This window comes from Aythya fuligula, chromosome 2 (assembly GCF_009819795.1).
Source record: "Aythya fuligula isolate bAytFul2 chromosome 2, bAytFul2.pri, whole genome shotgun sequence".
NCBI classification, from domain to species: Eukaryota; Metazoa; Chordata; class Aves; order Anseriformes; family Anatidae; genus Aythya; species Aythya fuligula.
This window is the reverse complement of record NC_045560.1, coordinates 50,615,967-51,192,682: the sequence shown is the minus strand read 5'-3', so window position 1 is coordinate 51,192,682 and position 576,716 is coordinate 50,615,967. Positions and strand designations below refer to the sequence as shown.

At 38.6% G+C, this 576,716-nt stretch overlaps 3 protein-coding genes across 7 annotated transcripts; 2 read left to right on the top strand and 1 right to left on the bottom strand.

Moving 5' to 3' along the window:
- Window positions 1-11,084: 11,084 nt before the first annotated feature.
- Window positions 11,085-67,822, bottom strand: MBOAT1 (membrane bound O-acyltransferase domain containing 1). 2 transcript variants are annotated; one of them, XM_032182493.1, is made up of 14 exons: window positions 67,695-67,822; window positions 46,436-46,581; window positions 45,797-45,874; window positions 41,978-42,073; window positions 38,902-38,913; window positions 32,083-32,138; window positions 28,765-28,819; window positions 25,783-25,966; window positions 23,917-24,109; window positions 20,820-20,923; window positions 17,801-17,865; window positions 16,306-16,438; window positions 14,927-15,078; window positions 11,085-12,881 (listed from the first exon to the last, which is right to left on the bottom strand). In XM_032182493.1, the coding sequence occupies exons 1-14, from the start codon at window positions 67,782-67,784 to the stop codon at window positions 12,749-12,751; spliced, it is 1,497 nt and encodes a 498-aa protein (XP_032038384.1). In that variant the 5' UTR covers window positions 67,785-67,822; the 3' UTR covers window positions 11,085-12,748. The 2 variants fall into 2 exon arrangements, with proteins under 2 accessions (XP_032038384.1, XP_032038385.1); XM_032182494.1 differs by lacking the exon at window positions 38,902-38,913.
- Window positions 67,823-91,953: 24,131 nt separating this feature from the next.
- On the top strand, window positions 91,954-135,575 carry E2F3 (E2F transcription factor 3). 3 transcript variants are annotated; one of them, XM_032183093.1, is made up of 7 exons: window positions 91,954-92,289; window positions 124,148-124,259; window positions 126,234-126,453; window positions 127,039-127,197; window positions 129,823-129,937; window positions 132,711-132,849; window positions 133,548-135,575. In XM_032183093.1, exons 1-7 carry the CDS (start codon window positions 91,954-91,956, stop codon window positions 133,811-133,813), a joined length of 1,347 nt encoding a protein of 448 aa, XP_032038984.1. In that variant the 3' UTR covers window positions 133,814-135,575. The 3 variants fall into 3 exon arrangements, with proteins under 3 accessions (XP_032038984.1, XP_032038986.1, XP_032038985.1); XM_032183095.1 differs by lacking the exon at window positions 91,954-92,289 and adding an exon at window positions 92,936-92,987 and having other exon boundaries at window positions 132,714-132,849; window positions 133,548-135,571; XM_032183094.1 differs by lacking the exon at window positions 91,954-92,289 and adding an exon at window positions 92,936-92,987 and having other exon boundaries at window positions 133,548-135,570.
- Window positions 135,576-139,364: 3,789 nt separating this feature from the next.
- CDKAL1 (CDK5 regulatory subunit associated protein 1 like 1) lies at window positions 139,365-567,840 on the top strand. 2 transcript variants are annotated; one of them, XM_032181446.1, is made up of 16 exons: window positions 139,365-139,406; window positions 141,247-141,284; window positions 143,759-143,925; window positions 146,169-146,281; window positions 211,614-211,698; window positions 271,357-271,453; window positions 282,055-282,103; window positions 298,891-299,011; window positions 331,929-332,032; window positions 404,317-404,483; window positions 419,788-419,933; window positions 451,645-451,825; window positions 467,931-467,993; window positions 534,152-534,235; window positions 538,296-538,460; window positions 562,914-567,840. In XM_032181446.1, the coding sequence occupies exons 3-16, from the start codon at window positions 143,759-143,761 to the stop codon at window positions 563,118-563,120; spliced, it is 1,749 nt and encodes a 582-aa protein (XP_032037337.1). In that variant the 5' UTR covers window positions 139,365-139,406; window positions 141,247-141,284; the 3' UTR covers window positions 563,121-567,840. The 2 variants fall into 2 exon arrangements, with proteins under 2 accessions (XP_032037337.1, XP_032037338.1); XM_032181447.1 differs by lacking the exons at window positions 139,365-139,406; window positions 141,247-141,284; window positions 143,759-143,925 and adding an exon at window positions 147,755-147,868 and having other exon boundaries at window positions 146,219-146,281.
- The last annotated feature ends 8,876 nt before the right edge of the window (window positions 567,841-576,716 follow it).

The following is a 576,716-nucleotide window of genomic DNA, read 5'->3' as shown; positions in this document are numbered from 1 at the left end:
GAAATAGTCAGAAGTGCAGGTACTTGCAAAAGGCACATGATGTGACAAAGCACTCATCACACCGTGCCACTATTCAATGCCACCACCAGGCAGAACAGCCTTCACGTACGCACACAGCCCAGGAAAAGTTTGAATTCAAGAAACTTCCACAGAAACTACCCCCAAAAAGCACAACTTAATACACTAACACTTTCTAGCCCCCAGTACAGTGACTCTCATGTAGCTGTGGCATTCAGGCAGGGTTTGCATGCAGCACTCTGATGCATCTTTATCTGGACAATTCTTCTTGTGTGTGTGTTTTTATTTATTTATTTATTTATTTATTTTCTGCCCATTCAAACACCTCCACTGTGCTCCTTCCTCTGCCTTAACCTTTGGGGCATTAACAAAGAATGAGCTACAAGGAGCCTGTAATGTTGTGGAAATAAGAGATAAAAAATCAGTTATGCAAAAGGAAGAAAAAACAAACAAAACACGACCTGAGGTTTTGCAAAAAGCTGCATAACCTGTCTTCAGGGCTGGAGGAGAAACAAACGCATTTGGTTTGGATTAGTGAGTATTAAATCCATCTATGCGTAAGCTGCAGTATTTTTGCCATCAGTGCCCTTTCCTTTTTCCCTGCAAAATATTGTGGCTATTGCATAGTGTTAGCTGTTGGCAATGCTGGAACGATGTACGTACCTTCTTGAATCTAACCTGTCAGCAAGCTGCAGGTCTGTTCATTTTCACTTTTAGTCACAGAAAGGAAGTCTTTTTTAAATACATGGTAAGAGAAAAGCTGAATACTTTATCAATTACATTAAAAATAAAATAAAATAAAATAAAATAAAATAAAATAAAATAAAATAAAATAAAATAAAATAAAATAAAATAAAATAAAATAAAATAAAATAAAATAAAATAAAATAAAATAAAATAAAATAAAATAAAATGAGGGTTCCAGCGCTCTGCCCTCATTTGTATTTGTTTTTCTAAATATATCTGCAAAGAAATTGCTGTTTTCCTGGGCTGCTTTATTTATTTATTTATCTACCTATCTATTTATTTATTTATCTGTTTGTTTATTTATTTATTTACTAAGGGAACTCTCAAATTCCTGGGCGAGCACTGCCACCTACCGGGCCGTGCCCGGGGCTGCCGGGGGGGCTCGGTGGCCGCCCCTGCCCGTGGGCGGACCTCGGCCCCCTGACATCCCGGGGTGTTAACTGGGGGCTCTTATTCCAAGGGCAAATGGCGAGAGCCTCAGAAGGAGCCCTCTGACCAGGATGGGGTGCCGGTATTTCCCGAAAAGGGTCACCCCCCTGGGATTGGTGGCAGCACGGGTGGGCTGGTAGCACAGCACTTGGACATCCTTGGGTGCCCTACCAGCTAGTGGGGGCACAGACCAGCAGCACAAGCCTCTGCGCCACCCATCACTGCTGGGGCGGGGGTGTGTGTGTGTGGGGGAGAGGTCACTATGTCTGCGAGTTCAGGCTTGCTTTTCATTTTATTTATTTATTTATTGACTGAACAAGTAGGATTTTACTGCGAGACTGCAGTCCTACAGAAAACGCAGTGGAGAGGTGGATGGGTTGCTCAAATTTTCAGCAAATCAGTCCAGGTCACTCACTGATCCTCCTCACTGCTGCGCACCATATTGTCACATTTTGTGACTGAGCACTTAGCGAGATTTTTAATTTAATTACAGCAATCTTCTCAGAGTGACCAGCTGATTTTTCTACGCTGCCTTCTGTGCTGCTGCCCTGCTCTTCAACCCTGAGCCAAACAACCAACTTTCATATTTCTGCCTTTGGGAAGCACGGGGGGGACAGCGGGGTTGTCCCTCCTGGGGTGGTGGGCAGGGCCCTGCTCCTGCCCCCAGCACACCTCCACCCCATCGGGTGCTGGAGGCCTGGACTAGGAGCAGGAAAGCAGGAGCCCTGGAAAAAAAAAAAAAAAAAACTGTTTTCCTCTGCGTGTTTGTGTGTGTGCAATTTACATAATAATTGTGTCTGTTGTCTGCAGACATGAATTCATTACAGCAGGAGGTAGGAGAACAGCCAGCGTCAGTATACATTTCAAATTCCTTGCTACGTCCTTGATTTACAAGGCACAACCTGAAACACTGAGGAGCTGCTTGCCTTCCAGGGAACTAACTGCACGTAGCAGGAGAGCTGAGAGGACTGAAAAATAAATAAATAAATAAATGTTTGTTTGTTTTGTTTTTAAGCACTCTGTTTTTAATTTTATTTATTTATTTATTTACAATAATTTTTAAGAGTTGCCTGCTGGGTTCTGGGCATCCCCCTGATCCCCCCACTCCTTCCCCTGCCTTCCTCCCTATGCATGCTCCATTGGCACTTGCATTAATCCAGGCCCAAAAGCGCCAAATTGATTCACTGTAAGGCGGGCACCCAGGGGCAGAAGATTCAAGGAACAAATGAATTCATCACCCCAGGGCCTTGGTGCCAGCCCAGCAGCAATACAGGGAGCAGCACAGCCCCTCTGCTGCCCACCTGCCTGCAGGACATGCATGAGCCAGCACATGTGCTCCAAGAAATGCACTGCTTAGAGAGGGGTGTAACAGGAGGAGGGAGCCCTGTGGAAAGAAAGAGGTCTGCAGTCATTACAAAGGGACCTTCGCAGCAAGAACAACAGGGGAAAAAAAAAAAAAAAAAAGCTTTCAGGGAGATACAGAAAATAATGCTTTGCAATTACAGCCCACAGCTGTGTGCTGCACGCAGGTGCAGCTATTACAGCGATGAACAGTACACACTAAAGGTGCCATCCCTATGGGTAATGACAGTGGGGCTGAAAAGGTATTTTCATTTGCAGCCCTGATGCTGGGAAGAAAGGCAAAACAAAGCAAAAAGTCAGCCACGCAGGGTTCAGCCTGTCTGGAAGCTCTGGAGCAACGGGTGGGCGCTGGCCTAGGAGCTCCTCCACCAGGCTGGGGAAAACCTCCCAAGGCACCAGGTAGCATCTGCATCAAGGCCATGAGGCTTTAGCAAGCAGGAAAACGGGCTGCTCCTTCTTTGCTATGAATAGGAAGTTTGGGGAAGTTTCCTCCCTTTCTTTTGTTTAAAACACCTGAACTTAGAAAGGTACCTGGGAGCACTGGAAAGCTGGGAGTCTCTCCTCCAGTCTCTTTCCAGACTGTTTTACCATGCACATCCTGTTCTTTCATCAGAAACAAGAGATACTGAAGATGATTAGCAGAAAGCTTAGAAGTGTCAATGGTGAAAAGTGGAAAAGGGATTACCCAGTGCAATCTGGCATCTCACCCCATGGTTAGATTTTTTTTTTTTATTATTATTATTATTATTATTATTATTATTATTATTATTATTATTATTATTATTATTATTATTATTATCATCATCATCATTTTTTAAATCTGTGGGTCACTAAACATTTTTCCACTGGCAGTGGAGATGCAAAAATTGTAATTGTAAATCTCCTGCCATCAGCTTTGCCTTTTTCTCTCAGAGTTCTTAGCACTTTTCAGCAGACCCGTGAGCATCCGTGGTGTATAGCCCCATATAGCCCCCTAGCAGGCCACAGGAACAGCTTTCAGGGGCACGAGGTTGTCCTAACCACCATCGCCGCTGCCAGCCCTGAGGTCTGTGCTGCTGCAGAGATGGCTAATTCAGAGCCAGCAGCGGGCACGAGGCTCGGGACCAGCCCTGCTGGGATCACCCGACCCAGCAGAGCATGGGGCAGGGTGCATGCCCCCATCCCCTGCCAGAAAGCAGCTGGATGCAGGCGGAGGAAATGGAAACCCCCAGCACCATCACAACCGCATCCTCCAGATTCCTGAACAGGTCCCAGCTCACCAAGGTAGGCAGAACCGAGGTCTTTTTATAGGCCTTGAAATGGAGGGAAGCATTAAAATTAATTTGAAACTTCACAGGAAGCTGGCATTATGGAAACAAAAGTGGATTGATGCACTGGCTGGCATACCCGTGCCCTGGGAAAGAGCTCAGGCAGCCGTTTCCAGAAAAGCTGGAGCCTGCTGGAGGAAAGCACAAAACAGAAAACACTGCTCAAAGGAAGCTCGCAGACAGAGTGGCAATGTGGAAGAAATTATAATGATTAATACAGTGCCTGAAGTGTGCAGGGGACTGCAGAAGATTGAAAAAAAGGTCCCGGATTTGATTTTCCACTGCTCTTCATCAGCAGCAGTCATTTTGTACCAGCGCAAAGTGGGAGAGCAATCTTACCAGCACAGAACAAGTGCATTTTACATTGCTTTTCTCTCAATTTTCCTGCTGCCTGGATCCCAGGGAAAGGAGCAATCAAGACCGCTTGTCCCTGATCACTGGGAATCAGAGTCTGTGCTAGGACATAGACCATAAACAGACAAAGGCATCAGGGGAGAGGGAAGGCACCGAGAGCAGCTACCACGTCTGTCTTTGGGTAGGATGGAGGAAGGCTTGGCATGAGAATAAACTGGGAGCAACATCCATTGACCAGCTGCAGGAAAAAGCACAGTTTTAGAAGATACAAACTAATTTCTTCTCTTAATTTGATCAGAGTCGAGAGTTTTACTATGATCAGTCAATCTCTTCTCATGTCAAAGCAAACCCAATTAGAGCCTTAGATAATAAAGTTTTAAGGCTGCAGTTCAGATTCTGCCACCTTCCTGTATCCTTCATAGCAGGTCACCAGCAATAAATACAAATAGACAGACAAAACAGTTATAAAACACTACCAATCCCAAATATCAGCTGTTTGGAGTGGGACCAGATTTCAGCTGACAAACAGCACACCACCAAGAACCATGAGATGCCACCATGGTTCTGGTAATGGGGCTTCTCCAGAATGAGGAGGGCTATGAGTTCAGCTCCTGCTTTGTGCTCTGAAAAGCTGTGGTGTGAATTAATAGGCTTCTCACTCAGATTTGCTGTGGGTGGGATAATGTTCTTGCCAGGTCTAACCGCAGAGCCTTGGTTCAGATGATCATCAAACCAAAATGCTGAAGGAGTTTTCATTAATATTTAATTAAGTAGCTTTTAAAAAGGGTTAAAATGATGGGAAAGGGGGCTCATTAGGCATATAATTCCCTCAGTAAGTTAAAAACACATAGGTTTGCCAGTGATTTATTTGCTGCATGATGCCCAAAGAAGCTGAGGTTTGCATGTTGCACTTCACTGTACATCACAACTGCAGCCTGCTGTTTCACTGCTTACAATAAATAAATCAGAACTGGCCTATACAGGGATGACAAAATCTCTGGACATGTGGTGAAGGAAAGGATTGACTGAACCTGACTTCCTCCCACCAATGCCTGAGCATCCTACACCATTCTATTTTTAAAAGCTGGAACACAAGACCCCTTCTATAAGCTTCATAAGCCACCAAACACAGAGTCCCGGTGCCTCTTGCTCTCCTGGTATGCTGTAACCACACAGCTTTTCCCCACACAACCTCAGTTACACACAAGTGTTCCTCGATTCTGATTTACCGTCTGTACATCACCATTCGGCTAGGTTTCTCCCATGGGTTGTGCCTCTGTGACAGAAGAAGTATGCTCTGTCTCTCTGAAATCCAGCTTTATAAGGCTTCATAAAGACATTGAAATGTGTAGTAGTGTATCTCAATGCATGTTTATGTTCTGTGATAATGTTTGGACAAGGCTTCTGACAGAAAGGATAAAGAAAGGGGCAACATATAAAGAAATAGGCTACTTCCACCTATATCCAAGAGCAAACAAACAAAGGCAGAACTAAATTTTATAGATAGATCTTTTAGCTGATTGTTTTTAAAGTAGAAGAGGAACATTTCGTATCTGAATTTCCAGAATATTCATCCAGCTCAGAAATATTTATCTACTCACTTACATGCTCTTGTGGCAGTGTCTCTGAATTCCTTAGAGTCATTAAGGGATTTTGTCCTCAAGTCATTCCCATTAGGGGAATATTCAATTTAGAAATTTGCCTCCTGCTTAAAGTTCGCATGTGAAATTCATGGTTCAGATCCCTCCTCACCACGATTCAGGTCAGTGCCCTACCCGCTCAAGAGACAGACATTTAACAATTAAACAGTCTGCTAGGCTCTGCCTATGCCACGGAGCCTGGAGCACCCTCCAGCCCTGGGATCCACGTGCCCTGGCTGCTTTCCTTCCAGGCAGGGGTGGTCTCTCCCCATGGGGAGGCACGCTGCTGGTCCCCCATGTGGACAGTGGGGGTCTTTGGCCACAAAGCCAGCCCTAGGGCAGCTGAATGCTGCTGGAGAGCTGGGAACGAGCCCCCAGAATTACCTCACAGTGCCTGAATATCTTTTGTAAGGTCCTGTCCATCGCTTCAGGGTAAGAGCTAGGAGCGACCTGAAAGGCAGGAGGAAGGAAGGACTTTTCTTGGCCTGGTCAGAAATGACAGAGCTCTTCACAGTGACAGTAGGAAACAAGTTATTTCTCCATTCTCAGACTTTTGGTATTAAGAATTAGCTATTCACTTTCCAGAAAACAGGGAATTAGTCTTTCCAGACTATGTGTTTAGCAGAGAAGAAATGAATCTTCATGAGCTTCAGACATATTCCCTCTTCTTCTCTTAGCCCCTCACCCCCCACCTCATATCTCTTCAATGCAGTTTTTCAAATAGTTTAATAATATTCACAGGGACATTAGATTAATTGGATTTTAATTCCAAATGACTGTGAAAGCAGAGAAGTGAGTCACCAGTCCATGCTAATGAGAAGATCTATTAAGGACCTTTCTCTGATAGACACATAGAGTAGGGTTATAAATATTTCATATTCAATTAATTGAATTTTGCCCCCTGTTATATGATGCTGCCCTGGAATGTTAATCAACTGGGACCAAAGAGAGAGAGCGAGGAAGAAAGAGAAGAAAAAAAATCTAAAAGAGAGGCTTGAAACAACATCAGAGCCATTCCCATCCCCAAATCCTCCCAGTTCACACAGTGCCTGTACATCAGAGCAGAGGCTTTCATACAGACTGCATCTGGTTCCATACAGTGGATAAATTAATGTTAATTAATCAGACAGTCATTTTATGAAGAACTGTGCGCAAAAGGTTATTTGAGCCCTGCTGCAAATAGATTTATAGGTATAATTGCCATGTTGAATGACCCTCTGTACACAGGCTCATTAAACTGGCCATCAGTCAAGACGTCTAATTGAAGCAGGCCAATAGCACGCCACTGGGACCATGTGGCTGTCTGCAAACAAAACCCCTCCACAAAAGGCAGCTGGGAAAGCCTCAGATAATGCCACTTGCTCTCCTGCAGGCAGTTCCCAGCACCATCCTCCGTGCCCACCTAACCCCCAGTCAGGAAGGGGAGAGGGGAGCAGGGCACTCCCTTTCCCATCCTGGCTTCACATCATCGTGAAAAAAACATGTCAGGGGAGAAGCTCCCTGCTCACTGTCCCTTGTCACAACCTCTCTGCACTTCCAGTTCCCACCTCCCCTGTTATTTCTGCTGTCTGCCTCCTAAAGGCATCTGCCTTTCTGCTCCCCATTGTCCTCACTGAGGATTGTCCCTCATTCCACATACCCAAGTGGCTTGGCACTGCACAGCAAGTATGAGGGTGGGCTACTTGCTGCATCTAAATTAACTCACAGGGGTCACTTTCTGAGGAAAGAGCAGGCAGAGGTAGAGTCTTGGAGGAGTGGGATTGACCCAAACCTTGGGAGGGCAGGGGGGAAGCATCGAGGTGACTCAGTGGTGACTCGAGGTGACCACGGTACAGAGGTGCACGTGGCGGGAGCAGAAAGACACAGGTGCTCCAGATTCGTGGTGGATGCATCTCCTCGCCTTGTGTCCACTTCCTTGTGCCAGTGGGCACTCAGCCCCAAGAAGAGAGCTTAGTGTTTCTGTGACTCAGTCTATAAAAAATCATCTCTAAGCAAAAACTGCGCCACCTGCTGTGCATTGGGAGGTGTCATTTAAGAGTAACAATGAAGAAAGAATGTTTCAGAGACAGAGAAAGGTAAACAAATTAGTACACTTAAAAAGTATTCATGTTATTCAGCAGATCTTTTGAGTTTGCCTTGAATTGTCTATCTTGCTGATCAAATATAAACCATCCGTCTTTCTGAAACAAAAACAAAAAAATGAAAGCAAACAAACAAAGCACGCTAGTACTGAAGCCACCAAGGCAGGAATAAATAGGCACCATTATGAACAAAGAGAAATCCACGTGTCAAAGCAGTGACAACGTCACCAAGTTAAAACATTCCTGAAGAAGAGGGGCACCAGCTTCCACCACTGGACAGGGCAAGGGATGCTCAGCATGTCGGGGTGCTGGTTGTGTTTCCTTCCACCCTGTCCCACAGTTGCTGGCTTAGCCTTAGTGTGCCCCAAGCTCTTTTCCCAATACTGCAGGGCACGGTGGTCTCGTGCTGCATCCAACAACGATCCAAAAATGCTCCCAGACCTGCTGCCACCATTCATGCCAGGCCCTCACAGGCAAGCTGCAGCACTCCTAATCCAGATGTGCAGGGAACCACGCTACAGCAGAAAAGCCTCCAGGCAAGCCTTGGGTCTCACTTTCAGAACTGCTCTGTGAATGGATAGTAAATGAGGTCTTGAGGGCAGCCTCGGGGCACTTCTCAGAACTGTTTTTCCCCCACCCTGTGGTTCCCTTCCACAGGCAATAATTAAGTCAGGTGAAAGAGAGTAACCCAAGTTTTTAAGCATCTTTGCTCCCAATAAGGCAGCATTTCCTCCTGTAGCATTTTTTTTTTTCCTTCTAACTAAGTCTTTTCTTTCTGGGTCCAAATCAGAGCCCATTCCTTGTGGCACAGCTGAAAAGCAGCATCTCCCCGCAGCTAGCCTGGCTGTACTGCTGCAAAACCACCCAGCCGGCGCGCTTGAACCTGCACTGAAAGCCTGCTCACCCACAGAGGGCACTAGCTGTAAACGTAACCGAGCAGATGCATTTCCACTTCGTGTCACACCAGCACTCCGTCGGCAGGCTGCAGCTTCCACCCAGGAGCAAATCCAGATGCTTCATGCACATCATTACTGTCGTCTCTATGAAGAAAGGGAGCAGCAGGCTGGCGATGTGCTAAAGACGAGAGCTAGATCTAGTTTGCTAAGCCTGCTTTTGCATATACAGAGAGGTAAGTGCAGGTTCACAGATCCTACCAATATCCCCACCAATGGGGTAAAAATCCATGGCCTTCTTACCCACCTACCTCATTTCAAGCAATGCAAAAATCCCAACTATGTGCTACGTATACATGCAGGGCAGCCAGAAAGTGAGGAAAAATATCTGCCTACCCTGTATCCCACGTTTGTACTGCCTCCTTTGCTTGGCATGCTCCAAGGGGACATGCAGGAATGTACTCAGGGAGGGGGGCAGCTTACACGACAGTAACGGAAAGTGCTTTGTGCTCCCAGCCCACCAAGGAAGTTGCTGAGTTTTTGCTTCTTTAAATACCGGCCCCAGAGCTAAGCTGAAAAGCTCTATTCTTCATTTAGGCCTCTCACCCAAGTGGACTTCAATTTCTAGTTCAGTTTTAATGCTGTCAAATATGTTGAAAAATAACAGCTGGAATTCGTCTTCAGTCCAAAGAATGTGGAGGTTGTCTAATTTTTATATTCCTGCATCTAAAATAGAAACTTTGTTAAAAGAAATGTAATGCAATCTGCATTTTTCATTTCTGTCTGATGGTGCCGTATTTCTCTCTTATAAAACATCAGGATTGGTTTTGTCTCTCTATGATCTCAGCTCCCCAGGTTTTTGCATCAGTCAGAGCATGATTAGAAACTAACATCATATTGGTAATCATAATCCTGTCTTTCAGTTGCTGAAACACACCTTCAAAGTATTCACGGTTTTCCAAGTAAAGACCAGTAATGCCAGGCCAGTACATGGGATCCCAACAACACACATCCATAACCTGAATTTCTACTTTGGCTCTTAGAGTAAGTTACTGTTAGTAAACGAGGAGTCTCCTCTAACTAGTAGTGTCCATTTACAGTCTTTCTATAAGGCAGAAGCTTCTCCCTCTGAGAGATAACAAGGACAGGGAAATTCAGCACAGTGGATTTATAAAGATAGTTCTAAATAGCCTAATAGTTCCTGATAGCCTTTTTTTTTTTTTTTTTTTTTTTTACAGTAATTTAAATCGGTGTTACTTTTGCAAGACTGGCTTGTCTATGAAAGCTGCCTAGTCTACAAAAACAAAGTACAGCAACGATTTTAGATCATTTCTTTCAGCTTTAAGATTAGCCCGACTAGCAAGTTTCCTTGAGATGTAATGTTCCAAAAAAAAAAAAAATTTAATTCATTTAGCATATCACATAAAACCCACACTAACAGTTCTCCTTGAAGCCCAGGGCTCCTGTTTTCAGGCAGTTGCAGACTGAGAACACAACCTTATGGGAGAATAAGGGTTTGCTCCCTAACCCTGCCTTCATCACACTGTAGAAGCTGAAACCTGCAGCAGAAGTAGGTGGCATTAGAGTCAGCAACTTCACCTCTCATGAAACCCTGCAGAAGATGCCCCACTGGCAATGCCTGGCCTTCCCTAGGCACTCAGCTCAGGAGAGGTTGCAGGCCATGGCATGAGCACTGTACATACAGATCACAGGGCACAGAGCACCAGATACAAACCAGCAACCCCTTAAAGTGCATTTATTTTCCGATGCAGGTGCTAAAAAGATGACCTGATGGAAACGTTTGCCTTCTGCAGACTTGCTGAAGGCTGGAGTATATGAATATGCCAGTATCCGAGGGAGTTTTGCCAATGCTTTTAATCTCCTTTCTCACCCAAGGAGCAGCCAAGGTTTGATCTAGCCCAGTGGGAAGGGAACAGCTCCATTGGGCAACACAGCTCTCACAGCCACTCTCCGAATTAATTGTTAGGTGCCTAAGATGCAACTCAGGTACATCAAGGAAGAAAAAAACACACAGGGATAAACCGGAGACAGGCCAAGTTAGGGACAGGTCCTTCTTTCACAGACACATATGGGTGTTTTCTTGTCTTTCTTTCAACAGGAGCATGGTCTAGAGCACATCTATCCCGTAAAATCTAGCAGACCTAAACAGCTCCTTTTCTATGAGGCGCAGATTCATTCACCCATTTTCACATTTGACTTTCATTAATAATGCCAGGCAGTGACGCAGAGCGGTTTGTTTATTCAGAACAATCTTTTAATCCCATCTTGCCTTCAAAATAAATTACCAAATAAACTCTTCCATTAGCAATACTCTAAATCATGAGGTGGTCACAGGACAAAGTCTTCCCACCACAGAAAATAAAATCAAACATTTTTTAAACTTGTTTTGGTTTTGCTGATTTTTTTCCTCCCAAAACATTAGGATTCTGCAAAATTTTATCTGACATGAAAATCAGAGTGCAGTAAACAGCAGATTCTTTGATCAATCACACATCAGTTACAGAATCAAAAAATACCAGTACCTTAACAAAAGAATTGCTGCTACAAAATCCTGAGAAAAACATTCCTGGAGAAGGGTGAGAGTTTTTTGTTTTTAATTATTTAGTTTTGTTGATGTGTCCCATCTGTCTATTTTCCTGGGGTGAGTGGATTAAAACAAATAAACAATTTTTTTTTTTTTTTTTAACGACACAGTACTTTGCAGCAAGTTATCTCAAAATACTACAAGTCCTTAGAAATTAAAACTCCCAACATCCCTGTAAGCTAGGGACTTTACAAGCAGAAAAACTTGCATTGAAAGACTAAATCACCAGTCAAGATTGCACAAGGACTCAGTTGTGACTCTTGTGTTCATAGCCCATCACAATCTTTATTTTGTACAGAATTATTTATTATGGCTATCATAATTACTGTTCAGGTTTCATTTTAGTGTTATCCTGCTGGAAAGTTATCCCTTCACAAGATAGGATGCTTTGGAGTACCAAAAAGTCTGATGCATTACAAACCTTTTTCAGATTTAACTCATAACTGTAACCTTTAACACTCTAAACCTCCTCAGTTATTTTCATACTGGGATGGAAGTGCTGCATCACTCTAAAACTGCAAAGGCTGACGCAGCAATGAGCACTGTGTCATTACAGAAGCACAGCTCTACAGACCACAGGGTGTATGTCCCTTCTTTTACTACTTTTTCTTCCCCCCTTTTGTTTTGCTTTTACTTGGCTTTAGCTTTTGGCCAAGGTAGTTGACAGTGTTCCCAGACACCTATTCCCAAGGGACTTGTCTTGCCCTCATACCAGCAGATGCGACTCCGAGGAATGTGAAATACCTTTGCTGCCAAGCTCAGGCTGCAGTCCCTGCTCTGGGGTTTGCTGGGGAAAACCCTGTGCACAAAGCAGGCAGAAGGCAGCACCAGCATGTTGAGCAACCTCTTTTCTATGGTTTTCTACTCATACCATCTCTCTCCTCAACCAAGATATAAAAAAACCCTCCTGCCAGCCACCCACAGCACCAGACTATCAGGCAGCTGATCTAGCTCTTTGCTTGCTGCTTCCTGTCCCTTTAATCACCAGATTCTTTGATTAATAATTGTATATTTCTGTAAAAGGGCAAAAATGCCTCTCCATGTGAAAAAGTTTAAATATATAAAAACACTTCATAAAAATATTTATTAAAAAAATCAAAATGCCCCATGAGCCTGTAAACATAGCCTGTAAATCTCTGTTAACCATAGTCATTTGAAATGCAGTCTTTCAGGCTCTTAACTGCCCTATCCAATAAGATTTTAAGATAACCGATAGAAATGCCACTTGTCTTGTACTTCTACTCCCATTGCTCCCTTTTTTCTTCTTTGTTTCCAATATGACTGTTTCCCAGCGTCGGCAATTTTGGAGATATCATTTGTCTTTGCTTTTAGCAGAGTTCTGTATGGCCTCATTTTGAGGCTTTCTTACGGACCGGGCTTGAGGTCTGATTGGTAACACGAGCAACACCAGGATGCTTAGAATGTGCATGTGAAAATACATGGACCTAGAAAAAAGCAGAAAGAGAATATTACATTTTTATTGGTAATAAGATGAACTGTACAGCCTTAATAAGCCCATGCAGAATCTAGTGCTAAGGGATGAATGCAGAAAGTATGAACATGACCTAGTAAGTACCAAAATAAACCCTTGATTCTCACGCAACCTATGCGTCAATGAAAATGTTGCCATGGATGTTAATGAGGCAAGGAATCAATCAGCAAACACTAGAATCCAAAGTCTGACAGCTTGGATAAACTCACGTAATTTAACTCTAGACTTAATTCAGTTCATCTCTCTTTTAACATTAGAGTATACAAGGCTGCATTCTGAAGAAAAATTCTTCAAACTTAGGACGTAAAATTGTATCAGTTAAAAACAAAAAGCAACAATAAGCAACTGAATGGGAAAGAAAGAAATCATTTCAAATGCTGAAATCTGAAATAAACCAAAAGTTCACCTCTTATCTGAGGAAGGTTAGATAATGGCAACTACAGAAGAATCTTGTTTTTGAAGGCTACTACTCAGGGACACTTTAATTTGATATCATATTAGATATCAAATATTTTTATTTCAAATAATTTGGTATACACAGGATTGAACAGAAACCAAAAATACTTAACCTAGCCACATGAGGCAACTTGTTGAGGACCCGGTTTGGATACAGTAAGGTCCAACTATTAACTACAGAAATGCACTTTTGTATGGTCTCATTTATACTTTTTACCGTAGCTCTTAATTTCTTTGCAAGGTGCTTGGTGCTCTGAAAGTGTTCCCTGGTCCAGAAGCCTACAATTTCCTTGCTTAACATTATCTACATTTAGGTGTTAAGTTCAAATTCACTAGGGCAAAAAAAATACTAAGGTGATGATCCAGCTTTGGGCAAGGGTGGAAAATCATTTTCTCTGCTCAAAATCTGGGTAAAAGTAACAGTTCTCCCTTCTTAGACACTGGCATAGTAATACCAAGTTCTTTACACATATTTGTTTCTTTTGTTTTAAAGTTAGCAATGTAATCTTACATTTATATATACACATGGAAACATGGAACGGTCTCTTGTAGCACAAAGGGAACAAATTTACACACATGGCAAATTTATAAATGAGTTTAGTATTTTAGTCTTTTCTCTCCCTTTTGGTTCTGATTGCTCTTTACTACTTTTGCCTTGAAAGAAGAAAAATAGATATTAATGTAGTAACTGGGAAAGCATTTTACTAGAACTGGGAAAGATTTGGAGTCATTTCTATATGGTAAGTTTTCTGTGTTGAAGTCCAATGTTTTAAGAAAAAGGAAAGAAAAGGTCAAAATTAAAAACCTTTCAAACAGACTTACTGACAGCAGCTGTCTTGACTATCAGATTAATGTTTTTATTTTAGAGGAATGAATCATCTTTTTTCTTGACCAAAACCTGTTATTCTGACAGTTCACTGTAGAATCAAAGAAAAGTAAAGCCATATAGAGTAGTCTCCCTTTTTAAATTATTTCTGAATTTCTCTATTTCAAGTTATGTTTACTAGAGTATATTCAATATACTCTGCAAACCCAGTGCTTATTTGCACTTATTTTTGAGGGACCTATGGAAATATTCACACACAAAAAGAAAAACATAATGATTTCAAGAGGTAATAATCTGTCAGGTACCCTCTTATCTCCTGCTGATCAGTCACCTCTCCTGCTCCGTGCAGTCAGCAGCTGGAAACCTGTTCTTGTCTCATTGAGTCCTTCCTACTGTCAACTCACATTGTTCTTAACCTCTCCAGCCTTCACCACTGCTAAAGGCTGAGACTTGACTGCTTTGAAAAAGGAAGCTGAGTATGTGAAAAGTCAGATTAAATAACAACGCAAAAAGACTGAGAAGTAAGAGAGAAGGGCTCCTACTTGGCACTACTAGCTAATTAAGTTACAGGAGTACAGAAATCGCTCCTTACGTTATCAAATATCCTGTTTGAATTCCTTTCAGATCTGATGAAATGCCAATTGCCTTTCAGCATGCCTTGCATTATTTAACAAAGCCACACTAGTCTGAGGTGCCATAACCAGGAGAGAACTTACTTGTAAAACTTAACTGTGGGCTCAACAGCCAGCATTACAAAGGGTGCAACTGTATAGCAAACTGCTAGTTGAGTGACAACCCAGGTAGCAACGTCATAGGCTATCTTGAGAGGCACCGATGAGAGGAAGTAATGTCTGCAATTGCTTCTTATCTGCATGTCAAGGAAAAGTAAACAGAAAATTACATAAATTCACTTCTTAGGCAAAGTCACGCAAGCATACTGCAGCATATGTATTGCACTTATTATCAGCGTTATCACCAAAAAGTTTACATACCCTTTTGAAAGCACTGAGAGTCGGAAGGCAGGCAGAAGTGCATTAACTGTCATATCTAAGATCCCACAGTTAATCAGTGGTAAACAGAGAAGTGGCCCAATTTCCTCTGCCATAATCAGCAGAGCAGACTCTCATGCAGGAATCTTGGACAATAACCTCGAGGAGGGAAGTTGTTATGATCTGATCTTCCTCCCTCCCATTTTTATTTTTTTATTTTTTTTATTTATTACTGCTTTTCAACTGTGAAACAAAGTTACTTTATATGAACAAGTATGTGTTTATAGCTGGTCAGTTCTCTACAGATTTGGGTTTAACTTCACATCTGTGAAATGGATCCTCACAAAAGGAGGTAAAGCACGTGTTAAAACAGCATGCTCAGCAACTTGCTGTGGCCATAGGGGCTAACACTGACCATTAGCTTAATTCACCTTTCAGATAGACCTGGTTATTAATCCATATTCAAATGCTGAAAGAGAACAGAGGGGCTTCCCAGCCCTGACCAACTAGCTGGTTCAGCCTGAAGGATAAATTGCACAAGTGATAAATGCAGCCTCAGTGTGACATGAAAGCTGTTTTGCCTTTGGTGGCTCTACCCAAGACCAGTTCCATAAACACAGAGCCCAGTTCACCCCATCAACTGCATCCACATGACAGCATTCCAGCTAGGGCTAATGCTCAGCCCATAACAGTTACTGTGAAAAAGTGGACCCAGAGCTAATTACAAGTCAGCATCCATGCAACATGAACTAGCAGAAGTCTGGTCTCTAGCTTAACCTTGAACACCATGCTAATTTGACTGCACAGACACAGCCAGTAGTACTCCCAAACTCCTACCTAACGATACACTCACAAGCAATGTTTTCTCTGACAGCCAGGGGCAGTATTGCAGCACGCAGAGAATTAGTGCTGGCTTTAACTGTTGGGGGTTCTTTCTAATTAGCATTAATGCAGAACAAAATTTCAGTGAACATCAACCCCGCAAAGGCATGAAAGAGAGCTCGCAGCAGGGACAAGCTGCTTGACTGTGCCAGGGTGGTCCCTGCAGCTGATAGCTGGATAACGTCTAGAAAGGGCCTTGGAAGAGAACAATGAAAGGTACATACTGCTCTGGCTGCGAGTGTGATAAGGATTCCAGTGAGAAATGTAAAATAATATCCAGGATAGATACCATGCCACAGGGCCGACAGGATAAATGTTAAGGCTGTAGGGTACCAAGGAGCTCTGTCATAGCAAACACTGTGAAGAGGAAAACAAAACAAGAAGCTGAATACAGCAGAACAATTGAAACTGCAAATCCTTCTCAGCTGTTAACATCTTATTCTGTTTTCTTACAGGTCTCATCTTGCCTCGGTTACAGTCTGGGGTGTAAGGTGCTCTCCCTTTGATAACATGGAAGGTTAGATGGAAAGAGTTAGCAAGCTTTTATGCACTGAGTATCCAAAGAGTGCCTGCACAAATATTCCCACTGCTCTCAGCAGTCAAATAAATAGAATGGCAAAGAGCAGGGAAGACTTCCCATTCAAGTTTAGACTTCTAATCTGGAATTGCACACTACTCTTCAAAACCCTGATGGTAAATCAAGAGCAAGTAGAAGGACCAACAGACACCACCACACCCCTTAGTGGTGAACAGAAGTATTTTTAGGCACTGTTATCTGAGAGATGCTGGGATCAACAGGGAGTGCCTTTAGCTATTGCAAAGCAGGGGATTCCTGCTAAGTTTTGCAGCCCAAAATCTTACTCCAAAGACGGAAATGAATGATACCAGTTCAAGAATACATTATCAGGTCTATTTGGCTATCTGAGTTTTAGCAGAGATGCTGTGTTCCAAAGACAATAGTTGAGAAAATGTATTTCTTACCAGGAACATCAATTGAATTATGAAAAATAGGGGATAATAAGATAACATTTAACAACAAAAATAGTCACAATAACCATGATATATTTGTGCCTACACTTCAGACACTGCATTAACTGACTGTACACTGAGCTTTAATCATGCCAAAAAGTGTAACAAGTAACAGGACACAGTTCCATTTAAAAAAACTGAACTTAAGCTAATATTTACATAAGCCTTATCAGACAGATTAAAATCGGATCATCTCAATGCTATAACAACTCTCTTCTCCATATCCTAAACAAGGACTCAGTAGAAAGCTTCTTGTGATAACACCAAACTGGACTACACCAAAGCTCTTAAGATTCGGACTTCTCCCCAGTTCTAAATGAAATGGATCCTAGCGACACAACAAGGCTTGCCTCCGGTCATAATATGCATGGGAAACATAATACAGCACCATGAAACATTACAGCAAACACAATGGAGGCAGACACCAGCCTAAAAAATGCCATCAAAATGCTGTTACTTTTCCTTTTGGAAGATTTGAATGGTTCATTTCTGGCTTTTCTGCTCGTATATAAAATGTGGACATTTTAACATTTGCAACAACAAAACTTCATAGCATCAAAACCCACTGTGTTCCACCAACCTTTAGAGAGAACAAAAGACTATACATTGATAAGACTCACCATCAGCATTTTTTCAGGCCATCTAAAGTTTTTGGGTCTCACAAGCAAATTGCTGTTTCATCCCACTTACCGTTTTAGCCAGGCAGCTGTCTGAATGTTCCAGTTTTCAATGTACATTTTAAAACTTGTTGCAGTCTAAGAAAGAAGTTCACATGAAACGTTAGCACTGAAACCTGTAAAATAACACTTGCATTTTAAGTTAGAGAAGCTGAATGAATACAAGGGAAATATTTTTTCTAGGAGCTAACTATTGTGAAGATTGTGCCACAGTCCATCATTACACTAATATATTTTGGGAGGGACATTAACTAGGTTGATTGCTCACTGCCAGCACTCGGCACTTGCTTTGTTTTGTAAAATTAAACACAATGTTTGGTTATTTTTCAAATTACGGGAAATCTGAAGAGCTTTCTTGTTTTAAACGTTTGGCCTTCCCACAGTTCATAAACAGCTTCATTTCTGGAAGAGAAATCTTGCCACCCATTACACAGTCTGGGATTCCCTAGAGTGCTATTAAAACAAAGCGTTATAAAAACTAAAAGATATGCGTTATTATTTGGAGAAGGAAGGAGGAAAATTGCAAAAACATGGACAAAAATAAATTCAGGACTAAATTTAGAAGCTAACTTTAAGCTCACTATCCAGCTTGAGAAACTGGAGTGGACTCCAGGGCCCTGGGGAAACTACCTGTACCTCCTCACAGCATCAGTTCCCTCAGCTTGAGGAGACTGCTCAATCCTGTCAAGCATCAATTCCCCTAATGGCCAACTCCACCTCTGGCAGTTCCCTGTTCCCGCTCCCCCTTGCTCCTTGCTTGCTGACAGAAACTTCCCAGGGTGTTTTCATCAAGCAGGAATAAATAACTGGTCTCCACTGATTCAATGAAACCACATTATTTTGTGCTATCAGCTGAAGGCATGGGCACACCAACCAGAAAGAATAAAGAGAACAGTTTCCAAGGGGAATATTCAGATACTTTTGCCTTTTCACAGAGAACACTGATGATTGGCACTGCATCCTCTGTTTAAAAAGTTAAAAACGATTAGCAATTCCCAATGCAGCACTGCCACATTTTAATAGCATTACTGCACGATTGCACCAAGAGAAGCCAAGAAAAATATAATTTCTCTTCCAACTAATATTGTCACTCTCTTTTGGCCTTCTTTAAGTTCCCATTACTCTACCAAGAGAGAAACTGGTCACTGGCTGTCAGAATATGCACACTGACAAGGTTTTCTTCAAGCCCTCCCCCACACATTTAGCCACCCATGTCCTTTTAATGTCCTCAGAACTCCTGACACATGCTTGTCTTCATCCAACCCCTACAGTCCAGGTTAGACTGTAGGCACACTTAGCACTCCACTTCCCAACCCTTAGCAGTTTTACACATGAAAGTGGCTATCCTGCTCAAAATGCACTGCACAATCACACTTCTCCCTTAAGTCCCAGAATTGTTGGTGCATACAGGAACAGTTCAAGGCTTACATGAAGCTCTGTAGTCTCTCTTCTTATTGCACACATGACCAAATCAATGGAGGCCTGGTGTTTTGGTTTGTTTTGTTTTTTGTTTTTTTTTCCCTGCTGACTCAGATGCTCTTTCAGATAAGACTGGGCAATTTGGAAAGCCACAGTACATCATCCCTCCTGGCAGGACTTCTGAGGCCAGTATGACCCTTCTGCTTTATGCTCCTGGAAACAATTTCTCCACCCTGATCTCTGTTGCTCATCTGAAGGAAAAAATTCTGTAGAGCCCACAGTTCAGCAGGTAGAGGACAGCAAAGGCTCCTGTTTCCTTTGTTTGCCTTTACTGAAGAGCACTGCCTACACTTTACTATCCTCATTCATACAGGAATTGCCCTAGCCCATCTAGGCAGGAATTGTTTCCTGCCCTGAAACTGAATTAGGTATTTATTCAAGATCTCTGAGTGGAACCTTGCATGCTATTGCTATCGAGGAGTAAAAGCATTTTTGGGATGTGTATTATGTACTACTCAAGGAGAGATGTATAATGAGGATTAAGATAAAAAACAGAGAAAGGATGTTGAGAAAGTGAGAACATATATACTTTCAGCTTTCGCATCTTTCAACATTTTTCAACTAATAATTACAGGGGCCCTTTCATTTTTGAGAAGAGCTATTGAAGCACACTTGCTTCATCACAGGTCATTCAGCAATAAAGCAGTTAACTTGTTATTTTCATCTGCTTTTCCTTTTAAAAGGATAACTACCGAATTACTGGGGAAAGTTCCTCTTATTTCTAAAGGAAATAAGCCTTTAGAAAGCAGTTTTAGACATGTAAACATTTTTACATCCCCCTTGCACTCAGAGAATATTCTTCAGAGCAAACAAATAACCATACTGGCCATCTCTTGCTTCAGAAAAAAAAACAAACAAAAAAAAACACTAACATAGTTTACAAAAGACTAATGGATGTTAAAAGCATGCTGCAGTCACAAGAAATATGTGTGACAAAGGTTTGAGAAATCATGTGGTTTGCTGAACAGAGCTCCAGATCAGCCACCCCGTAAGATCTACATGGCCCTGCCAATCCTGTTCAGGTTACTCGGTTTGTACCTGTTACCTCTTGCACCCCAGCTTGTTTCCACTTACAAGAGGCCCTCCAGCTATACACAGAGACCCAAACTCTTTCACGTGTTTGTGCAATGCCTATCGATGTGATGGCCTCTTTCACTACCAGCACATATTTCAGCTGGGTTACGAAAGGGGAACGCTGCAAGAAGCAGATAGATGCAATACACTGCAGATGGTGAAGAATCATAGCTGCGAGCAATTTATTGACCCGCTGAACTCAGCCACAATCTACAGTAATTGACTGCTCATTTATTAAACATCTGATTAATCATTTATTAGCCTTCTATAAACTATTTACAAATGCAACCTGAATACAGAGCATGACAAAGGCTGTGTGACAGACGCTATTTATCTGCCCAATAGATAAAACACAAAACCTCTCAAATTAAAGAAAAGCAGCCTGGTGGCATGGACTTACTTTCCTTCTAGCAGTCTCCCCGTTATCACGGCAATTTCTCTGTGCCTGTTATGCTAATGTAGCCACTCTTTTAACTCACCTCAATGTTCCAGATATTCAAATTGGACAACAGGTCCCAGCGGAAAGCACCTCTCTCATCAACTCCACTGAATCCATAACCAGCCGCATTGTTGACTGCATCTGCTGCAATATCAAAGCAAAATGGGTCAAATCAAACTGATGGAGGAGCCGTCGTCTCTTACAAGTCTGTATGTCACTGAACACACATTCAAGCCATCTTTATAGTAATTAGCAACTTCTCTTTCAAAAAGAAGCTTCCTCTTAGTAAAGGGGCATTGCTATATGGCAACACAGGAGAATCACTTCCTGAAAAGGAAAGATGAGCTACTCCTTTAACAGAAGAAATAATAAAATAAAATAAAAATAATAATGAATAGAAATCATTTTTCCTATTATTCTCGCCATATCTATATTACACTGGAGATAGATGTAAAAGAGTTGTCATATTTATTAATACGTAATTAGTATTTTCCTCAAAAGGATATCAGGATGTCCCAGCACTTCCCAGAATTCAGAAAAGCTGTAATGTCTCCACAACACGATCACCATTTTGACTAAGGGTTACATCATGATTGTTTTAATTGGGACTTTTATTCATACTTTGGTAGATAAAGCCTTTGTCTTAAACCCATTGTTCAGTGCCTCACTAAAGTACCCAACCATCTCTACAAATCAAATATTGAGCAACTTCAGTTACAGACTTAACTACTACATGTGCAAATAAAAGCCTGGGTAACAGTAGGCATTTCACATGCTGTGCTCCCACTTGCTGTTGCAATGAAGCACAGCACAACTCCACAGGCTGAATGAATTTCTTGCTCTTCCTCAGGGTACTTGGGCAACTATTTCCCCTCTCAGCCTTGGCTGGGAGCCATCTGGTCATCAGGTCTTAAATAATGCTTTTAATGTGCCCCTGCCAGAAATTCTCTCCCTGTATACCAAGAAAACAGGAAGGGTTCATTATCTCTAGATGCAGACGCCACTGAGGAGATGGGAAGAAAAAGGAAAGCCAAAATACAGGTAGGTAGGTAAAGCTTATCCTTCTAGATTGATTACAAAATACAAGCCTGGAATAAGCCAAGCTCTAAAAAGGTCAGAATTTATTTCCAGAGACTGGAAACTGATTTTGCTTTGTAAGTGCTACAAATTTAGGCACAACTTCATGGAGAAAACCCAAAGCAGAACATCACAGAGAGAACCTAATTAACAGCAATAGCAATAAATAAATAAATTAATAAGCAGCCTTCTGTAATCTGAAACTTCCCATTTACTTTCCACTTTACTAAATGAGCTAGATTTTACTGATGGAAAGAATGGTCTCCCATTTTTCAGATCACACCATGTATTTTTTATTTGAAAAAAGAAACCTGTCTAAAATTTACTGTATGGCCTGCCAGTGTCTTGCTATGAGAGCAGCAGCAAGCTGCAAGACCCACAGGACTATGCCTGGAAAGAGACTGTCACACCAGAGCAGAGGACTCCTAGGTTTGCTCCTCCTTGCTCAAAGGGTAGCAGGGACTGCTTAGTGTTTCTCTGGTAAATGCAAGAAATGAGAAATCCAGGGGCACAGCAACACTGCAGACCTGTTGGCCTCTTGCTTCACACACGGACATCTACAGAACAGCATGATTTGGGCATAAAAGCATCTCAACTTTCCTGCCCTCAAATTAATTGCAAAACCCCAACCTCCACAAAGTCCACCAGAGGTTTCCCTGTTGACTTGAACAGCTCTTATTGCTTTTGCTCTGCACAAACCCTTGGATGCAGGTGCTCAATTCCAAATTGCTTTCAACAGTAGCTCTGAGTCAAGTTTGCAGCTATGCTCCCATGACTATTGCTACTGCAAGGAGAAGCTGAATTTTCTGTCTTTCCATGGATCTGGAGGAATTCAGCAGCACGGCTCTCGCACAATGGCATGACTGTCCTCTTCTGAGAGCAGGAAGTGCTTATCAGCAGTTTCAGCAGGCACTTTTACAGTGCCTTGTGCCATGCCACAGGGAGCTAAACAGTAAAAGGATAAAACATCTGCTGTTTTGTTGCCTGGATTTGTAACATGAGGAACAGAGACCTTACCCACCAGCATGCAATGTATGCTTTTCCTGAAACCCCTCATCTCTAAGATATTTTTGCAGCCCCTAAGGCTCGCTCACTCCTGTCCCAAATCCAAACTCAGATATCTCTTTGATAATGGTCTTTTAGTTAACTATGACACTGGAAAACTTGTAAGTTACAAATTAATATTGGATCCCTCTAAAAAAACTTCCTGAGCAAACAATTCTTTATCCCAAAGCCCTTCCCATCCTACAGATGCCAGTCCTCAGTGTTCTTTTCTTGATCCATCTTGATTTACTCCCTGCAGTTCAATTACAGCCTCACAACAAATTTTCCTGGTTCTTTCCATCCCATCCCAATGACACCCTTCTCAGTTTTGGGTGTATATATCACTGTAGGATCTCCCTACATGCAAAGTCTTGTACACGCACCAAAAAAAAACAACAAAAAAAAACAAAAAAAAAAAACAGTCACTCAATTTTCAACCTAGGCTAGAAGGGTTTGACTCCTCACACATAGACAGGAGAAGTGACTGCTAAAATGAAGTAGGCAAATATTAAAAGATTATTCTGACCACCAGTCTAACTGGCTTCCAATATCAAATATTATTTATTATTATTTTTTTAATTTCTCTTTCTAATGAACATTCTTCTATCTCTGCTCCTTTTCCTTGCAGAGATTCTTGGGTCCATCCCATAGCCTTCTTCATTGCCCACCTGCCCTGTGGTTCTCCAGTCCTCTCTCTTGGTCACTCAAGGCTAGCCCCTCCACAAGACCACAGAGTGCCTCTGAGGCAAAGCCTAATTTTAGTTCTCCACAAGAACCACAACTTTCTAATATAGATGCATGTGCTAAAGATGTCTCATAACAAGAGAGAGGTCTGTACATCATAACATACTTGTCTACATACACTGCCTACAGGAAGACGTGTTTATCTCCTGGATGAACTACAGGTCTAGGGACTATTTTATTTCATTTACTTCCCACTACTTCAGCCCCAAACCCCCTCCCCATTTATGAACTGATTTGTTACTCACAAAAATAAGTAAAGCAGCCAGACTTACCTAACGTCCACGCGAAGTAATACTTAGGTTTTGCTGCCTGTGTAACAACGTACAGGTAACCAAGTCTTGATAAGAAGGGTGTTTTATCAAGAAATTCATTATCAATAATATATGCCATAGGAAAGTTCTTGGTAAGTGTCAAGAATAAAACAAGAGATACTAGTGTGATACACAGCTTGTACATCACTGCTCCCTGAAAAAGACAAATGACAGTGAAATATTCATTAGAAGCATTTGCTTAAGGGAAAGGAAAATACCAGTGCTCATGGCATACAAAAAGAATGTGATTCAAGAACCAATAAAGCTAGTGACAAAGTTGACAATAATTAATTTAGAAAGGGTGACAAAGAAAAGGCCACAGTATAACCTTATGTCTAATGTAGTTTATTGAACTAACTATAGTTGGCTGCAAGTGAGAATTTATAGTCAAAATTGGCCATGATCTTCCCCAGATTCCTACAGCAGTTAGTGGAGGTCCTAAAATGAGAAAGGAAACAAACTAACAAACAAAAGCAAAATGGAAAGGAGAAAGCTTTCCTATATGTACTGTCATCTCTTGGAACTGAAGACTGGGCTCCTCGTAGAAGCCAAAAGCTTCGGTATTCAGTACAACAGTGGGCCTTATTGTTCAGCTGCCATCCAGGTGCCTTGCTAAAAAACACTTGTCAAAAAAGCATACACAACATGTGTAACTTCCCGTGATATAGGGTATCTGCAGCACCATGTTCACTTCTATTGCTGCTCTCTAGCTTTTTATATATCAAAATTATCACCAGTCATGTCAGTAGTTAAAAGCTTCATTTCAAATAAGCATCAGGAGTAAACATTCCTTGATACAGGCATAATTAAAAAGGTAAATCTGACACTTGGATACCATGTAAAAATTGACTCGTGCATTCTCAGAAGATCAGTAAAAGTGCAATACGTTATTGAAACAACAATGAACTTTTGGATCCCAAGTACTCTTTTTATACCTTTTCCACGTTCAGTAATAAACTAACATGTGATTATTTTAAAATGGGTACAATGCAAATTTTAATATTCTCTGCAGACTTGCATCTAACACAAGATGGGCCTTATTCTGACCTCAGTAATACTAATGTAAATCAGAAGTAACACCACTGAAGTCAGTAGAAATACAACTGTATGCAAACAGGAATCAGATATGTAGCAGCAGATGCTCAACCTCAGAAAAGACATACTGCACTCACTCACAAAACTATGCGCTCAGTGTCACTTTAAGACAAGAGAGAAGAATCTGGTTCTCACACTGTTACCCTGTCTTACAATAAGGTAATTTATAAGAAGGTCTTACATAGTATTGAAAAATAAAACAAAAGTATTGCACTTATTAACCTTGTACATGAAAAATGACCCCCAAGTAATTTTAAAGAGTGAAATTGCCTTGCAAAGCACCTGGGCACACTACAGTTTCTGATGGGCAATAATTCCTGTACGCCCAATGTATTCTGCATTACAGGCAGGATTTGACTTTTCTTTCTGACAGATGTGCTGTTTTCTTCTTCTGTCTGGAGCTGAACTGCAATTGATAGTTATTAGAACCTGCAGAATGTTCCCACTGCTGCACAAAGGACACCCATTGACCAGTGACCCATTCTGCAAGCCAAATACATTTGGGGAATTCAAGGGAAGACACCAGCCCCTTCACCCCGACCCTGTGATAAAAACAGCAGCCACTTCACAGAGGAAAAAAAAAAAACACAACAACAACAAAAACCACTACTAACATTTACTGGCAAGATAATCCAAAAATGGGTTTTCCTCTTCATTTTTAATTATGAGAATCCTGTACAAAGCTGTACTCTCCTGCCCTTTGCAATCAATCTTTGTCATTTTAAAACTTACAGTTGGAGAAGGATCAGGAAGTCTGTCATAACCCTTCTGCTTCCAGTTCACTTCTAATAGTTTCATATGCACATGCCTCCCTTCAATGAAGGCTATATAATCCTTATAATTGCTGCAAGGCCCAGCTATGATGCTCATAAAATTGAGGAGATAGCTTAAATACTCCAGTAAAGACGGTCTTGTCCTGGGGAAATCATCCACGCACAACAAAAACAAAACAAAACAAAACAAAAAAAAAAAACACACGTTAAACACAGCAAAGGCTTCAGTAAACACTTTTTGTTGTACTGCCTGCTTCAGTCCTCAACTCTCTCCTACCACCTCCCCCCCAGATGAAAGCTTACTTTATCTTTTTGGGGGGTAAAGATGAATCACAGCCTCTCACATATCCCAGTGATGTCTGGCAGATGGCAGTCTGAACAAGGGCAACGTGGAAGTGCGCAAACTACAGGTGAACAAACGCTACCAATCTGAAAAGCTGTAGTCTTATTACTAAAAGCATTGCAGTTTTAAATTAGTCATAAATCTAAGTATCTACTCTCAAGCAAATTGACTTGCACGTTTTGGCCAGGCCAGCAGTAACAACAGCAAGAATCTGGTAGCTGTTTTGGACACCTGCCTGGTAAGTCATGGACCAGTAACGGCTGGCAGACCACAGGCTGAGTAACACCAGCCTAGCCAAGCTGTTCAATGCAATACTTTGTGTTGTTATGCAAACTATAGGGCAGGGAGCTTTTGAGACACCGACTGCCAGGCCTGAGAGGAGCTCTCAGCCACCCTTCTCAAAGCAGCTGCCAGCACAGTTCAGCCTTCTGAAAAATGGGAAGTGCAATGTGAGACACACAGGAACAGAATGAAGAGGCACTCCGTCCTTCTGTGCAAATAAAGGAAGTAATCGTGTGTATTGCATCATGGACAGGAAAAGGAAGTATGGGGGGGAAAAAAAAAAAAAAAAAAACACACATAAATCAAAAGACATCTGAAGAAGAAAGTCGAAGTCCATCTTGGTTGCTATTTCTATTTTGCAAGTGTATAACCCACAAGTTCCTGTGGGAGTTTTACCATTAGATGTAAAATGAGGATTCACTGTCATTGCAACAGATTAGTAGAACAGAAAAGAAAGATGTGCAGGCCTCTCACTGCTAGTGTAGTTTCTAAAGTGCTGAGCTTGCTTTATTTACATGACAGAAAAACACCAATATCTATACTCAGCAGTGAGATACACAGTGCTCTCCATTAATGTGCTAATAGTCACCAAAGTAAATAAGGACTCCCCAAAAATGAGAACAGGAACTAAGGCACAATGCTTTAGGACTCTCCCGTCCAAGATACAGGTGGACATGCATAAACCAAAACCTACTTAAAATTCTTTCAGACTAAAACATAAATTTCTATGTTTTCTAGCAGAAAAATTAAGCAACAGTTAAGCAACTGCTGTTGTCTACTTTTATTCTGAAGTGGAATTAGTTTGAATAAACAGTTAGCTTAGCCAGGATTTTCTGCATTCACTCTGCTGGTCATTGTGGATGCTAGTGTCTGAATGATACATTGTCTGGTGAAAACATTTCACAGAAAGATGCAGCAAACAATTTGGGGTAAGGCTCATCTTTCTGTTCTGTAAAATTGTGATGGTGATTTGGGCTTCTGAGAGTAAGATAAAAATAAGAGTAAAAATAAAGTCATTAGTTTCAGCTTAGATTGTGCACGTGGGTGGGTGGGGAGACATGAGCAGTGCACGAAGGAATGTACAGAGGATGAGTAAGAAACAAAAACAGACCAAGAACAGAGGGAAGACAAAAGGCTGCATTACCAAAGGGGATTTAGAACTCCTCAGTTATGATTTGTCTGCCACCAACACTTGAGCTATTGGCATACACTTCTATATTGTGAGCTCATCTACTGTACAAAAAAAAAAAAAAAAAAGGACCAGCCTGTTTGGTGAGAATTTGACTAGAATTAATCATATGGCCACAAGGGCCCACTGCAGTTGAACATTATTGCTGTGAGCTTGAAAAACAAGCAAAAACATATGGGCCACAGCAAAAGTTATATAAGTCTCCCTACAGAATTTTTGCTTTTCAAGAAACTACTCTCTTCTTCCTTTTAGAAGCTCATAGGCAGATTTTCTGAGGGCTCTATCTTCTGCCTTAGAAGCAATTTCCTTGGCCCTAAACATTCACTTCATGGTGAAAAGTAGTTATGAGAGTAATCCTAGTTCTTCTGAAAAAAAAAAATTCATCTGTATCAAGAGACAAGAAAGGAAAAAAGATGCTTGAACACGTGATTAATATGCTGTCTCCCTGTGAAAAAGGAGAAGATTAGTCACATAACTTGAAGGACTAATACTTGAAGTACTAATATTATGGAGGGAGATAGGAAAAATAAAATTTCACTGGGAATTTTGGTGAAGAAAAGCAGTACTTAAAGTTTCAAACAAAAATGGACTTCTGGTATGCAGTAGTTTGCCAGCAGAGGAAGAGTATTCTCTTGCGGAAAAATAGCATATCAGAGGTAAAATGAAGACAACAGACAAAAAGTCTGCACAATACAACCTTAGCCAGAATATAAAGAATTTGATTTCACCAAAGACTGCTTTTGTTTCACATGGAGGATACATTTAAGTCAGTGAGACCTTGCCATGACCTTAAGTGTGGTATTGACTAGCACAGGGTGATAAAGGCAGAAGCCCTAGGCCAAAGAAATAGAGAATAGAGTAAAGAAGTTTGTGTAAGGAGGGCACTAACAATGCTATTACAAAAACAAAATTCCTCAAGCAAATAGAAAAAACAGGAAACACTTTTATCCTTTTATGAACTGGGAAGAGGCAGGGAGCATTTTCATGGTTTGGACCACTTGTTACCTCTGACATTGCAAAAGGAAAAAAAAAAAAACACACAACAAACTATAAACAAACTAAACAACAAAAACTAAACTTCTTCAGATGAAATTAAACATATATCAATAGGTGAATTAAATTCTTACTTTACAGCAAGCCGATTTTGCTCAGCAGTGAGTTCCTCAGCTTGTCGCCCTATTCCTGAACAGAAAAGTCACATTAGATCTTTTCAAAAGCTGAACACTGAAAGCCACCCCCAAAGCCTTATGTTTGCATCCCATAGATAGGAAGTTCCTAAATCCATAGGCTTCAATATCTCTTTGTCACAAGCAATTTTCAGATAGCTCAATTCCCAACTTTTAGGTCAAGTATATTCACGTTCCCTCTATCACGGTTCCTTACCTCATCCCCCCTTTCTTACCCTTGCTAGGCTTTCGGGAGTAGTCGTAGTATTCCCACACACACAATGCAACTCGCAATGCCACCAACTGGCAGCAACCCCCAGCAGCCTCTTCTAACGGTCTGGTGCTGGAAAAACCTCTGTTCCCAGAAGCTGCTGCCTCATTTAAGCTCCAGCCTCCTGCTGGCTCCTTGGTGAGAAATGGAGCATTTCACAGCAGGAGGATCAGTGGAAGAGAAATGGGCTCTCAAGAAACAGAAGCTTCACTAGTGTGAACTAGCAGCCTGGCTGCCTGCTGCTGGAGCAAACCAAAACACACATATCAGTAATAATCTGGAATTTTACAAGGTCCAGTCTGGAAGGGGCAACCTCCTGTTGAGTTCATGTGACTTTTGGGGCCAGGGGCAGAGCACAGAGTCACTGCCCAAGAGAACTATACAAAAGTCTTGTATGATGGCCAGTGTGTAAACAGATGTCACTTATAGCAAATATCTTAAAACCTTCACTCTGAAGCCTTAGCTGTGCTTACTGTGAGAAATCCCACTGGTTTCAGCAAAACTGACCACAAGATGAGTCACACCACTTGACACTGAGCATGCATATATATACATTTTCACAAGATCGGGGGCTTGGAATCACTCTACATTACTGTTCTCAATGCACCGGCCATAATTACCAAGGCACATCCACATGGCTCATTTTCTGAAAAGACTGCTTATAAGCTACTCTTATGCATTATCTCTTCACTGTTTCAGTTCCTAAATACTGGGAAGGGCATGAGCTCCACAGAACTATTAAGCACTTAGTTACTTAAAGGGATGGATATTTTTTTTGTCCGTTTCCATTTAAGGCAGCTGCATTAAATTTTTACAAATGGAGATTTGTCACCCATGCTTGAACTGCACGCTGCCTCCCTTTGAACAACTGCTCCATGTATGGACATTCACAATGTAATGAGCCTTTTCCACTATAATTAATCTGTAGGATTTCTGGTTTAAGACAAGCTTGGCACTGCTATCTGTTCCCTTCTGACTGTTCATTCACCTTCAGGATTCTAGGGGTACGTGTAGGCAGCACACCACTGTGGCACACAGGGATACCTGAGCTAGCTGGCTTGAATAATAAGGGCAGAGAAGCCCCAGAGACTTTGTTGTGAAGGTTAACAAGGTCAATTAGCCCACGCAGAGCTTCAAGCTGCACTTGCTTATAGCCAGCTAGAAATAACAGACTGTATTGGGCGTATGTGACAAGGGTCTGGTAGCAGGGAAGCTGTAGGGGTGGCTTCTGTGAGCAGAGCCCAGCAGCTGCCCCTCATGAGATCAGAGTCAGCTCCAGCCAGCTCCGAAAGGGATCCACTGCTGGCCAGAACCAGATTCAGAGGGAGCAACACTCTTTGCACCTCTGTGAGAACAGATTTAAGGAAGGGAAAAAAATGGCTGGGCAAAAAGCAACTGGGAGAGCGAGGAGTGAGAAGCAGCTTTGCAGCCCCAAGATCAGTGCAGCATGAGGGCAGTTCCCCTGCGGCCTGTGGAGAGGCCCCTGGTGGAGCAGGCTGTCCCCCTGCAGCCCATGGGTCCCACATGGAGCAGATCTCCACGCTGCAGCCCCCCCACGGGTGGAGGAGCCCCCGGTGGAGCAGGTGGATGTGGCCTGGAGGAGGCTGCGGCCCATGGAGAGCCCCCGCAGGAGCAGGCCCTGGGCCAGAGCTGCAGCCCGTGGAGAGGAGCCCACGCAGGAGCAGGGGGTCTGGGGGGAGCTGCCACCCACCCGTGGGGGACCTGTGCTGGAGCAGTTTGCTCCTGGGGGATGGATGGACCCTGTGGTACGGAGCCATGTGGGAGCAGTGCTTGAAGAGCTGCTGCATGTGGGCAGCCCCTGCAGGATCATTTTGGAAAGGACGGCATCCCATGGGAGGGACCCCACAAGAAGCAGGGGCAGAGAGAGACCATGAAGGAGCAACCGATGACAAAGTGTCAGGGACTGACCACAGCCTCCATACCACTGCACTGCTCTGGGGCAGGAGGTAGAAGAGGGGGCATGGGAGGGAAAGTATTCTTAGTTTGCTTTTAGTTCTCACTGCTCTAGTCTGTTAGTAATAAGCAATAAATATTAACCTCTCTATGCTGCATGTGTTTTGCCCAGGATAGTAATGGTTGAGTGATCTCTGTGTCCTTGTCCTTGAGCCCCTTCCATTGTATTTTCTCCCCTTTTTCCTTTGAGGAGGGGGAGTGAGAGACCAGTTGTGGTGGAGTTCAGCTGCCCATCAGTGTGAAAACAACACACAGACCCATTCATGTACACTTGGCTTGAAAACAATGCCAAACCCTGCAGTTTGTTTGTGGCCATCACCTACATCCTAGATCATAGCAATTCTGGATCAGGTGACTCATTTAGTCACCCACAGCTTATAATTCAGTGGGCATTGGAAGTTCACAATGCACCATCAGCAGACAAGCAATAACAGTACTGATGACAACCGGCATTTCTAGTCTTTGCACTGTACTAGACGCAAGCATTTTACTAGAAAATAACAACACTCTTTGTCACAGCACAATGCAAGAATGAAGACAACATTATTTTGCCTGCAACTGTGCTTTTCCCAGCACTGGGAAAATGCTATTGAATTCCACCTCTCACAATTTATGCAGCATCATATAACTGAATATAACCTATCTATCCTAATGCTATCATGCACAGATTTGTTACATTAATGTTAATAGCTGAACCTATGTATCAGATACAACTTTTGATTCTTGAGAATCAAGAACTGATTCAGAAAGCTTAATAGAGTTGCACTTCAACATCTAAACAGTGAATACAGATACTAGATAAAATCCAAACTGGGCACCAAGGAAGCAGAACTCCCATAGGGGAAAACAGTTGTCTTCATTACTGCAAGGACAGTTTGATCCTAGAAAACTGATCAAAACTTGGAATTTCTTGTTTTTCCTCTTCACTTGGAGCAACTCACTGTACTACACTCATCCTCTCTGTAAATCAACCACAAAATGCTCTGGAATAAAAATGCTGTCTTCAGGATATGTGAAAAAATTCCCTTCCTTACCGTCATGTAGTTGGCATGCAAGTGTTGTGATCTTCTGTGTAATTATCATCAGTGGACTGTAACAAAGACAGAAACAACAGTTACACATCTTGTAATACAAATTATTCTCAACTTTCTTTCTGAATGTCTTTATCCCTTTAAAAGGCATAACTGTGTTAGCAACAAGTGGAAAATATCCAATTAAAACTGAAGGAGGAACTCAGGCATAAGACAATTGCCTGGGTTCAAAACAACCCCACAGTTACTTGCACTGGAATTTTTAATTGCTAAATACACACAAAGCCTTATTTTATTTCTCCCCACTCTGCCTCACTGCAAATTGTAATTCAGAAGAAATCACACTGCTAAGGAATAGCGGCTTCTGCAGTCCACTGTGCTCCGCACCATGCAAAGACCTGTAGGATGCAACAGTAGAACAGAATAGAGCAATGCTGCTGTAATGTAGCTCTGCATTTCCTTGCTGTTACTCTCCTATCAGCTGTCTCCTCAGTGCCCTAAACAAATGTTGACTCTGCAAATACACTTGCTTATTTCCACATGTGAATAGTCCTGTTGATAAAGTGCAAATACCAGAACAGCTGTCAGCACAGCGCAGTTTCCCCCCACTTTTTGGCTGTGCGACTGCTATGTGGACAGCTTGCCCATGATGTACCATCCAACTGGGAGTGTTTGGCACATGGGATCTGGAGTTTCCCAAAAACTGGCTAGCTCTATCTGGGCTACAGATACAGCACCAGGCTACAGCACCAGCAGCTCTGGGGACAAACACACAGTGAGGAACAGCCATTATATGCAGTTGTGTAGCTTATATTACCAGTATCTGGCTTTACAGAGCTTCTTAGCTCTGTGGGTAAACATGAGCCACCACAGCTGAGAAATAGAAAAAAAAGGCAGCAGGAGCCAGTGCCCAGGAGAGACCAGCTAGGAGCATTCAGAGGTACCTAAGTAGAAAGAAGGGGGGAACTATGGGGAAAACTAATCAGTCCTTCACAGGGAAAGACTCCACAGCTAATTGCTGTCCATATAGAGCTTTCAAGGGCTGAGGAGGCCTAAACACCAAATCCGGCATTGAGCAACTGTAATTTGGAAGAGCCAGGAAATTTGTAATTTTGGAAGAGCCAAGTAATTTTCCATGCCAGGAAAAGTGAGTGACGAGTACCTGCTGACCTTGCCTCTCCCCATCTCTCTGCTGCTGGAGACACCAGCATAGGATGCCCAGATATGCTGCTGTCTACAGCCCTGAAGTTGTAAAGGGTGATAAGGATATATATTTACTTTAAAAGAGTAATTTACGATGATTACATGTAAAACCAGTTCCACAGAGGAGATATTTTGTCTCTGAGGATTAATACAATAGATTGTTTCTCAGTTTGGTCCTAAATTATCAGTCTAAGTCATATAGAGGTTTCAGCTTTGAACATTAATGATGTCTTCAACACTTAAGTTAGAACAGGAGATTGTGTACCTGCTATTTATAGACTTCCACTGCTATGGGGAATTTTTTTTAAAGAGATGTAGATGATCACTCCAAACTGTACGACTATTTATTTTAAACACTGTAATATATTTTCTGGGATCCAGTGAAGCAACAAAAGTTGAAGGCTTTTCCTTACTTCAAGCAATGGATTTTCCCCATCAATTTCTCAAGGTAAGGGAAAAAAATTACATTCAGTGATCTCTGTATCTAAAATATTAGTTGTCTGCAGAGGTTTTCAAGAGATTTCAAACCATCCTTCTCTAAACCAACCCACTTGCTATAATCAAATGTAAACCCAATAGCTAAGATAAACTGCTTGCAATCTGGTTATCCTGCTGTGATAAATCAAACTGATTTTCAAGGTAATTAATATGTTGAGCATGGTAAACAAGAATACTGGAAAAAAGACATTTTTATTCAGAAGAGGTCTCTTTTTTTATATATTAAATATGGCTAATCTGTTTCAAGAGTACACATGGAATTTCATGTGGGTAACCTGCATTTTCTGCCCAAAGACACAGAACATGCAAAATCAATTTCTTAATCAGAAACTATTTTTATGGTTTCAATAGTCTCCACTTGAAATGTTGGTAAAAATACTTGCACATAAAATCCAGAACAAGCTTTGGTATACAAAGATCTGGAATACAACTGTAACACAAGGGTATGTGCAGCATCTCTCACCTGGTTACCCAGATCACTGGTTACAGCTAAAGAATGGCCAAATCCAATAATGGCTTTTCTTCATCTTCCAGACAGCTCCAGTAATGTGAAACAGTCATTCTAAATTTTATTCCAATTAATCCTTCCATTTTATGAAAAGTTCCTTATAAGCTGTTTTCAGCATTACCTTACACATCCTATTTCTCAAAGTATGTTTTCCCGTTCAGACAAAGTCTATAACTTTGCTTTCAAAGATACAGAAATCCCACTCCTTTAAGCCTATATAAAAAGCGTTTGTTTGTTTGTTTTTTTTTTTTTTTTTTTTTAATCCTTAGGAGAGACAGAGTCTTTCAGTGAACCAGCAGTTCTAATGCAATAAACAGCTTTTTATTTTGTCAGTGCTTGACCCTTTAGCTTTATGGTTGAACACTAACACTTGTTTAAAATTACTTCAATTCATAGTGTGTGTCTTACGGCAAGCACTTTATGCTAACATCGAAGTGGGTAACTTTAAACCTCAGGCTCAGAGCCAAAACTGTATGCCTTTAAGTGCCTAAATTTAGACACTTGACTTAGAAGATTGGGCCCCCCACTGTACAACATCTAAACACGGAGAAGAGAGAGGTCATTTTCATCTATATTAGGAATTCATAGTCTAATTCATAGCACATTGTACCCCAGCAAAACAGATGAGTCTCACGTGCACTTTTATCAGAAAGGACATACAGTCTGCTTCCATCAAGCCCGAAGGCCAGAGAAGACACGTCATCAAATGTGACACCACTGACCCATGGGTGGGAGGTTAACCCACAAAATGCATCTGAAGCATCTTTAGTTCTCTCTCCTGCCACCTTCACATTGCAGGTCTACCTATCTATTCTACACCCTGTTTGGGAAGGTAGAAACCTCCTGTATGGGAGCAATGGATGACACCCACTAAATCTTTCACAAGGTCAGCATCAGGTATCATCAAATGTTTCGCACAACAGGTGAGCAAGGTTTCAGGTGAACAGGGACCATCTTCCTCCCCCCCTCACCTGTCTACCATTCCCCCATTAACTCGATGTCACTGGCAGCCCAAGCCTTGGCTGCAGGAGAGGGCACAGCACAAGAAGGCAATAGCAGCACTGGAGCTCTCCCTTCTCCTGACACCCTCTTGGGATGTGGGACAACCCCTTCTGCACACCCACTCCCTGTTCTATTCCTCCCAGCAGACTCATGCATCTCTTCTCATCACACACACACACACACACACACACACACACACAGAGCAAGTCTAAACTTGCTTTTGTTTCTTCAGAATGAAATAAAAAAATACACCCTTCTACATATTTGCAGAGTAATGCATGGCAGTACAAGTCTTGAATCAATATTAAAAATCAGACAAGAAAAATAAATTTATTCAAGGGGGAAAAAAAAGTAACATCATTTACTAAATATGCACATGAACTTTGATTATTAAAATTTGGCTATACCAGCGTAATGAATTGTCATTTCTGTTCAGCCTTTATGGTAACCTCTAATTTTAAATAGTAATAATATACTGAATAAGTTAATATGTAAAATGTTAATATGTTAACATGTAAAATACAGAATCACAGAACCACAAAATCACAGAATGGGTGGTGTAGGAAGAGACCTCTGAAGACCATCTAACCAAGCAGGCTCACCTAGAAAACATTGCTCAGGATGGCATCCAGGAGGGTTTTGAATATCTCCAGAGAAGGAGACTCCACAACCTCTCTGGGCAACCTGTTCCAGTGCTCTGTCACCCTCACAGTAAAGACATGCCCTCTCATATTCAGCAGGAACCTCCTGTGCTTCAGTTTGTGCCCGTTGCCTCGTTCTGTTGCTGGGCACAATTGGAAAGAGACTGGCTCCATTCTCTCAACACCCTGTCCTCAGATATTTATACACATTGATAAGGTCTCCCCTCAGTCCTCTCTTTTCCAGGCTAAACAGGCCCAACTCACTCAGCCTGTCCTCATATGAGAGGTGCTCCAGCCATCTCATCATCTTAGTAGCCCTAATATCATATCACATATAGTCAAGTGTTTCTAACATGATAATATTTTAGACCTTAGACTCAACTGGAAAAAAAAAAAAAAAGTTAGAAGTGCTACAGATAAGAAAGGGAGTTTGCAAAACTATAAAACTTCAAATAATCTTTTCTTTCTCCCAAATTCTGAGAGAGATGGGCAGATTATTGGGATTGGGACAAACTGTTAGATTGAATTAAAAAAGAAAATCTAGACTTGCATTTACAGATGAAGCACAAAGATCTACCCCAGGACAGAACATTGCATAGAATCACAAAACGGTTTGGGTTGGAAGGGACCTTCAAGACCATCTAGTTACAACCCCCCGCCATGATAAGTTGTAGCTGCATTGCGCCACCTACACACGAAACATATTGGACAACCTTTAATTATTTTTTAAACTGTCCCAAGCATTTAATACGAAATAGTAAAGACAATTTATTTCATTAAATAAGTTTTTAGTGAATTTCTTTAAATAAATTATTAGCATGAAATTTTTTATTAATATGAAATAATTTATTTCAATAAGTAAAAAATCTCCGTTTCTACCTGAATTAAAATGCATTGAAAAATAACAAAATAAAGATGCAACAGTTTACAGAGGATGCTGAATAAAGACAAGGTTTTGCTCCCCTGAGTAAACCTTCCAAACAAACATTTCAGTTAATGTCATTTTCAAACATGACTTGTCCCACCAAAATTTGTCCAGCAGCACAGGCCAGGGAAACTCAGGATGTCTGCATTAGTTTGTGGTCTGCTATGGGGATCCTCCCCATATCACAGACAGGCTTCTGCACCAAGCAACCTTCAGTGCTTATGAGAGAAGACGTTTACGTTTACCAAGCAGACTCTGCTTGACCTTAGGTAATCCCATGGAGAAGTCTGGCACACACTAGCTAGAAATAGTTTCCACTGACCTGATTTCACTAAGAGAGTAGGTGGAGTCAAAGGGCTCATTGCAGGAAGAAAAAAAAAAAGCAAACATTTATTTCAGGTTTGTCTCTTTAACGTGGAAACAAGTATGAGGAGTTCACAGAGACACACTCCACTATGACATTAACTGTGCTGGCAAAGCGATCACTAAGCCAGGGACACCACAACAGCTTCAATAGCAACAGGCTCAGACTTCCCCTTTCGACAGAAAAATGAAGAACTGCTGAAGCATACACAGAGGAAGAACATTTCACTGAACATGCTCACGCCTCCAAAGCAATTTCCAATTTGCTTCTTGTTGTTTTTTGGTGAAAGATCCCAAACAGTATTTCACACCTTCATAACAGAAATATTTCACTTAATATAGTATTTACTTCTAGAAAAGCATCCCAGGGCACACTAGATATGTGGAACTTTCTGGTATCGACTGACTGCTTGAATCTTGGCTTGGTAGTTCCCATGTTGCAGCTCCTTCAGGGCTTCTGTGCAACCATGGTAAGTGATCTCAGTGTAGTGTCAAGGGCACAAAGGCCTGGCAAAATAGCCAAGCAGTGACCAGGCACAGAAAAAAGAAAAGCAGCCCTTTATAGGGCAGTTTTAACAGCAGAAACCAGCCCCAAGCTTGCACTGTTTGCCCTGCACCTGCTCTGCTAATACTGCCTCTAGAGACTTGCTGCGCACCAGAGCGATCCAGAGGTTCTGGAACAAACACTGCAAACAACACACTGCACTTAATATATTTTAAGGAGAAGAAAATAAAAATAACCAACTAAACTCACAGGACCAGATAGTATTTCTGCACTGTGGTTCAACGCAGCATTAGGGGAACAGAGTAGTTCTATGTCTGTTTCCATCAGCAAATGTATTTCCTTTGTAAAAGCTGGCTGTTGTACCTTTGTTCTTTTCTTTTGTGGTTGACACTAAGCCATTGAGAGGGGAAAAACAGTAGAAAAACATGAACCTTCACAAGAATTCACTGCCTGAAGCGACACTCATTACTGAAGTATCTGGTTGTATGGCTTTTCTGGAGAGCTCTTTCAATGACCATCCTTTTCAGATCAGTTTGCTAATAACGCTGCTGTTTGGCGCGTAGAATATAGCTAACAGGTTAAGATATCCACTAGTTCTTGGGAGCAATGTCCACAATAACACGAATGTAAGGGGTTTCTGTAGGGAGGAAAACTGCTTGCACCTCCCTGGTGATCCAAGCTCTGGTGTCCCCAAGACGGTCAGCAGGCTGAAACCAATGCCAGTATATACGGTGATTTTCACAAACTGAGCTTTTTTCTGTAAGGAATGGCACCAATAAGCTCACATATGCATGGCTGACCATTTCCTGACAGAAGGAGCTGCAATATTATGAAATTTTGCTCAGACAGTGCATGAATTCAAAGAGGAAAAACCTTTATGGTCTTAATCAAGCAAAGGATTAAAGCAGACACAAAACTTCACATGGATGAGGAGTTCCCCTGAATTCTGTCCAGATGATCATATGCATATGGTATTTGCTCATGTAGCTTGCTAGATTGAAGCCATATCTATTACTAGTTCTCAGAAATCCCATCCAAAATCCCTTGATTTTATTTTAAACTTATTTCTCCCTAAAGCCAGAGTATTACTATACTCAGTCTAAGCCTGACACAATGAACAAAAATGTATGTTAGTATTACCATTTTTATAACATTGTATAGAAACCAGGCAACTTACCAGCATAATCCTCTTAGCATAAAGAAGAAATAAGAAAGAGAAAAAGAGAGAAAGAGTTAGGATTTAGTTTTCCTTGGTACAATGTATAAATGCCATGCAAACCAAGCAAAATAAAATATGCATGTTTCTCTCAAAGACTGATTATGAGTTAAGGGGGGAAGCACAGCATTCACATATCTTACAATTAGTGCTGAAAAAAAGAAATTGGGTTTTCTTTGAGAAAGATGTCAGGAGAAATTTCCTAGGTTGTGTCAAAACATTTTTGTGAAATAAGATAAATGAAAGAACTTTGATTAAATTTAAATATGTATTTATATATAATCAAAATTAAAGGATAGCAAGCTGGATTTTGTCTTCATTAAAACCTGTCATGTAGTTTATAGAAGAGGACTTTTCATCTAAGTACAATGCAATACATGAAAACTCTTAATTTAAGAAGTTGCTGCAAGAAGCTTGAGCATCATTTTGATTGTGGGAGTCAGGACCTACCCTTTGCTGGACTTAGAAGAATTAACTAGTCACCAGTAGAGAACAAGTTCCCTTACTCCTTAAACTTGAAGTGATGAGTCACAGCTTGATCTTTCATTTTCCTTTACTTAAGATATGACTCAAAAGTTACACCTTGTTCTCTGTCCATCTCTACTCACATTTTACAAGCTGTGTTCACAGAAAGGAAAGGGGAAGACCAAACAAAAAGAACAACCAACAATTACTAAGGGACCAAAAACATATATTTTGAAACACACATAGAAAGGGTTATGCATGCAAACTGTTAAGTGCACAAAGCAGGTCGCAAGAGCAAACAAGGTATACCAACTTGCAGCACTGACATTGAGAAACATCCACTTAACATCTGGCTTGTCACCTCAAGGAATCAACACTAGAAAGCTGATGACACTAGAATAGGTTACGTGCCTATCTGATGTGGATTAAAACTTCTTCCTTGTAATCAGGTATCACCAGAGACTTAAGGGATACTGAGAGCTCAAATTCAAATTAGCAGATGACAGGCTTTTTGTTCATTCTTAACAATTCCCCTAAATCCAGGGGTGTGCTTCTTTATTGTTTCCCCCATTATGTTCAAACAAAAGGCTGGGAGGCTGAAGGGAGATTGGCATTGCTACATGGATTCTGTTTTAGTAGTTTCTCAAGTTCTGACAGAGATTTTTAAGATCATCCAGCCAGAAGCCTGTTTGAATGCTTCCCAACTGTTGCACACAATATATGTGGAACCATCAAACATGCAAGAATGGGGAAGAAGAGGTTCAAATTCTGCTCATACATGGCAAAACTGTGGTCAAGGAGAATATTTTCTCTCTTTCAGTCATAACATCTCTAGGCATGTGCACAAAGCTTCAGAGGGCATGTATTGTTCACAACTCAGGAAAACAGGTTGGAAGAGATTTATGGGGCTGATCTCAGTTTGAGCACTTTAGATGGCAAGTTTTTATTAATACCACTACAATATTTCATTTTCATTCTTTGTTTTCAAAATGTTACATGAAGATGTAGTTGCCATCTGTACTACAGTTGCCAGTTGTTTCCTATTTGGCAGTTTTGTATTTGATTGGTTTAAGAATTGGTTTGTATCTTAAGGATCAGGACTAAAACAAATAGTAAAAGTTCGGGTATTATTCTTTCACTACTGTTATCTGAAAGGTCATCATTAGATGAGTAGCTCCCTTTTCACCATGAGGGAAGAAAATGCTACCTAGTTTATAAAAACAACTACCATTCCTCTTCTGCCATCCCCAGTCTCAGCTGGATCCTTACTAAATGTCTTCAGAAAGAGACAGCTAACATGCCTCACAGTGCATTTCTGAACATGCTATTCAGAAAAGCATGCTCTCTCACATTGCTTTCTCTGTCTCATACACACACAGAGCTATAACATTCCAGTCCCATTTATAGGCTTCTTGGTATGCCACACTCATTCAGGACATGCTTTTGTGTATTACAAGAACCACAGAAAAATTAGAGAACTAAATTTCTCTAAATGTGTGAGTTCTGTTTCCTACCCCATCCTCTAAAAAAAAGTTCAAGAGTACCAAAATGACATATTTTTTTTCCAGAAATGTAATTAAACAGTTAAACCCAGCACCACCTCACACAGAGACACATGCACACACAGTAGTTTCCTACTCTATGCCTGTAAGACAACAGAGACTTGGAAGAGTCATCTATAACTTACTGTGACAGTTTACAGAGATTTTTCATGGTATGTTAAAAATTACTCTGTACTCAGACATTCAATTAAACAAGTGGAATATGGATTAGCACAGTTTTTAATTCATGCAGAAAATATGCCTTCCTCTCATAAAATAAATATACAACATTAGCTGCCTATATTTTTGCAAAGCATCCTCTACGGCGTCAGGGAAATCAAACAGAGAGCCAACAGTTCATATAAACATCACCGTTCCACAGAAATGCATGGCATATTGAGAAGCTGTGCTGTTTAACAGCAGCCACAGCCTGCTCCAAGGACAGAATCCATACCACGGGCACAAAGATGGACAGCTGATCTCTTCTCTGCTTACCCAGCTCCTCCAGCCAGTCGCCCCCCAAGCCTCCCTTCCCAGCAGCTAGAGCCCCTGGGGTGGGAAACACCCTCCCAATGCCACCCCTGGCCTCCTTCCCAGATGTGGATAAATGGGAACAGGGGAAAGGACAGCTCCAAGCCAATGGCCATGCCCACAAAAGTGGGAGGAGGGAAGCCCACCCCAGCCCACGCCACCTCTCAGGACTGAGCACCAGGGACCCAGAGCACCAGCCTCACTGGCTCGCTCCTCCAGCACCTGCAAGAGACTGTGCAGAGCTGTCCTCGCAGGCTGCTAGAGGGGGAACCACCACCTACCTTCCTAACCAGGTAGCACCTAGCAGGGAAACAGCAGAAGCAATGAGTCACTAAAAAAAAACACAGTGTTTGTTCCTTCCTCCTTTAAAAAGGTCTTAGAGAAAGCGTAAGCCAAACAGAATTGTGGGCGCTCCCCAGATAACATCAATATTATTCATAAAATGTGCTAAATTCATCTAATATTAATTGATGCAGGACCCAGCCTGCAGACTCACTCACCCGGAAAAATCTGTAGTGAGAATACCATAGTGGAATATGTATATTCGGCTTATGTGGCACAACGTGAGGTATCCCATAGCTACGACAAAGGAGTACCTAAAAACATAACATACAGAACACATAGTTACCGACACAAGTACCAACAAGAAAAGGAATCACTCAGACTGGGCTTGGGCTTGTTTAGGAGTGTGGCTTCGTTTTTGCAAATTATGTTGTTTACAAGTCCCAGTCTATAATTCAAGATCTCACAAAATTTACAAGAGGATTTCTAAGGATTTCAACCCAGCTGAAAAATTACAGAGATGCCTCCTCACACTGTGGGTAGGAAAAAAATAAATTAAAAAAAAAAATATATATATATATATGATCACTTCAAGTTGGGCATTCCAATTTTAGAGCTCCCCCTCTAGCATGCTATTTTGAAATTTGTCTCACTCATATATTTGATGTATTGAAACCAGATGATGTTGCATGTGTTGAAGTTATCCATTGCCTTTTTTATCTGTACATGCCCTTTATTTACACATACAACTCTTACTGACCTACGAAAAACTATATTATTTCAAGTTTAAGATATTTTCTCTCTTCTGATTCTGTGTAAAGGCAGATAATGATGCATAGCCTAATCTTTTCAGTTCTAAATACCAAATTATGCCACTTTCCAGAAGAAGCATTCCTTACGTGGAGTTTGACAAATTCACTCTCCATTTTCCAAGATGACCCCAAAATTGGCGGGCAGGAGAGCAGCATGACACTGTCTACCATATGACTTGCGTGGTCTGAGGTCTGGAAGCATTGCAGCACCCAGGTGGGCCAGGTGTTGCACTTCTCACAACTAACTTCTCCCTCTGTTTACCCAAGCAAGAGAGAGGACACCAGGAAGGTGAGAAGCAGGTGGATATCTGGAAACAAGACTGGCAAATGAAGCAAACCAGACAGTGCAATGGTGAGCTGGGACACCAGAATGAAAGGCTTATATCCCATGGACTTGAGATTGGCCATGACCAGGCCTGCTGGAGTTCCCTGCATCAGGAGAGGCTAGCAAAAGAAGAAGACACAAAGACCTACAGAGGAAAGAGACTGCCCATCCTGCACACCCAGCAGAGCCTAGCCACAGGCAGTATCCTCCCCCACCAGACACAGAATAGGATGGGGCAGAGCAGGGAACTAAGGATGAAATCAAACAAGAACCACAGTCGGCAGATGACTGAAAATGAGCCAGGCCTTTCTCAAATTATGGCTGGCTTTAAAAGAAATTAGTTTTTTTTTTTCCTCCCTGGGGACTAATAAACTGTAGTGCGAGTGACAGTGATGTGTTTGAAGCCAAGGATCACAAGACAACCTGCAGTGCACGTGGTCGTAGCAAACAGCAGGATGAAAGGCAGGCTGAGGGGACATGACAGCTTCTTCAGGCGATTCAGAGCAGAATCTATCTTACTTTATCTCAGTCAGACATCCAGTCCAGTGAGGTCCTCGGGCTCCCTCTCATCGACTGAGAATGGCAAGTCACCCAGCCAAGATACATAACTGTGATAGATGGGATGAAGTGTCTAAAATAAGCCTCAGTGCATAAATGTAAAGCACCTAGATTGAAATGGGGGTGTGCAGAAAGAGACACACAGAGTTGCTGCTGCAGCTGGGAGTGTTTCTGATGCTATATTAATTTGTCAGTTTATAGGTCTTGAAAGCTGGCAGCCTCACACGAGACCATACCAGCTGAAAATAACCATGGGAAGGTGCATGCAGGTTAAACTATGTTGTTGCTTTATTTTTTTTGTTCACTCCCACTTGTATTTGGGGAGAGAAGAGGGGGTGAGAGCAACTCTTGGACTCCCACTACACAGATCCCAGCATTCTCAGAGGCCTTCTGCATGCACGGGTCCAGCTGTTACACTTGATTTTTTCAAGTTTCTCAAGCCACTTGAATACAGTTATTTTGTTAAAATTAGTAATGTGTATGTGCTTCAAGTATAGTGAAATACAGTAGAAAAGACCTAACCCAATCTTCCCAGCCCTCCTAAGGTTTTTCAGCATGTTGAATTGCTATTTCACATTTACTCAAGTACACACATGACTATCTTGCTGTAGTAGATGACATTATGCAAACTGGCTTAGTTTCTATTCCTATGTATAGGTGTTTTTCCCATTGTGACTAAGTGGCTGAACAGCAAGAGTGAGGGGGTTTCCTGATGAAACCATGACAATTTCCTACTACCACTCCAACTTGTCTAGGAAGATACAAGCATTAGATGATTCCCTGCGTAGTCTTGGTTCCTACAGTTCATCTCTCTCACAGTTACGAGTTACTCCTGCATTTCTTCAAGAGATGGGCAGGGATAATGACTGGAAGACAAATAATACACATTTTTAACAACTTTTCCTTCTGGCCTCTGGATGGCATTTCTGTCACAAACATTGTCCAATTACTTTGAAAAAATATATTAATTATCTCTGGACTTCTGGGCTTTGCCTTCATACTCTGTGATGGGCTGGGGGAAAAAATAAATAAATAAATAAAATAAACCTTCTTCATTAACATTATTGTGCTAGTGCAAAATGCTAGTAACTGCTGTAAGACAGGCCTGTTGCTTATCATTCACATTTCTAAGCAGTCCTCGACAAATCATAAATTATGCTTCCCATTTGGATATCAGAGAGGGGTTGCCTCAAGAAGTGGTAAAGAAGAAGGGGAGATCTGAGCATTAGATCCTCAGACAGCCATGACCCTGAAGACAAGTGAAGAAAGAGTTTCGGATCCCCAGTTCAGACTGATGTGAATTCAGCATGCTGAATTAATCAGCAGCTGCAGAAAGAGCCACAGAGAGAAACCACCTGTAACACACCCAAACCAAACCACAGAGTGAACCACGTACTCTTAGGGATGCCAGCACAAAAGTAAAGTAGTGGGAAGAACTGCCAGCTCATCCCTCTAGCCTGCTATAAAGTAGCAGTTTTACAAATAAAATTTCCCAATTATGCAAATTGATGGGAAGCAAATAACTCTGCCTACACAATTTTTAAAATTCTTGCTTGCTATAAGAGTATGGCACCCACATGAGAAGGCTAAATGACTGAGCAGAGGAGTTCCTTCACAAGAATTTCCTCTTATTCAGTGAAAGAAGCACACGTAACTTCCACATAGTTTTCATTTTCATAAGAGTGCTTTCTGTCTTTCAGCTGGGAAGGCACTCACTTGATAGAGCCCTTTATGTGGCTTATGTGTCTTCCTCCAAGACATCTGTGCAGGGAAAGGAAAGATCCCATAGTCGAGAACTTCTCATGATGCTGCTGTAAGCTTCTGCTTCAAAGTAATAACGCATGTGGAACTTTCTACTTTTTCAAGCTCCAAGCCCAGCAGCTAATACAAGACTTATTTCACAGATCACTAAGTTAAGCTGCCACAATGACCCTAACTGAACTACCTAACTCAAGAATAAGTGGAAAATACTTAAAGGTCAAGCAGCGAGGGGGAAAACCCATTAAAAATGATTATTTAAAGCAATCCTCAAGGACACAATACCAAGGAGAAAATGACTTCATTATGTTCAAGAAACCACGGGATTGGGCATAAAATGCTAAGCCTGCAAAAGACTACTTTTGGGGCCAGCAATTTCATAGGGAAATGCAATATATCAAGGCAAAAATCACAAACTGGAATTACAGCTGCTTCTGTAACTAAAAGGACAAAGCCCCTACAAGTAACTGGGAAAGAAAGTAAGGAAATAAGATAAAGTGGTACTGGAAAAAAAGCTCATGCTTCTCGATGAAAGGAGAGAAGCCCAGAGGAGCAGCTCCAGTCTTGTGGCCACAAACGCTCACCTGTGGATGTTGGGAATACTCGCCGTATTCATAATGCCATAGTTCATCATCACCAGGACAAAAAGATGAATGGAATACCTTGAAGACAACAAAGTGAATATTTAGGTGATTTCTTTGTGACCTTCAGGGGTTGGCAGTTCAGAGCGAGGGAATATTTTCTCATGTGAATGACATAAATGTGTGTTGATGCAGTAATCATGGATTATCACAATGGCATTTTTATAGCCTGAATATCCAATAAAAATTAACACTTATTGACAAGATGTCAGTGTGTTTGATTCAGAGAAAAAGCTGCCTAGCTCAAAGTGTACTTTCAAACTGGATGCATCTTTCCCAAACAAGCTATCTTCACAGCATACTACTATGGCTTTAACTGCCAGAACAAATACATCACCGATTAAATACCTCACTCACAAATGTTTTCATGGCTCATTTTACTCTGAGGGCTTGGGGTGGTTATGCTGGTAGGAATTTCCACCACCTCCCCCATCCCTCCCCCCCCCTTTTTTTTTTTTAATTTTAAAGGATTGTGAAATAGAAAGTGTCTTAAGACTAATAAAAAAAATATCCAGAAAAGCTGATATGGAGTTTAAAAATATTTTCACACAAGCCTTGTCTACTTGGTGATTAAATACTCACCACCCAAAGCAGAAGACAGCAAAGTATATTCCAAAGAGGGTGGCAAATGCATGGCGAACAGCAGAGCTGGCATGACTGGGACCCAAGTAAATACGAAACCAAAAGGCAGCCAAAAGGGCAAACAGTTGACAGGCTACAAAATTGATCTGTAAGAGAAGAGAAAAACAAAAAAAAATATTTTAATTCTTGGAGGTGGAGGAGGAGAAGTCTCTCCATTCTCAGAACAATAAAGAACAGAGGTAGGAAAGGGAAAAAAAAAAAAAAAAAGAGAGAGAAACTAATTTTTCTTTGTTTCTCTGAACTCTCATTTGTGAGCCCAAGTGGTGACTCTCCACCCCTCTCTGCCCTCCTGGTGCAAGGCAGAGGCCAGGAAGCAGACCAGCCTGGGCCCTAGACAGATGGAGTTAATTTAATTTATTCATCCGCCATCCTTTATTATTATTTTTAATTCACTCTGAGCTCTCCAGCAGCGTGTCATCCTAGACCACACAAAGCTAAATAGTCTACAACATATTAGCAATCACTTGGATTAGAGGATTATCTGAAACTATCAATCCAGGAGATATATTACTCTTGGACACACTGGCTGTCCAGAGGTTGTTGGCTTCAATCATTCTTGTCAAAATACATTTACAATGTGTTTAATGAGATGGTAGAGCCCCATATGGATTTTATTCTGGTGGACTACATCCAAGATGGTGCTGTTCAATCAAACACTTTTATTAAAGGTTAGTTGGCTATATTACTGCCTGCACCACTGAAATCAAGGAACTGCAGCAATGCAATACAATAATGCAATTATTTAAATACTTGGATTCACTTAATTTTAGTTCTTTGGAGCAGGAACACCTATAAATATTATTTATCTACTTATTTACCGTTCCTGTAAATTACCAGCATTTGCAAATAGAAGATATTACAGAACTACACCTAAAAGCAAGGAGTTGGGCGTGTCTTATCATGACAGTACTTTATGCTTTCTTTGAACATAACAGTTCTTACTTTTTAAATCTTACACAGAAAATAAAGGAACACAATGGCACCGGTCTCACAAAACCAAAATTCTGCAGCATAAATTCCAAATACTCATTTGGCCTGTTGCAATACAGTTACACTCAAAACACTACATCCACATCCTCTCTCTCCCCCTTCCACAGCATAAAGGCTGAAGGGAGCACATCACTATTGGGCTGTTCTGACTTCATGCTCCCTACACATGCTTCCACAAACAATGAATGCACGGAAATGACTATTCAGTGAACCTTAAGGCCACCTCAACCTGTTCCCACTTATGGTCATATTTGTACATCCAGGGAAGCTCAATTTTGCGGTATGCAGAGCCTCTCTCATTCAGTGTACAGAAAGAAGGAAAGAGCAAACAGTCCAAGAAACCAGTTGTTTAAAAGACAATATCCCCTTCTGTGCAGCATTATTCATGGATGTTTTACACCACTAAAGAATGTTAAAGTAAGCAATCTTTTTTTTTTTTTTTTTTTTTTTTTTTAAAAAACTTTCATCTACTCACTATATGTTCAGTCTGAGATGTTAATGATGGGACATCAGCAAAATTAAAGTGCAAGGTCCCACAGCAGACACACTCATAACAGCATTTATGTGGCTAAGACAGGTAACCATAGCAGCAGCAGAAAGCAAGCAGCAGCGACTTCATCACAAGCTAACACACAGTATATAACAGCACAGCAGCCTTGTGTACATATCCTGTCGCTAGCCCACACCATTGCTTCTTCAGAGCATGCATCAACTGTGCTACTGGGATTAAAGGTAGCAGGGGCACACCAGCCATGTCACTATTACATCTACACTTTGTTGCACAGATTCACCAAGACAATTTCTTCCTTATGCTGCTTTTGCAGAAGTTGGGGTAAATACTTGTACCGGGATAAAAGCAAAAGCACACCCTTTATGCTTTGGTTTGTCTTATAAACTATAGTCTTGGATTCTCTCCCACAAAATAACTATCATCCACAGTTTGGTTTGTAGCACCTTCAATTTGTACAGCATGCAACAGGATGCCTAATATCAAGATGCCAGCTCCACCTCTTCAAACATCTGTGGTAGAAGCACGCAGGGTGTGCTGGAAGGTCATAATGCTTCTGGAGAAAACAACATGAACACTGTGCACAAGATACATGTTTATAGTAACACATACACATTACAAACAACATGATTGGTTATAAAGGATTCATCAACAGGGGGAACAAAACACTAATAAACACATAAGCCAGGTAAATATAACAATTACTGATAAAACCTTTCTGTCACCCATCAGCTATCTGGTACTTGTTGGGAAAAAAAAAAAAAAGGGAACAAGCTTGAGTACTGAGGAATATTTCTTGTACCTTTCCCACTGGACATTTGCACTTGGAATTCAAACACGGCATCTGATTTCTGTGTGGTTTAGCTGAACAGAGCACCCTGAAAGATCTAAAACACAATTTACTGCAAGACTGGCTTTTAGAGATGCTGAGTAACTGCAGAATACTTCTAGTGATCAGTCTCTAATGAGTTTACTTGAGCCAAGCTGAAAGCACAGATAAACCAAACCAAATCTCTTCTTAACTCCACCATGTCACAAAGAGGGGGGGCAGTTGTTTGTTTCTTGGGTTTGGGGAACGTAAGACAAATGCAAAAGTACCAGCAAAACTGGGGAACTCCATTCCAAGTGCTGTGAGAATTCAATCTGCCTGGAAGGCTGAATTCCTTGTTTAAAACTGAGCAGTGCCTCTGCCACCAGACCTGGTCTATTACTCTACAGAATAACAGAGTGATGTGATAGCTTTTTGTATGACTGCCACCTCTATTTAATTATTTATACCTAACCGTTTTAAACACATGCACTCACACACTAACACTGCCAATTCATTTGACAGTGATTTTACTACATTCCATTTAACATGCCTCTTATCCTTCACGATGCGTATTTAAGGTGCTGAAGTGAACATATCCCTGAGAGTTTAAGAAACGCTGTACTGGATCACAAGCAAAGTAAGAGTCACACTTTCCTGTGCTACCTAAAGGGGAAAGAGTTCATATTACTCCTTTTTGGTTATTTCCACTGTTGCTAAAAACAATTTGTTGACAGTAAATTGAGGGCTTCTGAACTTGGATGGATGGTGTCCACATAAAAATGACATGGAAACAGAAAAGAAATTATATGGGAATTATTCCTTCAATTATCTCTCATCATGACGCATCATTATAAGTCATTTAACCCTTGTTTTTTTATGCTAGTCACATATATTCAGTGTTGTTCTTATTTTTTTTTTCCACATCAATTTTGCTAGCAGAAAAGAAACACCTTTCTTTTTTACACAGTCATTTTCTTCCATGGTCCAGCAAGTAAGATGTAATAAATCAGAGCCCATGGTACATTGCCAAAACAAGATACTATCTTCATTTTCCGTGATTAAACTTTGGAGGATGTAAAGCCTATCTCATCACAGTATCCTGCACTGACATCTGGAAGACCTGCATCTGAGTCACAGCCAGCTGAAGGCAGCCTTACAATGCAGAAACAAGATATCTGTAATTTTGAAGAGAGAGAAAAACTGGAACAGATACAGCCCAACTGAATTGATAGTTATTGTCGTCCGGTTAATGAATTCTTTAATATCTAATAGTCTTGACTTTAAAAATTCAGGTGGCTCCAGAGCATGTAAACACCAGGTATGAACAAGGAAGAAAAATAAATCTTTGTTCCATCCTTTTATCCATTCAAATTCTCTAATAGCATTAACACAAAATGATGTTCAGTCTGCAAATCTGAATTTTACACAAAACTATCACGCTGGTCAAAACAATAGAATAAGCATGGATGATGTTGACACAAGAATAACTAAACATAACATGACTTCAAGATCCCCATACAGTTCTTCACACTAAAATCAAATCCCTTGAAGGACATAAAAGGTTCATTCCAAATTCATCAAACATTTGGAGCTTCTCCCATTTTTAACAGGGTAAAACCAACTTGGCAAATATTGAGCTGGTACTGTAGAAAGGGGAAACACTAACTCCTTCAGTTACCTTCTCAGTTATCTCTATCAACATGCAGGGTGCATTATATGGGGAAGTCACCTCCAACTTCCTAACCTTTCTCAGAAAAAAAAAAAATGAAATAAAACAAAAAAATTCTTGTCTTATCTTTTACTGGGTCTCATTAACCATCTGCAGTGGGACACTTTTATGGGCCAGTTGGCAAGTCACAACATCAAAGTTCCAAATATCTGGCATTAGATACCTGTCTCTAAAAATGTCAGCATCTGGAAGAAATGAACCCCCTGCCAACAACGCTGAATGGGAACAAAGATCACCTTTTGTTCTGGAGGAAAACTGGCTTGGGGGAATAGCAATTTGCCACACTTCACTTCCAGAAAAAGACAGGTGAATATGTAGTTTGGTGTACTGGAAAATGATTGTGGAAAACAAACAAACAAACAAACACCAACAACAATGAAAACCAGAAATCTTACAAGGATAAAAAGGAAAGTCCTTTTCTTAGGTTGAAGTTCTTGAGATGGAAAACAGAAAACATGGCAGGAGGCAAAACCTGGCTTTACATCCTTTCACCAAGTCATGACAAATAGTCTTGGCTACTGCTCACCACAGTTCAGGGTAGGCTACTAATCATCCACTTTGGGAAGCTTCATTCCACTCATCCCACAATCCTTGCATCTGCAAATCTCCCTATTTAAAAAAATGGTAATAGACATTTGAGGATTGCTAGATCATACTTGCGGAAGAGACAATAAGCTTAAGCAAGTAGTCTTTTATTTTAATGCTTTTAACATTTTCCTTAAGTATCAGGAAGAAACGCCCTACATTCTGTTCTGACCACAAAAATACTTTGCTTTTCCTTTACTGCTTTCTTCCTGCATTATACTAGCAGAAAATCTGATCTCATTTTCCAGAAATCTAGGACGATATAACAAATTGACCACAGAGTTCTCTCCAAACTCCAAATGGCAATTAAGTTCATTACTCAAAACGGACAGTCCTCTGTATGCAAAAATCTTATTAATGCTATTAATTTGAGTTACTTCTCATTCACTGTGAAAATCAATACAATAAGTCACCCTGCTAACTTGTCACTTGTTTGATGACATGGTGTTGATGCATCCCCTGCAACATATAGCCCTTGCGCAAAAGCAGGCTTGATGCATGTTCATACATGCTCACAGACAGAGGTGCAAGTGAGTTCTGCACAGACAGACAAAATATTCCCAGCTGGCATTCAGGTCCATGCCAGCTTCATTGGACAACAGATAATGCAGATTGTCCTCAGAATATAGATAGCACAGAAGATACCTCTGCTCTTCTAGGCCTTGAGCTTACCAGGAAACTGAAGAATAAGGCTTTAAGTCTACCATTCACCAGCAGAACTGGAGAATAAGACTTTAAATCCATTGCACAAAGAAAGTGTGCAGTTTAAAAATGACATCATAGCCCATGGTCAAGATACTAAGTATTTGCTGCTGTCTACTAGTGAGGTACTGAGCAATAGTTTAAGAGACTGCTACAAGGTTGTTTTTTTTTTTATATCTTGTAAATTAGCATCTCTTCTCTACTCATTAACCAACTTACCACAGAACACCAAACAGCTGTTTTCAGTACTTGGAAAAGCATAAGGAAGCATATTAATAGAAACTACTGACGGCAACATCAACTTCTTCTCAAGTCATACCACTGCCTGTGGAGTCCAATAGTGGTAGTCTTTTTTGAACAATTGAAAAAATGAATTGAAAAAAAATATTTTTAATGGGGAATGCTATAATAAAACATTCCTCTTCACTGGAGATCAGCCTCATCTTCCAGTAAGGTATCTTGCTTGCAAAGAAAAAACGAGCATTAGAGAAACGCAGTAACTTGTTTTTCTCTTTTTAAAAAATTATTTTTCACAAAACCAAGGACAGCTGGCAAACAACATGTTTAAGTTCATTTTGTTGGAGATGCTTCTACTTTGATGTTGAAAAATAGACCTGCTGTTCTGATAGCATTTCGTAACATCCAAATTGTGATATTTGAAATGGGTGTGTCAAGATTTTCTCAAAGATATGTGATACTTTGTGATTTTTTTTCAAAATATTTTGATCTTCCAGACTATTTTTATGAACCCTAAGGACAAATATTCTCTGCAGAGATCACTTTACTATGCAGGGAAGTGGCAAACACCCCAAAAAGAAGGGCAGTATCACAGAAATCATGTCAGGTTTCTCATTTCTCTGAATTTGTGTTGTAGGAGCCCTGTGGAAGATTTTGAAGCAAAGCAAACAGTAATCTGAGAAATACCTCTCCTGAGGGAAGGAAGAGTACATGCATGATTCATTTCAGATTACAGGCCTCTTCGGCAGTAGCACTAAGTTCTTATAGCCCTGGCCTTTTTGCTGCTGATGTATGCTGAATATGGAATTGGTAAAGTTGAATATGCCAAATCGACTGCATTTTGGCCTGTTGTGCTGTTTTCATGGATGAATTCTGCTGTTTCCCTACTTACACAGTCAAATATCCTTCCGTGATTTAGACTATAAACTTGAAACAGATGTTCTTTCTGGATTACCTCTACAAAGCCACCAGCAGAATAATCACTAGCAGGACACACAAATAGAGCTACAGAACAGATTAAATTCTGTGACATCAGAAATTTAAAAAGAAAAAACAGATAAGTAAAAAGTCTGGTAAGTCAAGCCTACATCATAGTGCAGAGTTAGACATTCATACATACAGTTTCAATGGCTGATACATTTAACACGTGAACCAGATCCAAAGGCAGCCTTTAGCTTGCTGTCAACAACTCTTGCACTGAACTGTATTGACTCTGTATGTTGAACAGATGTTTAAGTAGTGATCATTTATGTGCAGTGATGTTCTGCCACTACCTGCAAGTCGGTAATTACTGTTCTCTCAGTGACTAATGTCAAAACATAGTGTGATGAAATTCCTTTGTACCTGAGATAGCCAGCACTAAATTCTACTTATAATAGAAGCAGCAGTAAAATCAAGCAAGCTGGAACTTTTACTCATTCAGGAATTAAAATAAAATAAAATAAAAACAACTCAGAAGACCTTCAGGCTGTTATGAGAGCTGCTTCATTTCTTCAGGCTACGCAGCAGTGAGGCAACACTGTAATTACAGCACCTTTTACCCAAAAAGCGTACTTTAAACAGAACAACTTGACACACCTCTGTGCAGCTACTGCATTGCATGATATAATATGGCAGATGTCTAAAAGGAAAACTACAGCCATCAGGTCGAAGTATGGAGGATATTTTAATCAGAAAAGAAAAAAAAGAAAGATGAGTTAAATGTAGTTATCCAAACAAGAATTTTAACAGCAAAAAGAACTACGACCACCAGCCTTGTGTTTTTTTACAAAAGCTTCTAGAGGAAGTAGTAAGTCACTAGGATCTTACACTTCCCATAGGAAAAATGGCATCTTCTATTTTCTACCTTCCTTGCTTAAGCACCAGATTCATACTAAAGTGGAGGGAACAGATCTGCTTTGGCATCACGTTATTCCAGCACTCCAGCTCTTCTCAGAGGATCCACTCAGAAGACCCAATTTAAGCATACTTCAAGGTAGAAGAGAGATGCTGAAGTGAAAATGAATGGAAACAAGGAAAAGAACAACTCCAGAAGAGTAAAACACAACAAAGCAGAGACATTGGTGCCTGTGAAGCTTCCTCTGAAAGTCCCCACAGCACTGGGTATCACCCATGGTAGAGACATCACAGCATTGCTTCCCTCCTTCCTCTGCCAGTTGCAGGGTTCAGGCATCTAATTTGAGTTTTTGTATTCTATAGTAAACAACTTGACAGTAACACTGCTAAGATATCATCAACACAGATCTGCATTTTTTCCCCAGATTCAGAGGTTTGATTTTTAAAAACTTAGAACGCAGCACAGCAAGTCAAGTACCTTTCTGCCTTGTCTGTGTAATAGACGTGATTTATTCAGAATACAGAGGAGGAAGACAATACTTAGGCATATATGTATACCCAGCCATCCTGCTGGCATGTCTGTCTGTGGCTTCAATGCAAATTATATTCCCCAACTACCAATGGAAGCTGCATGAATATAGGAATGGTACAACGCTTAGAGAAATGCTTCTCAAGTCCCAGCTCAGCAGCATGCTTAACTTTCAGGCCAGATGAAAACCTAGTGCCCATACATATCCACCAGTTTAAAAATAAAGCAGAAGGCTTCAAGTGCAATCCTGCACTAGAATGGGAACTGGCAAATCTAAAATAGTTTGCCCCATTTTTGTTGTTGCAATGTCTGTGCAATTCTATTTTCAGTTCCTTTTCTATAGAAAAATATGTCACACCATAGAAGTACACACCAACAAACCGAGCAGTTTTATTCACAATGATATCCCAGTGAGTGAATGCTATGAAAGAAACAAACATCCGCAAGGGAAAAAAAGCGCCAACTTCATGAGTTATTCTACGTGAAAAGAAAGTTATTGTCCTGTCCCCCCAAAATCCCGAAGGAACTGTCAGCACTGTGATAAATTTAAACCCATTGTCCTTGGAATAAAGTGCCTTGATCAAAGACTAAGACTTTCAGACATATCAGTGGTATTACGTTAGAATTTATTAGGCCCTTACACATCTAAATCTGGAACATCGTGTATTAAACTTTAAATCATTCTCTTAGTAACTTAAGACAAAGGCACTGTAAAAAAAGTAGCATATTAGGCTATGATTTAAAACTGTATGAAAGGACTTTGCTAAAGGAAGGTGTAGAATTTTTCTTTCCAAACACTGATGCCAGTATCAGAGCCAGCCCATCAGAATTTCTTTATTGTTAATGGGGAATTCCAGGCTGCAATTAATCTACTCCTAAAACATAAGTCTGAACCAGGTCCTTCTACTGCCAATAAAAGGAATGGAGATGAATAAACTTAGCCACAGAAATGTACACTGCAGACTTAGGAAGATGAAGAGCAGCAATACTCCATGCATTAACAGAAAGAGGAAAGAGTCTCCGGACCATGATACAGGACTTCCATTTCATTGTAAGAGGTGGGATTGCCAAAAATGACCTACAATTCCTGGTGCTCACTCCACTTTTTGGTTTACCATTTAAAGCCAATTTAAAATAGCATAACATATCAGGAGCAGGTGTTCTGCAATAAACCAAGCCCACTTCAAGTGCTTGAAATAGAGTTAGGAAAAAAAAAATATCAGAAAATAATGTGCCCGTGTATTTACTGCCCAGTACGTGTGGAAGAGACACAGGTAACAATGCTCCTCTGTCCCAGGTGTTGTCAAACACAACCAGCTTCCTGCTTCTGCAGGCAGATGTTGCAAACCTCAACTCTTCCCTAAGTAGCTGTGCATCTCTGAAACGCCCAGTAACAACACCTGCAGAAGAAGGGAATGAAAACTGGTGAGCACTGAAGAAAACGTTTCAAGCTGAGCTTAAAAACAATCCCTTCAGGGCACACCAACACAGACAGGTGAAGATCTATGTTCTTCTGCTCACAGTCCAGCCTAGCAAGACATGGGGCACAGACCTCAGGGTGCCACCAAACCCTCTCTGACACTGCAGAGCCACAGCATTTACTGAAAGGTACTGAAAATATTCCCAGCTACCTTCCAGCATGGATATCCTGCTGGCAAAAGAGGATACACAAAGATTCTGGGAAGCCATCAGTAAAGGCAACTGACAGGTTTTTCCACGAGAGAGGAAAAAGGAACATGATACCAGGGGAGGGGTGTATATGCTGAGCCACCTTTTTTGTAGTAACCTCTAGTCATAACCATTCATTTGATTGGGAAATCACATTTTCAATTTCTATTTAGGCAATTATCTTTGCAAACATAACAACTAGTAACTCTTTCTTTGTTTCTATTTTCTAGAGTTGCATGCAGAGTCTCCCATTCTCACCCCATACTTTGCTTCTACTGGCAAATACATTTTTCCAGATAACCTTTTTCTTCACTTTTTTATCCTTTTTCCAGAAGACCACGTTTTCTTTATTATTATTATTATTATTAAAAGGGACAATCATATTTCTCCTATTCCTTTGCTATACTGGTGACTGTGTAGAATCAGCAAGCCTCAGTAAACTGCCAACAGCTGATATTTGTTTTTACAACCATGAGGTTTCAGTCATAAAATACTACTCTTCCTTATTATTCTACAGTTTAAAAGGTAAAATTATTGCTCTGTGGTATTTAACGTAAAATGTGTTTATCTAACCTTCATTTATGCGGGCTGCAGACTTATTTTTAATCCCTTCAGAACCGTGGCAGGAAGAGAAGCCACCAATAAAACATGTACAGCTACAATATCCTGTTGTGACTGTTCTTCCTTTCCCTTTTTTTTTTTCTTCTCTTCTCAGAATTTGCAGCATACTCCAGCATTACACTCATTTATTTTGGATCTTGAACCATGCAAGAGGATAAGAATGTAGCCAGCTGTTGAGTTATGCCTGTGTTACAAGCACCTTACATCTACAGCAAATATCTCTGGAAGCTGGAGTTTGGAACTTGTCTAATTTTAGGTGCCTAACTTCAGACATTGACTGAAAAAGAATAACTTAAAAGTGACAACCACTGAGGACTTCCTGCAAGTCGAACATCTCAGTGTCACTAAACTAAACTATCTGGAAATCATTAGTACTTTGCCAAAAAGTTGTGCCCTGAATGAATTCCAGGGGCTTCTCCCTCTCTCCCACACAAAAAGCGAAGCAAAAAAAAAAAAAGTTTCCTAGTTTTCAAACTTAGCAACCAAAACAAAACAAAACAAAAACTACAGGAAAACACACAGCGTAAGTGTCAATTGCTCAATAAGAAATGTAAACAATTAAAAAAAAAAAAAAAAGAAAGAAAGAAACTTTGATTTTGCTACAAATTAGGCTTCACTTACAATATACTACATTTAAGGGAAAAAAATATTTTTTTTTTACCTTCCCTCAAACATGCCGCCTTTTTTGTATACCCCCCCAGAGGTCCATACTGTCTATCATTCAGCAGATCTTTTGGGTTCTAACACCGACATTGTCCAAAGATAATTGCTACATCAGGAAGGGGAAAAGAAAACACACCCACTTTTGCATTAGTTAGTCACAGTATTAACGCTTTTCCCCAGAAGTACTTTTGCCATGCTTATGAGTCAGCAATAGCAGAAATCTAACTTGGTTTCCTCTGCAAAGGAGAGCAACCACTAGGCAACATGAGTATGTCTCTCTTTTTTTTTTTTTTTCCCCTTTAGCAGTTTGGAGGAAAGAAAAGAATGCCCTTATATCTTCATATTATTAAAGTGAGCTATGCAGTGACAAGCGACTCAATGTCAAAAAAAAAGATGAAAAAAAAAAAAAAAAAAAAAAAAGCACAGCAACAAATGTCCAGAAACTCCAAACCAGCTCTTCTCAATCTACATTACAAACATGAAAACAGGTGGGGGAAAGAAATTCAACAATCATTTAAGTTGCATAAATAATTATAACTTCTTCAAACAAGCTCTTTATGCATAAAGCCTAAAAAAAAAAAAAGCTTTGAAAAAACTAGTACAGTGCATGACCTGCACGGCTAGCTTGGAAAATTTATTTTAACCTCTCTTTCTACTACAGCATTTTTTCCTAGTAACATCTAGCTACTTCAGAAGCACTTTGAGAAAGTATTTCAGGTTTCAATTATTTATTTATTTAAGCAAACCTAAGCTATCTTAAAATACAGATGAAGTTTCTCCCACTGCTGTATCAGTCTCCCTGATGCTGGAAGGCACCCAAACAACAGGTAGTATGTACTTTGTACCAGACGAGGTAAAGGGGTCTCAGAAGGGGATGAAAGAGACAGGGATCCCCACTGACTGCTTGATGCCTCTCGAGGACACAGTTAGTTCCACCTGCCAGCAAATAAATGTGGCCATTGGCCAGCCAGCATGCAGAAATAGCCGAGGAGATGGCAAATAGCTGATCCCAGATGTGGGTAGTGGAGTCACACCTGCCACTTAGGGTCTTCCAAACCTGCCTGGTACATTGCCCTCATTAGCAGTTGTGCTGAAAGACTGAAGTGTCAAAGAAAAAGAAAAAAGAGGAGGCAGAAATTGAATCAATTTCCTCCCAATAATTACTTGAGCCCTGAAATTCATCTAATTTAAAGCCTGACTCAACTCTATCCAAGCCAGAAAAACAGGAAGTCCAACTGAGATAGCTAGGCAATTCAGGTAATGGCACACGTAAAATGTATGGTTGATTAACTGTTAGATGACAGACTAATGATCAGCATGTCAGAACCCCATCAAAGGATGAAGGAAGACTACACCAGACACCTGCTGCACCACATCAGAGAGAATGAATGTGCGGATCACAAAACTCCCAAATACAGTGGAAGAGATCTGCAGCATGAACTGAGCTGACAGGAGATGTTCACCATGCGGATAAAATAACCTATTAAAATCAGAAGAGACATATAAAAGGATACACAAGAGGAGAAAACATTGCAAAGCATTTAAGTGGACAGTGACTTTCTATATAAAATGACAGGATAGCTGTAGGCTGGGCTCCCCAAATGCAGGGCGATGGACAGGTGAGCCTTCTTGAGTGTCAACTACCTTTCCTACAGAGATCTTCTTCTCCCTGTTTTAACAGTGTGAAGAAACTCAAGCGATAAACACAGTGTCAAGTCGAGCCCTGGGAGGGGAACATGACTCTGGCAGAGCCACTCGCCTGTAATGAGAGCAGCCGTGCTCCGGGCTGCCAGCAGTGGCTCGGGATCCCAAAAGCATCAGCAATACCAGAGGAAGAGCTGCCAGAAGCCGCTTACTGCAGAGGGGACAAACCCTGAAAGGAGCCAGCAAAATAATATGTACTTCCAAAAGCTTTCCCTTTTAAGCTGTTAAGTATTTCACTCTGGATACTCGTGTTTTTTCTATAAACATCCAAGTCCTCACTGGCTTTGGGCAAGTCCTTGGCCTTAGCAGCATCCTGTTGAAATGAGTTTCACAGCCCAGTTCTGGACTGTATGCAAAATCATTTGCATCACTGTTGAATCTGCAGCCTTCAGTGTTATCACATCTTTCTCTTCATGTGAACAAGCACTAGGAGATTGAAGAGAAGAAGCCCTATACTTCCTTTATACTGCTCAAATATTCTTTCACCATGATCACCCTTAGAAGTTAGTTTTCTAAAGCAGACAGCCCACTTCGCTTTTGCATATTTAAGAAAATAAGTCTAACTTGTAATTTTTTGTCTTTTACCTTGTTCATGTTTTCGTTCTGGTTTCATGGCAAAAAATACCCATAGTTATCCTTCAGCCGACTGGTGCAACTGCAACCAGACAAAAACACGATTATGTCACCATTCGCCTTCTACTCTGGACCTTTCTTTGTTCTGATTTTATTTGCTGTTTAGCACAAGCAGACCCTCTCTAAAACTTTCTTTTTCCCAATTGCTGAGCCCATTTTTTTCTCTGCAATTGCAGGTTTGCAATCAGGAAGTAGTACCCTAGCAGAGAAGCAGCAGTACAGGTAACACTACAATAAAGTTACATACTCTGAATGAAATACTAGTAAGATCACTCTCTTAGGACTCTATCATATCCCACAACGTACCACAGTTTTATGCCTACGCTTTCAACTTAGTGGTATAAAACAGACCAAAAAAAAAAAACCCACCACACACACACACAAAAAAAAAAAAAAAAAAAAAAAAAAAAAACACCACCAGAATGGAGTGTTATTGTTGCTGTGGCAACCAGAGACCACAAATTCTTGCCTCAAGAGACTATGCGTGAACACAAACACAGACACAAAGGTACAAACAGCTGTGGGTGCTAGCGGTGCCTATAACTCACTGTGGATGTAAAACACCATGCCATCAAAAACGATGCAATTCAAAGAACAACTCCTTTAACTTCCCAGTCACAGTATTCAAACCATTTGTCTGCTCTGTTTTTTCCTTGTCTTCGACACAGCATACTTTGTAAAACTTTCCCAGAAATGCTACAGCAGAAGAGGTATAAATGCAAAGTAACTTAAACTAAGAAACAGCAGTATTTGTGAGTGAGCAAAGTAATTCTAAAAATGTCTCTCCTGCAACCAGATAAATCATTGATCAGCTGGAATTTGTTGGTGCAAATGCTGCAAAGCTAAAGAGCCAGTGATTGAAACTACCTTCTCCCTGAACTCATGAGATAAACAAAGTCAACACCATACCATTCTTTAACACTCCCATACTCTGATAACAGGAAGAAAAAAACCTACTTTCACTAGTTTATAATGCCACTTAAGCTGGGTGTAAGAGTTAATAATTAAATCTCTTCTACTCAACAGTACTTGGAAAAAAAAAAAAAAAGTTCAAAATAAAATTGGTATGTATGAGCATGAAAACAAGCACTGAAGTTATCTGAGAAATGTTGGGAGTGGGGGGTCCTCAAATGCCTTGTTTTTTTGCCCTGTCATCCTGCCTTCCCCATTCCTGCCCTATCTGCACAACAGTGCTGAAAGCTACTTGAACAAGAAACCACACAGATGAAGAAATTGCTCAAGTTGACCTAGAGCTGTTGTCACAAGATCAGGGCCTGTAGAAGGAGCAAGCAATCACCCTGTGCATGAAAGCCAGAAGCTGAAGATGCTTTCTTGGCTTGAGATAGGTATTTATTTATTTATTCATTGTTCTGCATGTTATCCAAAAGACTGATCTAAAGGATCAGTCCTTTGGACTTGTTTCCTTTCCCCTTTTTTTCCTCCCAGAGGTCTCCAGCCTGACTCACTTGCTGAACTGGAAGGCTGCAGAATTTAATCTGATACTGAACCACAAATTTTGAAGTTGCGAGTCCACAGGATCGCCAGATTTTTGTCTAGGATTTATTAGGCAGATACATGCACTCAGGTGTATCTCCCCTTTGTACATGTCATCTAGATAAGTAGCTCGAATGCTTCCAGAAGGCACCCCACTCACTTTAGCGTAACTTACAGCACACAGGACACACACAGCAGTTGTAGGCAAAATCCCTGTCATCCAGCAACCCCATCACACAGAAACACCCAGTAAGTGTTTAGAGTCCTCAAATACCATTTGCAAAAAAACATCCAGAAAGAGGCAGGTTATGTACTAGAAACCATGGAGGAATAATCATTCTAATATTTAGTATTTGTTTTCTCTACGACCAGACAGTACTGCTATCAGCGGATCGACTAACTTTCCTTCTAGTTGTTGGGAGCATTATTCCTGCTATTTAGAAAATACAGACGGCAGAATGCTTCAAGCTGGTAAAGCTGTCTAGTTAATGGTTAATGTTTCAAGTTTGGCTTTAAAAATTATTTTTCTTTTGGATATTTTATTAATAGAGGAATGATGGAGAGCAAACTATTTGGGAATTTTGAAATGTTTAAAAATAAATTTATCTGGTTCAGAAATCCACTTAGAAGTTTTGTGTACTCACATTGTTAAGATTACTGTTTTTTTACCTGAAAATTTCTTATCATGGGGGAAGTCTGAAACACTAAATATTGTTTTCACCCAACTCCGCTAAGGATGCAACATACTGTAAGCAGCCAAAGGAAATTAAAAAAAAAAAAAAAATCACATCTGAAACTATGGTTTGTGTTTTTCTTTTTTCTTCGTACTCACCTATAGTTCTGCAAAGCTGTTTAAAATGCTTTAAGCCAGGAAGAAAAATAAAATAAAATAAAATAAAATTAAAATAAAATAAAATAAAATAAAATAAAATAAAATAAAATAAAATAAAATAAAATAAAATAAAATAAAATAAAATAAAATAAAATAAAATAAAATAAAATAAAATAAAATAAAATAAAATAAAAATAAAAATAAAATATTGTGAAAATTAACTTTCAAACCAAGGCCATAAGGAGGGAGAATTATCAAATCCCATCTTGCTCTGGGGAGTGACAAGCCAAAGGATTTTCCCTCAGCCCTTTCTCTCCAAGTGCAGTTCTCCCTGCCTGCAGAGCTGCAACAGGGTGACCAAGCTGAACCCGATACAGAGCGGGCTGGATTCCACCTTATCAAAGTAACCAAACGAGCCTGACCAGTGCTGTGCTCTGAAGAAACCACCAAATTCATGTCAGGGGAATTGGCTGTGCCTACGTTAGCAAGTAGTGTGGCCCAGAAAGAGCAGATCTGGAGAGAGAAGCAGGTAATGCCAAGGACCCCATGCTCAGATTACTCAGTGTGCCAAGTGGGGACAGTCAGGAGATTCATTCCCAAGTTGTTATATTAGCTGCACATTAACAGAAATGCTCCCGCTATTAGTGGAGGATGGCAGAAATCTGTGCATCAGACTGTAACTCTAAGAGCAAGCCTGACTTTCTGGAAGCCCTCTGCCCTCTCACTAGACTACCTGAGGATCCAGAAGACCAAGTTTCATACCCTCAAGGACACCTGCAACTACTAAGTGACATGGGATTTTTTTACTCTGAGAGAAACAAAGCCTGCTGACCTCAGACCCTTTACTTGGTTTTAGACAAATACAGGAGGTCAAATTCACCTCTGCACTGATGCCAAGCCCAGTGCTGCAGCTTCCCCTGCCCAGGGAGTACCAGCACCATTTTCAGCTTGGCAAGCCCCAAGAGCTGTCTGTTCTCACCTGTAACAGCAGCCAAGGAGCAGCCAGGGCATTAAATACCATGCCAGGCCAGCCAACACGCATAAATCCTAAGCATCAGGGGCTCCCCTGAAAGCACAGAGCCAGCTCTGTGCTCGGTGCCTAGACCCCAGTGCTGGTGCCCAAGCTTCATCACTACTTTAAACTGTCACAGAATAGCTGCAGAGCACTGGTAAATCACTCCTGATGTGATTAATTCATGGGGAAGGTTACAGGAAACTTTATGCAGCACTCTAATGCTTATTTTTCCAGGTCTCGCTTAACACAAATGAGAAGGAAAGTGCTTAAAAGGGGGAAAATTGCAAGCGGCTGATTCCCATTGCACTCTTGTCCCCTGCCAAATGAAAAACTTACTAGGACAGACTTTGTTTTCAAGGAACGAAGGGATATGGAAATATTTACATGCATAGTATCAAGACATCAGCCATGAGGTCAAAGACTCTGATGCCAAACTGAGGGAGAACATGTTGAAAAAGGCAATGCATGTTTCCAAGGCAGAGGAAAATGTGTATCGTTGCAATTGTTAATAATAACTGACCTGAACAAAAAGAAACACTTTGGAGACAGCCTTAATCCTTGGGAAGAGCTATGCCTCCACCTCAGGGCTGTCTCGGTAACATACAGCATCCCAGACCCGGCACAAGCAGAAGAGTGGCTTTGCTCTACACGCACAGAAAAGACGTGCAGAACCACGAGCACTATGAACTGTGCTCTGCTGGGGACCCAAAGCAGGGTCAGCCACACAGTGCCTCCATTCTTTAACAGATTGCTGTGTCCTTCAGGCCGTTATTGTAAAAAGCTAATGATTTCCTTTACAGACTACAGTTTTTCAGAATCTGGGTACCGAAAAGACAAAAAAAATCAAAATTAAAGCTGCTTTTAGCAACGTAAGTAACATCTCTTTGTAAATATGTATTAATACATTGATTTCATATTCCATTTTTCATTACTGTTTCTCAAATAACTGCAGGTTGCACAGCTTTCTTTTTTCCAGCTGAGGGCATGTCAGGCAGGGAGGCAGTAAATCTGACAGAGCTGCCGCAATTCAAAGCGAAAACACTGAATTTTCAATTGCAGGGTGACTGGCATTAGGGAATTAGAATAAAGCCAAGTTCATACCAAACCTGACCAGTTGCTGCTTCATCTTCAAGCAGCATTTTTCAGGTAAAAATCAGACATTAACTTCACTTTTCTTTTCAGTCAACTTCTATCTTCAGTTATCTTGCCTCAATCTGTAAAAAATTGCTTTTTTTTTTTTTTTTTTTTTTTCCCCCATCAGCACTACGTCTTCTAATGCTTATGTTAAAGACAGGTAAAAAAAACATCAGGCTCCCTGCTTAAGTCTGTCAAGTTCCTAGACAACTAAATTTTTATTTGTCTTTTTTGACGCCAAAAAACAAATTAGAAAATTTATGCAAATCAGTTGAGGACTAATGAGTCTTCTGACAAGCTAAAACCAGGAAATGGGGAAGCAACACTGGAGTGAGAGCAAAACAGTAAGTTGAAAAACCGTTGCATTTAACAACCCCCCAATTTTGAGATCAGAATTTGTGTTGATGTTTGATAAAGAAAAAAAAAGTGCATATTTATCAACAACGACAATACCACCACAGTTCATGAGCATGCTTTGAACTGTTCTTACTGAAGTAAGGGCATGAACACTTCTCTAATACTTCAGCTACTGCAGGGCCCAGATGCACGCCCTTCAGTCCCTCACAGAGTTAGCGTTTGATTCAAACTGTTGCCAAAACATTAATATGCTGGTCAGCTGCAGCGAAAGGATTAAAAGATAAGGTGCACAACTAGCAGCCAAAGCATCCCGTATTAGGTGTAAATGTATATTTTTCCCCTCGGGGGCAATGCAGCAGGCCCCATCAATGAAAACCCTCCAGTCAAAAACCCTCTGATATAAATACGAGAAGATTCTCATACACTGCTTTTTTGCGGGATGCTCCTTGAACACGACACATTTCCTTGAAAGTCAACAAACGTGGTACTGTCAGAGGCAGGTCAGGGTCAGGCCTGCTAAATGACATGGTTTGTTGTGGGGCAGCTGAGGTATGGCACCTGGGCAGCTGCTTCCAAGGCAACCCAGGGCACCAAGGAAGCTGTACTGCAAAATGACCCTGTCAAGTGAAACTTTTTTCAGTCATGTGTTTTAACCCCTTGAACCTGACCATCCGACTTCTAGAGATGCCCAGAGCTGAAGAAGGCATGGTAAAAATGCCGTATGGATAAATGATACCATTAAACATACTTTTATATACCTCTAGATTGTGCACTTATTTCTTTGCCGTATTTATATACAAATGCATTTTGCTTACAGAAATTACACTATTAAAAGTTTAATCCTTAAATTATCACATCTCACTGATTTATGCTAGAGGAAGATGTCCTAAAAGTCAGTGATTTAGGGTGCAAATGACCAAAAATAAAGAAGAAAAATTATATTTTGCCAAATGTCACTGTATAAACCTACTGGAGGGGATAGTGCTCCAGAATTAGTGATTTGTAGCATGAGTGACAAAAAAACAAAAAACAAACAAACAATCAAAACAACCCTCTCTTTTTCCAAATGCTGTTGGAGGTGTGTCATTGACCTAGCAAGATATTTTTAGAACACAAGTCAGCTAAACTTCAAAGTCTGCTTTCATGGGATATGAGGATGAATTGAACATGAGTCTTTTCATCCTCTTTCAAGCTCATTAATCTTGTCACTGAATATAGCTCCTCCTTAAAAAAAAATGATATTTCAAGGTTAAATTCAAAGATAAATCATCCATTAAAGAGCCATGTAAATACAGTCTGAGACTTTGGGGCTATTTTAGCATCTAAAGCAGAAAACATTGCTATGTTCTCATGTGATACACTGTCTAGTAAATAAAAAATGAACAGCCTGCCAGGTACATCGTGCAGCTAGGAATTACACCCTCTGGCTTTTAAACCTATGTCACAGTTTGCAAAATGAAGAAAAAAAAAAAAAAAAAAACAATGTGAAAAATGACATTCTCAGGTTCATCCCTGCTTCCTATGGTTAGTGACACACTGGCTGCTTACTAGATGACAAAACATTTTCCACCTACCACGGCTGTAGCTTTTCTGACCTCGGCAATGAAAGGCTAACAATCACTACTTTCATTTGCCCAACCTTCAGCTCAACACTTTTTCTGATTTTTCTCATCGGCTGGAACCTCTCTCAGAGCACAGACCTCACAGAAAGAGGTCTGTGCAAAAGAAGTGACAAGCCCTCTGTGTTGAGGCGGCCACATCCAGCTTTCCTGCAGCTCTGTGCTCGCTTCACCTGCACACCTGGCACTGTGCTCTCCTGTTTTTGGAGGAGCAGGGACAAGAAAACCCAGCAGGCATGCACCCGCTGCCTGTCATCAGCAACTGGCTCAAACTGTCCTGGAGTCCTGGGACAGGCAGGGCACACAACCAGCTGCAGCGGCGCATCCTCTGGCCAGGAGAAGCATGGGGAGGATTTTCCCACTGCCAGCATCATCTTCATACCAGGGTGCTGAAAGCTTCGAAGGAAAAGCTGCAGGCCACCCAGTGGCATGGCTCAGTGACCCAGCCAGCCCAATCTTGGTGTGCTCCACACTGCTGCAAACAAGCTGGAGCGGCAAACGCACATTGCTCTGGGCCCCTTCCCTCCTTCCCTACTCATCAGTCACAGTGCACAGCACCTCGAACGGGAGGCAATCACCTTTCGTGTCCCTTCTCCTGAACTGTGGTATTAGCTGATTGATAATCATAAGCCTTTGTTGCTTCCAAGTTGTTGCATTGAGCAACAGATCTCTCTTTCATAGCAAAAACTTTCTATTAAAAAAAAAAAAAAAAGGGGGGGGGGGGGGGATTAGCGTGTTTGGGGCTTTAATCTATGAAATGCTGTATTTCTTGCCCAACTTTAAAAACAAACAGCAGCAAAAAATGGTACGTAGCACCGGCTGCTCTGAACAGAAGAGAAAGCAGGTAACTGCCCATCTTCTGCTGACTTCTAGCAAGCTGTCCCAGGTGCCCAGCTTTCTCGGAGCACAGTTCAAGCTCCACAAACTTCCAGAGCGCACTTCCTCGTTGCTGGAAGAATGCAGGAAAAAAGGCAGCAGGTGCATGCAGGCTTGAAACAACAAAAGGAGGTGTGTGTGTGTGTGCAGGGTGGGGAGAATCAGCATTTTCTGCTGGAGGTCAGCGTAACCGGGAGGCTGTAAGCAACCCGGCAACGCCGCTGGCCGGAGCGCATTACTCCGGGAAGGGCTTTGTGCAGCTCGCTCTGCTGCGAGCCTGCTTTCCACGCTTCTCCGGACGGGCGCTTTGCGTTTCGCTTGCAGGGTGCTGGAGGAGCCGTGCCCGTGCTCTCTCCCCCGTGCACAACCCGGCACGGCACGGCACGGCACGGCCCGGAACCGTGCAGGCTGAGCAACCGGAGGCGTTACAAATCCCCCGCTGCTGCGACCTGCAGCATCCTCAGCACCAGGGGCTTCTGCCAGGGCGCTGCCGGAAAAAAACAACAGCTTCCCACCCAGGCAGCCGGCAAACCCAGCCACCAGCGCCTCCAGCTCGCCCCGGGGGGGGGCTGCACAGCCCTGCATATAGCCCAGCCAAGCCCAGCTCGGCTCACCCCGGCTCCCCACCCGGTCCCCCCGGGGGGGCTGCAGCTCACCTGGTCCAGCGGGATGCCCAGCAGCGCGCTCAGCGGGTGCAGCAGCGTGGAGCCGGTGGTGCGGTGCGGGGCTGCGGGCACCTCGGCCATGCTGCATCCCCGCCGGGGCACCTCCGCTCCGCACCCGGCACCCAGCACCCAGCACCCAGGACCCGGCACCCGGCACCCAACGCCCAGCGCCCGGCACCCAGCGCTGCCGCCGGGCCGCGGGGGGGCGCACGGCAGGGCGGGGACAGCGGGCCGGGGAGGGGCTCCCGGCCGTGCTCGTGCCCGTGTCCGTGCTCGTGCCCGTGTCCTGGGCTGAGATCCTCCGCATCCCGGCTTTGCCAGCCGAGCATCCTCAGCCGGGCGTCCCTTGCCCCATGCTGGTGCCGCCGGAGGTTGTAAGGGAGGATTGCCGAGCGCTCAGCGCTTTTGGAAACCCAGATGCAGTGACTTTTTTTTCCCGATAGGGGAAAAAATGAGGAAGGAGTGAGGGTTTTATCTGGTGCGATTAGCTTACGAGTGAGATACGGTTATAAAGGTGCCCTTTTTTTTCTGCCCCGCTTGCCTATCTGCAGGAGTGTTGGTGCACCTTCCCTGGACAATGCAGTGTTGTGTCGCAGGGAGAAGTTGGGCAGCGCTGCAAAGCTTGCTGTTCAGCTGTGCTGCTGACGTGTTTAGGGCCTGAAGTGTCCCAAGAGTCCTCTGCAGGCTCAGCACCAGGCTCTTTCAGAGGCCATCGTTTTCTCCAAGTTATTGTCCAAGCAAGCCCTACTGAAAGTGCCCTGCTTATACTGTGCAAGTGAGTGCTGGGCTGGAAAATCCAGGCAAAAACTATTCTGTAGAGAAGTTTTACAGCAGTGACATTCCCTGATGCTTAATACATACATACATACATACACACATGCCTGCACACATATGCTCAAAGCAGGACAAGAGAGCCATTTGGAAGGACTGGGTAGCCATGTGTAAGGCTGCCTAACATTTTCCAGTAGAAGTCCCTCTTTCCAGTGTAAAATTTCCCAGCCTGAAAATGTCTGGATGGAACTTTCCGTGGGCCATGTCTGCCACAAAGGGATTGCTTGTTGAACTTTGGCTAAAATCGTTAACCTGATTTTGAGAACAGAATACAAGTGATGTATTACACACACTACTCTGGGGCAATGACTTCAAGTTTAGGTATGGTAGTTGTCCTGGGAGCAAGGAAGTGCCTTTCTCTGGCCTTGTGAGACTATTCAGCAGTGACCAGCCGAGGGAGTCCTGGGGAAAAATACACACATCATGTATATGGATAACTGGGAACTCAGTGTATAGCTTCTCTGAAGGCCATAAGCATTCTTCATCAGTTCCTCTGTGTGAGCAGGCTCCCTGTCTGCCTGCCCCTGAAGGAGCAGAGCAGGACACTACAGGACTCCAAGTGCAGGAACTGAGGAGTGTGTGCCTGCCTCTCATGGGCAGTACTCAGGCACCTCATGGGGTGTGGAACAGAGACAGAAGCAGCTGGAAGGAGAAACGGGTAGGTAGAGAAAGCCAGAAGTGAAAGCACCAGAATTAGAGAGGTGGCAGTTCTGGCAAAGTCCAAGAGAGAGCACGCTCCTGTCTCAGCAAAGACATGTTTATGATACACTGTGCTTAGACTAGAAAGCTCTCCTACACCCAAAGAAGCTTGAATGGATCCAGCTGAAGTATCTTTGCACCACTGCCATATATTTGTTATAAACCTATTTGCACGTGGGAATTGTGTGTCGCTGTCTGTCACCCCCTCTCTGCTGGCAGGACCACCAGATGTGGAATAGCTGTGACCGGTCAGCCCAGCAGGCTGGTGAGGTCTCTTGTCACTGACAGGAACAACTGTGGGTGCTTGGACAAGGCATCCAAGAAACATGCCAAGCACAGAGCAATCCTCTCACACTGTACTCTCCCAGCTCCTAGCCATCAGATGCCTGAGATGGAAATTTCATCTGGCATATGATGTTTAATAGCCGCTGGTGGGCCTATGTTACATGCCTCATGTCTTTTGAATTTAGTCATATTTGTGGCCTCCACAGTATCCTGTGAATTCTGCTATTTAATTATGTGCTGTATGAAAAAGTACTTCCTTGTGTTTGTTTTAAAGCAGCTGCCTTGTAATTTCATTGGGTGCTGTGTTGTGCTTGTGCTGTGAGAAGTGAATAATCACTGCTTAATCACCTCCCCTGTGCTATTCATATCTTTATGTATCCTCAGTTGTCTATTTAATCTCTCATTATATGGACCTTACTGATCTCTTTGTTCTTCCTTTCCAAGCTTTTCTGCATCTATTTTTGAAATTAAGAGACTATAGATGTACGTAGTAGCAATATTTTGTTCTATATTCCTTCACCAAGAATTCCCAACATCATCCCCAATGACTTCAAAGTCTGTTTTCTCAAAGGTAGTTTAAAAACCAACATGCATATGTATAATCGAGTTGTTTTTTTCCTGTTAAGATTTATCAATATTAAATTTTAACAATCCTTAAATTGCCCTGCAACACAATATTGTAAAATCTGTTACAACTCTATAATCAAGCTTTGATTATCCTGAATTATTTCATATCCTTTCTAAGTCTGTCATCTCATCTCCTTTTCCAAAACCTTTTTAATGTGTTCAACAGGATAGATCCCTTTGTATTAATTCCCAACTCGATATTTAATTTCTCACCCTGTGTTTATTACCTTTCAAGCAGCTGGAAATCCATGAAGGGATAGTTCCTACTATTCTCGAATTATTTAATTGTTGTTGGTGAAAAACCTTACCCCAAAGCTCTGGAAATAGAAATATACTTTCCTGACAGGATCACCTTTAGACACATATTCTTCAGAGAACACTAACAGGTTTGTGAAGTGTAACTTCTTTACAGTGGCTGTATTTCCCCCATTACATCATATTTACCTGGGTGCCTACTCATTTTGTCTTTTGTTCTACAGTTTGCACGGGGGAGTGAGGAGTGCCGCTCTGTAATTCTCTGACCCTGCCTGACTGATACGGTGAATTTGACCTTTCAGTGGAAGATTTTCTTTTATGCCTCAACAGGAAAAGACAGTTCGCTGGAGAATGTAGAGAAGTCGCAAGGACAGCCATTTAACAGGGAAGGCAGGATGAAGGCTGCCAGCATAGCAGGCAAGCACAGAGTAGTGACACTGTGAGATACCTAGAACAACCTCATCAACAGAAATGTTAGTCCGCCACTAAAATTCCCTTCTATCTTCTCACAGCTGTTTTAAACTTTAGCCTTGCAAACAGTAAGTTGGGAGAATATGGACAAATTTGGAAGTGTGTGGTGGTGGGGAGAAACCAAGGGTTTTATTCCATGGTTAAGGAAATTGTAATGTGAAAGTACCCATAAGGTATCTTCTGGAAGTGAAACTCATCCAGAAATTACTCCTGTGATCCTTTTGCATCAGTATAAAAGGAAATTGTTTTGTTTTCAAGTCCTGATTCCTTTTGACAACTCAGAATCTCCGGCACAGGGGCCATGGATGAACCACAGGTCTGGATGACAAGCAATGCTGCATGAAACAAAGCTGAGCACCTGAGAGAGGAAGGGATTGTTTGTTTTTCTTGGTAACATGCATGTGGCCATGAACTCATAGCACTGATGGCTTTCAGCATTACCAAAAGAGAATGTTATCTGTGCATTTATCCTCCTTCAGAGATGGTAGAATGATTATTTTTATTATTTTCAGATAATGGTGAATTGGAATCAGGATCTACTGATACAAAATTAAAGAAAACAATGAACGGAGGTTTACACTTACTTAATGATTTGTGACTGTCTCTACCAACATGAGGCTCTCTGTGTCTACACTTGAGATAATTTTGCAGGCTCATTTCTTTTCCTGCTGCTGAAAGGGATCCCTTGACCTTTAATACAGCCAGTGGTCACAAGGCAAGCAGACATAAATCTAGAAGGATTCGTTTTTTCAGTTTACTAGTTACTTGAAAAGGAGGTGGTTTGTATTTGTTTATATCACATTTTTTGTGAACTCTACTACAGTTTATTCAGGAGCAATTTGAGATGTAACAGAGTCTATTTGTAATACAGCTTGAAACTAAAAACCTGGAAGGACATTTTGTGATTTGCAGAATAAGAAGCTGAAAAAGTTAAGTAAGAATTACTTATGACTAATATGAAAAAGGCAAGAGTTCATGGAAATACTTCAGGTTCCATGCAATAACTATTGGAAAAATGCTGATTTCTGTTCAAATACATTTAGGGAAATCAAGAGAATAATTTTATAAAGAAAACAGATGATGTCTAGAGCTACTGAAATAATGTTTTCTTTAAAAAAATATTTTTCTCCTAAAAATCATATGGTAGTATTCTTAAGAAAGTACTTCCATACACTCACACAAAGGCAAATCTTAGTGCATGAAAGTTTTTCATATTAGCAGTCCTTCACAATTCCAATTGTAAATTTATAAGCAACCATCAGCACATCCAGCAGAACTCTTTTTACCCATATCAAATTAAAACAGAACACAAAGTTAATTTAATATAGCCTGACTTTTCAGCTTTTTTGCCTTGTACTTTCACAGATAACATTGTTTTTCTCTAGTAATCATCTCAGTCTTCACAGCAGAAGTAACAGAGTTTGTTCTCTTCTACCATCTAGAGGGGAAACTGTACAACAAGTAGAAAAATTATTTTAGCTTTGCCAAAAAGTTAGAGAGAGAAATAGTTCCAATTCCTTATACTATTTTTATTTAGGAAAAAAAAAAAAAAAAAAAAAAAAAAAAAAAAAAGAGAGAGAGAGAGAGAGAATTGCTAATAGTGTTCCCATAAGAGTTAGGCAATTTACAGTGTCAATCAATATCTGTTTGTTTTTGTTTTTAATATTGTTTTACATGGGTCTTTTCTGCACCAGAACTAATAAGTGGGGGGAAAAAAAAAAAAAAAAAAGGAAAGAAAAAAAAAAAAAAAAAAGATGTTGAAACCAGTCAGGACTCACTGTTAGCAGAAAGTTATGGTGTTTTTAAATCTGTAGGCATTACTCTATAATTTCATTTAAAGAGAACTTAAACTTCTATAAGCAATCAAGCCCTTTCACTTATAGTTACAAATCTTATGGAAAAGATTAAATAACATTGAAGAAAACATTTAGTACTGGTGTGTGGATTTAGAGAGCCAAAATCTACAACATTTTTATGCCCAGTAATGCTATCAAATAACACTGTTAGCTAAAATGACTGCTCCACAACATGTATTGCCTGAATTAGAGAGCTAGCAACACCAGTGTTAACTGAAGCCTTTGTTCTACAGTACACTGTTAAAGAGCTGTAATTGTTTGTATTGCTGTTCTAGTTGTGGACAGTCATGACCTTTTCAAATAATGTGCAAAGGGGGAAAATAAAAAAATATAAGTATGATTTGAAGCTGATGAGTGTTATTTAAGTTGAGCAATATATTAATTATGGAACTACAAGAATTTCTGGATTGTAAAGATTTTCTAGTCTGATAGAAATTGCCTTTTTCTGTTGGAAATTGGTTCCTCATTATTCTATTTGAGTGAATACCTGTAGCGGTCTAAATGAACACACGCTCAAATAAAATCTTATACATGCTCTCATTATCCCACTTTGATTACTGAAACATTTTTTTTTCTGTAGCTTTGGTAAATTTACCTTTGTCTGATCAGAATGCTCCCACGACAAGTATTTCCTGCACTCACCACTTTGAACTTCATTCCCATTTTTGTGTATTTTCTTTTGCTCTGTCTTGTTTCATTCTTTTTCTAGGTTCTGCATTGTCTGTACATCTATCCTAAGATAAGCATTGGCTCTTATATTAGATTTTCAAACAAGCACTCCTGGGGTTTCTTCTGAACTTGCCCTTTTATAATGAGGAGTTGACCCTAATAAGCATTCAAGATTAATATACTATCTTCTTTTTAATTAGTTCTTAAAACTTATTTTTTCTTATTGTTTCAAGGGGGGAGAAATAAGCTTTTCTACTGGAAGCTTGTCAACAGAGTTGTTACGCTGGGATCACAGCATTTTCACTGATTAGTGCTGTCTTATTGTTTCTTTGGCCTCTTATGCCAGCTGGTCTGTATCCAGCTTTGAATCCTGCCTCCTACTTAGATCATTAGCCCTTTCAGACAAGGATGCCTGCATTATTCTTTGCTTGTGTAACATCCAGCAAAATGGGGTCTTCCTCCATGCATCAAGGCGGTAGGCCCAATGATAATAACGATAATAAATGTTTGACTGCTGTGAGTATTATTATGACTGTAATGTTTATATGCATGGGGGAAAGGAATGAATTCAATGCCCAAAAAGGTCCACCAGAAAGAACACGACCCAATTAACAGAGAGACCTTTAAGTGTATTTTCATCATTGGCAAAGGCAGGACCCCTGCTGGCTGATCTGTAAAACATTGATGATGTTTGTTTTAACAGGAGCCACTTAACCGACCCTCCTGCGTGGATCAATTCGCGTCGCTGCCTCAAGCCAGTATCATCAAAGAAACTTTGTGAATACTACAAGAAAGAAAAACTGAGACCTTCGACTTCAAAGTCTACTGTCAATCACATGCATCAGCATGCATCTGATAGACTTACCGTGGATGTTGGCACACCTTTTGGCTGTCCCATAAACATGAGGTCACTTCTGTAGGAAAAAGGATCTTTGGTTCAGGAAAACAATTTAGATGAAGTTGAGCAGCCTTCTTAAGCAGCTGCTTAGGGAGAATACCATGCCTATAGTAATAAGTGGCTGTACCTAAGCAAATTCCAGGTTTATTAACAATGCAGAAGGGAAAAAAATAAAAGTCTGCCCTACAATAAATGTGAACATCCATATATTTAGTTTTATCAGTAGTCCAACTAAACCAATCTCATAGTATACAGCATGTATTTCCTTCCCATAAGGCTAAGTCAGGGGTGGATGCCTACAAAACCAGGTTTCCTAGTGCAATCAGGACAATGTGACAGAAGAGTACACAAAGATTGTTTGCACTGAGTGCCTTGATGCTATATAGATAAGCCACATATTGAAAAGATGTTTGAATATTACTCTGTCTGCCTCAATCCTACCACTTAGCTGCTCTTTCGAAAGTCAGCTCCCTCACCTCTGGCAACAAAGGACCTTTCCCTTTGCCCAAGCTGGAAGAAACGTGATGAGCTTGTCTTTGCTGAATGTTGTTCACTGCATGTTTCATAGACATATCTGAGAAATGGACAATCAGCAGTGATGCAGTCTTCTAGACTAAGTCAAAAGTATAGCGAGTTTTGGCAACTGTTGTCTTGTTCAAGCGATGACTGTTAAATACCCTAGGGAATGTGAAAGTCTGGTGTGAAAGAGGAAGTGATGGAAATGGCTGATGTATCTGAAAATTCTGCTCACACATTGCTGGCACTGGAGATTCACTGGCTGCGAGGCCAGAAACAGCCATGGTGGTCACTAAGTCTGAACTAGTGGGATAGTACAATGTATGAAGTATTATTTTAGAAGTATTCAACTTTATTTTTTTCTCCCTACTTTAACTTTCTACTCTATCTGTTTTGGACTTCATTCAGAGAATATGCATTCATTTTTAGTGCTCAATCTCCAGCTAAGCTATAAGGTGGTTCTCTTACATTTGAGGGGAAGCATTGTTTAGTTTCTTAGCATGTTTTACATATTAACCATTTCTCTATGTCAATGAGAAGCTGTTGAGTTTCACCACAAAATCCACCTGATTTTGTACTGCAGAGATGGCCAAGACATCATCGACATCTCAGAAACTTATTCTGTACACACAGTAACGTCTCAGAAGAGGAAAAAGTTTCAGGGGTAAAAGAGTTAAAAAATAATGTTCACTCTGATGAGGTAACATCAGGTTTTTGTAATACTTATTTGTTGTTCAGACTAGAGCCTAACTTTAAGAAAGTTTCCAGTGGGAACAGGTTGCCCAGAGCAGGTGTGGATGCCCCATCCCTGGAGGTGTTCAAGGCCAGGCTGGATGAGGCTTTGGGCAACCTGGTGCAGTGGAAGGTGTCCCTGCCCATGGCGGGGGGGCTGGAGGGAGGGGTGGAGCAGTTGGAGATAGATGATCTTTCAGGTCCCTTCCAACCCAAACCATTCTATGATTCTATGACTCTATGAAGTTCTACTCCTAGAAAAGTTATCCTAATGGATAATTGCCCTGAGAGACAAAGAACAGAACATGAATACTTAGTTTACAAGAAAGCCTGAATCTTCTGTCATAAACAGGAAGAACAGGAGTGACACCTTTGTAATTTTGTAATGAAAAACCTGATTATCTTGAAGTCAGAATTCAACTCTATTGTTAATTCTTCTTAGAAAGGAAGCTCCAGGTTAAAGCTGCCACCCTAAGAAATTAAAATGCATTGCCTTACCATTACCATTTTTCACGTGAACAGTAACTGGTTTTAACAGAAGGGTGCTAAAGCTGGTGTTCTTCTGAGCTATACAGGAAGACAGCTAGTCCTGGCAATCATCTCTTTAGACAGACTGCAGTCCTTATTGTAATGACAACTTTCAGAACATCTCTCCTTGTTCTCTTTCACCATCATTTCTGAGGTACAATTAGACCTGCTCCAAAGTCTGAGTTGAAAACATGGGTAACAGGAGTCTGTCAGTTCCAGTTGGTTCCATAGAAAAGTTTCCTTTCCTCTATACTACTGTTAAAATCCCTGGCCAGATATAGGGTTTCTTCATATAAGGTCACTGCAGGGGCAAACCAGCTTCTCCTGTGGATGACCCAATTACTGCGGTGGCAGATGGGCGAGTGTGCAATGCACTTGCCAGCTGACTGCTTGCAAATATGGTTTTAAACAGATATTATAATTTGCTACACAGGAACTGACAAACTGCATTCTACCTGACAGAATATGATACAGATCTGTCATAGTGACAGCATCCTGTACACTTAATGAAAAAATCTCCTTTTTCAAACCATGCATAGCCAAGGTTGACAATACTGGTGATTACCATTACATAGTTATTGAACTCCTGGAGTTCCCATTGCAGTCTGCAGCTTGCCTGAGTTCTCCCTCTAAGAAAGACTTAAAGGCTCCTGATTTAATCTGAATTTATCTTATTTAGTTACATTGCAGATACATCTTATGCATTGCTGATCTAGCTCTTTGCTGACAGCCACTATGGGTGGCATATATGGGACCAGAAAAATGAAAAGGCAGTGGGATAGTATCTGAATAAGAGCAATACTCCATAATCCAGTCCCAAATCCCCATGTTTGCAGGCAAAGCCCTTCCCTCAGCCACCGCAGAGGAGCTTATTCAGTGGCTGTGCTGTCATTGCCTGGCTGTACCCACAAAGCACTCTGTCTCCTGTGATGTGCAGAGAACACAATAGTGTGCCATGCAGAATTAATATTGCTGAAACTTTGTTACTCTGGGTATCCCCGCTCAATAGTCCCTATTTCCCCTTTCTATTGGATTTGCCAATAGTTTCCACATGTCCCTGCACTGTAGATTTAACAGAGAGGTAAAGAAGAGCAAGGCTTTTTGTCCTTTCCACATTGGCAAGCCATGGATCTGCACAGTGATTTTTCCTACTGCAAGGTATTTCTGGGCATGGGAGTGGAAGGGCGGGTTGGTAACAGCATCCCAGGGTTTTACATCAGGCTTTTGGAACACTAAAACTATCCTGTGCTGTACGGGATGGTAAAGCACAACCTAATGCTACAATGCCTATTCTAGTTTGCTCAATTCAGCTCATGTTGGGTGTGCAGATAGATTATGAGCTGACTCCTTGCTCAAACTGTTGCTTTGGTTCCTCACACGTGCTGGAATCTTGAAATTAAAAATTCTTTTCCAAAGTCCACATTAGTTGTATTAAGATCCCTGCAGATATAATATCCATTTTCGTGTACGGTGAAGAGCACAAAATGCAGAGATAACCTTTATATTTCCAAAGGACACAATGGAAAGAAAACAAGAAGTGAAAATCCATAAATGATGAAGTGTGTGACTATAGTTAAAGATTGTGTTTGACTTATTTTTTTACACAGTGTGAAATTCTGTAACAAAGGAGACAGATAGTATAAAACAATGAGAATTGTTAACTGACGGTCTCTTCTTGGAAACAGTGCAACATGTGCCCATGCTACTTTCATTTCAAAACTGCTTCACCTACCTTGAGTACGCTGTTTCTTTTCAGAGCCCACTCCATTCAACACTGCAGCAAAAAAATGCTTTCCAGAAACGTGGAGACATACAGGAAAGAATGAGTCAAAATCGGGAATCCCAATTTTAACTTTCTCTATTTGGTTAGATCTAAAAAAGATGGTTATTCTCCCCACACTGCTTCATCTCAAAATATCAAGAATTCAGTTGACTGCTTTTGTCCTCTATTTCTTCTAATGTGATAAAGGGGGGAGAATGGAAATATTTCTGCCGAAAAATAAAGCTGGAAACCTTTCAGTGCTTGAAATTCATGTCTGAATTCAAGACTGTAAATGGGAAAAGCAGGAAACTACATACTTGGAAATGCTTGTTGCTCCAAGCAAATATTTCAAGAGCCATTTAACAGCTAGAGTGTAAAGAGGAAAGTAAATTTTAAATTGTTGTAAGTGAATGTTGTATGTTATATATGGTCACAAGAGTAGAAACTTCCAGATGGTTAGCAGACTTCCTGAGAAGCAAATGATTGACCAGATGGGCTACTAACAGATTAGCTGTTTTTTTAAAAGCTGCACTGATTGTTTATGTTGACTGTATAAACTATGTACATGCCTTTGGCCTATGGAAACACGAGATCCTTGAGCTTCAGGAAGGGCTCTGATGTGTGTTTAATAGAACAGATGAGGACAAAAGTTTTACTTCTGCTTTACTCCAAACTAGTCATATTCTGCTACTCATATATATATACAGTATGTATTTATATATATATACTGCTACTTAGGTTAAACTGTTCTATTTCTCTCTCATAAATTGTTTTTAGAATTAGATGGATATTTCATGGAAGACTTTGCTGAAAATACAGAATTGACTAGGCAAAGCTTCTGCATAATACTATGCATTTTCAAGTGCTGTTTTCACTGCCAGATAGCTCCATCTTGACATTGCCCCTTTGTAGTTTATAGTGAACTGGCTCAGGATATTCCCTTATTAAGGCTTTTTTGATCTTGGGAAACCCTCCAAACTCAAAGAAACCTGCCCTAAAGAATAAGATACTGAAGCCTGAATGTCACCATTAAGTGTCTGATCCATAGCAGCTCTGTAATTATATGCTGGAGAATACATGTATATATTTAAGAAAAAGAATGCTATATTAACTACAAAATGGAGAGTACTTGGAGAGAAAAAAAAAAAAAAAAAAAAAAAAAGTTAAAAAAATGGAAAAATAATAAAGGGATAGCAATACAATATAGAATTAAAAAAAAAAAAAAGATTAAAACATACAAAAATGTTAGGAAATTAAGGTCATTCTTTTGCTATTTACAAAAAGAAAGATATTTATGCAGACCTTTGTTAGTTTGACATTCTGAAATTATTATATTTTGGGTTATTATTAAATGAAGATAGTAGAATTATTACAAGTTTGTAAATAAGAAGTCACTTCTTGTAATGTGTGTGGACAGCACAGATTTGCCTGACTAGAATTACTTGCAAGGACAGGGCACTTGTACAGAGTGATCTTAGTCATTATGGGGTGACCTGGACCTTTTCAAACAAACAATAGCAAAACATAGTACTGAAACAAGAAACACAGGCTCTGCCTACAACATGAGAGACTAGAATGTAGGCTGCACAAAGGTGAACAAAGTTTTCAAGTGTGATGCTGAGACTTGGTATGAGCTGGAAATTAGTGCAGAGAAAAAAGGTAAGAGGGAGGGAACTGAGAACTAAGACTACAACAGAAGTCCACATAACTGCATTAAGCTATCCTTATTTAAAAGGATGTTGAAAATGGGTGTTGATGCAGAAAAGAACAGCATTATTATGCCTTATGAACAGAGAACTGGAAAATACAATGTTATAAAAACTAAGCTTGATTACAGTGTATAAGTATCTTGTGAAGCAGAAAGAACTGAATCACCATGGACTAGCAGGAATAAATAAATAAATAAATAAATAAAAAATCAGTGACTGGAACTTGCAGCCATGTACTCCAAAGCAGTAAACTCAAATGGTTCCCTTCCAGATAAATAAATTCAATCCCAACTCCCCCCTTCGCACCTCCTCACCTTCCACCCCTCTCCTGTATGGGGAATGTTCCATCTCTTTTGATTTTAAAATCAAGTTTAAATTCCTTTCCAGGAACTGCAGTTTTGCATTCTGTTAAAGCACAAGCCATTGGGTGGACATGTCAGTGAAATTAGGAGTCCATAATATCCTGCAAAACAGTGGTTATGATTCAGATGCTTTACCAGGAAGGGGCCTGCACCCAGAATGATTCCTGAACCATGCCCAGAAACCTTTAGAGAGAATGGTGAAGGTGTGCAGAAGTGTTCCTAGATACTGTTACTTTCTCTGTAACACATAAATCTCTGGACAGATAACCTTACTTGAGATTTTGCTGGTAGGTTGTAGCAAGCTATATTGCTCAGCATCAACATATTCTGCTAGCATTCCTGTGAAATCAGTACTCACTGAATTACTCACTGACCTTGTACTTGTGCTAGCACAAACAATTTTTTTAAAACCTAAAATACAAACAGCATAAGTAGGCAACAGCAAGGAAAGCTAGCTATTCAAAAAGCTTGACTGCGCTTAGTTATTCCATTTGTAAGTATTTTTTCAGTGGCAATACGTGCTTTAATACATAACAATGACAGTGGATGTAGAGGGTTTCTAAGGCACAGCTGAGAAGAATTGGATATGTATCTTTTCATTTGCTTGTTGTTGTTTTGCACAGTTGTTCTGGTAGGTGACTAATGCTTTTGTGACTTGAAAGAGAAGTGACAGTGAACTGAAGTGTATGTATAAGGTTATGACCATTGCATCTGGGAAAAAAATATCTATATTTTGTTATCACTGAGCTTATAATCAGAAGATTGTTCATGCTGTCTATCACGATGTTTCCATCTCAAAGTCACATCTGCTGTGATCTAGTCAAGCAATAATTCTGCTTCAAGTGGGACCCTGACCTGTATACCCACCGGAGGTCTTGGCAGCCAACTTTTTTCTGCTTCTATAGCTCTCTGCTAAGTTAACTCCAGTATCTTCCATCAGCAACATGTGTGAGTGCCAAGTACATGCACACAATGTTTGGCTCTTTGTTCTGCAGCATGACACCCTTTCAGAGGCTTCTTGCCTCTCTTAGATCTAGAAAGGAATCATCAGGCAGCTCATTTTATACCTCTCCTTGGACCTTGTCTGTATGTCAGTAGTGCTGCTCCACTGGGTAAATCAGAAGTACACAACTATCCTATGGTCTTTGGTGTCCTTTAGCTCAAAATATGAGATTTCTTGTGTTTCTGAGAGATTGAATACTTACCCACAATCTTTCCTGGAATGCAGAGAGACATAACATTTGATACAACATTGATGAAGTAGTTGACTAGTTCATGAACACCTCCCTAATCTCAGTACAACAGTCTCCAAAGTTTCCATGGTCCTAAAGTTACCAGTGTCTCACAAGCTTAGAAATGGCTTACTGCAAATTCATATACATGTTAGATCTGAAGAAATCTGCTGTTTCCCAACTGATTTATTGCTGTCTTTTTCCCAGAATGACAAGATCTTCCCAGATGAGTCACACTTAAAAATGAATTGAGGACTAAAACAAGAACTCATTTGTACCCCCGCACAGCTAACCCTACTTGCATCATACATTTTCTGAAATTGAAATGCTAAATTGTTTATGGAAAACAGGGTACAAAACTCTATTTTATAGTCTGCTATGTTTAGAATTCAAATCTGAAATATGAATTATCTTTGTTCTGATTGTAAGACAGATATTTTACACAAAATAAAATTTTTAAAAAGCTAGTACTAGTGGAGATTTTCTGTTCTGTTAATTTTGATAAATAATGTTACACTTTGAAAGTATATGCTTCTTGCAGCAGCTACTCTCATTAGTTTCTAAATGTCGATATTTAGCTACTGAGGATTTTCATGGGCTTGAATCTCTGTTTTTGTAAAGGTTGCCTAACCAGACTGATGATATTGAGAACCAAATCCTAAAATCTTTACGCATGGATTGTGTCCAAGCCTGGGGACAGAGCAGGACCAGAAAACTTGACAAGAGATTTTCCTTTCAGGCAAGGATTGCATCACAACAGACGTTATTCTCTAATAGAAGTACAGATCAATTTACATGAGTGTCTTATTTTGCACCTATCCCTTTCACAAACTTGATCATGTTCTAAAACTTTGACAGCCATACCATGGCATCTCAGCTTTTGCATATGGAAGTTCTCCAGAAGAAGGGAGAAAGATTTGCTCACCTTTGTAATATTACTCAGAGTCCCTCCCATCTCACCACCACCTCTCACAACCTCACCAACCAACTATTCTAGTGTTTGCAATCCCTATCTTTGTGGTGATGCCCATGGAGTTGCAAAGAGAATGCTTTTTACTTTAAAGAGACAAAGACTGGTGATACCAAAGCAAAATCAGGTGCTATGAAGTCATTGTAGGAAATGTCATGGTTTGGTGGGAGGAGGTTCTGAGAAAGGCCAACCTACGTAAATAATAAGAAAAGCAGACAAAAGGGACCTTGGTGTACATTAAAACTGAGATCAAGAGACTGATCAGCAGCTGTTCCTGTAGCTGTCTGCTCCAGCTGCATCTGCAAATGGTTCTTCCGCTAATTTGGGGGACAGATGGTATCACCTCTGCATGCATTTTGTACAGATGGGTCCTGGAGAGTGGACAACTGGCACTTTCCCAGTTTCCCAACCTTTACCTTACTCATACCAACCCTTAGCTCTACATCTGAGGAAACGGCTCTGCATCTGCACCCCAATAAACCAAGCACAGCCCGGAGCCACAGCAACAAGAGAAAACATTGATACTGTTAAAAACATTTCCAGAGTCAATACAATACAGGGACTGCTATCCTGAGCTTGCAGTGCTAAGCATTATGTCCCTCTGGGCTCCAGCCACAAGGAAGCCTGTATGGGGCTGTTGTACCCATGGAACAGAAGCTATAAGGCCAAAGCTGCTTGCTGAAAATCCCACCGGTGGAAGGGGTGATCATGGTGGATGCAATTTTCTCTTTGGCCACCAGACTCCACTGTCCTGCCTGTGTTGTAGGTAGCTGACACAGCCACGTCTTCAATGAGCTCCATGCTCCTAGGATAACAGCTTGGAAAGCAGGAGTGCTAAGAAAAGCCCAGAGGAGGGGGAAGCAGAGTGTTATCATGCTGACATGAATAAGAAACAGTCAAAGCATGGTAAAGCATACCAAAAATTCAAGGGACAGCATTAAGTGCACTTCTCCAAGACACAGCCAAGACAAAGGCTGGAATTTCATGGATGCTTTGAGCTGGTGGTGTCTCAGTTCCTTTTTTCTAAGCACCTACCTGACCATCCCTCTCTCCATGCTGCCCCCTTCCTTGTATCGGCAGCAAAAAAAAATATGTGGCCCTGCTGCAAAACAGGTACAACAACAGGAAAGTGGTACAAGTTAGGACTAACCCAGCCCAAACAGTAGTTGGCTTTAACTCAGATCAGTTCCCCAGCCACCGGCTAAGGGAGGGGTAGCACAGGGACAGGAACAAACGATAAGTGAAAAACAGGTCTTCTGCTTCTGGTGGCAGTGACAGCTTCTGCCCAAGTTGTCAACTTGTCAGCTGGCAGCTACAGCCTAAGGGCAGAGGCTCTTTGGGTCAATGCTTACGGCTGAATCAGCTATGGATGATTTTGGAACGCTCTTCCTGTACCCCATGGTTATGTGACTCCAGGAGGTGCCTAATTTGAACAGCTCTGGACAAAACAGAAAGCTGGAAGTCAGAAAAAAAGGAATTCCCTAAATGTCTTCATTAGCATCATGCTCCATTAACACCCCACTTCCAACAGGGTAGGTAGAAGATAGTCCCACAGGGATAGTTCTGACCCAGTGTGGAAACCATGGGATTTTGCTAACCTCATTTCCACTACAGTCTAAAAATAATGGGGTTCTGAAGCCTTTCTATGTGGAAATAACATTCAAGCATTATCTGAGAGTATTATTTGATTTACATATTTTTGATGCCTCCAAAATTCGTGTCTCACAGTAACACTCCTGTGATGATGAAGTATGACATTTTGGACAAGCTGCTAGGTATTGGAAAAGTAAGACCATACTTCTGCTAGGAAACAACTCAAAGTAAAGAAAAATTATAATTGATGCTACATTTACATGCTGGGAAGTGAAAGTTTGCAAACTTGGATTTATTTAATTATTAAAAAAAAAAAAAAAAAAAAGAGCACAATAAAGGAATGCCTCTTCACAAGGCACTCAACGTTTTAACTATTGTCTCAACAATCCTTACAAAAAAAACTTGAGACAATGAGGGTTCATGAAATGCTAGGGAGGTTCAGAAGTAAAAGAGAAGGAAGAAAATAATTTATCCCTCCAAAAATGGTAATGGCTATACTATCAAACCACAGATAATAGGAATTACTAAAAAAAATCAGAAGGAAATTTGTAATTTCAGTAACACAGTATTCCTTTGTGCAACTCTGTACCTTTCTAAAACAAAGGGCTGTTGGTTTTCTGGTTAATTAATAATAAATCTAACCATTTTGCCAAAGCCTGTAAATAAAGAGCCAGTTCCAAAAGTCAGCACATTATGAGAAACAGCCTCAGTGCATAGACTCTTTAGGCAAGCATTCAAAAAAGTAAATACAGCATGAGGTTTATCTGATCTGGATGAATGTAGAAAAGAAACATAACAAACCTGGATTGAATTAAGAAATTCCACTAGTATAACTTTTCTACAACAAGCCCACTAGTTAAAGAAGGATAAAGGAGACCTTGTCTACATGGAGATGAAAATCTTTGAGTTACAGAAGAGAGAGTCTTGCCCCTGTCTCTTGTAATACGAGGTAATTTCAAAATGGATTCGCAGAGGGGACATAAGATCAGCACTGTGGTGCCTGTCTTGTAGGCTCTGTCCCAAAGAAGGAAAGAGTTCTGCCAGCCACTCAGCCATTGATTCTCTTCCTCACTTTCTGCCACCTGCATAACTTCATCACCAGCCCAGGCTCCTGCAAAGTAACTGCACCCTTAGGAGCTGTTCCTGTGCTGCTTACAGAAATCTGCAGATCTGAACCGAACACCCAAGCTCTTCCTGCCCAATGCATGGAGAGAAACAAGCACACAGGATTAAGAACTGCCTCTGTCTATCCTCCTGCAAAAAGGCAAAAATGAGTGAGGAGCTTGTCAGCGAGGGATGGTGAGGACAGAGGTAGCGTCTTCACCTGGATCTTCACAGCAAATTACTCACAAATAAGTTGGAGTTTTCTCTCCGTTTGCCCACAACAGCAAGAACACTTGTGAGGCTAATGGAGAACTGGGTTCGATTTTGTCTTCTGGATGCTTTGTCCCAAACAGATGTCTCTGCGCTAGGAGAGTGCCCAGACTGTGGGTGCTCTCAGACAGAGCTGTTCCACAGCCCGCCAAACCACCATGACAGTGGCTCCTCAGCAAGTGATTTCAAGTTATCAATCTGATTAAAAGACCTGGATTCCAGCCCTCACTCCAGTGAAGAAAATGCAGAAAACTCACAAAGATGGAATTGACACGGATTCCTACCAGAATGCCCCATGAGGGTCTTCTGGGGGATGCATATGCACATTTTTGTTATGTATAAAGCAGTAAAGTGGTGTAAAGCAGTAAAGTGGCGTTAATCTGCATAGCTCATGCCAGCTGCATGCTTTAAGCACTAGAGTGTAAGGCAGTTGAAAAACCCTTTTCTTTTGCTTTTTTGCATGAGAATGCGACACTTTCTCAGGGGAAGTTCAGGCATCTGCAGAAGTTTAGAAGGATTTGTGCCTGGGTGTTTCAAGGTGAAAAAACAAAGGATCAGGTGGCTAAGATAGAGTAGGGAAATACTTTGTAAGCTAACTCTGCCCGTAGGAACAGGCAATGGCTACTCTATGCATGACCTGCTTGCTGGGACTGCCAAGCATCGTGTAGTGCTCTCAGGGGTTTTCTGTTCATTCTCATTCACTAGCGCCAGTGTCACTAGAACTGGAACTGGCTTCCACCTAGAAAGTCCATAAATAACTTGAATTGACCAAAAGGCTTGGAACCCCCCACAGAGGAGCGGACCCCATGTCTGTTCTCCCTCCTAGTGAAACCCCTTGTACTGAGTCATATTCTCGATGACTGAGAACTGCAACATTTGCTCTAATCCCATTAAAAAAAAAAGAGCAGAAAGTTGCAACAGAAAGATGAACAGTCCAGCAAGAAGACTAATCCTGCAGTACCCAGACGCATAAAGTCACCTTGTGATAACTTGCCGGCATGAAAAGTCAAGCATATGTTTCTGTCTTTCCATGATAGGGGCATAGCTCCCCTCCATCTCTTCAAACAGATACTCAAGAGTCAATGTTCCTCACTAAAATTCTCCATAATGCAGAAATGTGCTGACATCGAGAATCTATAATGTGTGCATTATTTTAATTGTATTTTCTTAAATTTTGTGCTGCAAATAAAAATTCTATTTCTACCACTGGATCTAGGTGATGAAGTGTAGAAATGGAAGGCATTCACAAGTTTATATATATAGAGAGAATAGGTTTTTTTAACATAAATGCATGACTACATGCAAAGAACTGAGATTCTTATTGAAGAAGACTATTATCAGCAGCCTTTGATGAACCTGCCAACAGTTTAAAAAAATAATAATCATTAATCCTAAAAAATAAACTCTCTTGAACCAGAAAATCATTTTTACTGAGAAGATACCACCAAAGGGAGCTCTGACAATTTTCCCCTGCTATTCACTTCTACACATAGAACTATACTTCTCTCACCTCTGGAATAAGTAATCTTTAAATGATATAGATTTACAATACACCCCCTCTCCAGTAAGGCTTTCTGCTGCTTTTCTTGAAACCATTGAAACGGGAGGGATGGCTCACTGGTAAAAAAGGCTGCACCTATACTTATATTTTTTTTTTTTACATCAAAGTGACATTTCAAAGTCAATGCCTTTCAAAAAATAAGGGACGATGGTCCTGTAAATGTTTCCAGAAACCATTAAGTAAATACATCCAGAAACTAGATCACATGCTTCTCATAGGAGCCATTCCACTCCTAAATTCTTAGATCAAATTCCTAGTAGAAATTACAGAATAAGAAAGTCAGTTTATTTTTTGTTTAGTTTGTTTCTCTCTTTGGGGAGATGTAAAGGGCAACAAGAAGAGCTTCCTTAGGTACATCAGCAGCAAAAGGAAGATGAGGTGAAATGTGGGCCCACTGCTGGCTGGGGCAAGTGATTTGGTGACAAAGGACATGGTAGAGGCTGAGGAAGACTACCTTCCTTGCCTCAGCCAAACTCATATCAAACTGGATATACACAAGTTCATGAAACCTGACAGTATGCACCCATGAGTGGTGAGGGAGCTGGCCAAAATCACTGTGAGGACACTCTTTATAATCTGTGAAAGGTCATGGTGACTGGGAAAGGTTCCTCACAACTGGAAGAAAAGAAATGTCAATACTGTCTTCAAGAATGATCAGGAAATTGTAGACCTGTCAGCTTCATCCTAATGCCCAAGAAATTAATGGATCAAATTATCCGGGAGACCATTTCCAGACATACAGAGGACAGAAAGGTAATTGGGTGTAGTCAGCATGGATTTATGAAGAGGGAGTCATGCTTGACCAAACCGGTAGCCTTCTACAGGGAGATCACTGGTTCAGTGAATGAGGGGAGAACAGTGAATGTTGCTTATTTTGACTTCAGTAAGGCTCCATAGCATCCTCACAGAAAAATGGATAAAGTATGGGCAATGTAAGTGGACGGTGAGGTGGACTGAGAACTGGCTGAACTGTGAGGCCCAGAAGTTTGTCATCAACAGCACAACGTCCAGCTGGAGGTCAACCTATAGTGGTGACTGGTAGGGGTCAATACTGGGGCCCACAATGTTTAATAATTTTATTAATAACCTGGATGACGGGATGTCACACTTTCAGCGATAGAAGGAACCACATATCCTACCACTCTTACACTCCCTCTGGATGTCCACTTGCTGTCATGCAACCTGTGTTCCAGACATGTGATCACAGCACATAATCCCTTCCCTCCTTTTTCAACTCTTCCTTGCCTGGCTGTGATGCTGACCTCCAAAGTTTAAGAAATGGCATTACTTTTTGTTGGCTTGTTTGTTTTCTACAATCTCAGCTCTGCCACTTGAATGTATGTTATTGCTACACAATATGCATTGCTGCTACACAATACTCCATTTGATTTGTAGGATGGGAAGGTCTCAGTAAGTAGCTGTTCAATATTTTGTGTCTTCATAATTCTTCCATATGCAGGACTATACATTTATTTGCTTTTTATTATACAAACTTTTATTAAAGACAGTTTTTTAATCAGAATTTTTTATTTCAGTCTTCATTTCTACGTTGTGCACAATCTTCTTCATGGGAGGTCACATGAGAATCCAGGTTTCAAGGGCAGCTTCTAAACATTTTAACATTGAGGCAAATTTTAATCTCTGCTGTTGCTTTCACTATCCGTAACAACGGTCAGAATCCCAAAGGAAGCAATTTTCATTACACAGGTCCATCCATTTTAGGACAAATAGAGCCTTTTACCTAAATCCCACTGTGTAGGGAAAATTGCATAGCATCATAGAGGTAAAGATGGGATTACAGTAAATACTCACAAGGAAAGATAAATCACAGCTGCACATCAGTCTCAGTTATAGTATTTCCTAATCCCTTGAGGTCTGCAGGGTATTTTCTCTGCACTATGTACCTGGATGATAACATCCCAGGAGAGAGCAATCTATTTTTTATAGACCAACACAGGTTTGTGGACCTACAAGTAGCTTGCTTGATGTAGATCTCTCTACACTTATTATGTTTGTCCTACCTTCCCCTTCCTTTAGGTTCTGTCCATTAGTAGGCAAATTATATATTTAATAGGTCCCACTGCAAAATGAAATATTTGCCACAGGATTCTGTTTTAAAAAGGAAACAAAAATGCACCTCTTCTCCTGGAGTGTTTTCTGCACAAGTCAGTTCACTGAGAGCAAAGTTACTTTTCAGATGAACCCCGTGTTTTTCTTCAAGTTTCTCCACCAGCCCCAGCACAGTCTCAGCACAACTCTAATTCTCTAAAAGACAGGAACAAACTACCTCCCCTTTCACATCTTACAGGCCCCATCCCCTGAACACCCCATTTGTGGGTGCATATTTCTGGGATGAGACTCTTAAATCTGGCTACACAGCCTTGCTACCTAGCAGAGTTTCTTCCCCTGCTGGGGTGAGGATTTATTTCCTATTATTTTTCTTATGTAAAAATAGATTAAATGTTCCTGGGTTTATTGCAGATCAGTTAAAGTGTCCTAATCTGTCCTTCTGAATATAGCAGGGCTTTGCTTCATTCTTGAAAGCCTTTAACCGTTCTTATGCACTAAGCCAGACCCTTGTCCTTCACAGTTGCAACTGAAAAAGAGCATTCAAAGAAACAACATGGGATTTAACTGTTAATAGTTTAGCTTTACTTTTATTTCAGCCTCTCAGCTTACAGAGTAATAAGCTACGAGAAACTTTGATAATGGCAGACCTGATACATGACACTGAATTCTGAACTGTGCTCTGCCTCAGTCTATTCACTGCCTCTTTTTGTCCCCCTGTTTAACTATGTTTAGCTTCTGCTTCAGGGGTTCTAGCTACTCCTACTATGTCTACGTGGCTATTTTTATACATCAGTCTTTCTCTGTTCTTTCTCTTTAAAAGTCCGTTTCAAGGACTCTCTCTTTTGCTGTTGTCACTTTGTTATGTTTGTGCCCTGTTACTTTCTTCCTTACCACTTTTCTTTCATTATCATGTAATGGCACAGCCCATATTTCTTCTCATCATCTTGCAGGATCCTTGGTTATTTCCTTTTTTCTCCCCTTCCTCCCTCCACTTTTTCCCTCCTTCTCTCCTTTCCTCCTTCCTTCCTCCCTCCCTTCCTCCCTTTCTTTCTCTTCCTCCATCCCTCCCTCCCTCCTTCTCTCTCCCTCTCCATCCCTCTCTCTGACTGTTGTCTCTATCCACATTGTTTCCTAGATGTCTTTTTCCATCTTTTTCCTGAATTGTCCCCATTACTCTTTTAATTGCTGACCATGGTTAATAGCCTTTCCTATTATTGCCATTCCCTTTCCTCTACGATATGCAGAAGTTATGCAGTGTTACCATTTCCACACATGGGGAAATAAAACAAAACAAAACAACAACAACAAAGGAAAACAGCTTTATTTTTAACTCTTAAGCAAGCTTACTGCCTGAATGCATTCACGTTTCTCTATAGCTGGACTTTTCCATCCCCACTCACCCGCTGCTCTCACTCCTCTGCATCTGCCCTGCTTCGGCCCGTGGATGTGCCCCTGTAAACTCCTGCAAAAAGGCAGCCAGTCCTGGCACAGGACTCTGCCACAGGACGGATGGCTACCTGAAGGTGTAAGAGAGCACCACAGAGGAAGACAATAAAAGACAACCCAGAAGAAGAATGAAGATGGGTTTGTGGTTGGAGCCTGTGCCTCCTGCGGTAAGGAAAACAAGACTGTGAAAGGGATTACAGATGTAAAATGCACAGGGTGAGAAGTAATCCTGTTTTCCAGGAGGCAGTGTACCTCAGTGTGGAGAGAATACGAAGGAAGCAACATTTTTCTGCTTTGTCTTGCTGCTCCAAAGGACTTTTCTTTTTTCATAGGTTTGGGTCTAATGGTTCTGGAGTTGATGAATGAAGGTGAGAAAATGGAGCAACATGACTGGAATGGAAAAACTCTGCAGCACGGAGAGATTGGTGCCGCTCCCCCCTCCTGCTGAGGCTCAGGGATGCACGTTCCCCAGCCAGCAAGGTGCTGCTATGCCCGCCGTGGCCAAGGCACGCTGAGCACATCTCTCAGCTGCACAGGCACAAAGCTAGGCATTGCTGGCTGGCACCTAGAGTGATCCACAATAGCAGAACCGCAGATTTACCTAAAATTTTAAGCAGTGCTACAGTTCTGCAGAATAACGTGACATGTTTCAGCCAAGCCCTGCTCCTGCCTGCGCTGAAAGGCCCGTATGAAGACTTGGGAAGGTCCTGAGTGAACAGACCAAGGCTGCATTATCCCTAAAAGAAACCTGCCGCATCTGTTTGAAAACCTCCAGTATCCCTTGGATAACCAACCCTCGGATAACCAAGCCCTCGGATAACCAACCCTTGAGGCAGCGTAGGTTTTTTCGGACCGCGTTCCGCTCCTCCTCGTTCCCCCTGGATCCTCTCCAGCCTGCGCCTTTCCCCACGTGCAGCGCCAGCAGCAGCGTGCGGCAGCACCAGCAGGGTCTCTCCCGCGCCACACGCAGCAGCACACCCCCCTCTGACCACAAACACGCCCGGGACCCACGGTGCAGGGGCAGCGCCTGGGAACCCAGCACCGGGATCGGGACCGGGATCGGGACCGGGATCGGGATCGGGATCGGGATCCGGATCGAGACCGGGTCCGGCGCGGGCGCGCCAAACCCGGCGTGGCGCGCCGGGGGGCGTGGCGCGGAGGGGGAGGAGGCGTGGCTTTGTGTGGCCCCGCCCCCCGGGCACGTTGCGGCGGGCGCCGCCGCAGCTGTCAGTGTCAGGCGGGCGGCGAACCGGGATCCCGGCCCGTCCGAGGGGGAATCCCCAGCCTCGCCCCCGCGGCCAATCCGCGGGCCGCATGCAAATCGCGGCGGCGGCCGGGCCAGTGGGGAGCGGGCGGGGCGTGGCGGCGGCGGCCGGTTGGCCGGCGGGGGCGGCGGCGGCGGCCAATGGGGCGGCGGAGCGGGCGGGGCGCGCCCCGGGGGCGGGGCTATGCAAATTTGGTTTGAAAAGAGGGCGGGAAATCCGAGTTTCGCGGGAGGCCCTTGGCGCGTAACCCGTCTCCCTTCCCTTCATTCATTGTCAGCAGCCGCCGCTTCCTGGAGCCATTTTCCAGCCGGCCCCACACAGCGGGAGCGGCCCCGCTCCATCCGCCGCATCTGCCCGCCCCGCCGCCTCCGTCCCCCCCCGGCGCCCCGCATCCTGCAGCCGGGGCCCCCCCGGCACCCGCGCCCCCCAGTATTTTGCGCGGGGCCCCGGCATCGAGGAGGAAAGCGGCCGGGAAGGCCGGGGGGGGAGGGACGGGGGGAGGAGGCGACGCGGCTGCGGGGACAGAGCCGGAGGGAAGGATGAGAAGGGGACTCCAGCCGCCGGCCCCGGCAGCGCAGCCGCCCGCACCGCCCTCGGACTGCAGAGTGGCCCCCGCCGGCTTCCCAGCCCGCTTTGCCGCCGGCACCTTCATCCAGATCCGCAGCACCGGCGCGGCGGCGGGGGCGCCCTGTGTTGTCTCCTCCTCCTCCGCCGCCGCCGCCGCCGCCGTCGCTGCCCAGGCTCCCGGTGCCTTTGCCCCGGCGGCGGATGGGGGCCAGCCCGCTGGCAGCTCGCTGTACTGCACCCCCCACGGACCCGCCGGCAGGACGGCGCTGCTGCAGCCCGCTCTCGGCGGAGGCGGAGGCCGCCCCCCGGTAATTTTCCCCCGGCCCCGCGGGAGGGTGAAGGGGACGGTGGGGATCGGCGCCAGGCAGGCCCTCTTCCTGCCCACGGCTCTCCCCGCCGCCGTCCGGGCCCGGGGCGGGGGGCAGGAAAGGCGGAGACGGCGCTTTGTTGCAATAAACTTTCCTGGCTCCTTCCTAACCCCCACCCCCCACCCCGCTCCGGCCCGGGCCGCCGGGTCTTATTGCAAAAAAAAAAAAAAAAAGAAAAGAAAAAAAAAGAGAAAAGAAAAGAACCGTGTCCCCCCCCCCCACCCCCTCCAAGCCACGTCCCGCAGCCCCGGGCGCAGCGAGCGAGCAGCCGGCGGCGGGGGGGACCCCGCTGCCCGGGGCCGGAGCCCCCCTTTCCCCCGCCGGGGCCGGGCCGGGGGGCGGCGGGCGGGGGGCCCGGGGGGGGCCGGGCCGCGCCGTGCCCCGCCGGTGTCTCCGCTTCGCCCCCGGAGCCGCCGGTGACGTCTCGCACACGTGCGCCGAGGCCGCGGCTGTGACTGGGAGCCGGGCGGGCGGGGGGGGCCGAGCCGAGCCGAGCCGAGCCGAGCGGGGGGAGGGGGACGCCGCTTCCTCCTCCTGCCGCCGGCCTGGGACAGCCCGAGCCCCGGCCCCGGCCCCGGCCGCCCCCGGCCCGCCGCCGCCCGCCGCCGCCGCCGCCCTCGGAAATGCCCCTGCAGCAGGTCAGTGCCTCGCGGGGCGGCGGCGACCCCCGCAGCCCCCCCCGCGGCGCCCCCCCCCCAGCCTGGTGCCGCCACCGCCCCCCACCCCTCTTTTTTCCCCAGGTCCCCCCCCCCCTCCCCCAGCCCCCGGTGCCCGCTGCCCCCCGCTCGGGGGCTTCCTTTGTCCTCGCCCTTTTCGGGGGCGCGCCTGGCCCTCGTGGGCTCCGCCAAGTTACCGGGGGGAGGAGGGGGCGGCCAGGACCGGGTGCACCCCAAATCCCCCCGGCGGGTGCCTCCCGTCCCCTCCCCACGGTGCTCCCCGACCCCCCCACGGTGAACCCCCTGCCCCCCCCGTGCGCCCCCCCGACCCCCCATTTCACCCCCCCACTCGCCGGGCTGTCACAGCGGGGTCCGTGCCTCGGATCCCGGTTCACCTGCCCGGCCCCGGGGAGGGGGCTGCCCGGCCCGGGGGTCCCGGCGGGCTCGGCCGGAGGGCTGCCATGCGGGCTGGTGCCCGCTAGGGCCGGGCCGAGGCGTTTTCCCTGGCGGAGGCGGCGCGGGGCGCTCACCTGTTGGCTCCCCCCCACCGCCCGGCCCCCGAGGGGGGTCCCGGTGCGCACCGCAGCCGGTGCCAGCGGTCCCCAAAACCCCCTTGGGGAGCTCGGAGCCGGCGCGGCTCGCTCGTCCCGCAGCCCACGGGGGTGCCACGAGGCTCTTCTCGCCGAGGCTTTTTGCAGGTGTTGGCTGCCGAGGTCGGGAGGGGAGTTTGGGGGTGGTTGACAAGTCTCAGCCGGGGCGAGGATGAAGGGTCTAGGCTGGGCAGGGCGATCGGTGTCCCGCTGCTCGGCGTGTCGGGAGGGTGCGTGGTGTCAAACGGGCCGGTTCAGGCTGCTCTGTAAATATTTGTCCGTCCTGTGCAACAGCTTGATTCCTAGAAGGTGGCGTTAAGCCGGTACGAAGAGGAGCGCATGTAACGGGGTGATTCTGGGGGGGAGCAATTGGACGGGCTTTTCTGCGTCGTGGGGGGGGTGTTGGTGTTGGAGGGGACTTCTGACATTTCTCCTCAGTGGGTGCTACAAGACCGTAAGCACAAGCGTAGTGTATTATTAATTATTATCATTATTATTATTATTTTGTGTTATAGCGTTCACCTCTTTAATGGGAAGAACTCCCTGCCGTGAAACCTAGGAAGGTTTCTGCCCCGCTTAAAGGTTTGGACACAAGAAGGTGATTTCAAGCTCTGCCTGCCAGAAGTCCCTGGCAGTCTGTGCTGCATATCCTCAGACCCCGTGTTTACTCAGGGGGGAGATGTGGGATGGGGGAGGAAGAGACTGGTCTGGCTGGCGGCATCCTTAGTGTGGGGCTGGCACCCTCCCAGGGCGATAAAGCAATCCCTAGCACACGCCAGGAAGCAGGCTGTGCATCCCTCCCCGCCCTGACAGCCGTGCTCATGTCAGTGCCCCTCTTGGAACCGCGCTGGTTTGCCGCACACCTGCCTGTCAGGAGGCAAGGCTGAAGCATCCCAGTGCTCTGCCTCTTCTGGCTGCTCTGCAAGGAATGGCCAAAGCGCTTTCGTCGTCTTGGCAGGACGACGACGCAGCCATTTAGCACTTCTCTGACTCCCATCCATTTTTCACCAAATCTTGCGAAAGATTGTCTGGGACCGGGAGGCGAGGGTATTTTCCTGGTAGTTCCTAGCTGATCCGATTTGAGAAACTGATAGCGAAGACTGGTGAGAGGAGTGAGAAACTGCTGGGTAATTGAGGCAGCGAGCCCTGGCAAGCAGCATCAATATAAATTTAGCGCTTGATTAGTTGAGTTACAAATAGTACACGGAGACCCCCAGCTGAAATTATGGCCCTGTTATGCAAAAGACTGAGAGGGTAACTCAGAAATTTGGCCAGCACACCTGCGCTGGTTAGGGTTATGAAAATACTCTGTCTTTGCAGATGTAGCTGCACTGGCAACCCACCCATCGCTTCCAAATATAAACTATGGTATAAGTGGAAAAGAGTTAGTATGGCAGTATGTAGTTTAGGCTGCTCAGGGAGCCATTTATACCAGCAAAAGAAAGTTTATTTTGCCAAAGTAAGCTGCTTCCCCACTGGGAATATGTTAGTTACTTTATCTACGCTTGTGTAAGTGTAACCGTGCTGGAAAAGCCTGGAAAGGTAGCCTAGCCCATAACAGCAAGCGGCTTCAGCCCAGGAGAGGTGTAAACTCAACACGCTCCTCCGTCTCCCAAGCAGGCATCTCGATACTGTCCCAAACCTGCTCCTGGCTGCGTGTGTTGCTGCCTGTCGTGGCGGCTCCTGGCAGAGTGTCATTAACCAGGCTTCTGCACCCCAGCGAGCCTGGGCTGCCCGGCCCTTTGACATGAGAGACTTTTTCACGATTCCTGCGGAGTTAATGGAAATTGTTACTTGGCAGGACTGAGCTGCTGCCACAGCTTCACCAGCAGTGATGACAAACTAACCCTTGCAAAGTAAGCATCAGCTCATGCTCCTAAGGTCCTGGGGCAAGTCTGAGTCCCTGCCTGTGGAGACCAGGTGAGCCCAAGTGACAGGTCAGTGCTGCAGTTAGGGGCACGGGTCCTGCTCCCTTCCCTGCCAGGAGCTGATGCTGCTTCCCTTCTGCCAGCCCCAGGGCTCCTCCACCTTCCCAGGGCAGTTCAACTTGCCAGCCTGGTAGAAAAGCTAACCCCAACCAAAATACGTAAATAAAAGTTTTCTGCTGGGCAAGCAGGTTGAACCAGCTAATGGATGGTCTGGTAAGTGTCAGGGACCGTCACGGGAAGGAGATGGCTGGGAAGAGGGCACAGGGTGGAAGGAAAGGAAGCAGGGGAGCTGACACCACGCCACTTTGATGGCAGCAAATTTGTCAATCAACTCAGCTCATGATTGGATTTGTCAATCAAATCATGAAAGCGAGGCCTACGTAGGAGAAATTATTGTTTGGCGAGGTGGCCCGCAACATTCAGGCTGCTGTTGGCTTCCCGCTTTGTATGAGAAAGTCACTACCATTTGCAAATCGCGGTATTTAAAAATGGAGCTACTCTAAGTGAAAGCTGCTCAAAATGTTTCTAATTCAAATAGTGGAGAATTTCTTACTGTCTTTGGGTTATAAAGATAAGCCTTTAAGAAGAGGGCCATTTTCTTAGCCATGAGAAAATGCTTAAATGGAGACACCACCCACATGTTAAGTCCTTTTTAAAAGGGGCTAAATCCTCTTAACAAGAATATCTTTAGAGAACTCCTGTGGCCTTTAGATGACATGAGCTCTGGAGAGGCTGGTTCGGCATACTTCAGAAGGGGGCGGGAGGATTTACATTTCCAAACTGAATACTTAGCACCTCTCTCCTTTTCTGGTGGTTTAGAAAGCACCTCTTCCTGCCTCCTTCTCAGCAAGTCACAGCTGGAATAGGAGAACAAGGGGGTAATACATAATCTAGATGTTGGGTATAGGAGCAGACTAAATAGGACATAAATACTGAACAGCGACTTAAGGTATGGGAGAAAAACCTGGAAGTGGCATAAAGGAAGCGGGCAGTTAAATAATTAGTAGCTTATTTTTAGTTTGTGGGAATAAAAAGCTTTGTCTGTGAAGAAGCCATGGGTATTTTCAAATTCAGACCAATTTTCATATTTCTTTGCCTGTTAGTTTCTGTTAATGAATGCTAGCATGAGCCTGAGGCCTTTGGTTTTGGAATAAAATGTATGGGACTGTCTGGTTTAAACGCATCTTCTCCAGGGACAGACAGCTTCTGAGCCCAAGGAGATACCAAGATACCACATGGTCCTTTGGTACAAATGTGTGAGGAGAGCTCAAAGAGAGCTCTAATCCCGATTGCTCTAACTGTGCAACGAGTACCTAGGGGAAAGCAGGCACCCAAATAAATCTGCACAGGAATAGCTTGTGTAGCTTGTGCTTGCTGGTCGTGGATGTGCTCTCCTCATGCAGAGTCCGGCTATGTTGGTGTGGCTCTGTCTGCACCAGAACTGCTGAAGTACAGCAGGTTTATTTCCTTGCAATGATAAGAACTTCTGGCAGGTTTCCATGAGCAGCTGAGCCACTCAAAAGGCCTTACTGTTGCTGGAAAAATAGTCTCGCTTCTCCCATCACCACTGTAGCCTATCATTGTCCTGCCCTTGGCCAGCCAGTACTTTTCCCCTCCCCTCTGCACTTGGGGAGCATCTCGATGTGCCTGTGGGTTGGTGGTCTCCTGCTTTAACATGGTAAAGTAGCTGCGTCTGATGAGCTTTAGTTCTGGCATGAGGTACGTACTGGGAATACGTGACCCAAGATGGGACAAATGAGATGAGGGAAGGAGATGAGAGCTTTTTCTTTCAGTAGTGTTAGGGTGTTAAATCTGCTCACTGGACATCACTTTTCAGGAATTGGTCTTTCCTGTTCAAAGGATCTCTTCCTTGTGCCACCAGTCAGTTTGCCAAAGACTGGATATGGGTCACATTAGGGCCCACTGATTGAGCAATTAAAGGCATTTTCTTTTCCTTCATTTTATCCCAGGTACTTTGGTGCTGCTCTGTTAATTTTTACAGCATGCTTGTTTGTATGTTAGCATTTAAAAAAAATCCTTAAACTTAGGAATTGCTGCATTTTGCAAGATAAAAAGTTCTCCTACTACTTCTCTGACTACAACTGTGGCAAATCTTTAAGACAAGAGCACATGAATGCGCTGAACAGCCCTTCTGCTTTTTTCTAGAGTGTCTTCTTAGTCAGAGGTTACAGTGGGTTTTATACTTATTGGTTCTAGCCTTACGTAGCAACAAGTTACATGATTCAGTTGTCTTATATGGAAAAGAAATAATTTTCATTGCTTTGGACATTTTTTCATTTTGAACTTGCTGCCTATAGCGTTCATGGATGATCCTAGATGTTGTGGTAGGGGAAAATGATTTCCCTGTGTGTATTTCTCTACACAGCTTATGATAAAGCACTGTTTTCTGTCCACAGTCACCTTCGCCAAGCTGAAGAGTTCTAGACTGTTTAATCTCTCCTGAAGCGAAAGCCATACGTACTAAAATAGAGGTGTCCGTTTATAAAAGAATCACATGGCTGTGAAAACAAACGTGTCCATTAATTACAGGTTTCTACTTGTAATGTTTTTGTGGATTGGTGGCTTTGAAAGAAGTTTTTAAGACATGACAGAGTGACTTGCAGGCCTAGCAGGAGCTAGAGACCCTTTCAGAGTCAGGTTGTCTCACAAGGCCTTAACCTCTCCCTAGGGGAGGAAGGTGAGGTGTGGAGCAGAGGGGCCTCGCTGGGCCTGATGACTATGGTAACTGGCTCATTAGAAAGGTTGGAGAAAGGAAAATGAAGTAGCACCTTTCCTCTTTGTAGCCCCAGATTTGTTTTCTCAATAGGCCGGGGGGGGTGGGGTGGAATTTGACCCTCCCCTCCTGTCCAGAGCACAAAGAGAGAAATGGGGTAAGAAATGAAGATGTGAGGTTCTTCTGGTAGCAGCAGACTTCAAATACAACACCTTTCAAACCTTCATATTTCACTTCTGAAGAAGTGTGTTGGGCTGATTGCTGGAAATCTGGTGGCAGGGTTGTTTTGCTGTGCTGGTTGGTTTGCCCACGTAAAGGAGTCTTCAGTTACTACGTAGAAATGGCCATCATCTGCTAGTCTGGATGCTGGCAGGACAGGACAAACTGAATAATAAGTTAATGTAGTGGCCTCTGTGGATGATCTTAATTTACTGTCACAAACAGCCAGGTAGCCCTGAAGAGAAGGAGCAGTGCCGGCTTCCTTCTGCCCATCCATCTTGGTGCCAGCATGGAGGGGTGGGAGGGTGGCTTGGGCTTTAATTCTGTATGGGCTCTGCCAGGGGTTTTGGGGAAGATACCCTCTAAGGATGGATCATAGACCATGACTTTGGGTCAGATAGGCTTCTTGTGGTGTTGGTGGTAACTTAGGCCCAGCCCTGCCCAGAGTGAGGTTTCAAAAAAATGGAAAGCCCTTGTTAGCGTAACTAAATCTTTGGGTTTTTACAGTCTCTGCAAATAATCTCATTTACAGCTGGCAGTGCTGAGCATGTATATGTGGTGGCAACTATCATACTTACAAATGACTAAGTTTGACTTCAGGCTTTGTTTTGGCTGGCAGAGTTATTCACTTCCTGCATTATTTTTCAAGAGCAGAACTGTTTGCTCCCTTGGGGAGAAGAAACCCCCCTTCATTTGTTGGGGGCAGTGGTGTGTGATAGGGGGGAGACTGCCTGTGCTTCTAGGACTGGGCTGTCCCAGTGCACAAGGTGCTACTGATGAAGTATTTGGACTTGGTTTTAATTTCAGTTCTGTCTTCTGTTTGAAGGCAGACTTGGCAAAGTTGCCCAATTTATCACATCTTTAAAAGGGAACTATTTCACTTCTGTTTCCCTCAAGTAAGCTGGTCCAAAACCACACTTGGAAGTGCTATACCTGGCATGGATGTCTTCTGAAGTACTATGCTTTCTACTTGGATGCTGCTATTATTTGCTGGATCTCATGGCATGCATGGAGTTCTTAATGCCTTTTGGGTTCATCGTGAACTGTGGGAAATATTTCCGTTTGCAAGTCCCATAAAGAGAGAAGACAAGAGTTTGACTAGACGTTGATAAAGCATGTACTAAAAATGGCCTCTGCTATCTGGTAGGAGCATACTACTTCAGGCATTTTAGCCTTTCTTTTGTACAGTTATAAGTACATGTCAATTGTGTTGGTAATTGTTTACAAACAGAACTCGATTAAGGTTAAATAGAATGTGTTTTGTGTCTTCTATCCTACTTACGAGCATGAACAGTTTTTGATGTGACCTGTTGTAGTGTGTCTACTAAAGCAGTGGCTGTCACCACTGCACGTGTGTCCTGTGTCTTTCAACCTTGTGTGCTGAAGGTCTTTTGCTTGAACCAAATTGGGAAAGAAATCTCCAGCAATGAAGATCGCCTTTTTATAATCAGACGGGTATTTTTTTCTACTGTGCTGAGCTAGGTTGGTAATTGTGGCTTTTGTTTTTTTCCATGAGAATGTCAGTAACCTACCTTCAGAAATAAAACCCTGTTTCTTCGCTTTTTTAAGTATGAGACTTAATTTGACCACTTGCATCTGCTTTCAATATTTTGTTCAACTTGTATATGTCTGCATCTAAGCTCAGAAGTATCCACTAGCTAAGAATGCATTTTCAGGTGCCCCACTTCAAAGGTCTAGGACCTGATTTTTAGGAAAATATTGGGTGTTTCCTGTGACATTCAGTTACATTACTGCAGTATATAGTATATCCTTGGTATCTCTGTGTATGAACAAGCTGCTAATTAACAGCAGAGGTTGCTATTATTTTCGCTTTCACATTTATAACTTTAAAATGGGATTTTATAGTCAGGTTATGTATAGATTGCAAGCCACTAATTATTTTGGAAAGGTCCGTGAAAACCCACAGAAAATACCTAAACAACTATTTTCAGTGAAAATAAATTGTATAGAGAAACTAGATAACGAGAGGTTTCTGCTTAGCCTTGGCTGCTTCAGCTTCAACATTTCTACTCCAAAGCTGTATGTGTGGTGGTTAATATAAGTAAAGATTCTAGAAGTAATTTTCATCAATGAACTCCTTGAAAGATTTTGTCCTCTTTGCACTGTCATTAATTTTTTGGAGTGGGGTGCTGGGATGGGTATGTGTGTGGTTTTTGGGGCGGGGGGTGTTGTTGTAGAGCTGTTGGTTCAAAGGTTCTTGCATATTGCATAACTTGCTGCTAGGAAAGGGGTGGAAGTAAACTCATTGGCAAACTTCCTTCCTTGTTAATTAAGGTGACATTAAAAGTCTCTGGTTTAGGACTCAATGGTGGCTGTCACCATGCAGTGCAAGAGTTGAATTCTTACATAACGTGTCAGTCTCATCGATGTACTCTATTAGTTCTTTCTTAATGTGACTTTCTTAATTTTGGTTCTAACAGTTAGTTACAAAATCTAAACTAAAATTGGAGTTAAGTAATGGATATCACCTTTTTTTTCTGCAAATCACTGAATCTATGCTGTAGGATTTTGTGATTTTTACACATCTTAAAGTGCAGATGTAACTTTTTCGTGAAATACTTCTCCGTAGAGCAACTGTACTGCTCTCTACAAATTTTAAAGCTTTCAAATGTGCCTTTCATGTGAAACTGGCAAGTAGGCTTGCCTATGTCCCTCCTTCCTGGACATTCATTTAAGGTATATAATCAGGGAAATTTCAGGTCTGGAAGTTAAGAAGTAACCTCTTGGCCTGGCATTTCTATTGGTATAGTATGCTTATTTTGACTGGAGGCTTTTGTCTTTTTGGGTGCTACCACAGTGTAAATAGATAAATACGTAAAAATGTAAAATGATGCCCAGGCAGAAAGGGTCTTGTCTTGTGCCTTATGTGGAATGGTGGTTCCCATGTATGAGGTTGTCTACTCTACAGTGGAAAATACATATTTTTGGGAGCAGGTCTTAAGCTTTTGCTGTGCTCTCTATTTCTGTGATGGAACCTGGGATTTATATTGTGTTTCTTTTAATGTCTGCTGGTTTTAAAGTCATTTTTCCTAATCAAAGACACTAGAAATGGAAAGATACGGAATTATAATGTCTTGAGTGATGCTAGTAACCTAGTATTGCCTTCGGTACTTGTTTTGTTCTACTGCTAACTCTGGAATTAAATGACAATTACCATGCATATATGCTGGTTGTATTTTGACTTGCCAATGTAGTGTTTTAGGCAGTGTTGGTCCCACACATTGACAGTCAGTTTTTTGTCCCCATACAGTAAGCTAGTTCACACTTTGTCTAATGTCTTCACATAGTGGGAATTGATGTTGGTTACGGCTCTCACAGTAGGCTTTTGTTTAGCGATATCTGAAAGCTGTCTTGCTGGAACATGCCGCTTTTATCGAGACTTTTGCAATGAGGCCATTATCCTCACTTATGGGGAACATAGATATTCGCAGGCATTTTTATAATATTGCTTAGTAAGTGGCATTCTGCTAAAGAGCGACAATGCCCAAGTGATACAGAAATAATACCAGCGATGGCAGCCACGCAGCAGCAGGGCGTTATCTGCAATTGCACACTGGGGAAGGGTGGGAAGGGATCCTAGCTCAGGACAGAAGGAGGGTGGCGATCAGGCCTATCAGAAACACGAATAATCCTGGGTGTCAGTTCAGCAGAATAAAGTTTTGCTTTTCATAGTAAGGCTTTTATCAAACAGCTGCAAGTAACCCAGACACAAATTGCTGTATAATAGTTCTGCACATTGTTCTCTTCTCGGATACGCAGTATCTATAGCCTAAAAACGTCTCTTACGAGTCATGTAAAACTGCAAGTCAGATGAGAGGAAGCTGAAACTTCACAACTCTGTAGTACTCTTTTTAAGAACAAACCTCTTGAAACAGTAGAAAAGACAGCTTGCTACTCAAGGCAAGGCAGGGAGGGCTTTAAAATTATAATAGCATTTTCACTGGCTGCTTTGTCTAACCAGTGGGTGTTTCACTGGTGCTAGGATTCATTTTTTTTTGTTGTTGTTTTCATAGGAATTGAGGGTTAGAAAAAGTTCATTTTGTAAAAAGCAGTGTCCTGGAAGCATAAGCAAGTTGCTCTTTTTCTTCCTCTGGTTCTTAATCATAAGAGCCGCCTAGATGATTTTTCCCACCTCAAATTAGCAGTTTATTTATAACATGCTAATGTTCTACATGCCCGTCAGTATCACTGTTCTGTCGTGCTGAGCTGAGAATTGTTCTCTCGAAAACTGACACCACGAAGATGACATAAATGAACATGGGGAATTGCGAATGATGTTCATAGAAAAAAATCAGGTGGGTTTTGGTATGACTTTGGTTCATGCTTTGTATAAAATTGTTTCAATTTCATTTCTGATTTCAGTTTCTAGTCACATTTTTCTTGCTTGTCTTTTTATTTGTTAATTAAAAAAAAAAAAGCAGACCATTGCATTTTGGCATCCTCACTGTCCTTTTATTCCTGTTGGCAGCTTTCTCTGCGGTCATCTTCTGCACTTTGCAACCAGTTCCCTCTGAGATTGCAGACAGGAGGGTGAGAAGCTTCAGCAGGTATCTTCCCCCTTCTCAGGGCCCTCACAACCACCATTTTGCAACCATGAGCCTGCAAGACCTCTGTAGGAAGCATCTTTCAGATCAAGGGGTTAGTACTGTCCCTCCAATGGTCCTCCCTTTTTGCTGCTTTACATTACGATGAGGGGAGCATTCAAAACACAGACCATGCAAAATAAGTCGTCTTGTGCATGGAGAAGGAAAAGAAGTAAAAACATGTTCCGTAAGTTGCCACTCTTGGAGCCATGGGCTTCAGAGGTGTTTGCAGGAAATATGGTAAAGAAAGGTGCAAGATCATTTGGAGACCTCCAATATTGTCTGCTTGAGATCTGTTCTCTAAAGGAAGCTTTTCATGTTGTCGCATGCCTTGGGGCACTGAAGTCCTTACCTTTTATTATCTTAGTTACATCATGCTTAAGCTGAGTATGTGGGAAGTAAATGCAACAGTAGTGAACAGGTTGCATGCAGTTGTCTAGATGTTAAGCTCAGGTACAGCTTTCTGTAGACAGAAATGTTAATATTTATAAAGTTTGTTTTTTTTTTTCCTAGGCAGAAATCCACTGTGCTGTGAAGGGGAATGTGTGAATAGGGATTCCAGAGACTGACATATTTAAAAAAGAGAGAGAGAGAGAAGAAAAGAAAAGCAGGCTTGTAGGCAGGCAAATTCCCCTTATTCAGAGAAAGCCATATGTTCAGGATACTATCCTGAGTGTGATTTACTTGCTTCTGAATTAGGAAAGAGGGTTGCTAGGAAAAGTAAGATGCATTCAATTCTTTCATCTTCTTAAAGAATTTTATAGGGACAATTACCATCTCCTTCCTTTCTCCCTCTTTCCCAGTCCTGGAGAATAATCAATTTAGCAATAAGTCAGAGCAAGCAAAATGTGATTGTTCTCATCTGCAATGCAGAGACTAAGACACACTCTTTCTTTAAGGCCCAAATCAGGTATTTTTGCCTCAAAGTGAATTGGGAATTACTGAATCATTCAGTGTATAGTAAGAAGGGATTAAAATTTCAGCCTTCCCCCCCCTTTCAGATTTGTCCAGTTTTTGTTTTCTTGACTACCCTTTAGCTCTTTTGATGGCCTCAGTGACATTTTGAACACATGTTCCTAATTCTTCTGGGGGGGAAGCAGCACCAATTGTACCAGGCAAGCATTATATCTGTTGCTAACACTTCATTTGAAGTGGAGAAATGTGGCTTTCCCAGCCATTTGAAGAGTTCGATTGTCTGAGCATGTGAAAAGCAGCCCCCAAATTCTGCTGAACTGGTAGTTGAGAAGGAAGGAATCTCCTTCAGACCTTGCAGGGAGAAAACTCCAGGCATCTGTGAGATGTTATAGTATATCTAGCTAAAAATATCAGATACTTGAGCTTGGTTATTGAACTGTTCAATAGTGGTGCCTTGTTGAAATGGTAGACGTGAACGGATCTTGAATTGCTTCAAACTTCTTGAACTTCTCATAAAAGTACAATACCACAGGAATTTTGACATAAAGATCCAAACGAATGTTCTTGCCCACCAGTGCATCCCAGGCTTTCCCACTTGTGTCTTGCAATTGTGGCATGCTTAGAAGATCAGGCACAACCTGAATGCCAGCATCTGGGAGGCTTGTTTTCCTCTTGAAGAGCTCCCGTGAGGTACATTGTCCAGATTCAGCCCCAAACTCTTTGAATGATGCAAAAATAGTATGCAAATGTATCTTTTTTTTTTTTTTTCCCCCTGCAAAGTAGCACTAAACACCTGCAAGTATTTCACCTCTCCCTGAATGTCGGAGATGCTGTTTTCTGTTTTTATGTCTTACGTTTGAGTGCCTTCCATGGTTGCATGGGCTTGCACGGCATGAGCCCCAGCACAGAACAAATGCAATATTCTTCTGAGTTAGAATCTGGAATTAAGAGTGAATGAATGAAAAGTGAAGCTCCATGGTCTGCTCTTCTCTGAGTAAAAAAAAAGTGGAGTGTAACTTAGTCAATGTATTAGCCTGAGCTGAAGGAGTAGTGCAGGTCAGGACTCACGCAGCAGCACTTTGTATGGGGGAGATCTTTGTGCACGTGTCACTAGGTCTCTCTGTTCATGCATGTGCACGCCATGCATGACTGGATTCTTTTTGATAGTAATATCAATCAGGGCCATGAGTAGTCACTTCCTTCTTCTTGTGTATAGAGTAGAGAAACTTCAGCCTCCACTTAGTTTGCTCTTGCTGTCAGAGGCAGAGTTGAAACTGAATTTCTTAGATCTACGTTGACTACCGTCACGTGGTTGTGGTATCCTGATCTGATTTTTTTCTCTTCAGAAAAATGGCCCAACAGCAGCATGCTTCAACGTCCCTTTTGTAATGAGCAGATCCGTTGACAAAGATAAACTTAGGTGCTTCTCTTCTCCAGAGGGACCTGCATATCATGCAGATGCTTGGAGTTTGTGGAGTTTGCATCTTCTCAAGACTCACTTGCTGAGAGCCTCTGAGGGGACAAATTGGAGTCCTTCTAGTCCCTGCTGGGGATCCTGAGGTGCTAGTATTGCTTCTGTTCAGTTAGCTGTTTGTAGCTCCCCTGGCAGGATGAATTCATGTCAGTCTTTTCACTAAGCATTTTCATTCAGACTAGCAATTTCAACAAAGTGATTGATATATAGATACAGATATTTATTGATTTATTGATTATATATATGTGGGTGTGTTTGTATAATTATATATCAATATATATATTGAGATGCATATATCTCAATAAGTAGATATATATTTATACATTTTAAAGCTTGATATTAAGATCCCTTTCCTTTAGGCAGTTATGTCAGCAAGGTTGTCCTGGTAAGAACTTGCCACAGTTGCAGCATGGAATCTTTTTTTTTCTTTTTTTTTTTTTTAACCTTTAAGACCTAACGTAGCGGTTTGAACGTGAACCAGTATGCATTTCCAGAGCTGTGATATGGCTGAACCACAGTGGAAATCTGGAACCTTAACGACACTGCTTATAGGAAGTTCGACTCCCTGCATTTAACCACAAATGTGGTCAATCTTAGGAGAGGCAATAAGAGAGAGGAAGAAAGGTGGTAGCATTTGATTAGCCTTATTCTCCTTGTTTTCTGTAGTATATTTGACAGATGAAACTCTGTCTATGAGAACAGAGTAATATTATTGACAAATGTTTCCCATTTCTTCGTTGTTACACTTTGAAAGTAGTGTAGAAATAGCAAGCCTTGTTTTCAGCATACTAAATTCAATAGTTGGGCGATATGATTAAACACTTGTGCTGCTTGGTAAACTATTCAGTGTTACTGAACAAAATAACATACAGGCAAGCATTAATTACCATATTGAGATCCTTCTGATGATCTAGTTTCATGCTGGGACTGAGACACAAAGTCACCCAGTCGGGACAGGGATCTGCAGTACGTGGGTGGGTGTCAAAGGTCTTCACGTTGTTCCTCACCATCTCACCCCAGACCAACATATTAGTTCCATTCAGTTCAGCAGCAGGGACATGGCCGTTTGTCTTGGAAACTAAAATATCCTTCTGCTTCCTATCTCCATGTTCTAGGAAGTGAAATATAATCCTCTCATAGTCAGGGTAAGTGTAATTGCTTGCTGGGGTAAGAAGGGAAAGATGAAATGAGAATGGGACCAGTGCCACTGGGAGCCCGTCCATGATGGAAAGGGTTTCCTGGATTTGGGAGTGCTAATCAATGCTTGCTTGAACATGATCTGGCAGTGTGCCAGGCAGCCAAGAAGGCCAACGGCATCCTGGCTTGGATCAGGAATAGTGTAGCCAGCAGGACCAGGGAGGTGATCATTCCCCTGTACTCTGCTCAGGTGAGGCCGCACCTCAAGTACTGTGTTCAGCTTTGGGCCCCTCACTACAAGAAGGACATCGAGGCCCTGGAGCATGTCCTGAGAAGGGCTGCAAAGCTGGTGAAGGGCCTGGAGCACAGGTCCTGTGAGGAGCGGCTGAGGGAGCTGGGGGTGTTTAGTCTGGAGAAGAAGATGCTCAGGGGAGACCTCATTGCTGTCTACAACTACCTGAAAAGAAGGTGTGGGGAGCTGGGGGTCGGGCTCTTCTCGCAGGTAACTAGTGGTAGGACGAGAGGGAATGGCCTCAGGTTGTGCCAGGGGAGGTTCAGGTTGGAAATGAGGAGACATTTCTTCTCAGAAAGAGCAGTCAGGCATTGCAACGGGTTGCCCAGGGAAGTTGTGGAGTCACCGTCCCTGGGGGTGTTCAAGGAAAGTTTGGATGTAGTGTATAGGGACATGGTTTAGTGGGTGACATTGGTAGTAGGGTGGTGGTTGGACCAGATGGACTTGAAGGCCTCTTCCAACCTTAATGATTCTGTCATTTTATGAAGAGAGAATCCAGGGACGCAGTTTCACACCATAAGGTAAAGCACACAGCCGTCACCAAGGGGGTCATCCTGCCCTCCCTCTCTGATTGGGGGTTCCCACCACCTCCCTGCCAGATGGGGGACCTGCTCCAGCTGAAAGCTAACACAGGATGAGCCCTTGGTTTTCAGCCCACCGAGCTGCCCAGGTGGGCTGGCTGGGGAGCTGGTGCCCAGCTGCACCCTCAGTTGCGAGTGCTGGGATGTGTCTGAGCTCAGTGCTGCCGTGGTGCCATGTGCGATGCCTCACTTGCTGCAGCAGACCAAGAGCTCTGCCTCATGTGTGACCCTAGCACCTCCTAGAAGCATGCGGAGTTGTGTGTAATGACAATCCAACAGATGATTCTCCAAAAAAATAGGCACAAAATTATTTGTGCTCAGGAACCTAAGCAGTAAGGGCACGTGCAGCTGTCGGTGCCTTGCCAGCAATGCCCAAGGACTGAAGCTGTCTCACACACATTCCCCATCTCCACTTTTCAGCTTTTACAGGTTTGGGAGCAGTTTAGGAGCTTGTGAGCACACGGAGAAAATGTTGCTCACAATCTCGATTCACAGAGGAAGCCAGTAGCTGCTTAAAATGAGAATCTGTTTCCTTAGCCGTGTGTTCATGCTGCATCTTGTACGCTCGGCTTCCAGTCCTTGACTGAGGCTCCCAGGCTACATTTAATTTAATTACAGTGTGATGGCTGGCATTGAAATAGGTGAAGATATAAATGTAACTGGTGCCTAGAAGTTATGTACGTAGGGTGAGCTTATAATACTGGAGACCTTTTCTGGCATCATTGCTCTCAGGAAGTACCTTCTGATGAAGGACTGGCTGTGCTGCCTTGACAGGTACAGTCTCCCCAAGCAGGGCTTTAAGTGACTGATTTTTAACAGAGGAAAGAAAAGGCATTGTGGTCTTGCATGGGAGGTTACAGAATCTGTGGAGATATCAATTAGGATGGTTTTTACTGCCCATAGCCCCAGCTGCAGCTGAGGGGCTTATCTCGCATGGATTGTAAACGTGGGAAGGCTCCAAGAGCTTCTGGTCAGATTAGTTGTAACAAATGCCAGTCATATGGAAAGTTTGTCAAGGAAGGTTGAGTTTTGTGGCTGCCCTCATGGCAAAGTCCCTCCTCTTCCCTCAAGCGGAGAGATGGAGCCGGTCTGCACCCATGACCTGGTTTATTGCAAGCCACTGCAGAGTTCAGCTCTTATAACCAACATGCGCTGCAGAATTTCACCTTCAGCTTAGCAGTAAAAGGAGGTGTATCTTTGTGGTTGTAAGGAAATTAACTTACAACTAGTGGTTCAAAGTCAACTAGCGTGGAGTTAACAAACTAACCAACTCTAGAGACAGCCGGAAACAATAGGGCTGCACAATAGGAGTTATCCCTTTAATCTGTAGCCTAACTTCAAACAACTATTTTGTTATTGATTACCTCAGCAAAAAAATTCAGATATGTTTATCTCACAATCCTTCTGCACATTGCCCACAGCCAAGAGCCTCAGCTCTCTCCAGAGCAGCTGCCAAAATTTCCATCTTTCTCCCGGTACTTTCTTTAGCGCCATTGTGTATTTAAACATTTGCGGGATAGTAAGATTGCTACATAGCTTTCACATTTTATTTATTTTGGAATTCGTTTTTTTTTTTTACACAAGGAACACTGTAACTCTGCCATATTTACTTTTTATATTCAATTCAATAAAATATATTTACCTCAAGTGGACGCAAAATTTCCAGTTTGCTGTGGAAAGCATGGGGCTGTGCTGCAGAACTTGTTCCAAGTGCGCACAGAGAATGTGAGGGCTTGCCAGTGCGAAGTGTAGGAGGGAAGTCATGAGTAAGAAGACTCTTACTGCTATTGTCAACAGGCGCTCATTGAACGGGTAGAAGTTACGGATGTCAGGGCAAGACGGTAGTGTTTTTTTTTCTTTTTTTTTTTTTTCCTGTTATTGTTTTATGCTTCTCCGACAGACTGATGTCTGGCAAGGCAGGATTCTGCCAAGACTGTCTTGAAAGTTCTTTTCTTTAACCTTAAATAGGAATTTGAAACACCAGGTAGCGAAATGTCAAGTTTTCTCGAGTAATCTTAGTTTTATAGTTTGATATCGTTTGGAATTATGTTTGGGATAATAATTAGTGTCGGAAATGAGGTGTGTTTGTTTGCTTGTTTGTTTTGAGAATCTACCAAACTCCAGGCTTTTTAATAACCTAGGAAGCCTGCAGAAGCCTATGGGGTCTCTCAATGGCTATCCAGAGTTGTCTTACCCCCTCTTCCTGCTGCTAAGAGAATAAGGCTGTCCATCTCCCTCTCCACATACTGTTGAGAAAAGCTATCATATACAGGCTATTTTTGATCCTATTCCTTTCTATAATTATATGGAACTTTTATAAATCTGTCTGGTTGGAAAGAGCCTGTATACTTTGGGAGGGCTCATTTGATCTAAATTTAAGGATGTCTCATGTCCAGTTGTGAAACTTGCTATTTTAATTTGTCCTACCTACAGCTTTTACTAAAACAAGAGGAGAAAGATGAAATAAAGAAGAGAGACTGAAAAGTGTATGTGTGAGAAGGGAATGATGACTCATAAATGAAACTGCATTTGAAAATGAAAAGGATCAAGGTGTACTGATCATAAGAAAAAAAGTTCTTTTTTTTTTTTTTTTTTCTCCTGTGAAGAAGGCACAATTAAATCATGTGGTCATTTATCTTCTGAATACATTAAGGTACATTTGTGGAACAACCTACAAGCCTGAATTGAACAGATAATTTTGAAGAAGGAAATCTATTTAAAGAAAGGAATTTTAGTGCAGTCTTTAATAGGTGATATTTATGTGCTAGATTCCACTGGAAGACTTCTGCAGGCTTCTGGAAAATCCCATTTAGCTGTCCATTGCCTATGGATGGTTCTAATAACTGCATGGTTATACAGCAAAGCAGGTAGTAGGAAGGGAAAGAAGATGAAGGCAGCAGTGCAAGAAGCCAAATGGGCTTTCTCTGGACTTTAGGCTGCAATGAATAGAAACTAAAGCTTATGAATAGATACCTGAGTTTCTGCTTTTTTCCTAAGCGTTGTCTCTTTCACCTCTCTGCTCGTGTTCTGCTCTTTCAGATTTGTTCTGGCATCCCTAAAACCTGGGGATACCCAACAGTCTTGAAATAAGCCTTTCTGTAGGGTTTAAGTAGCATGCAATTAGAAGACTGGAGTTCTTCTGTACACAGAACTGCAAAAAGTGCTTGTTCTGTTTCTTAAAATGTTTACCAGAAATTCTCAACAGCCAGTTCTTTCCAGCTCACCCTTCTTATTTTCCTAATATTCTTCATCACCAACTGAAAGTTAAAAGATAATGAAGACATAGATATCTGACATTTAAATGAGATTGATAAGAAGGATGTTTGATTTTTATGAATCATTTTGGTTTAAAAAAATATAACACTGCCAGTATGGCATTGGCTTAAAAAATGGCTACACATCGGAGGAGGAAAAGGGTCCTTTTGGTTGATTCCAGTGAGTATTCGCACTAATCTCAATGCTGTGGTAGGCTTTCATCTTTGTCCCAAAAGTAAACAAAAAACTGTTACTGATAGTAATTGCTTGTAGAATAGTAAATGATAATGGGACTCTTACAACTTGCTCTGTAGGCTCATTCAAACACACTGTGTCTTTAATACAGCCAAAGGCAAAGTTGTATGCCAGAGAACAGGGAATGCAAGCTATGCTTTATGAAAGAGGGCCTGTATCCTGGAAAGCAGCACTTCTGAGGAGTCAGGAGTTGACAAGCAACTGCACAAGCTTCCAGTGCAGTGCTGAGGGATGGTGGCTCTGAGGCTTGCATCCTGGGATGCGCAAGAAAAGGCACATAAAAAGGGGTGTTTTTGCCTCTGCGAACGGTGGAGCTGGTACTAGAATAACATACACAATTCAGTGCTACTCTTCATAAAGGAAAATGTTGAAAATAGAAGATGATGTTAAATATTAAATAGTGCAGCAAAAATTATTTGAGTTCTGAACGAAATGCTTTACTGTGCAACTTGAGCAGTACTTTGCTTATTAAATATTAAGTGATAACTTGACTGATACACAGGATATGGAATTGTGAGGAGTGGTTGATACAGGTGATGATTGTGCTGCTTTTCAGAAGGACCTTGACAGGCCGAGAAAGGGGCTGACAGGAACCTGAGAAGTTCAGCGAAGGGATGTACAAAGTCCAGTCCCTGGGGAGGAATAACCCCATCTACCAGGACCTGCTGAAAAAAAGCTTTGCAGAAAAAGCCCTGAGGGTCTTGGTGGATACCAGGTTCACCAAGAGCCAGAGATGAGCCCTCACAACAAAGAAAACCAACAGCCTCCCAGGCTGAACTAGGTGTTGTATCGCTAGTGAGGGAGAAGATCCTTCCCTTCTGCACAGCCCTGGTGAGACACACCTGGTGTGCTGGGTCCAGTTCTGGACTTACCAGTACAGGAGAGACTTGGACACACTGGGGTGAGTCCAACGAAGGACTACAAAAGTGATTAGGGCTCTGAAGCATCTGACACGCGAGGAGAGCTGGGACTGTTCATCTCCATCCTTGGAGATACTCAAAACCCAACTGGGCACAGCCCAGAGCAACCTGCTGTAGCTGCCCCTGCTTTGAGCAGTGGAGGTAAACTAGGTGGACTCCACAGGTCCCTTCCTGCCTCAGCTCTTCTGTCAGATGGCTGTAGTGTAAAAAGTTTTTTTTTTTTTTTTTTTAGATAATTATTGAATTTCAGCACATCGAGAACTTACTGCTGGAAACTGAAACAGTACAAAACTGAAGTGGAAATTGAACTTTTTTTAAATGAGGGGAAAATAATCATGAGTTGAAACTCTCAAGCTGTGACAGAATGAATGTCTTGCTAAGAGTTACACTCTATAATTTCATATTAAATAGACTTGAGGTCAGCAAGTGCATCTATTCACTCTTCAGTGAGAGCAACTGTGTGCATGGTCCTTCCTGACAGGTGCTTGTTCATTTAGCTTTCTCCTAGCACAAATTCTGACATTGCCTGGTAATCTCTTCCTGTCCTTGGTTAGAAGGTAGTTTAATGTTACTAACTGCATAGCAACTAGGGGAAATCTAGTAATCTAGTGGTCTGTGGTACGTAGGAAGTCGTGTTAGAAAGTCAGATTATTTTCTTTGATCAAAGGCTGTGTTAGAGAGAAAATGCTTTTTTTTTTTTTAAAGTTCAGATTTAAAGGGAGTAATTTTTTTTTTCTGGAGAAGTCATCTCAAGGTGTTTACCTTAGGAAATATACAGTAAAGAAGACAAAATGGAGTGGAATGATCATGACTGGTTCAATTTTTTATATGTCCTTGCTTGACTCAACTCTATGACCTGATATATTCTCCTTCACCAGAACCAAAAGGGGGTTATTTTATGAAATACACTTCATAATATGCAAAAGAACAGCAATGTTCACTTCTTTCCCACAATAAATTTATTCCCTGTGTTAGCACATCTGCTTTGAATGTCATCTTATAAATTAGGCTATCACATCAGCTTTTTAGATTGCCCTGTCCATGGCATGAGAGAATTTGTCCAGATGTGAGAAAAGATGTGAAAATTGCTTAGTCTACCAACACTTGTTCTCTTTTCTCATGAACTGTTGTTTGTAATTTTTTTTTTTCTCTCTCTCTGTCACTGGGAATAAGTAAATCTTATCATTTGAACCACATAATTTATCTTCATTTTGCCAGCACTCTTAAGTTGTTCTGTTCCTTGCTGTGGCTGATAGGTATAAAATACTGCTGAGGTAGGATGTGGATTAGCTGTTCTTTGTGACATTACACAGAATTTAAAACATGAAGAATTCTGCTATCTTTGTGGCATGTAAGCTGTCTACTGCCAAACTGGCTAGTGTAATAAGGATATATAGAACAGCTGTCTGCTTGGACATGGTGTTGGGGAAGATCATCAGTTCTTAGAGTTTAGCCACCCAGGCTGTGTGGAAATCAATTAAGTGTGTAGGCAAAGAAATGTACTGTGAAGAAATCTTCTGATGGCATTATTTGCTCCTGATCTAAGATGTCAACCACAACTGGAGTCTCCAGGTTCTGCTGTCTGTGATTCTTACCTTTTCTCTTTGTATGCTACTGACCATTTCTGTGACCTTCTGCCGATTTGGGCCCTTCTTTGTGATTGCTTCTAGGCATAGTTTCTTTTTGGATATGTAAACTGTGTTGCATGGCACTTGTTATTTATTTTTGTTACTCTGATGTTTGGTATGTGGGGGAGCTTATTGTGTTAACTTCTTCAAGGTTACTTAATGTTGGTTTTTGTTTTGATGTGATACTAGTCACTTCATTTTCAAAACTGTACCTAATAAAAACTTTGAGAACGGCTTATCAATCTCTCCATGCAAACTCTGCATTATAGTTACTTGTAGATGCAAATATAACTTCTCACTGTTTGTTAGGACAATGTTGGGACTTGAAGTGAGCTGAAAAAATACCCCCACAGTTTACATAATTTGCACAACTATCCTGTATTACAGTCCATGCTTAGGACTCTGTCACTTCTCAACGTCTGACTATACAGTGCAAATAATTGCATCCCATCTAGGTCAGGTTGTATCCTGAAAGTTCTGTCAACTTTCCCAATGTCCTTTGGAATCTATATAATACCTTTATCACCCTAAATTGTTTCAAAGTACATTTATTACTTTTGAGAAATCCAGCTGTATGTTTTTACACTTGTATAGAACTAGGTTAAGGAAGTACTTCAAAATAAAAGATTTTACTGCTTTAGATCTGACCTCACATAACTAATTATATTAACTGAACAAGTAGTTAAATGTAAGACCTGTCATTCCTGAGACAGAGAGTTAAAAATATGGAGTCAAGGTTTGTGAGTTGGTGTCGATTTAAAAAATATATATATATATATATTTTTTTTTTAGAAAGGTTTCTCCTTTGGGGACATAAATTCCCAATACTGAACTTGATACGCATCCGAGTATTTAAAACTTACTGCCTTCTAGTTTGCAGGTTTCTGCTATAGTTTCTGAAGCATTTGCATATGGCTCCTATCGGGTGTTCTTTCATAAATGAATGACAAAATTAGTTGGGTCCCTGTGAGTCACCTGTCAGTAGGTAAAGCAGTGCTGTCCTTTGGAGCTCAGCGTGTTTGGTATGGAGTGCAGGAAGGTTTGGGGTGTTGGGGTGGGGAACTCTCGAGCTGCAGACCTGTGTGGGCAAGGAAACTTGCACTCCAAAAACTTCATTGGTACAATTCCACAGACACAATCCTTTCCTTTATGCATCTTGTATCCAAGGAAAACAAAGCTTGAGATGCTGTGGCTTAGGCTGGCAATTTAGCAAGCAAACTTTGTGATGCAAGCCCAGTCTTGCATCATTACAGTGCATCTACACAGAGTTAGCACTGCTGTGGCTAGGGGAATGCTCCTTCCTCTTTCCTGTGGAGTGTAGTGAGCATCTTCACTTTGTAAGTGTTAAATCTCATTAAATCTGTCATCCTAGAGACTTTTATGACTGTATTCTACATCAGTGTTCTGTAACTAAAGGCTAAGTCTTCTCCTGATCACTATGTTAACATATATGCCCAGTATTTCAGAACTACATTAGTTTTTACTTATATACCTGATACTTTATAGCATTTCCTGGAATTTCCTCCAAGGAAGTTCATCCTACCTTATTATCTAACTCTTAATGTCCTTTCTAACCACTCCCAGGGCTTGTTTGTTCAGGAGACAATTTGATTAGACAACTGATAGTGTTTGAAAAGTTTTCTTTTCGAAGTAGCTGTGCTAATTTCTGCAAGAAGGGTGGAAGCCACTTGATGGAACTAATCCAATCACAGTCTCACTTTGAAGTTAATGACTTTTAACAGAGAAAAAATACTTTTAAATGACCTTAAATACAAAAGATATCACAATCTCTGCAGAGTATATTTTAATGCCAATTGCTTCACAATTATTTTTCTCTGGGCCAGCTTTAGAGTGATACTGAAGATGTATTTCCCTTGTTCCACTTCAGTTCTGGTCTCACCAGTCAAAGTTCAAAGTAATGTGATGGGCTGAAATACTGCAAGCAGCTCTTCAGACGACTGTAGAGCTGGTGCCACATCCACACACTGTGTGAATCTGAACTAACAATTTCCTACTTGGTTTACTTTTATCTTGCTGGCTAATGTGGAAACCATAAGAGTATGTCAGTGTAATTGTTGCACAGATACGTAATCAAAAGAAATTACACCGGCTCTCTTGCTGCTGCTCTGTCGTCAGTCATGTCCGGCCCCCCCACCTGCTTGCTGTCAGTTTTAAAGTTTAGTGGCAGGCCTGTTTTATGACAGACTTGTTTTTCTTCAAAGGATGTCTGTGGTGAGAAATTACTGACATGATCTGCAACTGAAAACCCCTCAGCTCTGGTCTGGAAGGCAGCAGCCTTGCTGAAGGTGTGTTTCTGGGAACAGGGCCCACAAGCGGCCGGCAGCTTTGACACCAGTTTGTAGGGCCAGGTTGAGGCCTGAAGGCAGCAGTCTTGCTGAAGGTGTGTTTCTAGGAACAAAGACCCACAAGCGGCTGGCAGCTTTGACACCAGTTTGTAGGGCTGTGTTGACGTTAAAGCTTGCTGGAGGCCAAGGACCGGCCTTGCCACAACAGCCTAGCCATGGGAGCAGTGGTGGGTGTCCGGCTGCACCCACCCACCCCAAAGCCTATAGTCAGGATTCCCCCACGAGACCCTGGTCTGTCTGTTCTGTGTCTGCAATAAGTCATGGCTGTCCATCAGTACATTTTCTGGAAGTTTTGTCTCTAGAGCTTCCACGTCAACCAAGCGAGTGCAGCTGGGTCTCTAGCAGCTGTTGGGATGAAGGAGTAGCTTTCACATCGGGCCATTTTCAGGATTACTCAGAGACTTGTGAGCTCCTCACCTTGGGCAGTTAAGCAGTTGAGATGAAAACTGGGTGCAGTTTCCTGAAAATAACTTTTCTCATTTCAACATGAGTTCGTAACTGAAGTCTTCAAGCTCAGCGCAGTGCAAAGCCATTGCTTCCAGTCACAAGTAATTGTTTCATATTTGGCGGAAAAAATTTGCAATAGAAAGATTTCAGATGATTCATTTCCTATGCAGCATAGGTGTAATTCTGTTGGTCTGAGGCATGAAACATGGTTTACGCTTTGGTTTATTTCTTGCTTAATCACTGTATTGTCCTTCCCAATTTCGTGCAAAGAAGATACAAAGTGCTGCACCACTGTGGGGGAAGGTGATGAACGTTTTAGCAGTGGCTAATATACTGAGCGCAAGCCTGACACTGCATAGCCTGATCCTGTGGCACTAAAGACTGATGAGTAAGCAGAAAATGAACAACCTCAGATGGGTTGCTCACTTAACTTAGTTTTATTAACAGTGGTGAATGCAAGATACCTTGACCTTATGGTAGGTCAGCTGCCTACAAGGCATCAAAGTGAGAATCAAAACTCAGTAGTGCCCCGAGATTATAATCCTCCTTCAGGAAAAATGACCAGCTGTAGGTCTAGGGGAAGAATGCTACTTTTCATTGCTATGTTTCACTACTTTTTTGGTTTGGTTAAAGTCATTTTGTTTCATTTACAAGTGGTTGAAAATGTTCTTCTGTTCAGACAAGACCAAGAGGTGAGCAGCGTGAGCTACCACATCAGGACGAGGTGCAGGGTGTTACTGCACGCTGCAGCTACTGCAGGCATGAGCTGTCTGCGCTGCAACTGCTGAGCATATCTGAGAGCTAATGTATTCATTTCAGTGGGTGTTAAAATGGCATTGTATGATGTTCTGCAGTAATAACTGGGAGGCAGTCATGATACTTGCATACTTTTTCTCTGGCAGCAACCTCTGCATAATTCAACCTGAGAACTGAAAGCCATTGCTAGGTTCTCCTGGCTTGTATCCTACTTTCAAACAAGGATCTGCAGCTGAAACTTAGCCACCCACATTTGAATTTTTTGAGCTAAATATAAGTCTTATGGTTTGGTGTTTAAGTGCTTATAGTTCGTGGCTTCCTTGATACCCCTGATACTTCTCTGGGAATCACGAAAATTGAAAATCGATGGAAGTAGGATGGCTTATTAAGGCCTTTGGAAGAAGCTTCACCAGTGTGTAACACTATCAGCCTTCAGCTCTCAGGGTCAAATGCATAGTGAGTATGGACTGCAGATGAATGTAGTTTGATAATTATGTGAGGTGCCTCTTACTGAATTGTAAACCTAATTAAGACATACATAGGAGACTTTCTCCTAGTGCTTATCTATATTAAAAGCAAACATTTATTCAGCTTCACAGTCATTTCTTTTGTTTTGGTTTTTAATGTAGATGAATATTAGAAGAAAGTCCCCTTAGTATTTATCTCAGTCAAAACTATAAAACGTGATACCCAATAGGCTGATAGTTTAGGAAACAAAAATTGGAGTTGTGGAAGGGATTCTTTTCTTTTTTATTCCAGTTGCTATTTTCCAATAAGAAAATTTGAGGCTTTTGTGTTAGAATAGATTTATTAGGGCAATTTTTAAAACCACATTCACTTGATTTAAGATGTTTTTTTTTTAATGTTACTTTAAATACCAGCTGCTTGTCACTCAACTAGTAATACAGTTAAATAAGTAGCAATATTGCAAACTACTGTTCTTCCTTATGTTGGTTTTATAATGTATTCGATTTTAAAGGCACTATTTTTATGTATCTTTCTATATGCTTTTTACCTCAGCCCAGTGAATGGGCAATGTATGAAATGTAATTTTGATGTTATATTTTCATTAAAGCGCCGTTCTTGTTCTTGCTCTTCTGTGTAGGGTAATATGGGAATGCATACTTTTGACAGAGAAGGAATATTTTGGGAGGGATTTGAAAGGACTTTCAGAATCTCCTTTTTAAGAGCATAATTTAAGGGTTGTGGGTTTTTTTGTTTGTGATTTTTTTTTTTTTTTTTTACATTCAGTTAGTTTAATTTCAATCTATTCCTTTTTCTTCCCAGTTCTTTTCTTAAATGCCCTTTTATGGTTTTACACTGTCAGAATTTGCTCTGGAAACTAAGGGTAGCATGGTACAAATTAATGGTAACTGTGTAGACCTTTGGGGTAAATATTTCTTCATGGATAACTGAAATCCCTCTCCCTTCCAGGGGCTTGGATTGCAAACTTAGCTGATTGTTGCTCAACAAAAATAGGTCCAAACCAAGGAGTTGTCACTAGGAGCCTGAAGGCAGCACTCTGATAGTCCTCTTGCATCTTTTTGCTGACCTCACTTGTGAGCTGCTCTGCAGAGCTCAGCCACTTTCCTGCTGAGAGCTCTTCTGCTTTCCTTTTTGCCCCTTTTCTCATTTTTTGGTCTCTCCTGGTATTAAAGCATACTGTTTGCTATGCCCTTAGCTTGGTACGGCCTCTGGCAGGCACTCAGGGCTCTCTGCATACCACAGTAGGTTAATTTGAACATGTTCAAAAAGCACACTCTGCATCTCTTCATTCAGTGGAAGAGAAATTTTCTTAGCTTATGAATATTTCTGTGCGTTTACCCTGAGGTGTCTTTTTTCTCTGATTCTTCTCTTATATTCCTTCCTCTTCAAGCTCCTGCTTAATTTACCCTCTCAAGTAAGATGCTTGCTTTCTTCTTTGCAGCTCCTAACCTCTGGAACAACTTTCTCGAATTCATGCCTCAGAACCTCTGCTTTTAAAATGTGTTTTAAGTGATTGCTTAATTCTGAAATTGTGAAAGAATGCCTATGGAAAGTGCATGAGGATTGTTAAAGTGGCTGTGCTTAGGCTTTCTCACTGCAGCCAAAATTTATCTGTGCTCTCTGGATAGGCTTGGATCCCCTCCCCGCTAATATCAGCATTGTGGTAACATCCAGAACAGCTGCCATTTTATCTGCCCTTAGCAATTGTAATATCTCCTAGAAATGACACGAGGCTTAGTCGTCTGCCCTAACTTAACCTGCTCGCTGTAGTCCTCGCTCTGAGACACCAGCAGAGACCCAGCTGAGCACTCAGACACATTTCTCTGACTTGCTTCCAAGCTCACCAGCAGCAATCGCGTAGTGCACGCAGCTTACTCCTCACCATGCTTGGTCATTCCTAATCTTCCTCTTTACCCTACCCAGACAACCCCAAACTGGCATTGCTTTGCAGCTCCTAATCCTGGTTTCTTGGAGTAAGTCATTTAATCTTCTGCCCCCATCTCAGCAGACTTTGTCCCAGTTTAATTTTCCTCTTATTCTGGGTTCAACTTTTGTCCTTTTGTAATGAAATGAGACTGCTGCTTCCTTAATATATCCTGATGGCCTGCTAGGATATATTAAAGAAGGGGAATTAGATGCATCCTGCCTTGGATGGGACCTCCTGGGAGATGTCCTGGTCAGGACCAAGAGCTGTGGCACTCGTAGTCTGAAATGAAATTGGACCGTTCATGTTTATTTTGAAAGGGTATTGACTGCGCTTTTCCAAGTGTTTGTAAATTTGGGATTTTCAGGGAATAGAAAGCCATACGTCTGACTGAGATCATCCTTCTGTGAAATGTCATGCACCTGCTCAAAAGCATAATGGGTGTAGGAATATTTCAGACAAAGGGTTTCCAGAGGGTAATGCAAGTGATGTAATTTTCCTTAGGTCTGTCTCCTGTAGACTGTGCAACTCTTTGGTGTCCAGTAATAAAGCTGAGGGAGACATCTAGCAGGAAAAAATTCAACTTGCATAGTTTGGCAAAGTTACGCCTCATGGTGTTATCACTGGAAAGAATAAGATGACATTTTACTGCTTCTCCCCACAAACCCTCTCTAAGAAAATGAGGCTTTGGTTTCACACAGCTCAGCCTCCAAAAGCCAATGCTAGCTGTTACCCAGCACTGCGCTTCCTCCTCTGCTGTCTTCACAAAACCCCGTGCTGGCTGTTCCCTAATGCTTAGCACTTTGCTCTCTCTTCTGCTCTCACAAGGTAACCAGCACTCCGACTTCTTAAAATCGGTGCCAGTTTCTTTCCCCAAGAACTGAAGTAGATTGCCCTGCGACGTGAAAACGAAGCCACTGAAATGCCAAGAGGGACAAGAGGTGCCCGTTGCTCCCACTCAGCCCTGCACCAAGTCACCTACCAGGGCCAAGCGAAAACTCTTTGCTGCATTTTGGAGGAGCGTTACAGTTCTGCTGGTTGTGACCCCTTGAGCCAGCTCCCCGTGGAGGCTGAGGAGGGCCCTGCAGTCGGGTGCTGATGGCACCAGGAGTCTGCAGGGATGGAGGGAGGGCGCAGACGAAGAGGTGGTCTGCAGGCAGTGGCCCCTTACAGCCAGCTGGCTCTGAGTCAGAGCGGCCCGTGAAGGGGATGGGGTATGGATTGCACCTGATTGCACCTTTTCTCTACCCCTTTTTTTCAATTTACGATAAATTACACTTTTTCTGGTCTTTTGTAAGCATACCTGCCTCCAGCCTTTTCCTACAAGTTAATCTCTCAGACTGTCTCAGTATTGTGAAGTGAATTGTATCAGGGACTGCCTACTTGAAAATACTCAACTTATCTGAGTAATCTTCCATTTTCTTATAAGGACAAGTGTTCCTTTGAGGACCTTGCAATTTGTCTCAGAGGTTAATTGTGGTAGTTATCTGGTTTGGTTTGGTTGTTTCTTTTAAGGACTGAAGCTAAAAGAGCGTAACAGGTAGACTTGAGGTGCCACCTGTTTCTAGCAGTCTCCACTGAGCAGTGGATCCATAGTTGTATCCATAGCAGCAGTTGCTTGTAGTACTGGAAGAAGAAATGGCGTCAAAACAGTTGATGGAAACTTTCTGTATCCCTACCAAGGGGTTAGGTAGGTGTTTGGTTCAGAGGAATAGCATGCTTTCTTGTACTTTCACATCTCTTGCTGGATGTTTCAATTTCTGGCTTTACCTGGCTCATTGCCCTCTGTACTTTATGATCCTTTTACAGTCCTCCTGAGTAATCTGACTTCCATTTGTTGCATTCAAGTTTTCTGTCACTGGAAAGTTCTTGGTGCCTGTGCTTCCTATCTTTCTCTCTCATTGCGATGCTTTGTGCTGGTGTTGCTTGGCTTGGTACTTCTGATCAGGTCCCACATACTGCATCAGAAGATTTTGCGTGCTACAATTGATCAAGCAGCACAAATGAATACAAATAATGCAAATTTGTGCAAATAATGCAAATAATGAGTATAGTGCTCTAGGAGAAATAAGTTATGCTAATTGAGATTTTTAAAAGGGTTATTGATTCTTCTGCTTGCTGAACGTAGATCTTGAGATTTCTCAGGGGGGAATTCTGGTATCAGAAAGCGCTATGAATAATTTTTGAGATGGGAGGGAAAAAATGCGAGTCACCCAGAAACTCTAGGGCAACAAAAAGGCACTAGAAAATCTTTGGTCTGTAAATGGGGGAAAAAGAAAGCGAGAGACTGTACCATTTCAGTCCTGGATCTTATCAATTATGAAGTTTGTAAAACAGGAAGGGGAAGAAAGTACTTGCTGAGTGACGTGCAACATCTGGCCAGAAATTAAACATTCCAAAATGTTTCCTAAAATTGCTTCTTGGTAACTTCACTACGCTATTTTAAATTCTTCTACAATGTTTTGCTCTGTATCTCTCTCTATAGTGAGACCATCAGGATCATGTTGTTTGCAACACCCCCAAACATACACAGATGGTTGTGCACAGCAGCACAAGCCCAAAGGATGCTGTTTATGTTCTCCGACTGCTAAACCTGATTATTTGAAGTTCACAGAAGAAAGTTGTGCTTAACCACAAAAGCAGGGGCAAAATACTGCTAATGTGTTGCAAAACAAGTTCAGACAGAAAGTTTTGATGTGTAGTCCAAACCTGAGTTTTAATTCTGATGGATAGAGTTGCTACAAATCTCTGAATTTTTAGTCTTTAGCATTTCCCCTCCTTCTCACACCTGGTTTTGAGATTCTCTTTTATCTTTAATTGTATCCCTTTGGCCTGGTATTCCCACGCCCTGAATTATTCCATTTTCACCCCTCCTTCCTTTTCTCTGAGTTCTCAGACTGGAAAAACACTTTTTTTTTTTTTTTTTTTTAAAGCGTGAAAAGTATTTTTCCCTGTGGAATAGCTGTAATCTTAATTTAATCCAATTACATCATCTAACATATTAGCTGGATGCATTTGTCGGCAATTGACCTTTTTAAAATCTGTGTCCTTGGATTACAGAGCTGATGTCTTACGGAGACAAACAGAGCTGTTTCATGCCTTTAGAAGCTGGCCGCTGATGGGCCACCTGAGGGCAGGAGCATGGTGCCTGTGCTGGCTGGAAGGATGCAGGTAGCTCAGTTTAGCCCTGTCATTGATGATTTGGTCCCTCACCCTTTTGCACAAAACAGAGAAGAGTGGCTTGAGCACCCTGCACATGCTGTTATCCTGTGGGTTTATAAGAGCTTCATCTGCTTTAACTCGCCTTTTAATAAGTTTGAGGTTTGCAAATGGAGTCCAGCAAAAAGATGCCAGCTATCCGAAACCAAATGCATGTAAAGTATTTAGAGCCTTCTGTAGGTCACAGATCCAAAGGAAAATGCGGAAACTAACTGTCCAGTACAGAAATAGCTGGCTACAAATCCATAACAAAATGTATTATTTTTGTTTCGCTGAGGAATATGATGCAACTCTGCAACAAGTCTAAAGAGCAAGCAAATAAAATACTCTGAATTATTCAACCTAATTGGATAAACAGCATTCTTTAGAAACAGTTATTTGTTTAAATTTTGTTTGACATAGAACTTCTTTTTCTTCTTTTCTTCTCTATCTTCCCAGGTAATGTTCTTTCTATTGTTAGGATAACAAACATCCGCAGATTAAATTTCAGTAACTTGAGGCATATGGCAGAATACTGAATTGTTTCCAAAGATAGCAGATTGGATTTCTGTCTAGGAACAGAATTCATATTGGTAGTAGTTTTCATTGCAGTTTGTCTGTGTGTTACATAGTTCAGTAGTTTCTTCTTTTGTTGTTGTTTAATTCAAAGTGTCGTATACAGCTTGCCTTTGAGCTGTATGAACATTCAGCTGATCTTCAGGCATCATCTTTCTGATACTGCTCATGCTCCACCTGGCTTTTCTGTAGGTAGCTTTAATGCAAACCTGCAAGTTAATGTGAAATAAATGTAGCAGTTGTGCTTTCAACAAAGACAAAAATTGCTGACATGCAGAGAACAGTTGTCCAATGCTGCTCTTGTTATGTGTAGAATTTAATAGATGGAAGATTGATAATGTTGGGACTTACTGGAACCGGTCCACTCAAAGCCATCCTTTCAAATGGAGAAAGAACTTAGCTTGCAATACTACTAATACTTCAGTAGAAGTGTAGCTCTGTGTGTACATACATACATACATACATACATATATATATATATATATATATATATATGTATACACGTGCTTGAGAGATTGTCTTTGGTTTTCTTACTGAAACATTCTCAACTCGTGAAGGTAGAAATGTTTCATATGTATTTAAGAAAGTCTGTACTGGACGGTTACGTAGCTTTTAAAATCTAAAAATCTGCTGAATTTTCCGAACGAATCTGTCAGTCTAGCCTTTGTCAGTGAAATGAATCCATTTTAGGATTACAGTAAATAGTCAGATTCCCTCATGATGAATGAGAGTTAAGAACCTGTGTGGAAATAGTGCCTTGCTCTGAAAAGGTCACTGCTCTCTGCCTTTCCCGTTGCCCCAGTATGCTGTTAGATAATGTGAAATACACTACTTAACACTTCTTGTTTCTTTAACAGGCAAAACGAAGGCTGGAGCTAGGAGAAAGTGGCCACCAGTACCTTGCTGAAGGACTAAAGACTCCAAAGGGGAAAGGAAGAGCGGCAACAAGAAGTCCAGATAGTCCAAAAAGTAAGGGAAGTTGTAATACGCTATATGGCACAGGGTTTTCAATTTTCCTAGCTTGAGATCAAAGCAAACCAGTACAAGGTGCTGCATCACCCAGGTAAAAGAGAGTGTGTGTTGCTGTCCTCAACTGGATGCACGTGCAGCAAACTCAAGCACGCAGCCAGGCAACATGCTGCGTGGTCGGTGGAGAGCTGCTGAGAGGCTGCAGAGGCTCCTGGCTGCTGGATTTGTCCTGCTTCTTTGGTCCAGGAACCATCTTCAGCCAAGGGCATCTAGCTGGGTACTCTTAGGAGAGGTAGATACTGAAGAATCAGAGTATTATGATGGGATCAAATCAGTTATGAGGCAAGGCTAATCAGGGAAGTCACTTCTTCAATGACTAAAGTTATGGCAGGTGATTGGCAGGGCTCATTTCCCCAGGCAGGGATTTGCAAAGAACGGTAGTTGTGCTTCAGCAATGTTAAATGTTCAGTGCTGTCTGTGGCCTCTGATCTGTCTTCTCTCCCTGCAATACAGCTAGATTATTGCTGCCACTGTTTAGTGTCTGTTTTAAATTGAAGTGCATTCTCACAGAAGCTCAATATACCATTCAGATCACAGGATACTGCTGCAGTGTTGATAAGGCTGTGTAGAGGACTTTGTTGCTGCGTGAGCAGGAACACATGCCATTTGAGGTGGGGGGTCAAGTAGCCTCTTGCCATTCTTATGCTGATCCTCTTATTTTTCCCTAACCCCCAAATTTAGAAACCAACCAACCAAAACCAACAACAACAAAACCCACACTGTGCTCTAAATGCACAATGCCACTTAACTGAGATGACTTCCTCCATTTCCCAGTACAAACAAGCCTTGAATCTCCCAAAGAACGTGGTACAGGTGGCTTTCTTTGCAAGCAGGCAATGAATTGGTTTTCACTGAAAAGCCATCATATTCTTAAAAATATTTCGTGGCAGTCTAAAATTTTACTTTCAGGTGGGATTTCAGTTTAGACTGACTTTCTCAATTAAGTGTGAGACCTGAATCTTGAAAATATGGAAATGACCACCAGATCAGCCTAAGACCCATCCTGTGCAGTATTTCACTTAACCTAAAGCAAGTGAAAGGTTTGAGAAGTACAATAAAGGTTTTGCTAACAGTGATGATCATACCACAGGGAAACTTTTAACCCAGCAGGCTTCTAATAATGTCTGGCTTATTTCCCTTGACACAAAGGCCTTGAACGTTCAGAATTAGAAATTATTCTGATCCATATATTTAAACTCTTAAAAACTCATCTATTAAACATATTGATGCTACACTTGTCTGTGAAAGCAGCGAATTATAAGATTGAAGCCGTTTGCTGACTTCTCATTTAAAAGAAATGGATGCTCTTGCCCTGTTTGAGCATTGTTTGCTTATGGAGAAATTATGATTATAAATTGCATCTCATGTCAATCTCATCTAATTCACTTGAGCATTTTGTAAATCGTGGAGTCTGGCACTGACAGAATCTGTCATTTTGTTCACCCACTGAAGTACACCTAAGTCCTGCTCAATTGCATGTGAAACACTTATCTTACAAGAGGGGAAAATCAAACCCTGATGAAAGCTGGCTATCAGCCGGATGAAGGAGAGTCATAGGGGGATTTTTGGTATTGCTGCCAGGATAAATAGATACTAAAAATACTATTAAGAATTCACATAGTGAAAGCCGAAGTAGAATATTGCTATATGTAACCGTCAGACTAATGGAAATATTTGCATTTAAAAAAATACACGTATTTGCTCATGTACCTGTGATTTTTGGAAAAGTACATCTTGAAATACAAATAAATACCCAGTGGTAAGTTGTGTCAGTGCAGAAGTTTGAGAGATTTCTTTAGTTAATATGAAAGAAATGTCTGTAATATGCATCCTTTCATTTCTGGATACTACCTTTGGAACCAATGAGAAAATTGATTTGTCTTTTTTTTTTTTTTTTCTTCTTCTCTCTCCAAGCTCCAAAATCTCCTTCAGAAAAGACTCGGTATGATACATCACTTGGACTTCTTACAAAGAAGTTCATTCAGTTGCTGAGCCAATCTCCTGATGGGGTCCTAGATTTGAACAGAGCGGCAGAGGTCCTCAAGGTGCAAAAAAGGAGGATTTACGATATCACCAATGTACTGGAAGGCATCCATCTCATTAAGAAAAAATCCAAAAACAACATTCAGTGGATGTGAGTATTCATTATCCTTTTCCATTCCTCCTGGCTGGTTTCACTCTCTTATAGGGTAGCAATATTATTCTTCTCCCACTTTCCCTTCTAACGTTTTGCTGCAAGCAATCGTCCAAAGTGCCTTCTATCAGGACAAAGCTTTCTTTTTCAGTTAATTAGGACATATTTTCAGTGTATAAATAGTGTTTCTCAAGGAAATTAATCCCACGTTTTGTCTGATTACTGGATTAACTAATTTGTTTCTGCAGGTGGAAGAAGTTTTTGTGTGCGCATCTTTACCTACTGTCTTCCTCAGTCTTTTTCAGGGTGTAGTTAAAGTAGAGGGGAGTTAGACGCAAGATTTTGAAAATGCTTAGTAATATTCTACTTTTCTATCTTGAAATGTGTTGTCATGATAAATTTTTTTTTTGTTGTTGTTGTTTTTTTCTGGAATGTGTTGTTCATGTTGACACACCATGGGCAGGTTTAGGAGGAAAGGCCTAAGAAATTGATGTGCAGTGTAAAACCCTGCCTTTTTGCTTTCCTCTAGCGTGGTGTCCAGCTTTACAAATGTTCAAAAGGTGTCTTTGTTCTTTGGGTTTGTAGGGGCTGCAGTCTGTCAGAGGATGGTGGCATGATGGCACAGCGTCAAGGCCTCACAAAGGAGGTGACTGAACTGACTCAGGAAGAGAAGAAACTGGATGAGCTAATCCAAAGTTGCACCCTGGACCTCAAGTTGCTAACAGAGGACTCAGAGAATCAGAGATATCCTTTTTGCCAAAACCTCAGAGATGGTCAGTCTCCTTGCTGTTCCTGTAATACCAGGAAAATTCTTCCAAGGAATGTGATACGCAGCATCAGACACTTCCAGAGATTCACTAACTGGTTTTGATGTATTTTTATCTGAAAGTTACCTAAACCACTTGCACCTGGAATGCACAAAAAATAAAAAAGTGGTACATGAAGTAGCCCATAACAACAATGTTCACATAAGAGTAGAACCAAGAATTTAGCTGATTAATGACATCCAAAGCCCTGTGCTATTTAGACTGTTTTGAGCCTATAACAAACCCCATTTTGTATGTGCAGAAGGCATGGAGACAAAGACTTTGTGAGATAACAGGAGTATGTGTGTGTACTCATTATGCAATACTTTTTTTTTATATTAAACTTTGTACATAAATTACAGACACAGAGAGGAAAATGAAGTTGGGAGTCAGTTTAGTTTGAAGCTTGCAACAAATTTTCAAATTTCTTTGGTTAGAGAATCTATAATAAAATATAGAAAAATATTTAAATAGTTTTATGAGCTCCTCAAAAAGTCTATTTTAGACTAAATTAATGTAATAGCAATGCTCGATCACATAAAGTTTGTGTGACTTTTGGTATTTTGGCTGCTAAAACCTCTCATAATTAACTAGTTCTCATTTTCAGTAGGTTTCCCACCTGTTAGCAACAGAGGAGAGCATTTTATTAAATACTGATGTGAAAACTTTTATTACTTTACATGGTCAGTAGTTCTTAATTGGCATCTAATAAACTTAAACTCTGTTTTGAAGGATAGCAAATAACTATGGGAGTGTCAGTAAAACGTAATGTGAGTAATGCAAATACTGTCTTCTGACTGCTTACATCTCAAAATGCATCTGAACGCGAGATCGCTGAGTGGTGCAGAGAGTAAGGGTAGCACTGTCCTCAAGTAAGAGTTTGGTCTGTGAAGAGGTTTAAGGGAGACAAAGCTGAGTATTATGATTCCCTATTTGTATTACCACCTATTGGTGTGGTAGAGATCCCTGCCCTGTGGTAGCTGGCTCCCTAGGGGATGGGTGAGGAGGAATCACCGTTAGCTGTATGCTGCATGGTCAGGCACATGTAGAGCTGTTGGCCTCGTGCTATCAGACATAGGAGAGTTTAGTCCCAAAATCATTTTGTGACTCCAAGTTTACGGATAATACTAGAGATTACTGAGGAAGTAAAGCTGAAGTGTTCAACCTGGGGATGAATCTGATCGCATCCCAGCACTGTCTTTATCTTATCTCACTGAAGACTCATATAGGATGGCTCACTGAATGCTCAAGGAGCTGAGAAGCCTCTTCTTTTTCTTAATCTCTGAAGGCAAAATTTCTGCTTTTGAAGGTTTTTCTTTTTCCTCATGATTGTGTGGGACCTAAACACTGTGCCTAGACTGTATACTTTCTAGTCTCTCTTTAAAAACAGTCAAAAAAAAAAATGATTGCAACCTTAAATGTTTTGGTATGTTACCAACATTATTTTGGGGAGCTTTTGGATATGGCATCGAAGGTTGTTTTATTTGAAAAACATGGAATCCTTTCCTTTGTTCATATCACATCAGACACTTGCTCTAATTTGTACTTTGGATTTGCAAACCTTGCTGTACCTTCCCAAAGGAGTGGTATAAGTCATGGTAAAAGCCATTTGCATGAAAGCTGACCTGCCATTTTGCCTCCTGACCTGACACTTTGCATTTGATCCAAGTTAGATGTGAGATGTATTGGGTTTTGAGCTTGGGCAGGTTGTGCTGCGCAGTAACAGTACACGTTCAACAAAATCTTCCACATTTATGCCCCAGAAAGTGTAACGATAAATGAGATCCTGTTTCTACAGGGTAAACATGTTAGATAACTCACAGATGACAAAAATAAAGAGCTGGAAGCGCTTGCATATGATGCTGGCTGTTTGCTGTTCCAAGCACTCAGTCACACAGGTCAGTAACTGAGGCACCATTGTGCAGTAACCCACCAAAACACTCGCACTGCATTGAGCAAGTCCATGCTGAACAGCCCAACATTCATGTTCATTGCATGCTTATGCAGAACTCGAAATCGACTTTCTACGCTGTGAAGTTGTTTAAAGTAGCTGTTTAAACAGTTCTTTAAAATAGTTGGGCTACCTAGATAAATGTTTACCTAAGGAGAAAAAAAACACAAACCCAAAAACCATCAAGTGAAAATTGATATTTTCATTTTATTGATGACTTCAAAAATATATTGTACATGTGCATCTATAACATGCATCTGTAAATTCCTTTATACTTTTCTGTGATTTCCAGTTCATTTGCATGTAAAAATTTTTCTTCATGCAGTCTGTGAGTAATTGCTGATTGTTGAGCTTTACATGTACATGTGTGAAGGAAAAGAGCTAGCACTCAGAACAGACAACTCCTTTTGTCTCTCAGTAGTGGGTCCAGCTGTTGGATCAAAGGGGAGTCCTTACTTTGATTACAATTGCAGCCAGTGTAGAGAATAGGAAACTTTGGGCTAGGAGTAATGTAGCTGTGAGAAAGTGGAAAAATAATTTGCAGAATTTTGCCTTTTCTAGTGGTCTAAATATATTGTAACCTGGGATGGAAAATTCCTTAACAGTGATTACATTAGCTTACGTAACATACCAAGATATTCGAAAAATTAGTGGCCTTAAAGACCAAACTGTTATAGTTGTGAAAGCTCCTCCAGAAACAAGACTTGAAGTGCCTGACCCAGTGGAGGTAAGGAGAACCTGACTTATCCTGCCAGGTTATCATTTTTCTATACATGGAGCAAGCGTGCTGTGAGTTTTACTGTGGAAACTGATGCCCAAGCTGGGTTATATTAGCACACAGTACCACATTCATCTGTCTTAAAAGCTTTAGATGGATATTTATTTTTTTTAAATGAAGGAGAATCTTAAAAAATCATTTTACATAAGGCAATCGTTATTTGTTCCTTTTCTCTCAATTCCAGGGTAATCCATGCTATTTACAGATTATTCTCTCTTCTTACGCTTTATATTAAAAAAAGAGCTTTTCCTTGACAGCTGAAAATTCCCTATTCATAAGCCTCTAAAATCTTTCTCTTAAGAGATTCAGCTCTTATTTTTCTAGCTTTATGTAGTTTTGGTCAAAAAGTTCATGGATAACTCAAAGGCTTAAACATCTGGATGACTCATATTACTGATATCCTAATTACAAGTGACATGTTTTTATGTAGAATTCTCTTTTTGAAGTCTTAAAATTATTGTAGAAACTTATTTTTCTCCTAGAATCTGTTCTAAACCTTCCTTCTGTCATCATCTCTGCTTCATTGAAACTGATTTTAACACATCTGCATTAAACTTCCTACATTCTGCTAGCACACGTTTTGTTCGCTATTGTGAAATGTGTAGGGATGGGGTTTTCTTTTTCTTCTTTATTACAATCCCTTCTGTTTCTGAAGCTGCCTGGGTGCATCTTTGTCCTTCTTCTGTTGCCCCTTGTTGCTCAAGCCACAGTCTCTCACTGCCAGTTTTGTCTGTGAGATATCTGGCTCTACTTCCTTTGTCCTCATTTGGTTTCTTTTCCTTATTTCAGGTAGGTGGCTAGGGTAAATTAGTCGCTTTTCACTTCCTTTACCTGATTTTACAATTATGGAGAAAATGCTTCAGGTGATTCTTTTTTGAATATACCCTCAGGGAGTAGTTTTATATAATTTCTCTCCTAGTTTATGAACTGTATGGTTCATCTGCGCCTAGAATTTTAGCTCTTGATGGGGAAAGTGTGCTGTTTTACAATTCCTGGTTAAAATGGAGACCCAAGTATGCTGGACAAATGTAAATGCTTTGCATGAGACAGAGCTTTAGAGAGGCATTTAGTGTACCTTATTTTTTCACTCAAAGTGCAATCAGAGCTAAAACTCAAAATCCTCCATGCTGTGTTCATGCCTCTACCTTATTCTTTTGTCTTTAATGTCTAGCTGGTTCTCCTGAGCCCAGAACTACCTGCAGTCAGAGGCTGCAGATATTCACGCTCTATGACTTCTCTTACCAAGATTCTTCACTTGCATAGGACCATTATGGTTTTCATGCTTTCCCTCCTCCCCCCCCCCCCCCCCACACACACACACTTTGATCCTAGGTGTAGGTTTTGGAAGAAAAAATCATTTTGCTGCACTTAGGAAGGATTTTTTTTTATCTGTATTCATATATATATATATATATATATATATATACACGGATGCGCATACACACACACCATTATCATTGCTTTCTTCCATGATTCTTTCCCCTAGGCATTACACTTTTTGATTTTTAATTCAGTGAAATCAGACAGGTAGAGAGAGAGAGATGCATGTCATCATCAAAACTAGTGCCTAGACCTCCCTTATCCTATATACCCAACTCACTCATTTGATTTTTCGGCTTCAGGCTGTAAGAAGTCTTATTTCTTTCTCTCATTTGCAGTTATATTTCGGTACTGTCTCCAACTCCTGCTCTCCCCATCTTCTTTTTTCTAATTACCTATAGCATTGCTCTAAGTACTCCTTGCTATTTTCTGTGTCCTGGGGTACTCCTGTTCTTTTGTTCTCTGTATCTGTAAATGCTGTCTGCAATGCTGTCTAACTGCCAAAGCACAAATAATGTGAGGAACTTTTTGTGAAAGGGCATAATGATACGTGTTTGGAAGAAGTCTGCCAAGAGGTATATAATGTCTGTATTCATGCTTTTTTAACTCTATTAATATAATACAGCTGTAGTAGGTTTATATTTAACCAGAACCATTTATGATTTTCCCTCTTAACACTATGAACAACTTCAGAATTTTTTTTTATCTGTCTGTAGTATGCCATCTCATTTTATTGCATCAGCGTGAAAGCTAAGAAAACTTGACTTTCTGAAATGGATTGAAAGTTCCTGGTATTCAGGAATACTTTTCAAATTAGAGTTACTTCCTTGAGAGGGCAGAAGGACCTCAAGCTTATTTATAAAATAAGCTTTGCTGATGAAAACAGCTTTTTGTTGCTGTTGTTATTTGGAAGAACTTCCCTGATAAACAGGTGAACTTAGAGCACTTTGAATTCAATCTGAATCAGAGCTGAAAGTTTTTTTGGGGAGTGGGGAGATTCTGGCAAATATACACAAGTACATCTGATATTATTGTTATGAATAACAGTAAAACCGGAGTCTTGGATACCATTGTTCTGTTCCATCAGAATGCTCCAGGTTCTTACGATTGTTAGAAAATGTCAGGAGTTCAATCCTTTACCTCTCTCTGGTTGTGAGGAAATACATAAAATGGTGGGTTTCTGAGATTTGTGGGCTGAAAACAGGAGGAAAAGCTTTTACGTTCTCTTCCAGTTTACAAGATACATTAGCCAAGTCATCCTCAGAAGATGTATGGGGAGTTTCACATTTTTTTGGTCAGTAAAAAAATGTTTAAACATTCACACACCATTAAGAACTTAATGTGAATTGTCAGTTCTGTCAAGTTCATTACTATAACACCTTACTGGCATTTGTTTTGTTAGCAGAGTGCATTGATACATTTATCTAGTACTCAAGGACCTATTGAAGTTTATCTGTGCCCAGAGGAAAATGATGCTCTCAGTCCAATGAAAACCTATAGTCAGGACCACAACGGAAATATCTCAAAAACCATTTCCAAAGGTAAAATGATTTATTTCTAATACTAAAAGCCTTCCTCTGCACTTTTGTACAAGATTTCATATTGAACTTTAGATATCTGGCTCTTATTTTTTGGCTTTATTTTTCTAAGAAGTGAAAAGGTAAGGTAGACATTTTCCACTTTGTCTTTGCGGTGCGTACTAGGGGAACGAATGTTTTCCTCTGCATCAGGTATTTAAAATAAGTCTCATCTGTAACTGAAGTTTATGCAGTATTGAAGAAAAACAATCTTGTTCCTGCTACATTTTCAAATAGGACAGTAGCAGCAAAGATTTGTCTCAGCACCAGGCAGAAATCCTGGTGTATTGGTATATACGGCTGCACAGTGTCACTGATATCATCTACTGCTTATAAAGTTTGTACTTTGAAGTACTTCAGGTGTATGAATTCCACTGAAAAAAATGTCATCTCTAGCTTCATTTTATTCAGTAGTTGTTTAGATCTTGTAAACTAATATTTTTACTAGAGAAGTCAGTGGTGATAGCACCGTGAGTATTTTTTGAGAAGACCTTTGTAACACATAAAAACAGGCTACAAATGATCTGAACCAAAGGGCATTTTTTTTGTTTAAATGATGCTTTATGAAAGGCCCTTTAGACTTTGTGTCATTCATGTCTATTAGTTCTAATAGGATTAAATGTATCATTTTCCCCCCACACCCCTTCTCCCTTCTCTTACAGAAGTGGCTTCTGCTAACTCAGGACAAGGTGACTGCTCAGTAAATATGGCAACAATCTCTCCGCTGGCTTCTCCAGCCAACCTTCTACAGCAGACTGAGGACCAAATTCCCTCAAACTTTGAAGGACCATTTGTGAATCTGCTGCCTCCTCTGCTTCAGGAAGATTATTTGCTGAGCCTTGGGGATGAAGAAGGCATCAGTGATCTCTTTGATGCTTATGATTTAGAGAAGCTTCCTTCATTGGTGGATGAATTTATATACAGCTGATTCTCTTAAAAGATGCCTGTGTCTAAATCATGTTTTTAATGGAATCAAAACACATGCCATCATTCAGAGTTGTCCCCAACTTACCATAAAATAGCATTATTACAGAAACTAGGCTCTTGAACACTTCTGATATTTTAATTTAATATTCCCTAAAATACTACAAACAACAACTGAAGGCTTTTACAAGGTCTTCTTCTTGACCCTAAGCTCCAGCGCCTTGTGAGTCAGCAAGGGCAAGCAGGTGACTGTAAATGTTTTTGTTTTCACACTCCCCCAGTCTCTGCTTCCCATGACAAGTGGGCTTATGGAGAAGGGCTCAATGAACTGGCTTAGTCATAAATAACAATTTTATAATAGTATTTCAGGTCGTGCCTTCTGCAGAGAATGCATGTCTTTTGAGCATCACAACATGGATTGTAGCTGCAGTAAACATAAATATGAAGTAATGCAAAAGTGTGAAATGGGATTCTTCAGCTACTTGTGGGAATGTTTAAATTGCTGTCATAATGCTCATTTTGAGCAGTGTATATGTCTCATTATGAGGTCAAATACTTATGTCCTTAAAAGCTTTTAATAAAAAATACACTGTAAATGTAGTGTATATTGCAAATATTGAAAAGTATAAAGTTCTGCCACTTCTCATAGTAATCACAGATTTTTAAAATGCTTGTGTGTGTGTGTGGAAGTAGTTTTTGTTGGTTGTTTTTTTTAAACTAGAACGAAGATGCACAGTTCAATTTTACTGCCCCCAGTGTGCATTAGAACTGGTACATAAATTTTTGTGGTACTAAGTGGGGCTTTGTGTTAAGTGCCTACTAGAGATGCACTGTGGGTTTTTCCCTCTATGGAAAACACTTATGCCAAGCTTTGTTTGTTCAATATATCATATTTATCTCAGTGGGTTAGCTTCCTCTGCTTACAGCTTTTTATAATTCTCTTCGCCAGCAAAATGGAACTAATTTTTTTTTTTCCAAAGTACATAACTGTAAGTACCACATCAACTGAATTGCATTTATTTTTTGAAGATCTTTGGTAGTATAGTATAATACCAATATTTATTTTTTGAAAGTGAGAGGAATTCTAAGAAGTCTTAAATAATTTTTTTTTTTGAGTGTAAAATATGTTGCCATGTTCTGGGCTAAATTAATGTAATGTTGATTAGATGATGCCCATATAATCCTTTTTGTTTGCATTACCGTTGTGCTTATCTGACATATTCAGAAAATTAGTACTATTTGTACTGTAGTAGAATATTATGTATGCAGGTTTTCTGGTACCATTTGAGTTGCTGCTATGAAAGCTCACACATGAAAAGGCAAGAAGTCACAGTACTAATAAGAAAACTGTATGACTGTGTGAGTTTTGGAATATAACAAATGTATAAAGGGCAACACATAAAGAACTGTTAAACAGTGTTAAGTGTGTGTTTATATGTACAAATGTGTGCATAGATCATTCAGCAGTTGTATTTAAGTTGATATATGTTTCAACTCACACTTTAGTTATCTAGCAGTTTTGTATAATAGAATTAATTTGTAAACACTGCCAGAATATTTTCTAGCTGGTTTGTAATTTTTTAAGAGTTTTTTTAGATGTGGATCTGTAAATAAAATTGTAGTATTTAAAGTTTTCGTCTTGTGGAAGAGGAAAGTAAAAGTTGTGTGAGCATGAAGATTTGTGAGACAAAGGGGCACTTTTGAGGGGGAAAAGAAAATGAAGACTAATGCAGACCATCTTTTTTTTTTTTTTTTTGTACAAATTAAACACTTGTCCCAATGTGTGTGGGCAAAATACTAATCTAATTTAGCTTTGCATTGTATGCTAGTTTAAAAAAACTGTAACATACTGTAAAAAAAAAAAAAAAAAAAAAGAACAAAAAAAGCTTTTATGGTGAGTTTTGTAAATAGATTTATTAAAGGATGACCTGTTCTCTAGCTGTGATCTTACCACTTCAAATGGATGTAATTTGAATAAATTTTGTATGGTAATGAATCAATAAAAAGGATTTTTTAAAGAGTTTAGAATTGTATACTACTTTTAAAAATTATTCCTACTTTTGGTGCCTATCATACTTTTTCTTGAAATCTAGTTGTTCGTGTTTTCATTATTTGTGCTGCTCACACATTTGACACCAGCTATGTTTCAAATCCTTTTTTTTTTTTTTTTTTTTTAAATCATGCTAACAATGAGTTCTGTGGTTTTTAAGCCAGACTGAAACAAGAACAAAATAGGACATGTGTAAAGAAAAACAGTAGGAGATCCAGAAATTGAGGTAGGTAGTATAGGTTTATTCTTGGAAATTTCATAGAGACTTAATTTTTCTAAATTAAGTAACATGACAGAAATTGTTGAGGATGTTAGCTTTCCTCCAGATAGTTGTCCAGAAGTGTTGCTTACTAGTAGCTTTAACAAAAGAGTTCTGCTTATTAGTGAGTCATCTCCAATAGTACCGCACCAGATGCACATTTACTTGTTCCGTCTTTCTGGTCTTGGTGATGCATGGCCAATAAATTCTGAGAGGGAAAAAAAAAAAAAAAAGTATCAGGATCATAAAAATCACAGTAACATGGTTTCCTTGATTAAGTGTTATACTTCTGAGCAAGTCAAGTGTGTTTTTTCATCTTTCCTGCACGCAAGGAGAAAGCAACAATTTCACCTCTTTATACCCTTGTCTGTACTCTGCACATAGCAATACTGAAGGGAAGACTACAGAGAAGATGCTCAGTTATTCTGTATTCCCAATAAACAATAAGAGGGCCAGAGGACTGCTTTCTCTGAGCTGTTTATAGCAGTGATGACAACAAATGTCTTCTTTTTGTCCTTCCTGTCATAGCTCCCTGACCCATTCTGTTTCTCTGATCTATAGCTGCCATAAGCACTTTTTAATTTGCCCCTAGCTTCTGATTGCTGTTTTTCTTTTCTCTTTCCTCTTGCTTCTGCTTTCTACATAGTTTAAGATGTGTTGAGCTGCAGGTAAACAGTCAAAATACTCCCTTCTGCTCCTCTGAGCTAGCACAGTGTGCTTCAACATTACTCAGCATACAAATATTAGTTTCAGGTAGGCACTGTTGTGGCCTACATCTGCTGCGTTTCTTAGCTGCCAGCAGATGGAAAAAGGATTCTGAGAAATCTGTCAGAACTGGACTGACTGAAGGGCACCTATACATTCCTTCACATAGAGGAGTTTATTCCTGGGGAGGTCACCATTTCATTCCTGCATGCTTTCTTGCTTACTCCCCCACCCAGCGCTGAATCATAGTGATCAGAGAAAAAGGTTATCAAAAAGCTTTGGGCCCTCACTTCCCTGGCTGCTTCCCTTCCATAAGGTCATTAGTTGAAGTACTGTAGAACAACTAAGGGTGTATCTTCTTCCAACCCTGAGCTAAACCTGAGTTTTGTATTTCATTTTCCTAGTAGTTTTTGTATTTCCAAAATGTGTGCCTATTTCTGCAAAACCCAGAATGACTTTAGATGGTAAGGCTGAGGCTGGAGTCTGAGTCCATCACCCCTGGGGAGCAGGGAGTGAGCTACGCAGGCCGTCTGGGAAGGACATCTCCTAAAGCTCTTTTTGGGGAACTCGGGGACTGAAACTATATTGCCAGTATTCTCAAGGTCATTGCTGGGGCTTCCAGCTGCTGTCTCTTAAAAAGCAACTTTCCCAGGTGGCTATAGCTAAGCTTTCTAACCACAGTCATCTGCTTCCCTTGCCACCTGCTGGGGCACTACCAGCAGCCTCTGTGCAGCTTGATTGCTTTTTATGAATATGCTACAAAAGCAATTGAGACTTGCGAGCTTCAAAAGCACTTATAGGGTTCCTTCCATGTTGTGGCTACATCCTAGGACTGAATAGGACTGTGCTGGCACAAGGGCTGCTTGATATTACGAATTCTTGGCAGTGGGACAAAGTAAGGGCTCTGCTGGATCATGCTGAAACTGATCAGCATGGCCTATTTCTGTCACTAGGTATGGGACTCGCAGAGAGCTGCTGTTATTCCTTCTCGGTAGCTGCTCTGGGAGCTCCCTGCCTCCCCTTAATAAATACCGTCCTGTGAATCTTGGCCATCTGGAGATTTTGGATAGGTGTCTCAGGCTATCTATGCTCTGCTCTTTTCGTCGACCACAAAACAGCGCTGATGTCTGCCCAGTTTTGTTTAACCACAGGGCTAACACTTGGCTAGTGAAGATAACTGTGGGGTAGGGCAGTGATCCCAGAATAGAAAAGTTTAATTCAAGGACTGCAAATGAAATAACTATAAAAAAAAAAATAAATAAATAAAATAAACACAGGAAACTGGAAAGGGAAGAGAATCCCTAACCCACTAGGAAAGCAGTTAAAATACAAAGATTGGTAATACATATATTGCTACATACTGACATACCAAGGACTACTTACACCGTACTGTGAAGGAGGATGTCTAAAATAGATTAACACATCTACTGATTTTAAGATAATTATCTTCTGGGCTAAAAATGCTGCAAAAATGATGAGTTAGACATCACGGTGTCTCACAGAGAGTATCTGCAAAGTACATGCGTGTTTAAGCAAAGATCAATCATGAAGGCAAGTGTATGTTAAACTGTAACCATGACTTTATCATAAGGACAGGTGATATTAAGAGTGCTTTAGTCCTGCCTAGAATGATTTGGTAGTAAAGATTGATTCCAGTTAAGTGCTTCTTTCTTTCTGTCCCAGTTTTCCTTTTCAAATGTCTCCCATTACTTTGTTGTTATTATCTTTTTTGTTGTTGTTTTTATTGTTTGCTTGCCTGTGAATGTTGCCAGATAAGAGTGACATAAAATAAGCACAATTTTTAAGAAAAAGGAGGAGGAGGAGGGGAAGTGATATTCATAGCAAGAAGTTGCCAAATTTTATCTACTAGCAGACCAATGGGCCTATTACAGAATACACTTGGGGCTTTAATTCCCTTCCCCTCCAGTTGAGGGGCCCTACAAGCTGCTATCTGCAGTGAAATAATGGTTCGATGGGCTTGTAAAGAGAACAGCTTAACATGTGAAAGATGATTACAAGGATGGCGGGTTTTATAATCCAAAGCAGGACACAGGGGAGAACCCCACAAAAAATAAAGGTGCCATAGAAAGGAACTTTTTAGGCTAACTGTGCGCATTAAAAACAGAAAAATGGCATTGTAATGCTTTGGTCTGCAAGGAAACTCGATCTCAAACTTAGTCTGTCTGCTCGGAGTCCCACATGTAGTGGTACGTGTGGATGCACGCTGATGTGCATATTCCAAAATACGGATGGGGAAGTTTGTTCCTAGGGCTAGACTGGGGAAAAACAGCGCCAGGAACCTCGGACATCCAGAGTTAAGTGTGTTAACCAACGTCGTCTGAACTGATTTAAAAGGAAAAGACCAAATATCGTTGGGTTTTGAGCGTACAGTGGAAACCAAGCACAAGCCCAAGCGGCGTTAGGCTTTGCAAGGTGATGGAACCCCAGCGCCCTCAGGGCGGCCGCGCCCCGCCGCACTCTTTTGCCCTCCGCCGGCCGCCGTCGCGGCCCCTCCCACCCGTGCGCGCGGCGGCGGGCGGTGTGGGCGGGGCGGCCGGGCCGTGATGGCGGAGCCCGGCTGAGGTGAGCGGCGCGCGCGGGCGGTTGGCGGCCGTTAGCGGCCGTTGGTGGCCGTTAGCGCCGGGAGCCCCACGGGGAGGGGGAGGTCGGCGGGGCTGCTGGCAGGCCGGGGTGCCGCTGGCCTCCTTGGCCGCCTGGCACGCTGCTGGCTCGGTTCGGGCCCCCGTCAGGCAGCACCCCCGGGTCCTTCCCTCCGCGTTGTGGCCACGCTGCAGGACCCGGCGCTTGGCCGTGTTGAGGCTCATCCCCTTGGCCTCTGCCCATCCACCCATCCTGTCCGGGTCCCTCTGCAGGGCCTCCCTACCCTCCTGCACATCGGCACTTCATCCCCAGCTTGGTGTCCACTGCAGACAACCGAGGGTGCACTCAGTTCCCTCATCCAAATCATCAGTAAAGGTGTTAAAGAGGATGGGCCCCAGCACCGACCCCTGGGGAGCACCACTGGTGACCGGTCACCAGCTGGATTTTACTCCATTCACCATCACTCTCTGGGCCCACGATTGCCCACAAGATGACCTGTTCCATCAGCTTTCCTAGCACCAAGCTCAGGCTGTCAGGCCTGAAGTTCCCCAGGTCCTCCTTACCACCCTTCTTATAGATGAGTGTCACGTTAGCAAGTCTCCGGTCATCTGGCATCTCTCTGGATGACCATGACCATGACTGCTGGTAGATGATGGAAAGTGGCCCAGCAATCACATCCACCAGCTCCCTCAGCACCCTTGGGGGGATTCCATCTCACCCCATGGACTTGTGACAGCCCAGGTGGAGCAGCAGGTCTCTAACTGGTTGCATCTGAACTGTCTGGGCGTTCTTCTGCTCCCCGTCCCAGACTTCCAGGTCAAGTGGCTGAGTACCCCAAGGATAATTGGACTAAAGACAGATGTAAAGAAGGCATTAAGAACCTCAGCCTTTTCCTTATCTTCAGTAGTCATGTTTCCCTCTGTGTCCAGTAAAGAATGGAGATTCTTCTTGGGTCTCCTCTTGCCATTAATATATTTATAAAAACATTTTTTGTTATCCTTGACCATAGCGGCCAGGTTGAGCTTGTGGTGGGCTTTAGCCTTTCTGATTTTTTCTCTGTATATGCTGGCAACTTCCTTGTACTCTTCCCTGAGCTGCCTGTCCCTTCTCTCGTAGGACATAAACTCTCTTTTTCTCCCAAATACACAACAGAAGTTCCCTGTTCAGCCATGCCAGTCTTCTTCCTCGTTGGCTCAACTTAGGGCACATGGGAGACAGCCTGCTCCTGCACCTTGAAGACTCCCTACTTGCAGAATGTCCAGCTTTCCTGGACCCCTCTGCCCTTGAGGACGGACTCCCAGGGGACCCTCTCTACCAGTGTCCTGAACGATTCAAAGTCTGCCCTCCGAAATTCCATAATAATAAAAAGTTGTGAACGCTTTTAGCTAAATTTTACTGTTAAACAAACTCTTGAAGGAAATTAAGTTTATGAAAGTGTGTTCTTCTTGTCAGTCTGTCCCTTTCCCTTCTTATGATCCAAATTTTAAACTCCTGTTTGAAGATTTAAAAAATCTGGAGGAGGAGAAGTCTGAAAGGATACATCAGACTCTCACAAAAATATGATTCTGTAAAACAAGGACAAGAAGATTACAGTCTGGGGGAAGAAGGGGGGAAATTTGGCAACTGTTGCAGCTTGTCAGCCAGTCAGCAGGTGTACCCCCATCTTATCCTCTGGAGGCTTTAAGCATGTCGAAGTAGAAAACAGATTTCTGCAATGGCAGGATGAGTACTTAATGGGCGGTAACTTCCACTCGTTATTTTCTGTCTGATAGTTCTGGTAGTTCATGCTGTATCTTTTTTTTTTTTTTTTTTTTCCCTCCAGGTTTATTGTCCAAAGGGATTTCAGTCGTGCTTAAAAAGGTATGAATTTAGTTGGCTGTGTTCTTTCTTTTGTGGGCCGTGGAAATAAACTAAGCTTATTTGTTTTGTAAGCTGTTCCGTTGTATCAGAAATGTTTTGAGAAGAGACTGGGGGGCCCAAACCAAAATGCTTTTTTTTTCCTTTCCTGTGTTGATTACTATTGCATATTACATATTCCTATGTTCTGTTAGCAGTATAAAGCAGCGTAGGGGATGTTGCCTTTTTTTTATTCTGCAGTGTGAGCGATGTGGAGCTTCATGAGCTAGAGCAGGCGTAGGCACACAAAGGGGAATTTGGGATGAGCCAGCACCTGAACAGTTAAGCCATGTTGTTTGTTATGTACTGTATAAACTTGCCTCATTTTGTGTTTTGGTGTTTGCATTTCCATATAAAGCCCTGCTGGTAACTGAAAATCTACCCTCACTTGTTTGCACCAGAACAGATTGGTAGTGAAGGCGTAGGAGTGGTTCTTTCTAGTCCTGTTACTTTCTGAGAAACCAAAAATCTACCTGCAATCCCATTCTCAGTTCCTGTAAGATCATCTAAAAAGCGTTTAACTGACATCTTTATCTGGTGTCTGTATTTCTGTATAGCAATTTAAAGGATTAAAGTTTAGCTTGGTGGATAAAATCTCATTTTCCCTATACTTGCATGCTTTGCAGGACAAGGTAGCGATATGACCTCTAGTAAGGTCAAATCCTATTTGTGTTCAATTTAATATTTGACATTGAAGCAGAAAACTTCAGCTTTCTTGTTTTAAAAATACCATTCTTTAGAAATAAATGTTACCATCATTAAGTGTTTGCTCAGAGATGTAGTCAGCATGCACCTAGATGAGAAGACAGAGGACTAAATTTGGAAGCCAGTTCATCTCTGGAGTTAGGTTTTATGTAAACTGAAGCTTCTGCATTATTCGCTCTACCTCCATTAGTTTTTGTTGTTTAAACTGCTGTTGTGGAAAGTCTATGTAGACCAAAACAGTAACTCGTTTATTGAGCTAGATGTCTGTAGCTTAATGGTAATGCTGACTCAGTAATATTAAGCCAGTAAATGTCTGCACAGTTACAGTGCTTCTGAGTGGGAATTCTAATAAACTTTTAGAGTAGGTGCTTATTCCGAGAGTCTTTATTGCAAGACTTCTCACAGCTTTTTTATTCTTTACATTTCTTTTTTAAAAATCCTGGCATTTTTCTTCTAGAAGAATGCTGAATAATTAGATGTCTCAATTTCAGGTTTATCTTCTCCGTGATGTCATTATGCTCCTGCTAAAGTTGCACAGAAATGTAATGGTTCAAGTTGCGTGAAGTTTTCCTTAGAAATATATTTTGCAAGGCTGACAAAAACGCTCATAACGGGAAAATGTACAGGCGTTTTACTTCTTACATTCGGGAGAAAAATCTAAAAGAATATTGTAGACCAGTAGCCTGAATTTTCTGATCCCCAAATGTGTTTTACAGAAATTAAAGCCTTGTTTGTTTCATTCTTCACTTTCTGTTAGGGCAGTGTTGCATTTTTTTCTGTGAACTTTGTGAAGTGTCTTTTTTTTTGAGACACATGCCAAGTCAGGTTTGTAGTGGTAAATGAGAGTTAATTCTGGTTAAGGATTAAGTGAGGTATGTAACTAAGGCAGTAACTTTTTTTTTGTAGGCTACTTTAGCCAATTACCTTTTTCTGATCTGGATCTTGAGATTTACTAGGAGATACGTATATATACATATTTAGATATGTGTGCATACATAACGCCTTTACTGATGAGAAGCATGCAAAAGTTCAAAAGTATTTACTTTCTTATGGAAAATAGAACTCAATGTGCTAAAAGATCACTAAAATTTTACTAGTCAGATCATAATATTTTATATTAGCTGGGTATGCTTGTTTAATATCTTGCACTTGAGGACAGGAGTTTTGATTTTGCTGTCGTGCTGAATGAATGAATTCAGATGAAAAGCCTGGGGGGTCAGGAATTCTAGGAATGTTTCAGTTGTTTTGTATTCTAATGGACTATGAAGACAAGTTGAACTACTGTGCACCTATTTTCAGCACACACATGAAAGGTCCACAACAGGCTCCTATGCAGGCATTTGAATGCTGTCTCCACAATTCTTCTCATGTTATATGAGCAGAAGTATACCTATCACATAACGTGAACTCATTATTTCATTATGATGCCTGACATGATTAAGAGCACTTGCATCTTAGATACGTGATGCCAAAGGAGCTGAAGGGTTTTTGAAATAGAAGGTAAGGTACAGGTTATTCAACAAACAAAAACCCTGTATCTTCTGTGTCTCCCTCTCCCTGCCTGTCAGAGGGATACTTCAGGAGAAGTATCAGGAAATATTTTGGGATAATTGTGTGCCAAAGGTCCTTCATGTATGCTATATTGCACGTGCATGTATATCTGACTTTTCGTTAGAACCTGACGTTGTACTCAGGTGCTTGCTAATACCATTCTTCTCTAATGCTTCTCAAAGATGCCTGCTGCCTGTGATTCAGTGCTTGAAGACATTGAAGATATTGTGTCAGCACAAGATCCGAAGCCCCATGATCGGCAGTTTGTAAGAAAGAATGTTTTTCCAAAAGTGCGAAAACGCAGCTCACAGCAAAATACTCAGACAGATGATGATCCCCCAAGTGACAGGTAAATTCTTCCTGGGGAAACAGGGAAAACCCTTTCTTTCTTCCTTCTTCATATCTCATGTGCACTGTCAGATTCTAAAAATAAGGTGGGAGTTCCCATTATCTCATAATATAAAATCTGAATACAGTGTAAAAATGAATAGTGTTTATAAGATATAATGATAATGAATAATAATCCCCTAAGCAAGTTTCTCCTAGACAACTCTTTGTAGAGATCATTTATGATTGAGATATTGATTACTGAAGTAATTGGGGTAGAAAAATAGTTCCTGTTGCTTAAGCATTTCTGAAAAATTGCTTCTTTTTAATTACTTCAGTAGAAGCTGAGCTCTTCAGAATGCAGTCCCGGAGTAATCTTTTGACATCTGGAATAGGAAATATAAACAAAACTGTGAGGATGATGAGAAACTGATGCTTAATAGGTCAGAATGAGATTAAGTTTGTTAGCTACTAACTGCAATGGAGGTGTACCCAAACGTATTGGCCATTGCTGAGAGATGTTCTTTACAGCTGGTGCATTTGTAATCCTTGAATTCGTCATTTTTTTCAAGGGGAGAAGGGCATACTAAAAGTGGGTCTGTGTTAAATTAAAACAAAAACCAAAACAGCAACAACAAAACAAAACCATATAAATCTTTGAATGCTTTTTCTGTCCTTCTGCCTTTTAGATGTTTTTTGTGGAATATGGAATTCCTGTTTGTAATTATGTAATATGGGGTTACAGTCTGCTTTGTGAAACCTGTGTTAGTTGCAGACAATCTAACCCTGTGCTCTGTGTGTGAAATTTCCCATGATTCTTATTTGTGTTATCCAGAATAGTCAAAAACTTACACAGGACATGCAGTGAAGGAGCCTGCTTCAGAACTCACTTATATAGGAAGACCTACCTTTAAAACAGTGAGATGTTCAAATCCCAGTTGCAAATCATGTTTTATCTTTTTATCTTTCTTTATCTGATCCATTGTGGAAATTGTAAAATGCAAATGAAGGTAACAAAGGCAACCTGTCACGCAAACTGTCACAGCACAAGAAAACCTTTTCTGCATGTTACTCTATTAAAAATAAAAAAAATAAATCAAAACCCCAAAACAAATCAAAATTACTGTGGTCATTGAATTGGCATCAAGAACTGGTGCTTGGAATGGCTCTAGAGCTGGCTTAAGGAGTCCTAACCCGTGGTTTTTTCTGTTCTGAAGAAGACAGCCATAAATTATTAAAGAGCTTTCACTCTTTCACTTTTCAGTGAGACGGACAAGGATATAACTCTAATATGTCTAGAAATTCCACCACTGTTTTAAGATTGTTAGATAATTTTGTGTGTCTGTTTTCTTCAAATGTCTTTACTTTTCTGGTTTCAACTTTCCGCTTAAAAAATGCCTGTCCCAAGATAGACTTTTAAGTCAATTTTCCCTTTAGAAGTGTAGGTGTTTCTCTGGGAAGATAGTGGAGGTGGGAATTGTGGAAGGGATGGTATCAAAACAATATTGAAACTGTACTGCATTAAAAACTTACATATGTTGAGAAAAAATGCTTGTCTTGCTTAAAAAGAGCTTTGTGCCAGTTCTGAGATTTACTGTTTATTCAAGCTCAAATGTAAAGAAGCACTGAAAATGTTATCTGGTACTCTTGTGAGTTGGTCCTGCCCCACAACTAAATACCCACCCAGATGCTTCTTCATTCTTCCCCAGCAGGCTGTGGGAGAGAATCAGAAGAGCAAAAGCTAGCAAACTTGTGGCTTGAGATGAAGCTAGCTTAATAATTGAAGGAAAGGTGTGGAATCACCACCTCCTGCAGCAGACCACTGCCCAGCCAGTCTCAGAACAGGGGCTATTTTGGAAAGATAAATTCCCAGTTTTTATTGCTGATCGTGATGTCACATGGTGTGGAATAACCCCAGCGTGCTTGCAGGGGAATGTGCAGTGTGAAAGAGAGAAAGAAGGCTTTGAGTTTGTGCAAGCACTGCTCAGCAGTAGCTAAAACATGGGTATTTTATCAACACTGTTCTAGTTGCCAGTCCAAAGCGCAGCACCATGTCGGTGGCCATGAAGAAAGCTAACTGCATCCCAGCCAGACATGATACTCCACTATGTGAAAGTTGCATGATCATGATGTCCTTGTGCAGCTGTTCTGGAGCTGATGTTGCTTACTGTGTTTTTGGGGAATTACAACTGAGTCTGTTCAGTGGGCTTAAAGGGGAAGCTTGTTTCTCTTAAGTTGCCTTTTTGATTCATTTCTACTTGACAGCATTATTCCTGGTGTTCAGAAAATCTGGATCCGTACATGGGGATGTTCTCACAATAATTCAGATGGTGAATATATGGCTGGACAGCTAGCCGCATATGGATACAAAATTACAGGTAAGAATATCAGAAAAGTTGCATAATTCAGGATTTGTGGGTGAATTTGGGAAGTGTCAAGCTGCTGTCAAATGTGTTTAGATATTTAGCATTATATGTGTTTGCTGCTGGAGCAGGGTTGAACCATTCTGTGTGAATGATCCTTGTTTCTGTACGGACAGTCAGTATAATGGAGGTGGAATGTTACAGGATTGGATCGTGTTGAGTTGGAAGAGCTGTTGAGTTATTTCTCCTCTTCCTTTGAATATCTTGAAATGAGACAAGAGGAAGCATTTTCATGCCAACCTAAAACTGAAAAACAAAGCAAAACAAAAAAACAATCGAACTTGTGGTTCACTGGCCATGTTTCATCTCCTTAATGCAAAAAGTATCGAATGAAAAGCTGTGTGAAGCTGAAAACAGACTGTAATGTTTTAATGGCGAATTATTACCTGAGTACCTTTGTATAGCTTATAACTAGTTAAAATTGAAATATAAATGTAAATTTTATTAATTCACGGTTTTTTTGGTCTGTCTTGCATTTAAACTTGGTGCCTGCTTTTGCTGAAAACCTGCAAGGTTTTCTTTCCTGACATTTTGCCAGAACTGTTTTATTTCTGATTTGACAAAATGCCTGTTTCTTCTCCTGATCAACTCATGGCATCCTTGAACAGTTACATCTTTCTTTTTTGTGGTTGATCTTTCTGTATGTGTCTAAGTAGAAACTGGAACCTGAATTATTCAAATGGTGAACTATTTTAGGGAAAAATGTGATTCTTTAATTAGCAGTTCAGCTCTGAAGTAGGTATGCTCTTCTCACAGACAAGTGGAGTGCTGGTCCAGAAATCCTTATTTGTGGCAGCTATTTTTGTAGACTACAAATGAGGTATCAGCTTGAACTTGTGACTTGCTTAATCTTAGCTTCTCTTTACCTTATTTTTTTCTAATGCATAGTGCTCCAGAAACTACTTCTGTTTTCGTAGGCTTTTTAATATTTGGCGAGCTGTCTTGTGCTCTTGGAATTTTATTGGAAACAACATAGGAAAAGTGAAGGAAGAGACTTTGTAAAAAAAAAAAAATTATTCTTTTTCTTTTTAAAAAAGGAACCGTTTATAACTTTGAAATAGAAATAACTTTACATTTGGAATCTGAAATTGAGAACTAAAAATTTAATAGCAACTGCAGTAGCTGGGTCAGAAATACCTTTGGTAATTTTGTTAATTGCATATGAGATTGACTACTAGTTTCTGATTGTTATTGAACATCTTAATATAGTTTGTGTGTGTGCATAAATATGTTTAAAAAGTCCGGCTGAAGTGGTAGGCAAAAATTACTCAGTGTGATTCTTTACTAAAATTAGGTAACTTCTTTTTAAACGTATATTTAAGGAGCTCTGGAAATTGCAATTTTGTTCAATAGAATGAAAATATTGGTTACAAATTCTGGTGAAAGTAAATTTTTACAACTATATCTGTTGAATGTTCTCTTTCATAGAATGTTAATGAAGCTGGAACCAAGTGCAAGTATTGCGAGTAGCTGTATGTGAGAATGAGGTGGTGAAGAGGGCACCTGCCTTTCTGCCCAATGTAGTGATGCTTTTGGCAACAAGTGCGTATGAAGGGGTTTGCTCTACTACTGCTTGGGTTGCAGATCATGTCTCAGCGTTTCATGTCAGGACTGATCTGATTTGATGTCTTAAATGGGCATGGAAGACAGGATGCAGTGTACCTTCAGCAAGCTCACAGACTGTCAAACTGGAGGAAGTGGTTGAGAGGCTAGAAGCTCGTGCTGCTGTTCAGACGGACCTTGATAGACTGGAGGAAAGGGCTAAGAGAAGCCACATGAGATTGAGCAAAGGCAAATACCAAATCCTCAGGTTGGAGTAACTAGCTGGTGGTAAGGGTGGGATGGGCAGAGTGTCTGGAAAGCAGCTTTGTAGAGGAAGAGTTTGGCATTGAGGTAGACAAGAAGCTGAACATGTCATCAGTGTGCCCTTGCAGCAAAAAAGAACTATGTCTTGACCTGTTAGCAAGAGTGTAGCCATCAGGTCCAGAAAAGTTACTGTTCAGCTCTGTTTGGTGCTTGAGACAGCATTGGAGAGCTGTGTGCAGTACTCCAGAGTGGGCCCTGTTTGGGCTGCCCAGGACAGTGTTGTGCATCCAGTGAAGGGCCGCCAAGATGTTGAGGGAGCTGGAGCACACAGTGTATGAAGACACACACTTGGAGGGATTGGATTTCTTCAGCCTTGGATTTCTTCAGTGATGGCTAATAGAAGGTCCTAGTTGTGTACTAGGATATGGAGAAGGCATTAGATGATCTTTAAGGCCCCTTCTAACCCAAAACATTTTATGACTGTAAATAAAAAGTGTCTTCATTAGCCTGTTTCTTGCATGTTCCTGAGCTTTTGAGTCAACACTTCAGGAGCTGAAGAGATACTGGAATAACGTTCTGGTTCTAGAAAATAAAATGTGATCTTTACTTGCAGTTCTTGTTTCTTTGTAAGGAAAGGGAAATGGTCAAGCACTGTCTCTGGTGTCTTCTTTCATTCTTGCAATTATATAGTATTAGGAGGAAGAAAAGGAACATCAGACAGACTTCTGTTACTAACTAGAAGTTATAACAATGCTGTTTGCTTTAGAAGTTGACTTAGTCAACACTGAGCATTGATTTAATAATGTCTTCTAATTTTAGACGTAAATTTTTGACTTGTGAAAATCTTCCAATACTATTCCTCATCCCTATTTATTGCGTGGATTTTACCCTGTTCCTGATTTAAACTCTGTTCAGGAGATGCCAGAGTCTTTTTTCTTGTCTTCCATCTGCTTTGAAAATGTTCTTGTTTGTGCAAGCACTCATTGCTTTTGGTAGTGGCTACATGCAAGGGTGAAAACTGAGGGCTGTGCTGCAATTTGGATTGCAATTTGCAATCTTTGTGTGCAGCAAAGACAACCTCTGTTTGGGGGAGAGAGTGGTGTGAGTCGGCAATGTATAGGCATTGCAGTAACAGCAGCACTGATGGAAAATTAGGAACTGCATTAGCTTTGCAAAAGGCAAAGGGAAGCCAGAAGAAGAGCTGAACCTATTTTTTGTCTGTTTTTACGGTGTGAAGGTGGGCAGTGTTCTGAACAAATCTTGCATACCATCTTGTGAGAACACAAAGCTCCTTTGTGTTGGTATGAGCAAAAAGTGTGAGGACCAGCTGGTGTTGGCGAAGGGCTGTGCCATGGTATTTGCTCGTGTTCTGTTCTGGAAATATTATAGCCTGTGGTGGCTTTACTGGTTCTAAAACTGGTTTTGGTTTCTTGGCAGCATGACTCACAGTATAGTTTAGATATGCCTGTGTACCTACTAGTGCTCCCTTTGAGGTAGTCCCTGAAGGAAGAAATCCATGGTACAGACAAGTAATGCCTATTGTGGGAAAGGGGATCAGGGTGAGGTGGGAGCTCTCCCTTACTTGGAGCCTGATGATTGTTAGGGAAGGGAATTCAGTGGTATGTGTGCCACGCAGCAGTACTTTCTCTCTGAAGACTGCTGCTGAGCATATGTATTCAGACATGGAAGCGGTTGATTTCTGAAGCAGAAGGTTGTATTAGCATTTAGTTGGCATCTGTAGGTTTCTCTCTTTGTGGGATGGATGGTTTTTAGCCTGACATTCTTGTATGCATTTTGATGGATCAAGCAGTTAGGCATGCTTGTTACTTTGCGATAATTGCTTCTGGTTCAAGGCAGTGTAGGTCCAAAGCATTCCCTTCTCAGTCATTGTAAAACATTCTGGGGAGAGATGGAGGGAGAAATTAAGAATGCATTACAAATACCAGAAGAATGCGCAGTAACTTCTCTTGTGAAGAGGAAGCAAAAAGTGTTGTTAATAAACATTCAGCAAAACTGAACCAGTAACTGGTTATCCACACTACATCGCTTTTTAGAAATCGATGCTAGCATAGAACTCTTTTTCCATCCTGTAGGGTGGGATTTCAGAAACAAAAAGCAGGTGGAGTTTTGTTGCTAATTCAGTGCGGTTGGATTTCATTTAGCACATAGGAACTAGGCTATTACAGACTCTCAGCTTTATTTGTGCAATTTCAGACTAGTCTTTAAGGTATCCTTTTTGTTATCTTGAACAATTTGTGAGTTTGTTGGATGGAAGGATGCTGTTTCAGAACTGGGCACTGAGTCATTGCTTGTATGAATTGTGTTGCATAAACCAGACTTTCTTGGACTTTGGTCATCCACATACAGACACAGCAGAGTATGCTGCAACATCCATTTTATTCATCCAAGTGGAAAATAAAGAAAATGACTACAACTGTTCAGGTATTGACTCTCAATTCATGAAGTACAGTTCATAACTTGATGCCTTGTTGTATTTTTAAGTGTCGTTTTAAAAGTACTTCCCTATTGCAGATTTTAATCATTTTAGATTTTGATTTATTTCATAGATATACAGTAGATATATAATCTCCTCTTGAATAGCTTACTGTATTCTTTACATTTGTTAACTTAAAATAAGCTCTCTGTGGCCCACGGGGTGATTGAAGTATTTTGACTAAGATTTTTACTGGCTTCTGGTATATGATTTCAGTTGCTCAGAGTCAGCAGTTGGTCTTTCCATTTTTCTCTCTCTACCCTGTTATTAACACTTCTCTGTTCCTTCACAAGTGTTATGTAAAACAAACTACAGCAATTACTGGGTAGATTTGGTGTGGTATGAGCCATCCTTGTTATGAGATACTTTGTTTTAGAAGCTAGGAGACAAATCCTTATTAGCTGCTCAGTAAGTGCTCAGTCTGTAGCTTTATTAACCACAGAATTCAAGTGCAGTCTTTGCTTCTAGATTTGTACTTCTCAAGTAGTTGTGATTGTAGTGCCAATTCAGGGAAAAAAAAAAAGACTCTGCAACCTTTTCTGCGTGGGTGGAGGGAATACACAAAATAACCCAAACTACCTTTCTGGAGATGACAGGCATTTCAGTTTTCTCAGACAACACTGCATTTATTAAACTGTCATTCTCAGAAGCAGCTGAGCAATGTGGAAAAGTGAGCTGAGGTATAAATCCTGTGTTGTTCTATACCCATGCCGAAGAATTCTACCCATATATTTGCATGCTCACAAATCCTGCTTGGTTTTTGCATTACTTGGTAACCTTATACACCTGCTTAACTACCCATGTAACCTGTTTCTTTTTCAGATTCAAACTGACTGATATAATATGGAAGTAAAAGCTTTTGGTTGGTGATACTGAAAGAGGCAGTACGGTTGCTTTGGTACCTGTTGTTGAAGTGAGGTAACACGGACAGTGAGATTGAGAGCATCCTTAGCAAGTTTGCTGATGACACCAAGCTGTGTGGTGCGATCGACATGCTGGAGGGAAGGGATGCCAGCCAGAGGGACCTTGAGAGATGGGCCCATGCGAACCTCATGAAGTTCAGCAATGCCAAGGTCCTGGACCTGGGCTGGGGCAATGCCAAGCACAAGTACAGCCTGCGAGGAGGATGAATTGAGGGCAGCCATGAGGAGAAGGACCTCAGGGTGGTGGTGGATGAGAAGCTCAACATGAGATAGCAGTGTGCACTTGCAGCCAGAAAGCCAACCGTATCCTGCATCAACAGAGGAGTGTGGCCAGCAGGTTGGGGGAGGTGATCCTCCTCTCTACTCTGCTCTTGCAAGATCCCATCTAGAATGCTGCGTTTATCCCTGGGGTCCCCAGCACAAGAAGTACATGGACATATTAGAACAAGTCCAGAGGGGAGCCCTGAGGATGATCAGAGGGCTGGAGCACCTCTCCTAGAAAGACAGGCTGAGGGAGTCGGGGTTGTTCAGCCTGGAGAAGAGAAGGCTCTGGGGAGACCTTCTAGTGGCCTTCCGGTATCTAAAGGGGGCCTACAGGAATCTGGAGACGGACTCTTTGTCAGGGGGTGGAGTGGTAGGACAAAGAGAAATTGTTCTAAGTTAGAAAAGAATTAGATTTAGATTAGATATTTGGAAGAAATTCTTTACTAAGAGGGTAGTATGGCAGTGGTACAGGCTGCCCAGAGAAGCTGTGGATGCCCCATCCCTGCAGGTGTTCAAGGCCAGGCTGGATGGGGCTTTGAGCATCCTGGCCTGCTGGGAGGTGTCGCTGTCCATGGCAGAGGGGTTGGAACTGGGTCATCTCTAAGGTCCCTTCCTACCCCTGTGATTCTGGCAGTACGTTCTCTTGCTTTCAGAAGGTCTAAGCTGGTGATGGTCACAAGCTTGCTTTGGGTTGTGGGTCTTGGGCTTGAAAATCCTTCTCTGTCATGCACAGGTAGCTTGTGAACACTTGTGTTTTGGTTGTATCTTTTTGTTTTGTTCAGTCAATTTTTCAGTGCTGTTGAAATAATTGGTAGAGTTGTGATAAAATGTAAAACTTTTGTGCTGAGATGGTTAAGAGGATGAGGAAAGATGAAATGAAACAGACAAAAATAAAAGGTGACAGTCATGGGCTGGAACAGATAGGTCTACAAGAATTTAGATACCCAAGATTTTCTTGGGAAGAAAACAGGTATTTTCTGGTGCAGTAGAAAGTGCCCTACGAAGCAATGAGTGGGATAATGGGTCTGGAGTTGCTGGATTGCTTTCTTGCAGTACAGAGTTAATACAACATCGTTCAGTCATTCTTATCTGCAGCAGTCTGTGTTCCCCAAGACTCTGTAAACTAATCTCTAATTGTGGTTTTGGCAGCTGTGTATTCAGGTCCTGTGCTCTCAGTAAAATTGCTTAGCATGTGTGTGGCCTGAGTTCTGTTAGCGATCACTTCTGACTTGTAGCAAAATGCAATATGTATGACCTCTTTGTGGTGAGTTTTTCCTACCTCAGCTTCCTCAGTATCAACTCCTTATTCCCATTAGGCAAGTTTCTGTTACGTTGGGTATCTAGCTTTGAGGCTGTCGTTTCTGTTACAGGATACGTCTCCTCTGATTCTCAAACTGGGAAATGTTCCCCTATTCAAGGGGAACATTCAGCCTTGTAATGGCTTCATGTACCACTGCCATTATGACTTCCTATATCACTTGATCTGACAACTGTGTGCTGTTCTCCTTATTCCACTTAAAACTGAAATGATTCACCTGTTTTTACAGTCTATCTCAATTTTCTTTCACAGTGCTAGCAACTGAAAGTTGCCAGCAGGCCTAAATAAATCCTGTGTGTACAGTGTGTTCAGTAACACTTGTATAGAACTTATGTAGGTAAATTTAAGCATGCACACATGTTTAGGGTTAATTCAAATGGCAAAGAAATTGGCTGCACGCTGTTGTGGTTGTGCAATAGGGTTTAGTTCTGGCATTGCTTCTTGTAGTACAGAAGACCAAGTTTAAAAAGGATTGAACCATGGAAGGTAAATTGGAACTTCTGGTAATTTGCATCCTCTTTGCTGAGATGTGTCCCTGTAGCAGTTGGAATCTGTAACTGAAGCACAAATAGCAGTGATGAAGTGAGTTCAATGTAGTCATGTAAATGATGTAGACCTTTGTAGAGCATTCTACTCAGATGTTGGTTTCAAATGTCTCACAGTTCTTTGTGCTATGAGTAGTTATTTATAGAAGACTTACAAAAGCTAGCAGGAGAGCAGACCGTATTTTTTTAATAAATTGGAGAGATTTTTGACAGTGTACTCTCAGAGGTATGAACAAGATCATATTTTAATCATAGCATTTTTAGGAGCACCTGTAAAAGATTTGTTATTCTAGGTGACTTGTGAATAGTAGAGGGCTACTTCTTATTGTAGGTTCTTACTATATAATTTGGCTACTGTTCCCTTTGCTAGGAAAGATGAAGCTTAGCTGTGAGCTCATTATTTTTGAGAAACTGCTTAGGGCAAAGTTCTATAAATTTGCTATGGTCAGTCATTGCTGTACAACTTCTGTGTTAAGATGGCTTTAACATGTTTTGGGAATGCTTTCCTGACAATTGCAGTACTACCATCTGTGCATGTGTGAGTTGCTGTTGTTTTTTTGTTTCTCCGTGAAGGCAAGGTAAGCCTAGTGAGTTGATTTCTGGCTTGTTGCTTATCAAAATTTGAAATGTAGCTGAACTGATTTTGAACTGTGCTGTATCTCCAAGTACAGAACATTAACCTATATTGTTCTTTCTGTCAGTCCTGAGGGTGTATTAACAGACCAGGCTGCCCTGTGCTCGTAGAATCACCTAGGCTGATAAAGACCTTCAACATCACCGAGTCCAAACATCAGCCTGACCTACTGACTGCCATCACCAAACTACGTATGCCCCTTAGTGCCACGTCCACGTTCCTCTTCAGTTCCACTGGGGACGGGGACTGCACCGCGTCCCTGGGCAGCCCATTCCAGTGTTGACCACCCTTTCTGTGAATGTGCAATCTAACCCTCCACCCCCGGCGCAACCTGAGACTGTTTCCTCACATCCTATTGCTTGTAACCTGAGAAAGGTGACCAACATGCTCCTTGCTGAAACCTCCTTTCAGGCAGTGATAGAGAATGAGGTCTCCCCTCAGCCTCCTCTTCTCCAGACTAAACAGCTCCAGTTCCCTCAGCCTCTCCTCAATAATCTTGTCTTCTAGCCCCATTACCAACTTCAATGCTCTTCTCTGAACATGCTTGGGCAAGTCAATACCCTTCTTGTAGTGAGGAGCCCAAAACTGATGGAGACTGTGGGTTGCAAGACGGGCTGGAGACAAGTGAAAACTGTCTAAACAGATTTGAGATATGAATTGCGTTTTTTTTTTTTTTTCCCCTCACTGATAGGAGCAAATAAAGTCCTTCTTTCTCTTTATTTTTTTTTTCTGTCTAATGGAGCCTTGTATTTCCCTATTGGCTGTTCATTGCAAAGTAGGGTAACATTTGTGTAAGCCTGGATGGGTGTTTCTAAAGTTCCCAGGTGTACCAAATGAGTCCAGTGACCAAGGAAACAAGTAAAACTGCGTATAGTTTCCTCTTCTCTAAGTCCCATCCTTGGGCTGTATCTGCTGCTGTCTTAGTTCATCTGTGCTATTCGTGTATACATTTTTCTGTGATACAGCATGTCTCCACAGGTCCAATTGGCATAAGCTGCACCTCCAAGTGAAGAAAGCATACCTGAAAACACTATCACTCAAAATAACAATAGGGAGGTACTTGTGAACTGTCCCAGTGCAATCAGGAAGGCTTCTGGAAATGTGCTATGACTGATTGCCCGGCTGAAGTGCCTCTGCACCAATGCACACAGCATGGGAAACAAGCAGGAGTTGGAAACACAATTCAACGAATGTGACCTGATCGCTATCACGGAAATGTGGTGGAATAGATCAGGTAACTGGAACACTGGAATAGAGGGCTACAAATGCTTCAGAAGAGGTGGACAGGGAAGAAAGGGAGGGCATGTTGCCCTCCATGTTATGGAAGGGTTTGGCTGTGAAGAGGTGCCTTTGAGAAACAGCCATGGACAGGTTGAGAGCTTGTGGGTGAGAGTTCAAGACCACGTCAATAAAAGACAGCTTGTGGTTGGGGTTTACTACAGGCCGCCCGATCAAGGGGAGTCAGTGGATGAAGCATTCTTGCTAAATTGGCCAGCAGGGGAGGGAGGTGGTTGTGCCCCTCTGCTCTGTCCTCGTGAGGCCCCATCTGGAGTGCTGCGTCCAGGTTTGGGGCCCCCAGCACAAGAAGGATGTGGGGCTGTTAGAGCAGGGCCAGAGGAGGGCCCTGAAGATGCTCAGAGGGCTGGAGCACCTCTCCTGTGAAGAAAGGCTGAGAGAGCTGGGGCTGTTCAGCCTGCAGAAGAGAGGACTCCAGGGTGACCTCACTGCGGCCTTTCAGTGCTTGAAGGAGACTTTTAAAAAAAGATGGAGAGCGACTCTTTGCTCAATCAGATAATGACAGGACAAGGGGGAATGGTTTTAAACTAAAAGAGGGAAGATTTAAATTAGATTTTAGGTGGAAATTATTTCCTCAGAGGTGGTGAGGCACTGGCACAAGCTGCCCAGAGAAGCTATGGATGCCCCATCCGTGGAGGGGCTCCAGGCCAGGCTGCATGGGGCCTTGGGCAACCTGGTCTAGCGGGTGGCATCCCTGCCCCATGGCAGGGGGGTTGGAACTGGGAGATCTTTATGGCCCCTTCCAACCCAAGCCATTCTATGGTTCTATGAAGTTCAGGCATATAATTTTTATCTAAATGCTTTACTGTTGTACAGTAGCCAACAATAATTAGGATATCATAATGCACGATGTAGTTTACAAACTGCAAGTTTGGTATTTGTGTATATCCAAATACAAAGCTCTAAACCTTTTGAGATATGGCTTGGTGCTATATCACTAGGAGCCAAGAGGTGGCAGCATTGGATAAATAGTACGGAGCTGGGGCACTGCTCTTAATTTCTGTATCTTGGTATCGCTTGATGTTTTTTATGAGTTAAGTTGGACTGTTAGCCTTTTAATTACTGTTGATCTGTATTACTGATTTAAACTAAGGGTATTGGATTATTCAAATTTAAAGTGCAGTTTTGTGCATTTAGTTAAACCTGCTCTGACTTGTTTGCTATCAATATTCTGACCTTTCTGTGGTAACTTCACTATTGAACATTAGGAAGGTCTGTCTAGTTTTTGTACCTCTAGTTTATCTGAGAGTTACTGCTTGTTAGTTTAAGTTAGGCTTAGACTTGGTCTCAGTTCCCTTTCCAAGGTGTCTATGTTATGGGTTTGAGATTTGTGAAGTATCATAATGGCGAAATCCACCTTTTTGAGGAACTCTTTCATTTGGAAGCTCCTTTCTGCTTTGTTTGATAAAGGGAGATTGGTTTAATTTATATAAAGGCCCCTATTTGAAACATTAATTAAAGATTTTGCTTATAATGATCAACCTAACCCTCTAATTATTTTCATTAAGGGATGATTTTAACTTTTGTTTTATTTTAATAATATTATGTCATCTGTCTTAGAGCATCACAATAAGACATTGAAAACAGTAGGGACTGCTAAACAAATGATATCTGTTGAAATGTACAACTACAGCTTAAGTAAAACCATGAGTTTAGCTAACAGGGCAAAAGCAGATGGTATTCAGGTTGGAGATTAGGAAATATGTTACAGCTTATTAACAATAGCATTTGAGGTAGATGGTAACTATTGTCATTAGTGCAGTGCTGTCCTCTGTTTCAAAAATATGTTGCATTTGTTAAGGCAAATTCTAAACAATGTATAGGATCTGATTTATTTATTTATTTTAAATGAAAGTGCTGCTTGTTGTGAATTAACATCTTAAGTCAAATGTATCTGAGGCCTAGCTAAATACTTAGCTTGTGAGTTTTGTTATAATTCAGTTGAGGTAAGTGCAAATATATTTTATTTGCCATGGGTGAAATTCAGGAATTTCTGAATTGTATAGATTTTCTATACGTATATGTAATCTATGTGTATGTATATATATATAATCTCTCTCTCTATATATAATCTCTCTCTCTATATATAAAATCTATCTATATATATAATATATATATATAATCTATATATATGTATATATAATCTATGATTATATAGATTTTCTTTTTTTCCCCACTTTTTTTTTTTTTTTTTTTTTTTTTTTTTTTTTATATATATATATAATCTCCTATCGTGAATTATGTTTAAAATAGTAGAGAATACCAAGCTGGCCAACAGCAACCTCTTGCTTTCACAAGTTGGGAGCTTTTCCAGATGTGTACTGGAAAGTGCCCAGGTTTGCAGGGAGGGTGATCTGTGTCAGTGGAATTACATTGTGCCACAATGGTCTGGTGTGAAGCTGGAGCAGATTCTTGTGCTATTTGTATCCTCCTTGTGGAAGATACAGAATAACCATTGCATCTTCAGTCCTTCTCTTCTTCCCTGTGGCATTTCTCACAAGCTTATTTTGAAATGAAACAAGGTATACGTAGGCTCTTAATCTTCTGCAGAAACTCAGTAATTAGGTGTTAGCTGGAACACTCCAGGTATCAGATACTTTTCACCCTAAGAGGAGTAATGAGCATCTCTGCATCCTTTCACATTGCATCATAAAGCTGTGTTTTAGAATATTAGTAGTGTCATAACAAACGTCTGCAGTTCTTAGGAAATTTCTTTCTCATCCTGTCCAGCTTCTGTGATTTTTTGGTGCTCATTTCAAGCATTTTGAGGACAGTGGGATAGATGTTGTGACCAGACACCTAAAGCTCCACGTGGGCTCTAGGCTGGTTTCTCTGGTATGGTCTTTAGAATAGCCATGCTTAGCTGTAATATGATGTGTCTGCAGAAATGCATATGTGTGAATCTTGTAAGCATTTATGTGCTACCAGTTGGAATTAACACTTTGAGTGTTGGAGCTGAGAAATGGGCTTCATCTGAGCAGAAGACATTAGCATTTGTCTTGTGTGTCAAATCCCTGGCTTTGGAATTTGCTTACAGAAAGAAACTAAGCAGAAACTTTGTCTTGGATGGCTATAAATAGGCTTTGAGTTAATCGTGCCAAAATTGAATTGCTGTTGATTGGTACAAGACACTGGTGTATAGAGAAGTGAGTTTTTTGGCATGCGATTTAATAGAAGACAGATCACTTGGCTGCTGATTTTATTAGGCATCTTGGACCCTCAGCTTTTGTTGGCCAGACTTTAAGGGTAAAAGTGTGCTTGTTTGTAATTGATTCCCCAAGTGATAGTTGACTTTTGAAATTCTGTTGCTTGTTTATGGGTTGGCATTTTTCTGTTTGCCATTATCACACTTCAGAAAAAATCACTTACCATTGGTAAATGTTAATCTGCCTTTGAGAATGTAAAGATTCAGACCATCAGGTGGGGGCAAATTTGAGCATCCACTGTTTACTTAACTAGAAGTTTAAGTCTTATAACTTGTAGTGATGAAAGGAGAACATCAGCTGACTGTGCTTTACAAGTCTACTAACCAGAAAATAGAAAATGAGGAAATTTGTCTAAGACAGTCACTTTGATGAATATGTCCAAGTAATCCAAATACTCCTTGTAACAAGTAGAATATGAAAAACCCTAGTAGAATTTTTCATTAAAGGAGAAAAATGTTGATAAAACGTTTTAAAAATATATATATTTGGGAGGAAGGGGGAGTTTCTCCACAAACCATTTTTGCTGAGACATTTATGTATTCTTGCCAAAAACTGGCTTCTTGGAAAACTAATGTGTTTTCCACATGGTCTTTGGTTCTATCCCTGATTTCTCAAATGCAGACAGAGCGGTCTTTTCTGTAGGTGGCTGCAGTTCACTTCAAGCTGTAGCTGTTTGGTGGTGGTGGCAGTTCCTTACTATATCGAGGCAAAAATACTTTTAAACAGAGGTGACTGTAAGCTTCATTTGGGCTGTGCAGTGAGCTGGGGAGAAATTCTCATCGGGTGGAAGTATCGCAGCTTGATGTTGCTCATCGGCAGGCAGACAGTTGAGACAGCAGGTGCAGGAAGTGGAGTTTATTTCGGGGGTGAAAACCGATGCAGAGGAGGTTTGGGAGAGGAATTTTGAGTAATGGTTTCCCTGGCCACCTGTAGGGAGTAGGTTGGAAGCTTGCGTTTCTGACTGGCAGAGGCTCCTCTTGGACTTCTGCAGTCTTTCACAGGTCACAGGCCAAAAGGCACCTGCATGGCTAAGCTTTTCTTTCCAAGGATAGGTCTGTTGACTTGACATTTGTTTGTAGCAGGTTGTCAAAAACCTCCAATAATAGGAAATCCATAACTTACTTTGGATGATTAACTACCTTTCTGGCTGAAAAGTGTTTTCTGAATGTGTAACCTTAATCTTTTAGCAGAGTTCAAGCCCATGGCTTTTCTTCAGAGGGTATAGAGAACATCTGATTCTTTTCTTCTGCATAGCAACCTTTCAAATACTTGAATGCGGTTTTCACTTCTCCCTGTAGGCTTCTTGTGCCTAGGCTAAGTAGACCTAATTCCTAAAAGCCTCTCTCATAGGTCACGTTTGCTAGATCTCTGACCCTTTTTGTTGCTCTCATCTGGACATTCTCCAGTTGATTTACATTAATCTTCAAGTGCATTAGTCTGTTCATCTAGTGTGTGCAATTCTGCTAAATGGGTAGTGGGTGGATTTTTGATGCCTTACTCAAAATATGGTTTATGAAACCCTCAAATTTAGGTCCCAGGGCAGCTGAAATCTAGATCAAAGTCTAATAGAGAATAACTTTCATAATTGACATTTCTAAAGTCAAATGGGAAATACTGAGGCATGCTTCTGTTAAAACAAAACCAAAACAAACAAAAAACCAACCCCCCAAGTTTTCAGGAGATGGTTTAGGGGAAAGAAGTGCTCAAGATGGAAAAATCAAAATCTTTTTGCTAGCTTATGTACTATTCTGAACAAATATCTTGCTTTTTTCCTTTTTTTTTTTTCTTTTTGTTTAATGTATCTGAACTGAATGTTAATAATGTATAGAGCTTCAAAGGCTTAGTAAAGGTTTGATTTCATAGCTCATGTAGGGACAGTGCTGTTTGTAATTTTTATTAAAGAATATAACCTCTAAATTGGTAAGCAAAAGATTGTCATCACAGTTCTATTGTTTGCCTTTATTTTTTCTCTGCTATCATTTCACAAATAGTCTGTTGGCACCATTTCTTTTATTTTATTTTTTTGTCTGTTTTAGTCTAAAGCCAGATTCGTTCCTTGATTTGATTTGCTGGGAAGAAGTTCAAATCTGTATCAATACTTCCAAATATGCACTAAGGCACTGAGAAAGGAAGAGAGGAGAGCATGAACATAGGTCTCAAGTGGGCAAGAGATGGCTCATCTTTCTTTTTAGCACTAGGGCTTGCTTATGCTGAGTGGAAATATTTGAAGTATGCGCTTGTGAAACTAGAGCTTTAGGCTTGGAATACTTTTTATTTTAGCATTTTGTGCAGTGATTGATTTCTCTAGGTATTTTGTGTAACTAGAACTGGTAAGGAGTCCATCTTGGTACAGTCCTTTGGGCTCTTTCTTCATCAGTATGCTAGGAAACTTGGGTTTATTGGTGTGTGTAGCTTCACAAATTTCAACAATGCTAAGAGTTATAATAAGCAGAGAAACAAATCTTAGGTGCCTAAATGTAATGAACAGAAAAGAGAAATATTAGATCAAAATTTAATTTTGGTATCAGACTTGATGTAAAAGCTCTACAAGGCTCCATAATAATAAGGTTGACTTTAAAAAAAAAAAAAAAAAAAAAAAAGCCCTTCTCCAGAACATTTGAAGAAGCTTTTTGGCGGAGGTAGTAACCTATTTAGAAAGAAATTTTTAACACCTTCTCCCTCTCTTTTGTGAGACCAGAATTTAGGCCACTGGGTTGAGAGCTGTAGCAGCTGGTGTCGATTTGGTCTATAAAGATTTAGCTTTAGGCTCACTTGCAGCAATTATATGGCTTATTTTACTGATTTCTTATTTCTTTGAATGTGCTTAAATGAGTAAGGGCTTTACAAACTCAGTACCCAACTTAGTCTCCTAGTAACTGCAGTCCTGTTAGTCATTGCTAGATGGCACTGTGTAACTGTGATTTCACCAAAACTATTGCTGGAACCTATTTTTGAGAACTGTTTAACGTTTAGGTTAAAAATGGCATTTTATTGAATTCTATTTTCAATTTAGTCACTTAATTGATCCCACTACAAATGATCTCTTGGCTTGGGAACTTATTTTACGTTGTTTGAGAGGATTCAAAAGTTCAGGCAGCCCTAGCAAGTGAAATGAATTTTTCCTGAGTTTCCCACACAATTGTGAATGCAGAAGTACTGCATACATTAGGCTTGTGTAAATATCCTAGCAGATTATTTGGAAAAAATTAGATCCATTGTCAGTTCAAATATGGTCACAAAGGAAATGAGCTAGTCATTAGTATAAATATCTTTTAAGATTGGATTGACCTATATGATTTCTGTTTGAGTGTCATTTGAGTGTTTTCCTAGTTACTTGAACACTTGATTTTCAAATTTTTAGCTAGAAAAGCTTAAAATTGTTGTAACTTCTTTGAGTAAAATTAGATTTTTGACTTGAGTGGTTGTGCCATGTTACTGTAAGCACAGTAATTTCATTCATGAAAAAGATCATACCCAAATAAAGCTTACGGGTGTGGTAATAAGGCGCTTGCAATGTGATGCAGTCAGGGTTTGCTGTGTCCAATCAGAAGGGTGTAAGTTTTTCTCATAATGATCAGTGTTAGCAAGAGGTTTTACTGTGCTGGAAGTACGGTATACTAAGCAGTCCGTTTCACTTACTGTAGTCAAACATTTTAGAAATGTTGGCAAGGCAGATTTTCATGGTTCTCAGGTGCGTGCATAGGGGAACCTTGCATCTCTTAGAGATGTAAGTTCTTCCACCCAGAGAAAAAAGATTGCCTCAGCTACAGCTTGTGCTACATATCGTTAAAAACAAAACAAAACTCCAAAGGGTCTGTGCAGTGCAAAATTGGCATTCATGTTACCGGCTGCATGGTTTCTGTGTGCATGTATGACTTTTTTTTTTTTTCATTATTAAGTGTATTTTACTCCCTTTTGGGAAGAGGGGGGATATATGCAGTTGCCAAATGCTGTAGTTTTCTGTTACTGTAATGATTATCTGAATTTATTTAATTACAGCATGTTCCTCATTTACTTCCTTTTATCTTGCTTGTTACTGTCTTTGTTCACACCTGTACTAGTGTGCCAGTGATTATTTGCATTGTATACACACAGTGTCTTTAATTGGACTCACCTTCCTGGCACTGATTGAAATGACTTGACAGATTTGTACCTGGAGTTCCAGGTGTGCTACCTAGCACACAATAAAGAGCAAAGTAAGACATCCGGAGTACCCCTTGATTATTTTCAAAAAAAACAAAACAAAACCTGTGAGCTGATATTGGCACGGGGGCTCTTGTAGGAGGATTCTGAAGAAATACTGGGCAGTTATTTTTCCTTCTTGTAGCTGCAGAACTTTATTAAACATTTTCCACTCATTTTTTTGGGGAAACCTCATTTACATTGAAGAACTGTTCTTAGAAAGATTGTACACCAGTAGAAAACAGAAAATGGTTTATAGCCATATATAATTTTCAAGACACTGAAATTTCAGTCAGCTGAAATCATTGCATGAATCTAGATAGCAAAAGCAAGATTTCTGGAGTCTGAACAGTGGAGAAGCTAAGCTTTGTCTTTATAGGTGAAGTTTACTCAGTTTAGGAAAAAAAATACATAACTGCAGTGTAAATAACTGTAGCTGCTGATCCCTGAATGTGTATAATGACTCTGAAGTAACTATGCTTAAGTTTAAAACGTGGAAGAATTAGTTTAATGTAGCTTTCCTTCTTATTTTGCAGATTTTCATGGCCTTTGGTTTGAAGCAGTAAGGTAGCTTCTAGAGTAATTTAGTAACATATACTTGGTTCAAGTTAAGATTTTTTTCCTGTGTCTGCATTAATTTGGTTCTGCAAGAGAATGGTTTGATATTGAAAAGAATTTTTTAAAGGAAGTGATTTATTGGCTCTTATTCCATCAGTAGAATAACCAGTAGGACTTCTTAAATAGATAACGGTATTTAAAATGTGATTCAAGAAAGTGTAACTTAAAGGCCTGCTGTTTCTTGTTAATGGACACTCAGAGTAGGACAATTAATATAAGCTGGAAACATTTTTCTAACCTTCAGTTTAAACAAACAAAAACATTCAACTCAGTTTACGTAAACTACAGTTGGGTTTGTTGTTTTTGTGAGATCCAAGATGCTGAGGAGTACCTGCTAATCAGCAGGTTGCCCCCATAAGACTGTTTTAACCTTTATAGCTGATTTTTCTTTTCATTAACATAGCCTAACTTTTTTTATAAAAGCGATTCCATTCCTGTTACCACCAACTTCAGATACCAGGATCTAAATTGAGAAAGTATGGAGCTAGTTAATGTCTTGCCAACATTGAATATGTGACTTAGGAAACAAATTGTGTGGCATTTGATACCAAGTTGTATCCAGTTACTGTAGAGAAGCTTCAGGATTTAAAACACATGCCATCGATGTTGCAAGCCATGTTCTCAATAAGCTGATTCCTAAAAGGAAAGATTTGAAGCCTGATGACTGAGGTAGATTTCAGATCTGTTTTTAAATAGAACTAATTATATTTATTTCTATATATTAAAATGCAACTTTGTAACCTCTACAAAGTCTAATGATTTTTGGCATCACTTTCTCTAGCATTGTTTCACAAATGTTTTCATAGTTACAGTTTGAAAATACTGTCCTTAAAGTGACATTCCAGAATAAACAATGAAGAGACTTCTTTGGCAAGTAAAAAACCTGTTAAAACTGCACTTTCCATACTTAAACATACATTTTAGCTGCCACTTCAGAAAGGTAAGCAAAAGTCTACTGAAGGAATGCTGAACTTAGCTGTCAAAATAGATATTTAGAAACTGTTTTCACCATATAGTTTATGTTCCTAAGTTAAGTTGAATTAGCTAAATGAAATGATACTTTCCTGAAGCACCCCCTGGAGGTAAGGATTTTCAGTAGTGTTGGCTCTTTTTTTGCTTTGATTATACAGGGAGTTTTGCTTCTAACTCGGACACCCAAGAGACAGGTGCAGTCATTGGTATGAACACTTTCTTTCCTTCCACCAGAGTTCTTAATGCAATAAAACCTCTTTCATTTTTTTTTAACCTTATCTCTGCAAAGTGCATAAATCCTTTGAAGGTTTGGTCAGCATAAGAGTTCTGAAGGCTTTTTGTGTGTATAGGTAAGCATGTGAAATGTGTTAATAAGTTACAACAGAAAGTCACACAGTGGGACTAGTGATGTAATTTTAACTTCAGATGAGCTTTAAATTTTTTTAAGTTCAGATGCGCTTGAATTTTATATTTTTTGTTAGTTGAGATTGTATTTGGGAGGACTCAGGATTTAGTTTTGATGTCATTGCTTCTCCTAGTTGACTAGTACTAGTACTTAGCTAACCATGAATTGGTTGATAAAATGGTCCTTGTTTCAGTTTTGTTGTAGCAGGTGTAATTGCTATCTTTGCCTTTCTGACATGCCTCATGATAATTTTATCTTTGTATCTATAGATCACCATTAAAACAGATAAGCAGGTACGCTGTTCTTTGACATTTCCTCTAAACTTCGTTGCTGGAAAGCTGTCCATGCTTCTGATGATAGGTGGTAACTACTTATTTTGCCAGCTGCTCTTTGAAATACCGTCTTTGTCTGGAAAGAGGCAGATTCAGTCCCTTTCTGTAATAATATCTATAAACTGTGTAGTTTCCTTTTCTTTAAAACAAAGCAAAAAATGCAAGAAACAGTAGGGTGACACTGATCTTGTGTTGTGTGATGCTATGCTAGGGAGTTCTGAACACGTTTGATAATCAGGTACTCTGTTTATTGCTGACTTTAATACAATACAATTCACTATTTTTTTGTTGTGTGAAAAGAATGTTTCTATTAATTTTTCCACGATATGATGAGTCTCAAATATTCTTAATGATGTTCCTGTATTTTAGGAGACTTGTTAACAGAAGGATGTTTTAGTGCTGTATGTGAATAGGCAAAGATAAGTGTGCAGTCTTACAATAAATAAATAAAAAAATCAATGCAACATGTTAATGACCATTATATTTAGATTTTCTTGCTGTTTTGCAATGGTTATTTCTTAACAGTAAACATTGATTTAAAATAGAAGTTGGTGATAGGAGTTTAAGTTAGGAGAAAAATGCAAATCCAATATTCAGATACGTTTTCAGCTTTGCAGTAGACAAACCTATGTCTTAAGTATCTGAGCCGGTTTGGTTAAAAGGAAGTATAATGCTACAGTGCCACATGGAATAACAAGACCTGAGGGAACGGCATGGATCTGTGACAGGGGAGCTGATTGGGCTGGTTGTTAAGAAAAGGTACTGAGAAGTTGGCTGGGCACTGGATCAGGCTTCTCAGGGCAGTGGTCATGGCACCAAGCCTGCTAGTCCAAATATATTTGGACAATGCTCTCAGGCATAGGGTTTGATTTTTGGGGGGGTTCTGTGTGGAGCCAGGAGTTGGGCTCGATCATTGTGATTCCCTACAAACTGAGGATATTCTATGATTCTATAAACTCAGGTGTTATTTCCTGTTGTTTAGGATATTCAAATCGAGCATTTCTGTGTTCAGTTGCTTTTGCTTCAGTTGCCATGAAGCTGAATTTTCTGTGCACAGCCAGCCTGCTTTCTGTAACGTGATCTCACTCAGCGGCAGGAATGAGGTGCTAGGAGTGAGGCTGGTAAATAGGCTGGATGAGTTGTGCAGCGTTACAGAGAGCTAGTTCTGAACATTGCTTAGTAACAAGTACATTTTTTTTTTAAACTGAAGCATTTTTTACATAGAAAAACCTCTAGTTATTGCTGGGCATTAGCTTAGTAAATATTGACTACAAATTTGAAAAAAGTGTGATGTAAGTTGTGAGAAGTGAAGTTCAAGAATTGGAGTGCTGCTTAGGACAAATAACTCTAAAATTCAGTAATACTGAGGTTTATAAATGTATATTCAGTAATAATAATAGTCAAGAAAACAAAGTGATAATTTTTTGATCTACTGCTGTGTCAACTACTTTTTGCAATAACATAACAGAAAATATTCCCTGTTACTTTATTTGTTAAAAAATTAATAAATAACCCTGATGCTTTATAGAATCGTGGAATGGTTTGGGCTAGAGGCAACCTTAAAGATCATCTAGTTACAACCTGCTGCTGTAGACTGGGACACCTCCCACCAGACCAGGTTGCCCAAAGCCCCATCCAGCCTGGCCTTGAGCACCTCCAGGGAGGGGGAATCCAGAAATTATCTGGACAACCTGTTCCAGTGACTCACCACTTTTTGAGTAAAGAATATCTTCCTAATATCTGATCTAAATCTCCCCTTTTTTAGTTTTAAACCATTACTTCTTGTCCTGTCACTATATGCACTGGTTAAGAGTCTCTTCCCATCTTTCCTGTAGGCATCCTTTAGTGGAAGGCCGTTAGCTGAAGGCTGCTATAAAGTCTCTCTGGAGCCTTCTGTTCTCCAGGCTAAGCAACCCCAACTCCTGCATCCGGGTGAGGGCAATCCCAAGCACAAATACAGGCCGGGTGGAGAGTGGATTGAGAGCAGCCCTGAGGAGAAGGACCTCAAGGTGGTGGTGGATTAGAAGCTCAACCTGAGCTGGCAACGTGTGCTTGCAGCCTGGAAAGCCAACACTATCCTGGGCTGCATCAAAAGAAGTGTGGCCAACAGGTGAAGGGAGGTGATTCTCCCCCACTACCCTGCTCTCGTGAGACCCCACCTGGAGTGCTGTGTTCAGCTCTGGGGCCCCCACCATAAGAAGGACATGTACTCATTACAGTGAGTCCAGAGGAGGGCCATGAGGATGATCGAGGGCTGGAGCACCTCTCCTAGGAAGATGGGCTGAGGGAGTTGGAGTTGTTCAGCCTGGAGAAGAGAAGGCTCTGGGGAGACCTTATAGCGGCCTTCCAGTACCTAAAGGGGGCCTACAGGAAAGCTGGGGAGGGACTCTTTGTCATGGAGTGGAGTGATAGGACAAGGGGGACTGGTTTTAAGTGAGAAAAGGGTATATTTAGTTTAGATTAGATATTTAGAGATATTTTTTTATCAGAGGGTGGTGAGGCACTGGCACAGGTTACCCAGAGAAGCTGTGGGTGCCCCATCCCTGGAGGTGCTCAAGGCCAGGCTGGATGGGGCCTTGGGCAACCTGGTCTGGTGGGAGGTGTCCCAGTCCATGGCAGGGGGGTTGGAACTGGGTGGTCTTTAAGGTCCCTTCCAACCCAAATCATTCTTTGATTCTATGAACTTCCTCAGCCTGTCCTCATAAGAGAGGTGTTCAAGCCCTCTGAGCATCTGCGTGGCACTCCTGTGGACCCACCATTGCATGTCCATGACCTGGGAGCCTCAGAGCTGAATGCAGCACTACAGGTGGGGGTCTCATGAGGGTGGAGCAGAGGAGGAGAATCGCCTCCCTCAACCTACTGGTCAAGCTTCTTTTGATGCCACCCAGGATACAGTTGGCTTTCTGGGCTGCAAGTACACACTGCCAATTCATGTTGAACTTTTCATCCACCCATACCCACCCAAAGTCCTTCTCTGCAGGGCTGATCTCAATATGTTCCTCACTCACTCTGTAATGATGTTTGGGACTGCACTGATCCAGACCTGGGACCTCTCACCTAACCTCATGAAGTTCAACAAGGGCTGTGTAGGCCCAGCTCTCAAGCCTGTCAGGGTCCCACCACAGGGCATCCCTTTGCTGCACTACTCAGCTTAATGTTACCAGCAGACTTGCAGAAGGCACACTCAGTCCCACTGTGATACTAAATAGTACTGGTCCCAGTAATGGACCCTTAGGGATACCACTTGTCACTGGTCTCCACCTGGACACTGAACTGTCGATCACAGCTCTCTGGATGCGTCCATCCAGCCAATGCCTTATCCATAATAGTCATCCATCCAATCCATGTCTCTCCGGTTTAGAGACATTGTGTGGGATCCTATCAAAACCTCTGCCATGCATTTACTGATTATAAGACTGAAAAGTCTAATGATGCGCTGTTTATCTTATTTCTTGTGTTGAAGCCAAAATGAACCTAGGCTCAAAGCTGTTAGCTGTAGAACTGTGTTCAGTTCTTAAGTAGTTCAGGTGAGTGCACAGTTTTTAAATCTGAGACTTATCCAGAACATAATTTTGAGGGGGGGGGGAAGTTTCTGTAGAATTATAAATGAATATAAAAGTTTCTGTTGGTGTAACTGTATCTGCTGTGTGGTTTGTATTTGAGTCTGAAAGAGATGTCATCTTATCCTACTACTGTTTTTCCAGTGTCATCTTAGAAAGAAATCACAGAAAGGAATGTGAACGCTGACAGTCTGCAATAACTGAGCTTCGAGTGGGGAATTTTGCTGTGGACCAATGAAGAATCTTTTTGCTGCTGCTGCACTAGTAATTGATGACTGCTAGCTAAATAGAGAATGGGCAAAGAGAGTTCTCATACTTTATTAATAATTTTCCATTAAGTAACTTTCTAGCTTGAATTAGAGTTTTACTGCCTAATAGTAGAATATCTTAAATATGGAGGCTTATTATTAAGTGATCTCTCCTAGTCTTATATTACATCCTATTTATAGTGTTTGTGGGTTCACCTGATACCTTCATTCCAGAAAGATTCAGCCATGGAGAATCTTAAAGCACTTTTGTCATGTTGTGTTGACTGGCAGTCTAGTTTTAAACACTCTGTGGGGCAAAAAGAGGTTTCTAATTTCTTGTTTTCTCTTGTCTAACCAACCTCTAGAAAGAAAGAAATACTGCTTTGGCTCCAGTAGGATTTTACAGCAGGAGATGCATATGTGTGATAACAGAGCCAAAGATTTTTTGACTAATGTCCTTTTCATTTTTTGAAATACTTATTTTTTTAAATACATAATTTAAAGGTGTTTGGGTGAAAAGCCAGCTGCACTTCTTATCTGCTGACCCTTCTGGTTGCTAGGAGTTTTTGTTAAATTCTGTCATTTTTGTGATGTTACTTGTGCAAGTAAAACAAAACAAAAAACAACAACCAGGGATTTGGCTACTGGTATGAGTGTTTCCATTATGCTATCTAATGTTGTTCTGCCTATCTGTATCCAAGCCTTCAGTTATTATGCAATATTTTTCTTTAGGATTTTTGTTCTAATAAAAAAAATAAAATTACAGACTGAAAATGCAAATCAAGGAAAGAGAACTCTGCAGGTTTCTGAAATAATAATATTCAAGTTTTTAACTTTCTCATCTCATGTAACATGCTATGACTTATTCTTAAGTTCAGTATAGCTATTTTTCTGCAGCTTTTCTTTGTTGTCGCTTCTGAGCATCAGATAACGATCATCACAAATACGTAATTTTTGTTGTCTGTGTACAGAGTAAATTGGTGTGTGCAGTAATATCTCAAGGTTCTTTTCAGCAAATGTTAGTGTGTCTATTGCTATGGTCTGACAGGCATGACCTACATTTAAGAAAGCCCTCTGGGTCTGTCTGGTTCATTACTGTCTACTTGCAGATGCTTCTTCATAGATGTTTAGTTGAGATGCTTTTGCCAACCTCTAGTTTTTTTTTGCAGTATTTTGGTATAGTGGTTTGCAAATTCATGATTTTCAGAACTATAGAGCCTGCTTAATGAACAGAATATATCCAGAACGTAGATTTAAACATTGTTTTGTATTTTGAATAATAATATTGGCATCATTTTGATTTTCATGTCACCAAACTTCATGTTGCTCTGGGTTGTTAGATGAAAGCCAGTGTAAATTTATTTTTACATGTGAAAGGTCCAATCTTTATTCTGAATTCTGTTTAAGAATCTGTTTTCACTCAACTGTTGGAAGTGGTTTTAAATGTAATTTAAAGGCATTTCCCAAACCAGTTGTGGTGTATTTTTAGTAGTAAGGGAAGACTGCCTTATATTTTCTTCTTCAGTAGTAGTAGGCTGGTTGCTGTAATAGGTATAACTTTTAAAGGTAATAATGATCTTTAAATTAACCAATACTGCTTGTATTTGAAAGCAACTCCACCAGTCTGTATGGTTTGCTGTAAAGTTATTATTAATGCTCTTTGTTTATGTTGCTTAGTAGTTAAAAGGTTAAGCAGTTCACAGTAGGAGATGAGAGGGGGACAAAAACAGTTTGCATTTTGTCAATTTTAAACTTTGGATATCAGTAAATCATTGCAGCAACCTTCATTATCAGTTGTTTGCACACACACACAAAAAAAAAAAGAATGAGGGGAGTGGAGAAAACCTGTTAGAGTTGTGTCTGAGGGGACCATCTGCTGTAGTTCCCAGTGTTGTCAGTGAGATAAGGGATAAGCTGTGTAAACAGAGGTACCACAAAAAAAGGCAGGCCCCGTTCGGAGAGGGCCATATGCACAACTTGGATTTGGGCTGATAACAGCCCTGGAAAGTCAGGGGACTTAAAGTCTGTCAGGCAAAGGAGTAATGTATTTAATCTGAAACTCCAGATGTAGTTTATTAGTCTGAGTCTGCTGTTGGACTGACTTCCATAGCTTTCTTCTGATTTGTTGGAACTCGTACAAACAGAAGATATGCATGAGTTGCAAAGGATTTATAAAATACTGATGCTTTTTTCCTATTGTAGAAACATTCACTAGCTGTTTTAATAAGTGGTTAATCAACAAAGACAGACGAAGACTTTAAGAATAAGTGGTGTAGGTATTATATGTTTTTGTTTTGAGGGAGAAAACAGGTAGTTATTGCTAGAATAAACGGGCCCATATGAACAAAAACTGATACAGTTTTTGGCTATTCACCTGACCACAGGTGTCTGTAGCAGATCTTAATTGGACACGTCTTGGACCTTTGGAAAAATGTGCTGTAGGAACAGATTGCCTCAGGTAGGAAGGGCGATACTTGAGCATCTTATGGTAGTCACACATGGGCTGTAAATTGCAGCACTGTGGGGTGCAGGAGTCTCTTTGGCTGCTGGTCTAACTGCGGTATTGCTATTGTGCAGTATGTTACAGCATGTATGAACTGCCCCTAGATCTCTTTGGACTGAGACAGACATCTGCTGCTACAGCCCCTCTGAGTAGCCATTTCCAGCTGAGATTACTGTATCGTGGTCACTGATGTATCTGGTTTTGTGGTGACTGAGGTACTGGAAAATGGGGAGGAGGTTTGCATTTACAAAGAAATGGAAATTTTCACTGGTCACTTTCTGGCTACCTTGGTAATGGTTTGGGGGAAATCAATGTACACCTTGGATTTTTTTTTTGGTTCCTGTTGTGATTCCTGGAGCCATCTATAACAACTATTAGGGGCTCTTTGGGAAGATAGTGCCTAGAATAATGTTCTGAGTGAGAAAGGGTGTGACAAGCTGCCTGAAAATTGCATCTAAGTCTCCTGCTGCTCTCCCATGAGCAACTCCCTTTCCATCACATGAACTATCCCCTCTAGTAGCAATAGAGAGAAGGTAATGGTTTCTTTCAGTCAGCGATGATGTGAGGAAACTGAAGAGGTGCCAATACCTTCTCCTTGCTAACTTCTGGAATACGATACACTACATTTGGGGAGAGTTAGCCTGAGTGGATGCTGGCCAAAAGGTACGTGGTATTTGCTCCTTTTGGGAGGAACAGTTGTGATGAACTGTACTCTTGATGAGGAGGTTTGGAGTCTGAAGCCTGAAGTGCCAAAGTTTGGAGCAGACTGGAAGATGGAGTTCTGTATGTGGGAAGAAAAAGTGGAGGCAGGGGTTGTCAAAGCATTGTGGAAAAGAAGGGAAATGTCAAATCCAGAAAAAAGTCTGAGTGTGGCTGACCTACCTATATGACAGTTTGCTTTCTGGTGACTGTGTAAGATGTGAATACTTATATAGGTTATTAACAACCCACTATCAGTATATATATAACATTCTCTGAACTTTGGCCACAAATCTAAAATAATGCTGTTTAAAATACATGTGCAGCTTTCTGTTATGAATGCTAACAGACCTTCCTGTTCTTGGCTTGACTGATGTTCCTGTTGCACATGCCAGTAAATATTGTCAGCGTATGGTAAGATTTATGAGCAGCTCTTCTCAGTGGTGTCCAGTGGCAGGCCAAGAGGCAAAATGCATGAATGGAAATACAATAAATTACATTTAAACAGAAGAAAAACTTAATTAGAAGGATGATCAAGCATTAAAACAAGATGTTCAGAGAGGCTGTAGAGTCTCCATCCCTGGAGATACTCAAAACCAGACTGGACACAGCCCTGAACACGTTGCTTAAGTTGCCCTGCTTTGAGCAAGGGTTTGGACCAGGCGATCTACAGAGGTCCCTTCCTGCCTCAGCCATTCTTTGAGTCAATGGAAGTGATTTTACACAACACTCTAAGCTTCAGAGGTCATACTTAGAAAAAGGAGGATGGTCTGCTGAGTTTTTCTTCTGGTTAGCTTCTTGTCAAAGTATTCATTGATGTTTCTGCATCTTGTTTTTCTGTCTGTAGATCTGCAGTTAAGTTACTAGGGTATGAGAAGTTATCTTCACATGTTGTAGAGGGTGGAGAAGAATTTTTTTGTCTGGGGGTGGGAAACACAGAAGAGAATGTAATATTGCTTTCTTCTGTCCAAGGAAAAGTATTTTCTAATTCCTTTTTAGGTAGTTCTTATGGAGATTAATTCTTTATTTAGTGCTACCATCTCAAACAGTTTAAAAAAAAAAAGGGTGATAAAGTTGCAGTAATAGTAAGGTGAAATGTAATTCTGTTAATATTTCCTATAATGGAAACTGTGATCAAAACTTAAAAATTAGATACTGGTTGGAAGAGTTGCATCAATTTTTTCACTCTTTTGATTCATGCTCAGATATTGATCATGTGTAAAATACTATTGAGGGACAAGAAAAGAACTCAAAGTGATCATAAAGTACTCCTTAAAAATAAACTTCCAAGACTCTGAATGCAACACATTCTCTTTATGAAACCAATTGATGTTTCTTTTATATTGTTCTGTGACAATTTTCCTTTCTTCCTGAAAGCCTTTTTTCCTTCATGGTATAGGAACCTTCATTTATTATTGTCAGAACTTAGTTATACCTTTATTGATTCTCAGCTTGGTGAAATATTATCCTTTGCAGAAAGAGTTTTGTATGTAAGGTTCTCCACACAGGACTTTGACTAAAATTAATGAGATACTTGCTAGGTGGTAGAACTTGCTATCTTTTCTTGGATGTTGCAAGCAGTAGATATAAACAGCACATCTTTGTTGTAGGGGGGGTGTAGGAAATAGGTCACTGCTGGTCTTATCCCTATAAAAAGAGGAAGATTAGATCGGGTGCAGAAAACGTGACTAAAATTAAATCTTGTTTATCATTTGGGCTCCTCAGTACAAGAGGGACATGGAGCTACTGGAGCGAGCCCAGAGGTGGGCTGTGAAGATGATGAGAGGGCCAGAGCACCTGTTGTATGAGGACAGGCTGAGAGAACTGGGCCTGTTTAGCCTGGAAAAGAGAAGACTGAGGGGAGACCTCATCAATGTGTACAAGTATCTGAGGAGCAGGTGTCAGGAGGATGGAGCCAGTCTCTTTTCAGTTGTGCCCAGTGACGGGATGACAGGCAATGGGCACAAACTGAAGCACAGGAGGTTCTGGCTGAATATGAGAGGGCACTTCTTTATCTGTGAGGGTGACAGGGCACTGGAACAGGTTGCCCAGAGAAGTTGTGGAGTCTCCTTCTCTGGAGATATTCAAAACCTGCCTGGATGCCATCCTGCACAGTGTGCTCTAGTTGATCCTGCTTGACAGGAGCATTGGACTAGATGGACTTCAGAGGTCCATTCCAATCCTGCCCATTCTGTGATTTTGTGGTTCTGTGATGATTCTATGATGACACCAGCACTTCAGATAACCAGCAGATGCTGTTCATTTTTACCATCCTCCGTGGACAGCCAATAGCTGACAATGTTCTGATATTCTTTAAACAACTCTTGATTTCTCATGCATGTTCCCAGTTTCTTGGGCCAACTTCCTCATGCCCAGGCTCTTTTTTACCTTCCCAGGTGATAAGTTGTTCCTCAGCTTCTTGTTGTGTCCTCCTCGATGGTCTCTTCAGGGTGTCTCCAGTGCTCAGGTGTTCAGCTGCAAGTCCCTGGCTCCCAGGTGCAGTTCCCAGGCCAAAGGCTGAGCTCCCAGCCTCGACCCCAGCCTGGTAGACATTGTTTCTGTTATTGTGGAGCAGCCATGTCACGTCAGCATCTTCTCACAACAGTCCTGTTAATTCCCTAAGTGCTGCTATCAGGAGCACCCCAAGTGCCTTGTGATGCCGCCCCAGAGTCACTGTCACCCTACGGCCTCGCAAAAGGCAGCTGGCCATAAGTTCCCTGAGCGTCCAACCTGTGCTGAGTCCAGCCGGTGGCACTTGAGAGGTCGAGAACCTACTGCTGGAGTGGAAGAGTTGGATGTGTTACTGGTGGAAGGCGCGACATCGAGGTCATTCCAGTGGCACGCGAGACGTCACGGTCCTTCCTGTGGCACGAGTGATGCGAGGTCCTTCTGGTGGAACTTGAGATGTCAAGGTCCTCCTGGTGGAATGCAAGACGTCAATGTCCTTCTGGTGGCACGTGAGATGTTGAGATCCTTATGGTTGCGGGCAAGGCATCGAGGTCTTCCAGGTTGAGCGCAAGGTGTTAAGGTGCTGCTGGTGGGCTGCGAATCTTTGAGATTTTTTGGCAACCTGCTGAGGACCGGAGGCACTTAATACCCGCTTGTCATCAGAGCAGTGCCCCACAGAAGACAAGCATCTCCACACCAGGACAGAGGTGGGCACCGTGAGCCAGCCATGCCAGGAGCAGCCAGCAGAGGCCCCCAGACAAGAGACCTGCACCATCTGCCTGGGCCCGCTGGCTGACGCAGCTCAGCTGGACCCCTGCGGGCACTCCTTCTGCAGGGAGTGCATCCAGCCCTGGGCCCTCCGCAGAGCCACCTGCCCGCTCTGCCACTGGCCCCTCATTGCCATCGTGAGGCTGGTGCTGCCCACCCAACACAACGCCTCAGCCCGCTGGTGCCAGGGAAGGGCCCAGCACAATGCAGGGCCAGGGTGGTGGCAGCAACAGCGGTGGTGGAGCCCCTCCAGCTACCGGTCCCGCAGCGTCTCACCCAGGCACAGGGACTGCAGCCCCTCCACGCCATGACAGCTCGTCCGCAGCTTCTCCTGGCAGTGGGAGCAGGACGGGCGCAGATGGTCCCGGTCCCCACTGAACACCAACTCTGGGGACACGTCGTGGCTGCGCAGGGCCCAGCAGGAGGAGCTGGGGGCTGGCGACCATGTTGGCTGCCAGTTTGGGCCCCACATTTAAAGAAAAAAAATAAATCCTAAAAAGCAACCCAGTTGGAAATCATTTGGGGGATGGGAAATCATCATGGGAATGGGAAAGTGTGGGTGATGGGAGCAGCCATACAGGTGACCATGCCCTAGCGGGAAAAAGGCTGACAGAAAAAGTCTCCTGAACCTGGGGCAGAAGAACCTGGGGCAGAAGGAAATGCCTGCCAGGCTGAGAACTGCCAGCCTGGGAGTCGTACCACAGGGTGCAGTCCTTCAGGAACAGGCTGCTCCAGCATGGGCTGCTCTCCACAGAGCAGCACAGGAAGCTTCTCAGATGAAAGGAGCTCAATTTTTGGTAAAAATCAGGCCCGTTTTATACCAGTTATACCTCTTACACGTAAAAAGGCATAGGGCAAGGGGGAATGGTCTTAAACTAAAAGAGGATAGACTAAGAATGAGGAGGAAATTCTTCGCTATCTTTAAGATCCCTTCCAACCTGAGACATTCTTGGACCTGCAGCTAGCGGTGTCCCCTAGGGGACAGTCCCCCTGGGTCCAGTCTTGTTCAACTGACTCCTCTGGATGATGGAACTGAGTGCACCCTCAGCAAGTCTGCTGATGACACAAATCTCGGAGGAGTGGCTGATACCCCAGAGGGCTGTGCTGCCATTCAGAGGGACCTCGGCTGGCTGGAGGGTAGGACCAAGAGGAACCTCATGAATTTCAACAAGGACAAGTGCGGGGTCCTGCACCAGGATGCCATCCTGTGCAGTGTGCTCTAGGTGATCCTGCTTGGCAGGGGGGTTGGACTAGATAGATGATCTTCAGAAGTTCTTTCCAACCTCAGCCATTCTGTGATTGTGATAAAAACAAGGTGAATTATGTGGATGTATTGCTACATTTTGCTTAAAATACTGATTTAGTATTTTTTTTTATTGTCAGCAAAGATGTGATATGGTACTACTCCTTCACACCCCCTTAGAATATTATTTTTTTTTTTAAATTATTGAGATTGTTGAAAATTCTTGAGATTCTGTCAAACTTTGTGTAAATATGTATGAATAAATTGGTTTTATTTTATTTTATTGATTTAATGATGATGTTTTAATTATTGTGATACTGTGAGGTTGAATGATGTAAAGTATTTGCAAGCTGAATTGACTATGGAGTTATTTTAAAAATTGTGCCTGTTTCATCTACTATGTATTCCATAAAACTTTATTTTTCTACAACTTCATTTTCACTTAAGATTTCTGTATTTGCTTGAAATTCCATACATTATGAAAGAATGGATCCTGTTTTATGTGGATATCAGGAAAAAATATTTCAAAGCTGTCCTTCACCCTGGCCTGCTGTATTAAAGCATTCTGTGACAGGAAAATATTGTGAGTCAGATGTAATGGTCTTTTTTTCTTTTTTTTTTTTTTTTTTTTTTTTTTTTACCTGATCTGCTGTGGTCTCTTAAGCTTTCATAGTGAGCTTAAAAGTCTGTTTACCTACAATAGTGTCTGCTAGATGCCTGTGTCTTCCTAAACACATCTGTCCTGATTTTTGTATTCTTCTAATGTTTTGGAACAAAATACTGGAAATTAATGTATTAGCCAAAACCTGCATTCAAGCTTCTGTCCTTTTCTCTCTTGATGCAATAAAGTTAACCTTTCCAGGCATTATTTAATGTGTTGGAGACCTTTAAATAGTCTCAGCATTTAGTTCAGCTTTCCCTTTGCTCTTTTCCATAGTACAGAAAATGTTTCAGTTCAGAGATTTGCTGCTCCAACTAATAAAGCTAATTAAAATCTGAAGAATGTTTTTGTTGTTTTTACATCTGATTAATGTAGTTTCCATTGAAAGTAAGTTCTGAATAAATGGTGCCTGTCATCTGCTGTTTACCTGCAATGTTCTGATGGGATAGGTTGTCTTAAAGAGAAAAGGGTATGTGGGTGGGGAGACCATATTCTTACCTGACGACCAGTGCAGAGGTGTAGAAGGAAATAGGAATGTGGACCAATGGGGAAATAATTGTCAGGACTGCTCCTTTTTTAATATTCTTTCCCCTTGTAAGTCATCTTTTATTTGTGCTGACTGTCAAAACTGTTGTCTGAAAGCTAGCACAACATGATATTTGTACTTTTTTAATAATATAGCATGAGTAAACTTTTACAGGTAGAACACTTTTATAGTAGTAATGATTACCAATCTGAAAAGTCATTTCAAACTGAATTTCAGTCAGTTCCAAATTATTTTAGGTTACTTGGTTACGGTATCCTGACGTAAGTAGCATATTGAGAGCTTTGACAACAGAGGAACAAAATTATCAAGTAGTGAAAATGCACAGTCACAGTCTTTCCTTCACTGAGGTTCCACGTAATGGCCCCCAATTCATTTTTTTTATTATTAATTTCACAATTTTGTGGACTGTGGGAGTGAGAATGTAGGAATTGGTAGTGTAGGCGGGGGCAGGCTGGCTCACAGCCACTGCTGAGTTCTGGTCAGTGTTGGGGCTGTGCAGCAGCCACGTATAGGGAGGCTGCTTTGCTGTTAGCTGCTGCTGTGCTTCACATCTCCCCAGCCTTTCCAGAAAGCTATGAAGTGGTACACAGTTTTAAACGCTGAGCCTCTATCTTCAGCTTTCGTAGAATACAAAGAAAATAGCTTGGCATCATATTCTAGAATATAGGTGTGTGTCTCCTGTGTTTTCTGAGGTGGAAAGATCAACAGGGCAAATGAGGTCCCATCACCTTGATTAACACACATGGAAGCTGCTTTGCCATTTTAAGGTTCAGAGCAGCTTTTTTCCCATGCACTTGTCTTTAACTTACAAAATACGGAAGAGCTTCTGAACACCTTGCTGGAAAACAGCAGTATAATGGGCATGATCAATCCTTTATTCACCGTCTACCACAGTAACCAGTTCCCTAAAACAAAATTTAGTGATGTTTGACTGGAAATTTCATACCTGTGAAACAAACCACCACCACACACACACACGAATTTAAGAAAAAAAAGTAAAAAGGAAGAAAGTTTATTTTAAAAAATGCTGTTTGCAGTCAAAACCAGAGAGTGGCCCTATACTGGCTGTTTGTGGGGACCATGGGGAGGTGACAGCTACCACCATGTGGAGGAAATGGGGGCAGACCCTATGCACGGGTAGCAGCGTATATCTGAACTGGAGAACAGAGAGAAGCAGGGGGAAGAAGGTAGCAGTGAATAGGGAATGGAAGAGCTTTTTCTGCAAGGGGATTAGTGCAGGCTGTTCTCATGGGGCAGAGGTTCCTGGAGGGGAGAAAGGTAGCCTGATGTTGCCAGCCTCACCAGCACAGTTCTGCTAGTGTGCAAGCACCTCGCTTCAACTGTGAGCTCCGTGATGCCAAAGCCATAGCTTTGTGTACTGTTATTTCAGAACGTACCACTCTTTAAAGTGCAGCATAACTTATTTGTTCACATTTTGAATGATACAGGGTTTTAACAGCACTGACAGCATTGTGGTCTAGATCCTTCATTTCATGCCATATGTCACACTTGTAATTTAATTCTGAAAAGTGCTTGCATAATGATTTAAAAGTGCTTTAAGTGTTTTACTCCCCATCATCTAGCTCTTTTGACTAGATTATTCAGCACCTTGTTTTAAAGACAGATGACATGACAGTCTTCTGAAATTCAACTTTATGACTTGCAATTAGGAAGTAGTACCCAGGTATTAACAATAGTGCCAGACTGAATGCTGTCATGCACGACACCATGTGAAAAAAAAACTTGCACCTCCAGCTTACCTTGCCACAGGGCCTTCACAATGGCACAATTCCATGTTTAATATTCATCAAACAGTCTTACAAAGTATAAGCCCCATAGCCTCATCTGAGCTCCTAAGGCCAGGGCACAAAAAGACGACTGTATTTTTTGGACACTGACTTAGACACTTTTAAGCCTACTGGTCATGTTTAGGAGGGCAAAAGTTGTGACAACCGTCGTTCAGTGCAGTCTTCCTTGCTTTGTCTCCCAGAATGTGAACTAAAAGACAGGGGAAAAAGAACTTTTGGTGATGTAATAGTGAGACTTTGATCATAAAGCTATTTTTTGGATAGAAGTAAGCTTGCAGAGACCTATTTAAGCTTTATTATTATTATTATTACTATTATTATTATTATTATTTCTAGAGATAGGGTATACCAACATCTTGCATCCTTCTGTTTCTAACTCTTGGAGACATGTGCCTCATGGTTTTCTCTTACATAGCATTAGCTTGGATTTAAAAAGATAAAAAAAAACCTACACCCCCCCAAAAAAAACAAAAACAAAACCAAAAAACACAAAACCAAAACAAAAACCAACTAAAACCACAGAAGAAACAACATCTACAGAAAACAACAACAAAACCAAACCAAACCCCACCACCCAACCAAGCAGAAGACCCACCCAAACCTACCATTACTTCCCTCTTCACTGGTACATGTGGTTGGGATCTGAGATCTTCCTGAGATGGGCAGTTTTTTTAGGAGCTGAGCCCTGTTATTTAAGAGGGAAGATTCTAGATCTGGAGCTTGTACTTGTGTCTTTATGCATAATATATGACAAGTGTCTTTTGAAATTGCACTTTTTTTATTTTATCAATTATGCACCAAACCTTAGATTATGCCATAGGATTTGCTTCTTTCCAGTTAATGCCTTAGGCAGCTTAGTGGGGAGTCTTTTTAGCAATGCAATGCAAAGGATTAAATGTGTTTTTTATAAATGTATAATAAATTAACTTCCTTATTTGAAAAATACCACACTTAAATAAAAAAGCAGCTTGGGGGAAACTTAGTTGTTTTGGAGAGTTCATTTTTAGTGCGTGATGTCTGAACTTTTGTTTTTGAATAATTAAATAATGAATGCTTCTAAAATCAGATGACAATTGTATTTATGAAAAATTCAGTCTTGTAGTGTACAGTTCTGAAAGCATTTGCTATTTGACTTGTGTGAATTTTGAACACAGTTTCTGAGGATTAGTCAAATAAAGCTTAATAGACTATTGAAAAGCTGGTTTGCCAATATACTACCAATTAAAAGAATATTTCTAGTTTTCAGTTGTGTTAAACTACCAAGGTCATTTGTGCCTGATGCAATTCTGCCTATCCTATGAATTTCTGAAGAAAGCATACAGTGTTTTTTGGAGATACACACATCTTGTTGTTTTTTTTTTTTTTTGTGGCTAGATGTCTGTCCTCTGTTTATGTCAGATAAGTGGACAAAGGGATCATTGTTAAATAGCGAATCTCCTCTATAATTTTGAGCATTTACTCTTTATGTTACAAATTTTACTCTGAGATGCTGTCTGACAAGAGTTGGCACAAAAGTTTTACTGCTATATTAAAGCACTTGAATCTTAAAATAATTCATTTCTTGTACCTTAAAAAGAATTTGCCGCTGTTTATCATAAGTGGGTGATGTTTGTTTGCTGTTTTTCTCCAAATTCTGCCATCTATCTGTAGGATTTCTCCTGCAAGGTATCCTAAGCACGAAGGAGTATTACTTGATTTATTTTCTTTGGGATTAATGAGCCTTGAGGTAACAGGGTAAAATGTCTTCTCTTCATAGTTAAGGCATCCAAACACAAAGTAGTAATAACAGGAGAGAGTTCTTGGCCCCCCTGCTTGCCATCTGTGATAGCCAGCTGCTTGATTGCATTGCTTTGTGTTGTAGGAAAGACATGCCTCTGATTTGTTTTGATATGAAAAGCTGGCATTTGGAACCCCGATCTCCAGAAACACACAGCGTGCTCCAGCGTCTCTCTCTGGGGCAGGTGCCTGCTGGTTTAACATACAGAATGTGAAGAATTTAAATACGTGGTGTTTACATTGACCTTCAGAGAGGGGGTAGACTGCCCTGGGGAGGGACACTGTAAGGAAATAACACTTTTCATCTACATCCACTTAGTTCTAGCGAACAGAAGTAAATGGCTGCACTTGTGCACGTGTAAAGGCTTCTCCAGGTGCGTCTGGGTGTCGTGCTGAGACCGAGGCCTGAGCTCTTGCATCTTTGGGCAAATCGGTCCAATGGGTGGCCTATGGGACCGTTTGCCTGATCTGGCCCTTTGCTTCTCCAAGGATGCTCTGCTCCTGCGCCAGCTCTTTCTGCTGTGTCTGCGTGTGACCGGGGGTAAGAGCACCGGAGTGGTCATTGGCGAGGGTGGCTTAGGTGTCATGGTCTCACCTCCCACTGGTGAGGAGTCAACGGGGGGACAAAAAGTCCCCATGGGCCACTCAGTGGCTTTCTGTGAGTACAGGAGCCTCCAGCTGAGGTGCAGTAATGAATAGCTGGAGGCAGTAACACCTCAGTTTGCTCTAGCTAAATTCTCAAGAGAGTGAAGCTCGGGTGTGTGTTTTGTTTTTCTAAACAAATGCTATTGCTGATGGATGGATAGGATGTGCAGACAGCAGCTCCGTAGGCAACATGTCAGGGCTCGTTTCAAAGAAGGTTACGTGGTTGTTTGGAGGGGGTGTGGAGGGAGCAGAGAGAGACAGGAGGAGCATGCTAAAAAGCAGAGTTCACTTTGCACTGATCAAGAGTTTTGAAAAAGCTTTTTTTTTTTTTTCCTGTGAAATCCATGTTTTTGTTTGAAAGAAGGTGAAAGAAAAAGAGCAAAGCTGCTTGGAAGTTACTTTTTTTTTTTTTTTTTTTTTTTGCCTTATAGTATCACAAGGGACAGGATTACGAAAGCTAAAATACTAATTTTTCCTTCCCTGTAAAATAATAATAATGAAAATTATCAGTATTATCAGTATGGTGATTCATCTAGTCATCATTTCCAATTTGATTGCAGCTTGTTATTTTCTGTTTCAGTTTAGTGCATGTGCTTCACTCCTAGAGATGATGATGTCTTTTGTGGTGCTTTTGCGTTCCTACAAACGCTCTCCTTTTTAATTTAGCGGTCCCTATTATTAAAGTGCTGGTATGAGCAGGGGTTTTCAGATTTATTGGACAGATACAGTTAATTAGGGGAGTGTGAAAATGAAGTGGTTGTAGAAAATGCTCAAAAGTGAGCTTTCTTCTCATACTACAGCAGAAGCATTGGAAGAAATATGAATTTGATGCCATTGCTTATTCTTAGTGCTGTGGCATGTAACTAAGACAAAAAAACTAGCACGTAATATGCGCTGCTTTTGTATGCTGCGTAAGCTTAGCTTATGAAATTCATTGCTGCAAGTATCTTGGAGACAAAAGATTCAGGAATAAATTCTGTGTTTGTAAATAACAAAAACATGTGGCGTGTTAGGCACTAAAATGCTCTGTAGAGAGATTGTTTTCCTACCAAATAAATTAGATGAGGCACTACCTGTGGCTCCGGAAGCAGCTTGGTTTGTAACTCTCTTGCTATTATATTTCTGGTACCTTTTCCAAAGAAGCCTAGGTGCCACTCTGCCATAGCACTAGATAAAAAAGGCTAACTGTGACCAGCATGTCAGTGATACAGAAATTACTGAGCAAAAGAGCTTAGTCTACTACTACCAGTTTTGATTCAGCCGAGTGTCCAAGCAGAATGTGGAAGTTGTGGGCACAACATAATATTCTTGTAATTTTTGTAGTTTTGTTGGAGAGCAAAGAAATGTCTGCTGTACCATAAAATCATAGAATCACTGGGTTTTAATAAGCAGAAATAATATTAGATAACAAAATATCATAGTTTCCTGTGTGAAAATTCCAAAGAAAATTACAGTATTTTCTTCACGGAGAATTAAGTCCTCGTTGGACAGTTTCAGAGTAATTTCTGTAACTTCCTTAGATGCAACACATGGCTGCATGGCTAGTAAGAAGTTAAAGCTCTTCATAATGTCTAAAGGTTAAAAGCCGTATACAAATCTCTGTTCTGTGCCATACTGTTTTTGTTTTTTTTCATGCTTTGTTCACTGTTGGACTAGAAAGAAACCCTATTTTGGCTTTTGTATTCCTACAACATAGAACTGTGTATGGAATACTGTAGACTTATATTGATGCTGGTCTGATCCCAAAGCACACATGAGAAAGAGATACACAGTACTTTTTTTTTTTCATTGTGTTATTTGTACCAATAGCTATACCTGTTTGAATTAAAATGCTATTAAGGAAAATTCAAGGTAGCAAATTTTCTGAGTGTGTATTTTTCTTTGGTATAGATGTTATTTCAAACTGATGCATAGTCTAGCGTAGAAAATTGGACTATGCAAACTAGCACAAAAACAATAATGGTATGTATAGTTTCTAAACTGCCTTAAAATAAGTTGTTAATGCCAAACAAGCATCTGTTGATACTTTTTGGAGAAAGTGGGCCAGCTGAAGGAGTGAAAGATGCCAACAGCACAGTGGTAGTTCCTGTTTCTAGAACTGCCCAGGTGAAAGGAGGAGGTGGTAGTGGCATTTTCATGCTTGCTTCTCAGTGACATTTTTGTTTTTTGTCCAAAATACAGATTTACTTAAATGACAAGTGAAAAGTTAATGATTAATTGCTTGGTAGATAAGAATGGTTAGCAATGGTTTTAATGTATGAAAATGTGAAAACCAAAAATTGGGGGAAGTCTGTTTAAAAATTGCACAGTTACTTAAACATAAAGAAGTATATTTTATGATTAAAAAAGGATTTTGATGTAGAGGTACTAACTTATTTTGAGACTTAAGTTTTAAAGCAGCCTGCTATTTCATGAATTAAAAGCTTTGTGAAGCTGTGCTTCTCCACTACAGTAAAATAGAAAGCAAGTAGCTTTACATAACTGTGCTTAACCTTGAATCCTTGTTGTCTTACATTTTAAATCAAGATGATGTTCCAAGCTGTTTCAAACCATCAGAGTCATCCTAAAGATAGCATTAAATGTTTGCAAGTGTTGAAGTGGTAACATTTTGCGGCTAGTGCTGTTGAAAGACGGTAATGGTTAATTAAGATTTTGCTACTATTTCCATGGTGGCATAAAATTCAGCATGTTGCATTATTCTATTTTGACAGAAGCAACTGTTCACAATTAAAATTGTTTAAAGGAAAATTGATTTCATTTTTAGCATTTTTTTCTTCTGACTACAGCCTTCATCAAGTGTTACAACTTAGATGGTGGAAAAATGAAGGCTTTGATCAAAGATGGAAAATATCCCGTCGTCTTCAAAGAAGTGTTGGTTTAGGTTTTTAATGTGTTTCGGGCCATTTTTCAGCTTCATCAAGCATCTAGTGCCAAATTAATATAACATTAAGATTGGAATGGGAGATAGCCACATTCATAGTTCCAGTTGGGAATGATGTAAAACAAACAAAAAAAACCCTCAAACTTATTTTCAAAATCCAATAGTAAGTAGAAACATTTCCACTGACATTTAGAGGATTTTTTAAAACATTTTATATTGACTGTATGATAGAAAGGAAAAAAGTTCCTTGTAGAAACCAGTACAAAAGTATTGTTTCTAATGCTGTACAGATCTTTTTCACTTTTTGTGAAGTAAAATTTTAAGTGTTTTCAGTAGCTGTATTTTTTTTTTCAAATGGAAGGTAGCTTTTCTGTTGAGCTTTGGTATTGATTGACATGCTTGAAATATCTTAGCACTGAGTTAGTTAATGAAACAATTGGAAAATTAAGCGTGTCTGTGTGTGTATTTGAAGTGAAGAGGAATTAAACTAACAGCGCATGAGGTAAACAGCAGTGTTGCAAGCTTGGTAAAAATGAATTTGGGTTGCTTATCCTGCCATCGGCTTGACTAGGTGGTTCTTGTACTCGGAGGTCTGCTGGAATCGCTGCGGTTTAATGGCTTACCATCGCAAGCTGAGCTGCAGTAATGTGCCTGCACATTAGCCTGCAGCAAATAACTTTAAAACAATGCCTTGAACTGTAATGGTGCACCAGCTAGCCAACGTGTCCCTCCTGACTGTTGACATGTGGCTTTATTGCCAATTATCTAGTTCTGTACACCAGTTACTCGTTGTAGGTGGCGCTGAAGGTGAGGTGGCACCTTCAGTAGATCAGTAATTATGAGAGAGGGGCACAGTCAGTTGGAAAAGTTTAAAAGTGCAGGGTTGAGTTACAACAGACATTGGATTTACTCCAATTCCTTATTAAGAGATAGGGGGTTGTAGTTTCCACTTGGCAGGTTACCAGCCTAAAGAGAAAGGCTTCTATTCATGCTGCTGTAATGGAAACTATTCTCTTACCTTAGTCTTCCACAAATGTACCTCATTTAGAGGATAAAAATATCTTCTCGTATTCACAGATTTCAGTCTCCTGGTTATGCATAGCTGGACTGATTTGTTGCAGTTTCAGAGGTCTTAGGAAGTATAGGCAGATTTATACAATAGTGATAAAGCCTCCTCTGAGGCTTGAATGATACCTTCTTGTGAAGTGGAAGAAGCTGAAGTGAACAGAAATCTGTTAGTGGACTTGGTGACTCATTTGTCCTTTAAGCAGGAATATAAACCTGATCTTGGAGCATCACCTGCTGCACTTGGCTAACAAGGACAGCTACAGGATGGCAGTTCTTGGGAGTGTTTTAGGACTTCTAGGCAGCTCAGTTTGTGCACTGAGTCCAGATTGCCCAGAATATGAAGAGCAGCACGTCAACTTTATTGACAACATTTGTTTTTAATTCTGTACCTCTCTTTTTGTTTGTCATCAGAAAGCCCTCCGAGGGCTAAACTAGGCTCACTTAGCACACCAGGACTTTTGTGAGAGTATTGTTGCCTCAGTAGGTGATGTAGCAGTGGCTGGTAGAGATGTAGATGACTTCCAATGATGATGAAGATGCTTCCGATGATGTGACTGGCAGGCAGAGACGTAGCTGCTCTACAGGAATGTCTTTCTTTATACATTTCATGCCTTTTCTCAGATCAGAAAAGTATTAGATAGAGGTGGAGTGTAAGTGGCTCTATAGGTATATTGAAAATTTTCTTTGATAGCACTATTGAGACTTCGTTATTGAGGCACAAACAGTTTTTATGTGAATGGTGTGAAAGTCAGTAGGATATTGATCCTTGGACCTGTTGGCTATCAAAACTGAAGAATGGAATAAGTGCTCTGATATTTCGGTAACGCTGGTATGCAATCTGGTGCCACAGTAAGCCTCCTAATTTGAGGCTGGCAGAATGTTAGGAATATATGTATTTTTCCTACACTGTTGCTTCTCATTGCACTATGTACTCAAGTTGCATTATTTATAAGGTCAGCAGGAGGTGATATTACATCTGCTTCATTTTAGGAAAAAAGATGTGTTCATTAAAAAGTCTAACAAACCTATCTCAGTTTTCAGTATTAGTGCATTTTCATGAAGTAACCGTCTTTTTTGATTGTTTCCATTTGACCCAGCCCATGCAAACTTAGATTTATCTGCAAACAGTCAGTGTATTATACAAATGTGACCTCTTATTGTTGTTTCATTTTTTTCAAAATATTTTTTTTGTAATTTGCCTAATCGCTTGAGTCACGTAGTATTTTGTATTGTCAGGAGTGCAGATGTTATGGATATGAAAAGTATTACAATGTACACAAAACAAAAGGGTGGTGTGACAGGCAATGTGCCCAGGTTAAAATCTTTCACAGATATTTGCATGCATTTTGCATATTGAATGTTCCCCAGTTAGTCTTTCATAGGTATTTGCATGGATTTTGCATAATGGAGCGTTCATGCGCTTATTAGCCCCACACCACACTTGCAGTTAAGAAATTTGCATGCGGTTTGCTTTCTGTTCAGTGAAATAAGCTTTACACAGAGTTCGGTGTGTTAACTCCTTTTATGCATGACCTATTACTGGCTGGAAGGCACATGGAAAAAAAATAAATCTATTACTCAGTATCTTGTAACAAATACAAAATTTAGGAGGGGAATACCGAGTGTTTCTGTCCATCGGACCTTGCAGTGACACGTGTATGTGCTGGTGGCATGTTTTCAAATGTTACATGACATCTATTCCTTAAAAAAGACTTATTTGAAGCTTATTCTTCATAGCAGATGCAGAAAAGGAGGTATAGCAGATAAATTGTTTTTTCTGCCTTAGTTCTTTTACTCGTCTGTTGCAGCAGCTTCTTCTGCATATTTTTGGTGCTCTGATTTGTTGCAGCTTTCATGACTGATAGCATGAGCTGTCAATTTGCTGTGTTACTGACAGAAAATTGCCATTTGTGTTCAGTGTATCTCCTAGTATATTACATCTGCTTTCCTTCTAAAGCATAATCAATATTCATTGTTCTTTCAGATATACAGGCTTGAATTGAGATTGCTCAAATCCTTGAAAAGTTAATCAAGTCCTAGACTTTTTCAACAACTAGAGGAGAATAATTGTGCTCTACGCCTGACTGTCAGTAGCCACTAAGAAAATTTACTGCGAGGTGCTCTGTAGTTCCACAGGATGCATGGAAAGACCTCAAGTCTACGTGTAAAAGTAGTGGGAGCATGTGGATGACTGGTTATGTTTTTCAATTGGAAGTGCTTTCAGTAAATTGTAAGCTGTGGTAGTTTGTTATTACTCTGGTAATTCCAAGTACATTTGCTAAACATTAGCTCATTTACATATTAGCATATTCATATCTTACAGTTGATTTTTTTTTAAACATTCTCATAAGTCCTAATGCCCTTTACCTGCACGTTGAGGTCTTCGGGAAGTGGAAAGGGATTTCTACAATTTTGGCTGCTTCTTTTTTACCATGATTGGAGCCCAAGGGTGCCGTGCAAAGATAAAATTCCTTGCAGTTTCTGGGACTAGGCATTACAATACCTCCCCCTGTTGATTATTAATGAAATAAAATTAGCTAGCTTTGTGCCACTCTTCAACCCTGCCTGATAGCTTTCTTCATCTGGAGATGTTTGAGTATCAATAGAAGCAGACCAAGGGAAAAAACAAAACCAAACAAAGCCAGCTCTGCAGGTCTTCCTCCTTTGTGCTGGAAGTTTCAAGACAACTCAAGCTGTATGGCTTGTTGATGTTATACTTGAGTCACTGCACAGCATAGGCCACAGCACCAGTGTGCGCAGCTTGTTGTGCTCCACCAGCATGCCTCAGCTCCTGGTGCAGATGTGTTGCTTTTCTTTTACTGCTGCAGATCAGTTCAGCACTGAAACTGTCTGCTAGATTTCTTTTTAATCCCAGGCCAGTTTCCTTCTCTGACTGATTGTGCAAGCACAACCAGTTATATCATTTCAATGAGAGCATCATGCAAGAGAGGAAAGCTGCCGAAGCTTGGGCTGCTACAAAAGGGGTGTTTTGTAAGGCTGCAGCATAGAGCAGCTACCCGTGGTAATTGTCTGTGACTTATTTGGCACCAGTGGCCTTCCACAGTGCCACGAGGATGGGACTGAGGAACTTTTGTAATTAATAAAATTGCTGTATTTTATTTTATTTTATTTTATTTTATTTTATTTTATTTTATTTTATTTTATTTTATTTTATTTTATTTTATTTTATTTTATTTTATTTTATTTTATTTTATTTTATTTTTACTGCTGTTGGTGGTGGCTTAATACTTCTTTAACTTAACAGGCTGCACTAGGTGGCACAACAAGCAGTGTTTGTAAGCCTGAGTTCTGCCTATGGCTTGCACATTTTGGCTTTAAAAGCATACCTGTAGTTCATAACACTTGAGTTCAGAGAAAGCAACAGAAATTGTTTTTGCACAGATTAATCTTTAAATATTCTGTATTTCTATTACTTTTTTGGTGATTAACAGAGAAGAATAGTGACCTTTTCATCACATTAATTGATGTTAACGTTGTATGAATGTCAGAAATGCAAAATTGATCTGATCGGGCAGGTAGAAGTTGATCTGATTAGGCAGGTAGAACAAGGAAGTGTATTAGGTAGTCTTTTGGTGTACCTTGGAGGGAAGAGGTGTTTTGAAACTTATTACAAAACAGATAAATATGCATTTTCTCCAATAAATACTTCTAGACACAAATTTAATGTGTTAATGATGCCAAAATTAGATTTTATATATGTAATAAAATATCTTGAGAATAAGTCTGAAATGTAACTACTGAGATTGAGGATGTATGTTTGTACTGATTAAGAACTAGTTTTAGTGTTTGGGTAGCAGCATTTCTGGTCACTTGTGTTTATAAGAGACATTGCTTGAGGAAGGTGTTTAAAAATCTTTTGATTGTCTTGATTTTACTAAAAGTAATTGCAACAGGGAATGAGAAAGCTGACTAAAAATCATCCAAACTTTTGTGTTCTTTCTTCTGTTTTTCTAAACTGATTCCTGTTAGGAACATTTAGATAAAAAACAAACAAACATTTCTGTTTTCTGAGCACAGCAGATTTTTTTTTCTCTCCAGTGAGAGGGTGAACTGTGAGACAAGCATATTACATCACCTTTCTGTTGTGTTTGGAGGGGAGAGAAGAACGGGAAGGAAGACCAAGGAAAGATCAGCTACTTTTGTGTTTTTATTTGCTAAGCTGCTTTGCTTTCCATTCTGTTAGCATGAGAGAGCCATCATACCCCAAAGAGTTGGATTAAGTGCATTTCATAGATTTATTTGCTTAGTTTGGGATAGTTACGTTTGCACAATACCTTTAAGTAGAGGCAGTTTGAATGATGTCACTGAAGGCAATATTGGAGAGCAGTAGGATTATTATAAACATAAACCTTTCTGTCAGTTGCAGTGAGGGTGTGCTTTCAGATCGCCCTTTCTTTAAATTTCTGCTCCTCAGATGCCTGTACATCTTCTGTTTTTAAAGTCTTAGGATACAACATCTGGAATTAAGTGGTCTTTGGGGAGGTGGTTCAATGCTTCCCTGCATATGCCGGCACGAATTTTAAGCTCATTCTACGGTGGCACAAAGTATCCACAGAAGATGGAGAAGGACCCTGTTCCAATCTTCCCCATATACTTACCTGAAATATTACTGTCCTAGGAATTAAAATTTTTCTGACCTTTTAGCAAACGTGGAAGGCTTTTATCATCTTTCACTGTGTACAATTTTAAATCTGCTGGAAGAGAAGCTGAGCAGGGATTTTAAGTTAATCATGTAGGTGACTTCATCTTCACTGCCTAGACCAAACATCTATTGCGTATTTCAGTGTTCCAGCTCATTTCTCCTGCAGAGTGAATCTTCTGTTTCTTGTTATGGCTGCAAAACAACTTTGGGAGCGTTACATACAGTCTACTTAATAGCGTCTGTTTTTTTGCCGACAGCTCTGGTGCAAGAGCAAGGACAACTTAAGTTGCACTTGTAGTTAGTTTTTGATGTAAAATATTGAGCTAACTGGGATCCATTTTACAAACAACTTGGATGTTCAGACTGTGGGAACAGGGTAACAGTACCCTTGAAGCTGTCTCAGTATAAGTTATCTGTATGAGTCAGAGTCCTGTGACTGAGATTACGTTTTTCTGTGGTGTTTAGCATCTGTTCCCTGAGACTCTGTATCTGTTCCATTTTTTTTTTCTATCATAGGTATAGGATTGCAACTATCTTTTAATCAGTGCTACAGGTTTTAAGGCTTGTTTTTCATTATGGAGATGAAATGAAAGCGTTATTTAAATATTGTTTTAACCAGTCACTCTTATAACCCTCTAATTTATCGGTAGTGATCTTCATTTGAAAATAGCTTCTTACTTGGATTTTAACTTTTGGCTTAAGTTAGAACAATTTCATCTATGATCAAATAAGATTCTGCAACTTCAGAGTTTTATGGTTTGCTAATGCTGTAGCTACACATTGATGTTCTGATGGTGGCAGGCCTATGGACTTGTGCCTCTCCATCCGTTTTTGCTGAGGGGTTTATTGTCTCCTTGGTTGGGCCACGTCATCTCTTTCTGCAGTTGCTTTCTAACTTGGATCTGTGGCATGGTGTCTTCTGGCAAGGCTATGATCACTTGCAGCAGGAATGCCTTTTGTTGATAGGAAGGAAGACTTAACTTTGATGGAAGAGGATTGGGTTAGGGAGTATTTATACAGACTGGACGTATGTAAGTCTATGTGCCCTGATAGGATACACCTGCAAATGCTGAGGGAGCTTCCAGATGACATTGCAAGGTCATTCTCAACCACCTTTGAACGATCATAGTGACTGGGAGAGGAACCTGAGGACTGGAGGAAGGGAAGTGTCACTCTTATTTTCAGAAGGGCAAGAAGGAGGAAGGGACAAGAAGGTGGCTCCAGGAAACTACGTGCTTCTGATCAGCCTCAACTTGATCCGTGGGAAGGTTATGGAGCAGCTAATCCTGGAAACCATGAGTGAGGAGGTTGGAATAGATGACCTCCAGAGGTCCCTTCCAACCTCAAACCCGTGGTGATTTTTGTCATGAGGTTGGCTGTGTGGGAAGTTCTTTCACTGCTTCGTATTGCTTTGTAGTTTTGTATTGCTTCATAACGTACAATTAAAATTAGAGGATATGTTTAGGCTGTGTCAAAGTAACAGTCTTAAACTAGTCCACGTACAATGTGGTAAATGAGCTCCAATTGAGTTCTGTGGTGGTTGGTTTACTGCTAGTTTAGAGGTCTGTACCATCTTGTGTATATAATCTTACCTAGAAGAATGTGGGATCTGGTCAGGTTCATGATGACCTTGGTCATGCTTATCATGAAAAAAATTATGTGACTCTTTTAGCTATGTTTATAGTAAAGTGGAAAATAGTTCTGCAAAGCATCAAAAAAAAAATCCTACAGCAGTTATATTCTACAGGGAAAAGTAAATATTTACTTCAGCAAAATTTCACAATTTGCCATTTCCTTTCAAGTCTTAGCACTAATCAGTAATTTTTATTAGGTTCTGACAGTACTGCAGACTTTTGCATTTTTGATTCTGTTCTGTAGTGATGTTTTAAATATGTCTTAAACACCTACTTGTTTGCATCAAACTCAATTGAAGCATGTATTTTGCAGTCTCTGTGCTACTTTGGAGTAGTTTATGCCAGAGCAGCACTTACCAGACAGTGACAATCTTCATTTCCTATGTTAATCAGTTTTCTCTGACATACAGTTGTTTTTTTTCTTTAATGACTTAGATGTATCCACTGTTATGGAATGCTGAGTAAAATGGCAATGTTTCTAATGGGATGCACATGGAAACATTTTCATCTTTTCCCACAAATATCTTTATCAGTAGGGAGGCTTTTAACTAACTACCAGTGGTTTTTTTTTTTTTTTTTTTTTTTTTTTTTCCCTTCATTGTTAGTGTGGTAGGTCTATCCTGGGATCTTTGATAATCCTATAAAACAGGAATACAGTAGTAGTATATGATTGCTATGGGAAATAAAGAAACAAGACCGATGAAGAATCTTTACCTAGCAAAACACAGCTTGAATTTTAGTATTCAGTGTCATTTTGCTCTGAATCTAAGAGTTTACCATTTTGCAGCTTACTTTAGAGTTGTTATGCATTTATGTGACACAAGCTCAGTATATGAGATTTAGAAATCCTTTTATTTAAACCCATGGATATGTTTCTTGCTTCATGCCCATCACCTCTCCTATTTGTTGTGGGTGAAAGGCAAACATTTGTTTTAAGATTCAAGAACCTAGTTATGTTTTCAGAAGCAATATTCAGTTGAATAGTGAAGTGTCAGGCAGCTTGTAGGTTCTTGACTCTGTCACATATTATAGTATGTATTATAACGTGATGTAATGTCAGATATTTGGGGGGGCAGGGACAGAATCATCTTAAATAGTTATTTCAAATGACAAAATATCAGTAAGAGCAGGAGTAAGGTTTAAACATCATGTCTGTTAGGACAATGCACAGTTTTCAAGTAACAGTAACTAAACACTTGTTTTTATCTAATCATGTTTTGTACATATCCAAATGTTGTTCCATCTTTTTTGGATGCTTGTTGTCTTAGAGAATGAACTCGTTTATGTGTTCAGCCACACCAGATTAAACTGCTTCTTCTCTGAGGAGTCTTGGTGGCTGTTCCTATTTTTATTTTGGCTCCAAGCTGGTTAGTCACCTTTGAAGTGCTAAGAATGGATTTGGAAAATACAGCCCATAACAGTATTTATAATCTGCACAACATTTATAGGTAGGTCTAATACTGTTTTATTAGATCATCAAGTGTAATTGAAGTAGATGGATGCACGGACTTAAGCCCTAAAGTAGAAACAGCTGACTTCAAAGGTAAATACAAGTTGAGAACTGCTGCTCAGTTTTAATAGGTACGTATCCATCAGCTGCCTCTGAGGGGGAGCTGGTACTCATAGTGGGATGGTGATAAGGATGATAAAATGTTTGTCTTTGGGGGACAGAGAGAAACTGTAGCTGTTTCCTCCTAGATGATGGTTTGAATTATGGAGTGAAAGCTGTGGTGGCATGGTGGCTCATTTCTCTGTGGTGTGACATGGTGTCTGGTCTGGCTTCTAAAGCTGACGAGGTGTCTCACATAGGAAATTATGAGGTTTAGTGGGGTGACTGGTTTGACTTTTCTTATGTGTGCAAGGATACATTGTTAGGTAGGCATTGCTGGTCATTGTTTTTAAATGTCTGGAAAAATTGATGGGCACTAAGAAGCTTGATGTGCTGACAAAGTTCCAGGGCTTTTGGAAGAGTCTTCTAGTCTGTAGAGCTGCTTTCTTTCTTAAAGGTATGTTGGAAATACGCTTGTTTCCTAAGGGAATTCTTGCAAATTCTGCAGGGTATGTTTTTAGTAATCTATTATATTTTGTCACTCCTCCATGTAATATTCCCCCTAATAAAGTACTTCATATACTTGGGCAAAGCATTGTGAAGTTTACCATTTACTTACAGATTATTTGCAGATGACACTAAACTGGGAGAAGCTGTTGACTCCCTTGAGAGTAGGGAGGCCTTTGCAGAGATGTCTTGACAAATTAGAGGGCTGAGCAATAGCCAACCGCATGAAGTTCAGCAAGAACAAGGGATGGATTCTGCACCAGGGACAGGGCAGTCCTGACTATACGTACAGACTGGGGGATGAGAGGCTGGAGAGCAGCCCCGCAGAAAGGGATCCGGGGGTTCTGGTTAATAGCATGTTGAAAGTGTGCCTGTAGCGAGCCCTGGCAGACAAAATGCTCAACCATGTCCTGGGGTGCATCAAGCATGGCATGGCTAGATAGTCAAGGGAAGGGATTGTCCTGCCCTGCGCTGCACTGGTGCGGCTCCACCTTGAGCACTGTGTGCAGTTTTGGGTGCCACAGTATAAGGACAAAACTATCAGAGGGTGTCCAAAGGAGGGCTACAAAGATGGTGAAGGGTCTAGAGAGTAAGATGTATGAGGAGCAGCTGAGGTCCCTTGGTTTGCTCAGCCCAGAACAGAGCAGGCTGAGGGAAGGCCTCATGGCGGCCTGCAGCTCCCTCACGAGGGCAGGCACCCAGCTCTGCTCTCTGGGGACAGTGACAGGACCCGAGGGAACGGCATGGAGCTGGGACAGGGGAGGGTCAGGCTGGGGGTTAGGAAAGGTTTTGCATCCAGAGGGTGGTCGGGCACTGGAGCAGGCTCCCCAGGGCAGTGGTCACAGCTCCGAGCCTTCTGGAGTTCAAAAAGCATTTAGACAACACTCTCAGACACATGGTTTGATTTTTGGGTGGTCTTTTGGGGACCCAGGAGTTGGACTTGATGATCCTTGTGGTTCCCTGGCAGTTCAGGATATTCTGTGATTCTGTTATTCATGCTCTACTGCACATGTCCTCAACAGCAGTACCACTTTTGCAAATACACATTATTCCTGAAGTCAGATTTACTGCTGGTCTTCTGTAGTTTAAACACTATCACTTTCAGTTTTGCATCTATAGTTCTTAACCACAGAGGGAATGCATTTCTCCAGGAAGACCCAAGTTGCCTGTATATTTGTCATGTAGCTTTTTATAGATTTATGTAAGTATTTATGCTAGTGCTTTCTGTTCTAAGGCTGGGAACAGTAAAGCTAACATTGCATATTTGGATACACTTTGAGAAAAAACAGTGTACCATAAAATGTGAGATGGAAGAATTTTCTTTTCCTTTTTTTTTTTTTTTTTTTTTTTTTGTACAGGAATATTTAATGCATCAGGAAAGAATATAAAACAAACTGAAGACAAAACTCTGGCTAACGACCCTTTCTTTTGAGGCAATACATGCATAAAAATAATGGAGGATTAAAGAACTTCTAGAATTTTTCTTTAAATGCAGTGTCAGAGTGTCAGTTTCTTTGAGGTGATTAAGAAAAAAAAAGTCTTACAGCTCATATTGGAGTTCAGCTCCAGACTGACACGTGTTAATTATTTGTATTCAAATCATTTCATTTATTCAGTATCTGAGCAACAAATATCAAATAATTGCTGATCAGGATTCCTTCTGCTAATAAAATTGCCTTTAATATTTTCATGCATAGCAAAATGACATTGGACATGTAATTACCAAATAAACAGGGAAACGAGCAACTGGAAGAATATGCTAGGATAATTATTTGCAGTACTATCATTAGAATGAAACAGTAAAATTCAAGGATAGTGACTTTTTTTAAAGGAACAATACACATATTTTTTTCAAACGCACTGTTAAATGTACAGCTGCTTGAAAGAGGTATAATAAAGTTTTCCTAGTCGATCCCACTGTCTATATCATTGATAAATATATTAAACAGAATTGGTTCCAAGAAGCTTTCAATAAATGTCATAAAAACAGCTGCATCTTTTAGTTAGCCATTAAGCATCTAGAAATAATGTTTAAAAATTCAGAAGAGGCAGATCTGTAATAGTTATTGTATAGGACTGCAAGAAATGCTGTACATCACAAAATGAGGGAAAAATGAACTAACCCTTTATTTAATGATACGATTAGTAAAGCTCTACCCTTAATATTCTTTTTAAAATGGAAGTAAAATACACATTAAAAAGAGAGTGGGGAACAGAAAGAGAGGAAGTTGCAACAAGTAAATTATTAAACATTGTTCATAACCTGAAGTAATGAATAGTTCTTTTGAAAGAAAGTGTAAATCCCAATCTCAAATTGCTCAGCAGAAATTGAGATGCAACAGCATATTCCATCCAGACATGAGAATCTTGACTGTTAGGAGCTGCAAACATTTCATTTTAAGTTGATTTTTTGGCAGTGTTGGAAAAAAAAAACAACACAGTTTTCTTATGTCTATCTGCTGTAGAATGATCTTGTTTCTACTCCAAAACATGGGATAAACCTGTGAATAATTTATGTGCTTTCAGGCAGGACATTTTTCAGAGAATGATGCCTATCATCTTGAGTGTTAGCTTTGGTCCAAATCTTTAATTGTATTTGATGTGTGTAAGTAATAACATTTGTTGGGGAGTTTGGACTGTGTGTGCAGTTTAAAATCAAATACAGCAGCTCTGGTAATTACTTTATTGATGCTGTACCTGTTCAGAATCTCAGGTTGATACAGAAGGTGACAAAGATCTGTTGGTCAGCATGAGGAATGAAAATCAAATTCCATTCATTTTAATTAAAAATGTAGCAGTTCACTGAAATGAACATTTGTAGTACTGTGCTAACTTGAAAATGAGCTTGATGTCGATTATTTCTTGCTTGTGAGAAAGGTAAAAGGAAAAGATCTACTTGGTTTGAATCAATTTTTTTTTTTTTTTTTTTTTTTTTTTCTCCCCTGGAAGTAAAAGCAGAGGTTTAAACAATAGTGCTGTCTTAGATAACAGCACTATGGGGTAAATCTGAAATAAAGGCTTGTGTTGGGACTTGCATCAGGAGTTGCTTTCTTTGGACAGAGCTCCCAAGACTCCCTCTGGCTGCATGGACAGTGCCAGGCTGTGCGGGGCTTCTGGGTTTGAGGCCAGCTGGTGCTCTCACCTGCTGCTGGGGATACAGGCAGGGCAGGGGGCCAGGGGCTGCAGCATCTGGAAGACCTGAACCTGCCATGTCCGGGGCAGTTGAGAGCTGCAGACTGTGAGGGGCTGATGGTAGGGCTCCTGAGATCTGAGTCTGCGCACACTTTCAGGGCTGGAAGTGGGTTTTTGTGTCTGGGAGCTCTGGCACGGTTGAGTTGGTGTAGGGTGGTGGACCCCGAAGCTCCTGGATTCCAGGTGATGCCACCTGATAAAGTAGCTTTAGATGCGCTAATTATGGGAACCTCTGCAGAGGAATAAATGCCTCTCCAATTTACAGCTAATAATAGTTTTGACAAAATATATCTGTTTAAAGCCACTTCCAACAATCAGAGTTAAGTGCCAGATGATTAACAGAAAGTACTTTGCATGTGTTTGCAAGGCTCAGTGATGATTAATAGCTACTAAAAGCCTGCACAAATGAAATACCATGGTGTGTATTTTTTTGAATATACTGTTAATGTAAGTTGGAATACAGATCCCATTTTTTATAAATCCATGCTTGATGCAAACCAAGGAATTTCAAACCAACTGAATTCTTTTGTGTGTGATGAAAGGTCTCTTGACTCTAACAGTAAATGCTGACAGATTATATCCAGGATGTAACAAGTACTTTTTCCTGTTTAAAAACCACAGTAGTGTTGGAAATTGGCCTGGGGTGCTAGGACTTTTTTAGTGATTTTTATTTTCTGAATTTTATTCTGAGTCTGTCCACTGGCATATTGCTTTTTTTCCCCTCTTCATCACAGCTGTCTCTTCCCTACAACCATACATAAGCACTTTCTCTCCCTTGTGATACGAGTTTTAACTGTGGAGTTCAGTGCTTGTACTGTTTATTTGCTTTGTGAAATACATTATCAAAAGTGACTTGAAATATTTATCAGTGAAAGACTCTTCACTGTGTTTAAAGTACCATCTGTCACTTCTTTCTGTGTTGGTACGAGTGAATTGTCCGTACACCTCTGAGATTCCTCAGCCAGGAGAGGGGGAGAATTATCTGAGCTGTATCTATCTCAAAGTATTACAATGCTTCCCAGGTTGCTTGCTGTCAAATGAAATGCCGTGATACTCTTTAGGGTTTTCACATTACAGTATTTTTAAGAATCTAAGTTAAAACAAAATGTGTTGAGGTTTTTCATGTTTGGCATTTTGAAGAAATTTAATTTTAAATTCTGTTTACATCAAATATTTACTTTTTTATTCCGTGCACTTACCTTTAAAAGAAAATAATGCCACAGTCATATTTTTTTTACAGTTAGAGGAGTTGCTAGACTTTTGACGTGTTCGTGATTTTATAGTAATCACTTATTTTCTGTAAGAGAAGGACTATTGGAGCAGTAAGCAGGGTGCCTTCTGCGGAATGCTTACACTAAAAACAGGCTCCACTGCTTTGCTACTGGAGGGAAAAGCAGATTAGCTAATTCGGTACGATTATATCGCCATGCATACTAAACATTAAAAAGGATCTTAGTTGTATAGAGCTTACATATGCAGAGGTTAACTTCAAATTGCATCCTTGTTGACTAGGTATCTGAGTTGACAGAGCTTTACAGGGATGCTAGTGGAAGGCTGGTTTGAACGAGGAGGATGGCAAGCTGAAAATGTGAAGTTGGCATTACAGCCTAATAGTGCCTTTGCTTTCCTGTGTTTATCTGTAGAACAGCATTAAATACTTTCATTTGAGTTTAACTTTAGTTGGAAGAGCTTAGAGCAGGATCTTCAGTTAAAATCAAGGGGGTAAACACTTTGCTGTGTTTGAAGTTAGCTTTTGTGCTTTACAGAGGCTGAATTTGTGGATGAACCTAAAATGGCACATGAGGTGCTTTTAAAGACAGGAAGCTGTCTGCTCTTTCTACGCTTGCAGAAGAACCAGGTGGCTTCTTTTTTTTTGTATTTAGGAGACCTGCGCATGATGCATGATCTGTGTTTTCATGTTGTAGGCTGAATTATGAGCTGTATTTGAATTTAGAAACATCCTGATTGCTTAGCTTGGATGATGACCCTAAAATTGTGTTGATACCTGTGTTTCTGAATCCTGTTGGAGGTATCCTGACAAGGTGTCTCTTCCAGGCATCCTTCTCCTGACCTGCAGAGATCTGTTAATGCACTTCTAGGTTGAATAGCTTTCTTTGGGTTGTTTTAAGGCTAGTCAAAAGAATAAATAGCTATTTACAAACCCAACACTATGTAAATTTATGAATTGAAGGTAGGTAGTCTATGCTTTCCAGGTAGTTATGGACCTTCTGGTGTCCTCTGTTGTTACTGTGCCACTTAACTTTTATACCTAAGTGTTGTATTCATTCATTAAACCTTTTGCTTCTGAACTGTTGAAAAGACCAAAGGTATGGTAACAGAAACAGCTTATACCTTCTCTGGAAGCAATCACTACCCTTTACCAAAGGCCGGTAGATGACCAAAATATTTTTTATTGTTGTATATTAGAATTATAAAATTATGTTGGCTTATTAATATTACTATTATTTAAGGTTTACCACTAGGGTTCACCAAAAGCTTTCAAACAAATAATGTCACTACTGAGCAATTGAGTGGATAATGTGTCAGAGCTGCTGGGGTGGGTGTGCAACTTGCAGGGACTTGATACTCTGTTTTTAAAAGTCGTGTTTGAAAGCAAAAGAAAAGGTAAATGGTGGAATGTGTGCTCAGTGAATTCATCTGTAAGGGCAGTGAAGTCGTAAGTTAAAAATATACAAACTGTGATAGTGATCATGGGAGGTACTGGATTAAACTTCAACTATCAACATGGAAAAGAGGAATCTCAATAGGAAATTTTGGATTACTACAGGCCTTCTGAAGTGTTAAAAGTAAGAAAGTGAAGTATCTTCAAGCTATTGGGAGTGGAAAGGTGAAAACAGCTTCTGGCTACTCAGAAAATGCAGTACTAATGTGGTTGCAGTTGTAACATACAGTAGAGAACAATAGATCAACCAAATAAATTTGAGCTGTGTTCTTAAAATGAAGGTTTTCTGTTGCTATTCCTCAGCCCACATTTAAGAGTAAAAAAAGACAGAGGTAAACCCTGCCAAAAGAAAGACACTCCCCATGTGGAGCCTGGCAAGGGAAGAAGACAACCTAAAAATTTAGACTTAGGTCATTGGGCTATGTGACAGGTCCATGGGATCTCCTGCCTTTTTGTTCAAGGACATGAAGAAAAGCCCCACAGCGCTAAGCGGCCTGAAGGTGCTGCTCACTCTGCCATAATGTGTGGACATCGCTTCCACGTAGTGACATTGCCTGAAATTGTGAGTTGTTGCTCCCAGATAAGATGAAAGTGGATCCTCACACACATGGTCTGTTGTTTGTCGGATGACCTCCTTTTTATTTTTGGGAGCTGCTGTTCCATCAAATAATCCGTGCATGGTGCCTCGAACTAGTATTCGACTGGTTTGTGCTTGATGAAATTGGACCACTCTGGGGCCATAAAGCCACAATTCTCTGTGCAGAACTGGCATGCTCAAACATTTGGCAACTGCAAATGCTGCTGAAAGTTTCAAAATAGGCTTGTCATGTTGGATGCAGCCTTACTAGTACCGGAGGACTATCTTCTGTTTTTTTGTTTGTACAAGTGATGGAAGAACCTAACAAAACTGGTTCTCTCACAAGAGCATTAATTAAACTCGCAATCAAAATCGGGAAGAGACAAGACAGATAAATCACGAGTGTGAGGCTGTACTGGATATGTCTGTGTTAGTTTAGAAATGCTGAACCTCTCAGGGACTGCTTTGAGTGACAAGTGCCTTGTTTTTCTTCTGTCCATGCATATTTGTTTAGTTAGACTCTTCAGCTGCATAGGCAACTACAATGATGGAGAAATGGAGTAAATGGGTAGAGAGACTACAGATGGACTTCTAAGCACTGCAGCAGCTGCAGAGGTTGGTGTGTCTGTTCAGGATGAATAATGCATAAAGGGCAGGAGGGGCACATGGGGCTGCAATGCAGGTTTCCACATCTGCCTGCTGGTCTTTGTTTTTCCTTCCCAGTGCATCTTTGCTCTTGTCCTGTAAGTAGGCTTCCTTCCTGTCCTGGACAAATGGGCAGAGACACAGAACTGTTATTTTGTCCTAGAGGTTTGTAGGCAAAAACATAATCAAAGCCTGCTTGTGGGATTGCATTGCTGGTTCCTGCTCTGTTGTGTGTAAACAGTAAACTTTAATTTCCGGTGTGCTCAGTCTGGAGCCTTCACAAGCACTAAATTCTGTTGATAATCTGGACTGGGGATGATGGGTGGGAATTAACCAGAGCAAAAGCTTATCTGGCTTCTGGGTATGGTACCTTAAGCCCATATCTCCAGCTTTTCAGAAAACTGATAAAGTAACAAATAGATGAGGTGTGAAGGTAGTTCTGAGAAAGTCAATAAATAGCTGGAAGCTACAATTTAATAAGTGTTTGGACATATCTGGCTCAAATACCTTATATATTTTAACTCTCTTAAAAGTGATAGATGGAATTTAAATCCATATTCCCTGTGGTATTAGGTATCAGGAGAAATAAGTGGAAGTAAGGCATTTGAAATCAATAAATTGCTTCTAGGTACAACTTAATGCAGACAGAATTTAGAGAAAAAAGATTGTGAAAAAGATACAGGAGTAAAATGTAGCTTTAATTTTCAGGCTACAGCAAAACTCTAATCCTGATGGTTGTGAAAATGAATATACATTCATGGAGATGAATGGAGATTAGGAAGTTAGGGAGATGAGGAAGTTAAGTGCCATGGGCCCATTTGTATGAAAGAGTTGTACTGAAAAAGCATTAAGTCTTTGGAGCGGAGCTGCATCATTTCAAGTATAATATAACCTAAATCTTAGCTAATTAAATGTCTTTAAAATGATGCATTTGCCATCCAATTTATCTGGAGAGAAAAGATTCTAATTCGGGAATTTTGCTGCACTTGAGAATCTACTGCTTCAATGCCTTGGGCTTCCTTGGAAATGTTTATTGCTTGTGTGGACTGGAAGTAAGGCTTCACCAAGTGCATGCACACAGACTCACAGGATGGTTGAGGTTGGCAGGGACCTGTGCAGCTCATTTGGTTGGGCCTAAAGCAGGTTGCCCAGGCCCATGTCCGTCGGCTTTTGAAGATCCCCAAGGAAGCATGCTCCACAGCCTCTCTGTGCCAGTGCTTCATCACCCTCGCAGTGAGGGCAGAAGTCTTGATGGTTAGACAGATCCTCCCGTGTTCCAGTTTGTGCCCATTGCCTCTTGTCCTGGCACTAGGCATTGCTGAAAACCTTCCCTCAGATACTTATACACACTGGGATCCCCTGAGTTTCCTCTTCTTTAGGCTGAACAGTCCCATAATTAAAGAAGGACATGGAATTAGCTATAAGGAAAAAGTTATTTACTCAGAGGGTGGTGAGGCACTGGCACTGGTTGCCCAGAGAAGCTGTGGATGCCCCATCCCTGGAGGTGTTCAAGGCCAGGCTGGATGGGGCTTTGGGCAACCTGGTGTGGTGGGAGGTGTCCCTGCCCATGTCAGGGGAGTTAGCTGGTCTTTACGGTCCCTTCCAACCCAAACTGTTCTGTGCTTCCCAAGTGATGCCGCTGCTTTTCATAAAGGCCTTTGGTTTCTCTCTGCCACACCTAGGTTAGCAGTTTGGGGTACACCTGGGTACATGATAAGACTGAGACGATCCTTAATTTACGTTTTCTTCTGGGCAGAACAGAAATAATGGGGGAGAGCAGTTAACATTTCATTAAGTCTGCAGATAGAAGCATTTGTTTAAGTGAGGCTTCTCAATGTGTTACACCCAAGGGAGGTTAAAATGATCTTCCTGGAGCAGATTCCAGTCAATCTTTCTCGATTCTGAAATATTTATTAGTGTTTGCAGCAAATGCATATGGGATAATATGGCATATACAAAAAACCATAAAATTTTCATTTTTTGTTCACTAGTGGCTTTACTGTCAGAATACAAAATTAGCAGCTTATGCTTGACTGTAGCGGTTTTTTGTACATTAAAATACATCAAAGTATGTGATATCTCCAAGTAAATATTTTAGAGAACATTCCCGATTTACACTTTGTCTTGCAGATTGCTTACATTTTACCAGTTGTTTAGAAAGTCTGGTCTGTAAAATACAGTAAAATCGTCTTAACTGCTTTTACTAAGCAAGCTTTCTTCTGAGAATAGATGAGCAAGTAGAGAACTCTAAAGCATTATTCTGAAATACTGCACTGACAATAAGAAAACATTAGAGATTCTCCTGGAGATCATGCATCACCCATCCTTCAGCTAAGGAAGACAAGTGTTTAACACATTTGGGCTTTAATATACCCTGAGACGGTTGGAAACATACCTGCAAGAGCTGTGTCTGAACACTCACAGGGAGTTAGTAGAACTATTGTGGCTTTTTTTTAAGCCTTCCTTGACACAGAGAAATTTAATCTGCTGTTCAGTGTTTGCTTTTGATTTGTTATGCCACCCAAATTTCTGAAGGGCTGGTTTTCGTGGATACTTTAAGGCTTATCAAAAAGCTATGGGATATCACTGATCTTGTAAATGACACAGACTGAGCTCGGTTGCGCATATGTGCTTTGTGTTTAAGGAGCAGGCCTGACATTAGGGGCAATCAGGCTGAAATCTTGGCTTGATTGCCTAGACATCCTGTGAGGCTTGATGAAATTACTGAAACTCTTAGACATCTTTTTTGCATTTATAAGATAAAGAGCAACTGGTGTAGAGGTGGGTGCATGTTAACTATACGGGTGTTGGAGGTAAATCAGGTAATGTTTGCAGTGTGTTTTGAAACTTCAGTTGCACAGTATTGTGCAAGATTTGCCTTTTTTGTTGTTGTTGATGGCTAGGCTGTTAGTGACTAAGATAGAAGCAATCAGTCTGTATTTGCTGATTTGAATAACTTTGTTTTACTTATGAAGCTGTATGTAGGGAGTACAAAGACCAAAAAAAAAAAAAATAAAGGGGGCACACTCCATGTACTATTTTTGGAAGATCAAGTAGGCTTAAGAGTTAGAGGAGTAGGAGTTGCTGGGATTTTTCCAAATTCTGTCAACAAAACAAATTCTGCCCTTGTTAATCATCAGAATGAGTTGCTGGAGTTATTTGTATGTCACTGTAACATAGCCTGGCTAAAGCGGGCTACTTGAACTTGTTCTCACGTAGTGGGGCTTTCCCTGAGAGATTGATATATCACTCATTAGTCCTTTCCACCTTTAAAATATTAACACTGATCATGAGTCTGCAGTGAAATGAAAGCAGCAGTTGGCTCTTGCATTGCATGGTGATTACACGGATGCTCAAAAGCAGGACCAAGTGCCCACCAAGTGCCAGGACCACTGCTGTGCTGCTGCGGCACCTGTGCCTGCTGCTGCCCAGGGTGATTTGGGGGCCTTCATGTTGTGTTGTGTTGTACTCTGCTGAACAGACTCTGGTTACGTTTAGACTTTCTGCCAACTCACCTCTTATCTAGCTTGGGATTTCTCCCTTCTTGATTTATTCAAGGAGTGGGTGATCCATCTAGAAAAAAAGTAGTGAAGCCTTTGTTTTGACGGATTTAGCTAAAATTCAGGCATTCTCTTTTGCATTTGGCATAAAACACTATTTGTAGAGACACCTTTGACTTTTTGATTTTCACTGAAGGGCCATCAGAAGAAGGTGGCCTGAAGCTCATATCATGTTGGAAAAAGCTTAGTTCTAGAATGTGGAAAAATGCATAGAGAATTTAATACATGGGAGAAGATAAAAAAGCAAAGGATGTGTCAAATCCCATTGTCGATGATGGGTAAATGGACAGAAAAATCAGCTGCAAATTGGAGGAGGACTTGAAATGGAAGTTTAATATAACAATGCTCAGAGTCCAGCTACAGGGTAAATCTTTAAAGTAAGCTTAATTCTTCCATTCATGACTTCATTTGCAAGTGTGTCTTTGTGCAGCTCAAGTGTCACTAAGGACGGAGGGGCTGAAGCCCCTCTGAGTCAGGTGGGGCAGTGCAGACCCTGCCTTGCTCCAAGCAGGAGTGTAGCTGGGTTAGCCTGGAAGTTTGGTGTGAGTGAGTAGTAAAGTGGGAGAAAAAGGTGGTTTACTCTAAAGGACATCTAGGACCCAGGCTGTAGCCTACGCCGTGCCTAGAACAGGAAAGAAAGGTGTTTTGAGAATGAACTATTCTCTTTAAAATGCTTGTGTAAAGAGGATGATCTGCTGATAGCCACAGGACTGTCAAGTTTATTTTAGTTGATATTTGGAGTAAAAATTTGTTCTTTCACCTGAATTTTCTTTTGTGCTGTGTCCTGGGTTCAATACACCTGCCAAACCTGAAGGGTTCTGCTGGCTTGCACATCCTGAAATACAGATTGTCTGTGCTGTTAATGTACATGAAAACGTTAGTTCAGATGTTCAGCTAGTGTATTTTTTAAGTTCTACCTGAAAGAAAACAGAGAAGATTACTTGCACAATTTGTTCAATAATCAAAATGTTAGTGGAGAATAAAAATAGCAACTTTGCCTATTTTCATATTAAATTAAATTAAGGCTTGATGGCAGAATTATTTTTTAATAGACATGTGTCAGTATTATCTTCTTTGATAAGCAGCAAGTCTTTTTATGTGGAGCTCTAAATAAAGCATGTGTTTGCCTGAGTATTATGGAGTATTATGTAGGATTGGTAAATGTAGGTAAATGTTCCTTCACAGGTAGGAACTGGTGATGTTACTGAAATTTCAAACATACCACCTGGAAGTTCATGGTAACTTTGGCTTTCAGTTTTATTTTTTTTTAATTTATTTTTTTTTACTTGCTATTGAGGGAGCAGACAAAGGGAAGAGGCCAGTTTAAAACCTTTTCTGTAGGACACATAAAACTTGATAGTTGATTATATAAATGCTAAGAAATATTAAAAGCTAACATGGTAACTAAATATTTTGTGTGCTTAGGAAAGGTCTGGAAAGAAAAAATATTTTCTTTTGTTCTTCTCAACCTTGTCTGTTTTTCCAGTGTCAAACAAAGCCTATTGTCTAGAAACAAATAACCCAACTTCAAGTCCCTAGAGGAAGATGTACCTTCTGATGACTCACAGCAATTCTGAGCTAATATTTATGAGAAAGCTTCTTTCCCAATACTTGCTGAGGTCCCCTGACGCCCGGTGACCCAAGAGATGATTAATTAACCAATGCCTAATCTGGGTGGGGGATGATTGACATGGAGTCCAACTGTGAGTACATGCTCCAAATATAAAACTTGGGCATTACTAGGTCTTGCTCCAGGATGTAAAATTCCCAGCAGGAGATCAAAGGAAGGGGGCAAAGCTGTTTGGGAATTGAGAACACACAGGACACAGCATTAGTGGGCAGGTTCAGGGATGGGAACAGAGGCTAGAATATAGCTATGAATACAGAGAAGCTTGGGGTATGTTGTGCAAGAGAGCTGGAAATAAGGGAAAATTCAAGAAGGTGAGGAGGAAGACTCACAAAGAACATATTAAGAACAGGATAAGGAGAGGTGGAAGAAAATGCCACAGGAGAATTTTCTGTGATTGTAGAGAAATACCTTTTTTTCAGATTGAGGTTACACAGATTGATATACAGGTTTTAAAAGGACATCATGCAAACTTTGAGTCACATTTTTTGAGCAAGCAGTACTGAGCAAATTCAGTAGTGCTTTCAGTGTAGAAAGGAGTGATGTGCTGAAGAAAGAAAGTAAGGAAAGGCTGCTCTTTTAGGGCTTCTCTGCCCATGTTCCTTCTACTTCAGCATTCTGTGTGTGTTTTGATTTTTAAATAGATGTGGTTTGGGGTGGGAGGGGGTGGGTGGATGGGAAGGAAACAAAGTTTTGGAAAACAAAACAAAACAAAACTGAAGAAGTTAGAACATCAAGGCAAAACCAAGCCAAATTACTTTTAACTGATAGTATTACTACTGTTGCCTTAAATTCTGCTGATTTACAATTGCTACAATGATAACAAACCCAAAAGTGCTATTTAAAAAAGAATTGTAAATACTGTTTTCCTCTGTAGGTATAATGATGTTTCAGACTCTTGCCATTTTACCCTCTTGGTATTGCATAATCCAGTCAATTCATGTTTTCCAGAGCTTCCCAATTAAGCTGAGTGTTCAAAAGTTTCCATGACCTTTAGGTTTCTTTGTACTCTATGTTGTTTTGCAGAGAGTATGATAGACTCTGTGGCTTATTTCCAGTGTAGCTTTTCTTTCACGGAAAAGATGTCACAGAGCAAAAAGGCCATGGTTTTGAGTCGTGTTTCTGAGCATTTAAGATAATGCTGATTTGTGGTGTAACTTGATTTTAGGTGTCTTAACATACAAGAAATTCTGTTTTGGTAGTTCATCAAAAAATGGTGAGCTGCAAAATACGGTCATTTAAACAGGATTATTAGACTGAATATATAGAAAAAACAAGGTGAAGAAAGAAAATCCTGTCAGTGAAAAGAAGTTTGTTGCAGAGTGTAGAGAAGTGCACCTGTATCACATATTCATTACCACAGCCAATGGTCACTGTGCCCCTTGTGGTCCTTACTTCAGTGTTTTTTTTCTGTCACAGTATGTATGGCTTGCTAGTGAAACCTGAAAATGTGAGGTTGTCCTCCTCAGTAAGAGCTATGAGTGTTCCCAAACACAAACCTCTCCTACGCTGCAGTTTGTCTGGTGGAGGATGCCAAGTGAATATGTCCCAGCTCCACTGTGATCTGACGAGGTGGGTGGCAGAGTTGGAAAGGTTGGCAGGTGGAGGCCCTCCGAGGAATGTTGCACGGGCTGCTTTAGCAGGCGCAGCACTACATTCATGCAGTGTTTACCATCCAGACCTAAAACAGTTCACATAATTTGTCTCGGAGTGTACAGGGAAACCTCAGGTCTTTCTGATCCTGCCTGTGTATGTTGTTAGAGGCCTGAGCTATTTGTCATGATCACCTGAACCTTAGTGGTGAGTCACATCAGAACACTGCTCCTAAAGACCCTTCACCCCACTGTTGTTTAATGTTTAGTGCTTATGAAGCTTCAGGATGTCTTGCTTATACATCCACGTCTGATCTGGTGTTTTGCTCTGTTTGTTCAGAATATCCATCAGTCTTGCTTACATTTAGTGTAAGCGCATCAAATCCTCTGAAAGGCAGAGGTGAACACTGACAAGTTGCTCCTGCAATGTAAACTAGCATATTTTACTATGACCTGATGCAAAAATACTGTTTGTAAATAAAATGCTGAAATAGAAATTTGAGAAAATACAAAAGGTTCTGTTAAATCTACACTAATGCATGTAATTCTTTTGTGCACAAACAGTGCAGCAGGATCTAAGAAAATTTAGCTATCATTTTAAAGGACTGATACAAACTTTGATTAGTAGATAGATCTTGTAACTTAATATTGTACATGTGTGTGTATATAAATCAAAACAAACAAAGAATAATAGAATGAATTAATAAGATTAAAAAATAAAGACAGGAACAGAACAGCCAGATGCGATTAAATAATACTAGTTTAAGGAGAGGGCAAGCCTCTGCTACATCTCTGTTCTCTTAAATGATTTTTAGGTATGTAGATTTTTGAGACCTCATTTTACCTAAACTGGTCAGAAGATTCCTTTCTGCAGAAGACTTCATTCTACACCCTCTATTCTGCAGAGGGTAAAACCCATGAAGGAACGAGTTGGAATGAATTTGGGAGACCTAGTGTAAAATGTGTGCAGGTGATGCTGTTGCTGTCCCTTAGAATCCCGACCCAGCAGTTAATATATCAGCGGCCTGGAGTGCAAAGCATCATGTGAAATGGTTCCTATTGGGTTAGTGTGTTAAGTCTTCCTAAACTTTAATGTATTCTTCCAATACCATTTCAAAGAAAGGTTGTTTATTCTCACTTTAGGGTAAAGGTGTTGTGGTAGTGAGGCTGTCACCTCCTATTCCACATAGGCTCCACACATGAAGACCATTATATAGGGAGGAACTGAAAGCAAGTCCAGAACTGGTGTTCCATGCATTACACCATCTCTCATCTGAATAATGGCAGCTCTGTAGCTTGAAATAGTATGGTTGTACAATGCTGGAACTGTTCTGTAGCCTGCTAAAGGTATCCATGGCCTTTGGGTCTATGGTACCACCTGTGATTCTCAGGTAGGTGCATCATGGATGTGCAGTTGAATTTATAAATATTTCATGCTGGAAATAGTAAGAAGTACAAAGGTTTGACAGTGTTACTAGAAAACCTTGTGTTAAAAGTGCTTGTTTTCATACTTGGTGAAACTGAGTTGGTCAACAGTTCACCCTCTTTCTGATTTTGAAACTGTACTTTTCCTTGCTTTTTGTACATCACTTCTAATCAAATTTTTTAAACTGATATTTATCTTTCTAACAGTGATGGTAAGTTCATAAGTCTAGAAACATTGAGTTGTTTTCATCCTGTCTGAGTTGGGGGAGAGATTTTTTTTTTTTTGACTTGGTATACACTGAAATGGAACTTGTTCTTTGCCATCCTGTCAAAAGATAGGGTCAGATACTGGTACATTGGCTTTGCACTTAAAATAGCTGGAGGTCTGAATGTTATATTTGACTCCTTTGTAGCCTTTGCCTGTCTAAGCAGAGACCAGTGTTTGATGCAAGTTAATGGTTTCTGTAATCTAGCATAAGAGTTCCTTTCAGTTGCTATTTTATGGGTTAATTTCATTTTACTGCTTCCTAGGTTAAGTGACTGATAGTTAATTGAAAAGCGTAGTTTCTTTGGAGAGGATGCTGGTGGAGACAGAAGGTTTAATAAAAGAGGTTTTTCTCTTTTATTGTTTAGAATGATAAGTATATGTGGTTGGGGGGGGGGGAAAGGATATTCATGTTTATGTCGATATGTCTGAGACAAGGGCACATGTAAACATGCTTAAATCATTATAGGCTTTCTTCTGCTTTAGCAGGATGTCAGTTCAAGTACAGCAACCTAAAAGTGATGGTGTCTTTATTCATTGGCTTATGTTATATGAAAATACTTCAATACTCAGGATGTGCTGAACAGTAGCAAGAGTGGCACAAGTTTTCCTATCCACACTGATGTAAACTGTTCTGATCAATGCTAGAGCACTCGAGTCTTTGAGATGAATTATCTTCGTTCCTTTCTTGGAGAAATTCTGACTTTACAAGAAAGACAGCTATGTTAGTAAATCTGTATGATAGGGATATTTTTACAGGATTAGAGTTCATGTATGTGTATGTGCTTCTGCAGGTAATAGTGGGATTCAGTTGTGTGAATGTATTCAGATATCAGTGAGGTGTGAACATACAGAAAGGTTTGCTTTTGGAAGGAGTTTATATGCTTATCTGAGTGGAGGCAGATGTTCAATGCATGAGTATCTTCTATCTGGAAATAGCTGAACTGTAATTATACCATAATTAAGATATAATCTAAACTAGAAAAAGGCATATTTCTTTCCAGAATAACTGCTTTGGCTTCTCTCTTTAGTAGAGACTCATGCTTTATTCTGGTTTGTCTCTCTTGTATTTGTTAATAATTCACAATAAATGGAAGCAGTTACTCTGTTTTGTTACTGCTTTTGTTAACCACTTACTTGATTTTCAGAAAGCACCTTTGCAGTTTTGTAATCTTTCTGCCTTTTTATAGGCCAGGGATTATTCATTTTTTGGCAGCAACCCCTTTTCCTTAGTTTGTTTGCCATGATGTGCAGCCTACTGACATCTCAGCTGATAAATGGGATAACTGTTCATTCTTTGCAAAAAAATAAGTGCTAATGGAAGTGCTCTGGTTTAAAAACAAACGAACAAAAAGAAACAAGCAAAACCAACAAAGCAAAAAGCCTTTCTAAGAACGTAATTGTTAGAGTCATTTTATGAATAGTCAATTTATTGATAAGTGCTAAGTTTGATCTTTTTTTATATGCTTTAAAGTAGGAGTTGACAGTTTGATACAGATTTCTATCCTTTCTTCTAGATAACTCTGCTGAAGCAGATCTATGGTTGCTGAACAGTTGTACAGTAAAAAATCCAGCTGAAGACCATTTCAGAAACTCAATCAAGTAAGTTGAAACATGTTTGCTAAAATATAAAGAAATCATAGTATATTTTAATTTTAAAGGCTTCCTGTTTCTGATAGAGATGTAATTCTCTGTTTTAGAGCAAAGAAAAGTGTGATGAATTTGAATGTTAAATTAGTGAATTCTCTAGAATGGATTTGTAAGGTGCAGTGTAATTTTTATTAGCTTTGATAACTTGTAAATGATTATCAACACACTTATTTAGAACTGCTGATCTATTAAAGGCTTCTGTATTAATTTTCAAGGTAGCATTATTATATTTTTTTGAAGAGTTTTTTTTATTTTTTTTTAAAGCGAATTACTATGGTTTCTTCCTCCTCTAATTTTACATAATCAGGCTCTTCTAACTAAAAGGCTATCTGGTACATACTTAAGTCTGTTTTATTATACGTTTTCTTAAAAGGTGAACTGAGTTGCTTATAATTAACAGTTGTCTTCTGACAGATGTGTTTTATTTCTCCCTAGCATTTCAGTGATGTTGAAAAATATGACATGGCTGTGCTTTCTGCCTCTGACCTCTGCATTAGTGTAGTTGTGGTGGAAGTAACTGGACAACCTTACAGCTGTGCTTGTCCAGTATAAATAAATGTCATGGTATGTTACTTGTAAATTTTTACCTTTAGTAAGCAAGTGTGGATATTTATGCAGTCATTTGCTTACTGTGATAGACTGTTTCTTGAAATCCATTTTGGTTAGAAGAACATAGTTCTTGCTCAGCAGTCGGCATGCTTGGGAGGTTAGAGAGGAAAGAGAAGCTGCTTGCAGCGCTAACATAACTAACAGCATCCTAGGGCTGTAACCTGGAACAGTGTGCCCACAGTAGGTGGCACACTTAAAGTTTCCTCCACCCTTCAGGGGGCTTCTTTGCCTGACTGCTAGTATTGCACACTGTAAGACTAGCATTTTTTTTCCAATCTGTTGCAAAAAAGAAAAAAACAACCAAAAACCCTCTTCCCAGAACACTTCCAGTTAGTGTGTTGGCCAACAGAACTGATGACAAGATATTTTCTTTTCTTGTGGCCATCTTTCTATTTTACTAATCATACGCCAGAACTGAATTGATGTGGTATGGTGTGTGTCCTTTAACCAGCAGAATAGAGTTGGTTAAGAAAGAGGGTCTAACTAAAAGCAAATGACCAAAAATATTTTTTTGAACTTCATGTTTCTGTTGTCACTCTATTAATGCTTGTGATACAATTTGTAGCCTGGGTTTATTCCTCTCTTACCTTGCTTCTCTCCATATACTCCTTTTATTTTCTGACACACTGATACTGTGGTCATTCTTCATTTCTTCTCTTTGCTGAGACTCATTCCTTTCCTGTAGCATGCATTGTTTATTTTCTCCTCTCAGATCCTAGCATTTCCTAATGGTGGAGAAGGACAACTTTGTTCTTTTGTTTCAAGCCATTCTTCACAATTCTCATTAAATGCAGGTATAAGAATCACATGTGGGTGTTCTTTCATGTTTGGACAATGTTTAATTTTTCTGTTCCATCTCAGAACATGACAACTTTTACTATATTTGGGTTTTTGCAATGACATGAGGAAACCTTATATCTCTAACCAATATGATGTTTCTCAAATACATCTTAATTTGTAATGGCAGCAAACTGAATGTATGAAGTCTGGATGATACAAAGCTAATTGACATTGTGTCCTATCATAGTATGTGTTTGTAGCTATGGAGATCTTTTTTTTTATTAGAAAAATCAGTACTCAGCACAGTAAGATTTTTCTTTCAAATGAAAAAAAGTTTTCAGCCTGAAAGTGTGGCATAGCATTATGAATGTCATTGTAACATGCGAGAGAAATATTCCAGTTTGGTTTATTCTCTGTCCCTGTTTTTCCTACGTAATTTTCCTTGCATATATAACCTTAAAACCTACAAATTCAAGCAAGTGGTAGCGTGCTCACACCATCTCTGATCATGATCCCTCACTAATACTGCATATCAAAGGATGCCTTACGGCCCAAGGAGCCTAAAGCAAGTAATTTCTATCACACAATTTATGAAGACTAAGATGACTGAGTAAAGCAAATAGCTAGGCAAAGAAAAAGAATCTCTGGAATAAGTAAAAAGAAGCAAGACTAGAGGAAGAAACTACCATCAGTGAAAGGGGGAGGCGAGGCGAGGACCACCCCAGGGAAACAGTCCACATTCAGTGTGGTGGCTCTCAGTTCTGTTGTAGGAACCCTGTTGTATCACTGAATGTCCCTTATTCCCATCCCCATCTTCAGTGAACCTACAAATGTGTACAACCTTGTCACTCATGATGAAGGCACCTGTGATGGAAAGCTTGCTAGTAACTATTTCAGGCAGGATTTTACCTTGATAGAAGGAGTTCATCCATTGTTTAGATGACTCCTGTTTGTAGTTATGAACCTAAGCTTCTTGGCAGAGAAAAGTGAGAGCACAGAGCAGAGTGATGGGAGGGCAGGTGAGATAGTACGGATATATGATGTTACCTGTGTGTTTTTTAAGCAATTACTTATCATGTGGTATACATAAAAATAAAATTATGTTCCTTAGTATATGCCTGTAGTGTAACAGGGTAGTATACATAGTGTTGAGGCAGTGAAAACTCAATAACCAAAGTTATGAAACAGGTATTCTTTATTAGGGTGCTGGGTGTGGGGGGCATCACTCTGCCTAACACACATACACACCAAGGGTTACTGGCAGTGTGATTATTTTAGTGGGATATGTACATATTAATTTCATTTCCCATAAGGCTCTTGCATATTCATCAGGTCTCTGAAGAATCATTAATGTAGGTTCCTGCCCCTATTCGCACGTGTAGTGGAGTCCTTGGGTGGTCATCTGGTGTACTCTGGTGGTCTTTTGATGAAGGCCAGAAGTCTTCTTCGCTGCTAAACTCCTGACCTTTCCTGTCTTTGACAGACTTCAGCAGTCAAGCAAGGTTTAAACATAATATCTTGGTTTTTAATTTGTTTGTTGCTTCTTGTCCTGTCACTGGGCACCACTGTGACGTGCCAGGCTCAGTTGTCTTCACTCTCCTCTCTCTTCCCCTCCTCATCAGGTATCTATACACCCTGATAAGATACCCCTAAGCCTTCTCATACCCAGGCTGAACAGTCCCCGCTCTCTCTGCCTCTCACATGTCACATGCTGCAAAGCTTTGATCACCTTAGTGGCCCTTCGCTGTACCCACTGCAGTGTGTCCTTGTCTCACCTGGACTCAGCCCAGAACTGGACCCTGCGCTCCAGCTGTGTCTCACAGAGCAGAGGGCAAGGGTCACCTCCCTCTTCCTCAGCCTGCTGGAGGTGCTCTGCCTGATGCAGCACAGGAGGTTGTTGGCCTAATTAGCTGCAAGGACACATGGCTGGCCACGGCCACCTTGGTGTTTACCAGGAGCCCCAGGTCCATTTCAGCAAAGCTTTTTCCAGCATGTTGCACCTGCCAGTCGTGGTGCATGGCGTTGTTCCTCCCTGGGGCCAGGACTTTGTAGTTCCATTTGTTGAGCTTCGTGAGGCGTACACGTTAAAATAGTTTAAGAAAATCTTATTTTCATTAAAATTGATATTAAAATAAACTCTATAAAGACACGTTTACTATACGTGTGTTCTACTTGTCCTTGTAAAGATGTAACTATTCTTGGATATGTTGTGTAGGGTTTTAGAAATACCTTTCTGTTCTGAAATAAAAAGAAGCTCTTGTTGTGTCAAGGGTTTCTGTTTTGTTGGTGATGGATATACCTATTGTGCCCTAGCAAAATGTCTGCTGGATATTAGCAGCTTTTGGAAAGATCATGGTGAGTTGAATCCCTCTGATCAGCTTTTTTTCTAGTGCTATTAAACTCTCGCTAAATTGTTTCATTTCCACAAAAAAAATACCTCTCTACCCTTGTCCTTTGTTGCAATCTTAAGTATCTGTGAATGGCTGCAATCCCAGATAGGATGTTTGATTATTGGTGTTTGGTCTTGTGTTTTTCAGCTGGCCTCCGTTCAACAAGTTAAGGCAGAAATTAGATTTTCTGGAAATCCCAAGCATAACAAATGTCTGGTGGTTTACGTATCAGCTTTGGGTAAATGCTATTTTGAATAATAGCCATGCACATTTTTCCCCCCTGAATTTAGTGATTCATGTGAACCAATTTGATATGTAGTGCCTGGCAATTAGAGATTGCATTTTTGCATTGAGTTATTTTTAAAGTGAATACCTACACCTTAGGTATCTAACCTTGGGCTTTCACAGCATAGCCTGGCTTGTAGAGAATACTGCAGGTCGGTCACCTGGTGCAGGAGGTCCTCCAGCTGGGCACACCTTTTGCAGGCAGGTCTGGACCCCGGGAGGAAGGTCTGGGCACTTTCTGCAGCCTGAGGTCTGTGCTGCAGCCTTGACCTTCAGCAGATCCATCTGGGTGGAGGCATCAGCTGCTGCTGGGGCAGGCGGTGCAGGCCTCACAGGCAGAGCTGCAGTGTTTGCTCTCAGACAAGTGCCTTGAGGGTCAGGTAGGATGAGTGCCCTTGAGCTGTGCAGATGGTTGTGGAATGGTGCCCAGTTGCTGGGTTAAAATGTACTTGGAGCCTCCCCCTTGGCCAGTGGCATGGCCCTCTCTTGAAGGGGCGTCCTTCCAGAGCACAACTGCTGTGCAAAATGACCTCTCCTAATGGCCTCGGAAAATTTGGAGAAACCATTGTATGTTTCTGACTAGCCATCTTCCACCTTGTTGGATCCTTTTCTGAATACTGTTATAAGTTCCCATGCATTCAGGGACTCTTCATACAGAGTTTTCATACTGATCCATCGTGGGCAGGAATGTGAGGCATGTCTAAATGAAAGAGCTGAAATCACACCACTTGAGAATTACGTTCTGGTTATGCAGTTGAGGTGTTCATGGCTTGTCTCATGTTATGGCAGTAGGCTTGGCCACTGTAACCTTCTTCGTTACCATATATAATAAATCTGATTAATAAATATGCACTAGAGAATGTTATATGTAAATGTTACTGCAGTCACTTTAAGGCACGCTACAGTGTGTATTCAAGCCCATTCTGAGTTGTGACAGAAATGTAAGGGTTGTTAGCACTGAAATAGCATTGTGTTGCTTCCACTTCTCTCTTTGCTTTACTTTTCTCAAATTTATGAATAAACACTGTGTAGGAATTCACTTTTCTGCTCTACGGAGCATTATATATTTCAGAACTGCCCAAAGTGCTCATTTAACAGGCCTTTGACCTTAAATGTGCAGTTATCTGTAGATTGTCTTTTTCATAGCTATTGCTTAATACACATTTTCATTTAGGAACATAGATTTTCACTAATGGCTTATGTGTTCTTAAGCCATTTAGGTATTCTTAACTGTACTTGGGGAAAGCAGGGTTAGAAGATTAGGGAAGTGATTCTGGTTAGTTTTTACGTATTTCAGTTTTTCACAGAAAAACAGGACTGGAGAGAAGTTCTTGGGTTATCGCAAGTTTCAGATCATATACATATTTTCTTTTTGATTTTGTTTGCATTTTAAAGTAGTTGATTACTTTGTAGGAGAAGAAACAGTTCAAAACAGTTCAAGTACAGCTGAAGTTCAAATTGATAGACACCTGTTTACCATCGTGTTTTAACAGATGTGCCTTTCTCAGATACAGTGTATTTTGTTTTTGGGGAGGGGCTATTTCTTTTTTAAGTGGTCTTTCTTCATCTTCTGGGCTGTGGTGTCATTGCCAGCTACGATTACTTCAGCAGGTTTCAATGAACACCTGCAGTTTTCTTTCTTCCCGAAACAGCAGTACCTTGCAATTGAACAGGGACCAATTTACAACCAAGGAATTTTGAAGTGAAAACAAGCTTGGTAATAAACAGACTGCATGTTGTTTGTCTTATAAGATATGTATCACACAAAAGAGATTTTAACAGCTTTTCCATTTCTCTACATGAATGCAATTTACTGTTCTCCTAACTTGGACAGGAGTGGTTGCAGCTGAGGGTTTTGAGATGAGTGGTTGATGTTCTTGCTAGACGCCTGTCAGTCATGGTCATGGAGATCGAGGTAGACCTCAGACAGAGGAAAGCAAATGTTGCTCATCTTCAGGAAAAGCCAAAAGGACAATCTAGGGAAGTATAGGACAGTCAGCCTTCCTTTGTTTGTGGACAGAAATCATAGAGCAAATCCTCCAGAAACATTTTTTCTGTCACATGGAGGATAAGGTTGTCAGTAACAGCCAGAACGGATCAACCCAGGGTAAATCATGCCTGACCAATGTGGTTGCCTTGTATGATAAAATGACTAGATCTGTGAATGAGTGGAGAGCAGTGGATGTCATTATTTGAATTATAGGAAGGATATTAACACCACCCCCTGCAATACTCTTGTGTCCAAGTTGGGACATAATGGTCTGGCAGGTTGATGTTCAAAAAGTAGAAAAGTGGGTAGTGACTGGGCTTGGAGGGTCCTTAGATAGAAGAAGAATCTTCTGCTTCTTGTCATCTTTTTAGGTGAAAATAACCCTGGAGGAAGGCTTTTTGTCCTTTAGTTAACATTTGAGTATGTAGTTTATATGATGCATTTCTGCAAATCAAACTATTGCTTCTGTGAGCAGAAGAAACCCAAAAACCTGTAGAATTCCTCACCAAATTAAAATAGCATTAACACTTTCTTTAAAAAAGCTTTAAGCCTACTAATAAATTTCCAGCATAAAGGTAGACTGTGATTTATACTTGTTATTACTGTTTATACAGTAAAAATTAAGCTGTGAAGTACCTCTGAAAGAGGGAACACAAGTGTTTCAGTGCTAGTTATTTTATAGGACCTTTTAACGTAAGATGTTCACTTCCACTGCCTTGCTGTTTATTACATTTTTTAGAAATAGTGTGTTGCCGTGACTGTGAGTGTTTGTCTCGAGTTAACAGGATGGCTGTAAGAGCTGTAGTTAGGAATGCTGCTCTGTGGAGATTATCCTGGATGCTGTTGAAAGTGCCTAAAGAACAAAGCTATCATCAGGTGTAGTCAACATGGGCTCATTAAACAAAAGTTGTGTCTTAATAATTTGATGTCCTTCTATAAAAAGGTCACCTGCTTAGTAGCAGAGGGTTTTACATGCTTAGAGCAAACCTTTTGTTGAACTGGAAGTTTTCATTTAAAACATCATGATCTGGAATCTTTAAAATGTAAGGAAAATGTACTTGGAGTTTGTATGTGAAAGATGAGAAGAAGCTACAACTGTATGGGCAAAGCAGGGTGTTTCTTGGCAGGGGATAAATTCTATGAAGTGTGTATAGTTACGATCGGAGCAACTACTGTATATTTAAGGTTTTCCAAATGGGTTGTCATCATTCAAATGCTAACTGATTTAAAATGAAGCCCCCTCACAGTGCTGGGAATAACGCTGGGAATGGTGTTAACAAGTAAATGAGAAATGACCAGCACCAACAGGAGGCTGAAGCCATACGTTACAATGTATTTGGAAAGCTACTTGTGCATGAACTTTCTTTTTTTTTTACATTTTATTTTCCCCAAACACATGGAATATTGTCATTCATGCTTTTATTGTCTTAGGCTGATTGAATGTTACATGACAGCATTTTGCAGAGGAACTTTGCAAAAACCTGGGTTATAAACTTGTGTGCACTTCTGTTTAATGTTTATCAAGGTAAAAAAAAAAACAAAACAAAACACTCTTTTGAAAATCTCTTGATTTTAACGTGAACGCATTTGGGGCTATTGTAATTACTCCATGTTATTGATGAGGTAAAGAGCTTTGTGAGTTTATGTAGTGCTGTGGCCTCAGTTTGACATTACATGCTAAGCATTGGATGCTTTAGGAAATTAATTAGCTTTTAATATTCTTTAAGCCTTGAGGCTTAGAAGGATTGATGTATATTTGATGGCTGTTTTAAAGAAGAAAATATTACCAGGACAAGAGAATACAGCCCTGTTACGTGACTTTGTATATCTGTACTTGAACTTTCGGAGTGAGCTGTAGTTACAGGTTCTTAGCTATGCAGTCCTGGAGCACTAGTGTGTTACAAGCACTGCTTAAAGACCTTGAATATCAGTTAAATTTGTGATGCATCAGATATACACTTTTATTTGAAAACAGATGCAAAGCTATTAAATTTCAGTGATATGGGTAAACATGGCAGCCTTCTGATTTGGAAAGTACAGGTCTCTGGGTAGTTTATGGAGTAACACTTGCAGCTTTCTCCTCCTCAGGCAAAACGGGGACACAGCTGTACTGTTTTTTTCAGTATTTCAGAACAAGAACTTGCATGCGCGTGTAACTATCTGAAAGCTGTTTTAGGAAAATGAGCAACACTGTAAAAGGGATCAAATTCTCTTTAGACTGAACTGCTGTTATCTTGAGTTTGAAGACAAAACATTTTTTCCTCTCCTTTCTTCTCAAAGTTGATAGAATTGCATAATTTCAAGAATCCATTCCAATCAAAATGATTTAAGAAAAAATAAATAGCTGAAGTAGGTACCGGGTATTCTCCGTGTTTCTTGTTGTTCTGCCATGCGCTTGCTTCTGGGACACGAAGGTCCCTGTTGATCTTGTAGTGCTAGCTGCTGCCTGTTTTCATAGACCAGGTGTATAATTTCAATAATCAAGAAGATAGAGATACCATTTGGGGCTAGAAAATTCAGGTTTATGCTTTGCTACTGCATCAAAGGCTTCCAAGAAGTGGCTTTTTGAGGGACAGGAGGAGTTTGGGCAAAGTTAAAACATTTTTGAAAATATTTTGCTGTTTTAGTAGGGTGAAACCAATGATTTCTCTTTACTAATGATGGCCTTATTCTAAATACACTGATGCTAGGTTTGTAATACATTAAAGTTCCTCTCTCAGTTAAACTCATGCTTTAGATTAGCAGCTCGACCTCTAGTTTGTCTTTACTGATCAAAATGCATTCTGTTTGTGGTTCCGAAAATAGGCTACTGAACAGGGGCTTTAACAAACTTATTTGGGTTATGGAGTGGAAATTAGTAAAATTCACCTCTGCATGTATGAATGTGAGGAAAGTAAGTGGTGGAATAGAATTAGAATATTAACAATTTGTAACTCAGTGTAGCTGCATGGAGCTGTTGACAAGTCTTTAATAGTTTGTGGTTTTTGTAGTGGGGAGGTAATGGAGGGCTATGAGAAACTAAAGCAGTGTGAGACATCACAGCTTGTTTCATATTGCTTCAAAGAGTAGGCTAGATGTAATATCGTTTCTTCTGAGAAATATTTGTGATTTATCAAAACGGACTATGGCTACTTTATAGGCTACTTCACCTGAATGTTTTAAACTGAAATTCATTTGGGGATGTGCAGTTGGGATTCTTACAGCCTCTTCTGCTGGACACGTCTCCCTGTTCTGTTATGGGATTTATGTTTTCTTTCTCATGAGGGCTTACCAAATCAATTGCTCCATCACTAAAAACTAGGTAAGAGACAGAGTTGTGCCAAATATAAAATCATCCCTGGACAGGGACATGATATTAGCTGAGGTCCATGGAAGTGATGTGGGACGGAATCAGGATAAAGCTTGCATTGGTTTAGTTTGCTTGCATACAGAAATACAGTTATGAGAGGTTAAAAAACTTTTGGCATTGTTTTCTTTCTTGTTTTTTTTTGTATGTGTTTCTAGCAGATAGGATGTTTTCAACATGCTGCTGAAGAAGAGCAAGTTCATTGTTTCCCTTTTAAAATGGATTTTGCATTCCAGCAAGGCTGATGTTTTACTTTCCCTTGGGACAGGTTCTGTGCTAAGTTTGAAATAAAATTTTCTACATCAAGTGACCATTGCTGTTTTAAACACTCCATTATCAAAGTAAGAAGAGAGAATATACAGTTGAGAGCATCATTAAGAAATGGACCAAAAAAGCAAGCAAGCAACCAGAAAAGACCACAAACCCACAAACATCTTTTGCATGCATCTATGTAATTATATATTATATATACATGATAAGCCAGGGGAGTTTTAGGCTAGATGTTAGGAAGAACTTCTTCACTGAAAGGGTTGTGAGGCACTGGAACAGGCTGCCCAGGGAAGTGGTGGAGTCACCATCCCTGGAAGTCTTCAAAAGACGTTTAGATGTAGAGCTTAGGGATATGGTTTAGTGGAGGGCTGTTAGCGTTAGGCTGGAGGTTGGACTCGATGACCTTGAGGTCTCTTCCAACCTAGAAAATTCTGTGATTCTGTGATTCTGTATGAATATTAGAGTATAAAGAGGACATAGCTCAGTAAAATAAAGCTCTTGCTAGCTAGTTTCAAGATGGGTTACATAAACTTCACAAAAATCAGTGTTTTACATATTATATGACACTATGTTAATAGGTGTTTTGTTTTTATCATTTCAAGCCAGATGCACTAAGCAGAAAAGGTTAATATCTGGAGTGCTGGAAACAGGTGGTTGATAGCTTTGAATATTTATCTAATTAAATGCATGTTGGCTGTTGGCCTAGCAGGCCTGACTTTTATTAGGGAGGGAACACAGGAAAGCATGCAGAAACTTGCTGTAGCAGGATTAATGCAAAAGTCAACATGATCTGAACTTGTCCTCACTGACAAGTGTGTTTTTTTGTTTGTTTTTGGTTCAGAAGACCATCTACTTGTACCGACTGAGTGTTTGTCCTAAAACAGAAAATGCTTGCTTGTCTGGGTGTGCTTAAGTGGAAAAAGCATTCTTTCTCATACTTCTGAAGTGTGTCACATGGTTATGGTAGAAGCTAACTTAAGAAGGGCAGAAATAATGTTGGGTTTCTTTTTGTCTTTGTTCAACAAAACTCTTGCATTTTAGAAGAGCAAGTTTATTGCCAATGAAATGCATAAGTTCACGTTTGTCACTGAGTACCTCAGTTGCTACTTTGACCCTTGATGCACACCCATGTGTAAGGTACATGAACATGGCAGTAGGGGTTCTCATGGTCAGGTATTTCTTTCAGATTTAACTTCTCATCCAGCATTTCACTTGTAGAGTTTCATTAACTTTCCTAAAGAAACAAAATAAGCACAGTCCGGTAGTAAGAAATAATTGACCGTGGAACTGTTTCACCCAAAGTATGTATCGTATATGTTTGAATTTGAAACTTTCTTAAGAGATAATGTCCGATAAGTACTTTCATCAGGATGAATAATAAACTTTTTTAATATATTATTTTTACAGCTCAAGAACAGTGGAAACTGACCCTTTTTAGTGCCATGAGCTACAAATACTAAACAAACATTTGCTCAATATAGACAATCATATTGTTTTTCTTGGGTGTATTGTAGTTTATTAGTGTGACGTCAAGGGAAATCTAGTAGTGAAGATGCAGAGGCTCTTTTTTTATTATTTTTTTTAAATATCAGTGCTCAATTAAATAGTCTAAAATATAGCAAAATTAATTGTAGAAGTAATTTGTGAATACATCTTCTCATAATGGGTGGCATGGCTTTTCTCATAAAAACTGAATGGATCTCCAGTCCATTTTTTTTTTCTTATATCTTTTACATGAAAACAATAGCATTAAAATAGCCCCTTTCTGTAATAGAATTCTAGTTCATATGCATTTACCAGGCCTCAAATGAGAAATATGTCTGTGGAGCTGTTGACTAGTTTGTTTGAGCTATATACCTGTAGCTCAAACTAACAAAGAAAAAGCAACTCAAAAAGGCTGAGAGTCAGAAATGTTATTCAAAGTTAGAAAAGATGCAGCCGTATTTATATCCTAACTACAATTAATACTTTTCTTTTAGGTCATCTCAGAATACAAACACTATGTTTACCTCGAAACCTGAATCCATATTTCTATGTGTAACTTTTTTATACAAGGAAGGCAGCAGAAAATTGAATTCTCTACTTTCTGTTGTCATTCATTTCAGATGCTGCCACTCTGAGCTGTAATATCTGAGCTTTAAATTATTCTTACTGAGATTTCCCTTTTTTGTATTTCATTTCTTGCTATTAGTGTAAGGTCTCTTGTATAGCTGCTATTGGACACGTTTGCATGAACTGTTTGACCTAACCAGGAAGCTCTTTCAAGACAAAGATCATAACATGTAAGGATTAGTGAAATGCAAATAATAATTGCTGCCTGGGAAATAGAAGCTATGGATATTTTATTTCCTTACAAGTGATGGTCATATGGCTGCTTGCATGGAATTGCTTTTGTGGCCTGTGAATTTGACTACATAAGTGTGCACGAATCTAATATACCTGTACTGAAACATTGTAGAAAATAAGTTAAATATGTACTTTTCCATGGACAGTATTTTGACCTTCCTTCTATGTTTCAGGAGAATTGTTTCAGATTTAGACCTAAATCCAATATACGGCAAACCTGGAGCTTAAGAATGCTGTAACTTTGTTACATTTACTGACATGCTGAAATTGGTGGTTTTAAATATGGATAAAAACAGTCTCAGTTTGGGCAGTATGGGACTGGGGTGCTTGTTGTTCATGCACAAATACATTCATCTGCTCGGGAAAAGCCCGATTCCCCTTGCAGGTGGCTGTGTGAAGTGTTTGGTCTTTTTGTCGTGTTCTGATAATTCACAAACATCAATTGCTTGCATCAGAGCCTGGATGAGGGACTGAGGGGAAAAACAACATCTATGGAATGTTATTGCTGTGGGAATGGGAAAAGATTCCTAGCATTTGCTATGGGAATGCTGTGGAGTCATAAAGATAGCAGCTCAGTGATGTAACATAGATACTGATCTGCAAGGATCCAGGGGACGAGGAGATAATGCTGGCGCTGGGCTTTGTTAGACATTTAAGAAAGAAAACCAACAATTTGTCAGTCTCATCTAACGTTGTTAAAATCTCATTTTCTTTATAATGTAGGAATTGAAATAGCAGCTGAATTCTTATTGGTTATATTTCTTTGCTCCATTAACTGATGTACTCATGAAGAAGGGAATTATTTGCTTCATACTTGAAATATATTGGTTTTTAGTGTTTATGGCATAATACGAATTAAATACTGTGTTAAAATACCTCTTGAGCAACATGTTTTTTAAGTCAACAGTTTATAGTTTTACAGCAATCAGTGCATGTTCTTCAGCTTGTGGTTTCCATTTCTGTTTCACAGAAGATGCCAGTTAAGTATGTTTGTTGCAAAATTTTTAAGTTAGGCTGTTGTGAAATGTTACTCAATATTTTACAATTATTGGAGGAAGAACATTTAATTAGAATAAGACAGGTATTGCACACTCTGCTCTTGTCCATCCTTTATTGATGCTGTGGTTATGATGCAGTGTGCATTGACTGAATTTCTTGTGACTATTGCTAAGAAACCACGTGCTAAGATGACATGGTCAATATTCACTGACAATTTTCTTAAAATAAGTTTTTATTGAGTAGATGGGCTGTAACCAACTTCCTCTAATATCCTGACTTGTGTTGCTTACATAATGAGGTTTCCAGCTGGAGTCCATTGCTTGGTGCAATATTTCCATGTGAGGAGAGGAAAACAGATCAAGTTGCCCCATTTCTCTTCTCTTTCCCCAGCTCTACTGGAAATGTCCTGATAGTGCAGCTGTTACCAGCTTCACCATCTGCCAAAGATACTGCACTGCTTTGTGACTTCAGGAGCAAATGGCAGGTGGCAGGATAGAGTGCAGCTTTATTTTATCTTCTCAAAATATGTTTCGAGTAGCTGTAGTTGTGGGTGATGTAACATACTCCTTTCCTGCCCTTATCCTCCCCAGTAGGGACAAGCTGTTGAAGTAACACAGCATTTGTGCTCTTTTGTTAACCTTTGCTGACTGTCATGAGGATTTGGGGTATCTGGGCCAGATGTTTGAAAGAGAATGAGGAAATCATGATGGCAGTGTGTGTGGCTTTTGTTTACTTCTTCAGCACAGATTTGAAATGCTTTTCTCTCTATTTTGCCATGTTTTCTAATTTTGATATGTTTACAACAGGGAGAGACAAAACCTTCTCAATATGACAATTTGTTTCGTAGTATGCTTTAGTAAGGTTACCTTTTTTCTCAGTATTGAAGATTGAAGTTGCACAATAGGATCCCCTCTTACTGACCCCCAGTAAGTCTGATGGTGGTGTTGTTTGCTTTTGATGTTTGTAAGGAATCTTACCTCTTGCAATCGTGTGGACACATGGAGACATTGACTCAAGTAGTATTATATGCTGCCTGCCCTGACATTGAGGGCTTTTAAGAGTACTCCTTTTAGGACAGGCAATTTGTTCTGTGTCATCATGCTTACCATATTGTTACCAGAATGTTTACATTTTTCATTTTCCATTTTCAGTGACAGTAGTGTACTTAATGTGGTAGAATTATGCTGAGCTTTCTTACTGTTTCCAGCATTTGAAAGTCATTCTTATTTCTACACAAGGAGGAAAGATGTGAAGGGGAGTGAAGAGCAGTTGCATGCCTCTTTGTTTCATGCCTGTGAACATTGAACCTCTTCTTGCCAGGAGATATCCAAGTTCTCCAGTTCAACTCTGCTGACTCTTTGCCTACATGTACAAGACAATCTGTGTATGAACAATATATTTCCCAAAACCTGAGGTGCTATGTAGACAAGTAGCTTCATTTTTCCTTAGGCCACTGTCCTGTGGTATCCTACTTTGGACAGGCCAGGCTTATTTTACTAGTATAGCTCCTTTTTTTTTCTTCTTTTTATTGTTTTTTTTTTTTTTTAATAATAGCCATGAGGCCGGGAGTGGGGAACCTGAAAGGTGAAAGGAATTAGATGTATTAGTGATAAGTGTATCTGAAAGCTGAACTTGTATCCTGTTCCCTTAATCTAATACTGAAATTTCAATACTCCTCTCAGTGAGCACATCCAGGTATAAACAAGTAAGAGCTGGAAGGTACAGTATCAGACACAAAGAAATAATAGTTTTGTGATTAGTACTGCCTTTGACTGGTTTTGGAAACTCCTTTGAAATTAAAATGTTCAGTACTCTTCTCACCCTGTTTAATACCAATGAATAGGCAAATGGGTTTTCAGTAGATTTGTATGTTTCTTCTGTAACTCACCTCATGTGCTTGAAACTGCAGAGCTTGGAACAAGTCTAGTGTCTTTAGATCTTGAAACTCTTAATTTATCTGTACTAGAGCCTGCAAGCATAAGGCTTGTGATTTGATCAGTTGATCACAACCGATCAAATCACTGTTGATCTGTAAGCATGAGATGTGTATTTATAGAAGGAGAAATGTATATTGATACAGGAGTACCTGTGGAATAGAGGCACAACAAGTCAATATTACAAGCTGACCATTTACATTCATAGTACATTTTTCTTAGTGCTTGCTTTGAAGAGATAGGAGGGCTTGTTTCTGAACTGAATGAACCTGAGATTGAAGTTGAAGATATTTGCAGAACGTCTCATTAGGTAAGCGTCTCTGCTTTATCTTTCAGTAATACACTGAACACTCTTCAGTATGAATGGTGCAATACTGCAGTAAATGTGTAGCAAAAATTAATGAAAGACCTTATGGGAAAAGTGATTATATTTGGGAAAACAAAACAAAACAAAAAACACCAAAAACCTCACTCAAAGCCCCATACCTATATACTCTCATGCAATAAGATGCATCCAAGTGTTGTGTCCAGCATTCAGGTACAACAGTGTATGTTTCACAGTGGAAGTATTTATGAGATGATGAACATCTCCTTCATTCCTAGGTTGGCTTTTGTTGTCCCTGTGTTTTTTTTTTTTGTTTTGTTTTGTTTTGTTGTGTTTCATAGAGTACCTCACAGATCAGGATCTTTTGTATTTTCTTTCCTGGACCATGATTTAGGGTTTACTCAAGCTACTTTTGTTTGTTTTCCTGGGGTGTCTTAAAGCTGCAGTGATTCTGTCTTCCTGCTCTCACCTGTTAGTGTTAGAGTTTTTGTTTTGAGTGTGGATATAAACTGCACCTTATTCTAGGCTGCCACTTGTTTTTCTGCCATGGTGTCCTGAGATATAGGTGTGTTGTGATCAGGATCATCTGCTGAGTTGTGTGCTGTCAACACATGCCTTCCATGGCCCTTCTACTGTCCTGTCTGAAGGTTCCACACCTGTACAACCCAATTTATTCAGCAAACGTACTGTCTTAACACTTTTATTACAAATTTCAACAATAGACCACAATAAAAAGGTATTTGGCTAAGAATTGCTGTATTTTTTATAATACTTTGAGTTTTACATTATCACATTGGAAACCCGTAGTTTTAATTATTCTAAATCCATCTTGTGTAATAAAACAGACATTTCCTGTAATACAGAACTACTTCTGAAGTAGAAAAAAAAGAAGTTGCTGCATGGAAATCAATTTCACTGCAGTTATCTAGTCAGAAACCTTGTTATTTGTTCAGTATAACCTTTCATTTATTTATTTATTTTGAAATTTACTTTGATGGACACACCAAGCTCCTAGAATTGAGATGAAATGAGAAAGCTTTCAAAAAATTATAGAATGGTTTGAGTTGGAAGGACCCTTAAGCATGATTTAGTTTCAACCCCCTGCCATGGGCAGGGACGCCTCCCACCAGACCAGGTTGCCCAAAGCCCCATCCAACCTGGCCTTGAGCACCTCCAGGGATGGGGCATCCACAGCTGCTCTGGGCAACCTGTGCCAGTGCCTCACCACCCTCTGAGTAGAGAATTTCTTCCTTATACCTAATCTAAATCTACCCTCTTTTAGTTTAAAGCCATTTTCCTTTGTCCTATCACTGCACCCCCTGACAAAGAGTCTGTCCCCAGCTTTCCTGTAGGCCCCCTTTAGGTACTGGCAGGCCGCTATAAAGTCTCACCGGAGCCTTCTCTTCTCCAGGCTGAACAACCTCAGCCTGTCTTCACAGGAGAGGTGCTCCAGCCTTCTGATTATCCTCATGGCCCTCCTCTGGACTTGTTCTAATGGTTCTGTGTGCATGTCCTGGGGTCTCCAGAGCTGAACTCAGGGTTCCGGGTGGGTTCTTACAGGAGCAGAGTAGAGGGGGAGAATCACCTCCCTTACCCTGTTGGCCATGCTTCTTTTGATGCAGCCCAGGATGGGGTTGGCTTTCTGGGCTGCAAGCACCACATTACTGGCTTGTGTTGAGTCATCGACCAACACCCCCAGGTCCTTCTCCTTGGGCCTACTCTCAATCCATTCTCCTCCCAGCCTGTATTTGTGCTTGGGATTGCCCTTGCCCAGATGTAGGGACCTTGCACTTGGCTTTGTTGAGCTTCATGAGGTTCATGTGGGTCCACCTCTCAAGGTCCCTCTGGATGGCATCCCTTCCTTCCAGTGAAGGGGTGCACCACACAGCTTGGTGTCATCAGCAAACTTGCTGAGGGTGCACTTCATCCCATGTTGATTCCATGTCACTGACAAAGATGTTAAATAGTGCCTATCCCAATACTGACCCCTGAGAATTGTTGGTGAGAATGAGGTCCAGTATAGCACCTCTCCTCATTGGCTCCCCTGTCACTTGGAGAAGGAATTTGTCATCCACGCATTACAGGAACCTCCTGGATTGCCTATGCCCTGCTGTGCTGTCCCTCCAACAGATACCAGCATGGTTGAAGTTCCCCGTGAGAACCAGGGCTTGCGAATATGAGGCTGCTTCTACCTGTACATAGAGGGCCTCATCTTCTAGGTCATCCTGGTCAGGTGGTTTGTAGTGGACTTCCACTATAATGTATATTCTTTCAGCTGAGTTGGTACTGACTGTAGGCATATATCTTGCAAGTCAGACTTCACATCAAAGCTCTGTACATCCCTTGTAACTTCTGAAGCATCAGCAAGTTGGTGGAAGCTTACATTCTGTCTTCCCTGTCATCCTGCTTGTCTTTAATGACAGACTGCTGCTGCTGCCATGAGATGAATTTCAGAATAACAGTCTGGTATTTTTTCATTCTTTTCAAAAATGTCAACAAGCAAAACTTGTTATTTTTGTTTTGGAATAATGAGTAATGCCTTCAATCAAATCCCATCGGGTTTGCCTCTGAGGCATGTGTTATTAAACTTCACTTTCCATTTTTTCCTTTTAACAATTAAAAAAGCAAAGAAAAGTAAATTTTAGCTGTACTTTTTGTCACAATTATGGAGTTTGGGTTCCCGTTTTTACTTGAAATATTGCGTCTGCTGAAGACTGTCATAGTTTCAACATTAAAGGCGTACCTATGGATCTTCTGGGATTTTCATGATACACCATGCTGATCTGGGGTCACTAGGTGCCACCTCCTCTCCTGCTTAGGCATGCTTCTAAGCTTGTATTTGTTTTCCTCGGCTCTTGTTCAAATCAACATCAGTGTGGCTATTTTCCAGGATGTCTCTGCAGGTGGGGAAGAAAAGGTATTAATTGGGGTTGTTGGACATGAGTACAGTGTCAGTGAAGAACAGCATGTTTGTGTGCCTACATCGCAATAACCATTCAAGCATTGTAGGGTACAGCTTTTGAAATTAAGCAGCTATTTTCATTTAAAACATCTCTCTGTGTCAGCAGATGAACAGTTCCACTTCTGCTTCTGGACCTGTTCCTGAGATACTTTTCAAGGACATGCTCTCTTTCAGCCTGATATAACCTGTGCTTAAGGTTCAAAGGTTCAAAGGAGAGCTGAGAAGATATGAATTTCAAAGACAACCATGTATAGGTGATACACATTGTTGAATATTGTAACATAATTTTTAATATATTGTTTCCTAGCATTCCCAATGTTTTATAAGATAAATACTTGGATATCAGGGAGACTTTACTATTATCCCAGTTCTGGGTAGTCCACACTGCCTGTGTCTATATGCAGCAAGAATCAACAGTTTGTATGTGCAAAACGTACTAATTCTCCATGAAGACGGCTGAGTAGCCTTGTTTATTCATTGCTTTACTTTGCATGTACACAGATTGGTCTTGGTGATCTGTGCATTTGAGATGTCAGTAGTTCTCTACAGAGATGTATGATATTTATGGCAGTTGGGAAAAAATATAACCCTTCTTCTGGACCTGTTATATGGCAATCAAAACAACTACCGGTAGGTCAGATGCTGCAGCTTTGTGTGTTATAACAACCCTTTTTGTTTTAGAGAACATAGATATGTACATATCTGTATATACATATACATCCATGGATATATACATACACAGATATATCAATATATATGTTACGAACCTCAGTATGTACACATTCTGGCTTTATGAGACCAGAGAATGTTTTAAGGTGTCTCTTTGAGAACAAAATGTGACTATCGAAAGTGTTATAATTGTCAAGAATTAAGGAATTTCTACACAAAGCTGTTGTATCCCGTGTCCACCGCCCTGCTTTATTCCACATACTTTATTCAGTGGGAGTTATACCATGTAACTCTGGCTGTAGCCAGTATGAAATGTCACATGTTATCTTGAATGTGGTCTTCAGTAGCAAATCACTGAGGATAGAGAATTAAAGTAACTTCCCATTGTACCTCCTGGACGTAGCCAACTTCTGTACAAAGCTGTATATTAGGGTGATAGGAATCACTGCACTAAAAAGCATAGGCAGCTGTGTCAGTGGTTATGATTATCATTTTGTTATGGCAATTTCCAGGGGAAGTCATGCATAAGTCATAAATTACAGGTTAGTTTAATTCTCAAAATATTTTCCCAGAAACACATGCACAATTTCTCATGTTAGGAGTTACCACACTGGGAGAGATTGTAAAATTTATATCCTGGCTTGGCTCTCAAAATTGAAAATATGTTCAAAATTGAAAGAGGAGGGAATACTGATAAGGTGTACATTAAATCTGCTGGAAAGTACTGCAACTGTGTCCTACTGTTAAATCAAAGTTGTTACTGTGTGTTGATCTAATCTTTGATATTATTAATGTTTGAAAACCACTAATGACATTTTTTAGCATTTAACTGCCTCCATCCTGTTTGCTTACTTATGAGAAGGAATTCCCAAATAATCTACAGATTTTTCATAAAAGGTCGTGAAGAAATATATTCAAAATTTTGATCCAATTGTTTATAAAGAGGTCTGTTAAGTCTGATATAAGCTTACTTGCTGAAGTAATGTGATTTCAAGGCATAAAGCTCTGAAGTATTCAACTACCTTATCTCCAGAGTTTTGAACCTAACTCTGATCTGAAGGTAGAATTTCCACAACGTAGCAAACATAGCAAACTGTCTGTTCCTTAGTTCTTAAGTTCCTGTGACTGTTACTAATTCAGAAACATTGGCAAAATAGTCTAAACCATTTCATCAGATTAGATGCAGAAATTATTTCTGGTTTGCAGAAGTTAACATAAGCATCCTGGTTTATCAGTGTTTAGCTTGTGCCAACCTGTTAATGTCAGGTGATCACAGGGAACAAGTCTGTGTTTTTTTCTATGTGGAAAATGTCAGATCTGTATTGCTAGCAAAGCTTTTTATTTTTATATTGCTAGGTATTCTAAAATAAATACTAAGCAACTTCTGATAGCATCTTCCGCGGCACTATTTATTTTGGAAAGTATCAAATTGTATTTCAAAGCCCATACTGTTACTTTTTGCTCCTCTCCCCCCCCCCCCCCCCAAAAAAAAAAAAAAAAAAAAAAGGTGCAATTTCTATTTTTTTCATATGTGGCAGTCTTAAAGAAAGATAGGCTTCTGCTGCATATAAAATAAAGTAAATTAGTAAACTTCTATACCATTCTTTGAGGATCAGTTTCTTTATTTAAACAGATGTTGGATATTAGAATGAGAACCCATTCTGATCCTTGGTGTGTTGATAAAAGATATTATTTAAGTGTGCTGAGGATCAAAAATGCTTCTAATTGGAAGCAGGTGATTTTTCTTGTAACTGTTCCCATAAAATGTGTTCAGAGGCAAGTTTTACCAGTAAATGATTCCTAGCTAAATATTTAACAGATTTATTAAAAAAAAAAAAAGTGGACAAACATTTTAATAAGAATGTTTCTTTGTACTTGTATTCCATGCCTATTATTATGTCATAGGAGAGTTACTTAAGCAATATGAAAGCCAGCATTTAAAAACATTATGTAAAAATGGGATAGTGAATTTGAACTAGGCGTGATAATGTCTGCTTTGTTACATACAGGATGACTGAGGGGAGGGAAAAAACAAACCAAAGTGATTTTGTTAATCCTTTAAGTGTGCTGTTGTAACAGCCATTTTGGCCTGGAGTCTGTTAATCTAATGGCTTCAGTGGAATTATGTTAGCTCCTAGGATGTCAAAAACATCTCTGGTTTAAGAAGTCACTGCTTCTGTACTGGATGTCATTGCACCTACAGCAGAAATTGTAGAACCAAGGTCCATATTAAAGTTTCTTAGTTTTCTTCTATTTCGATTAGTTATTTAGTCTCCCATACAAAACAGCAAAATAAATTAAGGGGAATTTATGTTTGAGGAGGTAAGGACTAGGTTCATTTGCTAGGTTTTGTATCTCAAGTTCTTCTTGTCTTAAAATTTCAAACCTAAAGCTCTGGTCAGCAACCATCTCTGCACAGCCTTGGCTTAGAATCAGAAACAATTACTTTCCCTTATGTGTGTATAACTATGAAGCGCATTACTGAATTTGGAAAATCAAGTACTCCAAAATGAAATATCAAAATGAAGAATGCATTATCTTTTTTTTTTTTTTTTTTTTTTTTTTTTTTTTTTTTTTTAACCTTAGGACAGTTCTTATTAAACGGTTACTTGCTGTTTTTCAAAGAAGGTTACTGCCATATTCAGTGCTGTGATGCAATTTTCAATGCATGCTTTAAGGTGCTCTTTACTTCTAATTGATAGCTTTAAAAACATGCAAGCGTTGCATGCATGTGCATGCACTTCTCTCAGCATTGGATTTTTAATTACTTTATGGCATTTCTGTGCTTCCTGTCACTGTAATACAGAACTGCTTCACACAAAGGGATTAATTTATTTTCACAGTTTTCTTTGTGGTCAGAGCTTCATGAGATTCCTTTTTTTCTTAGTGTGCTTAAGACTCGGAGAGTGAATTTACATATCCCGTACTGGCAATTGTCAAAGGTTTGATGTGTCTGAACATTCAGCTGTAGCTGTGAGCTTCCATATCCAGTGCTTTTTGGTGACAACTACTTCTGCAAATCAGACACCATGAGGGTAGAGTTTTGCCAAAGTAAGAAATTTTAGATGTATAAATGCATTCCGGAATAAAAACATCCTTCAGAGTGAGTTGTGGGTTTCAGTGGTTTTTATATTTTATTTTAAAAATATGAGAAGTCCATCCCGAGCCCTGGGTGAGACTGGAGTCCTAGGGAAAATGTGTGACCCTATATAGTTGTGTTAGAAATGCATTGTGAGTAGACTTTAAGGAGAAAGTACTAATGTCACCTTTGGCATTTTTGCATTTTAAGTGTTTGACTTCGCAGCCTATGTAATGTTTTGACCACAGTTTTGTGTGCATCATTTTCTAGGTTAGAAAATTAGCCAACAGCAATTTGTTACGTGATGCTGTCCTAGCAGTGCTGTGCATCCCTGGAACCCTTTTCCGGGCTCTGAAGCCAGCTGTTACTTCACTGCTCTTTTCTGGTTCACCTCTGTGCTGCATTCATCCTGCATGTCCAAATTCATCTACTGCTTGAAATCTATTGCTCAAATGGTCCTGATTCACTGAACGCAGAAGAGGCAGAGGCTCTCTGGGTACCTTGGGTGCAGCCTGTTGCACATCCCAAGTTGTGTTTGTGACAAAACCTCTCCTTTCTAGATGTGCCCAGTGCAGTCAGGATGCCTGAAGAAAATAATTAAAGTCAGTGCCTTCTGCTGAGCTAAAGCACCTGCAGTTTTTAAGAAACCATTTGTACACTGGCTGAACTTGAGCCTTTTTTCACTGCATTGGCAAGAATGCATTTCTCTCATGGAAATCTATTCTGTGGCTGGTCTTGAAATTTGGCTACTGAAATGAGGTCTTAATGACTTTTTAAAAATCTTTGGCAAAACACTGTATATCATTGTACTAGGTCTTCATTCTAACTCTTGGAGGAGAGTTATGGTTTCTAGGGAGCTGTTATTTCAGGTTGAAATTTTCAGATTAAATTAGTCACTTGGAAACTTCGGCCCATGGTGGGGGCAGAAAAATAAGGTACTAGCCAAATGTTAGAATAAACTTTTTGCAAGCAGTCTAAGAAATTCAGCTGTTGAATAGTACCTGACTTTAGTTTGGCAATCCTAACGTTATTTTAAAGTGACAACTAATGAAACAAGTATATTCCTACAAGGAAAATGCTGGGGTATGTAGTACTGCATGTTCAGTGATTTTGACAAAGGAAAACAGAACAAAACTGCTCTTAAATGATTCGGGCTCAGTAAAATGATCCAAAGGGTGAATTACAGAAATGAATAAATTTTGTGACCCGTCTGCTAACGGTTGGCTTACGCTTATCTAATGTCGCGAGCTCCAACTGTGTTCAGGCAAATTGCAGAAGGCGTGCCCGCGAGTGAGAAGCGGCCAGATCTGAGGAGGGTACCTGTGCTCAGCAGCTGTAACACCGAGCGGTGCAGAGACGTAAAGCTTTCCCTCCAGCCTCCTTTCTTGCCTCCTAACTCCACCCCAAGTGAATTTTGAACCAAACCACTTGACAGGTGGTGCAGGAAGATAATCAGGGTTATATGTTTTCCTGCAGATGGAGATACGGTTACCAGATACACTTTATTTACTGAATGTTAATGGTTTCCTAAAGAAATAGTCCTGTGCCTTTTGGAATGGAGTTTCATAATTCTGTGGAATAGGTAAAGTTCAACAGATTGCGTTTTTGAAGTCTTGGTTATGAGCAACTAGCTAATTCACAGTGCTCAGGAGAAACTATAGCTTGAAGTAGGCATGCAAAGCAAATTGTTGTGGTCCTTGTGGTTTATGAAATGGGTCAAGAAACCTTGATGAATTTCAGGTTTTACCCTGAACTTTTTAAACCATCCTATCATCACATCATGGCAGGGGGGTTGGAAGCAGGTGATCTTTAAGGTCCATTCCAACCAAAACAGTTTTATGTTTCTATGATGGTTTTAAGAATGAAATTGCAAAATACTCCAAATTAACGTTTCTGCCACTTTGTAATTGTTCCACTTACAGCTCAGTTTCAATCAGAAAAATTATCTGCTACTTTATACACTTACCTCCTTACTGCTAAGTACAACACTTTATGTGTTTTTGGTCTTTTTCTACTTCATTCGCCTGTCCGTGTAGAAGGCTCACCGAGCCCGAACAATGAAAGAAAACCTATCTCATCTTTCAGAAGTTAAAGTTTAAACAGGGAGGGTTAACTATTTACAGACCGGGAGAAGCAAAGGGGATTTTCATAGCTTTGCACCTGTCAAAGCTGCAAATCGTTGCTTTTCTAAAGACCAAAGCAAAACAAAAAACCCCACCCCAACTACCAAGCCCTGAGCTGTACAGCAGCTGCCCACCTTGGTGCGTTGGGTGTACTATAGAGGAACCTGGGCCAAGCAGTTTGAGGTGCACGGAGCTTTTTGTATGCAAAGTTTAGATTCCTCCTGCAGTAGGGAAACCATGGGCTACAGGCGTGTTGTTTGCACTCCTCCGGGGAACAGCCAAACAAGTTACGCCAGGGATTTGCACTCCAATGTGAGGCAGTGAAAGAGATTCAGCCCTCACCCGTAATTTGAGTTGAATATCGCTTTAAGCGTTTTTCCAGCAGTCTCAGCTGGTCGTATAAAAGGCACTCAACTCCTCACATACCCCTCCCTTGCTTATGTCTTCAGGTCAAAGGTGTAGCCTCTGGACAAAGGCATGAGCCGAGTTATGAAGATCATACATGTTTTCTAGACTCTCATTTAACAGGATTGAGCGAACGACTTGCTAACATTTTCGTAGACTTCAATTGGCACCCTTGTTTTTGCTGAAATTAATTAGCCGTGTGGGCACATCGTATTACTACATATAACAAATCTGTTGTTGAGCAGTTTAAAATGAGGCAGAAAATTATGGGCACTGGATTTTGGATGCTTCTCATAATTTAATTCAGTCCTAATCAATGCATATTTTAAAGATAGAAATTTTTAACGATTTCCGGAAGTTTCTGCCTCGGTTGGAGAACCAAAAATTGTAGTAACATGTTAGTACTGAAGGAAACTCTGAAACTTAAAATGATAGGACTGATAGCAATTTGTGTGGTGGGGCTGAAAGCTGAGTTTAAGGCATGTGGTTGCAGCAGCTTGAGCTTTATTCTGATAATTCATTTTAGTATTAAGCTCTTGTGTATCTCGTTTTGTATTTCCTTGATAAATACAGGCAATTTTAGGATGTTTATAGTATTTATTATTTAAACAAAAGGAAAAATAAAAGCCAACTTATCTGATTAGTTCTGTACTAAACATAATAAATAATAATATATAATAAATAATAAAAATAATAAATAATGTGCTAAACTAATCTGTACGAGATTGCTTGTACTAAACAAGGCAGCAGTGCAGTGCATCAAGATTTAGCAAGGACCTGGGGCGGAACAGCCCCAGGTAACAGAGTGGGCTGGGAACTGATTGTCTAGGCAGCAGTTTTGGTTTAAACAACAGCAACACAACAGCAACAAGACAAAAAAAAAAAAAAAGTCAAGAAAGGCCACTGGCATGCTAGGGTGTGTGAGCAAAGTGTAGCCAGCAAACTGATGGAGGCATTCATTTATTCCCATTGGGAATTACCATTATTACCATTTACTTATTACCATTTGGAAGGTGCTGGGAAACCCTATGCAGTTTTGGATTCCTGAAGACAAAATGGATGATCAGTGAGCTGGAGGGTGCCTATCAAAGAGCCACCAATGTGGCAGGAAGGCTGGAGATGGTGATACACAGGGAGAGAAGGAGAATGCTTGTTTTGTTCTGTTCTGTTTGATTTCTCCTTAATTAAGAGGAGATAATCTTGCTGTCTGCAACTGTCTACTGAGGAGCTACAGAGAAAACGGAACCCACATTTTCTCAGAGGAGTCCAGTGGTAGGAAAGGAGACAGTAATCTCACAGAAAGATCTTGTTGCAGGAATGGGAACAATGATTTCATTGCAGTGAGGGAAATTCTAGCTGGTTATAAAGAAAAAATGTTCATGGTGAGAGTAGAAAAGTATCAGAAACAGAGACCAGCCCAGAGGTGCTGGTGTCCAGCTGTGGAGGGTCTCAATCCTTTTGTTCATGACTGAACAAAACTTAACTGGGCAATTTCGGGTTTGATTATTGACTTTGGAAGTTAGCACAGCTTTACGCAGGTATTTGAGCTAGACGGGATCCTAGAGGTGCCTTCCAACTGGAGTTTTGTGGTTATGTAGAATTTACTTGTGAATAAAGGATTTTTGAAGACATCTTTGTATATGACTATATTAACCTGTCTTATGCCAAGGAACATAAAAGGAAAACTTGTTTTCTGAGGCCAGGAGAGATTGTGCCCACGTAGCTGTGGAGTATTGTGTATGTCATTTCAAGCTAGTTTTTGGGAGAGCATAATTGCCTGAATAGGAGAACATTTTTTGTTTTCTTTTGGCTTTTCTGATGTCAAAGAGCTGAGCCAACAAGAACTGGTTTGGAAAACAATGCATTTACAAATAGAAATGCTCTCAATGGCAAACTGGTTGTTTGCTCACAAATCTAGTCTAAAATACTGCTGTTCTCTTGTTTATTTTTGTTCAAAAGTCCAGATAGTTGTAATCATTCCTTCCTCTTTTAGGAAGAGAGGGCAGTAGGATAGAAGTATATACAATTCCAAATGCTGTAATTGTAGAGTAAGGCTAGTGTTTATAGCACTGGCCAGGAGGCAGTATAGTAAAGCTGAAAAAAGTTAAGCAAAACCAAGAGCAAAATAAGTAAACAGGGTAATTATTAACTGTTTGCAGACACTTTCTTCGTAAAGTACAATTTCTAAAATAGCATTACTTGATCATTAATTTATGGAATTAATCTTTAAAGCATTAGCTTTTCAATTTACTGCTTTGAGATTTTTGTATCTCGAATGTTTATGTGCCTTCCATCCCAGTTTCATGAAGAGGCGGTACAAGCTGTAAGGGGGGATCAGGGGACGATGACTAGATAAGGTACTCAACATATCTAACCTTTTTTTAAAACTTGTTTCCCTCTATAATGCAGCAAGTTTGTTTCCTGAAATCGTAGCAGCTAAGAAAGCCCTTAGTCCATGAAGTCAGCGGGTTTTCTGATACCCTTTCCCTTCTCTTTTCTGAGTCAAGGTTTGTGACGTTTTGTATTTCAATGTTGTCTCAAATTAAGCTCCCAGGGGTCTGGAATAAAATCAACTACTGGTATTGAATGCACTGCTATAGACTGATGTTAAAGAAGGGATTACCTGAGAATAACTTAGATTTTCATGTCTGTTCATCCTCAATTTTTGGTATTAATAATAAGGCTTAAAAGGAAAAACATTGGTGTGTGTTTGTATGTTCAGCCCTCAAGGACAGGTGGCTGATCTGATCTGGCATGCACTTAATGATTTAAATGTGCTGAGTGACTGACAAGCTTGACCTAAGGCTGAGAAATGAAAGCTGGCCTCCTACCTCAGCTTCCTTGTAAACACCGCCAGCCTGCAGCTGTGCCCCATACTGCAGTGAGCATGTATGGAATTAGCTGTGCATGCTCCCCTCAAAGAGAAGCAGCCATACGAGTCAGTAAGTCAGGGGAAAGGGTGACAAGGGCAGACAACTCGCTATCCAGACCCTTGCTTTTCTAATGTCTGGGCTAAATATTGTTAAAGATACCATCAAATTTCACACCTGTGTCTTTTGTGCATGGATATGCCTTGCTATATTTCTGGGCATTTGTACAACTTCTTACAGCATATCGAATACAGTTAAAAAAAAACGCACTCCTTCAGAATCAAATAAAGATGATATTTGTATGTATCTCAAGCCACAGTTCAGGCAAGCAGTTTAAAACCCTCTATCTTGCAAGCAAGAGTCCCCCTGCTTTTGTGAAACTAGTGTATGTCTGTCCTTACAGCTGCAAATGATAAAAGGTACCAGTTGGCTGCATCTGCCCAGGTGTGCAAACACAATGTTTGCTTACTCTGTTTGCTGCAATCTGAATCCTTCACTCCCTGAGGTATTCCTTTTCATTGGAAAACTGCATTTCAGTGTAGCATGTGTAACACCATATTAAATATTATGTAGCCAGTAGGCTGTTTGATCACTGTGAGAAAAAGGGGAATGATTTTTTTGTTTCCTTTTGGTAGGAAGACCTAACTGTAGCTAACTAACCTGCAAGACCAGTCTCCCCTCCGTACAGACATTGACAAAACCAGCATTGAATAAGCACTTTTACATGTCATCCTGCCAGGAATTTTGTCTTGCAACTGTAATGTCGGTTAGTGGTCTTGGAGAAAAAATAAGGGTAACCTTGCAGTTGGTTAAGAAAAACAAAAACTATGTCATTCATCCCTGCAGCTAATGCTTGTTAACTGCTACGGCTGGTCATGCTCGATGTGTAAGTGCGTTGCTGTTAACTGTTCCTGTCAGCTTCACAGAGGTTGAATCATTCACTGTTCCATTGTTAAAACAGTGAAACTGGGATGAGCATAGAACACCTTGGGCACACAAATGCTAGTTCCTGCAGGAACGCGTGAGGCTGTCCTCTCCTACTTCTTCCCCAGTATTACAAGTGCGAGCCCTCTTCACAATATTCACAAATTCTTCACAAAGTTCACAATGTTGGCCTTCAAAGGTTCTTCCTTTCCTACATCATAGGTCCTCCTCATCTGACTGCCAGCCCAAATGGTGTGGAGGAAACGCTAGCCAGGGCTGCAGAAACACAGCCTTTTTTCTCCCATGTGCAGTCCTTGTTTTATAAACTCCTATACAATTTCTGCCAACTGCCAGAAGCTATTGCATAAGTAACAATCACAGATGCACTGTGTGATATGGAGGTATTAATACTTAATTTCTTGATGAGAAAAAACAGATGGACATCCAGTAGGTTTCTGTTTTTTTTTTTTTTCTTCTCAAGTGTGATTTGAGTTGAAATAAGTATGATTTCATTTGGACTTGACTTGTGTATCCAATCAGAGGATCATGGTAGTGTCTTAATGTGACAAACACTTATAAAATTGACTTTTATTACACTGCACTGCTAAAAGTGCTGTTGTGTGGATACCAAAGCTGGGATGCACATTTCTTACTGAGTAAAATAACAATGGAAATGCATATAAATATTTTATCTCGAGCAGGTGAAGAATTGAAGAATATAATCTGGCACAGCACAGTGATTCGTTATTTCAATAGCACTCATGTATTATGCATTTCTATTTAGTAAATATAAAGTAGATTATGTAACTGTTTTTAATTATCTTTCTGAGCTGAGGCCTCTTCTAGTGAGATAAGTAGCTACTACAGTACGTGGTATGGAAATTAAAAGTATTGCAACAATAAAGAAATGGATTGAAGACATCAAAACCAACACAAAATAATGGTAACAATGATTTTTCTGATACCATGAAATTTTATATACTGTTAGCATCACTGCATGTGAAGCCGGTCTTCTCTGCTCTCAGATTACTAAAGTTTCTTTTAAAAGTCTTTTTAAGCATGTAAAAAAAATCAAATATCAGGTTGCTTTTTCCATCCTTTAGCACTTTCTACTAGGTAGTAAGCTTTTTAGTTCATGGCCTTTTTGCTTCTGTAGGTGGTGCTGCCTTTTATTTAAGAAACAAAGGAAAAAACAGAAACAAAAAAGCCCACCAAGAAAACAAAACCACAGACCAGACAGTACCTTTTAACTATGGATTAAGATTATTTTAGACATTAGTGTTTGTGTATCTGATTTTTGTCACATCAGTTCAGCAATGTGATATCCCTAAAAATATTACAAATGTAGCATTAACCTTTGCAAAGAAGATTCAAAATGCTTTTTCAGATATGAAAATAATGATATCAGGATGAGACTTTTTCCCGAGTCACTGTTTGAGAACCCCAGGAGCAGTGGGGTGTGTGGAAGCGTGAGCTGGTGTTAGTTCAGTGCTGCTGCTATCTCGTTTAACAGGCAGGTGTGAGTATTACTGCATGCATTTTTGGTGCAAGGCTGTTGGAAATAGTTTACCAATGAGAAATGCATTAAAATAATGGTGTATTAAGGCTTTTTTTTTCTTCATTTAGTTCCCTCTTACCTTTTGTTAAGACTAGCAGAATTGTAACAACAGAGTGTTTTTTCATCACTTGAGGTAAACCAAATAATCTTCCTCTGTGGTTCATAGCAAAATGTGTAAGCCAAAAAAACTGTTTTCCTGTTTAACATTAAAAGTAGCTGATCACAGTAGCTTTGAATTCAGACAAATAAGGCAATCTGCGGGTAAAAGGAGTTAAAAAAGAAAAAACACATTTTAGCATATGAGGCATAGGGATGCCCTTCGGAGCTTAAGCATGAACCCAAGAAACTTGCTGGTTGCTGAAGCCTGCCCAAGACAGCAGGCACTGGATTTTCTCCCAGGCCCTGTTATCGGCTCCGCTGTGAAGCCTGCAGGAGAAGGGGCCATGAGGCTGGCCTGGCCTGGCCTCCTGCGGCCACTCACCTCCTGGCAGCTGTGTCAGGGCCTCGGGGCCTCGGGAGCAGCTTGGTGGCCTTGTGTAGAGAAGCAAGGGGATGGTGGTGGTGCTAGCTGCAGTCCTGTGGCTCTTAGTCATAAAATGGCTGGGCCATCTGCTGCTTGAGAGCTGCCCCAGTCTACCACCTGGTGTTTCATTGAGCCTAGGGATTTATTCCAGATAAGCACTGGTTTACTTAATAAATATTGAAAAGAAGAAGGTGGGGAGGGGAGAAGCAAGGGTTTTCCTCAGTTTTATTCAGTGCTGAATAACACCATTTGGATCATTGTCACTTTCTGTGGTCTGTGTGTCATTAAAAACAATTTTCTTTTCATTTCGAAAATTGAAAATGAAGAGTAACATTAAACAAATACGCCATTATACAGGGATTGGTATAAAGTTCGGAGCAGTGTATGCTTTAATTTGGAGCTGTGGATGGCCACCTGCTGTACTCTTGTTCTTGTGGCAATCTGGCAAGTGGCTGTGCTGTTCTGGAGCCTGTGTTTGTCTGCTCTATTTGGAGCAGTTGGAGAAAGCTGCAGACTGTCTCATCTAGCACAGGCTGGTGGAGTGCTTGGCTGCTAGCTGCTTGAATGCAAAAACCCCAAACTACTTAAAGTTGGAGGTGTTTGGATTTTTATTTAAATCACAATGTGCTTAACTGTGCTGCCACCACATACAGCTAAATTACAGCTTCATCAGTAACTTATTTCCTTTTGCCAAGCTTTAAAATAAAAAGAGCTACACTACTCTTAGGTAATGTAATTCCTAATGTTGTGCCAGCACCTGCCTCCCAGTCCGTCTCTAACTGAGTTGTCTGGGTCACAGGGAGGTATAGAAGCAGTTGGCTTCTGTTGCTGCATGTTAGGAGTGGGCTGAGCTGAGGACAAGACATGGCTCCTTGACACAAGGGTTTGGTTTCTGTTCTTTTTCTCAGAGTACTCATGATACACCCTTCAGAGAAAGCAAGTAGTGCTGTGTTCTCCATGAAGTGTATTTTTTTTTCTCTTCTTTTTCTTTTTCCTTTTCTTTCTTGCAAAATGTGTACTAGAAAAATCTGCCTAGATCTGGTTTTTGTGTTCTGTCAGACAGCAGCTGCACTCTGCTGGTGTATCCCTCAGGTTCTTCTCACTTTGTTATTTCACAGTTTTGGTGCCCCCAGGAATGTGGGAAATAAATGTGGTGATTATTTCAGTCTATAGGCTTGTATTTCACTTACCATTACATTCTGGTTTTGTTGTTGTTGTTTCTTTCTTTTTTTTCTTTTTTCTTTTTTTTTTTAAACTAATTAGTCTGGGATGTTTTGGGATGAGGACTTGTTAGAAAGCCAAAGGATGGATGGGAAGAAGAAATTGATCCGGTGATTTCTTGCAAACCTTATCATGAACCGCTAGGTGTAGAATAGTCTGTTATAGTGTGTTTTGTTTCAATTTATGTATGGAAAATATTTATTGCAAAATAAGCACTGAAGGAAAAGTATACACACCTGAAATCATTCAATTTCAATAAACAACAACTGATTTTGAGCCATCTTTTTAGTTTTTAAATATGCTAGCTGTATTTTATAGCCTGTATTCAGATCGTGATAATTTGAAATGCGTCTACTTCATTTAGACATCTTTTAGGATATGAAAACAAAATGATTTTTGACTATAGAGGCTAATGTTCTTTTCTTAGGAATTGCAGTCAGAATCAATGAGGAAGAGAGTATAATTGCAACTCCTATTGCAATTTGGAAATTTATTTGCACTTGTTCCTTGTGACTTTAAAATGCATGCTGTTGACTGACTCCTCTAATTTTAAAATCAGCAGCAAAACTAGTGTTACTTTTTTGTAGGAGTTGTTGCTTACAGGGACCAAAATTAGATACTTAAGAAAAATCATGTGTTGAGCAACTATCAAAAACGCATTCCTGTGTCAGCTTGTTAAATGACAAATGCTGGCCTGTTGTGTTCTTGTTTCCAATGTTATTTGACACATACTGCAATCTGCTTAATTTGAGTTGTTTCTGTCTGCACTGGGCTGGTAGACATTTCAGTAGCTTTCAGCTCTGGTGTGGATAGGGATTCTAGAAACAGAAAATGTTTTAGATTTGCATATGATATCAAGGCATTTTATAAACTGACAATTAAAGGTTCGGAAGTACTAAGTTTGTTGAAATTACAGATCAGATTTTGTCCCTTGCCTGTTTTCCTGGGGGAAACCAGCCTAATGTTTTTGTGAAAGCAGTGGGTAAAATAAGTGCCTGTGAAACTAAGCTTTTAACATATCAGTGCTTGTGGTGTTACAGCTGTTTTTGCAGTAGAAATGCTATACCTTGAATTATAGCATCTCATCAGCTACTAACTAAATAACTTCATTGGGCTGTCTTGTGTTAGACAAGGCAGCAAAGGTACCACCTTGGCTTGTTTCAGAAGTTGACTGATGATCTAGAAGCACTCCGCTGTAAGAAAAGTCTGCGCTGCTTCTCAAGATAATTTAGCATATGTGAAACTTATTGATGGTATGGCTGGACTGCTTCCAGTGCCTGCTGTAGCTTCCTTAAAGCTAGCTTGCTTCTCTTTTTATAACTGTCATGAGAGCATGGCCTCTGCAGCTCCAGTGTTTTGAAGAGCAATGAATTTCATGCTAGGAACTCGGGTGTACTAAAAGCAGCTAAATGTTGTGGTGAAAATAAATCCTAACTGGACTCTGTTTCTCACAGCTTGAACTCATCAGTTTTCCTTAAAATGAAAACTGAGAATATGTTCAAGCAAGAAAAAAAAAAAAAAGTGCTAGTTGTTTTGTTTCCTACACCACAGGTTTAGTTAGGTGCAGTATGGAAAAACTAATGAAATTTTAAGATCGAGGCAGCTAACACTTCTGTTAGAAAATTTGATAATTTTCTTAAATTAGTTGTATGCTGAGGGTTATATAAGTTAGAGAAATCTATCAAAAGCATTTGAAGTGTTCTGAGGTAGTGACAGACAAATGTACTTTACTTTCACTAGAAATAGGTGATAACACAAATTCTTAAAAAATGTGGTGACAGGCCGGAGATGCGTCTGTTCTCTAATGAAAAGCTATGGCTGTAGTTAAAAAAGTCTACCTGATTATTTTGAGGAAGAAGAATTAATTGTGAAAATTCTTACTTTTGAATAGTGTCACCTTGTAAATGTCAGTCAAGCATTCGGGCTTTTGGGTGCAGTGGGAGGTGTCCCTGCCCATGGCAGGGGGGTCGGAATTAGGTGGTCTTGAAGGTCCCTTCCAACCCAAACCATTCTGTGATTCTACAATTCATCCTAAATCTACACTGTACTTAATTCCACACTTCCATAGGAGCAGTATATATATGAAGACAGCATATATGATACACGCTCAGCACCTTTCAGGAGTATTTATGCTGAGGCCTGGCCTCAGGCATAGGGGTCGGCCGTCTGACTGGGCCCAAACAGTTAGCAACCCCTCCTTTGAACTTTGAAACTGTGTGGATTTCTGGTATTTTCTCTGGAAAAGAAAATGTCTCTTATGCTGTTATTTCCTAAAAGATCTCTTTGATTTGGCCTTGTAAAGTTAGATCAGTCACGTCAGACAGGTAAACTGAAAACCGATACCCTCCCCCCTGAAACATGGGGAGTTTCGTTTGCTCTTCACACTGTATCAGAAACTACACATTAAGGCTGCTTGGTTTACTCATCACTTTGAATGTTTGCCAATCTTTCTGAGATTGAGGGTTTGTGCAACACTCAAACAGTGAAAGTCTGGATGTGGTTCATTTTATGTTAGGCAGTCATTTGGCTCCAATGGCTCCAGTGTTGTAACATACTTAAAGGGAAAGCTTTATCCACTGAACTGGAAAAAAGCTGCAGCCAGTCTGTCTCTTGTCTCCCACCATGCAAGGCTGGCTGAATTTTGACAACAGGATGATGGTCTGGATTTTGGAACATGGTTTTGGTTTTCCACATGAGTAACTTCAAACAAGTCAATCTTCACTTTTTGGCTTGTAAAATTGAGATAGGGACCGTTATGCACCTTGTGGCTGTGAGGTTAGAAAAAATTTCCTTGGACAATAGAAACAAAACTGTGAATGAAAAATTGTGGATGAAAGGTGATACGTAAAATGCAAAGCAGCATTATTCTGAGGCTTTGTTTTTTTTTTAATAACGAGGTTATTCTAGTAGACAGTGGGATAGTCATCTGTAGCATATCATGACATGCTAAAACAACAGACAGATGTCTGTTGTGCATGCTTACAAAACTAAGCTCCATGTATGCACATTGACGCTGCAGTACAGCCTTCCAGTAGGGGTCCTAATGAGCCAGAAGGGTGTTGGGTTATTCTCAGATATTGTGACTTATCAAGGGATGTTTCAAGACGCTTGGTTTGTCTGTATTTTATTTTTAACAAGGAGCATATTAACTTTTACTTATTGTATAACAGTTAACTCTTACAAGCATTGAAATTCATAAAATGTAACCACATGCTGTAGGTAGTTGAGATAATTATAGTCTGTTTGGGGACAGAGAAAACAGCCTTCATAAAGTGGGCTTTTCAGGCACTGACTTGATTATATTTCCACTTGCCTCTGGCATGGTTTCCAGCAGATTTGTCTTTTTATTATCATGCCAGAAACCAACCTTTGAACAATGCAATTTTTTGTTAGCATAGCAGTTTGCCTGTCTGACGGGCCATTTTAATTTGAATTTAACTCCTCCAAAATAAGTCTGTAACTTCCACTAGCATGCTTTCATTCTCTAATGCTGACCTGTCAAACTGGATAGAGAAAGGCAAGACTAAGTGATTTTTGCGTCAAGATTATGTGCGTGTATTCTCTGTAAGTATGTTAAAATCAAACAAAATATCTGTCTGCCCATTGGATTGGAAGGAAATGACTCTGTTCGCTTTTTCTGTGAGTTTTAACAGCTCACTGTTCCCCCTTCAGTAGAATTCCTCATTAGGCATCTGTTCGCAGTCTCTACTTGTTTGTGTTTTGCTCTGAGCTGCATCATTTTCTTGATGGAGTAGAGTGCGACGACAGCTATAGCTCCGGGGCTGGATTGAGCAGGCTCCTGTACAGAAAGGCAACCTCCAGCACAAAATGCATTCACAGATTTTGTCTATCAGTGATCAAAGGAGTAAATATGTTTCTGTTCAACAGCAGAAAGCACTTAGACTGCACTGTTCTTCTAGTTGGCAAAATAAAGCACAGGTAGGGAAAGTCAAAAAGCTGGAGCGAAGGAAATGAAATAATAAGGCAGAGACAACTGTACATTTAGGCAATGTGTTCCCCGGGAAACAGTAACGAATTACAGGAATGAAGCATGCACTGCTTTTGGTTGTCTTGCTCTATGTCCAACATTGGAATAGAAATGCCATTGGGCAGTCCCTTTATTTAACAGTTACAGGAAAAATGCATTTTGAGAAATGGATGACTTGCACAGCATCCTTATACTTAGAGATAAATCTATGTATAGTAATTTAATATCCTTTTAAGACATTTTTGTAATTCTTAGAGCTCAATGTTCATTGTCTAACAGTACTATTATGTAGTAAACAGTTTCTATGAAGTATCAGTGCCTTAATGCATACAGGAGGAGAAGTCTTCTTTTTTAACTTAATTCTTGAGGTTTGGTTTGTTTCATTCTTTTTCTTAATTTGATATGTAACTTGGAAGAATGCTGTCTAGTGATTGAAGTTAATTGCAGTATTAAAACAGTGATAAGCTATAGCAGACAGATCCAGACCAGATAATCACTTAGTCACAGCTCAAACATCCTAAATGAAAATGTTTTAAATTAAGCTGAGAAAATATTACATACAATTCTGAATTACTATTTTTGTGGTCTTAAAATTTTTGGGTGATTATAATTCTGAATACTGTAATCTTAATAAAGGTCAGGTTCTTTATAGCTCTTCAACTGTGAAATGTGGAGCACTTGTTATTCTATGAGTTGCACCTGTGTGTTCTGAGAACTGTCAAGTTTGGGGGCTTATTTACATACAATTATCAATCAGACAGCAGTCTAAATGGATGTATGTGATGCTGCCTGATATTGTTGCTTTGTACTGAGGATGACCCCACAGCTGTTCAGGAAATAGTGTGAAGAACTACTTTTATTTTAAACTTATTTTACATTACTAAATGCCACAGTGATAATCAATAGTAATGCAACACATACCTTTGCTGACTTCTGTAGTGTTTTTAATATATGCCTGTAGATAATTTTATGTACAACCTATTGAAATATGTTGTTTCATCAAATATTTTACTTCAGGTAGAAGGGGCTTGTGATCTTTCTGCCTGTGTATTTTTAAAACAGGATAGCAACTGCTTGGTCTCCTGCCTTTTGGCACCAAGCTGAAAGCTTGTGGTAATATGTAAGGGGGAAAAACAGCCCCAGGTTCTTTTGGGAAGACATTTAGGCAGTTTGCGTATACAGCGTAGTAATTCACGTTCATCTTGAGTCAGCTCTGATTTGTCAACCAGGGGAGAATGGGTTCCAGGAGCAGTTGTGAAACTTCAGGGCAGGACGACAGACCTCATATGCACTGACAAATCACTAAACACTTCCTGTAATCCATTTAACTCACCATCCCTTGCCTTGCCTATCCTTCCATGCATCCTTTATGCTCTACTTGTTCCCAAATCACCCATTGTTTCCATCATACGTGGGTTCAACCTAGCACCCTCTGTTTCCCCTTTCTTGGCCTGGTAGACCTCAGTGCTGGTAGTGGCTGGCAGACCAAACTCCTGCCTTACATATTCTTTGTTCTTTATATTTTTTATGATGTTCCCCTCCTCCCAGCTCTCGTCTTCCTCAAAAAAAAAAAAAAAATAAAAATCCACTCAGGAAATTATAGTCAACAACAAGCTTGGACTAAGTGGGCAGCAGTTTTAACATACCCTACTGGAGATTTCCTTGCTAAGCATCTTCCTGTTTGTGCCGGGTGTGCTAACAGCTAGGTGAGGTTTGGCTAGCCTACTGAACTGTCAGAAGTAAAACATTCGAATGCTCAACTTGCAGCAAAAGTACAAGTGAATAAACTATTCTTTAGTGTTGTTGGGAAATGTTCTTACAATTTCTGCCTCTGGAAATGGGGAACAAAGAAGAAAGACAATGTAGAATGAGTGACTTGAAGTGCTGAAGTCTTTTAAAAAATGGGTATTTCATGAAGAATGGTTGAGTGAGAGGTGCCCTCTGAGTTTAAGCTTTTGTTTAATAAATTAAACAGACTTCTAGTTTTTGCTTAATAGATGCATTATCTTTACTGAATTCAGTGTAACAAATATTTTTATTGATATGAATGAGATGTGCTTGAGATGATCTTTCATCTAGCTGTCAGTGAGGGAGACCTCACTGCAGCCTTTCAATACTTCACGGTGTGTAAAAAAGAGATGGAGAGTGACTTTTTACATGGACAAATAGTGACGGGACAGGGAAAAACAGTTTTAAACTAAAAAAGGGTAGATTTAGATTATCTATAAGGAAGAAATTCTCCACTCAGAGGGTGGTGAGGCCCTGTCACAGGCTGCCCAGAGAAGCTGTGGGTGCCCCATCCCTGGAGGTGCTCAAGGCCAGGCTGGATGGGGCTTTGGGCAACCTGGTCTGGTGGAAGGTGTCCCTGCCCATGGTGGGGGAGGGTTGGAACTGGATGATCCTTATGGTCCCTTCCAACCCAAACCATTCTATGATGATAATGATAAAAAGATCCATATTATAGAATTCAATGGTGTATATATATATGTATATATATATATATATATTACTGTACTTTCACTTCAGTCTCTGTCTAGATATATGTCATTGTAAAGTGTGGATAATAACTAACCAGATGTATGAACAGATTTTACATTAAAATAGTACTTGAAAGTGTAAGTGAAAGATGTTTTATATTACTTAAACATACCCCATTGCTGCTGGAAAAGGAGTATTTTAATGGTCTTTGCATAGTTTTTCTCCACCTCCCATTTTTAGGATGTTGATGGTACAAATAAACGAATACACTGTTACACAAGGGATTTAGTAGGTACACTAGCTATATTCCTATAGATACATTTCATTAACAGAGTACCAGTTTGTGATTTGTCTGTCCTTTCTGAAGCTGTAGCTGAGTAATTAAGACCCCTCTCTAAGGGGAAGGAGAATACGCGAGAAGAAACACAACTCTATTAAAGTAGATGCCCTTAATTCGAAAAAAAAAATATAAAAAATAGAGTAGTTCAGCTGGAAGGAACCTGCAAAGTTCAAGTCCAACTGCCTGACCATTTAGTACAAGAAGTGTTCAAGGTCTCTTCAATTTGTCTAATGAATTTAAGGTAATAGATCAGGTTATGGTGTGTTCAACATACCATGCTGAAGGCACAAATGTATGCTGCCATGTCCTCCTACTTTGATTTTACCAGTTGAGGCTGATCACAGAATTTTTTCCTGAGGCTAACGAATGTTACGCTGTTAGTTCTGTTTTCATGTGATATTTTACAAAGTACTCTTCTACTCCAAGTAGTAAGTTTATTCTTGGTTTATCTGCAGTCTGGTAAAAGGATTCCCAGTTCACAATGTATATTTCATGTGAGCACTTCCAGGACTGAGCTCGTGAGCAGCTTTCCTCAGCTGCCCACCCTGCGGCTAAGGTACACTGTTGTGTCCCATCCCTACATTAATACTGTAAACTGGAAAACTGCTTAACACAGATGTTTCTTGCTATGAAGTAAGGATTTCTGAATTGGTGTATGTGAATTATTCAGCTGAGACCCCATCAGCCAGACCCCACAGAAAGTTTCATCTTTGAGGCCTTGATTCTCAAGCAAATTGACGTCTGGTAGCTTCTACAGCAGCGCAGTGCTCATGTATCGTAAGTCTGGGGGAAAAGGAATGCAAATGCTGAAAATCTGCATAACAGGATAACTGATTGGCTGTCTAAGATATTTTTCTGGCAAACCAGAAGTCACTATTTCAGTTTCTGCTGCACTTCCTGCAGTATTAACCAGGTACACAGCATACTTTGTTTTTTTTTCAAAACTAGATCATGTCTTTGTATAAAAAAGTTACTTTATTTCCCCTCACATTTTCACTGTTTACACTAGCAAACATACCTGTGCACATATCAGATACTGCAAAAGGAACTTGACATATGCTATGAATCGGTGTTTAACCTGGCAGTTAATCACAGCACCCCAGATTCCTAAGAGTGAGTTCTTACTTAGCGAGCAATAGTCATCAGTGAATCTCTGTTTTGGTACTTAAGAGCTTTTGTTTTGATAGGGATGTCTTCTAATAGCAGAGTTTATATTTTATAAACAGTTCAAAATCATCTTACGTCTGTCATTAGTCCCCAGCCAATTCAGCATATTCAATTTGTGGTAAATACTGCTTTAGCAGAAATGAGCCCGAAGTTTCCAGAGGCTCGTATGTACAGAGCCACAGTTCTGTGTGTTATGTGGAATGGCTGTCAGGCTTTTTTATTAGTCAGACTTGAGATGAGTTCCTTCTAATAGAACTTTTTGTGGAAGTAATGATGTCCAAAATCCTGCAGGTATAATCAGGAGCAGAGGAAACTAATAACGTTTAGCTGGATAGGTTCTGGATTGTAACTGCCCTCATCTTGAAGAGGTTGTTGATTCTTTGGGATACTGAGTAAAAACTGTTTTGTCGGCTATTTGAGTTATGTCAGATGATTGATCTGTGCTGTGCTTTGGGATAACAGAAGTAACAAAGACGAACTTCTTCAGTTGAGGCTTTCTACCAGTGACCATGTGAAGTTCTGTAGGATTTTTTGCTTGGCTTTGGTTTTTAATTATTATTTTTGTAATTATATAATCAGCAACTTTGCTTTGTTTTTGTTAGTTGCTTCAGATGGTGCGTAGGAATCCGTGTTACCATAAAGTGGTGTTGGCATTTCTGATAAAATGGTGTAGTGTATTTGCAATACTTTCTAAACAGTGATGCTGGTTGTCAGACGTGCAGTAGCTGGGAATATTTAGCTTCAGATATATAATTTGTAAGTTAAAACTTCTTTATTATTATTATTATTATTATTTTTATTATTTTTCTGCAAAGCAAAACCGTTGGTAAATAGCTGGAAAGCAGTAACCGAACTATCAGTCTGTAATTCCATTAGTTTTGTTTAGCAAGAATACTTTTTCTCCCCTGTGGACAAACAGTAGTTTCCTTTAGCTTAGCTTAGATTTTAGCTAAATTGCTCTGTGCTAATGATACGTCTGGGAAAGAGGTTTTCTTCTGCCTTCAAGTGAAACCATGATCTCTGATGATTTTATGAGAATTTGTTACATTTGTACCATATGACTGTGTGATCTTGTTTTCATATTGAAAATTTTCACTGAATTTTGAAAGACCCTGTATTTTCCTGCTGCTCTTGTAACAAACTGGTGATTGTCAGTAAAGTTGGGAAACTCTCATTCCTGCTTTGCTCCCACCCTCAGTGGTGAGGAGTCCTTGTTGATGCTAACTTCTCCTTCTCTCGTCAAGGAAATCTGCTTGGAAACAGAGATCTATTGTCGCGTCCCATCGCCCCCCCAGACTGATTAGCTTTTACTGGGAATGCAAACAAACTGGTTTTGCTATTTTTATACGCAACAGATGGGCGACTTCTGCTGTAGGGAGTTTTGCTTGACAAATTGAAGTGCAGTGTAACGAGGTGCCTTCCTACACAGCTAGGTGTCCCTGCGACCCACTTGGACTTGTTGGCTGGTTTCCTAACTGAACAGCACTTTCAGAAAACTTTAAACATCACATTTAAACGCCTCTATACTTCTACCACAAATGTTCCACCCAAAATGAGATACTTATTTTTGAACTGACTGTGTTGGGTAATTCATAAATGGATTTCAGACTGATCATTTGATAAGGATTAGTGACTACATGAAGCTGATCTTCTGCAGTGTGGATTATCTCAGCGAGTAATGTGTTTAACATTTCAAAAGAACTAAAGAAAAAGTTAATTATCGGGGAAGAAAAATTTAGACGTGGGGTTGGGACTTGCGTGAGAACTTCTTTGGTTAGTCTGCAATTCTGCAATGGGGAAGGGTGGGAAATATATGAAAAAAGGTCTAATCAGGTGATGTTAAGGCAGGTTTTTGTTAGATCTGTGTGACAAATAGAGGGAAAAAGTTAAAAACAAAAACAAACAAAAAAGTATGCAAAATAAGTATTATATAATTCAAGTATTTGGCAAAGAGAAACTAATGTTCCTAAGGGCATATCTGTGGTGTGCAGCTCTAAGAATGAAGGGAAGATTATGAAAATTAGAATTAAACAGGTAGATTCTACAAATTTTTCAGTTGTACAGAAGATAGTATATAAATGTGCTGCCCTTTTAAAGCTGCATAGTTTGTGATGACTGATGTTAAATTTGACAAATTTTGAAATACTGAGAAAATTCCTTCGGATTAGGAGAATGCTGATATCGAGTTGTTGTTTCACTCTGTTGATTTAACAAGAGGCTTTCTTTGTCCTAGAGGGAACTTATGCAAGACGAGAGATATGAGATCATGATTTATGGTCTACAGAGAAAAGTTGTTGACAGTCGTGGCTAAAGCATCCAGTGTTGCTTGGCCTTATGTATAATTACCAGTCCAGTATTTAGGCACTTTCTGAATTTTTGGTCAGTGTTCATGTGGCAGATGAAGTTCTGCATTTATACAAGAAGTTTATGTATAGCTGTGGAGTCTGAAAGTAGAGTGAAAGAGCATATATACATTCAGACAACTCCAAAACACATCCTGTGGTATGATTAGGAAATTGAAGTGTGTGTTGTATGGATTGGATGCATTCTGGAAGATGGTGGCTGGTTAGATATTGGCTGTAGTTCAAACCCTTAGTGTTAGGTTTCTCTAAATTACCATGATCTGACTTTTTGTTGTAGTAACATATTGCAAATACTGGTCTGGAAAACTTGTTGGCATTTTGTACACTTTTCTTCCCATGTTATGCATTCTTTGTATTTGTCCAGCTTTGCAAAAGGAAAATTCATAATAAAATTATGATGTTTTGGGTTGTATTGTCCAATACTAAATATAATTAATGAGTTGCAAACTCTCTAATACAGGGACTGTATGTGGAGTACAAAAAAGAATGTGAATAGAGTTTGCAATGGATTGCAATGAAAAGTGCTGGGTCCTGCACCTGGGACGGGGCAACCATGGCTACATGTAGAGTCTGGGTGACGAGGCGCTGGAGAGCAGCCCCACAGAGGGATCTGGGGGTTGTGGTTGACAGCAAGCTGAACATGAGCCAGCAGTGTGCTCTGGCAGCCAGGAAGGTCAACCATATTCTGGGGTGCATCAAGCACAGCATTGCTAGTTGGTCGAGGGAAGAGATTGTCCTGCTCTACTCTGCGCTGGTGTGGCCTCACCTCGAGTGCTGTGTGCAGTTCTGGGCACCACAGTACAAGAAGGACATTAAACTGTTGGAGAGTGTCCAGAGGGGGGCTACTGCTGAAGGGCCTAGAGGGGAAGACATATGAGGAGCGGCTGAGGTCACTGGGCCTGTTCAGCCTGGAGAAGAGGAGGCTGAGGCTGTAGACCGTGAGACCTCATCATGGTGTACAACGTCCTCGTGAGGGTGTGTGGAGAGGCAGGTGACCTATTCTTTGTAAACACCAGTGATAGGACCCGCAGGAATGGTGTTAAGCTGAGGCAGGGGAAGTTTAGGCTGGACATCAGGAAGAGGTTCTTCACCGAGAGGGTGGTTGCCCACTGGAACAGGCTCCCCAGGGACGCAGTCACTGCACCGAGCCTGTCTGAATTTAAGAAGCGGTGGGACTGTGCACTTAGTTACACGGTCTAAACTTTTGGGCAGACCTGTGCAGTGCCAGGAGTTGGACTTTATGATCCTTATGGGTCCCTTCCAACTCGGGATATTCTACGATTCTATGATTAATTAGAATTGTATATTACGGTAATATTTTTTTAAGTTGAAAGCATTGTGAATCAAGTTCATGCTGTCTAGATTGCAGAAAATGAAATTGAAGGAGTTGACTTTTTTAAATCTATAACTTCTGAGTTACCTGCAAACTCTGAAATTATTAATATGATCAAATCATAGAATGGCTTGGGTTGGAAGGGACCTTAAAGATCATCTAGATTCAACCCTCCTGCCATGGGCAGGGATGCCACCTGCTCAATCAGGTTGCCCAGGGCCTCGTCCAATCTGGCCTTGGGCACCTCCAGGGATGGGGCATCCACAACCTCTCTGGGCAATACACTTTTATTAAGCTGAGTAGTCTTATTGAATATTATAATTCATGGAGGATACCACACATGCACCACCTGCTCTGTTTTTGTACTTTAAAACTCATAAAGCTAATATATGACTAGTAAAAATGCATCTTCCTACTTTTTCCTGAGTTACTTTTTAAAGGAAAAGTTATTTGAGGCAAAGTTCGAGATAAGTTTGCTATAGTAAGTAAGACAGTTCTATTTTACTTTTGCGTTTCCTAATTTGGTATCTGTATTAATGACATGGTAATTTTCTGATTCCGAAGACATTTCAGGCAGGGTGGAAACACAATTTATCTGTCTTGGTGTTATTTTAGACGCAACTATTTTCATAGAGAGGGAAATCATTTAGAAAATAAGTATAGTGGTACAAAATCTCTTTAAGCTAACATTGCTTTACACGCAAGATCTTGTCTGAGCCTGCCTAATGCCTGTCAGAGGAAAGACACTTACATACAGCATCTGATAGTTTTTTTCAGAAAGTGGTAAATAATGGCAGGAATTGTACTGTAAGTTAGTATTCAGTAAATTGATACATAGTGTGAAGAGAGGTGGAAAGTAATTTTTGGTACAATCATGGGGGCAGGAAGGAAGAATATAGCTCTAACAGCATGTTAAAGTGAGTGCATCGGGAGTGAAGGCTCTTGAGTATTCCGAAGATCATCAGAGTACAACTGGCCTTCAGTTGACCCATGATCAGGGCACAGAATGGGGTAAGCACTTTAATTTATTGAAAAAAAAAGAAAATGAAAGGCCTATAAACAGTGCTATGGAAATGGATTATTAACACCAGATAAGCAAACTGAAGTTTCTCCAAAGTGTTTTATAACATTAAAGTGTTTTATACTGTTAAATCTAAGCCACCTTGGATTGAGGGTCTTGTAGTAAAAATGCAGAACTTCTCAAAGTTCTACTTCGGTACTTCTGCAGTGTATTTTGAAAATATGAAACAGAATATTTTAAAGCAAATTTCAGGGCCATAAGGTATGAATTGTAAAACATAGTTTCTTTGAAAACCATGATAGGAGCAAATGGATTTCTCTTCTGAAGTTTCAAAATAGGATGATAATTCACACTGATATTCAGTAGAATTCTGAGGTGCACTAAGTGGACTTAGTAGAGAGTATTGTATTATTTAATGTACTGCTCTTAAGGTGTCTGCAGAGATGTGTGTTGTATTAAAACCAGAAAATAGTTAAAAACACCAAGTAGTTGCATAGGAAACGTTGCTTCAGCAATTAATATTGCTTAGGTGTATTTAAAGGTTGATATTTACTTAATATTTATCATTATTACTATTTCCATTATTATTTGGACTCTCTGTGTCACAGAGAAACTTGAATGTTGTACCTTTTGCATAAATTTAATGTGTCAGAAGTTCAGAGAGGGAGCTTCAATGCTGAAAACCTTTTTCAGTAGAGAATGAATAAGTGCACCAATCTGTCTTACAAGGAATATTTGGGATCTCTTGGAATTCACAGCCAGAGTCTGTCTCCATTTCCTATGCAGACCTGTATGTGATCACTCATTAGAAACTGGACTGAGACTGAATGTGCATTATACATGTAACCAAGGACTGGCTACAGACAGAAATGACTTTCAGGATCTTTAGGGAAGTCAAATTTGGAGCAATAGCACCTCTGTTCTCTGGATGTCTTCTTTTGATCCCAATGGAATGAGTGTAGAGTAAGCACACACTACTGCTGGACTGATGGTAGTTTAGGGACCATTTGAGAAATCAGTCCTAAAATGTAGAGGATTTCTGGTGCAAGACTTGTCTGGAAAGGTTGACATTTACCTGTGAGCTTTTAGAAATGAAGGCAGAAGCAGAACTGCAGAAAATCATTTTTTTTTCTTCCTTAAGATTAGAGATTATTTGTCACAGAAACTTTATCTGTAAAGCAGCTAGCTGATTTTGCACTTTACAAAATATTCATTACTCTCATGTTATGCTATATTATTAAACAAGCCGCTGCTCAATGACCCTCAGCAATGAGGCCTTTCTCCTGGCCTTCCTCATGATGGGATGGGACATGCAGTTGTGAAATCCTGATGGAGTCTTGTGTGGTTTTCTGTGCTCAAATGGTTACTGATGCTAAATGTGCTGCAAACTTTGTATTTAGTACTGTTTAGTGCTTTATTCTTCAAAAACAGAATGTTCCTTAGGTCACATCTCTATGTGTACAGGTAAAGAGGTTCTAGAAAGATGTTGGTATTATTCTGTGAGAATTAAAGTTTATGGGAAATTGGAAAGAAAACAAACACATTTGGATTAAACAGGAAATTGCCATATTCATTTATTTATATTAAAGCCTCATTGGATTGCTGTTTATTAAGAATATTTAGAGTCAACACATAGGAGCAACTGTTTATAGTAGGAGTCCTTTAAATTGTTCTGTCCTTTCAGACGCGCACATGACCTAAAACTTTCATGAGCCTATGCATTTATTATCATCTCTACGAAATGCCCGGGAATGCATTAAACTCGTACAACATTATCTGTTGCCAAAACCACTAAAATGATATCTTGGTTAATATAGGAGATATTCTTGGGAAATCTAATACGTTCAGAGAAATGACTCCTTCAGCTTTACTAAAAGTTACAATTTTTAGTTCTTTAAATAGTACATTTTGAACAAAATTTAAATGACTAAACTGCTATTAATTTCTCAGAACAGTGAGGGCTTCTCTCCCTCCCCCCTCTCCCCACCTCCTCACTCCTCCCAGTGTTTTCCCCAATCATATACATCAAAAAGCCTAAAATAGACTGGTTGTAAGAGTGCTGCATAAATCTTTAGTGACTTTAGGAGATGTAGCTGGTCTGATCAGTCCCATTTCACAGTGGGAGTGCACTAAAGCCATCTTGCACTGCTTTATGCACTTTTGAGCATCCTGCTTTCTAATGGCATTTTCTCCCATTCCATGCTTAAGCATCAATGACAGCGACTGGGTTGAGAATTTGTCAAGCAGTGTACAGGCAGAGGCAAAGTGCAGTCTTCATGCAACTCGTGAGAATTCTCCCCCTCTCCCCCCCTTTCTAATACAATTAAAAATGCTTGAGTAGAAAAAGACAAACTATATTGCTTTACTTTAGAAGATACCATCATACACTTTCAAATCTGTACATTTAACCATAGACTCAAAGCTTCAGTCTCCTAGAGAAGACATATGCTAATATCTCTTCAGTTTGTATTTGTGCATATTGATGTGATGATGCAAAGCCTTACTAAAGTAGGAAGATAAGGCCATGTAGAAATATGTTACTTTCAGGAAATATGATGAGTCTGTGGGAGTTTAGAAGCCCTTAGTTTCTGTATTGGTAGAACACCTACATTTTCTATCCCACATATGTATATTTCAAAACGTAGCCTGTGAATAATTGTTAGGATCTTTGCCATTACTTTGTGTGTGGTTACAAAAAAATACACAAAAAAAAATAGAAAGTAAAACTATGAATGAAGAGCTGTGCTTCATAATCTCCTGCAAACTAGCCTGTTCACAAAGCGGGTTCCTGTTGCAAAGAACATGAGACATATGGGGGGGACCATGAAATATAAGCCAACTCTCATGAGTCATTCTCTGTGTGTAAGGCAAACCATCTATTCAGCTGTATAGTGGGAGGAATGTGACCAGGAGATTGAGGGAAGGCATTTATTCCTGTTCACCTGGGTTACTGTGGTTTGGCTGAAGTTGAAAGAAATACAAGGAGACTGAAACAGGTCCATGAGAGGGCAACTAAGATGGTCAGTCTGGCATCAGTCTGGCAAATAGGAGGTTAGTGGATAATGTAATTATAGTCTGTTAGTACTTGAAAGGCAACTGCAGAGAATATGAAACCAAACTTTCCCCCATGGGACCAGAAAACATAACAAAAGACAGCAAGTTTTCTAGCTTTGTCAGGGTAAAGGCATGGCTGGTATCACCTGATGTTGTCAGTAGTCAACATTTTTGAGTGGAGGTTCCAGATGACCTCAAGAAGTTCATTCCAAACTACATCTCTCTGATTCTATAAAAACAAGATTTAACACAGATGGTAAGAGATGGTATACTCAGTTTGTCACTTCTATTGCTGTTCAGATACTATGATCATGAATAGGAATTAATACAACAGTACTCATCTCTTGAGATTAGAAGGAGCTTATTAGACTTTACTGGCTTTACTAGAAATAGTTTAATGAATTATAATAAAAAAAAAGTCTAAATTGTACTGTATTGCATTGTTATGAGATTGAGTGAAGGTTCCTTTTTTATTTTATGGATCGCTTCTGACAGTTCTATGCGCATATTATGAAAACTGCCTTTAGTTGGTCTCAAGAATGTGTTTTTTTTTCTTCTTTTTTTTATTTTTTCTTCTGTTTAGTGGTCATAGTTACCAGCTGTTGAGTACAGAAAGCCTTGATGGCTGGAATTGTGGCTACCTTTCGGGTATGTTGATTTCCTTCCTCACTGCCCTGAAGGTGTCTGGTGTGGTTTAGCCTGGCAGGCAGTTGAGCACCACACAGCCTTTGCTAACTCTCCCCTCTCCCTGCACTGGAATGGGGGGAAAAAATCATGAAAAAACAAAACAAAACAACAAAAAAGTAGAACTATGAGTTGATATAAAGACAGTTTAAACAAAAAAGAAAGGGATAATAATAATAATAATAATATGTATACAAAACAAATGATGCACAGCGCACTTGCTCACCACCCGATGAATGATGCCCGGTCAGTCCCCAGGCAGCGGCACCTTGCCCCAGCCAACTCCCCCAGTTTTACTGCTCTGCATGACATCAGGTATTATGGAATATCCCTTTGGTCAGTCTGGGTCAGCTGTCCAGGCTGTGTCCCCTCCCAGCTTCTTGTGCATCCCCAGCCTCCTCGCTGGCTGGGCAGCATGAGAAGCAGAAAAGTCCTTCGCTGTGTGTAAGCACTGTCCTGCAACAACATCAGTGTGTCATCAGCATTATTCTCATCCTAAATCCAAACCACAGCATCATAGTAGCTACTAGAAAGAAAATTAACTCTGTTGCAGCTAAAACCAAGGCAGTATTCAGGAGAGACGGAGATGAATCTTAAGATCACCTGTTATCTCCAGCATTTCTGATGTCAGAACATCCAATGTCAGACAGCATAGAAACCTTCAGTGTTATTTTATTATTTTATTATATTTTATTGTTTTGGATCTTCACCTTTCGTACCTGATGGGAAAAAAAATCCTTGCTGTGTTCTACTTAGGGAGGAGGGGGGAATAAAATCGCTCATGTTATTGAACAGTAAATTGTTTAGTTGCAACTAAAGTAAACATACTCAAACTTCTCTCTTTAATCTTTCTTTTATTTATTTCATGGCTAGTCTGTTTCTGAGAAGCATATTGTACCTCTGAGAGGAAAAAAAGACACAGATTATTTAATTTTCATTTATCACTAATTTCATTTTTTAGCCATTACATCAGCGAGGTTTTATATTACAACCCTTGGGCATGCATGCACGTAACTTGAAGCCTGCATAGACTTTGAACCTGACAGGCAATGTCGTGTTTCATAACTACATTGGCTAAAATAATGATAGGCCCTAAAATGCATTTCTCTTATGTTGAAAGAGATGAATAAAACTAAGAGTAGGAGGTTTGGAAGATAAAGCATAATAAACAGACACTTAACAAAACATAAAGAGGAGATACAGCACAAAGACCAAAATAGAGTGTTGTAGGTATTACAGGAATATCTGTAGAAAGAACAGAGAAGTTGAGCAAGATTTAAATGGGTTAAATAAGACTACACTGTAATGATGTTGATTTCCACTTCTTTAATCTGTGAGTCAGAAGTTTTAATGTCCCTTTTACAAGCAATTTTACAGGAGACTTTCTTTCACCAGTTTTGAGACAAGTATATCTGATTAAACAGACAATCTACAATCTGTATATGCACAAATAAATTCAATGTAGTAGATTAAGTTCTCAAGTTTGAAGGGGAGAATGAAATCTTGCTATTTCAAAGTAGTAGAAATAATATTATACTCAAAGGAGGAGAGTAGTACTAGAAAGAAATGAAAAACTCCTTGCTGTAGGTTTGGAAATATTTCTGCTGCTTTTGAAAACAATCTCAATACTGATTTCCATAGATCCTTGCTAAAGAAAGGATAAAATGAAACTGGAGATGTAGAGAGATGGTGAAACATCTTAATGCCTGTCATAGATGCACAGAAGGACATAAAGCTTCAAGGCTATAGAGAAACAGGCAATTTTCCTTTTAAGATATTTCCAGCTTTTGCTGCCTGCAGCACTTCCGTGGTGGTGTGATTACCAATAGCCTCTCCTTTGGTCAGGCTGAATCAGCAGAACATCAATATATCTAGTACTCTGTGCCTAGAAATTCAAAGCAAGAAATTCAAAGTTAATTTATTGTGCTGTTAGCAGAGAACTAATAACCAGTTAGGGAGGAAGAAAAGGCATGCAGTGCTGAGGATGTCGGAGAATTTGCAAGATTTGTTGTTACAGATTTTTAGAGCCTGATCTCTGTACTTTAAGGTAATAATAATAGAAGCATAGTTAATACTTTCTCCTTCTCCAATCCCCAAATAGATCAAATATTAATTATGGAAAGCATTACCTTCCCAGATACTATTTCTGTGACACATTTAAATTTGCAGGTATTACCAGAAGACCAGACAATGTGCTAAACTCAATTATACCTGCTTATTTTTGTTGCTGTTGTTTTTCAGATTTTACTGAAATACATGAATTTTGAATGGAGAATCAGTAAAGAAGGGCCTGCTACAGGAAGACAAACTTGAGACCATAATTAGACATTTGCCTAGTTATTAGTTGCCAGGTTGTTAGGCAAGTGCCTAATTATGGTCTTAAATAATTTTACTTCATTGAGTAGGAAGGGATCTAAAGAGTTATGAGTACTTTATTTGAAGAATGGAGGATATTAACTTTTAATAGTTGTCTACGTGCATTGATCGAGATATCCTGGAAAAATTGCAGTTAGCAGTGACATTTGAAGGGACAAGTTTTGGAGCCAGCTAAGTTTTGGAGCCTAAAACACAGAGCTTTCCAGATGAAATTTCCTAAACTTGGCGTTGTCTTAAAGCACTGGCCTGCCTGCACCAAACAAAATAAGAAAGTTTGATTCAAGTGAGATTATGGTCAAAATACAAAGCCCAAACCCTCCAACCCATTCTTGCTTTTTTTCTACAGGTCACTTTTACATGCTACTTTTCTACAGGTCAGCAAACAGGTTTAGGACTGAGCTGTGAGAAAAACTTGATGAAGAGTGCTTATAATTTGGATAGAAGGGTTTTAATTTAAATAATGGTAGCCCAAAGTCTGCGACATCTGATCAGGATTTTAAGTTCTGGTTAAGAACACAACGTATGGAGCAAAGCATACTCCTGGTTTGATTTTTTTTAGCTTTTTTAGTATTTTTTAGTCTTTTGTGTTGTATGGAAGGGTCTGTAAATCTCTCAAATATGGAAAAATTCTTGACTACTTAGCAATAATGAAAAAAAGTAATATGCTTTATAGTAAGCATAAAAAAATTTCAGTTGTGGTTTTGCAAAGTTGCTTTAAAGTCATAATGTTAAATTGCTTTTCTTAGTCAATCACGTGGAGAGGCTGCAGTTGGCCTGTACCTGTTCTTGACTGTCAAAAAGGTAGCCTGATAGTTTTGGGGGGAATAGACTTCCATTGTGATTTTGGTGATTTCAGTATTGTGTGGGGCTACAAAAACTACCAACAGGGGCAAGATGGAATGTAGGATTTATTCCTTGATCTCACTGTGCTCCTGTATACATTGTGGTCTGACTTTTCAATTTGATAAAATTTGCATACTGTTACCTTTTAAGCCCATGCAAGAAGAAAACATGCTGAAAAGGCCATTATTGCCACTAAAATGCAGTATTTGCATGAATAAGGCTTGCACAAGAGTAATTGTTGCACCTTTGATTGCTGCCCATAAAGTTACATTTATAGAAAATTTGAGTAAAACTCAGGCATGGATCTGACTTGGTCTGGAGTTTAAAATGAGATTGCTTCCCAGCCTTCTGCAGACAAACCTGCAGTTACTTCCCCTGAATGCTAAGTAGATGGATGAAAACAAGTTTCTATTCAAACCAAGGTATTAGAGCTAATACAATAAGCTGTGCTGAGAAAACGCGCTGTAGGTTGGAAGCAGCTGCTAGCCCATAATTTTGGAGTGTGGTGGAAGCAAGTGTCTGCCATAAAAGGCTGGATGAATTGGTTGTTCTTGTGAAAAGAAGTAGTCTGAGTGGTATGTTCAGACAGTTTTTTATTTTTTTATTTTTCCTGAGAATGGGAAAGATGTGAGAAGTGTAAAGCCTATTCATGCAGGTATGGTGATTATCCAAATGTAGATAGAACACACTTTTTCTTCCCCAAGTGTGTCCTCTCAGAAACTTAGGGAATAATGCAGTATGTAGCATGCGAGTCATACTTGGCATTCTTCTCAGAGCTGATATTTCACGTCCATTGTAGATGGATATTTTAAAGAACCTCGGTTTTGAGTCTGATGGAGCAAACATTTGTCTTTGAAATATTTTGAGAAAAGACATGCTCCCATTTCTCAGGAGGATAACATGCAACTTACCTTTCCTCTGGAGTATTTATATGTTACCTGATGGTTTTTGCCAAAGGAGACAGGTTCAGGGGATGCAGCACAGTAATTAGGGGGTTGCTTTGCTAGAGATGGGTCCTCAAAACCAATTTAGGAAACTTCAGTAATTAGCATCAATGAGCTCAAGTGAACTTAACATCTTCACATGCTTCACAAAGCATGGTAATTCCTTTGGGGCTGTGGAGGTGTACAAGGAAGCTGACAGAGCCAAGTAGACTTGAGCAGTTCTGAGAAGATAATTCTAATGCCTAATTCATAATGTTGATGAGTTTTCATCATATTTTCCAAGTGTCTTTCATTATGGGGTTGCCCTTAATGTAGAAAGAACCACGTGTATGAGAGTTTATTACATCTTTCTTGTTTTTTATTCACCTATGCCACTCAGGATATTGCAACTCAACTTGAACATTTCATAAAACACATTAAGGTCGCTGTAGATGAAATGAGGAGTTCCTACGTCCTTTTCTTTCTGCTTCCTTTTGAACAGCTTTCACTTCATGATAGTTTTAGCTCTAATGCTGCCCCTCTTGTGTGAGCTGATGTAAGTGAATAAAATAACAACAACACAACAGTCCTATAACTTTCTCCCATATTAGTGAGTTAAATGGGTCCATGGAAGAATCCAGTGAACTGCAGAATTTGGAGCAAAGGAAGGGAGTGATACCAAATGGCCAGAAATGAGAAAGAGGAGGCACTGGAGCTGGAGAAAGGTAGCAGACAGGAAGGATAGGAATCAAGCCTTTAGTAATGAGACATTAGATTGGTTCAAAGCCTGTAGCATCACAGATACCATATGTAGTTTTTCAAACTGAGAATAGCAGTGTGATTTTGCGGATTTTCAGGAATGTATCCCAGATACTAAATAGGCACCATATTCTCATTCCAGTGATGTTGCACTCTTTTTAAAACATATGGCTTCCTACTGATTAATTAAGCAGATGAGACAGTTGGAATATCTTTCACGTATATGAATCTTTAGCAAAATAGCATTTCTCTTTCCCCATAGACCTACATCATCATTTCTGCAGCCTGGGAAGTAGTATTGCCCAGTTTTACTTTCTATAACCTTTGGCAGATTTATCTCACAATATACCCTGTTCGTACTGTAGACAGACAGAGCTGTGTTAGCAAAACTTCTCATATATTTATTTCATGCGCTTCTTTGAAGGTTTGTAGACACAAACCTGTTGATTTGCAGTCTCACACCTTTCTGAAATACCTGATAAGAGGTGCTGTGGATTTTGTGTAGCAGAAAGTCATGAGAATGACATGAGCAGACTATGTAAGTGTGCTGCACAATTTGATATATCTATACACATCCTAAATGGAAAGTCACAAGTTTTGTGTTGGTACAATGACTGGGGTGGGGTCTTGGGGGGGGAAGGGGGTTTACTTTGTTTGGTAGAAACAACTCATTGACATAAAAACTTACTTGATGGTACAGTTGTAATCTGCCTAGTAGGATTCAGTTTGAACTACTTCCTTTCCAATTTTGTTTCAGAGAACAATGATACTTCCCATTGTATTTTATCATAGAAATAGTTTCTAGTAATTTTTTTTATGAACTAGTTGTTCATGAAGTGCAAAGCTTAATAGGCTCACTGTAAAGCACGTTTTTCCCCTAATGTATTGCTTTTGCTGAAAAATTGCTCTCTTCTTTTTCGACTTGTATTCATTTGGGTGTTACTTAGTACAAGTAAGGCTGCAAGCAGCCTTCTATTCATTCTTAAAACAGTTCTTCATTATTTAGTGTCACCAACAATGGATTTTGGTGGAGAAGAACTGGAGTTTGTTAGTATTTATTTGATTTTTGTATGCATGTAGTTTGTGGTATTGTTGGTGATATTGTTAAGGGGAGTGAGTGCACCCTCAGTAAGTGTGCAGATGACACCAAGTTGGGTGGGACTGTCCATCTGACTGAGGGTAGGAAGGCCCTGCAGAGGGAGCTGAATAGGCTGGATCAATGGGCTGTGTCCGGCTGTATGGCATTCAACAAGGCTAACTGCCAGGTGGTGTGCTGGGGTCAGAGCAACCCCATGCAGCGACACAGGCTTGGGGAAGAGTGGCTGGAAAGTAGCCTGGCAGAAAAAGACCTTCGGGTGTCAACAGCCAACAATGTGCTCAGGTGGCCAAGAAGGCCAATTGCAACCTGGCTTGTGTGGCCAGCAGGGTGAGGGAGGCGATTGTCCCCCTGTACTTGGCTCTGATAAGGCCATACCTTGAGTACTGTGTTCAGCTTTGGGCCCCTCACTACAAGAAGGACATCGAAATGCTAGAATGCATTCAGAGAAGAGCTGATGAAGGGACTAGAAAACAAGACTTACGAGGAACGTCTGAGGGAACTGGGGCTGTTTAGTCTGGAGAAGAGGAGGCTCAGGGGAGACGTCATTGCTCTCTACAATTACCTGAAAGGAAGCTGTAGGGAGCTGGTGGTCGGCCTCTTCTCACAGGTAACTAGTGATAGAACTACAGGGAATGGCCTCAAGTTGTGCAGGGGCGTTTACGTTGGATATTGGGAAGAATTTCTTCATAGAAAGAATGCTCGGGCATTGGAACAGGCTGCCCAGGAAAGTGATGGACTCACTGCCCCTGGAAGTGTTTAAGAGCCATGTGGGTGTGAAGCTCTGGGACACGGTTTAGCAGTGGAATTGTACTGCTAGGTGATGGCTGGACTTGATCTGAGAGGTCTTTTCCAACCTGAATGATTCTGTGATTAACTATAATTTTTGGTAAGTCCTGTTACTTCAGTGCTGCAGAAACACATTAAGAAAGCATAATCCTTGTTTTGACATCTGGTATCAGAGCAGCAGTTTAGAGATAGCATGTTTCATGCTGAACAGTCTGTAGCTGGCCACCTTTGCACCCTGCAGAACATACTGCTTTAAATTTCAGATAAGTGACATGCTTTAGGGTGCAGCTGTGGTATTTTGGTAAGTGGCTCCCTGAAAGCTAAGCGTCATTCTGTGGTGAATTCACAGAGTCTGTGAAGTCCTATGGACAATTCTGCTTATGGAAGGGAAAGATCAGGTAGGCTGTAATGATTTGGCTTCTCTTGTCTCACAAAAAGCAAGGTAGCAATTACTTCTGATGTCACAGATTTGTTTTTCTTTGAACTTTGTCATCTTTTTTTTTTTTTTTTTTTTTCTTTTTGTCTGTTTTTATTTTCTTAAATTGCTTTCCCTAAATTTGAACATTGAGGAAAGGGCCATAACTGTTTTTCCTGTGGTGCTTCTACCTGAATAGCTGTATAAGCTAAGAAAAAATCATACAACTTAACAGCAGCAGCTACTATGGTATCCAGCAGTGTTGCTATACACAGTGCTGATGAAGCAAGCTGTTATGGGTGACGTAACCCTTTTTGAAGGGTGGGAGTCATTTCTTTATCCATGTCATGTCTTTCTTGGAGCTCAAAAAAAAAAAAGTGATGGAAAAGGAACCCTTGTTTCTTCAGTTGTGTAAAACTGTGAGCAGAATATTCCAGTTTTGCAGGTTCCTGACAATGCAAATTGATATCCACATAGACAGGGAAGAAATTTCTTCGCATCCTAGTTACATCTTAGATTACAAAAACAAACAAACAAACAAAAAAGGCAGAAAACATTGAAGACATTTCATTAAATGTGATAGCAGAAGTACAGTTGCAACGGCTATATCTGCAGAGGATACAGAGGATAATCTGCAAACTCACTACTAATCTTTTAAAAGTCCTCTGCTGCATAGTGATCTTTTCTGTACCCCTGTTTTTACTCACTTGTTTTCATTCCACACCCATTACTTAGAAAGTAGCTAGAATAATTCTTTTATTTGAAAATGAATTGCTGTAATTAAATTTCTCTTCAGATTATATATCTTTCAATTTTTAGAAAAGAGTGCATTTCTAGAAAATGTGTCCTGATACAAATAAATTGAAAGTTCAAGGTAAGGATCATGTAATTGAAAAATACAAAAGATGTCTGAAAGGGAAGATGTATTTATTCATGCTACTACTAGATTCCATAAAGTATTATTCTCATTACTATTCATGTTTTCTGAAAGATAAAGGCTTTTCTAATATAGTTGCCGTGCTAACTAGACTTCTAAAGAATAATTTTTGTAGGCTTTTGTTAGTATGAGCAGGGCTCATTAAACAATATTAAAAGGAGGTAACAATATAGTGCTGGAGTGCATATTTTCAGAAGTGCTTTCTTGATAAATGAGGCAAAAATTTTCATAATTTCCTTACTACAGTTTTTCCTTTATGCTGGATTTCATGGACTGTACAGTGTAACATGGATGCAATGAATATCAACTATGATTGAAAATTTAGTTCCAACATTTCTGTTTAATTGCATTTTAAAGCAAAAAATTTCATTGTACAAAATTCTTTATTCTTTAGAGACCTGCACAACTTTAAAAAACATTTAAATGAAGGCAGTGCTTATTAGGAAGAACATTCAGTTTAACTTTCTTCCCCCTAGCTCCAGTTATAGTCCCAGAAGATATGGCAAAATGTTAAAGCTATGAAATAACATTAAAATGCCATTTAATGTGTCAAGGGAAACTTTGTTTATTTTTCTCTTCAGATAAAAAGACTTGAATAAAAGCTTTTTCCGCTGTAGTGCTTGCAGGTTTTCAAGTAGATGGAGAAGGCTGTTGCTAGCAGCAGATTATACCAGATGCACAGTTGCCTAGGGATGGGTGCTTTGTTTGCTGGAGACAGGTCTTATTGTCTTGCCTTGAGGCGTTAGGTTGAGTCTGTTAGACCATGTAAGTAGTGATTTTTATCCTTTGAGCTAGTGGAGTGTCACATGGTGGTATGTGACATTTTTAGGTAATGCATGAAGTAGATATATATTTCTTTTTCTTTTTCTTTTTTTTTTTTTTCCTTCTTTTAGACTTGGATAAGTAGAAGTAGGTGACCTCTATAGAAGTTTTGCAGAAACCTTAAATATTTACCACTGAAAGAAACGGATTGCCAATTTTAGAGACAAGTTGCTAGGTTCCCAGCCTAAGAAATGTACTAAATTAGCATTTCATCATAGTTCTTTCTTCCTTGATAAAATTTTTGTGGATAGATGAAAGGATTTACATTTATATTGAATATTGTAGCATGCCAGTAGAGGACCAATGAGACTCTGTGTGATGAATATCTGAAGATTTCCTGAAATTTCCACTAAAAGAAAATGGAAAACTTTATAGATATATTTACTGCATTTGTATTAGACATGAGATAATAGGTGTAATACATTTTTATGTTAATTCACACTTGTCTGTATATAGGATATTTAATTTGTTCCTTCAAAATACCTCATTTCTAATGCTGCTGCCTACACAAGTTATTTGGCAAGATGGGCTGTGTTCTGTAATTTAACAATACCTGTGTTCTTATGAGATTATATTTTCATTTGAGGTATAATTTGCAAATACATTTGTCCACACTATAATTACAAAGTGAATATTATGACTCAGTAGCAGAACTGGTTGTAGTATCAGTCTGGTTTTGTAAGTTTTTTTTCATTAAATTTGTATCTGGAGTTTTGCATCTAGATTTCCAGGTAGTTTAGCAACCTTGTTGTGCTCATCAAACATTACTTTCTCTAGTTCATTCAGTTTGGGAGGTAGCTCAAGCAAGCCAAAGAGTGTAAAGTCATATAAACAATTGAGTATTTTTTAAAAAAAGAGAATTTTTATGAAAAATGTTATGATATGACTTAGTCTATTTCAACATAACAGTAAACACTTCATTAACTTATATATTGCTGGGAGAAAAAAAAAAAAAGTGCATAGAAGGTTCCAGTGTGACAGAAGTCTGGCATGAGGTTGCAATATAACATGCAACTGTGAATGCATGTTATATTGCATTCTTAGAGCAACTTGTATGTCAGACCTAGCAAGTCTGCTAAAATTGTTCAGTGCTTCCCTCCTCTACTGTTTTGCAGATTATCATAGAACCATAGACCTTAAAGACCACCCAGTTCCAACCCCCTGCCATGGGCAGGGACACCTCTCACTAGATCAGGTTGCCCAAAGCCCCATCCAGCCTGGCCTTGAGCACCTCCAGGGATGGGGCATCCACAGCTGCTCTGGGCAACAGTGCCTCAGCACCCTCTGAGGAAATAATTTCTTCCTAATATCTAATCTAAATTTGAACTCTTTTAATTTAAACCCATATTCCCTTGTCCTATCACTGCACTCCCTGACAGAGTCCCTCACCAGTCATTATAGCCATATACGTCCATATATATATATATATATATATGTAGCCATACACATATAGCCATAATAGCCAGTCGCTTTTAGCCATCCATCACAGCACTCCAGTTGTGTAAGTCATCCCACCACATTTCCAGGATAGCAGTTATATTAGAGTTTTCTAGCTACATTGTGGCTTCCAGCTCCCCCTGTTTGTTGCCCATGCTATGTGCGTTGGTATAGAAATGTTTCAGCCAGACCGTTAATCCTGTCACCCTTTTGAGGGAAGAAGCCCTAATTTCTATGTGGTGTTTCTCAGGTGTTTCTCTGGTTTCTAATGCACCAACAATGCCTGGGTCATGCTGCTGCTCAGATCTCCATCCCCTACTCACATTGAACCTAAATTAAAACCCTCCATATAATTCTCGCCAGGTTGTTGGCAAAGATGCAGTAATTGTTAAAAGGGTTGATACGTTAATGAATGATTTTCAAAGTTTAATGAACATACGAAGGTTTTATATCCCACTGTTTTGTGTTCAGGGCTTCCTATAGTTCCAAGATTCAGTGATGGCTTAATACACAGTATTGAATTTAAACTGAGTCAAAATATTACTAAAGAAATTAACGGTGTTATCCATTTGAACTTAATGTTTTAGTTTCCCACTTGGTGCTAAGGTAGTACCAAAGCTGAGGAATTCTTTAAATCAATATTCACACAAAAATTTATCTGCCAAAGACAAGCAATTAAAGCTTAAAAATGCTCAGTCTGATTTTTTTTTTCAATAAAAATTTAGAAAAATGATGCAATTGGTCATTTCTAAGTCATATTAAATAGCTGCTTACATTCTGAACTAGTGGGTCCTATCTGCATAGGATGTCCCCCGCATTCTGTATAGCCTTTCTTGACTCAGAATTTGTCTGTCCCATCTTTCTTGATGAGATTCTTTGTGAATTGCTGTCATTGTGGACAATAAAGATTAACTGCATTTGATTAGGGCTTTCAAAGTTGTATTTACATCCAAGATGTACAATGGTAATGCTCTCTGTAGATACTTCACAAACTGAGCCACATGTGCACATGTAGCCTGAACTCTTTTGTTTCTGAGGTTCATACATGTACAAGTTGATTCTGACTTGGGAATGTTTTCATTGTGGTTGCTCTCTTGTTGCATGCATAGTATGGCTACTTTGAAATTGAAAACGATCGATTTAGAAAATACTAACACTGTCTGTCTGTCTTCTTTAGGAAAGCCCAAGAAGGGAACAAGAAAGTGGTTTTAGCAGGCTGTGTTCCTCAAGCCCAACCTCGTCAGGACTACCTGAAAGGCTTAAGTATTATAGGGGTATGTATCTTTATCAATTAGAAACCTGTTTTTTTATGAATGTTTTCAATAGGCCAGTGTCATTATATATGCACAATTGACTTCCTCCTGGAAAAAGCAGTGGAGAAACTTGGTACTTATGTTACTCTGCTTGCATTATACAGTACTTAAGCTTTCTTGCATCCACAGTGATTTCCTTTGTTGTGGGATGAGGGGACAAGGAAATGGATACTGTTGGCAGAAATGATTTTAAGTGCCATTTATAGCCTTAAAGGGTTGAAGATTGCCATATTGTTTAAAATATGACAGTTTATCTGCATTAAGATGAACAAATACACCCTTTATTAAAATCAGTGAAAGATGTATAGAAAACTAGAACAAAAATGTTACACAGACACAGCTGAGGGTTTGATGTTAGGTATTGTTTTTTCCCCCCTGTACTATTAAGACAAAAGGCAACAATCATTTTGATTAAACCTGAGGCAGTCTGAAGAGTTAAATCCACCAGTGACTGAGTTAAACAGTTACCAAGCTTTACCTTGAAAAGCTTTACCTGAGAGCTTTTGGCATAATTCAGCTAGTGAAGTGCTTTCAGTATCCTTTGAGAGGAAGCAATACTGTCGAATTGATTCACCTTTGTAAAATCCTCCTGAAAATCTGGGAGTCAAAGCACGAGCTAGAAAAGATTTGTCATTGTTTAAGGCTTTAGATTAAAACTGGATGAAATGGCCTGTATGAATTGAAACACTGTCATTGGATTCAATGTGTGAATTACAGAGTGAAGTTTTCCTTTATTATGTTAAGTCAGAGCAGATGACTGCACAGCATCTTTTTCCTACATTACAAATGTAGAGAGGTCAATGTGTTTCCACTTCAGTTTGATGAATTCAGATTGATACTAAGATAAAGGAAGAACAACAAAATATTCCAAAGACTTCACTTTCATTAGGAGAAGAGCATATCAGATGCAATTGTTCAAAGTAATTTAGAAGTAAAATCGTAGTTTGCGATTAGGAAGAAGATGAATTCATTAAATGATTTATTGGAATTCTTTGTAAAGATAGACTTTGTGCTGTTTGATTGACTTTTTTAATTACTACTGTCATTCAAAATGTTTTATCTTCCTTTTTTTTTTTTTTTTTTTTACCAGATGCATTCTCAGTGACATGCTAATGCCTATAAATTAACTCACTGCTCAGAAATGATACTCAGGGGCTGTAAAACACCACACTTATCTGTATAGATGACAATGCACTGATAGTTACAGTTCAAATGAATAAACAAATTTTCCATTGCACTGTGCAGTCTTACTTTACAAAATTACATGCAAGGGAACTGTGGTGCTCTGTCATCTCTAAGACTCCAACTAATTAAGTGCAAATTACTCTGTGCAGCAGGATAGGGATAAAAAGGTGAATGGATTTCATGGATTTGTATGACCTGTGATTGTTCGTATAATGAATATGAAGATATCTACATGTATGAAGACAGAGATAAAAAGTGTATTACATGGCTATAAAGTGAATGTGTCACAATCCTTTGGCCAAAGCTGTTATCTGATATTTCAGTTCTGATGAGTTGGGAAGTTTGAGGGACCCAAAGTTTGATTTTATTTTATAATTTTTCCTTTATTTTTTCACTTTCCTTTTGAAGTAGTATGTGATTTCTGAAAATTAGCCTCTTCATTTTAATCTTGATGCCTAGAGCCAGTGGTTAATGAAAGTATTTGCAATTTAGTATTTATTTCAGACAGACTTCTGTTAGGAGTTGTATTAGGCTGTTAACTGCAGCTTTCCAAAATACTGAGTTAGACCTGAAAATACTGAAACGTGATCTATGCAACAAGGACGCTGTCTTCTAACTGTCATTGATGTGATAAAATTTACTTAGATGCTTAAGCTCAAAGGTCTTAAAATTTAGGCATAACTATTAACAGAAGCAGAGCCAATAACAGATGTTGTCTGTGTTTTCAGTTTGTGTATTTAAGGCTTTCTTCTCATTTTACAAAGGGTGTGTGGGATGGCCATATCTAAAGGATAAGAATTATGTTACTACTGCAAAATATTTCTTGAAAGGCAGTTTTGGCAGAATTGAAAAATAGACAATGTTCTGTTGGCAGCTGGACACATTGTCTGAGTTTAAAACTGTAAGCTTATGAGCGTAGTTATGGCAATCTTTGCCACCAGGTTGGTCTCATCTTCATCTTGGCTGAGAGATACAGTTGATTAATTGTTGCTTATGTAAGCTCTGCTATTTTGTTTTATTTTTATTTTATTTTTTTGTGTGTGTTGTCTGAGGAAGTGGTTATTTACTGGCAATTATAACTCCTTTGGGGAGGCTTTTAAAGGCAATATGTGTCAAAGGTCTTTTTTGCTCATCTTGGTATGATGAAGGAGTTGTGATGTAATTACCAGTGAAATTCTAGTAACTGAAGGCTTGTTTAGAGCTGTGCCTTAGAAATACAGTACTCAACTTCTACTATTTTTTATTTATTGTTCAATTTGGGCAGAAGGGAAGGAAGGGCAACTTCATATCTGTGTTATAATTTCTGATGTTCCTGTCCTTTTGTGTTTCTTTAAAACCATTATCACTTTTTAAAAATAATGTGGGTTGTGGCATTGTCATAGACTGTATATAAGGTAAGCCATAACACAATGTGACTAAGATAAAGGAGCTGTTTTCAGGAAGGAGGAAGCTCTAGGTAGTAATTAACACACCAAATGTGCCGTGTAGACAAAATACATAATAGGTTCACAAGCATTTACACCCCAGTGGTTTCCAGAAACTACTCCTTTATGTTCTGAGTACTGTACCCACTTCAAACTCAAGTGCACATGTAGTATTGCAGAGAAACAGTACCTTTCATAGATAGAGTTGTCCCTCACCTTTCATTGTAAGCTCCTGAAAAAAGGATATGACTTTGTCTAGGCTGACTATTTTGTGGGGATTATATAGGAAGGAAAGGGAGGGACAAAGGAGAAGGAAAGGTTTAGCAGGTAGGTTATGTTCTGGTATTTATGGATGGATGTAAGTAGCACTAGTGTTTCCTGATTTCCTGAGTTGAATGCAGAGGGCATGCAAAAAATCCTTGTTTCCATTGATAATTTGAACTACTGGAATGGAATGAGATGTTTTGTTTCTTCGACAGTTTTCTAGAGGTAAGGTGTTTGATGTTGAAATAATGCTATCATGCTGGAGCTCTGACCAGTTTGCTAGGGGCCCACCGCATATCTGAGATGCTTTAAAATCACTGTGCCACCTGTACTTTGAGGTCGCCAGACCCACTGGATATGAGTGTACTGTATCAGCATGCATGGAGCCTAATGCACATATGTATCCCATTAAAGGCACACCATAGCCCTGAAGATGTATCAATTGCTGAATAAGAATGTCAAATTCCAAATTCTGCTTCCTTCCCTATCTTTCCCAATGTAAGACCTAGCATCACAAACTGTACTTGTTCTGCTGCTGTATACCCATTTTCCAAGGGAAGAAGAACTTCAGCCTGTTCTCTTATCTCTGCAAGATAAAATCAATGTCACCAACATGGTAATCCCATCTCTGCTGCTACACTTTTCAGGCAGAATGTGCAGGTCCTGTGCACAGTAGATTTACTACAGGCTTTTAGGTCAGATTTGATCCTGAAGCACAGAAGCCATCAAATCTCTGTGTAGGGATTCTCTTCATTCCCGTGGCCTCCTAATTACCCTTGTCTGTGGTTGTACTCGGTAAGACAAGCTTTAGTTAATTTTAAAACTAGCGTTTAAAACTCAAATGCTGAGCAATTCTAATAGCAGCACATACAGCAGTGGCACTGTTATGAAATAGTTTGGTGCAAAAAATGAGAAATACATTTTTTAAAAAGTCACTTGACTTCTTAAGCTGTGCATCTATAATTGGTATACGCTTAAATTTAATGTCCCTTACTTCTCTGTAAAAACCGAAATCAAACCAAACCAAAAACCTTCAGTGAGCAGTTTTAAGTGCCATTGTGAAAGAAGATCCGCATCATCTTACTAAGATGCCAAATGTCTGTGTATCACTACTGCTTTGGTGTCCTAAATGAGGACCATATATATAACTGTACTGTATTTTTGATGTACAGTTCAGTCTGTGATATCTGCCAAGCAGCCACAATGATACCTCCATACCTTGCAGAGTTTGTAAGACCTGACCGCATTAAAGATTGCAAGCCTCTCTGTTTGCTGCCCTTTAGCTGCAGGCCTATTATAAATATGTAAATCTGTATAAATTCAAAGATCCAGTGTGTACTTCATGAAAGGCAAATTAGATGGAACTTTATTTTGAGTGATTTGCATTAGGAGAACTTCTTGGAAAGTGTGCTGCAAGCCCAAGGAACAGGTGCGCACTGTTCTGCTCTAGCTCATGGCCAAAACTTCAAGCTCAGTCAGAAGCACTCAGCTGGCTGGCTTTGGCTCACCGTGCTGGTATTCAGGTATGAGCCTGGAGAGTCAGGAAGGAATTGCATTGAAGCTCACCATTTTAAACTGAAAATCGACGTAGAAATAGGTACTGTTCCTTTCCACAGCAGTTACATACTGCTCTATGAATTAAAAGGCATAAGAATTAGTTTAGATGAAAATAACACTTAAGCTCTCTCAGGGTTTAGCCACGATCATCAGTTGTTGACATGCTTTTCCGAGGTAGTCTGCTTCCATTGAAAGTCGGTGTAGAGTCTGTTCTCAAGATACCTTCTTAAATCAGAATTTTGCCCATGAGTGTGGCCAGTGTTTTTCTGATTCAGCAAAGGTTTTAAACACAGATTTTAAACACAGATGTTATCCCTCTGAAGTCAAAGTGTCTAGTCACATGCCTTTTGAAGTTATGTATTAAGGCTTAAGATTTATGCTGCCTAACTGAGATCCTGTAATTTGAGAGTCTGTTTTGCTCGGCTGCCTTTATGGTCAGTGAAGATAATTATCTCTGAGATAATTTAGATTTTAGAAGATCTGAAGTTACTTTTGAAGCTGGGTATTTCCCTTTTACTGGCTTTAGAGAGGGCATAGGCTGAGCAGGCTTTTAGCCTGCAACATCTGACTGAGCTGCCTAAAGAAGGTGAGGCGAAACAGAGCTGGTGAATTGGAGTAGAAATCTTAAGGAATATGAAGAGTGGGTTGTAAGATTATTTTAAATGAAGACCAACCTATATTAACCTAAGATTATTTTATCTATTTAGTAACTGATTTGTTTCTTATATACGGGAGTGAAAATCAAAGATGAGTAGGGTTTTTCTTAGCTGAAGAAGAAAGCTTGTTTTACTTCAGGCAATTGTGCTGTGTATGTTCTGTCTCGGGGTGTGCACAAGCAGCTGAGTCCAGATGGTGGCTGCATCAGCAGTAGCCTCATGCTGTGCAGGCAAGGTACTGCCCCCTCCCCATGTCCCTCGTGCCCTGTCCTCAGCTTTAACCATTTTGGGGTTTATTTTTTTGGTTTGCTGAGATGGCTTTCCTTTTTTTCATTCAACAAAAAATTTTAATCTACAGCATTTCTTGTCTTTTGTCCCTCCTTTACTGGCTTGAAGAACTTGTTGTGTTTTTTTTTTTTTTTTTTTTTTTTTTTTTTTTTTTTTTATAGTCTCTTTCTGATATTTGACGTACTTTCTCATTGCTTGTTACCTCAGATAAATTTCTTTCTCTGGGAAACACCAACTGTGGCAGAGGAAGGACAGTCAGGAGAAACTCCAGGAGCATTTTCTCAAGGGGGTTGTCACTGCCCTGTCGATGCCAGAGTTCTGCCTTCAGACCCTCTGTGGCTGAAGGAAAATTGGCCTGAAAGGAAGCAGTCTGTGGGGAGAACCCACATTTACTTCAGAGGAAGATCCTTGAGAAGGTTGTTTTTAAAGGGAGCCTCGCCACCATTTTTCAGTGGTGTAACTTTGTCAGTCACTGAGAGCTGGGACTCATCTGAGGGGGAAACCACCAGCTTCTCAGCCAAAAGTGTCAGAGGTCTCACGCTTTGTCTCTGGCTCATTGATGTTTTCTGAAGGAGTTTAAATGCTCATTTTGTAGGATTTAATCCTCTTCAAATGGGACCAGAACAGTCACCATGTAACAGGCAGTGGCGTAACTCCAGAAATCATGAGCACTGCAACAGTTGGCAAAGGGCAATGTGCCTCTGGTGTAAACATGCCTCCGGTAGCTGACTCCATCTAAAATTATCTCTGGGCTGTATTAAGAGGAGAGAAAATGAATACCTTTTCTTTCGTTACGTAGCCTGCCAGGGATGCCTTAAGCATTCCCACCTCTTTTGCAATACATCGTTTGGCCAGATCGTTCCTCAGCTTCTTTGGCGCTGCAGCTTGAACCAAACTGTGTTTCTGTGGTGCCTTGGATGCCCTTGTCACAGACTCCATTAAAAGACAGTCCTTCAGAAAATACTCGACATTTGTGAATTGCTGGTTTTCACAACCAGCCTCTTGTTTTCATACTGTAGCTGCAGCCACTGAGAAAGCACCCTGAGGCACTCAGGAAAGACCCTTAATGTGTTGGCTATCCTTGCGTTTCTGAAGTTTAGCCCTTATTATCTAGCTTTGCTTGATAAGGGACATCTGAAGACTATCTCTCCTGTTTTGTGCTGGTCCTATCACTTCAGAGAGAGTTTGGTTCAAATCTCTTGACCCACAAAATACGTCCATCCTTAATTCAATGGGCACATTAAACTGAAAAAAAAAAAGTCTTTATTTCGCTGAATTTTGGATGTCATCCTATCATTTCATCTTTACACATTGCAGTGCAGACACAGTGCAGGGTCTTTGCAAGGTCTTGACACTTTCCTTGGACTTGGCCTGAAGAGACAGCTGGAAAGAGTTTCTCTTACTTGCATGTGAGGTACATGGGTGCGCTTATCTAGATAGCATTATTTGTTCTGAGATTTATGGGTGCACTTTTCTAGATGGTGTTCTCTGTTCTGAGATTACTGAGTTCTGCCTGGTAGAAAATTTCCAGGTAAATGTGCAACCTCTCACTTTTAACTACCCCTTCAGTGTACTCAGAGGTTATCGGGGCACTCTTAGAGGTTGTATTTTTTCCACTTCGCCTTGCAAAACAATTTCAGGATGTTAATACTGCTTCTGAGACAACTCAGATCATGGCTGAGCACTTGGAAGCATTTGCGTGACCATCCTCAAACATGCATGTCTGTCTGTAGTCACAAATCACCTAGTGCAAGATTGCAGACATAGCACATTGCAAGCATGTCTTTGGGCTGTTTACATCCAGCAGTCATCTGTTGAATGTGATAATGACAGTACAAAGGGAACTGAGGGACTTTCTCTGATGACAAATGGACCATGTGTGCATTTGTATAGTCTTCTAGCTAATTACTAGGGCTCGGTTAGAGCGCTCAGGGCTTGTCTCCCAGGGAGTCCCAGGCTATCCTGGGAGGGAGTGATTTGAAAAGTGCCTGACTTGTACTTGTGTGTTCAGGTGTGATCTCTAGCACAGTTTCAGCCCCAGCATGGATATCTGATGTCTTCCTCATCTAAGTGCTGGATGCATGTCATTTCTGAGCTGTACTAAATGCCTAGCTCTGATCACACCAGGAAAGTCAAAGATTTTTCCTGGTTTTTGTTTCAATTTGGGCTTCATGCTTCAATGTAACTGCCTTTTTCTTTGCTTTTTCTCCAGCTGGTTTTCTGCTTTAGCTACCCCTCATCCCTTGGGCCCTGTGTCTGCTCCTGTTGTATATCCATCTCAGCCCAGATTTGTACATCAGCCTTCTTTTGTTCCCTTGTATTCCTGCTCAGCTGTCTGCTCCAGTCTGCCCTTAGTTTTTGCTCCACCCAAATCCTAATGGAGAACCGTCTGTAATGGATAAAATGTCCACTGCGTGGATGCTCACACTAGAAACAAGATCACACAATCTGTGGAGTTAAGTATAGTGCTATATCCAGCAGCTATGTACCTGTTGTCAGTCCTGAAGGTTCTGATTTTTCATGCTCACTGCAAAGAAATATTGAGGAGTGGTGTCTTTGCCCTTCATGTACCAGTAGGAACTTTAAGTCTTCTTGCTTTAGGGTCTTCTCAATGCCTCTTGGAGACATTATTGGGTCAAGAAGGTTTACAGATGCTCTTGATACCACTCTTGAACAGAATTGTCCAAAAGGTCAGTGAGATATGCTGAAAGGAATCCTGCAGGCGTCCATACAGCCAAGGCAACTTCATTGCCCTGAGTTTGTGATTTTTTTTTTTCTTATTTTTCCTTTTTTTTTTTTTTTTCAAATACGAATCCCCAAAACACTTATTTTATCTTACACCAGATTCAGCTCAGTTTTATTGAGAAATTTGAAATGAAGATTGGAAACATTCAGTATTTTCCTTTTCAGGGCTTAGGGCTTTAGCCAAACAATTTGCAATAATTGCAAATGAAAAATGCTTAGTGTAGGAACTAACATATAAAGGCAAGTACACATCCATTTCTGGTTGCAGTTCTCATTATCTCCAAGATGAATAATTTTAATTACTTTCATGAACCTTCTTCTTGACAGACACATTCAGAATGATTTAATTTATCCGATAAAATGAAAATACACTTTTTTTTTTCTCCCCTGTTTTTATTTAACAGGGGGTTCAGGGCTATGCAAAAATTCCCCAGATATACAGAAAGTAATTATAGAAGTGGTTCAGGTTGTGAACCACTGAGGTTTTTTTTGTTTGTTTGTTTGTTTTAAAATTATTATGAACGTAAACAGTTTAATATTGAGATATGTAGCAATAATATTTTGTGCAATGTATTTGGCAGAGACTGTTCTGTGTCTGTGCTTATAATTTTAAATTCATACACATACGAAGTTGCTTTTTAAAAATCTAAATAGAAAATCCAGGTGTAAGTGTCATAGGTCATATTTTTTTAAACTTATCTCTATATGAAATGGATATGTTTACAAGCATGTAAATATGCATGTATTCCACATAAGTTCTTGCGTGTGCTTTATTTATGAGTAGATTGCTATAAATATAGGAGTATGTCCATAATATGGATGCTTGGAATCCAGAACAGGACTTAAATATATATCTTTTATAAGATTAGTAAAATGTCAATATTAGTGATACTTTGAATAACTGAATTTCTAGAGTTCATAATTAATATGCTTTATTAAGAAATCAGAAGTGGCAGAGATTTGTGTTTGGAAAAGACTCTATTTCAAAAGTTGTTTTTTTTGTCTTTTTAAAGTTTAACATGGACTTGATCCAAAATCCAAGCCAGGAAAAGAACAGATTCCCACTGACTTCAGTAGGGAACTCTAGATCAGACACCAAACTACAGATGATCTTTTTTTTTAGCTGTTATTAGACCAATTGGAAAATGAAATAGAGATGACTGTGCAGACATTTGTTTACAGGAAATGACAAACCCAGTGGTTTAAGGGCACATAGATTCAGTAGCTTTGATGCAAGTGATCCAAGTTCCAAGCTCATTTGTTGCAGACCAGGTTCAGCTCTTTATGCCTGTGCATCTTGTGTTTTTGTGCTCATTTCTGAAACAAAACAACAAACAAACAAAAAAAAACAACACCTCCAAACAAATGAATGTAAAAATCATACTAAATCAAGTGCCTATAATGTACATCTGACCAAAGCAGTGTTTAAAAATCAGTATGGTGGAAAAGATTCTGAACTAATTTAAATGTACACAGAAGGGCTTTCCGAATGTTGGTTTTCTGCATTTTATGTAAATTTATATGTGCATACCTACTAACCATTACACGGAATATGCACTTTGCATGAAAGTTTTAGGAAGAATGTTAACTTTCAGAATTTGAGTGTTTGATTTTGCAGTGTTAATACCGATTCTTTCTCCTTACACTATACACCCTTTGGTATATTATTTCTCATTAACTTTATATAAAGAATATTTAAAGAAATGTCTGAACTATTTATAACATTATGTGAATTTAGGCAAGTGTAACACCAGACCATAAATTTGTCATCTTTGCTAGAGGTGCTATGTCATGACCATTAAATATTAGGGCTTTTCCTTCCATTTCCAAACACTCCCTGCAGTAAGTCTAGAACAATGTCTTGTTCTCTTAACCTTGACCACAATATTTTAGTTTCTTCCCATGCTCCAGTGTCTTTCTCCTTACTTTTCATCATTTTTCTCTCTTATAGTCTTCCTCACAGTATCTTCAGCTTCTTGTTATGTTCTCCCTCATCTGCTATTTTCATCTTGAGGCTGGGAAGAGGCGAGCACCCCAGGGGCTGGTAGAGCTCCCCAGGTGTTGACTGCCTGGGTGACCACTGCCTTTCAGTGACCAAATGGACCACAAACAGCAATTAAGGCCTGAAGTCTGACAGTCCTTCTGTCACCAAGAGCCCATAGGATCCCTCTCTCCTATCTCTTTGGTGACTTTTCCTGAACTTAAGGAACCTGCTATTTTTGAGGACAAAAATTGTTTTAAATTAAGTGATGATTTTTAGAGTTACTTTTGGGACTATGATGGAAGAATGAAGATGCACAGAAAAAAAATGGCTATAAAAATGTACCTCCGAGCTGTTTGCTTCCCCTTAATCCAGAAGAACACACTTTTGAAAGAAGAGTTATGTAAAGTATATCCAGGTGTTTACTGCTTAAATACTGACCTTCTGACTTCTTTTTTTAAGGTTCAGCAGATAGATCGTGTAGTAGAAGTTGTAGAGGAAACTATTAAAGGTAAGCAATACACTTGAAATTACACGGTTATGTAGCTGGTTTCTGAGATGTAAGAAGCATTAGCTAGCAGAAATGCTGTCATGTTCTTTACCAACCTAATTCTTGCTTTCCCCTCTAGCTAAATGTTTGGGCAGTGCTATACTTTGCCATGTGTGTTTAGCGTAAGGAGTAATTTCAGAGATCTTTTCTGGCAGGAGCTCCATGGCCTGTTGGATTCATAGGTAAACGATCTTGAGGAGACTTCAAGAACCCATTTAAGTTGCATCAATGTAGGTAGATGTAGAGTGCTTTTTAAAGTTTCTGCTCTATCTTACTTCATTGCTCTATCTCCACCTTCTTACGTTTAGTACTCTCATGTTTTCTTCTTTTCAGCTATTTTGGCTCATTTCCCTGAGCTTTTCTCAGCAGGACAGATAAATTATCTGCTGCTTTAATGTTCTTTTGTAATTGTGTTCCTTGTTCTCTCTGGCTGCGTTCATGTGTGTGTACACGCAGTACTTTGCAGTGAAGGGGGGCAAAGACAGTATTGTTTCTCCAGTCTCACTAGTAAACATTTGCTATTAAATAAATATATTTGTCTGGATCCTTCTGGGTTACCTAAGTTTGTCTCCATTACTTATCAGGCCATAAAAATTACTGTTCCATGAAGCTTTAAATTACAAGCTTTAGCTCAATTGGCTGTACTTTCAATATAAACAAGTGTCTGGTACACAAGATGTTGCCTTTACTTTTAATGCTGGAGTTTGATGGTTTCGAAGTACAACATGAAAATATAGAAATGGTGCAATAAAGCTTAAAAGAAGAGGGGAAAAATGTTTATGTTAAGAAACCATGTAGTATTGTAAGGTTTTTAGGGTTTGCAGTTTGAAGGCCTTAAGGTGTGTATTGCTTTGAATAGTTTCAGAGATGAAACCTGTACTCTTATGTACTCCTAACCCAAACTTTTTGCAGTTTGTCCTTATTTTGTGGTTCCTACACTTTTGGTACAACCTATTGTACTACGCAAACAGAGAAGAAATATTCAGTGTATTCATATTTGTTACTGAATGTGCACAACTATTTTCCCAGAAACATCATGGTGTTTATCACAACATGTTGAAGATGGGGATACGTCATGATTTTCACAACAGCACAGTATTTCAGATCCCTATCTAATTTTCCTGAAGTGTATTTATTCTTAACGGAGTAAGATGATAACCTGGGTCAGCATGCCCTCCCTTTACAAAATTGTGCTTTGTAATATTTATACTGACTCAGAACATTACTGCTTTTTTGATAACATAGTTACTCAGGTTATTGTGACTGAATATTATGTGATTAGAAAGAAGGCAAACATTCCAGAAGCAATTGTTAAAATTATGTTTTTTATTGAACTGATTATAAGATTGCATTTTGCGTATGGATGTAATTCTGGAAAAATGTAATATAAAAATTAATGTACACTTATGCTTTAAAAAGCATCAATTTGGGGAAAAAATTAGCTTCCTTTCTAGCTTACAATAAGTGATCTGAATAAAAAGAAATAAGTGGTCTGTTGAATTCTATACATGGTGACAATTCCTTCAGGGATTTCTCAGAAAGTAATGGAACACAGTATTTCATAAGTTCTATGGGAAAAAATGAACAGAACCAGAATTTCTCTTTGGAAGACAATTGGCAAATTGACAGGGGTCATAAGGTGTGATGAAGTCTTGCTTTTACAAAGGCCAACCATTAAAATTAGGAGATTTTACTTATAATTTGTTTTTCCATTTAAATTTGTTTAAAAATAATGCATTGATTTATGGATTTGGTAATCACCTTCCACAAATAGAGAATAATGTGAAACTCTTTGTTCCTGTGTTTTATAAATGATTCTAACTGTGAACTTTCATTAACTAAGTAAAGAAAAAATACTTTAGGTAACAGGACTGTTGGTTAAGAATGCTTTATGCTGTAAGACACATCCGTGGTAGAAGCTTAAATTCTTGTATTTAAAACCAAATGAAATGTGTTTGCATTGTCTTCTTAAGTCTGTGACATTAGTTACAATTTCTGAAGCCCCAAATATCTTGAGGAGGCAGAGATGGTATGGGACAGGGGATTAAATACAAATTTTGAATTGAGAGCCAGTTTAAATTATTTTTTTTTTTTTTTTTTTTTTTTTTGTTGGATTTTTGTCGTTGTTATACAATGCAATGTCCTTCACCTGTCTTTTTAAAAGAAAATCAATAGATTATATGGGTGCTTTACTCTTGTAGTGCGGCTATGTCTATACTGAAAGTTTAAAAAAATGTTCTGACTAAATATTTAAACTAAGTTTAAACTGCATAGCATCTGTACCCTGCAGGGCAGCTGTCTTTGTAGATCAGTCTGCCTGAGTTGTCAGGATTTTCTGTCCAGATTACACAGTTATTATCATAGTTGCCAGTTTTAAGTTTAGAGACTGGTTTTCCTTAGGTTCCCATTTCTTGAGGGCTACCAAATATTTTTTGGTGGATACTTGAATTTTGCTGTACACAATTTACCACAACAGAAACGTTGTTTAAAAAAACTAAATAAACTAACTAAGATAAACCTCCCCTGTTTGTTTGTTTGTTTGTTTGTTTCCCCCAATGTTTTTCTCTCTCATTTACCAAGAAAATATCTACCCTGTTTTTTTTTGTTTGTTTGTTTTTGTTTTTGTTTTTGTTTTGAAAACTTACTGTTTTCCTTACTGTATCCTCCTCAAAAACTACTTTTTTGGAGTTATTCAAAACTCTTTCTATGAAATATGACTGTGTTTTTTCTAGTTTTATTTCTCAGTCTTGTAGTCAAGTTTAGAATACCCTATTCAGAGCAGTGTCATTGTACTGATTCAATTGATGGTTTGAAGAAGTAAATGTTTATGGTGGTCTTTACTTCACCTTTCTGAAAACAGCATAATTTTAGTTCCCAACTCTGTGCTTACTCATAAACACTTTTTATGTGCCTTTACCTTTTTATCCTTCTTCATCGGAAAATGGAAAAGAAGGATGCTCATGTTTCTTTTGGTTGCTAGTGTGGTAAGGGGCATAATTTTTAAGAGACCCCATGATGCCTCATTTTGAGATCACCCTGAGCTTTATCACAAGTCAACTTTCAGGTTCCCCATGATTGTCAGGTATATTCTGAAACTGCAATTTCCAAAAGGGATCTTTAAAAGTGTGCAATGTTTGTATGCAGGTCATGTCTGGTTTAAACTGTGTCCCAAGATGTATTTTAACTAGAGGCATCTTCAAGTACTCTTTCTATAGCTTATATTGCTAAAATTTGAAACCTCTATACTTCCATCTAAGATAATCATGGATTTCAAGGAGCTGGACAAATAGATTTGATCTCAGTCTTAGAATTAGGTTTCTTAAAGTGACAGCCACAAAAATGTAGCTGGAGTGTTTCAGTCTTACAGACTTATAGAACAGTTTCATCATGCAAGTCTCTGATTGAACAGTTTAGCAAAACTTTCTTCTTCTGCACATTACCCAAATCTTACAACTGAATTTACAGCTATTTTTACATCATTGGGGCACCCTAGCTCCACTTACGTGCCTAGGTTCCTGGTAATGACATAGTAAGGTAGCAATTGAATTATTTGAACTAGGAGAAAACTTGGTGATACTTGACATATGCTCTTTCACTAAGTAAGATTTCTGTACAAAATTTCAAAGCTGTTTAGGTTAATCAGTCTCTTTAGCCTGTTCTACTAAGATGAAGCTTTTTTTTTTTTTTTTTTTTTTTCCTGATGGGAACCACAGGATGTCACTGGTGATTGCTCAAGTCAGCATTTTTGAGCCATTCTGAAAGCTGTTTTTAAAAATAGCTCAGTGTGTGTGTATGTACAAACTGAGATAGAAATGGTTTATGTAAAAATGGTCAAGAAAATATATTTAGTCTGTAATTTAAAGGACAGATTTTAATGGCTTAATGTGGAAATTCCCCTTGGTTTTTAATTCAGGTCTATGTGGATTTGGGGCTTTTTCCACCTCCCCTTCTAGACATGCTAGCTGTCTCATGTTGAAGCTTTTTGGGGGTGGGGAACATGGAAGTGGAGCATTTGTATACAATTTGCTTTTAGCTTAGGCCTTAGGGAGATGAGGGGCACAGGTTGAATTGAGTTTAGTCTGTATTGTGTCTGTCAAACGTTTTCACAAAACATAGTTTTACAATGGGTCATTAGACTTGATTGTTAAAAACAGCCAAAGGAAATTACTTCAGGGTTGAGCCTTTTATACTTCACATAACCTTTCTTGATTTCAGTCACGTTGACCTGTCTGGTGAAGTTGCCCATCCATTCCCCACTTAAACATTAACCAGCATTTACTAACCGTTGAATTGTTAATTATGGATTGCTGATAGTTGTGTCAGTCTATGAAAACGAGCAGGTGAATAGTACCTGTTTGCATTTATATAGAGTACAGAATTCATACCAGATTGCATAATTTAGAGAGATTGTATGTAAATGTATGTTTCGGTACATGTATGCAGGTACGTATACGAATGCCAGCATATTAAATAGTATTTGTATGTGCTGTTTGTTTCTCTTATAATCTGCTGATAATAGATAAAGTAACAGTAGATAAAATACTGTCTATTGAATTTCAATGATGGTAGGAAGGGTGGCCTTGACTTAAGAAGCTGGTGATGAGCCAAAAGAGGAATAAAAACCGTAGGCATTAGGAGTTCCTTTCTGAGTAAGTGTAAATTTGTGTAAAAGTGTAATTTGGCTCCCAGTCAGGAAACTGGCTGTTTGTGCCTAGTTGCAGCTTGAGAGGGGTCAGAGGGAGGGTAGCGGCCTCACCGAGCCCCAGTGTCTGGTTCTGTATCCTTTGAAAGGACATAGAAAGGGAGGGGGGTGGTTTTGGAGGGGTTGTTTTATTTATTTCACTTTGTGGTGGCCTGACCTTGGCAGGCTGCCAGAACCCAACCAGGATCAACTGCACTCTGTGCATGGGTCCCCTGTGGACCAAGAGCTCTTGCCAGCAGACCTGCTCCTGCATGGGTTTGGCTCCATGGGCTGCAGCTTTCCTCAGGGACCCAATGTCCTCCACAGGCCGCTTCACTGTGGTCCTCACCACAGGCTGCCTGGAGCACCTCCTTCCTCACCAACCACGGTGTCTGCAGGCCTGTTTCTCTCACTTTTTTCCTCATCCCTCTGTCTCAACTGCTAGGCGGTGGCTTTTGCCCATTCTGGGCAAATGCTTTCCCACAGGTGCATCAGGCTGAGCAGCCAGGCTCAGCAGTGCCCTGAGGTGTGGGTCTGCTGGGGCTGAGAGGAGCTGCATGTGGCCAAGCAGGGTCACCCTGTGGTCTCTTCTCACAGAGATGATGCCCCCCCTGCCAATGTGCGGGCATCTGCACCCAGTACACGCTGTTATGTCTCTAACACTATCTCTAGGCAGTAGAATTGCCTTTTGAACTGAGATTATTGAAAAGTCATGGTACTAGCTGCAGAAATTTTGCATGGGGTTATCTATGTTTGACAGACTAAAAAAGAAAAAAAAAGGTGGGTGGGGATTTAAATCAGGTTTTCAGTAGGCAATACACGGAATCATCATAGCTTTAAGATACATTGTTGGAAAGACAGTGGTTAAAAGATTCAGAATCGCCAATTTGTAGGTATTAATAGCAGAGGTTAACAGCATAATAAGGTAAATGTCATCCCCCCCTTCTTGTTGTCCATGGATTAGTAATTTTGGGACTTATCCTGTAAAAAAAAACAATAATTAGAGATTGTTATTGTTGTTATCTAGGAAATCAGCTTTATGTGTGGGAAGAATGTCATTACCTAAAGCAGTAGCATTTTTGTCTTCTGTTAATTTGAGAACTACTTTGACAATGAGCATTGACTTAGGAAGAACCTGACTCAAATGTATCTTGCCGTACAATTTTTAAATGAAGGTCTTTTCATTCACCTGAACACTTCAACAGGAGCACTGGCTTGAATTTTGATTTCATGTTTCTGATAGCTTAGGAGAAGTCTGGCATATTGAATGATGAGAAGTTCTACCTTTCAGGAGGCGAGTTTGGAATAATATGATTATTTGCACCAGTATCAATTTAGAGAGTTTAGTTTTGCAGAGCATAATTTAAAGAAACAGTAGAGCACAATGTGGAATATGCAGAAATTATGGAGAAGTTTCTGCAAAGACACACTTGAATTGCTTTTGTAAAAGATCAATGGTTGTGGAGCTCAACATAAAATTTTATTTGCAGAGGCAAGAAGTTTCCATTCCCAGCAATTGTTTTTTGTTCTTAAACTAAAGTTTATTGCCCTTTTTGCTGTGCCTGCTCAAATGCTTTTGGGCATACAGAGACTATTAGCTATGCGAGATGATCCAGAATTTTAGGTAGATTTTGTAATAATTTTCAATTACTTGGTATAGAAAACTAGAGCAACTGACTATTTGTGTTATGAAAACGACATTGTTCTGTGAATTTTTCACAGAAACTGAATGGGAGACAAATAGTGGGGCAGGAAAACAAGCAATGGCAGGGAACAAACAGAAAACCAGAATAGAAAAATTTTGATTGTTTGTTGTTAAATGACTCTGTGATGTGCATGGAAAAGATACCTTTTCTTCCAGACCCATATGTGCTCTTTTCTGCACTTGTAATGAATGATCTTCTTACAACATCCCTATTTTTCTATGCTATTTATATTGGATAGGTTCAGCTCTGTTAGCTGACTCAGCTCAGCTTGTGGTTAGCTCTGTATAGCTCCATTAGAGAATCCTTTGGCTGGTAAATGTAAGGCAGAGCATGTTCAAAACAGTGCGATTTAATTAACCATAAGAAGGATATAAATAGATAGCCGAAGAGTAGAGAGCAAACTAAAAGCTTGCTCCTGCGTATAGTGATAGGTTCATCTCAGCGTTTCATTCTAAGGCTTATTTATTTTGTTCTGTTCAAACCTGCACACCCCAAAAACATTAGGTAAGTTTATTGTACTACTGCAAGTGTCTCTGACAATGTGCCCTTCAGTACTGTCTTTCCTTAGCACACAGCCTGTTTCATCTGATTCATTTTTTTTTCTTTGCGAGCTTCTGTCCACAATCTCCTGAGGTTTTGAACAGCATCCTTGATCCTAACCAAATGCATTTCTTCAGAGGGGTGAGGAGAGAAGGTCAGGGGAACTCTTCCTACAGTTGGTTCTTGGCATTGTCTCTCTGAGCTATTGAAGCCTGGAGCCAGTGTTTTGAGTTTATAGCAGATTTAACATTTAGCCACTTTTTTAGAAAGACAAAAATATCACATGATGTCAGAATAGAGTGGAGCTATTGAATCCTGAAAAATATAGTGCCTTAATAGTGTACGTGTATTTCAAGCTCTTTTGCTGTGAGAGCGGAAAGTACTGTGGATATGATGAAAATTGTTTTCTTGAATAATTATACATAAAAGATTATATCTTCGTAATTTAATTATGTGAAAGTTTTAGACAAGTATTAGTTCCTTGTTAATAGTGACCTCCTTTGCAGTTTCACTTGTTGCACTCTACTGTTTTAGTGCTTACAAATATTTCTGATTGAATGATACATTGTTGAAATACCAGGAAAGAAGAGTTCTTTTATATTTCATGGAGAGAAAATGATCTATGGATTCCATCAATGTGGGCTACCTGCACAGCTCTTTCAGAAGTTTGTGAACTGTCTTACTCTATTTAATACCTTGTTTTTGAAGTTAAATGTGTTTTAAAAAGCCCATCTTCGTCTGCGTGGCGCTTGTATCCTGGAGTTTTCTGAAACAGAATTGTTCTTGGATGCTAATTTCAAGTGCAATGCTTAGTAAATACACATATTTCAGCCTAATATTATGTGTGCCACATGCTTAATAATATCTACAGCTTTCTCTGAAGCCTTTTCAAGTCCATATAGTGTGGAAGATAATCCTTTTATGAAAGAGCTCTGCATTGTGGAGACAGGGCCAAACAGACCACCTGCTATCAGCAACCTGATGGGACCAGTCATTTTGTCAAGAGCATTCTTTTTCCTGTGGTGCTGGGACATGCAGTTGGGGAAAATATCAGCAATCCTGACATCATTAGTCTGAATAATTCTCTGACTTGTAAAGCTACTCAGTTCCTGCCTACACCAGTTGAAGGAGGAGTTTGACTTGCACAACGTTCCCACTTCTGCTGATCTAGGGGATGAAAAGATGTTAATTGGTGGCCAGGAGCAGAGCATATGTCTTCCAGTTGGGTTTGTTTTTCCTTTGAGTCTGTTCCCTGCGTTTACAAGAGGCAGGAAATCCCGCGAATGACGCTCAGCAGTGTCACCACTACGTAGCTGATGTGCTGTTGGCTAGCTTGGATGCTTGATGGGAGCATTCACACAGCAAAGCCCTGAAGTGGGTTAGCGTGGTCATTGTTTCTGCACTTGTCTGGCAGCATGTGATTGTTCTGGGGAGCTCGAGGATTCCTTTGCAGTCAGTCATGTCTGTTGTGGGACAGCTTATTTGTGTGCCAGGGCAGGCAGAAAAGATGGGCACAAGGGGGCTGATTCCACAAAGGTAAACCAGGGCTTGGGGTCTAAGCTAGCTGTGCAGTGTGTTAGGCAATTTGTGGTGCATCCTTGCATCTCAGGTGCTGTTTTTGTTAGTCCTTCCCAGAGATCCAAAATAACTCATTTAGAAGGTTGTTTCTATCCAGTAGCAGCAGGGTTAGACCAACGTCAATCTAAATAAAAACTTAATTTAATATGGTATTAAAAGTTTTGTAACAGTTCCTGATTTGCCTCTTCTTCCTTTATTTTTGTATTTGATTTTCTTAGGCTTCCTTCTCTTTGACATACTTTTGCATGTTTCTGTGACTTTCACTAAAATTTTCTGTTTAACTCTTATATTTACTGATCTTCCAGTTTTTATCACCGCTTTTGGTTCTTCCTTATACTTCTTCCTTTAGTTTTTCTTTGGGCAAATTTACACCTTTGTTTTCCCTTCAAATTGCTTTGCCTTCCTTAGCTACACTGCTCCTGTGTGCCATTTTTCCAAGGTTAGCATTAAGGAAAGGAAGCTCTTTATTCATCAAGAAGTGAATAAAGGTGGAAGGAAATGTGTGCAAGAGTACATGATATAGTACTTATTCCTTTTCCCTCAAGATGCTGGAGAAGATCAAACAGACAGGGGAGAGACAGCTGGGAGGTATAGAATTGTACATTGGCAGCCTTGTTGTGAGGAAAAAAAGCGTCTTTCAGGAAATGGTGAACAACCTCTAAATATAATGATGTAACTGGGAAAGGGAAAGAACGAGTAACAGAAGAAGCTGAAAACAATAGAAATTGTTGCTGCCAAGGCTAGGGTTTCCTGCATCTTTGAGGATTTTCTTTAAACTTATGTTTTTGAACTCCCTCAGATATCTGCACTGAACTTTGAAGGTAACAGCTAAGAAATAGTGCTCTGCATCAGGCCGGGAGCTGTGTGAGTGGCACACTGTATTTCCAGCGGGGTGAGCAGGGAAGGAGGAGGGACTGTCGCTGGCTGCCCTGTTCCATCTTTCAGGCAAATATTTCTCAGCAGCTACTGAGGGGGGCCAGCCTGTGCATTGAATGGTGCTGGCTATTTTTGAAATACAGTCGGTCTATTAATATCTGACAGATACTTGCAGCACTGATAGACAGTTCTTAAAATTAACTAAAGGTGACTGAGCCAGGCCAAGACTGAGCCAGACTGACTGGCAAAGCTGGCAAAATACCAGCTTTGAATCCGTCTGCTGGAATCACACTAGCTTCTGCAGGTCTAGGTTGTGGGGGTCTGACAGTAGTCTAAGGTTCAGAGCACATTTAATGTTACAGTCTTAAGGCAAAGAAATTTCATTACCAGTTCCCTTCACATGCTCGTATTTCAAGTTCAGGCATTCTCTTATCGTGCTCCTGAAGCACACGCCACCCACAAAGGAAGGTATATGTACACGACATTAATATCATGGTACTTTCTTTGTATCCTTTTTAACAAGTGAAAATGAATGCCTTGAAAATACTTGCATTCTGCATAGTGGTTTATCAATCTGACACATTCAAAAGCCTTTATTTAGTCTAACAATAGGATTTAATATCCTGATTTAATTCATTCCAACCTTGTCTCCTGTGGCATTGCCAAGTAACGTGAATTGTGTCCACTGGTTTGTATGTAAAGATATTTCATTTTTAAGTGAGCTCTGAAAATTAGAGAGCTCTGATTCATTTAAATTTTTTTCTAGCTTGATTTCATTTACACTGCCTGTGAGTAATTTTGCTCTATAAGCTTCTTCACTGGGCATAGTTAGCACTATTCTCAAATTGTAACCTGCATTAATTATCTATTAGTTAGTGAATACCTGCTCTCGAGCATGACCTAAACCTTTAATTAACCTTTAACCATTTTTAATATAAATTTATTTGCTGGTACACTACGTGGAAATAGAGAAGTTATCTTTATGTCAGAAGAGGTTTATGGTACTCAAATGTTTAGATTCTGGTCTATAAACAGATGCAGACTGGATGACCTGACGAGAACTGTTTGTCATTAAGCTGTATTTCAAAGCTTTCAGGGAGACATCAAAAAAGGATTGGCTTGTTTGATATCTGAGATAGAGCACTCATTGTTATTGGAGTTGAACTATGATTAATCAGAAATGGTTTTCTACCAAACATTAAAAAGGAAAAAGAAAAAAAAAAAAAAAAGAAGAAGAGATTAGTCTTAGGTTTGGGACACCTGCTTTGTTGTTATCCAACCTGTTAGGTCAAAGAGGAGGAAGCTTAATCAGATACAGTGCTTTAGAAGGAAACCTTGATTGCAGTGTTGTGCCCCATTCTTAGTTTTGAAAAGAGAGCCTAAATGAGATTTGATACTGCTCTTACTGTGATGCTTGATGTTGATGTGATATTTAGGCTGGTCAGGCAATTAAAAAAAAAAAAGTTGTTGTTTATCCTTTCCCATATTGAAGATGACAAAATATTATTTTTAAGTTTTATTGAAATAAGTGTGGAGGAAAAAAAGATTTACAGCATGTGAAAAAGTATGATTCAATGTTTATCAAATTATGTTTTATTAATAGCAACAATGCTGTAAACAGATGCTTTAGTGATTACTTAGGATGAAACAAAATAGTCCTTGTATGGAATAAAGAGAAAGGATTTAAGGTCACACACTGTACCAGGATTTCTTTTTTTTTTTTTTTTTTTAATTATTATTATTAAGCGTGTCTGCAATACAAATTACTGTAGTTGGTTATGGATGTGCTGTTTGCTTTCTGGAAGCACTGAACTTTCTGCTAAAGCTCATCTCCTAGTATTGCTGTTATTTTTGTTTTTTGTTTTGTTTTGTTTTGTTTTCAATCCTGTGGTGTCCGGAGTGAAAAGTATGGGGATGCTACCATACTTGAATGACACACAAGTTTTGCAGCCTCATATTAACTTGAAATGTAGTGCCATTCAGAAGGGATATGAGAAAAACTGTAGCCATGCATGCCATGAAAATAAACTGCTGTGTTTTGTTCCCAGGCTGTAGACACCCTGAGCTGGTGCACTGTGCTGGGATGGGATTTTGCCAGTTTTAATCCAGCGAGGGGGCATCAAGTGATGTTTGTAGAAGCACAGAATAATCTAGATTGGAAAAGACCTTCAAGGTCATTAAGTCCAACCATCCGCCTGACCTGCTGAGTCCCATCACCAAGCCAAGTCCCTGAGTGCATCATGCAGTCCGGAGCTGTGAACCATTGAGTGCATTGGATGGGAGGTGGTAGCTGAGGTGTAGTTTCTTTCATCGATTAAGAAAGCCTCTGAAGGAAAGAGAGTCTGAGTCTCACAGATCCTAGTGTGTTACATTTTACTTGAAAATGTCAGAGGATTATTTTTCTAACATTTCTGGTAACCTACTGAACATCTAAAAGAAAGATTTAACAAGATTTTCTAGACCACTTTAGTGTTTGTTTTTATTTGGCCTGTTTTCCTAAAGAAATGGGGATTATAAAGTTGTGTTTCCCAAACAGGTTTGTCATTATATCCATTTCCCTTTCTCCTTGCCAGTTCTTAGTCCTTTAATAAATTTTCAAACAGTTTTGAGACAAGTTGCATAGCCTAAAGGATATTCTTTTTCCAGACGTTCTGTGAAAAAGTTTCCTTGTTTAATGTTCCCAGCATGGGAAAGGCAGAGCATGAGCTAAATTCTAACTAGACAACAATAATTCACTGGGCTTTGTGAGGGAACAAATTCAGAGGAGATCAAGCTCCACTGATTCTGCTGAGATATTAATTGTTGGGGAGGGCAGGTTTGTTTTTTTTATTATTATTTTTGTATTATTTTTTATTTTATTTTTCAACTTCAGCATGGTGGTCTGACCACACTTCTAAATGTAAGAATTTTGAATTTTGTGTGGTTGTTATTTTTAAGCCTGATTATTTAAGAATAGTGTAAATTGTTCAACAATATTTTCAACCATAAGTCTAAATACATTTTTAGTATGGTAAGACAACAACTACAATTGTTTAGTATGGTAAGACAATTGAATATTTAAAAACTGGATAAACTGCCTTATTCCAAATAAACTGTACTGTTAAGAAATACAAAAAGGAATGTTCTCTGCTTCTAGTTCAATTTGTATGCCTATGATAATGCAATCTCTTTTTGTTATACAAGTAAATAAAATGGTGTCATGCTTGTGACTCCTTAATGAAGCATTAGATTTGAAAATGATTGTATTGTGAGACAATGATATTGCTGGTATTGTCATGAAAAGAGAGGAATGCATAATTTAGCAAATGTTAATAGCACAGTTAGTGTATTTCTAAGTTCACATCAGGATGTAATGAAATTTTTCCCAAATGCATCTGCAAAAAAAAAACAACTTTCATTTACTGTTACTGACATCTCCTTTTAGTATTAACCATTATGATCGCAAGCCAGTTCTGCTTGCTTCTTCATTAGGTCAAACTTCTGATCGAGAATTTTGTATGCATCTTAAAAAGTCTGAGAAAGACAGGATACCAAAAGCAGTTGCTTATCTGTTGTTGCTGTTGTTGAGATAGCACAGAAATAAATTCAGAGTATGAATGCTGTATTATTAATAAATTAACTAAAAATAACTAAAATCTCTCCAAAATAGGTAATGTGAAAGACTGTAACTGATGGATAAGTTAGTTTTGTAAATAGCTGTTGGTAGTGCCAGCTAGCAGATTTGGTTGAGCATGGCGCTTGTTCTCGTGGGGGACTTCAACTTCCCTGACATATCCTGGAAGCACAACATAGCCCAAAGAAAGCAGTCTAGGAGGTTTCTGGAGAGTGTGGAAGATAGCTTCCTGACGCAGCTGGTTAGTGAGCCTACCAGAGGTGGCACCCCACTAGACCTTCTCTTCACAAACAGGGAGGAGGATGTGGTTGTCAGGAGCTTGTCTTGGGCAGAGTGACCACAAAATGGTGGAGTTCTCTATTCTTGGCGAGGCCAGGAAGGGGACCAGTAAGACTGCTATATTGGACTTCCGGAGGGCTGACTTTGTGCTGCTCAGGACACTGGTTGGTGGCGGAACCACCTTGGGAGGCGGTTCTGAAGGGCAGAGGAGTCCAGGAAGGCTGGGCGCTCTTCAAGAGGGAAATCTTAATGGCGCAGGAGCGGTCTGTCCCCACATGCCCAAAGACGAGCCGGTGGGGGAAGAAGACCAGCCTGGCTCAACAGAGAGTTGCAGCTTGAGCTTAGGAGAAAAAAGAGGGTTTATAATCTTTGGAAAAAAGGGCGGGCCACTGAGGAGGACTGTAAGGATGTTACGAGGCTGTGCAGGGACAAAATTAGAAAGGCCAAAGCTCTTCTGGAGCTCAATCTGGCTACTGCCGTTAAAGATAACAAAAAACGTTTCCATAAATACATCAACACAAAAAGGAGGACTAAGGAGAATCTCCATCCTTTACCGGATGCAGGGGGAAACCTTGTTACAAAAGATGAGGATAAGGCGGAGGTGCTTAATGCCTTCTTTGCCTCAGTCTTTAGCAGCAATACCGGTTGTTCTCTGGATACCCAGTACCCTGAGCTGGTGGAAGGGGATGGGGAGCAGGATGTGGCCCTCACTATCCATGAAGAACTGGTTGGTGACCTGGTACAGCACTTGGATGTGCGCAAGTCGATGGGGCCAGATGGGATCCACCCAAGGCTACTGAGAGAACTGGCAGAGGAGCTGGCCAAGCCGCTTACCATCATTTATCAACAGTCCTGGCTATCAGGGGAGGTTCCAGTTGACTGGCGGCTAGCAAACGTGACGCCCATCTACAAGAAGGGCCGGAGGGCAGACCCAGGAAACTACAGGCCTGTCAGTTTGACCTCAGTGCCAGGGAAGCTCATGGAGCAGATCCTCCTGAGAGTCATCACGCAGCACTTGCAGGGCAAGCAGGCAATCAGGCTCAGTCAGCATGGGTTTATGAAAGGCAGATCCTGCTTGACGAACCTGATCTCCTTCTATGACAAAGTGACGCGCTGGGTGGATGAGGGAAAGGCTGTGGATGTGGTCTACCTTGACTTCAGCAAGGCTTTTGACACCGTCTCCCACAGCATTCTCCTCAAGAAACTGGCTGCTCTTGGCTTGGACTGGCGCACGCTTCATTGGGTTAGAAACTGGCTGGATAGCCGGGCCCAAAGAGTCGTGGTGAATGGAGTCAAGTCCAGTTGGAGGCCGGTCACTAGTGGCGTTCCCCAGGGCTCGGTGCTGGGGCCGGTCCTCTTTAATATCTTCATCGTTGATCTGGGTGAGGGGATCGAGTGCACCCTCAGTAAGTTCGCAGATGACACCAAGTTAGGTGTGTGTGTCGATCTGCTTGAGGGTAGGAAAGCTCTGCAGGAGGATCTGGATAGGCTGCACCGATGGGCTGAGGTCAACTGCATGAAGTTCAACAAGGCCAAGTGCCGGGTCCTGCACCTGGGGCACAATAACCTCAAGCAGAGCTACAGGCTGGGAGATGAGTGGTTGGAAAGCTGGACGAGGGGGAATGGGCTTAAGTTGCGCCAGGGGAGTTTTAGGTTGGATGTTAGGAAGAACTTCTTTACTGAAAAGGTTGTTAGGTATTGGAATGGGCTGCCCAGGGAAGTGGTGGAGTCACCATCCCTGGAAGTCTTTAAAAGGCGTTTAGATGTAGAGCTTAGGGATATGGTTTAGTGGGGACTGTTAGTGTTAGGTCAGAGGTTGGACTCGATGATCTTGAGGTCTCTTCCAACCTAGAAATTCTGTGATTCTGTGATATGGTTCCCAGTTGGTCTGAGTTTGATATCTAGATTGCAGTGCTAAATGTAGTTCACCTCATACTTCATACATGCTTTCTGCTCTATCCATCTTCCCCACCTGACCTTTTTAAGATAGTTTTTTTCTTAAAATCTACGTAAGGAATATCCCGTATTCTAACTGTAGGTACATGTATTATTAAAGAGTTTTTCAGCTTCAATGGATATATGCTTTTCCCTTTCCTTCACTCCAAGTAGTGGTCACTTTCCACATCTTGTTAGTTATCTAGCATTGATTTCCCTTGCTGTCTGGTATGGTCTATTCTGTTTGGGCTTTTTGAAGTAACTGATGCAAGCTTTCTGTTTTTTTCAATTGGGGATATTTTGCCCTAAGTCTTGCAATAATATACACTCAATTACTTTTCTTCTTCACTGTTAGATTTTGCTTCTTTTATTTATTTATTTATTTTTAAAGTGAAGACTGTCATTTGTGCTCTTAAAATGTATCTTAAAGTAAGTGGTACTGTTGCAGGCAGTTGGTGATAGTAACTGTACTTTGCTCTCTGGATATTGCTGTTTTCAGGAGAGGAGTTGCAGGGTGGTTTTCCAAACTGCAGTCTCCTTGGTGTGGGAGTAATGTGCTCTGGGGCTGTGCATATCACCTCTGTCTGACCACCTGTGTAAGTCTAGGGCAGTAAGAGTGGGATGATCTCTTTCCCCCATTTCAGTTTATTGGTTTTAGCCTCTTTCACTTAGGGTCACTAATGTAGTAGATTTGTTATTTAGCAGGGTCTTAGCACAGCTGCTCTGCATGTGTCTGCGTATTCAGCTGGCAGCAGAGCTCTCTCAATGTCCTACAGGAAACAAGATTTGTAGGGAAAGAGCAAGGCTGTCAGGGTAATATGCCACAGGAAGAGAACAGAGGTTAACGGGAAAGTTCTCTCTGGATAGCAAAGAATTTGCAAATTAAAATCCTGGATAATTATAGAATAGAGGTAAAATAAACAGTAAGTACCCCCTCCCAAAGCTCTCTACTGCTGAAAAAACCTTTTTCATTCTAGCCCATCTGACTTGCTGGAATTTAACTGGGGAAGCCAATGCTGACTGTAAATCTTGCTTGCCAGTTTAGCCACGAACACTTTATCAGGATATACTTCAGAGTACATCCTGACAAACTTGCATAGTCAGGCAACTTAGACTCAAATGTGTAGGTTCTTCATATATTAAGCTTTAAAAACATTTAGGAGTCATTTGTTTCTTACTAATTTAGTTTTTGCTTTAAATTTGTGGAAAAATTATTTTAATCCCGACATACTACTTATTTAAATATTAATCTGTTGGTATTTGTTTGAGAATCTTAAAACAAAACTGCTTAGATCATTTTAATGGAATAAACAAGAAAATGCAAGTGTGAAAAGATAATTGGATGAAATAATTTGTTCATTTTAACATGATTTATTTTAGCTGTCATTAACTCTTCTTGAATGCTCCAGCTGGTGGAAATAAAATATTATATCTTATTCTCATTTTCAACTTTTGAAGTATAAACATTGCTTGTGAAGAAGAGCAAATCAAAACAAATATTGTACTTTGTACTGACTGCATTTTTGTGCTTCATTTGAAGGCCATTCTGTGAGACTGCTGGGTCAGAAAAAGGATAATGGAAAACGTTTGGGTGGAGCACGACTGGATTTACCAAAGATCAGAAAGAATCCACTGATAGAAATCATTTCCATCAATACAGGGTAAGAATCTTCTGAACTTATAAAATATTCAGGACTGCTGAGGAATTCTGTTTATCTCTTTCTGTAGATCTGGTGCATAACTTATAAGTTACACAGGAAGAGGAAGGATGACCACTTGTAAATAGTAAATGATTTCAAGTGGCATTCTTTCTGGAAAATAAATCTCTGCTTATTTAGGTGCAAGACTTCTGCTGTTCAGGGCTGCATTCAGTCACGCAGTCCTGATTGTTCATCTAACTGTTTCTCAAAAGAAAAAATCCAAAAAGCTTTTATAGTTTTTTTTCTCTTTTCCCTTATCTCTTTTGTCTTATTCTTCTGAAATATCATTTGTAATTTACTAAGATCTGTAAACACCTGTTTGTCAACCCAAATGTATAAATGGATAAATTAGATGTATTTGTTTCTTGCCCCTCTAAAATGTTTCTAAGGGTTTTCATGCTCATCTTTAAGCCTTTGCTCTGTTTGAATAAACTAGTCTTTGCCTATCAAGCAACTGTAGATGCCTATTTCTCTATAAGATTATGAGAATTTTTCTGCTCTGTATTTCTGCTTTTAGGAATTCCATCTGTAATCTCCTTTCCCTTAATGCTTTCCTTTTCTCCACTTATCTACCATTTCCTTTTCTCCACTTATCTACCATTTGGTCAGTTCTCTAAAAACAGACCAAAACACACCTCTTCCCATTTTTCCCATCTTTTTCAATTTACTTAGTAATTTCCTAGCTGGCGAATATAAAATGTGCTACTCTAGACATCCCAGGTAGGTGAGAACTTACTGCCTAGAGGACAAAAAACAAACAAAAAAACAGTGGTAGACCTTAGCTCGTTTTAAATTTAGTCTAACAGTTTCATAACTGTCTCATAAACCAGTTTAGCTACTATCCCCTTTCTCTTCATTTTCTTTACATAATCTTTACTTCATAATTTGATGTAAAAGCTAGTGTTCTGTTTAGAACAGAATATCAGTTCAAGACTTAATGTGGTTATTTTTCTCCCTCTGACCATAAATGTATGGGTGACTTTTTCATATTTTTATATTGTAATACTTTTTTAAACTGCAGACTCATGCATTGATTGCTTTTGAAGTCTACATATGAGCTCTTCTGGTACGGTTATTTGAAGCGTTCTAAAGTTTTCCTTCCCTGTTGTCGTTCCTGTAGATGACTTTTCTGTGCCTGTGTGATCAAAATCCTTTTCTTGATTAAAAATAAGCAAAGTATTCTTTTATATTTGGTTATGTCTAAGTTTCAGATGATACCTGCTTTTCTTTTCCATCGATACTTATAACAATATAATTTAACAATACATTTCTAGTTGTAAATGTCAAGGTTGTAAACTAATTTATCCATGGTCTTGCTTACATGTCTTTTGATTTCTAATAGTACATTGAAGATGGTACTGGAAATAATAGGTTTTACTAGGTTATTGCTAGCCTAATTATAGAAGTTAATAGAAACAGGCTACTGTAGGATGTATATACTATGCAGCTGATGAATACCAGCCTTTATTATTATTATTATTATTATTTTACAGATTTTTTGATCTGTTTTTATCTCAAACATGTTTTCATATTGGTTAAGACAAACAACAAACAAAGTATTCTAAAAATGTTCAAACTGTAGGCCATTAACATCTCACAAAGATGTTAACTTGGGAAGACCTCTTATTGAGGACATGACAGTTTACAAACCCTTATTACTCTAATTACTGCTGTTATTGCTGTTATTAGGTCAATATGATATCTATTTCATACTGTAGAATAACCTAAAAAATAGTAGAAGCCACAAAATAGATTTATTTCATGGAGAATGAAGTCAAATATGGACCAGAGTTTTGAAAACGGTGAACACACAGGTCAGTTGTGTAAGGCACCTGAATTACCTTGCATCTTATTCTTTATTACAAAGTGTGCACAGGGAATCCTTTCTCTGTTGAAATGCAGGTTATTACTTTCTTATTTCCTTCTCTTCCTTTCTTCCCCCTCCCCACTCTCTCCTCCTGTGTATTACAGGTGACTTTCTTGCTAGCGTGGGGTTTGAAAATTAAACTGTAGCTGTACAAAGGCAGCAGCATTCGCTTTTCTCAAATTGGAAAAATATAACCAGTGAAGAACAAAGCATAGTATGTGTTACTTATTGTGATCTGACTCTGTTCATTCTGTCAGCTTTGCCTTAGTAATCTACTTTTGATGATTTTTAGTACAGTGCTCTTTACTGAGAAATGAACTTGGATCAGACCGGAAGGCCTTAAAATAATAAGAAATACCTAGTTAAAAATGGTGATTTCCATTTGGGAAATACGTTTGTCTGGTGTCATTGATTGATAAGAGTCTGGGGTCAACATGAGCAGGGCTGCTTGGTGAAGGAGGATGAGAAGGGGCTGGAGGGTGCCACCAGCCCACAGTGCCCTCACCACCAGGACACCCTGCCAGGCGACCTCAGCCCTGCGGGCAGTGTTTGCACTGGTGGCAGGAGCCATTTACAGTCCCTGACGTGGCAAACAATTAACCAGAAACAGGCACGGGGCTAGAAGCAGGTACACTAAATCCAGGGAAGGGCTGGGGACACAGGCCTGAGCTTAACTGGGGCTCCTCGCCCCGAGGGGTCTGGTGGAGATGGCAGCTGGGGCTGGTTGGGGCAGTTAAGGCCTGTTGGTGCCCTTAGGGCTGTGACAGGTGGCAGTCTGTTACCATTTAGTCTGGGTCTTAACGGGCTCTCAGCCTTTTCTGAGAGGCTTGTTGGGACGTGTGTATCCTTCAGCCCCAAAACACTGGAGTCATTGATGCCTCATGCTAACCCCTTTCCCTCTTCAGTAATACAAATAACTTTATGTATGTGGACACCTGCCAGCTGGAACTGTTCTGAGAGTGCACGAGGGCCAGTTTATTTCTGGGAGTCTGTAAGCTTGCTGGCTACAAGAGTCAGAGAGATCATAATAAAACTGTGTCTGAGAACATGGGCACAGTTGAAATGAGAAAACAAAACAAAACAAAACAAAAACAACAACAACAACAACAAAAAAAAAAAGAAAAAAAAAAGAAAAGCCATCAAATATTTGATTCTTAACTCAAGATGGTGTCAAATTCTCCCCAGTAATTCTGACTTGGGGCTTCTACTTACTGATTGTTTCTTCCCTCAAGCATGCATGAGAAAAAAAATCCTGTCCCAAAAGATTCTGTCCTTGTATAACCATAAACATTTTTCTTGCCCATACATCCCTTTCAATGTTAATTTTCCCTGGACTGCTGCTGTATATGAGCCTGCTCAATTGTTCTGTCTAATGAATCATCTGTCCTGCCAAGGGACAAGGACATTGTCTCCTCTAGAATATGCAGTCAGTAATAATAATAATAAAACAAAACAAAGAAAAGACACACAAAACACACACAAATTAGATATGGGATATCTGTGGAGGTAAGTGCTGTGCCACCCAGTGTGAGCCAGCTCAGGGTTCTCACACAGTAACACACTTATCCTTAAAATGATGTTGCTGCATCTTAAATGTTGGGCCAGGTCCTTTTAAACTTTTTAAATTAATTTTATCTTTTAATTATGGTTGCTCTGAGGTTTTCTGTTATCTCATTTAGAAATCCAAGCTATCTTCATCTGTTTAATTTACCATGGCAGTTTGTGATTCTGTCAATAAACTGTGACTCTAGAGAAAACCTTGCATCCCAGGAGCAATGTTTCAGAGTTCTTGAGTGCATTTCCAAAGACTCTGTGGTGAGTACCACAATAGGGGCACAAAGGACTTAACAGGCGTCTCTGAAACACTAATACACATTAGTGAATCTTAATTTTTCCATGTGTCTAATACCATAAGGAAGCTTTACTATCCCAGTATCCCATATATACTTTAGGTTGACCTCCATAATCTTTCCCTAATGAAAAGTGTCCATTTCTTCCTGTATTATTTGCTTTTACCCATTATCGCTTACAAAAATTACCTCAATATTTTCCATACCAATCATTCTTTTTTTTTTTTTTTTTTCTATGTAGAAGCCAGTTAATGAAAATCCACAATTCTAGCAGAGCTTGGATAGTTGTTTTGATATCTAGTGAGTTCTACAATGATATTAATGGATTGGAGCCTAGAAACAGTGATTTGTGCCCATCCCCCAAAATCATTTTCTGCTTTGAATTAAGTATATGTAGTTGCATCTCCTTCACTTTTTTGTTTATGTCCGAAGCATGTATTTTGCAGGTCACATTGCTGAAACAAGCAAGGTAATGGTAGAATAGCATGTTAAATACTCTTTAGAGAGAAGGCATAAAGATGTTTACTAATTTCCTAATGTGCCAGTTTACTAATTCCCTCTGCCAGTTTTTGAAGTAAGAAATAGAAATGTTCTGAAATCCGTTTTGCTTTACAGGTTCATTTTGGTCTATAGAAAAACTCAGACAACTCTCTTTAGTGGAATGAAAACTTGGTCTTCAACCTTTTATTTGAGGAGTTCTGTATCCTGTAGTTCTGTATTGTATTCTTTATTTCATAACTTGGACTGTTAGTTATTGATGTACCTGTGTTGATGTACCATGGCTTTAGCTCCCCTTTATCCTGCTGCTGCTGCCCATGTACACTTCAAGTATGATTTTATTTGTCCTTTTCCTGTTTAACAACTTTGTTGGTGACACGGACAGTGGGATTAAGGGCACCCTCAGCAAGTTTGCTGATGACAGCAAGCTGTGTGGTATGGTCAACATGCTGAAGGGAAGGGATGCCATCCAGAGGGACCCAGACAGGCTTGAGAGGTGGGCCTATGTGAATCTCATGAAATTCAAGAAGGCCAAGTTCAAGGTCCTGTGCCTGGGCCTGGGCAATCATAAGCACAAATACAGGCTGGGTGGAGAATGGAACTGGGTGGTCTTTAAGGTCCTTTTCTGACCCAAATCATTTTGTGGTTCTATAATCCTATGCCTTGGGAAGCATGAAGGGAGTACAGTATGAGTTCTGTGAGCTGGACATGAGCCCACACTAGAAGCTACAGTTGGGTAGGTTGCACGTGCATCCACTGAAGTGCTTTCTGTACTCTCAAGCTTCTGTCTTTTTTTTTTTCTTTTCTTTTTTCTTCTAGAGCAGGTAAGTTACTGTGCTGCTGATACAGCTGCCTAGAAAAGAAATTTGAGCACATCTACAGGATGTTCAGAAACAAAAAGAGTATAGCAAAGTGTGTGTGTGTTTTAGTTAACTCGAGAGCTAAGAACTGTTACAGTCCATGATAAGTTGCACTGTGGACATACCCAAAGAGTCAGGTCTCTGTCCAAGTTTCCTATTGTTCTCCATCACCTGAAAGCACTTTGTGAATCCCTTGCAGTCTCATGGTCTTGTCACTTTTTTTGGCTGAATTATTAAGCTACTCATAGGGCAGGGAACTGTTTAACATTACAAATGCAGATTGCTGGGCTGATATAACTCAAAAGGAGAAGATCTACATTGATGCCAACAGTACTGTGTTATTCAGTGGATACTCTGAATGTTAAAGAAATGCAGACTTTCTTTTCAAGACTGTCCTTTCTTGCAAACACGAGAGTAAACATATGTAGTAACGTTCTTAGAAGCTTCTTTAGAAGTCCTTGATGCTTCTTGTTTTGTAGTATTTTTCTGTGCTGTGCTTTGAAGTTCTGTGTTGGTGGTCATTCAAAATGCTTCTAAGCTGATAATGGATCGCAATGTAGCAAAAGAATTTATGTACGTATCTATATGCAGTTCTGCTTACAGCACAGTTTCTTTTGTGAATCAGGTGATCTAAAATTCATCATTAAACAGATAAGCTGTAGAGTTACTGTCATCAATCCTGACATTCACAGGCAAGAATATTTCACTGGTTATGAATAATGAAAGGTTAAAATTTTGTGCTTTCATCATTTTCTGTCATAAGCAGTTTTTCAGTTTTATGATGAGTTAGGGAATATGAGGATTGAATTTGCTTCAAGAGTTGCATTTTAATTTTGTATGAGGTCACATAATATTCTCTCTATAATATTGCATTTCAGCATTTGTTTAGGATCAAGTAATCCTGCTTTTTTTTTTTTTTTTTTAATTCTGCCCCAAAACAACAAACTTAAAGTGAAATACTTTCAGCTCTATATTTTTAATGTAGATATCTGAAAGAAATATATTTGATTTAGTTAACTTTTCCCACATTCTAGACATTCATAGTGCTGCATGTTTTTCTCCTTGTTATTGATGGTTATTATCTGGGTATCTGTGATGCCATTAGATAACAAAAAATGTTTATATATATATATTTATATATATATATATATATATATATAAATAAAAATCTGATAAGAGATGAAAGTCTTTGGTGGTATGTGTAGATTGATTTTGCTGTAGGTCGTCGTTGAATCAGCACATTTCAGGCTGTTTTCATTATTAAAAGTGGATCAGATTCCTTTTCTTTAATTACTGTTGATGGTTGATATCTCATGGACAAGAAATATCAGCAGCTTTCCACATAAGGCAGTAGGCAGAAAGGCAGTGGCATCATCTCAGAAATAAGGGGCTTACAAACAAAAAGATTGGGAATGAATTATGTGTCTCTGTTTGCCTCCTCTGATGGAGGAATAATTACTGCTTTGGAGTCATTTGATGTCAGTACAGTGGCAGATGTGTAGATCCCAGTTAGAACAGTATTTATTCCTTTGCAAGCCTAAGGTTCCCCAGTGACAGAAATTGAGGTTCTTAGGCATGAAAAAGAAATTCATCAGTGAAAAATTCATCTAGTTATTAATCTGAGAGTGCTGAAATAAGTGTTAACCAGGCTCAGATGCAGGATCAGAGCCTCAGGGACAATGACACAGGATTGAACTGTAGCGAACACAGAGTTGGGAGACTGCTCTGATGAATCTACCTTTCTTCAAAGTTTAGATTGTCTCTTTCATTTTTTGTCAGCTAGAGTAAGTGACTGGCTTTGTTGAGATTTTTTTTTTCCTTCATGGTTGTTCTATACGCGTTGTTCTTGTCCAGTTGTATGACTGGGATGCTGAGCAGCTGCCTTACAGTGGCTTGGGCTTAGAGTAATGATCCCACAATATCTTGCTCTTCTGCTCAAGAGTTTCGCTCTTCTCCAGAAGTCATGTGCTCTTCCCCTCCTGTTACAATACTACTTTTATATGAGACCAGTCTTACCCAGGTACATGGTTTAGTGGATGATATTGGTGGTAGCGGGGTGGTTGTACTTGATGATTCTATGATCACAGTGACTGCAGATCTACACAGTCATTTGGCACTGTGCAGCCCCCTGTAAGAAATGGAATGTGGTCATAAACCAGGTGGGAGTGAGTTATTAAAAAAAGAAAAAAAGTCATTCTGTGTTGATTAACTACTGTTGATTAATTTGCCATGGTCCAGCCTGGCTGAAGACCAATCATCTCTTATTTAAAAAGACTATTTGACAAAGTAGTTTACAGATCAAATAGTATACAGAAGAATTTCTCTGATTAGGGTCACAAATTACTATTTGGTAATGGCCTTAAAGAGGGGCCCTAGTTGTGACTGTTAGATTCCTGACTTCTTGCAGTTGCCTGTTCTGCGTGTCCAGATTTTTGGCTAACTGAACAGTGGAGCAAGATTTTTATCTTTTTATGGCACTCAGCAAACATTATTGGCGTCCGTGGGTCCACCTCTTAGACGTGATGTGAATTCGCAAAGCATTTTGGCTTCTCTATAGTTGGAATGAGTTTCCTAAAGGCACTATCTGGAAGCCGTACCAAAATATCTTCGATTGCTCAGGCAAGGATATTGTTGCTTAAGTCTTAGAGCTTGAGAAACCTTTGCCCTCTTGTGCTGAAGTTAGTGGGATATTTGAGTAATAATCTGAAATTCAGAACTACCACTATTTATTTGGCTTTCTGTGTTTACTGATGTGAACTCCAACTTTTCCTCAGCACAATATTTTCCCTAGATAAAAATACAAAGAGACATGGAAAACAGACATCTTCCTGGCATGTTAAAATTTGAATTAACTAATATTTGACACTGATATTTGTTTTTTCTTTTGTCTATTCAAGAGCCCCACAATGTTTTCAACATTTCCATGTTCTCCTGAAATGCTGCTGCATCCATCTTGAATGAATAGAGAGCCTGAACCACATTTTGTGTAAAATCATTGACTGAATACTTATTTACAGGATGAATTCCATGTCTTCAGTTTAATTGATTTAGTTTGTTCATGAGTAACATATAGATTTTATGTATTTTAATGTTTAACCCTTCAAGATACTTATGTGTCATATAATACCACCTATCATATTTACTTCAAGATAAATGCTTGGAGCAAACTCCCAAGAGAACATAGTGATATGATTACTTTGGCCCCATCTTACTCTAGAATATATAAATGGACACTTTTCATAACTGTTTAGCTTACCATCAGTGACATGACAGAGTCTATCACATCAATTACCCTCAGAAAACATAGGAAGTAGAAATCTTGAAAAGATGGTGTATACACTTTTGAAAGGAAACCTCTCCCCTAGAGCTTTTTTGGTTTATTTTAATTGATATTTGCATGTACGTATATTTAGATACCAGATGTACTATACACTAACCATGTATTTCAACTGTGCATGTACGATGCATCAATCTGTTTTACTCTGGAACAATTCACAAAATAACTTTCATAATGAGAATGATAGGTGGCACAATTGTGTGTATCTATATGGGAAGGCATTTTAATTTTAGTCATAACATCTGAAAAAGCAAGTATTTCAAACCTTGCAGAAACCACACTGCTGTAACAGAGAGAAAAGGAAAAAGAGTTGTTTACAACAGAAAACTTTAGCAGTCCACTTTATTGCCTAAGGTCTCTTTCCACTGCAACTTACTGTAACTTGCATCCAAGCTTATTATTTCCTAATTAGGTATTTAAATAGAGTATTGATTACAGTCTTTAAAAGATTGTACTTTTTAAATTATTGCTAATATTTTGTAATTACAATATTTCGTGTTTAAAGAATGGAATATAAAATACAAGTCTGCTACAGCCTCTGTAGATACTATGTGGTAACAATTTCACCGAGAGCATGGAAAAACTGTATTGTTTATCAGGAAGATGATTGGTGTGGATTGCATTCTCATCTTACCAACTGTCATGCTTGTAGTCATTTCAGTATCTCAGACCAGGTTAACTTTCAGTTCCCTGCGTGTCTGTTTTTCTGAATTCCCATTGCTGAGGATACGCCCGCTCACCTGTGCTTTCTGATTCAGAATAAGTGAAAAATACCATTTTTCTCATTAATTCCCTTGAGCTGATTTTGTAAAAGAGCAATTTAATAAAATAGTAATGAAATCAATCGGACTGGGGCCAGAAAATATTGTTCCCTCTGTCCTGGCTCGTAGCTTGACTTCTGTATTGCCCCAGACATTGAAGGCATTCACAGCTGGGTTCTGAAGGGTAGGCTTGTACCTCTTTTAGTATAAATTAAAACAAACAAACAAACAACAAAACCAGTCTCTAGTGTTTGTTTAGGGGTATTGCTCATATGTCAAAATCAACAGCTGAGGAGTTGCCCCTTTGGTTGTATTGGTGGAGTCAGCTGCAGTCCTCTGTGTTTGTCTTTAGTATCAGTCCTGGTCAACTTTGTTGGACTACCTGGGGTTAGTATGCCAACTCCCCTTCTGCTGCTGGGAATGATGCCTTCAATTTCTCTTACAGTTGTTATGTGGTAGTTTTGCCATTTGTACTGGTCTGCATTATACAAGACTGCTTTGAACAGTGGATACAATGTAGATGTTTTGCAAATGAAAGAAAAATGTTTACACACAATAAGTTTATTATATAGCTGTGTTCAGTACGTAATAAGGGTATATACTTTTTACTATTTGACTGAATTAACATATTTTTTTATCATGTGGTTTATGATTTATCTGTCTGCTTTGTACACCTCTTCATTCTAATTTTTAGTGTCTTCACTGTATGAAAACAATTCTTTGAACTTCAGTTCTGTCCATAGGGTTTTAAGTAAAGGACTTGTGAAACTCTTTAGCTACATCACCTAAGTTTGATCACATGCTGTCTTAATTCAGTGGCAAAGTAATCCTGAATCTTTACTTTCCGTTTAGGGCTAGAGCATGATCCCTGCCAGGAGCCATTTTGAGATTGTTTCTTTTGTTGTTGTTTACTTTGTTTTGCTTTTTAATAATTCAAAGGTCTTAAAAGATTTTATTATTTTTTTGCCAGCACATCAAATACCTGGAGCTGTGCCATCATTCATGGTATAGCACTTTAAGACTAGTAGTCCTTTCTCTGATTGTTTTTTTTCAGTGCTGGGATTAAATACTGTTTCAGTGGATCTAGGACAAGTTTTTTTTTTTTTTTTTTTTTTTTTTAATTATTTTAATTTTAATGAACAGCATACGTTGTTTCCTGTTCTAAGAAATGTTCGCTCATTCAGCCAATCCTTCATTAAGTCTATTGACATGTGACACCTAAGACTTATTCCAAGAAATTGTTGTTTGTTTGGCATTATTTTAGTACTCGAGATGATATGTACTAGCAATTTCATCCTATTTGCTAATACTGCTATTTCCCTGTTTTGATGATGATTAATTTTATTCCTGTTTCTTCAATGGTGCAATTTGATGATATGTCAAAGTACACTGGCCTCTACTCTGCATTATCTGTTTGGCTCCTTACGTAGTCCAGTCATATGCTGTTCTCATGCAGTGAGGTTTTTCAGTGAAGGCAGGACGTACGTGTTGGTAAAGTGAAGTTCTTTGCCGTAGGCAAAAACCATTATGACACACTGTTCATACGCAGCAAGAATTTCTGGCCTTGATTTCTTGCTGCGCAATGTTTTGTGCTCGTACTACTTCTTCAGCGCTCAGTTTTTGAGAAATGTGTGCGTGTGAACAAGATTGCTTGAGTTCTAAAACTAATTTTTCTGCTTCATGAAAACTTCCTCTTCTGAGTCTACTGAGTGTTTTCTGAATCGGGTTAGAAGAAAATAGTTTTGATTGTTTCCATTTTTGCAAATTCACCTCCCTTATGTTATTTCCTTTCAGCCTCACAAATCTTAACTTTTTCTGCATGTAGTACCATAATGAGTTTAAAATTGTCATCAAACCTTCTCCTTACATATTTTGGTAGATTTCCTTTTGCTCTTGTGCATCTCATCTTCAGTAAGTATGCTATTTCACAGTTCATTTAGAAGATTCAGGAAGACTCATAAAAGTTGCCAGAAATTGCTAAGGAATTCTCTGAACTACAGTACACCACACAACTTGCAAGTCAGTGAGAAAAACAGCAGTAATCACATGCTACAACTGCGTCATCTTATTAAAGTTCTGGGCAGCTTCAGGCATATTTGTGCTCCTTCGTCACTAGGTGGCTTCCCACGCTGCGCAGTTGTATTTCTCTTAACCCAAAAGGAAGGTCACCAGAATTTAACTCAATCCCTACATTTTGAGTAAAACTGCGAGGGGAAAAGATGTGTGCAGGGAAACGAGCTTGATCTCCTTTTGTGTAGACATGATGTATAGTTTCCTGCAGTTTCAGATGATTCTTTTCAATACTACCTTCTTGATTATCTTAAACAATGACCCAGAAAATGAGACAGCTTTAATATACAGGAGTTTGATAACAAGTTAGCACAGGATGTTGTAAGGGGGCTTCCTGCCTGCCTTTTTGGTGGGTGCATACAAACAGAAACACAGAAGTATTTTTGGATAACACAGTGAGCTACATGTCCTAGTCTGCTTGGGTGAGAAAAAATGGTTCTGAAGCTGCATGCAATTTCATACAGCCTTATTTCTGATATCAGTATTCTTTCTGAGGTTGGAAATAAATTTCTCCTTGTTGAGAAAGACATCCATTTGCATCCCTTCTCTTAACACCCACATGTATTTCCAAGGGGAAATCTGGCCAGAATCCTGAGAAACATTTTATTCGTTTCTCAGATTACGTTAAATATTGAAAAATAACCTCGTGTCATACTGATAATTGATATTGTGTTGCCTTTAGTCCCAGCTTTTCACATAGAAAAATCAAAACTAGAAAAACAAGGCAAGCACAAGAGAAGAAATTGTTCTGAAAAAATACCATCTTTCAGAATGTTAGTTTAAGAAATGCCTATGCTTTTACATACTCATAATTCTGGGTTTTTAATGGCCTGTTTTTAAAGTGTTACACAACTTAAGTGTTTAAACTTAAGTGTCTGTGTCTTTACCGCTCAACAGCGGAATTGGATAACTTTGAGTTGCCTAATATTAATAAGCTCTTTTGCTTGTGTTGGTATGACTCTTAAATGTGAACAAAAATGAAAACGTGTCAAAGGGTCTGACTGACTGGAGTATGTTTGAAGTATCTCGTGTGTCCTTATAGGTCAAGGTGGATTTTTTTTTTTTTTTTTTTTTTATAGACCTGACAGGGAAATGCCTCAAGGGATGTCTAAAAAGAGGAATCAGAACTGGGTGATCTGGTAGTGGAAAAACCTTGTGCTTAGATTTGTTCTTAGGCTTGAGTTAGAGATAATTTTTACTGGAAAAGTTTTCCCTGAATTTTGGCAGGTGGGCTCCAAAAGAGATGTTGCATTATTTGCTAAATGCCAAAGTACATGAAAGGCATTTTTTTGTGGTAATCTCATGGAGTTGTCTGAATTCCTAAGATTTGAAAAACAGGCAGGAAAAAGGTGATTTATCTGTAAACATCATTATGTGATAAAAATGAAAAATTAATGGGAATTAAATGGATTTTTAAACAGAACACACAAACAACAACAAAAAAGGAAACACTGAATATTAAAATTGTGATTGGCAGGTAAAATAGGTTGCACAGAATCCAATGTAACATGTTGATTATTAGTCCTAATGTTATTTCAAGTGTTTTGTATCATTTTCATATGGTTTCCTAATTGTGTGTGTGTGTGGGGGGGTGAGTACACGCACGGATGGTGGGGGGATAGACACGACTCAAAACAAGAAACATAAAACTACTCTGTATTAATTCTGAAAATTCTTACTGCTAGTGTTAATGAGGTCTCATGATTTGCATATTTGCTGCATTATTATTCTTGACTGTCACTCTTGAAATGCAATATATTAAAAAAAAACAAAAAAAAACAAACAAACAGATTCCTAATTGTAAAAACAGGTTGTACTGAATTTGTGCTTCATATAGTTTAATAAAATGTAAATCAGAGCTGATTTTGTGCTCTTTATGCTTTTATTCCAAGTTGCATTTGAGAAGAGATAGTATTTAAACCAAGAACAAGTAAGATTGAAAGAGGCACTTTAAGGGCTCCCTGCCTCCAGTTGTGGAATTTAGGCAATAAAATTTTAAATTTTTGTGGGAACATAACTTTTTCTCCAGCAGGGGGGCTTAATAAAAAGCTGTTGAAATACTTGCTTTAACTTGACTAGCTGCTTTAACTTTTTTTTTTCTCTTGCACCAAGACTGGTCTTACTCAATAAACTAAATATATGCTTTACTAAATTATCTGCTATCACAAATGAGTTACTAGTCCCTTCAGGGTTAATATATTTGCCTGAAAGTTGCTGCTTTAGGACATGAGGATACTCAGAAGATCCCCCCAAAATGCTGAGGTGTGTCTACACACTTATACTGTAGAGCACCTTGCAGTAGTTCTTCACTAAATGGATGGGGGAAAAAAAGGTCTGGACAGGCTGAAAGAAAAGGTAATTTCTTCCTTCCACAACTGTATACCAATTGTGGAATGACATGGAGAGCCATGCCTATTTGTAGGGTTTTATCTAGAGGATGATTTATTTTCCAAAAAGTGAATATTTGAGAAGTGTCTGGAGACGGTTCCCCTGTGACTGATTCATAGTTATATTTAGGATCCCTAAGTGAACCAAATTAATGCACTGCACCCAGTAAAAATCTTTAATGAATTTCCACTCTCTTTGCAGAGATTACTTGCTAATTCTATTATTCAAATTGTTATTACTGTTTTTCTTAAGTCTACTCTCAATAGAGAGGAAATAATGGTAAAACAAGACCGCATATCCATATATAGACTATAACAACAACAAAAAAAAATGTTTCTTCAGAGTGCTAGGACCTGTTATGTTCCTTTGAAGAGTGAGGCTTGTACAAATATTCTGTATTCTCCTCTGCTAAGGAAGAGTTACATCTTACACAGTAAGAGTGTAAGATGTACAGAAGGCTTCAATCAAATGCACTGACTACTGGGTCTAGAAAATTAAGTATTTCTAGGTATGCCTATGTAGTTTGACTATAGTCTGTAAAATTTGTGAAAGTAAGAGCTGCCTATGTCAGTATCTCAAGTACAGTCCCTGAAGCTTTTTTCATAAGTCTGATAAAGGGCTTCTGACTCATTGTTACACAAAACATCCTTACAAACATGAAAGGCCTTTATGTATTTAGCCTATATGGCAGTTATAGTTGTCAGGGTAGTATTAGCTACTGTATAACATCATGCCAAAGAGAGAGGTCCTTAGACCTCTGTTGAATCCGTTTCCTTTTATTTCCTTCTTCGGGGACTCCTGTTGCACTGCTTAGCAAGAACATGAATCCACATGAAATGCCCCCAGAAGCATGCGCTTCTTTTATGAAAATTGGAACTCACTGTGCGTGGAGGGGGGATGATTCCTGTTAATTTCCTTTCTTGCAGACACTACTGCATGGCCAAAAGCTTCCCTGTGTGCATTGCATATCATTGCCAGGGAGTCTAGAAATCAGGTTATCCTGTTGGTGGGATTGTGGCAGTATTGCTTAAAACAGGATTTATTCTTATAAATGAAATCTACTTGTCTGATTTTTTTAGGTAAACTTTTCTGCTATAGCTATATTTGGCTTTGATTTTAGGAAAAAGAACGGTTTCTCATGAGGGGAGAGGCGTTGTTAAGAAGTGACAATTTAATTTTTCATTTTAACCTTTTTTATTCATGACTACCTGCATTGTTCAAGTAGTTATGGTTGTTGTTTTCAGAATTATTGCTATTTTTTTGTTGTTTCCTTTTATAGTTTTATTTACTTATTTTTTTTTAGGAGTGATTGGGGACTTTAAGTCAAACTTTTAATTCCTGGTAAAATGTTGGCAGATTTAGATCTTCACTCTGTATCTTGAGTACACTGAATGGAGGAAGATGCCTAAATGAATGCTTTGTGCTACAAGAAGTATCATTAACATGTTAATATTACGCCTCTGAAGCCAAATAATATCGCCCACATACTTACATGATAATACTTGTTTTGGTAAATCACAAAAATTACTGTGGGATTAGCCTGAAAATATGAAGCTATTATATAAATCCCATTACCTTCTGTTTAAAGTGTGCAAAACACATTTTTTAGGCTTGTTTTCACAAATAAGTATACATTGTAAACATAAGCCAGCACCATGCTCTTGTGACGAACGCCAATAGCCTCCAGGGCTGTGTTAGGCAGAGCAGCTCCAGCAGGTCATGGAGGCAGTCCTTCCCATCTGCTCAGCCCTGGTGGTGCACACCTGGAGTGCTGGGTCCAGTTCTGGGCTCCCCAGTGCAAGAGATACTGGCACACTGGAATTCATGTGTATATATTTTGTGCATGTGTATTTTTGTGCATCCTCAGCTGGACCAGATGAGCTCCAGAGGTCCCTTCTCACTTCAGCCATTCTGTGATACGTAAATAAAAGCCCATAGTAATGGAAAAGCCCAGAAGGATTCAAAGACAAACATGGTGTATGTTAATACAGTTGTTTAATACCAGTAGAGACCTCCACTCAGAGGTAGTTGTTGTGATTTGGCACTTATAGTTTAGGGTATTTCTTTTTAACTTTGGGTTCCTCATTCCATGTAGAATGCATCCCCATTTCCTGACTTAAAAGCATTTCCTGTGCAATCCTGTATGCCCGTTCAGTCTCCGGAAAGAGGAACTCTATTTCCAAATTCCTTGCCTGCTAGGCAGAGTGAAATATTCCCACTGGAAATATCCACCCAAGCTTCTGTCTCTGTAGCTTAAGATGTTGAATTTCATCAGTCTGACTTACAAGAAGACTTCACTGCTTTTTTTTTCTTTTCTTTTTTTCTGAATTCCTGCTGCAAAACATATGTTTTCTATTTTTCCTAAAGTCATCATGCAGAATTTTGTTTTCAGAGTTTATTTTCAAGACAGTAGATGAGAAGTAGAATTTTTAGCTTTTTTTTTTTTTTTAGGAGGAACTTTGTTGATATTTGTGTGGACTTCATGAAAAGCAGCTTTTTAAGCAAAGGTCAAGTACAAAATTGTCACTCATCACATGCTTATCTAACTTATTTTTAAACTAATACACAAGTGTCTAAGTATCACATGGTCTTTCTTGCATCGCAGACTGGTGCCAGACTTGATATCTTTTCTGTTTTTAAGAGATAAATGTCTAGTGGTTTTTGTTTTTAGTGAGTGTGCTGTTAGTCATGTATATCATACGTTGTTGCTTAGCTTCTGAAGTTTAATTCAAAATTGCAGAAGGTAGATTGAGTCTCCACAGTTTAAGCTGGTATTACACTGCATACTACAGCTCGAGGAATGTTTACTGAAGGGTTTCTTTAGTCATCCACATTCCTGGGTTCCATCAGTTTGTTTTACATCATTTGCTAAAGAGTTTAAAGAACTCCCTTTACTATTGGTGTAGAGTTTTTCTTTTTTTTTTTTTTTTCTTTTGCGAATTATGTTTTCTTGAAAAGCTTTGCCTTTCCAAAAGTACAGATCATGCACCCATACCTCCTACTTAAAAAAGTAGAATAGTATAGTGCTTTAATAGAATTGTGTGTACTCACACATGCTAGAACTTGTTTTTTTTTTTTTTTGCTTTAGGAATAATTCTTTAGTAAAGTAAAATGCACTAACTTTTGTTTTTAGTTTTACCACTTAAATGAGGAAGAAAGTTTTAAGTAATAGAGGGAAAACACTATTACAGCTTAAACTATGTAAGTATCAGCATCTTTAGGAAAGTTCAGCTATATAGTTCAGCACTTTTTAATGAATTAACTTATGGTTCTATAATTCAAGGTAATATAATGACATCTATTCACCATGCATGCTGCAAACAGTTTAATAATGTTTGAATTCAGACTAAAGGGTCAGTAGTTAATGTCTCCTCTAGGCTTAGCCATTTTAGGTTTCACTTAGTGGTTTGTATCTGCAATTTGTTGGGAAACGCTAGATTTACAAGGAAATCTTCCTGTAACTGTAGCTGATCTTCAGAAGTGTTTCTTGGACATGTTAAAATCCTTTTTTTTTTTTTTTTTTTTTTTTTTTTTTTTTTAAAACAGGCCAGATACTCCAAGTCAGTTAGAAATATCTGTATGTAAAAGAACCAAAGCAATGAAGAACATGTACCATTTACTGTTTTGTTCTTTTTGTTTCTAGAGGTTCCCTTTTCCTAAAGATGTTTTAGCCCCTCATGTGCTAATCATACATCCCTTGCTTCCATACTGAAAGCCAAGCTAGTGCAAATTGCATTCTCCAGACGCTTTATAACCAGTTAACATCTTATGTTCTAGATGAATATTCTATTCATCTACCATTCTTTTGCAAGTCGGACAGCTGCAGAACTTATCTCAGGGACTGTAATGGGAATTTTGATCACTAAACTTAAACTAGGCCCTCCATCTAGATTACGGATTCATTCCACTCTACGTACTTAACAATTTTTGTTTCTCTGAGGAGAGATACAATGAGAAAGTGCAGTTTGTAGTCAAATATGGGAGTGAAGCCATACCTTTCAATAAAATGGTAGCAGTTAGCTAAAGTAAAATAACAGAAACCTTGTGATATACTGTCAAATGATCTTTAAAAAGAGATGTAGGTGTGAAGTGATGGTACTCACTGTATGTTTTTTAGATGCCATATTTCTTTAATGGCAATGGGAGCAGTCTGAGGGATTGTTTTATTATAGCTTCCCCATTCTTCTTTCACAATATCACCTTTTTTGAACATGACAGCTGTGTATTAGAGTTCATCTTCTTTTCCCTTGCTCTCTAAATACAGTTTAACCTCAATTTTTTGTATCTAAACTGTCTTTAATATCAAAAATGCCATCTATTTGAGGGTGGAGGGGAGGGCGGCAGGATGGCTGGATGAGATGAGCACGTGAGTATACAATTAATGCAGGTTAAAATAAGCACATTCTAACTAGGATTTTTTTTAGGATCTGTAGCTGCAAACATTTGTTTGAACATACATTGTTCAAAAAAAATGTTCCAAAAATGTTTGTGGTTGGAAAAATGCCCTCAATCTGCCAAGTGACTTTCAGATTGTATGAAAATAAGGATATTCTTGCTGAGAAATGGTGTGTAGGCTGCAGCTCTCTGGTACATTGTATGAAAACAGTGCTGAAACACAACAACCAAAGTAGATCTGCGTGTTTGCCCTATTCTTGTATGTGTGGGGAGAAATCATTTTGAAAGAATAAGACTTGCTCTGTCTGACAACTGTTAAAATACTGTGAAGGAGATTTTCAGTGTGAATTGATTGTGTTTCTTTAGCTGTACTTGAGACTTCCTGGCATTGGTGTTACAATGCTATTTTCCTTGTAGGCTATTCAGCTTCATGTGTTGGTCTAGTTTATGATTCTTTCTGCAAAAGCAGAAAAAAACACATGGTATTCTTTTATAGTTTTAATAATGTGATTTCAGTACATAAAGGTATAAGAATTTGGGAAAATGCTTTTGGTAAAGCGATGGGTACCTGATTTATGTATATTCTTTTAGGTAGCACTTACAGTTAATTGATGCCTTATGAAAGCAGCATTTCTATACCTATCTCCTGTTAGAACTCTGGTGTCTGCTGTCACCCATACTTTCTTTAGGAGTATCTAGGCTTTATCTTAGTTATAGGTTGAATATTTTATGAATATTGTTTAGTATTATATGTTGAATTTTATTCTTATACAATTAATGTGTGCATAAAAGTAATAGCCCCATTTGAAATGTAGTTGTGAAAGTAATACCATAAGTACTTGGTAGAAACAGTGGCATTTTTGTGTTAGTCTAGATCAGCTGAAATGGCTTTGTTTTCGAAAAGGAATAATGCTCTTCTGAAAACCAAAGTATAAAGAAAGAGACCGATCTCTATTAAGTCTACTGAGACAAGAAACTCAGAATCTGTACTTTGTATAAGCTGTCTTATACATGAACAGTTGCTCAATATGCTGTTGTGTGTGTTGCTGTTTATATGGTACATTCAGGTTTTCCTCCCCCCCACACATCAATTTCTTTTACACTAGTGGTGCAGGTATGTTAGCAGAAGAGAGGTTAGGATTCTTAAGTGAATTACAGTTAAGTGAAATCATATGTTTAAATGTGGCCAGATATAACAAAACTGACAGATTTTGCTTTTTTTTTTTTCTTTCTTTTTTGGTAAGATGTTTACAATTTGGTTGGATTAGAACACTTCAGAGCAATATGGATAAGTACAGATACAGTTCCCTTAGGACAATAAGTTATGGGCTTTGCACAGTTACTCTCTGTATGACTCCATATTAAATTTAGAGGCAAACTGATTAATGTTGCTCAAAGGTGATGGATAGGCAAAAAAAAAAAAACAATACACCAACAACCACCAACAAAAAAGTGATTTATATGGCAGTCCATAACTGAATAGACATTAAGAAATGCCCACACATGCACTTTCTTAATGTTCAGTATATGGATAAAGTACATAAAACTTTGGATGAAAGCTGAAAACTAACTTGTGCAGAATTGGTATCTTTGTTGTCATCTCTTCATTCAGTGAGTTCTTGTATTTTTTTCTGTGGACTCTTGGCTGACCATAGCTTCAATAGCATGCTTGGGAATATCTAGTTCATGAGTGGCTATTGGCTATTTGCTCCAACAGACCTGTCAGATGGAGACCATTCCTGTTTCTTTATTAATGTTAGATCTGAAAGTGCTATAGCATACTTGAAGTAAGTATCACGAGTATCTTGTGAGTATCGTGTTAATCTCACATTCTAAAAGAGCGTGATAACAAATGGAACCAAAGTTATTGGTTGTTGTTACCATTCATAGTACCTTTCATTTAATGCTCTTCTTTGTTTCTCCTTGTGTAGGCCAGACTTGGCCCTTCTCTGCATGGGTTTCTCATCTTCTAGCTTCTCTTACCCCACTATCTGAAGGAATGCTTCAGGCGGAGTTTGAAGTGTGTGCTTCTTATAGATGTTTGCCTCAAACACACATATGTGGACACTCACCTGTCCTTGCAGACTTGGTGCTGGAGCAGAGCAAGTCTTTGGGCTCTAAAAAAGGATAGTGCTGGTGTTGGGTCCCAGTCTCTCAAAGAGGTGAGATCAGCTGTGACACAGCCTGTACCAGTACATGGACACTGTCATAGTAAAGTGCTTCTTCTGATTGCAGTTCATTCACTCTGTACAACTTCTGTCCCTTGCTTTTCATCTTCAGACCTTGAACTTCAAAACCAGACAGGCTCTATCTTTTTGTACCCTCCCATTAGCTCTTCATAGACTGCAGTAAGATCTCATCTTCTTAACACTGAACAAATGCAGTTTTCTCAGCTTCTCCTCATGTGTCATGCACAAGAATTCTCCAAATCATCCTGGTGGCCCTCCTATCTACTTGCTTACTCTTGTATCTGTCTGTTTTGGTCCAGGGAGATTGGAGCTGGATGCAGCATTACGGATGCAGTCTCCAAGCCCTAATCATTTCAGCCTGTTTGTTTCACTCTTGTGTGTGTAGTCTCAGTTGCACAGAGCAATGACCTTCTTCACTGTAAGGGCATGCTGCTGACTCACGTTCAGTTCATTGTCTGCCTGAATCCTTTGCCTAAGTCCTTATCTGCAAAGGTGCTTTCTAGACAGTCAGCCTCCTTCCTCTCCTGCACGTCTGCATGGGATTATTCGGTCCTAGACATAGGGCTTTTTCCTCTTCAGTTGTTGAATTGTATGAAGTTCCTGTTGGCACATCTCTGCGAGGTGCTGTGATCCCTCAGAAGAGCAGGCTTGGCCTCCACCACATGAACTGTTTCCCCCACCTCCAGCTTGCAGTTTGCTGCAGATACGTTGTATCCTTTCAGCCACCTTGTTAGTGAGATGTGAAATAACACTGGCCTCAGCATCAGTCCCTGAGGAGCACCGATCCTAACCAGCCACCGGTTAGACTTTGTACTGCTGACCACAACCATTTGAGCCCAGCAGTGTGGCCAGTTTTTCATCCGCTTTGTTGCCTACTTCTTCAGTTCCTATGAAATAAATTAGGTTTTAAGGGCTCTATGGGTGGCCTGTGGTGGATGCCTGCTTGAAATCAAGGTACGTGACGTCTCCTGCCCTCCGCTAGGTTCAGTCACCTTGTACAAGGCAAGGTCACGTCACCTCTTCTGCTTCAGCCCATTCTGCCTCACAAGGAAAATGTCATTTTGACCCAGGCTAATACAGGCAAACAAATGTCTTACAGTATGACATCATCGACCCTATTTATTTGTGAAAGGATGGCTGCAGCTCTGGGAAGTAGGTCTGCAGTGCTCACTGAACAAAACAGTACTGTTTGTAGTGGTGTTGGCTTATAGGGTCTGTTAAACAGCCTGTGAAATGCAGTTTCAAAGGCAGCCAGTGCAAAACTCCTGTCATCCTAAAGACTGGGTCTTTTTTAAGAGCGCTGTTAAGATTGCAAAATCGTTTCAAGTCAGCCATTGCAAGGATAATGTTCTTGTAGCCAAATGCTTCTGTGGGTATACGAAGAAACTTCCATTTATTTAAGTGTTGACTAGGGTCTGTAAACAACTGAATTGCTTAGCTAATTTGTGTTTTGTCTGTCCACTCTTTTTTTTTTTTTTTTTTTTTTTTTTTAGTTTTGCTTTTGATGGCTAGGGCTGTCTCTTGTGTATTTTTCAGCCTGTGATGTCTGGAGGCTGTTTAGATCCTGACTCCCTAAGGGGCTCTGTGGCCTTTTTTGAATGCTCGGATTTATGCATTAGGGGCTTAATTCATGACATTTCTGATTTTCTTTTAAATGACTGACCATAACTATCTGAGTTGCAATGGAGGTTACAAAAAGGAAAAGAAAAAAAAAAATCAAGAGAATTTTCTTCAAGTTAAGTCTAAACAGATAAAAACTAGATGTCTTTGTGCTTATAAAAACATAAAAAATAAAAGCAGGCTTGCAAGTTATGGTTTCTGTCAAAGCTGGCAGCAGTTGAACTGGAAAAGTTTCAGACTCACCACAGACTTGAGTGGTTAAAGAGGAAATCAAAGCACACAAACACCAGCCAACCAGTTTGGAAGAAAGTCAGACTGTTCCAGTCACTGGGACATGAGGACACCACAGGAGAGTTGCCGGCACCATGGTCACTGAACACAAGACAACAGGAAAAAGTTAGGAAGAAAATGGAAGAAGAAAAGTTAAAAACAAACAAACAAAAACTGAGGAATCCTTGGAAGGGAAGAAATTTAGAGAATTTAAAGCAGATGGAGCAGTTGAGGATGATTAGTTATTTGGTAACTAAAGGTTACTGCTTCCTGTTTTTCTGCACTGTCAGTATGCTTTTACTTGTATTTTTACAGTAAAATACATTTTAATATACTTCAAACTATAAAATAATGAGAAAATCACTTGAATTATTAGGCAACCTAATATTTAAGTGAGACTGTCTAATTTTTCAATAGCTGGTACCTTAACCAGTATTTTCTTTGAGATCCTTAAAGGGTGCTGGGGCAGTAGGGAAGATACGTCCATGAAGATAATCAGACTGTCTTAGCTATGTGACTCTGTATCAGGGATTCATTTGCTTTTGAAAATCTCCCTGGAGACTCTTAAATGCAGATATAAGATCCTGGTTTAAATTTCTAGTTTTAAAATAAATCAGTCATTGGATTTATATAACTGTGTAAATCAGTCCATTAAACTGCTTAGAAAATCTCAAACAGATTGGGCAATTACGTTGATATGTGTGGTCTTCTCTCATTTTAAGTAGACTAAGTGATACATAGCAAAGACTATATACTTGAAACATGTATCTCTTTTGACTGCTGCACATACCTTTTTTTTTTTTTTTTTTTCCCACTAGGACTAACTGGTTTATCACAGGGCACAGAGATGTCATTTAAGAGCAGCAGCATAGTATTAATTGTAGATAATACTTAGATTCTTGTGCACGTCAGAGTTTTTAGCATTTCTACTGCTACAACTGGTAGGCCATTTGGGGGCAGAAAGGTTTGTGTAGACGCAGTCATTGGGAGCAATTCTTTCTAGGTTATAAATGGTGAGTTTGTTTTTATTAAGTTCTTATTTCTGACATTATTTTACGCAGACAATTCAGATCCACTTTCCCACAGACATTGTACAAGTACTTTTTTGGAAAATGGTCTGATGGCAATCTCAGATAATTTCTAAATTAAGCCTGGTAGTCTCAGCGCTGTTGAAATACAAATTTTTCCCTCCAGGATGTTTTGACCAGTATGAAAACAATACCTTTTTTTCCCCAAGAATCTGTGTGATACCTGCTGCATGCTACAGAATGAACTGCAGCCTAATGTTTCCTCTGGGATTTCACCACTCTAAAAGGGTCTGTCCCAAAAGCCATTCAGGAAGTAAAAACAATAGCTCTTATCACAGGCAGTGGTCTACTTTTCAACCTTGCTTTCTGCAAGGGTGATTCAGGAGCTGCTAACATTGTGAAGATGCATGGTAAATAAAGTGGATTGCTTGTAGAAAAGACACTTGACCCTAATCCCCCCTTCTCGTTTTTCTCCTTCCCCTTGTGAAGATCAGCTGAGATGCTTTATTCCTGAAACAGAACTCTAAATGTGCTTATCATCTCCCCCTGCTACTTGGTCCTAGTTGTTCTTTTCATAGTTGCTATTCTAGAAAACTTTGAAAGCTGAATTTTTGAAAGCTTATGAAATTGTTCATTACTAAGCCAATTAGGTTTTTCAGCACATTCCATATGTGTTACGCTGAGTTATCTGTCCCCAGTAGAGTTTTTCTTTAATGAAATTATACTGTTTGATGCTTTAAATACTGAGTCAACTGTGAATTCACAGCTCTCAAACTTTATAAATTAAAGCAAGCTTCCAAAAATCCTTTCCTCAGAGGTCATTTTCCAATTACTGCTGTTTATTAGGAGGGAGCTGAGAATAGCAGTTGCTTATGCATGCTGAAATGTTGGGGTATTCTGCCACTGCATCTTGAGGATTAGCTGTGAGCAGATTTCTAAGAAACGATCTTTTCTGTCTAGGGTGTTTCTGTCCTAACTCTTTATTTCTACTGCCTTAATTACTTCTATTTGACTGAGACCAGGAGTCACGGACCTCCAAAAGTTGTTGCTCTGTATGAAGTGTTGAAAGAATCAATTACTGGCAGTTAGAGTTGTGTGGCACATTCTGCTCTGTGCAATCACAGAACCTCATTTATCTACCTGTGATATTTCAGCTGAGTTGCTTTCTTACATTAGTGACTGTCATGATCTGCCCTCAAAGTTGTGGTCTGTGTAGCCCAGCAGCTATTTGGAAATGCTTCTAAAATAACTTATGACTCTGTGAATCACAGAGCTGTAGTTTGAACTGCAGAGAAAGTCATTGCAGTTTCCAGTAAACACCTAGCAATGCACAATTGTAGATCAGGGAAGGGAACACCAGTGTATGCAGCTTTGTGGTAGATTGCTTTACCCTTTAATGTCAATCTAGAACGCTGAATTAATTCAAATAATTGCAGAACTTTGGAGGCAGAATAATTGATCAAACAGTTCTTTAGATAAACACTGTGACATTGATGCACTCGATTTTGCTCGTTAAATCGTTGGCCTTAAAAGTGAACAAATTCAATGTGTGATGGTATAACTACATAGCTGTGCCCTTTGAATTACCTGCACTTGACTGCTGGAATTCAGTTTCACAAAATGCAAATATTTAAAGTACAGAATTAAATCATATTATAGCTTATCAAACTAACTGGGCTGCCTTGTCTCCAAATTCCTTTTGATTAGGAACTGGTGAGACGTTACGAAATAAAACACTGGCTTCGGAAGTCTTTGGAAGAACTAAATTGTAATGCACCTTGATCCAACTACTCAAAACTTAGTAAACAAGAGCTAGTAGAATTCCAGAAGTGTTTTCTTCTTAGAATCTTGCTGTGCTTGGAATAGATTGCAGAATTTAAAAAAAAATAACATCTGATAGTTTCATTACACCTTGAGAAAATAATGTACAGTCCCATATACTGCACAGTGTCTTGAAGGGCCATCCTATTTTCTGCTAAAGCTTTGTTGAGATGCATTTTCTTTTAAGTAGACCTTGCAGTTTCTAAAATAGTTGGCTACAAACATAGTTTCAGAGAAGTCCTGTTTTTAGCACAGAACTTTTGTTGTAATGTTGAGTGTATCTATGTGGTGTAGCTGTTATGGCTCATGTCCAAGCTCACTTTGAACAAACCAGGACAGTGGAAACAGTATTTCTGTAATAATGTGGTTTGCTGCTTTGACGGATTAGCCTTGATGAGAAATAGCTTGCCACTGTTTCTAAATATTTTAAATCCCAAATCTTTTTTAAAGTGAAAACAACTTCCCACTCCTCAGGTTTTTAACAGCAAATATCTTCCATGCCATAGTGGATTGAAAAGCTTTATTGTAAAATGTCTGAACTTCAAGTGCAATAACAGTTTCCTAAAAACAAATTAGGTGTAGTAGGCATAGTAGGCATATTTTCTTTGATAAACTGTTTTGTTTTCTTTTTTTTCTTTTTGGTCCTGATCAATTGCAGTTAGGCTCGATAAGATTTAAAAGTAGCATTTATGGAGATAAAATAATAACAAATATTCACAATATTTAACTCTATAAATAGAGTTAAGTAATAGAGCTCTTGTTAAGTAAGTTTTGGGTAGTTTCCATCTCCCTTTCATCTCTTGAGAGTATACATTCCATTATTTCTTTTGCTCAATCAAGCTTGCAAAGGGAGTTTTCCCTTTGCTCACATTACAGAGCATTTTTATCAAAACTACATTTAATACAAACTAAAAGTATTTTACAAAAGCCTAAACCTTTTCTGTGAGTTATACTTTGAAACAAGCAAGTCATGCTTCCCTTTCAGGACAGCTGCTATATGTTACTGCAAAATACTCTTGTGCTAGAATTATTGAGGCTTCCTGAGGAAGTCTGGTGGTAGGTACAGAGAGCTGGTGAGGGTGACTGTTAGGAGCAATCTTTCTGTATTTGTACTGATGTGATATTCCAGCATACTGTTAGGGGTGCTGTACTACTGGCAGATTGATTTATTTTTAGAGCAAGCTTCATAAAACCCTGGATTTATACAACTAGTCAGATATAATAAAAGCAGATATTAGTAAATGTTTTGAGTCAGTTGTGGCTAATGATATTTTACTTCCTTGAATTTCTAATTTGGGAGATCATCAGCTTAGGACTGCTGGTGTTTTTTGTTTTTTTTTTTTTTCTTTTTTTTCTTTTTTCTTTTTTTAACAAGCTCATTAGGTTGATACCAAGCAAGAATTTACTGGATTATTCAGGAAATGAAGAGTGCTGTACTGCCCTCCTTGCCCCAAATTAACCACCCGCAGAGCAGCAGGGATCTTCTGTCATATGACACTGTCTCGGCTCTGCAGCTCTCCCATCTTGCTCGCAGATGTTTGGTCTTGGTCAATCACATTAAATGTGAGTGAATAGCACACTAATTGCACACCACTGTCTGTAATTGAGCTGTTTTCTCATCCTTCAGTGAAAGATGTTTTATACTTCCAGTATCTCAGGGTGGGATCCTGTCTTCACTAAACATAGTGGCACAGCTCTTAGTAATTTAAGAGGAACCAAGATTTTGCTCCTTGTCTATGCTCTCGTTCTCATCTGCTGTTGAAATCCACTGATTAGTCCCACTGAAGGGAAGTCCTTATTTGTCTGCCATGTCATGAGTATTCTTCTAATTAGTTCCATCTGTAAGGGCTAGCCTTTAATGTGAAATGTGTGCTTTATAAGGAATATTACTGTTTTGAAAATGAAGAGCCTGCTTAATCTAATGCACTGCTTGAGCACGTACTAAATGAACAATGTGAAGACCACTGTTTCCTGTCTCTACAATAAAATTTCAGGCACTTGACCAAAATGTCAATGATGTTCAGTTTGGTAACGTGCAAAAAGTTTTTAACGATCCCATGGTATTAATCTGTCTGTGGATAATATTTATGTTGTTGTGAAATATTTCTGTGTATTGGGCACATGGCTGGATAAATGTTAATAATTCAAAGCAAAAGGTTAATAATTCAAACTACTTTATTAAATTCAAGATGTTGGAAAAACAGGATTTAGTGATTCCAGAAAACAAAACCCTAAAAAAACTTTATTCAAAACAAGTTGGTGATTGCAAACTTGATGACCATTAATGATTTTTTTTCCATGAATGTCTATGGTATCTCTATGCAATAAGTTTTGACCTGTATTAATGGAAGGCAATATTTATAAACCAACTATAACTGTTTGAAGAAGGTTTCCATTTTAAGACACACACAAATATTTATTTGCAACTACTAGCCTGCTGGCTTTTGAGTCCTGTATATTTGATTTTTAGCTGTGATAAAGTCTGATTTTTAAGGAAATTTTACCTACTGGGCTGGTTTTATAAGATCCACTTGCTGACACTTACTGAGATGCAACACTCAGATTAAGGAAGAAAATCTTAGAGGGCAGTGAGGTTGTCCAGAGTTCCCCAAAACCCTTTTCCAACTGATAGACTGTGGTCTGAAGATGTGGGAGCATGGATTTATGAATAATTTGTTACGCTAGAAACTTGGAATAGAGGTTGGTTTATTGGGAGAAAAATACAAACACCCTACACATACTTGTGGTTGGGTTATACATTTATACTTTCGGGAGAAGATAATTCTAAGACCTATGAAAAGTGGTTAGTTCAGCATTCCTACAAAAAATGTTTAAACTCTGCATTTTTGGTCAGCTGCAGTCCAACAGATTAATTATTTTCGAAATTGGAATTAACAAGTATAATACAAATAGGATTTAGAAGTATTCTTTTTTTGTTTGTTTTCTAAAATCCATCCTCTTCTATATTACATCAAAATCTTTCATTTTGTTTTCATTATTTCATTTTGTTTTCATTATCCTCTTTGATTACCAAAAAAAGATGGACCAAATTATAAATATAAAATATTAGACAATATTTTTATAATAGGATTTAATTAATTGGTGTAGACTTGGTAGAAAGTCTGCTTCCAAATCCCAACTTTCAGCTCCTACCCAAAATTAAATCAGCGACCCCCTGAAGTATACTCAAAGAGCATAATAATAAAGCTTTTAGAAACAATCATAAACATTTGGAGAATAACTTCCCCTTCTTTTTCCCCACTTATTGCTGCACTTTTCCATTCTCTCTCTGTAACCAAGCCCAGGACTTACATTAAAAATTATTTTCCTATAAAGCAACTCTAAGGATGCATGAGAAACTAGTATTTGTTCTTTCCTATAAATATGGTTGGATGCTAGGTGTGTTTTTTCATACATTTCTAGATACCAAGTTGTCAAGAGAAGAGGCAGTAAGAGATGAGTCAAAAACTGTTAAGTTTTTTAGAAAAAGAACATTGAAGATATGAAACTTATTCGCAAGGTTCAGAGACTTATAACTTCACTATTTAGTGCTTAGTAGTACTTAGTTCTCTTGGTACTATAGTACTATTGCTGTATAATAAATACTATTATCCAAATGCAGAGCAAAATACATACAGTGCCTAATACATTTATGATTTATGTGTAAATTATAAGCAAAAGAGCAAGAGGTAATATACTATTTTCTTTATGATCTAAATGGAACGATATGGCAATGAAACAAAATCTATGTAAATAGCGTAAACAATCCTTTTTACTGTATGCTGATGCTAGTTTAGACTTTGGCTCATCCATTCATATTAGATTAGTAGATAATGCTATTCATATTCTGCCCTTTGCATTCAAACTAAATAACCTTGATGAATTGTTTCTTTTCTGTGTCTTCTGCCTTGCTCGTATCTTCTTTCAAGATAAAGGTGATCATATCCTTAATATTTTATTTAGAGGAAAAAAAAAGTGTATATATACATGAACACAATTTGTAAAGAAGTTTAAAAAACAAAAGACACAAAATGCTATTAAGTAGGGGAACCTAATAATGAATAACAAAATTGTAATTTTATCACTTAAAAATAATACTCATGGAGTCTTCTTGCACTTAATTTAGTGCTAGGTTTTAAAAGTATATCATTATGTTGCAGTGTGATTTGTGATGGCGTGACTTACCAACTTGAATTCCATTTGTCCAGTACTTGATTTGTCCTTTCTGAAATTAGGCTGTGAACCAGATACTTTTACAAAGACTTGGGAACATTTTGGAATATTAGGATTTCACTTTCTGTGCTATTTATATCTATCACCAAGGAATAAAGTTAGAAGTTTATTTTAAATGTCAGTGCTGCGGAAATTATAGATTGTTATCAAGCTTATGATGAAGTAACCCATCTTGAAGAAGGTCCATAAAAGTTTCCTTTTCACGCAGTTACAGTTAAAGGTGGCAAAGAATTGGTAGTAATTTTTCAATTGAAACACAAACTTTTCTAATAAATCTGTATTTAGAGTTTGTAAATTGAAGTAAATAGTAAAAGTTATTGGTATCTTTTTTTTTTTTTTCTTCCCGAATCCTAGTTTAAGGAAGAAAAATGTAAAATTAAATTTGAGTTTAAAAATTCACTTCATCCCAAGAAATAAAGCCTTCGTACATCCCTTTAGTGATGGCTGAAAAAATTCTCCTTTTTGGATAGAAGGGACAGTGTTTAAGTAATCTTGTGTTTTATGGTACCAGTGGGGGAAATGGTGAGCTTTGGGGAATATAAAATTTCTTCTAGACACTAGAGAAAGGTGAAGGAAAGTCTGGTTAGTGTACGTATGCATGTTGTGATGTCTGACCTAGGATTTTTCAGACATTCCTAGGACACTGATCAGAAATCTAAAGTGGATAGCATGGCTGGGGTCATGGGGCAGGATTGTTTCAGATTAAGTCTGCTCTTAATGACCTGAGAAAATTGTCAAAATAACCAGCAATTTTACTTGCTTTGGAAAAAAAAATCAACAAAGATTAGTGCATATATCACCGGTGTAAGCCAAACCATTATGTATTGTTGCAAAAGAGCAGACGCTTCCACTCTATGAAACAGATTCTGAATTTCCTTGAAATATAAGTAGAACTGAAAACATTAAACTGAAAACCAAAAGAAAAAAAAAAAAGAAAAAAACAATCAATACCAAAAGCAAACAAACAAAACACCTGTAGGTCAGCATATATGTAACAGGTAAATGTTTCTATTTATTTTTTTATTCACTCAGTATTATTTTTCTTTAAGTGGCAGAGGATTTCTGCCTACCCTGCTGGAGCTGTAATGAATACAGGCTTTCAAGCTCCTGCTGCGTGCCTGAGCTGTAAGGATGCAGTAACAAACATCTTCCCATCTTCCATCAGTGGGCTAACACTGATCAACACGGCGTTCGATGGGACTACTTATAAGGTGTCCTTGTAAAGATACAGATAGTGCTTTGCCTGCAGCATTCTCCCATGCCAGCATTTTCTTTCAGCGCTTTGGAGCCCCGCATACTGTGTTTGGGTGGCCGGGTGCTAGCAGGGCTGCCCTGTGCTAGTCCTGGCTGCTCAGGGCAGGATGTGTCTTGAGGACTGGAGTGAAGGAGTGAATTGAAGCTTGGGAAAGAGAGAGGAAAGGTTTGGGATTAAGTTTTTATTTACCTGGCAATAAATTAATTTTCCCCATGGTTTTCCCATGACAGCAATTAGTGAGTGATCTTCTCACCTTTTTCTCGACCCACAAGCTTTCTGGTTGCCATTCTTCCTTGTTTTCTGCCCCTGAGTGGAGGAGTGAGCAAGTGTCGGGTGGAAGCTGGCTGTTAGCCAGTGCCAATCACTGCACCAGGCTGCTGATGGCAAGGGTAGCAGTATGGTGAGGATGTGGCCACCAGCGTCACCAATCCATAATGCTTCTTTTGGGGAAGAAAGCTGGCTAAGAAAGCTTTGGGGAAGAAAGCTGGCTTAGAAAGAAAGTGAATGATGTGATGATGTGGAGAGGAAGGAGTGTGGCAGTGGGATGACTGGAGGGCAGCTGTCTTAGAAATTAAGTGTTGGGTTATATGGAGAGTTGTCATCAAAAAAAGAGAAGGGGAGGGAGAACAGGGAGATGGTCTTTGCAAGCCTGGAAGAATTTGAAGGTGTTTGAAAGAATCATGGATGGGAAATGGAGAAATGAGTGCCCTCTGGGGCTATAAGGGAAAGAAAGCCCTGTGTGACATATTGCAGATGGCCAGTGACATAGAATAGAATCATAGAGTGGTTCAGGTTGGAAGGGACCTTGAAGATCATCCAGTTCCAACCCCCTGCCATGGACAGGGACACTTTCCACCAGACCAGGTTGCCCAAAACCCCATCCAACCTGGCCTTGAACACCTCCAGGGATGGGGCATTTCTCTGGGCAGCCTGTGCCAGTGCCTCACCACCCTCTGAGTGAAGAATTTCCTACTAGCCTCTAATCTAAATCTCCCCTCTTTTAGCACATAGTAGAAGATGTTTTTGTTCCCTAAATAGGGGACGCAGATCAAGCATAAAATAATTATCTGCTCATACTCTTGATTTCAAATGCTATTCTATTAAACAAGCTTTAAATCCTGCATGGTAAAAGGTTCTTGATTTGCAAAAGAAAAGCAAGAAACAAAAAATGATCTGACAGGTAAAAATTGTCTTTGGATGGGAATGAGCAGGTTGTAAAGGTTCAGATTTAGAATTCTTTTTTAAGGTACAACCACTGCATGAGAGGAATCTTTGGGAAGGAAAACCTTTACAGTTTGCAAAGCAGTATTACCTACTCATGGAATTATTAGACACTAAGAGAAGACAAGTTAGTATATCGAAGTGGTAAACAGCCTTGTAGCTGGTGCCTTATCCTTAAGAAACCACCTGGTTCTATATAAGCCTCTTCATTACTCTTTTGAAAGTTATATAATAATACTCCTGTAGTTCCAGCATTAGTTTTTTTCAGCACCCAAATCCTTTACTGTGTTGAAGCTGTAAGAATTTAAGATCCAATAGCCATGAACAAGAGGTTTTTTTTTTGTTGTTGTTGTTGTTGTTTTTTAAAGTTTGAAACAATTTAACCTATTAAAAATGTAGGCCCAGGTCAGCTGTAAAGAGGGAGAAGAGGGAAAAAAAAGTACAATGAACTCATCTTAACAAGTTTATTACATTCATGGTATGACCAGGATCCAAAGGCTAAGCCAAGAAAAACCTGCAGTGAGTGATATGGTTTTTGTTTGTTTGTTTGTTTTATCCTTCCCTGCTCTTACTTTGAATGAATCTGCCTTTACTACCATATCAACTAATTAAAAGCATTTACTTTGTTCCTCTAGGTTCTTATGGGAGACTTGTATAAGCTCCGAGATCTTTTGTACCAACCTGTTGTCCCTGTTGATGATTTGGTCTTTATTACATTATTTATTTTGCTTATAAAAGCTAAATGTAATAAGGAAAATCCAACTCAAATGTGTTTTCAAGGATACAGACTAGTTAAAATATATGCATAGTTTTCATGATTTATTAATTTTTATTTTCCCCTCCTTGTTCAGCTAAGAATTTTTGTGTAATAGTGGGACTGAAAGTTTGGATATTTGTCTTTAGTAATGATTTAGGAGTGAACAACTGTTAATCCCATTATAGCTTTCTAAAAAGATGTGAGTTCCCACTCTTTGAACTGGAATACATGTTTTCTACAGATCATTTTTCTCATCCTCTTTGTAAATGTGAAAGGTATTTTAAGGAAGTATGAGATCAAAACTCTCTTCAAATCAGTTTAGTTTGTTGTTTTTAAAACAGAATACTATTATTTTTTGGTTGTACATATAAAAGCTCTTTCTTTCAGGTGTTCTAAAGATAGTTGTGCACATAAAGGCATTCTTGGGAAGAAACTGAATATTTTCATCTCCTAAACAGGTGTCTCAATGCATGTACTTACTGCAAAACTAAGCATGCCAGAGGAGACCTAGCAAGCTATCCCATTGAAGAACTAGTGGACAGAGCCAAACAGTCTTTTCAAGGTAAGGGGCTTTATTCCTACAATAAAAGTCATCCTTTGAATTGTACCAGGTCTTATTTTCACATGTAATGATTGTGATACAATATGGCTCTGTTACAGTATTGGTGTTACTAGTATGTTGTGGCTGTGTCTAGTGGTGTATTTGTGGTAGGAAGCCATGCTGTCATTATGTTGGGGTGCCATTGTTTACAAAATGTAGTCCTACCAGAAGGATTATTTCATTTTAAATTTAGGCTTGCATAGATAAAGTTCCACGCAAACATTTTGTCATGATGAAGATAATTTCTGTAAGATTTATGCATTTTGCTTTGTTGCTATTTTCTTACAAGGGAAGGCAGTAATGTTTTTCGCTCAGCAATAACAGTAAATTTCATAAACTTTCATAGGATTCTGAAAACACTTTTAAGATATATTGTTTTTACCCATAATGGGTTTCCTTGAGGAGGTCTAGGATGTTTCTGTGAGCAATACAAAGTTTTGAGGATTAATTTGAAACAGATAAGATTAACAGCTTCCAATAAAACAGGTACTGATGGACTTCTACTTTCAACTTCAATAGAATATTTGTACTGATCTTACATGGATTCAACCAAACATCAGTTTTTCATGCAGCACAGGACTCTGATAATATTTGCCTAAAACTCTTGTGTTTCATAGTTATGTTAGTTTTACTGAACTGATATTTGTTATTTGTATCTGAATTTTGCCTTTCTTGCAAAAATGAACATTTTCAAATATTTTCTGTTTATTTCTGATGCAATCTCTGTGAAGGCATAGGTATTGTTTCCTGTGTTTGTGTGCCATGTTGAAAGTTTATGCGCCTACTAAAAAAATACTTTATACACTTACTAAAAAAAACACTGAGGTAATTCACGTACAGCTTCTCCTTTCTTCTTTGAATCAAATTCTTTTCAATCAAAATTATAACAACAAATACAGTATGGGATGTCACACTTCTTGGCACATGCAAATGTTGCAATCATTGGGTTTCACTTACAGCTCACTGTTACAACTGTTCTAATAAAAAGTTGGTCTGCAATGCTTCAGCACAATCAAAAATCTGTCCTTATTTAGGGACCCACAGTTAACTTTATTCAAGTTTGTGATGGACTTCTGGCTATTCCTATCAGCAGTATGTAAAAGAGAAGTCCTTTTCCTAATCAAAGTCCATGTTTACAAATCCTGAGTTCTACATTACCCACTTAGCAATGTAAATATCTTTTGCTTTTCTTAAAATCTTGCCGTTCCACAAGCCAAACTACTCTTTTTCTGTCATGAAGCTTATCTATAATTGCCATACATTTTCTCCTACTGCTTAGGTTTGTATGATTAATGCAGTTGTTGCTATGAATTAGATTGTCTGTTATGATAGACAGGAATCCTGCCATGTGTCAGAATTCTTGTTTTAAAAGAAGTTTCTTAAACCTGTATCAATTTGATGATATCTTCAGTAATTGAAATACAAGATGTATAAATGCATTTCCTACTTTGGTGGAGAAACAGTTCAGGCAATCCGTTTCAGAAGGTTAAAAGTTTTCAGTAGTACAAGACAGGTGATTTTTAAATTGTTAAGTAGTCACCGTGCAGGTTAAAAGCCGCCATTTGATGGTTATGGTTATTGAGCAGTAATCGTTCCTGGTAATATCATGATATGTAGGTAGAAAAGGAACACTACATTCTTTTTCTTTCATCCAGGTATATCTCTGCAGTACATTTTTATTAGTAGTAGTAGTGTAAGAATAGTATTATTTTGTTAGCACTAAATACCCATTTAAATGTTCTAAAGAAACTGAACATTTCAGCGAGGAAATATGCCAAAGAAAGCAAAGAGAAAATATGGGCATTATAGTCAGGATTATGGCCTTATATAGGCTAGCATTTAATTTCATTCAGAATTATTGTGTGGAAAGAAAAAAAAAAAACAAACTTCAGACTTGTCTGTCTTGTTATATTTGTATTTACATGCGCTAAAGTCCACGTGAGTCTGTCTTTGCAGACAATAAATGTGAAATTTTGGAAAGTATTTTGAACTTTGAGGATTGTACGTTCAGATTGAAAATTAAGTAATTCAATGTATCTGTTGTACTGCGGCCCTTACTATAACTACTGACTCCCTCAAATAACTTGATTTCTAATGGAAAAAGTTGCCCTTAAACTGTTGTTTTGAAATGTCATGGAGAAATGCTATGACACTTCTCACAGCAGGCATCTCCAGGGAGTTCTATTCTTATTTGGCCTTACACTAGTACCTTTGTTAGAGGAAATAAGAAAAGAAGCAAGTACCGAGTTGTAAAATGAGAGGCTTTACCTCTAGCTTCCACGTGTTTATAAAAAGCCAAGAAATAGTTAGATACTTAGTTTGCAGTGTATTTTTCGTAGTAATTTATTGCTGCCAGCTTGCTGCAGCTGGGCTGCAGAAACTCTTCATCAATCCAGCGAAAACTTGAACAATTCAAATTCATTGAAGTCATTGCTGAGTTATTGAACTGCACTCTTCAACAATTTTCTGTTTTCTCAGAAGATGCACTGGTGAAGCTCTAGTGAAAAATATGGAGAGGTACAGCTATGTGATGAAAAGTTTTTCCACTTTGTAATTATTCATGGGAGAATTGACGTGTCTTGGAAGAACAGCAGCAAAAAACAGTATCTGATGATTTTGTACAACTACATGATCAAGTCATGTAAGAAAAGGGAGAATAATGTTATCTGCAGTGCTTTGTAGATATGTAGTCTTACAGTATGCAACTTGATAAGGCCCGAAGGTGGGAAGTTATGGTTAACACCCAAAATGCTTAGAACTGTATTTAAGGATATTTTGATACAGGTCCTTAAGTCTCAGAACTAAAACAGCTCTCTAAAATGTTTTTCTCAGGTAATCATTCTTTGTTTCTAGATCCCAATTGCCATCTTGTCACTATTTCTAACAGCAGTTGCAAATGGAGCTTTAGTGTTGTGATCAGATGCTCCCAATTTTTCTCCAGCCATTTCCATGCTGCAGCCTCTGGGTTGGATATCTCTATGTAGGAAGTGTTTCTGAGCCATAGCATATGCAGCTCTACTTGTCTGCCAGTCATTTCAAGTAGTCAGTGATCTAGTCTGGGACTACTAATAATACTTTGTCAGCGTACTGTTACCAATCACCAATGTATCTGTGGGACTATGTATCTGTGTGACAGCAGATGCAAGGTACCTTACGGTGGTAATTATTTTTGATGCTTGTCTCCAGCGTGACTTCCAAAGATTTTTTATTTTAATTTTCTCAGGCTTTTATATATTTTAAATTCAGTAAAGTCAAAAACCCAGTGTGTTGCAAGTTCCTGTTAGTTTCATAATGCACTGAACTAAATTTCTGACACTTTTTTTATAAGAGGTATCCTGAGGCTGAGTTTTTTTTGCGTACTGTGTATGGATTTACATCTTCTGTCTGACCTCCATAGTGCTTTAGAAGTTATGATTGACATCGGCTTGATAATTACAAAAATTCTTTTTTAATGAATTGATCCATCTGAAGCTAAAAGTAGACTATTGAGGTTTTAGCTGTTCTACCTTGACTGTTTTGTCTCTCAATTTCAACTTTCAATAGGCAGGTTTTTTTTTATTTTTAACATGGACAGCCTTGTCAAATCACATTATATAACAGATTTCTATAGGGCAGTTAGTAAAAGAAAAATATTGCTAAATGTCGTAAAGTGGCCTTTACGTTGCGAACAAATGTGTTCTGTAAGGTTGTTTATGCAAAGAGCTTTTCAACAGCTGATAGTACAGCACTTTCTTTGTGTCATCAGTTCAGTGGTATGTTTTTTCAAAATTTACTATATCATGTTCAATGCTGTATTTTGCTGGAGATTGTATTTGCAGTTATGAGAGAGCTCTTTCTTTCCTTCCAAAAACGACTCTATGTATGACAATGTGTTTTTGCTTAGTTCATTAAGTGGAAGACAGGAGTTGCTGCCATTGGTGAACAGTGCCTCAAGGAGACACAAAAGTTAAAACAGTGTTGTGTGGAATGATGTCCTGGGATAACTTTGGCTAAATTGCAAGACTTTTAATTGATTTCAGAATTTTCTTTTATGGATTTTAGTGACCATAAAAAATGCTTAACTGATATTTCTACCTGATGGTTTGTAAATGCAACCAGTTATAAGAGAGAATTTCTGGGCAGAGATAGCACTTTATATTGCCAACAATTTTAGCTGGCTCAGCAAACTGACTTAAAAATATAGTTTTATGAATTAGGTGTTACTTCATTCTATGAAGTTACTTCATTCAATGAAAATCTCCTGCATGTACCAGTAGGAAATTATTTTTCTTTAGCATTGCATGTCTGTCAAAAATGACAGGGAATATGCTGCTATTAAAATATACACTGTATAATTACTACAATACTAACTTATTTTATGGTAGCAACCAGTAAGCTCAAAGGAAAGTCAAGTTATGTTGGGAAACAGCATGCTCATATCCTCAAGCTACGTGGAACAATAGCTTCTGGATGAATAATTGCAGTGGCAAAATATAATTTATTTTTATTCCATTATTTACATGATGGTTGTCTGGCATGCATGGTGTTGAATTCTGAATAATACTTCTGCTCAGGAAAATTTGGACAAAATGTAGTATTGCAAAGCAAAGGAGCTACCTAGAGGATGATGCTGAGCCTCAACTTTCTTTCATGAGTAGTCTTTCACAATTATCCCTTATCTTGTAGGTTTTAAAGTGTTGAGAGTTTGAAGGAGGTTAATGTTAAATATTTCTCTCTCTACAAGTATAAACAGATGTTTGCACATAGCGATAAGGTTTCTTTTTATATAACATGACTATTTTCCAAAGCTTTTCAGATCAATGTAAGTCTAGCTAAGGATCTCTGGTTTTAGTACTTCTGATGAGGTGCTGTCAGGACATTCTGCTTTCTTAATCGGTAACTGGTTTTCTTTCTGCAGCACTACCACCGAGCTCTCTATGTGTGTGTTTTCAGAGCAGCTGCCATTCTTGAACGGAGAAATATTTAATATTGACAGTGGTTTTAGTTGCTTGTTAATTAGTCAAAGTGGTACCAAGTTTTGATGTTTTAGGCTGTGCTTTCTGAGTGGTGGATATGGTCTTTGAATGTGCTTTGAAGGACTGGGTGCTTGGTCACCCAGATGGAGACCTGGCTGCAGACTCTAGTTTCTTTGGGATGGGGGAATAAACCAACGCTGTAGAGAGGGTAGGTGTTGTGTATTGAGGTCTCACCTTGATGTGCGATGAAGGCTTTTTCAGAGGCTGGACACAAACCCACGAATGAGGAAATGGTCTTAGCAGTTTAAACATGTCCTTTGCTATTTATTCTAAACATGCCCCAACAAAACTTTCTTGAGGAGCTAGTCTGAATTCCTTGCTCACTAATATTTTTGCCCTTCTAGTGTCAATGTTCCGCCAAATAGGTGATATAGGTACTCATACTGGTGCTTGTCTTCTGTGGCTTAACAGGATTAGCTGAAGTCAAGCATTTTCTAGCACTTCTTTGTACTAATTTTTTTTCAACCATTTCTGCAACACTCCCAAAAGAAAGAACTCTTGCTCCATGTTAACCATGTGATGAAGAAACTTGGCTGAGAATATGTCTAATATCAAGTTGAATATGAAAAAAGGCACTGAGTGTTATCCATCTATACCCAAAAACTGATATATTCCATTGTTCATAGAAACTCAAATATTAATGAAGCATACAATGATACTTAAAGCCTCTTCCAGCAGATAGGTAGTGATAGAACAAGAGGGAATGGCATCAAGTTCTACCAGGGGAAGTTCAGGTTAGAAATCAGAAATTTCTTCTCAGAAAGAGAAGTCAGGCATTGGAATGGGTTTCCCAGGCAGGTGGTGGAGTCACTGTCTCTGGGGGTGTTCAAGGAAAGGTTGGACATGGTGCTTAGGGACATGGTTTAGTAGGCGATAGTGGTGGTAGGGTGATGGTTGGACCAGATGATCTTGCAGGACTTTTCCAACCTTAATGATTCTGTGATTGTTATATACCCAGAATAACTAAACAATATCATGTTAATGACATATAGCTAATCTATCGGTTGAGTTAGATGGACGTGGTTTGGGGAATTTTTTAAAATTCAGTTGTCATTTGGAAAGATTGGGAAATATACTTTGTACAGAAATTAATTATGTTTAGAGTTTTGTTTAATTTTGGATTGGATTAGGTGTTTAGATCAACTAGAAATTAATGTTTAGTTTGGTTCTATGAATACCCACAGACTTTAAAAATACAGGTCAACTCAGAAACAAAACAACATTTGTGAGTAGGGTTTGTTTTTATTTATATACTGTGAAAAATGAGAATGGTTTACCATGGAAGGTGTTTACACTAAAACATTACAGTTTCCCTCACGTAAAATAATTCACCATTTTGAAATTTCATTAGATTTTAAATTTTCTTTCCTGATGGAAGCTTGCTGATTTCAATACGGAAATTACACTTATTCCCCAAAAGCTATAAGCTGTGCTTTGGGAAGTGTCTGTTTCTGTTTAGCAAAAACAGCATTAGAAAAGGAAATTTTTTAGTACTGTTTACCAGTAATTGCCTAGGGTAGCATAGCAAAAAGCTGCATATAAAATTAAGGAAGTTAAGCTCAGAGCATTTTTTCATGCTGTGTCCTTTATAGCAAAAAGGAAGCAAAGCTAAAGGCAGGCTTCACCTGTACATGCAGACCATATTTTATTCCTCCTTTGCTTCTTTATCCACGCTGAAGGAAGCAGTAGAGTGAAAAAGCAAACATTAGTACCCTTTAAACACCTCCAAAAGGGGCTACAAAAGCCAAACAATGTTTTCTTGTAAGGTAACTCTAAGGAGGAAACATGAAAATTCATTGCTGGTTGGCTGTTTCTGCAGTTCTCCCATACTTAAGTCACATTATGCATTTACCCTCATAAAAACTTCAGCAGGGAAAAAGAAAAACACAACCAACCAACAGTGTTGGTTGATGCAAAATAATATGTTGAAGGCATAGCGTATATTGGCTTCTACTTGCTCTCTTTTATCAGCAAGAGTGATGTTATGAGAGTATGAAGTCTGCATCCATTGTAATTGGTTGTTAACTGTCTTATGGAATACTTTTCTATCAGAGTAGACATTCTCAAAATGCTGAATTTCTGAATGGAATATATTGAATTCTACAATTCAATTTTGTACTGTAGAAGGAGCTGAATAAGTTCTATGTAGCATTGTATAATGAAATGCGTGAATCGTCTTTTTCAAAATGATTTTGTTTTGCCTCTGTGCTTTCCAATTTAATGAATTGGAATGTTCTGATATGTAGAATATAAGATGTATAAGAAAGCAAAATTACATATGAAAATCTTTTTTTAATAATGCTCTTTCCACGTAAAAACATATGAACAAACCCCAACCCTATCTAATTTCTCATTTCCTTTCCAATCGTGTTTATTTGATTGGAAAACTCTCCTCTCAAAAATCTGGTATATACACAGCTTTGCTAGGCATAGTGTCATGTTTTGTTTGCTTGTTGGTTGCTTTCATTTTTTTAAATTTTTTTTTGGGGGTGGGGGAGAGAGGTTGTATGGGGTGTTAGGGGATGGGGGATGAAGATGGTTGCAGTGTTTTTCTAAGATAAACCTCTTCTGTCAGCCTTTTTACTGACTTCTGAGCAGAGAAGGCCTTCTAATATTGTTCCTGAAGTCTAATTTGAAGTTGCATTCCAGGGATCTTGGGTTGCTGTATTCGAGACACTTTGATAAACAGCTTTTCTTTGTTCTTCTGTGCTTTTTGGCTTTGGCCAAAGAGCTAGTTTTTGTTGTTGTTAAGTTTATTAAAATTCTTTCTGTATTGTCTTTTGTGTTTTATGAATGTTTAAGTTCTGCCTGCTGACTTTGCTAATGCACAGAATACGTAGGCCAAGGTAAATATTTTGGTACCAGTGTGTCACTTCTTAGAGTTGCATGGGATAACATAATGAATTAGTTTTTCATGGCTGCGTGTAATCTTTTCTAATGATGCTGAAAGAAATAGGCATTCCATCAGTAATGATTAGAAGCAGTGACTTTAGGTAAGTACAAACTGCTGTGTTACAGAAATTTAAACACACATTGGCAACATCCTGTAATATACAGATTTTTAAGAGAATAAAAAGATGTCTTTTCAGTTGCATATTAAAATACTGCAGTTATTTTCAAGCTTCATTTGAGAAACAAAATTACAAGGTTAGTGAGCTTTCCACTTGACTCAAAAAGAAATTCCCAATTATGTTTTTGTGTTTGTTTCTTTTATATGGTCATCTTTGCTGAAATGCTACGGTTGTTTCTGTCATCTTCACTGTGTCCGCAGAAAAGGTTCCTTTGGGTTATTTTCAGTCGTATTCAATAAGTGCAGTGTCTGTTACATTAGATTATTGGTTTCTAGGTTGTTTAATTTGCTGCATTCTGAAATTATGCATTGGAATACATGAGGCAATTCATTTTACATGTGGGAAAACAATCATCTTGCTGCCTATTTATAGGAATCTTAGGCAACTGATTCAAGACAGAAACTCATATCTGTTGTATTGGATAATTGAGCTGAACGGTTTCTTCTGGTCTGACTGAAGTTCTTTCTCCTCCTGTCCCCTCCTCAAAAATGCACAAAATTTTGTGTGTTTTGAGCACAAAAAAATGCTCAAAAACAGCAGTGAGCTTATCCCAGTTTAAGACATTATTTTAACAGTAACATTTTTCATTTACACATCTTAAAAAAGTCTTTCTTTTGTATTTGCTCATTAGTCCTGAAAGATGACGCTATTTACATTTGTGTTTGCTATACAAGGACTGAGTTTCCACTGAGATACATGCAGGAGCACCTAGCTTTAGTCAAGGGGTGATTTCCTCCATTAATTTCACTAATGCCGTTTGATTATTGTTTAAATATGTTTGACATATATAATAATATGTCATTGTATATAATAATCTATATAATAGTGTATATAACATATCTATTTTATTAAAAATAATTGCATATAAGAAAATATTACTATTCTGCATGTTTTTGGTTGGTATTTTGCAGTTAGAGTTGAAGTCTCACTCTGAGATGCCCAGATGTGAGGTGACTTTAATCTAAAAGCCATGTAGCCATTCCACTGTACTGCTGTTCTTTGACTGAATTCAGCTTTCCTTCAGACTATCATATCAGCTCATGCACAATGCTATCAAACATCATTTAATGTGGCTTTAGAATGGGGTTATGTTTGGTAACTAAGTTCTGGGTGAAGAGAACTGCCACTGTATTGAGGTGTAGGTAAAGATGATCATGCCCTAAAGATGAAGATTAGGTTGGAATGAAAGCAGTATGCTCTTTGGTACGTAACAGCACACCAGCAAGAATGGAATATTAAGCTAAAGAAAAATAAATTTATTAGTTTGTCATTCTCACAAGTCAAACCCTTTTTTGATGTTATTTATATAGCGAATTACAGGTAAAGATTTTTAGTAACAAATCTTCAGTAGTGTGCTAGGAGCTCTCATGAAATGACTCCAGCCCTCTTCATCCCTAAGATTTTATGCTTTTTGATTTTTGACAACAGAATGTCTTTCAGGGTTGCACAGATCAGTTTAGTGATATGCTTTATGGTGCAACCAAGCAAATGTTTGCATCAGCAGAGCTGAGACACAGAAGTTCACACCCATTATGGAAATTTCCCAGATCAGTCCATTATGAAATTTACTGCCCAAGATGGACCTGCAGTCCGCTGGCTGAGCTGTCAGGAGAAGCTTCCAGTTACTTCATACATTCCATGTTGCCCTTCAGATGTCCAGGCATTGATGTAACGGTGCATGTTCTGCTTAACAGGCAAATATCATGCAAGGAGAAATGCACTGAAAGCACTGAACATTTATTTAGCTGCCGGCTGAACTGCAATTTTATTTTTCCTGGGGGAAGATGATCTGAAATTAATGGCAACGGTGCTAACATAAAAACATTCTCTTTGAAATTATTCTCGGTACTTTGGAGATAATGTGACCTTTATTTAAATTAGAGTTATGGTACTTACTTTTAATGCTTCAGTGGAAGACTTGAAATTATATGGATTTAAATCTGGAAAAACCCGAACTACATATTAGCTTTGTTCTATTTTTATTCACTCTTGCTGATTTTGAATTGTATGTAAAATTAATTCATGTTTTCTTTTTTCATTTTCTATTTTTTTATCACTTTGTAGAATACACTTTTGTAGCTCTTCGCTGGTTCTTCACTTTCTGCTGTTCAAGCTGATAATTATCTTGGGATACACTCATACTGCTTTTTGTTTGTCATGTTTTTACAGAACTGTTTATGAATCACTTCCAGGAAGAAAATAAGTACCTCTACAATTAATGTCTTTCAGACTGTATTGCAGGTCTGCTCAATAGTACTATAATGTTTCTGTCCATGGTGTCCCAGGTCTCATGCATTTGTAGTGTAATACGTATGTAATCAGTCCACTGCTTTTAGAAAGCCTCAAACACGTTGCACATGCTGTGTAGGTGATCGACTCATGCAGAATATATTTGATGCTTTCCAAAGACTGATGACTCTGCAGTGCACTTGTGGTATGTCTGATGCTGCCATCACAAATGTGCTGATTGTGTGCTCTGTAGCCAACAAGGACTTCTCTGGGATTCACAACATACCACTGTTTTTGAGGCATGCCAAGAATCAGCACAAGACTAAAATTTAGTTTGTTAAAAATGTTAATATTTCATTATGGATATAGATTGTGGAGATGATATCATCTTCTAAATTTATAGTTACCAAGAACTTTCACTAATACAATATTGCTTCCATTTGCTTATAACTACGTCAAACTTTAATTGATACTCCTATTTATAATCATTTAACTATTTGGAAGAATTACGTAGATGTTATTTTATACAAGTTTTTAGAAATGAGAAAACTTTTATTGACAAGTTCAGGAGGACTAGTATGATCATTCTTTTGCTTCTGGGTCACTTTTAAATAAATATAAAAAATATATTATTTTGTGTAGTCTGTGTGTATACTCTATACACTATACTACATAAAATATGCTGTAAAATATGCTATATATATAAAATATGCTATATAGCACTTAGTTCAGATTTTTTTTTTTTTTAAATAGAGATTCAAGAGATTTTGGCTGTTAGATTTTGTAGGCATGCTCCACACTTTAGGCTGATTTCATACTTTTTTTTTTTTTTTTTCTCCTTATTGCCAGGTCTGCTGTGATACCAGGCATCAGAAATGAGGAAGGGGAACCTCTTTTCACTTTTGCTCCATGTGTTAATGTCTTCCTCTGGCCTTGATAAAGGTTTTAGTCCAGACAATCTGTTTAATCATCCATGTAGCAGCCTCATATAACAAATGTGCTGTAACAGTTAGTTAATTTGCCAAAAAATCTTATCCATACCACATTTAGAACATGAATCAGAATAGATTTTTCAAGTATGCAGTGTAACGTGCAAAACTCTAACTAGAGGCCCTTCCCTTGCAAGGAAAAACACTTAGGCACTGTTTACTGTTTGCATAATTAAAATGCCTAAGTGCTGTGTACCTTTAAAAGAAAAAAATAATAATAATTTAAAAAAGCTGGAGGTGGCCCCAAAGAGCTTATAATGTTATAATATAAACAACAGAGGAGAAATACAGTAGAATAATATAATGTAATCACATTCAAGATAATAATCAGTTGTTCACAGTATTTACTGCTGAGACTAAGGTCTTGTGTGGGGTGATAGAGGAAAGGTTGTTGTTTAGGAAAGATTAGGAAAGATAATGTAGTACAAGGAGTGGTTGTTCATTCTGGGAGGAGCTATGCCCTTAAAAGTCACAAAATTCATGTTCCCTTAAAGATTTTTCATCAGGAGTCAGTCTGTGCGTGCTAGGCTGTGTTTCTTAAAGTAGCAATTTCTTCTCTATGGGGATTATTATAGAAGTCTGAATGGCTTTAAATGGATTCCTTAGCTGCCCTGAAATGTTGTTCATTTCATGGTTGTCTGTTCCAAAATATAAATCCCATTAATACTGTGATATGGAATAAAATGCATATTTTCTGAAAATCCAGACTGTTTGTTAGTTTAGGGTGCTCTCTTATCTGTAAATTGTTGTCAAAGGCATTGTTCAGAGGAGAGCTTGCCAGATGTATTGACACTGTTGCCAGCATTTCTTGTAGCATGACCAGATTACCTTTTTTGTCTCTGTTGAACCTGCCTAGAAATGCTGCTTTTTCAATAGTCTCTCTAAGTGTGCACGGGCTGTGGTAGCCTACAGTGTTGGGAAGAAAAATATAAAATGTATGCGAATGCTTATTTTGCATGCTCGACTAAGACTCATAGAGACAAGAGAACTCCTCTAATCTCTTAGCTTTGGCAGTTTAAAGAACCAGAGAAGTCTGTTTAGCAAAGGTTGTATTTCTTTATTTATTTTTTTTAAGTGGTCACATTTGCTCTATAACTCAGACTTCTCATTTTTATTTTTTTTTTAACCTTATGCAAATGTTTGCATTTATGCTGCTTAACTCTTATAATGACAAGAAATCATTTCAGATTTATATTTTTTTTTGTGGAAAAAGATGCTTTTTTTTTTTTTTTTTTTTTTAAATAAAGGTTTAGTATAAAAGAGCCAAGGCAGAGATATATACAATTAAAAATACTGCCTCATTTTTATCCTTACACTATAGTTTCAGCTGTAATTTAAACAAACCAATAACAAACCAGTCCATGCCTCCATTTTAACTTGGCTTAGCTCTCCAGTCTGGCTTACTTAGGGACCATGTAAACACTTGGATTATCCCAATGGAAAAAATAAACAGACTAGTGTATATTTAAGGTAGGAAATAAGCTACTATAAGCAACTGAGGAGACAGGAAGACCGGCTCGGCAGAGCTGGTTTATGCTGCTTGAAAAGTGTAAGTGAAACTGGATAAGAGTGATCAGATCTTGCATTCTGGAATGGGGTACAGATTTGTCTATGTATTCTCTTGAAATTTTTATAATCTTGCATATACCTTTGTCATTAGAGATGGCAGCATCTGTCATTCTAGTTTCAGTGAAAATTCAGTTTTTCAGAATATAGTTTTGTTATATTGTAAGAGAACAGAAAGCTGGAAGGAGACTTAAGCTTTTTTTTAGTCATATATATTCAGAAATTTCAAAGTGTGACAGCAATAAATGATACAATTTGAAGCTTTTAAGATACTGACATTACAGAAATACCACAATTCTGCAATGTCCCAATGCTAGTAAATCAAAGGGATTTGGAGGGATGTCAGGAAACCTAGATATGGTGGTTTGCCCAAACTCCTCTCCCATCGCTGAGCTGCTGTTTTCTATGCAGACTTACCTAGTTTAGGTGAACTGTCTCTACAAGGCTTCCCCTAATGTTGCACTAGCTGGGCTTCCTTCTCTTATTTTCCAAAGGCATCAGATACCTGTCCCAGCACAACACACCTTGAGAATCCACCGATTTCAGGGAGCCCATGTGCACTGCAATGTTAGTGTCCTCTGGCACTTGAGCAAAAGAAGGGATGCTCACCAAGGAGAGGGAAACAGAGCTCACCTCTGATTTAATAATTGGGGTGTTTTTTTGATATTGCAAATATTAGAGTTAGTGATACCACGATAGCAATTCATTATTGCTAACTGCTGGGTGTGTGGCTCTGTTGAAAATCGACGTGATTCTTACTGCAATCTTGAAATACCTGCTAAAGATGGAGTGCTGGGATGGTCCTATACCTAAACTAAATCTCCCTTTTTTTAGTTTAAAACCATTACTCCTTGTCTTATCACCCTACCCCTATCACCCTATCACAGGGACAAGGAGTCCCAGTCCCTCCTCAGCTTTCCTGTAGGCCCCCTTAGGCACTGGAAGGCTGCTATAAGATCTTCCCAGAGCCTTCTCTTCTCCAGGCTGAACAACCCCAACTGGGTTTGCTCTCACTGCTTTCTGGGTTTGCTCTCTGGACTTGCTTTCATCGGTCCATGTCCTTCTTGTGCTGGGGGCCCCAGAGCTGAAGGTCCTGGGGTCTCACAAGAGCAGAGGAAGAGGAGAATCAGACCCTTTGCCCTGCTGGCCACGCTTCTTATGAGAAGCTGTGGTAGCAGAATACTGGAAACAAAATTGAAGTTCAAATGCAAGTTTACTTGTGTCTTTCTGAAAAAAAAATGGAAAGACAAAGGCATCTTCTCCAAATTATCTGCAAAGGAAGACTAATATACTCCATGTATACAGTAACAAGAAAATAGTCACCAGTTTATTTTGGCCAAGGTAGAAACATGCATTGTGGTTGTCTTCTTGCTATTTAAATCTGTTAGTAATTTTACAACTATAAATAGTACTTTGAAGTTACTTTTGAATCATGTCAATAAATATTGTTTTTTTGAATGTAAATTCTTAAAGGTATATGCTACTATCAATAGCCATGTCTTTTTAGAACAAACAGCACCCACCAAGGTTGGTGTTGTTAAAAATCGCATAAAGGCAAATTGGTAGGTAGGTACCATGGTTTTATTTGAACTCTCCCTATTGTCAGTGTGAGTATTTCTCTAGAAGTTTTTCACTTTGAGCTTGCACTTAGCTTATACATGGAAGAGTTTTATTTCTTTAAAGTGTTGGCAGCCAGTTTTGTGTCACTTTGACTTTTGCTATGAATTGCAATGCTTTGAAAATACTCACTGATCAGTAGACCTGCTGAGAAAAGGAAGAAAAAGCTTGATGCTATGTAAATTTGGCAGTGAAGCAGATGAAGATTCTTCATGCTTTTTAGTAGAATGCTTGGCTGGCTTAGAGCTTCCTCAGTAAAAGCTATCCTATCTGATGTTTGCTTTAATTTTTTTTGTTGTTGTTTATTTTATACCAAAGTAGTGTATGTTATATTTTTCTATACTTATTCAGTGGAACAGTAGGAGAGGAAAGCTGGATAACATTCATTCCTTTTTTGTTAATTTTATTTATAAATATCTTTTTGCTGAGTTTGCATTATTTGAAATGGACTGTAAAACATGAGATTTAGTAATGCCACAGCCAGTAGTTGAAGTCTTTATGGGACAGATTAAACTGGCCTTGTGTGTATTTAGTGTTGAATTTAAAAACAATTCAAATTAAGGTACAGTGTACCTTCTAATTAATCTCGCTTTCAGGAAAAAAAAAAAAAAAAAAAAGTATCTTTAATTTTGTGTGAAAATTACTGTTTGATTTTATGTTGTTTCTTAGCCATAGGGGTATTGGAGTTTTTCCACTAGCTACTTGTAAATATTTGTTCAGGTATTGAAACTTGTACTTATTTGTTGACAATTTGTTGGCAATTCTTGTTTTTTTTTCTTTTTTTTTTTTTTCTTTTTTTTTTTTTTCTCCTGTATTTACTGCTGATTTTGTAAAACCTTGGCCATAAGTACTTTCGAAACTTTATAATGCTATTATCACATCCAACCTTGCCTATTAGGCAGCATGCAACTACTTAGCACTTTCCATTGCTCCTGTGAAAATGAGACAAGCAATTACTTCCATAAAACAGATACGGTGACCAGAATCCATATTGTTAACAAATGAGACACACTGTGTTGCACCAGTCACATACCAAGCACAGTATAGGTCATCATTATTATGTCCAAAGGTAATTTATCAGAATACAATAATGGTTTATTTTTTATCTACTGCTAAGTAGTCTTTTCTTGGATAGTTAGTTTAGCCTTAGATATCAGTCATTCTATGCCAGTGAAACATTCTGTTCAAAAGACGACTCTTGATGGTAACTTTCTGCTAACTTTCCTTTCTTTGCTGCAGGAATGTGAAGGAGATCACTAATTTATTGGAGAATGAGTTTTAGCAGAACTAGAATCTCTCATCATCAAGTTTGTACATTACTTGCATTTCTCATTGTGGACAAAATTACTCATATCTCACTACCCCTTCCATTGCATGGTGACTTTTACTTCTTAAAATGAAGAGTAATGTTAGATACCTTATCCCATACAGAGATTCAAAGCATTAAATGTGGAAGAGTTTTATTTCTTTAAATAAATATGATATAAATAATTTCTATAAATAAATATGATGTTCAGAAGAAAATAAAACTTAATCTTATAATATGGTTAAACCTGAGAAACTCCCCAGCATGGGACATGGTGAAAGTTTACACGTTTGGAAGAGATAGGACAGATACATGGAAAAAGAATCCATTTTCTTTAAATACGATCAAGACTCCTTGAAGAGTGTTGGAATTTGCTGAATACTCAGCAAATACTTTATGGTGCCTATGTTTATACTTCATTAATCATTCATGAAGCATTAATTTACACTTCTTTAAGCATCCACTGTAGACAGGCTTTGGAGAGAGGACAGTGGGCTGAAATAACTTGTGGTCTTTGTCATAATGATTATTCTGAAGTTGTATTTCAGCAAATATCTGATTTTCCCCTGTTTCAGTTTAGATAAATTGTGCATTAGCTTTTTAATGTTGTTCTCTGACAGTTTTTGTAATGAAGGCTTACATGCTGTGCATAGATTGTTTTTTTTTTTTTTGTTTTTTTTTTTTTTTTGTTATTGTTGTTTTTTGCACTGCGGGTAATCCTGTTACGTTGTGCAGTATCCTTGTGAGTCAAGTACATGCCATCTCCATATCTAATGCTACCATAAAATGGAAATTTTTAAAGTTCTTTTAATAGGAAACTAAGAGCTCATCTGATCAGGTCTGAGTTAACTTTCTCCCAAAGTGCTTTAAAGTGCTAGGTGATTAAGTGAAAAAGCTGTAATTTACAGAAGCAGGCACTTCAACATCAAACAACTCACAGCAAATGTCAAGTGTAAACAATCTGTAAGTTATAAAAAGAAATTGTCTAATCTTTCATGCCATCTTCACTGAAGTCATAGTGAGAGCTAAACTCTGTGCGGTGACAAGCCCAGTTGTGACAGTGAGAAAATGCTGAAAGAATACTGAATGCATTTTAGGAAAAAATAAGTCTGCATGCATGGTCCCACAGACCTGATCCCTTTCAAGCTTAGCTGTTGTCCCTTCTTATTTTACCTTTGCTCAGGTATTTGCTGCTGTGGTAAAACAGAAGTCAACATAAGTTAGACATAATGCTATAGTGGTAGCAATTGCTCATGAAATAACAGTTTGAGGCTGGGTAGAAGAAAACGTTGCTTTCATGCTGCTCTGGCATTACTGATAGCATTTAATGCAAAGCCAACTGGTCAGTCAGCATGTTTTTTAAGAGGAAAAAAAAGGTACTAGGTAGCTTTTTAGCAGTCTTCTGAGGGAAACTAGTAATATTGTATGAAACCATTACTGGCTCTTTACATTGGACAAGGAATGGCTGCATTTTTTCTTGTCTTGGAACCCACTCTCATGTGTCTGATATTCATAAATTTCATCTTGTTATGAGTGTTAGAGAAGTGCTAATGTAGGCATAATTTGCACGTGCACATTACAGAGCTCTGTGGCCTCTTTGTTCTAAATCCCAAATAAATAGTCTTTAAAACAAATGTTCTAAGTGTTTTGTACAACTTGCTTAGTTCTGACTTTAAATAGAGATGTTTTTTATACTAAGCTTGGTTGTGTCTGGAAACAGATTAGTAGTAATCACGTCAAATCTCACAGATAAATTTGGTCTGCTTTAATGGCTCATGAAAATAAGAGCTATGACCTGCACAGATACATGGGACTCATGATGTACACATCAGGGTGTCTTGATAGCTTATTACATTTATGTCTTTAATGTCATGTACATTGTGTTAAAGGTACTGCAATTTGAAATTGAAACATTGCATCTAAGGTAGGTGTAAGAGGTGTCAGTGAGGGATCCAAATCCTTAGGAAAGATGCTTGGTTTACCTGTGAAGACCAGTTGTGTCTGCTTTAAGTTAGGGTAATTGTATTTGTGAGCAGTTCACCAAATTTCAGAAGGGTTGAGGTTGGAAGGGACCACTGGAGGTCCTGTGGTCCAACCCCATTGCTCAGGCAGGGACACCTTGAGCATGTTGCCCTAGATCCTGTTCATGGTTTGCTTTCATTTGTGGGCCCAGTGCCCCAAGGAAGAAAAATGTTTGGAAAAATGGGGAGGGGGGAGAGTAGTTAACACTCATGTACCTAGCTTATTTGTAAACCAGGTCAGATACCCTTGATTAGGTCTCAGCTGGAGCATAATTTAAATCTTGACAGACAACCTAAGCTGTAGGTTGTTGGTTTTTTTTTTTCAGATCAGCCAAGAGATATGGAGAGAAAAATAAAAGCTATTTCCAGTTCACAAGCAGTACAACAGTGCTGAATAAATGTGCAACTGTTAATGAATAGCTATTTCAAATATTTACGGGAGGCAAAAGAAAAGAAGATTGGCATCCAAGGCAGCTGTGCCCAGGGAGAGCTATTAAAAATAAACATGATAAATGATGTTCAAGTGCTCGTATAACTGTCAAATATCAGAGGTACTCAAAAGTGGAAAGTGTTTACACTCTATGGCCATGCAGCTAGGCATTCTGGAAAAATTTTTGTTTTTTTTTTTTTTTTTTTTTTTTTTTTCAGAAACCTAAGATTTGGCAGATCAAAAGGGGAGAGAGAATCTAATGAATGTAGGACATTCAAGAACCTTGAACTTTTTGGACTTTATGTAGCATTAAAAAAAAACAAAACAGCAACAACAAAACCTCTTGTAGGTGAAACTCATTTCATTCAATTTCCACGCTGAACTGTTTTTTTTTTTTTTTTTTTTTTTTTTTTTTTAAGTCTTGACTCTTATTAAAACTATGTGGCACTTTATGTTCATAAAAATAAGTAATGGATTTTGTTATGGCTCTTTCAGTCTTCTGTATTGATGTATGATGGTGATGAAGGTGTAGGTGGATTGTTCCTTTGATTTTGAAAGGAATTTTGAAAAATTGTGTACAGCATAGTAAGCTATCAACCTCCTGTGCTTCTGTACACATAGATTTTTTGTATTGTCTGGGAAGTATTTTTCATATTCACTTTCAGTTCTGAGTTCATTGTATGTCACTTGACTGCAGACTTCTTGGCAGAGATGTTATTTTTGTACTTCACTGTGAGTCTGGTTTCTCTGAAGTTGTCATGCTGGTGAGTCTCATAAAAAAATAAAAATAAAAAATTGATGCTTTAAAAATGAGGTGTACACAAGTGCAAAGGACAGGGAAAATGCCCTTAATTCTAGGATGTTATAGCTGAAATCATGTTTTGGTGCATGAACATGGTGTTCTTTTGTCTTCCAATATTGCTTTTCTCTTTCAAAACATAATTAGGAAGAATTATGCTAAAAATACTAATCCAGCTAGGCTTAAAAATCAATTTAATCCTTGTGTTCAAGGGGTAAGGAAACGTATAATATGAGTAACAAGCACATTTTCACTGAAACACCCCAGGAATCCAATGTGTTACAATTATACGGGTTACTGTCTTGCTTGTGCAGAAACTCATGTGCTTTAGCAATGGAATTCACTGTGAAATGGGTATTAGCTCATCTGTCTGAATCTGTCTTGAAGAACAGCCTAAATAATATGTCAGCTTTATATCTGTTGTCTTGAGCCTTTGAAGCAATTCTTAAATGAAGTATATTCTGATGTTGCAGTGAAGAAGAAGAAATTTGAAAGCATGTCTTTGTTTAACCTGTACACATATTTTAAGGAAATGGTTTAGTGGTTTCCTCAGAAAGTAAGTTTTAGTGAAATCTGCCAGGTCTGCTTCCTGTCAAGTTGTGGTGAAGTAAGGTGGTGGGAAAAAAAAGAAAAGATGGAACCTCCTCCAGCCAAAAGACAGTCCGAGCCTGAAAGTTTGGCTCTTTTTATTTTTTTTTCCATTACATCTTTTTGTGCAATGACAAATGTTACTTTTCAAAATATCATTGTATAACAGTATGGTTTCCTGAAATGATCAAAAGAGACAGCAAGTTATATATTGGCTTCCTTAATATGGAGGCTTTGCATGCCACTGGACATTGATTTGAAAGTTAACAAGATGTTAAATAGTGAAATGATTGTAGCTGCCATTGCCCAGCATGTTTTCTTTCATCTTTAGTTAAGCGTGCTTCTTCTCTGATTTCCTAAATGGATCTCATGATAGTTAGACCACTTCTGTTGTTCCAAGACTGTAACACCGTGCTGCATAAGGTACCACTTGAGTTACTTTAGGAAATTAGTGTGCACTTTTGTATCTCTTCTAAATGGAGTTTTATAGTTGTGTTATGTAAACCAGACCTCAGAGATCTGCAGGGCATATTTGTAAAATTTGAAGGTCAAGTCTGTGGTGTCTGTGTCACCTTTGAAAAAGGTCTTTGTGATTGGAGACCTGGACTTTGGAGTAAGCACTTATTGAATGGCTCAGGTTGGAAGGGACCTTGAAAATCATTCAGTTCCAACCCCGCTGCCATGGGCAGGGACACCTCCCACCAGACCAGGCTGCCCAAAGCCTCATCCAGCCTGGCCTTGAGCACCTCCAGGGATGGGGCACCCACAGCTTCTCTGGGCAGCCTGTGACAGGGCCTCACCACCCTCTGAGTGAAGAATTTCCTCCTAGCCTCTAATCTAAATCTCCCCTCTTTTGTTTTAAAACCAATCCCCCTTGTCCTGTCTTTATCCTAACTGAGCAAAAAGTTGCTCTCCATCTTTTTTATAAACCCCTCTTTAAGTATTGAGAAGCTGCAATGAGGTCACCCTGGAGACTTCTCTTCTCCAGGCTGAACATCCCCAGCTCACTCAGCCTTTCTTTAGTTTTTCTTCTCCACCAATGTAATACTGCTTAGCTAGGAGCAGAGGAATATTTTTTTTTGTCAGGATTTTCATACATCCAGTGGTCGAACAAGATGTTCTTCTTAACTAGAATTTTTTGAAGGCTTCGTCTGCACTTAGCTTACCAGAATCCAGACTGCTTAACTTATGTGGTAATCAATCAAACAAACAACAACAAAACAAAACAGATGTGACTATTTGCTGAATTACTTAAGGAAAGGAATAAGTAATGAAGAAGGAAAATAAGCTATTTGGAAAGCTTGATAAGTATATCTGTATAAAATTCATTTAAGAAAATATAAAATTCTCTGCTGAGTCTGACTAGCTACAAGCTAGTGGTACTGTCTCTTGACTGCAGTAAAGGATGGACACTTCACATGGAGGGCACACAGTCTTGGCTTATTTCAGTGATTATTTACCTCTTTTTTCTTTCTGCAACCTGAAACCCATTGTACTAGGTAGAAAAGCAGGAGACTACATCCCTGCCAGATGATTTTAGTATCCTTTTATAGACCAGTTGCCTGCAAATTTGTCTAAGGCCTCTTGAACCTGCTGTTTCTGTGACTTCTCCAACAGTAAGTTCAAGCAGTTAATTACCTCCATACAAACTGTGTTGTTTTTTTTTTTTTTTTTCATCATTTTAAAAAACTGTTCTGCCAGCTGCACCTGGTGCCTTTGATTCTTTGTTGTCGGATGCGATGTGCAATTGTTTCACATTCAGCTTAACTAACAGCTCGAGTTTATAAACCTCAGGTGCACTTTCCCCTCGGACTTCACCTTTCCAAACTAAATAGCCATGGCTTTTTTCAGTTCCCCTTGTAGGGTAGCTGCACCATCCCTTTGATCATTTTAGTTATCCTTCTCTGCACGTTCTTAAATTGAATGTTCTTCTTCAGACATAATTTCATAAATACACACAGGAGTCAAGATGCGAGTTCAACTTTGTGGTGGCAAAATGATAGCTTCTGTCATGTTCTTGGTGGCCTTCCTGATGATGCCCACCATTTTGTTGGCTTTTTTTGCTTGCTATGCCATATTATCTATTATCTGGGAATTCAGAGAATTGTCGGTGACAAGTGTTTGAGGTCTTTTTGTAACTGAGCATCATGTTGGCATGACTAAGTACAGTATTTTACGTTTATCTACATAATCTTGTGTGTTTTTTTTTTCCACATTCATGAAGTTTGGGGAGATTTTTCTTGTCAGTGTGGCATTTGGTGGCTATTGAAGAGAAACTGGTATCATCACCAAACTTGGTGATTGCAGTGCACACTCCCATTGCTATATCACTGATGAAAATAGTGAATAAAACTGGCTCTAACACTGGTGCCTGATGTTATCTTTGAAAGCAATCATGAAGTCTCCTGTCCTTTAGCTAGCTTTCAACCCTTTCTTCCAACACTGTGACAGATTAGTTTGTTTAGTGATCTTTTGTATGGAATCTTGTCAAAAACTTTTTCAAAATCCAACTACATTGTTTTCTTTATGTGCTTACTGGCTTTTTTGGTAAAACTACACTGTCAGTAGGACTTGATGTTACAACTTACATATTTTAATTAATGTATATTTGTAGAGTTATAGATGGGTCAGATTAGTTCAGTTGACTCATGTTAGCATCATGAAGTTTAACACGTTTCTTGGTGCTTCTTCAGCTGTTTCAGTAAGCCTTAGCGAATCACTCAGAACACCAAAGTATCGGGTTGTCTGAAGTCTTGTTGGTGTAAGCCATTTTATTTGGCTTTAACTTTTCTGCACAGTGACAAGATGATGTCTATGTCCAATTTGGGGCTAATGTGGAAAGCAGCTGAGCGAGGCTGCGCTAAGCCCTGCAGGTTTTGCACCACGAAGTCATCTTTTCCTATGGCGTCACTTCTCTGAGTGTGTGCCCGCACTTGTGTTTTTCTGGGTAACTATCAGTCAAAGAGATTCATCAGCAGCTATGGGTAGAAAGCAAGTTTCTCAGATCACATAGCCATGCATGGTTCTTGTATCAAGACAGGAGTATCTTGGAGTTCCAGCACTCAAGCTTTCTGAATGTTTTTTGTTTTTTCCATGGGGAGAAGAGGATAGGTAGATTGATACTAATACTACTGCTGTTACTATTATTTTTTTTTTTAATTATTTTTACATTGGGGGTGGTGGTGTTTGTTTTCTTTCAGTTATTTTACAGGCTTATATGGAGTTTGATTTGTACATTCAAAGGTAGTGGTCTTTTTTGAGGGCTTAAATTTCAGTTAGCTCAGTAGCTTCAAAATAAAATTTCCTGTATGTGGGCAAAGCATACATGATTTTTAATCTCTGCAGATCAGGAAAATCCAGCTTTTCCAGCCTTCGTTTTTTTCAAAACCCTTTTTGGTTGCACAGTAGGAATCCTACTTGTTGCAGTACAGGCCTTTTCATTTGGGGGGAGGGGGGTGAGCAATAAGCTGACATACTTTCCAACCAAGAACTGAAATTAGCAATAGCACTTAGGTAAAACTGTGGTTTTTAGCCTGCAGAGTCTCCCTGGAAGAAATATGATACTTGTGGCATTTATTTATCAGGGATCTATATAGTGCAAGTATAATGTAATACTCTTCAAACAGTGCTTCCTATAAATAACACCTTTCTGCATGTATTCAGACCAAAATTTGTGTGGGATTATTCATACAGTTAATGTTATGTAATGGTGTGATTTTTTGTTAGCTGTTCTGAGCAACACTATTTAAACACTGGTGGCAGGGAGGGAATTCTGTATATAACACATTTGATTATCGCCAACCTTAATAAATAGAGCTTCTGGCTGCAGGATGTGAAAGAGAAAGGGCTAGTGGAGAGTTCAGGAAAGTTTGCTGTGCAGTATCAGCAGAGCAGTTTAGGCTCTCATTGTACCTGGAAAAACAAAATTTGCTCAGAACCTCTGGGTGTTCAGTAATGCTTCTGGTTAAGCTATGAAGGAAACACGTGTACTTCTGGACTTCTTTAGTTAATTACTGGAAAGAAATACATTTTCTGCTAAACTCTGTAAATGTCAAGGGCACTCAACTACCAGAAAGATATAACAAGCTTATCTTTTATTCTTCCTTCACTGCTTTCTATTTTCTGCAAGTAGAATAGATTTTTCTGCCTTTTGTACTAGGAAAAACATTTTACCATTCTTTGGTGTAGTAAGGAGACAGATTCAGATGGTATATCTAGAAAAAAAATTACTCAAAACATTACAGGAGTGATTTCTTTCAACCTATCTACTGCAGCATCCCACCATGCACCCCAGACTGAAGGCAGCACACAGCATATAGGCTACTCTACCATGTCTGTAGTAGGCAGGCTGCATCTCCTTCTAACTTGCCTCTGTAAAATTACCCAGTGCATTTCTGTAAAAGCAATTACGCTGTTCTGCCACAGATCTTCTACTAACTGTGAAGAGGGGACGGATACCCTCTGTTATTTTGCTGCTCCCCAAGGCTGTTTCTTTTTCCTCCTCTGTACATATGCTAGTACCTGCATCTGCTCATATTTCTCCCAGGCTGCAGCAATGAGTGTGAATAATGTTGAAGAAAACCCTTAGGATTCTGAAAAGAAGCAGAAAACTAATAAAACTAGCATTAATTTATCCACTCTTTCAAAACTCTGTGAGGAAAGGTATGTGGATGAACCCAAAGACAGAGGGAAATGAATCTTCCTCAGCTACTCAGCTTCCAGTTAGGTGGAAAGTTCTTTGCAAACGTGGGGATAAAAATTTCCTTTGAGGTTTAGTCAACCAGGTACCAGTGTTTGTTTATCCATGAGAGTTTGAATAAGGAGAAGCAAGGAAATGGATTTTTTTAATGCTTTGTTAGAGCACAATACTAAGCTCTTTTTTGAGGATGGATGAAATTTGTATCTTACCTATATAAAGTACTGTGCTCGATCCTTTAAATATTCTAAGCAGTAATGCTGTCATATAAGAAAATATTTTTACGTTTCTGGCATTCTGTGGCAAAAAACATCTCCACAACAAATAATAAAATGGAAGTTCTATGGGTTTTTAAAGTCTCTTTCATGCTCATTTATTACAATTGGCTATGTCCTTCATTGTAACTTGATTTTGAAAGTATCTGAGCATAGAATATGTATTTTAGTGTTAAAATATCTGTGACATAGGTAATTTTACAGGTTATAAGTATTAATTAGACATATAAGAAATGATAGCTTCATAGCTCTAATTTTATTTCTCACCCCTCCCTTACCCTTACAGAGAACAGTAACTCTTGCTTTATAAGGATTTTTTTCTCAATTATTAAATGTATTTTAATCTTTTTTTAAATTATTTTAATTTGCATGTTGGGTTTGTATAGTCTTCTTCAGTTAATTGTTTCATTTCTCCAGCTGTTCCTAAATAGCCATTGTGCTGATCAAGCACTTACTTCAGTATGTCCTTGATAAAATTAATGAAAGCATCTGTAGAAGTAGCAACAGCAGCTGCAGTGCCTTATGGAAGCCAACTTCTGCTTAACAGTGTGATAAAAGAAATAGTTTCGTACTTGTGCTGGAAGCTAATGCTGGCTTACTTATAGCATAAAAAGAGTTGCACCTGCCACAGCTAGACCAAGCACTGAGGCTTGCTGATTACATGTTCTTGTTAGTGGCATTGTTATTGGTAAAATGGGAGTGATGTCATCCTTATCAAACCCTCCTGGCACCCTGCAGGGTGACAAATAATTTGCCCACTGCTGTTTATCAGCATGGGCCTTGTTTTAGAAGTGACGAGAGTGCTGAATTTTCACAGCTGAATGCTGTACGACTGCGGAGGTGTATGAAAATGAAAGGGATTGATACTTGTAATCAGCGCGCATAGTAATGGTTAAGGTGTAATGAAACATAAGTGCGCATTTAGGGTAATTATATTGCTACCAGGTGGGGCCCTGGGGCTTTGCATGTATAGAAACCGCTTGAGGTGGCGGATAATGCAGGAAGAAGCACTGCAGCACCATCTGCTACTTTCTCATTTTCTCATTAATTCTTCTGTGCCCCGAGCCTGGACTGCACTGGTTTTGAACAGCACTTTGTCTGTTCGGGACCTCCTCTCCTTCCTGTAGGGTACAGCCCCAAACAGTGGAGGGGATGTGATGAAGTACAGCAACTCTTGGAAGTTAAATGTATCAGTACCCCCTTCTTTTAGAGCACTCAGGGACACGTTGCGGATTTCTCCTGTTTAATCTTCTCTCAAAGTGGTTTGTGGTAAAACCTGCTCCTGTGATACCATAAGGCATGAACCAGTATTTTAAAGTTTTCTGCATGTATTGGTTGTGTGTACTTATATGTATATGTCTTAAGTGTGTAATGAAAAATAATAAGTAGTCCCTCCAGACAGACCCAAACTGGAGCATCTGCATCTCCTGTTTATTTTAGTGGAAATCTGTAAATCTTGCATTTATTCTACGTAAGTAGTAGGAATAAATGCTTGGTAGTTGAAAACACTACAGATACCCATTGCAAGTTAAATCAAAAAACAAAAACAAAACCCAAAAACAACCAACCAGTAAAAACAATGACTCAACATGCAGTTTTGTTTTAATTTGTGGTAATTACTATGGAAAATCAGAGCGTATATTTTCAGTTTTAAAAAAAGGAAAAGGAACATGGTGCCTCCAGGCACACTAAATGCCCCAAATGTGGTAGATACTGTACACGTGCAGTTTGGTCGCACATCTCATGTAGAGTAGGCTCAATGCATCTCTGATGTCTTACATTCATCTACACTTGGTGATAGCTAATCTGTGCATGTGCGTTTACTTGTCTGGGAATTTGCTACAAAAACCAGTCTTTTCAAAGCAGTTTCAAGAACAATAGCCACAGATTATATTACTGTGAAATACTTTGTAATTTATATATTTCTTTTTTGTTGTTGTTGTTATGGTACGTCTTTTGTTTATCTTTGACATTTTTATTAACCTCAGCTTTTCCCCACTGAATGTAATTCATTACATAACTTGCACTGTTTGTTCCCTAATAAAAAAAGAACATTGCTGAAACTGACTTTTTTCCTTTTTTTTTTTTTTTTTATAGCGTGTAGCGTGTGTCAGGGTCAGGCTCATACTTCATGTAACTGCAGGGAAGTCAGTGAAATAATATGTGTGATAAATTTCACCCAAGGTTTATTAAGGCAGCCAAATTTTGTCTGAAACCTGTCATGCTACAGAATTTAAAAAAAAAAAAAAAAAAAGAGAAAAAAAAAAGTGAGATCAGTAGTGGTATAAAAACAATTATATATGTCTGTGGATCCTGTTAGATATTTAGCATCGGTTACCACAGAAACTCAGATTTTGTAAATTAATACTGATTTACAGAGGTAAACAAACAAACAAAACCATTTAATTTTAAAAGGATTATTTTAGTAAGAGAAATAATGGAAACTTTAAAAAGGATGTGCACGCAACTGGGATGATAACCTGTGCTGCATGTACTGAGAGCATTAAAGTCTAATCACTGTAAACTTTGAATGAAAAAATTATTTATGGATGGCAAAGCCATTCAATTTTGTCAGCTTGACAAAAGACAGTCAATTCGGAACATTATTAAGACCTTTATGTCACTTCTGGGAACCCCTGCAGAATGAAAGCATGAATGATCCATTTTTCAGAATGAAATTGGTGACAGTCTTTTATCAGAGGAATGCATCAACACCTCCTGGCCTGGTGGATAAATTAACTCGGCAGCCTGTGGCCTGGGAAGCTGTACAGCTCTTGAACATACTGCTCTTGATATGCTTGAAATAGTTCTTCTGATTTGAATACTGGTGTATGGTGATTATCCCCTTGATCTTACTAAGGTGGAACATTTATTAACACTCAAGGAAAGCGTTGAACTTTCAATGTTGTTTTGTCTTTCTAACATGTACTCCCTTCTCTCAGTGTGGGGTCCAAGATGATTCTCATGTTCATGTTTCTTTCTCAGACAGCAACTAAAAGATGGATACCCCACTTCTATGAATTTATCTTTTACAGAGGCACTAGAGCTGATGTTACTTAATATACAAGTGTGTACCCCATGGTTGTAGGAAAACTGGATTCCATTTACCAACTTAGCTTACCTACATTGTTACAGTTTTGATGGTCATGACTTCATTGACTTAGAACGATGGTGACATTTTAGCTGTTCCCATAAGCTACCCCTGAAGTAATAAATTTTAATGCCCAGTGTGGACTTAGTGTTCAGTCAGCTCTTCCTCCTCTTTTCTGTTTTTATACACATTGAGAAAGGCCAAGTACATTGTGTTTAGGAATGCATCCAGGAGCAGTAGGTCTTGTTCTCTTCTTGTGTGTTGCTGAACACAATAAAAAGGTCTTCCTCCTTTGTATTTATTGCTTTTGATATATTTTGTTATCAGGAAAGACTGAAACATGGCAGATGCTAACACTTACAGAGGTCATGTACCTTCTGCTAGACACTCCTCTGACCACATATGTTCCAAAATTATTCCATAGTATGACATTTACAGAGCACATACCAACATCTCTGTGCTCGCCCTGATCTGATGTAAGTATGCTACATCATCTAGGTCAATCCAGTTAACAAATAACCCAAATCCTGTAGCTAAAATGAAGTTGTCATATGTGCAGTTTGCATTTCTGAGAGCCTTCTGTGGTCCTCCTGCCCACGTTCCGATGATGGAGGCCTAACCTGTCCATCAAGTATAATTTGAGAGTTAGACTGAGGAAGGGTGTTAGTATGCTTGGCATAGTTTTAACCAGAAATTAAAATGTAAAATGTTTCACTTTTTTTTTAGAAAGCTTTACTAATGAAGCACTTGTAAGTAGGCAGGAAATATCCTAAGTGTTTCTGACCCAAATCATGGGGAATTTAGTTTTATTCAATCAATTTTGATTGGACAGGAAAAACAAATAAAAGCACATCAATTCATCTTAGGCAAAAAGTTTGCAAGATCTTGGTATTTGTTTTGTTTATCTGTTAAACATAGTTTATGCTTCTAAGTCTCTCTGACATACTTGCCTAGATAGATGTGTCTCACTCTTGCAAAAAGAGCTTGTTTTGTCCTTGCAGGCATAAGCCTTTGGTATTGTTTCTGTTGGCCTTTTCTTTGCTTGTGATACGAGGTGGCAACTGTCAGTAGCAGTAGTGTTTCCAAGTTAAACACAAGCAGCAGCTCTCAAACTCCAGGGAACTGTCTTCCCCTTCTCCATCCTCCAAAATATTCACACTACATTCTCCAGGATCAAGACGAATCCTTTAATTCTACAACAGTTGATAAAAGAGCCAACAAAAACAAACAAACAATAGCATAGCTTCAAAAGACAGTCAGTCGATCATAGGCAAACTTCTAGTTTAAACTGTAGTGACTTCCACTTGTATCATTTTTTATTCTTAGCAAAAAAACAGCTGTTAAGTTGAAAGCTTTCAACATGAGAAATTTAACTTGCATACAGCAATGGAAAGGAGATTTATTTTTGCCTCAAACCTGTAGGTCATCGCAGGTGAAACAGACATTACTGTGCAATTTCCCTGTGTGAGCCTTAGCTTGATTGCTACAAATACTTGGTGTCAGCAACAAAAGTTACGATTTACAGTGGTCTGATAATATATTTACATTTTGTGGTCTTCAGTTACATGAACAGTACAGACAAAGGCCGTGAAATGATCTGACAATACCAAGCAAAACCTTTGTTATCCGTTTTAGAAGAGAAGAAGTACTTAGAAAGATGGCATGTAAGGATCTCTTGAGTTTGGACCGAGACATGAAATTAAGATGAACTGTTGTGATATGACTGTCTTGAAACCGGCTGTTGGAGCATAGTCTTCATCATTGCAGGCTGAGAGCCTGCAGAGTGTTTGCCAAGTTAGGGGGAGGCAAGATGGATGTGCGAGCAGGGGAAGGAATGGTCGATACTAAGTGCATCATGAGGAGAAGACATGCTGAATTGCTTGAGCCCTTGAACGGTACATGAACTTCTACTCACTGATTTTATTTTGGAATTTTGTATTGAGATGTTTGGTATTTTGGCAGGGAAAAAAGGATAGATCTTATTTATGTCTGCCTGGATCTTGGCAATATGAGAAGTGCTTAGGTCACAATAAAAGAGTGGTCTTTTAATTGTGGATTACCGTGTGTATGTTGACTGCTTTTGTTGAATATGTTTTTGAAACAGAAGTGAAAACCATATGCCAGGATAGTTACAGGATGTGGTTCCATCTTCTCCTCATACCTTTTTTAAATAATCACTTCCAAGTTTTCTGTTCTTCTTCTGTTTTCTTAGTATCCTTAACTTGACAATTGTTATGACATTAAAGCTGCCTCCTATACTTTAGATCATCAGTTGTTTTTTTAAATGTTACTAGCAATCAATTTCAATAATATATTTTAATCCACAGTTCTCAAATTAAAACGCTTAATTATATATTAGAGTTTCAGCATACAAGAATTGCATGTGAATTAGACTAAATTTATTAATTCTGAGCATGTTCTATGTGAATGTAATGTAATATAGTTAGTTGAGATGAAAGAGTTAATATATGAAGTATGGAGGATGAGAAACTTTAAACCAGAAGAGGGCAGCAATGCTATGAAAAATAGTTTTGGCTTTATTATCTTCCTTTATTTTTTTTTGTTTTGCCAGTAAGTCACATGTGTGTGCTCTGCTAATTTCTTGGACAGACTTTAAGATAAGTAGCATAAAAAGAAGTCTGTTACCGACTCACTCTGTCCATTGCACTAATTATTATTTCAGTAGTATTTCTTTGAATGGCTTCTTCCTGCCAAAAGGTATTAACCTGCAACATCACATATAGTGTGTCTGCAGATTTATTATTATTATTGTTATTATTATTGGTATATTTCCAGTATGAAAATTAATTTTATGATGTTATGGTGATTTCAGTTTTTATTGTGTCTGTCCATGTACAATTCTTGAGAAAGTCTCTCGTTTCCTGGCTGTCACTATCATATTTATTATAGGGGATTGAATATCAAGCTGGGTACTTCTTGATTTGCATGTTGTAAGCAGTCAATTGTACTGGCACAGTATATTGTGTTGTATTTTAACAATTGTACTGTAATTGGGATGTGACTTCAGAATCACTAGCACATTGCACAAATACACCAGAGCATATTAAATGCAGTATTAAATACTTGCATGTAAACTGTAGCGGGGACCATATTTAGTCCCTAAATAGGAAGGACTAGCATTTAGTTGTTTCTTTAGGACACATCAGTTGTAGGAAGCAAGTGATGTCTTCTCTTTGGTGTGCGTTCTAGCAGGCAGCACAAGAGGAGAAAGGTTTCTCTTGTATTCTCCATAAGTATAGGAAAGTAGGTCTGCTAAGGAAGGTGATGTCCCACATATTCTTATTATAGAACAGAGCTACTCCTTGGCACTCAAAAGTGCTGATATATTCTGTAAGTGAGGGGGAAGAGGAGATAGACAAACAAGTCTGCATTGCTTATTTTGGTACTGAGACAATATCTGAAGAATAACTGGAGCTATTTTTATGGCATTGGCAATGTGTGCATAATAAGAGTTGTGGAAACGTACATCTTGTGTACCATTACATCCTGTGGAAATGTAAGGTTTGAACCTTCTTTTTTCACAGTGCTGATTTAGACAGGAGAGAAATAGCCAAAAACTGTTCAAGGGTCCTCACTGGTCAGTAGTCTGAGAGAATAAATCCAAATGTTCACATGCTACAAAAGAACTGGAATACACAGAGGGTGTTACTTCACCATCTGGGAAAGAATTAGCATTTCATTTGTATTAGCTGCTTCTGTCCTGGTTTTGGAAGCTGACTCACTGTCTGAACACACTGGAGGGCTTCTCCTAAGATGTTAATTTTAAACTAGTCTGTGTACTGATTAGTATGCTTGATAGTTTCCTGATTGTGGTGCACAATGCCTATTAACATGTCATTGTTAAGTATCACCATACATCCAGGTTGCTGTTGGGTATGCCCACTAGAAACGAGTGAAAACTCAGCCAGCTATTGTCTGGGTATGTATAAATATCAGTGGTTGTTCCTGGTTAGATGTGTCCTAAAGCCATGTGTCAACCTTGACTAAGACGTGACTAAGGGGAAGTTTAGAAATCTTTGAAGATATCAAGATGACGACATCGTTTAAGAGTGCATGAGCTGTGGTACTTACATTACAGCCATTCTTGTGGTAACCTAAAGGGAATTTCTCATTCTGAATTTCCAGTGTGAACAAGGCAGAAATGTACACTAGGATGGCACAAAAGCTCCTTCCAGTGGGCAAGCCTGCTGCCGCCTCTGGCCCAACCCAATATTAAAGATGAAATCATTTAATATTAACCATAATGTATGCACAGTAAGACAAACTGGGCACTAATACAAGGAATTGAGTGGCTGAAATCTCATTTATTACTACATGCTAAAGGCATGAATTCTTTTAAAAAGACATATCCATAAGTATCTTACAGCCTTTAATTAAATCCCAGCAAGACTTGAATAAATGTTTCTTCTATTTCCTGAATCTTACTTCTCCACTGAAAGCAGCATTTTTCTTTATTCTGAATGTAAAGGTGTAAGTTAGAATTCTTGCCATTAAATGAATCTGGGAATGCAAGATAATATAAGTAGGCTGCATGTAATTCTGTGGACTTCTGTTTTAAAGATAGATTTATGTATAAGTCAGCAACTTTGTCTTGATTGGCATGTCTGTATCTTGCAGATTTTTTTAAGCTTTTAGGCAAACTGACACAAAATGGCACATGAAAACAGGATTTCAAACACGCTGGAAGTTGTTTCTTTATTTTTTTATAGTTTTAATTTTCTTTAAGAGACAGTTTGTTCCGAGAAAGGAGAGAATTACTTCCTACCTTCACTTTGCATGCTATGCACTTGGGTCACCTACCCAAGATGTACAGGAATTAAGAGTTAAAAGTCTGGTCTCTGTTGACTATACAGGAATTTAATCTCCTTGTTTAGATACCTAGATGAGATACCTAAAATCAATACATCTGTTTTCCCCAAAGTAGTCGGAAAATTCTCTAGCATAGTTTATAGATTAAAGTATATAATGCTCCCTTTGTAGCATCCTGCCAAATTGCAACTAACACCCGAGCTGATGTTTTCTTATCTGGAAACTGGAAGAATTTTATTTCACAGACTGGGTGAAGTTGGAAGGGAACCTCTGGAGGTCACCTTGTCCAACCCTGCTGCTCAAGCAGGGCAAGATTTGTGAAGGTCTTTCTGTGGAGGGATTTTTTTTATTGTTTGTTGGTCTAATCTAACAGGTGTCCCTTTTTTTTTTTTTTTTTTTTACCTTCAGTTCAGACAGCAGAGCATGCCAAATTTTTCAGTTGTTAAGAGGCACCTGGTAGGCTACAGCCACCTAACCCTGACCAATTTATTGCTATAAGTGTATAAATTACAGTTAATTTAATATTATTAAGAGGGAGGAGGAATTATGTTTCTCTGTATTGCATTATGATAGTGTTAAGCAAACAGTATACGTTACTAATATGTGAAATGCATAAATGTAAACCAAATGTGATGAATAACTGAATGTAATATTCAGGTTTAATCGGAAGATGACTTCTGGATTTCTTTTCAAATATTATGTATTGTGCTCTTTGGCATTTTATAGTTTCTATATCAAATATTGCTGGACATTTTTACTATCTTTTCCTTTTCTCACTGCAGTCATGGATAAATTTTGGTTTATTATTTAAAGTGCTCTGTGTCAAATGTAATTTGGTTTTAGTTTGATTAGAATGTGTCCCATCAGCTGATTTTGGTTAACAATGGTTAATGTAATTGTTATTGCTACGCATGCATCTAATATATTGCATGAAAACTGAGTCTTATATGCAATATTAAAATAGTTGGATTGCTAATTTTGCATTATTACTGATTACCCAGTTTTGGACTAAGGTGTCTTCTTGAACTAGGTAGTTGTCATATTTCTAACACCACATTATAAAAGCTCTCTCCCCTTGTGTTCAGTGTGTTTATATAGGGTTTGATTAATAGGATTCTTGTAACAGCAGAAGCCTTTCTGGGTGCTTTTGAGAGGCTTTTCTTTTTCATTTTTCCACAGGGATCTTGTTCTTTCATATTCTTTTGTCTTCTTTCTTTTTGTAGGTTTATTTTTTCCCCCAGTGTATCAATTATGTAATGATACTCTTGTGTATTTTGGGTCAGGGGACTAACCAAGATGATTTATAACAGTTTATAAGTAACATACCTTCCAAGTTGACCAAATGCACTTCAGGCTGGGCTAGGGTTAAGGGTCTCTGCCTTTACCACTTTGCCTGACTGCCTTTCAGACATGTACTGCTGTACTGCATGAACTGCGGATGTAAATAATTACTGTGCCCCATCGTAAAACTTATACATGGTTCAGAGGGTGGAAGGGATTTTTATGAGCTTCATTTTTTACTGGTTGTGTGTCTTTGTTCGGTGACCTGCACAAGAAATAAGCGCATGTACTTTCAGGAAAAAAAAGTAAAAAAGAAAGCCTAACCAGCATTTATATCCATGTGTGAAGTCAATTTAGTTCATTAAATAATGTAAATGAAAACATCATCCAATGGAGCTACACAGAAGTAGCAGTTGTGGCCCATATTGTCACTATCATTTTTAATTTTTTTTGCTTCCTACACCTGTGTAATTGCCTTAGACAGTTCTGTACCATGTCGTGTTTAGGCCTGGTCATTCACTTCTCTGTTTTCTTCCTCCTAGCTCCTTCCTTCTCTCCGCTTGTTTTTCCTTGTAAAAGGACAAAGACTGAGAGCTGTGTGCATCAAGGGCTCTATCATGGCTCTCCAGAAAATGTTTGAAAGCATTATTGGCTCTAAAGTAGTACTACCAGTAATACTTGATGTAAAAATAAATGTTTGGGCAGACGGTGCAGTAAGAGGCCACCAAAGCGAGCAGAATGCCATCGCGATGGCGATGATGAAATGGCTGGCTCGGAATGAGGAACGGCAGGATCTCCAGGCCTCTGAGTGTCACAGTGTTTTTTTCCTAGAGGACTTGTTCACAAAGTTGTGCTCCTTGGGCACAGTAAGGCCCAAAGCCTCATGAGCCTTTTAAAATAGAGTCAAAGGAGGTGCATGAACACCAACCGGTGTTCCGAAGGGAGCAAAGGTGAGCGCGTGTCAGGGGCAGCAGGGCCAGCAGCGTGACCTGTGCCTGTGAGGGACAGGGGCAGAAGCCGCAGGTGCAGGCGACTTGTGCCCCATCCCAAACACAGCAGCAGGAGCCAGCAAAGCCTGCCGAGCACCAGCTGCTTCCTCAGCCGCCCCGGAGGAGCCCAGGGCAGTGGGTGCTCCCCGCGTGGCCCCTCTGCTCCCTGGGGCCTGCCGCCGAGCATCTGCTGCCGAGCATCTGCTGCCGAGCCGGGTGCTGCCCGGGCAGGGGTGGAGGCGGCAGGTGCGGGGCTGCGCGAGCCTTTTGTCCTGCACCTGCTGCACCTCAGGTAAGTATAAACAGCTGTCAGACGTAAACTGGGATTATCCGGTAGGTGGGCCTCCTGGACTGGGCCCAAATATGTGCTTTTTTTTTTTTTTTTTTCTGTTTTCTTTTTTTCCCCCTTCTCCTTCTGCAGCTTGGCTCTAATCGCTGTTTTGAGCCACAGTTTGCAGCGTGAGCAGGCAGCAGGGGAAAGGGTGCTGGCGGCGCCGACTCAGACTGGAAACGCTCACGTTAATGCATGCAGCACGACTTGGACCCGGAGCCCTCGCATTTCGAAGGGTTGCTAGGCACTGTGACTGCTCTAAGGTAGCTGGAAGTTGCACCACATTTAAGTTTTGAGATAAGCAGACAGCCCGTTGTTTAACTTAGAAAACATTAACTTCTTTGTGTAGCGTGCGGCAGTGTAGCAATAAGTTGAAGGGTAAAGAGAATAGAATAAAAAGTAATGGTGCTTTATTGTTTTAATAAAGGACTGGGATCGCTGTGTTATCGATACTGGATTATGGAAAGAGACTTCCTTGCTGTTACCTCCCTTTATGAAACAGAAGTACATTAATGATAAACATTTACAGTGGAAAATTTAAGATACAAATATATCGCTGCAGTATGTGTACTAAGCATAGGAAATACCACTGTGGGTCAGTACCATGGCATAGTAAATGTTTACTTTTAAAGGGCACCCTCCTTCTACAACTTTTTTTTTGAAGGCATAGTTGTGTACAAAGTGTTTATATATAAATGGTACTGTTTAGGGAAGAGTCAAGAGAAGGGAGCAGATAAACCACAGGAGAACTTGTTATGCTTCAGCCTTCTAATCTTCATTATTGTTGTGACTCCGTATTTTTTGCACATAATTAATGTGGTAAAAGAGCTATAACTGTAATTAGCAAGAATAAATGAAAGTGAAAATAAACTTTCTTGAGCTTCCTTGAACTTCTGTGAGCACTGTAAACAGATAATTTTAAAGCATCCAGCAGCGAGCAGCTTGGATTATTAAACCTGCATAGTGTTTTTGTTAGGATCTTCCTCAGGATGCAAATAAAATCTGAGGGAGGTTGCGAGCCTGGGTAGAGTAAGTGCTAGTGGCAGATGCAAGTGAGAACCTAGACAGATCAGAACAGTCAGCTGGAAAATCAAACTGCTGTCCCGACTTTTGAAACAGAAGTTCTTGAAATGGAGCATGGATCTAGCAAAATGTTGCCATTGCTGAAGTGTGGTTGGAACTTGCTGAAAATTGGATTAGGTCTCACAACATCCCTTTAATAGCCTAACACATTGGAAAAGAGTGCAGTAGTTGCTCTCAAAGTTAATAGTCTTGTCTGTAAGCCTATTGGAAATAGAGCTGAACAATCAGTGTATAGTAAAAATGGTTTAGGATGTTTGAGAGATTCAAATAAATTAAAGAAACAGCTGCTCTTCAATTGATTTTTACTCTAGGAAACAGCCATGATGGAGAGAGTGTCAGAGTCCCCAGAGGATTCTTAAAAGAAGAAAAGAAAAAGGAAAGGATAAGGAAGTTGAACTTTCCATTTTTCCATTTGGGGTTGCTTAGTCCAAGTAAAAAAGGAGGGAAGAACTGATTAAGGTTGAAATTTATTTTTATGAGTGCAAAGGCAAGTGTGTATAGTACATGCCCAGATAGTATGTATTGTCTGAGGGAAGAAAAAATGCCTTTTTTCCTTTTTTTTTTTTTTTTTTTTTTTTTTTTAATGTAAAGAAGCTGTATATGCAGGCACACAAAATGTTTTGTTTGTACAAAGAGTAAAATATTAAGCAGATTTTAATAATTGCTTCTTATGCAAGTCATTAAGCAGATAAAAACAAACAAAAAACCACACAATAACAGAAACAAACAAACAAACAAAAAAAAGATCCAATATTCATGAGAGGTATCATCAGTTGGAGACTGTAATCTCTCCTTCAGCATGGATTCAGATGCTGTGACAAGGGGCAGACTTGGTCTGGTTCTTTCCTGTCCTGCAAAGGCCACCTTGTTCTTGATGCGCCTGCTGGAACTGCTGACTCAGTATTAGTTCCTAGTCTTCATTAATTAACAGATTTTATATGCCTTACATGCCTGGTCATAGCTTTGCAGATAGTGCTTTACTGAGAAGTCCTTGAATTCTAGTACTCAGAAGAAGATAAAACTCTATTAAAGGTAGTGGTCATGCATAGTGCTCTCTTGTAAAACCTTCAATCCTGCATATGTGTAAAAGAAAAACACACTGATATGTTAAGCTGGTGAGAAAATTAAGCCACTTAATCTACAATTTTGTTTCAGATTCTCTACTTGAGATGGATATTTTTTATTGAGCACCTTTTTAATAATACTGTTTTTGCTGAGTTTCCAGTTTCAGAGAAAGACCTCATTTTCCTCTGAGTTGTTTATGAAGGAGTACACTTTGGCTCTGTCTATGTTCGTTGCTTTCTCAAGATGAAACATGTTCTGTAATGCTGGACCTTTCACATACTCAGACTATGTTCACAAGAAACCATTGTTTGGCAATATAAGGTCTATATTGCCCATATAAGGTCTATAATCATCTAAAATGAAGCTAATCACGTTTTATTGCATTTTACATATTTATTTTAATCCTTCAGGCTATTGTATTTTAGGCACCTCCCTGTGCCAAGTGAAGAGTCGAGGTTTATTCAGAGCAGGAGAGTAATTTGTTCACCATTGTTTGTGATCTGTTGTGTCCTGTTGCTTTAAAAAACAGTGCATTGAAATGCTGTGAAAATGTAATATATTCAAGCACTTGCAGGTGCAATAAATACATGTGATGCCAAAACCAAGTAACTTGTATATTTGAGAGGAAGACAGTGTCTTTCAAATACAGTAGTAAGACTGATTATGGTGCCATGTGCTTACTTGAATTGTTTCTTTTCAAGCATCTGCTCCCTTACTGAAAATGTATTTTTGAACACCTGCAGAGCACAACCATTTCCCACTTCCTTCCCGTATAATGGAGTTGTATTTGCTAATGTTTCAGGATCCAGCACACCCCTAGGGAGAAGGGGAAGGCACGTTTTGTTTTTTTATCGCTGTGAGCTCTTCTGTGTCAAGGAGCATACTGCGATAATCTGCCTGTGCAAATGCTAAAACTCATTGTGAGGTGTTTGTTGGGGGTAGCTGCAGGGCTTAGCATCTAAAACAATCCATTTGTAGGTGCAAATTATTTTATCCAAACTTTGAAATGTACTGAGCTACCCAAGGATCATGCACACTACCATGGAACACAGGGGACTGTTGAATTTGCCATTGTATTGAAGAGCAGATATGTCCTAAAACTGAAGAAATAAGCAAGCCCCCAGCAGGAAGAAAGTGAAATTATCTATAGTTGAATTCTGCAACTACTGAAAAATGTATGGGAAGCGAACTCTTTTCCTTTTCATCTTAGCAGCCATGTAAATAGGTTTCAGGGCTCATAGGTAAGTTGTGAATAAAGTATTGGTGTAGGTCAGGTGTATGTACTAGCTTGGTTTCTACTGTGACAATAGTTAAATTGCTGTGGTTCAGGGGGCTGCAAAGTTACTAACCAGTTATTTGGCTGGTTTATTTATTTTTTTTATCCAGTCACCATTTTCTTTTGTTCTACTTGAATGTTGGGTTTAAGAATGTTTTTGTTCAAACTCTGTGGGTGTTTGTTGTTGTTGTTGTTGTTGTTTGTTTTTTACCAAGTGTTGGTGGGCTCTCTTTGACTATATATTACTTGCTATCATTGCAGAAAGTACAATAAAGACCTTTTTATTTTAGTGACGTATATATCCCAATGGGAAGCTTCTTTGCTGTATTATTTCATAGAGACTGATGAATGTAGTGAAAGCAGTTGTAATTTGTAGAAACATTTTTGTTAGCACTTCTTTACCAAAAGATGACACTGCCTACCTTGCTTAAAAATTTTAGCAACTAAATTAAGGTATTTGTATCTTATATAGTGAGCTTCATCTTAGAAGTTTTGGAAGCATTTAGGTCTAAAATAATTGCTATCCAACTACTACTTTTCCCCAGTTTTCATATTAGAAGGTAGTTATTAAAACTGTTTACTTGCATCTGATGCTTTTGGACAAGAGAATCTAGAAACTGTAGGAGAAAATAATGTATAGGGCTTGCATTCATCATCTGTTTTCCATCACAGAGTAGACCTTGTAATGGCTAATAGTTTTTCAGTGTACTATTTTGAATCTCCAGAGATGGTATTTCTTTACTGCCTTTTTAAAGGTCCATTGTGTGTGTCCTTTGCATTGATGATACAGTTCTTGTAAGTCCCATGATTATCCTGTTTTAAAATAAAATTTTAAAAAGTTACCCCACATCTTTGGCTGCACCAAATGTAAAAGAAAAATGGTTTGTTTATAGACAGGCATTTACTATTTTAGGAGAAGTTAATGGACTTATTAAATTCCGATGGTTTTGGTGTTTAATTATTAAAAATTTGTTGTAAAACATACAAATCTAATTTTGGTAGATAGCAGTAAGAAATTTCAGTATAAACCACTAATTATTGTTGAAGAACTCGGTGCTGGATGACCTTCTTAGGTGTATTTCTGACACCACTATAGTTATTAGTAAATCATAATTTGGTTGTGACCTTCAAATGTTTAATTGCAGTTAATGTAATAAGCATAAGAAAAGCACAGTGTATTTAATATGTAGTTCTTTCCATTTTCCCACATTAAAAACTTGCTCTAATTCATGTGTTAGGCTTAATATTAAATGTATTGGTTTAACATTTCTGTTTCCATAAGGACAATTTTTTACAGGTAAAACCAAGCCGTTAATATACATGTGTATACACGTATGTATACATATAAATGTAGCAGTTTTCTTGATGGTTCTTCATAAGTATTTTAACTTTATATCGGTGAATAGATGAAAACTTCACTGGGGCATAGGCAGATACAGGATTCAGACTGTCCTGTTGCAGATGAAGCTAAATTGAATTATCTTGCATTTGCCTCAGAATGACTTCTCACTAATGAAAATTACAGCTGATGTGGTAAGTCTGATGTTTGTCAGATGTCCTGACAGAGCATATATACTTTCAATTGTATTTACATATAAACTGCATGAATATATGAGTATCTTTGCTTGTTTTGCTCCTTGTGCATTTCTGTTAGTGTCATTTCTGTAGAAAACATGTATTGATAACCTGTAAGGTCTTAAAGTCTCAGATGCCAGTGTTGGTGATATTTAGTATTTCTTCTAATTAACAGTAAGAATTTTCCCCCCAAAATTATATGGTATAGCTTTCCCTACTGGTTCAAAGAAGTTAAATCTTGATCTATGGAATTAACTACAGTTATGATGAGAATATACAAAACTGGTGACTTGAAGCATTATATCTTTTATGGCAAAAACTGCTCGAACAGGGGTCTGTGCCTGCTTTTTGCAGGAGTCTTTATTTCCATGTGTCCCAGATTCTGCTTGGTAGGCAGTAATTTCAGAAGCCCACCTCTTTGTTTCCTCCTTTATGCGTAGTCTTCCAAGACTTTCTGCAGCCGTGCACAAGGTGTGGTAGTTGTACTGCTCTCCAGTTCACTGTTTTTGCACTTCAAATGGGAATTGTCATTTTCCACTATAGATTTCCCTTTTCAGGCAAATTTTGTTCTCTGAGTAGCAGAAGGAGAGTTTCTACCGGAACACCGTGAGTCTGCAGAGAATTTCCAGGCTTAGAAGCGTATCTTCTGCCCCTTCTCAATTCTAGTTTTTTTTAATAGTTTCAAGAGAAGAATTAAGAGCTCTCATGAATGCTCTGTCAGCTGTGCAGCTCTCTGAGCACTTGTGTGGGCTTTTCCTTCAAATGTAAAGGCCTTCCTGTGAGGTCATGCCTTTTCTTGATTTGTCTGTTTACACTGATTTAAAATGTCTTATCTGAACCTTCTTAGGAATTTAACTGATACTTATTCACCTTGCTATAACTAAAAATGTTTGAGGAATGAGAAAAAAACACAACAGATATTCTGAGCTGTTAGATTTTCTGAAGTAAGTATTTCCTTAATTCTGGAAGTTTTTCCTACATACAGTATGTCATAATTCAATTTCACTCAGTAAGAGGACTGTGGATGTTGACACACAGCTTTTCATATTGTTTCTATTGCTTCTGTTGTACAGGAATGTAAGAATTCCTGGAGTCAAAGTTTAGTTATTAAACCTGATCTGCTCTTACCACGTTAGTTCAGTAGTTTCAAAGGACAGTGTAAGAAATGCTGAGGAGGCCAACATATAGGGGGTTCCCATCTCCCTGCTGAACATGAGCGTATGTCCTAAGGCTGCTTATGTGCAAATTTTTTTTTTATTTTCACTGTGGATCAGGTGATCAAATACCTTCATAGGTCAGTTGTTCTGCACGATTGACACAATCAAAATCTTCACCATGTAGAAGAAAAATATAATTGTAAGATTAATTATTGTTAAAATACAGTTTCCAAATATATTTAATGCTAGGATAGCATTGGGACTTCTATTGACTGTATCTTTCAAATAGTGGAATTTCCTTCGATATCAAGTGATTAATGGTGCCCAGGTTTACTTGCGTAAGCTTAGAACAGGGAAAAAGTTGTGATAATTTTCATTTGCCTTTCTTTATAACATGAAGTTTGTACCTTTTGCATTTCTAGCTGAATTTTAGTGTTAGGAAAACAAATTTTTGTAAACTTACATTTTAATTTCTCTATTATTTATTTATTTATTTATTTCTGGAGGGAAAGGCATTTTGTGAGGTGCTGAAATACTTTACATTCAACAGTAGAGCTAACATACAAATTTTTGAGAAGGGCTTCTGTCATTTTTATTCTCCTAATCTATTCCTCATTTACTTCGATACCTTCATCAAAATAAAATATAGAAACAGTAACTGTATTTCTAGTTATTTCTTAGGATGCAGGTGTTACATAGACTTTTACAGTCTGAGCTTTACTCTCTTGTCACTGGAGGCATTGTAAGGATTCAGAACCTTTGTTTTAAGGTGATCACCAAATTTGAGTAAAATCTTTCAGGGAAGCTCTTAACTTTTGTTAAAAAATTAAAACTCTACACATCGCAGCCAAGCCTATACACTTTGTTGAATACAAAAAATATGGTGCATTCTGATGTATATTTCTGATCATTTATATTTTACTTCTAGTCGTGCTTTCTGGAAAAAAAACCATGTTTCTGCTCAGTGTATTGTCTTTTTAGAAAACTGCAACCAGTGTCTTATCAAAAACCAACGCTTGTATCCACATGCTCTTAAGAAACTACTAGGCCATCTTCTGCTTTTCAGCTTAGCAAAATAACTTCGAGGAGAAACCTGTTTTCTCTGTAGAACATATGAGTGATTTTGTATACACGCACATACATACACACATATATGTATACATATATATGTCTCTTTTGGAGTGAAATGAATCTGAGTCCCAGATGATGATTATTGCCTGGAAACTAATTAATTACCAAAGACAATCTATTACAATAGAAGCTATTTTGAAATCTTAATTATAGTGTTGGCTAAATTCAATTTACAGGCTTCTGGACATGACAAAATGAAGTCTGTAGGTTTTTTAGACACTGAAAATGAGGCAAATAATTATGCTGTTAGTGTCATTATTAAAAGAATATTTCCTTTTCCTTACTGATCAATGCTAAATGCAGAAATTTCTGCTTTCAAGTGTAATTATGATTGTAACGTTTGTGATCCAGCATTTTTCATGTTAATTTGTCACTCAGTGCCACTGGAAAGGAACATTTTTCACTAGAGATTATTTATTGAACTGGAAAGTTGTATGGCTTTGTGCTTTATTATTTTTATAGGGTGGAGAAGTTTTCCTGGATCGTTTCTGAGAAAACAACAACAGCAAAAAAAGATCAAAGTAAAATGCCCTGACATTTTTCCTGAGAAAAGACCACCCTACAGTTTGATAGGTTGTATGTTTTTCTGCTACTTGATGATTGATGCTTCTCTGGCACACAGGCATGTGTCTCGGGAGCAAAAAAGTGAGGGGAGGATGGTTCCTGTATTATGTATCATTTGAAAGGACACTGTGTAGTCATTTCAGTAAGTTTTATTTTCCCTGTGTGTTTCTGGTTGAGTTCAAATAACTTGTCTAGTTAGTTCCTTATCTATTGTTCTAAATTTTTATTTTATTTGCAGCAGCAGCAGTTTCTGCTCCTTACTGTCTCTTGTGGGATCATTCCACATACATAAAGTGAATCTTCAGTGCTAGAAGCTATTTGTGTGTGTCAAGAAAAGCAAATAATTTTACTGTAATAAAGTTAAGGGAAGTGAATTGCAGGCTAATTTTTTCCAAAGCATCTCATATGGCTTATTAACTTACACTATTAATTGTTAAGAAGTACATAAGTAATAGAGGGACTCTCAAAACGTGGTCCTGTGTCCTTTGAAACTTTGACATTATTCCTCTAAAGTGCAAAAAGCATTAGAAGTTGTTGGAACTCTCTATGTATTATGCATTAAAAACAGTGTCAGGAAAATGATCACCTGAAGGGCAAAACATATAAACAGTTAGGATAGACAATGTAACATGGTAAATGTGATAGTCATATGCATGATTCAGAGGTTTTATTTGTTGTAGGAACAGGCTGTCACTAGTAGTTTAGGCTTCAATGTTACAGGAATGTGTAGCAAGTATGTTAGTTCTGCAAGCTTGTTGACATCTTTTGGAAATGGGAGTTGATCCTGGCTCATCAGTCTTCTGTGAGCTGTTTCTTCCAACATCTTTCCTTACTATCATCAGTGGGAAAAACTTTGTGTTTTGTTGTAGATCTTTATGTTTTTCTCTTATGTTAAGTGCCCGTATTCCCCAGCTATGGGAGGACCAGCAGATCAGGCTTCAGTTCCCATTGATGCACATTCCGTGCATGTACTGTGCTCAGTTTTGGGCCCCTCACTACATGAAGGACATCGAGGTGCTGGAGTTTGTCCCAAGAAGGGCAGTATGGTGAAGGGTCAAGAGAGCAGCTCTTATGAGGAGAGGCTGAGGGAGCTGGGGTTGTTTAGCATACAGAAAGGAAACTCAGGGGAGACCTTATTGCTTGCTACAACTGCCTCAAAGGAGGTTGTAGCGAGGTGGGGGCTGGTCTCTTCTCCCAAGCAGCAAGCAATAGGATAGGAGGGAATTGCCTCAAGTTGCACCAGGGGAGGTTTAGGACGGATATTAGGAGAAATTTTTTCACTGAAAGGGTTGTGAAGCATTGGAACAAGCTGCCCAGGGAAGTGGTGACTCACCATCCCTGAAGATATTCAAAAGGCGTGTAGATGTGGTGCTTAGGGACATAGATTAGTGGTAGAGTTGGCAGTGCTAGGTTAACGGTTGGACTTGATGATCTTGGAGGTCTTTGCCAACCTAAATGGTTTGATGATTCTGTGATTCCTCAGAAGGCAACTATGGTAACATCGATATTTAACCTACAGTGTGTGAGAGTGATAATGCTTGCAATATATAAATGTGAAGAAGGTTTCTGTGGTTCAGTTCTGCTAATTCCCTGTCCCCTTAAGCTAAAGGATTTTGATGGATATGGGGTGAGATGTCCAGACAAAAGAGGCACAGAAACAACAAAGGTGGGTTGGGGAGGTGGGGGGAGTTTGTAGGCAGCTTTAGTTATGAGAAGCTGAGTGAGAGGAGGAGATAAAAATAGTTGAAACTTGAGACTGTTTTGCTTTAAAACAACAGAAGAAGAATTTGCTTACCAGAATTGCTTCTGAATAAACAGAAAAGGAAGCCACCAGAGGGAGATGCAGGGTAAAAGTAGGGTTACTTTTCCAGGGGTGATGAATGGAAAACATTAATTAAAAAGGAAAGGGGAGGGGGAGATTCTTTGCTCAGACTAGTTTAAAATTTACCAGGGAGAAGCCAACAAGTTATTCAGTGGCAACTTTATTAATAAAGTATTTTCTTATTTTTCTGAAGTTAGTGTGTTTCAGTTGCATTTATTGATGATTATTCCAAAGTGTCTTGGGAAATTTATTTTATTAGCATCCCTTTCATGTACAGAATATATCACTTTATACTACTAAGTACTGTGAATTTATAGGTCTGCTGAGGAGCTCCACTACTCCAACAAATCAGATAAAAGATTTCTATACTGGATATTGCTCTAAGGGGAAAGGATAGACTTTGATTCATAAGTCAGTAAAAATTAATAGACATCTTATATTATTCAGGCCAGAAATTGTTTCAGAATATATGTGTTATGCCAGTTTTTCTGAGGTGCATATAATGATTTTAGATTATTGAGGATACCAGCAGATGTCTTTAGGAATGATATTTGTCAAGTGTGATTGTTTTGGTCTTCAGTACTATTTTTAATTTTACCAATATTAATGATTTTCATAAATTAGCATTTATTTGAGATTTGTTAACGTGTTTTTTTGACTTTTTGGAAGTCAGTCTTCCAAAATCTTCAACATAGCACAAAATATTTGGATGCTTTCTGTCCCCAGATTCACTACCGAATCTGTTTTTTTCCAACTTGTGGTAAAAGGAAGAATTCACATTTTCTGATCTAGAACACAATCTTTGTAATTTGTCTGGACTGGCCAGTCTGTGTGAGTGTGCAGTCATGATATGACTCAGTTATGATGGCTATGTCCTATAGTGTCCAGTTATTTTCCTATAATTCAGGAAAAACAAAAAGCTGTGGCTTAGGGTTTAAAGCATTACTTTTGTTCTGTAAGTCGTTGTCGACAAGCATCAATTTCTTAAAGTAGTAATTATTGAGCACCACTTCTTTATTGGGCCTATGCTGTCAGCTGTGAGGATGCTAAACTTTGTGCTTACACTGTCAATCTTAACTTCTTTCAAAGTGGAAGATTTCTACCAGCAAGAGAACAAATTTATTTTCCAGCTTAAAACAAGTCAGTCATATGGGAGCCTTGTTTGGGTTGTCTGTTAATTTTTGCAAATAATTAAATTGCTTAATTCTCCAAGATGATGTTTAAATATGTCACTTGCAAGGAAGGAAAAATAAATATTTAGGCAGTGTAACTTCTTTTGAAAAACATAATTTGATCTTTCTGGCACTTAACTATTAGCTGTTTTACAAATATCTTGAAAAGGAAATAACATAAAAGCGATATTCTTTGATACTAAAAACTTATGTTTTTAATAAAAAGTAAAAACTTTTCTGAGTACCATTATATCAGCAATTGTAGCTTGATACTCACTTATTGTCAGCTTGTGAGAAACTCATGCCAAATAAAAGTAGCTAGATAGTTTTGTAGGACCAGATCATTTGGTTTAGATAAAAAGAAAAGCAAGGCTCTTTTTCCAAAAAGAAGACATTAAGCAGAAAAAATGTTAACAAGGTAATGAAATAAGGAGTTGTATCTGTTGTAAAATTAATGAGTTTTCTGGATTTTCTTGTCAGCCATGCAAATTAAGCCACTGCTATCTAATATTGTAATCTGTTCTTGAAAGCAGTAATTTCCTAGGTCATGGACTTCTTTAAATATTTTGAATTAATTGCAGTGAAAGATGATAAAGAGCAGTTGCCCCCTATAAGTAGGAGCATCTCTATAGATCTTTATTTTTATGATCTGCTTGATGGGTCTGAACAACTGGAAAACCTTTTTACTCTCCAGGGTCAACACTAAATTCAGATTTAGTGCTCTGAGTCACTGTGAAACACCAAAATCATAACCCTTGCTATTCTGTGACTTTTGCATTCCTGCTGCTCAGTCTCCTCTCAGATTTGTTGCCTGTTCTTTATCATTCTCCTTCTTCCAAAGATGAATATGACTTCCTCCACTGCTCCCTGCTCCCTTTTTTTTTTTTTTTTTTTTTTTTTCCCCAATAACTGTCAATATGTTCTTGTGGTTAAAACTGTGAAGAACAGGCTTTTCCAATTATTCCATATTGCTCTGTATTGTGTTAGAAGCTACTGCTGTTTCTGGTTGGACTGGAGTCTGGAAGAGTATCTGAAGTGCCATCTTGGTTACCACTTTGGGCCCCATAACACATTAATCTCTGGCCCACCTATTGGAGATACGTGTTGTCATACATCTGTGTATGTATATACATGTTGTGTATACAGACGTATGCATTAAGACAACCGGGAATCATATTCAAAGTCTGATTATTATGATTTTTCATTGTTCTTTCGTTCTTGAACCAAGAGGGATTATAAACCTTGTGTAGAAGGTCCACCTAGTTTCCAAGACTGATTTTGCATACTGTACAGAAATTGGGAGTAATAATATCAGTAACTGATCTTGTTTAGAAACAGCTGTGCATAATGTGTCCAGATGAAGACTGGAGAAGAGTGAAGTAAATGTTAATTTTTGAGAAAATGAAATATACTGCGATTTAGAAATATATCAAAATTTCAAAATGAATCATAACTTAAAGGTTTTAGATTTTGACATCTGGGTTTGAAATACCACTTTATCAGTCCTTAGGTATCAGCTTTGATCTGTAACTTTGTTATAACATTTGTTTACTTATTTATATAGCATATTGTAGTCAAGCAGGAATTAAAATAGTAATAAGAACAATATGGCATCTGAAAAAAATGTTATCCTAAATTCAAGGTGCTTTAAAATTCATTTTTGGACCATTTCAAAAACAAGTATATATGGCTGCTGTAAGCATTCGAACTGCAATTTGAAACTGTTTTGCTACTGTATATATGTTTTTAGGTGCTGAGGTGCTGAATTTGAGCAATTCAAAACGTTTTATGTAGATAAGTGACAATTGAAGATGCATAAAAGTAATGTTAGTGTTGTTTTCTTCTGTGGATTCCAGTATTCGTAGTTATCATTGTAGTTATGCCTTATCTGCTTTAAATTTCCATTTAGGATTAAGAATTATTTTCTTAGATTTTGTGGGCCCTTTTTTGTATTCTACAAAGGGCATGAGTGTTTTCTGCAAAAGGACCATTTTTTATGGAAGTGAATATTCACTTGCTTTGTACTGATAAACTAATACTATTTTATATTGAAGTGGGAAAGTAAGTTATGATATTATGTCCCACAGATGTATTTCAAAAGAATTCAAGGTGTGATTTTGGGGAAAAAAATAGAGTACTTTTAATATTTGTGTTTTTATATGTAGGTGTTTTAGATATTTGAGTGATTAAAATAGTAAATGTGGTAGTGTAAATATAAACATACGTACTTGTCTGTGTATGTATATATGTACCTGTGTGTTAGTATCGAACACAGGGGCACAGAGCAGGTGGAATATATTACTAACTTCATTGTGAGTGTTGAAATTTTGGAATTTCCTATGATACATCCAACTGCTTTTATGGAAAGACATAGCTGTATATAGTGTGGAAAAAAACAACTCTAGGATGTGCTACATTGACAGATTTGTTAATACCGTTGTGTCGGTATGTATTGGTTCAGGTTGTATGTTGGGCAGCCTACAAAGCATTTGCTGTGTCTTTATTGTTATATGATGGTCTAGTGTTTTTCAAAATTGACATTTAATCACGTATCCTTTAAGCCTCAACTTAAAATCTTGGGCAGAGCTTTGTCTTCTCAGCTTTCTCATAGTAGCTCTTTGAAAAATGTGGGAGGAAGGCCATACTGTCTTGTAAGAAAGCAATTAAGTAAAAAAAATAAAAAAATAAAAAAATTCTGTGTATGTCCTCTCCACTGCTAACAGACCAGCATTTGTTGTGTGTCCATGCACATAGAGGATTAGAAGCATGCTCTGTATTAAGGTTGTCTTACAAGCTTGCTCTATCTTTAATAAGAGGATCATGAAATTTGCCTTCACATTCCTTTCTGATTCGTTTATCTGAAGAGCAGAAGAAAAGTGTGTGGCTCTGCCTATGGTTTCTCTACCATTGTGTACTGTGTATTATATTGTGTAATCCGTCAGCCAACTTTAATTTCACAAGCCATTCATTGTGTTTAAACAGTGCGTTTCTTATATTAAATATTTATGGAAGTCTTTGGGAAGAATACATTAAAATGGCAGATGGAGGTCGTTTCAAGCATTTTCATGATTGAAGGCTGGGGACCCCTGTGAATTTGAAGTCTGCTTTCAAGGAAAGTTCACAATGTCTGATTATAACCCAGGCAGGCAAGAATTCCACCAATTCCCTGCACTGTGATTTCAAAAAGCAATGGCTGCCTGCAATCTTCATGCTTCAGCACCTTTCATTTTGAAATCATTTGCAAGTGCACTGAAGAATGGTGAACAAAAACATTTACAGTTGTATTGCTTATTAATAATTCAGCAGACCTGCAACTTTTGCGCATTACGATTACTTTACTGATTGATTTTTAACTACTAACACTAAGTGGAAAATCTGGCTTTTGGTGACAGTCCAGTTGAGATGCGTACGTTCAGACTCGCATCAGTAACCTGAAATTTTTGATAGTGAGGTGTAAAAAGAGCCAGGCAGAAGGACATTGTTATGTCAGGCAGGGAAAGGGTCCTCAAAGGAGAGGGCAGATGATGGCTACAGCCTTGCCTCTGCTACCTGACCTTTGTGCTTCCCAATGCTGCTTTGTCAAGACATGTTATGAGCATCTCTGCCAATGTGCCAAGGCTGATCAGCAAACACTTTTTATTTTTAATACTTGTCATGAATTTCTCTACAGTAGCTTGTGATTTTAATTCATATGACTCAACATCAAAATAAAATTCATATACTTTTTTTCCTTGTTTTGTGTTGTCTTTGATCATGAGCTGCCAGAACCTACTTTTTTTTCTTGCTAACTATAACTCCTTTTCTGCTGCTTTCATGGAAACATTTTCATTACCTATATTCACAAGAAATTGAATCTAAGCTGATCTGTTTGTTTAGGAATGAAAAGGTAGTCTTTTACACAAACTTGAATTCATATGACTAAAGGCATACTTGGCATTCTCCTTTTTTGACAACAAATTTCAATATTTTCGAAAACACTTGAACCGTTAAAATGGTAAAGAAACGTGTAGGAAATTATACAGTAAGATAGTATCTGTAGACTAATATTTAATATTTCTGTTCTGTTCATTTATTCATAAACATATCCAAAGATAATATGAAATTTTTAGTACCTGAAATAGTAAGGTAGAAGAGAAATAACAGACGTACTGATACACTGAGGGACAGATAAAATCCACTTGAGTATGGTAATCGTTGTGCACACCAAAATTTCGTTAGAGAAGACGTTGTTTTAGTTGGTTTTCATGACTGTGGCATGCTATTTAGGAAAGTTTCTTTGGGAGAAATACGGCAACTAATGTGTTACCATCTAGAGGAACCTACGTTTTGCTTTTCTGTGCTAGAATAACCCTAGTGTTTTCCCATAGCAAAGTAAATTTATTTTTGTCATTTGGACTTCTTGACATTTTCCACTTAAACCATATTTATGCTTTTGCTGTTCATAAATTCTGAAAAGTTCAAGTCTGAAAAATTGAGTTTTGTCCCTAAGCATTTCTTTTTAAAATTTATGCACTGTGTAATAGTTATTTATTATCTGTTGGGAGTATTGTACCCACCATTTCATGTAGATAAAAAGATAAATTTCTTTTTGCACAGTCTGTTGTCAGAGCAAAAAGCATGCAACCTCAGCAAAAGTATCTATACTCGCGAATCAACCCTTCTAGACTTCAGATAAACAAATGAAATATACTTACTACTTCTGCAACAATATATTTTGTTTAATTTTTTTTTTTTTTAGAAGTTATTCTGTCATTCTCTGTGTGAATTGTCCTAAGAGCTGTGCTGGTTGGGTGGTTTAATCATATCTTTTGACCTCAACTAATGGTGGTGCCAAAAATGACATGCTTATGATGGAGGATGTTATTGGTAACAGGGGCAGAAAATTATTACCGATAACTTAGTCACCCTAATTCCATTTACTCAGCTTTATTTATTTATTTGTGTATTTATTTATTTATTTATAATAGGAAGATGGCTTGCAGCTTGGTTTGTATGTAAATGCTGAAGATATGTGTTTTGGAGTCTGTTCTACTCAGAGGTTATTTCATAAGATCTGATTCAGATTTAGAAATCTCATGCATTTCTCTAAAGAAGTTATGTATGCATTAGATTTACAATATTGCCTGTCAAACGTTATTCAGTTATCTGAATATAGATTTATTTCATTTTACTTTATTTTTTATTTTATTACTTAAAAACTTGTGGTTTTGCTTTGAATTTCTTTAAAATGACACATTGGGTGTTTTGAAACTCCCTGAACACACAGATGATAAAGTTAAGGCTGAGTTCAAACCTAAGAAAATAATTTCCATAGAAAATTGAGAGGTGTTCCTTATACATGAAATTTCAACTGTATTCTACAATTGTTTGGCCATGTGACTATAATATATTCACTGTAAAAACTAGAAGCTGTGTAAATAAGTGAGTGGCAGTTGCCTCAGGCAGAAATTTTTACTGATGCAATGAGATAAAAGTAATTAAGAAACGTGTAGACTGATGGGTAATTAAATCCATGGGAAGCATTTTGTAACTAATTACTATGTTCTAATCACAGATTGCTTTCTATTTGTCAAGGTAAATGTATATAATTACACAGTTCCTATTTTCTTTCATCTAAAATCATCCCAGTTGGATGAGTATTTTTTTCTTAGTTTTTGGCAATTCTTTTTCCTTAAAATAAAAATAAAGCAAGCAGTGGTCATCCTGTTGTATGAATGCAGGTGGCACAGCTGTCTGCGCTTATTGTTGATGCTCTTAAAAGCTTTCCTCGCGTCGTGCTCCGTGGCATGTTATCCTCAGTGGTCCTGCATGTTTGTACTCCACTTAAATGCCAAGCTGCATTCTGATACGTGTTGCTAGACTGAATCAAACACCTACATCTGAGCATCCTAATTGCATGCCACTGTATGCCTCAGCTTTTCAAGTGCAAATATTTTAATACCTGAAAAAGAAATGTATTTATTTAAGGAAAAGTGGTATAGTTTAAATAAGGTTTAGTTAATATGTGCTTGGATAAAGTTCATCTGCTCAACTTAGTTTTTTTCCTAATGTGACTCTTCAATTTGACTTTAAGTTGGTTTCTGTTTTCAGCGTGGCAAGGTGTTTGAAATAAATCTAACTCCATACCTATACTTGAGTTTACATTAGAATACAGGATTCCCTGGCACATCTTAATCTAGGCCCAGAATTTCTTGAATCAAGACAAAAGCATGGAAGAATTAGGAGATGAATATTGTAGCTGTGTTTGGAAATGCTATTCAGTGCACTGTCTTTTATTACAAGATCATGGATTGGTCTGACATCACTTAGCTTGGCACTTCTCCTGCCTTGTTTACATCTTGACAAACGACTGAATTGGGTAACACAAGTATAGCTCTGTCGTGTCAGACAACTGCCAAAAACTACAACAAACCTCTTGTACCTTTCTTCTGTGATGGCCAGCACTAGGTGCTTTGGGAACAAACATATCTAGAGAAAAATGTATCTCCCTAAACCAAGCTGTAGTACATCGTTTGGAGCCCATCCTTTTCAGGGCTATTCTTGGTGTTTTATTTTGGGTTTATTTGCATAGCATTTCATTGGCTGTGTTATCACCTCTCAGTTCAGTATAGTTTCTACAAGTTTTTACAGTGAATTTAGCTTTGACTTACTGTGGATAATTCTGTATCATCAAAAAATTTCATTGTACTCCTATTCCATGCTTTAATTTTTTGGATCATTTGTCTGTTAAATGCACCAGTCTTAGTATATATAAACCTGGTAATTTCTCTATACTGTTTTTCACTGACAAATTATTCCTAACGTTTGCCTTCTATCTGTAGCAAGACACTTCACAACAGGTGTCAGTCCACCTATTCTATGAGATAATACTTTCTGTAAATGTTATTGGTGATGGACATTTGAAAACTGCTTAGAAATCCATGTGTGCTTTTTTTTTTTTTTTTTCCTAAATTGCCATTATCAGTATGCTGACTGAGTTTTTTCAAAAAGTGTAACTAATGTGTGAATTCACATAGACATACGGAGATGTAATTAACATTGGCATAAATACAAGTTCCCCTAAATGTGCAAAGGAGTTTCATTAAGAATGTAGATATTATGGTTCCAGAATAAGATCTAAGACTCACCCACATATTGCACGCAGTTTAGGCTCAAAGGTATTTAATCTCTTATGTTTAAAGTTCTTCAGAGTATTTTTAATACATAAGTGCTTACCCTAAGAATTTAAAATTAATAGACACATTCTTTATACAGAATGTTTTTGCAGCACATCAATTACTAAACCCTACTGAAACTTGGCAGGTCTTGTGCTCTTACATCAGAAATGGGTAAGTATCACTCACATCCTCATATAGAGCACAGATTTGATTTGATTTGCACCATCCTAGGTTTGAACTTGGAACTGTAGCTATTACAGAACTTTTTCCAGATCAAATCATCTTTTTCAACTTCGTACGTATAATGAAAAAAAACACTTTGAAGGCATGACAGCTGAAATGTTTGAGGCTGTAAATGGGACGCTGCAGCTGCTTCGTTGTGGAACAGCTACTGACCTGGTCTAGGACAATTGAGGTTACAGAGAAAAGAAACCATAAAATGAACAGGCAAAATGTTAAGCTGTACTTTCAAAGCCGACAGAAACAAGCAGCATGCTCCAAGAGGTGTCTTCCATCTCCTCCCACCCCTGGCTGGCCGCGCTGGCTCCTCTACTGTCCTCTCCCCTGGGACAGCGCTCTGCGTGGCTGTGCTGAGCGTCTGGGGAGCCAGCACAGGGTAAGAACAGCCTTTGTTAGGAGGTTGGGGAGAGGTTAGACTTAGTTGGGGATAATCACTGAATTTCTTTATCCTCTTCAGTGTGGCGTGGAAGGGAAATAGTTGGCTGGAGAAACCTGATGACTGGTTAAGATACAAAACTTGTTGTTTGTTTTGTTTTTGCCGTGTATTTTTTCCCCTGAATACTCCTGTTAGTTCTTTCTACAGGTGCATATCTACAGCCCTCCAGGTAGATCAGTGTCAGGGCTGCCCACCACCAAGCGCCCTTCCTTCCAGCTGCCATCCCGATGACGTGCTCATTGAGCAGCCAGCCAGAAGGCACCTCTGACAGCCACCTCCAAGCGCTGCTCGATTGCCTTGGATTGCTGCACAAATGGAGACAGGGAGCAGAACCGTGCAGTGCATGGGAGAGGAGGACCATGCAGATCTGAACGATGCCCTCTTAAGCTGCTGTGAGGCAGGCCCCTTTAGAGCAAAAAAACAAAGGTTTGGAAAAAGCAGAACAGACCTGGCAATGAACGTAGGCTCAGTTTTCAGGCTTTGAGTGTGAAGGAGTGTTGGTTGACAAAGAGGTGTCTGCTGAGTCCTGCCTTTAGGGTGAAGCAGCACTGCGAGCTGTGTTTCAAGGTCTCGATCTATAAAGATGGCTTAGAGGGAAAGGGAGAAGGGGAGAAATGTCTCATGATGAGTATGTCCATTGACAACTATCATATATAAGTTTTTCATTTTCGATAGCCAAAATGTTGACTTAAGAGTGAGAGTTTTAGAAATGAGATGGATGTTTATACGGTACCTGGCACTGTGTGGGCCCATATTGATTTATCTCATTGGTGAGAAGAAAACCTATCTCCTGACTGTTTAGTTGTAGAGACAGAAACAAGGTGAAGTGCGTTCTTTCAAAAAACACTTTTTCTTGTTTCTAAAATGTATTCGTTATATTAAATAAAAGGTGTATCTCCAATGGATGGCATCGTCATGGAGTGTTTGCAATTTAGAAGAGAGTTAATTAAGATCTCTTGGTAGGAGAGATTAATGTTATTTATTTACTGAGATCATTCAGGCATCAACTAATAATGTTAATCTTACACAGTGTGATGCAATTCTTTAAGACGCATTTTTAATGTATGACCACACAACAGTCACAGCTGTGTTTGTGGCTCATGGCATTACACACTAAATGTGGCTTGAAAAAAGCCACTTTTTTATTTTTTTTTATTAGTAATGCTGTAATTTCAGGTCAACAAAATATTTGTCGAAGTTCTCTAACTAGGTTTCTGCTGAGCTCTGTGCTGTTAATATTATCCTCCAATAAATGCCTGGGATACCTGCTTCAAGCCAGCTTACGTGGATGTGTCCCGCTAAAGTGGTAATGCATTACATGTGCAGTGAGTTTGTATTGTTTCTTTAATGGAGCACTTAAAGAACTTGATAAAGACAGCAAACGAATGAAATGTAAGCCATCAAAAATCTTTCAGGTTTTTAGTCACCTCTAAATTGGATTGAATTCAGATTATTGTGTCTGAAATGAAATGTGTTATTGCCATCACATGGAGTCATCCAATCTCTTATCCTTTATAAATTTGAATGCAAGAAATTCATCCAGTAGTTAGACTGTAGTGAAACTGTTTATATTGACTTACATTGACTTTACACTAATTTCTTCATCCTGACTCTTGTGACATTATGTAGAAGTAACAGTGCTTTAATACGTGTTATAAAATTATAACATGTAGTTTAAGGAATGACATTGAAATGCTTTAGATTAGAAACCAGTAGCCTTTGCATATTAGAAGATCAGATGCTCAAGTAAAACACCATTTTCCTATTGCATACAAAGGAATCCCTGGTGGATTCACACTTTAAGGTGGACTCCTTAAACACCTGAGAACATCAGTAGAGCTTCGTTTATGTACAGAAATAGTTTTACACATTCTTTAAATGTGTTTTTTTACTAGAGAGTCTAGTCCTTATAACTCATGTAAAGTGACCGTTTTGTAGTAAGTTTCTTCCAGAAACTTTGTAATTCTTTTTATTTCTGAAATTCCCATCCTTTGTAATGCTAATCAACTTGTATTTGTTAGAAATTTACCTGGATGAGGAAATCAAACTTTCAAACAAAACATGTATCGTTTTGCTTTTCTACACAGCTTAATATGGGTTAAATAACAAAATGCTTGCAATTAGGTCTTTTTCTGGCAGATGTTTAGGTGGTGCTATATGTTCCCATTGTTCCTGTAAAATAATTTGAAGTGCAAAAAATCCTATCCTGGCAGAGTGCACCTTGGCTAATTGGCGCTGAGGATGGCAGTAGTTAGGTCTGAGCAACCTCCCACTGGTGGTTTCCCAAGTTACAAATCAGAATTAGCTGCTGACAGCCAGCCAAATAACTTCAGCAAATACTTAGGACAATGGACACTGAAAGGCACCAAGACTTTGGAATAAGTCAGTGGTTTATAGACACTGAAGCATTTCTGAGGATCCCTTAAGCTGAGCCACATGGTGCTCAGCTAAGAAGTTGATTGATGGTTTTACAAAGAAAAAAATGTTTATGAAAGAATGCTTTTCTTACAGATTATCCTGCATTAATATATATCTGATGTGCCTGGCAATGATTCAGCAACTGGATGATTGCCAAGACTTGACACTCCTGCAAGACACAATACAGTTTGTGTCTAGCAGCACAGAGCTTTTTGTTTTATGATCCTGTTTTTAATGAGGCAGACTATTTCATATGAGTTCTCATCTAAATTGATAACACTTTTACATTGTGATAGCTACATGTTAAATTGTTTATACAGGCTGAAGTGGAGTCCATTTTTGCATGGTTTTGCCTCTCACCCAGAATTTCAGTCTATAGTATCATCCTGTTTCAGTGATTAGAATAAACCCAAAAGGTGCCAGCAACCCTCATGTGAAGTTGAAGAAGAATTACAGAGTTCATGCAAAATGTACTAACCAGGTTCCCTGTTCTCATACATCCTGAAAATAAGCTATGAGGTGTTTAAATACCTTTGTGAGGATTAGTGCTGTAGGAAATCAATGGGAGCTGGGAGCCTGGATCCATCTGGAGATCTAACCCTAATCATTTAAGAGTACTTGAGAAAAGCTTGATCCTAAATATCCTTATTGGAGTTATTTACAGGTGAATTTAAATCTTTCTTTTGTGGAATTTGTGCTGTTGATTTCATATGTTTGGCATGCTTTCTTATAGAGCATGAGAGGAAAAAAGGCATTAATATGCAGTGAGGAGAATTATTAAATCCTTCCTCTCAATCTGGCAAAGCCACAGCATTCAGTCATTCTCAGACTGCTGCACAGAAATTGCTCAGGCTATGGATCCCTTATGTTAACTTTATAATTAAGGGCTGGGGCAAATAAATGATTTTGCTTTGAACTTTGACTTACATCCAGCCTCCCTAACATCACTAGTGAATGATTTTTGAAGCCCAAAAGCCCTCATATGATTCAAGATGATTGAAAAGTTGTGTGTGATTTCTTTTATAAGAGAGGCTTTAACAAACCATCAGTGAGGCTGAATTACTTCTCATTACTAGCAGAGGGTGGTTCATTTAAATTGGGTTTAAGGTCATTGACAGGGCAGGTTGAAGGGGAGGAAAGAGAGGAGATATGCATTGTGGTTAAATGTGTTGGAGCCGACCTGCAAAATAAAATGGAGACTGTCAGATCGTCTCAATATTTGTTCTCTCATGCATAGTAACGTACGTAGAGAGAATATGCAGAAAAACCATTGCTCCAGTGGCATGCGTTCAAGCATGTGGTGTGATGAATTGCTTGGAAGCCTAGTGATAAGGCATATTAACAAACCGAAGAAAGAGAATTACTTAACTGCCCCGTAGTATCGATTACTGTCACATACTATTCTTTAAGTATTAGAAGAAGTAGACTAAAATAGTTGGGCAAGCAACTGTAATTACAAATTGCAACTCCTTGTCAGTCTGTCCTTTTGCCTAGGCAGGGTTTGCGATACTTATTTTAAGAGCTGCTCTTCCATGATGTGATAGAAGCCTGCTTTCTTAATGCTCGGTACCCAGTGAGGCTGATACTCTTCTCCATCCAAATGGCCCCCCGTTTCCTTGCTCTTGGGGCCTGAAGAGGGTCACCACTTGGGCCATGCTTCTCCAATTCATATGCATGAAAAGTGTGGGAACTTACTGCTCTTGAGATATTAGTTTTCTCTCAGATTGGACTGAAAATGGCCAACAAGTTTAAAAGTTGATGGGATAGAAGGATACGTGCACAGCATGATCATGCAAGGCTTATTTTTTTAGGTATCCTGATTAAAGATTTATTTCTTAAATAAATACAAGCTTAAGGGATCTGAGTCCATGTTGGAGGTTTGAATAGGAGGATTCAGTTACTGTATTGGGATCTGGTAACTCGATTCTTACTAAATGCAAAGCAAAACTTGTTTTAAAAATAGCAGTCACAGTTTGTCTGTTCTTCTATATGCCTACAAAACAATGATTGAAACTAATGCCTTGTAAGTAATAGTGGCATCAAAACCCTTATTGGAGTAATACCTCTGAATCTAAATAAATGAGGGGAAATGTTATTGTAATCCCAAGATAACTTCTGATATTTTGTTCAGCAGGAAGAAAGGAGTTTCTCTTGAAAGATTTCTTCTAAGAGGTTTCAGTTTATTTTTCTATGCCAATCCATAGTTAATACTGTGTGGTGTTACTTAATTCAGTCAGTTCTGCTCATTTTTATGTTTTTTATTTGTATTCACACGTTCAAGTTCTTTCTTAAAATGCTTCTTTCCCATGGCTGGGCTTCAATCATCCAGTATATAAACTGAGATGTTGCAAGTAAGGCTAGAGGTTCACTGCAGGTTTCAGGGAAGTGTTCTCAACCTCTGTTGTTTTTGTTTTTGTGCTTACATTTTTCAGTGCTGTGATCTTTATTTAGAATGTACTACATGCTTTTAATATTGCTTTGAGGCAAAACGCAAAAATAGGTCATTGTTTTTTGCATTTTACTAGAGAGCAGAGATAGGAGCTTCCTGAAAATACAGTAACCTAAAGCCACTTTATTCCCATCTCTATGAACTTGTCGCGTAGAGACAAAGAGATGTGTTACACTATGACTTTCACTGCAAATCTTTATTAAATTATTTGGAAATTCAAACACATGCCCCTGGTCAAAAGTTCACATTGTCAGTCAAAACATGCTGTGTAAGAAATGACGCTTCTTCTACCTCTAAAATAAGGGAAGAACAGACCTTCCATTAGATTTCTTACTGTTTCTACCATTGTTGAAGCTTGTTTTCATATCTAGTTAAAAGTGGCATGTGTATACAGAGCATATTTCCTCTGCAACAGTTCAGAGTATGTGATAGCATAATTTTTGTTGTTGTTAGTTGTGCTTTGGAGTGCATATTTACTGACTTAGCAATGCATTGTATGCATTTGCTTTCTTCATCCAAATTAGTGAACCACTTTTGGCATTTTTATTAAAACCGTTCTACAAAATTTCCCATCTATCATTATCAGAAAATGTAAACATATGCAAAATAATACTCCTTTACTATTGGATCACGTTTCCCTCAGAAAAATGAGGAACATTCTTGAATGGCATTTGTATTTGATTTGTGATTGCTCTATAAAGTTTAGGTTATAATTTATTTTCAGAGTTCATAGTGTCCTGAAAGAAAATAATCGTTTAAGTTCCTCTGAAGGTAATTTATGTGTGCAATTCTGAAGCCACGTAGCAGTTGTAGAGTTTTATAACTTAATTGTATTGCTGCTATTGGGTGGATTAGTTGTTGAAATGCTGTGCTAGTGTTTTTGTAAGTTTTGAAAAACTGAACATTTTAAATTTTAATACAGCTTCTTAGGCATACTAGTGACAACAAAAGAACCTCCTCCCTCCCCCACCCAGTACTTCTGACTCTTCACCCTGAATTTTATTTACAACTAACTGTTTTTCTAGTACCACCTATGGTTGCAGCTTCTATAGTCATATTGAATAAAAATCAATTAATATGAGTAACAATTACCAGGAAGAGAATTCACGAGATTTTTGTGCTCATTCAGAGCAGACATACCTGGTTGGTGTGTTGTCCAAAGAACTTTTCTTTTTATTCTTAACCTGTGAGGACTTTCTGTAAGGCTGACTGAACTGCTGCAGCCTGGAAGGATCTTTCCCCAAGCTGATTTGCCTGTGACCCTTGAAACATCTGGTAAACAACAGTCATTTGGCAAGAGCACCGTACCAGACAAATTGCATCATTCACCCTTACGGCTGTGGTATTTTGTGTGTTCCCATCTCAGTTCGGTGTTCCTGTAGCACATGTGTACACCACTGTCAGAGTCTGGAACCCAGCCTTCCCTCTGTGTTCCTCTGCTTTCTGAAATGAAATAAACTTTCTCTCCTTCAGCACCTTTAAACCAGTACTTAGACATGCCCATGGCGGTTTGGATGAGTGTCCTAAAACTGAACATTTTGTGAAATGATGAAAGGTACACCTAATTGGAAAGCCATCTCAGGAAACAAAAGAGCAAGCAATAACAACACTGTTCTTCAAACGTTAAAACTGCTGTGCAGAGAATTAGTGTTTGAGAACACAGTTACCTGTTTTGAAGGGAATTGTGATCTCTCAGAGTTAAGGATAACTCGTTAAAGAAGTCTTTAGTACAAGTCTATTGTGTTTTTTATAATGTCTTCCCTAATGATGGCTTTCTAGCAGTTAATGCAAATGAGCAGCTGTTACAAGATTTTTACAATTCAGTACCTTTGTAATTTTTTTCCTCAAATTACATTGCTGAGTTGTATTTTACAGAGCTAAATACAGCATGTAAAGGTATTGGCATGAGTATAAGGAACACATTACAGGTTTATTTTTTTTGTATATGGAGGCAGGCAAGCTTGTGTAATGCTTGCAGACTTTTGCTGAGTGTTTAAAAAAAAACAGGGATATAATTAGACTACTTTAACAAATGTTTAAAAATGTTTTTTATTATTATTTTCCATGTGTCATCTTCTGCATGATTCTTTATAGATGACCCTTTTTCTGAACAACTGGACTGTTATTTGGCTTCTAGTCTTGAAAGAATCAAGTAATTGCTCTTTGGATATATTTTTTTTCATAAAGAATCCTGAACAGAAGCTCCTCTCTCTTAGTGTTGATTTAATTCATGGTCCTGTATTGACATATAATCAGTTCATCAAAAGGTAAATTACTATTTAGAATGAGACCCTAATGGGCATTAATCTGTATGAGAAAAAAAGAAACATTAATACCCTTCAAAACCCTTAAATGATTTCACTTTGACCTCCCTGTGGATATCTCCAACAGATTTTAATTGTCTTTTGATTATGATGTATTTTGGTGGTGTATCACAGGATACTATATAAATTTAGCTTAAGCTGGATGGTGGATACACAGCAAAGACCCACTGTGTACTCAGTGAGAAATCAGTAGATATACTTAAACAATTTCATCATTTAGAATTAGGGAAACTCCATTACTGATGCTATGCAGCTGTTTTCCTTTTTCATCAAGCTGGCCCACTTACAGTTTCCAAGGTTCTATCAGCCATTTTAGAAAATATTTTAAGTAATACTAAATTTTAGAGGAGACTTCTGACAGAAATCAAGGTAATTATTATGGTGTGATTTCTGTCTGTAGACTGTCTAATGAATATTTTCCTTACTGTCTTGCTACTAAGCCATTTCAGCTTATCATCAAATGCAGCATCAAGTTGGCATACTTGCAGATACAAGCCAGGTTATTCTTAATGAGTTAATGGTGTTATCTACTGTACTGTGAGGAGGTAAATTTAGATAAGGATTATCATCATCAGAAACTACTTACACGTTGCCCCTCTGTATTGTTGGCTCATGGAATTGTCGTCCTCTAAGTGCATTCTGTGTCTAGCCAACTGCCTTGCACATGCTGACTGTTTTCTTGCTTTTATTCTATTATATAGCAGTTTGCCATATTTTTGAACTCTTCGCTCACTTGATACAAAAATAATCCAAATTAAAAATTACACTGTGTTGTCCATGGAATTCAGTACTTTAAGGTAAAATAAGAAGACTGATATATAGAAGGATTGCTTAAAACATACAACTCCCTCTTTACCAAAGTATTTCTCTATTCTGTATTATTCCGTGAGGTTTACATTATTATATCTTTTATCATAATTCAGTGTGATAACCAGCATTTGGCACTTATATTAGTTGCTTATGATAGTACTTTCTTCTTAATTACGTTTTTGTGTGATTAAAATGCATAAGAGATTTTCTGCCCTAATCCTGGGATATGTAATGGGTCCGAGATTACTCATTCTTGTTATCTTTTCAGTCAAAGTTAGACGTAAGCTATCTTCTTTCTTTGATCATATTTTCAAATTTCAGCATTTTATGTTAATGCAGATTATTTCAAACTTATTTTCAGGTGATTTTAAATATGTCATATGTAAATGTCCAAAGTGCAGTTTTTATTTACTGTTGCTATTCATCTATTTAAAGAAAAACATCAGAAACTTTGAATGAAATAGTAGTATAGGCTCCAGCTCTCAAAAATACAAAGAATTTGAGCTGGAGAATGCTTTCTGGAGTATGAGTTTCCATGTCTGATATCTCTACCACGCCCTGGTAGCTTGTTTGCAAGCCACTATTTTAGATTATGTAAGCTATTTTCTTTCTAAACTCATTCCAGTTGTTATTTAGCTTGGCTAAAAATGCTTTAAATGATTTAAACTGTGCGATGTTACTTCCAAAGAATTAATCAGTTTCCATAAAAACATTGTTTAAATTAATCCAGACTCATTAGCAGTACAGCAATGGATATTCAGTAAAAGCCTCCATTAATTAGCACTGCATCCTGTAATATCACAGAATATGCCTACAGCTCATGACCATTTCCTTGAATTTGTGCAGCGTGTGACCCTTTGCATCTAATTCTTCATCTACAACAGACCGATAGCCCATGTTTTGGTTTTAAAACGGAGAGCGTATGTTATAATGAGTGACACCTTACCCTTTTTTTCCCAGTGAATTTCTAAGTCATAAACAAGATTTCTCATATCTGTCATTTTCAATACAGACTTTGAAGCAGATTTCTCATCTGAGTTTTGAAACTAGGCATAGAAATTATACCTTTTAGTTCTTTAGTTTTTAGGTTTGAAGAAATATTGATTTTTCTCTTTTCAAGAGCTGGGGAGTATTTCTGCAGGGTGCAAGACTGGCCCTTCTCTCTCTGCTTATAGTACAAGACCAACATGAGCATATCAATAGTTTACAAAGTGTTTATGTGAAGCATAGAGCTGAGAACAGTAATTTCATGCTTCAAGGACCTGTATATCTGTATGCTATATACAAAACTACAGAACAACAGCTCTAAACTGGTGTCTGTCTGTGTTTTCTGAAATAGCTTTCTGTTGTGTTGAAGTCCCTTTTTGCAAAATTCATTATCTGTGGTCACCCAGTCAAAAGCATAGAACAGTTTTGTTGGAAGGGACCTTCAAAGATCGCCTATGCCAACTGCCTGACCACTTACTTCAGGGCTAACCAAAACTTAAAATATATTCACAAGGGCATTGTCAAAATGTCTCATGAACACTGACTGGCATGGGACACCAACCACCTCTCTTGGAAGCCTGTTCCAATGTTTGACTCCCCTGTGGTTTTCCCAATGTCCAGTCTGAACCTCCCCTGGTGCAGCTTTCTGCTGCTCCCATATGTCCTGTCATCAGTTACTACTGAGAAGAGTCCAGCACCTCCCTCTCTACTTCTCCTCCTCAGGAAGGAGTAGAGAGCAATGAGGTCACCTCTCAGCCTCCATTTCTCCGGACCAGACAACCCAAGTGTCCTCAGCCTCTCCTCATAGGACGTGCCTTCCAGCCATTTTACCAGCTTTGTTGCCTTCTTCTGAATGGTTTTCAAGGACTTCAACACCCTTTTTATATTGTGGAGCCCATAACTGCACACAATATTCAGGGTGAGGTCTCACCAATGCTAAATACAGAGGGAGAATCACCTCTTTTGGCTGGCTGGCTGTGCTGTTTAATGCACCCCAAAATGTAGTTTGCTGTCTCAGCTGCCAGGGCACACTGCTGGCTCGTGTTGAGCTTGATCAGCCAGCATCCCCAGATCCCTTTATGCTTTTATTTTCTTAATGTGTGTACCATTGTGTATCATTGAATTTACTTCTTGTATAATGTTCTTGATTCAGTGAAGAACTAATTACTGTCAGATAATTCTCTCTCTCGTCATTAATACACACAAGACTTTCATTCTGTTAACTTAGACAGTAGATGTCTTCTGCCTCCAAAAACCAAGTTGTTGTAGGATGTCTATATATGAATTTGCAAGTTTGAGCTTTTTTTTAACTGGCAAATTTAAAGATAGAATGGATTTTTATTTTTTTTTCACATGTGCAAGAGTTAACTTACAAAAGCCACTGTGTGTGTAACCAACATGCCTGGAATTTGGAAGATCATAAGCAGGTGTCCCACAGAAGCAGTGCACACTTCTCTTAAAGAATAGCTTCCTCTTCCCTCAGCCTGAGAACTAGGAGCAACTCATGAAATTCAACTTCATTTTTTTCCCTCCAATTTTCTTGAAATGCTTTCTTCCCTTTTCTCTTCAAATTGACTACAAAACCCAATTTATCATCATGATGTATGGTATCATTAATCCTCCTTGAAAGCAAGATGCATAATGCTGCAGTGCTGGCGCTGAGCTAACTTCTGCGGACTGTCTGTCTTGATGCCCTTTGGAGTCTCTCTTGTTCTAGCAGAATGAAACTGGACTCATAATTTAGCTATCATGCTGTTTGCAGCAGCAAGCGACCTATTATACTGTTTCCTTTCCTCCCCGCCTTCCTCTCCCTTTTGCTAAAAGCATTATAGTTCCAAACCAGGCAAGACAGGGCTGCTGGTTTATGCTCAAGCATTAGGCTATTAGGAACAGAGGGCCCTATAGGGGTTGAATGACCTCTTTTATAAGCAAGGACAAGGGTTTGCTTTGTGGAACAGAGAAACCTATTATGCTTTCTTTGGTATTTAATGATCAGTTGGCCCTATCTGCTGCATGCTTTTGATTGGGAACACTCTTTTACTAAATATTTTTTTGCTATTAATAGCGTAAGAAGAAGAAATAATTTTAACTGTGCTTTGTTACTTTCAGAGGCATTCTTATTTCTTGTTCAGTTGAACTTGAATTATCGTTTTATTAAAGGGTAACAATTTCAGATACTAGGCTTGTTTTATCAAAATACTTTATGCTCATTACTAAAGAGATGAGCAAAACAAACAGTATTTGATATAAATTGTCAAACTGCTAAACCCTACAACAATCACAGGTAGTAAACTTCTATTGTAAATGCCTTGATGGCGAAACGTTAGCAAAAGGAATGGTTGTGGTTTTGATATTAGTCCTCAAATTCTTGCTACCCTCTCCCAGCTCTAACACTTGTTTGAAAAGAAAATTGTAGCTGTTGCAAATGAAACTTTCATTTAATGATTTTAGATAAATAGGCAAATTCAGTGAATTAATGTTCTAAACAGTTTCATCTTTCAGATGCATGGCTTTTGAAAAGGAAATCTTTAAATAGATCTCTGTAGCTTCCACTTCCGTAATCACACAAGATAAAATAGAAAGCCGTCATTAAGCAAATGGTCATTAGATTCTTCTACTACGTTTCACATCTATTTAAATATAAAGTGGATGGCAGAGTGTCCTTACTTTAAAGTTAGACTGCTGAATGTTAAATCATCCCTGGAAGTCTTCAAAAGACATTTAGATGTAGAGCTTAGGGAAATGGTTTAGTGGGGACTGTTAGCGTTAGGTCAGAGGTTGGACTCAATGATCGTGAGGTCTCTTCCAACCTAGAAAATTCTGTGATTCTGTGATTCTGTAAAGAATAAATAGGTAGCTGGGCCAGAACTCTTCCGTTCAGTGTGTGGTTGTTTCACTAAAATCCCCAAAGTAATCCTAAAAATTAATGCAAAAGGTGGTATTAAACAAACATATGCTTATGCATATGTTTGTTTTGGGTGAGGTCAGGGGGGTAGTTGTTTTTGTTTGTTTGTTTGTTTGTTTTTAATTGTGTACAAAGCTAAAATGTTTTGCAGTCCTAATTCTTGGTGGTGTTTTTTGTTGTTGTTGTTGTTTTGTTTTGTTTGTTTGTTTTTGTCATTTGTTTGCTTTTTTTGTTTGGTTGTGGTTTTTTTTTTGTTTTTTTTTTTTACTTTGGTCTAGCCCTGACTAGACTTCATATGTTGCATAAAATCACGCAACAAATCTAAGTGCACTTCGAGGCAGAAAAATATATGAGTTGTAGTTTTTAAAAAAGATTAACACATTTTCATTGAAATAGCTTTGTGTTGTATCTTGAACTGCTTTGCACTGAACTGCATTTAAGCTCCAATTTCAATTTACTACATAAGTAAACGAGATAGTGCATTTTACTTTTTGTAAAAATAAAATGTAACTGAAAGTCAAGACACATTTCATACTTTTGAAAAAACAGTTGCCAGAAGAGTTAAGTAGGTCCAAGGTGTGACTAATTCATATGCTTTGGAATTTGCAAATGTAGCCCGATCTTCATTGCAAAAATTTGTAGCATCAGGAATTTGTTCTAATTACTGAAGTCAAGTCTATGGTAGACAAACTTTAGAATCAAGTTCATGTTTATATAGTTCAACAATTTCATGCCATGTATATATACTAATGTATAGCCATAAATTCATAACATCCTAAATCGTATGTGTGTCCAAACTGTTACTTAAAGTAAGCATTGTGAAAAGGAGGAAAAAAAACAAATCATCTTGAATTTTGTACTAAATGTAGTAGACCGCATTCTTCCAGGATACAACACTGCCAAACAGAATCTTCTCAAGTGATGTTGGTGAATGTTGTACTTTTAAAATAATGTGTTATCCTGCATAGGTGGAATAATCTCTGTCAGTGTCATTTAGTCTAGATGTAGTAGAATGAATGATATCCTTCCTTCTGTATTTCCTTTTGTAGTATTTTAGCGAGTTTCACTTCATCTTAGTTCTCCAACACATTTGTTCTCAAAAATATGTAGGCTGTACAAGTTAGTGTTTTCATTTCTAATATATATATCATCCTGTGGGCAGCAGAAACCGCAACCGCTTTAAGGCTCGTACTGAACTAAGCACTTGTGAAACATAGCTGCAGTTTCTGCAAGTGCAGGCTGACATCCAGAAGTAATAGAAATAACCCTGCAATGAGAGGCCTCCGAGTGTGCTGAGAGTGCTGGTTGGTGTCATTACGAGGCTGTTCTCCCTCATCATCCAAAGGTCACGACAATCAGGGGAGATTCCTGATGACTGGAAAAAAGGAAATGTCACGCTGCCCTTCAAGAAGGGCAGGAAGGAGAACATAGAGAACTACGGGGCAGCTGAACCTCGGTCTCTGGGAAGCACATAGGGCAAACCCTTCTGGAAGCCACCTCTAGGCACGTGAAGGACAAGGAGGTGACTGGGATCACCTCACATAGATTTACCAGATGATTTAACGATGCATGACTGCCTTCTCTGATAAGATGTCTGGCTGTGCGGAGGAGGGGAAAGCTGTGGAGGTCTTTGTTTTGTTTTGTTGTTTTACTGTAAATTTAGCGAAGACTTTGGCATAGTTTCCTGTACTATATTCTTACCTATGGCTGATATATGGCCTGGATAAGGCGATGATAAGGTGGCTGAAAGAATTGGCTGGACTGCCAGGCTCACAGGGTGGTGAGCCATGGTACAAGGTGTAGCTGGCAGTCAGTAATGGTGTTCCCCAGTGAACATGGCCAGCATTAAGAAAACAAGAGTGGACAATCATCTTTCACTCCTTTAGTACTGTCCAGAAGGGTGTAAAGAACAGATCTTTGAAAAGAGGAAATATGCTTGGGCCTCATAAAGGTCCCTTAGAAAGCTAGGCTGCATTACACCTATCTAGAGCTTTGTCCCTCCAGGTGAAAGTGAGACTGTGATGGGACGTGTGTGTGTGTCGGGAGCAGAGCTGCAATGCTGGACTACATTTTCCAAAGGATAGAAAAAAATATCACTCCTTTATGTCGTAGCCTGACATCTTGCTTCTTTCACCAGCTCTGTACCTACACCTGTATTTTTTTTATCAGTCTACTTTTTTCATCATCTGATGGCAGATATCCTGCAATTTCTAATTGCAGCAATTAGCTACAAAGAGCTTTTTGGGTCTGGGATAAGGTATGTTTGTACAGGATTTTTGTGTGGAACTGCATTCTCTCTGCTATAGGATTTCTTCATATACAGGTCAAATATCACTTTCTTGGGGAAATGTAAGTTAGTAGCCCTTCCAAATGCCTGTTAGTACCAGTGAATTACTCTGAGATTGACCTAATCTTCCCGGAGCTCTCTGCTGTGGGATCTTTCAGGGGTGTGATCCATGAGGTTGGGCTGGCTGGCTAAGAGGACTTGAACTCTTGAAGCTGCATCAATGCTTGCAGAGTACTTCAGAAGTATAGAAGGAATTTGATTCCTACAGAGCTCAGTTTCTGTTTAAACTTGCATTATATTCAGGCTGATACAGTTATATGTAATGTACAGAAATGTCTTCATAGTTGTTCAGTTAGGGCACTGATGCAGCATAGTTGGACACGTGCCCTGGTGTCAAGTATGTAAACAGCCCTTGTAAAACCCATGCTGAAGAAAAGGTAAATTAAAAAATAATAAAATATGGAGAGAAGTAACCGAGGGGAAATTCAAATAACGGAAGAGAAAATGAATTTATGTAGGGTAAGCTCATTCTGAAAAACAAGCACATGTAAAATGAATTTGATTTTTCCAAGCCTTTCTTTCTTTGGCTGTGTTTTTTTTTTTTTTTTTTTTTTTTTTAATTCTAAGGGTGTGATCAGGAATGGCAGCTTTAGATGGATTGTCCTCAAGTCTGCAGGCAGTTTCTGACAAACATTTAAGTCAGACCTCCCCTTGGCAGATGGTCTTACAGATTTCTGTGGTACAGTGGGAGAGGTATTTCTGTGGTCTGTACAGCACTGCAGGCTGCCATAAGAATTCACTGTTGGAGAAGGAATAGCAAGGAGGTCAGGCAGTTATTGATAAACATATGTGGGATAGCGAGGAGGTCAGAGCTGGGGGTCTCCCGCCGTGGCAGCCTGCAGAGAATTGTGCTGCTGGAGAAGGCACTCCTTTTCACATTACAAAATCTGTCAGAGAAGAATGAGAAGAAGGGAAGGAGAAGAAAAAATAATTTTTTTTTGCAATTTTCATTTGTACATAAGTACAGCAGGCTAACAAATAGAATTTCAGCAGGATTAGTATCTGATATTTTAACAACTTCAGATGGTTTTGTAGATTGCAGTAAATTTATTTTTCAGATGGAGTAGATTTTGCTTCAATTTGAAAGCTATGTGCTACTGCTGAAAAGTGTTTACTACAGTGGCATGAAAATAAAACTCTAGATTTTTTTCATTATTACTAAAGAAATGAATCATATCAAGTGGCCTTTAAAACAGAAATGTACATATCTTGTAAAAGTGACAATTTCAGGATTTCTCCTTCTCTTTCTGACAATAATTGTTTAGACTACCCCCAGGAGGGGGGGAAAAAAAAGTTAGAATGTATTTTGGATAATCAGGAATGAGTATTCTTTATGAGATGTTGGAGAAGGAATAGTCTCGGAATCTCCTTCATTTACTTGGAAACTTTTTGTTTTCCAACATTTTTCATTCTCAGTCATCTCCAATTACAAGAGAGCACAGATTGGAATCCAGCTGTTGAAGCTACTCTTGTGCTGGGTGGTGATGGCAGAGTGAGGAATAAGCAATGCTCTGCAACCAAAGACAGACTTGTAACTACTTGAATATAATGATAATTGACCTTAATGCTGTCGCAAATGCTCCAAATTTGCACATCTCAACTCTGTAGTTTGCATCAATTTTCTTGTTTACAAAATCAGCTTGCTTTTATTAGCACCAAAATTATCAAATAACAGAATAGTGAATGAGCTCATGAGGTTCAATGCAAAAGAAAGGAAAAAACAGCAACAACAACAAAAAACACATGGTTAGACAGTGAATTTGTAATAGCTTCCTACATAGGTCTGGAGTGCAGAGGGGCAAAGGTTGAGTGAAAAAAATAAGCGTTGGTTCACTAAGAAGAGTGTTTGGGAGATCTGCTGTTTTCTTTTCTTGCTCAGTTTAAGTAGAGTCTCCTAAAACTCAGGATGCAAAGGGCTTGAATAACCAGCCTACCAACAGCTGACGTGGAGCCTGTATCACCACAGTTATGCACTAAGTTCATTTCCCGTTTGTGAATACTTAGCACCAATAGCAGCTTTCAGGATGTGAAGGTCCATTTTGTCAGCCTGAAATTGGGAAGCAAATGTTCTTCTAAAATACAGGTTTTCTCCCCCCTTCTCCACATAGTAAGACTGCATCCTTGGCTCTCTCAGCATGAATTATTCCCATTGCTTGTTGTTCAACACCCTGATCGGAGAGCAGATGAGACAGTTATTCCTGTTGTTGCTGATTTACTCTTACAGCTGCTTCCTCTTCATGTGATTTAATTTGAAGTTTCAGCCCACCGGGGGGCTAATGGTCCCCACCTATGCAGCTTTAAAAGCTTGCTGTTGTTTTCCCTGTGAATGTTATTTCCATTCCTAGCCAGTGATTTATTCTTTTTCCTCAACGTTCAGCTGGTGACCGAGAGGCAGTATTCCATCAGCCATGCTCGTGCAAAAAATGCCCCATGCAACCATTTAGATTGAAAGTTTAAAAATGAGAATTACTCTGTTACAGTAGAAAAACAGCAACTGAATTATTGTTTTTCAGTGTTATGATGGCTGTTGGAAACTGATATAAAAAGCACAGCAGGACATTAGCCATCATTTATATCATTTACGTTTCTCTTGTTCTTAAAATGTAGTTGATGCATAATTCATTGGCTTTTTCCGTAACTCGGGAAAACGTAGACCAGGTGGCAAACCTCAGAACACATTTCATAGCGTAGCACTGGCTGTTGTGAAAGGCAGTTCTGAAAACATCAGCAACAGCGGTGGAATCCAAGGTGTGATTGCATATGCTGGCAAGTTCTGCTTAGCTGATGGGGCACCGGGGAGCTCTGCCTGAATGTGACTGCAAGGTTGCGATGGGAAGTTGGATAACCAAGAGCACTGCTTCAAGAGTACGTTCCTCTAGGCATCTTAAAACAACAGAGCTGCACATCTGTCTCACTAAATTATTGTTAAAGCAAATCTTAAGTGATGAGTTTCTTGGTTTACCTTTATTTTTTATTTTTTGTTGTTCTAAATAAATGACCTTGAAAACCTTTTGAAACAGACAGAATTGTCTTTGCTCAACATAGCCTTCTGTCCACCTTCATTGTTGTAGGGTGAGTTTGAATGGCAGTCTTGAGTTTACATTTTTGTAAAATTTGTTTTTTTGGTTTTATCACTTAAATAATTTAATTCCACATAGTTGTTCGCATAGTTGTTTTCCTCACCTGAAATATATATTTTATAATATAAACATTCATATTTAGTGATATGTTCTCTACTAGTCCAGAGAGTGCTCATCTGTATTAGAAATCTAGCTCTTCATCGAGTTAATGGTATCTTATCTGACTGGGGATCACAGGAGTCTTCCTCTCAGCCACCCTATTTTAATTTGCTTATTTTTTGCTTTGGGGTAGCAAGGGGGTGGAGATGGATTGCGTTACAAAAAGGATGAAAGCTGGGCAGACTGATAGAAGTGGCTGCATGAAACCTTGTTGCTTTCAGCTGTTATTAAAGGGTGGTGTAATCTTTCCCCTCTTTGAGCAAGAGGATATTACCAAATTTCAATGTTCAAGGTCAATACTCTTTACAATACAAATCAAATATACTGCTTCCTAAGGCCCTGACTGATGGAAAATAAACCTATTTCCTGTCTGTTAACACTTTTCCAACACGATCACTTAGTCATGTAGTGGTGACTAGCCTTTTTTAATACAACCTTAATATTATATTGGTAATTGTATTATTTAAAGAATGCAAGGTTTTAGTAGTTATGCCGGGAGTGTACTGTTAGTTACTGTGCTTTAGAGCTATTTTTGCTTATTGGAAGTTTACTAGTTAATCAGTTGACTGCTAGTAACAACCATTAATGCAGACTCTTTGCCTGGGTAAAGTCGCTTGCGGTGTTGAATGAATTAGGCTCAAAAAATAGAGGAGAGTACTAGACTTGACTGACTTGCTGTAGAAGCAGCACAGAATTAGTCATTGGCTGTGAATGTTAATCACTCTACAGCAATGATAATTTACAGCATTGTTGTAGCACTCTTGTGCTCATAAAATGAACTTAATAACCCACTGCTACCCATGGGATAAGCCTTCCTCCTCCTTCCCTCCCCCTCACAATTGAATACCCAGTCTGGCTGCATAATAGCCTTGTGAAATACTGCATTAAACAGAGTGAGCAGCTGTATGATAAAATAAACAGCTCTAAAACAGATTTGTTAATTATCTCTTTCTTTTATTCACAGAGGGTGTTTGCGAGATATGGCTGACCAGTGAAGACACAGGGGCTTATGGCAGAGACATTGGCACAGACCTCCCTACGCTTCTGTGGAAGCTGGTTGAAGCTATTCCTGAGGGAGCTATGCTGAGGCTTGGCATGACAAATCCTCCCTATATTTTAGAGCATCTGGAGGTAAGAAAGAACAGAGAATTATTTATACATTAGACATTCATTGATCAAGTCAGTGTGGAACCCTACACATAGTACATTTTCATTTTAAGTGGTAGCTTAAAAAATTACTGCAGGTAAATTTATAGAATTACACTAATAGTATTAAGCCATTTGCCTGACGCAGCAAGTTATCCAGATAATAAGATATTCAAATCTTTTTGGAATGATACTATTACTGAGGCCTCTGACCTGTGGACCTTCATTATAGTGATGTTGGGCTTATGTACATGTTTAGTGTTTTCAAGAACTAAAAGAAATGTCATTAGGAGGCAATGGAATATGGGACTAAAGTTGTTTTCCTGCTAGTTCTCAAATGAACACTTCCAGAAACACCATATGTTGGCCTTGCTCAACAACATACTTGTAAACCTATTTCAAATGCTGTTCTGTGTGTGCAGTGTCCATAAAAGACATGGAAAACTTAAATGTATACCTGCATAAGAAAAATTTGTAATGAAGTAGTTCAGTGAGATTATAAACAACATGCACGACAATGTGACTTTGAAAGAATATTGTATAAATGTGAAACATGAAACAAAAGCTTTGTCCCAAACATGGGTTGGCCTTGTTGGATTCTGTCACCAAATAAATTTATTGAAATTCATAAGAAATATTCATAGATAGAATTTAATTTTGAAGACAGGGAGAAATCAGGGAAGCTTATAGAACAAGGTAAGTTTTGTAGCCATGTTTTTCAGCAATATCCCAATAAATAGTTGGTTCCATGATGCTTTCCCTAAGGTATTATAGAATTAAAAGTTGCACTTAGATTTTCTTAAGATGCAAAGGACAGTATTTTTTTCACCAGAACACCACCACTACTTCCTCCTCCACAGTGATAATGATGCTGCACCTTTCCCTGTTGAAACAAGGAATTTTATCTTGATAGGAATAAGCAGTTTTTCACTTCACCAGCTAAACAATGCAAGCTGGAGAAAAGTCCCAAGAAACTTCCCACACTCTTCTTTTATTCTTTGCTTTGTCATACACTTCACTAAGACAGAACCTTAAAAACACACTGAATGGAAGTTGTTAGGAAGTGGATTGGTTGCATTTCTTAGATGGTTGCGTTCTGTCTTGTGCACTCATATCCATTATAAGTTTTTCCTCTTCTTTTTTTTAGTTTTAACATTTTCAGCATCTTATGCAAATGCAAGTAAGGCATCTAGCAGTTTTCACTGTCATTGTCTTTGCTTTCATTTTAACACCTAGTATAAAAACTGTTTTGGTATAGACAGCATCTTTTGTCACTGCTGCTCACCTTGTGAGTAGTCTCAGAGTGATTTTCTTATTTCCAGCAGCTGCTTAAAAAAAAAATGCCCTGCCCAGCTAAGGAGTACTGTAGTTGTTTTAATTTGATATAATTTGAGCAAGACAAAAGGTACTTTGTATTCTTTCAATCAGTTGTAATCTTAGACTGAGGATGTCACATACTGTGGACTATTTGGTTTGTGATCTCTAATCTTCCTCTTTCTCACTTTTCTAAAAAGTGCTGTAGGTAGGACTCTCCCTGACCTGACTCATGTTATGAAAAGGACTCTAATTTCTTTAAAAATGAATCTTCAAGTGTGATGGCAGAGCATAAGGAATTCATGAAGGCCTATTGAAAATGTACATCTTGAATATTGCCATGCAAAACATGCATTATGTGTGCACCACCTTTTTTTGTACAATAGCAACATCTGCTGTTGCTTGTCCTTTTTGGTTTCATACAGTTTGAAGGATGATTTAATCACATTTATATATCTCATGTATGTCCGAGAATTCTTGAGCCTTGTAATTTGGTGAAATAATTCTGATCATCTGTCAAACTAAACTTGTAAAGCTTTTTTTACCTTCTGCTTTTCTGTCTACACCCCTCTTCCAAGTTTGTATCTATGAAAGATCACTAGGGAACATTGGCAATCTCCTGTATTCATTTTTACCAGACAAAATAAACTTTTTTTTTATGGGGAATGTGCTTTTAACTTTTCAGTTGAAGAAAAGGTAAAACTGCAATTTGTTTAAAAAAATAAAAATTAAATGAGAAGTTGATTAACCTTCATGTCAGTTGATTAGGATAAAATCCAGACGTAGTTCTGTTATCTCCTAAGAAAGCTATGAAACTATTTTATGGGTTGTAAACATCTTTCAATAATGGATATAAAAGTGAGCTGCATTTGATTAATTTATTTTGTTAGATGGCATGTTGCTAACTGGAACAATGTTTTTGGCTTTATGAGAAAGAAAAAAAAAAAAAAGTGGGAAAAATGTACGCGCTCTGTGTCATTTTTTTGGTATCCAGTGAGGAGGAAAAAGTTGTTCCAGTCTTATGTATCTTCTTGAGAAATCAGAACTTTGTAGCAATTACACGCAACTGTATGTATGCAACTGCTGGTCAAGGGTTTAAATCCTTTTACTGGCATAAATGGCATAAAGCAGCAGCAGTCATTAAAAGCATAAATTGATTTTAGGAGCTGGACTTTCTTCCCTAGTGACATATCCTAACAGCAACAATTTTGCTTTGTTTGCAGTTTTTGCCAAATTTATTTGAGTTTACCTGCAGATAAAATGTTTTGCTAGCTTTATGACTGTATTACCCTTATAACTCCAAAACTAATAACAAGGTTTGTATGAATACATTTGTTTTGTCCAATAACGCACTGAGTTTTAAGCATTCTAAAACTACCAGTTTCCAAAGACTTTATGTACGTTTTTTAAATAATGATTTGTAGTATTGCTTGAAATCCATTAGTATCAAAAAAACATTTCACAAATATCTATTTTCCTTCAAAAAACTATGGATTTCAATCTCCGTTTCACTGGCTTAATTGTATGCTTGGACTTTATGTTTCTTCTCCTTTTTACTGGAGTTTCTATGCCTGTCACTTGTCTGGATGGGAGGAGATGGGAAATAAAAAGAACAGGGAGGTATAGATTAATACCATGAGTTGTAGATGGTGCAGCTGCATTAGAAGCAAAGAGTTCCTTAGGCCACAATGACAATGGTAATCTCTTCAGTGAATGAGCATGAAGTTGTGCCTGTGAAGAAAAAGACTAATGACTGAGTAAAAAACTAAAAATTAAAGATGCATCACATCATACACAATTGAAGTGTAAGTTGCTCATACTGTTCTAGCACCTTAAAAATAGAGGGGTGGGGAGATATGAGGAGTTTTTTTGCTGCCCTTGCCACATACTTTGTTCCTTTGAAAAATGCCTAGCTTACATTCTTTGTGTTGTGAAGTGAGGCATGGGGGACTTCAGCTACACACTAAGGAACGTCTTGATGGTTATCAGGAAAATAGATTATATACTCTGTCTAAAATAATATAACTTTTATAATATAACTTTTTCATTCCATTAATATGGATCGTTGGAATAGCAAATTCCTTCACTGAAAGATATTTAGCCCACTTTTTGATAAGCTGGTTATTAAGCTCCTTATAGATAGATATTTTTTTTTTTGTAGGTTCCAAAAAGTGCGTACAGGTTCTTCATTTCCCACTACTGCATTAAAAGAAAAGAAAGTTATTTCATAAATATGCTCTGAGATCCTGTCTGCTTTGAAACTGTATGGTTGATGGGGCTGTGTTCAGGGATCTTTGTAAGCTGAGCAATGTTTCTGCTCTACTGTAAGCCCAGGTTTGCAGCTAGACTTTGGCCCTGTGAGTCTTTTGACTTGTTAGCGTATTGCCCACGCTCACCCAAGGGTTTCCTGGAAATAAAACCAGAGGAGCAGCAATGCCACTCATCCTGGGAGTGTTTCATCTGCCTCTGAATCTGGGGGACAGTCTCTTAGTATCTGCCAAGAACTGCCAGCCAACAGCTCTGCTGATGCTGGAGGCCAGTGTGAGAGGCTGAGGAGGAGGAAAAAAAGGAAGACAGCTTCTCCTGGGCCACGAGTGGAGGGACTGGAGCAGAGGAGGGACAAAGGAAATCGGTGTGTATTTGTAACTGGCCTTCAGGCTTTTATGCTGCAAGGCTTGGTAGCTCTGGGGGCCTGAGCCTGTGTTCATTCAAACTCAGGTTTGTTAAAGATAGGGAGTCAGTTTCAGTTTATACGTGACCTAAAATACTGAGTATACCCAGTGGCTTCAGATACTGCTGTCAAGTAAATACACATCTGTCTTTAAAGAGGTTAGTTGTTTCAAGAGATGCTGTTATCCCATGAAGATCATTAATATACTTGTATGGTATGTTCTGATGTAACTTAGCACTTTGAGATTTTGATTCAGTAAGTATGGTTGTAACAGTGCCATGTGTATTTAGGCATGTATGTAGCATGAACTGTTTGGGGATGAGAAGTAACCATGTGTTTCCAAATGATAAATTCTGCATTCACTTGGAATTTGTTTGTAAAGAAATGATTATTGAGAACCTTGCAATGTTTTAAAATGTTCCAAACTATTTGACAGACTGCATCCTGCACTAAGTCATTAGGAGAAGAGCCTTTAAATTACACTAACTTTTTTCTCTGCTGTTTTGTTCAGCTGCAGGTGATGTATGGGTTTACATAAAGAATTCATATGGGGCAATAGGAACAACACAGGAAATTGAAGAATTTGGTAGAGAATCTGTTATATCTACATTATATGCATTTTGAAATTTGTACTTCAAAATCTAATCCCCTCAACTAAACTTTCCCACTACACATGGGACAGATATCCTTAAAGGAAGTGTCATTTGTCTGAATCCCTCTGCTCCTAATAAGGGTGTGGGACACGTTCATTGCACTTCTCTGATTTCCTCCAAAGTGATTTTAGTTACCCATCCTCAAGTCTCCCACAGGTGCACACCACCCGCAGCCACTTCCCATCCATCCGTCCTCCCCCAGCTGCAGCCAGTATACACCTTGTATGCTGTTAACCACACATATTTGCACGGAGCTACTGTTAAAAGTACACACACTGCTAGATAGAATAATGTCATCGTCCTCTACTGCCATCAATGTGTACAACAAAACTGTGGATAAGTTGTACATCCTGCTTTAAAAGTAACCTCCAGGCCCTTATTCCGCAATTGTATTATGGGGTTACTGGCTAATGCTCTAGCGACAGTTTTATGCCCACTTAAAGTGACCGATGGGCAAGGAAGATTGGAAAAAAATCCATGGAAGCAGTAGTAGTAAATGGGAATTAGTCCAAAAAGTCAAAAATGGGTCCATCTATGTAGCTGGCTGAAATGAATTAATGTTAGTGGAGCAGTGTTAGGGACTGATTTTTGTCTTGAATATACTTCCATTTTTCTTTATTTTTTAACTCCATTTTCTGATTCAGTGTCTGGCGTTCTGGCCAAATCAGGAGGGAATGTGGATCATCCAGACTGTGAGAGGACTGTGCTTGCATCTCAGCCTTCGCTTACTTCCCTTCCAGATTTAACACTAGCTCTGCTTCCAGATTTGTCTAGGATTTTAGTACAGCACTTTCTGTGAGTGATGGGATGCTTCCAAATCTGTATAAAGGAGGCAGTTCGCACCTGCCATTCCCGTAAGTGCTTAATTTCACATAACGAGATGAGTAGTTGTCTTTGTCACCTGTCAAAATGAGTCTATCTCAAACCATATCATATGCCATCTGTAGGCTATATCTCGGTTATTAATTCACGACATTTTAGTGATACACCAACCATTGAGATGGAATCTGTATGGTGGCAGTGTCTTCAAACGTGTAAGGAATGCCAAGTGTGCCATGAGTTGCAACAGTATTACTTTGCTCTTTTGCTTTGATTTTTCATGTCAGCTCAGTGTTTATGTTCCTTAACCTCATTGAAGCTAATGCCATACAGATGGCTTCCTCAAATATGCCCTGACACAGCACATAGATATGTATTACACTAAAATTACTATTCCCTTTTCTTTTTCCTGTATTGTGCTTTTTTCCTCCAAGAATGCACTAAACACTTCTGAGTTTTGTGCGTAAACTGAAGTTTTCAATAAGCTGGAGTGTAAGTTGATTTGAAATGCATTTTGAAAGGAAACAATATACAAACATTCTTCAACAGCAAGTAAAAGGGCAGCATGATTTCAGGAATTAAAAGGCCTCTAGGGCATGTATTTGCTTCGTTTCTAGTATTATTTTTGTCATTTTCATAGACCACTGCATTTGAAAGCAGCAATTAAAATATATTGATTTGACCAGAAGAAATGAAAACTGTGGTATATATTTAAATAAATGAATAGTTAAGTCTATGACCTCTTACTGCCATGAGTTTTGTAGTGATTTATAGTTTGCGAACCATGCAACTGTCCCTTGCTGCAATTACATAGTTGTCTATATGCAAACTGTGTTTGTCTTGCTCTCAGTAAAATTGAAAGAAATGTCAGCTATTGAGGGGGAGCTGAGTGGTTGCATCTGGGCTTGTAGAAAAGGAGATGGAAAAAAGCTTGATCACAGTTTCCTTTGCTATGTTGTTAAATGCTCGTTTGTCCTATGGAGGCCATGCGTACATCTTTGTTTAGTTGGTGTATTCCATCTTTTTTTGTTCATTTTGTCTTTGATACCAAAATACTTCGTTTCTCATGCCCTTCATCTTAAAGCATTCTTTATCTGTGGGGTTTCCAAGTATAATGTCCTTGAAATTACTTCTTAAAACACAGTGTAGCAGAACTTTTTCAGTGGTGAATTCACACTGAATAAATGTATATTTCAATGTTATGTGATTAGAAAAGGGATGAATAAATCTCTGCTGTACTTAGAGAGAGGTCACACTGTTTTGTCTAATTAAAGTTTTAAGATCTCAGACTCACAGGTCTTAATGTCCATAAATGACTGGTGACATGTTTTCTGTAATCTGGTGGAATGATTTGACTTATTAAATGTAAAATAAGAACCCATTTTAGTCTTAATGAAGTTTTAATGTTGTATTTGTAAATCTTGAATATTCTTAAAAAAAAAAAAAAAAAAAAAAAAACCCTCATGAAATGTTGTATTGGGAACTTCGATAAACAGTAACGGTTTGCTTCCAGATAATGGAAAAAGGAGTATTTGTGGTGGTGGGAAGGAGGCTCTTGTTCTTCTTCACAACTCTACTAGAAAAAATGCTTAAACAGAGAAAGAACTGCTTTATTTATGCAAGATTGATTTCTCCATCAGAACAGGATATTTTATGCATGCTCCTAGTGCTCTGCTGGATTTAATAATCTGTGCATAAAAATTCATGTGGGAGAAAGGGGTTAACATTAAGTAGCACTTTGCTTGACCGGTTAAAGCTGTTGATGTTACCCGTACCTTAATTGTGATTTGCTCATATGAATGTTTCTCTTGCTTGATAGATATCATAAGGACGAAGAGTGTTGAAATGCAGATAAATCCACTAGGTTTTATTTTGAGTGTCAGGTTGTCTGTCAGTTACATGTAATGTCACTTCACAGCAGACCTGTGGAGCTGAATTTTATTTCAGATGGATTGCTAGCAGAAAATAAAAATCACCATTAATGGAGCTGTTTATTCAAAGACCAGGTATTACCTGTATGGAAAATTGCATTTTTGCTGGGTAAAATGAGAATCTTAGCTGTTACCATGGACTTCAGGGCATTGGGCTGGAAGTTAATGTCAAAAATACAGCCTTAGGAGCAAATTTTACCATCTTCTTTTAATGTTTTTGCTTACATTGAAAACCAAATAAGATCTCTCTTTCCTTGTTATATATAACTAGGTTATAGCCAGGTTCTACCAGCTACTTTCTATGCTGTTCCAAATTTTCTGTTTAGTTTAGATGCATAAAACCCTTTGTTTTCTTTGAGAGATGAACTGTCACATTCACTGTGCTTTGCAGCATCATCTGCATAATCTTCAGTAAAACTGCTTGCTTCATTAGGCTTTGGCATAAGTTTATGCATGATGTGGATAAAACTAGTGCTCCAGGTCACCAATCCAGGTTTCTGAAGACAAAAAATTAGTGCAACAGTTGTATTTGCCTATTGTAAATGTGTGCCTCGCTTACATTTTACCTGTTTTTCGGGTTTATTGGATAGCATAACATATAATTGAGACAGCAAGTTATTTAAAGCAGCTCTGTGCTGTTGAAATAAATCACTTTTTTTTTTAGTGGACTTCTCTGTGTGTTTCTAATGCGTATTGCAAAGAGGAGTATCAATTTACTTCTGGAAGAAAATATTTCATTAGACTAGTGCTTAATGATGAAAAATTAGAGAGCACCTTGGAGAAAATGAAAAAGGTGTGTGTTTTCTTGCTGATCAGAATTAATCATTTCACAAGGAATTAACATTAACTGTTTGGTTGGCTGGCTATAAGTCATTAAGCCATCGCTCCAGCAGTTAATTAAATGTACATTTCCTCTTAAAGTGAATCCATTTATTGAAACTGGACAAGTCAACTCTGCAGAGTCTCTTTATGATTGCAGTGATGGCTGCAATAGCAACGTTAACAGCTGTCATTTTTTGAAGGACTGAGCCATTTATTTACTGCATGTTTCCAATGATACAACCTGCATAGGTTCACATGGGAACTGAAGGTCCTCAATGCCTTCTGGAAATCAATGTTATACTATTAATGCCAAATGTCTCAATGAATTGGCTAAATTTTGGTAACACACTTGTGGAGACTCCACTGTCTTACTTGCGTTCACAGTTCCAAACAAGGTGAGTAATAAGTAGCCTTGTGGAAAGCAAAAAAATGCTTCACATTTTATGCAATGTAAAGTCAGGCCTGCTGGTAGGCATGGTGGTATAGGTATTCCAATTTTCTTATCATGAAGTATTTCAGGAACCCAGGTTCAGATAGCTGTACTAAGAATTACCGTTTTCATCAGATAAATGCAAAAATGGTACTCTGCGAAGAGGTTCTTTCTCTTTTTAGGTGTACCAGTTATATCCAGCTTAAGAGTAATGTCTTGGAGAGAAGCATACTTTTAATTTAGTCGGAAAGTTCTTGATAATTCTGTGTTTAAAAGTTTCTTTAAAAAAATTAGATGGCTAGTATTTGGTGCTCTGTGTTTCTTTGTATACTGATTCATGGTAAGAGATGGAACAAACCCCAGTTGGGCTATGAAAGTGTTGTATTGCAGTATTATCTGGAATATTATGAATATTATCTGTCACTTTTTTTTTTTTTTTTTTAACAAGAACTCCTCTTAGCCTGTCCTCATTTTTAATAAAAGAAGTTATGACAAATTTTTGAAGGCATATAGCTGTTTCTGGTTTGGCTTGGTTTGTGTTTGCTTTTTTTTTTTCAGAGATTCAGCTTAATCCGTAATCATGGGGGGAAAAAGAATTGCCTGGGCTAATACCAGTTCTTTGTTTGATAATGTAGGAGGCATTTTTCCTATGTGGCAAAACAAACTTTTGCTTTCCATCTGGCAACCCAAAGATCTGATCTTAAGGTTCAAGTTACATTGATCGGAGTTGCGTGTGCATCTAGCTGCTCCCAAGTGAATTCTCTGTCCTAATGAGCTGCTTAGGCCTGTGTGTGCGTGTTGTATCATTACCTGGGACAGGGGTTGCCACTCACCTTGTCCAACGTGTGGCTTTATTACAGCTCCCCTAATTCTTGTCCAGATGAGGGAGAGGCATTGCCTTCCAAGCAGTATGCTTAGGGAGCTTTGTGATTATGTATCCTACGCGTTCTTGGGTTTTACAACCCTATTACTCAGGGGAGGCATGAGGGGTTCCCTGTTCAAATTTTAACAAAACTGTTACGGGCTTTCCAGCCACAGTCACGCTGTCATCATTGCCATGCATCCATCACTAGACCTCATCTGTTTTTGAATTTCACTGTAGCAGAGGAATTTAAAAATGGACCATAGCCACTTGATTTTTATCCAGGCTGCGCTGGTGGTGGCACCACTGGGCTTCTAGATGGCAACTATCAGCGGAGACTCCTCGTTACGTATCTCAAACTAACATCTGCCACAAGGGAAAAAAGTTTTGAGGGAGTGCCATTTTGTCATGTTTCCATATGGATGAGCATGTATTTGGGCTTCGCTTTTGGCAGAGGACAAAATTCTTTCGCTAGGAAACAAGTTATTCAGATCACTGTGACTCAAACATGAGGGAGAATTCAAATACTGGACCTCTGCCTACTTTAGGAGAAAGAATCACTGTCTGAAAAGCTTGCTGATACTGACAGAGAGATGTGTGGATATTGAGGTTTATTGTCTTTGTGATTCTCCATGGTTGTGCATCGTGTCATGACAAACAGAAGGATTGATTTTCTGGTTAGGTGGTTAAATTTGTATATTGTAATTGTTGGGATAAAATATACTGACTAGGCAATGTGCCTCGTGTTCTGATGTACTCCAGCTGCTAAGAACTGGAAAAAAATAGTTCCTATGCGATCATTTTCCTAAAGGGTCTCTCACATGCATTGTTAGATTCTGACACTACATGACTTTTGCTTTTTGTGAAGTCAGCTTGAAACAAATTGTGCTACTCTTCGACTTTTTGTTCCTACATAAAATGTCCTTTTCATGTAGTGCTTCTCCTGATTCGTGTAGGTATTAGTAGATTCCACAGGACAGGGGGAAAAGGCAATCAGCTGTTTCAGTCATGATTAAAGACAGAAGTTTTCTTTCGCCATCTTAAGATTTCAAAAAGTTGTTCCTTTATTATTTCCAGATGGAAAAAAAAATACATAAAATGTATATTGCATTTTTTCCCACTAGCTGAAATATGCAATTATATCTACTAATGCAAAACACTTTGTTGGAAAGATACATATATATAACAACAGGAAACAGATGTTAACCTTAGAATGTTGAGATGCTTTAAAATACAATTATACATGAGCCTCTGATGTCCTTCAAGCTCTCTCTGGGATATTAACTAATAGTTTTATTAAGTGATAAAAACTGGTATTCTGTGTGCAGTCTGTGGTGTGGGAAAATCTGTCAGGATTAACTAAGTATGACAATCCAGCACATGACTGTATTTAATCACACCTATATGGTGAAGTAGTTGAGTGTAGCATTAGGTGTAGGGAGGATAAACAGTAAGACTGGAACGATCTTACATTATGGTTTGGGGGTAGAATATTGTATTTATAATTGAGCACTTAGAAAGTTTGAAAGATTGGTTTATGCAGATATCTGAAAATTTTCTTTTAATTCATTATTCTGCCTCCTTTTGAGCTGTTCATTCTGAGTTTCTCATTGTGACAAGTAAGTTAAAAAAAAAAAAAAAAAGCACTAGTGGTACTTAGAGAACAAATGACAAGGACACAGTGCTTTCTCATTTCTGTCTTGTGTCTGATTAGTTGGTGTTAATAATCTCTGTTCTGTTAATAGTTATGGTCCTGAAATACTTGGTGGAAAAAAAAAAATTATCCATGCTGCATTTGATTCAGATTTATGCCTGAAAACATGGGAATATACTCAATAGAAATTCAGTGCTTGAAGTACTTATACCATCTTTTGTGTAGCTTTAGATATAGAAAGTACATGAAGAAAGAACTTCACAGTAGAAATTCATTTGCAATATTCTATTCTGTAGGAGCTTTGAGGGTCTAGAGCATGCTTGAAGCCTGTGACCTCAATAACTAGACTGTATGAGGGTCCCTGGATATGTAATGTGTATTGTGCATGCATTTCTGATACATAAGACAAACAATTCACTTTTTGAAGAATTCACTTTCTTTGATTCTGAGAGACTGATGTGCATCTTTCTAAAACAAAGCAATGCAGTGGAATTGTCAGTAATAGTACTTAGTGCATAACTGAACATTCTGGATTTATTCCATTTAGGATTTTTACGTTTTTGATCCATACAGAGACTTGTAGTGACAGTTGAAAAATTCAATTAGTTAATGGGCATTTTGTGCTCATTTAGTACAGGACCAAGTGAAATGACTTTAAATGAAAACAGTTGTATTCTTAATCCTGCAAGATATCCACACTTGCAGAAGTCATGATTATTTTTTAGTGGGAGATACCTGGAAGAAGCAGTTTTGACTAGAGTCTTATTTAAGTATGACCACTGAATACGTATCAGTTTAGTTCTTACAGGAAGTGTTGTTGAAAGTTCCCTTTTGGCACATGCCCCTGAAGCAGATCAAATGTGAGACCATCAGGTTTGTGCAAGTTATTGTAAGATTAAAAAAACTACTAGGTCTGGGAGGTATGTTTTTTTAACCCAGGTATTCTCTGGATAGGAGAGCACATTTTAGTTTTTAGCATTTGTTTTCTACGTTTAATATTCTGCAGCACCGTGTTAATTTTCTTACAGAAAAGAGGAAGAAAAATGAAAATAAATTTTTAAAAAATGCTTAGAGATGTTCCTCAGTTGTGACTTTAAAAAACAATATGAAACTGTGGTAAGACAAAGTAGTTTCTCATTCTTTACTATATATGGTGTCTTTAGCACAGGTAAATACAAGTTATTTATGCTTTTATTTCCTGCTGTCCAGCAATATGTGGCTAGTTTTGTACAAAATTCAAAAGCCACTACTATAATGGAAAGAATCAATTTGTGTTTTAAGGTTAAAAAAGAAAAAACTTAAAAATATAAGTGTTGTTTAGTATGAATGCAGAGGGAAAGGAACAAAATCATAATTTTTAAAACATAATATTTCAAGATCTTGCTTGCGATAGAAATCTATGGATTTCTATCAAATGGTCATTAGCCTTGCAAAAGCTGGGCTAAAAATATGCTTTTATAGCTAGAAATTCTAAGTAGTAGTTGATTACCTTCAAAAAGAATTCACAAAGTGATCACTTAGTGAAGAGTCTGTTTTTCAGAAGTTGCCAACTTTGAGAGGAGTGAGAGAGAATTAATTCTTTCTATGTTGTAGAGTTATTTTTATGAACTTGGCAGATTCAGAAGCATATTATGAAACTTGGCTTTCATTGGTTTCTTGTATCATAAGTCTGTTTTTGAAGGTTGAGTGAAGTATTTTGAACTAAGAGTTAAGCGGTAGGGTTATATAGGGTTGTATACAGCTTGGTTCCAGCCCTTCTGCCATTTGTGATATTTTAGACATGCTACTGATGCAGAAAAAAGTAAAAATAAAAATTGCATGACTACCAGAATGCTTTCTATAAACTTAATTTATAGTATTTTCTAAAGCTTAAATGAGGAAAAAATAAAGTTTTCCCCATTTTGTGACATTATTTTACAGAACTTGTTATGTTCTGTTTCGTTTGAACAATGTATTCTAGCTGAATGTCTAAAATTAAGGACATAGGCAAGTAGTTCCATTTAAAAGGGCTTTTTATGGATGTTTGGTGGCATGTTCTTTACTCTTTCAGTCTCAAAGCTAATTACCCCTGGCTTCCACTGAGAGCTGCACACACCTTTGCTGTGCATCAAATTCTACACCCTCCATTATCAATATAATTATTACTGTATTATTTAGTTTACATATCTGGGATAGGGTAGGTATTCCACTGAGTAATGTAATTGCTTATCATAAACACATAATAGAAGTTTAGACAGAAACCTTCAAAGCTGCTTTCTAAAGTGATTTGAGAGTTTTCAGGTTTTGTATATACATACTTGTTGGATGAAAGGTATGCACAAGAGTATACACGAGTAGTTGTTCTAAAATCACACAGTCACAGAACGGTTGGGGTTAGAAGGGACCTCTGCAGATCAAATCTTGTCCAAACCCCCTGCCAAGCAGGATCACCTAGATCATTGCACAGGATCACATCCAGGCAGAATTTGAATATCTCCAGAGAAGGAGACTCCACAGCCTCTCTGGGCAACCTGTTCCAGTGCTCTGTCACCCTCACAGTAAAGAAGTGTTTTCTAATATTCAGCTGGAACTTTCTGCATTTCAGTTTGTGCCCATGGCCCCGTGTGCTGGGCACAACTGAAAAGAGTCTGGCTCCATCCTCTTTACACCCTCCTTCCACGTATTTACATACATTTGTAAGATCCCCTCCTCTCAGTCTTCTCTTCTCCAAGCTAAACAGGCCTCACCTTCTCCTCATAAGAGAGACGCTTCAGTGCCCTAATCATCTTCGTAGCCCTTCTCTGGACTTGCTCCAGTAGCTCTATGTCTGGGGATGGAGGGTGAGGCTGACTGGCATGCAGTTTCCTTTTCTTCCAGTCCTCAGGCACCTCCCTTGTTCTCCATGACCTTTCAAAGATGATGGAGAGTGGCCTAGCAATAACATTGACCAACTCCTTCAGCACCTGTGGGTGCATTCCACTGGGGGCCAGGGACTTGTGGGTGTGAAGTTTGCCTAAATGATCTCTAACTTGATACTCCTTTACCAAGGGAAAGTCATCTTTTCTCCAGACTTCCTCTCTTGTCTCTAGGGTTCAAGATTTCTGACATCTTGTCTTAGCAGTGAAGACTGAGGCAAAGAAGGCATTCAGAATCACTGCCTTCTCCATATCCTTTGTTTTGAAGACATCTACCACATTCAGCAGCGGGCTCCTGTTTTCCCTAGTCATCTTTTTAGCTATTGATAAACTTGAAGAAGCCCTTCTTGTTGTCCTTGTGTGGTGTTTTTACCCTGCTGGGCAACTGAACACCAGCAAAACTGCTCTCTCACTTCCCCTACCCAGAAGAACAGAGGGAGAAGAAAATAAGATGGAAAGAAAAAAAAAAAAAAGTTTCATGGGTCGAGATAAGGATAATTTAACCAAAGGGAAAAGGCAGTCTGGGGTTTGGTCTGGCTTTGATTTTGATTTTTTTTTTTTTTTTGGCACTCTCTGTTACCTATACCTTGTTTTCTTACTGTCCTTTTGTACCTGTACATAATGCATAACATCCCCTGCCTCTTTTCAAGCCATTACTGTGCTTTTAGCAGTCCACTGCTTAGTTCTATCCATTTTATAACCAAACGCGTTTAATCCCTGGAGTCTGTAATAACACAGTTAAGAGATTTCAGACTAGTATTGGAGCAGTCTTGCAAATGATCAGATATACTTTAATTAGCAAATTGCCGACTCTAAGGATATTCCAATTAGAGACATTCATATATTGGCATCTGAGAACTCTTTTGACTCTGACAGGAAAGCAGCTAACCCTTGCCATCTAATGAAATTGAAAACAGCCACCATCTTCTTCAGAAGAAAATTATTGTGAAAATCAGTGCTTTCTGAAGTTTTCTTCTAAATGGATAACTAGTACTACTTAGGGAATGTCAGGCCTATCTCAAAGGAAATGAAATCCCATAGCTTTCTTCTTTCTTTAAAAACAAAATTGTTTCCATATATTTTCATATGTCACTACTCTCTCAACTGGGCTACTGTAACTCAGTGTTATTTGGGTTTTAGAAGTGTTACAAATGATATGTACCACATACGAATTTAAAGGAGATTTGTGTATTGGTTTCATAATTATTATTTTTTTTTTCCTTTTTGAATAACTCATAGGAAATGGCGAAGATTCTCAATCATCCAAGAGTGTATGCTTTTCTGCACATACCAGTCCAGTCAGCCTCTGACAGTGTGCTCATGGACATGAAAAGAGAATACTGCGTGGCAGACTTCAAACGAGTAGTGGATTTCCTTAAAGAAAAGTAAGTCTATTAATATTTGAGGAAAATAATAGTGGTTTGGGGTTTGTTGGCTGTTTTTTTTTTGTTTGTTTGTTTGTTTATGGTTGTTTTTTTAATGTCAAGAACATGTGGCTGAAAACACAATAACTTGCAACTTCTTCATTAAGGTATTAAAAAAGAATGAACTTCTTTGAGCTTTCAAAGTCTGACTTTTTTTGTATGATCCTTGATGTGGTTTGACCCTTTGCTTGAGATTTTATAAGCATCTTAAATCTCTGCATGACATGCTTTTAATTTGTCGATATATTCCTAATCTTTTTCAAATAATACATTCTTAGATTATTTTTTATACTTAAACACTATATGTAGACTGCTTGAAGTTAAAATTGTTGAAGTCTTCTTTAATGTGGCTTTTGAACATTGTGTGCTTTGTGTTATGGAGATGAGCCAGCTCCAGGTAATGTAAATGGATATTTTTTTTTTTTGAGCAAACAGTATTTTATGTCCTTTGGCTGGTGTACGTTTACACTGATAAAGCAATACTATCATCCTGCTTATGGAATGGGTGATTTATAGTATAATTTTAAAATTATTTTCCTTAAGAACAGTTAATTGTAAGAAGTAAAAGTATATATCATAATGTTGTACTTATGCTGACCCGAACACAATAGTTCCATTTACATGCAAAGGTGTAACCACAAGTACTAATGTAATATCCAATGAAGTCTTCTTAGCTTTTAAAATTAAATATTGACATATTTCTGTGTGTATTACTGTGCCAATTGTCATACAAAATATCTGTCTGGAGAATTAATTCAGTTATCTTGTTTGGCTACTTTTGCTCAATCTAATATTTTTTTTATATGTTTCTTTTAATGATTTAAGAGGGGGGATTTAATTCAAAGGGATACCTTTGACTCTAAAATTACGTTAAAATATTGGATATTAAAACAAAAGCAAACAGTTTCTCATAATCATTTTTATAGTTGATTTTTCATGATTATTCAAAAATCCAGCAGTCTAGGCATGTAAAATGTCATGCAAGAATTGCGAAATATAAGAAAGAAAAGCAAACTACAACAGAATAGAGTCTGTTTGCATTTTTTTTTTGTTATTTATAGCGTGTTCCTGTACATTTACAGCAATTGCTTGAAATGGAGCTGATTATAAAAATACAGGTTCACTATTTATTATCTTTGTTGCCATTATATGTTGATCTGGAATTAATTTTCCACCCCAAACAGTGCACGTGGATTCTTGATATTTTCGTGTGGCTTTGGGTCAACTTTACTTTTAAATGAACAGCTATATTGTATTCCCACGTATCTTAGAACTCAGTCAGTTTATGTCTTGGTTGACTTGAAGCTGATTCATTGTTCTCTTCAGTAGTTCTAACGTTGGCAGCTATTATCATAACAGCAGCTGGATTTTCGATAACCTATTATAGCTGGCACGTGTTGGGGCATATGGAAATTTATTATATCATTCAGCTCTTGCACAGAGAAAAGCGTGAATTAGTTAATATCCAAATTTAAAACAGCTGGTCATTGAATATAAAGTAATCTACGACATACATCTTCTTCCACAGGCTTTTTGTAGTAAATTTTACAAGGAAAAGATAATTGTCTTGATGTCTTGTTTTTGAATAATAATAAACTTTATTTATCCTGCTTACTAAGAAACTACCAAACTATCTAGTAGTTCCTGTTAGGAAACAGTCTCTGAATGCTAAAATGGAAAATTCCTTATACCATATGGCAGCAGAATAAGGAAGCTATGCAGGACAGAGAAAAAGTTTTGGATATTTGGACATGTGCACATCTGTAAAACTAATTTTTTTTCTTTTGCACTTAAGAGCCTAGTGTCTTCATTTGTAGTCTCTCCTCCTACGGCAGCAGCCAGCTATTGCATTCCATATAGATATTCCCATAAAGGTCTGAAAGCAAAGATTGCCAGGACTTAACATTGCTGCAGACAACTCCAGAGCCTACAGCCAAAATAGCTAAAATTAAATAAGTGTTTGAACTACTTTAATAGCCAAAAGGGATTATTTCCATCTTCCATTTATCAAATAGGAAAAATAAAACAAAAGTAGAACACCCTATATCTCCTTTTCATATTCCTAGGGTCATAAAGTCATCTTAGAAATTTCCTACAGGAAATGTACAGGGCCTTATCAGTATATTCCAAATGGCACCTTCATCTCTAAAATGTGACATCTACTGTGATAGTATCTTCACTTAAAATTCTATTAAACCAGTAATTCCATAGGCTGACCCGCTGAAGAAGTAAAGTCGCACACCAAAATATAATACGGTTATCAGTTAAGTGCTTAATAACTTGATTTCAGACGTCTGAGCAAATAAGCATGAAATACAGGAAGTAAAAATGAAGGGAAGAAAGAAAAAAAAAAATGAACCACGTGATCTCTTGGGTTTTTGAATACCAAAGATACTAGGGACTCCTGAATCTTTCTTTTCCCCATCAGACCAATGAAATACTCTGGGAGTTTTTTTTCTCCCAGAAAAATAGTAAAATGCTTTCCTTCCTCTGGAGAGCCAAGAATTGATTGCAGAGGTATCTCCTTCTGAAGATGGGGATTTGTTCGTATCCCACTGAGTGCAGAATGTTTTATAGAGAAGCTAGAATTCTCAAAAACTTTTTTTTTTTTTTTCATTAAAACTCACTTTTTAAAAGAATGGAGCATTCTAGACCCTCTGAAATTGTGATACTATGCATCACTTTTTTTTTTTTTTTCCTACCTTTGAGGACTCTTTCCTCAGGCAGAAACCCTAGAAGTGTACTTTAAAAACAAAGACTGATATTCCATTGCAGTTATTTGATATGCAGTACTTTGTATTTAGAGACCCTCTGTCCAGCCAGGTGACAACATTTTTGGTTTAGTATCCAGATGGATAACAAATTGTAGTTTGAAATTCAAACCCATCAGACTGAAAAGCTGTACTAGAGAAGCCTTGTTTTGTACTCAGAAATGCATTCTTTAAATTTTGCTGTCCTTTTTGCACTTAATTTTCTTTAAATTTTAACATTCAGGAAAATGTTGTTGATAGGCCGGTAGCTGACCTAAAGATTTAATATTGATATATATATTTTATTAGTGAAAGAGTCATTTGTAAACTGTTCTGGAGAAGAAATTTAAAAGAAATGAGGATTTGCAGATAAATTTAGAAGGTAGTCCTGTACAACTTGTGCTTCTATGAGGGTTCTTGCAGTTATTCTTGTATATTTTTTGGTCACTACCTGTGGATGTGGAGGGACTACTCCCAAAACTGACTGATACAGAGGAGGAGATATTCATTTGGATGAGGTATTAATTTCAATATGTTTGCATAAAAAGGAACATAAGCAGCAGCTTCTAAATAAATTTATAGTCTTATATCAGAAATTCTTTTAATTGCAGGTTCATTTTTTCGAAATGTGAGTTGTTTTCTTTTTCAAGTAGTCTGAACTTTCGAGATTCTGCATAAATTATATTTCAGAAAGATGGTGGTTTTAGTTACAAAAAGAGCAAGACTGATTTAATTATCTCAAAATTTTGAAACTTAATCCACTGAAATTTACTTTTGCTCATAAAGGCAAACAATTGGAGTATATTTCAGTTATAGAACCTGAATGTCATATTCTGTAATTACTCAAATATTCAGGGACAATGTGAATATATACCCATTAAAAATCCTTACACTGGTAATGTGTTTTCAGATTTCTTGTTTGCAGTTGACCAATTGCAGTATTGCATTATCTTACTTCTCTGGTTTGTAAAGCAATTGTGATGTTGATCAAAGCCTTTATTAATCTTTCCCTATTACGGTCCCTTCGTAAGGCAATAGGAGAGTAACCCAACATCTAGACAAATGAGAGGGCGAGAGTGGAGAAGGAGATAGGGAAGTTTAGAGGCAGGCTGAAATGCTCTGTCTGTATTTTTGGAAGTAGCATGAAGCTGAGGAAAAGCTTTTTGCCTCCCAATTTTTGTGTGTGTTTCTGTGCGTGTGTTGTGAAATGGAAGCATAACATTAATTGTGGGTGGCTGCTGCTGTTCACTCGGGATTGTCTCATAATTCATGCTGGAAATATGTGTGCTTTCCAATACGATCAGCAAACATGGGCTGCCAGAAGCGAGAGTCAAGGCCTTGTCAGGCTAAAAGTTCTCTTCTTTTTTGCACCTTCTACTCCATTAAAATCAGAGGACTACTAGCAAGCCTGTTCTAGCCTCAGTAACTTTCAGTGGTAATGAAGAATTGATTTTTTCAGCATATGCAGGCTCACAATTACATGCAGTTGGAGAAAGAAAGTAAAGGACCAATAGTAAATGAGAGCAGTGGAAAATAAATTGAAATTTTGGAAGGTGATTAATCACTTCAATGTAAACTAGAACCTTAGTTGCCTGGCAAATAATGGATTATTGCTGCAGGTGTCCGAAGAAACTTAATATCCAAAATGAGAGAAGATGTTACATAGTCCTTTGAGACAACCGGCTTCAGGGATGCTATCTTCTTCCCTATTTCTTTACAAGGAGTTAAGCCAAAACCAGGTAGCTTCAGCAGCTTTCTAGGCCACCTCTTCATCCTTTTATTTTTACGGATTTTAAGTGATTCAGCAGTGTCTGTCTCATGTCTCTCTTGATCTGCCCTGAGCTTCGTCTGTTTTGTTGCAGTGGCAGCCAGGTGAGGTGGCACCTCCTTTTGCACAGACACGACAGTCTGCTCAAGGGCTACTGTCTCTTCCCAGTCATGCTGGATGTCTGCTACTTGTAGGTTTTCCAGCACCATCTGTATGTCTGCATCAAACTTTTCATAGTCTGCTTTCTCGACTAATATAATAAACTTTCTAATATAATTTTCTTTAATATAATTTTAATCCAGTATGTTTCAGTATGACTTTTTTTTTTTGTTTGTTTGTTTCCAATGTTCTAGTCTTCTGGTGTGACCTTGTTCTCATTCCGGTCATAGTGACACATGCCAGAAAAGCTTATGTGGACAATCTGGACATTTATCATGGTCTCTTTTTGTATTTCTTATGTAACTGTGTATTTTATTTATGTATTTCTTATGCAATTGTGTATCTTACTGTTTGGAAGTCTTCTACATGAAAACTTTTATATTTTCTAATAGCTCATTTTTGACTGATACAACAATAGAGGCAGAAAAATCTTCCCAAAAGCTTGTTTCTAAATACTATTACTTGGATGATCAAGAAAATTCTGAACACTGTGAATAATTTGTAACTGTACATAATTTTCTTCTGAAAGATGGCCTTACAGTAAGCTCCTAAATATTATTAAGTCCATGTTGAAAGATAAACAGCTAAATGAGCTGTCATTAAATTTGCAACTGTTCCAGACATCCTGCTGCTTAGAAGCTATCCCAGGCCTTGTGGCAGTGGTTGTAGTGTCTTTAGCACATTATCCTGACAGTTATTGAAACTAGAATTTGAAAACGACCACCAGGGTCATTTAAAAATATGTAAATAACTATATACCATTCTTAGGTACATTTTTCCACTCACTTAAAAATGTGGACAATTATGAAGCATACTACAACATCCCTTACTTCAGCAGCACGAATGTGTTTTGTTTTCTTCTTGAAAATTAACTCTTGATTCTCAGAGAGAGATTTCGTAGAGCTTCTTTTGCAGATGTGCTAATTGTGGACCTAACAAACCATGAGAAGTCTTTCAGATGCAGGCTTTTTTAATGAGTTTTAGTACATTCGTTCTTTCAGTCTAACTACTGCAAATGCAGATGTCATCTGTTTATAATCCTTATAACATTTTCTGCTAAGAAAATGCTGAAAGTATTTTGTACTTATCTGTATATTTACACCTCATTTTCTAGACTATTCACTCTCTTTTGTCTATAGTTGAAGTCTGAACTAATCACAATGCTTCTCTTCTTATTTCAAAAGTATTGTGTTTATAAAATTATTAAATTAGCACTAAAAAGTAGAAACTTTTTTTTTCTTTTTTTTTCCACCAGATGCACACAAAAGTAGATTTATCTTTGTGTCTAGACTGGAGCCTAGTGATCACTGGGTCTACAAGGGACTACAAGTTTGAGGGACTACAAGTTCCTTTCACCACAGAATCTTTAGGTCTCTTAATAGTTAAGTTTGTGCTTCTACAAAGCAAGTTGCTAAATTTGTAAGTCTTCTTTCCTTGCATTTGATTCCAAAGGTCACATAAAGAGATACAAGTTGATGAAAGATTTCAAAGATGAACACCTGCATAATTTCATGAAGATATTTTGAATATTTAGTGCTTAACTGCCTAGGCTGAAAATAGTGACTAGGGGAGAGACAAACATAAGGCACTCTAAGATATTCTTGTATTATAACATCACTGCAGTTAAACTGAATGTCATTTCAGGAGGGCAGTCTTTTAATCTGGGCTTGTACAGTACTTCTTTGCTTTTTTTCTTATCTAATGCTACTGCATCTTTACTTTCTAGCAAGGAAATATACTGAGGATGTTTTCTGAAGGGGGAATGGAAGGAGGAAAGAAAGGTTGCCTACAGATATCAGTATCTTCTGAATCTCTTATCTTCACTACTTCAGATTGTTTAATCAGATTTCAGCTAGCTCATAGAGAGAGAATGAAAATAGGTAAGCAAGAGTTCTTGCTGCCACAGTTCAATTAGATCTGTTGCCTCTCTAGAAATTGCTAGTTCCCATTATATAGCATCATCTTTCATGCCAAATATTGGATATTGGAGGATATTGGAGTTCGGGCTGTAGGCTTTTAATTATTCTGCTGTCTGTATGTCAGGATGGCAATGGCCAGAAGTGCATGGGTTTTGTTCTACTTTTGGTGTTCTTACGGTGTTACTTTGGTGTAACTTGTGATTATTGAACCCTTTCTGTAATACTACTGAGGGAAAGCATAGTTTGCTATAAGTTCCCACTGAAGCTGTGGTAAAGTGGAAATTGCTTTAGACTTATTCTGTTTATTATGTGTAGAACTTTATTATAGGCACATCAGAAAAAAATGCTGAAAACAAGTTAGTTGTAGCTCATCTTTATTGAACAACACAAATGTATGTTGAATTCACTTTACAGCCTTCACTTTCTTATATGGGTGTATAAATAAGAAAATTATTAAATTCCCTGGCTGTATGACTGGAAAAAAATATAGCCTCATCTACATTAATTCTAGCTTGAAAGAAGCCCTGAAAACATACAAGGCATAGCAAAAGTTTTTATGACAGTGATCACTAGAAATTAAGTTTTTCTTTACTGAGAATCATGAACAGTAACAAAAGCTATTTACCTTGAAATAGTGTGACTATAAAGTGACTCCCTTCTGCAGGCACTATTTTCTGTCTTATTACACAAGATTTACTCTAAGGAGTATAGAAATAATTCTCTAAAGAATATAGAAATAACGGTGTAATGTTTCTCTGAAGTTTAATGGGTGTTCTCATAAAACTCTTACTTACTTTTTCTTAGTTATGTACCCACAAGAAAAGTAGTTGGGAGAAAAGTCTGTTTAGTATTTTTACACTGGATTTTAATTAATGTAAAAGATAAGTTTTTTGTTGCCATAAATTATTCTTTTTATCATAAATACTTGATGTTACACTGTTATTCTCATCTTTGCACTTATTTCTTCCTTCCAATTGTTTCTTAGAACTAAATTAATTCTGTTTTAAATAAGATTGTAGGATTGTAAGATTGTAAATAATTTGTAAAATTGTAAGATTGTAAATAATTTGTCTAGGGCTGTTCTATAAAGAATCAGATTAACAGTCAACATGGAGGAGTTTAGGCTATACTGTAGTATGGGCGTAACTAACTAGGGGTAGTACAAAAGTGAAAAATACGGAACTGGGCTTAAAAAATCTCTTTGAGATGTATGGTAAAATAATGATAAAAAAGCCTCTAGGGGTATCTCTTTGGCAGTTTGCAGTGCTCATTTTTCAGAAGCTGTCTTTCTTAAAGCGGATTATATAGCTTTTTTTTTGAGATGGAGACTTGGAGTTCTTATGCATGTCATGATAACTGTCCTCTTTGTAATAAAACATTATTTGTTTTCTGTGTACGCATATGCTACAGCTACAGTATGGTACCCAAATTCACAGTGAGAGTGTTGGCTGCAGTCCCCATTTTCCTGTGTCTTGCTTTGTTGCTGTTATATCTGCCAGTCTGTTGCTCATGCCCTGATTGTGCTTAGCCTGCTGACATCCGCACACAAATACTGAAGTCCGAATTGAGTCATGCAAAGTGAAGTTAAAACAAAATAATTCTAAAGTTACAGACTACTTTGATGATTGGATGGCACTAAACATAACTTGAACCTATTTATTTTTTCAAAAGGCGCAGTCTAGAAAATTCTGGTATAATTTCAAGGTTTCTATATGCTTCATCATTTTTGATACGAAGTCTATTCAGCATCTGTAGCAACTCAGTTCTTCATGCTCTCCTATTTAAGCAGAATGTGCATAGTGCTTGTGTTTTACAGAATTTTCTTATTACTAATGCACCTTTTTTTTTTTTTTCTGGAGGTAGAGAAACACAATGAGAGTGTTTTTTTTCTGTCTCTCCTGTTAACGTTCTGCTCTGATACACACACACCAAAACTGTGGTGTGAAGCCTGGGAAATAAAAGTGCAGGCATAATGGACACACAGTGCATTTACATGTACGCTCCTCATGCTTTTATGTCATGATACTATAATGTTCTGCTTTGGCTGAAGTTTGGAAGAATAGTTTTTGGAATGGTTTATGAAGAGAGAAGATACGCCCTCTTTTTAAATGCAAAAAAAAATATTTAGTCTTACTATTATAATACTTGCCATAGAAGCTGGCTTACATTTTTACTAAGCATAATCAACACAGTTGTTGGGAATGCTACTTTCTTTATGTTCTAATAGCTAAGCTTTCCTTTTTCTGAGCTGTCTTATCTGCAGTTTTCTTCTGCAAAACCCTAGTGGGTATCTTCTTAGATGATGCAGTAGGAATAAGTAATATGCATCAAATTCCCAGTTTCTTAAGTGTAGCAAGATGGTATCTTTTCTTTTTGTTCGTTCCCTTGAGGGCAAATGAGTGCGGGTTTTTGAAAGCAATGGTATAACATCAGTAGCAAGGTTAAAAGGAAAGAATTGCAATCATCACTCAATATTAGAAATGAGTGTTCTTAAAATATCTATTTAATATTTGTGTGTTTGTTTGTTTTTTGTGTGTGTTTTTTTTTTTTAATGGTGATACTGTATTACTCTAGTATTGAAGAAAAACAAAACAAAACAAAAAACAAACAGAAAGCATTTCTTGTTTTTTGTGTATAAATATTGTCATTATGTTTCAACCTCAGGGTCAGAAGTTAGAATGGAATTGGAGTGGTCTACTTGGTTTTTAAAACAATGATTTTAATTCATGTTTGCTTAATAACATATTAATTTAACATAAAATTCTTAGTTTTAATTTGCTCTTGAGTTTTTAAGCATATCCAAATGTATGCTAAGATACTTTAGTGTTTGTTTTGTTACCATATTCGTACATATACAAGTCCAGGATGCATCATGTTTGCAGCTTGGACTGTTCAGATGTGCTAATTCTGATGATGATATAAAATATATATGATACATTAAAAATATGTGTTCATTAATTTCCATGTGTACCTTTTTGATTTTCACATAGTACTAAGTAATAAATGAATTTTGTAAGCCATGTTATGTTGATCATATAGAGCAATATCACACAAAAGGATTTTTGATGAAGGTGATAGTTGGCAAGCTGGTAAATACTGACTGAAGTTGCACATTGCAAGTTTCTTTCAGCATTTGAAAGAATGATGGAAGAAATAAAGAATACAATACTTCTGTATCTGGTCAGTACCTTTAATGGTTATTTTCTTTACCTCTAAAATGCTTAAATGAAGAAAATTACTAAGTGTTAAGCATGTAAAAGCCATTAAACCTCTTTAGAAGTATAGTTCTACAACTGAAACGTTCCGTGCAAGAGACGCAGTTCAACTACAGGGAAATTCTCTTTATGGAGACTGTGGACTGTGATACAGACTACCTAGGGGAAGCTCAATTTTGTATTCACATGTATCTTATTAGTCTATAAATTGTATCTACCATTCATGAGTTTATGATTCACCTCTTTATAAAGATGATAAATTTGTAGTTATAAACTTCTTATTGCATGGCAAAGTAATCACAAACCCTACATTTTAAGAGGTTGGTGCATTAGAGTAGTGGCTGGAGCAGATGAAGATTTATTCTCCACAACTGAATTACTTATCTCTTGCACTTCAATTTTTTTTCATCCCTATATTTTACTTTTCAATGTAATATAGAGCTCTCATTTTTTTAGTAGGAGAGATAGCTATAATACAGCTATTAAATGACTATGCAGCAGGAAGACAATGCTGCAAATGTGGCAGTATGTAAATGTACAAGGAACAGTATAAGTTCATCTTAATCCTCTTACTAGAAAATAGTGATTCAGATGCAAGTTTAAGCTGGAAAATAGGTTTTGGTTTCCAAATACTTTATGCATAAGAGAATACGAAACCAGAGCATCTACATTTCTTCGTAAATCTGGAGAAAATATTTATTGGCAAAACCCAGGGGTCATAGAAATTAATCGTCTTCTGGCTTGCTGTGCCAGATACCTCGCTGCTTGGCCTTCAAAAGAGCCATGAGGCTTTGCAGGAAGACTGCTCCTGAGGTGAGACAGCCCGTCCGTTCAGACTTGCTGCCAGCTCTGGGGTGAGAACTGTTGGACATTACTAATCCCAGCAGATATGAATCAGTGTCCTGTGAAAAGCTTAGTGCAACAGAAAATACTGATTTCTCTGAACTATTTAATGTCCATCGCAGGAGTTTCGCTGAGTAAAATTTCAGCAAAAGCATTTGACAACCTTCAACTCCTTTACAGAAGGAAAAGGGAAACACCACATCTGAGAGTCTGATTGTGTGGTCATTTGTAGCTCTACAGCTGACTGCGTACACATGTGTGTCCCACAGCAGCCAGTCACTGTTGGTCTTTAGCCCTACTGCTCGGTGAGAAGGCAGAGAACGACCATGTCTTGGTGACTGCTGGTTTCTGAGAGTCTGCAGAGGGCAAGCGATCCCGTCGGCTCAGGTTTGAACAATGGACTGGCAGGGTTTCCCTGTGGGGCTGGGATGGCTGCTCCCACACTGACAACTTAAGTTTTTGGGAGCATTTAACTCACATACGCAATCCTGAGAGTTGCTAAGGCAGCCAGCTGAACTCTGAATTGTGGCCAGCAAACTGTTTTTCCATGTAGCATATCCTTTTGGACCTCCCCCGCCTCCGTTATACCATGTACCTGGAAACACTGGGTTATGACATGGAGTGCTTACAGAACCAGGCTTCTGCTTCATTTCACTTGTGTCTGTCACTTACTAGGTACCCACATATTTTTGGGTGGAGGGAATGTATAAAACTTCCAAGAGAAATAAAATATTTACGTTGCTTAGGTTAGTTATTTGAGTGAATGTTGGCATTGATTATAACATTTTAACAGCTGAAGAAAGTATAGCAGTGGAGATTCTTCTTTTTTAATGTTATGATGCTTTAAAATATTTGTTGCTTCAAAACCAGAGCAAGCAGATAGGTTTCTGTTAAATATCCTTTTAATCTTTGCTTCCTTGCTGTTTCCTTACCTGTTTGAATCTTCATTTAAATGTTCCTTGCATTACTAGGCTGTACCCACTGCAGTGTGTTGTATTTTACAGTCAGCTAAGAATGATGGTTTGGCATCACTACTGTGTTAGTAACACAGTATTAGCTACTGGATTCTGCATGTGAATTTGAGTTTGAGGCTTAGTTTCACAACAGTTTATTATTATGTGTGTATGTGATAATTAGCATTAAAATCTGAAGGAAAATTGGAATTTAAATACGCCATATCAAAGTGGAAAATGCAGTTGTTGTTTTGTTTTGTTTTGTTTTTTTTGTGTGTGTCTTTTTTAGCTATTACCTATATATTTCAATCATTTTCTAGCCCTAATTTGCAGAGCAGTGTTTCATAGAGCAGGAAACTATTTCAGTATACATCTAGTGTAAGCAAAGGCAAGTGTCTGTGAGTAATTGCCTTTCCTAATCAGTATTGGTCACGCATGCCATGGATCAGGGAAATAAAGCTTAAAATTTTATATTTTAATTTAATTACTTGATTTTATTATAATTTTATTTGTTTGTTTTCTTTATACATTTTTAAAGTGCCCCCATGTATGCTGTGATACCATTTTCCTTTAGCTTTTATGTGAGGGCCTACACAAGTATGTGCATTTACCTGGGAGAGTGTTGAGAGCCAAGGTTTTTGTCTCTATGCTGCAGAAGATAATGTTAACCTTGTATGGCACAGGTGTGTGCCTATGACCTCTGGACAGTTGACATTAATTTAGTAATTAAGAGGTAGCAATTGTGCTTCCCCTGGAGAATCGTTTTTAGCACAAAAGATGAAAGCAAATGAGAAGCTATATTACTGCCACTTGTTTGGATTATGTCTTTTATCTTCTTATGATAGTAAATGATCAACAAATCCTTGTTAAACCCCTGAATGAAACTAGTATGAGATTTGTTGGCATTTTTTGAATGTTAACTTTCAAGCATTTTGTGAAACTTAACTGGTTTTGAATCTTATATAGATTACTATATTAGCCACTCTCAGTAGACACTATTGAAACAGAATATAGATTAAACTTTACTGTTTAATTTCCCATATGCTTTCTCTGTCCTAATGAGCAGGACAGTCCTAAATCTAAATACAAGCAGATTTAGAAACAAAATTGTTGTTCCATTCATTATCTATCCGAATCTGCTCTAAAAATGGGAAGAGGTTGTACTTACCAGCTAATTAGTATTCTAACAAATTTCTGTACATTAGATTTAGTTTGTAACTTTCTGCAGGGTAACTGTGTATCAATAATGACAGAAAAAATGGGGTTATGGGCATAAAAACAATTCATAAAAGTAGAAGCAGTTCCAACACTACATGTTCATAATAAAAATAAGAAATACAGATATATGGAAAATGTTGAGAGAACTTTACACCTGGCTTAATTCAAAATCCAGTGGACACAGTAAACAGAAGCTTTCACCGATCATGTAGTTTTATTATAACTGAATTTTCATGCATTTGTCTGTCCAGATTACTATAGATTTATGACATAGCATGTCCTTTATGCAGGGGGGAAAAAAAGTCCTTATTACCATTTATCACAACCTGCTTTGCACTTTGGTGGACAGAACAACTAGTGACTTGCCAGAGTATTTCAGAGTGCTGTACAAAGAGAATGTATGAGTGTCTGATTTTTATGTCATCAAATCTGATATAAGGTTGGGCTGATGGTTGTGTTAAGACTTGCATTCCTGACTGGTTTATGTCTCAAATATTCAATGGATTTACATGGTGTAATGAATCTTAAAATGATTTTGTCCTATTGGCTTGGTAAGATTACTTAGTCATAGGTTTTTACAGAATGTAAGACTGATTTTTTTTTTTTTTTGAAGCCTTTCATCATTTTGAGAATAGCAGAAGCTGAAGCCTGCCTTTTAACACATTTTCACAAAATACAGCTTTTACTTGACAGTATTAAAGTGAAGTACAGTAATTATCACATTAAGTGAGATAATCTTTTCATGTTTTCATTAATAATGCAAATAAACATTTTTTTTTTCCCCTGGAAAATGTTCAGCTAATTCTGTAGAACAAAACATTGGTTCATTGATTTAACTAAATGTACATTCAAGCTCAGACTATGTTTATGCAACAATACTGGCTGGAGATTTTTTGTTACTGTTTTTTATTGTGGCATCTGTAGGGGCTGCTGCAAACCTCCCATCTTTTGCATAAAGTTTGTACAGAAATTAAATGTTCTGTCCATTCCTCTTGACTTGTAGTCAAGGTAGAGCATCCGGCTTGTTAACTCTCTCACAAAAGCTTGTTTCACTTCAAATCCTCTTCTAATACATTGAATAATTCTTTATTTTTTCAGGATCTAGCATGAGGTTTGTCCTCTAACATGGTGGAGCTTTTTTCTTCTAAACAAGAATGTGATTTCTGAACAGCATAGATTTGATGTTATCTATTTGATTCAAAGTGTTTTTTTTGTTGCTGTTGTTGTTGTTTTTCCATTTTCTGGTGGACGTTCCTTTATAACTAAAGAAACCGCCTGTATTTTCTGAGAGAAAAACACATTGTATAAAAGTATCGTATCTTCCTGATGATTGAACCCTAGGTCAGATACTTACAATAACATCTTCAGGAGTATTTACATCCTGAATTCAGTGTGTTGGTTTTTTTTTTTTGGTGGTGATGGTGGTTTTTGTCAAAGAAATCACTTACAGTCCAAGCTCTCAAGTACTCCAGTGACATTACCTCTGCGGAAAGCCAAATTTGAGGTCTTTGGTAAGGAGCAACCCCCAGTTGTAGGAGTTTCTCTTCCCCTTATGCAGTCTCTACCAAGTTTCTGAGACTTGAAAAAGGCCCAAATAACAAAAAACTGTTTTATCTGTGGGAAATGGTATCTTTGCAAGTTTGATAGATACTCATGGACCATGATGATACTGAGATCCCGTTATTAGATGCTACAGGCTGCCATAGGTAATGCAAAAGTGAGTCTTTCACCTAAGGAAGTTTGTTCTGCAATTCCAGTTACATCAGTAAATAATTTCTGAAGATATTCAGGTTGTTTTTTTTTCTACTTAAAAAGTGTCTGTACCTCTCACCCACATAAAATCTGTTCTTATAATGCTGTTACATAGTTGTAGCTTTACATTAGTTGATGGATATTCTCTGTATAACAAAGGAATGCTCATTTCTGCTTTTCGCTTAATCCTTAATTTTCTCTTTTGCCAGATTTTAATCAGTAATTATTTTTTTCTGATCACTGCCCAGGGACTGATGTCTATGATTATATGGTGAGATGAAATTTCTCCAAGATACAGCTTACTTCCTCCTCAGTGATCCTAATTTTCTGCTTCCCTTAGGTCCCCTTTTACACCATAATTTCTGTTTTTCTTAAAGTAGGAAGGCCGTGTCCATGCTATCCCTGCCAGGTTAAATTCAGGCACTTGATTTCAGCTAGAAAATTTACTGTTTTTGCCAATGTTGTGAGTAGTCCATCTTTCTGCCTGGGGATTCTTCAAGTCTCATGCATAGCCAGAAAGACGCAGTTGTGCTTGACAGGCACACAACAGACTTTACAGGTTCTTTAACTGATTCCCAAAGGCCATCTTATTTGCGTGATTTGATAAAAAAGATTTCAGTGATGTGATCTGAATGCATGCACTCCTGTTTCCACTGAATTGGTTCAATTCCATGTTTGTGTTCTGAGCTCTTTTCATCATAGTATGTATATTTTATAAAATCGTTACATTTTAGCAGACTGTAATGAGGAGACATCATAGTACCAATTACATTCCAACTGGTATTTGGCTCATAAAATTAAGTCTATGTAACAACCTCATTCTATTCTTTTGATTTTTTTATTTTTTTTTTCCCTTTGGTATTGGTTTAGCTTAATTCTGCAGTTTAAGCCTGCTCCAAAAGTAACAAGTAAGTGAAAGTGTTGTTGGCACCTCTTCTGGGGAGGGTTTGGTCACTCCAAATATGATTCTCAGATTAAAATGTTGGGAACCTCAAAAATGGGATTTGCTTCATCTCCATCAGTCTCGCTAACCACTCATTTTCTCCCTGTGTGTATCATTATCTTTTTTAGTAATAGAAATTTCCTATTTTTTTCTTTATTGGATCTATTAGATTTTATATTCTTGTCTGTGGACATCGCTTACATTCTCTTATAATTGTTTCTTAAGGATTTCTATTCTGTTCTATCTATTGTATAAAATGTTATTTTCTTTCTCTTATCAACTCTTTGATGATTTCCTAGTATTATTTTTATTATATTTATTATATTATTTTCCTTAGTATAAGAGTGAAGCCAATTCTTGAGCAAATGCTTTGCTCCATGATGATTTTCATTTGCTTTTCTACAGTATTCATCCTGCCTAATGTTCTAACTGTGGGAGTTTTAACCTCTGTTTAGGTTTTATGATTTCATGTGTCAGGACTTCCTTTCTTACCATCACTTTTCAAGACACAAGAAAATGTCTTTCTCTTAATCTTCAGATCATTTCTTCTAATTTTAATGTTTTAGTCATACTAAAGAGTTTTAGTGTCATAGATGGAGTGTTGTCATATTTTTGAATACTTTACAAATCGTATTTTTGTCTTTGATTTTTCTTCACTGTTAACAATATATTGTTGATTCTGTAGCAATTCATTTTACATTTCATTGCAGATTTGTCCTCTGGTAGGTTGAAGCAGGTAACTGCTAACATCAGACTTCTGTAATAAACATTTCTCCACAGTGTGAGTTTGCTAACTTTAAATGATTTATTTTCCAGCTATCCTATTTCTTTAAAATGTGGTAATGTGTTTGAATTGTGTCTGTTTCTCTGCAGAATAGTAGAGTCATCTAGCACACACAAGCCCAAAATATTTCACTTGCTCACCTTCCAGTTTGAATAGCTGAGATGGCTTGGTTTGTCTTTTCCATGCTTCTGATTTATTTATTTGAGTTTATGAATAGCTTTACTTTTCGTGGGACAAAAGCTAGTAAACTCTTATCTGTCCTGATGTTGACATGCACTATTCCTCTTAAGTTTGTCTGAAATGTTTTGGGTTGTCCAATATCTGAGCCTGCTTTTAGGGAGCAAGAGTAGTGCTTAAATAACTTTGAGAGTTTGGCTATGAACAACCTATCCAAGTAAGAGTCTCTCAAAAAAAGACCCCCTGAACCTATAAAAAGTTACAATTCATTTATTTTATTTAAAGATTTAAACATAACAAAATATATTGTTGTCCTGGTAACTACAATGTAAACCATGCTATCTTTAATTCTAAGGCATCTTCAGCTCACTGAAATATTGAAAGTGAGGTAGTTCACTCAACTGAACAGAGAGAAATTGGTCAAAGCATCCCTGCAGCAACAGTGTCTATTAAATTTGTATTGTTTTAACTTTAATTCATTTAGTACATATCTTGGACAAATTAACCATCTACTTTTCCAGTACCATCTTTTCCTCTTCCTGAATTTGCTAAGAAGTCCTTAGAAATCACTCCTTATGATGTCCTATATGTGCATTTTTGAGTGTTTACTTAAAAGTGTTCTTCAAAACCATTCAGGGAATGAATGTATCAATAACTTACACTGACAACTTACAATTCTAGACAAATAAACTGTTTGGAAAGCATTAAGAACAAAAAGTGCTTGAGAACTTGGTTATCTGAGGCCATTTATCTAAAATGCAAACCAGGATCTTTTGAATCTGTTTTCATGGTGATTTTGCGTTTCCTACCTGAGCGTCCTCAACTTCATAGCATATTAAGGCCATCACACCATTTGGACAATGAAGCCACAATATTTTGCTCAAAATTATGTTTTATTAACTGATAAGAAAATTAATAATGTATTGACATGTGCCATCCAGATGTAATTAAGGAAGTCTTTTGGAGTCTGAACTTCCCTGCTGTTTGAGTGTACCAGAGAACAAAAAAAGATACTTCTCATAGTCATTCTGCTACCTCTTCTAGTCTCAGTAGACTTTATTTCCTAGATCCCAGTAGCCTATTTTTCAGTTTCTCAAGTGTGTTTTCCATGTTCTGTTCACACAAAAGAAGACTCCATCCATTTCAAAAGAACTTGGATGAGTGTTCAGCCATCCAGTTGACCCCTTTTACTGCAGACCTGTTGAGAGTCATCAAGTGTAAGAACTTCCTCTTTTATTTGGTTCGAAGGTATATACTCTAGCTTCAACAGCAAACACTGGAAAATACCACGTGCTGTGGTATCTATTTTTTAATTAATTAATTATTTTTTACTTTTTTTTTTAACATTTGAAAAAACTTAATTGGAGTCTTCAATTATGCATGCTTCATTTCCTATACTTATCTTTGTACTCGCTGCTTTCAAAAATTCATTAATTTATAACCATTAATGTGATTTCATGGTATTTTATTGTGAACAGATACATAAAGCAATACCAAAAATATCATTGTCTCTGGTCTGGACTTAGAATTCTGACTGCCACTTTGATAGTTTATCTCCGTTATTCTTTTCCATTTCTTCGCACCTTTCTTTGTGTCTCTTTCTCCGTTTTCTCTTTTGTTCAAATGAACAGCTACTTTGGATGACTAGCAACATCGTCTTACCTAGATACTCTGTTTGCAGGATTCCTAAATACTGCACAAAAATATAAAGTAAATGGATCTCAAATGCTTGTAAACCTAATCTGTTCTTGTGTTGAAACAAATGTTATTTAGAAAATGCTTAAAACAATAAAACCCGTTTAACACTAGTTTCATCTGAAACTATCAATCATTTTCACCCAAGGTATCAACAAATAGAATACCCTGGTTTCTGTTAAACTGTCTAAGTGAGGAACAACCTTTGGTGACATTTGCACAATTTGTGAAGTTTAATAACATTTTGTTTTCCTGTTTTGGAGATTGGAGAAGATGTGGTGATGCCAAACTATTCAGCTTACTTGTGTTTGAAGACAGCTGACATCAAGATATGTTATATGCCATTGATTGATGCTGTATGCCAGCAACAAAAGCAGGAACAAGTAGCAGGAGACCTTTCAGAAAGTGAAAGCACCTTTAGTTTGAATGTTTTAATTTTCTTCTTAGGAAAGAATTAAACAAAGGTTTTCTGAGCTTAATGACATATTAATCAAGACTAATGATCTTATTCATGCATTTGGCAAACCCAGGTTAGTCAACTGCCTTGAAGAATGGTGAAGAGGAGGTTTTTTGTTCTTTGTCTAGCAGCTAGTCTAACCCTTTAGGCTACTCAGAAGCTTGAAACTCAAGCTGCTAGTCTGAGGTAAAATCCAAGTTCATTTGCATTAGCCAGTCTTGATGTAGGACACGCTGTCTTTCTTCATTGTAGCCACCATAGCATACATAGCATGAAAACAAAGGTCTGTCATCTACATTGTGGAAGACAGTTCTCAGGAAGGGAAGGATTACTTTACTGCTCCCTCTCATGCCTCCCCGCCGTCTTGGAGAAGTGTTTTGCTATTTTCTGCAGATACTGCACCAGTGTTTCTGAAACTGATCAGCTGGCCTTGTTTCAAGCATGCATGTGCATAAGGAAAACTGTAATATCACCTAGCTTCAAGATCTGTTTTGATCTTTTATAGCTAAATTACAACAACTGTTTTGAGGAAATTTTTTATTTCTACTTCTATTGTAAAATAATTTTTTTGAAAAAAAAATAAAATCTAATTCTAAGGTATATCAACGTGTTGAACTCTCTAGAAGTTGCATATAAAAACATTTTTGTTATTATCTTTGATTGTCTTGCTTATTTAGAGTGTGACCCAGCAAACGAGCTCTAACAAAAAGAAAATATTTTTACTTAATTGCTGTTATGTTTATCCACCTTAAGTGCAATTTTAAGAAATTGCTACAGTTTTACCTTTCTGCCTCTTAATGGCCATAACTGAAAATTTTAAAAAATTTCCACTGTATCTTATGTTAGTGAAAATTCTTTTTATTTTTTACATGTTCTTTTCTTATTCTTCCGACTGGTTCATTGAACTGTGCTTGCTAATAAAGTATGATATTATCGAATTTCAAAAAAAAATCACAGCATGCTATCAGAGCATACCATGAATGAGATAAGACAGTGGTCTGTGGACGGTGTTTATTGTGTACTATCACTCCAGTGATACCCATTAACTTAGTTCTTCCAGTATATCATTCCAATTATTTTTTGCATGAATGAATAATTCTTTGCACAGGCTTACTTTGGACAATTTGCTTCATAGCTTCTTTAAGCTACTTGTTACAAGGTAAATTTTCTGTGATTCAAGTTGTATTGTGTTGATTGGAAACATAATTTACATTAACTTATCACACTTTCATTAGTAAAGCACTGGATTTCTTTGAAGTTAAGCTCATGGGTTTTGACTTAATTAGGAAATAGCATTGTATCTGACTCTGAAATGTTATCTCAGAAAATGTAATTCCAAAGCTATGTGCAGTTGTGTTTTGAGCACATCGTGATGCTCATATCACACTTGGTTCTGAAATTTTAAGACCAAAGTGTTGCCTTTGCCAAAGTAGCATGGAGAAAAACTGGAAAATGTTGAGGTTACATTACAGAAGAAGGGTGGAGAGGGTATATATGTCGGATTTTGAACCAAACACTGCACTGACGCATAGTACTGAGAAATGTATTTTTTATTATTCAAATTAGTTCTTATGCTGCTCACAGAAGCGGTAATTCCCTATACAACCTTTTTCCATATGGTCATATGCAAATGCTGCTTTTTAAGTAATAAGAAGTGTAACAGAAGTGATGGTAAAAAAGAAAAAGAAAAAAAAAAAAGTCAATTTACCAGATCTTCATTTTTATATGGCCTTAAATCTCAAGTCTATCCAGAAACAAATCCCCTCTACATTCTCTATGTAGATTTAGTCCTGAAAGCTAACTGGGCACAGGTATTAAGTTTGCAGCTATGAACATTGCTATCCAAATTAGTTTATCCAAAGTTCCATTTTGATACTTCTCTATTCTCTCCTTAATTTCAAAAGCCTTCCTCTCAAATATCAAATAAACTTTACACACCACTAGTGTTTGTTCCCACATTTAGACAGTTGAAGCCTGTTGTCTTCAGAGGTAGTAATGTCCTCTTGTAAGTGGATGATACCAGCTCTGAAAATCAGACCACTAGCATTTGTGGATGCCCCATCCCTGGGGGCATTCAAGGCCAAACTGGATGTGGCTCTGGGCAGCCTGCTCTAGTGGTTGGCAACCCTGCGTAGAGCAGGGGTGTTGAAACTAGATGATCTTTAAGGTCCTTTACAACCCAGGCCATTCTATGATTCTGTGATGCTGACTCTAAAAATTTAATAGATAACAATGCACAGCAGCAAGTGCCTGGCGTAAAACTGCTCTGTGTTTTAGTTACAATAAGAGTGCATAAATTGTGTTTTAAATTTCTCTGGCTAGCATTCAGGAAAACTGCTAACAGCTGTTAAAACCTTGCCCAGGCCAGCCGTCCGGTCTGTCTCTCTCTCTTAAATCTGTGGTTCTGATACTTAATTTTAACAACACATTTTTTAAGTACTCTCTTGCTAAGTATGTAGCATGTAAGCAGCTGTGTTTTCGGTGATTGACGGGTGTGGTATAAGTTGTATTCATTGGATACTTTAAAAATTGAGTGAAGATTGTATTAGATTTAGCAAATACTTTGTGTGTGTTGTTAACTGCTCTTCCCTTCACAACCTTGCTCCTTCCCATGTAGATGTTTGCAAGTGGAAAACATTTCATGTGATGATTTCTCACAAAGTAATAGGGGAAAATATACAGCCAAATTGTTTTTATAGCTTGTGATGTGAGAGAATTGTCTCACTAAATCTGTCAGCTCTTTTGGGTAACTCTTTTGAGCTGAGTATGTTTTCCTCAAAATCTGCTTTGCTTTAGTGTTTGTCTTGCCAGGAGCCATTCTTCTGTCTTTCCCTGTGCTGCAGTAGTTCTTAATATAAAAGATCTTGAACCAAAATCTTGGAATAAAACATCTGGCTCGATGTCAATGTTAATTCTTAATTTTCTTTCTTTGTCCACTGGTGATTCTGATTCAAATGAAGATCTTAAATTCCCTGTTCAAGTCTTCCAACTTGTTATACTACTACTCCATTGGTGAATTCTGTTCTCCCTACCCCATGTTGCTGACTTTGGCCTGTCTTTGAAACCTGCTTGACCTTTTTGTTGCCAGTTCTCAGTTAATTATTTTGTAAAACTATATCCAGCCAATGCACTTCTGCAAAAAGCTACTAACTTCCATTGGATTCATGCCTTAGGGGGAAGTAATTTAATTAAGGAGAGGGCTGTTGCTCCCCAGCTGTTTAATATCCAGCTGAAGTCAGCTGCACAGTCCTTTTTCAGAGACTGTGCTCAGCTTTATTTTTGTGGTATGTTCATCAGTCAGTCTCTTTTAATGACAGTTATGGGTTTTTGAATTTCTCTTCGATAATAGCACAGAAAGAGGCAAAGGCTGATATTGATTTGAAGAAGATTTAGAGAGGCTGGTAATCCTGGGCTTCTCCCATGAAGCAACCAGAATGGGACTCAGCATGGTGTTTGTATCACAGTGGAAGAAGTAATTTATTTTCTTCATATTCTTTTTGTCAGTTTTTCCGTGGTACCTATCTGTAGAGTGAGTCCTCTTTTCCTGAATTTTAACACGGATCATACTGGCAAGGAATTTTTAGTGTCCTCTCTGTGTTGTAGACTCTGCTCTCAAAGCATGTTTTGGAACATGTCTCTCTTAAAGGTGGTGTATTTCAATGAAGTTTGAGGTGTAATTTTTCTCTAGGTATGGAATGTTTATCAATTCCATACTTGCATTTTACTTGCAAATAAACCACTCTCGTTGGCCTTTCTCTCTTATCCCTTGCCTTGTGTTAAGGTTTTTACCTTTTGCCACCTGCTTACTAGAAAACAAATGAAACACCTGAATGAAAAACCTGAAGAAAAAAAATGAAAAAAGTAGATCATTTATCTTAATTCTAGAAATACTTTCAGATTTTCTTTTTGTTCCTGTATTGTTGAATGTTGTCGACACCCATCTCAAAAAAGGTTACGTTACAATGGGAAATGTTACTGAGAAGACTAATGGAGATTATCAGAGGTGTAAGGTCTGTCACACAAAGGAAATTAAGGACTCTTCAGTATGGGAAAGCAGTAACTGAGAGGGACTAGAACAGAGGTCAATAAAATTGTGAATAAGTGCTGAGAAAGTGAACAGAGTTGTTACTTGTTTCTTCCAGTGTAAGAATTAAGGGGCATCAAGTAGATTTAGCAAGTGGCAGGTGCAGAACAGTTGTTTTTTCTTGCAGCAAGCGTTTACGGTATGGAAGGTTTGGGATTCAAGGGCAGGCTGCACAAGAAAAAAAGTCCATCACAGGCTACGGGTTATAAAACCACCTCGTTGACAAAATGCAGTTGTTGGGAGGAGGAAGGGATTCTGGGGATCCACACATCCTGCATGCTTCTGCTGCTGGCCATTGCTAGTAGTAGAGTATTGGGCTTAGATGGACCTTTGATCTGATCTGGCTTATCTTCAAAGTCCCTGAACCATTTATAGGATAGAAGGAGGGGGAAAAAGTTCAGAAAGATTCTTCTTCTTTTATTAGCATTTGTTAATGGAGCACAGCTTGCAGTTTTTTTCATTTGATTTCATCATGCCAAAAAGGCATGTTAATCATTTTGTTTTGTATGCCTGATTTCTGTGTCAGAGTGAAAAGCTGAATGTCTGTCACTGAAGCAGACATGGATGGTCCTCACAGCCCAAGACATTTGGTGTTGGTGATAAGCGTTGTGTCAGGCTCAGAAAAACTATATCATGTTCTCAGCTACTCGTGACCGAGATCCTATTATTTCTGACCGTGCCTGACAGCTCTAATGTTAAACAGTGAAGGGTCATAGAAAATTAGTGTAATTTCAATGGCTGCTTTAGTGCAGAAAACATTAAGTCAGTTCCCAAGAACAGTTCCCTGGTGCAACCCTTAATAAATTCAAACTTTATTTTTAGTAATGACCTTTAGTAATGTGAGCCTTGATCCATTGAGATGCTGTTCACTTTTGATGCATCCCCAAATCCCTTTTTTATGCATTTTAAATCAACACATGCTTATTCTGAATTTATGCATGTGGATAGACGGAGAGATGTAATTTAAACACATCTGTTCAAATATGCATTTCAGATCAACTTGGTGCCGGTTCTCATAATACGGCTGAGTTTTTGACGGGTATTATATCCCTAAAGTACACAGCAGATGGTATTTATTAGAGATTGAATGGAAATGAAGTTTAAGGAAGTTGAGCTTTTTGTCTTAAGTCACTCCTTTTTTAATCATAAAACAATAATGATCTGAAGTTATAAATCTGTAATGAAGTTCTGTAAAATGTTTCATTTGTATGGGAAGAGTAGAACACCTTATAGCTGAATAAAGTTAGTCCAAGCCTTAATTTGGAGGGTTTGGTTTGGTTTGGTTTTGTATTAAATTGATAATGGGAAGTTTCTTATGAAACATTTTGACTGCATCTGATAGGAATTCTAGCAATGCTCACAATAATCGTTTAAAGAGAGTAAAATTGTGTACTCTTTCGTTCTCAGGCAGTGAACCATGTTAGTTATGAAATGCACTTTTTATCTAGGTCACTATTCCCCAGCAACAAGGAGAAACCAAGGCCCTGCTTGCATGGGTCCTCCCTGCCTGTACCTTCTCAGGTTCAGTTCTGGTCTCACGGTGTCCCCCAGTCCAGGTTCTGAACGAGCTCTTCTGGGGGCAGGAGGTGGGCTTGGTGAATGGTCATAGAAAATAGATATTCTCGCTCTCGGTATGTCTTGATCACATGTCCTGTTCTGCAGCCTTTCCAGTGTGACTTGCGTCAAAACTGTTAATGACTCCGAAGTTTAAGAACAAATCCTTGAGCTGCATTTGCAAATCAGTTTGGAGTTGCTGCAGATCATAAAGCTCAGGTGCAATGTGCTCCCTGGGGGAATTGCCACTGAGAGCTGCCTTCAGCGCTCTGTGAAACGGAGAATGCAAAAACTGGAATGTACACAGTGATTCTCTAGCTGTAAGGCTGGCCTTAACATGCAGTGTCTGCTACCCTTGAAATCTGAAGTGTTCACTATGAATCACCTCTGAATTAAGTGGTAGTATTTACAGTCCTGCCAATTGTTCTCCCATGTGTGTATATGTACATATACCCTTCTTCAGGGAAACCTGCAAGCACGCTCCTAAGAAATGCATTGCTCTGTGGTCATGACTGGGTTTTGTCTGGTTTTGTTTTTGTTTTTGTTTTTGGTTTTTTGTTTTTGTTTTTTTTGGTTTGTTTGTTTGTTTGTTTGTTTTTTCTTTCTTTTTGTTTGTTTTAATAGAAAAAAAAATAACAACATAAACACAATATGGCATTACAATTTCTTTGTCTGATTTGTTGTATCTGAGGCATCAGTTGCATAGAGATAGGATCCAAGCTGTGAAAACAATAAAACAATTTAATAAAAAAAAAAAAGTCAAGATTATGCATTTTACACAAATATACAAAATATAACTTACTGAAATATTGGCTAATATTCAGCATTTTAATAGTTGAGTGAAAGTAAATTAGTGAGTCTACTTGTAAAGTAACCCACTATAGACTGTTACAAACAGTAACAGGAAGATATCTTCACTTCAGTGCAGGCAAACTGTGAGGTGAAGGAAAACTGTTTTGTGAGGCAACATGGAGTTGTGTTAGGCTGTAACAGACATTTTAAACTATTTGAATTACAATAATTGCTTTGCAGTAGGAACACTTACATGAATGAAAGACGCTAGCAGGTGTCCTACCTGGGTGGAATCTCATGCTCTTGTATTCAATAGAAATATGCACACCATAAACAGGTCCAAATTTGCTAAAAGTAACCAAAGTAGAAAGTCTGAATAACAAATAAGCAACAGAGTTTTAAAAATATGAAGTTTAAGCATGCTAGTTTATTAAATAAATTAGTAATTTTTTCTTGCACTAGCTGAATTTGGATAATTAGCTGTACCAAATGATAGTTTGTATCTAGCCATAAGGCTCAGTCTCTTATCATTTAAAAGGCTTCATACAGAAACGTTAATGAAATGTCTATTGCCATTGAACTGAGGGACTTTCCAGTTTCATTGCACGTGTAATCAGTTGAGCAACTGATGCAAGGATTTTAAAGGCCTCTTTTTTTCCTCCCATGAAGGTTTTGGACTTGTACATCCTGGACTAGTTTGAAAAGCACATGGAAAAGATTACTAAGGAAAACATTGCTGTTGGATATCCATTAGAAATCTGTATATCCACTGCATAATTTGGGGTAAATCATAAAAAGATGGAAATCCCCCTCCATCAGAAATTGTGTTCAGGTTTACTCTGTGAGCTCCAGATGCTTAAATTAGGAGTACACTGTTCTGTGCAGAACTCATAGTCCCTGGAGAGAGAGAGAGAGAGGGGTGCAGGAGGGTTTCAGATCAGAGGCAAGCTGAATCCCTTTCTGAAGGTGTAGGGAGCTTTTTATGGCTTAATTCACAAGTTAATCTCCGTAGAGTCAAGAGTGATACAGGGTGAGGTGTCTTGTTATTACGAGCATTTGAAAGAGGCAGTAGTTCCAGCTGAACAGTCTGTTTTCCTTCTGCTAGTTCCAGCTTGTAGGGCTACTTAGTGAGCAGTACAAGTTTGTCAGAAATCCTGCAAGACTAGTCCTTTAGAGAAAAAAAGCAAGGAAGAAAAGTGCTTCCAGAGGACTGTGAGGTCATGGGGAAGGTACAACCATCTCCTTCAGCTCCAACACGAAATGGCACATTTAGATGTCTGTCGAATTCTGAAAATATGTTTCAAAGACTTAACTCTCAGTCAACTTTGAAACATTACCTGAATTTCATTTGCAGGTTCCCTAAAGGGGCACATGTTGCATAAAGGTTCTTCTTCAGAGAAGACTGGGCTGATGTCAAAAGGATTCATTTTTTTCCGTTCGAATTTCTAATTTATGAATTGAGAAGTTGCTCGGCCATAACTTTTTTTTTTCTTTTTTTTTTTTTTTTGGACATTAGTTACTCTAGATTTCCTAGATAGTTCTTTATCTTTCTCTAAGAACGTACAGTGTTTTAAATTAATTCATATAGCTATTTATTCTAATCCAGTGTTTTGTTATACTGGAGTGAGGGATCTTGGTTAAGAACCAGTTGGTGCCTTTAGGTCATTGCTGGATTTCAGTGTTAGTTGCTGAAAGGGAAGTAAGAAGAAACTGTAATCATGCAAAAGAATTTCAGGTGGTCACTTGAGAAGGTGAAGGTGATGAATTGCATTTTAGCTCCTTTTTCTTTACATAATTTCTTACCTGAGCATGCATTTGGTCTGCGATGGTTTTTACTAAAGGAAACGTTTTCTGTAGTTAACATCACATAAAATGATTCATGTAATACCTGAGTCAAGCAAGTTTCACACTTCTGCTGCTTGCTTTCTTAGACATCTTGCTCTGTGAAAATAGTGTAGTTCTTTTTTACTGTTTGATTTTTGTCAGCTTGACACTTTTCTCTTTCCTAAATCAATCCGTCAGGGATTTTATTTCGCATTTTATTCCCAACTTAAATTCCATCAAGAATTCTCTAACTTTCCTCTTTTGGTGAACTGCTTTGTGGTAACTGTCACTGTTACAGCTGCTCTACTTTTCTGTTACTGCTAGTCTGGTTTCTGTTTTCTATAACATCAGCAACCAAGTCCCCCAGGCAGAAAAGGGCAGGAAACTTGTCACTCTGAGGGTTTGTCTATGCTGCCTGCTTGTTAGCAATATGCAACAGAGAGAGGTGCCTGAGATAGCAGAGCTTCAGGAACTGCGTAGCTGTAGTAGCACACTGCTTGTCTGAGCCTCATTTATGCTTCTGGAGTTGGTTGGAGCTAACAGAGATACCTGTGAGCTGTGAGGAGGCAATTCTCATGGCAGCAACAACCTCTATCATGTTCGTAGACTTTATTCCCAGGCATTAGCCACTCCCCTGGGAGGTAGAACAGGTGTTTTTTTCTGACCCATGAGGGTTTGATTTCAAGTAGAGGTTAAGATGTTGTATTTCTTTGTCCTTTCTGACACGTTTGCTCCTCCTTTCTGTGCGGTTTTGGGTATGTGACATCTCAGCACTTGTTTATGATCACTTCTGTTTCAGACAGATCATTCTGGTGACCCTTTACAACACCACACTAAAATGGACTCTGCGGTGAGATGAAATACTTGCTCCCTTTTGGATAGCAAGAGCTGCCCAAAATGACGGTGATTGTATGGCTGGTCTGGTTCAGGATGGTAGATCATAAATTTGCTTGAGTAGATAGAAGGGACTTATCTATGTGGAGGGACAGAAAGAATAGAACATGATGAAGAACCCTGACTATTAGGACTGTGTTTTCTTATAGGTGGCATTGATTATTCCTCAAATTCACATTTTTCTGAAATTCCACAATTTTATTCTAAAATGTTCCAATTGAGAGTCAACTTTGGACACTTTTTTTCTTATTTTCCTGAGTAGAGTGAATGGAGATGGTATGTCTTCAGAGGAAAAAAAAAATCTTGCAAGACTTGTGATTGCCAGATAAAATGATTTCATGTAATCTTTCTAGGCATTTGTCAGGATTATGAGGGCAAAGTTTAAGTTGTTCTATGCTCAGAAGTATTAAAACAGACTGACCAACTCCATTATCTAGGCTGTAAGGAGCATCCAGCCTTCTGTATGCTTGAAGCAACTTTCTGCTTTTTTTTTTAAAAAAAAAAAAACAGTTTGTTTTATAAGGATCACTGTATTCTTGATTCACTAAACAATGTGGTATGGTTCTTTACTGACCCTAGAAAAAATTTGCTGCAAGTGAATTTTTTGAGACTTACTCTAAATGCATTTATATAGTAAATGTTACAAAATGCTTACAGGGGGTGTTCAGCAATGTTTTCTTTGTTTACTTCGGAATAGACAAACTGCATATAATTCGAAAAAAAAAGAAGCAACACACACAGTTTAATATTGACTGTTGCACAACAGATTTGTTCTTGTGTAATTTTGTATCATAGTTCATAGCTGGGACAATTCTTTGAAGATCATCTGAGTCTACTCAGTAAATAACTTAGTTCTGCTTTGTTTCAGACTGTCAGAGCAAAGGTAACCTTAATTTTCAAATGGATATGTTTTATATTTTTCCAGAATTATGTCTGTCTGTCTTAATCATTCCTTTCATTAAGGAATGATGCTTTGTGTGTGTGGAACTAATTCCACTTATTTTTTGTTCATGAATGCTTACAGAATGGGTAAGAGCTTGATTTTTGTCAGTAACTGTTTTTTATTCTGAGTGAAATCTCATATGCTTTTTTTCCCCTTTTGAAAACTTTTTCAATGGTATAATCAACAGTGGTATTAAAATGTACAATGCAATGTCATATTTTGGGCAGGCATACAGGATTGAACCGTAATTAATTGCTGTTGCTGAATACACCATGGTCCTTACTCTCTTTTCATACCCTAGCTTTTCTTTGTGTGTAATAATTCCATCCAGAGAGAAATCTAATTACTAAGATAATTAACACCTTATCACCAAATGGAGTTCAGACATTTGTACAGTTTATGAATTTTTAAAATATGTAATTTCCTTTTAACTGAGTGACAACTGGTGTTATGGAGAAAAAGAACATATTTTATTGTATCTAGCTTGATTGGACCTTATAATTCATGTTGCTATAGAAACAACCAAACCTTTATAAAGGATGGTATTACTACTACCATTGGTAATAAATGCTTTGACTGTTGCCGATAGTGTCATTAAAATGGTTAAAATAGCTTCATTATAATGGTTTTGTCAAATGTAATGCATGTTCTGTTCATACTCTGAGAAATGGCAGCTGATGTTACATGATACTGATTTATGAAGTAATGTATTTTTTCTTCCACAAGCTTACCATTACTGCACAAAACATTCGTGATGGGAAGAAAATCATGTTACAGAATGCAACCTCTGTTCATTCAGTCCATAAATCCAATGAATTCTGTTGTCACTTGATACCAAGCAGAACCTTGTATCTTGCAGTGTTTCAGTCTTAAGAATTCAATGGCAACTGAGGTGGTTTAACCAACAGTTTGGGGATTTTTGCTGCTCTGCATAATACTTATCTTGTTTCCCACTTGCAATTATTGGACTTACTCCTTGAAAATGTCCAGTATTATACATTTTTGATTTGGCATTCCAATTGTATATTTCAACTTAAATCTCAAATGCTTAAGCCTGAATTTATGAACTTAAAAAAGGAATCGAAAGAATTTGGTTTGTTTATTTTGTGAGGATTTTTCATTAGGAAAATGTAAAAGAAGATTTTAACAATACAGTGCCTAATAAATTCCTGTGTGGCTAACTATATATACAGACACATTAAAAAGAGACTTTTGTTTCAATGTAAGCTTATTGCCAGTACTTACATAAAAAAAACTGTGTTCATTTATGTTAAAAAAGTATTCTCAAAATATATTAACCCCCATACACTGTTTGTATTAAGGCCACTGTAGTGAATCTTGGCTGTGCACGCTCTGAGATTTCACATAATCAAATTACTAAGACAAATATTCTCCTCTTCCCCTTTCTTTTGTCTTTTGTCAACAGATTCTCCTGTTCCAGTAGACCTCATTGTTGGAAGGTTTTCTTTTGGCTATGCCAATGCAAGCTTCTTAGTTTCCTATGATTTTTTTCTATGGTGATGTACTGTCTAATAAGAAAAAAATAGTTCTCTTTGGCCATTTAGGTGCTTTATAAATGTCATTTAAACTAGATACTTTTGTATTTACAATTCTGCTGTCACTTGCCCAGATGATGGAAAGAGAAGCCTTCTGTCCCTTTCTTTAAGTTGGAAAAAGGCTTTGAAACCCTTTTTTAAGCTCAGGCATGAGCTTTGCTTCCTGTGGCAGCAGTCTTTATGCCCTTCACCCCTAAGAAAATTAATCTCAGATGTTCTCTTGCTTTAGCCTACTTAAAACTATAGAGCTATTCACATTTAAAGGGACCTCTAGAAGTCATCTCATCTATTCCTCCCACTTGAAACAGGACCAACTTTAAGTCAGATAACCACCAGTATCTTTATAGGATTCTTGCCTTTCCTAATAAATCATATTTTCTCCAGTTTATCATTGTTAGTGTCCAGAGATCATCTCTGTTGTAGACAAGGCCATGTCTATGTCAGCAGGGAGCACTGTGAGCACTTCCAAGCATTATACATTTCTGCCTCTCAGCAGACAAGGTTAGTCCTTATTCCCACTTTGCAAACAAGCAGGCTGAGATACAGAGTGATGCTGTGGTTTCCCAGATTCTCATAAGGCAGTGGTCATCCAGCTGGCTAGTCTCAGACTTGGAAAACTGAGTTGATATCTCCTGGGTCCCATACAGTGCTCTGTAAATACCATGCAGTAATCTCTTGGTTGAAGGACTCATTTTTCTGGGCCATGTGCTTAAGGGTTCTGTATATTCAGTCCAAGGGGAACAGTTAGAAAATGTTGACCTTGCTAAATAGGGACAGTTCACTGCCTGTGCATTTGTAAACTTCAGTATTTTGTTTTCCTTTTAAAGTAAGAAATCGTCTGCTTCTATGGAGTACTGAGTTAAAAATTAAATCATGACTAAAAGTTGCCTTATTGGTTCCGAAGCCATTTTTGTTCAAAATTGCTAGGCTCCATGATTGGAGATGCCAATCCCTTCTTTAGGGGGGGACTCTTCTCCTTTGAGATCAGTGTTTTAAGTTCTAATGGCTAAGTCTGAGAAGTTAGAAATGTTGTGCATTATGTAATCAGAATTCAAGAAAATTGCAAGCTCTGCTGATCACCTATAATTTTTGATGAAGGAGGAGGTAGTCCAGATGTTTTCACTCATGTGTCATAATACTGATCCACTATTTGGTGCAATGTCTTTCTTCTATTGCTTGTGCTCTCGGCTGAGTACCAAATGCATTTTTCATTACCAAGCAATAATATTAAAATCTCTCTCTCTTTTTTTTTTTTTTTTTTTTCAAAGATAATTTTAGGTCTCAATTTCTGTAGATAAAGTTGAAGAGTTACAAGTCTACATAAACTAGTATTTAATGGAATAACACTTACTTGTACTAAGCTCGATGTTTCTTTATACTTTTTTTTTACAGAGTGCCTGGAATAACGATTGCTACAGACATCATCTGTGGTTTTCCAGGAGAGACAGATGAAGATTTTCAAGAAACAATGAAACTTGTGGAACAGTACAGGTTTCCGAGCTTATTTATTAATCAATTTTACCCACGCCCAGGAACCCCTGCTGCAAAAATGCATCAAGTTCCAGCTGCAGTGGTAAGATGCATTTTCTTCTGCCACCATACACAGTGTACTGAGATGTTTTTAAATATATAAAATGTGCATGAAAAAGTAGATTTTCTGCAGAACTATACTACAATTCAATTAAAGTTTTATGTAACTCCTCTTGAACTGCCTTTAGAGGTTTGCTAGATCACTAGATGCCTTGCCATATATTAATTATCATTTAGATTGCTAGGAAGGGTAAAATAATGGTTATACCGAAGTCATATCCTTTCTATCAATTTTTGGCTGAATGAGAACCAAGAACGGTAGCTGATTGATTACACTTTTTTTTTTTTCCCCTGTTTTAAGACTTCCGTGGCTCTAGCAATCTTAAACCTGTTGCGAACAATTGTGCAAAGTATTAATAATAGAGAAATGGTAATCTTTGATTTACTTGTTAAATATCAAATTTGCACATACTTCGACAAAGACCTCCTTACACCCTTCTTATAAAGAAAACACCCTTCTTCTATGAAAGCAATTTTGCTGGTCTTTCTTCAGCCTTCATGTTAAAGGCCATTGATGAAATTTGCATTTAATCTTTCAGTTTTTAGGTGTTTTCCTTATTTGTGTTTTTGGCTGTGAAGCATAACTGTATCTGATTAACAACAATCTCATCTCAGATTCACATGAGGGGAAAAAAAAGTTTTAATATAGAAAGCAGGTGGCTATTTCATTGATATAAACATATATGTTTTTGTAAGTAGAACTATTAGCAATCACTTATGAAAGTATGGTTTGATTTTATTTTATTTTTAAGTTGCATTTGTGACTGCACAAGTTTTTCTAATCTGAATCTCAGAACAAAAAGTATACAAGGCTGCCAGCACAATAATTTAATTCACTATTATCCCATTGTTATGGGCATAAATAACATTTGTATTTCCTAATGGTGTAAGAATGAAAGTTGGCCAGCAATATAAGTCAGTTAGAATAAAAGACTTTCTTTCAATTTGCATATTCTGGTACACTAATACAACGTCAAAACTACATTCTGTACTTGTATCCCTTCTCTTGTATGTCTGGAAGCTAAGTAAGGAGTTCCTGCTTACTGCTCATGGTATATACCGTGAGCTCTGTAGGATGTATCAACTGAAGAAAACATAAAATGAAACTATATTTGGCTTCTTCAGTTTATTGTTCAGAGAATTACATCTTGAGTAATGATTGCTCATTTATTATAGGCCATCTCATTATAGAAAAAATGGAGTTTTCAAATATAAATAGCTGCTGTTGAAATAGTATACTTAGTGTAACCAACTGACAATACTGAATTATTTTTATTAATTTAGAATGGTTTTTACAAACATTTGAAATGAAAAATATGCAGATATGTACTTTTTGGAAGTTGGGAAGCTTAAAATTCAAAACATTGATTTATGTTTGTTTTGCATTTTTTCTATCCACTATTTTGTAAGCACACTATTTTCAAAGGAGCTGCAAAGATCTTAGGTTGATTTGTCTTCTGTTTAACTGTGTGCCATGGGGAGACGTTATGTGAAGAGCTAAATTATTTAAAGAACTTTAGCTGTTCTGTGGTTGGGGTGGTTACTTGGAAAATGGTAATGTCATTTTAACACAATTTTACATTCTTTCTTCTTATTTCTAGCACTAGCACTTACTGTTTAGGGTTAGAATTGAAGAACTTTCAAAGAAGATGCAGCCCCTAATCCAGGGTTGATAGAAATCTATAATTAATAGATTTTTTGTTTGTTTCTCCTTTTATTCTTTTTTTTTTTTTGGTAGTCCTTTAAAAAAAAAATAATCCTGTGAGACCCTTTGTTCTTCATCTTCTAGAAATGGAAGGTAACCAGTCAAACAAAGCAGGAAGAGACTGTGCTAATGTTTTACTTTTGTATTCACATTACCTTCAGATAGAAGCTAATGGTCTCTCCTGCATTACCAAGAACATACTGAGATGTCATTCATCATTCTTCATCTAGACTAATTTACCATCTACCTTTCTCTGCTAGGATAAGGAAGTTACTATGCATGCTATGCACACTTTATCCTTTAACAAAATATTATTCATGTCATCTTACTGTGGATTAATTTATTGTATTTGCATAGGGAAAGGAATAGCACATAAAGCGACATCAAAATGTTATGCATGAGTGTCTGGGTGTACATGTGGGTAGACTGTACCACAGGAAGTTCTTAACAATATTCTCCATAGTGAATTGGCTGGTAGGATCTGTTTCTATGAAAACGATTTTGCTGGTATTATTTAATAATTACCGATGTTGAACCAGTGAAAAAATTATTTTGTTATTTCTGTATTTTTTCCTGAATGCTGGCTGTATCTGCTGTTATTTCAGTTTTGCAATATTTAGGCAGTGGGGAGATCTACTGCTCTTTGCAAAATGCTTCACTTTAGTGTGTTCCAGTTCTCCAGCTCTAATTCAAGATGGCTTCAGTGATCCTGCTGAAGTATCACAGCTGTAATAATAATATATTTGCCTTGTCAGTTCCTTTTAAGTTTGCTCTTTCTAGGAAGACCCTATGACTTTTAGGGATAGTTGGTGGAGTACTAAGCATAGAATAATTTAGTGCTTTTAAATTTTTAGTGGATAGTTTTTATAAAAGTCTTAAATACAATTGCTTTTCTGGAGAAAAATCTCATTTGAGCTTACCATAATAGGGAGAAAAAAAAATAATCAGTAGGTCCACATGGAATCTTTCCTTTGCATAGATGATTTATCGTTGAAAGCCTTACAGGCACCGATCTTTTCCGAAAAGGGCAGATGACACTAATCCAGATGGACAGATCTGCCACCATAAATTCAGAAAAGACAGTTAAGGCTGCAGGCCTGTCTTGTTTCTCCTGGAGAAAAAATGTCCATGGAGAATCAGACATCTGTCTAAATGGTCTCATCATTTCATAACAATCAATTAGGTTATGCTTACTATAAATTCTGTCTCCAGTGTAGAGAAAAGTTAGAGCATAATTAAGCAAAGCTAAGCATAATTTTCTATTTGTAAGCAATTGCAGTGATTTGCTGAGTGATGTATTTAAAAAATGAGTCAAGATGTTGTTTGAAATGTTATGATACCCCAAAATTCTGTTTGTTCATTTGTTTTTCTGGCTTTTACCCCCATCTCATACATTTACTGCTGAGTACATTATCTCAGGTATGAGTTTGGATGCTCATAATCTCCAGCGGGATCTCTGTACAAAATTCTTATTCTGAAATGTGTTAACTATAAAGTGCTATTTTATAGGTTGTAATTATTATTATTTTGGATCTGGATTTCTTCATTTCCCTATTGCATTTAATCGTAAAAGTAATATTGCTGATAGTTGCATATTTCAAAATGCAGGTTCTAGTCAGGTATATATTTTAGTGAGCAATGTAATAGAACAAGATTTAGTGGTGTATGGCAGGGTGTTTTTTTATTTAGCTGCATTGCAAAGGATCCAACTATGTTAGTTCTAAATGTAAAAATTTCTGTTTGTAAAATCAAGCATCTGTAACTTTTTATGCTCTTGATACTTTTAAATTCACTGTACTTTATTTTTCAAGGAACTGTTAATTGTCTGGAGATTTGGCGAGGGAAGAGTTATCTCTGTCCTTGAGATATGGTCTGTCACAATTTATGAAAGCATTAGGGAATGTTGTTGTCTTTCATTCACCTTGGTTTCTGTCACGTGGAAACAAAGTGAAGAGAGAGCCATTTTGCAAATAAGTGTCGTCGTAAGGTACAGCTAGGTTCGTCCCTAGTGAGAACTGGAGATGGCAGCTGTTTTGAGAGCAGTAGTGTGACTGTAGCTTCATGATTACACTGCCCTCAGCTGCAGCGTGGCTGGATTCCAACCTTTCTATATGTATTTGCAATGTGCTAAACCTTTGAGTTAATTAGTGTAAATATTAGATTTATTTTTTTTCAAAAAAGCTTTGTGAGATCTAGATAAAAGACTGTATTCAATTTCTCTCACAATCACTCTCTCTCTCTTTATATATATATATATATCATAAAATAATTACCTCGTTCCCAGCCAGAAAATTTAATGTCAGTCAACTGCTGGACCTTTCCTTTAATTTGTCTGAAGAGTGTCTACTTGACTTTTATCTCTGTATTTAGTTATGTTAAGCATGCTGCTTACTATATTGTGAGGAATAATTAAGTTATAAAATTCGTACCTGAACTGCCATATGATCTCAAGAATCATTTACTTCAGAAAGAGAGGTAGGTACAGGATATTCCTGTGTTCATCCATCCATGCTGTAGGTGGTTTGCCCCCTGATGTCCATCCACCTGCAAATGCTGTGTCCAGGAAAAATGCCTCCTGAATCTAAATCCTCATCTGTCTAGATACTGGGCATTTTTTTTTCTGTTAAATATGCCCGCTGTTCCATTGTTACTAGGATAAATCTATGATCAGATATTGCATCTTCCTCCATGTAATCACTCCTTCTCTTAGTTCTGTCACCACGTTTTTTTTTTTTTTTTTTTTTTTTTTTTTTTTACCAGTTCTAGAAGCACTGAGCCATTATTTTCTATCGGGATAGTATAATGCCACGTGCACCCTCTCCATGTTGCTTTCCAGACAAGTTGTGTTTGGCCCTTTGGGGTTGTCATTCATTTCTGTGTAAGCAAACCAACAAGCTGGTAATTTATCCCTTACATCTATGATAGCCTTTTTTTTTTTTTTTTTTTTTTTCCTATAAGACTGCCTTGCTCTTGCTTCCTTTTAAGGGTTCTCCAGTACATTTCCTAGCACCCCTTTGTGGCTGAATGCCCACAGATTCCTTATAGTGCAAGACATTGGAAATAGGCATTCTTGAGTACCAGCAGGTATGGCATGATGTTTAACTTGTCCTTTGCTGGATAGATGTAGGTTTTGTAGTTCTGAATATCCATGGACAAACAGCTAGATCTCCTGTGACAGCTCATGTGCTCATTATCTATTCAGAATAAAGGATTGCCCATGTGTCCTCACACTGCCCCTGTCTGATTAGGAAACAACCACATCCCTCATTCAGGCGCTACCAGTTGTCCTCTCCCTCAGTACCTTTTTAGTCTAAGCAGCTGGACACCAACTGGAATAGCATTGCTTGTGCAAGGGACTCTTTTTGTTCCTTTGAGCTCCCTCAGTAAGTTCTGTAGCTAAATGGCATCATGTGCCCCAGGAGCTGTATGCAGCTGTGATAATTGCTTCTGGAGTATCAAAGATGCTTGGCCCCTGACACCCCTCTCCAACACATGCAGTAATGCATGATGTAGCCTGCAGAATGTACTTTGTGTAGGAGAAATCAACACTGATCAACATCTGTGCTTGACTGCTGAACCTCTGTACTATGCTTTGTTTCCTCAGCAGTACGGTTTTATTTATTGCTTGCTACTTTGCCTGAGCAAGGACTTTTACAGCAAGTTCGGCAACAGAGTTAAAAATGCGGAGGCTGGAGGGGAAAGCAGACCATGAAGGAAAAATCAATATATAATCCTTCATATTTGTCAGTGAACTATTGAAGTATCGCAAGTTAACGTTTTCCTGCAAGTTTTGCACTTCCTCTAGTAGTTTTATTTACACCATGTTTCCTTATACTTTTTATAAGATTGATGTGAGTACTGTGGAAAGCCTTACTCATCAAGATAGCTATGCTTTCTCATACATGCAAAGGCAGTTGTGCCTTGCACAACTTGTTTTAATTGATGTAGCTGCTGGTTACTGGGGGCAAATCAGTGTTTGCTCTTTGTATTCCTTTCTGGATGCTTAGAGATAGTTTTGCACACTTTTCTCTATGTTTTTCCGAGAGTTATACAAGCTAACTGATCTATGAGAGCCTGGTTTTTCCTTTTTCCCTGATTTAAACGTGGATGAAGAATCTGGCTTCTTTAAGAATGCTGAATCTTCAAATCTACCACAGTGCTCGCAATTCACTATGCAGCCAGAACTGCAGGTTTGTGTAATGAAGTCAAAGGAAGGTAATTACCTGTAAATATCTTTTGTGCTTGAAAATGCTGCTAAATAGAATTTTACAGAAATTATAGACAATTATTTTTTTCCCAAGCTAGATTCAGCTTAAGTTCAAACCACTTTAATTTATTTGACCAGGTGCTGAAACGAAAGTCTGTTGTTGTTGTTGTGTAAAACAGTTGAGCTGGTATGTTTTAAAACAGGTTGTACCCTTTAGTGAAGCTGTAAACGATCTGCCTCTGGAGCTGCTGAAAAATCAGTTCATAACTGAATCTGGGGAATGAGTGAAATTCCACAGTCACAGCTGGACTTTGCAGAGTCAGGCCTCTGGGAAAGGACAAGAACATTTTGACTCTAGCCTTGAGCCATGTCTCTTAAGTCTTGCACTGGTGTTCAGACACCTGGTAGAATGTCGTACGCCTTCAAGGAGCACAACTGTGTTGCTTGAAAAAGCAAGTCAAAATTCACAGCTAGTCTGGAAATACACTTGGGAATCCCAGTTGGTTTGTTTTTGTTTTTGTTTTTTTTTTTAATTATGCTGTTTTTTACAGCAGAAGTGATGGGAACAAAAATTACCAACAGCTTCCTTATAAGCTGTTTACTAATGTATTTTGAAAATTTGAGCATTTCAAAGTAAATGTACAGCTATAGGTTCAAACTAGGCCATGTTGTTAAGAAAAAGAATTAAAGGACGCTGGAAAATAAAATGAGAAGGATATATACAGGGAGGAGAGTACAGAGTTCTTTCTAAACTTTGCTTTCAAGACAGAAGTAGAAACAGATTCTGTAAAGAGGCTGAAAGCACTGCTAACATAGTATAGAACATATTGAAGTCATGTACAGTTCACATGTTGTGAATGTCCAGTATAAAGAACTACTTTTATGAAGTTGTAGTCCTGTATGGTTTTCAGTGCACATAGACATTTGATTTACCATCCTCCTTCCTCTTTGAGTCCATCCCGAAACCCTGACAGATTCTATGATTTTAGTTGTAAAGAAGCTGAAATAGTATCAGAAGTTTTGTATACCACATATTTCTGCACTGAGTAGAAGGAGAGAAGGTACTCTACACAGACTATGTTAAGTAGTATTTGATGTTGCGAGAGAACATTTTTTACCTCCAATACAAATATATATATGATTAGCATTGCAGGGAAATTTCTTATTTCGGTACAAACTTTTTCTCACAAGAGTTCAAAAGTCAAAAATAGGAATGTAATTCAGTGAAATAAGTTTTGCAGTGTTGTGAAGGTTTTTTTCCTTGTTGTTTTTTATGGTTTAGCACCTATAGCATTTGCTTATAAAAAAGAGAGAAGTGTATATCATTCTTCTACCTTCTTGGATGTCTCTTAATCTGCTGTTTATCTTAATGGCCTTGGGCAGACTGAGCAGTCTCTCGGTGTCCTGAGTTTATCTATTTCAGATTCAGCATGACTACTAGGCTCCAGAGATTATCAGTCCTCAGAAAACTTCCATATACTATCCTTTCAGCATGTAATATTCCTGTCTTTGGCCTGCTGTTTTCGTTACATCTCCATACATACCCATAGGTACCTTGCAGAACTCATGCACGCAAGGGGGCCTTTATGGCAAGTGGATGTTGTGTTTGTGTATTCTGTATCCTTTCCTCTCCAATGGCTCCTAATTAAGTGGAAAAAACATGGAAGTTTTAACTCTGTCTTTCTATCACTTGTACGTGAATTATAGTTAGATATCAGAAATCTTTTTTTAATCCAGAATTTTAGTACGCTTTAGGAACCAGACTTCCCAGAGCTGGAAACAGTGCAAGTGGCTGTAGACAAAGAGGACTGCTCATAACTTAATCCATAAAATTGGATGTATGCTTCAGAACATCAATATATATCCAAAATAAAATAATAGTAATAATAATTAAAAAAAGCTCTTGGCTTAGGCAGTTCTGGACTTCCTCAAATGAAAGCATAATTTAGATTTAATAGTTTGGTACTTAACATGAATAGCAAATGAATAATCTATGCAGATCTGGTATTAATTATGTCACTTAAATGGTCTTAGCTTTACTGCTTTATTACCTTTGTTGTCTAGCATAAATGGGTTCTGGTTGAGTGTACTAGTGTACTAGTTTTGTGTCTACCTGTAGCTGTTATTTTAAGACTCCAGGAGAAGAATTTGCTAGTGCCATAAACCCAGTTTAATATATATATATATTTTAAATGTTGCAGACATAAATATAATTCTAATTTTTTAAACCTGCAGTTTCCCTTTACTGTTTTTCAATATAAATTTGTTATTTTTTTTTATATCATGGAGTTGGCTAAGCTTGTCCATCATTTGCAAATCACATGACCTTTATGACGTTCCATAAATTCTGCTTTTGAGGACACTGAAATATCCCGAGGTGGGTCCTCGTTGACCCTTTCCTGAACTCCATCTATCTTTAATAATCCAAGCACATTCCTTCAAAACCATCACAGTTGATCAGGTCACGGTGTGCTTTGGAACCTGTATCTTCTGCTGCTGTGGTTGCTGTGCCTGCACCCTGGTCACTGTGCTGAAAATCTGCGTGGAATTTGCAACTGCTGAACAAGTGGAAGCAGATTGGAGGACTTCATTATAAACTGAGATGAAACAGGGCAGATACAGGGCAATTCTTGCGTGTCTGATGAATTTGTGTCTTTGTGGGTACACAAGTGGTCTCTCCCACACAGCACGCATTTGAGCACTGCATATTGCTCTTTCATACCACACCGTACCTTCTGGAGCACTTCCTTTCTGCTCTTTTTGTTGTTTCTGGGATGCTGGAAAGCTAGATGCTTTTGAGGCAGCTGTTGTGCAATAGACGACGTGGATTTCTTACCACATTATAAAAAGGAAAATAATGCACTGTAAACAGCTCTGTCCTGGACTTATGTGTTTTATTACTAAAAAATATCTTGCAATTCTTTGTTTTATTTTATTGCAGAAGTGGGTGTAATTCCAAATCAGCCTATTCCTTGTGACCAATCACTTTATTTCTGATTCAGTGTCAATCTAATTCAAAATCTGTCTGATACATCAAGCCAAGTTTCTGTCAGACACCTTTGTTCTATGATATCTTTTTGGGCTAAGAAGAATTCCTAAATCAGTTACAGTGGCATCCTTAGAAAATATCCACTTCATGTAGATAAAGGTAGATTATCAAAATTTGGGTATGAATTCCAGGCATAAAAATCTGCCATATATGAAAAAGGGCATTTAGAAATGATATCTAATGAAGACAACTAAAATGTAAGGTCCCTCAGGAAGAACAAGCATTGAAGTCCCTTTTCTAAATAAAATATTTCTTTGTGAAAGTCTTCATAGTAATTTTTATGTAGTTTATGCTCTGGTAAGGGGGAGAATTTGCTATGAAGAAGGTATAGGAAGTGTTAATCCCAAACTAAATTAAAGTTTACCAGAAGCAATATGGATTCATTAAGATTTGTAAAATATGCAAGTTCACAGAGTTTGTATTACATAGCTGAAATTATTAGAGGCAAAAAAAAAGATAAAATTGCAATGCCCAGTGTTTAACTGAAGCAATATTTTTCAAAAAAAATTGTTTCAAACATGTTGACAGATACTTTTGTGACGATTCTATGCTGTTTTCTGAAGACATTTGTATTTTTCATAAATAAGAATCTCTGCTTAAAATATGAACCAGACTAAACCATGATTATTTGTGTTGTCATAATCCTGAATACACTTTAATGTTTCTGATCATTTTTAAGATTAATATTTTTTTGAAAAGATGTGCAAAGTTTTATACATTTCCCTCTTTGGGGGAAAAAAGCCACATTGCATGGGCTCATATAAAACTTTGTTTTAAATTTATTTTAATAAAGATTCACTGACTATGTAAAGTACACAAAGACTAAAGAATATACAAAATCTAAAATATCGATGTGTAATTCTGTTGTTAATAGTATCTGGAAAATATGTCTACCATACTGGGACATTAAGATAAACTGCTGAGTATGACATACCGTGTGCTAAGTGACCTTTTGCTTGGCTACACCAGAAATTATTGAAGTAATTTCTTAAACCAAGCTAAATAATGAAATACATGTGTATCAATAATTAAAGCAGAGCAGTGCAGTGTGTCAATTTTGAAATGGTAATGTAGGTAGGTTAGGTCAGGACTAGCTAATCCCAAAGTGTTTTTTTGTTTTTGTTTTGTTTTGTTTTTGTCTGCTTCATTTTAGATGTGATCAGAAGGACAGGACTGGTATCAGTGGAAGTAAATTAGCAATAAGAAGCAGGAAACTTGTCAAGTCTGTGTTGTTACTTCTGTCTGGTCAGACCTTATAGGGCACAGACACAAGACCATAATGAACACCAGCTTTATCATGAAATCTGGCTGGGGTACAACATTTTTTTCAAGTTTACCTGAAGGTGATGCACTGAATAACTCCAGGTCAAAGAGAACGGTTCATTGCTTTCTGATCTCCTCTTAGAAATTGTTTTGCAGAACAAGAGGTAATCTGTAACCTTTGATAACTTGGCAGTTTCGGTGACTTGACTTATATCTGTGTTGTGGTTACATGTATAGAAATTTAAGACTTTATGGACTGAATCTCCAAGCAAGGTGTATGAACTGAATCTCCCCAGCAAGGTGTATGGACTGAATCTCCCAAGCAAGGAACAAAGAAATGTTCCTTGGTTACAGTAGATGCTACACGTTCCTATGTTATTTTGTCAGTTAACTCTTTGGAGATATAAATTAGGCCAGTCCGTGTATTTTGGTAGGGTGCTTCTGAACTCCATTCTCTTATAAAAGTTTGGGGGTTTGGAGCTGCCCAAGGCCTTTGTTATTTTGAGATCACTGAATTACTAGGGGGTGGGCATGGATATACAGCTTTTCTACTGCTCTAAAAAGCATGTTACTGAAATTACAGAATCACAGAATTTCTAGGTTGGAATAAACCTCAAGATCATCGAGTCCAACCTCTGACCTAACACTAACAGTCCCCACTAAACCATATCCCTAAGCTCTACATCTAAACGTCTTTTGAAGACCTCCAGGGATGGTGACTCCACCACTTGCCTGGGCAGCCTGTTCCAATGTCTAACAACCCTTTTGGTAAAGAAGTTCTTCCTAAGATCCAACCTAAAACTCCCCTGGTGCAACTTGAGCCCATTCCCCCTCGTCCTGTCACCAGGCACGTGGGAGAACAGACCAACCCCCACCTCGCTACAGCCTCCCTTGAGGTACCTATAGAGAGCAATAAGGTCGCCCCTGAGCCTCCTCTTCTCCAGGCTGAACAAGCCCAGCTCCCTCAGCCGCTCCTCGTAGGACTTGTTCTCCAGGCCCCTCACCAGCTTTGTCACCCTTCTCTGGACTCGCTCAAGCACCTCCATGTCCTTCTTGTAGCGAGGGGCCCAAAACTGAACACAGTACTCGAGGTGCAGCCTCACCAGAGCCGAATACAGGGGGAGCATTCTCTAAATTAGCATTATATAACTAAATATACACCTACTATATATACATGCCTACTACACAAGCAAGCAGTGTGGTTTCCCAGACTTGTTTGAAAGAAATGTTACTATTACTTGTTAGCGTGATCAAGTGCATGAGATGCTTCATAAGCTCTAAATCAAATAAGATTACTGAGGCAAAACTAAATTTTGTTTTAATTCTAATCCAGTAGGATGCAAAGGAGAGAAATAGGGGAGAAGATAGGTGAAAGATGATCTGAAATATTTATCTGGTTGCCTTGACACATTGCTATTCACTGTCACCATTAGGGAAACGAAGGATGTTTGAATGGAACAAGGTACAAGGCCCTGCTTCTGAGTAAGGCCCCACATACTGGAGGAACTGTAAGGGTTGGAAGCAGGAAAAAAAAAAAGGGAGAATTTTGCTGATGTTATAAGGCTGCCACCTTCAAAGAAATTGGTAGAATCTGCAGATCTGCAGTGGTATTTGACTGGAATTATTAAGGACCTTGAAGGTGAAAACAGACATATTAAAACAGAACATTGAATTTAAAGGAAAACAGTACATCACTGGTTTCATATCAGGGAGTAATCTCAAAATCCTTTATTACTAGGTGAAAAACTGAGAATATTCCATATAAGTTAGCTGCTTCTAAGTAATCTATAATAAAAATATCTCAGCGATATTGGAATTCTCATTCACACTGAACATGATAGACCATGCTTACAGGAAAGCAAACAAGTTACAGGCTACAATAATATCATCAGAAAGACACGTAGTTATCATCTGTGCAAGCAAAGAGGATTACCAGAAAAGTGTAATATACCTGTGTGAGTCCATGGTATTTAGTATTCAGTATAGTTATTTCATTTCTAAGCTTATTTTTATGAAGTACTTTCTCTTCACAAAAAATGTGTAGTTAGGTTACCCCTACCTTTACCCTATTTTCACACCATTATATAGAAAAAAAAAAATTAAGTTTAGCTTTATTTTTCTAAAGTAGACAATACAAAATTCCATGCTGGTTAGCTATTGTGTAGAAAATGTTTTGTGGTTTTACAGACTAAACCTACATTTTATTTATTTATGTATTGTATTCTGTTTGTTCTTTAAGTGATACGATCTACATTGTAGTCTTCAAGCATTAGAAAATATCTCATTATTACCATAAATCAGTGCACAGGGAAAAAAGTAAAACCACAAGAATCTCATCATTCTTGGCTTTTATTGGTTTATAATTCTGAATGGGACTAAAGGGAAGCTTTACTGATGCTATATTTTAAGTATATAATATGCATCTCAGATGGCCAATGCCCCTTTAAAATCTCAAAAGTTATGATAAGATCTCAGAAAATCTCAGGCCCAGAAAATCAGTCAAAGAAAGAAAATATTTAGATTAAAATGTGTTATATGCTTGTATGCTTACAAGAAAAAAAAAATCATGAAATTATGATGCGTTGTTTTCTTGATACTGACATTATCTATGTATGTTGTAAGAAATATCATTAGTTGATGTTGGCTTTTTATTTATAACTGCATTTTGGACACTATTGTTTGAGAAGTGTTTGATTACTTCCATATATTTTAGTAGAAAGATTGAAGTAATTCATATGCACCAGCTTTGTGTTACTTGGGGAAGCCCTTCTGTCTTGGGATACTTATGTGTAAAATATATGATTTTATAGTATTAAACTTGGTCCCGCAACTGCACTTTCATCTATTCTTCATCAAGCTTTTCCATACTTCTTCAAGTTAAAGGCAGCAATAAAAAGTATTTCTGTTGTATCTCCTGTATAATATAACATTTTAAAAATGTATTGAAACAGAAAAGTGAAAAGTTGTTTGCATGCTCACATGCAATTTTTTTTTCCTAAGTGACCCATATTAACATAGTATCTGAACGCCCGTCTGTATCTCTGTAGGTTTAAAATTTAAGTCAGCACAGGATTGAATCATCAGAATTTTGCAGCCCATCAAAACTCCTACCCCTGTATCACAGGCCCTGCTATCAGTCTCTGCTCTTTTCATTTTTGGAAATACCACATGCTGAGATGTATGTTGAATTAAAAAAAAAAAAATAAAAATCAGAAATATAATAAATTTAGAAATACCTTGTGGAGTTCCAAGAGAGTGTTTGAAAACAGTAGTGCTGCTGTACATGGAGCATAATGATGGGAAAGTACATTTGCATAAATTCTGAAGCTGTTTTGGTGTGTTGTTGGTTTGTAGTTTTTGTTTGTTTGTTTGTTTTTTTAACCAGAAGATTTGACAGCAGTACTGGTACAGAACAAAGGAATGGGCAATCAGAACACAAAGGGAAAGAGCAGGAAGACAGAGGGAAGAAGAACATTTTGATATTGGCCAAGGGAAGGATGTGTTAGAGTCAAGCTGCGTCAGGGAAAGAAGTCTTGGGGAGATGCACTTAATTAGACAGTAACATAGGGCTCGAGCTACATTTAGCTACAATGCTAAAACATTTTTGTCTCATCGTATTCAAAGTTCCAAAAAAACAGTCAAATACTGTTTAGATTTAGATTAACTAAGCAGGTAGGACATCCTGGGAGTTTTCTGGGAGCATTTATTCATGTGTGTCTCTGGAAGCTCCATTCCACATTCCTCTGTTTCATGAATTTCCTCAGTCAGGAGCATTTTCCTTTTGTAAACAAGCAAACAAAACAGAGCAAAACTTCTACCTTTTGTGAGTGAGGAAAGAAACTGTGATTTCCTGTAATAAAAAAGTGGAAGATGTATAAGGGGTGGCACCTTCATTCTTTGTCTTGTCTAACCAAGTGTGTGACTGGCAGTTTGGACATAGTGTGAAGGTGAAGGATGGGGCCATAAAATTTCACTGATTTTTACTGAAGCTATTTCAATAAAAATACTCAAAATCACTTTGTTTGCACTCAAAATGAGGGAAATAGTCTTCAGTAAAAAAAGAAGAAAAAAAGAATTTACTTTTTTTTTCTTGATTTTGTTCGTTTCTCCTAGAAAGTTTAGTGGAGGTCTCTAGATTCCAAACTAAAATGCTTTTGTCTACTTTTTGCATGATTATACATTAAATTAATTTTAAGAAACTTTAAAATAATCATTTTGATATCTCTATTCAACTTACTATGGCATCTCTCCAAATCCCTTTTATATGATTTTAAGCATTTTTGCTTTTCATAACCGTACAAGGAATGAAGTCGTAGGGTGGAGATGGAGTTTGGGTTGTGCTACATGAAGCTTTCACTTGAATGTTTTGGTGTTTTGTTCCCACCCCTTTGGAAATAAAACAGGTATTAATGGGGGCTAGATAGCCAAGATTCCTCTACTAAGGGAGATCTTTTCTTTGGCAAAGGCATATTGGATTGCTGAGAAATTCTATACTAACAAAAACATCTTTATTAGTATCAGTTTTGTTGGTTTTAAAGTTTTGTTGCTTAGTAAACTCACATAAACAGGGCCTGTTAGGTATTACTTACTGTAAATTAATAGAATTGTCTATAATAATAATAAATAACCCTCTCATGCTGAAAAGAAAATTCACCATTCTTTGAACAGGGGCAAGAGATTGTCTGACTATTTAATGGCCACAACTGAGTTAGTGACCTCACAGAAGTAGATCGCTAATCTGATGCCTTTAATGACTCAGAAATATCCAGCTGTCATAAATTTGTACAAGTAACTAAAGTTATTCCTTCTGTGACTAAGTGTATGTGTCTGAACATTTCACTGAAAGTAAAGACAGCGTAAGGAAAGGAAATACATAATGAAAAATTACTAAATTGTCCTACAGTTTTCGGAAGTGCAGTCGTGCAGCTGTATGTTTAGTTCACGGAATGCTAGAGACATGACTAGATCCTACCAGTTGGAAACCTGCTTTTGTGGGAGTGATGGCTAGAGCAAGACAACAGTACAGACTGCAAGCAAGGAATTCTTGTCGTTGTCTCCTCTTTATGGTTTCCGACGTAGAGTGCTCTGCCTTCCTGAGCTATGAATAAAGTCAACATAGTTTTTGACATAAGAAAACTCTGAACTTATTTGTGACTCATCCCTGTATTAAAGATGATGAATGTTTTTTCCTCTGCCCCCCTTCCATAGGATGCAGCTGAGAGAGTTCTATGTAACATCTGCTGAAATCACTGAAAGGTCTTTCATTGATTTCAGTAGAAGCTGGATTAAACAGGGTTTGTTTTTGAACTTTGTTCCTAAGAGAAAGAGCTTCTTTCCCTTTGCCTTGGCATTAAATGGCATACCACCTATTAATTTTCCACAATCAAGGCAAAGAGAGTATTAGCATCAAAAGAAATAGAAAAATAATATATGCTTTTTCTTTAAACCACCTTCCTTTTAAACCTAATCTGCTATAAAGCAAGACTGCAAGTAAACACTAGAATAGCAGACAAGTCTTTGCATGATTCGAGCCTAATCTTCAAGCTTTGTTATCTATATTCTAAAACATTATTTATGATTTATTGTTCAGAAATTAAAACAAATCTGAATTGTTTACACATTCCACTGATGTTCCATAGATTAGTATTTATTTTTTTATGAAGGATATGTTCTTAGCATTGTTAATATATATGTTAATTATTTCCTGTGATATTTAATATACTTAATCTGCATACACTGCTCTTCAGTTCCATTAACAAAGTGGGGATAGAATGTGTTTGTACCTGCACACAGCTTTTTAAATCTCTAGTCTCTTTCTTTTTCCTTTAACTTTTCTGATACAGTTTATTAATATTACTTTTCAGAAAAAACAAAGAACAAAGGATCTGTCTCAGCTGTTTCATTCATACAATCCATATGATCACAAGGTAAGAAAAAATATGGTAGCTACATTTCTTGTTAAGAATAATTCCAAACATTCATGATAACTACATTTTGTTATTTTTATTCAAAAGGTAGAGGAAATTATAAAATTGAAAGCGTTAAGGCATTCATGTCATTTAAATTCTTCTATCATATACATTTCTCTATGTTTCTTGATGCCAAGCTTGGAAAGTTGCATTTTGTTTGTTTTTGTTTTTTAAGTCAATGACTTGCATTAACCTCCTAGAAGTATAATTTACAGATTACCACTAAATCATGTGAAGTGATGTTATGTGGTATCTGATTCCCCTCTTTTTTCTCTCTGTTCAGAAACTGTGTTACCCTTGAGTATGGTTAGCCTGTTGTGTCAATTAGGCCCTGAGATACATGATACTAATGAATTATCTATTGATTCCGAAACCCTCATTGGAAGGTGCTGCTTTACTAACAGCCTGTTGGTTGTTTTGGGGAAGAGGAAAAAGTATTTTCCTCTTCATTATATTTTCTTCATTATTACTTGATCCTGATTTGTAAAATCTGGGAAACGTAACTATACCCCATGCCATAGGGGAAGGAAGACAAGATCAATTCCCAAAGAACCTTGCAATTATAAAATAAAGAGCTAAAGCAATTACAAGAAGATTTTGGAGTACCAGGAGACAGAGACGATAAAATTGGGTCAAAAGGCAGTGATTACAGCATTCTGTGCTATAACTATTTGTCATGGTTTGTTTTTTTTTGTTTGTTTGTTTGTTTGTTTTGTTTTGTTTTTTTGTTTTGTAGACGTTATGCAAAAGAATGCATTAAGCAGATTTTGAAGAGAGAGTTAAGAAAGCTTGTAAATACTTTGAGGGAGTTTCTCCAATCTTGGATCAATCTGTGGGCTTGTTTTTTTGTTTTTTTTTAAGCAAGTATATTAGATCCTTCAACAATTTATAAGCAGTATGAGATCACTCTGCTTCTGTTTTGCAAAATGCATGTGATTTTGCAAGTTTACATACATAGATACACATTTGTAAAAAGAGCTGAGTTTTATAATTGGGGAAAGAAGGTAGCAGAAGTATGTATGTATGTGCACCTATCTATATGTATAAACACAGGAAAAGTGTGCGTGTCTGTGTAACTACAGGTACATCTGTGAGAAAGAAATACATTCTGTAAATATTAATGGATTAAATACATCAGGCAAGTTGTTTCTGTGAGAGTTTTATAGTTACCATCTATATTTACATTTAAAAAAAAAAGTCAAACAGTAGGTTTTCTATAATTTTAATAATTATATGTCATTTCAAGTTAAATCCATCAAACTATTTTTTTGTAGATAGGCTTTCATTGTCTGCAAGACCTGGTAAAGCAGATGTTAAGGGCCTGTGAAAACTGACAAACATGAAGAATAAAGGAAATCAGTGTAAAAAGATTTTGAATTGGATCATTGTTCTTCTGAGTTGAAGCTTTTTAAGTTAAATGTAACAGTAAGTTAATTAATTTCTAATACGGAGAAGTAAGTGATGAACCAGAAGCTTTGATATTCTTCTCAGTGTCTAAATTCTCCTGTGTCAAATACTTTTTATTCATAGTACAAGGAAATTCCATTATTCTTTTATTAGCACTTTTAGCAGACCTTGGCCATTTGTAACTCCTGCTGCCTTCCTGCTCATATCCTTTGTGGCATTATATCAAAGTATCCTCAATTGATTTTGGCTTCAGTTGTGAAGACTTGTGCACTCTTTACAAATTAGTCACCAGGTGATGTGAAATTGAATATAAATGCTTAGATATACTCCCTTTTGATCTTTGTTTTAGGACCTATAATAAGATATTAAAAGTAGCACAATTGTTTGATGAGTGGTTTTTGATGCTTTGCTGTTCTGCTGTTTCCAAGCAGATTCCACGTATCTATTGGAAAGCAAAAGGAAAAAAAGGGCAAATGAAAGTATGCAAAAAAAAAAAAGGATGATCTTTCCTAATTTTCCATTTGACAGTGAAGGTTTTATTTCTACTAGCTACTTCCTATTTGTGGTGGTCAGAATGAATCATTGCAGGCTTCTTGCTTTATGCTGTTTATTTCTATCTTAGCTCCCAATTTCACAATTGTTACAGTCCAGGAAAGGGCTTTTAATTTTTATATTAAATCTAACAGTGATCAACATTAATTGAAAATACAATTATTTCAAGTAGAGGTCTATGCTAGTTGTACTGTAGTTCTGTTTTGTCTGATTAAACGTCGGAAAGGTTCTGGTTTGTGAGGATTGTTTGTTATTTTGTAGATTATTTTCATTAAGTATAAAAAGAGATTTTATGTTTTGTTCAAGTGTTGGTGGTACAGGATAATGGTGTGAATAACTTAAATTACTAGCTTCCAGGATTCTTGGTCAGTTAAAAGGTTTTTCTCTGTGAACCTCTCAGAAGTGGAGAAAACATAAATATAAAGGGTAAGTTGGAGCTCGGTAGTAGTTAAAACAGATAAACTACAGTGGCTGGAACAGGACTGTCCACCTAGCATTGATAGCGTTTCACCTTTTTGTGATGGAGTACCACATAGAAAAGAGAAAAACTGATCAGAAAAGGTTCATTCTTCCAGATTTGTGCTTCATTACTAAAATAAAAAATGATGTTTTGAGGGAGTGTCTATACTAACCTTACTAACCTTATTGCAGTCTGTGCTCAGTCAGGAGACTGATAGATAGCTGTTCCTTGAAGTTCTCCCGCAGTTTATTGCCTATCTGGTGCAAATTAGTACATCATGAAAGACATTTTAAATGTCTGTGGTTGTGCATTCCCAAGTGAAAAGCCAGGTCTTTTACTGAGAGGAAAAGCAAGATTTCCTTTTCCTTCCACTTCCAGGTGTGGAGTTCTGTATCTAGTTGAGGCCTTAATTAAGCAGCAGAGGGGAGATAGCCTTTAAGTTCTTCCATGACAAAGGTATGCAAAAGAGGGAGAAAATCTGCCTCTGCTAATAGCAGACAAAGAGTAGTTATGCTCCTGTGTTATTTATTACCGAAATATATGTAGTTTACCATCTGGCTGCATAAATTATTGTTGTTGCTGTTTACCTTTAGCTATTATCTGACCAATTTTCTAATAGCTCATTCAATGAAAACTTGCTTGCACACAAGCCATTTCTGCTGAACCTTTTTTGTATGTATACTGAGAGCTTTCAAGCTGCACAACTCAAGAATTTTATTCTGTCTGCAATGGATGTTTAATTTCCGTAGTGTCTTTCTCTCAGATGGTGTTTGCCCTTTAAAACTTGACCAGTTGTAATAGCAGGTTTCTTGGTCAAAAACAATGGATTTGGGGAGCTTCAGGATCCCATACGTGGAAAACATTCAGATCCACCAGCACAGAGGCCTAGTTCTTTTTTTTTTTTTTTTCTATCTGTTGGACAAGCAAGGATTCTGTCTATCCCTGGAGCAATTGTTTAGAACGATAATCTTTATTTCTGCAGTGCAAAAACCTGTTTTTACTTATAGAAGAGAATATAGCAGAAGTGCTATTTATTTTGGTGTTCTGCCTCTTCAGAGGATAGCCAGGAAGAGAGACTTTGGGCACATCCGTACATTGAGTTGTGCTGTAACAGAGAGAAATCCCCTGTGCTAAAAACTCAGCTCTGGATTTGATTCTTCCTTTTGCAACCTGAATCTATTGCTCAAAAATAGGGCATGAGCTATGAAAAAAATAAGGTCACATATTATATGTCCTTTCAGTGGTTTATTTTAGCATATGCTGTATCCAAGAAATAGGCAATGTTCATGGTGTTCGAAAAGAGCTTTTTGAGAGATTTTTTCATAGCTGAAATCGCTCAGGATTTAAAAAAAAAAATAAAAAATCAGTAAATGTGCTCTAATTGGTGCAATACTAATCAAATAATTGTAAAAGCTTTAAGCCTCATGGTGTAAAGTGTTCCATATTAATGCGTTATAGAAATGTTAAAAAAACTTCAGCTAAAAATTCACAGACAATACCTGTGTGATTGGCAAGTTATAAGGACTTACTCTATTGTGGCACACAATTAATTGGAGCAAAGCTTTTTTTTTTCTTTTTCTTTTTTTTTTTCTTTTTTTTTTTTTTTTCTTTTTCTATCTCTTAGCCTGGTAAGTCATTTGGGGTGGACAAAAAGTTGAATCCTGTATTCCTTTGTCTTTGAAAAAAGTAGATATGTATGTAACTGGCTCAAGGAAAAGTAATAGCAAGATTATGCATGGCTATCCTTAGAGTTAAGATGCTAATGCCTGCTGTTGCTTACAGAATTACCATAAGAATTGTTTTCAACCAATTGTTTCAATACTGCACAGACTCTAGCTCCAGTTTCTAACAGAAAATAAGTAATCTAATGTCAGCAGCCCTAAATCTGTGGTTGCAGGTCATTCTTCTGCTAGATCCTGTGACTCCTCTGAAGAGCTTGAGGCGTTTGGAAGTCAGAAAAATTCAAAAATGATGCAAGTGTATGTAAGGAAATGTGGGGATGAAACTATATTTTCATAATGAAACAGAAGCCAGTACCAAACAGCCAGGATCTCATTTGGCGCTGCCTATGAAGGCTAGTATGGTCTTTATGGTATTCATTGACAGTAACAAAACACATTAATGATACCATGTCCAAAGCTGTGGTATTGTCTAGAAATCATTATAGGCACCCATGTGAAATGTGCAAAAGGAAGAGGAAAGTCCAAGACGGAGGGTGAGGAAATTAAGGCAATTGGCTTCAGGTAGCAAAACCTGTGAGGTTCTTCCCTCCTTCTGGCCACTGTGCCATGGCTGGTGGCCTCTGGGGACAGTGAGTTCTGGCAGGGTGATGTGGTGATGGCAGTGGGAACGAGTGAAACTGGCTGCACCATGGGGTGCAGGAACAGAGGGAGGTGGGAAGTTAAGAGCTTCAGCTGGGACCAGTTTCCCTACCAATGAATTGGTTCCTTTTGTTTTTCTCCTGTGTTCGGGGAAGCTGGACCCCATGTGCATTCTTCACAAAGAATCAAAATTGAACAAAAGAATTTCTGATGTCTAGTGAAATAAACAAATCTAAAATTCCTGATTGTTGGCTAACTTTCTAATGGCAGGCATCACAGTCTGCTCAAGCTGCTTTGTTAACTAGATCCTGAAAACTGAAGATGTCTGCACTGTGGTATGACTTGATTACATGAGAGAACATGTAAATTGAAATGTTGGACAGCTTATAGAGTTGGAAGTGTTGCTATGAGAATGGTTTCTTGAAAGAAGCTAGCAAAAGATTAAAACACGGTTGCAGTATTAAATGTATCTGGCAGATGAGACTTACATCTTTCAGTAATCTTTGCTCATATCTCTTTAGTAGTTCTTAATTTCCCAAATTTTGCTGTATTCTGTTTCTTTCTTTGTTGCTGGCCATAGATGATATTCCAAAGCCATGGGTATTAGAACGGGTTTTTTCACATATCAGGCATACAGGCTAGCATAATTAAGGAAACCATGTTGGGGTGTTTTTCTGAGTCTGGGGATAAGCTATTTCAGAACTGCTAGAAAACACAAGAATTTTTTGTGATTTTTCATAAAGACTGTGATGTTTCTCAGATACCAACTGGGTGTTTTGAAAGATGGGGGAGGAGGAGCGGTGCAAGTACCACGAACATGTAGGTTTTACCTTTGAGCAAGAAAAAAAGAAAGTCATTGTGAGCTTTTTCAGGTAATGACTTGGGCATATGATTCTGAAAAACAACAAAAATCCTTTTAACCCACTTTCCATTTATTCAAGGAACTGCTTTGTACTAAATCATAAGGCAACTGTGAGGTTGCAATGCCTGTGACATAAGCCATAGTCTGAATTTCCTAAAGCAGGTGCTTTGAATTGTTCTTCTGTAAGATGAAAAAGATTTCTAGGTTATTGCTAAAAAGAGAGTGAGCCTTTTGCTATCTCCTGCTTCAAGATAGATTTCAGGTTTAATTTAATAGCTCAGATGTCAGATACGACCACGTTTTATGGAAATATTCTTATTGTAACCTACATCCATTCTTCTCTCTTCCTTTCCCTTGTGCTCAGAACTGCTTTTTGGAGGAGGTTGCATAAAGCTGTTTTGTGCTCTTGATATGATGTAAGGCTTCAAAGAAAACTACTGAAAGAGAAAAGCAATTTCTATTTGGAAAAGCAGTGCAGTGGCCTTGTGCTAATGGCATACTTGAACATTACTTGATGACAGTGAAGAAAATCTAATGGCCTGAAAAGCTGCTGCTTTTTCTTGACTTAACTCTTAGCTGCATTGAAGTTTATGCCATCTGTAACACAAAGGAAACTAATATATAGACAGCTTAGAAATAGCTGTTCAAATACCAGGAATTGTTTTAGGGTTTGGGGAAAAGAAATAGGAAGGTAGTGCAATGAAAGGGCTTACTTCTCCGTTGAATAGGCTGAATAGAAAAAGACGTATCTGCTCTGTCTTAGTCCTGTAGCAGAAACATTGAGACAAAAGACTTGCAATCTCATTTGAAGTGTATTTATATGCAAAAACATGAAGTGTATTTATATGCAAAAACAAACAAACAAAAACAGTGCTGTAAAATCAGTGGTGGCTTGTTTGTTTTTGTTTTGAACAAAAACTAAAATATATAAAAAAAATCAGGTAGTGTATGCTTAATGCTATGGTTAAAACTGTATTCAGTGCCAGTAACTTTTGCTGTAATTCAATGTTTAAAGCATCAAACCTATCTGATGCAAACTGAATTGTTTGGGTTTGAGTTATCACTCAGAAGGGAAGCTTTTACCTTTCTTTTTTTTTTTTTTTTTTTTTTTTTTTTTTTTTTTTTTTTTTTTAGGTTTACAGTAGCCTGTAAAAGCACATTTTCATCTGTAAGCAAAGATAATGCTTTATGATGAAGCATAGACTTAGATGTTTAACAAGGTTTCAGGTGTTACTGAAATGTCTTCATTAGTGACCGTGAGAAAGGTTTAAGAAATACACTGATAAAATCCACACATACTCTCCCATATACCCCCAATGTACAACTGTTCTGGAAAATTAGGAAATGAGAAAAATATAAAGGTAAAAATGATCACAGAAAGAAAAAAAAAAAAAGTGATGAAAAATGTGGCAAAAGTAAAATAATGTTTCAGAAGTTTCTGCGATGACAATGAAAAGCTGATTATTAGATGTGAGCTGCAGTTTGATTAGGGCAGCTAAATAGGTGAAAACAAGTTCTGCACACATCACTTTGCACAGCATAGAAATAACAGTTTTTCTCCATATGGCTGTGGTTGCTTCCAAAATACAGTCTTTTTGGACAATTGGCTAGATCAAAACGACATTGACAAGTATGAGAGAGTGTGAATAGAAGTTGAAGTAATTATGGCAGTTTGTTACCCTGCGAGGAAAAAAAATACAGCTTTCATCTGTGACAGTTGCATGAGATACACAACACCTATACATTTTTTCAATTCAGTAATCATGAAAACATTGGTAATTTATTTCACAAATTTTCTTTGTGGTAAAACATGCAAACGCTGGTATAGCAGATTGCCTCAAATAAGCATTTTCTTCCTCTAAAAATACTGAAATATAAAACGAGAGACAAGATTTATAGGGACAGTAAATATCTGTCATATCAACTCAGACAAAACAAATGACATTAATCCTATTGTTGCTTTGCAAAGAAAGGCATTACCTTTCTCTGCATGTCTTTTTTCACCTCTGTTCCTTGTCCATCACAACTGTGATGCACAGAAGTATGACAAAGAAAGGTATTTCAGATTTTCTAAAATTAGTTGCTGGAAAACCTTGAAATCATAAGAAGAAAACGTTGACCATCTTAAAACTTTGTTTAAGCTCCCTTTAATCTTCCTTTGGCAGCATAATGGAGTATATAACTAATGGTCTATGGCCAGTTCAAGTTTAGATCAAGTTCATGTGTCTTTCTGTCCCCCGTTTCCTAATATCTTATTTGATGTATTTCTTGATGGCTGCACAGTGTGTAGCAGATTATATTTCCCAATTATATTTTACTATTTGGAGTGGTTTAGCCCAGCAGGCAGCACCACACAGCCACTCGCTCACTCTCCTCAGGTGGGATGGGGGAGAGAACCAGAAAGGTAAAAGTGCGAGAACTCATGGGTTGAGACAAGGAGAATTTACGGAGTAAAGCAAAAGCCACACGTGTAAGCAAAGCAAACCAAGGAATTCATTCACTGCTTCCCATCGGCAGGCAGGTGCTCAGCCACTTCCAGGAAAGCAGGGCTCATAACATGTGATGGTTCCTTTGGAAGGCAAACGCCATCACTCTGAACGTCCCCCCCCTTCCTCCTCCTTCACCCCAGCTCTTATTGCTGAGCATGATGCCAGGTAGCGTGGAATATCTCCTTGGCCAGTCTGGGTCAGCTGTCCTGGCTGCTTCTTGTGTGCCCCCAGCCTTCTTGCTGGCAGGGCAGCCTATAAGAAGCAAAAAAAAAAAAACAAAACAAAAAACAAACAAACAAAAAAAAGTCCTTGGCTCTATGTAAACACTGCTCTACAACTTAAAGCCCCAATGTGTTATCACCACTATTTTCATCAAAAATCCAAAACACAGCATTGTGCAAGCCTCTGTGAAGAAAATTAACTCAATCCTAGCCAAAACCATGACACTGTTCACACTTTTCCCCCTCCTTCTATCTTTATTCTATTGACACTTCTCCACTCGCTATTTTTCCTCCATGTTGTCTACATTCGTTATTCTGTCTTTTCCTACCTATTTTCTTTTATTATCTTCTTGATATTTTAATGTTTTATTCTCTCTCCATTTACTTTATTTCACCTGCCCTTCCGTTGTTTGTTTTCTTTTCCTAAATACGTTTTGGAGCCCCCTATGTCCACAGATGTACTTGTTGATGACACTGAAGTAGTCAGGGGAATCAATGCCACTCTTTGGAGGGAAAGTGCTGCAGGTGTGGTGAGAACCAACCCACGGGGACATGAAATTAAACGTTGGTAGTAGTGGCCTTCACTATTCAAGAATTTAAACTTTGCTGTTGACTTAAATGTTCTTATGACCAAATTCATCTGAGCTTCTTTGTTTTTAATTAATTGCGTGTCCAAAGACGCATGTTTGGAGAGCTTCGCTAATGGATACAACTAGCTTCTGCACATCGTCTTCTTACTGGAGGGCAAAATTTGGCTTTGTTCTTAAAATTATTGTAAACTTTCTGAGTACTTGACATGTTACATAAAGTTCTAAATGTTACCCAGGTTGGCATCAATGCTTTTATTACCAGAAGATTTGGGATAATAATTGGACTTTCTTACATGGAGTGAACATACATGTATTCTGTTAACTTTTCTTGTAAAGTACTGAATAAGTATTTAGTATTAATAATTAATATTTAGGTGTTAAGTAAGGAAGAGAGGTACAAACCTGTATTTTACCATAAACGCAAATCAACAACATATATTGTTTCTTAAATATGACATGCTCTTCATATTATTTTTCCTCTGTATTTTGTAATTTTATGAATGTAAGATACTTTTCATCCACAAATTGTATCCGTCCAAAGATGGATAAAATAAACTATTCGATTTTCCATTCATTTTTTGAAATAAGAGTTCCAGTTTGAGAGGTGGGTATGGCCACCATGTTCGTAATTTATTTCTAATTTTGGAGAGGTTCCAACTTCAAAAATTATCTTTCCAAGAAGTTATAGCTTCTTCCTGTAATTCTGGAGACAATGCCTCTAAGGTGTCTGAGGTCTAAAAGATGTGGAGCCAATGGCAAATTTAAGGTTTGGTATCTCATGATATATCAGGATAAAAACAGGGACATTTTATCTCCTTAAAGGAACAGGACTTTTACAGTTTCGTCGTATTAAATGTGGCATTTGCTAATATCAATTAAAGAAATTAAATGTTGATTTTTAAAGATGGTGTTTCAATTCATGCAAATGCTGCTTTAGTTTGGCTTTGAAGTGTTTAAATGTATTAGGCTTGATTTTTCTTTCACCATTTCTTCATGCAATCATGATAGTCATACCATGTCATCTGGCTTTATTAAAAATATATATATATAAACAAGGGTCTTTAAAAAAGACATTTTTATTTTTTTTTTTTGTAAAATGTATTTCTCTGAAATTTAGTACATGTAGCACACATAAAGTTGTTGTGATAAAACACCGTAGGTTACAAATACAAGCAGTCATGCTGACAAATTCTTTAAGTCTTTATTTCATATTGTCATGCTTTTTCCCAGAAAAAAATACGTGTTCTTACTGCTGTTCGTTTTCATATCTTCTTTAATAATCATTTATGAGGCATGTGCATGGCAAATTATGCTCTTTCATGCCTTTTATTTTTACAAGCTTATTTTTTTTATATAAAAGAACTGCTTGCTACAAAACCTTACAAGACATAAGCCATCACTGTTTTACATTGCAGCGTAAACCTTGTTTTCCATAGAACATTTGCAGAAAATGTCTAGTATAAAGCTAAACATATGAACCATTTATAAGCCCTGTGCTGGTACAGCCATTAAATACCAATTCACGTGTCAGACAGACGGTGGCAGCTGCTTTGTTAATGTATGGCACAATCCCATATTAAATCAAATGGCAAGTGGACAGTTTGACAGATACTGTCATCAGTGCAAACATTATTAAACTCATTAAAGAGCTTGCTTTTATTTTTTTTTTTATTTAAAGTACATGCATTTACTTTGCAGAGTCTGTTTCAGAGCCTACAGCAGTGAGTACTACTTCTCCAGTTTTCTGCCTAACAAAGCCTGATCTGTGTCTGTCCATTCCTCGGGGGCAGTGCCACCATGTTTATGGCTTCCTCTGCACGCTGTGTGTTAGGGTCTGTAACCAGAAATTCCATTTGCAAGCACATCGTTGTGGATAGCACTCAGTGGTCCTTTCATTTTGATTGATGCTTCTGGTTTTGCACCATCTGGCTTCTGATAGGCTGCATTAATCATATCCTGAGCTAAGAAAATTTAGACAGGATTTCTTTAGTAAGTACATGTACATGGAAAAGTGTGTATTTATGTATTTAATTCCTATAGGTTCCAGCCATACAGACAGGAGCAACAGTGCTGCCATACAGTTTGTGCTGAGATAATTTGATCTCTATTTTGAATACACATATTTCAGTTTTACTCCTACACTTTTAACTATTTTGCTTTCTAGTGGCTGATTATAATTGCTTCTTTATATTGACATTGCTTTCTGTTAGGAACAATGGACTTGGCTGAAGTATGCTTGCATCTCAGCTTTTTTAAGTAAATTTTAAAATTTCTCTTTCCACCGCTTTGGTGCTAAACTATAGTTCCTCGCTTCTTGTGTAAACATAGCTTGATGTAATAGTTTCTGAAACAGAATGTCATCAGATTCAAAGTTTTGTAGGTGTAGAACATTTTTTAAATTGTTGTATTTAAATTCACGTCTTAGGAAAACAAAAGAATCTTAATTTTACGTACAATATACAAAAGTCAATGATCTGCTATATGGAAGACTTCTGACTGAATCTGACAATAATGTACTCAAGGTATTATACTTGTTGGACTAGCAATATTAATACAATATAGTCTCCCATATGAAGCAATTAATCAGCCTACATGCAGTTGTTAAGTGTTCAAATTTTTATTCGGATTTCCAATTTACAGGTAAGCAGCTATCCTGTACGCCTCCATATTAGGTTGCTTTCTTTCTGTGGTCCTTTACAATATGACTTGAGGGGAAAAATTGTTCTGTAGGATACCCTGACACATGAAAACCATATGTTACATGTTAGGTTTAAGAAACTATTTAATCTTCACCTTCTGGTTTTTCAAAGGCCAAGGGAACCTTTTCTGTTAGAAATTACAATGGTGCCCTGGATTCCCTTCCCCTTACCTGCTATGGACATAGTGCTCCATGAAATGCTGTGTGGACAGTGATGCTTTATACTCTTAACGAAAAATCCAGTAAGCTCATTTTCTATGTCCCCAAGTTCCACACTTACTGGTCACAATGGGTCCATATTTTTTAGGAGTTCCTCACCAATCAAATGGTGTAAAAGCATCACAGCCACCAATTTTTCATTGACACCTAGAAATGGCTATTGGTGAGGTTTTCTTGCTGTTTCTTTTTTGTTTGTTTGTTTGTGTTTTGTTTTGTTTTGTTTTTACATTTTTGCCCTATTTCTCACACTTTTCCTTAGTGCTCTCATTAGTAGAGCTTGCAGTTATTTTCAAATGTTTTGTTTTTTTTTTTTTAAGTGTGAATATTCCCTCTGCTTTGCCTGTGCAAAGACCTGAAGATTGAAGTGCAGAAGAGACTTAGCAGGAAGATGGGCAGAAGGATGAGCAATATTTACCTATAACCCCACTGACTAAAACAAAACTTCCTGTACTGATTTCTGACAAGCTTGATGGTGTCATTTTAGGGTAGGTGAAGTTTATTTTGAGACATCTAGCTTGAGTTCTTTAAAAGTTAAAAGTATATTCATGGTTAAAAACTAATAGCATGTTAGAAGGTTGTTTGACATACTACAGAAACAATTTTGGAGGAAGAATTTAGAAAATTCAATCACTATTTGTAACAAAGATCTAAAGCTCCTTAAGGTCTAGCACTGTGCTGGCGCTTCAAGTGCCTTTCTCTATCTCGCATTTGTTTCCACGTTTTCTTCTGCAAAACTGTCCTTTTTCTATTGTTTTCCTGTTGCCACATTCATGTTTTCTTGTAGGCACATTTTAAAGAGAAGGCTTGTTTGTTTGTTTACAATTTCACAGCTTTCTAAATAGACATCTGTGGTTGAGAGAATCACAATCCACCAATAATTTGTATTAAATTTAGTTTATATGCTAACAATTAGGGTAAACAAAACCTGCTTAATCATTATTACGTTATTACCTTCTTAATTTGTGTGCCATGGAGGTTTTAAAAGAAAATTGTTATAGCCACACTACTGATCAGTCCATCCTCAGTGTTGAAGTCATTTCTCTGAAAAATTAACAACTGATCTTGAGTAATTATGCTTTGCACCTTCCAGATACAGAACTCCCACTCTGTTGTGCCTGGATCATTGTAATAACATTTTACCTCAGAGATGTTAGGGAAGTTTAAAAGTTAAACTCTTGTCAACAGGCATATCAGTAGCATCCACTAAGCTCCCTGTTGGCTCTTCTTAAAAGCCTGGTTCATCAAGCTTGGAAGAAGCCATCAGTAAGCATACTGCTCCCTGTTGTTCTCATTAGCAAGCTTCCAACTTTGAGTATCAGCATTACCATACAGACTTGGACTGCTCCAGCTTCTACAATATCTTGTTAGTAGAGCTCTACAGTGAAAATGAAAGTTGAATCTGAACTTTGTAAGATGTGTTCAGGACATATTCACTTCTGCGTTATACTTAAAAACATGGAGCAAAAGGTAAAATATATTTGTAAGCATCTTCCTGATAACTGAAAAAAATCTTCGATATTGTGAACTAAACGCTGGTACATAGTATCAAATGGTGAGTTCAGGGCCTGCTGGATGGATAACAGAAATCCCCAAAGGCGGAGAGCATTTATACCCTGGATTTCCTTTCATACCTTTCCAAAGTTATATGTGTCAGCTTAGAAAAATTACCACCACCACCTTGTCATCCATAGATACTGACTGTTGGTGTTTTCATCTGATGACTTTCAATAAGTGATTCCATATGAAAAAACTTCTTACTACTGTATTTTCTGAAATGCAAGGCCTGCCTATGCTTTTCAAGTGAAGGACTCCAGTCAATCCTACCTTAGTCCATGCAGGTTTAATGACTTAGCTTCTTGAAATCAATGTCAATCAATTATTTCTGTAGAAATACACCTTGCCGTATGGTAGTGATGCTGCACGGTGTCTTATCACCACCATTTCGTGATACAGACTTGATATGGAGAAGAAAGGGTGTTGAACTTGGGGTTGTATTTTTGTTACTTTCTTTTGTCGATCTTACTCTCACTCTTTATGTTGAAATAAACATAGGGAGTAAATACTTTTAAATTTGTTACAGTTTTCCTGTTCCTATATGTGTATTCCACTCTTTATGAAGCTTGCCAATAACAAAGCAAAAACCTTCTAATGGGCTGAATAAAACTTTTAATAGACTGCTTTCCAGTGCAACTTAACATACTGGTATGTGTTCTTATGCTGATTATTAGTAACATTGTGTCAAAGGTTAATGTTGATTTCTTGCAGGATTTGGGGGTTTTGAAAACAGATACTATTGGTAGTTATTTTCAAAAACTCCACTCATTTGTATTTTAAAATACACAGAATTTGATATGCCCAATAATCTAGAAACGTATGCATGCATGCGAAGCTATGTATAAAAAAATCTTCAGAAGAATTTTTACTTCAGTGAGAGTATATACAAGATTTTGGTGCTTTTAAATTCCATTATAAATACTGTCTTTTAGTAATTTCTTGTCTTGCAATGGGTGTAGTTTAATGGGCAGAAGGAGGAGCACTAAAACAATGCCATGATTTATTTGTATGTGGAACTTTTATCATTGTGTGGATATGTAACATTTCTCTTACTGGTTGGCAAATTTGTACACATGCAAGATCTGCAGGACTGGTGAGAAATTAGGCCTGTATATCAAAATGGTTTGTGGAAGTAGAGAAAGTCCTTACTGTGAAACCTTTGTATTCTTCATATCTAAATTAAAACAATAAAATTATTCAAATTTGAAATAGAATAATGGTATTGCCAAGAAAATTATGTTCTCTATAAAGGCAGATAATATGCTGTTGTATGTCCTGGTTTCAGTTAGGACAGAGTTAGTTTTCCTCCTAGTAGCACATATTTATATGTCATTTCTCATGACAATACTCTCAACATTATCTTTAGAAAGAGATTTGCTCTGCTTTGGCATAGATTTTCTTTCACTACAGCTTATTGTAGTTCTGAGAACATGCTTCCACTGGAAGAAAAGCCTAGAGCCAATGAGAAGAGATAGTTAATTACGTCTCTGTGTGTGTGTGTTGGTGTTTCTTGAGGAGCAGTCTCTCCTTTCAGAGTCTTGTCTAAATCCCAGTTCCTCTGAAATATTTCAAATAAGAATCACCCTTTTTTTTTTTTTTTTTTTTTTCTCTTGAACGTAGGATAGCTTTTGACTTCTAAGCCAAAGTCTCCAAATAATCCAGAAAGGAAAATCACTGGCAGCTTATTTATGGGGAAAAAATGAATTTTGCACAACATAGGAAGCGTATCAGGCATGTGGATATGTATGAATGTATGGGTAAGATTTGGCTGATGCATGTTTCTGTGCAAGTCAAGTATCAGTCAGAAGTCATTGTTTTGCCGTATTTTCTCAGCAGTGAACAACAAAGTGACAACTACTGTGGTATTCAAGCACCATCTGTCTTGTGAACCCTGCCATTCTGTTCTACCCTGAATATGATAAATTTTACCTTATTTCTCTAAGAAAATAAAAATAGTATTTAATCTACAGTCCAAAAACTGGATACATTCCAAGTGAGGCTCTGTTGGTAGCGATATCCCTTGTCTCCGGGGGCGTAAATTTGGGCTTACACCTAAGCACGTGTATGTAAATATTACAGATCTATTTCTATGTATGTTGTGCTATGCCACAAATACAAGTCTGTATACAAATGTACTACATAACAAATCTTCTTAACAGTTGCAGTAATTTGTATCCAAAATAAAGTAATTATTTTTATCTTACATATCTTTCAGTTGAAGACTTAAAGGTATTTTAATGCTTGGGGCTGAGGGGGGATGAATGTGTACTTTATTTACTTAAGCATTTGAACTCCTCTTAGATGGTGGTATATTGTGGATTTCAGTGTCATTTTTTTTGTTTGTTTGTTTGTCTGCTGACTACGGCTCGGGGCCGCCCTTTTCCCCTCCCTTCCTACTCTCCTCTCAGCTGTAGCAGTGCAAGTTGACCCTGCAGAGGGTATTCCAACCTCTGTGGCAGACCCGGTAACAAGGTCAGAGAAACGAGCAGTAGCAGTGCAAGCTGCCCCTGTAGAGAAGGTGAAAAAATGGTATAGAGATTCAGGTCGTTTAGAACGCAGAGAGTCTTCTGCCAAATCTAGGTATAGAGACGATGGAGACGACGATGACGCTGGGCCATCAAGGGTTCAGGAGGAGGAAGATGAGGATTCTGAAAAATCAACAGTAACTACCCGGAGCCTAAACGAGCGTGAGTTACGAGATGTGCGGAAAGATTTTGGTCGCTGTATAGGTGAGCAGCTTGTCACCTGGCTGCTCCGATGCTGGGACACTGGAGCCAATTGTGTGGAATTAGACGGCAGGGAAGCCAAGCGACTGGGATCCCTTGCTAGAGACACGGGCATTGACAAAGCAATTGCAGATGGAGCACAATCTCACAGCCTCTGGAGGCGTCTCCTCTCAGCTGTGAGGGAAAGGTATCCCTTCAAGGAAGAACTTTTATGTCTACCAGGCAAGTGGACCACTATGGAGAAGGGAATCCAGTACCTGAGAGAATTAGCCGTACGGGAAGTGATTTATGAGGATCCAGACCTCAGACAAACATCCAAAGATCCAGATGAAGTCAGGTGTACACGACCCATGTGGCGGAAGTTTGTACGGAGTGCACCATCATCATATGCCAGCTCATTGGCAATAATGGCCTGGAAAGAGGATGAGGAACCCACAGTGGATGAAGTGGCTAAACAACTCCGGCAGTATGAAGAAAGTCTCTCCTCTTCCTTACAGGCCTGCGTCTCAGCTGTGGAGAAACTTTCTGAAGAGTTCCACCAACTTAAAGAGAATCTATCTTCTTCCCCACCTGAACCAATCAGTGTCCAACGACCGAAAGAGAACACTTGGGAGAAACTTTCTGAAAAGTTTCACCAACTTGAAGAGAGATTATTCTCCTCCGCACCTGTACAAAGCAGTGTCTCAGCTATCAGGGGTACGCGTTTATCCACACAAGGAAGACGATATGGTGGGTACTCACCCCGTGCCACCCTGTGGTTTTACTTACGAGACCATGGAGAGGACATGAGAAAATGGGATGGAAAATCTACCGCGACCCTAGAGGCACGGGTACGTGAGTTGCAAAAGAAAACAATCAAGAAAAAGGGATTCTCTGAAAAGTTTGCTGCTCCAACTTCCAGCAGACAGTCCTTCAAACACAGAAACGAAGAAGATTCTGACCAGGATTAGGGGAGCGCTGCCTCCAGACAGGGGGAGGAAAGGGACAATCGAGTTTATTGGACTGTGTGGATTCGATGGCCTGGCACATCAGACGCACAGAAGTATAAGGCTTTAGTAGACACCGGTGCACAATGTACTATAATGCCATCGAGCTATAAAGGACCAGAGCCCATCTATATTTGTGGAGTGACCGGGGGATCTCAGCAGTTGACTGTATTGGAGGCTGAAGTGAGTCTGACTGGGAATGAGTGGGAAAAGCACCGCATTGTGACTGGCCCGGATGCTCCGTGTATCCTTGGCATTGACTATCTTAGAAGAGGATATTGCAAGGACCCAAAAGGGTTCCGGTGGGCTTTTGGTATAGCTGCCTTAGAGACAGAGGGCATTAAACAATTATCTACCTTGCCTGGTCTCTCAGAGGACCCCTCTGTTGTGGGGTTGCTGAGGGTCGAAGAACAGCAAGTGCCAATCGCTACCACAACTGTGCACCGGTGGCAATATCGCACTAACCGAGACTCCCTGATTCCCATCCATAAGCTAATTCGTCAATTGGAGAGCCAAGGAGTGATCAGTAAGACTCATTCACCTTTCAATAGTCCCATATGGCCAGTGCGAAAGTCTAATGGCGAGTGGAGACTAACAGTGGACTATCATGGCCTGAACGAAGTGACGCCACCACTGAGTGCTGCAGTGCCGGACATGCTGGAACTTCAGTACGAACTTGAATCGAAGGCAGCCAAGTGGTACGCCACAATTGATATCGCTAATGCATTTTTCTCCATCCCTCTAGCAGCAGAGTGCAGGCCACAGTTTGCTTTCACTTGGAGGGGAGTCCAATATACTTGGAATCGACTGCCCCAGGGGTGGAAACACAGCCCTACCATTTGCCATGGACTGATCCAGTCTGCGCTGGAGCAGGGGAAAGCTCCTGAACACCTGCAGTACATCGATGACATTATTGTGTGGGGTGACACAGCAGAGGAAGTTTTCGAGAAAGGGAAGAAAATAGTCCAAATCCTTCTGAAAGCCGGTTTTGCCATAAAACAAAATAAAGTCAAAGGACCTGCACGAGAGATCCAGTTTTTAGGAATAAAATGGCAAGATGGACGTCGTCAAATCCCAATGGATGTGATCAACAAAATAACAGCTATGTCTCCACCAACTAACAAAAAAGAAACACAGACTTTCCTAGGTGTTGTGGGGTTTTGGAGAATGCACATCCCAAATTACAGTCTGATTGTAAACCCACTCTACCAAGTAACCCGTAAGAAGAATGAGTTTGAATGGGGCCCTGAACAACGACAAGCCTTTGAACAAATCAAGCAGGAAATAGTCCATGCAGTAGCCCTTGGGCCAGTTTGAACAGGACCAGATGTAAAGAATGTGCTCTACACTGCAGCCGGGGAGAACGGCCCCACCTGGAGCCTCTGGCAGAAAGAACCTGGGGAAACTCGAGGTCGGCCCCTGGGGTTTTGGAGTCGGGGATACAGAGGATCTGAGGCCCGCTATACTCCAACTGAAAAGGAGATATTGGCAGCATATGAAGGAGTTCGATCTGCTTCAGAGGTGGTCGGTACTGAAGCGCAGCTCCTCCTAGCACCCCGATTGCCAGTACTAGGCTGGATGTTCAAGGGAAGGGTCTCTTCTACGCATCATGCAACTGATGCTACGTGGAGCAAGTGGGTTGCACTGATTACTCAGCGGGCTCGAATAGGAAACCCCAGTCGCCCAGGAATATTGGAAGTGATTATGGACTGGCCAGAAGGCAAATACTTTGGGATATCATCCGAGGAGGAGGTGGGTCGTGCTGAAGAAGCCCCACTGTACAACCAGTTACCAGAGAATGAAAAGAAATATGCCCTGTTCACTGATGGGTCCTGTCGTATTGTGGGGAAGCATCGGAGATGGAAGGCTGCTGTATGGAGTCCTACACGACGAGTTGCAGAAGCTGCTGAGGGAGAAGGTGAATCGAGTCAGTTTGCAGAAGTGAAAGCCATTCAGCTGGCTTTAGACGTTGCTGAACGAGAGAAATGGCCAGTTCTCTATCTCTACACCGATTCATGGATGGTAGCAAATGCCCTGTGGGGATGGTTACAGCAATGGAAGCAAAACAACTGGCGGCGTAGGGGCAAACCCATCTGGGCTGCTGCTTTGTGGCAAGATATTGCTGCTCGGGTAGAGAACCTGGCTGTGAAAGTACGTCACGTAGATGCTCATGTGCCCAAGAATCGGGCTACTGAAGAACATCAGAACAACCAGCAGGTGGATCAGGCTGCTAAGATTGAAGTAGCTCAGGTGGACCTGGAATGGCAGCATAAAGGTGAATTATTTATAGCCCGATGGGCCCATGACACCTCAGGCCATCAAGGTAGAGATGCAACATACAGATGGGCTCGTGATCGAGGGGTGGACCTGACCATGGACGCTATAGCACAGGTTATTCATGACTGTGAAACATGTGCTGCAATCAAGCAAGCCAAACGGTCAAAGCCTCTTTGGTATGGAGGACGATGGCTGAAATATAAATATGGAGAGGCCTGGCAGATTGATTACATCACACTCCCTCAAACTCACAATGGCAAGCGCCACGTACTTACAATGGTGGAAGCAACCACCGGATGGCTGGAAACATACCCTGTGCCTCATGCCACCGCCCGGAACACTATCCTGGGCCTTGAAAAGCAAGTCCTATGGCGACATGGTACCCCAGAAAGAATAGAGTCAGACAATGGAACTCATTTCCGAAACAACCTTATAGACACTTGGGCCAAAGAACATGGTATTGAGTGGGTGTATCACATCCCCTATCATGCACCAACCTCCGGGAAAGTTGAACGATACAACGGACTGTTAAAGACTACATTGAAAGCAATGGGCGCTGGGACATTCAAAAATTGGGATACGCATTTGGCAAAGGCCACCTGGTTAGTCAATACTAGGGGATCTGCCAACCGAGCTGGACCTGCCCAATCAAACTTGTTACGTACTGCAGATGGGGATAAAGTTCTTGTAGTGCATGTAAGAAATATGCTGGGTAAAACAGTCTGGGCTACTCCTGCCTCAGGAAAAGGCAAACCTATTCATGGAATTGTTTTTGCTCAGGGACCTGGATACACTTGGTGGGTGATGCAAAAGAACGGAGAGGTCCGGTGTGTACCTCAAGGAGATTTAATACTGGGTGAGAATAGCCCATGAACTGAATTGTACCATGTTAATTACTATATAATACTGTATGTTATCACTACCATGACTACTATAGGTAACTAATTAGAATGTATGGAAAAGAGTGTAACCTGAGCATGACATAAATGGTATGGAATAAGGGGTGGATAGATGTCCTGGTTTCAGTTAGAACAGAAGTTTCAGATAGAACAGAATTAATTTTCTTCCTAGTAGCTGGTGGAATGCTGTGTTTTGGCTTAGGATGAGAAGAGTGCTGATAACACCCCGATGTTTTAATTGTTGCAGAGCAGTGCTTATACCAAGCCAAGGACATCTCAGCCTTTTGCTCTGTCCTGCCAACAGGCAGGCTGGGGGTGCAGTAAGAGCTGGGAGGGGACAGACCCAGGACAGGTGACCCAAACTAGCCAAAGGGGTATTCCATACCATCTGACGTCATGCTAAACAATATATAGGGGTGGCTAGCCGGGGGGAGGGGGCCGGACTGCTCGGTTAGGCTGGGCATCGGTCAGCGGGTGGTGAGCAATTGCATTGTGCATCACTTGTTTGTACATATTATTATTATTATTTTCCTATTATCACCATTGTATTATTATTATTATTATTATTGTTGTTGTTATTATTAATTTTGTTATTATTATTTTCCTGTCTTATTAAACTGTCTTTATCTCAACTCACGGGCTTCACTTTCCATTTCTCTCCCCCGTCCCAGAGAGGGAGGGGGAGGGTGAGCGAACGGCTGCGTGATGTTTAGCTGCTGGCCGGGTTAAACCACGACATTTGTTTTGTTTTAATTTCAGTATGACCAGATTCAAAATTACTAGCTATTTTTTTCAAATGCAGCCTTCCTGTTCTCTTCCATGTAAACAAAATTCATTTGGGTAGATTTCTTCTCTCCAGAGTGCACAGTGAAGTACTTCTTTTCCGGCTTTCTTAGCGCTCCTTTTTTCATTTTCAAACATTCTCCTCATCTTCAGTTTTGTTACTGTTCAGCTGTACTCGTGATCTCAACCCCTGAATTATTATGCACCACTTTCACATTTTAATACATTGGACAGCAGCAGAAGTACCTGAAAGCCAGCTGGCTCTGTTCAGTGTTTTGTCTTATGAAGAGCCTAATAAATAGGCACTTAAAAGATGTAACCCAAAAGCACGTGTCTCTGCAGAATCTTGAAGCACCTGCTTCATTTTTAATTTTAGCAGTTTTATAAAATCTATGCATTCATAGTCTTTGTGTCAGAGCTGCAGGATCTCCTACGTTAATTAAAGATCACATTGTATCTTGAGAGAAGGTGACCTCACATGAAAGTCTTCTTTATTTTTTAAACACTTTATTTTAAGAAAGTGATATCCACACTGAAACTGTTTGCAGTGGGCATGCATAATGAAAGTACAGTGTGTGAAGCCGTGAATCCCAATTATGTGGTGCTTGGTTTTATATACCAAATTGACAGCAAGCTGTAACTAAGAATTGTGAACACAAGCATTAGATTAGGTACCCTTTACAGTAAGTAAAGAAAGCTTTTTAATGCCTAAATATAGAAGATTTACATGATTCACAGCATTTATACAAGATTGTTATCTTCGTTACCTTTTGTAGTTGCTTAGAACTGTTGCTGAAAATTTTGTGCATATATATTTTCACCTTGAAAGTGTCTGTTTACTACCATTAAGTATTTTTCTTAAGTGGAACAAGACCTTTATTATTTCCGAAAATTTTGAAATATTTTTTTTAAGAATTTCATAGAGGTATTGCTGGGGAAGCAGGCTTTCAGAGGACAGAAAGTACATCCTCAATTGTGGTTTGCACTCAGTGCAGAGCAAGAGATGGGTTTTCCTGCAGAGCAAGCATGGGGGTGATGGAGAGGGAGAGATGGTGCAGGGTTCTTTCTTGATCTGAATAAAAAGGCCTGATTAAGCATTCTGCAAAGTAGAGCACAGCTTGTGCATATATATGTTAAATGCTGTCTCTACTCTGTGACATTTTCCAGACAGAAAAAGTGCTAGTGATGAAAGAGGGAGTGTTGCAAATGCAGTCAGTTTTAAACAACCAATCAGACAAAAATGAACGGACAAAAGTTGTGATTTTAATAAGTGGTTCTACAGCTCCGTTATTATTTTTGATATCTGACCCCTCTCCTCAAAAAGTGTGAATGAGGAAAGATAGGAGGTTTAATGCCCTCATAAGTAAGTGATGTGACTTACATAAACATTCTTTATGAATACTGAGGTGAATGTGCCTTCAGAGACAGCTCAAGAAACTTATTTATATGAGAAAACCAAAAAGTGAAGAAAAAAATGCTTAAAGACAAAGCAGTCCTACCAGACGCAATGTCTGCTTCATTTGGAGGAAAGACATAAATATTGTTTGCCACATAACACTCAAAAATTTGTGAAGAAAGTAGCAACTGTAAAGCCTTTGTTGTTACTTCATCTGAAGTAAACACAGAATGTGTAATTTATTGGCTGCTTCTGCGTGACCCTAAATCAAAAAAAAAAAAAAAAAAAAAAAGATTGCATACCAATTTAATTTGTTGCCTCTCTACCTCTTTTTCAGTTCACATACTCACACAAGCATATTCCAGTTCATCCAAATTATATCCTCCCATATCGATATGCACCAAACTTCTACAAAAGAATGTAAAGCAGTTAACACTGGCTGGCATGCTACATTTACGTAGTTTTAGGGAACTTCTTTATGTGAGTGTATTTAATCTTCTGAAGTAAAATTCACTCCCAGCTAACTCCAGTGCACAAGGTAAATTTATTTTATTTTTATATTTGCAAGGTGAACTTTTTTTGAGGCTCCACAGTAAATTATTGATTTTATTTTGGTGTGTCAGGGAGAGAAATATTGCATTAGAATTAAACCTTATTAAAACTGAAAAACTCTTCAATGAGAAAATCTTTAAAGACATTACTTGATATTTTTTGTCTTCCATATGAAAATTTCACCTCATCTGCATTATCTTGTCCCAGTTTAACTGTTCCCTATTTGAATGAGTAGTCAGACCTCTAAAGCATCAGAAATGGCCAGCGTAGTTCACTGGCCTTCCATGGAGCTCACACAGGAACATATGAACACAACACAGTATGATTGTGATTGTTTTCACAAATGCACTGTCATGGAAGAGTAGGTTTGCTGAAGCCATGTATCAAATGTCAAATATGTGGGTCAAAGCAATCCTTCTGAGTTATGTCTCAGTTGCCTGAAAACCTCAGCTGAAGTCCCTGTTGAGTTGCAGATTACTGTAAAGGGCACATGCAGTAGTCGCAAAATTTCCTGGGCACAGTAGGCTTGAGGCACACATTGTAGGAAGAAAATTTTAGATGGAGAGTTGTGGTGGTTTTACCCTGCTACACAGCTGAACACCACTACAACCGCTCTCGCTCCTCCTCCTCAAAGGAAAAGAGGGAGAAGATACGATGGAAAGGGCTCAAGGGTTGAGATGAAGACAGGGAGATCATCTGCCAATTATCGTCATGGGCAAAATTGACTCAGTGTAGGGAGATCGATGTAATTTATTGCCTATCACTAGCAGACTAGAATAGTAAGAAATTAAAGACAACTAAAACCACCTCCCCCCCCAGCCACCCTATTCTATGTCCTCCCCCCTGAGTGGCACAAGGGAACAGGGGCAGCGGTCAGTCCCTGAGGCTTTGTCATCTGCTGCTCCCTCACAGTCGCTCTCTGCCCCTGCTCCACATGGGGTCCCTCCCACAGGATGCCGTCCTTCCTGAACTGATCCTACAGGGGCTGCCCACAGGCAGCAGCTCTTCAAGCACTGCTCCCACAGGGCTCCTTACCACGGGGACCATCCATCCCCCAGGAGCAAACTGCTCCAGCACGGGTCCCCCACGGGTGGGTGGCAGCTCCCCCCAGACCCCTGCTCCTGCGTGGGCTCCTCTCCACGGGCTGCAGCTCCGGCCCGGGGCCTGCTCCTGCGGGGGCTCTCCATGGGCCGCAGCCTCCTCCAGGCCACATCCACCTGCTCCACCGGGGGCTCCTCCACCCATGGGGGGGCTGCAGCGTGGAGATCTGCTCCATGTGGGACCCATGGGCTGCAGGGGGACAGCCTGCTCCACAGGCTGCAGGGGAACTGCTGCTGCCTGCCTGGAGCACCTCCTAGTGCACTGACCTGGGGGGCTGCAGGGCTGGTGCTCACTCCTCACTCTCCCAGCCGTTGTTCTTTCCCTTTCTTCAACCTGTTCTCCCAGAGGACCAGCCAGTGTTGCTCCCTGGCTCAGCTCTGGCCAGTGGTGGGTCCCTTTGGAGCTGTCTGGAGCTGGCTCTTCTCTGACAAGGGGCAGCTTCTGGGCTCTGCTCACAAAGGCCAACCCTGCAGCTCCCCTGCAACCAAAACCTTGTCTTTTAAACCCGTTGCAAGAATGTGTGAAAGTCCATCAAAGCCAGTGAAGTCCATGCTTGTAGAACTGGTGTTAAATTAGCCCCATTCTGGTCAGACCACGTGCTTTGTACTGTTCTGGACATAGACATGTCCACAGAGTCTGTCTGTATGCAGAGGTTGCATCGTTTATTAGAGAAATTGCTACTCTTGGGAGAAGCAGCCAAACTGAGGCTGTTGAACTCTTGTCTGTTTTTTCAAAATATTCTATCTAATCTTACAAAAAACAACAAAAAATGTTTACCCTACTCATTTTGCTTTTCTTATTTCCTTAGACTTCTGTAGCTATACCACTACACCGCTGCCATTATATTGAAACCAACAGAAGGATAGGATATTACTAGTCTCTTCATTTGCTTTAGTTTTCTGAACCCTCTTGGATTTCCTGAGCTATGCTATATCTGAAGAAGGCAAAACTGAATTGTAGAGGAACAAAGAGGAGAATTTTTGGATTTGTACCTCACTTTTTTCATATGAAGTATGAAAGTACTGCTTACACAGTCAACTTCAGAATGATGTTGTAGTTTTTTCTCTTTCTTTCTCTCTTTCTCTTTCTCTCTTTCTGTTTCTCTCTCTTTCTTTCTCGTTCTTTCTTTCTCTCTCTCTTTTTCTCTCTTTCTCTGTTTCTGTCTTTCTCTCTTTCTTTTTTTTTCAACAGGAAAAGGGTAAACTGCTGCATTTGTGGCTGACGAGGAGGAAGAGAGTAGTGCATGAACTGTGGAGGGCTGAGGTAGGACAGAGGGTCAGATAGTTCAGAAAAAGGTGACAATCACAGGAAAACAGACACTAACAAAATGAAAGGTGTTGATTTGGTGTTTTTTCAGATTAATATTTGGATTTTGTTTATTCGATTAGTATTATGTGTATAGATGTAATTGTTTTTTCCTGAATAGAGGCAGCCTTCAGTCCCATCATACATAGCATCTCCTACAATCAAGTACAATTAAACTGGCCTCAGATTTGCATATGATGAAGTTGCATTAGCTTATTCAAGCCAACAAGAGGTCTCTCTTGCTAGACTAGAGTGTTATTTCAGCTAATATGCCTCTGTGAGTACATTAATGTTTTGCATATGGTTCTAAGAGATATGTGCAGCTGGGTGGCATAGTTCTAAATTATTGGAATGATTCATGGCACTGGTTTCCGTGCAGTCACCTTTTCCTTCTTTAATAAATGATTACAGCCTTAACTCAGTAGAAATCCAGGCTTTCTTTGCACTGCAGCACAAGTATTGTTTGTTCTTCATAGCAAAGATCAAAGGATATATATTTTATTTTTTTTTTAAATAGCAGCAGGAACCACAGATCATAACTCATTGAAATGACTTCCCCCTCTTTTTAATCTTAGAACTATACTATTGTGGAATATTTACTGTTTTATTGTGGAATATAGATGTCACTGACTTGCAGTTATGTTGATTCAGTATGGCCTTTTGTGTATGTTTTTCAGAACTACAAATGATTACATTTAATTAAAACCCACACATTAGGCCAGATGCTCCTTTACATGGAAAAACTCATAATATGGGCAAGGAAGCCTCCCCATGTTTCTGTGTAGGGAATTTTCCTCCCAGGAAAATACATGAAATGAAAGGGGTCGGTATAAGTACACAGGTGGTATTCTAAAAGCTAACAGGTACCTAAAAAAGCTTGCTTTGGCTTTAGCAACCTCCTTCCAGACTTCTGTAAAAATGTCTGCTTCCCCTGTGGAGAGGGGTTTTATTGTGCCAAGGAAAAATCCTGACTGCTGTGCTGGCAGTGGCCTCTCATTAGTGTCTGTTGAAGAAATAATGTGCAGGTAGCCAGAATGTGAGATGATAGGAGATACACAGGTCATGAAGCACAGGACTCAGAGAGGGCTACATGGGGACCAAGTCAGCAGTCTGCTTCTGTGCTTCCTTGCTCTTTTTTATCACTATATCCTGTCCTGCTTGTTTCATTTGAGGGCATTATTGGAAGGAAGTACGTAAGAGCAAGGAAGCAAAATTAAAACTTCTTGTATCTCACCATCTTTCATCAGCCAATGGAAGCTGGAGAATTGCCTTCTCACTAAGCTCTTGTCATCAGGCTCACATTTTGGTTACCGGAGGGTCTGGAAAGACACATGTATTTTCCAGGCAGAGTCAGCAACCTGCAGGGCTGGTCTTTGCTCAAGCCACTTCTGTTCATGCTTTGTTTTTGTGACACCCATAGGGTTACTGCAGCCATCCACCTTTCTCCCCTTCACCATGCATATAAAGCACACGTTTTGTAAATCTCTACGGGCCACGTAATTCATGTGTTACAGGTAGGAAATGAAAAAATTAGTCTCATTTATTTAAATTTAGCATAAAATTCCCACTTTTAATTCACTTTCAAAGTGTTCATTTGTAAACTTCTTACTCCTTCTATACTTTATTATTTCTCATCTGACCTCTATCTTCTGCCCTTTTTGTTAAAAAAAAAAAAAAGGACATATCTTCTGTCCAGAGCTCCCTAATTTATTTTCAGAAGTTGCACATAAGGAAGGAATAAGAAAAATGCTTTTCCTCCCCCAGGTTATTCCCATGCTTTAGTGCCAGTAATACCCTCCTACACTCCTATTTTATGTGAAATTATCATGTTGGCTTTAGGTCAAAGAAGATAGAAACTCTGAAAAGGGGGATGGGTGGTAGGGAATGCAGTTTTTAAACACTCTTCTCCCCCCTCATAGTTTGGAAATGCTACTGCCATGTAAGTTTGAGGATATGTCCAGAGCTAGAAAATAGGACTGTTATTTAAATCATATTAAAAAATATGGAAAAGACTTGGCTTGATTTACCTTTTCTTTTTCTTGGAGTAGAAACCATATATTTTATCTTCAGTGTATTCTCATACTTGCCAACTTCTGAAGCTGTGAAGGTGAACATATAAGTTGAATATGTAGAACACTCATCACTTGAGTTTGTATTCAAAAAAGTCTTTTAAGCAGAACAGATTAAAAATGTTAAAAAGGGGTGGAGGAGGGACTTTTCCTTGAATATGTGTAATAAATAGATATATACTCCTTTCCTCCTTGTTTCCACAAATTATCTCATTTCTCCTGTGCATCCTACTAATGTAGATCACTTTTATGTGTCCTGCACTCCTGTCAGGAGAGCAATGTGAATGAGAGTCCCATGATTCTGTCTGCTGGAGACTGAGATCCTTCCCTTAAGATTCCCATCTCTTTCATCTATTTCTCCTCGAAAACTTCTTATCCTCTTAGAGTGAAGAGGAGGAAAAAAGAAGTGGGATGGACACATTTGGGAAGTGGAAAGAAAAAGTCAGAATCCTAAGCAAAAGCCTCATCAGAAGTTTGCTTAGAATACTTTATTTTCAGTATTCAACTTCAAATATAAAACTTCAGAGCTTCAAGTTAGCAAATCCTCTCTGGACTGAAACTCAGGAGATGGCAATCAATACTTGTGTCCCCAGCACTGCCTCTTGAGGGACCTGAGTGAATTTTTTTGCATTCTTGCTCTGTAACTTCCCATATTAATAGTCTATCTTTTTTTCTCTCTGTCTAAAAAGGAGGCTTTACTTTCTATCCAGACGGTTCTTGCAGTGCACAAGAGGGAAGCAAATGTGACCTCAGCCACTCATCACTATTAACTTGGTCGGTTATTTCTACCAACCGTAAAAATGAAGTAAATTCCACGGAAATGATGGGATTTACAAGTACCAGGTATTCCAATGTTTATGGGTGTTTTTTATTTGTTTAAAATAACATCTGTAACACCCCTAATAGTTCAACTTTGAACAAAAGTGGGTATTAATGGTGTAGTGGTGGGATGACATAGAAGATTATTATCCTCCTTCAAATCATGTTTCTTAGAAATTACGCATATTGACTTATAGCACAGATTACCATTGGTTATCCATTATGGTAACCAATGGTAACCCAAGATAATGTGAACTGTCAGAGCTGAGTCAGATTTCCGCATTTTATATCCCAAGATCTTGCCCCGACTACAGGAAGTTATCATCCTAAGGATCTAACTCAGTTCAGCCATGTTCTTTGTGAATGCATGTCAACGTGCAGAACATTATCCTGGTTAGACATGTCAAATGCAAGAGACTGGAACAATCAATTTTTTTTCTAAATAAAAAGAGAGAGAGCTTCCAGTCAGGCTTCCAACCCTGACTTCACTTCATTTTTATCATTTACTTTCAGGAATTATTTTAATAGTCAGTATTGCTGGACTGCTGTAAATTAAGTCAAAGAAATGTTGAAACCGTTAACCTTCTTTCAGATGCGGTAATGCTATAGTGCCTAGCACAGTTGCATTTACAGCTACATTATTTTTTTTTTCTGGGATTAGTGCTATTTTTTTCACTTGCAACATCAGCAGGGATGTTTGTTTAATATATAAAGTTCGTAAATTTGCATAACATGCCTTTTGGTTGTTGTCTTTTCATTGTTTATTTGAGGCTGACAATATGGGAGGAAGGTACTCTAAATCAGCCTTGAGGCTGAGTATACAAAGTGAAAATTTTCACAGAATAATAGAATCATTTAGGTTGGAAAAGACCTCTAAGATCATCTAGTCCAACCTTCTCTTGACACATTCCTTTTTCATTTCACCCGTGTCATAAAAGGGCAGTTCATTTGTCATCTGTATTTAGAAGTATACCTTATTTCTTTTGGGGAGAATGTAAAAATAATCTTACCGTACAACACAATCAATTTGGTTTTATGATCAGGATCAGTGCAAAGGCAAATGCTCCTAAGAGAGCTATTTCTTTTCAGTGCTAAGTATTGCTTTATTAAGCTGTGTGCATGAAGGTTAATTTTGTTGCTGAAAGGCTAGTTACCTAGCCTTTCTACTGCTGTGTGACAGACAGAACTTTATTCTGAGCAAATCTTAAAACGCTAATTAAAGTAGATGTCGCTAATTGACAGCTGACATTCCAACACAGCAGGATTCAAAGAATCCCACTGATAGGATGAGTCCTAATTTTGTATATGGGAATATGTTCTAACTGCATCTTCCACATTTTTTCCTGTTATAATAAGTATTTGTGATTTGATATTAATAACTGAGATGCTATTTATTTATTTATTTTAACCCCCATGTGCTCTCTCACTTAGGAATTGAAACCTGTTTTTAAATTTTTATAAAGGGTGAAAAGAATTAATGTACTCTCCAGAGGTGTAGGAATGAACATTATCTTCCAAAACACCCATTTTCTGAGAGTAAAATCATTTTATATAAAGAATTTGAAAATGTCGTATATGGAATAGGTTTGCTATGATCCAAAGTCTACACAGACCAGGACTTTACTAGTACTATTATTTTCATTAAAACCATTCTCAAACTTCTAAGAAAAAATGTTCAGCTAATTTATTGTTCATATATAAGGTCATCCAGACAGGTCTGTTGAATTTAATGGCTGTTTCATGATTAAGGGAGAGTAAGAAGTTCTTAATTGAGGAACAGATAAAAAGCAAGCTAATTAGCTCCAAATAATTTTCTTTAGCAGCATCCAAACAGCCATTTCTAAGATGAACTTGGGTTACTCAGCTTTTAAGCTCTTAATCATATTTTTAGATTGCATTTTTACACCATCTGCACTACAAAAATGACTGTAATTTCTGTCACTGTTGGAAGCATCAGTTAATAAATGTTGTCTGTTTTGATCTAGGGAGGTGTATGAATTGAGAGGGAAAATATTCTTAAACTAATTGGGTTAATTTACAGTAGTTTGAGGGAGAGTGCAGTGGGAATGGCTCGCTTCTATCGCTATCTTCTTTTCTTTCAACACTGAAAGCACTGGCAGTGCATTCTTGCTCTGTCACTCTATTTACAAGATATTTAGCAATTTGTACCATCTAGTAGAGCTTAGATTCAAGAGGGATCAAAGCCATTGCGCAGCCACATTATGCACTGATGTGCTAAGAGGTTAGTGTTGACTACTGTCCGTAGTTTCTACATCACTGGGGTGAGGACTGAAAAAAATACAGTAGACTGTGTTACAGCTAACTGGTAACTGCAAAACCCACTATTCAGATACTGCTTTCAGTGAGGAAATTCTTTTCCTGTACAAATGAATGGGCTATAGCAAAACCACAAGTACAGTCTGTGCCAAGTATGTACAGTGTTCAAATGTTATATGCATATGTATAACCAGTACTGTAAGTATCATGTGCATTAAGTGGCCAAGAGTTCTTCAGGGGAGTTTGATTTAGTTTCTGCGTCAGAAATGGGGAATATGGATTCCCAACAGATAGGTAGTATTAAAGATCATTTAAGTATATTAATATTTTGCTACCCTAATTTACTCATTCATAGCATGTTGTTAATAAACTTCAGTTTTCATTATATAGTCACTATTTTATGCTTATACATCTCATTTTATTTGCTTATATGAATTTAACATTTCTATTTTCTCCACAATTTAGTGTGAAGTATTGTGCTTCAATGGAGTCTTACTGTTTTTATGAAGAACTGAGATTTTTCCTGTGATGTCTGAAATATCTTGCAGTGGAGACAGTAGGGTTTCTTTGTTTAGTTAGAGGTTCACACTTCCATGAGACTTTTTTTCTTTTTTTTCTTTTAGTCCTGTCCAACTTATTAGCATGTTCACAGCATACAAGCAGGTTAGCTAGGGAATACCAGCAATTACCCTGATACCTTGCTGGACCTTTACTGACATCTGAGGATGTAGTGAATCTAGTGACGTTAAAATAGCAAATGAGAATGAAACAAAAGTAAAAATAATTTTGCAGCATCTCCCAGTGGAATTTATAGTGAATGATAAGGTCTGTAGACCTTAAAAAAGATAAGAGAGAAAACAAAAATCCCAAGAAGTTGTGTGTTACAGTGAATTTTAATTGTTTTGTTTGTTTTAACATTGCTGGTCAAAGGACTCTTTAACAGTAATTATCTTAAAATACATATAATTTTTAACATTATCAGAGGTACCTATTACACTCATGATATGTGTTTGTATATGTTTTACTCTTGCTTCGAAGACAAACTGCACTATTATTTGGAGCAGAACTGATAAGGTGTTTTTTTTTTTTTTAAGGTTCTAAGCAATTGTATAGATGCTTTTTTCAGCTCGATATTTTTCTCAACTCAGTAGTTGAGCACCCAAGCTCTGTCTGAAAAAACAGTTGGTTCCAAGAGTGCAGCATCTCTGCCTTGATTTTCTTGTTTCTATTAAAATCGCAATTAATATGTTTCCATAAAGTGTTTTTTGCTTTATTTATTTATTTATTTATTTTTTATTAACTCTATAATAGCAATTACATGCTTCATTTCTTCTGCTTATAAGTATGCTTTTATGGACCATTTCTTACTGTCCTGTAGTGAAATGGTGTAATGTCAGAGCTCTGAGGTGGACTCTAGAGTATTTGTTGATGAATTTTCAGAATGGCCAGCATGGCTATTGCATTGCAAGAGTCTGGTGACTCAACAGCATTCATTTGCATTTAATAAATATAAAATACATTAATTAATGCAGTGTTAATGGTGAGAAATCAACTCTGCAAAAGAAGAAATTCTAGAGGTATTTATTTTGTTGTCGTATTGAGACTATATTGTGTATCTTCTGGTACGTGTTAAATAAATCACAATAAGAAATATTTGATGTTAAGAAGGAAAATAGTAATTTTTCCTGTGATAAATCTGTGTATGTACCCTATGAGCATCAGAATGTCAGGGAGAACAGTGACCAAAGGAATATAGTTGCAGATTTACAAGCTGGACAAAATAAGGGCCTATCTTTCAGCTTTCTCTGAAGCTTCCCCAGTGTTCTCAGGTAATGGTTTAGATTCTCTTTAGTCTTTCAATTTATTCATTTATTTATTTTCCTTTCAGATGTTGTGCGAATTGCAAAACTGAATTTCATTTGTGTGAAGTTGGCTTGAAAACTAGCCCTCATTTTGAGGTGCATTTACTTTTATTAATACGTTTAACTCATAAAGTAAACCAGCAAGGCAAACCTACTTAAAAGTGTGCTTTTGTAATTAAAAAAATGACGTGGGTTATCCTGGCCAGGTAGTATAGGCAGTTCATAAATCTTTAAAGATTTCAGAGTACATTTCTGTGCCACCAGATTTATGTCATTTTAAGAAATATAGGTTAATCTTTTCAAATATGTTTTTACAGGCCAAATTTTGAAGTCAAGTTGCAGGTTTTGAATATGTACAAGGAAGGTGTCTTTTCAGGAATTCCATAGATACTAAATTGGGATGTTAATCACAAGCTTACCAATCAGTCACAGCAGTTCCATACGTGTTAACTCTGCTTTCTTGAAGATTAAAAAAAAAAAAAAAAAAAAAAAAAAAAAAGCACCTTTAAAACTCTGCAGTTGACATCAAAAATGTGTATTTAAGGAATGCAGTTACATTTGTTAGAGGTGTCATGTTCCCCTGTTCCCCATCCTCCATAGTCCTATAAAAATGCTGCATCTCCATATCCTCATGTCTCAGTTACTAATTTGTCAGTGACACAGTAAGCACAGTGATGTCTTCTCACCTTTTCTCCCTTCCATTTTGCATATGGTTTTAAAAGTAATTTTTATGCAATATTTAATGTCTGGAGTGGTACAGGATTAAGGGGAAAATCACAAATTTTACTGCTGATGGCTGTTTGTTTGTTTGTTTTGGAGTGGATTTTTTTTTTTTTTCCAATCATGTTTCAGGCCAGTGCTTCTGTCACTTAAAGAATAAGCATGTGAGTGACAGGATAGTATTTGGAGAGTGATGTGCAGTCTCAGACTAATATGACATTTTATGAGCAGCCTGACTGTTTTCATTACTTGGATTTATACTTTTATTTCTCTGTGCTGAAGAATTAGTGAGCAAGGCAGCTGTGGGAAATAGAAAAGCTGTCAGGATGAAGTTGATAGGACAGCCTTGAAATTATGCTGTTGTATCTATTAAGACATTATGGCTGTTATCTTTAAACTCTTTAAATACAAAATCTGATAGAGCAGCTTGGATCATTGTTTCAAGCAAAGTGATTGTGTAGGGCTTGTAATACATTCATCTGAAATACTCAGGAAGACCTGAAGCAAAATTTTAAGAATCTTGTTACCAAATTTCCCATTCTGGCCATTGCTGTTATTTCATAACTAGAGCTATCTTATTAACAATGACAATAGGAGATAGGAGTTCTCTTTTTTTTTTTTTCTCTCTTTTTTTTTTTTTTTTTTTTGTGTTTTTTAACCTTGGCAGCAATTTAATGGAATATCAAGGTTTTAATGTAAATTGGAGGCAGTCCGTTGTGCTTCTGATTATGGACTGTTTTGTTTTGTTTTTGTTTTTTTCACATGTAGGCTTGAATACTCTGTTGCTTCACTCGTAAAAGCTTTGCCGTGGCCATGCAGTAGTCCTTGTTCTTGGACTGAAGAACCAAAGCACTCGTGTGCCTTTCAGTCATTCCTGACTCTGATTCACTTCCCTACTTCTGTAAGGAACTCTTTGTGTGAAAAGTTCAAAGGCCCAGCTGCCAGAACTTTGCAATGTTGGTTCCTCTGGCGAACTGACAACTTGGCTGTCGTGTGCCACTCACTCATTGAACGTTTTTGAGAATCTGTTAAATTAAACTAGGAATGATCATAAAATTCATGACTTCTTACTGTAAATGCATTATGACCTGATAAGTAGATTTCCTCTCAGCGTGGAAAGGAAGCTGTGTATGAAGGCCTGGCATTGCTGCAGATGGTAAAACTCCCTTGTTTCTGTTGAGTAAGAGCAGATAGGAGCAGGCCTTGGCACTTTGGTTATGCCAGCCAAAGGCCTCAGTTCAGAGGTGTATGCCAGGTTTTTCCTGTAGATGCTATAAAATTGCACCTCTGGAGCACTCTAGGTTTTAGAGTTTTCTGACAGCAAGGCAGAAATGAGATTGTCATTAGGTGGCTACAGCTTTGAAAGACTTTCATGCTTTCATCAAGGAAGTAAATGGTGATAATTTAAATTTAAGACCTACATAAGCAATTAAATCATAATAAGCAGTTCCTGGTGAATCACCTTACAGTAAGTGGGGAAAAATGTGCAACTGCATTCAGATAACATTAAAGAGTCTGGGCAAGAAAAGCTATCCTTTTAAAGAAATACCGTGCTCGAGAGACAGTTTGTGTTGGGTTTTGTTGGTGGTGGTTTTTTATTTGTTAAATTTGAAATTATAAAATTGGTACAAATTGCAGTGCTTTTTCCGTGGCAAATATTTTTTGACTAACAAGAACTAAAATTACAATAAATAGTATCATTTGCAACAATGATACATCAATTGCAACAACAGTAATCAGTGACTTTTAAGCAGGCTGGATGCAACGTCCATGCTAACAGAGATAGTAAAAAAAAATATCTCCTGGTGCTTTCAAAACTGATGATATTTTTGGGGAAAGGAAGCATAAGCAGATGTTCTAGCAGAACACAATAGAGTATACTTAAAAAAATAAAATAAATAGAAAGTACAGTTTTCTACATGACAACGTAACAAAAAAATACAGTGTGCTGTACTTACAAGTTTATATTAACCAAATAAAGATTTGAAGCAGAAATCTGATAACAAATAATCAATTTAAATGTGGTGGAATTTAACCTTAACTGTTTGTAACAAACGGAGAAAGACTTCTTGTGAAGATTTTTTATTTCATTCTCCATGATCCAGTGCAAATATTGAAGTAATTGGGTAGTACTTTCTTCCTCCAAATTTTACAGTAGTATTAAGGAGATCCCAAAAACTGTTGTGGGCAGGCTCATGGGTAAACCTGTTCCCTTTCTAAAAAGTGTATGAGTTGGTGAGACAAAGGCAGCTAAAGCTTCTCTTGGCAGTTGTAGTTCTGCAGAAGCTTGCTAGCAATAAAGAGAGCAGATAATGTGAAAATCCCATGAGAAGTCATTCTCTGTGTATAACTCTTAGATAGCTCACAGTATAATCACTTCTGTCTATTCACCAGCTAATATATCACCCAGTCTCCTCAAAGCTTATTTACTCCCTAGCAGATTTGTACGCTTCTCTTGATAGCATTCCTGAACACAGTATTCCAGCAAAAGATACCAGAAGCATCAAGCAGGATAAGCAGACAAAAGTTATTTCTGTTACAGTGGCTAATGTTAGATCTAGCAGGTAACTGTGGGAGGGTATTTTTGTTTGCTTTGCTATTGTTAGCTCTTCCTTCTTATCATGCAGCTGTACCAGGTGCTTATAATACAAAATTAGGTGAAATGAAATTAATTAAAGTGAAATCTTAATTGCTCAGAAACTGTATTTATCATGAAATTACGGACATTCTAGATTTATTCAGAGTGATCAAAGAGCAGCGTAAACCTCTTAGCAAGATATATCTTCCATTCCCATCTAAGGCTATTGCAGGACACTTTAGGTGCCAGCATAGCTAATGTCTCACTGGATGTGAAAAAAAAATGCATCATGATCCCAGGAAAAACGGTTTATGTGAAGCTGGCAGGATAATCAAAGGAGAGCAACAAGTAATTACAGTAGTAGTAGTTAGAAATCTTGTGGAAGAGAAATGGCTGAAGTAAAGGTCATGCCAGCATGAACGTGGTATTTGATAGAGGTCATAACTGGCCAAGCATTCATATCCTGTTCGTGTAATGTGATGACATTTCTCTGTTCAGACCCGTGGATATAACAAACTAATTTGAATAAGATATCTGATCGTGTCCTAGATTTAAAGGTATTTCTTATGCTTTGGAAGACAGAACCTTTTTATTTCAATTACAATTGGAAGGGAAAAGGTAGAACATATTGAAGTGCTGATACCTAATTAGCAGATAAACATCGCACCTCTGTAGTTGTCTACAGAGGAAAAACCTGATTGATAGCAGCTATTAACACCTTCATGACTTGAAGATGTGTGCTTAGAAAGCTTGTCTTTTTCCCAATGTGTCATTTGGTCTGCTTTCACCCAGACTATGCCTTGTTTACATCTTCTAGTAGAGTAACTCCCACAGCTCAGTTCTGTTCTTATTTCAAGGTTTTTGTAATGTTGGTTACCTGGAATAGAAGAAGCAGGGACTGACTTTGAGAGGAAGAAGAATACAAAGCAATGTGGATAGGAGTGTACAAAAAGCTCCTAGAGTGACAGAGTTTTTGGCAGAAAAGAGATCAGCGTGTACAATCAGGTACATTACAGAAAAGAGACAATCTGTACAAGCATATTACATGTGGTGTCTGGTAAATGGGAGTAATAGAAATAAGCTCCTAACATGAAGTCCTGGGAATGGTACCAAGAGAGCTTGTAGGAAAAATACCAAATAAAAGGATCTTCTCATATTCACAGTGAATTTGGCCAAGAGAAACATGCCTTTTCTCTTCCTGTCCCTTAATACATCTATATAAACATGATATATAAATACAAACATGCATGTGTTACTAAAAATATGTCAGCAATCTTTTGTCATGCCATAAATTAATTGCTCAGAAATTCTCAGGTTGCACAACTCTGTGCCTGCTTTTTATTTAAATTTATTTCTTCGGGGCTGAACAACATTTGAATCTAGCAAGCACATGGACATTACCAAGGTTCCAAATGCCAAGCACTTTATGTAAGCAGGATGCAAGCCTAGACAAAGTAATGTATGGCTGCATGCATTTCACAGCTTCTTTTCCTTCATCACACTAAGGTGGTAAATCATTATTGAACTCAGTGTTTCTTCTCCTGTATATTCATTTTTCTTCCTCTCATGAGGTATATCATTATCTCTCCCAATTTTAGCCAGTTGCTTTCTTCTTTATTTGATCTTGCAGGTAGATTAAACACCTTTGCCAAGAAAGTATGACCCTTTCTTCTTCTGCCTTGCATAAGCTTCATTTCATTTTTTTTAGTTCTCATGCATTTTCTCTTAGTCTCTTGGGCCCCTTGAGGTATATGATCCAGCTGTAGCATGTAGGCTTTTTCTGTTTTTAAGTGTAGTCCAATACCCCAGACTTCCTCCTCTTCAGGCAAGCTTAGCTGGCTAACTTTTCCAACTTCCCACCATTTCACCAAGCTTCCACTTGAATGGTAGCCTTCAGGGTTTATTGAGTCTCCGTGTTATGTGAGATCTCTGAAACAGTCCTGAAGGCATGTGCCTGACTCAGGTGTTCAGTGATGCTGCAAGATCATCTCTTCTGTTGGATTCTAGATGTTGTACAAAATCTGATTCCCTGAATCAGCAAGACCAAGTTCATGGTAGCCTGAGAACTTGTGCTGAGAATAGCATTCAGCATCATTTCCCCCTGCTGCTTACTTTCATTCTTTCAATACTGTCCTTACCTATGGAAGAGAAAGTTCAGCAGAAAATCCCAAATCACCCTGTCATTTTGATATAATCCCAAAGTATTGTTCATGGTGTGGACTAGGTAACTTCTGAATATTTGATTTTGTCTCCCTAGTGCAATTAAAAGATGTTAGGTAACTAAGTAGTCTCTTTCAATCTTTTATATATATATATTTTTTTTTTTTTTGGGGGGGGGTGGGGGTGGGACGGAGCCTTATGAGTCATTTCCTTGAGCTTGTTTATATCCAGCCACTCTTTGTATAAAAAAAAAAAAAAAAAAAAAAAATCAAAGAAACTTTAGGCATTTATTAAGAATCTTTGCAACTCAAGAAATCTCTAAAATGCTTCTTACATCTTAAGTTTGAATACGCTATATAAATCTTGCAGGTTGGCATTGTACCATAGATCTCTGAGGGATTAATGTAGCCATTCTGCTTTTATCATGATACAGTATATTTATACTGCCTGAAGTGTTTTTTAAGATTCTACTTTGCTTGTTTGTGTTGTTTTGCTATTTAAAAATGTACAAGAGAAACATTAAAAATGGTTGACCATTCTGCAAAAGAACACTACAACTTTGCATTTGCTATCAGTAATGAGAGGGAGATCACTTACTGGGAGGGAGATGTGGGAATGTGTATGTCTCATATAGAAAGGAGACCCTGTTCCTCTTCTTCAGTAATTTGTATACAAGGAGATAGATAGCCTTAGCTAGAATATTAATTTTATGAGTAATTTCTTCATCCATGGAAAATATGAACTGAGGTAATGAAATAAGACCTCTAGAAAATTACTCCTCTTGTGTTGACAAAATCTCAAGATTTTCCTGACAACTCAAGTGTAAAAATTATATTCAAATACTATTCTACAGAGCACAGAATGCTCTGAAATATTTTATCTCCCTGGTGTTATTGGCTTTGACCTTAAATCGAGTGCTGAAATTTGAAAAATCTGGCAAGCTTCTTCAGCCTAGTGTGGATAACAAGGTTTTTGGGGGAGAACTGGGACTAGCAGTTGTGGAGAAAGTCATTAATAAATTTTGGCAATCATTTTGTTAATTTATAATATTGTGCTAGTGCCAGTTAAGTAGTTTAATGTTTATTGCTAACATACTTCTCAGTCAGAAAAACAGCAGTCTGCCCCTTCTGACACGATTCAAGATGGAAATCTTGTGTTTTGATTTTACTGATTTCTAACTCTCTAGAAGTAGTCGGGTATTTATCTGGTATGATCTCTAATGGAAGCCAACAAATTAATGATGATGTTCTACAGGCAGAGCTGTTTCTTGTTGTTGTGCTGCTAGGTGTTTGTAATGTGGAAGAGAAATTTTAGTCAATATATTTACCTAGCCCTCTGGTATTTTCTACAAGGATTTGATGTGTTCCAGGTTTTGCCATTTAGGCAACAATTTGACATAATTTGTATTTCTTTGAATTCATTAAAGTGAATGTGGTCTGGTTTGCTTCTTGTTCTAAAATTCTTATGCAGTATGACAATATAGGGTTAAATGTTTGATATTCATCTTAAAAGGATAGCTGTATTTTTAGGGAGGGGCATAGCTGTTTTGCAGTGCATGTTTTTCATTTTCTCTTAAAATATTTGAAGAGTATTTGGGATGAAACACAACATGAAATAAGTATTGTTATTAAAATGAGCATGTTACACCAGAAGGAAGCCACTTTAAAAATTATGTATCACAAGAGAAAATTCAAACTAAGATCAGCAAACATTTTAGCTACCTTTTGCTGTATACTAAAAACATACTCCAGGTATTCAATAAGACAGCCCTTGCCATTTGGGTATTTATTTGCAGGAACATAGACAATCCTTGTAAATGTACAAAAATAGCTTTTTCTCTTCTAAAATTTACCATGATGTTCATTATTTTTATGCGTGCTGTGAAACCTAGGGCTCGCAGTTTTTCTGTCATTGGGATCACAAAGGGTCAGCTTCCCTGCATGTGGAATATCATTAACTAACTGCTTAGAAAGGATGGACTGGACCCAACAGGCGTTGGTTAGCAAGTCGTTATTTATGGAAAGTAATTCAGCAGCACAGTGAATCTGCCAGCGTGCCAATAAAAGAGGCCAATTTTCAGACCAACCTAACTCTGCTCATGTATTTGTGAGTGCATAGATGCTAAACAGCCACAATGACGTATGCAGATGGAGCTTTACACAGATTTAAACATTCACACAGCAGCTAAGAAGCTACTTTTGTAAATCTGATTACTGGTAGACAGTAAAAGAAGAAGATATGTTTTCATGTAAGTTTGTTGGTTTTGATTTGTTTTGAAGTTTTTGTTTTGTTTTGCATTGTCACTGCAACAATGTAACACAAAATGATTAAAAATTGATTAGAAACATTGATTTTTTTTCAGTCTGCAGGGTATATGACCTGCACATGAATCACCTTAAAAGCTGACGACTGGGAAAAGGTTTAAGGAAAAAAAAAAAAAAAAAAAAGAGCAGGTGGATTATTTCTTCTGCATTCACAGAGAGGTTCCTTTTTCCTGGTTTCACAGAACCAGACTCTATTCCATGAAGTAATTGCCATCCCCTTATCTCACATCCCAAGCTGAGTTCAGCATCTGGAGAAGCTTAAGAACGCAATGCATCAAATTATCCTGCTCAAACTGTTGTTTATTGCAGGCCATTTTGTCCTGTCATCTCCGTGACAGAATGTCAAAGCTGTTCTTTCTGTTGCCTTCAGCTTCCAGCATCTGCAGGGATCTGATATGCTACCTCTGCCTTACACAGGGGAAAACCGTCAAACGGTCATGATTAAGGCAGCAGGCCAGCCGACTGCAGGCATTGGTAACTTCTGGTGCTGCACTGCAGTCTTGCCTCCTGTGAAAGATCAGATTTCACCCTTCTCAGACATTTTGGTGGGTTTCCTAAACCTTCTGACTTGCCACGTGATGGACTCTTTTTGCCCTTCTTTTCTCTTTTACTAAAATGTTCCAAAATGTGATGGCATGAAACTTTTCTGGCTTTGCTAGGATTTGCTATTACTTCCTCTCTCTACTTACAGTTTACTTGAAAGTAAGTGGTTTCACCCAGGTAACATTAACTTTTTTTGCAGGTGTTAACAAAGCTGTATAGAAGTTCTGGGTACAAAGGGGAAAAAACCCTGCCACAGTTCTGAAGTGTTTAGTTACTTCTGCTCTGTTGCCCTGTTCTGCTTTTTTTCATGTTTTTTCAGTGACATTAATTGTAATGTGTATCCAATCTTCTACTTCAAGCTGAGACTCAGCTGTGGGAATCCACAGTGCTGCAGTTTCTCTATTGTTGTAGCTTTTCACCTAATGGAAAGTATTGTGGGTGTATGTATTTGTAAAAAAAATGCTTTAGTTTACATATGTGCAGTATTTATATAAAAGCACTTGTCCAGTTTTACCAATACATCCCTCTCTGTGTATAGCTCTTCTGTTATAAAAATGTTCTGAAATCTAAACACACAAATGCCTTCGAACATTTTCTAAAGTCATGGATTTGTCACTAAATCATCTACTTTAGATAGTCAGCTTGGATCCCCTGACTCAGCCTCCCTCCACTGGCCATAAAGGGAGCTTACATCCTGAATATTGGCACTCCAAAGCAGTGCTCTTAGCTTGCACCCACATTAAGTGGTAAACTGCTTTACTGCTTTGCATCCCTGTCCAAAGGGACAGCATGGCTGAATTTAAAGTTTCTGTGTACTACTGAGACTAATATGGACCACACTGTATGCAGATAAGTACAAAAATAATTGGAATGGATGCTGTGCTTGTTAGCAAGTATTCCAGAAAATTCCTTTGCAGAAAAATAAGGGATAATAATACTAGCTTATTCTTCAGCTTTGACTTAGAAAAGTATCATGTCGTTCTTGTTAATATTGTTAAAAGGAATCTTTCTAAAAATCTAAAGACACCCTACGGTACTGTAGTTATCTATTCAGGATAGTAAAGTAAAATTATATGTGGAAATGAATCTAAAGGATTACCTTAAAATTGTTTTGACAGTATACAATATGAATGCAGGGTCTGATTTGTAAAGATACTGAGCTTTTATGTGCTCAGCACTTAAAAATAAAGTTCCTGTTTCATTATGGGTCTTGATTTGCTGCATAACTTCACGTTGTTTTGGAGATCCAAGCTCAGAGTTTGAGAGTAGAGGCTTTCTTAGGAAATTGTGAGAATTTATTCTGTTAGTATAGTAGCTACAGAGATGACAGATACCTTTCTTTCTGTATTCTTAGTTTGTACAACTTCTTAGACATCATCAGTATGGGAAATGCATTATAGAAAATAATTCAACAAATGCAATGTTTTGTTTTTTAATTATGGAGCTCCATAAAATTAAATAACTGGGTGTGAAAACACAGGGGAAGATTAAATTTCACAGTTAAATATGATTTGACACTCTAAAAAGTAGCAAAGTAAATTTGTCATATAATAGTAATTCCTTTTTATTTCTGCATTCATCAAAATTAAACTTTTATCTTCCTATAACATGAATTTTTTGTGGGTATCAACTAACACCAGGCAAAAAAAAAAAGTGTAACTGATTAGCATTTTGAATAAAGATTGCACCGTTTGCATCTCCTTGAGTAGAGAATGCTGAGATAAAAATTATTTCTTGCCAAGGTTTATATGTTACTATTTGCTCTTGCTGCTTTTTATCTACTAAGCATCCTTAGTAAGGAGGCCAGAAAATCACATCCAAGCATATAAGCAAGTAAGAATAAACAATGAGATTGGTTACATATCATGCAAAGTACACGGGGAGTTTAGGTGTCCCATAGCATGTACTCTCCTCCTTGGACTGAAGAGATTTATACAAAGAGTAGAAATTCCACCTAAAATTGACGCCGTCAGTGATCGTTGCCTGATGTGTATAAAGTGCAGCCAACACATCGTGTGCTGTGTTTATGAATGACTCACGTTCTTGTAAATGCTCAATTTGCTATGTCTAACTCGTTAGTTCTCTTAGAATTGTTGCATAGAGGAGAAATATTTAGAGAAGTCCACTAACCTATGTTAGTGTCACAGGTGTCTTTTGTAGAAATTCACTCTGTTGGAAGAGGGAACTGATGTTTTTGCATAACCAGTTCAGTCTTGATGAATCAGCTCCAGCCTTGTGTAATGGTGACGACAGAATCATTACAGGGTGCAGGAGAGGGTGCAGGTCCCCGGGTAATTTTCAGCAAACAAAAGCCTAATGCACCTGTTTTCCTGTTTTGCAGTTTTCTACTACAAGGTGATCCTTAAAGGATAATGTGTTTTTTGTGGCTTTTTTTTTTTTTTTTTCTTTTATGAAGTTCTTTGCTGCTTACTAGAGATTGCATATGGTGCGTGGATCATATGAAAGAGAGATTGGTCATCCAGGACTTACCATAAAGAAGTAGAGACAAAGAATTATCAGGGTGGGATTTAGAGTGCATGTGGGGGGTGGCATGTTTCTTCCTATATACAAGGCAGAGCAAATTCAAATTATGACTGATTGGTTATGCACACACATACATGTGTTTTAATTCAGAGAAAAATGTAACGGAAGACAAAAAGATTTTACATAAGTAAAAACACTGATGTATAAATCTAGCATTAAAAAAAATACCTGAAATTGTCTTTTATGTTTCTCAATTAGATCGTGTAATATATCACCTAGAAAAATGTATTGGGCTTTAATAAAGGACTGTCAGAGGACTGCCTTCACTGTCATCATTTAGCAAAAGGTGCATTCAGAGGGACAAAAATACCTATGTTAGGGTTAAAAGAAAGAATATTTTCATTTAAAAACAAAAGCAGTTGTGAAACCACTTTTTGGTTGGTTGAACACACAAATGTCCATCCTGCCCACAAACCTTCCAATAAGTGAGACAGGAAAGACAGGAATTGTTTGCACAGAGTAATTTATGGAGTGTTGGTTTGCTTTTTTTTTTTTTTTTTTCTTCTTGAAGTACTCTTGCTGGGGGGTTGTTTCACTCTATTTTAACAGAGTGTTTCAGGTCCCGGCAGTCATGCCTTTTGGCTAGTTTTGTTACAGTCAAAATAGGTGGTAGGTCTTTTGTATTGAATGATGAAGGGCAACCTGGTGATTATTAAGAAAACCGTGTGGTATATTGAGCACTGCTGAAAGGTAGCATGATAAATAGCATCTGGCTGACAAGAGAAACCTCAAATTATTGTATGTGGTTTATGCCAGTATGTCAGTTTTCCACACACTGAGTGATAATTTAAAAAGGGAAAGAACAATTCACATATATACATACAATCTGAATCTAATCCAGAATATCAAGTTACTCAGCAAAGCCAGATGCTATGTATGTAAACTATTCGTAATAAGCAGTTTCTGTCAATATTGTGTGAAAAACCTAGAATCCTTGCAGATCCTGACCAGTTAAATTGTTGTAAGGATAACTGTGTGTCTTTGCTGGAACTATCTTTGCTTTAATTAAAAGTACCTTCTCTAGCATTTTGAATATGGTTGGCCTGGTTTTCTAATTAACAAATTCTGTTTTTTTGTTTCCTTTAGAGGAGATACGTTCTTCATAACTTTTTTTTTTTTTTTTTTTTTTGTAGTTTGAGATTGAATAGGTTAAAATGATCAACATAAAAAGATTGTAAATGACATCCTTGTTTAAAATGTTTGTTGAGACACAGGTTTTACGTAGGTAGGCTCAGAAACAGTTCAGTATTTCAGGGTGGCAAACAACTATATGATTCTGTTATAGGTATATTTGCCACAGAGTAAATGTGCTTGGATGCAAAAATTGCCTGTGCTTTTAACATCCATGGAGCCACAAACTTGAGAGTCTGTATCTGGGCTCTCTTTCTCAAATTTTAGAGATTTGTTGACTAACCTGTCTAAAACCTTTCTAACTCAGGTTTTCCATCTGTAAAACAAGAAAAATTGCAACATAGTAATGGTGTTTGATAGTGCTAACACCTGGGTTTAGATATTTGAATTGCAAGCAGATAGAAGTTCCAAAATACGAATTTGTTTATTTGTGATCTGGACTGGTGGACAATTTGTGAATGTAGAGTTGGCACAAGTAGATGCAGACAGTTGTGTCTTAAATATCTTTTCAAGCGTGACTGCAGTCTTTTGCCAGCTAACGATTACCATTACTTTCTCCCTGAAGTGTACGAGTATTGGGATTGGGGATATAGCAAGGCTGTCAACTGGGACAGAATACTTTGTGCTAAAGGTGACTCTTGCAAATTTTTCCAACAATTTTAGTGGATTCAAATTGCAATTCTAGCTGCTAGAGAACTTGAGTATTTGGTTGTCTGAGTGCTGGCTAATGTCAGAGAGGAAAATATTAGGCTGGATCTTTCCTTTACCTCAAAAATTCATAAAGTTGACTTTTGCAGCTGCAAATGAGCAAGTTACAATTAGAAATGCCTGAATATGTATTCCAGTACTAAGCTTTTATTCTCTTAGTATAATCTAAGCAGCTGAATGAATATATGATCTAAAAGTTGGAACAGTTTGACTGATTGACATCTTAAAAAGCTCCAATCATCCAACAGTATATTCATAGAACATCAGAGAATATGAACCAGTACTGCTGGAAAAACTCTGGGTGTAATGCAGACTCAGAACAAGCCTCGTTTATGATTGTGTCTTTGAAAGATCTGCATAAAAGTGCTGATATGAAAGGATCAGTCATTAAAGAAGAGTGCATGCCACTTTGACTTTCTGTCTCACTAATATTTTATGTTTGCAGAACTTCCTCATGTATTTGAGCTGGAAAAGATATTGCTTATTATTTTTACGTAATACATATTTACATATTTTTTTCTATTTTCCACTCCAAATTGTGAAGCTAAGCAATATCTATCAAACTGTGCTGGGGGTGTTTTCTCACCTACAAGAACTTTTAAGAAGAGTGCTAAGTGCATTTTATTCTTTTTTAACATAGACTCTTGAAGTCAAAGTCAGCCTAATAAAAATAAGTGCTATGTAATGTAGGTTTTGGCCAATTTTCTTTTGAATAGAATTCCAAATGATCACTGGTATTTCAGGAGTGTCAGACACCATACAGATTAGATAATGTACTGATCACTTTCTGCAAAATTCAGTTTGTTGTTACACAAACTCAGATGTGGATGAAACCTATTGAATCTAGCATTTTTAAATACAAGAAAGAAAAGTTACTTTGATTAAAAAAAAAAAAAAATGAGACAAGCAAAGCACTAATACAAGTGGAAAGAATGGTAGGCAGGCTTCAGATACTGAGCAACATCTAATTTAAACTAAAAAATCCTAAAATGAAGCTGCAGATGGATTTTTATTTTTATTTTTTTATGTGGTGCATCTTGCAATAATGAAAGCTCACACGGCACAGATTTTTCTTCTAATACTTTGATTGTTATGTTTTTAACTGACCCCATATACTGAGATTCCTTGACAGGTAGTTTCACCCTACTATATCTCTCTAAGATACCATGCAGCCTAATTACTTCTTGTTATGCTTTTTCCCTCCTCATCTTTGCCAGCATTGTGGTCTTTGCTCTTCAGATGTCATCTCCAGGTTTCCACTGTTAATTGTTCTTCTCAGAATTCCAAAATTGTTCTTTAATTTTCTGTCTAGAAGGGAAAGCATAGAGACAATAAAATAGAACATTGCACACAACTGATTGTTCATTTTTCTGTGCATTTTGTTTTTTTCCATACAGGCAAAATTAACCTTTGAAAATTGCAGACCTCTCAAGTCCAGTGTAGGCCCAATTTAATAAAACTCTCAAAAGGGAGGCCGAGATAGTGTCAGTAATTTTGGTTTTGAGAGTAAGAAACTACAGCTATTTTTTCCATGGCCCAGAAGGAATGTTTAGGCTCAAGGGCTCAATGCCATACTCGTGATATAAATGCTATGCATATTTATTCATTTCAGAATGTAGGCCTGTGTTGTTTTTTTCCACTACTGTATCATGTTACAAATTCATGTCCAGTATTCTGTTCTCCCAACAATCTTTTTCAGCATTGTTGCTTTCCAAGTTTCCCAGAGAGCATCTGTGTTTCAGATTACATTTCTCCAAATAGATTAGTTGAAGTTTTCAGAATGGTGTTCTTGTTTTTATTATTTTCTGCACATAGTTCAATTTGTTTTCTTTTACCAGTGTTTGCATGTCCTCCCATTTTAATTTCCCTCCATGAATTTCAATACTATATCATTCCCTTTTCCAGATCATGTATGAATATATTAAATAAAGATGGACTAGTAACTGATAGCTGAAGTTTTCCATCTGACACTTCCAACAAACCTGAGATACTGCAGCTTGTCTCATATAAACAATTCTCCTTCCATTATCAGGACATGCCAATATTCTATTCTCAAAAAGACACGTACGAAATCTTATTCAAGAATAACTCATGCAATATTGTATATTTATTGTCTTCATGATATTTCTCTTACCTCCTAATTTTTGATATTCATTAAAAAAAATACAAGAAGACATCACACCCTCCCCTCCCACATCCCTCTCCCTAGTCAAAAGAAAAAAAAATGGCTGATAAGCTTTCGTTTTCTAATTGAACGTGCTAATTATTGTTAGGCATGCATTCTGATAATCTTAAATTCCACCAGGTCCATATGGTTAGTGTTAACTCCTAAGTAGCCAAGTGTGATGACCTACTTCCATCTGAAGGTCTGCATTAGTGACAAAGGGTAGATAATCCCTTGAGGACATTTAAAATGAGGTTTCAATGACTTCTGGATTTTTTTTTCAGCTGTTTTAAGATAAGAGTTTGGTTTAGAGGAAGATGGTTGGAAGAAGAAGCTTTCTTTTCTTTTGAAAACAACTACCAAGTTTTCTCCTCTCTTCCAAGATGTTTTTAGGATCTAGTATTTTTATAAGGGGATTGTTTGGTAGAAAACAAAATTGAATTCATTTTCTAATATGCTAAGCACTCTCTGGTTATGAGTGGATATTTAATTGTGGATTTTTTTACATGTTGCAATTTTTCAAGTACTTCTTGCAGGACAATTATCAATATAAAGTACCTGTTATTTCTAGCAGACCAAACGTTTTTATATTTTTCATAGTTAATTCTAAGTGTCTAACTGAGGAGAATTTTTGGATCGCCTGAGCATTGAGATGCTAACAAAATCTTTGGCTGCCTCTGATCCCTGTACTCCACGGGCAGTATCTAGTCACAAGGAATGATGGATACAGTACTGATGAATTTACTTTGCTGTTCTTGGAAGAGAACTTCCAAGCAATTGTCTCCTAAATCCATTCTTGTCACATGCCATGCCTCCTTAGTGGAAAAGGTTTCTTCAGTGTTTTTTGTTTTGTTTTGTTTTTGTTTTTCCAGCAATTTCACATAGAATTTGAAGCAGACATTGGTCAAGGCAATTATGTTTATATTACATTTTCTATAGAGAGCGTAATCTCTCTGTAGCTTCAGCTGTCTCATTACTTGCATGCACGTGCTTCAAAAAGACTGCTTTTTGTAGTATCCCAGTGCATTTTTAACACCCCCAGTGATGTATCAGGTAAAGTAATGTTAATTGTATGCAGTTATGAAGAAAACAGCATGTATCTGTTTGCATACCAAATTTACTTGGTAAGTGTCTTAACACTACTACTTGGATATAAATAGCAAATACTGGATTATAGCAAAGTCAGTAAGAGATGCCTTACTCTCCAGGGATGCCTGCTCTCTCCAAGAAAATCCAGGCATAATTCAGGAGTTCTAAACCGAGCCCTTGGCCATTGACTTATTTTTGTTCTATTACTATGAAGAGTCAAATTTACATCCCAAATGAGTACACCTACAGATTTTATAATCTTTAAAAATCTGTAACAGGCTTGCTGACTACAGCTTAAGTCTCTTCATTGTGAATAGTTATGCATAATCTTTTTCAATTACCAAAGTTATTAATTACTTTGGAAGATTTCTTCTAACAAAACACAGATAGCTTCTATGCCATATGACTGTACTTGCAATAATCAGCTCCCACAGGTCAATTAAATGCTTCAAGGTTTAGTCAGCAAGCAGACACCCATCACTGCTGCATGTACTTAGATGGAATGGAAGTTATTGCTTAATTATTCCATTTAAGACTGGATGGGAAAGGGGGGTCATTACGGGTTTAAAGCTTTACTTTCAGTTTATATGGCTTGGAATTATACTGACAAAGGCAAGAGCTTTTCTCTTTGCATAAATTAATTTAAAATCCTAGACTTTTGAGTGCTCTTCAGAAAGTAAATGGGATTCTGATTAATTTTTGTTCTGCAATTGCAGGACTTAGTAATGAACTAGATATAGACTGAAATCATGAGCAAGTTGAAGAGATCTTTTGAAATATGTGTGAAAATGTCAGATGGATCTGCTGAACATGTGTTTATTTCATATGATGCAACCAAATGTTTAGGTTTCCAGTCTATATAATAAATTGTATGCAGTGCCTTCCTCAGCCTTCTGTGGCATGTGTTCAAGGTGTGAAACCCATTATTTTAAAAGCTCTAAGTTGTCAGTGGAATTCTAGGAAAGCAGGGAAATATGTGGCATTACATTTTGTAAAAAAGCAATTTGTCTGCTTCAGTGTGTCACATTTTTTTTGGTCTGATTTATTGCCACTGCATCCATATGTACAGCTTACGTGTAATTTTGGGACACTTGTATGGAGAAACCCTACATTCCTAAAATCAAGTAATTGTCTAGAATGTCATTCTGCCTTTAAATAGGTTCCATTTGAGTAAATTCATAAAAGCAGAATGTAGATCATGAATATTTGTCATAAAATTGGAGTGGCGGGTGTTGCAATGTAAAATATTGAAAGACACAACAGTCTTTGTACTCTGTGATCAGTATTTCCTAGTGAGAAATATACACATGCTATCCACTTTCCCTTGTGTATCCTATAACTTCGTAGCAACAAATATGAAAATAATTCTGAAGAAGATTGGTGATTTTTTTCTTAAAATTAAAAAAGTTATTTTTTAATCTCTATATACTAAAATTTTCTTATATATTAAAATTCTGAATAAGGAGTCCATCTTTCTCTCTATTCTTCTTTTCAAACTGTTTATTTAAACTGATCATTTATTTTTAAGTGCCTCAAGCAAATGCATGAGAAACTGAAATCAGTTTCAGTGAGTGAAGTGAAAACAAGTAGGTGCTGCTTTGATCTTTATTCAGGCTGCTTTTGTGAAAACATCGGCTGTTGTAACTTGAGATACCTTCTCCCATCGTATCCTAAAAGACAAAAATGTTATTAAATCTTAAATGGCTGATGTGAACTCAGTTTTACTCTTCTGTTATTTTATTAATACACGCGTGAACAATACCACAGTACCTTAAGGAGTTCGCTTAGCAGTAAACTCATAGATAATTAGTGACTTCTAGTGGGGGCCATAGAGCAGAGAGTGCTCAGATGGAGCAGCCAGAAATGCGAAATGCTCTCACTGGAACCAGGAGCTGTTGAGGGCCGCTTAGCATCACCTGGCCAGCTACATTCCTGCAACCTCCAGATTGCACTCGAGTCTGGCTTTGTTTGTCTGTAACTTACACTGCTGCTTCTATATATAAAACTGCCCTGGAGAGATGAGCTGCAGCAACATTTCAGAGCCCTTTGCCCAAGGTGGAGAGACAGCAGTTCATGGAAAGAGAACTCAGGGAAGAAGGGCTAAAGTCTAGGGGACTAAATCAAATAAATTGAAGTCTGCAGAGATCAGAAACCTCTACTTCTCTTGTATAATATCATGCTATGGGATTAAAAACAGAAAGTGCCTTATATTCAACAAAGCTAAAAGGATTATTTGTGTAAGGACAAAAAAGAAAGAAGGGTTCATGATACATGACTGGATTTGGTTTTCTTAAATCAGACCACCCAACTGCAGTGTCCTTGTGCAATTATATCTTGTATACAGAATGTGCATATTTACTGTTAACCTCTCAGTGACTTTAGATAACATTTCTGGACACGTGTATGGTGTATTTTAGCCAAATTGTCATTATGAACACTTAAAGATATTTACCCAAATAATATTGTTGTGGCCACCTGGTGAGCAGCCACCTCTTATCTGTAAAGCCAGTTTGAAGAGCAATGGCAGCTCTGTTGTAGATATTAGCTGACACATTCAAACTAAATCTTTTGCTTCACTGATCATCAGTCTCTGTGTTAAACAAGCCAAAAACAAGCAGATAAAGGAGAGATTTGAGATTATCGTAAAAACCACAATGATAAAAGGATTTGCCACTTCAGAGTCATCTGCCATTTGCTGAGGAGTCAACACAACCAGAAGCTGATGTTTGCCTTACCATCATTTCTCTTTATTTTCAGCCAATATCCTGTGCACCATTCCATGCATAGCACAATAATCATTTTCTTTCTAATGCCCAAGGCAGCTGATGTGTCTTGAGTAAGAAGATTACACTTGCAATGGCAAGAAAAGTATCTAAACATATTAAATTAATCTCCCAGTCCTCCCATAACTGAAGAATCTGGTTGTTGAAATTTTGCTGCCTGCTAGGGAATTTCAAAAACATGGAAGGACAGGAGTTAGGCTTTAGATGGCCTAGCAGTTATATCATTGTCCTTCACACTAGTGTAAGACAGGGCTCAGGTGGCAGGAACAGAAAAAATCCTTATTACTGTATCTGCCAGGCTCATTCTTACTGGCTTTTTCTTAAGACAGTACAGCATTTGATACAGAAACAGAAACTGTATTTTAAAACATTACTTTAGTTGTTTTCTTCCCACTTCACAAGTTGAATGTATGATTACCTCTACAGGCAAAGGATAAATTTTGTACTTACAGGCATTGTATGAATATAAGCCCTCCTGACAGACACTCCTAAGCTATTAGATCTTTTTGCTTTCAAACTACTTCACAGATTTTCATTTTCTACACTATTTGAAGCAGTATGTTATAATATAAAGAGGAAGGCAATGGCAACTACGGGGTGTATATTTCCAAATGGGCTGTGCATTTTAAGCCTGTCTGTATTAAGAGGAAGAGTACCACTGCCCCAGAATGATTCTCCTTTTCCATGCCACAACTTAATTAAGGTGTTAATTTACATGTTCCTGTTGACACATAGCTTTCTTACTCAGTGGACACCAGAAAATAAAGAAAATCCATGAAACAAGTAGTCCATGGACAACTATGTGTTTTTTCTCTGAAGCCTTGAAGGGTTAGACTGTATTCTGGCTTTTTTTTTCTGTGCAATTTTTTCAAAGTGTCATTAGATGTTGAAGTGCTAGAATACAGTGAAACTGTTAAACAATTTAAACTGAAAATAAATAGCAGTTTTCCATGGTTTCCTAACTTCTTCATCTTTGGATTTTCTGTCGTTACCTACCATGAAATTTCCGTTAAAAGCTTTTTCAAGGATCTGTGTTTTAGGAAAAATATATGTTCCCTTAACATTGTACATTATATTTTTGATATTGTCTGCTAAAAATAGAGTGAGGTAAAAGCAAAAGAATTAAAATGAGTCAAGAAAAGATGTATTCTAATGCTAAAGCAAAAAATATATCCCTATAAGAGTACATTAGTTTTGCTAGTGTAGACACTGGAAAATAATAAACACCTAAACACGAGAAAGGTTGTAAAATGGAAAAGCACTCTGCTTGAATAACAGATTGCCCCTATTTTACAGATGGGAAAACTGGGGCGCGTGGAGAACTTAATTGATTTCCCTAGTGCCACTGTATAAATCATTGATGTGACAAGGCCTAGAGCTGATTCTCTCTGAGAGCAGTGCAGCTAACTGTTTGCCTGAGTCTCTTCAATAAACAGATTCTGAAAGCGTGTTCTTTCCCGTGCAATAATTTATAGTTGATGCAGTGAGAAGTCTGAAGTATGAGTAGATAATGCTATTTGATCTGTATTTCGCAAAAAAAACCCTTCCAGATACTCTATTCTACTCGATCCACTTCTTTTATAAACAGATTTTGTGTTGTCACCTTCTTTCCTTGTTCAATCTTGTTTCTCCTGGTGTAAATTAAATGGCATGCTCTCTCACCCATGTTCTGCATTTATTTCATGCTCTCTCAAGTTTGGATCACATAACTCATCTCAACCTCTCTGTGAGGCTAACCTCTTCTTCAATTAAGCTGGGTCATGAATAATGTCCTAGAAGTGGAGGTATTACCTCTTCTTCAGCCCTACAGCAGAGGGATTATCATCTGTGAGCAGTTATTACCACTACTAACCATCCAAAAAGGTAAACCTGTAAGACATAAAGGCCCCTTCTTAACAATGGGCCATGCAGCTTCTGCTTCTTTTTATATGACAGAGAAATTGGTACATGACTTAGCAGTACCCTCACCTTCCTTGCCTTTGTACTAAGTCCTTACTTTCTTTTAATCAGTCCCATTTGTTAGTGCCATTTTCAAATGCTGGACTTCACCAACCAGTGACATGCTGCTGTTGTGTGACCATTGCTATGTACTAGCAGTCATGACCTTTTGTATCTCTTGCCATGCCATCTGCATTTTATAAAAGGAAACAGTCCTTGGACAAACCTAGATTGAGTTCTTTGTTGGGGAGCAATTTCTCTGCCTTTAGAAGGAGCTTCATGTCGCCTGGGACCTTATACCCTGGCTTACTTCACTGCATTGTAGCTTAAAGAAATTTTGAAAAATGTTTGACAAATTTATGAAATGGTTGGATTTTTTATGAGAAGAGTTTAAAAATATATTTTTGAAGTGCTTCAAATACAAATCTGTCCTATTTTCATGCACCAGGTATCTCATAATACCTAAAGAAATTCTGCCCTTGATTTTATATAAAAAGTGAAAGGGCAGATAGTTCCTTTATTGGAAGCATTTTTCAGAGATTATGTTTAACAACATTGATTGAAAAAATATGGCAAAAGCTAAATGTTCTTCCTCTGCTGACATTCAATCATAATGGAATATAGCAAAAGCCACTGAAATGCTAACAGGGGTTTTTGGCAAACTTGTCTGTAATCGGTTTTAATCCATGACCTTAAAGAAAAAAAAAAAGACTATAAGGATATGCATTACTTCATGTTGAATTAATGGTGAAGCTGCTAATAGTCACAGTTAAATTATTGGTTTGAAGGTTGTGTGGAGTTTCTGTTTGTTTGGACAAACTTAATTTAGTAATAGGATATCAGCCAAGAATATTAGGAGTTGGAAGGTATCTGTTGGTATCTGTTATGTTATTTATACTCAGCTAGAATTCTATAGCTGTGCCTAGGCTTTCCAAGCTATCATCTATTTTCATATAGATACTGCCTCTAACGCTTGTGGTAGGTACACATATTGATGATAAAATACGTGAGTAGTAAATATTTGTGTAATGTGCCTATGTAATTTAAATAACAGTGCAACAAACAGGAGATTTAGGGAGAAAGGTAACTCTGTCCTAATTGCATAAAATGGATCCAAGTTGCAAAAGCTTATCCTGTAGCTTGTGGTAGTAACCAACATCTGCTGAGTTCAAGGGGTTATTACAATGGTTTCTGAAGCCATGGCATGGTTGCTTTCTTCACACTACCTTTCCTCAGAAAACCTTTCCCCTGCTATGACAGATCCCAGCCTGGCTCACTGAAAACAAGCTGGAATCAGCAGTGTCCCCTTTCCCCTCCCATCTGATGGGAGATGTCACTGAGGTCGACTGCACTGCTTTGGATACTGAAATTTAAGAACTGATCTTTGATATCTGAAGCCATAAGCCTAGCAACGTGGAAGTTGGGAGTGTTACATCATTTGGTGATCTAGAAGCAGTTGAACCAATTGATGAGGGTGGTGACGTTTGCCCTTTCAATCCATGAAGCTGATGCGGAGCCTTTGTACAGCTGAATCCTTTTACTGTCATTTTCTGGTTCCAGCTACTAATCAGGTCCCTAGTGTATGATGGTTATAATTGAGCCACGTCCTGAAATCTTGAAATTCAACTCTGACCGTATCAACTGTGCCCTAGCATGAATAAGAAATTATGTATATCAAGTGTTTGTAAGTTTTAATAGAAATTGAGTCTCTTTAAAATAAAAAAGTAGTAAGAAGCAATTACATTGGCCTGTTGCTTTTTGTTTCAAACTTCTTCAGCTATGAATATTTAAACAAGGTTCCCAGTAATTCTTGATGTGAATTCTGTGGAGTTTTCCATTGCTGATGCCTTTCTTTAATCCCTGTCATGTTGCTAGAGCTTGAGAAGCTTGAGTGCCCAAAGGTGTTTGTATCATTTTTACCATGATAGCTAGGAAGGACAAAAGGAATACAGTACTAATACATGGAGAGTCTTTTAGATGCAGCTAAATTAGCTAAAACTGACCCAAATAATTAGGTTATATGAAGATACAGCATCTTTTAACATGGTAAACTGTGGTACCATATCTACCAAATTGTTTAGGAGAAAGAAACAGTTCTGAAATTGTTAAACCAGGAGACTTCTTATTTTCAGACAGTAGGCTACATTCCTATTTCTTTTTTAGTGACCTCTAATATATCTCTAGACTCTATGCTGGATTCCTTGGCAATCTTTTTTGATTATGCTATATGAACCAATACATGAACCCAACCTGTTTATCGGTACCGCTGATGAAACCAGCTATAGCTATTACACCAAGCAGCTTTGTCTTTATAATTACGTGAAACGGTGTAAAATCAAAGCATCGTGCTTTTCTTCAGTCTTACATGCCTGTTTTGCGTGATCACCGTACAGAAATTAGTTTGTGTACTTTTTGATGCTTGTCACAGCAAGGGATGAAATGCAAATGAGAATCTGTATCCGATCCAGAACTCTCTTTGGAGAATTCAGTGTTGGTTGCTAACAGGTTACTAAGAAGACCTAGGAGTGACTCATTCTGTGCCCAATCTCTACTTTTCAAGAAGGCAATACAGAGTTAATTACTAACATTCGCCTTTGAAAACAGGATGCTTATTGTTTTGCCACCTTAACTGGCATACAGTAGAGAGGTGCCATAAGGGAAAGGGGCATAGATGTTTTGAAAGTTAGCGTGGAAAATGAATGGTAAGCTGTATGTTTTTCATGAGAACACCACTTTTTTTTTCCCCCATTCTTGGAGAACCTGAACGTGAATGAAACTAAAGCAGTGGTTTGCTTCTTGCACATATGAGGCATATTCACAGAGACCCTTCAGGAGCAGTGTTCAGGGAAAATAAAGAGAACAAAAGTCTCAAGCCAGGTGCGGTAGAAGAGTGAGATTAGGAGTTGGGCAATTCATTAAGATGTAGGCAGGAGAAAAGAAAGGAGGAGAAAAGTTCACCTCTTGAGCTTTTAGTCTAAACTTGCTAAAGAGCTTTTTCTCTGAAGTGAGGAATGGGAGTCTTGTTTAGTATTGCTCATTTTTTTATTCCAGTCAGTTATAGGGAAAATATTACTCTGAAAGGAAGAAATGCAGAAGAGAAAAAAGGGGAAGAATAGGAAAACTATTTTGTGCATACTGCTGGCCTTCTGATATGATCCAAGAATGAACAGCAGAAATACATGTATGTGTGTATTTCCACATAATTGTGGTACATATGTGCATCTAGCTTTGAGAACATCAGAATACAACAATGACAGCAGTTATGGAAATACAAAAGTGATTTCTGCTTAGCATGCCCCAGCCATTAATAAATTTCTTTTAATGGATTTGTTTGTCAGAGACATCCAATGCCTCTGATTTTATATTGCACTTTAACTCTGATTATTTGGAGATTACTTACAAAAGCGAATGACCATATGTAGAAATTTGAAATACTTGAAATATTTTTTTTTTTCCTTTGGAGAATTGTGTTTATATGGCACATTATATTTATATGTGTGTGCTTTTGTCACAGAGACATAAGAAAACTTTTTATTCTTGAGGCCCAATCACAGTTAGCAACCTCTTTGAGGAAGGTGAGAAAAGACCTCAAAGACAGGCAAAAAACACTTCTTACTTGACTATTCAGCACTGCTGAGCAATGTGAAAAACTCCCTCTGTACTATTTTCACGTACGCTGAAAACACTTAAATCTAATATCTCTTGGTTCCTCTTATCATACCCACACAGAGGGCTAAAAAAAAATCTATCTGTCACAAACTTGCTGAGGACTCATTTTTTTTTCAGTTATTTCTCTGTTAGTAAAAGACTTTGTGCATGAGAAGTTGCAGGTCTGTTTATCTAATGTGTTTTCTGCTGTATATGTATATGTATTGTATTCGTTTTCTTGGTAGTGTAACCAATATGCTTGGTTTGGAACTGGAAACCTGCAAGGCAAGAATGTCTGACCGGTGACGTGAATAGTAGTAGAACCACAGTCAAAATATTGACATCCATCTAAACTTTTTTTAAACCATTTTTTTCAGTAAGATTTATAATGAGTTTTTAATGCCTAGATATAGATTACAGCATGTTTCTTGGTGATCATCTCAATAATAAATTGCACTTGCAGTTAAAAATGTGCAGCTTGTTTCACTTTTGGTCATGTTGAAGTTCAGACTACAACATAGGATATTGCTTCTCTAGTTTGAAAGGTTATATAAACCCCAAGTATCTTCTAATTTTTAAGTCTGTGCAAACTAAGGACACTTTAATTATAGAGGAAAAAATTGCATGTAGTCAAATAGTTGTTGAAGAGGTTACTTATGAAGTAGGGAGGTCTTGAATTTGACTTGTTTCTGGTGTCACGAACATTCCTGATTTTTCTTTTTTTTTAAAGTTGCAAAAGGTAGTGTGCTGAGGCAAAAAGATATAACTGAAATTTTAGATAACTATATGTATATCCTTGAGAGTTGAATAAAGTCTAAAGATGTTAGAAAAACTTAGTTACTTTTTTTCCTTCTAGAAAAGAAGTGATTTTTTTGAACTGATATGATTTTCTTGATACCGATATACATAGGTATGATTTTCTTGAACTGATATTAATTAATTTCCTTTAATGGATAATAAAAAATTGGTCATAATTATTATTTTAGTATGTTATTAAAGTGTTTCTTCTCCGCATTACCTATTTTATATGGAAGTCATTGGCATACTGTTTAAAAATACTAAAATGCATTACAATCAGTTTAAAAGTAGTGACTATTAAATTCGGAACTTCATGAAGTCATACTACATAGTCTTTAATGAATCATTCACTTTGGTCCTTTTATAAACTCCTGATGCCGTTTGTCATTCACCACTATGCATCTAGAAATGTCAGCAGTTCTAGGGTCTTACCTTGCCTTAGATTGAAGAAAAACCTTTAAGTATTCAATTTTTGATCATCTGTTAACTGCCTTCAGAATTAAAAAAAAAATAATATCATTATCCTATCCTCATTAACATTACCAGCTTCTGACGACGTTCAGTGTTAGTAAACCGTGAGTCGTGTGTGGAAAAGAAGTTTTCTTATTATTTTGAAAAGATAACTGATACATATTTACCTTTATTATTATTATTATTAACTTTTTCAGGTAGTGCGACCACTTTGGATTCTAAGTTACCTAATTACTGTCCATCAGTGCTATGTTACATGTTTTCTGTGTTGTTACAAGTGTTGGTACAGTTTATAGTGGATTTTGGGCAAGATGTGGTTTTGGATGATTTGTTTTTGTGTATGGGGTCATTTTGGACCTTTATTTTCTCATGTTTTATCCCATCTGCTCTTCCTTTGTTCTTAGATGAGATGAAGAGGGAATATTGGCTTCAGCTGTGGGATGAGCAGAAAAATTATACTGATATTTTGGAGAGAAGCCCAACTTTTCTGAGCAATGTTTGGAGGTTCTGTAATTCTAAAATATCAGGGTAAAGATGACTTCTTCTTAGAGCATCCACCCTTCCATGGGGATTCTGGTATTGTGTCAGCGAAGGCAGTACTGACAGTTGATGTAAATCAATGCTATCTTCACTTTGACCTCTGTTTTCTTGTAGCCAGTATTTTCACCTACTCCCAACATTTTCCTGCTTTCTCCTGTCTGTGAAGAAACATGAAGTTCTGCCTGTGATTTACTGAAGTTAGGCCTATGTTAAGACCTTTTATTATTACTGGCAATTCTTTCCAGTGGCTGGCGATGCTGAATCTGTGCTGAAAACAGCATTATGTTGGTCTGTGCTGTATCAGCACCATTCTGAAAGAGCCACTGGTGAGCACTTTTCGTTACGGAGTGTAGACAAGACTTCTGTCTGAGAAAACAGATTTGTATTGCGACTTGCTGAAGTAATTTCTGGAGAAGTTATTTGATAGGGTATTTAACAAGATCGATTGTAAATTCTCATATAGCTGATACTTGTCTGGGATTATGCAGCTGTTAAAAGAGATCGCTGAAACAGGAATTGCATAGTGTTGCCTTAGCAACTGCCACTTAATACTGTGCTTAAATCACTTTGAAATATGCAGTGTATCTTAAGGAACTGCTTCCAGCAACAGCAGCCAATCTTAAGTAATTTTAAATAATTTCACAGAAATTGAAAAGGGTAGCATTTACTAAAAAAAAAAAAAAAAAAAAAGACCACGTCATTTTTAAGCTTAATACCCTCATTTAGTCACAGGCTTAGCTTATTTAAAACAAACAAACAGACAAAAAACAAATTAAGCCCAAGAATTTGTTTACATCATGCCACCAGAATGCATGTGATTGGCAAACTGACTGGAAGTAGCAAATATTTTCAAATGTTCCTTTAAACTCCATCATGCTTTCTAAAAGATCAGCAATAATAATTTCCTGTACTTATGTTTTAAATGTCAAGTTTCCTTAAGGGCAGACTGCTTGTTTAGTTTCTTTGTTTTGTTTGTGAATTATTATGGGTATTTAAGGAAAAACTCAAACATTTTATTTACTTTTGCTCCTATTTTGACCTGTATGTTTCATTTAGACTTTTTCTATAGGTATTTGCATGGTTTTATGGGATTTGTTCGATCACATGAAAAAAAGGGGGAAGAGGCTTTTGCCAGTACTACATTAAGGCCATTGCCTGAGTGCTCATCCAGCTTGACAGTTCCAAATACCAGTTCTGCATATAGTATTTTTTATTGCTATAGCAACTTCCACAGTTTTATGGTCACTACTCTGTGAGTTGTGCAACTATTAGAATTACATTTTGCACATGTGGAAATAGAGTTTGAGTAACAGCCAGAGTCCCTTAGCAGTGCTGTGCCAGATCCAGAATAAATCCCAATTCTACAACCTCATCATGGGCTTTCACTACTTAAGTACCGATTTACAACAAAGATGCAAATGAGAGGAACTGCTTTTCAGAGGCAATATATATCTTCCATTTCAGAGAACTTATTTTCCTCTTATAATATTGCACATGGTTAATAAAATTCAGAAAGGTAATATGACAGAGTTGTCAACATGCTACTTTTATTACCACTTACCTAGACAAGAGGAGAAGAAGCAACAAGCAAAATGCAAACTTACAGAATTTAAAAGGAATCATATTTTGAGGACCAGTTGTCATTTTTAGGTCACTGCTCACATCTCTGAATATAATTTTCATCTGGGCTGCATGGCATAGCTTGTGTGTGCTGGAAGAAGCTACATTTTCACAGCAGGAGAACAAATTAAAATGAAGCAGTCAGATGCAGGTGCACAGTAATAGAAAGGAGCTATTTACCCTGAAGCATGAGCAGTGGGCCAAGAAAGCAGAAGCAGTCTACTTCTTCTATCCCTTGCCTGCTTTCCCCCCTACCTTTTCCCTCCCCTGTAGCTGTGCCAACAGATTCATAAGGGGACTGAAGAAGAGGTGTTCAGTTGGTTTTAATGAGCTGTGTTGCCTGATGCTGAAGGACTTTTTTGTTACACCGGTTGTGTACTATTAGAGTTTACTGTCTTAAACACACCTAGTCCATCCTTGCTGCTTGCACAGCCTCAAACAAGCCTGGAAAATCATCGAGAGAATTTGTCCTGTGGACATCTGTTGTGTCCATTCTGAATTTTTGAATGATGCACACATCTGAAGCATGCGCGTTTAAAAAAAAAAAAAAAGACTTTTTTTAGTAAATCATATGTTTTATGTAATCTTTTCAAAATAAAATTCCTTCAGCTTTGTTTAAAGGTGGGCATTTTACTAATGGTGGTTTGACGAGGACAGCTGTGTCGGCTGACAGTGAAATGAGACACCTTGATAAATGTTGGCTGCTTTTTGCTTGGGTTTCTGGAGTTCTCCAGTAAGAGCTAAGTACTCCTGCTTGCAATGAAGACTGTGCAGGGCTGTTTCCAAGGCTGCAAAAAAACTGAGCAATGTAAGTAAGGGAAAACCACTGACTCGTAGCAAGTGTGAAATGGTAAAATTTAGCCCTGCTGGACATAAACACAAAACAATCTGATATTGGTGGTGAGACCAGTATCTTCCACTGTCTTTTAGCTAACTAATGGCACTGTAGCACTGAGGCAGCTTTGTCTTGGTTTGGGAGTTGAAGCAGCAATATCAGAAGTCTGCGCGATGAGTTCTGCCACTTACCCTGCACTGATCAGGTTCTCAGGTTCTCTGTTTGCTTTCCACAGGCATGAAGTGGGTCAGACACATTATAAATATTAATCTGATTGAGGCCTATATGATATAAAAGATACAGGACTCTAAATATTAATGTTATACACCCTAAAAGTAGGAGGAACAGTTTTTAATATCAGAAGGAAAAAAAAAAAAAGAAAAAAAAAAAACACAAAGGGAGCTTGGAAAGAGAAGGTAATTAACGTGTTTTGGCGTCATCAAAAAAGGCCACGTCTTAAGCTTTCACAAACCTTGAATTTTTACAGGGAGGTTGTGGCACACCCAGGCTTCTCTGTCAGAAGGAGAAAACACCTAGGACATGTAAATAGAGGGCTTATAGGATGCTTATTAATTATGATGTTAGAGAAATTTGGTCTCTAATTACAAAAGGATTGATGTGATTCATAAAAAGTAGGTCCAACAATTCTCAATTCTTCTTCAGTTTTGTAGGGAAGGACACATCATCTGCATAATTAATTACATTTATGTTAAATAATTACAAATGAAAAAATCAGGATAAAGGTGTACTAATTTCTGTAGAATTAATGCTTTCTAAATTACTTGTGTTTAAACTTCCTTATACATAGTAAAGGCTAAAATATGCATGTTTATGAGAAATACTCTGTACCTCAGAATAATCTGCTGAAACATACACAGAAATTGTGACACTGTGAGTTCCTTATTGCCTATAATAAATAAAGGAAAGCAGCTTTTTGTGTGGCTTCCAAGCCTTGTATACTCCATAATGTTTGGGGTCAGAATTCAAGCCAGCCTCAGTCAACATTAATGGAAAGATGCTCATCGATTCCTCCATGAATTGAGCTCAACCTGAAAGAAGACTTTTGGCTGCCCTCTAAATCAATGGAGTTGGCTGTGTACACTGTATGCCTTCTTCTATGGGAGAAGTATAAAAACACAGTGGTTATTAATTTTTTTATTGTTTATTTTAGCTGAATAGAAACTTTTAAAAACATAATCAGCAAAATTAAAAGAAAAGAATAAGTAAACAGTGAGAAAGAACATGCTCTGGCTGTGATAAATAATGACTACAGCTGGAACAGTTACAATTTTCATTAACTAAAAAAAATCAGGAATATACATTATCTGAGTATAATTACAGTAGGCTATTGTTGACATTGCTTAGCAGGATTCTATCAAACCATGTAAACAGTGCCAGTCTTTTGCACCTGTACTGCTGCAGAATTTAGAAATTAGTCTTGGGTTTTATGTGATTGAGTCAGTTTTGTTTTGTTTTTTTAAAAAAAAGGTGGAGGAGGAAAGGGGGAGCTGAAAAACAAATCCAATTTGACTGCAGCTGAGAAAGATGCTTGACATTTCTTAGCATTCATTCACTTTAGAAAATCAGCCAGCTGGAACAAGTTGCTTTTTATGATATTCAGTAAAGAAAAACTGAGTTACAGAATTATCATGTCAGAATTTCCTGTAGGATAAATAAAAACAAAAGTTAAGTTCATAAATGATTTTGTTACTAATTACAAGATTTGCAAACTACCTGGCAGCTGTTGCAGTGTAGGAAGTGATAGGATTAGTAATGCTCACTGTGTTGTTTTCAGTGAAAACAAATTTACCTTGTGTAAACAATATGACCAGTTTGTGTTGGGATGGGGGAAACTGCCTGGTAAGTTTTTTGCTGACACTCATTATTTTTTTCATGCTATCCTCCACAAAGAAAAAAAAATCCCAGTTCTGTAGGAATCTTTCCCAACTGAGATTCCAGTGATAACTTCACTCTGTTGCAAATGCTTTGTCAGAATTGTAGATCCCTGAGAGCTGGAACTCATGCATACCTGTGGAAGCAGATGAAAGAATAGGAATAAAAATAAGATACTGAACTACTTTTGCTGGTACATGCCTGAAAAAAATCATCAAAGGTTATTATAATTACGACTGTTATTAGATATCATGTCTGGTTTCTGCATATGTAAATTCTTTCTGAGAGAGGTGAAACTTAAGCATTTAGAGATCCCAGGGGAATAATTGCAGAAATGATGACATATATTTCACTTCTTGAACAAATTTCAATACCAAAGCTGCATTCTGCCTACTTATATTTCTTTCTTAATTATATTTGGATGCAGGAGAGATAGTCATTTTCTGTCTTACAGAGTGTGTAGCCAATTAGTGTTGTAGATCATAAATACCCAATAGCCTAACTCATTAAATAAAATTGTACTTTTCTATTGTTATGGCAAGAGAGTCTGCACAAATATCTGAATATTGTCTTTCTTTCTGAGATCAGCCTTGGCCAGAGCTACAATTCCAGTAACATGAGAAAGTGAACAATATTGGGTTTGCCTTGTACTCCTCACAATACAGCCTCTTTGTCTTGTAGGTGTGACTATATGTATGAGTGTATATATTATAATTTGGTGTAGGCTGTTCTGCTCCTCTGCACCTCTTGTACTCAATTTTAGTGCCACAATTTTGATGCTATGTGATGAATTCAGTCTTCCTGTTTTCTTCCCATTCCCAAGAAATTCTGAGCACAGACGTTCTCTGTTTAGCCTGCTGAGACACAGGGACCTGTGCTCCATTTGCTCATGGAAGCAAAGAAAAACTGGCAATGTGTCTGAAGAAATCACTGCCTATAGCAAATGATCAAACACAGGTGTTCTTTTCTTCTTCCCTTTGATTTTATTTATTTATTTATTTTAAATACTGTACTTGACACTGTCATCTGAGAGTATAAAGATAACACATGTAGCTTAGAGTACCTCACAGGCAGGATTCATAGGGACAATAAAGGCAGAACATTATGTCCAGAGAAAGCCAGGGAACCACAAGACAATTGTGAAATGAGTTACAGACCCAGTATTGCTTTGAGCTGGTTTTGTTAAGTTATGATACCGGTAAATAATAAATGCAACGCAAGGACATGACTACTTGATTGGTTTTGGTGTTTTCCAGTGGTAACATATTTCCTCAAGGGTCAGTATCACTTATCTAACGTTTCCTCCTCCTCTTTTTCATAACATTGCATAACATCCTGCTGTAGTTCTGCACCACCATACTGCATTGTGATTCTGAAGGCTATGGTCTGAAATACCATAGAAACAACAAAACCTCTCCATTCAGGGAAAATGTAATCTTACTGACGTGGTTATCTCCAGCACCTTCTTGACAAGTATTTGAAAAACTCCTTTGAGGATTTGAATTAAATAACTGCTTTCTTGGAAGAAAAGAATACCTTAGTGTTCAGGGGAATGGTAAATGGTTACAGATGATTTAGGTTACTAAAATTTGAATAAGTGGTATCTGTTGTTACTTGTAACTACAGACTTCTCAGAGGAATGTAGATAGAAATTTTAAGCGTGCTATAAACAACTCTTAAACAACTTTTTAAAGTATTCAGAAATATGCATTTTTTCTACTATTAGGATTTTTATGCTGGGTCTGTAACTTGGGACTTGTTCCCCTTTTGCTGTGTACCCCACACTTGTGGTCCCAGCAATTTACATCTGGGAGGTGACCTGGGTGCTGTCTCCTCTGCTTTCCGGGGTTTGTCTTGGGAATATCCCAGGTACCTGCATAGGGAAGAGGGAGCATGATGTCCTTCTTGGCTAATGTGGAACCTGGACTATGTATAGTATAAATACTATATACACTGCAATGCATATGTGTCCTTGTTGTTCTTGTTTTCACCTGTTCTTTTTTCCATGATTAGTCATTAGAGAAAGTTGTAAAAACTTTGAATGTGGCTTTGCTCACAGATTGGAGTAAAAAGTTTGGAGTCAAATGTGAAATCATTTTTGGTTCTCGAGATAGCAACAGTAGTAAAAGCAGTAAGTAAATTTAGCTTGCTAGACAGTTGTAATTTGTAGAATACATTTTTCAAGTAGGTTGGAAAGAATCCAGGGTATATTTAGATAAAGAAAACTAGAGATCGGCTCAGAATAACAATGTGAGCTGGATGTCCCTCCAGGGTTTGCAGAAATTTAGATACAAACAACATTATGTAACTTAATAATGGACAAAATCAAAAGGAGTTGTGCGAATGATTTTGAAGTTTGGGCAAGGCCAGATTTTGATTAATACTTAGGTGGCAACTAAGTACACCTGACTTGTCATGTGGTCTTCTATTTAACTAATTGTGAAATTGAATTGGTGCTTTCTTTAAACTGTGCTAATGTATTTGGATGCTGGACATGTAATTGAAATACTGTACTTTTCGGCCCAGAGATTATTTTGCCTTTAATATTACTCTGTGAGTAGTTAAGAACTTTTTTCTTCATTGAGTCTTTGTAACATGCAGTGTTGTCTACAATGTGATGTCTTGAGTATAGCATAGTGACATTACCAAGAAGGGCTGGAGAGATGCTCAATCACTGTAAATAACAAGTGGCTTCTTTAAAAATAGCAAATAGCTTTGCTAAGCTTCTAGATAACATCAAGCTACGTGTTACAGTTCCCTGTTTCTCTCAGATCCTTCTAAATGTTTTATTTGCCGTAATGTTGTTGGGGAGCTAGGGGGTGTTAACTTTTTGTGGTTGATAGCAGAATTTTATTCTGAGGGGGAGTTTTCTCATTAGTTGGATGATGCAGTAATTGGACCCTGTGCAGATCTGACATTTTGATTTGTTATTGTGTTAACATGTAAAAATAAATTTACATTTATGAACTGGATATTCATGTCAAACCATTACAGTACTGCAGTTTTAGCTCTCAGTTGTGACCTTTACCCCTGTGGATAGTTTGAGCAAGGGCTTTCTCTGCCATGGTTTCTTGCTGACACAAAATTTCCTGAGATAATTTGATTATTTCTGCTAAGTGTGTTTGTTTATAGTTAAAGCTCTCTTCTGAATGCAATTCACTGTTTTTGTTTTCTGAGTCATCACTTTTGTCTTTTATTTTCCAGGTTGGTGAGAGGCAGAGGGTTCTGGTAACAGAAGAATCCTTTGATTCCAATTACTATGTTGCTCACAATCCATTCTATGAACAGGTAAATAAACAAAAATAAACAAAATAACATCTCTTTGTGGTATCTTTGCTTTCTGATAATCTCAGCAACACAGCACAACACAGTGGGAAAAAAAAAAAAAAAGTAAAGAAATAAACCGTTTCCGAGAAAGGTGTGACCATCAAGACATGTTTATGAGATATTTTGTTTCTTTGTGTGTTCTAAATACAATTTACTTGAAATTATGTTAGCATGCACAGTAAGTCTTTTACTATACAGTATGAGGAGGATATATGCTGTATATCCAAAGAATATTATCTAAATGGTTGAAGAAGCTGTTAATTATTACAGTAATTTTAATTTGAGTCTCAGAAGCATTGTTTTCTCCATAGTTTAATCTTTACAATTTTCATACATCTTTCAGAAAATTCTTTCATACAATGCAATTTAAAAAAAATTCAAACAATAGGAAAGATGAGAAACTCATGTTTAATTTAACACTTCAGCCTGATATGTTTTATTTTCTTCTATGTACTTTCTGTAAATGAATTCTTTCCACACAGAAACACAATCTTTATGAGCTAGGAAGGAAGTATGGTATCTGTTTCACAAATTTATTATTTTTACTCAAAAGCAGATGAAAAACAGTAAAATTGGCTTTTCTGAATCATCTGTATTTCATTCTGTTTTTACAGTTGGCTTCTTCTCGATTTTCTTGCACTGAGTTTGTTTTTGCCACTTTTAGTTATTCAGTTGTCCTGTCTGGAGAGGCTATCAATGATGTTTCTGGTTATGTAGTCAGCACTAGTGCTTTGTTCTGGTTCCATATTACATTAGAACATTTATTTGTTTGGTTTTGGTTAGTGTTAAATACTATTACAGCTTTTGAAATTATTTTTCTTTTCTTGTTCTTGTACCTCTAACTTCTATCTAAGTCTTGTACACCACTGTTCCTCACTTTTATACCTTATCAGTCAGATTTGAGGAACATGGTTCTATACAGATAGATTGAAAATAATGCTTGGGGCTTTTCAGAATTTAATGTTTGTTTCATGGAAATTCCTTTAATTAAAGGGAAAGTAGTATGTGAAAAATTGTTGATGTTTTATGGTGTGTTTGTACAGCCCGTACCTAATACAGGTCCTGACTGGGACTAGTAAAGAATAAAGTAAATACAAATAATACCATGCTTAGTAATTGTATATTTGATTATGAACAAAAATACTTTCCATTATTTATTTGTGTATCTTTTCCCTAAAATCTTATATATTTGACAAGGGCAATACAGTGTTGTTCAACAAGGTAAGCACAAGACTTGGTGCTAGTGGCTGACTCTCATAGTAGTAAACTGAGTGACAGTAGATATGAAACCAGCCACTCTTGAGTCATGAAATATCACATTATCATAGAATTATAGAATTATTAAGGTTGGAAGAGGCCTTCAAGGTCATCTGGTCCAACCGTTCCCCTACCACCACTATCACCCACTAAACCATGACCCTAAGCACCAGCTCCAGTCTTTCCTTGAACACCCCCAGGGATGGTGACTCCACCTGAGCAATGCGTTCCAATGCCTAACCACTCTTTCTGAGAAGGAGTTTCTCCTAATTTCCAAACTAACCCTCCCATGGTACAACTTGAGGCCGTTCGCTCTAGTCCTATCGCTACTAATCTGCAAGAAGAGGCCGACCCCCAGCTCCCCACACCTTCCTTTCAGGTAGTTGCAGAGAGCACTAAGGTCTCCCCTGAGCCTCCTCTTCCCCAGACTAAACAACCCCAGTTCCCTCAGCAGCTCCCCACAGGACTTGTGTTCCAGGCCCTTCACCAGCTGCGTAGCCCTTCTCTGGATGTGCCCCAGGGCCTCGACATCCTTCTTGCAGTGAGGGGCCCAAAACTGAACACAGTAGTCAAGGTGTGGCCTCACAAGAGCAGAATACATGGTGACGATCACCTCCCTGGTCCTGCTGGCTACACTATTCTTGATACAAGCCAGGATGCTGTTGGCCTTCTTGGCCACCTGGACACACTGCCAGCTCGTGTTCAAGCAAGCATCAACCAACACCCCCAAATGCTTTTCCTCTGCACAGCTTTCCAGCCACTCTTCCCTAAGCCTGTTGGGTTATTTTGGTCAAAGTGCAGGACCTGGCACTTAGCCATGTTGAACCTCATCCCATTGGCCTCTACCCATCGACCCATCCTGTCCAGATCCCTCTGCAGGGCCTTTCTAAAGAACATTGACATTTCACCCCCAGCTTGGTGTTTTGTGCAAACGTACCGAGGGCACGCTCAATTCCCTCATCCAAGTCATCAGTAAAGATATTAAAGAGGATGGGCCTCAACACTGACCCCTGGGGTACAATATCGCGTTTGGAAGCTGAAGTGTGTGGTTGTGGTATAATGTTCTGATAATTCAAATAGTTATTAAACACATTATTATCATCTCTTCACTAAGCTTGTCTGTATTAAAAGAGTTTGCTGTTAAAGCCACATTTATGGAGGTACACTAACAGACCTCCTGGTAGCTTTGTCCATAGCTTTGATGACATAGTTTAAATTAGTTCATTAAACAGAATAGTCTAAACTGACCAAAAGATACTTTGCCAAAACAGCAGTCAAGATGACAGTTTCTGTTGGTATAACTTTGTCTCTTAGATTTTTATTTTTTTTTTGTATGAATGTAAGCCTGACTTCTTGGTTGTTTACAATACCTCCCAGATATTTTCATTTAAGTCATTCTTTTTCTGAAGTACTAGTCACTTATCCACATCTGTCCCTGAGGATATATGTTTAGTTTTTGCTGTTTCCTGTATGGGAATACCAAAATCTACAGAGGTTCCAGACTCAGGGATACTTATTTACCTAGTTTTGCTTTGCCCCCAAAAATATATGTATTGGAAGAACTGTGATCTAGTTGTGTTTTAATGCTGTCTCAGCACTAGGATCCTGGCTTAATGTTTGCCACTGTTGTCTAGTTAGCCCCAGCTTTCTCATCTCTGAAAGGCAAAGCTGTCTGCTTTTCTTCGAAGGTGCTTTGGAATTTCAGCAGAATTAATAGAATCTGGAAACTCCAGAAGTCATGAACACCTTGAGTCTTTGGGGAATAAGGGGAATTACTGGTAGTGATTTCCTCTGAGCAGGACAACTAGTGCTTGCGATAGCTGAAACTGGAGAGGCACTGTTTGGCAACAAACTGCTCTCCAAATGTGGTTGGCACAGTTTTTCTCTCCGTGTCCTTTAAAATCAGGCTATGCTGATTCATTTTCAATTTTGATCTACAAAAATCAAGGAATATGTGTGTGCTTATTACCTCTGAAAAGCTTGTAGATTTGTTTGTAGATGAGCTTTAAATAAATGTGATTAAGTAAGTCTGTAATTCAATCTTTTATTGATGTTTAAATGGGGAACACCACTTTTCCTTTTCGACTGCTTCTCTATTTTTAGACTCTTTTTATGTGATTTGTTCTTCCAGCAAGGAATATTGCTTCTGTACGTGGGGCTCTTTCATTTATAGCATGTGTGACCAATGAAAATCTGTTATGTGGTGTCTTTTTTGTGAAGTTCTCATGGGACTGTCTGATACCATGGTTGTGCAAATTCAGGGTAGAGTGGCATTTGTTGCTGATACAACAAACATACCCTTCCATTTTTAGAGACATTCATTGCCAGTCATGCATCTCAGCTGCAAAGGACGTGCACAATCAAAACAAGGACTTGAGCAAATAGAAGCAAGGGCATAATTTCTGTCCTGAGGCACTTACAGACTGGAAAATTAAAACAAAACAAAACAAAAAAAAATACTGTGGGGTAGTAAAAGAAAAAATAAAAGCCTTTATAGCAGTCTGCTAGAGTTCTGTAGTACAAGTGCTCTTGGAAACAATGTGGGTCTGGGTTCAAATGTTGTGAGTCAGGCTCAGCTTTCTTATTAATCAAACAAAAACAACAAAAGCAAATTGGAGTTGAAAAAATCTGAGGTAACACTGCAAAGCTCTTGAAGAAGGCCAGATAGAGATACCTACCAAAATATCTATTTTCTGAGTGGAAGCTGGAGACACTGATGTCCTTTATGATATTTAGTGACTATATCTTTATCTTTATTTGAAAGGTTCTCGTGCCAAAGGATCCTGTGTTAATGGGTAAGATGGTAGAAGTGAATATTTATGAAGCTGGGAAACATTTTATGAAGGGGCAACCAGTGTCAGATGCCAGAGTTTATACTGCATCCATCACAAGACCATTAGCAAAAGGAGAAGTTTCTGGCTTAACAGAGGTGAGTAAAAGGCATTTTCTGCTTTACTACACTGGTAAAACAGCAGCTGTTCAAGCATAATGATTTCAGGCTATGTATCTGTTATCGTTTTATAGTTCCCCTTTTATGTATGTATGAAGCTTTAATCTTTTCTGACAGATTGAAATCTGAATTTAAAAGATGCTTTTGCTGATGCCCGTAGCTTTACTTTGCTGACTGTAAAGGCAATAATATGCTTGTTTCTTGTTCCATGGTGCAAGATGAGAAAGAACTATTAGAATGGAAAAGATTTAACACCAGTGATTATATAATTCAATGTGTTTCAGTTCTAGTTTAGTGGAAGGATGAATCTGTTTGTTTTCTGTTACAAAGCTGTTTCTAAAAAATTTGTATCGATTACGTGTCTGTTAAAATAGTTCAAACCTGTGTCCAGAGATTCAAAATTCTTTGATAGGTACTGAATATTTACAGTATATTTTGGAAAAAGGTCAACATTTGATCTAGTCATGTAAAGAAAATGAAACTCTTTTTAAAAGATATCTGATCCTTATTTTACACCTCAGTAGAGGTGGCTGTTAGCCAAGTATTCTCATACATTTCACGGAGCTCAAGTTGTAAAACCTGATGGAGTGTGAAATGAAAATGTGTATCACATTTCTAAGCATCATTTGATGTCCTTTCTCCAGCACTGTTGTTAGGATCTCCAAAAATATGTAGCAATAATTTAGCACATGGAAGAAAGATAGCTGGCAGTTTATCAGCCACCTGGCTGCTTTTACAGTAAATTGTTGACAAGTACTATTATATATACATATCTTTGTAAAAGTTCTAAGTGGTCAGATTTAAAAGAAATAATCAATGCATATCTTATGTGACTAGTGTTAAGTTGAACTATTTGGTACCTTGAATAAGGCTGGCTGGAAATATATAGCAACAATAATGCACGTACAGTAATGTGTTTGGCAGATCATGAACTTTAAGCACCAACGCATTGCTAACTTCCCTTTGAATACTGTCCATGTGTATGTGTATATTTGCCTGATAAGGGGTTGTAAGAGGAAAAAACAGCCAAAACCCTTAAATTGTCTGATTGGACGTCATAGCTATTTAAACACAGCTGCTTTTTTCATCAGGACATTTTTTAAAATAATCCAATGGAACAGAACCAAGCCTGTTGTTAAACTGAGCACATGCTGCCAGAAGATATTGGCATGGGAGTAAGCAAGCAGAATGTTGACTGAAATTTTATGTTAAGAATGAGAAACAAAATGATTAAAGTCAAGGGGACTGATAATTTCCATAAGAAATCATAGAGATGCATTTGAGAGGTACACATGTGCTCTTGTCCTTTGAGCAGACATGAACAAGTACTTGGAATGCCCAAGTGAAAGGGTACAGCAAATTTCCTTCTTAGATGTGCTTGAGAAATCTAATTTTTACGTAAAGTGCTTGTGAGGAAGTCTCATGTCCCAGCCGTGGTGGGTGACTCCATTTAATGTAACGATAACAGGGCAACATATGTCATCTGACACTATATGCCTTGTTATGTGCACACATGGCAGATTGGGGAAAGAAGAAGACAACTTGGAATTCCTGTATTCAGATACTCCATGAAAAGTAGCCAAAGGTCCGGGATCTTCAGTAAGATGCCAAGGCTTTCCAACAAGTTTTCAAAGGGGCAGCATGCAGAACTAAAACCTTGGATAACTTTTCTGTTCAGTCAAGTTATCAAAGTATATGGCAGAGACAAGTAAGAGTTACATTAAATTAAAAAAAAAAAAAAAAAAAAAAAAAGAAAGAAAGAAAGAAAATGTGGCCCTTTCACTTTCTTCTTCTGGCTTTACAGTTCTCACTTTACACACAAATGAGGAAGAATTAGGGCCTGCTTTTTATTTAGGGGGTTGAAAGAATGGGTAGCCAGCTGCCACATGGTTCTTGAGACCAGGCACGTTTCTATCACTCAGCATGGCTGTCCCTCTGGGCAGAAGCTCTTTAAGCACCAACCAGCATCCTGTAGCTGGCATGTTATGTGAAGTCCCTAGGAAGTTTAAAGTGGACGTCTGGTCTCACCCTAGTAGTGATACAACTTCCTCTCATCTACTTTATGTTTGCTGGTCCATGATGACAGCTAATATAGAGAGGCATGTGAATTTAAATGTGGATCAAGGTAATCTAAAGCAAAATAATGTGAACATGGGCTGTATTGCACTAAAACATCTATCTGCTTCAGTCCATTCCCATTCAGCAAAGCACTTAGCAGTCTTTCCTAATGACCATGAATTTACTGGGGCTGTAGTGCACAGCTAACAGTTCTGCATGTCATGTGAGGGGCCTGGAGAACAAGTCCTACGAGGAGCGGCTGAGGGAGCTGGGCTTGTTCAGCCTGGAGAAGAGGAGGCTCAGGGGCGACCTTATCGCTCTCTATAGGTACCTCAAGGGAGGCTGTAGCGAGGTGGGGGTTGGCCTGTTCTCCCACGTGCCTGGTGACAGGACGAGGGGGAATGGGCTTAAGTTGAGCCCGGGGAGTTTTAGGTTAGATGTTAGGAAGAACTTCTTTACTGAAAGGGTTGTGAGGCATTGGAACAGGCTGCCCAGGGAAGTGGTGGAGTCACCATCCCTGGAAGTCTTCAAAAGACGTTTAGATGTAGAGCTTAGGGATATGGTTTAGTGGGGACTGTTAGCATTAGGTCAGAGGTTGGACTCGATGATCTTGAGGTCTCTTCCAACCTAGAAATTCTGTTATTCTGTGATTCTGTAAGTATTATGCAAAAGAGGGTCAGTGCTGAGTCAGGGCTCTAGCATGGATGTAGACAGTCTGCAGCAGCTCAAAAGATGCTGCGTTTGTTTATTTTAGGCATCACTTGCTATTGTTATCAGTATTTTCATTAGCTTGCATAGGACACAATGAAAGGTGTTTCAAAATACATCACAGCAATACTACTGTCTAATGGGAAATGTTCACTGAAAGAGGGAAAGCTTTCAAAACTGTACAACTTTTAAGGAAACTAATCAGATGACTAAAAATTTAGTTAGAAAAATTGAAAGTTCCATGATGTGTAGATGTCAAAACAAGCTGCAAAACCATCTTTATCAGGAAAAAAAAAAATTACATAAATGCTGTGATGAGGAATACCTATAAAGGATCAGAGCTTATCTGACTTTCTGTAGTTATGTGGTCTCTTTCTGACCTGCTACATTTCCCTCAATATTTTTTTCTGATTAGTTTGAAGTAAGCACCTAAAGCACAGCATGAGTCTGAAGAGACAATTGTAGCTTTTGTGTGTTTGCTATTGTTGTTTGTTTGCTTGTTTTGTGTGTTTGTTTTTTTTGTCCTTTTTTTTTTTTTTTTTTTTATTTTTTTAACCTTTTGACTGCATGATTGTGGTAACATATTGGTCCAAAGAGGTATAATAACTAGGACACCAAAAGGAATCAACAGATTTGATTGAAAAAGAGGGAATGGAGAATGTCACACACTGAACTGTTTAAAGTCTCTATAAAACATTCACACATTGTATATCTGTGCCAAATCAGAAGCAGGCAAATGCTGATAAAATTATTTCCAGACTATTTCTAGCATATATTTTTATCATAGTTTTTTCAATATATGAAAAACACACCTAATACGTACATCCATTGCTGTATATTTATTAATGATGTAAATTTCTTAGCAGTTGAGAAAAAAAAGTATTCTCTGAGAAAAAAAGTGTAAGTAGATGGCTTAGAATAAGGTCTTGGCATTAGGCTTTGTGGCAGAATTTGGGACAGGAAGGGTGGGGGAATGTTGAAAGTAGTGGATCAGGTTAAAAATCTGTTGAAATGATTAGACTTACTGATTGTAGTGGACATATTATATATTAAAATGCACATCTGTTTACCAGGATTAATTTTTTACTTCAACATGAATTTTTGATACAAGTTGCTCAGAAGTGAATCACGTCTCTAAGATGCACAGTTTTACAGGAGGGTTATTTGAGGGGGGCAAAGACATTTAGGAATTTCAGTTAACACTGAAATTTAAATCTACTATAGATTTCTTTAGGTTTAAAATGTGCAGCTGCCAATTCAGGAGTAAAACAATGTTTAGCGGTTATATAGTGAAAGATGAAATTAATCAAAATATGAGGACATGGAGAAGGCACTTTTGAATTTGGTTCTGATTAATCTAATGCAAGATATGTAATGTAAGATAAGGTGAATCTATGTGAGATATAAGACTGAGTATTGACAGGAGACATCAAAAAGATTGTTCAGACGATGCATGTCATCAGTTACTACTTGTAATTATAAGTAACAGTAAATAATTATAGTAATAAGTAATAAGGATTTCAAATTGATCAATTATTATTTCTACTAAGTTTCTCAGGAAAAGAAAAAGATAAATGCTGCAGATGTGATAACCTTTTATTAAGGTAGGCTAGGAGCTGACAAAGCTTTAATGATGTATCTCACCATTTAGAGCTCCAGTAAAGTCTGCTATGTCCTTAACTGCTCTGTTAATACAGTCTTTGAGGTTTTGGAGATGGGTTTGGAATGTACAGAGTACTGAGTTCATTATCACTGGTAAGTAAATATTTTAGAAAATGTCAGCAGTACGTGTCAATGGTCTATATGGCATTTAACTTTAAAATGACATTTTTATATGTTTATTTTTATTAATTTTGTTTGGATGTCTTAAGGGATCTCTGTAGTTTCACAGTAGGACAAAATAAAATACATAAGTATATCCTGCTTACAGACAAATGTTTACCCAAATCTAATCATTTGAAGAAAGTAAGAATCTGCAAGAATTCTAATTTGTTGTTAGGAACTGAAATTGAGTATTTTATGCTTCTGTACTCCAGAAATAATTTTAGTTGTTTACATTTGTTGTGTGACTGAAGGAAAAAAATATTGCAAAATGAGAGATACATAAAGAAGAGACCAAAGGACTAAAGGATAAAAATAAAACTCTGGCTGTCTACCAGAATTGTAATGTATTGCTAAAATTAAGGTCCTGTAAGTCTGGAAGCCTTAGGTGGGAAATTTTAATCAGATGGAAAATTAAGGAAAAAAATATATTTTAACTAGGTGTTTAATTATATAGTCATGCTTATTTTATGTTTGTAATTTTGGTTTCTGTAATGCATCTGTGACTGAGTTTCTTGTGAAACAAATATAGGCACATCTTTCTCTCAATTATCTGTTTTCAATTGTTTTATGTGATAACACGCTCCATGTCTAACATTTCCCATGTAAACAAATCTTTCTGGCAGTCCCCATTTGTCTTCTTTTGTGATTCTGGGATGTTGGTCCACATCTCTGTGGCTCTCCAGGCCATAGTAATATCCACAGTTAGGCTAACGGTTATTCAAGTCTTTGGGAACTTCAGAGGAAATGAGGAATAAGCCACTGATTTACAGGTAGCAAGCAGTTGTTTGATCAGTTTGCTTTTTCTTTTTCTCTATGTCCTCCCTTCATATTTTTTTTGAAGGAGTTAGCATTGTACTTCTGGATGATACTGAAGAATCTGTATGTTCCCAGACTCGTAGCCACAAGTATATTCTAGTTATATTAGCAAAAGATGACTTCTAAATGCTATCCAACTTTTTTTTTTTTTTTTTTTTTGATGTTATGAAACAAGAAAGATACATATATCAAACATTTCTGTATAAGCTCCCACAAAGAAGAATCAACAAAGCATAGCTTAAAGGAAGCTCTCTGATCTTATGAAGAAAGGGTGCTTCACTTGCAAGCAAAATGAAATGGAGAAGGAAGAAGTATGTATCTTCTTCTGGAACCCAAATGAATGAAATCATGGCAGAATTGAGATCTCAATATTGGACACTTCCTTATAGGACTTGGAAAGAAGTGTGGAAGATGTACGTAAAAGTGCAGTAATTATTAAGCACAGTTTTTATATACATTGGAGTTTCAAAGTGGATGAAGACTTGGATCCTGCACAGGGACTAGAGGTTAGTGATTTAGGAAAAAAAGTAAATGAAAAAGCAAATTTTGGATGAAAAAATGTCATGCAGGTGCAAAGAGAAGGATCTGTCATAGAATTCCAGAAATAAATTAGAGAAAGTATGTGAAATGCTAATGAAAGGTCAGAATTTCCAAATAAGAAAAAGTAAAATAGAATACACATTTTAGCTCTGTTAAAAAGCTACTTTGCAAAGCTTTTACATCATCAAGTACAAGAAGGATCAGTTTGAGAAATATATGGGGAATTTTCTATTTAACATAAGTATACTGACAAAGATGAAACAGAACTTCGTGTGAAACGGTTCTCAGGTAGTTCTGCATTTCAAGAAAGCAATGTTTTATGCTCTTGGATTTTGGGTTGTAGGAACATACCTTTTGTTATCTCAGGTGCCTTTTTTATCTCATAGTCAGAAGGAACATACCTTTTGTTATCTCACACTTTCTTAAAACAACTGTAAACAAAACGCAATCAACTGGTTAGTGCTTTTATATATATTAATCAGTTTTAGGTGTTACTCTTGCTTCCTTCTGGTTGTAAACAAAAGTCATATAAGATGTTAAATCCTTCTTAATTTCTCTCTTTTTCTCATGTTTTATTCAGTTATTTCACTGAGGTCACTAAAAAGTTAGTGTCGCTGTAAAGTTAGTGTAAGAAAAGAGAAATTTCCTTTCTAAGAGTGGAGCTCAAAGACATTTATGGATGGTTTTGGAAAGAAGATTCAAAAGTCTTATTTTTCTGGGAAAAAAATCTAGTATTCCATTCCTTACATGCTGATTTTTGTGATTTACATATTATCGGTATTCCACATTGGGTTCATTCATTTGGGGATTTGAGTTGATTTGAATTTTTTCTTGTAATTCAAAGCCCAACATTTCTGAGCCTATACTCGTAAATTCGGAATAGAATCTTTCTTACGATCGGAACAGATTTCTCTTCCTGAGTTTAGATAAGTGCTAGATTGAATTGCCCATATTGGGTTGGGGATTTTTTTTTTCAATGCTATTCTTTAAGAATATGTTTCACAAATATCTGAGAAACAGAGATACAGGTCACCTGTCTTCAGTCATGGGTATGGGCTAGGTGACCTCTTAAGTTTGTTTCCAGCCTTATTTTCTGTAATTCTATGAATATTTTAATTTAGCCAGCATTTATATGATGAATAGCAAGTGGAATTGAAGACAATTCATTGATCCAGAATACTTCCCTGTGCTGCATAGAGGGTTAAAACACTTTCAGATGATTAAAGAAAGCAAACCAAGAGCCAGCATAAGACTCCTTCACCAGGTAGTTTTATCCTGAAGTGTTTAATTTAATGGGCATGTTTTCTTTCTGCCCATCTCGTTGGCAGGGCCAAATTTCAACTACAGTGATCAAAGCTCAGCTGAAACAACACATTTTGCATAGCTCTTTTTCAAACAAATGCTCTCTCAAGACCTTTTCAGGTGAAAAGATAAGAACTTTATTTACTTTCCATTTCCTCAACGGACAGTTGGCTGAATGTCACTGTCTAATCACTTTAAATTACATAATTATGTTCATTATCTGCAGTGCATGCAATAAATGGAAATAGTAATGACTGGGATGATTCAACTACAAGTCATTTTCTGGAGAATGAGAGAAGATTAAAAAGAAATGTTCCGGCTTTCCTGCTTCTAGAAGTAGAACCATCAAGTGCTAAAATAGTTTTGTCATTTTGTGTATTATTTCTAGTACTTGACCTCCTGCTGCACTGTAAGATGGGAGAATGGGTTCTGCACTCCTTTGACTTAGAGACAAATTGGAAATGTGTAGCCATGGTAATTTTAACTACTTGACACTCCTCCTTTAGAAAGGAGTTCTTTTTAGAAATTATTTTTCATTTCAACTTGAGTTTTAACCAACAGACTCTTTGGAAAGAATCAAAAGCTACTTGTTTTTACTAATGCTTTATTACTTAATATACCAGTTCATAAATTCTCTAAGTGTTAATTGTTTTCGGGGAGAGGATGGAGGGGGAAGCAACAAACAACTTTTCTTAATTTGTCTATTGCTGTGGATGTCATCTAATTCCAACTGGTTGGGCCAACAAAAGTTATTATAGGTTTGACTATAATTCCTCTGCAGTGGAATTTAATGCCAGCGTAGACAAAGGTAAATGAATGATATTCAGCCTGTGTGCATGTTGTTATTTTTCTTGTATTCTTTAGTCTTCCCTTTTATTCTTATTACTTCTCTGTTGACCTATGAATAGGAACTATGAGATGGATGAATTTCCTACCTTTCTTATCTATCAGTGCTGTAATCTTCACAGTCTTTCTACAAGAATACACCATGAAAAAGTAGGACAGCATGAAAAAAGCACAGGGAGCCCTTGAGAGGAAATAGAGGTTTAGAAGCATTATATAGCTTTCCCCAATACCAAATGAAAGATCAGTAGATTTGATTTTACTCATGCATGGTACTGAAATGTTGAACTTCTGCATATTAGAAACATATTGGTTGCCAAAATCATTCGAGTGAAAGGGAACATTAACTTTGAGATTGTTTGGAAAATTACTGTCATGAGATTAAGCTTGTTTTTAACTTCAAAATGTTGAAAAAGTGTATCTAATTTCAAAGAAATCAGCAAAGCATGTTAAAAGGAAATTAGGGTGTTCTCTGTTCTTTAATATTATTACAGCTTCAAAAAGTTTTATTACATTCTCGGTAGATGACTGGTATTTTAGCCTTTAAAAATCACCCCTTCTGCTCTTGTTGACATTTTAATGATAATGAGCATTTATCAAGATACATATGAATGTGTTATTCAAATAACTTTTTTACTCTGACAAATCTTTTAAAGTAGTGTTGATCTGATCCAGCAATATTTTAAGTTATAATAGAATACTTCCATCCATTCATAATCATAGATTCCTGCTCAAACTTTGATAGTACTTGGGTATACTGATTTATGTTTGTGTTTTGAGTATTGTTCCCAGAAACACTAAGAGATTTTTTGGTGGTGTCAAAGGTAAGTAGAAGATAAATAAAAAGGTAAGAAAGCCTTTTCAATAGGACAAATATATATTTTTAAGTTTTTATCAGTATTTTATTAAATTTTATAAACATTTTAATGCATTAATCCTTGATACTTTGTGTATTGGAGTATCTCCGTATAAAAAATCAAAGGTAAATTACGGTGCCTACATCTTTAATTGAGATTAAATTACAGTTGAGTAGTAAGGATGAGATTTTATTTGGTCAGTATGCTGGAGAAAACATTATCTTAAAATATCAGGTCATCAAAATGCCATACTTTAGTGGCATAGATGTGAAGTTCCAGAGTTTTAAATTTAGTCTATCAAGAATATGGTCCTAATTATGCTAGCATCTTATAATTTAATGTGACTCAGATGTATATACTACAATCACTGACTGCATCTTTAAAGACAGCCAACAGTTGTATCTAAGCAAATTTACTAAGCCAGATCTTTTTCAGAGGTAGCATCCAATAACTTTGTGTTTATTCGTGCTGTATTCCATATCAAGTTTAACATTCATTCTAGATTCTTTGTCATGTAATGAGATCAATGACTTAATCATGCCATTATACAATAAAGCATGTTGTTGCAAATTTACTGGACCAAACAACAACAGAAATAAACCCTTGCCCTCCCACAATCTCTCTGTCAGCCTAAGATTTTTTTATTTTTTTTTTTAAAGGAGTCCTCCCAAACTACAAGAGGGATAATTGCTTTAAAAGTTTGTGTTCTACCTCTAAGAAATTTGGCTCCTTGCCTATTACATTGAAGGTTTTCATGAGACCTGACACTTAAATTTATTTAATTCCAGGTTCAGTTCTTAGTCGTAGTAAGTTCCAAAGCAAGCTGCTCCTGTGGATTTCAATGAAGGTCATTAAGTAAAAGAAACATTTAGAAAAGTAACTAATTATTTAAGCACCTATTAGAGAGAACAGCTTTACTTGTGGTTATTGTGTAGTACACTGATCTTGATAACCATCCTCTGCTTCCTATTGTGTATTTAAATGTCTTGAAGGATTCCCCAGTACCTCTAATTTATTATCTCAGATGTTAGAACTCTGATTAAAGTTGTAGAAAGATTTTTATTTTTTTTACTGACTTACTCCGATGCCAGGCAGAGTAATTTATATTAGTTAAAATCCAGAAAGTACAAAGAGGTTTGATATAATTTTCTAATCCAATTTAGGGAGGGCAGAAGCTTGAACTGAAAACTTGGTAGAGTATAAGAGGTGGTGGTGGTGGTGTGATGGTTTGTGTATGTAACCCAAATCTCATAAATATTCCCACTGAAGTAAAATTAGTGCTCCATCTGCTTGCATGGCCATTTAGGTGTTATGCCTTTCTTTTACATTAAAATGGACTCCCAAGCTTGTTCATTAGTTATTGTATGTTTTCACTGGAAGTTTGCTCTAAGCAGTTTTGCGGGTATGCATCAGAAACACTCCATATTTTGAGGTTCTGAAAGAGTCAGAGAGCTTCAATCACAGTTTTTATGTGTTTGAAAGTTAAGTCCACAGCATGTTAAAATTTCAGAGTATTTGCATTCATTTCGTTTACCTGAGTCAGGTTGACAACCCAGGATTGGCGCAATAATAAAATTATGATCTTTGAAAAACTAGAACGTACTTCTTTCATCCCAGGTACTATCAAAAACTGAGACTTTGGAATTATGGCTAGGGAGATGTATGGACTCAGTGGTGCTTCACCTTTTAATTGTTGAAGTCACAAACACTGTCATGAAATCAGTTTTATTAAGATATATTTGTGTAAAGTCAAAAACAAAGTTGAAATATTTGTCTGTCTAAGCGATCAATGTGAGCAAGAAATATTACATATTTTTCTTAAGTAGTTTGTTGGAGAGAAGGGCTGTTTGTAAAATAAAAAACATAAAGTTGAGAAGATTTCAGTGATAAATATTTCTTAAAAATAAATTCACATTTGTAGTTGTTCTGGGTGATGATAATCACAAATAATTAAGGGCCTGAAGGCAGACCATATTTGACCTACATAACTCATCATTCTGTAAGAAAATAGTTTCCATCTTCCAGCTCAGCATAAGTCACCAAGTCACATAATGAATGCTGATGTTATTGTGCTGTCAACTTCTTCTGTATAACACTTTTTATTTTGCCTTTTTTACCTGGCCTTACCAGTAGAAAACTGTTCTGTGGGACTTGGCCTGTAAAAAAGCCATCTCTACAGTTGCATGTCACTATTCTAGTGCAGAAATGGCCAGCCTCCAGCCTGGTACAACATACACCCTCTTTTCCAGTGGACACCAGGACAGAGTCATACATGTTGGAGCATATGTAATGTGTGGAGAAGAAGAACTAGTAGCTATTAATCACATGATGAATTTATGCCAGGTTTTGTAATTGGCAAGGCATAGCAGTGTAAGGCTCATAAGTAGATTCATGGCCTATCAAAAAGGATTGACTACCCTGTATTACAAAATGAGATGAATATGGGTTTGATAAATAGTGAAAGAAATGAAACATGACTGTCTGGATATCCAGATCTTAAAGGCAAAATAAAAAGGAAAAGGCCCTATGAAAATTAATATTCTTTTTCTTTAGATTCAGTGTAGCCTTGTGTTCCTTGCAATGATACTATATATAAAAAATAACTAAATTCTATAGCTTTTAACTTGATAGGTTCTTCTTTATATATATATACATATATGTATATACGTATGTATGTGTGCTCAGGAAGAACTTGAACAAGTGCTCCATTTTGAATTGGGGTTGCTTGAAAATTTTTGTGAAGACACTTTTGATGGAACAAAGGTGTGTAGGCAGTACATTTCATCACTTCCTTTTGTCAAAAGAAATCATAATCAAATAACTGAGAAGTACCTATGCATAATACTGACCAGATGGATTTCTGGTCCTCAAGAAGGGGTCTTCTTATGAGGATTAGAGGCTTTTTTTCTTTTTTTTTTTTTTCTTTTAAATCTTATCCTTGTTTTGACATGAGTTCATATATGATTGTAAGTCATTTTAGTCCATCTGTCTATGCTTTCTCATATCCGTATGGAAACTATTTTGCAATTCCCACATACAAAATCTCTGATAAGTGCAGATAGCATAATTATCATACAAAAAAAAATATTTCTGACATAGAGTTATTAAAGTAATGGAAATACTGCTTAGAATGACAAAAATTCTATTCCTCTTTGAACTATTCAACAAGTATTTCTGTTCAAAGAAACATTAGTTCATTAGTTTTTTTCAGTGAGGAGTGCTTAACATTCTGCAGCATAATCAGATTCTGCCACAGGACCAGAGGGAAAAGCCAGATGTGTAGCCCTTAATAGCTGGAAAGGAATGAATTATAGATATATGCGTGTGAGAGTATCTTGTACCATAAAAATCCTGTTCTAGTGCTGTTAAGCTTTAGTATGGAGAGAGACATAAAGCATTTTAAAATTCAAATCCGTCAGTTTGTTAAAGACTAAATTAAGTCCTATACTTACCGTTCTGTGGGCTTGTGATTACCACCTCTGTAGGCATCTTGTATTTATTTGCCGTTTTCAGGTCATCTTCTATTCGTGTGCATCCTAGATTTTCTTCATTTATTTCTGTGAAAGCAGTGTGCATCTTACTATTTCCTAGCTTTATGAAAGATTATACAGGTTTCAGAGAAGCAGGAGAAAATTTTTGAAAGGAATTTCACTCACTTATAAATCCTATCAATCTGTCATAAGAACCTTATCTTTTCCTCATTTATAAGGAAATGGCCTGCAACTATTGATACCGTGTTTGATAGAAGCTCGTGGCCATTTTAATTTAGGCCTAACATGCCAAATCTCAAAAGTAGAAGAAATACATTTGCAACAATTTCTTATGTAAAATCATTCTCCTATCATACATTTCTGTATAATGGTAGTATCTAGTCAGATAGATCCTTCAGCTGTGGAAAGCTGAGGGGAAATGTGAAGTGCAAACTGTTGATATTTATGAACAAACTAGTTTGTCAAAACACTGCTCCTTGTGTTAAGCGGTACTACTTCCTCCGCTCCCTCCCTCCCTCCCTCCCTCCCTCCCTCCCTCTCGTATTTATTTTTTATCCAGTTTTCATCTGGTCTTGCATTTAGCTTTGAAGCGCTATGACGCAAAGACAGTCTTTGTGCAAGAAAGCTGCGTTCACAGAGCTAGAGAATGAACAACTGAGTAGTTGAAATGAAGCCTGGTTTCCCATGGTTTGAGTCCTATGGTTCTTTCCATGTTTCTGCAACAAAAACCGCAGCTTCCTCTTTGCATCCTTCCTATCTTCTCTGACCGATCTGTGGATTAAAATGTATTATAGCTGGTTTGTGTAATTAACGTAGGTGATTTAGAGATAGAGTGCAGGAGGTCAGGAGGATGACGGCAAAAAACACAGATTGTTGAGAGTATGCTTTGACCTTTTCCTCAATGGGAGCACTGATTTAGATCTCTTTCTTCTATGAGCCTTTGACATTTATGAAACTTAATGGATTACTCTTCCATTGATGAAATGGGTGAGTAGGATCAAAAGTTAATAGTATACAACTAACTAAGTTGGCTTCCTTGGGAGTCGATTCCAGTTACTGCTTATATTCACCTAGAGACCAAACCAACAACTAAACACCAAAAGGTAAAAGTAAACGGTACTGAAATATCATGTGTTGTGTTCTACAGACCAGTATCCTTTTAGGTATAGAGAAAGGACACTGAAGACCTATGATATGTGATAACAAGAAGAAATTAAGAATGACATTTCTCATGTACGTATGTGCACAAATTATTTGGAGTGTAAAGTGAAGTACTCTGAAGTAAGGAAATTCTAGCATTTCAGTTCTTCTTTTCCATGTAGATGCCAACCATATTATGTTTCAGCCTCTAATAATGTGTTTATGCGCTATTTTTACACACAGAGATTCGTTTCCTTCTTTGCATAGAGCTGAGACTATTCATTTAATAAGCAATTGTTGGATATTTTTTCCTCTTCATTGTCCATTGTGTAATAGTACTGTTATTTACTATGTACAGTTCAAATCTCACTCTCAAGGGAGTTACTAATTTCTTTCTAACCTTTCCTATGACTCCCATTACTTTTGAGTACTTCAGAAACAATATTAAGCTTGCATTTACATTATCCTTCTGAAATGCAGCTTTAATCTTCCCGTTTCACACATGGAGATGAGGCAGAGAAAGATGTTCACAGTGTCCACTAAAAGGTCAGTATAGTGAAGAAATGCAATGGGAGTCAGTTTAAAGTGCTTGGAACCAGATATTTACAAATTATTAAACATTTTGTAGCATGTGTTCAAGCATATTGCAGCAATGACTCTTCAGCATTTAAGAGAAATTAACTCCAAAGTATTAAGTCTTGAGGAAAAAAAATGAAATTATTGCTTATTTCCTCATAGTTAAATCCAGGGGAACTGATTTTTCTCCTCATTACCTACCTCTAGGAGTTATAAGGTAAAAACTGATAGAGCACACTGTGCAAAACCCGTGTAGAAGAAGATTGAGGTCCCATCGATTCACTGGAGGCTCTCAGCTGAGGTACAAATTGTTGGTATTTAAGCATGATAAGGTGCAAGTTCATGCTTATGCTCTTCAATCCTTTACAGATAGAAAAGTTGGTCGTCTAGTCAGACCACCCTCTGAAAGATAGAAATGCTCTCCTGAGGGTAGATATTCGTTACGGCCTGTAGACTGGATACTTACTGTTCTTTGATGTCTTAGACAGAGCGCCAAGGTGCTATCATGATTATCTAGCATAAAATACACAGCAAGCCAAGAAAGTTTTTTCTCATGTAATCTTCATTGTGGAGAATGGCTGATGAATCATTTGCAGAGACTTGGGATACAGAGATTGTGTTAGAGCAGTTAGGTTTGCCTAATCACAGTAACCAGTGTTTGATGTTTCCATGAGAGAGTCCTCCATTAACTGCAGCTGAACTTGGCTGAGTGGGAAATTAAAAAAGGAGACTCAGATTTCAAGACGCTCCCTCAGGTGCTCAGAAGTATGCTAACTGGCACTGTGGGAGACCTCCTAACACAACTAAGGATATTTAAAGGAAAGAGGCCATGACAATATGAAAAGCAAACCTTTGTATTGCCACTGAACCCACAAAGTTGGTCAGGATCGGTCATGCTTTATTAGCTGTTAGATGTCAGACTTGCATGAAATGCTCCTTTTCACAGAGGACTGATTCCAGCTGTGCTTGCTGTACATCTACAGTCTCAGCAACTGGAAGTATTTAATACTGGGTGGAAAAGTCCATGAAAATTAATGCAGGAGAATTTGTCAGGAGACATCTTAGGCTTCACAGAGATAAAAGGATTTAGAGGCTACGCTGGCTTCTGTTGACAGCTGGAATCTAAGACAGGAGTTGTAGAGACCCATATAGCTGACTTCAGTTACAGCTCTAGACACGTTTTAATCTTTGTTTCTCTACCTGTAAAATGAGGGAGGCAAATAGAACCCACAGCTACATCCTGGTATAGAATTTGAAACTCTGAAAACTAATATAATTCCTAAATATTATTATTGCTCATCTCCTACCATGTTTATTATCCATGAGGCTGGAGTGTAAGAAGGGATGTGTAAGAAGGATTGTCTTTTAATACAATGTAGAAGCCTCCTTGGAATGCTCTGTTTGTAATACTCGGTTCTACAGAAATAGGTAAAAACACCATAAATTCAGGATTCTGACATACTCCAGGATTAAGAGGAAGGCTTTAGTCAAGAACATGTACATATATCATTTTATTCTACTCTGTGCCATATGAAAGATCTTTTGTAAACTCTTCCTGATTTTGAGAGCATGTCCCTTGAGATATTTCTTGAATATTTATCACAGTGCTTTTTGCAAATAACAATGGTTAGAATGACTTTGAGTATTTTACGCTTTCTACTATTTAGGAGTATAGAATTCCTCTTAAAATTGGTGTTTTAATATATGATCATAGAGTTCACTTCCAAGTAAAAGCAGTATTACTCATTTCACTGCTGATATGTGAGTATCATTCAGCTATATTGGTTGTTGTGGCATTAATATATATTTTCAGATCCAGCTGTTCATTTTACTAGGATATTCTTTCTGATGGAAACCTTTTGTTTCTTTGCCTGTAGCTATTGATGATCTCCATATAATTGTCATTGCTATTTCAAGGCTTAAAAGGAAAGCAAAAAGGTGATGGTCTCTAAAGGCTTATGGTATAAGAAGTATATCATACTTCATTTAATAATCTAATTTGTAGTGGAATCTATATATAACATTCACATACTGCTAATTTGTTGTCATTCTGTTGTCATCAAACAAAATATACCAACAAAATTGTTGCATTGTAGACATAACCTTAAAATATTAAAATATATGTATATTTATATCTGTATGATCCTTTAAAGAACAGCATGCACTAAGACAGGCCATGGTATGCTCACTGACTTTGGAAAAATGGTATCCACTGTTATTACAAGTAAATGTATATTCTGTAATTCACTGTAATATATTTTCAAAGCCACGAATCCTTTGCTGGTGATCTCTAGAAAGCAGATTTGTCTGTTAGCCAACTAATTATCAGATAAGTGCCCAGAGCAAGCACCTGCCATCTCCTTTATAAAACTGTGCTATGCACAGGGAAATAAATAGTGACAGATCCCCTTCCTGAATTTGTCCACATTGTGCTCCTAGATTCATTCTTCATTTCATTACTTAGATGACTGTGATTTTTGAATCACAAAAGTCTTCCGCTTAGAAGCTCCCTCAGTTCTCTTGTGGTTGCAAATCCTAACTGGAATGCCAGCTTGCATGTCACTTTTTTCCTGTGATGTGAGGTCCTTGGTGTAGTGATTGACACCCCACACACCTTGTTAAGAAAAAAGCTCAGAATCCAGACGTCACACTGACTATTCTTCAAAATGTTGCTTCTGATTGTGAATGACAGGTTATTTTGAAAATGCATGTTTTGTATAGCAGGAGGATACTGTGTCACTAAGTTTAATAGTAGCACAAAATATTAATATGTAAAAAAGAGTCAACTCCTGGCTGGAAGGATTTATAGATACCTATAAAGAAACAAGCTAAAACAAGTGAGTATAATGCAAAGCAGCACAAGATTATGTTTTAAATGTTTTGGAGGTGTTTTTGGCTTGTCTCTCTTTAGTTGTTTGTTATTACTCTTTTTGTTTCTTTTGTTAGTTGATCTTTTTAGTTGTTTCCTTCTTCCTCAAAGTGTACATCACAAAGAAAATCATTTAATAAACCCCAGCTACATAGCCTTCTCTCTAGCTTTTAACTACATTTTGAGTTTTGAGGGTTCATTGAGGGACTACTAATCCTTAAAGACTGTTGATGAAAAAGAAGTAGGAGTTGGACTCAGTGATCCTTGTGGGTCCCTTCCCACTCAGGATATTTTATGATTCTGTGATTCTAAGGGTAAGAACCTCAGAACCTTACCCTTAGGTAAGAACACAGAAGAGAGCAAAGAGATGTCTGCCAAGGGAAAGTACCAGCGCAGCCTTACAGTAATGGTGAGTTCAAGTGCAGTAACTTATAAAGGAAGAGTTGATTTCTGTTAGACTCTTACATGGGAATGTGGGAATGTTAAAGTTTGAATTAATTGTTAATGTAGGAGGAGGATGTTCTAGAGGTGTGTCTGTGTGACATGGACAGAAAATCATTATACAGGATATCATTCCAAATTTCTATTCCTATTGACGTTTCTGTTTATTTATTTATTTATTTTTATTAGGAGGGCCTATATGGTCAGATAATGCAGGAGGGAAGTGGGGAGAAGTAGAAAGAAAACAGGGCAGATAGGAGATAGTAGTGTTGATCAAGTTGAGAAATGGGAAAGGTATTTCTACTGTGCTGACCAAAGGAGCCAGACAGATCATGGAAGTATTACTGGGTAAGAAACAAGATTTTGCTGACTTGCTATGCAGGCCAGGGAAGGGCCATAGTTAAAGTTGATCACCGTAGGGAATGACAAACCTGGAACAAACTGTCAGATGTAACGAAGATGAGCTTCAAGTCAGTCTCTGCATATCCTCCCATTATTAAATGTATTACACAGAATGACAGAATGTTAGGGGTTGGAAGGGACCTTGGAATATCATCTAGTCCAATCCCCCTGCTGGAGCAGGAATACGTACATCAGGTCACACAGGAACGCATCCAGGCAGGTATTTTAAGCTTGTATTTGACCATGGTTCAGCGGCTAAGGAGTTTTGTTGACCTGATTCAATAGGGCCATCTTGATGTAAATATTGGATTGATAACTGAAATGAGTTCAGTGTGAGGTTGTCAGGATGGTCAGGGGCTAGAGTGCTTGGCTTGTGAGGAGAGGCTGATGGACAAGACTTGTTCAAGACTGGAGAAGGGGTGTCTTCAGGAGAACTTGGCAGAAGTCTCCCAGTGCCTGTGGGAAGATTACTGAGAGGACAGAAACACATGCTTCACAGTGGTGACGGGCATAAGATGAAATAAGAGGTTCAAACTGGATATAATGAGAAATGTTCAACTGCTAGACTGTCTTCATGGGAAAAACAACAGCCCAGAGATGTAATTTAGTCTCTGTCCTTGAAGGATTTCAAGGCCCAACTGGTTAAAGCCCTGAGCTGACTGGGCCATACCTGACCCTTCTTTGAGCAGGAAGATGGACTAGATGCAGTCAGAATTATTCTGGCATCCTATGGCAGACTGTAAAACAGTTTTAGTGACTAGTGACAGCTATTTAATGCTGTGATCAATTTATTATCCTGCTATAACTTCAGAGATAATGATTTGGGGATATCAGATGAAGAATCCTAATTATCACTAAAACCCCAAATATTTACTGAGAAATTAATATTAAATCTGTATTTATCCTTTAGTTCAGTTCTATTCTCTCCATAATATATTAAAGCACATGATCATTTGCCATGTTTGCACTCACACACACATATATATGCACACAAAAATAAGAAACAATATGAAGTTACATTTGCAAAAGTGACTGGTTTCTTTAATTATTTTGTCAAGGTTTCCTATTTCTTAAAATTAACATGTAAATTCCACGTGTATTTTGGAATCAGTGAGCTCCTAGGAATGTTATATCAGATGATAACATCAGATGCAAGCGTGCTTGTAGATGGCATTTTCTCTAACAACATAGTGCTGTGCATTTATTGGGATACATGGTGGCAGGGATGTTTCTTATCAGAATTATCATGTAATTCCATTAGAAAAAAAATATGCTGTCTGCCATTTATTTTCTGCTTTGAGATCAATGCTCCACAGTTGCAGAAAGAGGCTTCTAGAATTTAGTAAGTAATAAATCAAAGGAACTCTCTTAATACCTACAGAACTAACCATGTCTTCCGGACCTATTCAATAAAATTCAACTTACATATTTTTCCAGTGTGTAATCTGTGTGACCTGCAGTATCTGTTTGTTTTTTAAATCTGAAAAATGCCTCCAAAGTGTAATAGCCCAGAGTTTCAACTGGCACAGTAGGATATGTAATGCATATTTTAACATGTTTTCTTCTAATTTGTCGCACACACTTGTTATGCATGATTATATACAAGTCCATGTTTTTAAACCCAGTGGTGTAAGTGTGTAAGATGTATTTGGTTGGGCTAAAAGATTCAGAAGTCTAATTTATCTTGAGATATGCTTAGTCAAGTAGTTTTTCACAGCAGTTAGCTAACACTTCAAGCTCTAACAGTGCCCCTGAGCCATAAAACAAATTTGCATGTAAGAAATATTTTGAATCTATTAAAACAGCTCAGAGCTAAAGAGTTGCTATCATGTCTTTGTTGACTAACATAAAGTGAGATCCTACAAAAAGCTAGGCTGTGATCGACAGATGCCAAATCTTAGGTTTTGACGTGATTATATATTTCTTTCAAGCACAGCAGTTTAAGTCTGGGACTGGAGCTTCAGAAAGACACCAATCAATGGGTCTGTGCAAGACTACACAAAATATATAACTCCTGGCAGTTGTCAAGGCAGAATTATTCAAAAAATAATCTGAAATGCATTTGATCATGCACTACATGGTTTAATAATTTATATTATACTTTATTAGCAAAGTCTTGTGTTTACTTAGTGGCTGCCAAAACAAGATGAAAGGCTCCCTCCATGAAAATACAAGATGCTTAGCTCAAAGTGTCATCTTTGCATTTCAGTTTGATAATTACTTCTCTTCCCCCCATTTTGATTAACAGTATGGAGGTTTAAATCTTAGAGTACCTTCTCCTTCATTGTGGTCCTTTCTAGTGAGAGAAGTGTTATTTATTAAGAACAAGTCTACCCAAGAGTTTATGGCTGAGCAAGGATTAAATTAGTATGAATAAATATTTCTGGAAGCTTCTTTAATATTTTCTCCAAGTATTTTTCAGATAAAAAAGAGTCTTTGGATTTAGTTCTAAATTCCACTGCACTGAATCATTATGCTAATCTTCCCAAGTCTTGCAGCTACAGAAGTGTTTGTGAGCTCAGGTAAAGAAATTGTTGCTCTTACTACTGATTCTGTGTGATAAATATTAGCAGCATTATCAGTTCAGAATAATGCAGAAATACCTTGAGGAGTCTTTGAAAAGCAAATACAATACAAACATTTCACCTAGAGATACAAATAAGGGCCTTACAGAATTAATGCTTTGATAAAGTCAGAGCGCAGAGGGAGTGAACCAGAGTAACTGCCAGTTCAACAAATGAGATCTGTGCCTCCACCCAAGCTTTTTTACATCAGTGATGCGTAACAGAGCTCTCATGAAGTTGTTTTTATGAAAGATGTTCTGCAGGTGTCTTGAGTAATTCTTCAAGGCACAGTAGATGGAGAGTTTTAGCGAAAAAAAAAAAAAAAAAAAAAAAAAAAAAAAAAAAAAAAAACAATTATGGGACAATCTAGTGCTTCAGTACTGCAAACACTGAAGGTGATATAACAGTCCAGAGAAGCTACTGTAATTTGTCTCGTCTATCCTAGAATACAGGGTTTTAGTTTTGGTTTACATAACACCATACTCTCACTTCCTTTTCTATGCATGCAACATATACTACAGCATGTACTGTATGCTTTACCTGAAAACCACTTCCTCAAATGGAGCCTACAAAAGGGCTTTTTGCCCAAACAAAAATGTATATGCAGTGTTTTCCACTAGCACACCTGGTAACGTGATAGTTGTATGCTAGTAAGAACAGATTATAGTCTAGACAGGCAGTTCAGTGTTTTGCAGACTGCAGTCTGTAAGGGCCACTCCAGCCCTTCGCTCAGGCTTGAGAGAGTACAAGAATTGCACTCTCAGTTCAGTTTAGCCCAGGTCTTTTTCTTTCCATTGAGAGTTCTGTGCTGTGTCATACAGAGCTGCAGAACAGACTCTTGGGAAAAGGCATCTACCTGCAGGCGTCTCTGAGAGATTATCATGGTTTTAAAAGCTGTTGTACAAATTGCAGGGTGGACAAAAGACTGACATTTTCTAAAGGAGCCTTTCAGCTATAGGGAACCAGATGTAACCTTTTCACAGCGCATCTTCTGCAATGATGAGGACAGAAATTTTCAAGAAAGGGAGTGGTATTTTCAGTTTTGCAAGACAGAGTATTGGGGCAAACTAGAAATTAGTTCTTGGGACATAAGGATTAGACAAAAATATTTGTTACTTCCACTGAAAAAAAAAACACAAACATTTTTGATAGGATCGTCTGATGAGATGCACAATATCAAATAGAAATGCAGTAGTGTTTTAAGTGATAAACTGTGAAGTACATCTTAAAGAAAAGGGTCACTTCAGTTTGCAAACTGCGATATTTTTGTCCATGTAAAATATCTTAATCCATTATAGAATTAGTAAAGAATTCAGGTTAGCAATGTAATAGGAGTAACATTTCATGTAAAAACCGTAATATGCATCTATTGAAATAAAAACTTCTGGTTTAAACTGTGTGACAGTCTCTTACAGGATCCGAGACACTGTGCAAATCCAAGAATTTTGTGCAAACATTTTAGAAAATGTGACTGCCAGTAGAAATAAATGCATCAGAGTTCAAAATGCAAGGTAGAAGGAAGGAAAACAAAGGCATAGTAAAACTGTGAGAACCGTACCTCCTGCCCAGTTAAGTTTCAATATAGGTAAAATACTGTTAGAGACACTCTCGTATACAGAAAGAAAGCTTTTTTAAAAAAGATATAGGTTTAGTGTGCCAGTATGATCATCCAATTTACAACAAATATGGTAAAGTAAGGAAGAAAACAGTGCTCACAACTTTATACACTGCGTTACTCTCATGAAGTAGCACTGGGGACAATGGGCAGTGAGGATAGTAGGGTCCGCCACCACAGGAACTTCGTAAACCTTGCTAAAATCTCTTTCATCATTCTGTCCTAGTAGCACAACGCAGTACTGTGTAATATATGTACATTGCCTAATGCGATAGAGGTTTATAAGAGCAATATAACAGAAAACAAGAGCAGTGTAAGCTATTCCTCATCAAAATAATTCTAACAAGATGAAACTATTTGGTTTTACATTGGAAATCAGAAAAACTGCAAAACAAAAATGAAGTGCCCATGCAATCAATACTGCATAAGCACATGAACATATACATGAAACACAAATATTTTTAACTGTTGGTAAAACAAATAAATATAAGAGGAAAAGTCAAGTCCTTCAAAACTTGTTACAAGTTGTAGCTTGTGTTTGGGATGTTCTCCTGCCTATCCCTGGTCTTACAGAGATGGGTATGCAGGAAATCAGGCTGAGCATGAAGAGGAGCATGGAGGAGGAAGTTACAGAGTATCGAGATATTGGTGATTTTATCTGTTTTGTGGCAGACAGTATCTAGTTTTGTACAAATAAATGTTCAAGACATTACTGATTATCAAACTGTTTAGAAATATTCAATCAGGAGTTTGGAGTCTGGCTGTAATTAGCCAAATTGACTCAAGCCCCAGAAGGCAGGGACTGGGAGAATGAAGAACCACCCACTGTAGGAGAAGATCAGGTTCAAGACCATCTGAGGAACCCGAAGGTGAACAAGTCCATGGGACCTGGTGAAATGCATCTGTGGGTCCTGAGGGAATTTGAGTATGTAATTGCTAAGCCATTATTCATCATATTTGATAATCTTCTGGGTGCAGTACATATAAGAAGCCACACTCCTTCTATAGGTCATCTATTCAGGAACCTTCCATCTGTGTGAGTTGTGACCTAAATCAGAAGTACCTCAGATGTTAGAACAGCACTTACATCAGCCTGTCACTTGCCCCTTTGATGCTTGCTTACCTAACCAATAGTAATCATTAGTATTTTTCTACAATTACTATAATAATTCCTGAAATGGAGAACGGGACACAGTTGCATACAGTTTGAATTCTGCTCTCCCACTTCCATGGGCAGGCATATGTCTTGGAGCTTTGATATTTCTTTGAGTTTGTCCAGAAATATGTTCAGTCAAAAAGGGAGTCAAGCATCTGGTCTGGGCTTTCACGTGACTCTTTTTCAGCTGCTTGGAAATACAACATTATCCAGATAGGTACTTTTTGGGTGCCTTGCTTATTTTCTACCAAATATGAAGGAAAAATAAATGGATTCATCAAAATCCTTTTGTACCTGGAAAAAAATCAAGGCAATTAAAAAGCAGGCTGAGTTCAGTTGAATTCCTATGAGATTATTGAAATAGAGGGAGGAAGAACGAAATGTTGCAAGATCATCCCACCTTTCTTTAATTACACCTTTTACTTTCTTTTCTACATACGCTTCTTGCAAATGTCATCAGATTACATTTTTAAGAAACGCTTTCATTTTTGAGTATCTACATGGCTAGTGTGCTGAACTGAACAAGGTTGCAAGAGAGAAGAGTTTATTCTTTCCACTTGGATTTTAAACTGAAATAGTGGCTCTAACTTGTGCTGCAGTTAAAAGTCCTCACGTTCTGGAGGATCTAAGTACTTGCAGTCAGGTTGAGAATGGTAATGGCAGGCACAGCAGGGAACTCGGATGCAATACGCTGAATGAGAAGGTGAGTGTTTTAGCACAGCTGCCTCCTGAGGGTCAGGGGAAAGGAAAAGCCCTGTGGGAGGATTTTCAAGCACCACTGAGCTGGCACACCAGGAGATGATGATTGACTTCTGAAGAGCCCTGCTGTGCAAAGGATTGTTGTGTTGTGGTCCCCTTTATCACTAGTTAGAAATTTCTTTTGAAGAGACCAAACGTGGGAGAGTAGTGAGTTAGCAGCAAAACAAACAAAAAATAATCCTTGAACAGCTCTCTTTGATGACATTGAGTACTGGAGATTTGTTTCTGTTGGTAATGGCTTCATTGATTTGGCAGTTAATTTTGTTAGAAAGATTGACTTTGTATGGCATTGGTAAGAATTCTGTATAAAAACAGACGACCTAATGCTCATGCAGTGCAAGTTGAATTGTTTGCCTTGAAAGGGGATGGCATTTTGAACCTCAATGCAAAGGGGAGATTTTATCTGTATTTGACATATACAATCAGAAATACGTAGCATGGTTTCATCTTAATACATGCATTTCTTCACAGGAGTTCAGGCACGCACCACAGAATGGCACAAACTGGAAAGGACATCCTTCTGCTGAGATCCCAGTGAAAACGTCCTTCAGCCCCTGGATGCCTTTGCAGCTCCCATGGCAACAAGAAGGAAGTGGACTGAAGATACTGTCTGTCAGCCTGGCTTTACTGGCAGTTCTTGTCATGCTTTACTATGGAGGGATGAAAACAGAACTGTGAACTGAATGAGGCTTTTAGGAAAACATAAAATTGCTGTTTAAAATCTTCAAAAGAAACACTTTTACCAACACATGTCTCTCTCTTTAAAAAAAAAAAAAGATATAAATTGGGCAATAATTTGTACTCGTGCTATTTGGACTCATGCCTTTCCTGTTATTCATAGGAGAGAATACTAATAAGCTCTACGGAGATGTACCTGCCAAAGTTTGAGAACTTGGTGTGGCAGAACAGTTTGTTGCATCTTTCCTCCTCTTCTATTTTTTCTAAAACAATGCAATGTTTGCATTGCTTACTCTATTTATTACTGCTCTGGCAGGTTTATTACTGCTCTGGCAGGTAAAATTTTATACAGGAAACTCCTGAAGCTTATAAGAAATCTTTTCATTGAGTATTGTTGGTAATCTTTTATGGGTAGAACATTTATAACTTTCTTAAAGATTTTGCTTAATGCAGTGTGATGGTTTGATGTGTGCCTTTTTACATTAGAATCAAACACTGCTGGGCCATTAAAGTTTGTCATTTGTTGCTATTGATTTTGCTGTCATGTCTGAAAGAATTTTTGGCCTGCCATCTTACCTCTGTCAACTTCAGAGTGAGTTACTAAGCTTTGTTAATACAACAAGAATTATTTTTTTACATACAAATAGTTTTAAAGTTATTTTTATTATTGAATGGGAAGATGGGATTCTAGCGGTAGAGTTCTAAAGGATGGATTTAATACAGTCTCCATAGACTTAGTATAATGCTCAGATTCACCAAATGTGAATCTCATATTAGCTGTATATTGGATCATACTGTAAGACAATACAGCTCTGATGGTGGGGAGGCTACGCTTTGCACACTCCAAATTTCTAATTAGTGACATTAATACATGTCATCATTTATTTGTTCTTGTCTTGTCACCTTTGTGGATCTTCCTCCAAACTTCCACTTGCAAAGTCTGTTTTAAATCCTAAAAAACAGGAGCTGTCTTTTTTTAGTATGTTTATGTAGTATCTAGCACAGACTGAGCTGGGCTCCAAACATGGCTCTACAGTGCAGATGAATAATCCGCTAGGAAGAATGCTTTGTACTTTTTACGTTGAGGATTTATCACAGTTACAGGCAAATTAATCAAGAAGTTCCACCATGATGCTCCCAGTACAGTCTGTAAATTATATCAACAAATAAGATCATCCTCAGGAAATTAGGTGTGCATTGACTTGAATATTATATTTCTTATTGCAACCACTGAAGGTCATGAGCCAAAACTCAAAAATTTTGAGATTTAAGAAAAAGCAAACAACAGCAATAACAAAAACTGTGCTCTTGTTTTGCTTCTGTCTCTCCAGATTTTTCCCTACAACCAGGAATATGTAACGATCAATAATTTACATTTTTAACAAATCTGAAATTCTATTAAAAAAAACCACTTGACTCCAGGTGCTGAAATTTGCAGGAAAGTGCCATGTATCACAAGATTCTCAGGAAAATAATGAGTTGACAAAATCATTATAACTGAGCCAATTTTTTGCATTTGATGGGAATAAAGTATGCAGATATGTGCTATGCCTTTAGCACTCTTGCTGTCAGCCACTCTAGCTTATCTAATTGTAGCAATTACAGATTCATTGCATCAGCTGTTACAGAGATTTACAAAGCTTGTGATTTAGATTCTGTGTGTAACTGGCTTTAATGGAACTGGTGTATTTTCTTAGAAACAATGCAATGAATAGGAGAGGGTGAAGAAGACTTTGTCTGTAAATGACATTGTCCACAGATGCAATATATTTTTAAACTGAGCTTTCCTCTGATAAGTAGGAAGTACTGTTTATCAAGTGTTTTATTACCTTCCTTTTAATTTTGAGAGGGCTTGTTGACACTTTGTATTGTAGAGCAGTAGAGTGTTTTTCATTTCTTTGTATATGTTTACACCTGAAATGTTCAAAGCCACTGAGCTGAACAAGTTGGTTCTGATCAGACAGCTCATCTGAACCTTCAGGCAAAACCCAAACTGTGCTGTGGTTGAAGTTACCATTGAAGCCCACCGGGAAACCTTAGGGAGTGTAAAACAAAGTGGCTGTATCTCCTTTATGGAACATGTTGACCTGGACCCATTTGATCTATGATTTTTGCTCCCATTTGGCTCCCTGAATGCTTCTAAGTGCCATGCCAGGTGGCGTTTTTAATTTTTACATCAGTGTTATGTTTGAGCCCTACTTCTACCCTGTATTCTCTCCTTACAAGCCATAAGGGTGGGTGAGAAATCTACTACACTCCAAATTAGTGACTATATTGCAGGAGAGTTTTCTCAACAGTCAATTGATCTTGCTCTACCAGATACGTAAACATATTTGTCACTAGAGAGAGTGTCTGGCTAATAAGCAATCTACATTCAACGCCCTTTTTTGTTGCCATTTGTTCTGTTTTTTAGCAGAGTAGATTTCCTTTTGGTACTAAGGAAGCCTCGACTATTATTTCTCTTTCTGTCTCATAGCACTGAGTTCCCTTTGGCTGTTTTCAGTGAGGACTCTTGCAAACCACAAGACTTGGACAGCAAAGACATCTTTAGCAAAAACATTAAGTGCATTAAGATTTGTCATTTAAACTTTGCATTGTAGTTTTCAGTTAATAGTATACTTGCTTAGTACAGGAGCGTGAAATAAAATGTGTTTTACATAAAGCTTGTTCTATAAAGCAAGAAAGAGGAAGGAGAAGGTACCTTTTGAGGAGAGTTCATCCACCCCTGTCACATCACTGCCTGCACATCTCTGAACATCTGACAGCTTCTGTTAATTTAGTTTCGCTCCCCAGTTCAACTTCCCATATGGAAAGCTGGAATGATTTTTGAATAACAGCAAGTAATATTTGAGGTGGCAGCAACTGGCAACTCTGACATGGAGCTTGGCTGCGGCCATTACCCAGAATCCGTCCGCTCTTCTTGAGAAGCAATTACAATTTCACAGGTTGGAATTAAAACTCCCTGCGGTATGCAAGAGAGTAACTGAAACTGTCAAAGTGATTTCAAGCTGCTAATCTCTTGCTGCTCAAAGAGTGAAAATAGAGCCCCTCATACCCAGGCACAGATCTGACAACTCAAAAACTCCAGCCTTCCTCTACATTTAAATACATATGGAGAGTGGCTTGATCTGCTCACAGAGGATATCTGTAAAGATGTTATGTCTATGAACATTTGTGTGTTAATAACAAGTCTATCTTCTTTAACTGCAAGATGCAAGTAACTTCAGGGACTAAGACAAATATAAAAGAAGAACTCTGAAAATCTGAAGGAGCAAATAGGCGTGTGCCTGTCTGTGTGAGGTTTATTAAATTCTGTATTTATATATTCTTGAACATGCAGTACTTTTGCTGGAAAAATGGCTTGCAACATTTCTGAGTTTTATTTTCACATATTACTTATATCCCACGTTTTATTTTGAATGTACTTTGTTTTATTGTATAGATAGAAACAAAGAGCATTTAGAAATCAAAAACGGAGGGGAAAAAATGGGAAGCTGTAAAGCCTTTGTAAAGCTAGGGTGCAAATGAAAAATATTAGTGTGAAAGCTGCAAAGCAGGTTTGAACCAGGAGACAGCCCACAGAGTTGAGGACTGGCTGCAAAACACCATTTGACTTGTTCAGAGGCAGAGTTCATCCACTAGATAATAACTAGATAATTAATGTTAAAATAATTGCTTGAAAGCTTTTGTGCAAGTATCATTAAATGTCTTTTAGTTGCATATTTCATTCATGCAGGCTTATACTTAATATTAAAGTGAATCTTTTTGTTTGTTTGTTTAAAATAAATAAAGATGCTTCAGTAGCTATTGGAAGGAGAAGAATTATGAATAGTCCTATTTAAAGAAGAATAGTACCAGAAAAAAAAAAGTCATAACAAATAATCATGTCCCTGCACCTGCTGGTATACTGTCTGTTAACTCCCACTTAGGAAGCTGTTTTGGGTTTGGATCATTTATGTTGTAGGTCTATTTCATTGTGCTGTGTTGTGACAAGTCGGGTGTTTGAAAAGTCATGAAAGTGCCTGTGCTCCAGTCAAAAAGCTAATCAAGCTGATGGCAGAAAAGATCCTCAGATCTCTTTGTTCCTCTGTTCCACACCCTCTTGTAGGTCTTTTCACCATCTGTGCACAGACTTCTCTCCGCTCCCTTAAACACTCTGCTCATTCAAATTTCCTTTATCAATGTCAGATGCTAAAAGAACATTTAGATAATGTGCTTAACTTTCCATGTGGTCCTGTTAGGAAATTTAGGTAAGAAATAGGAAGGTGAGGATACGTGTTCCAGTGGTGGAGGTGTTGTGATGATCAAAGAGCATGAGGTATTCTTGTGTAACAGTGTGGGAGCTACATCATCACCTAAAACAGATCGTAGCATCTGTCTTATGCATCCTTCTCTTTCTGTACCTGTAATGATTAGTTGATCTCTCTTGCATTACCTCAGAGTAAACTGCATTTTGTATGTAACACTAGAAAAATCCAGAGTGACTAAAATACATGATTGAGGGCAGAATGAAGTACAACAGTAATGTAGACAGAGATGTGCAGGTTCGTGCAGTCCCCAAAAACAAGGAGCCAGTGCATCATCATGCACCTCTTTATATGGCTTTGTCTTGTATTTGCAGATGAACTTTTTCATGCAGTCTTCATTATTAAAATGCTAATTAAGGGTATCAGAATCCCCCTGTGTGCAAAGAGCTAACGTTGAATAGGAAAGGAGAGAAGAGGGCAAGGAAGATGGGGGGGGGAGGGAGGGGCAAAATTAAATATTAAAAAAAAAAAAAAAAGGCTCTGGACGTGCTATGTTTAAGATCAAGAGGGTACTATTTAGTAGTAGCATCACCAAAGAAATGCATTAGCAGTACAGAATGGAACTAAATATTGCATACAGTCATGCTAGTGCTCTTTTTTGCACCCTTTTCTTCTGTTTTCTGAATACTTACTCTCCATTCCAAGGTTCTGAGATGAAGATTCCTCTGGCAAGACCTAACCAGATCAAGAGGAAAAATCTGCTTTCTGTTGGTTGTGATTTAGCATTTATTTCACTGAGCAGGGAGAGGCGGGGGATGTGAATTAGTTCCCACAAATTGAGAAAGGCTAATATTTTAGCATCTTCTTGGCAAACTTTTTTTTTTTTTTTTTGTGTGTGTGAACTATTTAGTAATGATAACAGATAGCATTCTTGAAAAGCAGTGTTAATGTGACATTTTATGGAGTACAATCTGCTTTGGATGGTTTGCTGAATGCTGGTTGTAGGTAATAGAATGAAATTCCATGCTGGTGACCAGGGTGTGATTCAGACTGATGCCTACAACTTGTGTGCTTTAAATGTCCCATCTGTTGTTGAGTGTGAGAACAGGCTAGTTGTGCTCAACTGAGCATAAAATGCTGTGTCTACTCCCTTCCTGGGTGGTGTTTGTGGGGACGAGTGTACAAATGGTTAGTTGGCAATGGGTTACAGATTACAGGAGAAGCTTGGGGACGATAAAACACACAACAAAAGGGACCATAATTGTTTGGCACATTGTGTGAGTTGGGGGTCTGAAAGAAATTAATGTGATGAAATCCTGACATCATGGGAAATTTAACTTTGCATAGTTAAGATCTCATTACAGTATACTGTAAAGGGGAAAACTGTTTTATGGTGCTTGGAATGCTTTGCTGCACAGACACCCTTCCCAACTGCTCGTAACTCCTGGGGTTACTGTGGTGCGTTAGAGCAGTTCATTTCACTACACTAGCTACTTCACACCAGTATCACAGCTGGAGAAAAGCAGTCCCCTTTGTCTGGACTCTAGGAGTGATCAGGTGTGCACAATTTTGCGGAGGAGGGTACTTTGACTGGTTGCCACATATTGCCCTGTTTTGTCACACATCTGCTAATCTTATAGCATTTCTTATTCCAGGTTAGGGAAAATGAGTAAACTGTGACCTGCAAAGAAACTTCCTCAATCCAATGGCATTCGGTAAATAATACATACTATTTAATGACGCAAGTTTAGACGATTTGTTTCTTCTTTGAGTACCTCCATTCCATTCCTTCCCTGTGAGCTTGCATTCTCTCTTATCCTTTTTTCCAGCAGAAGCTGCTTCACCCAAGCTACCAGCACCTCATTTTGCTTTATGGAAGATGCATCTTCAGAAAGGAAGTACTAGTCTAAGTACTGTCTGCTTCCCTGAAAACAAAAATGCTACTTCTCCTGTAGAGCGGATTTGCTCAGTGCTTGGAAGTTATTGTGCTGCAGTGTCTCTCCTTTAGCTGTGCAGTGCCAGGTTGCTGTAGCCTTTGGGCAATGTTAGAAACTCCCATTTGCTAATAAGCAGAATTAAAAGGCCTCTTCTGTTGTGCGATGTTATTTTTAATACAGCAAACTCCAGAAATTTAGTAATTCAAAGCAAGAGATAAAATACATCATTGATGCCCATTGAATGTATTAAATTTGATATCCACTAATGGCTTTATGAGCCATAAAAGCCAACATCTAATAATCATTAACCACAAGATCTCTATACAAGAGATTATAGAGGGCTATGTGTGACATGGTCTGCAGAGTCTAAGTAGGAAACAGCAGAATGAAACAAGTGAGCAAGTTACTGAATCAACCACACAGATAATCAATAACATAGAGAAGGATGTTCCCACTCAAAGGACATCTTAATCTCCAAGTATTACAGTAGTATTAAGGAAATAAAAAGGCAGATGAGAGCTTGGTTATGCTGCAGCAGCCTTAGTTTGCTTCTGTCTTACTTGGATTGTCTAGTAAGCAGAAAGGGCGGTCTGAATGATGCAGAAGGATGAAACAGAGCCTAACAACAGTTAGCAGCTTTGGCTCTGTGAGAAATAAATTACTTGGTACACATTTGAGCCTCCTGTACTTCCCTATCTCCTCCCCATCCAGCTCTAAAAAGAGACACCTCCTTGTCTGGGTTCATTTGTTGTTGCTTTTTTTCCCTCTAAGCATATGTTTGCATTCCCACAACCTTTCAACTTTAACTGATTCTGAAATAGTACTGAACTAAATCATTCACTTATGCTTTTGTTTTTATGATCAAGCTTGTGTCTGTTTTCTTGCATGCCCTGTGATCCTGAATCAACTGATACCTTACTTGTAGGCAGAAGGGATTCATTGTTATATTGATTTGAACCTAAACCAGAAGTATTTAGTGGACCACTGCTAAGTGTCATCCTACAAGAAAATGAAGCATAACTGGCAGTCAAATTGCAGTATTTACTGTCTCTATCTACAGATTTACCAGGATTGCATATGGAAAATTGTGGAAATAATCTAAATTCACTGCTAAATTTTCAGTTTCTACTGATTTATTGCAATGTGTTAAAATCAGACATAAATAATTTCACATAGCCTAGCCACAGCATGCTTCTGTGGGTAAAACCAGAATCGATTGCCATTGTGGAACAATCGAATTATACATTGCTCTCCCATCAAGGAGCCTCCTCCATGGAACTTCTGCTATGCAAGAAGACAAGCATCAAGCAGCAGGTAAGAGGAAGTTCCTGATCTTTGTAAAGAAGTGGGTATCTTGTGCAAATATTCATGAAAGGTTGTAATGAATTGTATTTTTGAGTTCAGAAAGTTTATTTTAGGACAGCTATCAGCTGTATTCCAACAACAACAAAAAAAATGTGCATTTGGATTATCAGGTTTAAAATGAGAATTAAAATCACTATCAAACTTAAGTTTTTATGCCATTATAGGAGGATTGAGGAGCTCCTATCTTGCCCTCTCTAGGAGCAGTCCACCACTGTAGAGGTGAATGAAACTTAGATGCACAGTATGTCAAAGGGCAACAGAGTTTCCAATGTCAGCCTTCTGTCAGGTACATTTCTTAACACAGTCTTTGAAAGACATTTACTTATTCTGTATCCTACAGAAGCCCTGCATGCTCCTTGTATGCTTTAATAAGTTTGGAACCTCTTGTGATTGTATTCTGCAGAAATCCAGGACTAAAGTTACAGCTTTATAAGTTGCAGCAGTGAAAACAGTATTTTACCCTTCCACATCAACGTTGTTGTCATAAGAGGGTTCAATAGTATATTTCCTGTTCTTGTTGCATGCACCGCTATAAAAATTGAGTCATCAGCATATGAATACTTTCTTGGCCTCTGAATATCTGTTTTTGTTTTTTTTTTGTGTGTGTGTGTTGAGTAGCTGCCCATTTCATTCCTTTTTCCACACTTATTGACTCATCTAACTCAGAATAATGAAATTGGGTAACTGCCAGTTATACTTCATATTGGTACAAATGTAAGAAAAAGCTGAGGATACTCATAAATACTATCTTATCTGCCAGGAAATCCATAAAACTGCAATTCTAGTGATTCCCATTCACAGCAGTATCTTGAGCAAAAACCCTGGAATAGTCTCAGTAGTAAAGTAGTAGTAAAGTCTGGTAAAAGTCTGGTAAAGTAAAGTAGTAAAGTCTGGTCCTGTGGACAGGCTTGCACTGTGGTCCTGCATGGTGTGCTTGTGAGCAAGGAAAGGAGGAGATGAAAGTCTGCTCCTTTGGGAGAAAATATCCACAGAGGGAACATATTTTACTTTGTTTCCTTGATATGTTCAGCAATCTGGTCCAAACTCAATTGACAGGTAGAATTGACAAGGTCTCCTTGCTTAAAGAAAAAGAAAAATGACAGCGTACTAACTACATTGATTTTCTAATTGCCAGAGTTCAGTTATCTAGACATGCTATTCATATTTCAGGCAGTACAAGCAAGCTGGTGTGATGGCAACAGATGAGCATAAAACTTTTCTCCTCTTTTCTTAGGCATTTCAGAGTTAGTTGTAAAGCAAAAGTTCTGTCCTTATCGAAAAGTTAATGTTATAGGTGGTTCTTTCCTTATCTGGTAGTTGTCAATATGGGGTAAGCTTTAAATAAGACAAAGACCTGAGGAAAAGTTAAGTTTTAAATAAGCAACCTCATCCTATCATGCAGTATGATCTTAAAGTAAGAGCTATATGTATAAAGATGCCAATTAGCCTTTTGCTCACTTTTTTTTTTTTAATTTTATTTTATTATTTTTAATTCTTATTTTTCCCCCCAGTTCTTGGCAGACTAGACATTTTCATTTCAAAATACAATAGCTGCAGCTCATCTAGTCCTCTTAGGAAAACAAGTTTTCAGTCACAATAGTTTCTATAGGCTGAAACTAATTTGCCAGAAACCAGAATCAAACTGCTTTAAGCTGAGGCTGCTGCCTTTCTGTCCTGCCTCCTTTTATCTACAGCTCTTGCTTGCACCAGCAATGTAATGCTGGGCCACTGCCTGGAGAGAAGTTCAGGTAGCTCATCTGAGAGGAACAGTTCTTTGATGGGATTCATTTTGAGCTGGTTCAGGTTGCCAAACTGGCTTGCTGTGCTGTTGCGTATGTGCTGTTGCAAAGAAAGGGCTGATTTATGTTGGCTTGAGCTGCAGGAGAACCACATTTGGGGCCAAAGACTAAGATTGCATGAGGCTTAAAGCTGAACTGCCTCTTGCTGGTATGACTTTGGAAAGGTCCTTGCTCTACCACTTGACTTCAATTACAGAGTTGCAGTAGCATGCTGTGGCCACATAAATATGTGACTGGAAACAGGGTAATGTTGTGCAAGCACTCCAGGGTAGAGCCTTAAAGTTGTTCAGAGACCTCGACACAACTTCAGAGATAAGGTATGCTCAGGAACTGCAGGGCTAAGCTCAGAGCCCACAGTGCAGGCAACATGTTGCTGAATTATTGGGTTTCACAGTGCTTCAATGATCTGCTCTGATCAGCTTGGGATCAGGGTGTATAATAAAGGGCCATGTAAAGTTACTGTCACTCTGTCCTCTCTCCTAGGCTAGAAACTGCTGTTTGATCTCTAGGGGTACATACAGAATAAGACTTTTTCCTTCATTTATTTATTTGTTTGCTTATTTATTTATTTATTTTCCAGAAACAGGCTTGAAGCACCATGTGCTGCTGCCTCCCAGGAAGTGTTGTTTATGTGGGTAGAACAGACTTCATGTTTCAGGACTCCCAATCTGTCTCTTCTGTTAGCTGTAGAAATCACTTTAGAAAACAACTGGCATGTGAGTGGGTGGTTCTGGTTGGTTGTGGTTTTGGGGATTCTTTTCTTTTGTTCATTACTTTCCTTATGCACATGCTGCTAAATTTCTATTTGTTAAGGAAGTACAAAGGAGGAAAAAGTAAGTTCTGCGTCATTTCAGTTTGCCTTTGTGCTTGGATCTGGTCAGAGCCAGCCAAATTCTGGGCACTCAGCAATGTCAGCAAACATAAAGCAGATATCTAGAAAAGGACTTGGAGCTTTAAAGTCACAGTAAGACTTTGTTATAAACTTCTGCTTTGAAGACTTGCAGGATGACACATGCAAAAAATGTTAACTTCCATTAAAGGCTCTCGTGAGATTTGTTACCAAATGTTAGCAAAAACTCAGCAGGACATTTCAAGGGGTACATTCCAAAAGTTTCTATCACGCATTTGATGAAAACATCTTTAAAAAAGCAATTAGTATAAAGGAAGAAACACTGTACTTGTGCTGGATTGATATTAAATGCAAATTAGGTTTCTGGGAGCAATTTAGGAAAACAATGACATTTAGTGAGAGCTAATGGAAATGTGTGAGAATAGAAATGGCCTTAGCTTGGCCTTCTGTTCACTGTTCCCAGAGTATGTAGAAAGCAAGTGACTATATATCTAAATTGTGAAAGACCTGAAAAAAAAATAAGCTTATCATAAGTGCTCTTGATGAAGCATTCTGGGCATCTTGCTCTTTCTAATTCCACATTTTTGTAAGTCTTTCCCATGGATTATCTTGCAATTATTTAAGAGTTTGTCTGCGTGAGTATATACAATGCCTGTGTGTGTGTTCTGGTATATTTTTGTCTTTCTCCTTTTCATTCTGTAGTCAATGGCTTGAGAAGGCTTGCATGAGTTTAGGGAAAGGAAAATGAGGTTAGAGAAGTGATCCTGTATCTTGTTCTAAGACTCTAAAAGCCTGTCATCTTGAAATACATGCCACCACTGGAGCTAGTGAGCAAGAGTGCCATCTGCCCTGTGCCCAGGCCTGCTTGAAAGACAAATGGTCCCATTGTTTCTGTGGTGTGTAAATACCACCCGTCCTGGGAGGCCAGGGTTGCACGCAGTGAGGTAGGTGCTTAAAGATCTTGGATCAAATACATGTAGAAGATTTTGAAGATAAGGAGTCAGTAGATAAGATTTGTCTACTCTCTGGCCATGTTTTGGTGGTGCAGTAGAAACACAAAGCACTGAGCTTGTGTAAACTTACTCTGCTAGTTGAAAATATGTCAAGGAGTTCACTTTCTACCAGTAGGCTGCATGCCAGACAAGGTATCATTTTTCCCCCCATGGCCGGCCTAAAAGCCTAATGCTGCCATAGTCCTTCTATCATTTACTTCAGCAAATTGTACAGAAACATGGTTGTGTACCCATGCGTGCCACCACGCACGTGCCTTGCAAGTGAGGCTGGGTGGGACCCTGTGAAGCTGGGCCATGGAGGCTTCACAGCAGACTTCACAGCTCTTCAGGAGTCTGAGAGGGTTTTGGGCCTAACATGGGGCTGAAGGTAGCCTGTGGAGTGGCGTATAAATCTTTAATTCTCAGTGCTATAAAGGTGGGGATTTTTATTTCCCTTTTAAAAACAAGAGTTGCCTCAGATATAAGCACAACAGGGCCAGTGAGCTTGTGATCTTTGCTTTGACTGTCACTGGCATTGTTAATGCATTAGATTCAAACTGTTCTTCATAGAGGATCAGTGATTGTGGAGTTCTGGCAAACTCCCAAATTAGTCATATTCCTAATAAAACAAAGAAAAAGAAAAACTCTTCCTGATATATGTTATACCACTGCCTGCTGTTCTGACCACACATAGAAAATAAAGAGCCTTGTGCTGCTCTTGAATTACACACACAGCTTCCACTGTGTTGTATCCTTCATAGTTAGCTGTTGTGGAATTGGAGCAGAAACGTGATAAACATTTGGCATCTTAAGAAACCATTTAATCTCATAAAGTTTCGGAAGGACTGTTTCATGCACCTTAGAAGGAGGAGGACCTCTCTTTTATTTTCCTGCATCTTGTACAGTGTGAGGTCCCCCTTCATCTGTGTCCACAATGAACGACACTTTACAAATACCTAGGGCCATTATTGACTTTTACATTGCAGACAATGAAAAACCGCTTACTGACTTCATTGTGTCAGTTGCTTGGCATCTACTTAAAATACAGTTGGATAAGTTTTTGTAAATTGTCAATGTCTGCATTTAACGTGAGATTCTATAGACAGCAGTTGCTGCTGGAGGTCAGTGTAGGAATGAGACTCTCCTGAAGGCAAGGTAGAGTGGACTTATTTAATTCTGATGTAGCAAAGTGACTTAAGGGCCTACTTCCCTCTTATTCTGAAGTTGGATGTATTTGACACAAGGGATTCTACATTGACTGCTGTCATGTAGTGCTGAGGCAGAACCAGGACAACATGCATTGGCAATTTTTTGGAAATGTTAATTATTTATAAATATGTATTTTTGATACATCTACTGATTTCATATTTATTTTGCCCACCATACAATCAGAGCATGCTTTCATATTTTTTCTTTGCTTGTATACAATGCAATAAAGGATTATTTCTAAGACATACACAACCATATTTTATTTATTTATTTATTTATTTTTAAGAAGAAATCGTTCTCTCCCATTATTTAAACAATCCTGATGTTTTAATACATAAGGTCACTGCAGCCCATTATTTATTTATTTATTTATTTATTAACTTATTTATTTTTCGAAGGTGTTTTTTTTTTGGCCTGTTGTAAGGGCTTGGAGGTAGGGAAAAAACAATTATGTAAGAAAATGATTTTGATTCAACTAATGTTGATTCACTTGGCTCATAAGAAGAGCTTATTGCCTTGTTTACTTGGAAAGAATGAATATCAACACATAAATAAGCAGCTGAGAACTGGATTTCCAGAAGGAAGAATTTTCCTACTTAGTTTTCTGTTAATTCAAAGCAATATCTTTTAAAATTGATGTAACTCCCAGGCTTATGATGGTCACATTACTTTCCCTTAGGAGTAAACACAGACAAAAGTGTCTGCTTAGTTTCCAAACTAGAAAGCCGTTGTTGCCTCAGGTACTCAAATTTCTGTAGCAAAAACCTTCCATAGCTCTTGTAGCTGTACATACTGAATGTATCAATGTACCTGGGGACTTCCATGCCAACTTTTGAGAAATACTAGGAACTCTTCTTCAGAAAGACATGGAAAAACACTTTACTGAACAAGCCTCCCAAAAGTGCTTTTTCAGACAGTCTTTCACCTAGCTAAAGTACTCAGACCTGAAGTGCTTTAACTGGAAGAAACTAACCGTATCATATAATTTCAGAACTGATTTTGCCTTCTTGCAAAGATATGTAATGTAACAGGACAACGGGGTCAACCCTTTCTTCTGACCCTATTGCACTGCAACACTCAAACCTCCTCCTGGAAAATCCTCTTGGGCTAATACACTGCAATGCCACTTTTCAGAGTTTGCAAAATCTAATGTATTTAGCTTGTTCACAGCATCCCACAGAATCTCAGGTCCCAGGG

Coding starts and splice junctions, on each gene's coding strand:
- MBOAT1 (XM_032182493.1), bottom strand. CDS start 67,784: ATGGCCGAGGTGCCCGCAGCCCCGCACCGCACCACCGGCTCCACGCTG. Junction 17,866..20,819: donor TGAATATCTGGAACATTGAG/GTGAGTTAAAAG, acceptor CTTCTTTCTTAG/ACTGCAACAAGTTTTAAAAT. Junction 16,439..17,800: donor ACAGCTGCCTGGCTAAAACG/GTAAGTGGGATG, acceptor TCCTCTTCACAG/TGTTTGCTATGACAGAGCTC.
- E2F3 (XM_032183093.1), top strand. CDS start 91,954: ATGAGAAGGGGACTCCAGCCGCCGGCCCCGGCAGCGCAGCCGCCCGCA. Junction 127,198..129,822: donor GAGGACTCAGAGAATCAGAG/ATATCCTTTTTG, acceptor AACAGTGATTAC/ATTAGCTTACGTAACATACC. Junction 129,938..132,710: donor AAGTGCCTGACCCAGTGGAG/GTAAGGAGAACC, acceptor TTGTTTTGTTAG/CAGAGTGCATTGATACATTT.
- CDKAL1 (XM_032181446.1), top strand. CDS start 143,759: ATGCCTGCTGCCTGTGATTCAGTGCTTGAAGACATTGAAGATATTGTG. Junction 299,012..331,928: donor ATCATTTCCATCAATACAGG/GTAAGAATCTTC, acceptor TCTCCTAAACAG/GTGTCTCAATGCATGTACTT. Junction 419,934..451,644: donor GTGGATTTCCTTAAAGAAAA/GTAAGTCTATTA, acceptor TTTTTTTTACAG/AGTGCCTGGAATAACGATTG.